The 576,716-nt window shown below is 41.9% G+C and overlaps 3 protein-coding genes, 1 long non-coding RNA gene and 1 other non-coding gene across 13 annotated transcripts; 3 read left to right on the top strand and 2 right to left on the bottom strand.

Annotated features, from left to right (window-relative positions):
• Nucleotides 1-13,674: 13,674 nt before the first annotated feature.
• Nucleotides 13,675-200,585, bottom strand: LOC126336638 (organic cation transporter protein-like). Of its 3 annotated transcripts, none has more exons than XM_050000553.1 (11): nucleotides 200,490-200,585; nucleotides 98,940-99,110; nucleotides 92,551-92,779; nucleotides 87,561-87,664; nucleotides 72,714-72,868; nucleotides 61,908-62,076; nucleotides 61,552-61,788; nucleotides 51,622-51,836; nucleotides 30,746-30,927; nucleotides 20,671-20,807; nucleotides 13,675-16,385 (listed from the first exon to the last, which is right to left on the bottom strand). In XM_050000553.1, the coding sequence occupies exons 2-11, from the start codon at nucleotides 99,080-99,082 to the stop codon at nucleotides 16,325-16,327; spliced, it is 1,632 nt and encodes a 543-aa protein (XP_049856510.1). In that variant the 5' UTR covers nucleotides 99,083-99,110; nucleotides 200,490-200,585; the 3' UTR covers nucleotides 13,675-16,324. The 3 variants fall into 3 exon arrangements, with proteins under 3 accessions (XP_049856510.1, XP_049856520.1, XP_049856498.1); XM_050000563.1 differs by lacking the exon at nucleotides 200,490-200,585 and adding an exon at nucleotides 166,198-166,334; XM_050000541.1 differs by lacking the exon at nucleotides 200,490-200,585 and adding an exon at nucleotides 154,254-154,628.
• On the top strand, nucleotides 119,304-485,919 carry LOC126336610 (organic cation transporter protein-like). Of its 6 annotated transcripts, none has more exons than XM_050000483.1 (13): nucleotides 119,304-119,356; nucleotides 285,332-285,436; nucleotides 440,383-440,480; nucleotides 447,226-447,386; nucleotides 449,443-449,671; nucleotides 449,986-450,089; nucleotides 451,475-451,629; nucleotides 452,051-452,219; nucleotides 459,280-459,519; nucleotides 473,499-473,713; nucleotides 479,108-479,289; nucleotides 483,244-483,380; nucleotides 485,533-485,919. In XM_050000483.1, the coding sequence occupies exons 4-13, from the start codon at nucleotides 447,244-447,246 to the stop codon at nucleotides 485,597-485,599; spliced, it is 1,641 nt and encodes a 546-aa protein (XP_049856440.1). In that variant the 5' UTR covers nucleotides 119,304-119,356; nucleotides 285,332-285,436; nucleotides 440,383-440,480; nucleotides 447,226-447,243; the 3' UTR covers nucleotides 485,600-485,919. The 6 variants fall into 6 exon arrangements, with proteins under 6 accessions (XP_049856440.1, XP_049856449.1, XP_049856476.1 ...); XM_050000492.1 differs by lacking the exon at nucleotides 119,304-119,356 and adding an exon at nucleotides 131,953-132,083; XM_050000500.1 differs by lacking the exon at nucleotides 119,304-119,356 and adding an exon at nucleotides 154,774-154,967.
• On the bottom strand, nucleotides 329,367-346,891 carry LOC126336658 (beta-1,4-galactosyltransferase 7-like). 2 transcript variants are annotated; one of them, XM_050000608.1, is made up of 4 exons: nucleotides 346,281-346,891; nucleotides 345,967-346,190; nucleotides 345,116-345,262; nucleotides 329,367-331,206 (listed from the first exon to the last, which is right to left on the bottom strand). In XM_050000608.1, exons 1-4 carry the CDS (start codon nucleotides 346,653-346,655, stop codon nucleotides 330,969-330,971), a joined length of 984 nt encoding a protein of 327 aa, XP_049856565.1. In that variant the 5' UTR covers nucleotides 346,656-346,891; the 3' UTR covers nucleotides 329,367-330,968. The 2 variants fall into 2 exon arrangements, with proteins under 2 accessions (XP_049856565.1, XP_049856556.1); XM_050000599.1 differs by lacking the exon at nucleotides 345,116-345,262 and having other exon boundaries at nucleotides 329,933-331,206; nucleotides 346,281-346,848.
• Trnat-agu (transfer RNA threonine (anticodon AGU)) lies at nucleotides 384,411-384,483 on the top strand. The gene has a single exon. It is a non-coding gene; the product is annotated as a tRNA-Thr (tRNA).
• Nucleotides 485,920-521,825: 35,906 nt separating the features above from the next.
• On the top strand, nucleotides 521,826-544,303 carry LOC126336669 (uncharacterized). The gene is made up of 3 exons (XR_007564985.1): nucleotides 521,826-521,996; nucleotides 530,596-530,679; nucleotides 543,933-544,303. It is a non-coding gene; the product is annotated as an uncharacterized LOC126336669 (long non-coding RNA).
• Nucleotides 544,304-576,716: the final 32,413 nt, after the last annotated feature.

The following is a 576,716-nucleotide window of genomic DNA, read 5'->3' on the forward strand; positions in this document are numbered from 1 at the left end:
TCTGCAGGGTCCCAACAGGGACTCACCTGCCCCTTGGAGTGCGGTGGAATACTTGGGGGCCGGGGAGGGGGGGGGGAGGGGGGGGGGGCAGGTAGCCATGATCCATCATTGTGAGGAGACCTTCCCTGTGGCGAGACAGGAGGGTGGTAGTCCGGGACAATGATAGGGGTGCCTTTAACAGGAATGACCACAGACTTCTGAAATTGCACCAAGGATGGTGTGAAACAATGATGAAATGGAGGTGTCAGGGTCCATCAATGGTCCATCAGAGTTGAGCCGACTAGGCACTGTGTCCTACGAGCCATCATAGCTAGGAAACCATTGGATAATAGGCACTACATGATGTCAGCCAAGTTTACATTGTTAGGTAGGTTGTAACTGTGCGAGAATTTACAGGCGCTGCACCTATATTTCATTTGTCATTTGGCACCACTAGGAAGCCGTCAAATACATTAACATTTAGATCATCTAACTGAAGGTGTTGGATGTCAAGGCATACTTCGAAGATGTCGGATGCAGAGGGGTTGGCAGCCACACCATCCTATTGTGTAGCCATGGGCAACACTGTGGGTAAAAGCAGACAGTGCATGGTTGACTGAAGTGTTCCACTTAAGGTTAATGCTGGCTTGAGCAGATTAATCATTTGCTTGCCAGGAAGAAAGGTATCAAATATGTGGATCCATATTTAAGAACCTTGTGAGCAACTGTTTACAGTTGCTGTATTGCCAGCCAAATGGTATCATTGCAAAGCATGACAAAATCAACAGTTGACCAATGCCCTGCTGATGAAGGTGTGCAGGATGGTATGTGGCTGTGGAGGGGTCACTATGTGAAGTTTGATGAGAGTGAGCTGGTCCGTGGCTGATTAGCCTGAAGAGTGCTGGCAGAATGAGTGTTTCACTGTACAGGACATCTGGCAGGGAGGCACCAAGGTCATCTTTGTGCTGATAGGGAATGCCAAACAGTACCCAGGCTAGACCCTCAGTCCAATGATCCCCATGACAAGACAGCTTTCGAAGTACAATGCCAGCATTTGATGATGTCTTGGTGGTGTTTGGAGATATGGCACCAGCGTTCATCACAGAGGCTGAGTAGTTTGTTGAACAATGCAGGATCAGACTGCCGATCTTGACCAGTGATTATAGAGGTCAGGCAACCGAAACAGGAGACCCAAGTATTGATGAAAGTCCTGGCTGTTAATTTTGCTTGATTCTTGTGAGGGGTATGGCCTCTACCCATTGTGTGATGCACTGGAAGACAGAATATGTATTGGTAGCTGTCAGAGTTGGTTGTGGCACTACCAGGTCAAGGTGTACATGTTGAAAGCATCCTTTTGGTATTGCAAACTGAGAAAGTGTTGGGAGTGTGTGATGTCCCATGTTTCTCTGCTGACAGGCTATGCACATATGTGTCCACTCTTTGATATCATTTTTTACATTAGACTACACAAATCATTACATGATTAGTCATGTCATTGGGCAGTTATCAGAGTGTGACAATTTGTGAAGCTGTTTGAAGATCTGCAGGGCACAACTTCAGTTTTGCAAAACATAACATAAGAGGTATTTATGTGTGCCCAGAACTGGACGATTTTCCAGCTATAAGTTGGTCACATTATCGTGGAGTAAATCTATGTGTTGTTGAACTTGCAGCTGGGCCTCTGTGAATTTACTATAGTCTGTCAGTGCAAAGAGGGTGATAATGCATGACACATAGAGTGCAACAATGTTTCCTGTGCTGTGCAGATGTCACATTGGTCATGAACCACACTGTGTAATTAAGGTGGCAGAGCTATCAAGGGCAAGTGTCCTTTGAAGGGCTGTGGATTGAATCCACTGAAGGTTGAGGGTCGGTGTAGATAGCGAGTCATCTGCCTTCCACATCATCTTTGAATTGATGTACCAATTCATACATCACCAGTAGTTCATGGTAGTAGCACTGTGAAGTGATCAATTTACACCAAAAAAACTGGAGTGGTCACTGTATGCCAGTCACTTCTTGTTGCAAAATCACTTCAATGGCAATGTTGTTCACATCAGTAGTAATTGTGAGTTGAGCAAGCAGAAGTGAATGTGTCAAAATTGTGGCTTGCATGAGACACTTGTTTATTTGCTAGAAGGCATGCTGCATGTGAAGGGTCCATTCAAGCTTATGTTTCCCAGTAGCATTATTGTCCATGAGAACTTCTGTGAGTGGTGCCTAAATGGTGGCCGTATGATGTGCGTGGTGATGACAGAATTTAATCATCCTAAGGAAACAGCATATCTCATAAAACTGCTGTTGCGGCAACAGCTGGCAGATAATGTTGGCTTGCTATCGTGTAGGGTGAAAATTGTCTCTGTTGATGACATACCTTAGAAAGGTCACTTCAGACTGCTGAAGTTGGCATTTCACGTCACTAAGCACTATGCAATGAGCACATCGATTTTGTTGAGAAGCAGTTTGTACCATTCCTGGGTAAAGGAGAAGATGATAATACACTACTGGCCATTAAAATTGCTACATCAACAAGAAATGCAGATGATAAATGGGTATTCATTGGACAAATATATTATATTAGAACTGACATGTGATTACATATTCACGCAATTTGGGTGCATAGATCCTGAGAAATCAGTGCCCAGAACAACCACCTCTGGCCGTAATAATGGCCTTGATATGCCTGGGCATTGAGTCAAACAGAGCTTGGATGGCGTGTACAGGTACAGCTACCCATGCAGTTTCAATACAATATCACAGTTCATCAAGAGTAGAAACTGGTGTATTGTGATGAGCCAGTGGCTCGGCCACCATTGACCAGATGTTTTCAATTAGTGAGAGATCTGGAGAATGTGCTGGCCAGGGCAGCAGTCAAACATTTTCTGTATCTAGAAAGGCCCATACAGGACCTGCAACATGCAGTTGTGCATTATCCTTATGAAATGTAGGGTTTTGCAGGGATCGAATGAAGGGTAGAGCCACAGGTTGCAACACATCTGAAATGTAACATCTAAGATGTGTAACCAATGGCACCCCATACCATCACGCCGGGTGATATGCTATTATGGCAATGACGAATACATACTTCCAATTTGCGTTAACCATGATGTCACCAAACACAGATGCAACCATCATGATGATGTAAACAGAACCTGGATTCATCCGAAAAAATGACGTTTTGCCCTTTGTGCACCCAGGTTCATTGTTGAGTAAACCAGCGCAGGTGCTCCTGTCTGTGATGCACCGTCGAGGGTAACCGCAGGCATGGTCTCCGAGCTGATAGTCCATGCTGCTGCAAACAGCGTCAAACTGTTTGCGCAGATGGTTGTTGTCTTGCAAATGTCTCCGTCTGTTGACTCAGGGATTGAGACGTGGCTGCACGATCCGTTACAGCCATGCAGATAAGATGCCTGTCATCTGGACTGCTAGTGATACGAGGCCGTTGAGATCCAGCACGGTGTTCCGTATTACCCTCCTGAACCCACCGATTCTATATTCCGGTAACGGTCATTGGATCTTGACCAACGCGAGAAGCAATGTCGCGATATGATAAACCGCAATCGCGATAGGCTACAATCCAACCTTTATCAAAGTTGGAAATATGATGGTACACATTTCTCCTCCTTACGTGAGGCATCACAACAACGTTTCACCAGGCAACGCCGGTCATCCGCTGTTTGTGTATGAGAAATCGATTGGAAACTTTCCTCACGTCAGCACGTTGTATGAGTCACCACCGGCGCCAACCTTGTGTGAATGCTCTGAAAAGGTAATCATTTGCATCATCTTCCTGTCGGTTAAATTTTGCATCTGTAGTGCGTCCTCTTCGTGGTGTAGCAATTTTAATGGTCAGTAGTCTATAATCCAGGTAGGCATAGCAAAAAGAGAGTTTGAACAGAACACTGTCAATAAACTGCTGCCAGGTCTTAACTGTGTTTTTGAGGCCATATGATATATAGAGGGTGAACATTAATAAACACAACAAATTGAAGGGGCCGATTCCTGACTGGAAATGGAGGAAGAAGGGTGTTGTGTACATAGTTCTGCGTAGTCAGCGCATACACAGCTTTCCCACTAGAACGCGCCCTGCTAAGCACAACAGCACTGGCACAGCGCTCGTCCATCTCCGCACTACGAGATGGCGCTGCCTTAGAGCCGGACCAAATTCTGCTTCCACCGATCAGCTTATTAATATGTAACGCAGCCAATGAGATTGCTGCTAACGTAGAACCTTTTCTCCTCGCGGATCACACTCGCGCAGTGATACCTGAACGCATGAGGTATTATAACGAGTGTACAGACCTCCGATTAGTCAGTCTGCATTAGTCTGTATCAGTCTGCATTTGTCTGTACCAGTCTATAGTCAAGTTTCAGTCTGTGCCTAATACGATTATCATATTCCTGTACATAGCCATGAAGAGAAATGTGAGAATAAGATTAATGTGCCAAGACCGAAGGAACTTCAGATTGTCAATTGTAAATAGCATCCAGAATCAAGTTACGTAAGGTTTGTGCTTGTTACTATTTTAATAAATGTGTGTGAAAATTAATGAAGTTCTGGTTAAAGTTGGTCACCGTCAGTCTGCTGCTCTAAGCGTGCAAGTGGCATTTATATCGTCTGACCTAATGGCAGAAGATAAACACGCCACGATAAGACCACGAGACATATTGCTGACACTCACCTACTTCGTTAGAGCAAAAAGTCAAATAATCTGATGGTGTGTGTACCGTAGGTCTTACAGTACGCACACCACAAAGGGCCCTATGAACATGCAACCAAAAATTCATCATTACCATGGTAGATGCCACTGACAAATGAAAGTTACTCTGATCACGTGCCATGTTCCTTGTGTGTTGCAGGCTATGTGATTGACACAGTGTACTGCAAGCAGCAGAATGGTCTGGTATTAATTTCAGAAACAAGCCAAGATGATATCTATGTATAGCCAAGCAGATGGAAACAGTCATGACGAAGACCTCAGCTCCCCAAATCTGGTGTGTGGACTGTCCACCGCCTCGCTGCGTGTTTGTCAGTCTGAACATACAAACACCCAAAAAGGGGTTGAAATGTTGTTTGATATGGTTGGTGACTGATGGTACTTGTTTTATTATTGTCGTGCTGCCTCTTGACCATTTCCATCTGTTTGGCTATACAAAAACACCATCCTGCCTTGATCCTGACATGAATATGGGACCATTCTGCTGCTTACAATATGCTGCATCAATCACACAGCCTGAAACACTCTAGGATCACATGACATGTGGTCAGAGAACTTTCATTTGCCAGCACCATATACCATGGCAATGATGCATTTCCAGGCACATTTTCATATGACCATTCTTCTTCCATTTCCAGTCAGAAATCCAACCATGCAGTTTGTCAGTTTCATTAATTTTCATCCTGTAGAGAAATTCAAATAAACCTAAAGATGTTATAATCACTGTTTTGTGAATGTCCACACTCATCGTCTGGTATCGCGCACCGCGGAATTTGAATCCGTGCCAGACATCATGGACATCGAAGACCCCTAGAGGTCTCTGCACCATCGCGACATCAGCTGTGGTGGCGTGCACCTCCTGGCCCGCTTTTAGTGTGAGGGCGCCAAAGTGGAACACGTGGTTCCAACAGCTAATAGCAGTGCCCGTGATAGAGTACTTAAGTGCCTGCCTCTCACTCAGCCAGCCAGCCTGATCTCGTGTACGTCCATGGATACATCGCCTCGCGCTAGACAGCTTACTTACTTTCTTGTTCTGTGTACGAGTGGACGTGTTTGTTAGGTTTCCTTGTTACTCCATTATTCGATCTTGTTGTTCATTCTGTCCTTCGTTGGTCATGTCTGTCCTCTCCCGTTGTGTTGTTGTTTGCGGGTCCCGCCGCGCTTTCCATCATTTCAACCCCCTGACCATCCTGGTCGCAATTACAACACATCGGTAAGGAGGTATACCTTCTTACAGTCTAAGATGTTGAAAAGGTACCAGCAAGGCAGTGGGTGAAGACTTGCATGTCAATGTAAATTAATAAATAAAAAAAAACATTCCATACCCCATGTATAGTGCCCCCTCCCCCCCCCCCCCCCCAAAAAAAAAAATTATCATATGGATGCCCTTGGGTGTGACATTTGTTTGGTGGTAACCTGCATGGCCTGTGGTGGACAGGAGGGTCTGGGGTGGTGGTAATGTTATGGAGCTTTCTGTTGCAAATAGCACATTGTGTAAATAACATTTGTGGTTGTGTGGAGAGCGTAGTAATACTCAAAGTTTCAGTGGTGTCACAAGAGCAGGAAATACATTCTGACCTTGATTATGTATGGAGGCTGTGTAGACCCTGATGTGGCCAAGGAGGAAGCCATTGACATGCTGAGATCAGGCAAAGTTGTTCAAAATAGGCACCAGTACAAATTGCATCTGAGAACCATCCAGGTAATGTTATGTAGCAGAGTTCCTCCAACACCTGTTGTTTTTATTCGTTAGACATAATGACTGCATTCTCATATCAAAATAATGCAGTTGAAGTGGTTGCAGTTCAAAAAGGGATGCTGTGCATTCCTGTAGATATAACTGATGTTCATTGGTTATGATGCTGAGTGTCATCCAATAGAGATGTAGCAGGAGCATGCCATGGTGTTGGGGCATGTAGCTGACAGTGCCAGTAATTGAGTGACTGCTGTCGTGATTGATCTGAGTACCACAGACCAAGTTCAGTAACATTGGAAAATGATGAAGGAAGTTGGTGCCAAGCACTAGATCACTGCTGTCTGTGATAAGGAACTTCCACGTAAACAGTCTCCAAGCCTGAGATCCAGGGTGCAAGACTCAGCAGTGTAGATAGTGGTGCAAGGGTCATTCACAATGCAGAGCCATATGGTGGAAATGTCACTCGATTCTGGGAGTTGACCAGGAGACAAGAAAGTCACACCAGAACACATGTCGATGAGTAAATATTATCGATAGCTGTAGCTGAAGTTGTAGTGTATGCTATCGTGTGGTACAGTGGTGTGGGAAGCATTTCTTTGATGTGACATGGAGTTAAACGACTTGAAGGTGTTCGCAATCCAGTACACTTATTATAGGCTGTGCTTCACTTTTGGGGAGTTGCACAGTGAGCAGCAGTTCTGTGCAGTATCACTGTACTGCACATGGAACCAATAAAACTGTCCCCATACTGGTGAGTCAGTGCACTGGGTGTGGTTGTCAGTTATGCAGATTTTGCTTGGATTGCATTAAGTTCACTGTCCGCTATGGTGAAGTTGATAATACATTTGTCTGTGGGCAGATGAGTTTGGTCTGGCTCAGCTTTAGCAAGGTGGTATGCTTGGTGAGGCTGCTGGCTGTGAGCTATGTTTGGAGGGATTATTGTCTGCAGTATTTATAGATTGTCGATGTTGTAAAATTGTAAAGATTCTGTCTGCCAATTTTAAAAGATTCTGTCTGCTAATTTTAACTTGCAATCCACTGTTTCTCGATCATGCAAAATCATTGCAAGTTGAACTTGAGGCAGGAGTCTGACAATACAGGGGGTCCACAGAATGTGGTCCTGCATCAGTTTGAAGTCCACTAATGTCTGTAACTGGAGCCAAGTAGTGAAGGTGTCTTGTCCCACAGTTGGTTGTCATAATTATTGCTCTAGCAGAGCAGATTGGAAAAGAGCACATTTTGCTGTGAAGTACTTATCAAGTGCTGTCACCTGATATATGATTTGTAGAAAGGACACTCAGATAATTGTGAACCAGATGGTAGGCACAATTCGGAAAAATGGTGGCAGTACAGGTGGAGTGCTACAACAGAGTATGGTGTCATCAGTAAATGGTCATTCCGATGACTCAGGTGGTATCTGGAGTGGCACAATGGACGAGTACTCGGCAGCTATATGACGTGCAGTCACAGGTGTGGTAGCAATGTCCGAAAATTGTCTGGCTGGCTGGGCCACATGGTACAGGGCAACAGACAGAACAAGTTTGAATGCGAATGGTAAATACATCAACAGTGGCAAATACTTGCAAATGTGTCTGTTTGAGCAGCTGATGCACAGTATTTGTCTGGCCTGCGCCTGGATTAGAGTCTGGAATGAAATTGCTAATAAATTGTTTGCAGGATTGCATTATTCAGTACCATTTTTAATTTTCTAGCACAGCACTGATGAAAGTCATGCTTGTTTTTAATCAATATGGGTTGTTGTGGAGTTAGCTTTAAAACATTGCACTGTATCGAAATCACTGTCCTGCCTTGAGAATTGTGACATACTGCAGTTGCACAATGGATGTAGTGTCGATGCACAGTAACTGAATCAGTAGATGTGGGAGCCTTAAAATGATCTATAGGCACTCATCGTGAATCAACAATTTTGAATTTTACTCACAGACAAGATAAGAGTGACAATTAGTAATGACATGGTGGTCAATAGAACATTCCTTATTTACCATGTGATGCCAATCCTTATTTACCATATGATGCCAATACTGAAGCACATCACAGTGCTTGGCAGCTATAGAGTGAACTGAGCCCATCTTACAAAGACATCCTTGGTGAAGACGCTGTTGGTGGACAGGTTGGTTCATCTTTTGTGATCTCCATATTCTTATAGCTGCTCAGGGAATAGATGCTCCAACCATCATTTCATGGGGTGGACGTAGTTGTGAGTTTCCATGACTTCAACACACAAATATAACTTTTAGAGTGACCATTATCATTTTATTTCTGTATCAGTGCTGTAGCTGAAACACAAAAGTCTGTTTTGGATGGTTAGTTTAGTTCCTCAGTCACACTGTAATGCTCAAGCCACCTTACAACGTGTGGCTGGGATACTTCTGGTACCATTATTAACATTACCTTCTTTTCTTCTTCTGTTCACATGTTTCTAAAAACTCCAATTTCTCTGATGTTTTGCCAGATATTTATGGGGGAGTAAGAAGTTGTCATACTGTTCTTTGGATGTATGCTCTTGGATTAGATTTTTTTTACTAGTATGGCACAGTAAACCTCATTGTAGTGAGAAACACCTGTCTTGCAGCATCTGGAACTGGAATTTGATGTGTATTTCTGTAATAGAATTTGTGATAGAACACACCACTAATCTTTGGATCTTCTCTATTAATCCTGCATGATATCAGCCCCAGATTGGTGACCAATACCGTACTCAACAATTGGATGAATGAATGTTTTGAAAGCTGCATCTCGTAGGGATGGACCACATTTTCTTAGTATTATTCCAATGAATTAATTTTATATGGTCTCATTCTCAAATACTGGTTGAATGATATCCATGCATCTGCACTCTGTCAATTATGTTACTGGCACCTCAAGACAAATGCACAATTTCTTCCTGTAATCCTTGTCTTAATGTATTAAACTTTCAGCACAAAATTAAACCCCTTAATGAGCAGATTATGACAGCATTTTAAATTAATAATAAATAATTAATAACAATAAAATGCTAAATGCTACTGGCTTAAATTCAACAGTCTTTTCTCTCTTGGAATTTTTCATACCAATTCTCCCCCTGTCTCAACACTCTGTTCCTCTTTTCCTTGCATTTATTCTCTTTCCTCCTCTCCTTCTTTACCTATTCACATTCTATTTCTCTCCATCATTTACATCACTCCTGCCCTCTCCTGCCCCAAACCTGGTCTTGCATTTTTGTCACTGCAACTGAGACTGCCTGTGTAGAGAGTGTAAACTAAGCTAGTTGACAATCATTAATTGTAGGTGTCATGATATCTATCATGGGCACAACTACAATCTGCTTGAACTACAATCTGCTTGAACTAATAAAGCAAACATTTGCATTTTACATAATAATCATCAAATCTACTGCCCAAAAACCTTAGTGCTCTCCTAGCTAACACTCAACTGCCATCAATCTATTCGACACACTTAACAGTTGTATGTCTGAACTGACATCTATTGAAGAATGCTATCTAGTACAGGACCAGTAATCAGTGTAAGACTATCATTGTGGTCTAGTGGTAAATGCTATCAGCTACTGTTCTGGAGATCATAGCTTTCATTTGCAGTGACTACTTTAATTTGTTCTCATGTGATAAGAACAGAAATGGGGTCCAATTAACCTTGTGATAACATCTGTAAAGCTGCTTAAATGAATGAGCAGCAACTACATAAACAGTATTAAGAAAATTTCAGAATGTGAAGGATAAGCAAAAATGATGTCCTTCAGTGTATTCACTTTCCATTCTTCGTGAAATACCCCATGTATACAATCCTCAAAACTACATTTGCGAGTAACACACAAGTTAGGTTCCTCCAGTGAACCCCAGAGTGATACCCTGAATGTTGCCAAGTTGAGGTCAAGGACAGGGAAGCTACAAAACCAACCACTGCTTCTTGAGCCTTTGACTGTTGTGTTCTTTCTGGGAAAGAATTCCTAGACCCTTCTTGTCTTTCTCATCTGGGCTATTATTTTTCCAGACCATTGCCCCAGCTAGCTGATGCATGACACACACACACACACACACACACACACACACACACACACACACCTACATACAGAGCTCTGGTAATACAGAATGTTGGGGAGATGGGTGTCTGGGTAGAGGGGTCAGAATATGGGGGGAAACGAAGAGTAAGGAGGTATTAGGAGGTTGGGGCTGGGCAGACAGGCAGTCTGAGTTGCAGTGACATAAATACAAGATCAGGTTTGGGGCAGGAGAGGGCAGGAGTGATGTAAGTGATAGAGAGAAATAGAGGGCGAAGAGGTAAGGAAGGAGAGGAGGAAAGAGAATAAATGCAAGGGAAAGAGGAACAGAGTGTCGAGACAGGGGGAGAATTGGTATGAAAGATTCCAGGAGAGAAAAGACTGAGTTCAAAGGGAATGAGAAATGTGCAGATGAGGAGGGGCCTAGTGGAGGATTACATCAGAAGGATTTTCTAATGAGAATATCAAGATAAACACATATCATTTATGACTATGGGAAAACCTTTTTGTCATCTATACAGGGTGAAAAGTATTTAAATCGACAAACTCTGGGAGGCTCTAGGGGACAAATATTTCCCCCTAATGGCATTTTTTCGTATGAGGAGTATTTAAACCGGTAAAGGAAGATTTCTCTGGTGGCAAATTAATGAAACCAACAAAAACTGCCATTTTATATGAGCAAGAGACAGCACATTAACACAACCCAATTTCAATTATAGATTTTCAAAAATGCTTCCATTGACTCGTAAACAAAGGTTACACCGTCGGATCATGTTCTTTCTGACATGGGCAAAAACCCCAGGAGTATCCTGAATTGTTCCTGCTGCTGCTACTATCCTCTTCTGATGCAGCAGGAGTTGTGTAAACAAGGTTGCACGTCTCTCTCGACACAAAAAAGTCCAGAGGGGACATATCTGGGGATCGAGCAGGCCATGGTAAAGGACCACCTCTGCCAATCCATGTTTCTGGGAACCGTTGGTCCAGGAATCAACAACTTTAATGTGCTGGTGCCCCATCATGTTGGAACCACATGAATTTTCTTGTAGAGAGCGGGACGTCTTCCAGCAATTCTGGCAATGCTCTGGCGAGAAAATTGTAACAGTGCCCGCCATTTAATGGCCTAGGTAGCAGATACGGCCTAATTAAATAGTCCCCAACAACACCGACCGACACATTAATGAAGAACCGCACTTGATGAGTGCTAGTAACTGTGGAATGTGGGTTATCCTCACTCCAAACATGCGAATCGTGCACGTTGAAGACTCCATCACGTCCAAATGTTGCTTCATCAGTAAACAACACAGAGGATGGAATTGTTGGATGTATTTCACACTGTTCCAGGTAGCACTGCCAAAACTGTGCTCTGGGTAGATAATCAACTGGTTACAGGTTGTGGACATACTGTAAGTGAAATGGACGTAACAATTGCTCTCGAAGGACTGTTCTTTCATTCGTCTGATTCATCCCCATCTTACGTGCAATTGCATGAGTGCTGATTAAAGGATCGCATTCCACATGCTGCAAGACAGCAATTGGAGCATTCTTACCGTGCACGGCATCCCTGTCCAGGTAAATTCTAAATGACCCGGTCTCACGCAGACGGTGGTACACAGCAGCAAAGGTCATATGGTGCGGGATACGGTGATTAGGATATTGTTGTTGATAAACCCACTGTGCAGCTCAACCGTTGTGGTGCACTACATAGTACGCACCAACCATATCAGTGTACTCACTCCAGGTGTGTTAGTAAAAAGAGATAATGCACTACATCACTGGTGGACAGCAGTTGCCTACAACTGAAGAGCGTAATACGTCCTCTAACAACTGAAGATCGTAATATGGCATCTAACAACTGAAGAGCGTAACACGGCCTCCACTGGTTTAAATAATCATCATAGGGAAAAATATTTGTTTTGATGTCCCCTACAACCTCCCAGAGTTTGTCGGTTTAAACACTTTTGACCCTGTATAGTTGGTTTGTTAGGCATTAGCCCAGTACTGCCATTAGACTGTTTTTGATAAATGACAACTACTTCATTAAAATGTATTACGTCTTAACACAATGGAAACTCCAGCTAGAAATACCAAATATTCAGGAAAAGACAGACTGCTACTTACCATAAAGATCACGCATTAAGTTGCAGACAGGCACAATTAAAAAGACACTTACACATAATGTTTTGATCACAGCCTTTGTCAGAATAAGAGAAGCACACTTCATTCATTTACACCAGTAAGCACACCTCTCTCTCTCTCTCTCTCTCTCTCTCTCTCTCTCTCTCTCTCTCTCACACACACACACACACACACACACACACACACACACACAAACACACACACACACACACGTGACAGTCAACTCTGGCAGCAATAACATTCTTCCCCAAACTGCTGGAGTAGGTGATCAAGTGTGCATGAGGTGTGCTTGCTTGTGTGAATGAATGGTGTGTGTTTCTCTTTCTCTGGTGAAGGCTGCAGGTGGAAGCTTATGTGTGTCTTCCAACGGTGCCTGTCTGCAACTTAACGTGCAATCTTTATGCTAAGTAGCAACCTGTGTTTTCCTACATTGTTGTTTATTGCTTAAAATGTAGATAATGGCACAAAATATGTAAATATATGCAATATTGTGGCATTTACTTCATTTAACACTGTCTTTGATTAACAAATTATGGATACGTGACATCTATCCTGTTGTTATGATCTCACTAAGAAAATGTTTATATACATTTTCATGTTGGGTAGATGTTTGTGACTATGGGTTTGCTTACAAAATAATCAAACGATTAACCCGCCAGGACTTCCTGACCAGGGATTTCTCATATCCTTATCTACAATCCGGCTTCATTTTCTGTCTTTCAAATCCCTTTCTAGTGAGTCAAAAGTCATTGCTGAAGATTGAATAGCTACTGAAGAAGGCCCTTACCAACTTTGTCATGCAGTGCAATGACTACATGATTGGGATCTCTTCTGGCTTTTTGACAATTTTAATTACATGTCACACAACTGTTATACTGTACCAGAATTTCAGCACATGACCTTCAATAGCACTTCACATCATTAAGTTCAACTCAAAACCTATCACATAAATCTGTCTCCATCTTGAGTCTAGTACTTCCGTTTAAACCCACATTTCACCTGATCCTACAGTTCCTCGAACCCAATTCCATGGACTCTTTCTTGTTTGTTCCATTGTGCCCACTTACACCACTTTTGCAGAAATATCCTCAGCCTTGGTTGACACACAAACTAAAATGAAATTGACACACTTGCACTTGGCAAGACAGTTATTCATTTATTGTATCAAAATGTATGCTGCTGTAGTTTATATGATGAGAGGGATGCATTTGTCATCTGTACATTGGTACAATATTTTTGTTTACAAGCAACCACTTGTCATCACCCACACAGGTAAAATATTACTCATCAATGCAAAGGAATAATCCCTTGCACATTTTTTAATATTTAGTCAGGGCTGAGTGATACAGGTACATAGCATTATTTGTTTACATCATTGCATAACACATATACTACACTAGAGTTACATTAAATTGAGTAACTCTGTAAATATATACTTGGTGTTATCAATATACATACTCAGGAATTTTTAAAGAAATACTTTGCACAAACTGAGAAAACTGACAAAAAAGGTTTATTTCTTGATGACAAGATATACATGAAACCTCAATGGTTATGTTTCATTATGAAACAATGCAACATATAAAGTGCATAAATATATTTCTATAATTTAAATATTTAACAGGAGTAAAATGAATATCAAAAATATATCAATTGCATTAGACATTGTGAACCAACATACAGTTACAAATTCTTCTAATACACCTAAAAGTTCTTGAGTCTTTTCAGAGTGTTGTGGTTGATATTGTTCTTCTTTTAGTATTGAATTTATTTTGGGAGGAAATAATATTTTTAAACTACATTGTTGATATATGGACAAAAATAATTGGGGTACCTACAAAAGGAGAAGGAAAGCTGTCGATTTTTATAACAGGTAAGTTTATGGTAATTACATAACCCATAATTTATAAACAAAAATTAGGAGTTGACAAAAATTAGGTGAAGAATGTATGGGTACTGAAAGAGAGAAAGGAGAACATTTGTGGTAGGTGTAAAAAGAGTTTGCAAACCAAAATGGTTTGACTGTAACAGTAGGATTGGTTTAATTTTATTTACTCTTAGCTTTATTCTACAAATTTGTGTTTCATTCAGTTAAACTATGATTATGAAATTGTAAGCTGTTATGTACGACTAGATAAATTTCAGCCTCTTATCCTACCTTGGTGCAGTTTATTTCCATGCACATTGGGCAGTTTTGTTAGGATTTCTGCAGCATTTATCTGTTTAAACTGACTAAGTTATGAAAGAAATTGTTGCCATGACATCACAAGGGAAAAACATCTTCACAGTTATTTATGTCCATTATCCATTGCCCTTGTACAACCATGCTTACTCATTCATTCACACCTATGTTATTACCTTTCTGACATTCATATTTCAAATTAGGTAGGACTTTTCAGGTACTTATTTCTTTAAAACATTAATCTTGCTCTCTCCCCCCCCTCTCTCTCTCTCTCTCTCTCTCTCTCTCTCTGTGTGTGTGTGTGTGTGTGCTTACAGTGCATCCATTTTAACTGAAAACATTGAAATATCTCAAAACCTACAAACCGCATCAAAAAAAGTTATAATTCCAGTTTGTTTGTCTTGGAGGGGGACATCGAATGATATCACACTACACCCATCAGCCTACCCAGTGTGTGAGTGGTGGGGGACTGCAGATTTTCAACATGGATCCCCATGAGACACAGGGGGAACAGAAACTGCCATATCTGTTTCTTACATGCCTAGGGTTCCTACGCTGCCCAGTGAGCTGAGACTGAAACCAGTATATAAAGGAAAGAAGAAAATATGTGAGATATAAATGAGAGAATAATCAAAACTAAGAAGGGGAATCTCTGCAATCTATGAAGAAACATTCATATAGCTAAATTTCAGTGACACACAATGATAGAAAATGGTCATGATTAGCAGGACAATTTGTATCGTGGATACCATTATATTCAAATAGATGGCACATTGTAGAAAACCAAAACATATCATTTCAACAGTTATAAAATGAGATCAAGGCAAAATATATTCACTGGTTATAGTACAAATAATGCTGGTAAGAGTATAAATACAAACATACACTGATAAACACACACATACACACACACACACACACACACACACACACACACACACACACACACACACACACACACACACACATCTACTTCTTAGTCATAAGAAATAAAATACTGACAAGCAGTTAACAAATGAGGAAACATAAAAAGTAATGTGTAAAGCTACTAATATTTCTGAACTTGATAGCTCTATTGTCCAGTTGAATACTTTCTATTAAACAAGAAATTTTGAGCAATGTGTAAATAAAAATAAAATGTTATTATGAGTCAAAACTACTGTAATTTATCAGTTTGTACTTTGAAATCATTAAGCTGTTGCAAATATGCATTCTCAAGGGCAATATGGAATAAGGATTGTTCTGAAACGACATGAGGCAATACAGTTAGCTGTTGGAAATTTTTCTCACAAAGTGCAAGAACCTACTTGAAGCTATATGCCTCTTTGCTTTCCTATGCCTTCTTAAGTGGCTCATCGAGATTGTTAATAGGGCTTCTAAATTATACATGATATCTGAACCAGGATTAGATTCTGTGTGCATAGGTTTGACCTAAAAGGTAAGGCCATTTTTAAAGAAATGCAACAAAAACATGTATAGTCTCTAATTTCACCGACACTGGTGTGATATCCTCTGTCTTCTTTTCTTCACTCTTAACAACACAAACAATTAAAGTAAGGGTTTCATTGATGTACAGCATGTATGTCATACACTGCGTCTCAGATGCTCTCCTTTGGAACTTCATCTATGTGGTCACCAACCCTTGCACCAGAAAGAGGCCTAGAAAAAAAGATTTGAGTTACTGGTACCATATATTTCATGATAAATGTTTTCAGAAGAGTCTAATTGACTTCTTGTTGTTAGTTAGTTTAACACTCCATGGATCATTTGCTCAATAAACTGTAAGGATGTGGAATGAGTCATTTTACATTCACATCACAAATTAATTTGTAAATATGATTACATGTTATTTAAAAAAAATAATACACAGATGTAAGTTAGTAATTCCTACCAAGCACCTTTTACACATTACAATAATAGAACTTGTTCTACAGGATAGAAGGGGCTGTCAAGGAGAAACATTTTCGTTCTGTCTTCAAATTTTACTTTGTTATCTTGCCAGACATTTTATATCACTGGATAAATTATCAAAAATTTTTGTTGCAGCATTGTGCACCAGTTTTTCTGTTAAAGACAATAGTAGTGTGAAGTAATGAATATAATTTTTTCTTCTGGTATTTTACTTATGTACATAACTGTTTCTTTTGAACTACACTCAGTTATTTACAACAAACTTCACGAGGAAATAAATATACTATGAGTCTAACCTCTTAAACAGATGTCTTCTAGATGATCTTGGATGAACACCATGTATTATTCTTACAGCATTTTTTTGACCAATGAAGACTCTCTTTCTTAAAGATTAGTTACCTCAGAATGTTGTTTCAAATGACATTACTGAGTGAAAATGTGTAAAATATGTCAACTTACTAATTTGTCTTTCCCTAAGATTTGCAAATATTCAAAGTGGAAATGTGGTCAGACTAAGTTGCTTTGTCCAGTTTAAAATCTTATCAATGTGAACACGTAAAATTTTTGAAGTATTCATCCAAATTATTATTTCCTCACTGGGTGTTACACTTATCATCGGTATAGTACCTCTTGATATGCAGAAATGAATATTTTGTTTCTTTTTGAAATCAAGACTGAGACTATTTGCAGAGAATCAAAGAATGATACTTTTAAGAACATTGTTTACCATTTCTTCTGTTGCTCTGTGTATGCTTGGATTAATTACAGCACTAGGTCATCTGCAAAAAGAACTATTTCTGCTTGTTGTATGTTAGACAGAATATTATTTACATATATGATGAGCAATAAGTGAATAGGGAATCAGACAATAATACTTTTAAGAACATTGTTTACCATTTCTTCCATTGTGGTATGTATGTATGGAATGATTACAATTCTAGTCATATGTGAAAAGAGCTAATTCCACTTGTAGTATATTAGACAGAAGGTTAGCTACTCTGGTGTCCAAAATTAAAGCAACAAACTGATTCTTTGCAAGGTTTCTTTTATTTTGCCTCTGAACAGTGTAAGCAGGTGATAGAAAAGTAGAAACAATGTGAAGAATACAGAATGTAAACAACTGCAACGTGCATAGCAGTAGACACAAAAGTTCTTCATTTTTTCCAGTGTATCAGATTTACACACACACTGTGACAACTGTGACCACCTCTGACAGCAATGCAGGCCTGACAGTAATGGAGGATGCTGTGAATAATGTCATCAATGTCATGTTGAGGCAATAACACCCATTGTTTCTGCAGAGCTGCTCAGAAGTCTTGGAGAGCTGTTGCTGGTTGTTGACGTCATGCAACCCATCTTCCTAGTGCATCCCAGACAAGCTATATGGGATTCAAATTGGGAGAGTGAGCAGGACATGCCATGCGTGCAGTATCTTCCATTTCCATGAAAACATCAACCACTCATTCTCTATGAGGTCAAGCACTATTGTCCATCAGTACAATGTCTGGTTGCACAGCACCTTGCAACAACCATACAAGAGATCCCAAGACTGTGTCAGAATACTGGACAACAATTAAACCTTTCTGATTGACCTGTACAATTTCTTGAACAGGTGTTCGAGTGGTCAACATAATCCCTGGCCACACCATCAGTGATCCTCCTCAATTTCTGTTTCTTTCCACAATGTTCAGGTCTCAAAATCATGTTCCACATTCCCTTGAGATGTGACTCCATCTAGGAACACTCTTCAGACCAAATTGGGACTTGTCTGTGAAAAGAACATTGGTCCACTCTTTGACTGTCCAGGTGGCATGTTGATGACTCCAATCCAGATGTTCCATTCTGTGAAGATGGATCAGAAGCACACAGACAACAGGTCTCCAACAATAAATGCCAGTCTGTTGAAGCCTTTTCTACTCTGTTTGCCTCAATACACCATGTCTAGTGGATGCTGTGAGGTCCAATGCCAGCTGTTGCACAATAATAAGGCAGTACTGTCATGCCCTTACAGCCAAATAATGGTCCTCTCTTTCCGATGTCTCACTTGTGTACTGCAAATTGTTATTGCACATTCATGTGAAACATAGGTGGTGGTCACATTAATGTGACTGAACCATGTAAATGAATGGGAGTTGTAAGGATTCTGAACATGAAATAATGGTAGAAGACAAATGATGTAAAGGAAGACCAAGAGACAGATGGATCACTGGAGTGAAGGAATATGTGATGAAGAGAGATAAGACTGGGACAGAGAGAGAAACATGGTATGGGAGGACAGGAAAAGATGGAGAGGCTTGTATTCTAAACATACCCAGCTAAGGGCTGGAAAGTATATAACATGATGATGATGATGATGATGATGACGATGATAATGATTCATAGTATGTAAGAAAAGTATTCATTTTAGGTTGTGACTCAGGCGAGAATTGCTTACACTTGTTGAAGGCAACCTAAGAATATTTCATGATTCTGTTGAGAAGCAAAGGGATGGTCTTCTGCCAAAACTAAGGTACGATTAATTGATATGCATTTAACTTTGAAGCATCACAGCTCTGTATAATTCCAAGTTCACACAGGGAAGTTTGCTGTGTCATTGGTAAAGGTTGGATGTTGCAGTGAGCAATGATGTTGGTTCATAATTTACATTTTGGACATCAGAACCCAACTGTTTTTTTAAGACATCAATGCAAGATAGAATCTATGCCAGCAAACATTATTTTCTGCAGGAATGTCATATGCACATAGTAAAATATGCTGTTGAAACTGAAACATTGTACTTGATTCAGTGATCTCTGATTCAGTTTGTGGTGTAGTGTGATTGTTAGTATGTAGTGGTCAGTAAGCACTATGAATTGTCAGCCAGCATGCTTGCCAGTATGTCATATCTTTTTGCTGGGATTATAGACTGTGTAAAGTCCTCTGTCTATTTTGAACCTGTTAAGGAATGCAGTGTGCTGCCACTGGTGATTTGATGTAAAGGTAACACTAGCACCGTGTACACTGTCCAGTCACATTATTTATGTAAGCACTTGTCAAAAGCCTGACTAACCACATCAACAGTGGGGACCCTTGTGAAATGTATAGGAAGAGTCAGTGAGGTTCTGGAACGTACCAGCAGGGATGTGAAGTTATGCACACTCCAGTGCCATGGTCAGTTGCGCTAGGTCCTGGATGGAGATCCACGGTGTGAATAGCCTGATCGAGTTTGTCCCACAGATTCTCAATTAATTTTCAATCTAAGGAATTTGTCACCAAGGAAGTATGGTAAATTCATCTTGGTGCTCTTCAAACAATGCACATATGCTGAAAGGTATGTGACATGTTGCATTGTCCTGCTATTAGACGTCATGGTGCTGAGGAGAAAAAAAACTGCATGTAGGGGTGGACATGGTCCCCAAGGATAGATGCATACCTGTTTGGATGGTCCCCAAGGATACATGCATACCTGTTTGGTCCACTGTGTCTACCAGCAAGACAAGATCACCCAGGAAATGCCATGAAAACAATTCCCAGAATGTAACACTTCCTCCTACAGTATGGAGCCTCCCAAGAATTGTTGCAGGTTGATTGCTTTTGGACATGATTAATATAGATCACCTGTCACCACTCAGTGGATGCACTGTTGCAGTATTCCACCCTTGGCCTGAAAGCCAGTGGTCATATAATTTTGGATGTCAGATAAATTTCTCTGTTTCCACATCACAATGATGATTACACTGTTTTCCACATCCATCCAACATGCATTATATACCCTCCATTGCTAGTACTGCACCTGCCACTTGTGAATGGTTGTTGCATGTTGACATCAGACACAGATGGTGGTCACATTAACATGACTGGACTGTATAATATTCCAATACTATCTTGATCTTGTCTTTCCTGTGTGTCTTGGCTTCTCTTTCACTATTACTGTCTCAGTCCTTGCTCTATCTGTTATTGTAAGCCCTATTCCACTTCTTTACAATTTCATCTTTGAAGTCTGTAATCTACTCACATGTCAGTATTATGAAGACAATGACAAATTGGCACTTACTTTTCTTGTTCTTCCATATCTTCAATTGTATCTGGTAGTTTTCGATTTAGAGTTTCTGGCAATGTCAGCGCCATAAATGCTGCAGTGATAGACACTGTACCAAATATTAGAAGCGGTAATGGTCGCCATATGATATTCTGAAACATTCGGCAATCAAGTGCATTAATGTTGCGCACTTAAATGTAAGAAAGGTTCTAATACCTGTTAAAATTTTGAATGAAATTTAAATAGTAATATATAAATTAATAAAAGCTCTAATACATATTAAAATTTTTAACACAATTTAAATACTGCTATATAAATTAATAAACCACTCAGTCACTGCTAAGTTATTTTGATATTTAATAAGTGCATAAAATATTTAAGAAGAAAAGCTTTGACTGAATCACTTTCCATTATCAGTAGTGATCCATAATACAAGGCTGTAACATCAGATGAAAAGCTTTCTTTGAAAGCTATATAGAGTTGCTGACTAGATGAAGTATGGAGTATTACCTATCGTAAATATATGTGGAAGTGACAAAAGTTTTTTTTCCCAGGGTAGTGCAGGGACTTGGTGTGGCATGGACTCAACAAGTCGTTGGAAGTCCCCTGTTGAACTACTGAGCCTTGCTGATCGTATAGCCATCTGTAATTGCAAAAGTATTGCCAATGCAGGATTTTGTGCATGAACTGACCTCCCAATTACATCCCTTTAATTTGGAGTGGAATCTATGTTGGGTGATGCGTGTGGCCAAATCATTCACTCAAATTGTCCAGAATGTTGTTCAAACCAATTGTGGTCCGGTGACATGGCGCATTGTTGTTTGGGAATATGAAGTCCATGAATGGCTGTGCTGCAAATGGTCTTCAAGTAGCTGAACATAACCATTTCCCGTGGTTCTGTTGGACCAGAGGATCCAGTCCATTCCACATTATTGGCAGATAACAATTATGTATTTAAAAAAAAAAAAAAAAAAAAAAAAAAAAAACCATAGAGGATATTTTCCCAGGTGTCACAAATATAGTACTAGATAATTAAGCACTGGTTTCATCAAAATGATTAAATTTAAAGGCACAACTTATGTGATTTAATGTGAAACAACAAATATCAAATAACTTTTAAGTTAATAGGACCAGGAGCTTCTGAAAGAATTTTTTGTCAAAGTCCTGGGGTATAGTAGTTTATTTGTTTCTTATTCCACTGATCAATGTTGTGAGTACATCTCAGAAAATGGACTGTGTCAGTTTTCCAAGTTTGTTGTGTTTACATTCTATGGTATTATGAAACTGTGCTATTCCGTTTCATATTACGGTTTCTACACTTAAGTTCACAACAGAAAAATATATTTTGCTGATAATAGGCAAGAAACAGTGTGTAACAATACTTAAAAAGAGTATTTTTGTGCAAACAAACATGTTTTTAAATGGTAAGATGCCTACTGACATTAACAAACTAAAAGTAGGCTAAATTAGAATATCAATGGTTTATGTCACAGGATTCTAATGCAAGTCATTTATGAAATATTGTGTTTTGAAAAGTTTCCACACTGACACTTGTTTGTGCCTTCCAATCTGTTTAGTTGCTAGGTATGATGTTATTATGTTTGCTTACAGTTTGTTTGTGTGCTCCTTGAGTGTATTGCTGCTTGCTGGTCAGTGTGTGACAGTCCAAACAGTAGCTCGTGAGTGAATGATGGGATTTACTGATGCAGAAAAAGCTGACTTGCTCAAAGTGTACGGAGAGTGTAGCAAGAATGCAGTTCATTCTTCTATGATGTATGTGGCAAGATATTGCAATAGGTGTCAACCATCTTGGCAATTGTTTATCAATGTCTTCAACCAGTTACATCAAAGGGGTAGTGTAACAACTAGACAACGCAACAGAAGGAAACAAGTGATGATGGAAGAAAGGGAAAATAATGCTCTTGTTGCAGATGCAACTGATCTGCATAATAGCTACCGTGCAGTAATATCAGGAAATGGCATGAATCAGGCCAGATCCTACAAACTCTCCATTGACATAAATTGCATCCCTATCATGTCTCACTCCATCAACAGCTGCAGGGAAACAATTATAAGAACTATGTTAACTTCTGTACATGGATATTAAAACAGGATACTCCAGATGTATCAAGCATCTTGATTAGTGATGAAGCCACATTTACCATTCATGAACAATGGTGTCTAAATGTGTGGTGTTGGTTAGTGAACCATCAGCTCATCGGTCCATTTTTTCATAGACAGAAAGCTGAATGCACACAAGTGTCACTGTCTCCTAACAGACCATCTTCCCTGGATGCTAGATTGACATTCCTCTGCAGACTAGGACAAACTTCTTGTACCAACATGATGGCTATCCAGCACATTGCACACAAATTACTACAGCACATCTTCATGAATTGTTTCCAAATCATTGGACTGGATGCAGATGACCTGTAGCTTGTATTTTATTTTATTTTGTTAATTTATCTATTTCTTGTTTGAGTGATCCATATTGTGACCATGTTGCAGGATATAAAAACAAAAGAAAATGATTTCATATTACAGTAAACAGTAACTTAGGTTCTACTAAAGAAGATCAATTTTGAGAGATAAATAAATATTACAAAATAATAAGTGTTACAGAAAATAAATATAGCAAAATGTATGTTTACAATAGAGAATAGTCAGAATTACAAATGTAGATTTGAGCATATATTTGCAGTTAACAAAACAAGAAATGCTAAAAACTGTAGTTCACGAATTCTTCTATTGTACAAAATGATCCTTGTAATAGGAACTGCCTTAAAGTTTTTTTAAAACAGGAACTCATCTTCTACCAAACACTTAATTCTTCAAGGGAAGGTGTTAAAAATCTTACAGCCAGTGAAATGGACTCCTTTTTGTACCATACTTAGATTTGCCTGTTCATAGTGGATATGGTGTTTTCTTCTTGTCTCATGGCTGTGATACTCACTATCCAGTTTAAAAATTGAGTTTTTCTTTCCTTATCGAAGAGAATATATATTGCACAGTGGATGTAAGGATTCCAAGTTTCTTAAAAAGATTCCTGCATGTGGCTCTAGGATGAACTCCACACATGACCCTTATGACTCTTTTTTTATGCGCACAGTACTTTTTTAGCCAGTGACTGATTTACCCAAAATATAGTTCCATATGCCAAAATGGCATGAAAATAACCGTAATAGGCTGACTTCATGGTCTCCATACTTCTATAAGAAGAACAAAGTGTAATGTGTAAGCTGCTGAACTCAATCTTTTGCATAGATCCAGGATCTTGTTTGACCAGTTCAGTTTGCTGTTAGTATGCAAGCCTAGGTATTTTGAGGTATCCACCCTGGTTATCACCTGCTCACCCATTTTTACTACTATATCTTCATCTTTGAATGTTGTGTGGAACTGAACATAGTTCGTTTTTGTGTAATTTAAAGAAATGCCATTAATGTTAAACCAGTTCATTATTTCACTTAAAACCTTATTTGCTGTTTCCTCAAGTTTATCTACTGAATTAGCAATAAGTAGTGTAGTGTCGTCTCCAAAAATGATGAATCTACAATATTCCTTACAGAGAGGCAGATCATTTATAAAGATAATAAAAAGTAGGAGGCCTAGGACTGAGCCTTGGGGCACTCCACATGTGATGGTACCCCATTCTGAAGATAATGGGACTCCGTTTTGACTATCCACTATAATTTTCTGTTTCCTGTTTGACAGGTATGAGTTAAACCATTTCCCTGATGATCTCTTATACCGAGATGTGAGCTTTTTGTAAAAGAATCTGGTGACTGACACAGTCAAACACTTTTGTTAGCTCGCAAAAAAACCCAACCACCTCCAATGTTTTGTTAATAAAGTCCAAGACTTTGCCGGCAAATGCAAATATTGCGTCTCCTGGTGACAAACTTTCTGAAATCCAAACTGACTTTTGCTGAGGATATTTTCACCCCTATGATGCTTAACTACCCTGGCATGCATTAATTTCTCTAAAACCTTTGAAAAACTTGTCAGTAGTGATATTGGTTGATAGTTAGCAGCATCCATCTTATCTCCCTTCTTATATAAAAGTTTTACAACTAGAAGCTTCTCAGGAACTATTCCTTGCTTATGCATCAAAAAGGTGGCATAGGACTTTACTTATATGGCTGCAGCAGTATTTTAATAATTTGTTAGAAATATTGTCAATTCCAGTAGAGTTTTTACTTTTCAGAGATTTAATAGCTCTTTCAATTTCTTTAACAGTGACTGTTGTTACCTTCATGTGTTATACTGAGGTAGGTACTCTGGCTTTCAAAAGATTGAAGGCTTGGTTTGTGGAGCCTTGTAAACCTACTTTTTCTGTTACTGTTAAAAATGTTTGTTTAATGTGTCTGCAACTATTTTTGGATTGCTAAAAAGATGACCCACACTTTTTATTTGGATATTCTTACTACAAACTTCATTTTTCCTTGTTTCCTTCATTATAAAATTCCAAATAGTTTTTACTTTATTGCCCGAATAATCAGTTTCTACCTTCAAGCTCGTGTTCTTTGCTGCTTGTATGGTCTTTTTCAGAACTTTGTTGCAGAGTTTATAGTGCGTACTCCTACTGGAATCATTTGATCTCTTGGCTGCCTCATATAGTTCTTTTCTTGTTTTACAAGAAATTTTGATGCCTCTAGTAATCCGAGGCTTGTTTCCAGATTTTAACAGGTTTTCTCTCATTGACTTTTTTGGAAAGATTTCTTCAAAAAGAGTTGTAAATTCATTGATAAATATAACAGTAAATTTTGTTTCTATTTTCTGTTAAAAAGTCCACATGGAAGTCGCCGATAACAAGGGCTGATTTAGTTTTCCTACATAGTGGGACAGAAGTGATTCTTTTTGTCTGTGAAATACATTCAGATAACAATAACTGTTGCTCTGTCTGCTGTTAACTCAATACCACACACCACAAATTGCTGTTCATTACAGTATTTGCTTAAATATAGAGATTTATACACTACATTCTGTTTTACAAATATTACAACTCCACCTTTCCTCATAATAGATCTACAGTAATGTGCAGCTGAACTAAAGTTCTCAGTTAGTAGCATGTGGATTCCACTCATAACGTGATGTTCTGAGAAACACAGTATATCAGGCTCACTTTCACACTCGTCTTTTAAATTTATTAGCAACTGGTCTATTTTATTCTTGAGACTACATATATTTTGGTGCAATAACGACAAAGTTTGATTTTTGCTCACCCCTGCATTTGCATGATCTTTGCTAGGAGTGGCTTTCTCCAGTATATTAGTTGATAGTATTGCTTGAGGTGTGGAAGACTCGCCATAAAAAATGCAGGGCTTGCTTTCTGTTGCATGTAGGACGGGCAACAGTTTCTGCTGCATGTGTTGATGTTTCAGCCGTTGGTCCTGCCACTGATGATTCTGCTACTTTTGCTTCTGCTGCTGAGACTGGTCCCATAACAGTACATGGAATTTTGCAGTTCACTCTCACTCTGTTCACAATGATTTCATTTATCATTTTACACACAAAGTTTTTTCCTTCGTAATTTAGATGCATTTCTTGTTGGGTAATTTCCTATATCAAGGACGCTACATTTTTCAAACAAAGAACACATTTGTTTCATTTTAATGTTAGTTTTTCGAATTTCTTTGTTGACACACGAGTGATAAATTAGACAATATCTGTGTGGTATTGTTTCAGCTGTTGTATTTTGTTGTTTATTGCATTCTAGGAACGTTTTAGTTACATTAGGCAGTTATTAGCTTCGTTTTTTGCAATATCATTTGCACCCACTATGCACATGACATACCCATTTTTCCCGACATTTTATCATGTGAGCTGACACCAGTAATGTTTTTCGTTGTTGCTCCTGGTTTCACAATACCTGTTGCATCATATTTTTTGTTTTCTTTGAAATGTCTCATCATGTTTTTGCTGTGACTGTCCGTTACAAATAATACACTACTTTCATGTTTGCACTGATGTACATTTTTGTTGATATTGTCTTTCTCATTCGTCCCATTACTACATGCAAAGCATGGTATGCTCAATTTCTCACCAACATTGTTTTCCTTAATGCTGGCCCATTCCCCAGATTTTATGCCTGTAGACTTATTTCTATGAGGAAAGCTGAAAGACGCTGTCTACAAAGACATACCAACTACCCCCCCATGATATGCAACGACGTATTATTGCAGTCTGCTTGGGTATCTCTGTTAAGCAGCAGTTGTTGCATACCAGACTGGAAGCGTGTATTGCCACTACTAGTGGTCATTTTGAACACAACCTATGATGGTCAGTTGTCTCGTTACTGGTCGTAATCCACATAACTAGCATATGCACTTGTGTTGTTCTGTAGTGTGTGCTATCATAGGTATCATACCAGTGTCAGTATTGGAACTTTTCAAAATATGGTATCTTGTAAATGACTCATACTATAATCCTGCAACAAACACTACTGACATTCTAATTTACCCTACTTTTAGTTTGTTAGTGTCAATAGACATTGCTACATTTAATAAAGTATATGTTAGCCCAAAAATATACTCTCTAAGTATTATTACACTCTGTCGATAGGCTGACAATACAAGCTCCTGACAACCAATCCAAACTGTGAAAACTGCACATCAGTAGTACTTTCCATTTCTGCAATATTTGCAGTGCAAGTTTTAAGTGATTCATCCTTTATATGTTCACAATAATAAATAGACAGGATCAAAAATAAGGATCTGGGATTGTATCTGAGAGTTACAGGTACATGGACACTACGCAATGTGCTTCAGGATCTCTGCTATAGTATAAAATGACCCTTTGAATAGGAACTGCCTTAAATCGTCATCCTTTAAACACTTAATTTGTGAAGTGAGGCATTAATAGTCATGCAGGCACTGAAATGGATCCCCCTCTGTATCATTTACGCAGGTCTGGTTGGTTAGTTGATCTCGTGGAGGGGACTAAACAGTATGCTCATTGGTCCCATCAGATTAGGGAAGGAAGTCATGCAGGCACTGAAATGAATCCCCCTCTATATCATCTACACATGTCTGGTTGGTTGGTTGATCTGGTGGAGGGGACTGAATAGTGAGGTCATTGATTCCATCAGATTAAGGAAGGAAGTCGACTGTGCCCTTTCAAAGGAACCAGCCCAGCATTTGCCTGAAGTGATTTAGGGAAATCATGGGAAACTTAAATCAGTATGGCTGGACGTGGGTTTACGCAGGTCTGTATGCTCATAGTAAATGTTGTTTTTTCTTGTAGTATCATGACTACACACTATTAGGATTAAAAAAAGACCTTTTTCCCTTATGAAACAAATGAGGAAGAATATACATTGTACAGTTGAAGTGAGGATTTCAAGTTGCTTAAAACAATCACTGCTGCATGTGGCCTCAGGGTGAACACCACACATGATTCTTATGGCGCTTTTTTGTGCAGATAGCACTTTTTTAGCTAGAGGCTGAGTTCCCTAAAATATGTTTCCATGTGCCATAATGGCATGAAAATAACCGCAATAAACTGACTTAGTGGTTTCCAATTCCTGTAATAACAAACACTGCATATAGCATAAGATCCAGAGTTCAGTCTTTTACACCGATCCAGGATGTGGCTTGACCAGTTGAGTTTGCAATCAATATGTGAGCCCAGGTATCCTGAATTACCTACCCTAACTATCTGCTTGTCTTTAGTTTTTATCATATTTCAGAATAAAAACTCAGTCATCAGTTGCAAATATATTTGACAAGTGAATGTCTTTCTCAAATATGTTCTAAAGTCGCCAAAAAATTACAGCTATGAATAAAATAATTTTCTCCTATTTCTTAATCTTTAGAGATTATGGGAAACTGAATTAAGTTTGTTTTACTGTAATTAACAGAATGATCTTTTATGTCAACCCAGTTTACAATACTCCTAAAAACCTTATTGAACGACACATGAAGTTTGTCTAATGAATTATCAATAAGTAGCATAATGCCATCATAAGGATGTCAATATACAGTATTCTGTACAAAGAGGTACAGCATTAATATAAACAATAAAAAGCAGTGTCCCAGACCTGAGCCCTGAGGCACTCTGCATGTGATGATACCCCATTCTGATGATATTGAGAGACCTACTCTACTGTATAATACGGCAGACCTAAGTCCCAGAAGACACAGTGGATCAAAATGAGATGAACATGGATCCACAGACCAAACGAATGACCACTGGACTGTGATTGGAAGAAGAGCATAAACTAACACCTAAGAATCTATTCTGACCAATATCTAGAGAGAAATTCAAATCTTCATATTTATGAAATGTGCACCTTCGTGCCTCAAAATTCAGAATTATTTTGTGGGGAATCTGTTTCAACAACCAAAAAAATGATGAAAATTTCATATCTGATCTCTAGATTCTAACTTTATTGCTAGAGTCTGCAGTGTGTGCCAGTGAAAATCTGTAACAAACTGAAAGGTAGAAATTACCACAGCAAGGATTTAGCACTGACTACAAAGAAAATTACACCTATCATTGAAAAGAAATTTTGTTATTCAGTAAAAGAATTTCCAAGTGATGACACCAGGCCCTTGAGAGACAAATGTGGACAACTTGGTGCTGGCAACAGCAAATTAAATATTAATTCTAGTAAGAAAATATTTTGGATAACATATTTCAATTATATTTGTTATGTTTAATAATACTGTAAATAATCACAAAATATAATTTATTGTTTGTATTTGATGTGCCTCATGTACTTTAAATCAGTGATTCACATTTCTGTCTAATGAAACAATAAAATTCTGATTCTCATTCTAGTCCAGCCTCTCTAAGGACAACCACAATGAGGTCTAGAACATTTTTCTGTAGAGTAAATATGTGTTAAATACATTAACTAAGGGAAAGGCAATCACTCACCTCTAGTGGATTGATGTCTCGAGCATAGAACCAACAGGAAACACATGATCGCCCTAGCTTTAAAGCTTTTACACTTTTTCTAGTAAAAGTATGAACAGAACACACACACACACACACACACACACACTGCCACACAGCCACCTGAATGCATACTTCCATGGTTACAGGAGTATGTGGATATGTGTCTGTGGTTGTGTGTGTGAATGAGTGTCTTTACTAGAAATGTGCAAGAATTCAAAAGCTAGTATCAACAGAGCTTCCTGTTACATGTTTTTATACTCCATACATCTGCCAATTATATATGAGTGGTTGAATTTCCTTTATTTTATGAATTGTTAGTAAGTTTGTGTTTTATATGCATAGTTAAGTGAAGAATGACTTTATCAATCACGAAGTATGCATGAAATGTGTCAGAATTATTTCCATCTTCAGAAATCTAAAACAGAAATATAACAAACAAACTGGTATACAAAAATATTAACTACATTTTATACAGTAAAAACTAAGCTACATTAAAAATTAGTAGTCTGTGTTATTTGTTTGTGAAGTGCATCTCACCTGGATAGCTGAGTGCTTTACTGCACAACTACCAGTATTTGGTGAGGTGAGTGTGCCCTGTTTTGAATCCTCCCCATGGATTAATATTGAGGGATGGTGAGTCAACCAGCCTGAATTGATGTTTGGCTGCTCACCAGATCCCGCTAGGTAAATACTGAACTGGACCCACACTTTACCTCTCATACATATGCTACACAAACATCTAGAAACATGTTCTCACACTTGAGCATGAGATTCACTATAAATGCAGACAGATAGGGTGCACAGATTACATCCCAGGAGGGGGTCGTGGCACCGGAGGAGTATCTGACTGTCCACAATCACTAGATACAAAACTTTGCAGAGAAGTGGGTAAAGGAATGGAAGACAAAGAAGAAGATGACATGTTTCGCAAGTTCCATAGTGTCGCTTGGACCTTCTCTATATCAAATGTCACTGTGACATTTATCATTGGAATACCTGTCAATGTTCTGAACTTTTATCACACAAAAGCTAAGGATTATATATTCCATGTATGCTTACATTTTACTTCACTAAACTGTTTTTGATACTACACATGTGTGTGTGTGTGTGTGTGTGTGTGTGTGTGTGTGTGTGTGTGTGTGTGTGTGTGTGTGGTGTGTTAATGTACGTATGTGTGTGATGCTCTTACCAAAACATTGATGTATGGAGCAGCCATGCCCCCCATGCGAGCACATGTTGAACTAGCTCCCAATGCTACATTGCGAACCACAGTTGGAAACTGCTCTGCTGTGAAGATATATATTGTGCCGTATGATGCAGTAATGGCTAATTTTCCCAGCATTGCAAATGTGACCACAAGCCAAGATATGCCTGTAAAAATACAGTATTACAATATGGTATGATAAGTGTTTGGTCAAATAGAAATTATTTAAGGAGTAAACTAACTCAGTTGAGGTACTCACTTGTTAATAGGCATGTAGGCCTGGCTGAGAACTTGCTAGCTTCCAGACAAATTCTCGGTGGACATTACACTGGCACTGCAGCTCAAGTGGGTGAGTCAAACCTGCAATGCTAGCACAATGCAGTGTAGCCTTATTGCTGTGTGTGTGTGTGTGTGTGTGTGTGTGTGTGTGTGTGTGTGTGTGTGTATGAAGGAGCATTTGTCTGAAAGCTAGCAAAGTTCTTGGTCTTGCCTATCGATGATTCAGGGCCTCAATTATTCAACACTACAATAGCTGTATCAAAGAAAAATTCAGCCAAGAAAACTAATTAATTATGAGACAGACATGCTGGCTAGTACTTACCTTAAAGTTCAAAATGTTTAATACTGTTTACAGACAAACATAAAATTAAAATTGACAACACAAGTGTATCTTTCATAACTGTTAGCTCTTTCCTTAGGGAGAAGGGAGGGAAAATTGGTGCCTCTAATCCTGGTGTCTGAGTGGTCTGCCCTTCCTTTTATCACCTGAGCCAAAATACTCCTCTCTTCTCCCCAACAAAGGGAAAAATAGTTCCAAAAGCCAAGATAGTGTTATCACTTATACTTTTATGTGTTTTATTCACACCTGAACATTCCATTGTTTGATTTTATAATAAATGAAAAGCACCAGTTCTACCAAGAACCAATGGAAGATTCATTTTGATTTTATTTTTATATGTGTCTTTTGGCTGTACTAAGCACTTTGGTTCCTAAAAGGGCAGCAGTTCTGTCTCAAAATTCAATGTTACAATAATTCAAATACAAAAATAGTAGTGGCCAATCTCCTGTTATTCTCATTAGCAATTTTTGTTAACAGCTTTTCTTACAATCTCCACAAAACAAGTCCAATAACAAACACCACATGTAAAATAAAAAGCAAATTTGGGACATAGATAAAAGAAGAGCCATTAGTCTCTAAAAACCCAAAAAAGTTTGTACAACTTACATAAAACAAGTAATGATTAAAACTTTGAAACCTACTGCAGCAAACACTTCAATTAGCCAAACAACTAGAAACAAAATCTCATATAAAAATATTAAAAATGAAAATCAAGGCCTCTGACTTACTGTAAATTCAAATTGTGTACTGACAAACTCACAGACAGCAAACAAAACCAAACTTATCTGCAGCTAAAAACCATTATTGGGGCAGATGATATAATTAACTTCCTCAATGAGTATTTTGCCAGAGCAGAGAAAAAACTAAGTGGGAAAAAAAGAATCTGATGAACACAGAAACCATTTGTTGAAAAAATGGTATGGTACTTTTAGTGACAGAAGAATAAACACAGGAGATAATAAATAACTCAAAGTCAATAAAATCATTGGAATTATTAGAATTATATTTATAGAAATTAAATATTATTTGCAGGAGGTCTAAGGACATCTTACTCAACCAATTAACACATCATTTGCAGAAGTAGTGATCCACAACTGCTTCAAGACAGGACTGATAAAACTGATACAGAAAATGAGTATGAATATAAGGCAGAGAATTGTAGACTCTTTTCTTCTGTTAGTTATTTAATGAATTTTTTGGTCACTGCATATCTAACAAAATACTGGTTAATCAATTAACTCGAATTCAACTTCCAGACAGGTAAACTCACTATGGTTTTAAGTGTTATGAGTTACAGAGTCACAAGTTTTGGACAAATGTAAAATATGCATGTGACACAGTATTTTTGTTTATGGCACTGACCACCACTCTTATAAATTGTGCTTCATTAAAGAGATTATATTTGTTTAGGCAGCACATTAATTTGTCTGTCATAATAAATTTTATTACTTTTGAGGATGTCAGTAGAGAGGCAGGTTTGTAATTTTCCATACCTTCTATATTATTTTTCTTTGGTAGAGGCAAAATGCTTGACTGTTCTAAATACTCTGAGCTGAAAGACTTGTTTACTATCTTAGTTAACAGTGCTTGTATATTTTTGCATGTTCTTTGAGTACTCAGGGGTACTTCCATTATACATGTTGTCTCTTTTTCTTAAATTTTTTGCACTCTTTTCCTGACCTCAGACTCCCGGGATGGTAAAAACATCACTGTACTTGCTGCATATTTTTTCCATAATAGCTACATATAATATTGGCATTTGTGTTGGAATTTCTCTGAAGTACTCAAAATGTATTCATAAAATTTGCTAGTTCACACAGATTCATTGATCAATCTCTGCCTTTTATTAATAAGTTTATTTTTTATTGTCTCGTTTTTCCTCAGCCTTCCAGGCTGCTTTTACATACACTAGCAGGTGTATAAATAACATCAGATGTGCCCCAGGGAAGTGTGTTGGGACTCTTGCTAATTATATTATATATTAATGACCTGACAGATAATACTAATGGTGGACTCAGATTTTTTCAGATACTACAATTAGCTTTTTCCAGACAGCACTTCATAAGGAAGTGTAATCTGAAATAGTTGCACAAATATTCAGTAAGATCTAGATATATTTCAAAGCAATGTGAAGATTGGTAATTTGCTTTAAATGTTCTGTAAGATAAAATGTGCACTTAACAAAACACAGAAATGGAGTATCCTATGGCCACCATATCAGTGAGTCACACTCAGAATCAGTTAATTTATGCAAATACCTGGGCATAAGAACTTGTGGGGATGTGAAATGAAATGATCACAAATGCTCAGTTGCAGATAAAGAAGATGATAGACTACTGTTGACTGATCGGATACAAGGAAAATTCTGTTTATTAGGAGATGGCTTATAGAATGCTCAAGTAACCTAGTCTACTTCATTGTTCAAGTGTGTGGGCCCCTTACCAAATAGGCCTAACTGGGGATGTTGGATATATATAAAGAAGGGCAACACAAATGATGATAGATTTTTCTTGGCCCGTGGGAGGATTCTGAAAACCTGAACTGGTAGATGCTTGTAAATAAACGTCAACTACTCTGTGAAAGTATACTTGCAAATTTTCAACAGCCTTACTAAGTGAGGAAGGGAGGAATATCCTATAACACCATATGTTTTGCTCCTTTAGGGACTGTAAAGACAAGATTAGACTAATAACTGCATGCACAGAGCTGCTCCTGGACATTAATGCACAGGTCTGGTATGAATGTGTTTTGGTCCTTTATCACTATACTTGCAATGTCAGCAAATGTCACAGTTTTTGCACTGTGCTCCAGTGCCTTTAGTAAGTGGATCAACAAATATGAGAGCAAAATGCAATATTTTTGCAGACACATATTTGGGTTATGAGAGGGTGCAAAGAATTGATTGTTAAACCAAATAGAAGGGCTCTAGAAGCAAGTTTCCTACACTAGGTAGCAGTTTTCTAGATCACTGCATCCTTCAGTATTAGTGCTTATGCAATAATATGTTTGTAATGATGCACAAATACATCACCAAAGAAATTGCTAGTTTTCCAAAACTGTGGATTTATGATAATTCAGATAGTTGTTTACAGTCATTTAAGAGAATAATTCTCCATGTACTATGCACATGTATTTCACATTCTTTTTGTCAATATTCTACAATTAATGCATTCCATCATATATAATTAACTCTTTTAGCAGTGCTTGGGTTTGCGATGAATCAACTCAGATCTCACTGTCACAACACCTGTAATCATATTACTTTGTAAATGTTAGTAGCACTGAATTTGGCCACTATGAATACATCAATTCATTCTCAACACTATGACACAGTTGAGATTTTTTGATTGTTCACATATCTGAAGATTCTTCTTTGTGATGAGAACACAACGGGTGAATGACTGAGTGAATCAGGATTACATTTGTATATGCCCCCCCCCCCCCCATCCCCTTTTAAAATGCTGCTATTGAAGGTATTTTTCATGTGTCCCACTGCCAAATCCACTTCATCTCGTTACTGATCTGTGTCATAATTGTTGTATACCTTAATACTAACATTTTAAATGGTAAAATTGTCACTGATTATGTCTGCAGTAATGTTTATATGTATGTGGGAAATGTTTTTTCGTGAGTGATTTCACATTTATAACTCAGTACAGTAGTAACAGTGATAATCTTGGACTCATATTCTGCTGTTTTACACAGAATGAGATTTGGTGGCACATCGCTGTTCTAATATTATGTGTCTGCTAAATGGTAATGCTCATCCACATACAGTGTACTCCCGATTATTTGTGTGTGGATTATTCATGCACAGAGTACCATTTCCATTGTTATTGGCCAGCCTGTTCTGTGTAAATCACAAATAAACTCAGTTTTCCGATGTTAATCAGTGTATAAGTGTCAATGAAGCAAGTTAAAAGAAATTTGTAAAAGAGATGATGGAGAAATGAAAGAAATGTGTTGACATTAAAACAAAAATTAGAATTAATTCACAAACTTGAAAAGGGGGAAACTGCTGCAAACATAATTGCTGATTATGGTACTGGAAAGCAGACCATTTGGGACATTAAAAAGCAGAAAATATAGGATTTTGTCAGGAAATGTGATTCTAGTTTTTGAATTGAATTGAATTGAATTTTATTTGGTCCTGTAAGATTACATTGTGTACAGTAAATGTACGTGTAATATAGAACATGTCAAAGTAGTAACATTCATTATAACTTATTTTTCTATCCCTTTAGCTTACACTTTTACATCATTGATAATGAATAACAATATATACAAATTTAATGACATAAGTAATCTGCAACACTGTAAAACTCTTTTTCAATGAGATAGTCTTTAAGTTTCCTTGGAAAGTCATTGTCAAGTATGCTGTCTTGCAGGTTTTTAGGCAGACTTCTTAGCAGTCTGATACCAGAGTACTGGGGTCCTTTTTCTAGCATTGCCAGTCCATGGGGTATGCTCCATACTTCATTCTCCCTTCTTGTATTGTGTATTTGTAATCCAGTCCTCACTACCTTTTGTGATGTACATTATTGTTTTGTATATATACAACAATGAAAAAGTTAATATACCTAACTTCTTGAAACAGTTTCTGCACATTTCAGAGGTCTTTCTTCTTAAAATGATCCTAATTGCTGTTTTTGTAATGTGAACACTCATTTTGTCTCTTGTTTGTTTGAGTTTCTGCACACAGTCACTCCATAGTGTAAGTACAGTTTGAAATGTTTATAATTCACTGTACACAGAAGGTTCTTGTCTGAATACTGTGATAGCTGCATCATTAAGAATATGACAGAGATCAGTTTCTTACAGACATTATTAATATGTTTTTTCCATTTCAGTTCATTATCCACAAGAATACCTAAGAATCTAGCAGATTCTACTTCTTCCAGCCTTGTTCCATCAACCCGTAAATCCATGTCTACAGCCTTCTCCTTGTTTTTATACACTGCATACATAGTCTTTTTGAGATTTATAACCAGTTCATTTTCCAACAGCCACTGAGCTGTGACATTTGCAGATATGTGTGCTCCTCTCTGATGCTGTTCCATATTTTGGTTACTATTTCATAGTGTCATGTCATCAGCATACAATATTTTCTTTTTTTCCTCCTCAATACCTATATCATTAACTAACGCATTAAATAACAATGGCCCCATTACCGAACCCTGCGGCACTCCATATTTGATGGGTTTGGTTTCTGATTGGTATGAGTTCCCTAATGATACATACTGCTTGCAGTTGCACAAGTATGATTTTATCCATTCACCTGGTTGCCCTCAAATACCATAATTGTCTTATTTTTGTATCAGCATTTCATGGTCAATGGTATCAAATGCTTTGGAAGATCCAGAAACATTACAGAGACAAACTATTTTTCATCTAAGGATTGTAAGATGTATTCTCTTAGACTGACAATTGCTGATTCTGTAGATTTACCCTTTCTGTATCCATGTTTTGAGGGTATGAGAATGTTATGTTTGTCCAAACAATTAACTTATCTGGCATAGATAAGCATTTCCAGGATTTTTGAGAAACCTGATATAAGCGATACCGGTCTGCAATTGTTGAGGTCGTCCTTATCCCCTTTCTTGTACACTGGCACCACCTTCGTTATCTTCAGTTTTTCTGGACAAATTCCATCTCTGAAAGAACAGTTTGCTATGTTCAGCAGTGGTGTTATTATCTGCTCACTTACCAGCTTTATTTCACGATTTGATATTTCATCATGACCAGCTGATTTTTTGGAGTTCAGTGTTTGTATAGTTTTCGTAGTTCATCTTCCATGACTGGTCTTAAGAATATAGTACTGCATGATCTTTATGATACCTTAATACTCTTCTGTTGTTGACTATTTCTTTCCAATTTTACGTTTTCTACTACACTCATACAGTTATTATTTAGCATTTTTGCTATTTCCATACCATCTATGACAACTGTGTTGTCTATTTTAATTGACCTAATACCTTCTTCTTTGTTTGACCCATCTTTTTCCTTTCCTTTCTTTCAGCATTCGAAGCTGTCTTTGTCTTGTTTTTTGAGTTCGTTATGGTGGTGTCAATTGCTCTTGTTTTTGCTTCTCTTATTGTTTTTCTATTTTTCTTTTTTAAAATTTTGTAGTTTCCAGTTTCACCTATCCATCTCAGATTCTGCAGCTTCCTTCACTGTTCTAGTATTTCACTGGTAATCCACTGTGTTTGATATTGCAGCCTTTCTTGTCTCTTTACTTTGGGAAATGCTACATTAAAATGGTATTTAATTGTTGAAATAAATGGATCATATTTTTCATTTACACTCTGAGCCCGTAGGGTTTCATTCCAGGTTTCCTTACTTAACATTGTTCTAAAGATGTTGATATTTTGTTCACTGATAAATCTAATTTCTTTTAGTTGTTGGACCATCTGCAAAGAAACATGAAGAGATCTATGTCTGATGAATTAGAGGCTGCTCCTTTGCAATGACTTAGCCAAAAATAAGCAGAAGGTGTCATTGTTTCAGGCTTGATGTGTGCCAAAAAAGTTAAATTTTTTCATGAGTGTCTAGGATTAGAGGGAGAATTTAATGTCTCATATGGATGGCTAACCAGATTCAAGCAATGTCATGGGATTTATGAACTTACTGCTCAAGGAGAATAGCTTAGTTGAAATGTTGTGACAGCTGATTACTTCCAGCGAGAGTTCCAGTACTTTGTGGAAGAAGAGAATTTCACACTGGATCAGGTTTATAATGCAGATGGTATGAAAATGTCTGCCAACCAGAACACTTATTTTTAAAAGCAAATTTTGTGCTCCTGGATATAAGTCATCTAATGAACTCATTACAATTTTGAGCACCACTAATGCTTCTTGGAACCACACAGTGAAACTAATAGTGGCTGGAAAAAAAAAACTAAGTATGCAAGGATATCACAGCTAAGCATATTCCTGTGTATTATTGCAACCAAAAAGGAGCATGGATGGATAGTGAAGTTTTCAAAAATTGATTTCACACACATTTTCTACCACAAGTTTAGTGATTTCTAGAAGAGAAAAGATTTCCACAGGATGCTTTTTTATTGCTTAATAATGTCTACATCTACATCTACATCTGAAAATGATTGTGAGGCGTACAGCAGAGGGTACATACCATTTCATCAGTTATTAGGGTGTCTCTCTGTTCCATTCACATATAGAGCATAGGAAGAATGATTGCTTCAATGCCTCTGTGCATTCTGTAATTATTCTAATCTTATCCTCATGATCCCTATATGAGCAATACATAGAGGGTTATAGTATATTCCCAGAGTAATCATGTAAAGCCATTTCATTAATCTTTGTTAATAGACTTTCTGAGGATACAATAGTTTACATATGTCTTCAAGAGTCTTTCAGTTCAGATCCTTCAGTATTTCTGTGACCGTCTGCCACATATTAAACAAATCTGTAACCATTCATGTGTCCCTTCTCTGTATACATTCAATATTCTCTGTTAGTCCTATCTGGTACATGTCCCACACACTTGAGCAATATTCTAGAACCAACTGCAAGAGTGATTTGTAAGCAATCTCCTTTGTAGATTGATTGCACTTCCCCAACATTCTGCCAATAAACTGAAGTCTACAATCTGTTTTACCCATCTATGTGATCATTCCATTTCATATCCCTATGAGGTGTTACACCCAGGGATTTGTAACAGTTGTCCAATTCCAATAGTGATGCATTGGTATTATAGTCATAGGATACTATGTTTTTTCATTCTTCACATCCTGAAGACAGGATCTCGTATCTGACGATGATCTCATTATAACTAAGTTTTGACCTCCTAATGTGATTTCTATTATTTTTACAAGTGACCAAGGCATAACTGAATCAGTAAAAGAGCACTATCAAGCTTGTCTACTGAGAATGTTATTGGCAAGGATGATACTCGGGATTTCTGATGCCAGGCAGGAAGTAGAGCCACATACACTATTTCAGTAATGGAGGAAAATTCTTTCAGATATAGAAGACGGTGCTTTTCAAGATTTCAGTGATGAAGAAATAACAACATCCCAAATAATAAATCTGGCAACATGTTTAATTGGTGTTGAAGATGTTGATGAAAAAACTTGAATGAATGGCTCAAGATCGATGTGTGTGAAGCTGGCTTCCAGTACTTGACACCGAAATTATGACCACTGCTTCACAACGAAGCAAAGAAGAAGGCAGTGAATGTGAAAGTAGGGATGAAGCCAGTGACCTTGTCAGTCACTGTACCACATTGCGATGTGATTGATACTTTGGAATCAAAATTGTCTTAGTGCATGATAATGTATCAAAGCTGAATGTTGTTAAGTCAATTTGGTCACACCATGTAACAATTCTCTGTAAAGCTGTAACTTTAAGTAACGTAATTTTGTAGGTAGTGTAAAATAATCATTCTTCTGTGTTCCTATTTACTGTTTTAGACTCCTGTAAACTGTATATTTGTATTGACTTATCCCATATCAGTTGTACAAGCCATTGTACTGATTTGATCTACGGGACAAATAATAAATAAATAAATACGCTTCTAGAAAATATGGGCCAGAGTGGATTTCAGTAAATGACACTACTGCTGCAAAAGAATTCGAAATGCTTTGTGAAAAAATGTCAGCTTCTCTCAGAAGCAGACCAACATCATGGACTATTTTAGGAAATGAACAGGGCTGTAGCACCTATGCATAGCACTTAGATAAACTGTTGAAAAAGGATGTATGTTTGAAAATATCTTGATTATTTGTAATTATTGATTATTTTTGCATCTTCTGCCCAACATTATCCTGAATAATTACACATTCATATGTAAAAATGGTCACATGCTCATTGCTTGATTTTTTTAAGTACAGTTGTGAGTTAGTAATTCCTACCCACCTTGCACATTACAAAAATAGAAATTCTTCTATGGAATAAGAGTTGTGTATGAAAAACTTTTCCAGTTTGTTTTCAGATGTAACTTTTATCTCAGTGAGGTACTTTATGTCACTGGGTAAGTAATTAAAAATTTGGTGGAAGCATTGTGCATCCCTTTTTGTGGTAAAGACTGCCCTAATGAGGAGTAATGAAAGCAACATTTTCTGGTATTGTAATCGTGTACAGCATTGTTCCTTTTGAACTGTTATGAATATTTATAACACACTTCATGAGGGAATAAATACGATGTCTATTCAAAAAATCCCAGAATTCATCCACAAAATTTGTCTGTGCTTTCATTTTACTTATTGTGCATGGCCTTCTTCAAAATACTCTCCTTCACAATTGATACACTGCTCCCAACGACATTTCCACTTCCAGAAGCAATCTTGATATGCCTCTTGCTGGATTGCATGAAGTGCTGTCTGTGAATTTTCTTTTATATCATCTATTGTTGCAATTCTTCATCCTATCAATGAGGTTTTCATCTTGGGAAATAAAAAGAAGTCTGCAGGGGCCAGGTCTGGAGAGTATGGAGGATGAGGCAGCACAGTAATGTGATTTTTTTTGGTGCAATACTCATGTACCAACAGGGATGAATGTGCGAGTGCTTTATCGTGTTGCAAGAGCCGTCAATTGTCTTGCCACATTTCAGGCTGCTCTCACATTTTATTGCAAGCACTGCAACACGTCTCAATAGTACCATTGATTAACAGTTAGCCCCTGTTGCACATTCTTCAGAGTCAAAGAAAACAGTCTGCATGGCTTTGACATTTGACCTGATCTGATGAGCTTTTCTTGGTCTTGAAGAACCTTTCCTGACCCATTGTGAAAACTGAACCTCGGTCTCAACATCATAACCATACACCTATGTCCCTTCACCAGTTATGATTCTCTTAAGGAACGTCTCATTCTCATTTGTGCTATCCAAAAGCTCCTCACAGGTTGTGACGTGAAGGTCTTTCTGGTCTTGATTCATGAGTCGTCGGATGAACTTGGTGGCAACATGATGCAATCAAAGTTGCTGTGTCATGATTTCATGACATGATCCAACTGATATGTTACACTCTTTAGCTACCTCTCAGACAGCCAGTCTTCAGTTGGCATGCACAATGTGGTTGACATTCCTGACATGAGCATTGTTGGCAGACAATGAAAGGCTTCCTGAATGAGGGTCATCTTTACCATCCACCTGCCCATTTTTAAACCATGTGAATCATTTGTAAGACCGAGTATGGCTTAAGCACTCATGCAGGCTTCTTGCATCATTTGGTGTGTCTTTGTAAAGGTTTTCATGATGAGTTTCAAGCACAACTTAAGCAGACGCATTGCTCCTCTAACTCTGCCATCGCAAAATTCGCAAACTGTGTGGTGCAATCTTCTGCTACTAACAGATACAACAACTAACAGATTTACAACAATGAAATTTCTGGCAGTTACACATTTAAAAAATGCATGTGCTGAGATGCCAACCACATTTTGCTCCGCCCCACCATTGGTATGGAATTCTAAATGTTCCGGAATTGTTTGACCAGACCTCATATACTATGAAGCAATGGTCAGAATGCCCAAAGCCTTAAACAGATGGCTACAAGATGATCATGTGTGATTACCACATATTGTTCTTACACTATGTCTTAAAGGAACTTTATTTCATAAGACATTATCGACTGAAGATATGCAAAGTATGTCAGCTTAAAACTTTGTCTCTCCCCAAGATTGGCAATGGTTCTAAGTGCAAATGTGGCTGAACTAAGTTGTTTTAGGAGTTACAAAATGTGTTTCTTCAAGTTTAAATTCTCATCAGTACAGGCATTTAAATGTTTGTAGTTTCCACATTACTTGTTACTTCCTCTACATGTGCTACATTTATCAAAGATGTGTGTATCTCTAGGTGTGCCGAACTGAATATATTGTATATTTTTTAAATTGAGGGTGAGACTATTTGCAGAAAGCCAGTTGATAATACCAGTAACTTTAAGAACATTATTTACCAATTCTTTTGTTGCTGTATGTATGTTTTATTGATTACAATACTAATGTCACCCACAAAAAAAGGAACTAATACAGTTCGTTGTATATTAGATGAAATATCATTTACAGATATGAAAAAGGATAGTGGACCTAAGATTGAGCCTTGCGGAACTCTATAAGTGACTCCTCCCCAATCAGAAGAATCACTTATGGACTACGTTGTTTGAATTACTAAGTAGAACTCTCTGCATTCTTTTGGTTAGAAAAGACATTATCCAGTTGTTGAATGTATCATCAGGTTCACAAAACAAGAATATTGTGAGACACACAATCAAATGCCTTAGATAGGTCACAGAAAATACCAACTGGTGCTATTTTATTATTTAGTGCTTGTATGATTTCGTGAGTGACTGTGTAAATGAAACTCCCAGTTGAGCCACTTTTCTGAAATCCAAACTATGACATACCGAGGATATTATTGTTGCCCAGGAGGAAAATGATCCAAGAATATTTGACCTCAAAAATTGTGGAAAATAATGTTGTAGCAAAGTTAGTCAATAGTTATTAATATCTCTCCTGTCACCATTCTTTAAACAACAATGGCATAGTTCAATCTGTCTGGAAAAATACAGTCAGTTATAGTTTCAATCTTGAACAATGGCAGCTCATGCAGGTTGAGGTACAGACAGGGATTGCATTGTTGCTAGCTTTAAACAACAGTTGCTGTACATGCATACATGTGCAAGTATCGCTCATATTATGCCTCTTGTTGCTTATGCACAATTTGTTGCATCGGTGGCACCTTGCAACAGATGGAAAAAATGCACTAAATAACTTGCTACAATCATATTTAATGCTGGCTGGCTATGATGTCCACAGCAGAGCGCTCAGAACATTCCTTAACGCTCATTGGCTGTCAGAGAATCTGTGATGTAAGTGCGTAGAACAAGCCCAACTGACATTGTTCGTAAGTCCAATTATAGTGATGCATTACAAATATCACAAAAGCCACTGCTTATTATATGGAACAAGTCTTTAGTACTCTGGAAACACCATCAAACCCAAATGAGCTTTTATTTTTGAGAGAGTATATAATTTTTTTCATTCAGAATGAGGAGAAGTTGTGACATTCATACGAATGAATTTTATGTATCTTGCTTGTTCAACAGACTCTTTTGATTTTTCTTTTGAACTGTTTGTCCCTGTTTTTTATACAACATTTAAGAAATGATTATTAAACATACCTGCTGTGACTGATGATTTGTAGCCCTTCCTTTTTTAAATTACTATTTATGTTTTACTGTTCTGTGACAAGTCATCCTGTCTGTTGTTTTATTGCATTTCTTTTGGTCTAAAGTGTGTTATTGGAATAATTACTTTCTGACAGAATTTGCTTGTTGCTTGGTTTTTTAATAACATTTCTTGGTAATTTTGAGTAGATTGTGTAGTTGCAACTACTGCAGAATTTTCACTTGTTCTTGCCAACAGATAAATTTCCCATTTCCTTTTACAAGATGTTTTAATCCCTATAGTGATCGACCATTTTTACGTGGTTGTTTAGAGTAATTTTTGAGTATCTCATGCAAAATGCTGTTTTCAAAGACTGAAATGAATTCGTCATGGACTAGATGAAACTTTGTCAGCATTTGGTTCATTATGAATTTCATCCCAGGTCATTTCTTGTAGACTATTCTTACTGTGTTTGTCCTGGAATCATTAGTTATTCTAATTGATTCCCATTGAGGAGCGTCTGTACTGCAACGCACTATCTTATTTATCGTAACTAACTGTGCATCATAATCAGAGATAGTATCTGTTCCTGGGTATACAGTTACTTTTCAGGTTTAAGCTTCATCAAAGAAAACATCATCAATTAGGGTACTTATCCATCTTGGAAGGTTAATTACTGAGACCAAATAATAGGATACAAATAATGTTTATAGATCATTTTTCCTATCAGAATCCTTTAAAAATCAACACTGAAATCACCATAGACTACTTGCTGCTGCCTGACGGATAACATAGTAAGGAATCGACATGCCTCATAAACAGTTCAAAGATTCCCAGTGAGGATCTGTATACACTCAAAATTAAAAGTGAACTATTTTTAAGTATTAATTCACAATATGTACTGTTACTTACAAAATCTACTTGTTTCAGTGTTTTTGAAATTGTGTTCTGTCTTAATATATGCAATAATTCCACTTTTCGCCATATTACTTCTACATGAGTAACATGCTAGACTGTAATCTTGAAATTTAACTTTTCTAACCCTGTGGTTATGTGGTGCTCAGATAGGCACAGAATGTGTCTTTACAGAGCTCTCTAAATTTTATTTTCCGAACAGCCAAGAAGCTCTTCTACCGTATTACTCAACTGTTCTAATATTATGATGAAATAAGCTAACTTTACTTTTCTGTCAATTATTAAGCATCTTAAGGGTGTTCTTCTGTTGTTTTAAAATAATGTGGTACTTGATTTGTGGATCAAGCTAAAAAAGGTACCTCTCTGATGTCCATAACCACAGGAATCTCGCTTTGTATGAGAGTGGCCCCCAATACATTTTCTGCAAGAAGCTCAACCAACCGATTTCCCCCCTCTTATTCATTTATAAGCTATGTCTAGTATATCCCCATATCCCACATGTTGTAGCAACAAATACTGCACTCATATGAGATTTCATTTCAGTCAGCTGCAGCCTGCTCAGCTCTGTATTCACAAGGCTTACAGCAACATTAAGCCAAGGCTGATCATACCACTGCAGGAAATCCACAACACTCTATTCCATCCAGGTCACCACTAACACTGTAATTTCTGTCTTTAGACCAGGCTGTTTCCTGCTTGTAAAGGGACACCCTTCTCTAACATTACCTTTCCTCAACAGAAGTAATCAATACCAAAAATATTTTTTTGAATTTTGAGTAGGTTAACAATGTTGCAGCTGTTTTTCTAAAAAAAATTTAAATATATTTTGGGTGGACGCCAAATGGGGAAGAATTAAAAGTGAAGTTTTGAATGGTCTTAATTACAGGAATACGGGCAGTATTTTTGAAAGAGTTTTGCAAGAATCGACTTTAAAAATTAAAACACCTTGACAAATCATTTGACAAAATGACCTTGATTGGTGCACTTAAAAGGATATTACCAGAAAGGTTACAGTGGGGTTTAGTACATGGACCTGATGATTGTCTTGAACAATTTTTATGATATGTTGACAGACTGGTTACGGCAGTAGAAAGCAGTATGTACCATAACAATCAGAATGATAGAAACCACAATGGGAATAAATACAGAAACAAAGGTAATGGTAACTTGTATCAGGACCAAAATGTTAATAGAGAGAGAAATTTTGCACATCAGCAGGATAGGAATAATTGGGATAAACATGGGCAATTTAAGAGGAGAAACAATTGTAGAAGTAACCAATCAGAAAATGGCAGTTCGCCTCAATGAGGGACCACAGTCTTGGGGCAAGGAAACACAACAAGCACAGGACCCCCCAATCTACACTTGCAATTAGACAATAATGTCAGTGTTAATGATATGGCACAGGTATCTGAAATTGAACAGAAGGAATATCAGATTTCTCATTTATGTTTTGATCAAAAGCTTTGGCATACTATGTTTAATTATGGTGATGTAGGTACTAATCACAAACCAGAATGTGAGGGTAGTGAGAATTTTGATGTAGTATGTACTAATGATTTATTCTCTTGGTTAGAACACAGTATTATCGACGTATGTAAATCAGGTGATGACTGTATTTGATCTGAACTAGGTGGTATTTTTGATATAGATGTGAATGAGTTCTGTGAAATAACAGGCTGGTAAGTCTGAGACTGGTAGCTTGTTGCAAATGAATGTAGGTGAGATAAGTGATGTTAATGGAGATGAAACTTGTGTTGTTAGTGATGTTGTTGATGAAGTAATTTTGGAAGAATGTGATAACAATGATTATGATGATTATGAGTATCAGGTATTTGTGGAGTTTAAGAATAGTGAAGTTTCAGAGTTATTTGTGAATGATTTTGACAGTACAGGTAAGATAAGTGATGTATGTGATATTGTAAGTTAGAGACACGGAATGAGAATAAAGGTGAAAATTTTTTAAGTTTGTTTGAGATTGATGATAATATGGATAAATATGCATTCTGTAATAAGTTAGCTATGGTTAGCCAAAATTTGTATCCAAATTGGTGGAATGAAGTGAAAGAAGATCTAAAGAGGAATTGTAACTTTAACAGTAATATATTTTATTTTCCTTTTGTAATAACTAATGTTAGTGGTGCCATGGAATCCATTCATTGTGTTCAATCCTTAACTGACAACATGAGTAACCAAAGTAATGCTATGATACCAGTAAAGTTGATGAAACCCTGTAAAGACAGTGTGGATGTAGCATGAAGTGTCTGACTACAGAGAAGGTGATTGAAATTTTGGGTGTCCTTACATTAAGATTAAGAATGATCAGTAGGAAGGGAACTGTTTGATTGATGCTGGAAGCCTGATTTGCAGTATATCTGAACAATTTAGAAACAAGATCCAGTATAGTAAGAATTTTGTAAAAAATGTCTATTGCATGTGTGAAGATAAGAGGAGCTACCAGTAAGCAAATCAAGTAAGTAAGATGTCAAGTACTGTTGACTTTAAACATGGATGCATAATGATCTCTAGTTCGGAAGAAAATACACATTATGTTTGCAGATTTATACTATTATATATTTGTATTGACTGAGTTTAAGTTTATGATACACTATATTTATAGGTTCATACAACTATGTAATTTGTTTTGTATTAGATTTGTGCTTTAGAATTTGATACATGTATGCTATGAGACTAAATGGGTAGATGCTTTTACAATTTTGAAATGGGACAATGCCATTAAATGTCTAGTAGTGAGTCCTCATATCCTGTACTGTAATAATTTGGAATAGTATCTTAGTATATCTGTTTGTATCACCTTATTAGTTCATTTTTTCATTGCATTTAGCTCTGTTTATTAAAGTTTCATATGTGAACACCTTTTAATCCTATCTGATGTAAATCCTATATACTTTCTTTTGGAATATAAATAGGAAGAACATATGCCATGTGATGTTATGAAGGCATTAAACAGCATATTTAATACACAAAATAATGTTTCCAGATTTGATGTACATGCTAAACAGGAAGTTACCTATCCATTGGACCATGCAATGAGAAATCTAGGGAAGAAACTGAAAGATGTGGGTGGATCCAATCCCACACTACTGTATGGTTGTACCCTGCTGGACCAGATGACTTACAAGAGATCGTAGGTGCTGGTTAATGTACTCAAGCATCTGTCAACTACATGAGTGTTGTGACTGAGATTTCTAAATTGTTAGCCAAGACTCCAGAGGCAGTGTTAATCCACATAAATGTATGATTTTTCAAGTAGGAGTATTAATTTCCTGTTACATTATGTAATTTAAACCAGTATGAATTTTTTATCAATTGAAATGAATCTCCTAGGCCTCTATGTATGTAGTTTAATTTGTATGAGCAATTAGCAAATAGTGTGGAAGACATTTACTAATAGAGACAGTATAACAAGATGTATATACCTCTGATTTCATACTCTGTTTTTGATCCTTCAGTTACTTGATTATATCATCATTCTAAGTTATTTATGACTCTGTTTACATACATTTATCCTTAGTACTGCAATATTGTATCTTATTGGAACTTTAGTTGTAGGCAAACTCATGCTTAACTCTGCTTTGGGTACCCTGGTTCTCGCGACTGTGCCTGTGTACCAAAGAAGAGCATGCAACTGTTGATTGAGGCCAGAGGCTTCTTATAAATTACTCTTTGCATGTGATTGAACTTACTGATATATGGTTGTGAACTTTATTCATTTTGTTGTGTCAAAATATTTTTGCTGGTCTGTACCTGGTGTGCTTTGGATTCATGGGTCGGTTCCATCATAAGCTTAGGCCCTAATATTTTTTCATTATTTTTTCCTTTTGTGAGTCAACATATCCATAAATACTCTGGTTTATGTGGCTGATTGATTTTGTGCTATATTCCTACTCATGATTGAGTATATCCTTCTGATCTCTACTTGTCATTGTGAGTTTTTCGAGTCAGCCCACTCGCCATACACTTAGCCTCTGAATTTCTTTTCTCTTCTCTTTTGAAGATTTTGAGGGTATAATTTTATGGATGTAAACTTGCAATTTGTAATTTTAGTAATTTACCTTGTCTCTGCATTTATATCTATAGTTTAGTGTTGTAATGTTGTAGTTTTGACTTTGTATTGGTTGTCTTGTGACAGATTGTTTCACAGATCCGAAAATCTGAATGCCATGTCCTGATATATGTATAAATTATGACTTGTATAGTAGATATTTTTCTTATGTTTTCTGTAATATATTACGTATCAGATACTTCTATACATCTGTATTCCATCTTTTGGCATTATTTTGTACACTGTTTGGAAATTCTAATAGTAAGTCACAAAATTTTGGAAACACATTGTTTTCACATTTTGTGAAGTGGATATTGCAAAGAGACGCCCTCCTCTAACATTACCTTTCCTCAACAGAAGTAACTGATACCAAAAATATTTTTTTGGAATTTTGAATAGGATAACAATATCGCAGCTATTTTTCTAAAAGAATTTCATATGATTTTGTATATTATGTGTTAAAGAAATTACTTTATTTTCGTTATTACAATTGATATGTAGTAGCTCTGAATGTACAATTGAAATTATTTTCTTTTAGAAACATTTGAAATTACAAAATATTTGGCACACTTAAAATTTCTATTATAAACTATGCAAATTGGCACTATTTATTATGTTTATTTTGAGATTCATTTATTGAATAATAATATAATTTATCAGAAAGTCATTTGTTAACAAAATTTGTAAATCCTTTGGAATATTGTTAGTACCACAGAGTGAAGTATCATTGGGCATGTCTCTATTGTGATCAGACATGTTTTTATTTTTGGGAAGAACAATGTAACTTTCAGCTTTGTTGATGAGGAAATTGTAAAGACAGTGTGATACAGAATAATGTGAGAGAATAAAATTTTGAGTAAAACAAAAAATACAACACAGACTGACTTCAAATTTATTATGTCAATTGAAACCGTGAGAACCTATACTGTCAAAAATTTCAGCTACAAGAATCAGCCCCTAGACGTTAGTAACTGGAGCCAACTATGAGAAAAGAAGATAAGTAAAACTTTTGAATATAATAGAGGGAAACATTCCATGTGGGGAAAATATATCTAAAAACAAAGATTCTGTGACTTACCAAACGAAAGCACTGGTATGTTGATAGGAGACAATAAAAAACACACAAACACACACACACCAATTTCGAGCTTTCGCAACCCAAGGTTGCTTCATCAGGAAAGAGGGAAAGACGAAAGGATGTGGTTTTTAAGGGAGAGGGTAAGGAGTCATTCCAATCCCGGGAGTGGAAAGACTTACCTTAGGGGGAAAAGAGGACAGGTATACACTTGCACACACACACACACACACATATCAATCCACACATATGTCTGCCTGTGTCTGTATATGTGCGAATGGATATGTGTATGTGTGTGCGAGTGTATACCTGTCCATTTTTCCCCCTAAGGTAAGTCTTTCCTCTCCCGGGATTGGAATGACTCCTTACCCTCTCCCTTAAAACCCACATCCTTTTGTCTCTCCCTCTCCTTCCCTCTTTCCTGATGAAGCAACCATGGGTTGCAAAAGCTTGAAATTTGTGTGTGTGTTTGTGTGTTTTTTATTGTCTCCTATCGACATACCAATGTTTTTGTTTGGTAAGTTACGGAACCTTTGTTTTTAGATATAAGTAAAACATTTATTGTAAATCTTACTCCTCTCAAAGATTATTAAAAGAGTTAACCTAAAGACAGTAACAATCGATGTGGGAGAGGGGTAGATTACATGGTCCCCTTACTGTGATCACCTCATCCTCTTTATCAAAATCCTTAACAAAATTCCCTGTGTCTTCCGTCACCTGGCTGGGGTTATGACTTGGCTTCACAATACTTCTTACCTGGTATTCTGTTCCTAATTTATATTGTACCACCTGGCCTACCCGCCTCCTGTGGCTACTACCTAGCAGCAAGACTGTTTTTTTTCCTAATCTCTTTTATTTTTACCAACCTACACTTAGTTTCTTTGCCAGAAGTTTGCTGCACCCTACTGTGACTAAAGCTGAATGAGGTTCTTCCCCTCACACTTCAGGTAACAAGTCAAGCTCATTAAATACTGTGAGCTCAAATGCAGTTGAAGAATATGAAGATCTGTTCCCCTTTCGGCCATTGCTTGTTACCTTTGCCTAGTTCCCAAGGTCTTCTTCCTCTTTCAATCCATCTAGTTCGGGTTTCACATAATCTAATTCATCCTGAAGGGCATATATGTTCTGAAGTTATATCTCTCCCTTAGGAACTGTGAGGACAAGATAGATTACATACAGCATGCACGGAGGCATGTAAACAGTCATTCTTCCCACATACCATACACTAATAGAACAGGAAAAACCCTAATAATTACTACACTGAGATGCACCCTCAGCCATGCACTCAGATGCAGATTATAGAAGATGTAGATATTTGATATAACATGTATTTTCAGTGATATACGACAATATTTACACAGCTAGCGTACTGAGCTCAAAGATGACATAAAATAACAGTAACAGCTACTTTGTTATAATTATTAAACCTTTTCTTCTTCTCCCATTCAAGAATGACAGTATTATAAAAAAAATATTTCTCCTTAATTTGCAGCTACAGCTAAGATGTCTACTCAGCCATCATTTGCAAATGCTGATATTTTCTGTTGTTTGTTTTTATTTTACTCTGAAGTGGTTTAACTTCAAATTCTTGGACATCAGCATATCTATAACAGATTACCAAATTATTCCCAAATGGTCTTTCAAATATTTCATCTCAGTCACTTGAATTCAGCTTTTTCATTACCCCCTGTCTCAACATTCAACTCCATATACAACAAATGAAATTTTGTCAATTTTTGCTCACTTAAATAGTAATACCTCTTCCAGTAATACCTCTGCAGAAATTACTTAGTATGATGATAAACCACTACACAAATTTCATGCATTTCGTAAATCACAGAAGAGTGCCGTTGGTCCTTGAGAGTGCAGCCATAAAGTGAACATATTTTAAATCATTCCTGAGGGCTGCACATTTTCTTACAAAAGATGGATATCAGGAAATGTAACTAAGTAGATATATTTGAGTTATTCAGCAGACCACAGTTTACACATTAGCTCAAAAATATTGTAATCAGAAATGACTGTGGGAGTATATCATTAGATAGTGAAATATGATTGACTGACCTTGTGGTACAGCAGTTGCAGCAAATAGTGACACTCCAGCGATTATCATGGAGGAGCACAGAATTTTCTTTCGCCCCCATTTGTTAAGAGAGAATAAAAGGAAAGTATATGCTGGCACTTCCACAAAACCAGCTATTAAAAAATTTATGTAATCATTGCCTCCCAGATTTGATGTATTCCAAGAAAGTCCATAATATGTTGCATTATTTGCAAACCTTTTTCAGAAAGAGGATAGAGGGTTATTATTTATGTGAAAATGTGTTTGAAAAATTATTAAAATATACCGATTTAAAAAATCATACATTCCCTACACTTCTTCTAAGATCTAAATTCTAAAACTAACAGTGGTTATTATTTATGTGAAAATGTGTTTGAAAAATTATTAAAATATACCGATTTAAAAAATCATACATTCCCTACACTTCTTCTAAGATCTAAATTCTAAAACTAACAGTATTTCTTTCAGAAATCCTATATATATTCCTAGGTCATAGGGTCCAGTTCTACTCATACCCAACCCAAAATATCAGAAGTGATGTCAAGAACAGCTACTACAATATGGTGCTGCAAGGTTTTGAGATTCTGCAGTAGAGGTGAAACATTAACAATATCCTTGAAGCATTGCCAGGAGAAAAACCAGCACTGTGGCAATGTCTCAGTCACATAATCTCATTCAAAACTGTAAAAATGTGGAAGGGCACCATCTTGCTAAAAGATGAAACACCTGCTGTCACCTACTGACACGTTCCACATCATTACGAAGTGTTGTATTCATGGTGTGTCGTATTCATGATCTATGGAACAAGTACTAATCTAATCTTCAAGTTTTTGGCATGAGCCACAATTGGAGCATGTCACATTAGGTGATACCATTGACAGGTCTCTTGGCAAAAAAGAAGGGTCCGTAGACTGTCTTGATGGACATGACACAGAGCACATTAACTTTCTCAGAATCTCAGACATGTTCACACAAGATGAAAAGTGGTTTTGTCACTGAAGATTAATGTGCTTGAGAAGTTATCCTTTTCAAGATGGTTCTGCGTATCAGTGAAGAAAATGCATAGGGACAATTTGTCATCAAGGCTCATGGCAGGAGCTGCAATTTATGCAGTGTCACTCTTAATCATTTATGAAGGATTATCCACACTGTTGGCTGAGGGATGGTCAGTTCTGTACCAGCTTGACAAGTAGACTTTGTGGGACTTCACATCATTATGTCCCTTACATGGGTCACTGTTTGTTCTGACATGCTCAAACGTTTTGCATTGCACAACTAACACTGTCCTTGAATTTCTTGTACCAGTTCAGTATGCTATCATTAATTGCTGATGTTTGATAAACTTGCCATAGAGACCTCTTTGCACACTCACTGCTGACTGGCAATGGGCAAATTATAGCACACAAAATGGTTTACCTATCCAATTTGCTGCTATTTACAGCAACTGCTGCTGGTGTGTCCCAGTCAGTAGTTTTCACTATCTTGCAGGCACCACATAAAAAAAAATGTGTTAAGCCATTTGCCTATACTGATCTTTCAAAATGTGTCATGGATTTAATAATTACTCAGTGTAAATACCACATTAAATTACATTAAAAGAAAAAAACAGTAAGTACATGGAGTATTAATTTCTTATTTCTCTCTAGGGCTATCCATTTTACACTCAAATTCTGTATTCTATGGTTTTCTGTGTTATTGACCTATGGAAGAAATACCCGAGTTTCTGAAATGAATTCATATCAGCATTCATTTACTCACATATTAAATTCTGTAGGTTTTATTAATAAATTTCATTAAAGGCAGGTTCATTAAATTATTTCACAAACACACTTTAAATATCCTATTTAATTTTTTATATGATTAGATGAAAATACACCACTGTCAAAGAGCTAGTGAGTTTTTAATTATACTATTGTCTGTTGTTAATCTATGTAATATGTGAGGAACATTCGAAAACTTCTACAGCTGTTATAATAATTATTGCCTTTTGAAACCCATACCCTTACATTTATCCAAGGTGTCCCCTCAAACATTCCCTGGAGGGAATGGGGCATTCCTTTTCAAAAACGCTATTGAGAAAATTTAGAGAACCGGAATTTGAAGCTGACTATTGAATGATTCTGTTGTTGCCAACATATATCACACATAAGGATCACAAAGATAAGATACTATTTGTGAGTGGAGTAGGACCGGAAATGACAAGTAGTGGTACAGGGTACCCTTTGCTATGCACTGTACAGTAGCTTGCAGAGTGTCTATGTACATGTAGATGTAGATGTGCAAGACAGCATAGTAAAATAAATAATTTTGCACAGCAACTCTTCAGCAGTTTAAGAAATCAACATATGTAACATGATGTCATCGAAGTATGCAGACAGAATGGTAAAACATGAAAGTCAGTGCTTACATAGGGAAGGGGCAAGTGCCAGAGAGGATCTGTAGAGGACATGGAAGATTATCTAACATTTCTGCCCTCTATGTGTCCTCCTTGTAACCTGCCCCTATCTTATTTAAGAACCACCAATTCTCATGTGTCTCACCAGTTTCACTGTGCACTTCGACAATTCTGTAGAGGGCAGAGGGGCTGTCCACCTTCCTACCCCTACAGGCCTCCCTGTGACCTGCCCCTCACTTATTTAAACTCTCTTTTTTATATATCACACTGGCCTATCTGTGTAGCTTCATAATGTTAGCCTCATAAGTTTATTTTATATATATTGCTTTCTTAAATTGTGGATGAGCTGTTAAACAACATTATTTATGTTGTCTTGTTTGATAGCATTTGTTGTTACTTTCTTTTCCATATAAATTATTTCATTTGTACCTTGTTTTTTCAATATTGTTCAGATAATCACTTGTAATTGGCCTTGGTGGCTGAAACTGAATGTGGTGTTAGAAAATAAAATCACAATTCTTGCTAGTATTTGTTTCCAAGTAATTACTACAGTTGCAAGTCCTGTACCATCATGTTCAAAATGTTGGACAAGAAAAGATACGAATGCCTAACTGACACCAGTTATCCATAACTGAATTTTTACTCTTCACATACTTATTCTTGGTGCCATTGGTGGAAGAAGCAAAGTTGATTCAGTGTTTCTGGAAGTTCAAATAGTTTTCAGTTCAGCACCACATCTGTGTCACATAGTTTTCAGTTCAGCACTACACTGTGCCTTCTGAAGAAAATATGTCATAGTGGAATATCGAACAAAGTTTGCAACACGATCTAACTAGAACACAGCACATTAGCCTGCATATACAGTGAACTACCATGTTAAAGTAATATCTAATGTGCACCAGAAGAGTGTAATAGGATTATTCCCAGTTATACACTCCTGGAAATGGAAAAAAGAACACATTGACACCGGTGTGTCAGACCCACCATACTTGCTCCGGACACTGCGAGAGGGGTGTACAAGCAATGATCACACCCACGGCACAGCGGATACACCAGGAACCGCGGTGTTGGCCGTCGAATGGCGCTAGCTGCGCAGCATTTGTGCACCGCCGCTGTCAGTGTCAGCCAGTTTGCCGTGGCATACGGAGCTCCATCGCAGTCTTTAACACTGGTAGCATGCCGCGACGTCGTGGACGTGAACCGTATGTGCAGTTGAGGGACTTTGAGCGAGGGCGTATAGTGGGCATGCGGGAGGCCGGGTGGACGTACTGCCGAATTTCTCAACACGTGGGGCGTGAGGTCTCCACAGTACATCGATGTTGTCGCTAGTGGTTGACGGAAGGTGCACGTGCCCGTCGACCTGGGACCGGACCGCAGTGACGCACGGATGCACGCCAAGACCGTAGGATCCTACGCAGTGCCGTAGGGGATCGCACTGCCACTTCCCAGCAAATTAGGGACACTGTTGCTCCTGGGGTATCGGCGAGGACCATTAGCAACTGTCTCCATGAAGCTGGGCTACGGTCCAGCACACTGTTAGGCCGTCTTCTGCTCACGCCCCAACATCGTGCAGCCCGCCTCCAGTGGTGTCGCGACAGGCGTGAATGGAGGGACGAATGGAGACATGTCGTCTTCAGCGATGAGAGTCGCTTCTGCCTTGGTGCCAATGATGGTCGTATGCGTGTTTGACGCCGTGCAGGTGAGTGCCACAATCCGGACTGCATACGACCGAGGCACACAGGGCCAACACCCGGCATCATGGTGTGGGGAGCGATCTCCTACACTGGCCATACACCTCTGGTGATCGTCGAGGGGACACTGAATAGTGCACGGTACATCCAAACCGTCATCGAACCCATCGTTCTACCATTCCTAGACCGGCAAGGGAACTTGCTGTTCCAACAGGACAATGCACGTCCACATGTATACCGTGCCACCCAACGTGCTCTAGAAGGAGTAAGTCAACTACCCTGGCCAGCAAGATCTCCAGATCTGTCCCCCATTCTGCATGTTTGGGCCTGGATGAAGCGTCGTCTCACGCGGTCTGCACGTCCAGCACGAACGCTGGTCCAACTGAGGCGCCAGGTGGAAATGGCATGGCAAGCCGTTCCACAGGACTACATCCAGCATCTCTACGATGGTCTCCATGGGAGAATAGCAGCCTGCATTGCTGCGAAAGGTGGATATACACTGTACTAGTGCCGACATTGTGCATGCTCTGTTGCCTGTGTCTATGTGCCTGTGGTTCTGTCAGTGTGATCATGTGATGTATCTGACCCCAGCAATGTGTCAATAAAGTTTCCCCTTCCTGGGACAATGAATTCACGGTGTTCTTATTTCAATTTCCAGGAGTGTATATTAATATTTTAGTAGCTGGTATTAGTTACTGCATTCCACTTTTTACAGATGATATAGTTACTAAAAGGGAAATTTATCCAGTACAAAGTTAGATCTTGACAAAATATCAGACTGCTGCAAAGACTGGCAATTAGTTCTTAGTGTAGAAAAATTTAAATCTGTGCTCTTCATGAAAAGTAGGAAGAGCGTATCATTTCAATACATGATTAATGTGTCACAACTAGATGTCAAAGAAAGTGTGTTGAGATGTTTGCTGTTCGTGTTGTATTTTAAGAGCTTTGAAGGCAATAATAACTCCAGAATTTTTGCAGATGATGTGGTTATCTACAATAAAATACTGTCTGAAAAAAACTGCATCTATTTTCAGTCATGTCTTGGTAAGATATTGAAGTGGTACAGAGATTTGCAACTTCTTCAACTGTTCACAAACATAAAATTGTGCAGTTCTCTAAACACAAAATTGTAGTAACCTGTGACTACAGTATCAGTGATTCACAGTTGTAATTACTCAACTCAAACCATTATATGCATGTAACAATTTGTAGATATATGGAATGGGAAGACCACATATGCTTAGTTGCAGATGAAGCTGGTGGCAGATTTAGATTCATTGATACGATACTGGTAAAATGCAATCACTCTACAGGAAGTTTACCTACAAAACACCCATGTGAACCAGCAAAGAATATGGCTCAGATGTGTGGAGGGTTCCACACAAATAGGACAAATTGGAGATACTGAGTGTGTACAAAGAAGGTCAGTGTGCAGGATTAGATGGGCGGTCTAAGGCGCTGCAGTCATGGACTGTACGGCTGGTCCCGGTGGAGGTTCAAATCCTCCCTCGGGCATGGGTGTGTGTGTTTGTCCTTAGGATAATTTAGGTTAAATAGTGTGTAAGCTTAGGCACTGATGACCTTAGCAGTTCACACACATTTGAACAAAGAAGGCCAGCAAAATGGTCACAGGTATGTTTGATCAATGGGAGAACAGCACAGAAATGCTGAAAAATCTTGACTAGCAAATAATGAAATACAGGGTCAACTGTCCCTGAAAAGCGTACTTACAAGGTTTCAACCATGAAAAATTTGGAAACACAGAAGTGTTAACCAAAAGTTCCCAAAATACACTAACAAAAATTTCTATGTCTTATAGTTCCCTTGGGAGTGAATACACTGATAACAACATTTATGTTACTTTTTAAATTCATCTTGCATATGAAACACATGTGCAGCTTAAGGGTATGGGGTTCATACCAGATTCATCTAATGGTGGACATAAAACATAAACAATGAAGTGTGGCGCAATTTGTCATAGCCTTGTAAGTGAGCACTATATATATATATATATATAAAGCATGCATGCTGCAAATGTTCACAGGCTTACATAACTGGTAAGAGGGTGTAACAGAAATGTTGAAACTCTTCACTGGCGGACATTCAATGAAAAATTCTTTACACATAGCAACAACTTTTTTAGAGAACTTCAAGAGCCATCTTTTATGGCAAAAGCTACAGATACTCTTCAACTCATTTCATATCTACCATGTAGAGATTTTCGATTAAAAAAAAAAAAAAAAAAAATAGAAAAGAAAAGAAAAGAAGAAAACCAGCTTTTCGAGAAGTGTGGAAGAAGTCTTTCCTTCATACTCCATCCATGAAAGAAGTGGGAAGAAACCTTAATAAATGTTATAATTTAATTGTATTAAAAACAAAGATTCCAAGACTTACCAAGCGGGAAAGCGCCAGTAGACAGGCACAATAAAATAACACACAAACACACACACAAAATTACGAGCTTTCACAACCGGCGGTTGCTTCATCAGGAAAGAGGAAAGGAGAAGGAAAGATGAAAGGATGTGGGTTTTAAGGGAGAGGGTAAGGAGCTTGTGTCTGTATATGTATGGATGGATATGTGTGTGTGTGTGTGTGTGCAAGTATATACCTATCCATTTTTCCCCCTAAGGTAAGTCTTTCTGCTCCCGAGACTGGAATGGCTCCTTACCCTCTCCCTTAAAAACCACATCCTTTCATCTTTCCTTCTCCTTCCCTCTTTCCTGATGAAGCAAACGCCGGTTGCGAAAGCTCGTAATTTTGTGTGCGTGTTTGTGTGTTATTTTATTGTGCCTGTCTACCAGCGCTTTCCCAGTTGGTAAGTCTTGGAATCTTTGTTTTTAATATATTTTTCCCATGTGGAAGTTTCTTTCTATTTTATTTATAATTTAATTGGATAGATAAGAAAATCTACTCACCAAGTGGTGGCAGAACACACACACATAAAAGAGGGTTGTAATTAGGCAAGCTTTTGGAGCCATTGGCTCCTTCTTCAGGCAGAAGGTTGAAGGGGAACAAAGAGGAGAGAAGGAAAAGTACTGGAGAGATCTAGGAAAAGGGGTAGATTTTCGGAAAGTCACCCAGACCTGCAGGTCAGGGGAGACTTACCGCATGAGATGAGAAGGAAAGACTGATTGTTTGGGACTGAATTAGACAAGATTTGAATACCTGAGAGCTTAAAGGTGGAAGACAGGGTAATATGAAAGACAGAGATTACTGATTAAACATCATACATGTGTATATACAAGCATGATTTGAAAAGTTCTCAGAACGGGATAGTAAAATAGTACTTACATCACTGAAACTTTTTTATTTTTCAATGTAGTCTTCTTGTAGATTAAAGCACTTGGTCCAACAATGTTCCAGTGCCTTGACCCCATCTCAAAAATGAGTTTCTTCCAGGCATGCAAAATAACTGTCAATTCTGGCTAACAGTTCTTTGTTTGAAGTGAATTTTCGTCCACCAAGAAAAATTTGCAGTTTTGGGAAGAGACAGAAGTCTGACAGAGCCATATTGGGTGAATAGGGTGGGAGTGACAACAATTCATTTCCTAGTTTGTGTAATTTTGCCAAGGCACAGCACGTATGTGGGTGCGCATTGTCTTGATGTAAGATTATTTTTTTCCTTGCTAAACCTGGCCTTTTTTCACGTATCTTTTGTTTCAATTTGTCCAGGAGGTTAGCATAGTATTCTCCAGTAATTATTTGCCCAACAGGGACATAATAAACAAACAGAATCCCCTCCACATCCCAGAACAATGATACCATGACCTTTCCCACCGAAGGAATTGTCTTTGCTTTCATTGGTGGCAGAGAATCAGCATGTTTCCACTGATTTGACTCTGGGGTGTGTAGCAGTGCAACCAAGTTCATTTGTGGTCACAAACCAGAGCAAAAAGTTTTGTTCGTTTCTGCTAAAAGGGGCCAAACATTGTTCCAATATGTCCATTCTCATGCATTTTTGTTCCAGTCTCAAGAGTCACAACACCCATCTTGCAGATAATTTGTTCATTTCTAAATCTTCAGTTAAAATGTGATATACCCTTTTAGATGACATCTGGCAAGAATAAGCAATTTCATACACTTTCAATTGGCAATTCTTCATGACCATTTTGCGCAGTTTTACAATGATTTCTGGAGTAGTGACACATCTTGTCCAACCACTGTGCAGATCATCATTTAAGCTCTCCTGGTCAAAGTTAAATTCATTTGTCCACTTGGCAACAGTTGAATATGAAGGAGCAGAGCCCCCAGTGTATTCTGGAAATTGGCATGAATGTTGTTTGATTTCATACCTTTCTTTACAAAGTACTTAATCACTGCTCGAATCTCAATTTTTGCCATCTTCGCATATCACTTTGCAGGGACAACAACAGAGCCACATCACCACCACAGGTCTCTTCCAAGAGCACTGAGGTGCACTTGTTTACAGGCAACAGTCCAATGAATATCACATGAACTGCTCGTTGTGCTACCACTGACCCCTCATGGTGATTCCAAGAACTTTTCAAACAACCCTCATAAGAGCGAAAAGCAAAGTCCATTTTATGTAACAGAGGTGCTAGAGGGGTGGTCAAAAATAAACAGGTAAGACAATGAAAGATGTAGAAAACTGAAAGAGAGTGAAGAAAAGAGTAGTCACTGTGAAGAAATGCTGAGACGGAAGAAATTAACATAAATTAAGGGCAGGTGGGAGGCGACAACCAAGGAAATGTTGTAGCTCTAGTTCCCACCTGTGGAGTTCTGAGCAACTGGTGTCTATGGAAAGAATCCAGATTGCGCGTGTGGTGAAACAGACACCGAGGTCATGGTTTCATGCTGTAGAGCATGTTCCGCAACAGTATACTGTGTGTTGCCATTATACACACTTTACCTATGCCCAATCATCATAACTGATATTTTGGTGGTTAAATTATTTTGTCAAAAGTTGATTGTTACTGTTGTTAATAAATGCTATGATAGAAGTAATCTCTGCCATGCATTTCACAGAGATTTACAGAGTATAAATTTAGATGCAGATGCAGAAATAAAAATCACATTACGTGTACTCATGCTGGTTTCATAGAATATCTATCATACAAAACTTTAACTTGACTTGAATTTATTATTCACTCAAATGAAATTTATGAACAGTGGAATGAAAAACAAAAATATTAATATTTCATAAGTTCAAATATATGTAAATATTAGTATATAAAATCTGAAACCATTACTGTATATTTTAATATGATGCTACTGCTCTTGCATCTTTACATTCCATTACTCACTGCAATTTATGGTATAGAGGAGACATTTTAAACTTATGAACATATAATAAATGAGGAAGATATTCCAAAGTTACCTGACCAGCTTAAAATCTGAATCTCTTTTCACATATTACAAGATTTGGAGACTCTTTCCATTTTTGGAAGCCCTATGATCTTTGACACCCTGCTAAGTAAAAGACTTTGATCTTCAGAAGATTTCATATTTCTTACTGAAATAAAATTACTTTTCTAGAAATTTATACCTCCTGTACATATTTGGAATACCTTCTCAGTTGTACAAGAAATGCACTCAACATTGATTATAGCAATGTAAAGAAACTAACAAATTCATAGATAGCATACACTATGAATACCGGTGTCATGAAGACAAGATTATGGTTTAATTTACAGTAATTAACAAATTCATAGATAGCAAACACTCTCAATATCCTGAAGACAAGATCATGGTTTAATTCAGATGTGATACATCCAGTGTTAATCGCCAAGACAAAAACACATAAGTAAAATTATCTTCCTGAAATTATACAAAAATATTTCATTATTCAAATTTAAGGCCAGTGAATTGAATGCAACATTACTTACCAAATAAAGAAAATATTTAGTGTTCTCCTTCTAAGTTTACTATGCTTCATCATATCAATTATAGAATATTTCTGAGAATTGTTTTCTGACTGAACTGAACCTTCTCCCATTATGGCTTTGGTCAGCACATCATCTGGAATAGTTACTCCATTTTCTTTTGCAGCTTTCAAAATATATTTCCGTGCTTCTTCCTGTTGACCATTTGCTATTAACCATCTAAATGATTCTGGAATAATCCTACAGAAACAGAAATGTGATTTATAGCACTTTCCTCTTTACATATAATAGATACCATCCTTGTTATGCATCATTATCAAAGGGTAATGCTGATTACCACTACCATAAACTCAACTTACCACCAGTAGCTTAGGAATATGAGAGATGGCACTGTAATTGCTATTTGTAGTAATCGCCACTCTGGTATAAGGTATGCAAATAGTGCAGTTATAACATAACCAAAGGTGAAGAATAACTGACAAGCAACACCAGCAAATAAGCGTTTCCTTGTACCAACCATTTCCATTGCTAGAAAAGATGGGCAAAATAAGTTTTTGAACAATTTATGGAGATAAAACTAATAATAATACTACCAGTCAATTTAGAAATCAATAGAAAATGCCTTTTTATGAATAGAACTTGAACAGAAAGATACTGAATAATATAGCTCATAGTTAAATTGATGAAAGAAATGGAAAAAGAGTATCTATTGTCAATGGAAAATTAGGTTTCAGGTAAAATGATGCAGGAAACAGAATGATAAAGTTACAAAAACGTTGAGACAAAATTCTCATAGCTATTAAAACACTATTTATGAAATTATGGATAAATTATTAAAATTAAAAAGTATAATTGTGTGATCTGATGAAAATATGATCTGTTTAAAAGTCCCTTGTGTTAATCCACAACACAATAAATCTCAGAGTGATATTTTGAGCCAATTCTGAACATCATATCAAGAAAATGAAAGTACTGTATCTTGAGAACTGCCAATTAAAGCAGACAAATCTAATGTGAAGATTTTCAAACAAAATTCTAGCAGTAGTAGAAATAGTAGTAGCTTTGTTCATCTGTAGATCCCTTTTTACAAGGATATAGGACATGTCAAAGTATTTACAAGTTGAGATCAATTTAAAATAAGCTAATTTGTATGCATATATATTTACAGACTCCTAGTTAGAGACAATCATTAGATTTACTCCAAGTATACAATACTTTTTTTATAAATAACTTAATAAATAATGTAATGCCACACTGTACACACATTGTTTCATAACACTTCACTCACACACACACACACACACACACACAGACACACATACACACACACACACACACACACACACACACACACACACACGCAATGGTGATCTCTGAGCCATTTTCTGTACTGCAAGTTCCCATTTGCTATCCTGAAAAACCGAGTCAGCATCCCTTCATAATGAGCGAGATGTTGAGCTCAGAAATAGAAAGAGGTGTTAGTATTGTGCTATGCATAGCTTGGGTTAAACATCTCTAGAAAATAAAAAGGAAGGGAAAAAACATAAAGTGAGAGTGTTATGTCGATATTATTATTATTATTATTTATTTGTATAACTTTTTTTTTATCAAACTCCTACTCTGTTTTATCTTAGTAATCCTTCAATGTATAAAATGTATTGCATAACAGGTACTTTTTAGCTGCCTTTTTAAAAAAGTGTATTTTTGCAATTTTTTAAATCTCTTTTGGTAATTTATTGTACAGTTTCATTCCTTTGTAGAAAATGCGGTTATGTGTTTTATACTTATTTTTTCTTGGTAAATATAAGTTGAATAGCATGTAACTAAAAGACACTGCATGTTACACACTGATGATAGGATTCTAAGGGTATAACATGCTGATGACATTCTGTTTGCAAGTACCTTTGTGTGTTCACACCACTTCAACTGAGAATCAATATTCATTCCTAGAAATTTTGCATTTGTTACAGTCTATAGAGGGGCCATCTACATTTAATGTAACATTGTCATTTTTCCTCATCAAACTGAAATTCATGGCATTAGTTTTCTTTATGCTCAGTGTTACATTAGTGCTTATTGACCAATCATAAAATTCCTTGAGAGTTTCATTTGCTTCCTTAGCATGGAGTTCTCTTGTTTTCTTAGTGACTATAATATTGCTGTCATCAGCGAATAGAATTTTTTCATCATGAGTAACACATGATGTTTATCAGGAACAGTATAGGTCCTAATTTTGTAATTTAATTATTGTATGTCTCTCCTGTTGATATCTCTCTTTGCAAGTGGTTGTTTTCTTTTATCGGTACTTGGCTGCACTGGGATTGTGCTTTGCAGTATTTTCTATCTTTACTAGTTGTACTCAACACCTCATTATAGTGAATTTTGGTACTTTTTTGTTGGAACATTATTATACACATTTTCAAAGTGCAACACATGTGCCCAGGTTTGGTAAATGTTACAGATTCCACTCATTGTAGTGGCTTAATTGTGAATGATCCACCTTCATCTGAGTAGCAGGACCTCTAGTATAACATTCCTTTTTTATTTTCTATCATAAATTCTGTGCTTTCTCTGCATCTTGCTTTCTCCTACCTATATTTCTTTTTGCTACATATTTTGTAAGGTATTCTCTCACCTTCATAGCACTCTGTCATTGGGTATTAGTAGTCTTTTGCCCAAAATCAACGCATAGGATTAGTTTGTCTAGGAACATTTGATGTGCTGGGCAGTCATCTTTATTTGCATTACATGACTTTCCTCTTTTTGTACACAGTATGGATGTTAGACTCTGTTAATCTTGCCCTGGTGCAGTTCATTACCCCATGATTGTAATCCTGGTATTTATTGCAGCGGGTTACTACTAGGCAGTTCTCCACAGCTATAACTTGGCAGACAACATATCCCTTCTGGTTGTTGAAAAAGGATTTCCTCATTTTAGTTTCTACCTCCACTATGTGATAAACTACTTCCCTTCCGTTTCGTCCAGTCTTAAATTTCAGAATAAACTGTGGGTGTAAATGATCATGTACCCCTTCAAACTTTTACTCATACATGATCCCCTTTATATGCTGCACCTCCAAATCAGCAGGGACATTTTACACTATAACAAGAAGTTTCCTCTTTCATCGTAGTTTGTAGTGCTGATTCGGCAGCTGTATGTTCAAATAATAGAAGGCCACTCCAGTTGCTGACAAGCCTATGACTGGTTTTAACCTTTACATCAGGCCATTTTCAAGTGGATCTGAAAATTGTGCTGTAGAGAAGCAATGTCAAAGGCAGCTAATTTCTGTTGTATTAGATTTACATCCCCAGTTGTGTGAGACTTTACGAAATTTTATTTCTCTGTTTCTTTATTACTTTGTTAATTTTTTTGTTGTTGCATTTTCTTATTTGTTTGCAGCACTAGCCTGTCTAGCAGTTAAACAGGCATAATGTGTGCTTATTTTCTTCACTTCAGCTTTCAGGCTTTCATTTTTCTCTTTAAGTTGCTGTAATCTCACAAGGGACTTTTTGTTCATTAACTTTGTCTTGGCTGTCTTCTTAGGTACAGAAAGGTCTTTGTTGACAAACTTATCAATTTCCTCAAAAATTTTGCTTGTGATGACCATGTTTGTTGAACCTTCCTCCCCGTCCATGTTGTCTGCCATGAGAAAGTTCACTATGCAAAGTCATTCACCTTTGTCATGATTTTGGGAATAAATCGCTATTCACCTGAAAACAAAATATAATTCTAGGAGGCTAAAGGCTAATTCAAACAGAGAACTAGCTGCCCAAATGGGCAGTATGTACTGTTGCCCACTATAGCTGGTCATGACCAGACAGAGTGCAGGAAACAGAGATCCAGTCGCCTTGTTGAATGGCACTGGTTGTGAGTGTCAGCTACTGTGCAGAAAATATGAGTAGAACTTCTGATGACAACCTGTTGTTGGTTTTATTTGCACTTTGTTTGAGGAAGTGAAGAAACTGGTTGCATGATATTTATAGAAAATGAAGAGACTATGATAAATTTCACTGCCTTTGGTAGAATTACTATCTTCTGAACACCATTTCTTAATGGAACAATTTGAAATGTTACACTGAATCAAAAATCTCTAGTTCTGCATTGTGAATTGTTTACTCAGCAAATAGAAAGGAAAAATAAACAGACATTGGAGAATTTTATTAACTGATTCTCTGCAAAAATATTGTAATAGTAGTATTTATATGCCTAGTCTCTACATAGGAAAAATTATGATACAGAATTTGTGACTTGAAGTTCAAGCTAGCAAACACGCGATCTAGTGTTGTTATGTATTATATATCAGTATTCATGAGGTAGTAAACATTATACAACTATGCATTTATTTAAAAATATATAGGCAGAATTAATACCAATTTAATTCAGATATGCACCTATTTCTTTCCATGTCAATGGCATTTTTGAAACAGTTTTGTAACTGGTATGGCATGTATTTTGCAAACATACCTTTGCACACACTCATTAATTAATTTTTCATCTTCTTTCATCATTTCTCACGCTTGTTCATAAGTGCCCATGAAGCTCTTTGCAAGGAATCACAATCTTTCGCCATGGGAAAGAGCAGTTTAGTGTGATTGCCCATGCCATGTTTTTTTAAGAAGTCATGGTATGGGAGGAAAAAAATTTGCACAATCTAAGTATGAAAATACATATGAGCAGTATATTTTTTTACACAGTCAAAAACAAAACAAAAAAAACCTTTACCTTCATAATATTTACAGACTCGTGCAAATTATGATGTAACTTGTACTGCTGTAATATGATTCGTGTAATGTATTATCTCAGCTGAGGAAACCATGTGCTAGTTATTAGAAAACAGAGGCACTGGGTCCATCAAGAGCAGAAATATGTAAACAGTAAGTAATTTTCACCAAATACAGGTAACACTAATAGCATGCTTGCTATGCCAACCCACCATCACTATGTCTGTCATCCAAGCCTGAATAATTACATGAGAAACAGCAGTGTGAATCGAGAAAGATTGACTCTTTGCTCAATCTTTGGCTGGTTAAATAACTTTCCAGCTGACTGTTTTCTACATGCAAGAAGCTAGCAAACTAGCTGTTGATGCATTTCATGGTGGGATTCCACCTGTACGGATGCAAGTAGTTGGTCAGGGTTTCCGAGATGATCCAGCTACACGAGATGCTGCATATTTCGTTAGCCCTTAAATTTCCAATGGTTTTGGGAGTAAATCACTAGTTACATGAGGGATAAGGAAACTTATAGTTCAAAACACTGTAAGCAGCTACAAAAATGTGTACCATTGTGCTGCACAAAATCATAACTTAAAAGTATCTGTCACGTTGTTCAAACTTGTTCACTGTGACAGGTACAGTAGTTCATTAGTTTCTTTTAAACAGTCATCCTTTGCATGGTCATTCATAATTTAGGAACATAAATTTTCCTGTAAGTAATGGTTTATATTTAATGTCTCATTGCTACAATACAATTACATATAGAAATAATCACCCCATGAATAACTAACTCAGCTGTGTTGGAGTAGCTTGCATGCCTCAACTATACAGCTAGCCTCTTGAATGAAATATACCAGAGGTGAAATAGTTTCCATTCAGATTTCCAGTTGGGAACTACCAAGATGGATGTTTTCACAAGGAAAATATAAATCTGACATTCTGTGAGTCAGAGCATGGAATGTTAGGCTCCTAAATTGCCTAGCTAGGTTAGAAAATTTAAAACAAGAAATGGTTAAGTTGAAGTTAGATATTGTGGAGTGTGGTGGCATGAATAGTTAGTCTGGTTAGGAGAGAACAGTGTTACCAACAAAAAATCATACAGAGGTAATGCAGAAGTAAGGCTAATTATAACAAGAAAATTGAAATGCAGGTGAACTAGTGTGACCAGCATAATGAACACACTATTGTACCCACAGTAGATAACCCATGCATACTAAAGTAGTCCAAGTTCATGCACCTACAAGTGTGCAGATGAAGAGATTGAAACAATGTATAATTGGATAAAAAAAATTTATTCAGATAGCTTCAGGAGATGAAAATTTAATTGTAAAGCAAATATGGAATTCTACAACAGGAAAAGGAGCAAAATTAGTAGAACATGAACTGCAGGAAATGAATGAAATGGGAGCCACCTTGAAGAATTTTGCATAGAGGATCCTCCACCGTCATCTTTTCTGAGCTGCTTCAACCTACAGTAACATACTGTCCCTACACCATCCATCCAACAGTTTCCACCCCCCTCCCTCCACCCCCCCCCCCCCCCCCTATGTCCTATCATCTCCTCACAGTTCTTGTCTCGCACTCTGTTTATTTGCAGCCCTCTGCAATGCATCCACCCATCATTCCCCGCTCCTCTCATTTCTTATTCCTTTTTACCCCACCTCCCTGCCCCACAACATGTTGACACTGTGCCTGTTGGAGTTTAGTTGCTACACACTCCACCAGACAGCGCTCATCTCTCTTGCCACCAATACACTGCTATCCCTTCCCCTTCCCCTTCCCCTTCCCCTTCCCCTTCCCCTTCCCCTTCAAGAGCCCCACCAGATTGCTGCCTGCATCCCATGTTATGTTACATTCCAGCCCGAGATGCTGGAGTTGGCGATTGTGTGCACACGAGGTATGCTTGCTTGTGTGTGTGTGTGTGGGGGGGGGGGGGGGGGGGGTCTTTACTGATGAAGGCTAGGGCTGAAACCTGCATGTGAAAGTCTTTTAATCATGCCCGTGTGCAACTTGATGGGTCTTCTTTACGATAAGTAGCAATCTATCTTTTCCTGCATTGTTATTACTATGTTATCATCTATTTATGATTCTTTTTATTTCTTTTGCATTTACTATTCATTACCACATTTGGAATAACTGAATGTCCTGTAAATAATGAAGTTGGTTCTACTATTTCATTTGGAAGATTGTAGTAATCTGAAATTTCATGTATAACATACAGGATAATGATGAAAACTGAACAAATGAATTAAAATCTGTGCTATGCCTTTTCTTGAACCCAGTTCTCTTTGCTTACTAGGGAGGTATGCTAGGCAGTACGCTACCACAGCATTATAGCATTCCTCCCTATTAATCAAGGAGACCCAGGTTCAAGTCATAGCCATGGCACAAATTTTAATTCATTTCTTCAGCTTCCATCATTATTGTAGATAAAGATGGGACTCAAATATCTGAAGGAAGATTTAATTATATCAGATATATTTCATGTATACACATTTAAATTCTGTTAAAACAATAATTTTTAATCCAGGAAGATAATAATTCAGTGAAATAATAGTTTTTGTATCAGATATGCAAAATTGGAGAAAAGAGAACCACTTGTATGAATATCAAGAGCTCAGATGGAAACCCAGTTCTAAGCAAAGAAGAGAAAGCAGAAAGTTGGAAGGAGTATATAGAAGGTCTATACAAGGGCGATCTACTTGAGGACAATATTATGGAAATGGAAGAGGATGTAGAAGAAGATGAAATGGGAGATATGATACTGTGTGGAAAGTTTGACACAGCACTGAAAGACCTGAGTTGAAACAAGGCCCCAGGAGTAGACAACACTCCATTAGAATTACTGACAGCCTTGGGAGAGCCAGTCCTGACAAAACTCTACCATCTGGTGAGCAATATGTATGAGGCAGGCGAAATACCCTCAGACTTCAAGAAGAATATAATAATTCCAATCCCAAAGAAAGCAGATGTTAACAAATGTGAAAATTACCTAACTATCAGTTTAATAAGAAAAACTAACGCGAATTCTTTACAGACGAATGGAAAAACTGATAGAAGCCAACCTCAGGGAAGATCAGTTTCGATTCCATAGAAATATTGGAACACGTGCGGCAATACTAACCCTACGACTTATCTTAGAAGAAAGATTAAGGAAGGGCGAACCTATGTTTCTAACATTTGTAGACTTAGAGTAAGCTTTTGACAATGTTGACTGGAATAATCTCTTTCAAATTCTGAAGGTGGTAGGGGTAAAATACAGGAAGTGAAAGGCTATTTACAATTTGTAGAGAAACCAGATGGCAGTTACAAGAGTCGGGGGACATGAAAGGGAAGCAGTGGCTGGGAAGGGAGTGAGACAGAGTTGTAGCCTCTCCTCCATGTTATTCAATCTGTATATTGAGCAAGCAGTGAAGGAATCAAAAGAAAAATTTGGAGTAGGTATTAAAATCCATGGAGAAGATATAAAATCTTTGAGGTTCGCCGATGACATTGTAATTCTGTCAGAGACAGCAAAGGACTTGGAAGACCAGTTGAACGAAATGGACAGTGTCTTGAAAGGAGGATATAAGATGAACATCAACAAAAGCAAAACGAGGATAACGGAATGTAGTTGAATTAAGTTGGGTGATGCTGAGGGAATTAAATTAGGAAATGAGACATTTAAAGTAGTAAAGGTGTTTTGCTATTTGGGGAGCAAAATAACTGATGATGGTCAAAGTAGAGAGGGTATAAAATGTAGACTGGCAATGGTGAGGAAAGCATTTCTGAAGAAGAGGAATTTGTTAACATCGAGTATTGATTTATGTGCTAGGAAGTCGTTTCTGAAAGTATTTGTATGGAGTGTAGCCATGTATGGATGTGAAATGTGGACGATAAATAGTTTAGACAAGAAGAGAAAAGAAGCTTTTGAAATGTAGTGCTACAGAAGAATTCTGAAGATTAGATGGGTAGATTACATGACTAAAGACGAGGTATTGAATAGAATTGGGGAGAAGAGGAGTTTGTGGCAGAACTTGACCAGAAGAAGGGATCGGTTGGTAGGACATGTTCTGAGGCATCAAGGGATCACCAATTTAGTATTGGAGGGCAGCGTGGAGGGTAAAAATCGTAGAGGGAGACCAAGAGATGACTACAATAAGCAGATTCAGAAGGATGTAGGCTGCAGTAGGTACTGGGAGATGAAGAAGCTTGCACAGGATAGAGTAGCATGGAGAGCAGCATCAAACAAGTCTCAGGACTGAAGACAACAACAACAACAATGCAAAATTATTATGTACAAAGTTCTTGAAAAACACAGTGTAATGTCATGACCAATCATTCAAATTAAAAATAGTTCAGTAGATAATAATGGAGAGTCCAGGATGGAACAATGACAATTTTATGATAAAGGTAGATTGTTACTCACCATATAGCAGAGATGTTGAATCACAAGTAGGGACAACAAAAATCTTACATGTTTAGTCTTCTTGTTGTTGTGCCTTTCTGTGTCTCAACGTCTCCACTCTGTGGCCAGTAGCAATCTTTCCTTTTCATAATATTGTCAGTAGAGTGTAATCTTTGACATGGTTTATAAAGTAATTGGTTACCGTATATCAAATAGTGTAACTTCAGCATTGATTCCTTTGTAAATGCTAGCAATCAAAATAACTAAGCAATTTATCAGAAATTTACATATCATGTATTATTCAAAATCAATACATCATGAACTTTTATATAAAGAAGACATTGTATATGAAAACAAACACTAACAATGGGAAATATAGGGCAGAATGTAACAGAAGGAAAGTTGGTACTCACCATATAGTGGAGATGCTGAATTACGATAGGAACAACAAAAACATTCACACCAATTATAGCTTTTGACCAATTAAGGCCTTTGTCAACAATAGTCACACATACACACATGCAAAAACACACTCGCGCAAATGCAACTCACACACATGTCTGCAGTATCCGGCAACTGGAGTGTGGTTTCAGTTGCATTTGTGTGTGTGTGTGTGTGTGTGTGTTTGTGTGTGTAACTATTGTTGACAAAGGCCTTAATGGCCAAAAGCTGTAATTGGTGTGAATCTTTTTCGGGTGTTCCTATCGTGACTCAGCATCTCTGCTATATGGTTAGTTGCAACAAACACTGTTAAATATTTTATTCATTATTATAAAACTTACTAATATGAATAGGTAATTTTTCATCAAAATTTTACAAAAGGTATTAAGACTAATAATGAATTTGTCATCATCAGCTGCTATTTTTTTTATATAAGGGTCAATATTAGGCCAAAGCAGGCAGTCATTGTAGAATTGTTGTTGCTGTTGAGTTGTTCTTGTGAGTGGTGGTTGTAAGAAGTTGCATTTTATTTGGTGTGCATAAATGAAGCAAGTTAACAGGATAGGAGTGTTGGACTTTTTATTTTGGAGAGTAAAAACTTAGAATGGACAAATGGATCCAGCTAAAACAAAAAGACCAACTCTGACTTTAAATGACTTTTGCAGTGAACAAAAATAATTTAATAGCTTGATCAACAATCATGGGAACACTTTGTCAAGATAAATATCAAAATAATAGTGTATCATCTCATGTCCAAACTGATTTCTTATCTTTGCAGATAATTCTTTTACATTTTGAGAACAATGCAATGTTTGAAATGATATTTAAATTTACATCTTACATGTGAGCAAGAAAGTTACAGTGTGCACTTGTCAGCTTAACACACTGTTCTTATTCCTTACTTCCATAGAATGATTTTATAAGCTACTTCTTTGCACTGTCTCAAAAAATAATTACTGTGAGCCAGTTATGAACTTGTTTGGCTGTTGCATTGAGTTCAAGCTATTCATTGGTGTGGGTGTGTCATTGGTCAAAATTAGTTTTCAAACAGCTTTTGAAATGCTATTTTCATCTGACTACAACCATGGTTGTAGGAAACCAATGTATCCACAGCTAGAAAGGTTGACTGTGATGCTCCATTGACTTGTGCCAGGGTTTGTGGATTGTGTGTATGGAAGTACAAGTTGCAGATACATCTGGTGCAATGAGCAGCAGGGTCATCAAGTGGAGTACCCTCCTGTAGTCATCACAAGTCAGAGCTCATTGTCTCTTCTGCATGTGAACTGTGAAGTAGAATATTCGAGAATGATCCAGTCTTCAAACTTAGTTTACATCCAAATGATACATTTCTTAACTTATGTTATATACTAAGTCCCCTCTACAACTTCTAGAAGCCTATAAAAGGAATTGCAAAACATTCCATATACACAAATGTTTTGAAAAGGCCATGGGAAATGCAAATCATGTTCCTAAGGAGACCTCTAGTTATGTCATTAAGTAGACCAGCATATCAAATTATGAGTTACACAAAGGATACAATCAAGTTACAGACTTTAAACTAATAGAAATTGAGTCTTCAGAATTATGTAATTATCAGAATGCATATAAAGTGTGCACATACCAATTACGTATCCTACAAGAAATAGCCCTGAGACGGTGCTTCCAACAAACAGTCTGAATATAATAAACCATACATACTGTGGTGAAAATGAAACCAGTAACCCTGCAATTACTTGCATCACAACAGCTACCATGAAGATTGGCTTTCTTCCATACCTGTAAAAATGCACATAGTTTCCTCTTATATGCACATATATCAAATACATACACTCCTGGAAATGGAAAAAAGAACACATTGACACCGGTGTGTCAGACCCACCATACTTGCTCCGGACACTACGAGAGGGCTGTACAAGCAATGATCACACGCACGGCACAGCGGACACACCAGGAACCTCGGTGTTGGCCTTCGAATGGCGCTAGCTGCGCAGCATTTGTGCATCACCGCCGTCAGTGTCAGCCAGTTTGCCGTGGCATACGGAGCTCCATCGCAGTCTTTAACACTGGAAGCATGACGCGACAGCGTGGACGTGAACCGTATGTGCAGTTGACGGACTTAGAGCGAGGGCGTATAGTGGGCATGCGGGAGGCCGGGTGGACGTACCGCCGAATTGCTCAACACGTGGGGCGTGAGGTCTCCACAGTGCATCGATGTTGTCGCCAGTGGTCGGCGGAAGGTGCACGTGCCCGTCGACCTGGGACCGGACCGCAGTGACGCACGGATGCACGCCAAGACCGTAGGATCCTACGCAGTGCCGTAGGGGACCGCACCGCCACTTCCCAGCAAATTAGGGACACTGTTGCTCCTTGGGTATCGGCGAGGACCATTCGCAACCGTCTCCATGAAGCTGGGCTACGGTCCCGCACACCGTTAGGCCGTCTTCCGCTCACGCCCCAACATCGTGCAGCCCGCCTCCAGTGGTGTCGCGACAGGCGTGAATGGAGGGATGAATGGAGACGTGTCGTCTTCAGCGATGAGAGTCGCTTCTGCCTTGGTGCCAATGATGGTCGTATGCGTGTTTGGCACCGTGCAGGTGAGCGCCACAATCAGGACTGCATACGACCGAGGCACACAGGGCCAACACCCGGCATCATGGTGTGGGGAGCGATCTCCTGCACTGGCCGTACACCTCTGGTGATCGTCGAGGGGACACTGAATAGTGCACGGTACATCCAAACCGTCATCTAACCAATCGTTCTACCATTCCTAGACCGGCAAGGGAACTTGCTGTTCCAACAGGACAATGCACGTCCGCATGTATCCCGTGCCACCCAACGTGCTCTAGAAGGTGTAACTCAACTACCCTGGCCAGCAACATCTCCGGATCTCTCCCCCATTGAGCATGTTTGGGACTGGATGAAGCGTCATCTCATGCGGTCTGCACGTCCAGCACGAACGCTGGTCTAAGTGAGGCGCCAGGTGGAAATGGCATGGCAAGCCGTTCCACAGGACTACATCCAGCATCTCTACGATCGTCTCCATGGGAGAATAGCAGCCTGCATTGCTGCGAAAGGTGGATATACACTGTACTAGTGCCGACATTGTGCATGCTCTGTTGCCTGTGTCTATGTGCCTGTAGTTCTGTCAGTGTGATCATGTGATGTATCTGACCCCAGGAGTGTGTCAATAAAGTTTCCCCTTCCTGGGACAATGAATTCACGGTGTTCTTATTTCAATTTCCAGGAGTGTATTTGAAAAACTGGAAAATGTTAAGTTGAACCATCATTTGCAATTATTTTTTAAATTAAAACAGATATAATTTATAAAAAAAACTGTGGAAATAGAATAGACAGAAACAGAAAATGGTTCTGAAATTTTTAGTTTTCAGAAGCAGGCCTTCTGTATAGTGTGACTTAGAGCCAGCACACAGCTAGATGAATGTGGGAAATCTACCAAAGCCACTCTCAAATTGGCCAGCAATATCACCTTTTAACAGCCTAGTCTGAACCAAGGCAGTCCCTGCCTGTTGTTTATCATGTTATTATGAAGCCATGCCAGACAGACTTCAGAATTTTAGCCTATGATTGCATGTGGCACTGTGTTACATCCCATGGAGTTTAAGATGTCCCAATTCTGCCATGTAAAACTGTGCAGCAGGGGGAAGGGTTGTACATAGGTGAAGTTACATAAATGACAGACATGCTGTGTAGTTTATGTTGAGTTGGGAACTGGCATTGTTAAGACCTGGATGAGGAAGTACAGAGAAAACTTGAGGACACTATGTTGGCATGGTTCTGTAAAGATTTGCGCCAATCATGATTACAGGATAGCACCAAAAGCAATATCAGGCACAGCCCTACATGCCCCACTGCGGCGGCACTGCACTTGCAGCTCACAGATGCTGGTTGTTGGCAACCTTGCAAATTCTGCGACCCGCATGCGCAGCACCGCCAGGGTGGAGCATACAAGGCCGTACCTGGTATTGCACACAACCTTCCTAAACTATGATTATGAACTGAATAAGCTAAAAGATTCTGTGGACAATACACTTGCCCAAGCAAAATATTGGTTTAAGTGAAGTGGTTTTCTCCTGAATGACAATAAATAAATAAATAAATAAATAAATAAATAAATAAATAAAAAATAAAAATAAAAAAAATAAAAATAAAAAAAATAAATAAAAAAATGGCTCTGAGCACTATGGGAATCAACTTCTGTGGTCATCAGTCCCTTAGAACTTAGAACTACTTAAACCTAACTAACCTAAGGACATCACGCACATCCATGCCCGAGGCAGGATTCGAACCTGCGACTGCAGCGATCGCTCGGTTCCAGACTATAGCACCTAGAACCGCACGGCCACTTCGGCCAGCATGAGCGTAACATATCCAGTCAGCAAAACCTTACAAGATCGTAGCTTGGATGTCACAATGGCAAAAGCAAAATTAGATTCAACTCTGAAGGTGTACAATGGCATTAGAGCTAATGTTGGTAGCCACTTTGCTCATTTTGTTGAAGAGACGAAGTCAGCTATGAAAGATTTAGACATGGAGATGAGTGTTCCTCGTCTAACAGGCAGACAAAGACACAGGGAAAACTACTATCATAATGATGATGCTATGACATATTGGAAAAGAACTGTTTTTATTCCAACACTGGACCATGTTATGTCTGACATGAGAGAACAGTTTGCTTAAGAACATATTTATCATTTAAAATTCAACATACTTTTGCCCTCACAACTACTGAAACACAACAGTAATGATCTGGCACATAAACTGAATCAGTGCTTAACTGAACTACCATTCTTTGAAGAAGAATCACTCTTTGTGATTAAAAAGAGGCTAATGGAAAAGATTCTTCAATACATGCAAACGAGCATAAATGCCCATAATGATGACGATTCTGTTATGCAAGTGTTGTCTGCTTGTCCTAGATCTGCCTGTCTTACTTTGCACTTGCTGTACAAAATATTTGATTGTCTACCTGCATCTATTGCTACAGTAGAAAGAAGTTTTTAAACATTGCAGCATATAAACACATGGCTGAGGTCGACAATACATATGTTGTATTTCCTGTATGTGAGTAAAGCGTTGATAGCTCAGGTTTTATTTAACTTTTACTGGTATTTTCACATGTATGGTGACTTCTTTCTTTTTTTTTTTTCTTTTTACAAGGAAATGTAGTAGGTGAATATGGATTGGGAGTAAGAAATGAAAGAGGAAGTCGCCTGGTAGAATTTTGCACAGAGCATAACTTAATCATAGCTAACACTTGGTTCAAGAATCATGAAAGGAGGTTGTATACATGGAAGAAGCCTGGAGATACTAGAAGGTATCAGATCGATTATATAATGGTAAGACAGAGATTTAGGAACCAGGTTTTAAATTGTAAGACATTTCCTGGCGCAGATGTGGACTCTGACCACATGAAAGGGAAGCAGTGGTTGGGAAGGGAGTGAGACAAGGTTGTAGCCTCTCCCTGATGTTATTCAATCTGTATATTGAGCAAGCAGTAAAGGAAACAAAAGAAAAATTCGGAGTAGGTATTAAAATCCACGGAGAAGAAATAAAAACTTTGAGGTTCGCCGATGACATTGTAATTCTGTCAGAGACAGCAGAGGACTTGGAAGAGCAGTTGAATTGAATGGACAGTGCCTTGAAAGGAGGATATAAGATGAACATCAACAAAAGCAAAATTAGGATAATGGAATGTAGTTGAATTAATTTGGGTGATGCTGAGGGAATTAGATTAGAAAATGAGACACTTAAAGTAGTAAAGAAGGTTCGCTATTTACTGAGCAAAATAACTGATGATGGTCGAAGTAGAGAGGATATAAAATGTAGACTGGCAATGGCAAGGAAAGCATTTCTGAAGAAGAGGAATTTGTTAACATCGAGTATTGATTTATGTGTTAGGAAGCCGTTTCTGAAAGTATTTGTATGGAGTGTAGCCATGTATGGAAGTGAAACATGGACGATAAATAGTTTGGACAAGAAGAGAATAGAAGCTTTTGAAATGTGGTCCTACAGAAGAATGCTGAAGATTAGATGGGTAGATCACATAACTAATGAGGAGGTATTGAATAGAATTGGGGAGAAGAAGAGTTTGTGGCACAACTTGAATAGAAGAAGGGATCGGTTGGTAGGACATGTTCTGAAGCATCAAGGGATCACCAATTTAGTACTGGAGGGCAGCGTGGAGGGTAAAAATCATAGAGGGAGACCAAGAGATGAATACACTAAGCAGGTTCAGAAGGATGTAGGCTGCAGTAGGTACTGGGAGATGAAGAAGCTTGCACAGGATAGAGTAGCATGTAGAGCTGCATCAAACCAGTCTCAGGACTGAAGACCACAACAACAACAGTCACTGTGCAAGTAGCACCACGCCGAAGCCATCAGCTCAACCTTCCTGTCTCTTGCAGTTGCAAAGTTACATGTATGAGAAACTCACTTGGTACTATTGAAGAAGTCATAGCATTCTTTACAGTTGTCTAGCACATTGAAGAGTCACCTAAAACACCCACTGCAGTCACATTGTCAAACGAAATGGGTTGAGCAACCCTTTTCCTACTATCGAATTCCAGTCAATCATGACTATTAAATTTTTGTCTCCCTTCACTATCTGAATAATTTCTTTTATCTCATCATACATATCATCAAATTCTTCATCATCTGCAGAGCTAGTTGGCATATAAACTTGTACTACCCTAGTAGGCATGGGCTTTGTGTCTATCTTGGCCACAATAATGCGTTCACTATGCTGTTTATAGTAGCTTACCTGCACTTCTATTTTTTGATTCATTATTAAACCTACGCCTGCATTACCCCTATTTGATTTTGTATTTATAACCCTGTATTCACCTGATCAAAAGTCTTGTTCCTCCTGACACCGAACTTCATTAAGTCCCACTACATCTAATTTTAACCTATCCATTTCCCTTTTTAAATTTTCTAACCTACCTGCCCGATTAATGGATCTGACATTCCACACTCTGATCCATAGAATGCCAGTTTTCTTTCTCCAGATAACGATGTCCTCTTGAATAGTCCCTGCCCGGAGATACAAATGGGGGACTATTTCACCTCTGGAATATTTTACCCAAGAGGACCCCATCATCATTTAACCATACAATAAAGCTGCATGCCCTCGGGAAAAATTACAGCTGTAGTTTTCCCTTGCTTTCAGCCGTTCGTAGTACCAGCACAGAAAGGCCATTTTGGTTAGTATTACAAGGCCAGATCAGTCAATCATCCAGACTGTTGCCCCTGCAACTACTGAAAAGGCTGCTGCCCCTCTTCAGGAACCACACGTTTGTCTGGCCTCTCAACAGATACCCGTCCGTTGTGGTTGCACCTACGGTACGGCTATCTGTATCGCTGAGGCACGCAAGCCTCCCCACCAACGTCAAGGTCTATGGTTCAAGGGGGGGGGGGGGGGGGGGCACATTGATAGCTTTCTTTTTTATTGTAGCCACAGCTCCTTTCATTGTTGGCAAATTAACTGAGCAACCACCGCAGCCTATACGCAAACCATTCTCCATTCTCCGTAGAATTGTAGTACCTAATACTTCACCAGTATCGCTAGGCTCTTCTTCTTGATTCTCTTGAGATTCATAGTCAATTTTTCTACCACAATCGTTGTCTTTGTGAATGCCAACGAAACCCAAGAATCTTTCATGTAATTTGCTGTCACCATCAACATATCTTGCAGCTAAGCTCAGTTGGGTAATGTGCGCTATGTCTGTAGTCTCATCAAAGATTATGCTGTAATAAAAACAATCTTTGATTCCCTCCAGTTTTCTCGATAACACCACTGTTTCACAGCATGAAATACGTTCATTACGTGTTGTTTTATTTATGTAAGTGGTGTTCATTTCAGTGGTCTCAAAGTGATGTTTTAGTTGCAAGTCTCCAGCTCCAATTCTAAATCTTAGAAGAGCTCTAAAGTTTCCCTCATTACTCACTATACTTTAACAATCATTTTTCTAATAGACTCCCATCATCTCTATGCCCCTGCAGAGGAATATTTTGCTTTCCATGAAAAATGATTGTTTTTGTTATAGGTATGATACGGTCTCTGTTGTTTTCCATAATTATTTCCATTCACTGTCTTGACATTTGATTGATGACCTCAAGTTTGCAGTTGTCTCATGACACCAAAAATAATTTAGCACCTGTTGATGCTGCAACATGGTACTTGAGCAGAGAGTGGGTCTCAAGGTCACCATCTTTACCCGTAAGTTTGGCAAACTTTGTTAGTGGTTCAGTCACAAGTTTCTTGGCAATAATGGATTACTTTCCTCCAACCATTTTATTATTCACAAAAAATGAACAGTTAATTCAAAGAAGTCCTTTTTTAACTTGTGAGAACACCAGCCACAGATACTGTTGAAAATGATTACTGTGCGCTTGTCTGTATTCAGCCCATCCCCTCTCGTTGTGCTTGGAAGTAGGGAAGATATAACCTTTTTCATGTTTCCTTGGAGCTGTGAGAAGCTTTTATTTTACATCCTCACTAATATTTCCTGACACTAATGTGTCCAAAAAATTGCAAATATCCATGGGATTACAGGAATCAGTCGTGGAAGTTTCGACGGAGCACTAGTCTCCACCTGCGCATCAGGTGGTGTTCTTGCGGCTGCAAGATGACCAGAATCTTCAGATGTTTCTAATTTTCTTTTTCTTATTATACATTGTGTCCCAGCTATATTGTCCACCCAAAATATCTCTGGAACAATAACAGCTACTGGAAAACGACTTTCACCGGTATCAATGTAGGGCTGGGCCCATGAATGTACATATTTGGAAACATTCTAAAATGAAAGCATATTTGTTTTTTAACACAAACTTAGGTTTTTTTTTTTTAAATGGACCTCCTATACTTTTTCTTCAGCAATCCATAGCATGACAAAGCACATACACAATGGCATTGATTGCATCAGAATATTCACATTACATCCCAAGATATTATGACACGAAGTTGACGCTTGAAACACCCAACATGCGCTGCTAGTGCACGTCCTGAGGCCAGGCGTGAACCCCATGCTGCTCGTAATCGCGATGTGATTGACATGCGTAATCACACTTCCATACTTATCAAGAGGTCAGAAACGAATAATATGGTCTGCTGCCATCCTGCATTAACGATGTACATTCCAGCAGGTATTTATCCCATAGGCTAGGGGTGATGCGGTTCTGCAACATATCTGTGTACCGCAACGTTATCATTAATCCGTTATGAAAAAGGTAATGCCGTTCAATGTTAAAACTTTACTTTACTGTAAATCTAGCGCAAGTAACAGTTAATCATTCACTCGTAATAGTAAAATTCATGTTGATGGTTTTAGTGAAACGAGCAAGTGGACTAAAAGTTTTACCATTGTTTAGGTAAAAATGTTTTGATTTGGGAAGTTCAGGTAGGACATAGAAGATGAATGTAAACATGTTTAACCAGTTAGTTTTATTATCACATAATTACCAATGTTATTTTCATCTAATGCATTAAATGACAAATTGTTGCAAACAAATGTTTCTTAACATCACTGGGTAAAATGGCCCTTTGTAGAAACTTCCACTGTGATACCAGCACTACATACTAAACATAGCGTTCATATCTCATGCTCAAAGTGATACCCATTGTCTTGTATACATAGGGTCACTCTGCGGATGAAGGATGCCCTACTTCGTGCTACTGTTTCCTCTTTGATGGCTGTACAAGCATCAATAATGCATTGCTTCATGTCCTCTGGTGTTGTTGGTTCATGTTGGTAAACAGCATCCTTCACTGCTCCCCAAAGAAAATAATCCAGTGGTGTAAGGTCCGGAGATCGGGCAGGGCACCTAACTGTGCCACGTCATGCAATCCAGCTACCAGAGAACTTACGGTTCAGAAGTCGTCGTGCTTGTAAGGCATCATGCTGATATCACATGACCATTCTCCGGTTCAGAGGTACGGTGTCCAAGAGAACAGGAAGATTGTGTTGTATAAATCTGGAGTATTGTCTGACATTTTGGAAGCCATTTATAAAGAAAGGTCCAATAATGATATCTCCAATAACCCCACACCGAACATTAACTTTCCACGGATGTTAATGCTCTACCTGATGCAGCCATTTTGGATTGTCTGCGGACCAATAATGCATATTCCTCATATTGACAATTCCTTTGTTGGAGAATGATGCCTCGTCAGTAAAGAGAACATCTGCAAAAAAATTTGGATTAGTCAGAAGTTTTTGCTGAGCCCACCGACAAAATGTTACACTATTGCGGAAGTCATTTCCATGAAGATCCTGGTGTAAATGAACATGGTAAGGATGAAATTTATGAAGTTTAAGAATATGCTCTGCACTTGATTTTGACACACCAACGTCACGTTCAATTTGACGTGTGCTGATTTGAGGATTCACAGCTATGGTAACAAGCACAGCAACTTCAGGGAATCGTCTTCTGTACAGTCGTTCTGCCTGGACAGCATTTCGTCCACCTACAACAGGGTACAGTACAGATATGTAGAGTAGGGTAGAAAACAGACATATTAACTTAATAATCATAATGTTCACTAACAGTACTATCAACAAATAAGCAATCTCATAACGTATTTCCCATCAACGTACATTGTCCATAGATCAGCAGCATTTCTACCATATCTTCATGTGTGTACATTATACTGTACAGTATAAGTTCCATAACACAACGTTTATTCACAATGTGTACTAGCTCCGTGCCGTCACTAGATTACTCTGATGCACGACTACACTGGCAAGCGGTGTACTGCACGCCAAAGCAACAACAAATGGGATGCTCGGAGGGTGGTGGAGTACAGGAGTTTGCATAGCTCGCAAATAACAAACTAGGCGAAGTGGTAACTGTGGCAGTAATGGGAACTACGTTGGACACTTGACTAGGTATAGCCAGGCCCTGCGCGACAGGCACAATGGGTCATATAATGCATTAGATAAGCCTTATTTTGGGTGTGCAGGATAAATAAGACAACCTGACGGGTGTACAACGATCGGTACTGGTACATATTGTGTACGTAGATACGTAAAACGTGCAAGAGAGAAACCATTATGTGCTTATGAGAGTTGATGGCAGAAGACCATATTATTCATTTCAGACCTCTTGATAAGTATGAAGGTGTGGTTGCACATGTCAATCACATCGCGATTACGGGCAGCATTTGGGGTCCACGTCTGAGCCTCAGGATGTGCACTAGCAGCGCATATCGGGTGTTTCAAGCGTCAACTTCGCGTCTCAATATCTCGGGATGTAATGGGAATATTGCGATGCAATCAATGCCACCATGTATGTGCTTTGTCATGCTATGGATTGCTGAAGAACAAATATAGGAGGTCCATTTAAAAAAACGTAAGTTTGTGTTAAAAAACACATATGTTTCCGTTTTAGAATGTTTCCAAATATGTGCATTCATGGGCCCCAGCCCTACATTGATAACGGTGAAAGTCATTTTCCAATAGCTGTTATTGTTCCAGAGATATTTTGGGTGGACAAGATAGCTGGGACACCCTGTATAATGGTCCATTTTATTATATTGTTACAGCAGAGATAAATTAGATGCCAATTCTTCTAAAATAAACACTTCGTTTGCACTGAAAAATGCAACACTAGTACACTTAACACTAAAACAAACATGGTTACACTCCATGCATTTCTAATATCACTAAACAGAACACTGACTGAAGTCCACAGTAATAGTCAATAATCGCAGTTGTTCACTTTTTATCACTTCTGAGTTGTCGCGACAATTGTAGCTTTCAAACTGACTACCTGGTAGCGAGTCAGCTTCCCTCATATATGTGGCTCAGTTGTTTCGAGAACATTCACTGCCAGAATGTTCACTTCCAGACTTTTATGGAGTGTGAACAAATAACTACTATGAAAGCGACAAGCCAATATGTACCTTATGACTTATAATATTAGGGCAAGTTTCCAGTGAATCATACAGCAGTCTATGTGTGTGGAACTTTTATTGATAATTTCGTTCCTTTCTAGTGCATTTGATAGAGGGCCTATATAGTAACAATATGTTTTTATGAATCTTCTCAAAAGTCACTATTACCAGGGATACATGCAGCATTAGTTTCCCATATTGAACTCGTATGACAAGTTAGGTTTGGGAAACTATTGTTACATTATTAGTAAAAATATTGTTGTGAGTCTCATAAAAATATTTTTACTGAGAAATTACTATTATTAATACTTCACAATCAACAGATCACTCACACTCTTGATTAATTTTCACCCTTGCACTTGCTACAACTAGGACTTTTTACTTATTCATTCTTCAATCTTAATATTTTTGCTTCTGAATGTAAACTATCTTCCTATTCAACAAATAGTCAATATTTATAATGTTATGTATCAAAGGTTCTCTGTACAAGAAAACAGTAGAATATTCACGACTTTTCTCGAACAAATGCCAAACAGAATAATGTATTGAGATTGCTAGAATGGCTGCAACTTTTCTCTTAGGTATGTGTTAACTATCTATGTGCCAGACAGAAACATATAAAATATGATGACGTGGACATGCATGTTACATAGGAAAGTACAACTACTTGATAACTCAATTAAGTCGAGTTAACTGACGAAAGAAATGAACAAATGGTGTGCAAGCTGACTGGCGGGGTGGCACGTGTGGCAATGCAAGCATGCCCTCCCATACGTATCTGCCACTGACCGACAGGGCATACACGTCCTTGTTTTGCACTGGAGGAAGGCCATAAAATGGCATGGAGATTATGTGGAGAAATAGGGTATGTAGCTGAAACACCATTCTTTCTTGTGTGTAATTTTTATAATGTTCAATAAAGAATTGTTGAAGGAAAAAATGTGGTGCATTACTTTCTGGGCAACCCTCATATATATTTCTGTATGATCTGAACATTTCTTTCCCTCTCTTTCAAGTAGATATTGGATTATGTAAGCTAATCTCATTTTGTGCACAGTACTACTTTGCAATTTGTGTTACAATGTAGCAGACATAAATCATTTACAAGGGCCTGCTAAAAAATAGTGCCTCCAAATTTACTGTGTAAAAACTCTTAAGACTTTTTAAATAAAACATTTGTTACCAGCCTTCTTCATGTCTTGATATTTATATCTCAACATAGTCATCCTGGTGACAAATATATTTCTCCCAGTAAAAGACCGGTCTGTTGATATCATTGCTGTAGAACATTTGACTTTGTTGATGGATTCACAATCTCACCTCTGCTTGCACCGCTTTATCACTATCAAAGTGAAGTCCTCAGAAGTGTTCAATAAGTTTTGCGAACAGATGAAAATTGGATGGGGTCAAGTCAGGACTGTATGGAGGATGATCGATGACAGTAGATCCAATGTGTCAAACTGTTGCTGATGTCACAGCACTCATGTGTGGTCTGTCATTGGCATGCTGAATGCCAGGGTGCTCCATGTGCGGATAAACTCTTTAAATTTGATATTTGATTACAGCACACTGTTTCTCACACACTTAAACAGTTGTTACACCTTGCTATGTTACAGTGGTATATGGCTGCTAATATGTGGAATTGAAGAATAAAGATGTAGAATGCTAATAATGTTTATTTTTATTAAAAAGCTATGGGAGTTTTCACATAAAAAATTCACAAGCATTACTTGTCAGCACATTCTCATAAGTTACAGAAAAAGTTTTGTTTCAAAAATGTTTTGAGAGATTTTTTGGCAAGAAATTTTGTTTCTTATCTCTGTCAAATTTGAAGAGAATTTTTCTAAGTCCTATAGTTCTGCACAGGATGGCTTTGAGTTGAATTTCATGGTCTTGTATCTGGGCTCATGGAGGAAGTTCCATTTTCTTGTATTGTCTCTTATTATTTTGAGTATCAAGAACAAATATGCATTTTGTCCAGCATACGAGTTCACATAGGTATGTGCTTCGTAGTGTTAGTATCTACTTGCTTGAAATACTTTCATTCTTATCACTCTTTTCTGTACTCTGTTTACAGTAGTACTTCAATAACAGAAAGTGACAAAGTTTAGTCAATTTATCTGGACACCATGGAAGAAAACTGTAGAGCATATTTAAATTTTTAATTTTTAGCTAGGCAATTGTGTTAAAACATTAGGTGACAAATCATGTTTCTCAGATATGGCAAAAACATTCAAGAGCAATGTTACATCATTGGCCCTAAAAAGCAAAATGGGTGTATATAAAGTGAAAAAGAAATAAAGTGATAGACATTCTTGCTTCAGATCACAATGTGTTGTGAATGTCAGAAATACAATATCTAAGAAATAGAATAATGATGTGTGTTTTGACATTTTCTACTGTTAGTTTCTGAGGAGGCTCTATGAATGGCAAGGACCTAAAAATGAAGTAATGTTTCTGACTGTCTCACTGGCCTTATTAAATAAAACAGATTTCCACAGTTTTATTTGATTTGAGTTTGTAGTCTTATTGAAATTTCTGAACAATATTTTTCCCATTGGTTGCATATGTTCATTGCAGTTTCCACAACTGCAACTTTGGCTTTAGGACATTAACAAGCAGTTCAGATGCTGAAACATAATAAATGTCAACATGAGTAAGAGAAATAAAATGGATTTGATCCTGTATGGCTCTTGTCAGCTTTCATTATACTCACCACCACTACATAAGAGGTGCAAACGAGTCTCAAGAAACAGGCTTTGTACTGTCTAAACAGGTGAATATTGTACATTAGTAGATAGTGTACGAGGGTGGTTTGAAAAGTTTTCAGAATGGAATAGAAGAATAGTAATTACATCACTGAAACCTTTTTTTATTTTGTGATGTAGTCTTCTTGTAAATTAGTACACTTGGTCCAACGATGCTCCAGTGCCTTGACCCCATCTCAAAAATGAGTTTCTTTCAGGCCTGCAAAATAGTTGTCAACTCCGGCAATCAGTTCTTTGTTTGAAGTGAATCTTCGTCCACCAAAAAAAGTTTTCAACTTTGGGAAGAGATGGAAATCTGATGGAGCCATATTAGGTAAATAAGGGAGGTGTGGCAACAGTTCTTACCTTAGTTTGTGTAATTTTGCCATGGTGATGGCATATGTGTGCGGGCGCGCATTGTCTAGATGGAAGATGGCTTTCTTCCTTGCTAAACCTGGCCTTTTTTGCGTATCTTTTGCTGCAATTTGTCCAGCAGGTTAGCATAGTATTCTCCAGTAACTGTTTGACGTGTGGGGAGGTAGTCTACAAACAGTATCCCTTTCGCATCCCAGAACACTGCTGCCATGACGTCCCCACTGAAGGAATTGTCTTTGCTTTCTTTGGTGGTGGAGAATCAGCATGTTTCCACTGCATTGACTCTGGGGTATAGTAGTGTATCTGTGATCACAAACTGGTGCAAAAAATCTTGTTTGTTTTTCTAAAAATGGACCAAACATTGTTCCAATATGTCCATTCTCATGCATTTTTGATCCAGCATCAAGTCGCAGCACCCATCTTGCAGATAATTTTTTCATTTCTAATTCTTCAGTTAAAATGTAATATACCCTTTCAGATGACATCTGGCAAGCAGGAACAATTTCACACACTTTCAATTGGTGAGTCTCCATGACCATTTTGTGCAGTTTTGCAATGTTTTCTGGAGTAGTGACACATCTTGGCCGACTACTGCACAGATCATCATTTAAGCTCTCCTGACCAAATTTAAATTCGTTTGTCCACTTGGAAACAGTTGAATGTGAAGGAGCAGAGACCCCCAGTGTATTCTGGAAATAGGCATGAATGTCCTTTGCTTCCATACCTTTCTTTACGAAGTACTTAACCACTGCTCAAATCTTGATGTTTTCCAGCTTCACACTATGCAGGAACAACAACAGAGCCACATCACTGCTGCAGCTCTCTTCCAAGACTGCTTATGTGGCACGTGTTTACAGGCAACAGTCCAATGAATCAGGTAGCAGTGGTCTCTCATGGTGATTCCGAGAACTTTTCAAACCAGCCTTGTATGATACAGACAGTTTTACACAACATGATGCCAGTTTCTCAAGAATCATTTCCATATGTTATATGCCAATAGTCCTATAAAGAAAGCTGACAACAGTTTTACCAGTTCACATTTAATTTATTTCTCTTATGGGATTTGACAGTTGTGGTGTGATTTAATGGTTGAAAGCCAAAATTGAAATCATGGGGTATAGTAAATACAAGTTGTCAATATCAAAAATGTTGCTGTCAGAAAAAGGCAGATCTCCTTTAGAGCTCAACAGAGTATTGACTTGTAAAATGGGAACATTGAATTGTGGCAATCTAAGATAGGAAAGAAACCGTCAGTATGAAAGAATTTATCACATTTGCTCGACTGCTTCTACAACATTTACTAATTAGTATTGTACTATTGTATCAAGCTAATGCTGAATATTATAACAGAGGTAACACATTAATTTATAAGTCAAACTATTCATTAATGACTGTCATGACTTTGTTCAATATATTTCATTTAGTTTCTTACCTGTCAGAAAGCAGACCAAAAGTAAAGGATCCAATAACATCACCAAGCATAAACATGGAATCAGACATGGCTGGTAACCATCCATACGTACACACTAAGTCAAACTGTAAAAAAATAGTATAGTTTTATAGCAAATCTTTCTCACTTTTATTTAATGAAGAGTTTATTTATTTGCACTGATAATTTCTTGGTAGAGTTATAAATATTTACAATTTTCATTATCAAGCAAATAGTATCAGTGATCACTGAAAAGAGAAGCCAGTTATCAGCAGACTAGCACACAGAAAAGGAAAGTTGCTATATATAGGCAATATCATTCCCAACTAAGCCACAGACTTATTTTCTGTACAATTTCTTCTTGTAATGCAAACAAACCTGCCACCACAGCATACCAGCCAGCGATTTATTACCAAATACAAATACGCAACGAAAATGTTCTTTACCAGGGATATCATGCCTTGATATGGTGATTATTCCATGAAAAATGACACCATCATCTTTCAAAGTGGTAATTCATCATCCACTCAATCTACGCAATTTTGTAGTACCTCTTTATGCTACTCCTACTCTCAATCCTTTACCTCTCAAATCATTACACTGTGGGTGTCCTAGATGCATACTTGCCCCATATGCCTAATAATTATCTTCTATAACAGTCAGTTCATAGGAATTTTCCAATTAAATGTAGGGCCACATCATTGACCACCCATACTGGAACTATTTTGAAGTGTTGTATATGGATATCACAACTAACCATTCATCTACATGCAGAAATAGTCACTTTGGTTAAGTGCAAACTCAACTACTTGGCTATGGAACAAATTGTGCTTGTGTACATCACAAAATTCAATTAAGGAAACTAAAATGGTGTGGCATTAAAGACATTCCCTTTACATAGATGGAATCATATCTTAACAAAAGAAAACAGGAGGTCACATTAGTAATGATGTCACAGCAATAAGATTATCTTCAGTGAGGCAAAAATTTAATTATAGTGTCCCGCACAGTTCACAGCAGTTCGTCTGCTCCTGTTCTTGATGAAGATAAATGATTTTCAGAGGACACTGTAGAACTCCTGAAAAACCATGATGTTTGCTGATGACACAAGTATACTAATAAAAGGCCCAAAGACATCCATATCAGACACAGCCCAGAGAACTGTATTCATGACAAATAGTTTATTTTTTATGCTATTTGCACACAGAGCTACTCATAAGAAATGAAATGAAACTGGTAGATGATCTAAATTGATGACAGGTTGTCAAATGGCTGGAAATGCACTTCTACACAGGTACTGCTTGAGTATCTTTCTTGTTACACTTAATATGAGGATTTTTCAGAAGTTATACATAACATAATGGTAGTAAATAAAGATTTGTGATTTACATTTACCATAGCACATACTACAACTAACATATCATGTTAAAACTTAACTTTTTCCTTTTGATAAGAGTGTATATTATCTGCATTTATCAGTGTATATTACCTGCATTTATCATAAATTAAAACTATTTTTGAGTTGAAACTTCCTGGCAGATTAAATCTGTGTGCAGGACTGAGACTCAAACTCAAGACCTTTGCCTTTCGCTGCAGATTGAAAATTTCATTATATTTTTGAGTTTATCAACAACTATTACCCCAAAAAGTTTCAGAAAATTAATAACACTCATCCCAGGTTTTTCTGTTGCTTTAATAGAAACCTTATTTTGTGTACTGATAGTTTCAGTTTTTAAAATGGAATTAAAAATATTTTTCACTTAACAGATCCAGGAGCTATAAGAGAATCAGAAACCTTATTTTATTAAAGTTATTTGCTTACAGTCCCACTGTGAATGCTGTTCTCGAAATGTAGGATGAGATATGTGATATTCATAAGCAGCTGTGAAACACTGCAGCTACTGTCAGGCTGGAAGCTGCAGCAAATGGGTGTGTTGGGAGAGCTACCAAGAGTCGTGTATCAGAGATATGTAAGGTGCCTTATAGTCTTCCTTTTCTGCACATCCTGTCTCCTCTGCAAGAAGTACAAGATCTGACATTACTTGTCCACTTGACTGTCAGTGCTGTGGCAGTGGTAGGACTAACTGCTAGGTACTGGAGAGACTGGAACATTGGATAATTCAGATTGTTACACCCATTCGCCTAACCAACAAATCAGAGGTGCTGTCTTCCAATGAAACCAAAACTGAGCTAGTGATTCAAGAGGAGCCAAAGGCAAAAGGGTAGAAGGTTTATTAATTATCAGAAGTTCAATCATGTGACAAAATTGGTATCGATTAGAGAAATGGCAGAAAGAGACTAGAATTATCATCAGTTGCACACAGCCTGCAGGCCTCTTTCAACACATTAAAGAGGCTATTCTGACAGTTACTAAGGGTCCCAGAATGAGATTTTCACTCTGCAGCGGAGTGTGCGCTGATATGAAACTTCCTGGCAGATTAAAACTGTGTGCCCGACCGAGACTCGAACTCGGGACCTTTGCCTTTCGCGGGCAAGTGCTCTACCAACTGAGCTACCGAAGCACGACTCACGTCCAGTACTCACAGCTTTACTTTTGCCAGTATCCGTCTCCTACCTTCCAAACTTTACAGAAGCTCTTCTGCGAAACTTGCAGAACTAGCACTCCTGAAAGAAAGGATACTGCAGAGACATGGCTTAGCCACAGCCTGGGGGATGTTTCCAGAATGAGATTTTCACTCTGCAGCGGAGTGTGCACTGATATGAAACTTCCTGGCAGATTAAAACTGTGTGCCCGACCGAGACTCGAACTCGGGACCTTTGCCTTTCGCGGGCAAGTGCTCTACCAACTGAGCTACCGAAGCACGACTCACGTCCGGTACTCACAGCTTTAGTTTTGCCAGTATCCGTCTCCTACCTTCCAAACTTTACAGAAGCTCTTCTGCAAAACTTGCAGAACTAGCACTCCTGAAAGAAAGGATACTGCAGAGACATGGCTTAGCCACAGCCTGGGGGATGTTTCCAGAATGAGATTTTCACTCTGCAGCGGAGTGTGCGCTGATATGAAACTTCCTGGCAGATTAAAACTGTGTGCCCGACCGAGACTCGAACTCGGGACCTTTGCCTTTCGCGGGCAAGTGCTCTACCAACTGAGCTACCGAAGCACGACTCACGTCCGGTACTCACAGCTTTACTTTTGCCAGTATCCGTCTCCTACCTTCCAAACTTTACAGAAGCTCTTCTGCAAAACTTGCAGAACTAACACTCCTGAAAGAAAGGATACTGCAGAGACATGGCTTAGCCACAGCCTGGGGGATGTTTCCAGAATGAGATTTTCACTCTGCAGCGGAGTGTGCGCTGATATGAAACTTCCTGGCAGATTAAAACTGTGTGCCCGACCGAGACTCGAACTCGGGACCTTTGCCTTTCGCGGGCAAGTGCTCTACCAACTGAGCTACTGAAGCACAACTCACGTCCGGTACTCACAGCTTTACTTCTGCCAGTTTTATCTTTAGGAAAAGAATGAACAACATGTTAAAAACGCCTTTCCTCTGATGTCAATTGTTTTGTTTCACATTAATCATCTGCTCTGTTAGTACCCTTCTTAATATTTCTTTTTTACACAAGGTAATGAGATTCTTTGCTTTATATGTCACTTATGTGATTGTTTTCATCTAAGGGCCAGTTCAAGAACATTTTTCCATGCATACACTGTATCCATTTGGTGCTGCCCGTCCCCTCCCCCACCCCACCTCCTCCCCCACCCCTCCCCCATTTTTCCATACAAGCAATGTGTCATTTGGCACCCATACCCTTCCCTCCTTCCACCATATGATAGTTACCATTCCTATGGCTCTTGGTAAGACCTTCAAAAATAAATCTATGTCTAGTGAGTGTAGTAACTGATTACTTTTCCAACAAATTATGATACACTCTGTGTTCACATATTGTACTAGAGGCACCTTTGACACTTCTCTCATCTTGATGCCTCAAGTGGTGACTTGTGTCACTTGAGCCTTAAACAGGCCACAAATCATCCCAATATAGAGGTTAAACTTTGTACCACAGATCAGAAATACACCCACTTAAATTGAAAGGGATGCATCAACTTCAGATTAAGTATAGCATCTGAACAGTACAGCCTACAGTGGACAGCATAATCTTGTTTACTACCTTGTTTGCATATAGTAAGAGCTAAGAAATAAATTCTGCTATTTTTCTCTATTTGTAACATTTTTCAATTTTAATGTGAAGCACATGTAACTTCTCAATAGCTCTGTTAATCTGATTGTGACACCATTCCACAACATGACTGAGTGGTCAAATATCTATAATAGTAAACTATTTTTTACTTAATTTTTGGGCATGGGCTGAAAACACAGTTTACAAATAATGGCTAAAAATTTTAGAGACTTTGCAAATACTGTATCCTGCAGTTTCACCCATAAGAGCAGAAATATGTTTACTGGTGGTACATCACATTTGCCTCTCCTGGCTTGTTCACTTACTGAAGTGCTGTACACTTCCTTTTGATGAATTACTATGTAATGTATTCAACTGCATGTAGATATACAATATGTCAGTTTGTGTTAGCAATTTAATTTTAGTATTATACTAGTGCCTGTTCCTTTTGTTTTAAACAGAACATCTCATGGTAACTTTCTAAGGAAACAAAGTGGAAATAATATCATTTGTGCAAAATAACAGAATGTTGTTATTTATACTTCATTGAACCCAACACGTATAGGAAGAAGCTCCTCAAATTAATGTATGTAGGAAAAAGCTATACATACTGAAAGAGCACCAAAGTACAGGTCCCATGAAGACCATAATCAACTGGCAACCTCAATCTTTCAAATCTTTCCTTAATAGGAATATACAGATTAAGAAAGAAAGGGGAAGTTATGAGATGTCTAATAGCCAGGTCAAAATTTCTCAGTGTCCATGGTATGAAGGATGATTGTTGGATGGTGGTTATAGGACTAATTTTTTTGTTTTAAATAATAAAGAATGGAACTTAATCCTTCATTTTTACCTCCATTATTGTACTGCTCTTATAAATACTTTTGTCATATATCCACTGAGTGCAGGTCACACTTTCATTAGATGGTCTACCACTGTGAAAATAATCTTCTGTGTAATTTGCGGCCAACATCTGACATGATGAAAAAGCATATTCCCTCTCATCCCATGGGTATGACATATTCAGTATTTCTGGAGGTAGAGTGTACGATGCTGTTTCATTCTCAAATGGCAGCTGACACCTGAAAAAAATATCTTTAGATATCAGTACCAAAGAAGACATTCTCTAAGATATCATTAGAATACAAAGAATTGTAATAGAAAAAACTACTAAAAACATAAAAATTTGAAAAAAGTTAATAAAAAAATGGAAAACCCCAGATTGAATGTAACAATATTTGAGAAGAAAAGTTGCTACTCTCCATATAGCAGAGATGCTGAGTTGCAGATAGGCACAAGAAAAAAATAAAAATAAGTTAATGATTCATAAAAGGTGAAAGAATATGGAAAGCTGAAACTGGACCTTTCAATTAAAACATGTCTCAAATTATTCTTGGAAAAGCAGTATGTATTTGTTAGTACCAATAATGCATAATGACATTATATTCCATTATATTTTGGCCAATACACCTAAAGAAAATGAAGCATTTAATCAGCAGAAATGAGCAGTACAAATATTTTGTGTAGTAGATAATGTAGTATCTCCTTGCACAGGCCTTTTTAAAAAATCTTGGAATTCTTATATTCACTCCTCAGTTCATTTACTCCATAATTTCATTTATCACTGACAATAAGAAGAGGTTTTAGCTGATCTGTGATTTGCATAATCAAAATGCCAGGCATAAAATATAATACCCCATACCTTATTGTTTATGATGTAAAGTGGAGTTATGTGCTCAGGATCATAGGTTTTAAAAAAGCTCCTCTCTAACATAATGTAAATACAACTGTTTTCACACTTTGGGTGCTATTTCAGGGCCAGGATACTGCTTAGGTCCAAAGTGCCCATAGACCTTGATCGTCACTTGTATATCTGGTAAACTAGCTAAAGAAATGCTTATAATTTGAAAACATGGAATGCAAGTAAGCAAGTAAGTAACACTTTTGCTAACTTGTTATGGTGTGGAATTTGGTTCATTGTTAATTTTAGTTGGGTGCAATTGTTAATGTTGGAGGTCAAGACTGCTGTATGGTTATGTTTCGCATTAGTAATTGTACAAGTTGGCATTGCTCTGGTTGTCATTTGTCATCATTGTGTGCATTAGCTCTTAAATGCAGGCTGCTCAACACACTGAGTGGCATGAAGCTAAGTGCATTGAGTTCATGATACGATGCTTTTAGGTACTTCCATTATTTATTACATTTTTAGCAATACAGAAAATAATTTATGAAAATTATAAATGCTGCAAGTCAAAAACGAAGTCGGGTTGTAGTGTTGGGGCTTGGGGGGAGGGGGGGGCACTTAGGCAGAAGCAGAATGCTGAAAAGTATTTGGCATATGGCACCTCAGTCTGAAAATATGGCTCTTGTGATTCTTTGTGTTTTTGCAGCACTCAGTGTTACATAAATTTAGTCTAGTTAGCAAGAAAATTGTTTCAGTCTCAGAATGAGATACAGAGGCTTATAGTATATTGAGTGCAGTATGAAAAGAGATTTTATTTGTGGTATGAGCAGAGCAACTAGTGAACAGAAAGGTTTGGTGTGTCACTTCATAAATTTTACGACACAGGCTCTACTTGCTATCCTTGGTCAAGTAGGGAGCAGGTAGCCTGTGCAGACCACTGTCTCTTTTACATGCTGTGGCACCATCACCAAACAAGAGGTGGTACATTCCGTGCGGAATACCATGGCCAGTAGATGGGCAGATGGCAGGGAACATGTGGGTATTGTGGGCAGGCACTGCAGGGGGAATGCCAAACACAGGAGGGGAAGTGCAGTTCTAAACTGAAGCTTTCACTCATATTTTTTGTAAAAATTAAGTGGGGCCCCTCCACGTCCACACTTGCATAGTGATCATTCAAGAAGATCCATCACCTCTGCTTTGGTTAGCATCTAAAAAAGTATTCAGGTGAACTGCAGCAATTTGTTTTCACCTGACATGGTAACCATTTGTAACATTAAGAGAAGCATCACAAGTGGTGAATTTTGAGTAAAACCTACACATTCTTCTTGTTGCCATGTCAAAATCTGCTTATTTTGCCAAAACTTAGTGGAGTTTATACAGTATCACCTCACTGACACATTTTACATATAAAATTATGAGAGAATGCTGAAACAGTAATTTATTAAGTGAGAAAATGAGGAAAAGTAAGATCAATATCTGATGAAAAAGCACATCCGTGGTAAAAATAGACATGCAATCTCTTCACTTATGTTGTCCAAAACCCATGGCAATTCTCATTTAACTAGTGATCAATGGTCCTTAAAAATTACATTCTTTCATCAGAAAAGTCTGTAATTAGTGGAATAGCATGGCAGATAATGAAATTTTGCATAATAACCATACATAAATATAATGTCCTCTTTACAAGCTATTATTTGCAAAATCTCGTTTCAGTACCTCACACTCTTTATAAAATATAAGGTATGTTGTGGATATTTTATTCTGGCTTTCTCACTGGCATGGCATGATCACAAATGAGTGTACTATGTCAGATCAATTTTGTCAAGACTGGTAAAAGACAGAGAGTTCCATACGAGTCTAAAAAAAAAATTCAATATGTTGGATAAATTTTATAAGTAGTAACTTGTTATGTAATATGCACCAAATGCTAAATCATTGCAACCCCTATTTTTCATTGCAAACTTTTCTGAATTTTGTGGAGTGTCTTACTGCCATGTAAATATCACAATAACTAATGAAATGATGGTCATATCATCATGAACCTGACATACAAAGCTACAAGTATAGCAAATTTTTTTAACATAAAAGCTATTGTAAAATCATTTAAGAAAGATTGTAGGATGTACACCTTGATTCTGTCATCACTGACCAACCAAAATATGGCAGATAGCATTGGCCTCCCCTGCTGAATAAATGAGTGATCTTGTCCAGCACTTTGGATGAAAACTGGTCACTGTGCATCAGCACCATATCCTGTGCAGACTTTGGCCTCCTTGCCCATGGAAGGCAGCTGATAGATTATTGATTTAGTATGTGCAAATGTATTTTTGTCTCATAAGCATACTGTGAACACAAAAATGTGATAAGAAATGTGTCTGTAAGATGGGTGGCCAGTGATCTGACACTTGAACCAAATGGGTGGCTTTTCACATCTGTGGCAGACTAAACAAGAAAGCGATGTCTTCCTTTCAACAATAATCCCTGGGGATGAAACTTAGGTCCACCAACATCAACTAGGAATGAAGATAGTAAGTAAAGTATCTAGTCATTCCTCACCATACAAGATGGACGTTTCAAATACAGCCAACAGCAGGGAAGATTATTCTGAATTTTTTTGCACCATATTGCAAGCATTGTATTTCATAATGAACCACTATCATTAGTGCATCACACTCAGACCTCCTAAAAAATCTTCACCAAGCAACTGAATGGAATCACGTGGATTGCTGTCTATGGTATTCTGTTGCAGCATGGTATCCACAGACCCATATGACTTGTAGAAGAGTTGCAACAATCAATCACTGATCTGGAGTATGAGTGTCTTCCACATTGTGAAAACTTAACAAACCTTTTGCCAAGTCATTTTCACATATTTGGACAACTTAAATAAGTGCTGGATGGTAATAAGATCCATTCTGATGAAGAGGTACAGCATACTGTGCAGAAACACCTAAATGGATTTATTTTGGAAATTCAAACACCTTTAAAGTTTTGCAACATATACTAAAACTTATTTTAAAATTTATAGTTTGAATCTTGACTTTTAATTAATTGTTACTCTATATTTCTTTATTTAGCTTTTTTATGCTGAAAAAGGATTCACAGTTCATTTTGCCTTCAATCCCCTGTCTACCTGGGCTTCACATTTACTATTTCCTCTCTCAAATGACTGAAGAACTGCTCTGAAAATTCTAAAATCTCAAGATTTGATATCAGTATTTTTAATTTTTTATTTGTAATCTGTCAACAATTTTTGTTTCTGTTGTAGCTGATAAGTAAACATTTCTTTTCTGTGTTCAGCAATGTTAATTATTGACTTATATTGGATATGAAATAAACCGATATAAATTCCCTTGATACCACATTTGTTGTATGATAATAACATATTTCTTGTTGTGGAAAAAGAGAATTTGTTTCTAAATTTTTTAAATGTCTTTCGTCCTTTATGACCTTACCTGACTGTCATTGTTTTCACTTAGTTGTGGTAATACATCTGATTACTAAAATCATTAGATGACCCCACATGCTACTATATGTTTCATCACAAAATACATATTCAAATAAGAATGACATTGCTTTACTATTGATTTCAGAACAGGTACTTAGTCTGGTGAATCATGAGGAAAAGGGGTCAGGATCAGGATTTGTGATCTGGGAACAGCTAATCAGTCTGATCAATCCCTGGGAAAAGGAGGTAGGAAGCAGGCATGGTGATTTGGGAACAGCTACTCGGTCTGGTAAGTCTATGGGAAAAGGTAGCAGGGAGCAGGAGGAAGGGTTTGGGAAGGATGGCTGATGGCGTGGAGGGAGGCAACAGGTGCAATAGGAATGTGACACTGGCACTGGCACTGATTAGTTCATGTAGCACACAAAGAAGATGACACTGACTGGTGGATTTGCAGGGGGTGGCAGGTTGTGAAGCAGCTGTAGAAACCTAGCTTGATGTGCTCAAGGGCATATTTCACCATTTGGTGGCCAACTCTGCTCTCAGTCACAATTTGGCAGTGGCCATTCATTTGGGTGGAGAGTTGGCTGGCAGCTACACCCACATAAAATGCTGCACAGAAATTCAGGCACAACTGCTATATTACATGGTTGCTTTCACAGGTGACCCTGCTTCAGTTGGATAGAATGAGGCTGTGATGGGACAGGAATAGTATGTGCTGGATGAGTATATCAGACAGACGAGTGATATCGCAAGGGATTGGGAGAGTGTGTGGCACAAGGATGGACCAGGATACTGTGTAGTTTGGGTTGATAAAGGAATACCATATTAGGAAGGATGAGAATGATTGTGGTTAGGATGTTCCATATTTATGGGCCGTATGATAAACAGTTGAAGCCCTGGCAAAGGATATAGTTCACCTGTTCTAGTCTGTGATTATACTGAAGGATGAGGGGGATGCTCCTTTGCAACTGGTTCTTGGTGGAGGGGATTTGAGGCCTGTGAGGATATGGTACAAAAACTTTAACTGTGGATTAGGTTTGTAAAATAGTGCCTTCCTATGAAGGCTTTAGTGCAGCCTTCTGCACACTGGCCAAGAGAATTCTCATCACGGCAGCTTTGCCATCATTGGGTGGCCCATCTGTATGAGTGTGATTTTTGGTGTGTAATTGGTGACAGCTGTCAAAATGCAGGTAATGTTGATTGTAAATGGGCTTTATATAGACAAAAGTAAAGAGCCACCAGAAAAGTGGAGGTCAATACCCACGTAGGTAGTATGTCGGGCTGAGGAAGCAAATGAGAGAGGTGTTGAGACTATGGAGGAATGAGGATAGAGTGTCTTGGCACTTGGCCAAGATCTTTTGGGAGGCTATCAAGATTTTCTTCAAATGGCCCATAAAAAGGTTGACAGAGGATGGTGCCATGCTGTTGAATAGTGGTATGAACTGGGAGAGGCAAGGTTCAGGGTACCAAAAAATTTTCCCTGTGGGAAAAGGATGTGGGTTCATGGAAAGTAAAGTAAGGGTACTGGGCTACATACTATAGTTCAAAAAAGAATTCATCCAAAAGCTAGTGAAGATTTCAGTCTAGTTTATGTGCCTGTTGACAGCTCAACTCCTCTTCTATTCAGTGGGTTGTTAACTTTACTCCCAAGTTATTTACATTCTACCAGAACTTTCCATTGCCACTGTTTATTAACTATTTTCATATAATTGTAATTGTTTCACTATGGACTGTAGTTCATGAAATCTACGTCACAATGACTTGACTAATTTCATTTACTATAACCTCATCTGATTTGTTTCTATGATTTATTGTGAGTTGATGTTTCCCTACCCTGATTTGCATGCACTAGTGAGTTTTATACAAATATTGAAATATCACATAGAAAATGCTTTCCTAATGTTCTGCAAACTATTGTTTATTAGATCATGAACTGTCTTTTGGCTTCTTACACCATTGTCACCAGACAAAAGCCTAAGAATTCAAAAGTCACTTCGTAACCACATAAATAATATTTTGCAGAACACCAATAAAGTGTTTCCTATTTAATATTGTTGTCATGTTCTGTCAAGCACTCGAAAATTCAATTAATAATCAAAATAGTACATACCGATAATTCACGCTAGCTTGCAAAAAAACTCCTACAAGTTTATGTAGAGCTCCTGTAACTGCCGTCAAGCACAGAAGCACATAGATTCTCTTCTGATAGCGGCCAAAGTGTCCAAGATATGGAAACAGGTTTTCAAAAGCCATAACTGTCTATTGTAGCTTGCAGATAAATCTGTAATCAAATGAACATATTTACAACACAATTGAAATGCAAACACTAATTAACAGAGAAGAAAATTACAAAATTTTGTGAGGAGTTGAGTACTGAATATTGCACTCAGGTGCATATTAATTGTTCAGAATGTAAACTCAGGAATTAAAAAATGGCCTGCTAAAATTCTCTCACCAGAACTCCACTTAAAGCTGAAATAATGGAAAGTATTATTAGCTTCTGAATAAAAGAATCAGGCTAAGATTCATGAGATGCATGCTAAATGTTCAGTTCTTCACACAGTATCTCCATCCTGACTTTAATAATCTATTCTTGTCTCTAACTCTTTGAATTCTTTTCCTTTACAAAACTTGTTTTTCCCCACTGTCTATTAAAAAATAAACTGTAATTCTGAAACCTGAACACATAATATGTGTTTTTTGCTGGTGTCATTATGGTCATGCTCTTGGAAAATATTATTATTTCTTCAAAATAACTGTTTCTCATGTGAGACTGTCTACTATGAAAGAATCAGATGGATGACACAAGATAAGCAATGTGGAATTTTAAGAATAACTGAAATACTGTCAACAAGAAAATCTTAATCTTTCAGAGAGAAAGATGTGACAAACTTCCTTTAATCTGGAAACACTAAACCACAATAAGTTTATACATTTCACTTTTATTTCTGTGTCTCCTTTAGTTAATATTTTAACTAAGGCAAAGGAATAATAATAAACAAACTTGAATGTAAAATGGTAATACCATTTGAAATACAATATGATGTGCTATGAAGAGAAAAGGGTACTTTAATCTGTAATTCAGAAATTAAGGAATACTATAAACATATCTTAGTAGCAAAGAATATACAATAAGGACAAAATCTTGTTATGTCAAAGACTAAATTTAATACTATATGGAACCATTATTGAACTGCAAACAATCACAGTATTATTTGAGAGAAGCAGTCTACTTATCTGTGGCACAGTGAATTTTTTGTCAGTTTGGCTGGAACTTATTGTTCAGGACAGTCACCCAATACAAACGTAATTGCAGTATATTAGGTCTACATAAATTGGATATACATTTTATGAGAAAGATGGTCATCACACACAAAACTATACAGCAAGCATCACTTCACTAAGAACAACTAGTTTATTTTGTTTCAGCATTATATAAGCCAGAAGTGAATAGAGGTTGTCATATGTATGGGAAAGAATGAAATAAAAATACACTATGTAAAGCAAAACAGACGATCCTGTAAGTTTTAGTCAAGGTACCTTTACATTGCAGCATTTAACAAAAGAAGTTCTGGGAGCATTCTAACCAATTTGGTTTAATTAAAGCCCTCAATCCTTTGGTTGATTCTGGTGTAGAATTTTCTATTGCCTTGGTGTCTGAATCGATACACAATTATGTGTTATGCTTTGAAGAAGAGGTGGACTCAGTGTGGCAGTGCACACTGTGATGAAACCTTTCATGAATTGCCCTCTAGAACTAGTATTAAGTACCAGTTATTCTTAATACCAGTTGAAATTACTAACAGCCAGGATCACAGTGTGATCAGAAGTGAACAGCAGTGATATATTAAACTACAGCTGGAACATATATTGTCAAGGAAGATGAGGCTGTAGGTGGTGCCATAGTTATTGCTGCAGGAACCTTTATAATCTAGCAAGTTATTACAGATTCCAAATATGAAAATATCTTCAGGGTGTAATAAAAATTGAAAGACACATTCCTCACATGCAGATGAAGAAATTATGTTATATGGATATGGGTGTAGAAATTCTTTGTTTCTATGTTACAACTCATTTTTCTCTAGCTCATAAATCATGGGAAACACACAAGAACAGAACATTAGAGTCATGGGGAACATGCACTCAATGTGACATAAGTTTGTGTTTTGCATCTCCGATGACCATTCTACATGTCCATGTTGCCGTGTGACATATGTCAGTTCTTGTTTACAGGGAAAAGTAACTGTTCCAGTAATCAGTATGGCCCTTGCAAGCACACAGATTACTACTAGAGTTAATTACAGACTTGGCTTGTGCAATGGCAGTGTACAGAAATGCAGGAATGGCACATGCCAATTTGAAGTATGGCTTAGTTGATGGCAACAGCGCTCACACTCAACGTTTGTACCAGGAGAGATTTCCAGGATTTCTGAAGCCATTGATCATTGACCAGATGACTATCTGGCGAGTGATACATGAGGACTGGCTGTATCTGTACCATTTACAGTGTGTGCAGACACTATTGACAGCTGATTTTCCTTTACGGGTACTCTTCTACGAGTGGTTTATTCAACAAAGTGTCAACCCTAATTTTAGTGTAAAAGTAATGTTCACAGATGAGGCATAGTTTCAATGAGATAAGATTGTAAATTTTCACAATTGGCACACATGTACAGATGTCAGTCCTCACACAACTGTTGAAGCAAGTCATCAACAAAGATTTTATGCCAATGTTTGGGCAGGCTTTGTTGGTGACTGCTTGATAGGGCCTCATTTTCTTCCACTGAGGCTCAATGGACAAAGTTATCATAATTTCATAAAGAATATTCTACTTTATCTGTCAGCAGATGTGCCTTTAGCTGTATAACAAAACATGTACTTCATGCACAATGGACCACCCCCTCAGTTATGTGTTAATGTCTCTTGTCTTCTAAGTAACACGTGTGGTGACAGATTGACAGAGAAAGATGGACCACTTGCCTGTCTTTATTCGTGGGGGTATTTGAAAGCTCTTGTATATGGAACCTCAAAGCAAGTTGTTCAGACTCTGTGTTATTATGGAAAGATGCAAAGCCATACGCAATACTCCTCCAGGGATACATCAGCACATCCGAGATTCACTATGATGTTGGGTTGATACATGTATCAATGCCCATAGGAGGCATATCGAACATCTCCTGTGAGAAAGAGTTGCATGCTCTATGCTGGTGTGTTCTGTTCATGTGTGTTTCCCATGATTAATGAGTTGGAGAAAATGAGTTGTAACATGGAAACAAAGCATTTCTATGCTATGTTCATGTAACATAATTTCTTTGTGTGAGAAATGTCTCCTGCAATTTGTGCCATACATTTTTGTTACATGCTGTATAAAAGGAAAAGGGAAACACTACCTAGCATTTGGAAGTAAGTGTCCCTTCATTGGAGATGGGAGAGGGCTACATTGAGGGGGGGGGGGGGGGCGGGGGGTAAAATGGAAGGGCAGGTTACTCAGACTCAGACCCACCTGAATGAGGACAAGAGTAAACAAAGAAGAAGGGCGATGTATCAGATATGATACATTGGTAAGTATTGTACAAGCTTCAGTCCAGATGACATTTACAGAGTGAGAAGAAAAAAATAGATTAAAGCAAAGAGAAATGAATTGTGCAGTTAAGTATTAGAATGGAAAAATAGACTTTACTGTAAGCAGAGGTGAGTCAAACATAGTAATTAGATGTTTTTATATGACACCTGTCTATGGAGTTAGAATGGCAGAATGTTTCCAAAAAACTCACAGCATATTCAATATACATTTGCTGGTCATGCTATGATAATAGTGGAAGACTTCAACTTTTCAACTACTGAATAGCAGAGTCACATGAATAAAAAAAAATCCAAGTGTCACTGACAGGTATATAAAACTGCTCTGAATGTCTTTTCTGAAAATTAGTTTCATCAGTTAAATACTCCACTCATGAGGGCCAAAATTTAGGTCTAGTAGAGACTGGACCCAAGGTTTTTGATTCAGTTATTGTATAGGAGGTAACCAGTGACTATAAGATTGTTGTAGCAATGGTGGCTAGAGGTGTTACAAGAAATATTAACAAAGAGTAGGGGAGTATATTTGCTTAGCAAATGTGACAGAAATGGGTGGCATATAAGCTGAGCAATCAATATCAAACATTCTATTTGGAGATGAAGATGTGGAGTATCAAGGAATAACATGTACATATAAATGTGTCGAGCTAGGTTGTCAGGGATTGGAAAGACCCACCATGGTTCAATAGTCATTTCAGAAAGTTGCTACAAAAATATAGAGAGTTTCATCACAAATTTAAATGAATTCAATGCTGTATTGATTAGCAAAAGCTGAAAAATGTCAAAATAAGTGCAGCGGAAACATATGAGAAATTTCCAATAAATTTGAAAGTAAAGTTTTATCTAGTGATTTAAATAAATGAAAAAACCTTAAGAATTTTTGATCTTATGTGAAGTCAGTAAATGGTTGAAAATTATCTATACAACACCTCAGCAGGCACACTGGCACTCAAACAGAAGATAACAGAGAGAAGTCTGAAATACTGGATTCAGTTTTCTGACATTTTTTCAATATGGAAAATCAATTGTCACATGATTGCTGAAATGACAAAAATGTCCTCAAAGACTAGAAAATTGATTACAATCACGTAACAAAGGAAAGGAAAGTAGACATGATGAGATTCCTACACCATTTTATTTTGTATTAAGTGAAAGAACTTACTCCCTTTCTAATAGTTGTTGTCCGTATGTCACCAGAGCAACAAGTGATTGTAAAGAGGCAATTTTTATACACATAATTATTGGCCTACAAACTAATATCAATCTGTAACACATTTATGGAACACAAGAACATGAGATTTTTATAATACAGAATGCATCCCTTCCTAGCTATACTGGACTGATAGAGATGCTTTTTTGTTGCCATTTAACCGTCATGGCCAGACAAACCATTTTGTATCTGATTTGATAGGATTTCTGTTGTGGTGCCGCCTCAAACGAATTTCTGAGTCTAAACACAAGCAAATAAACTAGTCCTTGGTTGCAGAAAACAAAGAGTCCAAAACTCTTTAAGTGACCTTAGTGGAAAAAAATATTCAAATTAAAGGTAAGAAATTCAGATGTCCACCAAGTGATAAAAATCCATTTGATGGTCATAAGTCCATGAAAAGTCAATAACACTTGTGCTATCTTTCATTAAAGAGAATAAATATATGTTAATAATTTCAGTGGTACTGAATGAGCAATAAAAAAATGAATAAATATCTTGGTTCTATTCTTTAGATTTGAATTTCTCTAAAGTCTTTATCTCCTTGACAACACATGCAAATCTGCATCTCCCTTATTACACATACAGGTCTGCAATCTATGTCTGCATGTTTATACATATGAACATGTTAGTTAACTTATAAAAATACATAATACGTGTTTCACAATAGCAGTGGTTGCTTAATATGTAGACATCACAAATTCTAAAACAGAGGACTTGGTTAATTGAAGGAAAAAACAAAACTTTTGTTTTATAATTGTAACTTGGTATTGCACTTTAAATAGGTTACTGAGTAGGATTAATCACAGACTTGACTTGTGCAATGTCAGTGTTCACAAATGCAGAGATGCAATGTCAGTGTACACAAATGCAGAGATGACAGATGCCCATTTGATGTATGTATTAGCTGACGGCAATGATGCTTGCACTCCACGTTTGTACTGGGAGAGATTTCAAGGATGAATGTGTCCTGACAGGAAAACATTTGAAGCCACTGATCATCAGCTTAGGGAGCATGAGGCATTTGAGCCTGATACTCAGGATTGAGGGAATTATAGAAGGACAAGGACACTGGTGTGGGAGGTGGCAGTTCTTCCTGCAGTTGACAAGCCTAGTGTCAGTACAAGACATGTAGCTGCAACATTCAAAGTTGAACACATGACTGTCTGGTGAGTGTTACACAAGAACCAGCTGTATCCATACCATTTACAGTGTGCACAGACACTATTAGCAGCTGATTTTCCTATCCAAGTACTCTTTTCAAATGGTTTTTTTCAATAAAGTGTCAACCCTAATTTTAGTGCAGAAGTGCTGTTCACAGATGAGGTGTAGTTTCAGTGACATAAGATTGTAAATGTTCAAAATCACAATCAGCATATTTGGGCTGTACCCTGAAATGAGAATGAGAAATGTCCTGCCCACTATCCTCCCCCCCCCCCCCCCCCTCAACAGTGGTATTCTGTCATCCGTCGAACCTACACAATATACTCGCCCATCCTTACACAACCCCTGCTCCCCACCCCTTACCTCATGGCAAATACCCCTGTAATAGACCTAGATGCAAGACGTGTCCCATACATCTTCCCCCCACAATCTACTCCAGTCTGGTCACTGATATCACCTATCCCATCAAAGGCAGGGCCACCTGTGGAATCAGTCATGTGATCTACAAGCTAAGCTGCAACCAATGTGCTGCATTCTATATGGGCATGACAACCAACTAGGTGTCTGCCCACATGAATGGCCACCAACAAACTGTGGCCAAGAAACAAATAGATCCTGTTGCTCAACACGCTACCAAACATGACATCCTTCATTTCAATGACTGCGTCACAGCTGGTGCCATATGGATCCTTCCCACCAACGCCAACTTTCCTTAATTGTGCACGTGGGAACTTTCCCTGCAATACATCCTACATTCCTGCAACCCTTCTGGCCTCAACCTTTGTTAGTCACTGACCTAATCCATGCAACCCCTTCCCTGTTCCCATTCCAGAACTAAACAGCTGTCATTCCACCATCACACCCAGTCTTTTTACTTCCCTCGTTTTCTGCTACTTTCCCCATCCCCCTCTCCACCTCTCCCATGCTCTCCGTCTAATCTGCAGCTCTTCACTGTCTGCCATGTGCCATGTGCATCATACTATCCCTCCCATTCCTGCCCCAGCCCTCTCCTTACCCTGACCTATTCGTCATTCCCATCATGCATTGGTCCTGCAGCTCGCAGTGTGGTTTCAGTTGCCTGAGACTGCAGTCGTGTGCATGAATTGTGTGTGTGTGTGTGTGTGTGTGTGTGTGTGTGTGTGTGTGTGTGTGTGTGTGTGTGGGTGGGTGGGTGGGTGTGTGATCTATTGTTGACAAAGGCCTTAAAGGCCGAAAGCTTTATTTGTGACAGTCTTTTTGTTGTGCCTATCTGTGACTCAGCATCTCTGCTATATGGTGGGTAGCAACTTCCCCTTTCATAATATTGTTACATTCCATCCTGTATTTTCCATTGTTTGATTTTAACCATAAAGATCAGTTTTATCTGCTTTTCACTTGAAAAACTTTCTCTCTATATTGATCTATGGACAGTATTGTTAGCGTTCTTTCCATGTATTCACTCAATCCTGTGATAATCTCCCATGGCAGTAAAGCTATGGTCAAAAGAAAATTTATTTGTAGAAACATGCAATAAAAGTATTGTGTAAAGTCAATAACAAAACATACTGCAGAAGAAATTTCTGGTGACTGTTAAGCTTTCATACCTAAACATTTACTCCCTAATTGCATTTAGATTAATAAAATGTGTGACTTTGCGACTTTAGAATGAACTGTGAAATTCACAACCACTGAACCTACGCAATATCCTTGTCCAATCCTATTCCATCCCTGCTCACAGCCCTTTGCCACATGGCTTACATCCCTGCAATGGGTCTGGGTGTAAACCTGTTTAACTAGAATAAAATTTTAACTCTGCAGAGGAGTGTGCACTGATGTGACACATCCTGAGAGGTTGAAATTGTGTACCAGACCGAGACTTTCACTTGGGAACTCTGCCTTTCACAGGCAAGTGCTCTACTAACTGAGCTTCCCAAGCACCACTGATGATCCATTCTCACAGCTTTACTTTCACTCGTACCTCATCTCCTACCTTCTGAACTTCACAGAAGCTGTCCTGTGTACCTAGCCAGACCAGCATTCCTAGAAGAAAGGATATAGCACAGACATGGCTTAGCTACAGCCTGAGGATGTTTCCAGAATGAGATGAGGTCCTGGTGGAAGTAAAGCTGTGAGGAGGGTTCGGAGGGTAACTCAGTCAGTAGAGCACTTGCCCATGAAAGGCAAACTTCTCGAGTTCGAGTCTTGGTCCAACACAAAGTTTAAGTGTGCCAGGAAGTTCTATATCAGCACACACTCCACTGCAGAATGAAAATTCATCCTATGCATTTGTCCGATAAAAAGCCGTGTCATACTGATGTATGTCCTGCATATACACGATCTTTAAACAGATCTACTGGTCTCTATAAATCGCCAACACACAATCTTCTGTTGATGTCAGGGCCAGTTTAAGGTCGAAGCAATACAAGCCGCCGCTATGGACACCAAGCTGGGAGGAGCGCCAGAGACGCTATAACTTTGCAACATTTCCATATATGATTAGCAGCGGCCTCTTGAGGCCTCAAGTTGAAAGGGGCGAAATAGTAGCGACAATTGACACGGGCCGCCAAATGAACAGTCACTCAGGCTGTTGTGTGTTGCATAATTGCAAGCACTTGGATCCATGAAAGGCCAAAAATGTCACAGTGGTTGGAGCAAATATGAGGCGTGTATTTTAAGTAAGTACCGTTTTGAAATAAAAGAAACAGATGTGCTAAGATATCTCAATAATTTTATTTTTATATGAAACCTGTACCTCAATCTACACACTGACACCATTACAGTCTGATTCTTCCTTGTTTACATTGCGTACTGAGAGTTTAAGATGCCTCCGATAATCGTGAATCCCGCCGACTGTGAAGTACGGGCTGTCATGAGATTTCTTAGTGCTAAAGGTCTAAAAGCGATCGATATTCATCGTGATATCTGTGCAGTTTACGGAGAAAACATTATGAGTGATCCTATGGTAAGGAAGTGGGTGAGAGCATTTAAAGATGGCCGCACAAATGTGCATGATGAACAACGGAGTAGGCGTCCTTAGGTCGTTCATGAAAATTCGCTGCAGGAAGTGGACAATAAGGTGAGAGAAAACAGACGCTTTACGATTTCCTCCTTGCAGGATGACTTTCCTAATGTTTCTCGTAGTATTTTGTATGGCATTGTTACCGAGCTCTTGAATTGCCTAAAATTGTGCGCACGTTGGGTACCGAATATGTTGACGGATGTGCACAAAACCAAACGTTTAGACAGTGTATTGACTTTCCTTGAGCGGTGATGATTTCTTAAGCTAAATTGTTACGGGCGATGAAACATTGGTGGCCTACGTCACACCAGAATCAAAGCAACAGTCCATGGAAGTTGAGCAAGGGCATCGTTTTGCTGCAAGACAATGCCCGTCCGCATGTGGCGAATCAGACCAAAGATCTCATCACATATTTTCGATGGGAAACTCTAGATCATCCTTCGTACAGCCCCAACCTTGCGCCCAGTGGCTACCATCTGTTCCTGCACTTGAAGAAACACCTGTGCGGTCAGTGTCTTCAACACAATGACGAAGTTTGGTTTGTTTTTGGGGGAGGAGGCCAGGTAGTGAGGTCATCGGTCTAACCGGATTAGGAAAGGAAGAGGAAGGAAGTCGGTCGTGCCCTTTCAAAGGAAGCATCGCGGCATTTGCCTGGAGCGATTTAGGGAAATCACGGAAAACCTAAATCAGGAAGGCCGGACGCGGGATTGAACCGTCGTCCGCCCGAATGACGAAGTCAAAACAGTGGTGATGCAGTGGTTAACAAGTCAGGCGGCAGACTTCTATGAGGAGGGTATTCAAAAAGTGGTGCAACGTTATGACAAATGCCTCAATATTGACGGAAATTATGTAGAAAAGTAGATTAAGGTACAGGCTTTCACGTAAAAATAAAATTATTGAGATATCTTAACACGTCTTTTTTTAATTTCAAAACGGTACTTACTTAAAAAAACGCCTCGTATGTTCGAATTACCAGATGCGATTCGGGCTTGAGCTACTTCCAGAGATAACACCCCTGGGGTGGGGACAAAAAAAGATAAGCCAAGGAGCGGTTGGCCATCAATTAGAGAGGAACAATGCAGTGACGTCGCAGCATTTGTGAAAAATTCACAAAATAATGAAGCTGACACGGAAAAGGTCAGCAAATGTGGTTGTGCCACAGTCAGCTTTGCGCAAGCATATGAAAGAGGACTTATAGTTATGTGCACATCAACCAACGTTGTGTTCAGGTCTTCGGCACAATTCCAAAGCGAGGCAAAGTGATCTTCAGCGAGGAATACGTCATTTACCGAAGTTCCTATTCACGGGACGTCGTCTGTTAGTTCAGCAAGATAGTGCATCATCCCATTCATCCCATTTTGCTATTTCGGTGCTGCGTGTCTAAATGAGGTTTACCCAGTACGCTGGGTTGGCCATGGATCACCTGAACTGAAGGTCGTAAGAAAAACTTACGTTACCAGCTGCACTTGTCCGGCCACCTCGCAACCCCCACCATCCATCATATGACAATGAGATCGAGCGTTTTATAGAGACATTTTTGCAGAGCAGTGATTATTGACCTGAAGATAGTGTGTATGTTTATAGAAATGCATTATTACGACTATCATCATTGAAGTGACAGTATCTGGATATAAAAAAGTGGGCTTTTACCTGTCGAATAAAACTTAAACTTCGAGAAATTCATGACCGCACTTCTAACAACCCCGACTATTTATTTCTGGATTACTGGAAAAATAATAAATTAATTAACTAAATACACTGAAGTTATAAAAGTCATGGGATTCCGCCAAATATCGTGTCGGACCTCCTCTGGCCTGCCGTAGAGCAGCAATTCGACCTAGTATGGACTCTACATCTACATTTATACTCCGCAAGCCCCCCAGGGGTGTGTTTTGGAGGCCACTTTACGTGCCAATGTCATTACCTCCCTTTCCTGTTCCAGTCGCGTATGGTTCGCGGGAAGAACGACTGCCGGAAAGCCTCCGTGCGCGCTCGAATCTAATTTTACATTCGTGATCTCCTCGGAAGGTATAAGTAGGGGGAAGCAATATATTCTATACCTCATCCAGAAATGCACCCTCTCGAAACCTGAACAGCAAGCTACACCGCGAGGCAGAGCGCCTCTCTCGCAGAGCCTGCCACTTGAGTTTGCTAAACATCTCCGTAACGCTACCACGCTTACCAAATAACCCTGTGACGAAATGCGCCGCTCTTCTTTGGATCTTCTCTATCTCCTCCGTCAACCCGACCTGGTATGGATCCTACACAGATGAGCAATATTGAAGTATAGGTCGAAAGAGTGTTTTGGAAGCCACCTCCTTTGTTGATGGACTACATTTTCTACGAACTCTCCCAGTGAATCTCAACCTGGCACCCGCCTTACCAACAATTAATTTTATATGATCATCCCACTTCAAATCGTTCCGCTCGCATACTCCAAGATATTTTACAGAAGTAACTGCTACCAGTGATTGTTGTTGGGAATCCCCTGCAGAAATACGGAGCCATGCTGCCTCTGTAAACGTCCTTAATCGTGAAAGTGTTGCCAGTGCAAGGTTCTGTGCACGAACTGTTGGGCGGTCTGGGTGGCCAAATCATTCACTCAAATCGTCCTGAATATTCTTCAATCCAACAGCGAACAACTGTGACCCAGTGACATGGTCGAACAACTGTGACCCAGTGACATGGTGCATTATCATCCATAAAAATTCCATCGTTGTTTGAGAACATGATGTTCATGAACGGCTGTAACTGGTCTCCAAGTAGCGAACATAACCATTTACAGTCAACAACCGGTTCAGTTGGTCAAGAGGACCCAGTTCAATGCACGTAAACACAACCCAAACCATTGTGGAGCCACCAGCAACTTGCACATTGCCTTGTTGACAGCTTGTTTCTATGGGGTCTGCGCCATACTCGAACCCAACCATCGGCTCCTACCAACTGAAATCGAGACTCATCTGGCCAAGCCACGGTTTTACAGTTGTCTAGACAAAAATGGATCAAATGGCTCTGAGCACTATGGGACTTAACTTCAGTCCCCTAGAACTTAGAACTACTTAGACCTAACTAACCAAAGGACACCACACACATCCATAGCCGAGGCAGGATTCGAACCTACGACCGTGGCGGTCGCGCGGTTCCAGACTGTAGCGCCTAGAACCGCTCGGTCACGACCACCCCGGCCGGCTTACAGTCGTCTAGAATCCAAACGGTAATGGTCACGAGCCCAGGAGAAGATGTCGTGCCATTATCAAAGACACTCGCGTCGGCCGATTGCTACCGTAGCCCACTAACGCCAGATTCCGCCCATTGTTGATTTCTCCGATTATTGAACGCAGTGTTGCTTGTCTTATCACCGACGACTCTACGCAAACGTCACTGCTTTCGATCGCTAAGAGAAGGCCACTGCGTTGTCTGTGGTGAGAGGTATCGGCTGAAATTCGGTATTCTCGGCACACTCTCGACACTCTGGATCTTGGAATATTAAATTTCCTAACGAGTTCCGAAGTAGTATGTCCCATGCATCTACCTATAATTGCTATTCCGCGTTCTAAGTCTGTTAATTCCTGTCGTGCGGTAGTAATCAAATCGGAACCATTTCCACATGTATCACATGAGTATAAAAGACAGCTCCACCAATGCCCTGCCCTTTTATACCATTCTTACGCGATACTATCACAATTCGTATACACTACTGGCCATTAAAATTGCTACACCAAGAAGAAACGCAGATGATAAACGGGTATTCATTGGACAAATATATTATACTAGAACTGACATCTGATTACATTTTCACGCAATTTGGGTGCATAGATCCAGAGAAATCAGTACCCAGAACAACCACCTCTGGCCGTAATAACGGCCTTGATACGCCTGGGCATTGAGTCAAACATAGCTTGGATGGCGTGTACAGGTACAACTGCCTCTGCAGCTTCAACACGATACCACAGTTCATCAACAGTAGTGGCTGGCGTATTGTGACGAGCCAGTTGCTCGGCCACCATTGACCAGACGTTTTCAATTGGTGAGAGATCTGGAGAATGTGCTGGCCAGGGCAGCAGCCGAACATTTTCTGTATCCAGAAAGGCTCGTAAAGGCCTGCAACATGCGGTCGTGCATTATCCTGCTGAAATGTAGGGTTTCGCAGGGATTGAATGAAGGGTAGAGCCACGGGTCGCAACACATCTGAAATGTAACGTCCACTGTTCAAACTGCTGTCAATGCGAACAAGAGGTGACCGAGACGTGTAACCAATGGCATCCCATACCATCACACCGGGTGATACCCCAGTATGGCGATGACGTACACGCTTCCAATGTGCGTTCACCTCGATGTCGCCAAACACGGATGCGGCCATCATGATGCTGTAAACAGAATCTGGATTCATCCGAAAAAATGACGTTTGCCATTCGTGCACCCAGGTTCGTCGTTGAGTGCACCATCGCAGGCGCATCTGTCTGTGATCCAGCGTCAAGGGTAACCGCAGCCATGGTCTCCGAGCTGACAGTCGATGCTGCTGCAAACGTCGGCGAACTGTTCGTGCAGATGGTTGTTGTCTCGCAAACGTCCCCATCTGCTGACTCAGGGATCGAGACGTGGCTGCACGATACGTTACAGCCGTGCGGATAAGATGCCTGTCATCTCGACTGCTAGTGATACGAGGCCGTTGCGATCCAGCACGGCGTTCCGTATTACCCTTCTGAACCCACCGATACCATATTCTGCTAACAGTCATTGGATCCCGACCAACGAGAGCAGCGATGTCGCGATACGATACACCGCAATCGCGATAGGCTTTATCAAAGTCGAAAACGTGATGGAACGCATTTCTCCTCCTTACAAGAGGCATCACAACAACGTTTCATCAGGCAACGCCGGTCAACTGCTGTTTGTGTATGAGAAATCGGTTGGAAACTTTCCTCATGTCAGCACGTTGTAGGTGTCGCCACCGGCGCCAACCTTGTGTGGATGCTCTGAAAAGCTAATCATTTGCATGTCACAGCATCTTCTTCCTGTCGGTTAAATTTCTCTTCTGTAGCACGTCATCTTCGTGGTGTAGCAACTTTAATGGCCAGTAGTTTATGTATTATCGCCATTCGATGACTGTTGTCACCTCAGTGTATGTTCGTGAGAGATTTGCCTATTTTGAATGTTCCGGACTTCCACTCGAGAATTCTTCAGAATAAATGGCTGATTAAATTCATTATTTAACTACACATCACCGTCACATTAGGATTTGTAAAACGGTTGAGATGACAGGCATATAATTCCCAGAAACACTTTATGCTGCAGAAACTACAGTGATCCATGGTCATACTAAGATCAGAGAGTTGAAAAGCAGGAAAGAAAAATTTTGAGGAAAAAATATGGACCAGTGTTTCGGGAAGGAATTTGGGTAAAGAGGCCAACTAGAGAGATGTACAAAGACATAGAAACAATAACAGACACCATTAGAAAGAGAAAGATGAAATTTTATGGACATATCAGCAGGATGAATAAAAGCAGGCTCACAAGACAAATCTTTGAGATAATGAACAAGAGCAAAAACAAGACAAAGTGGATCACTGAAGCAGAAGAAGACATTAAAGAACTGGGGATCACACAAAACAACATAATCAATAGAGAACAGTTTAGAAATATCATACAGAAACACACGCTTAAACAAGAACATACGGAGAACAGAACGGGAAAAAGATGGTCGGAAGAACGCAAGGGAGAACACAGTGAACGTATGAAGAGAATTTGGGAAGAACGAAGAAAGAAGAAGAAATCATGACTACTCAAGTTCAATCGCTCTCTCAAAAGGGAATAATCGAAAATAATATATATATATATATATATATATATATATATATATATATATATATAGAGAGAGAGAGAGAGAGAGAGAGAGAGAGTTTTTTTACGTATTTTGTGGTTTTGTAAGGTACATTGCATTTAGTACACACTACTACATGGCAATTTGTCTTACTTTATTACACATCCTACATCTCAAACTCGTCTACATCTATTTTTGTAATTTTTGTTCATAATATTACAATGCCATTTTTGGATTATTCTGCTATATGCATGAAATCATTTATACTACAGTAACAGTATCAAAAATGTTTTGAGAGACTTTTTGAATTTATTTGTATTGTTTATCTGTCTCAAGTATGAAGAAAGTTTTTCAAGGGCTTTCGGATTTCATGGTGCTTCATGGGATAAGTTCCGCATCCTAGTGTCATGGTTGTGCTGGGGCTTGGTATCTTGAGTATCGGATACATATTTGAATTTTGTCCAGTGAAAGAGTTCACAAAGGTAAATGCTTGGTAATGTTAGTACCTTGAGAGCTTTGAATGCTGACCGACATGATTCTCTCCCCTTAAGGTTGGCTGTTATTCTTACTGCTCATTTTTGCACTTGGAATATTCTATTTAGGTTTGTTTTGGAGGTGCCTCCCCACAAAATTATGCCATACCGGTAATTTAATGTGGAATAAATTAGTGAGTGGTATGTAATTTTCATAATATTTATGTCTTTTGGGAAGCTGAGTTTGTGGAGAACATATAGGCTTGAGCTGAGATTTCCACTTATGTAGTCTATGTTCTTGTCCCAGCTTAAATTTTCATCAATTGTAATCCCAAGGAATTTTGTGAATTTGGGATTTTCTGCTAGGCACCCATTTATACAAATATTGATATCTTCAATGTTTTGGGTTCTTAATCTGAAATTTAAACCAAGTGTTTCAGCAGTGTTGTTATGCAGATTTATTTCAGCAAAGCTTTGGATAACATTACTTATTTCCAAGTTGGCTTTTATTTACAGATTATCTGTGTTATTTTCCTTGAATAATCAGTATCCATTACATGCTCTCGTTTCCTCCACACTGATACTGAATTAATACGTTTGTCTATTTGGAGGGCAAGGTAAAACTACGGTTTGCGAAGAATTTTTTTGCTCTGTTGCCGTTTCCAAGTGACAGTTACGCTTGAAGAAAGCGTGTATCCTGCAAATGATGTCTCTTGCTTGGTTATGCAGAAGTTGTCACTTACCGTCAGCATAAGCGATGATAATTCACAAAAAATCAAATAAAAATTTACCAAATAACTCGCTAAGATTATGTTTAATGCTCGCATTAGCTATGACATCCACATCAGAACGCTCAGAACACTACTGAATGCTCATTGGCTGTCAGATGATGAGTGGCGTAGGTGCACAGAATAAGCTCTCCGTGACTTCTAACGGGCTGTTCCGTATTAGAAAGAGGTGTTCGGATGTTTTTGAAAAGATAGCGTATATTTGCGAGACAACTACTGGATTATTTCGTTAGTATGGGAGTGTGTGGCCAATCAATCCGTTAAATTGCACGCATTTCGAGCTATTTTCCCCTGGGGATAAGACTGATATGTGGCATCCTGAGTCATTTTCTCCGGATTATACAGATATCCAAGTCACCACCCTTATTTGCAAGAAGCTTCAATAGGAAAATGTGCTACTAATGAGAATGAAGGATTATTTACAATTATCATTTCAGTTTCTCTTTAGATGGGCAGCGATTACAAAGATCGTACCAGAAAAATAAGCATGAGTATTTCGTTTCCGAAAAGTATTCGAATGTTCGATAAATCGCTAATGTTGATTTCCTAGGTCCAAATTCTAAATTTTTCCGGATACTTTCACCTTGACGTATTGGGAAGCCCTTTCACAAAGTGACCTCAGGATATTAAAACAAAGTCACGGGCAACTGCATATAGTGCAAGACGAGATATAAGAACAGCAATAGCGATCTTTCTTTTCATTTAACCTTCTCGCAGACAAGCGAAATGCCTTTGAGTTTATTTCTTCAATGCTTTATGGAAAGTTTATTCTAGACATCGAATGCAAATTACTAATATCCATATGGTTTGCATGTACAAAATCCACGATAATTTCGAAGTGGATTTTTCTCTACTAGCTAGAAATGCAGCTGCATTCGGAAGCTGCTGAGCGCTTACAAGTGAACCTTAACTCCATAGGCGCGTGACTTTGGACACAATGTATGTCTCTTCTAAGTATGTGGATACCTACTCCATATATATTCCTACTCTTCTGAAAAAAAAAACAACATTAGTTAGTACAAATTTTGATATTGTTTTGTACGTTTTCAGTCTGCGGATTTAGCTCCCCGCCTTGCAGAGGAAAGGAAATAGTGACGAGAGGACGCGGAGTCTTGTAGCTGTCTACACCAGAAAACTTCACGCACATATAGGGCGTGGACAAAAATATGGAAAAACTAAATAAACACACACATTACCATTCTTAATAACGTTATGGAAAACCGCTGGTACTGAAAACAGATGCCGGCCATGCAGTTCTAGGCGCTTCAGTCCGGAACCGCGAGACTGCTACGGTCGCAGGTTCGAGTCCTGCCTCGGGCATGGATGTGTGTGATGTCTTTGGGTTGGTTAGGTTTAAGTAGTTCTAAGTTCTAGGGGACTGATGACCGCAGATGTTAAGTCCCATGGTTCTCAGAGCCATTTGAAGCCGTTTGAAAACAGCTTCTATTGGTCACGATAAATAGAGATTTTGTATGATTTTTTCAAGAAAATCTTATATCATTATTCCCACAAAATAGTAACAAATTGAAGTAACAATAATGGAGGTCGATAGCGATCACGGACCCTTCTCTCCAAATAGATCAAATGGCTCTAAGCACTATGGGACTTAACTTATGAGGTCATCAGTCCCCTAGACTTAGAACTACTTAAACCTAACTAACCTAAGGACACCACACACATCCATGCCCGGGGCAGGATTCGAACCCGCGACCGTAGCAGTGGCGCGGTTTCAGAGTGAAGCGCCTAGGACCCCTCGGCCACAGCGGCCGGCCACTGGATGACAAATATTGTTCCATGGGATAGGCCTAATCAGCCAAAATGGTCACATAATCTTGGTAGTAATGCGATCCCGCGGAATAACAATGGCACCAATGGGATAGCCACGGTATGGCTGCACAAAACATCACAGAGCCCCCGCCATATTTCGCTTTTGGGACGTAAGCCCTTCCAGAAGTTGGAAACAGTGTGAAACGAGACTCATCCGACGAAATGACTTTCTTCCATCGCTCCTACTCCCGGTTTTATAGCTTCGGCACCACGTTTACTGTGAATGGTTCTGAAATTCCAGTTCGTCCTTCAGTTCCCTGTTTTTGTGCTGACAGGGTTCGCGAGGGCGACATTCAGTTCTGCACTGATTTTTGTGGCTTTCGCCCTCTTATTTTTTTGTCACAATCTTTTTTAATGACCGTCCGCCACGATCACTCAACACACACTTTCGTCCATCTTTTCACTTCCTTTTTTCCCTGTATGCAGTATAAATCTTCGATACGGCGCTTCTTGAAGTACCAAAAACTTCGGCTATCTTGGTTGTGGAAGCATCCGAAATACGAACACTAACTATTATCTCATGTTCGAACTCACTTGGATCGACGTAATGCACAAATACTGTTCTGACCACGAGTGACATTCGCAATATATTGAGGACATTGCACAGGTGCCGTTCCTGGTGAAATACAATCGCACGCCCTGCAGGTTTGACTAGCATCTTCATTTATGAGCAGGTACGCATATTTCGCAGTGTTTTCATGCTTGTGTCCAACGCCCGTGGCCATATGACAAACAATTCACATTTTTTCAGTATCTTATACCTTATACAGACAGCGAAACTATTGCATGTAGAAGTCTCGCAACACTGACTGCTGTAGGTAAAAATTAAACTACACTCATGCTCATAAATTAAGGATAATGCTGATATATGGTGAAACAACGCTCTGGTGAGCGGTTTGCAGGTTTCAGTCACCTCGGGGTATGACCATGGAGTGTATTTGACGTGCGGTCGTCGCACGGTGGCGCTGGCAGCGGTCCACATAGGCAGAGCTGTGTTGGTGCATGTCAGAGTACGGTACAGCAAGTGCGCAGACGTTTTCAGGCGTGCTAATGGTGACTGTGTGTTGAAAATGTCTCAAAGAACACATAATGATAACGTTATGAGGGGTAGAATACTAGGGCGACTGGAGGCTGGTCAAACACAGCAGGTGATAGCACGGGCCCTCCGTGTGCCACAAAGTGTGATCTCAAGATTATGGCAACGATTCCAGCAGACAGGAAACGTGTCCAGGCGCTACAGTACGGGACGTCCACGGCGTACAACTCAAGAAGACCGATATCTCACCATCAGTGCCCGCAGACGGCCACGGATTACTGCAGGTAGCCTTGCTCGGGACCTTACCGCAGCCACTGGAACAGTTGTCTCCAGACACACAGTCTACAGACGACTGAACAGACATTGTTTATTCGCCCGGAGACCTGCAAGAAGCATTCCACTGACCTCTTGTCACAGGAGAGCCTGTAAAGCCTGGTGGGCTGTCCAGGTGAGTCAGCAGCTCGGATCATGGTCATTGGAACATGGTCCCATGATATGTTCACAGACGAGTCCAGGTATTGTCTGAACAGTGATTCTCACCGGATTTTTATCTGGCGTGAACCAGAACCCAGATACCAACCCCTTAATGTCCTTGAAAGGGACCTGTACGGAGGTCGCGGTTTGATGGGGTGGGGTGGGATTATGATTGGTGCACATACACCCGTGCATGTCTTTGACAGAGGAACTGTAAGAAGTCAGGGACGTCATTTTGCACCAGTATGTCCGCCTTTTCAGGGGTGCAGTGGTTCCCACCTCCCTGCTGACGGATTATACCGCACGGCCCCACCGAGCTTCCATCGTGGAGGAGTACATTGAAACAGAAAATATGCCTCTCTGCAGACCTAAACCCCATCGAGCACGTCTGGGATTCTCTCGGTTGCACGTCTTCACACCCCTAGGACACTTCAGGAGCTCCGATGGGCACTGGTGCAAGAATGGGAGGCTATATCCCAGCAGCTGCTCGACCACCTGATCCAGAGTATGCCAACCCGTTGTGCGGCCTGTGTACGTGTGCATGGTGATCATATCCCATATTGATGTCAGGGTACATGCGCAGGAAACAGTGGCGTTTTGTAGCACATTTGTCTTGGTACGGTTTTCTCTACTTATCACCAATACCGTGGACTGTCATGTGTGTTCACTATGTGCCTATGCTATTAGCGCCACTTTTGTGTAGTGCCACGTTGTGTGGCAACACGTTCTGTAATTATCCTTAATTTATGAGCATGAGTGTATATTACACCATGGCACATCAGACCATAATCCACGAGATGCGAAAGGTTGTAAGCCTATGGGATCACACAGAGCTCAGTGGAGATTACGCTGAGGGGAAAAAAAAAGAAAAAAAATCAACGTTTTTCCAGCCCCAGTAACAAGTTTCTGAGCAGTTTTTTCGTTGCGTTTTCTCTCCGTTGCTTGACTATGGAACTTGACCCTCCTCCGGTGAGTGAGAATTGCGAACAGTAGGGGCGTGCCGGCGTCCGCCGTTGTGTTCGGTGGGCTGTCCAGGTGAGTCAGCAGCTCGGGCGCCGACTCCGGCGTCGCGCCGCCGCCGCCGCCGCCTCACATCGCCGTGGAGCGGTCAGTGCCCTCGCTACCGCCGCACGACTCACCACGCCGTGCAGCCCGCACACAGGTAGGACCGCCGAACAACCGGCACCAGCAGTACAGCTAATAATTAAGGAAGGGCTAACTTTTTTAATGCACGATACGCTGATGAACCAAGGCATTACGACCAACTACTTAAAAGCGTGTTGGTTCACCTTTGGAACGTAATACACCACCAATTCTCTGTGTCATGCATTCGATAAGTCATTGCTAGGTTTCCGTAGAGATGTGGCAGCAGATGTGAAAGCACAGGTCAGGCTGTTCTCGTAAATTACGGGCAGGTGGATTATGGACGCGGAGATGGCGGCTGATAGCGTTCCCATTCAGATCAGGCGAATTTGGTAGCCAATTCATCGGCATGCGCCTTCAACTACTGTAACAAGATTCTGGCCTAGTGACACGTGTTGTTACCCTGCTGGAATATGCCATTACTACCACACGTCCTATGGAAACCCACATGAATATTCCCCATATCATAGTTCCCCACATCAAATGCTATCTGGCCAAAAGTAACCGGACATATGTTAGTAGACTTTAATAAGAGATGTTTTGGGATATGTTGGGACCCCAACGGTGTTCAAACCATCACGAAGGTTGAACACGCCACACTGTAATATGGCTTGGAGTCCCAGAACTGTTCAAGTCGTCGTAAAGCCGAAGGGTGAACGTACCCCATATTAATATCCACTAAACATGGAGTATAGATTTAAGTGTCAGGAAGTCGTTTCTGAAAGTATTTGTATGGAGTATAGCCATGTATGGAAATGAAACATGGACGATAAATAGTGTGGACAAGAAGAAAATAGAAGCTTTCGGAATGTGGTGCTACAGAAGAATGCTGAAGATTGGATGTTTAGATCACATAACTAATGAGGAGGTATTGAATAAAATTGGGGAGAAGAGGAGTTTCTGGCAAAAGTTGACTAGAAGAAGGGATCGGTTGGTAGGACATATTCAGAGGCATCAAGGGATCACCAATTTAGTATTGGAGGGCAGCATGGAGGGTAAAAATCGTAGAGGGAGACCAAGAGATGAATACACTAAGCAGATTCAGAAGGATGTAGGTTGCAGTAGGTACTGGGAGATGAAGAAACTTGCACAGGATAGAGTAGCATGGAGAGCTGCATCAAACCAGTCTCAGGACTGAAGACAACAATAACAACAACAACCAGTGTTCGGATTCTTTTGATCAGATAGTGTATATTACAGAGGATTTTCAAGGGAGGATCCATGGGACTTCCACTGAGGTGTCTGAACATCTGTCGAGGAATGAAAGGCCATTCTTCCTCACGAGCCGAAATCAAACAAGGTAATGATGTGCAACGCTGGAGTCTGTGTTGTACCAGACGAAAATACACACGTTGACACAATAGGTGTTTCTAGGGTTTTCTCCGAGAGGATACCGAGTGGATACTATAACACATAGAATGTTGTTGTGGTCCTCTTTCTGAAGACTGGTTTCATGCAGCTCTCTGTGGTACTCTAACCTGTGCGAGCCCCTTCTCTGCATAACCACTAAAACCTTCATGTTTGTAAATATGCTGACTCTATTCATCTCTTGGTCTCCATCTACGATTCCCCCCACCCCCCACCACCCCTATTGCTCTCCAATACTAAACTTGATGTCTGAGAATGTGTCCTACCAACCGATCCCTTCTTCTAGTCAGGTTGTACCAAAAATTTCTCTTCTCCCCATTTCTGTTTGGTACCTCCTAATTAGTTATGTTGTCTATCCATCTAATCTTCAGCATTCTTCTTTAGCATTACATTTCTAAAGCTTCTATTCTCTTTTTGTCTAAACTGTTTATCGTCCATGTTTTACTTCTATATATGTGTATACTCCATAAAAATACCTTTAGAAAAGATTACCCGACACCCCAGTCTATACTCGACGTATTAAATTTCTCTTCTTCAGAAATGCTTTTCTTGCTATTGCCAGTCCGCATCTTATATCCTCTCTACATCGGCCATCATCAGTTACTTTGCTACCCAAATCGTCTGGTACTTTAAGTGTCTTGATGCCTAATCTCATTCCCTTAGCATCACCTGATTTAATTCGACTACATTCTATTTTCCTTGTTTTGCTTTTGTTGATGTGCATCTTATATCTTCCTTTCAAGACGCTGTCCATTCCATTTAACTGCTCTTCTAAGTCCTTTGCTGTCTCTCACAGAATTACTGTGTTATCAGAAAATCTCAAAGCTTTTATTTCTTCTCCTTGAACTTTAATTCCTATTCCAAACTTTTCTTTGCTTTCCTAACACATGGAATGTTAGTTCATTTTATTACTACATAGATAAGAAGGATTACCTAACTTGTACAATCCATTTCTATAGCAATATCATGAATATTTACAACTGTCTCTAAACATTCATGTATCACTTGGTACAGACAAAATACACGTCTCTCACTCAGAGTACATTCAACAATAAGCAGTGTTCTGCCTAATACACTGATCACACAGCAGGCCTACTACGAGACGATGCTGTGGTCTTAGTCAATGATAGCGGACTAGGGCCGACCATTTCTGAGCTCGGCCGTAAGCAGAAGAGCAGTTGCAGCGGCGTAGGGAAACGTTTCTGAGCATGGCTACTCCGGTACCACTCGCTTGTCGATACGGCTTGCACCGACTACGAGGTGCGACAATAAAATAATGAGACTGATATGAAAAAAAAATCTTGCTTACCGTTTTAGTCAAGTTCAGTGTTGTCTCCTTCAAAGTAGTTCCCTTCTGATTGCACACACTTTTTCCAGCGCTTCTGCCATTGATGGTAACATTTCTGGAACTCATCTTCTGTAATATCCTCCACGACCCTCGTCACAGTTTTTGGACATCTTGCGTTGTTTGAAAATGGTGTCCCTTGACCGCCATTTTGACTCTTGGAAATTGAAAAACGTCGCACAGAGCGATATCTGATGAATAAGGTGTCTGTGGTAGTACTGAAATTTATTTTGAGTTTAAAAATTGCTGTACTGACGGAGCAGTATGGGATGGTGCATTATCGTGATGCAGAATTCAATTAGCAGCAATGTTTGCACGGACACGAAGAACTCTTTTACGAAGTCTTTCTAAAATTTATTTGTAGTAATATTGGTTAACTGTTTGTCCAGGAGGCACCCACTCTTTATGAACAATCAGAGAAGCACACAAGCATTCACTTCTCTTTTGACTTTGACATGAGAGCTTCTTTTGGTCTGGGTGATCCCTTTGAGCACCATTGCGAACTTCGGCGTTTTGTCTCTGGATCGTACTGAAGAAAACAACTTTCATCACCAGTGATAACATGGCTCAACAATTCTGGATTGATTTCCGTTTGCTCTAAGAGATCGGCTGCCACATTTTTCCGTGTTTCTCGCTGTTGTAGTGTGAGATTTTTGAGGACCATTTTTGCACAAATCTTTCTCATACCAAGATCTTCAGTTATTATTAGATGAACCGTTTCTCGATTGATGTACAGTTCTTCTACAATCATTTTCACGGGTAATCTTCGACAAGATCGTACGATTTCATGCACCCTGGCCAAGTTGACATCCGTCCGTGAGGTTGATGGTCGTCCACTGCTGTCTTCATCTTCAACATTCGTTCTGCCTTCACTAAACATTCTATGCCAACGAAAAACTTGAGCTCTTGACATAACCTCCTCTCCAAAAGCCTTCTGAAGCTTACCGTAAGTTGTAGTCGCGTTTTCATCCAATTTATTGCAAAAAGAAATGGCATACCATTGCACAATATTATGCAGTTCCATTTCCGTGACGAGAGACACGAACACGTGTTAACTTATTACAGCACAACTCATGACTGAGCAGTTGCATCAATGTGCTTCTTGGACTAGAAGCAGCTTATAGACCAAGGTCAAAGATATTGTGCCTACGTAAGCGTGCAGGGTTGCCACATCTTGCAAAGAAAATCAGTCTCATTACTTTATTGTCGCACCTCGTATCTGTTCCTGTGTATGCGTTGCTAGGTACCAACTTAGCTGTAGCTGCTCGCTCTTTTGGCAACACCACAGTCTGGAATGAAGTCGGCGTTCTAACTCACCCCAAAGGTGTTCTGTTGTATTCATGTTGGGACTCTTGGTAGACTAGTCCGTTTGAGGAATGCTATTGTCCATAAACCATTGCCTCATAGATACTACTTTATGACAGAATGCATTGTCATGCTGGTACAAGCAGTCGTCGTCTCAGAACTGTTCCTCTACTGTACGCAGTTCACAATGCTGGAAAATGAGTTCACATTCTTCCGTAATTAGCGTTTTCGCCAGCACTCCTCTACACCGCTCGGTTGGTTCCGGCAGGAAATGAATTTCTTTATTGACTTTGTTGTGTTCCGTTGCACTCTGCGGAGCGTTGTAGTGTAGCGGCACCAGACGTACTACTTACATTCATTCTGTCGGTAGTTCATAGACTGCAGCCCTTGTGTACAATGTCGTACTCAGACGGTGAATACGCGCACATGCACCTCCATTAGACGCAGCACGAGGCAATGCACTAGCAGCAAAATGACGGTATATGGAAATGTTTCCAAACAGCACCAAACCATCAGACTTTCACAGCTGTGGACAGGCGTTTAAGAGGCTATGGTATTCATGGTGTGCCACGGTTAGGCCTGCCTTAACTGAATGGAATGGCTGTTGCGAACATTTAGAAATGGTAGATGAAATTCCGACCATGAGTACAAATGCCATTTGAAGGGTTCCTCAACCAGATGTATCGTGCCTGCTTCGGAGACAGCAATTCCACCCATTTCACCTGCAGAACGTATGTGACCTGACACTTGCAGACTATCCTAGACATGAGAATTTTTGCCAGTGGTCACTGAAGCGCCATGCTGCTGATCCACTGTTCGGTGGTCGGGTAGAGTTTACGGATAAGAGCCTTTTCATCCCTACGGGTGTCGTGAAGGCTCATAACATGCATGTGTGGGCGTATGAGAATTCTCGCGTAGTTACAATACGACGTTATCAACATCGTTTTGCAGCAATATTTGTTATGGTATAGTGGACAATCTGTGACACAGACTGTATGTTATTCCACATCTACATCTACATGGACACTCTGCAAATCACATTCAAGTGCCTGGCAGAGGTTCATCGAACCACCTTCACAATAATTTTCTGCTATTCAATTCTCGAACATCTGTATCTCTCCGTGCGAGCTCTGATTTTATTATGATGATCGTTTCTCCCTATGTAGGACGGCATCAATAAAATATTTCCGCATTCGGAGGAAAAAGTTGGTGATTCAAATTTCGTAAGATGATCCAGACGTAACGAGAAACGCCTTTGCTTTAATGATGTCCACGTATGTATTATTTGAAGTCTCCTGAGTGAGTGCGCCAACCGCCAAGTGTCCGTGGCTTCCGACAGATAGCGTAGCTGCAGGACAATTTCAAAATGGCGTCAGTTTGAACTTTCTCGGCTTACTCCATGAATTCCATGTGGTAATGATCCCACACCGCGCAGCAGTATTCGAAAAGAGGGCGGACAAGCGTAGTATAGGTAGTCTCTTTAGTAGGTATGTTATATTTTCTAAGTGTTCTGACAATAAAATACAGTCTTTGATTTGCCATCCCCACGACATTTTCTATGTGTTGTTTCCAATTTAAGTCGTTCGTAACTGTAATTCCTAGGTATTTAGTTGAATTTACGGTCTTTATATCCGACTGATTGTTATCGTGTAACTGAAGTTTAACGGATTCCTTTTAGCACTCATGTGGGTGACCTCACACTTTTAATTAATTAGGGTCAACTGGCATACAGATATCTTTTCTAAATCGTTTTGCAGTTTGTTTTGATCTTTTGGTGACTTTACTAGATGACACACGGCAGCATCATCTGCAAACAACATAAGACGGCTGCTCAGATTGTCTCCCAAATCGTTTATCCGGATAAGAAACAGCAAAGGGCCTATAGCACCACTCTGGGGGACGCCAGAAATCACTTCCGTTTTACTCGGTGACTTCCCGTCAGTTACTACGAACTGTGACCTCTCTGACAGGAAATCATAATCCAGTAACATAACTGAGACGATATTCCATAAGCACGCAATTTCACTACAAGCCGTTTGTGTGATATGGTGTCGAAAGCCATCTAGAAATACGGAATCAATTTGAAATCTCTTATCAGTAGCACTCAACACTTCTTGTGAGTAAAGAGCTAGTTGTGCTTCACAAGAACGATGTTTTCTAAATCCTTGTTGACTGTGTGTCAATAGACCGTTCTCCTCGGGGTACTTCATAATGTTCGAACACAATATATGTTCCAAAATCCTGCGGAATATTGACGTTAATAATGTGGGCCTGTAATTTAGTGGATTACTCCTGCTGCCTTTCTTGAATATTGGTGTGAACTGCGCAGCTTTCTTTCTAGTCGTTGGGTATAGATCTTTTGTCGAGCGAGCGGGTGTGTATAACTGTTAAGTATGGAGTTATTGCATCAGCATAGCTCTAATTTGTACACAGCCTGGACCGGAAGACTTGCTTTTATTAAGTGATTTAAGTTGCTTCACTACTCCGAGGATATCTACTCCTAAGTTAATCACATTGTCAGCCGTTCTTCATTCTAATTCTGGAATTCTGGAATATTTACTTTGTCTTTTTTCGTGAAGGAGTTTCGGAAGTCTGTGTCTTCGATAGTATCTCCAGTGCTATCGCTCAGTCGCTCAGAGAAGACACTAATTGTGTCTTGCCGTTAGTATACTTTACACACGACCAGAATCTCCGCCATCCTTTGTGGCCGAGCGGTTCTGGGCGCTTCAGTCCGGAACCACGCTACTGCTACGTTTGCAGGTTCGAATCCTGCCTCGGGCATGGATGTGTGTGATGTCCTTAGGTTAGTTAGGTTTAAGTAGTTTCTAAGTTCTAGGGGACTGATGATCTCGGATGTTAAGTCCCACAGTGCTTAGAGCCATTTGAACCAGAATCTCCTTGATTTCTGCCAGGTTTCGAGACAAAGTTTCGCTTTTGAAACTGTTATAGGCATCTCGCATTGAAGTCCGCGCTGAATTTCGGGCTGCTGTGAAAGATCACCAACCTTAGGGATTTAGCGTTCGTTTAAATTTCGTGTGCTTTTTTCATTGCTTCTGCAACAGTGCTCTGACCTGACATGTGTACCTTGGGGGATCAGCTCCGTTATTTGTTAATTTATTTGGTATAAATCTCTCAATTGCTGTCGATAATATTTCTTTGAATTTAAGCCGCATCTGGATTACAATTACGCTCTTAATTTGGAAGCAGCGAAGACTATCTCTCAGGATGGCGTCAAGCGAACTTTTATCTGACTTTTTGAATAGATATATTGTTCGTTCATTTTTGGATTACTTGGGAGTTACGGTATTCAGTTTCGCTACGCAGCCCTGCGTTCACTAATCCCTGTATCTGTCTTCATGCTCGTTATTAGCTCATCATTATTTGTTGCTAAGAGGTGAACAGTGTTTTCTCAACCATTTACTATTCGAGTGGGCTCATGAACTAACTGCTCGAGAATAATTTGCGTTTAGCACGATTTCGGATTATGTTTTATCTATAAGTTCGGATTTAAACGTACTGTATTTCCGCCAGCATATCGAAGCGCGTGACCGGTAGAGTGTATCGACAGATTTTGGAACATGGAATGAGTGGTCTGCTTGATGATGTCTCATTCGCTACACGAACCAACGTATGGTTGTGCACGTGTGGCCGTGCGGTTCTTGGCGCTTCAGTCTGGAACCGCGTGACCTCTACGGTCGGAGGTTCGAATCCTGCCTCGGGCATGGATGTGTGTAATGTCCTTAGGTTAGTTAGGTTTAAGTAGTTCTAAGTTCTAGGGGACTGATGGCCTCAGATGTTGAGTCCCATAGTGCTCAGAGCCATTTGAACCGTTTTTGGTTGTTCACGACGGTGATCCTGCCCATTTCAGTCGGGGGGCAAAAGATTATCTCAACGTTGCTTATCTCGATAAGTGGACAGATCATACATTAACAGTTGCCGGCCCGCCAAATCTCAGGATCTTAACCTCTGGACTTCTACATTCGTGGTCATCTCAAGGAGCTCGTGCATGTGTTGCAATTGAGATGTAGTACAACTACAGCAACGAACTGAAAATGGGTGTGCAGCTGTGTAGAATGAGATGAAGAGAGCCTGTGTCTATCCCTGCCAGCTGAGTGGTCAGCGCGACGGAATGTCACACCTAACGGCCCGGGTTCGATTCCCAGTTGGGTCGGAGATTTTCTCCGCTCAGGGACTGGGTGTTGTGTTGTGCTTATCATCATCATTTCGTCCCCATCGACACGCAAGTCGCCGAGGTGGCGTCAACTCCAAAGACTTAAAACAGGCGAACGGTCTACCCGACTGGAGGCCCTAGCCACACGGCATTTCCATTTTACAACAGAGCCTGCAACATTCCGAGAGCGGTAAGAGGTGAAACATGTCACTGTCTTCGCCTACATGGACCATTTTGAACATCTTCCGAGGTAGATGAAATGCACGCAGTTGTGTTGAATTTCGGGTCCCGTGGTGTTTTTGGTTTCTGAGAAAAAGTAATTTTGTGTTGTTTGTAGTGCACTTGTGGTCCCTACTAAGTTACATATCTCCTGGTCGGACGAGTCTCGTTTCAAATTGTATCGAGCGGATGGACGTGTATGGGTATGGGAACAACCCCATGAATCCATGGACCATGTATGTTATCAGGAGACTGTTGAAGTTGGTGAAGGCTCTGGAATAGTGTGGGGCGTGTGCAGTTGCAGTGATATGGGACCCCTAATACGTCTAGATACGACTCTGACAGGTAACACGTACGTAAGCATCCTGTCTGATCACTTGCGTCCATTCATGCCCATTGTTTATCCCGACAGATTTGGGCAATTCCAGCAGGACAATGCGACACCCCACACGCCCACAATTGCTACAGAGTGGCTCCAGGAACATTCTTATGAGTTTAAACACTTCCGCTGGCCACCAAACTCCCTCGACATGAACATTATTGAGCATATCTGAGATGCCTTGCAACATGCTGTTCAAAGAGATCTCCACCCCTCATACTCTTACGGATTTATGGACAGCTCTGGAGGAGTGATGGTGTCAGTTTCCTCCAGCACTACTTCAGACATTAGTCGAGTCAATGCCACGTCGTACACGATATGTACCAGTTTTTCTTTTTTCGTTATTGCATATAATGACTTTGAGGTGATTTAGAACTGGAAAGATTCCCGGACAGTAGTCAAAACGCAGACTTTTACAAACAATTCATCCACCATTACTAAAAATTTATGGCACACACAAGATGGATAAAATGGATAAGCTTTAATTATCATCATTTTTACAAACATAACCAAATATGGTTTTACCATCGATGGATGAATTGAAAGCCTGCACTTCTTTTTCAGGAATCATTTCACCTCGAAAACCACTTCGACGTCATTATACGTTATTAGGAGATTTAAATGTACTGCGTCCATTGGTTGTTCGAAAATTACCTCGTCATCATTCTAGAAATGGAAGATGTGCAGTGGTTTCTTCACCGAAAAAAAAAAGAACAAAGCCACTGAAGGCGGGGCTAAATTTTACAGGCCAAGAAAGCAAGTTCTGTGAAGGAGACAGCCTGGGACGTTGACGTGCAGCAAAAACACCTATTTCGAGAGATTCCCACAACGCCTCGTCTTGACAACATCAAATAACCACATAATATACACACAATTTGTTCACGTCGTCAGGAAATTTCGATAGTACAAAGTAGGAACACCCTCTATACCAGATGTCTGTTGTAAGAGTTGTCAGGCGCTTTTTCCCCTGATGTCTCAGCCGATATGTGAAATTTCGTTTTTGCAGTGTGTAAGTATAGTCAGTCCAAATAAATATTGCTCATTACGTCTTTCACGCTTCGGAAAGCTTCGGTTTGTTTCCCATTACAAACAAATTTGGGTTTTAATGGGTAAATTTACTTTGTTCGATAGAGCGTTCCCAAATTAGTGAATGCGATATTTTTATCGATGTGTATTAATAGAATAATAGAATAACCAGAACACCAGCAGTGACAGTGCTGCCCTGGATCGCGCTGACTGCTCCCGCCATGCAGCAACACTGTTCAAACGGTGCCGGAATACTGGTGGTTATTCATCGTGTTTTACTGTCCCTGTTAAGACAAATCGATGAAACAAATACTGCGCTAGACTAATTTGGCACCGCTCTATAGAATGAGCATGTAAAATTCCGCTTTAAAAATCATTTTGTTTGTAACACGAAACAAACCGACACTTTCCGTCGACGCTGGGTGTCGGATGAAACACGTAATGAGTAGTGTCTGTTTTGGCTGACTCCAGCTACACACACACACACACACACACACACACACACATTGTAAAGACGAAACTGCAGATATTTGCTGAAACGCCAGAGAAACTGTGCCTTAGGAGAGTGCCATCATCAAGTTTGATGGTCCTAATACGATTTTTTTCGAGATGGTAATTAGAACTTATTCTTTTTGGTCATCTTGTGTCTCACGCACATTTTTACCAACGATCGATGACTTGTTTATAAAAGTCTTCATTTCGACTGTTGGAAAATTACCTCGTCATCATTCTAGAAATGGAAGCTGTGCAATGGTTTCTTCACCGGAGAAAAAAGGATAAAGCCACTTAGTGCTAAGTTACGAAAATTATGAAGGCGACGCTAAAGTAGATAGGCCCAAAAAGCAGCAAGTTCTGTGCAGGAGGCAATCTGAGACGTTGACATGCAGTAAAAATACCTGTCTTGAGAGATTCCCACAACGATTCGTCTTGACAACATCCAGTAGCCACATCAGAATACGCACAAGATGTTCACTTCGTCAGGAAATTTCGATAGTATGTCCGTCTGACGATTTGCCCCTTAGGAGCGTAATATGTAATACATACATACATTAATCATTGTTCCATATATCATGAATACGACATAAATTTTCTTTTCAGAAAATAATTAATTAATTTTTTTTTTTTTTTTTTTTTTTTTTTTTTGCATTTACTACTTCATATCTAAGAATTCATCTACTGAGTAGAGGGAGTCGTCATTCATAAATTCTTTTAGTTTGCTTTTAAATGTTGGTTGGCTATCTGTCAGACTTTTAATACTGTTTGACAAATGACCAAAGATTTTTGTGGCATCATAATTCACTCCTTTCTGTGCCAAAGTGAGATTTAATCCAGAATAGTGAATATCATCCTTTCTTTTAGCTATGCACTTCGCTGTTATTTTTGAATTGGGATGGGTTATTAATGACAAATTTCATAAGGGAATATATGTATTGCGAAGGTACTGTGAATATCCCGAGTTCCTTAAATAAATGTCTGCAAGGTGACCAGCTATTATTCTGATTACACGCTTTTGTGCAATGAATACTTTCTCTCTTAATGACGAATTGTCCCAAATTATGATGCCATGTGAAAACAATGAATGAAAATAGGCATAGTAGGTGAATGAAAATAGGCATAGTAGGCTAATTTACTGATATGTTTACCACCACAATTTGAAATAACCCTAACAGCGTAAGTAGCTGAACCTAACCGTTTCAGCAGATCATCAATGTGTTTCTTCCAATTCAATTTCTCTTCAGTGCACACACCCAGAAATTTTGAGTATTCTACCTTAGCAACAGACTTCCGTTCATAGTCTTATATTTATCAATGGTGTTACGCCATTTACTATACAGAATTGTATACTGTCTTTTCTCAAAATTTTGTGAGAGTAAATTTGCAGATTTGTGTGATTACTGTACTTGTATCATCAGCAAAAAGAACTAATTTTTCATCTTCATGAATATAGAGTGGCAAGTCATTAATATATATTAAGAACAATAAGGGACCCAAGACTGAACCCTGTGGGTCAACATTCTTGATACCTTCCCAGTTACAGGACTCTGCTGGTTTTTGTACACTATCTGTACTGTTAATTTCAACCTTCTGCATTCTTCCAGTTAAGTATGAAATAAACCATTTGTGCACTGTCCCACTCACACCACAATACTATGGTTATCTAGATGAATTTCATGATTCACATAATCAAAAGCCTTTGAGAGATCACAAAATATCCCAATGGGTTATGTTCGGTTATTCATTGCATTTAATATTTGATCAGTGAAAGCATATATAGCATCTTCTGCTGGAAAGCCTTCTGAAAACCAAATTGACATATTGTTAGTATTTCATTTTTTCAAATATATGGTGCTACTCGTGAATACATTACTTTTTCAAGAATTTTGGATAAAGCTGTCAGAAGTGAGATTGGGCGGTTGTCTTAGCATCAGATCTATCCCCTTTTTTATGCGCCATATCACCCATGGTTCCACTGCTTACTTTGCGCCTTTGCGGCGAACTGAAAGCGACGTGAGCTGGCAGTAGCAGTTGTTGCTGGTGTGACGTCAGCAGCGCCGACGTGGCGTGACCTACCGTATTGTAGTTAATTGCCTGGCCGCTCTGGAGAAGGGAGCCGCAACCCAGTTCCGCCGGGCCACCAGTAATCTATTTGTGTTGACCTGAGCCATTCTCAGACGGCAAAAAAATGAAAGAGACAGCTGGAGGAGCCAATACGTGGGAAGTAATAGACCTGGAGAAGGGGGGACGAATGACACGTGGAATGTTGACGTGGCGGAGTTGTTAAGGGCGTTCACAGGGATAGGCAGTTGATGACACCGCCGCATACTGACTTACGTAACTGTAGCTTGTACAAAAGCAGACCGACTTCTGTTTCTGATTCAGTGCACACGCGTTCATCCGTTATCTTCACGTCAACTACGAAAGCCATTTTACAGGTAAATTTTCATTAGTGAGTAATTAACCAGTATAGAATGTTCATCTGATTCGCTATAAGTCAATTACTATCTTTGAGTTACTTGCGTATTTTCAGCTACCCATTGTGTGTACCGTTCTTCTTGGACCATGAAAAGTGCAAAGTATTTAGATCAGTATGTTACTCGTACAATTACGATAATAGTTTGGAAACAGGACGGTTTAGCAGAATTAGTTGAGTTTACTGCATGTTCCACAAAAATGAAACTAAAATCGGATTTGCCCACGAAACCATATTAGAGTCAATAATATTTTCATTTAACATAAATAATTTATCAGGAAGGGTCATAGTCTCAGACTACTCGAAGGCAAAGCTGCTCTTACAGGAATTTATCGTCGCTGGGCGATTGCAAGTAATTGCAGAACTACTTACACAATATCTGCGAGATAATGACAATACACAACAGTACGCGAGCAGAGCATTGGTGGAAAATTTCTCCAACTTGTCACACAGAGTAATAGCCTATATGACACTTCGGAGTCACATGAAACAGAACAAACGCTTGAAATCAGCAGTAAGAAAGTGGAAGACTTAAGATTTTTGGAAGAATTCTGAGAAAGTAGAGTGCATCTGTTACGGAAACACCTCGTACACATATGACTCTAGTTGGGCCTCCAGTGCTTGGAGTCCAGATCAAGTCTGCAGAAAGAAGACACGGAAGGAATTTAGAGACGCGTTGCTACGATCTAACAAGTCAATATAGCCCTAACGGAAATTTTATAGAGAAGCTAAGAACATTAAATTTAAATCGAAACGTTTTTCCTTGTTCGTGGAAGACATTAACACCAACACAACTTCCGTAACGCAGAAAGTACCTGTTCAAGCAATCGACTCATTAGGTGCAGGTCAATGAGTATGAAGGTAAGTCAGTAAATAACAGGAAGTTCATTATAACTTTCATGCAGATGCATGCATAAGGAATCATTTGACGGTTCTCTCGCGGTCTTCGAAAAGTACAAGTACACAGGTGAAGGTGGATCCTGAGCAGAATTCATGAGCATGTGGGCATCCGAAGGAAGCTATTTTGGAAATTAAATCGTTATCTAAGCGCAGTTTCATGTATCCTGGTGTACGGAATAAAACTGGGCGCGCTCAAGTCGGAATGCCAGACCATTAGCCAGGCAGGAGTGTCATGGAAGTACCGGGCGGTTATAATTAAAGTGCAGCTAGTCACAAAGGTCCATTGTGGGATGTAATTACCGTATGTCAGCGAATGATGATGTCCCATACTCCGTGACGGAGCGTAGGGAAACGGTGCGACAGACCCGCACCGCCGTACTAGGCAAGGTCCTAGTGCAGGTGGTTTGCCGTTGCCTTCCTCCGACTGTAATGGGGATGAATGATGATGAGAACGACACAACACTCACTCATCTCGAGGCAGGAAAAATTCCCCACCCCGCCGGGAATCGCACCCGGGACCCCGAGCACGGGAAGCGAGAACGCTACCGCGAGACCACGAGCTGCATATCAGCATATCTTGCAAGAAAATCTAAAGCGTTAGTACGATACCGACTTACAATGGAAAAAAGTTAATTTTAGTCTTGGCCACCAGGTGCAAATTTGGCACTGTGAACGCAAAAAAAGTATGAAAATGTTTTTACATGTAACGGATTAGTAACGGTACATGGGATGAAAAGGTCAAACAAGTGAGAAAGTCATAATATTGATTTTGTTATTAACTGCTGCTTACACAGTTTGCTCAATATGAGCACCGAAAACGTCGATGATTTGCGATATAACGCCAGGTTTGCCCATGGTGGCCAAACTGGAAATATTTTCTTCCGCGTAAATGGATTCTGCATTAATGTATTACCATATGAACAAAGTTTCACTGCCGAACGATAATTGAAGCCCACACTGGACCTCCGTGAGTAACTGTATTGTAATTATAACCTCCCATATGTGGGTTTTGTTTCTGAACAAAGTTCGAAAATATCAGGAGGAAGAGGAGACAGCCCAACAATGCACATCATATCTAGCTGGAGGCTGGAGCCAGGGGGAGCGTCGTTATAACTTGGTCCAGCGTTCCAGCAGCCGTCTGCAGCCAACAAGCGACTTCTCTCCCACGGCCCTCATTGGCTATTGATAGGCACCGCGTACGTGTGGGGTCTCCTCGGTCACCGCATTTTACGGGAACAACAAGCGCTGCTGAGGTGACATCCTGTTCGGCACTTAGGCCGGAATGAATTGAGACACTGAGAACCACAACGGCTCGAAGCACAGACACAAAGTATTGAGAAAGAGAATTAGTTGTGAAAATCATATCTGTAGGCAAACCAAAAGTCTGATACGTTTGACTAGTTTTTTTAATCGAGTCTCAGAACCCTATATTTACTATAAAAATCATGTATCCACATTATGTTTGAATTATTATTATTAGTGTCAATCCACAAAATTTTCACATATACGCTAGTGACGGTAGTGTCTTTTCGAGTGCTATGGCCGGCCGTGGTGGCCAAGCGGTTCTAGGCGCTTCAGTCCTGAACCGCGCTGCTGCTACGGTCGCAGGTTCGAATCCTGCCTTGGGCATGGATGTGTAAGATGTCCTTAGGTTAGTTAGGTTTAAGTAGTTCTAAGTCTAGGGGACAGATGCCCACGCATGTTAAGTCCATTCGTGCTTAGAGCCATTTGAACGATTTGACTGCTATGTAGTCTGTAGTTAATGTGAAACTAGAATCAGAACATAAGAACAGATGCTACATGCACCACACACAGAATTAGGACCTATCCTAACACTTCGTAGTCCTCATCATTTTCATTAAGCAAATTCTCAGACTTTTCAGTTAAAACGTCTGCTCGCTTTACGATAAAATCTAGTAGCCTTAGTCTATGTGTTTCGAGTTTAATCAGGTAGTTTTGTTAAGTCTTTTTATTTCAAAATTGGTATTTGCCTTCTGCCTACGTATTTCAGCGCTAGTTTTTCCAAGTAGCAAATTGTGGTCTCGTTCGACGTGGCTTGAAGGAAATGGTGGTCTCCAACGACTTCAATGAATTATATATTACTTCAAACAACAGCTCATGACAACCTGTTGACTGTCACTGTAAAATTTCAGAAATGTAGATTGTTGCCACGAACTTCAACATGTGTTTGTTAGTGAGGTAGGTAACACTCGTAACGGTTCTGAAATCTTCGGCGTCCGTTTTACAGACTGGAATGCTGAAACAACGGAACGTGGTGTTATGTTAGAGCATTCGTTCAATAGCTTGCAGCTTTTATGAAGAAATGGACGTCAGTGTAGCGAATTAACCTTCCCACAACAATGAAAATTTGTGTTTTGGGTCCTTACGGAAGTAGGAGAAATGGGTGAAATAGCTATTCGCAAATAAATAAATAAAAAAAGTGGTTCGAATACGAAACGGGGCAGTAAGGCGTACAGCTTCGCCAGTTTCCGTTGACGGGATGTTAACACCTAGCTCTCTCTTATTTTTTGTACTCGGTTCCAGCTATCCACAAGTTTGCAGAGGCGATTCGAGACGTACCACACACCCACATCAGACAAAAGCACCATCCAAGAATTCGCATTAGCCGATTCAGAGAATCCACGGTAAACCTAAAACTGGAGGGCAATGCTAGTCTCTTAACCATTTCGCCACCTTGCTTGGTAGATTAAGTGTGTAGAAAATCTCTGTCGATAAACAAGTCAATAATCTTATTCGAAAGTACCTCTGAAGAAATTTAATAACGAAAGTCGAGTTATTTAATATAAAATTTATTGTAAAATGATCGCCTTCAAGGCTACTACAGATAAAAGAGGTTCAAGCAGAAATGTTTTAACTTAATTCTTCTTCTTCTGCTTTTACGGCCTCATTGCACCACTTTAATCGTTTTCTGGTCATCTTCTTCAAAAGTTTCTTTCCGAATTGCCCAGTACCTTTCCATTCATTCTGATCTTTTTTGTCATACCTCATCTCTAAACACCCTTTCACTGTATGTCGTTTGTCTGTTTTTGACTAAAATCTTAGTTTTATGTTTTTCCAGCTTATTTAAATTTTGTGTTTTGTTTTTTAAATCGTCTAGGATTGATTTTAGTTCTTTCATGTGCTCCCTGGTTTCCTTTATCCATCCCATTTGTTGCTTCCTGTTCCAAAGTTGCCCCATAATTTTAACTGAATTCACTGCAGAAAATTTATTCGATATTGAAGCTGAACTTTTTTTTTTTTTCAAAATACTACCCATGGATACAGAGCAAATATCCATTCGTTGGCACCATAGACAATATCTGTTACTCTCCACACACTAAAACGCCGAAGAAATTGGTATAGGTACGTGTATTAAAATACAGAGATATGTACACAGGCAAAATACGGCGCTGCAGTCGGTAACGCCTGTATAAGACAAAAAGTCTCTGGCGCAGTTGTTAGATGGGTTACTGCTGCTACAATGGCAGGTTACCAACATTTAAGTGAGTTTGAAGGTGGTATTATAGTCGGCGCACTAGTGATGAGACACGGCATCTCCAAGGTACCGATGAAGTGGGGATTTTCCCGTACGACCATTTCGCGAGTGTACCGTGAATATCAGGAATCCGGTAAAACATCAAACCTCCGACAGCACTGCGGCCGGAAAAAGATCCTGAAAGAACGGGACAAGCGACGACTGAAGAGAATCGCTCAACGTGACAGAAGTGTAACTCTTCCGTAAATTGCTGCAGATTTCAATGCTGAGCCATCAACAAGTGTCAGCATGCGAACCATTCAGCTAAACGTTATCTATATGGGCTTTCGGAGGTGAAGGCTCACTCATGTACCCTTGATGACTGCACGATACAAGGCTGTAAGGCTCGCCTGGACCCGTCAACACCGACGTGATGACTGGAAACATGTTGCCTGGTCGGACGAGTCTCGTTTCATATTGCATCGGGCTGATGGATGTGTCCGGGTATGGGGATAACCTCATGAATCCATGGACCCTGTATGTCAGCAGGGACTGTTCAAGCTGGTGAAGGGTCTGTAATGGTGTGGGGCGTGTGCTGTTGCAGTGTATGGGACCGCTGATACGTCTAGATACGACTCTGACACGTGACACGTACGTAAGCATCCTGACTGATCACCTACATCCATTCATGTCCATTGTGCATTCCGATAGCATTGCGCAATTCCAGCAGACAATGCGACACCCCACACGTCCAGAATTGTTACAGAGTGGCTCCAGGTAACTTGTTCTGAGTTTAAACACTTCCGATGGCCACCAAACTCCTCAGACATGAACATTATTGAGCACATCTGGGATGCCTTGCAACGTGCTGCTCAGAAGAGATCTCCACCCCCTCGTATTCTTACGGATTTACGGAGAGCCCTGCTGGATTTATGCTGTCAATTCTCTCCAGTACTACTTCAGACATTATTCGAGACCATGTCACGTCGGGCTGCGTCACTTCCGCCTGCTCGCGGGGGCCCTACACGATATTAGGCTGGTGTGCCAATTTCTTTGGCTCTTCACCGTAGTTCAAGCACTGTTAACAACTACGGATATTGTTACTACTAATGGGCATGTGCGACTCGCAATAATTTTCTGGGATATGCTTTCGCAATAAATATTTAGAATTTATCAATCGATATGGAAAGTTATTGTCGCTACACAACAAGTATGTAAACGGAAAGCAAACGTCGTAGGCAAGACGGATCGGGCGGGCGCTGTGATGAACACTGTTCTCGTAGGATGGCGGTTCAAATCCCCTGTCCTGCCGCCCTGATTCGAGTTTTCCGTGGTTTTCTACATCGCTGGAGGCGAATACAGGGCTCTTCCTTTGCAAAGGACTTTCTGGCTGAGTTCCTTTCAAGTCCTCTTCTAACCGAGCTTGTACTCCGACTCTAGTGATCTGGTCACCGATGGGACGTTAAGCCGTAATCTTCATTCCATCCTTTTCTAAAGCACAAGGGACAAAAACACTGCTTCTCTAGAACGCTTTACCAGGAATGAGCTGAAATAAATTGTGGTACCGAGCTGCAAAGTACAGAACGATATTTCGTTGCAGTTAATCCAAAAAGACAACATCAGACTTTGACGGCGCAAAACTTGTCTATCAGCCTCTTAACATTGAAGTGGGTCTTATCATTGCCGATACGATTTGTATGTCCCACAAATCGATGTGCGATTGCTGTAAGACGGGCCCACTTAGAGCGGGATTATCGCACTTCAGCTCTAATCAGCAGCTATCTTGTCATGTTACCACGTCTGCAAAAGTTGCTTCATTGCTGGATTGCTTTCGCATTTCTACACAGTTGTAGTCTATGGCGTATTATGTTCATTAATGAAGCGACGCAAATATTCCATTACTCCTTGAAGTAATTATAGTCGTTAGTGTTCCCAACAACTGAAACAACCCATTTTTCTTTCAATTCTTGTGTAGCGCTTACGTCATTACATTTAGGAGGCGTGCGGTACAAATTCCTGCTGGCCGCGCTGATATAGATTTCTCTCGGATTCCACATGTTTTACCTTCATTGCATACCACTGGTGTTAAGGGAAAAGTTTCGTTGGGTTTTACGGTTTATACATATTTTATGTCCCTAGCTTCCACTCAATTTTGCTACAGTTCTGTACTGTCCTGTTCAACATGTTCCTTTACCGAGCATACTGCATTTTTAACGTTTTTCGTGTAACTTTCTAAGTAACGTTCTTTTTTTCATTTTTCATTTTAAATGTAAATCACTAATTCTAATTGTGAACGGCCGGGCTAGTGGTCCTGCATTCTTCTTCCCGTCAACAGATGGTAGCAGTGTCCGTAGTACTGCCTGGTGTCACTTTGGCATCGACTTGGGTTTTTAAGCACCTGGCCCTACCGGGAGTTTTTAAATTCTTTTATGGAATTTTTTTGTTTATGTGCATTGCTGCATGTAAAAATTATCTCCCGTCTCTTGCTAATTTCAGTACAACTCCTGAAGATGGGCGTTTAAGAGCCCGAAACCGGTGGTGATCTAAATAAAATAGCCTTACAACTGTAGCGGTATTTTCAACCTCTGGTGTAATGCTCAGTTGCGGATGTTCCTCCGATAGGAGTATTTGAATTAATACTCTGTTATATATGTTCATTGTAACAACGTATAAGGTACAGTCAAATGATAACCTAGCGTCCACCACAACGGGACCATGGAATGGTTCCATTCAAAAGTGAGCACCTCACGCTTTAATAGATTTATCAGACGGACATACGAAACGACTAATTCCTGTTTAGTAGAACGCCGTCGGCCTCTGACGGATTCACAACTGCACCCACTATTGCACTTCCTCGTCCAGAATCATCCTACTGCACGATAACGCCCGCCCTCACATTACCAATCGGACGAAGGCTACGCTTCAGTGATTTATTTTGGACACACTGCAACTTCCTCGTTACAGCCTGGACCCTTAACCTGTAGTTTTCACATCTTTGGCACCCCGAAGAAAGACATGCGTGGACTTCCGTTGCAGTCGGAAAAGCAAATGCAAGAGTGAGTACGACTGCGGATCCAACAGTGGCCGACCGCGTTCTGAGAAACAGGAATTGATTGTCTCGTTACCAGTGAGACAAATTTCTTAAAGCGTGTCGTGATTACTATTGATTGGAACTATTCCATGGTTCGGTTGTGGTGCTTGTGTGGTTTTCATTTGAATGCCCCTCACAGACAAGAATTGTTGGTTTTGATACAGTGTAACCATTTTCACGTATCTATTAATGTATGCCAGGAAATGCGCAGCACAATATGCTTCTGTAACATAGCATCCCAGGAATGAATCTATAATACGTATATCGTGACGCCCAACTTAACACAACAGAGTGACCGAGAGCCATAGTCATAAGCGCACCTCAAGGCAGTGCGATGAGCCACTGGTGATTCAGCTAAGTAGATCACTTCAAATATTTTTGGAACCGTTTAAGATATCGTAATTTTATTGCCACTCAGGTGAATTGTAAGAAGAGTCCTCACTAAACGACACACACTATCCGATAAAAAGTATCCGAACACCCCTATGTAATGCTGAATTGACCACTAAATGTCATGAGAGGCGAAACCCGCCAGTATAAAAGGGTGGTGAGAACTGTTTTGTCAATAGACAAGCAGTAACAGTAAAAGGTGTCGGGAAGGAAAGCTGACTTCAAATGTGGGCTAGTCACTGGACGCTATCTGAGTAACAAACCAACGGAGACATTTCAATCCTTCTAAAACTGCCCACGTCGACTGTTCTACATCTACATCCACATTTACATGGTTACTCTGCAATTCACAATTAACTGCCTAGTAGAGGGTTCATCGAATCATTTTCATACTGATGTGAATCTTCAGATTTTGGCGGCGCGAAGACTGTTCCATTAAATTCCATGTGAATGTGGCCTTTCTTACATTGGACAAACAACCCGTACTGTCCAAGAAAGATGCACAGAACACCGGAGGTACACACGATTTTTACAACCTAACAAGTCGGCAGTGGCAGAACACAGTATTGATACTGGTCACAGTATGTTGTATCACAACGTCGAAATTTTGGCAACTACATCATCTTTTTGGGACTCGATAGTCAAGGAGGCAGTTGAAATTCGCTTGACGTCGAATTTAATTAATAGAGATAGTGGTTTCAACCTTGATAAATCATGGAATCCGGCACTTGCTGTAATAAACTCACAAAGACGCCGTCACAGTGCAGCTCACAGAGATACATTGATATGCCAACACAGATCGACTGCGGAGTCATAGATGTAACTCAGTGCATTGTACACGTCTCTGCGCCCGACCAACGTCTCTGGCGCTCTGTCTCTGAGTGCAGCTCACAGAGATACATTGATATGCCAACACAGATCGACTGCGGAGTCATAGATGTAACTCAGTGCATTGTACACGTCTCTGCGCCCGACCAACGTCTCTGGCGCATTTGCATCTGTGGCCGCACGCGCAGTTGCGCGGTACACGAGTATAAAGGGACGAATAGAGCACTGGAGCGGCAGTCTTGCGGCTCACCTGAAGATGTATGAACGTTACACAGCGGAAATATTAGAAGAAGGAGAACCTTGCGGCTGCACACCCGAAACTAGTTGAACATTTTCATACTGCTTTCTACCATTCCACTCACGAACGGCGCGTGGGAAAAAGGAACACCTAAATCTTCCCGTTCGAGCTCTGACTTCTCGTATTTTATTATGATGATCATTCCACCCTACGTTGGTAGGTGTCAAAAAAATATTTTCACATTCGGAAGAGAAAGTTGATAATTGAAATTTCGTAAATAGATCTCGCCGAAAAGAAAACCGCCTTTGTTTCAGTGATTGCCACACCAACTCACGTATCATATCAGTGACACTCTCACCCCTTTTGTGCGATAACACGAAACGAGCTGCCCTTCTATGCACTTTTTCGTTGTCCTCCGTCAATCCTACCTGGTAAGGATTCCACACTGCGCAGCAATATTCCAGCAGAGGACGGACAAATGTAATGTACGCTGTCTCTTTAGTGGATTTGTCGCATCTTCTAAGTGTGCCAACGAAGCGCAGTCTTTGTTTCGCCTTCCCCACAATATTATCTATGTGGTCTTTCCAATTTAAGTTGCTCGTAATTGTAATTCCTAGGCATTTAGTCGAATTGACAGCCCTTAGATTTGTGCGAGTTACCGTATACCCAAAATTTATCGGATTTCTTTTAGCACCTATGTGGATGACCTCGCACTTTTCTTTGTTTACTGCCAATTGCCACTTTTCGCACCATACAGAAATTCTCTCTAGATCATTTTGTAACTGGAATTGATCGTCTGATGATTTTACTAGACGGCAAATTAAAGCGTCATCTGCAATCTAAAGGGGCTGCTCAGATTATCACTTAGATCATTCATGTAAATCAGGAACAGCAGAGTGCCTATGACACTACGTTGCGGAACGCCACATATCACTTCTATTCTACTGTAGGAATATGGAATGGACATGAGATCCCTTGTCGACAGGATTCATTATTTCATGGGAATAAAGAGCTTGCTGTGTTGCAGAACAATGGTATTTTCTGAATCCGTTTTGGCTACTTATCAATAATTCATTTTCTTCAAGGTGATTCATAATGTTCGAGTACAGTATATGCTCCAAAATCTTACGGAAAATTGAGGTCAGTGGTACGGGTCTGTAATTGAATGGGTTACTTGCATTTCCTTTCTTGAATACTGGTGTGACCTGTGCTACTTTCCAGTCCTTAGGAACAGACCTTTCGTCAAGTGAGCGGTTGTATATGATTGCTAAGGCTGTTGGTGATATGTGGAGTGGCAACGAGAAGGAACAACTATGGTTAAGGCAAAACCACGCAGACGTCACGTACTGATCGTCAGGGACCAGCGAGCTGCGCCAAAGTTCCATGTAGAAATTCAAATGAAATAAGCGGAAGGAATCACGTGTGGGTTCCAAAAAGCTACCAGCAGTCCGTCTAGTACAATGACTATGCGTTGTTGTTGTTGTTGTTGTTGTTGTTGTTGCCTTCAGTCCTGAGACTGGTTTGATGCATCTCTCCATGCTACTCTATCCTGTGCAAGCTTCTTCATCTCCCAGTACCTACTGCAACCTACATGCTTCTGAATCTGCTTGGTATATTCATCTCTTGGTCTCCCCTCTACGATTTTTACCCTCTACGCTGCCCTCCAATACTAAATTGGTGATCCCTTGATGCATCTCAACATGTCTAGTCAAGTTGTGCCACAAACTTCTCTTCTCCCCAATTCTATTCAACACCTCCTCATTAGTTATGTGATCTAAACATCTAATCTTCAGCATTCTTCTGTAGAACCACATTTCCAAAGATTCTATTCTCTTCTTGTTTAAACTATTTATCATCCATGTTTCACTTCCATACATGGCTACAATCCATACAAATACTTTCAGAAACGACTTCCTGACACTTAAATCTATAGTCGATGTTAACAAATTTCTCTTCTTCAGAAACGCTTTCCTTGCTATTGCCAGTCTACATTTTATATCCCCTTTACTTCGACCATTATCAGTTATTTTGCTCCCCAATTAGCAATACTCCTTTACTACTTTAAGTGTCTCATTTCCTAATCTAATTCCCTCAGCTTCACCCGATTTGATTGGACTACATTCCATTATCCTCGTTTTGCTTTTGTTGGTGTTCATCTTAAATCTTCCTTTCAAGACACTGTCAATTCCATTTAACTGCTTTTTCAAGTCCTTTGCTGTCTCTGACAGAATTACAATGTCATCGGCGAACCTCGAAGTTTTTATTTCTTCTCCATGGATTTTAATACCTACTCCGAATTTTTCTTTTGTTTCCTTCACTGCTTGCTCAATATACAGATTGAATAACATCGGGGATAGGCTACAATCCTGTCTCACTCCCTTCCCAACCACTGTATCCCTTTCATGTCCCTCGACCCTTATAACCGCCATCTGGTTTCTGTACAAATTGTAAATAGCCTTTCGCTCCCTGCATTTTACCCCTGCCACCTTCAGAATTTGAAGGATTATTCCAGTCAACATTGTCAAAAGCTTTCTCTAAGTCTACAAATGCTAGATACGTAGGTGTAGGGATTTAAAAAGAATGGGGTGTAACAGCCGAGCAGCTTCTCACAAGCCACACATTTCTCCAGTCAATGTTAAGCGACGCTTGAGCTGGTGCAAAGAGCGACATCACTCTGCACTGGATGACTGGAAACGAGAAATTTGGAGTGATGAACCAGACTATATTCTGTTAGATACTATGGAACTGTTTGGGTTAGGTGGATGCCTGGAAAAGGTTCCCTGCCTTCATGTGTGGTGCCAACAGTAAAGTACGGAGGGTATGGTGTTACGGTATGAGAGTTTTTTTGTGGTTCCATTATTGTGCTTAAGAAAATGTAAAATGTAGAAGCATATGAATACATATTACAGCATTGTTTAGTGACTACAGTGGAGCAACGCTTCGGAGACGATGATTGTATCCATATTGTAACGTCCGAAGGACAGAAAACCCCAATTAACAAACTGTGTGGAAACTTAAAGTAGGGAAGTGAGTCATCTTGACAGTGACGGCAACTACTGACGATAAAATCTACTCTGGTAATATTTTGATTAACACCTATATTATTCAAATACTGAGAATAGCATACAAAAAGGGGAGATGAAGGGATTATCATAGATTCTTCATCAAACATCTATAGAATAAATTCAAAATCATATGAAGGAAGGTAGAATCCAAGAAAGTAATTCAGCCAAAGATAACATTTACCATGGAAGAGAGTTGTAGCCTCATCGAAATGGAAATTCCATGCGACTACAATGCAACTCGGATATGGAAAAGTTCAGTTAGTTAGTTGCTCTTGAGTCGCTCTAGAGTACTTTTGCGATAGTTGTCTGGACGCGAACGCTACTAGATTGTTTCAATTTTGGAAGTTTGATCATTTGTGAGTTAGAGACTCAAGTATTGTTCAGTCATTCGATGATGAAAGTTAATCTTTACCGTTCTCAAGGCGACGGTATAGTAAGACGAGTGTTAGACTTCGATTGAGTGTTATTGGTGTATCGGACTTAGCCTTCGTACTGATGAGCAGTTACAAACCTTGAGAGCAAAGAAAAACAATTCGTAGTCTTGAGTAGGACACAGTAAAAGGAAGACACGAAGAAAGACAAGTACGCTGATTAGTCAAAAGTTGTCGTCAGCGTCACGATTACTGAACTGAACAGAAGTTAATCTTGAATAACATATCGGTGTGCGTGTGTTGTAGGGACAAACAATTAATTACAGAAAGAACAATAAAATCTGAATCAAAAGGTAAATCTTACGTGTGGCCTAACTCATTAAACGGACAAAATAATGTTTATTAATACACGTTGATTGAATCTTTAAACAATTTAAGTCACTAAGTGAATACATAAATAATGGACAGTGAAGAGTGATTAGTTTAAACCAGTATTACGGCGTATTAAAAAAACATTTACTCGAACAAAAGTTATCTGGAGTTACGTCGGACAGTTGTTAATAACTGGACGCAGCAACGGCATAGTAACGGAATAGTAGACAGCAAATTTTCATCCTATCTATGTTGTTGTTGTTGTGGTCTTCAGTCCTGAGACTGGTTTGATACAGATCTCCATGCTACTCTATCCTGTGTAAGTTTCTTCATCTCCCAGTACCTACTGCAACCTACATCCTTCTGAATCTGCTTAGTGTATTCACCTCTTGGTCTCCCACTACGATTTTTACCCTCCACGCTGCCCTCCGATACTAAATTGGTGATCCCTTAATGCCTCAGAACATGTCATACCAACCGATCCCTTCTTCCACAAACTCCTGTTTTCCCCAATCCTATTCAGTACCTCCTCATTAGTTATGTGATCTACCCATCTAATCTTTAGGATCCTTGTGTAGCACCACATTTCGAAAGCTTCTATTCTCTTCTTGTCCAAACTATTTACCGCCCATGTTTCACTTCCATACATGGCTACAATCCATACAAATACTTTCAGAAACGACTTCCTGACAGTTAAAGCTATACTCGATGTTAACAAATTTCTCTTCTTCGGAAACGCTTTCCTTGCCATTGCCAAACTACATTTTATATCCTCTCTACTTCGACCATCATCAGTTATTTTGGTCCCCAAATAGTAAAACTCATTTACTACTTTAAGTGTCTCATTTCCTAATCTAATTCCCTCAGCATCACCAGACTTAATTCGACTACATTCCATTATCCTCGTTTTGCTTTTGTTGATGTTCATCTTATATCCTCCTTTCAAGACACTGTCCATTCCGTTCAACTGCTCTTCCAAGTCCTTTGCTGTCTCTGACAGAATTACAATGTCATCGGGGAACCTTAAAGTTTTTATTTCTTCTCCATGGATCTGAATGCCTACTCCGAATTTTTCTTTTGTTTCCTTTACTGCTTGCTCAATATACATATTGAACAATATCGGGGAGAGGCTACAACCCTGTCTCACTCCCTTCCCAACCACTGCTTCCCTTGTACGATGTGAAAAACGACCGTAATGATGAAATCAAGAATCAAGATTTTATTCCATACCGGGCATAAAAATTAAAATAAACGATTGCAGTTTACCAGTTCGCACAAACTGAGAAGACTGTTGCGGACAGATAACAGAATATTTCTAAACCACGCGAGGAGTTGTGTTCTTACGAGAGTTAAGGGTGCTGTTCCACGTCACACCGACGGGGACGAACATCGTTACGAGTTATGTCTCTTCCCGGCGAGTGAAGGAGGAGGGAAGGGACGTCACAATACGACGTCACAATACGACGTCACAATACGACGTCACAATACGACGTCACAATACCACAATGTACCCTGTCGTAAAGCAACACGTATAAGGCCATGGTTTGTGGACAATAACATTTCTGAAATGGATTGACCTGCCCAGAATCCCGTTCTGAACCAAAAGCAAAACCTTTGTGATGAGTTAAAATCACGACTTTACTCCAGACCCGATCTTCCAATATCACTTCCTTCTCTGGTTTCGGATCTTGAGGAAGCATGGTTTGCTGCTCCTCCACAGATTTTCAGATACATCACTGGAGGTCTCCCCAGCAGAGTTAAAGCCGCCATAAAGGGAAAGGTTAGACACATCCCATATTAATGTACACTAGCAGATGTCCGGATACTTTTGATTGTACCTATATTAATTACATGTATATTGGTATCGACTTCGCCGGCCGGGGTGGCCGAGCGGTTCTAGGCGCTAATGACAGGAACAGCGCGACCGCTACGCTCGCAGGTTCGAATCCTGCCTCGGGCATGGATGTGTGTGATGTCCTTAGGTTAGTTAGTTTTAAGTAGTTCTAAGTTCTATGGTACTGATGACCTCAGAACTTTAGTGCTCAGAGCCATTTGAACATTTTTTTTTTTTTGTATCGACTTCGCTTTTTCAAGTAGTACTATAGCAGTTTTTCTCCCTAGTATCGTAGATCTTAAAGGTCTCAAGATTATGCAACCGCATTTTACTCTTTGATATTCAATAACAAGTTTCAGATTAATTACAATGTTTAGAATTAATCTGTTTTGAATATTAAACCGATTACTATCTTATGCGAAAGTTAGTGTTATCGTAATTATGTAACTACCTAGATCGGCTGATGGAGCGCTACAGCTTGAGGCGGCGGAGAGGCTAATTCCAAATTTGTAATACATGCGAATCCTTCTTATTTCGCGGAACTGCAGTGATGAATACTTATTTGAAAATCAGATAAATAATATGTTCGTTTTTGAGCGACGTTTCAACATGTCTCTTGCAAGATGTCAGCGTAGGCGAACTGCATCATGACTGGATTTTGAAACTCGTATCGTTTGAAGGACCGGTGGACTTTACTTGCAAACCTACGGTCTAAGCTGAGGGGGAAAGAAATGAGGAGCTATTTATACCTATTTTTATCTGTTTTTATATCTGGTTCCAAGTATGTTATTTAGTGTTGATATATTATACCCTAATATGGCAAAGTAGTGATGTTTCGGATGTACGTATTTAACATGAAAGGGCTCGAATTCCTATGATGAAAAGAAATAATATGGTGAAATTTCAGATTTGTCATAGAAGGATTGAGTTTTTTTCCTTGATGATGGTCGTGATGGATGGAATGTTGGCATCTTGTTGCATAATTGTGTTCGGTTTAAGCCAGGTTATAAATATCGAATAAAACCACCTTCAGCCCGCTAAGTTTTCAGTTGCTGTTTTACTTCAACAACCAGTTTCAGCGCTACAGTACGCCATCTTCAAGTCCCCTGACAGATGTGTATAAAGAATCCCACCTCTGGTCCAGTCAAAAAACTCAGTGACTGGTATCTGTAGTTTTTGACACAGCGATCACTTCGACCACCACTTGTCGGCAAGTGGTGGCGATAAACTCCCCAAAAATACACAGAGAGGGAGCTAGCAAAGCTTTTGAATATATATATATATATATATATATATATATATATATATATATATATATATGTGTGTGTGTGTGTGTGTGTGTGTGTGTGTGTGTGTGTGTGTGTGTGTGTGTGTAATTTATTTATCTAACCTGATCAGATTAGGGCCTTCAGGACCTCTCTTACATCTGACCTCGGTTTCACACATACTTTATTTTTTTACGTCGCTGTTTCTTAAGAAATGACAATGATTTTAATATGCTAAATGGTAATAAAATATTGGTTGTCGAATTAAAAATTGTTTGGTTGTATTTAAAGACAAGGTGAATAATATTGCTAAGAACTAACACTATTGACAGTTCGTAGTATTACTATTTATTCCGCTCCTGGCGTTAGTAATACTAATAATGGTAGATACGAAATGTATTTCTAGGTGTACAAAAATGATATCTTCTGACATAGTGAGAACTGAGGCAGAGAAATTTAGGTAGACTGCACCAGCTAAGAGCTATGGGAAATGAAGATCTAGCTGGAAAGAAGCATACTTAATTGTAACTGGACAGCGAGAGCATAAGTGAATGAAGGTAAACATTATTGTTGCTTCAGTAGATATACCATTAAGCTGGAGCTGTTATTCGGTTCCTTGATATAATGGGGAACATCACCCCACAGTCGGGTTTTCGCTTCTGAAAAGCCGTTGAGTGATGAAGTGCGACAGAAGGAATTTTGCAGTGATGGGTACGGATGTTTATGCCATGTTGTTCAGGCAAGGGCGTTAAAGTCGCGGAGAAAGGTGAGCACACATTGGTAACACGGTAGGGACGATAGAGACAAGAGAAATCACTCTGCTTCTCTGCACGTAGCCAGCATTGCTATTTGCATGACATTGAAAAATGATCAAAGAGTCGAACGTTACAGATATATCGAACGAAAGCATCCATCACTAATTCCAGGCACCGTGAACATTCCTGAGAAACACGTTACTGTGTAACATCGCTATAGTCAACAATTGGAAGTAAAGGGCCTGTAAAACTTTCTTTCCACATCAAAAGGGAAGAACCTATTAAATTTTTGTAGAGCATAGTGAAACGCCGATTCATTTTTTCATATGGCAGCTAAGTGCTCAGCCCACTTTCGCTTTTCATCTATAGTCTACAACTTTTTACTGAAGGAGAGAAATTGATATTTTTCCCATTTAGGATTAAAGTTGGTAGCGATTCCCGATATTTCTGGCTAAAGAGCCTAGACTGACCGTGGTCTAGCGGTTCTAGGCGCTCAGTCCGGAACCGCGCGACTGCTACGGTCGCAGGTTCAAATCCTGCCTCGGGCATGGATGTATGTGATGCCCTTAGGTTAGTTAGGTTTAAGTAGTTCTACGTTCTAGGGGACTGATGACCACAGATGTTAAGTCCCATAGTGCTCAGAGCCATTTGAACCATTTGAACCTAGACTGACCAACGAGAACCACTTGGACTAAGCTTTAACCCTATATTCTGTGCCTACTCTTATAGTGCACACACGTCACCATTGCAATTCTTGAGAGCTCTCTTCAGCGTTATTGATATTGCGTTTAGATATAAGCGGAGATCATCAGTCTGCATGTGGTATGTACAGTTGCACAGAAATTATGACACGGCATTGACATATGATGAAAAGAGTCTAGTACCCAATGCTGAACCCTAGCAGATGGGTGATACTATCTGTCCCCATCGCGACTTCATGGCACCTGGACAAAGGTGATCTGTTTGTCAACTCTGGCGTCACATCATTCAAATCCTACCAGAAGGGTCATACTATCTGTTTTCATTGCGGCTACATGGCACCTGGACAAAGGTGATCTGTTTCTGAACTCTGACCTCACATCATTCAAATGCTAGCAGGCAGGTGATATTATCTGTCTCCACTGCGATTTCATGGCGCCTGGACAAAGGTGATCCGCGTCTCAGATTTGACGTCATGCACTCTTTACGCTGGTGCGATTAGAATACCCACTACAAATTCTAGAGAAGCGTAGAACTGGTTCGACTCATGCTCAGCACCACTTTTTTCAATGTTGCCTTAAGTTCTATGAACAGTAGACGTTGATTATCAACACAGCGAGGAAAGAGCGCTCAAACCCCTTGGTCAAGGAAAAATCGATCTATAAATATGTGGACGACAGGTTCGTAGTATGGCTTCATGGAAAAAAAAGAAACTGATGGACATCAGGTGGCGCTCGAACAGCATACACAAAAGCATAAATTTTACCACAGAAGTAAAGACAGTTGTCTACTTTTGTTGGACATTTTAATAAAGAAAAAATGGGATGGTACACTTGAGCTTCCTGCGTATCGTAAGACAATGCACATAGACCTCAGTCTAAGCACTACAAAATGCCATTATCCAGCACAGCGCTTCTTGGCAGTCATTTCCCTAGTGCACATAGCCCAAGCCGTTAGCGGGAAAGTGGTCTTGTCCTATCAGTTACATCATCTATGTGAAAGATTCACCAGGAACCGCTACTTGGATGTGCGAATAAAACGTGCTCTCAGGACAGACGACCAGAGGAAAGGAGAGGCAGTACGGCAAAGGTCTAGCATTCTTAACGTATTCTGCTGGACCGCTCACCGCCGAGATAGGCAGGATCTCGGAGAAGCATAATATTAAGGCGGATTTTCTGCCCTACACGAAAAAGTGAAGACATGTTAGGTTCCATAACATATCCTTTAGGACTTAGTACATCTAGTGTGTATGGTATTACATGTGAGTGTGCCCGCCAGTACATCAGTCAAACGCAATGCCACATCTCACAAGGGATGTGTAGAACGAGAGAGCATCGTCTGCCTTGGTTGTTCAGAAAAGCACGTGGTAGCGGAGCACAGCATCACGGAGGGACTTATGTTCAGCTACGAAGGTTCTGCGTCGCTCTGTGGATTTCTTGGATTCTATAACCAACGAAGCGCTAGAAAAAAGACTGCATGAAAATCTAGTGAACAGGAATAACGGCTTCCTTCTTAGCTCCGCTTGACTCGACGTAGCATCAAAAATTCGCCAGGGGCGTTTCCTGATTGAGCGCCACCAATGTACAGGATGGACTTTTGGACATGGTATATATCGCGTGGCCACTTCCTCACTATCTCTTCCTCCACCAAGACTGGTATCACGGAAGAGATACGTTTCTTTGTACGCCTACCTTAGCAGATTTCCTAACTACTAAAACCAAAGGAGCATTTGATGTTTGGTACCAAGTGTGGGAAACCTCTAAGATGAAAGGATAAAACTTTGCACCGATTCAACAACACATTCCCAGGAGAACGCGGTAGTCAATTACAACTTTCATGACAACGTACAGCATCGGTCATAAAAATGTGAAATAAACACTGTGCTATTCTGTGCGTCTCTAGAGAAATAAAGGTTTAATCTATCCATACTGCAAAGAGCACCTCTCAGAAGTAGCAGATCAGAATCAGCTTCCTCTTGGCTGTTTCTGCTACACCAGTCATTACGTTAGACTTCATGAGGCAATCGCCAAACTGGGATTTCCCGTACCACAAGTGTCACGAACCTTGCTTGTCAGCAAAAATCTATATCCACATCGCAAGATACTTTCAAGAGACGGACATTCATCTCTTAAATTTCAAGATGTGAAGACAACTAGCCACAGCAGTTTACAGGTGCACACCAGTAACTGCTACCAGAACAGGAAATCATGTGTAGTCATTCTGTAATTGGTTGTTTGTGTGTGTGTTACTCACTTGCTCAATGTGTTGTTCAATTACAGTGATGTACCTCATAAAACTTACTACAGTGGTAAATGGTTGCCGATTATTAACATCCTCAGTACAAGAATAAGGAAGTTTATATGTTTGCGTTAAGAATATATAATTAAGAAATGGTGAGATATATCGAAAATTCGCTGTTAACATAATGAATTGTGTTATATTAAATATCAATATAATTGGCTAAATAGTTGGGGAACTAGAGGGCAAATAAATACAATAAAATAAATAAATACCTAGCACTGGGGCTTCTCATTTCCGAGCGCTCTTGATGGGCCTGCCTGCTATGACTCCAGAAGATGAAAGAGAAGATCCGGAATAGATAAATAGCAGCGTCAGACAGAATGCAGACACTTACGTGTGTATTAAAGGTTCGTCTAGTCTATATCACTTATGAACATAAGTAGTAACGGACTGACAACCAGAACAAAACAATTCCTGTGGAATATGTTGGTTCTTTCTGCTGTGTTATATAGCTGTAAAATCTGGGGCATGACTGCAGAAACTCACCCATACAAGATAAAAATGTTGCAAAATAATTCACTAAGAATACTAAAAGACATAACCTGTTGCTGTAAGCTTATCTTGGTACGTGGAACATATGCGACAGTGCCTCGTACTTTCTGCAGTATTCATCTCCTATCATGGGCTCTTTTCTATAAGTTCTCTATGTTCTGTATTATTTTGAATCTTAAGGTTTGCGACACCCCGTATATAACGAACAGTGAGTTACTTCACTTACAGGAAGTACGACCCTTTAAGAGTCACGTGCTGAGTTCATATTACTAGTATATTCTCATCCCAGTGACAAACCTGGAATGGCACGGAACAAGTACGATTTGCAGTAGGGGTTGTGTTCCAGAAGGTGAAAATCGAATGTAGGAAACAAATTTTCGCTGTGGAGTTTACATTTTAAGGCCCGAATCAATTTAGGTAATCGGCTGAATATCGGTTTCAAGATTGTCATTAGTTTTACACGAACGATGTCTGGATATTGGTTGTTAGTTACTAATTTAGATAACAGAATCACTGTTTCTATTCTATTGACATAGGAAATGGACAAGTTCCTGCTCAGTCTAATAGTTTGTTCTTCTCTTTCGCTGTACAAAACTTCATTTCGTTCAATTTAGTCAGCATTTCTAAAAGCACCTGACATCTAGTACGTTCCAAAACCTGTCGGACGTTTACAGCGGAGTGAGTATCGACTGTGGAAGAAGAAATCAAGTTGCTAGCTCTGGGTTACCAAAATTTTCAGTCAAATGTTTACATGATCAGCAACAAACGGTATTGAGAAATCATTTTACGAACATCGGATCTGGGAGCATCATGTAAACTTAGCGAGTAACTGCTACTGTTGGATCGTTTCACGGGGACCACCTAGCTGAACGCCCCCATTCGGCAAACGGATCACCAATAACAGTGTGACATGGTCTCAGCCCATGAGACACCTTGCATGAGTTTGGAATTTAATTCAAGACAACAGTGCGCAGTGTCTGGTATCAGAAGACGTAGAATTTATATGGAAATTGAAGGGGGATTACTGTTATCAGCTGTAGCGGGACATCAGGCGGAATCAGCGGCGACGAGTGAAAATGTGTATCGGACCGGGATTCGAACCCGAGATCTCCTACTTACTAGGCAAGTTCGGTACGATCCGTACCGATATCGCAACTGCACGGACTACCTCGGTACGCCTCGTGGCCTATCCACACCCCTATCGAGCACCACCTATCCGTAGTCTCCATCCATAGAACTGACGTCACCATGTCACCTCCCTTTTACAACTAAAAGTGATGCTAATTTCTTTCATTACCAGTCTTTGCCCTCGCTTCTTCCGGATCGACCGACACCGCATTAGCATACTTGAGCAACTAAGTGCAGTGATAAGCTGTTGGAACATACGAAAAATAATGAGACAGTGGCGACAGATACTCATGGAGAGGCATGCAGAGGTAAGCAACGAAACGACCTTTTCTGTTTTCGCCAAGTGAAAATACAATTAATAGTTAGGAGGGACAGTGAAATCCTTTGAAAGTCCTTTGTCCGCAAGATTTGAACAGTAAGAGAAACGGCGTTCGCTAGAGTAAAGTTATGAAATCAATATCATATTTTTCTCGTGGTTTGTTGGTCTGAATCGCGATTATGGAAGTAATTTTTGTCAGCACTTTTTGTTAACAAGGTAGCCGGGATACAGTTAAGAATTTAAAATAATGATCAGCTCTTACTGCCAACACAACAGGATCCAGGAGGTAAAGTATCTCGTACTCGAGAAAAGAAGAAAATGGAATGCAGACATCAGTTTAAAAAAAACCGTTAGTCTTTGTCGATCAGCCATCGTAATACCTCCTTTCCTGTGAAAAATTCTTGTACTATATTTAACTTGTACTTTCGGTCGTTGAAAATTTTCTAATATAATCGTATTGTGGATATAAATTAATCTATAGAAAAGCACAGGAAAATCGTTTCTGTTTGGGTCGGGTTTTGATACATGCTAACGGAGTGCACAGCGTCGGTGAAATACTGTACAGCGATCACTGCTCTTTGAACACAGTTCGCGGTGCAAATTGCATACCTTTACGGCGTCGATGAAACGGCTGATCGAACGAGCCCCCACCGCCACAACCAGAAAACGCACTCTGACCTCCTGCACAGCAGCCGTCGCGGAGCGAGTGACACAGACCGACGCGCACGGGTTGTTTTTATCTGCTCGAGTCCGTCATAATTGGCCAGCTGAGGCGGTAAACACTGCCGAGATGCTATCTGCTGTTTTCGGAACACTTCGAGTGCTGACCAACTAAACATCAAACGCGAATTGCAGGTGGAAACGTTCGGCAATTTCCCGCGGAATGTTTCCCGCGGTAAGTGCTAATTGCGCTTCGCGCTAGTGTTACGCGAGAGTAAGGACCGAGATGTTGTAGTTATTCAATGGAGATTTCCGTCAGCTTCACCCCGAAAAGTTCTTAAATGAAAGGCCAGGGCTGTTTTCATCAACGCCTTGGGCGTAAAAGTGAACTTGTTGCCTCCTTCTGCGGCGGCGTAGGCGATTAGCGGTCCGTCAGTCTTCTCATCCATCTTCCTCTTGCGTCATGGGTAACAGTCTAAAGGCGGGCGCAGTATGTACGATTTAGTGCGTTTCAGCGAGTCTGTCATGACCTACTGTTGAGACACAAGCCGGGACATACACTTACTCTTAAATATCGAACGGACACTGAAGACAGCTCATCTTCGTTGTTGGGACATATAGGGATATTCATAATCGAGAGGCGACCCAGTACGTGGAGGCCTGGTAAGTTCTATATCCACATTCTTCCGGCAACTGTCCTGTGCATTGCGGAGAGTACTATGTAGCACAGCTAGTCTCTTCCCCTTTGCTTTTCCACTTACAAATGGAGCACGGAGAACTTGTCTGCCGGTATGAGGTTGTAACAATGGAAAATTGCACTGAAATGCAGGAGGATCTGCAACGAGTTGACGCATGGTGCAGGGAATGGCAATTGAATCTCAATGTAGATAAGTCTACATAGAAAGAAAGATCCTTTATCATTTAGCTTGTGGTGTGCGTACTGTAAGACCTTCGGTACACACACCATCAGATTATTTGACTTGTCGCTCCAACGAAGTAGGCGAGTGTCAGCAATATGTCTCGTGGTCTTATCGTGGCGTGTTTATCTTCTGCCGTTAGGTCAGACGATAGAAATGCCACTTGCACGCTTACAGTAGCAGATTGACGGTGACCAACTTTAAACAGAACTTGATTAATTTTCACACACATTTATTAAAATAATAAAAAGCATAGACATTATGTAACTTGATTCTGGATGCTGTTTACAATTGACAATCTGACGTTCCTTTGGTCTTGGTACGGTAATCTTATTCTCACATATCTCTGATACTTGACAAAGTGTCTATACATTTATCTTCATGGCTATGTACAGGAATATGGTAATCTTATTAGGCGCAGACTGAAACTTGACTATAGACTGGTACAGACTAATGCAGACTGGTACAGACTGGTGCAGACAAATGCAGGCTGACTAATCGGAGGTCTGCACACTCGTTATAATACCTCGCGCGTTCAGGTATCACTGCGCGAGTGTGATCGGTGAGGAGAAAAGGTTCTACGTTAGCAGCAATCTCATTGGGTGTGTTACATATTAATACGCGGATCGGCGGAAGCAGAATTTGGTCCGTCTCTGAGGCAGCGCCATCTCGTAGTGCAGAGACGGACGAGCACTCTTCTGTACTGTTGTGCTTAGCGGGGCGTGCTCTAGTGGGAAAGCTGTGTACGCGCTGACTACGGGGAACTATGTACACAACATAGCTACAAGATGGCAGGTCAGCAACTGGAAGCAGTTAATTCCATAAATTATCTGGGAGTAGGTAGTAGGAGTGATTTGAAATGGAATTATCACAGAAAGTTGATCGTCGGTAATGCAGATGCCACACTCTGATTCATTGGAAGAATCCTAAGGAAGTGCAATCCGAAAACAAAGGAAATAGGTTACAGTACACTTGTTCGCCCACTGCTTGAATATTGTTCACCAGTGTGGGATCCGTACCAGATAGGGTTGATAGAGGAGATTGGGAAGATCCAACGGAGAGCAGCGCGTTTCGTCACAGGATCATTTAGTAATTGCGAAAGCGTTACGGAGATGATAGATAAACTCCAGTGGAAGAATCTGCAGGAGAGACGCTGAGTAGCTAGGTGCGGTCTTTTGTTGAAGTTTCGAGAACATACCTTCACTGAGGAGCCAGGCAGTATATTGCTTCCTCCTACGTATATCTCGCGAAGAGACCATGAGGATAAAATCAGAGAGGTTAGAGCCCACACAGTGGCATACCGACAACCTTTCTTTCCACGAACAAAACTAGACTGGAATAGAAGGGAGAACCGATACAGGTACTCAAAGTACCCTCCGCCACCCACCGTCAGGTGGCTTGTGGAGTATGGATGTAGATGTGCATGTAGAAGCCTCTGAGTGAGCCATAATCTCTCTTTTTCCTCCTTATGGCCCTTACGCGAGCTGAACACTGGAGGCATCAGAATCATTCTGCAGTCTGTCGCAAACTCTCGTTCTCTAAAATTCATCAATAGCGTCTGGCGAAAAGATTGTCTTGTCATCACTTAGTATTTACAGAGCAGTTCCGCAACATTCCGTACCAATCGGTCGGCCGGTAGCAACTCTGGCAGCAAATGACTGCAATATATCGATGTCTTCGTTAATGTGAACTGGTAGGGAATCTGAGCATTCGAGTAATACTCGAGATCAGTTCGCACAAGCGTTCTGTCTTCCGGCTATTGTGTAGACTCTACATTTTTGCAGAATTCTCCCAGTAGCTCAAAGGCGACCATTCGCTTTCCCTGCAACTGACATTAAGTGCTCGTTGCATTTCATGTCGAATGTCTCTCCTAATCAGTAACATTAACTTACTTTTATGTGCATTTAAAACAAGATATGACATTTAATGAGAGACGCTCTGAGAACTGTCCCCAATGATCGATGATGATTACCCCAGCGACGCTCGATCAGTAGATAGTCGGTTCAGATTATGGGATGTTCTTCCGAAAATTGGAGGGGAGGTGGTGGCGTAAAGGCCCCGGTAACCAGATTACGGGCCAGTAGCCTGGAATGAACCCCAGATCAATTCCCAGTGTCTTTCCGAGTGAGGTCATATACACTGCTGACAGTTATAATTCCATTGGAGGGGGCGTTTTCGCTGGAGACTTTCCCACAAATTTTTTGAGTAGGGCATCCCAAGTGCTTTCTCACAGACTTTCAACCTTACTCTTAGCTAATAATCACAATTAAGAACAGCAATACAGTTAACATAAGACACCGCACTTACATTCATATCTTCCAAACAATCAGTATCGCAATTCGTACGATATCTAATCAGCTATGACGTCACAATAACCAAGTGCCTATACGGTGGCCTAACGACCATTCAGGGCTTCCAGACGCAACACCATACACGTGTTAACAATTACGAGCATTTAATGTCTGTCGCATGCGACTTTCCACGTTCGGAAGGCAACATTCCTGTATATAAAGACGGCTGAAAACATTTGGATTTCCTGTGTGTTAGCAAGAGAGTCTCAAACGAATCTTTTGGGAACTTCTACTTAACTTTCGTGTAATAGCCTAACAGCGTATAGAAAGGGTGAATTGGTGCAGTTCTGAACTCATAGCAAGGGAAGTCGCGTACAAATTCTGTTCTAACATCACAAAATACTCAAAGCCCAACTGACATACGGATTTAAAATTTTTCTGCGATTGTAAGGAAACTACAGGAAAATTTTAAAGCAATTTGTCGTTGGGGCTTTGAACATGTACTAATATAATTGCACAAGAAATCATAACGTATGTCGATCCAGTAGTGTAATCATCAAGCATCTAAAGGTAGGAAACACACTTCTTCTAACAGAAATTTTGTTAACTAAATTAGCGAATCCAGAGAAAAAGCTTCAGGTTAATTTTATTAATAATATATTGGCTAAAATAAGTAGCAACAACTGCATTCATAGCTTCCAAACAATCAATGTCACAATTCGTGTCATATCTTATCAGCTATGGCATCACAATACCACGAGTGCCTATACGGTGGCCTAATGACCAATCAGGGCCTCCAGACGCAACACCATACACGTGTTAACAATTACGAGCACAAATTACTTTGAAATTTTTCTGTAGTTTCTTTAGAATCGAAGAAAAATTTTAAATCTGTTTCTCAATTGAGCTTTGAGCATTTTGCGATGTTACAGCACAATTTTTGTGGCGACTTCCCTCGCTACGAGTTCAGAACTGCTCCAACTCATCCTATCTATAGGCTGTTAGACTATTACGCGAAAGTTAAGTAGAAGTTAAAAGATTCGTTTGAGACTCTCTTCCTAACACACAGGAAAGCCAAATGTTTACAGCAGGTTTTATAGACAGGAGTGTTGCCTTCCGACCTTGGAATACCACATGCGTTAAGTGCTCGTAACTGTTAACACGTGTATGGTGTTGCATCTGGAAGCCCTGAATGGCCGTTAGGCCACCGTATAGGCACTTGGTTATTGTCACGAGCACGTACAGCTCGTTGATGCCTGCCGACGAACACAAGTGGCTAAAAACGTGTTGCTAATAAACAAACGTAAATAATAACATATTAACGTAGTGACTGGCTGCCGAACGCTTACATACCCTTCATTACAACACAGTCACGAATAAACAATGCTAGTCAAGAGGCTGCTCAAAGTACAGTCTTTTTTATCTTCAATTAGGTGGCCCAAATTACTGCAGGCGAATATGTGGGAGATTTCTTGAATTAAGTCGTCAATGATTTCTTCCCACATTGGCAACAAACAGAAATTTTGCAAGGTTGTGTTTATTCTGCCACAAAACAGGATGAGCAGGTGGTAGTAAAGTAGAAACAATGTAAAGAATACAGAACGTAAACAACTGCAAAACGCATAACGGTAGACAAAAATGTTCTTTGTTTTTTTCGCCGGCCGCTGTGGCCGAGTGGTTCTAGGCGCTTCAGTCTGGAACCGCTCTGCTGCTACGGTTGCAGGTTCGAATCCTGCATCGGGCATGGATGTTTGTGATGTCCTTAGGTTAGTTAGGTTTAACTAGTTCTAAGTCTAGGCGACTGATGACCTCAGATGTTAAGTCCCATAGTGCCTAGAGCCATTTGAACTATTTTTTTCCAACTTGGGGGATTGTCACACGCATTCCAACAACTGGTTAATGTGCCCAGTATAGGGCGCGACCACCTCTGGCAGCAATACAGGCTTGACAACGACGGGGCGCATTGTGAATGATGTCATCAATCTCATGTTGATGCAATAACATCCATTCTTCCGGCAGAGCTGCTCGCAGGTGTTGGAGAGTGGATGGAGGATGCTGACGTGATGCAGTCCATTTTCCTAGTGCATACCAGACATGCTCTATGGGATCGGGAGATCGAGCAGGCCCTGCCATGCGTGTATACCTTCCAAAAAAGTATTATCCTCCATCAGTACGAAGTTAAGCCTTGCCAAATCACTCGTACAATTTCGTGAAGAGGCGTTCGAGTGGTCAATATAATCTCTGCCCTCAGCATTATAATTCCTCCTTGATATCAGTCTCTTTCCACGATGTTTGGTCTCCAAAATCGTTTGCCACGTTTCCCTCCCAGGGGCGAATCCATTGAGAATCACTCTCCAGACCAAATCGGGACTCATCTGTGAAGAGAACACTGGCTCACCATTCAGATGGCATGTTGACGACTCCACTCTAGACATTCCCTTGAGATAAGAGATACACATACAGCAGGTCTCCAACAATAAAGACCACTGTGCCGAAGCCTTCTGTACACCGTTTTCCACGATACAAAACGTCCAGCGGATGCTGCGAGGTCGTATGTCATTTGCTGAGCAGTGCTAAGGCGGTACCATCATGTTCTTACAGCCAATTAACGGTCGTTTCTTGCTGATGTCACAAGTGATCGGCCCTACCCTGGTCTTCGCACACAGTTACGGTCTCTGTAAACTGTCGCCACATCCGAGAAGCAACAGAACGATTCACATTAAGCCATCTGGCCACATCCGTTTACGACTCTCCTCCTTCCTTTCTTCTTGAGACCCTCCACCGCAGAAAGTCCGGTAGGCGTCTTCTCTGTGCCTTACTGCACCCCTGTCACTGTATACACAGCGATTGTGGATGTAGGACGATACGGCAGACACTACCTTGTTTGATAGTGCCCCGACGTCATCGTTAGCGCGGTTGTCCATTGACCAGACTGCCATCTTGCGTGAAGAACGCGATCATACTGACACCTGTTGACAGTGTGTATGATTATATCGTGAATTAGACCAGGACGGGTAAATACCGCTCTGTTGCTTTAATTTTGGACACCAGTGTATCTTCACATGACTGATAACTGATGGACATCAAATCCTAACAGAGATCATAGATTACTGCACTTACGCAAATATTTTAGATCTTATATCTTCTAAGGACGGAGCACGGAAAGATGCGAAAAATGTTAGATGTTGTACACCCCAGCGCACTGGTATGGTACACATGAAGAAGACTATTTTTTCCAGTGTTTGGAGACAGTATCTCTTAAGACGAGCAAGGTTATTTACACATCTGAGAAATAAATACCAAGCAGCCTCACTGGATGTACTCTGAATACCAGTCCTTACGCTTGTCTACTGCACTTTGTGTTTCCCACAAGTCTGTTAAAAATAAGATGGGTGAAGTTCCCAAAACTCTTTAAAAATCTTGATGAAGTGTGACACAATCATATTGGAGTATACAGCGACCCAGTGTTCAAAATATGTGTAACTGAAAACAAATTTTATGCGTTAGATATTCCTTTATTTTCTGACTAGTTTCGATCTACGAAGTCATCACCACATGAGTGAAAAAAGAAACAAAAAATGTATAAAATTATCAATAAGAGCATTACGACAGCGTACAACATTATTGATAATACCGTTAAAGTACGTGACGTATAGAAAGCAGCTAAATGAGAAGACACCTGTTTTTCTGAACTACTTAACAAAAACAGAAAATAGCTTGCAGCCAAGATAGGCATTATTAAAAGAAGAAATAAACATAATAACAACGTCAGGGCATCACATACTGATGATGATGGTCCGTCCGTTGGAAGAACACATTAAGATTCATGGATCCTCGATTCTAATCCTTATGAGATGAATAATGTCACAACCAGTCTCAACACTTCTTATTTCTTTTATTCCGTCAGCATACATACTGAGATAAACATAACGGTACGCTGGAGATCCACTGTAATAACCATCCATCCTACAGAGCTTGGCATCTGATACGTCATCTACAGTCAAACCTGGCGTTCGAACTGTCTTGGTTGCGTTCAGACGAAAGACTTGGTTCAGCCCATGGGCCGCATGAAACACTTACTGTTACTTAAAACTAATACTAATGACAAATAACCAAACAAATCTTTCCAGCCCGAGCATCTGCTCAGCACTGTCACCTTAAGTTAACGTTACCACAACAAGAAACTTAATATTCCGCCTTTGCTGTGAGACAAGTTACGAGTATGGCGCGTATAAGAAATAGATAGTCACACGCTTTCAAGTACTGTTCTACCAGTCTCAGTGACTGTACTGAGGACTGAATGCCATCTATGAAAAGAATTTTCTGACAATATGACTGGTAAACTCAATATATTTGCCGTCCGTGTATTTTGAAGTCAACATTCGTGCTGAACTATACGGGCCAGACACATTAAGGAGCGGTTTACTATCTTTGGCCCGAAAAAAGTATGTTATTTAAGAATTTTTTCTCGGGATATGTTATAGATATCAATGTCATATTTGGTCAAAATGTTCATTGATATTTCCTCTACAAACCGGAATTTTTTCGACCAGAAATGTCGAAGAGCAAAGGCGGAAGTGCCGTCGGAACGAAACAAACTTTCGATGTAGACCTCCACGCGCGGTACATCACAGGTCAGCCGGCTCGTCTGAAATCAAAATTGAGTTGACGTTAGCGAAGTATATGAAATTCTTTAGGAGTTGTACCACGCGTAAGTTACTTGGACCTGGAAACAAAATTGCGGACATTTGAAAAAAAGGGTTTCTTCATCGATTTTTCGACTTCGTCGGCCAAGTAAAAATATTTATAGTTGATGGATCGGAATAAAAGTGGTACAACTCCTAGGCAATTCAGTTAGTTTCGTCGGAAACAAAGAATCATGCCAATTGGTTCAGTAGATTTGAAGTTACCATACCACGCGCCACACCATTACACAACCTCCAACAGCTGAGGAGTCCCCTGCTGACAGGCAGGGCCCATGGATTCATGCGGTTGTCTCCATAACCGTAGACGTCATTCCGCTCGAAACAACTTGAAACGAGACTCTTTCGATCAGCCAACGCGTTTCCAGTGATCAACAGTCCAATGTTGGTGTTGACGGGCCCCAGGCAAAACGTAAATTTTTGTGTCGTGCAGTCATCAATGGTACACGATTGAGCCTTCGGGCCCGAAAGCCCCTTCGATGATGTTCCTTTGAATTGTTCGCACGCTGACATTTGTTGACGGCCCAGCATTGAAATCTGTAGCAGTTTGCGGAAGGGTTGCGTTTATGTCATGTTGAACGATTCTTTTCAGTCGTCGTTGGTCCCGTTCTTGCAGGATCTTTTTCCGGCCGCAGCGATGTAGGGGATTTGATGTTTTACCGAATTCCTGATATTCACGGTGTTCTCGTGAAGTGGTCGTACGGGAAAATCCCCACTTCATCGCTACCTCGGAGATGCTGTGTCCGATCGCTCGTGCGCCGACTGTAACACCACGTTCACACTTACTTAAATCTTTATAATCTGCCATTGTAGCAGCAGTAAGGTGTTGGCGAACGCAGCGCGGTATTCTGCCTGTTCACATATCTCTGTTTTTGAATACGCATGCTTATACCAGTTTTTTTGGCTCTTCAGTGTATTTTGCTGCCACTTGTTTCGTGTTCAAAACTTACTAAAAAATTTCGTAGGATGAGCCAGTTGATGTACCAACGTCATCAGCTACTTCTCCAATCGTGATTCGGTAATCATGCACAATCATTTCTTTCGTTTTTTTTCACGATTTTATCGGTTGATGGTGTTCTAGAGCGCCCAGGGCTTTCTTCAACGTCCCCATCGCCTTTTCTGAAACGCTTACACTACTTGGAAACCCTTTTTATACACAACAGACTCACTAAGAACATTATTTAACATATCCAACATTTATAACACTTGGCTGCGCTTTATTCGGTTCTTATAGTAAAATTTAATGCAAACTATCTGATCCAATTCTATACAAATAAACAATTGCTGACAGTACCAAAACACATATAACTTTTTTAACAAGTCACAAGAGACTATATGAATCGGGTGTGGATAACACTGCACACTGTTCAGACATCTTTACCAGCACAAAAATAAATAAAACGTCGAGCGAATGGAATTAATACACTGTGCGAAATTACAAAATTCCTCGTTTACCCTTGTGTATTTGCCATTCGATTTTATAGTCAAAGATGGAGAAGTTTCAAAATGGAGGCGGGGGAGGTTTTCTTGATCTGCATCTATCTTTATTAGGTATAACTCACGGTGGTCTGGTGTTTTCATTTTTCTTTTATCCGTAGGGTTTTGTCACATTTTCATCGTATGTTTCATTATCGCATGAGTGGTAGGCCTATTAGTCACTAATACCACAGTCCACCCCGGAGATTTTCTCCGCTCAAGGACTGGGTGTTGTGTTGTCCTAATCATCACTTCATTCGACCCGCAAGTCGCCGAAGTGGCGTCAAATCGAAAGATTTGCACCAGGCGAGCGGTCTACCCGACGGGAGGCCCTCGTCACACGCCATTTTTTTTTTTACTAGTACCACAGCTGTCTACGTGATGACGAAGGCTACAGAATTGGTCATGGCCGTTAAAGCTCAATGTTCCGTCGGCATGGAAATCGTTAGTGACGGTAGCAGCCGCTCGGGACACAAACAATATTATTGAGTCAATTGAATCAGATTAACTGAAATGAAATGAATAGGCTGATGTTTATGAAATCAGTGAAGATGTACTGAGTTGAAATGATATCAGTGAATACCGGTAAAATATTGAAGATCCATGTCAAAGAGGGACACATGCACGGATTACCTAGTTTTAGCGAGCATTCGCTTTAACTATTGGGCTGTCTAAACACTCCTCCACGTCTGGCTCAAACGTTTTTTGGTCATTAATATTTCCACCTATGATTTCCGTACACTACTAGCAGAGAGTTTACCAGGGGGTATGTGGGATGGATTTAGTGAAGGATCGTGAGTTACTCTGCCGTAAGCCATACATATCAATTGAATTAAACTCGCCGAAATGAAATGAATGAAATAAATATATTGATGGAGACGTAACAAATTGTGCCTGTTGAAAATTTTGTGCCAGTCCCGGTCAGGCATAAATTTTCATGTCACGACGTATTCGTAATCTTATTCATGTCAGGCGGTAGAATCTATTTAAAAGTACCTCAATATCTATACTCCACGAATAATTCCGGAATGCACGCAAGAGGGTACTTCCCACTGAAGCGTCCAGTATACGCACCATTCAAGAAAGAAGGGTGGAAAGACTGACTGCCTCTTAGTGAGCTGCAATTAACGTTGTCTTATCTTGCTGACGCATTTTGTGCCCCATGTTAGTCTAACCTGACGCTGTTCCCACATTCGCGAACAATATACCTGAGGGTAGTGTAAGCCCGATGCAAGCACCCTGTTTCGTAGACTAATTAATCATCATGTGATATTTTGGAACTACTGTTTCCGTTTTTAACCCTTTTTTATGAAATGAATACGGTTTCTGCGAACACTGCCATCGGTAGAACACCACATGTTTCTCTTTTCTTATGCTCCATTTATGTTCTGTCAGGCCATAATATGTACATCAACCTGTCGCTTTGTAAGTTTTAAATGAAGCGCTTGAAGATGAGCAATTACAGCAAAAGTACGATTTCTTGGCGTAAAATAGTGACGTAGAAAATCAGTCAAACCTGTACCACATTTTCTTGGAAATAAAGCAAGACTTAAGAAGGAGTACAGAAGCCGAAATATGTCTCGGCTTCAAAACGAAAGAGAAAAACTGAAAGTTTTGAGAAAGGCCGCGTTATATAAATCATTGTTCATAGACACATCTGTTCCCATGAGCTTGATCTTTTAGTCAGAAACCACTTTGTTTTAATGTTTAGCGAAGTAATCGGTTTTATATTTATCTATATGCAGAGCGCGTTTCCTGGTCCACTCAGCGGACTGTAAGTTTTTAAGTTTTTCATAGTAAGAAAGGATGTTTCGAATACATTTCGTCGTATGTTGCTTTATCCGCGAAATGTCGGATATGAAAATCAATACTGGTAAAAAATTATCATTAAAAATTTTTGCTTACTGTAACCATCCTACTCACAAATGGCTACATACATATCGGTCATATCACGAAAAAATATATAAATGAAGCATATGCGGAAAAAAATTTCGTATCCAATAATAGTACTACTGCAGACCCAAATTTAGCATACAGAAGACCAAATACAAAAATTATACTAACTGTGAACATCAGTGGTCTTAGCGTATGTTCCTGGATTTCGATGGTGATAATAATTATACTGACGATGTTGATTTCGTAGCGCTCAACGTCATGTTTATGAGCACCCTTGCTGAACATGAATGCATGCGTTTTTTGAACTGAGAAACAAATTCTTTCCTTACAAAAATTGTTGCTGTGATGGCTTGCCATAGAAATATGCTAGCAGCTATGTTTGACACTGTGCAGCAATGTGAACAATGGGCGGCCCCCTCTGAACCAGAGATGATGTTAGAACTGAACCCTCCCCAATGCGGTTAAACACTGTATCAGGTTAAACATTACATTATACTAGAGAACCTAAAACACGCATAGAAGGTTGTTTTTTAAATAGGCAATTAAAATTATGTATATAATTCAAAACAATACACATATTTTTAAAGGGATGAAAATATGCGTTGTTTACTTGCATGTCACGGCTGTCGCTCCAGAGTTTGCCCTTTGCGTTAACGCCATTCCTGCGAGGAAGGGGGACGGGATGTACTGTAATGCTATCAGTCCAGACTAATGCCATCACCATATCTGTGCTTTTCTGTTGTTTTTGTTGTTTTGATCGATTAAGCAGCTCTATTTAGTTTCATCTATGTCACCGACTCGTGTCAGAGATCTTAAAATAATGTCGATCGGAGAAAACTGCAGTAACTAGAAACGATTTACTTCTGTTCTGACTGTGGATCTGCATGGACGTAAAAACATAAAATACGCTCGGCATTATCAAAATCGCCCGTTTTCTGTACACGATATATATAAACAGTTCAAATATTCCCGGCTGCAAAAAGAAAGTGTAGACATCTTGCTGAGGTACATAACCAAGACGGTTGTATGTATTCAAATACCAAAAGTTGTGACCTGAGTTTTAGAAGATTTTCAGCTCCCACCGATTTCCACAAGCGAGTAACATTCATCTCCTCATAAGAAAAGAAAATATGAGTTGTTTTTGTCGACTCTGAGTAGCGGTTTAGGATGTGAAATCTCGCAGTTAAATACAATGGGGGTTTTGTTAACTTAAAATATTGCTTCGTGAAATGAGACTTAGCTGGATAAAAGCACAAAAATTTTTCTGCTGACAGCTGCGGATATACGGCACAGTCCGTTACTGATTCACACACTCCCCATATACAAACTGCCTGCACGCTCATTTTTGACATACCAGAGATGTCTCCGATTTTATGTGTGTGTGTGCGTGTGTGTGTGTGTGTGTGTGGGTGTGTGTAATGTTTTATTATGTATAGAAAAGATAATGAGTGGAGGAAAGAACAGAAGTAGAAGTTTGTTACTGACTCACATCTTCCCCAAACATGAATTTCCGTCACCCACACTTTCAACATACAGCGGATGCCTATGATTTCAATAGTGTAAACAATAATATATACGTTTTAATATTATAATAACAGTTGTGTACTAGAAAATGTAATCAGGGAAGGGAGGCAAAGAGCAGAATAAGAAGTAATTTAAAAATCATAATTGGGGAAAACAGGAGATGATGTGATAATAGATAATTTGACTTTTACTGACACCATCTAACACTGCAACGACGCAGATAAATTTGCTACATGAGACTGTTTCAAAAGCAGGCCGACATATAAATTTCCAAAAACAGAAGTATATGAGAGATGCGAAGGAAGCACTGAAATACAGTGAAACTAAGTGTAGAAAGACAAAAGGCTACAAAATTTGAATAACTAGGTGAAATAATACTATCAAATTATTTGGACAAAGAAGTGCCTTAGCAAGGGCAAGGAAAATGGAAATGCCTTTTCAATTGACAAAAAACTTGGACAACACGAAAATCACAACTCTGGCGCTGCGACACTCTCATTAAAACAGAATGCCTTTATGTTTCAGAATGTCTTTCGTTGAAAACAGCCAGACAATTAGTTGAAATAGAAGAGAAGAAAACGGAAGTAATCAGGAAAATCTTGGGACGGAATGTTATGGGGAATGGAAATCAAAATGTAATGAAGAAGTTTATGAACGAATAGAATGAATATTAGACACAATGAGGAAGTGAAGAGTTGTTTTCCATGGACATCTAAATATGCTAGAGGAAGAAACAATTTTTAACTTTTTGATAGAAACCCAAAGACATCCATGACGTGGCCTGAGGGAAATCGAAATAACTGAGGAAGAAATAGGAGAAAGAGAGAAATTCAGAGCAAAAGTATTAAGTTTCAGCGGCTTCTAGGAGTGAACAAAACAAACTCAGGCGCAAAATGGACAGACGAAATGTGACAAAACATAGGAAAGCATGAAAAACTACTGGAAGGAAAGAAAGGAGAAAAGAAAGAAGATATAAATTATTTCATGTGGTCGTCCGCAGACCAAATCAATATACAAAAATTTGTTTAGATTATTGCTTAGTACACACCTTTAACATAACATCTAAGATATAGAGTTCAGAGAAACGCACCCTTTGAAAAGCCTTCGTCCGATAATTTGAGAAGTACATTTGTCATACGGTTGATTTGTGAAGTACGATATAGCAGCAACAAACTATCACAACTTTGACTTCGTCGTAGATTGCGCTATAAGCCTGTACAATCGAAATGTGCACTTACCATTATCAGCATTTCACTTCGCACTACGATTGTGTGGATAGCTCTGCAAACTATGGCCATGCGAGTGTGTAAATGGGGTCGGAGGCGTGGGAGGGGGTATAGTGCGTCTTTCAATCGTTTACACCAGGGGTATGCAACCCGTGGCCCTTGGGCAGCATGCGACCCAAAACAAGTATCAATGCGGCCCATGAAGTGAGCATCTATCACACGAACGGTGAAAAATAATTTCCATACAATTCCGTTTGTGTAAAGTTATGAAAAATGGAACATTTTCAATTTGAAACTCCCGCCACACGATACTGTTCTCTCCCTCTCCTCACTCGTCTTCTTCCAGTGTGGCCCAGGTAGGCTAAAACGTTTACGCCTATATTCGAAAAAGTGATTCTTTGCTATTTGTATCTAATAAGCAGTGAGTATTTCTGTTTCTGTACCACATTTTGCAACGACCTGTGGTTTGCCGATTTCGCTTGCGGACGCGTCACATTTGCAGCAGCTATGGCCAGCCTACGAATGAACGTCTTTCCCTGTTTGGAATGTTTTTTACAGCGCGCCAGGCTGAAAGCCCATCTGCATACGCTGGTCCTCGAGCTATAAACAGGAAAGTGTACTGTGTGTGTTGAACGTAGCTTCTAATTTTCTAGAACCAGTAGCATATACGAGACTCATAGTTAGTAATCAGATGTTCTTTAGCAGGGGGGGGGGGGAGAGGGGTAGAGCGGGCTTAACGACCCTCCCCCCTCCATAACCCTCTCCTCCTCTGATCAGCCTTATTCGAGACACACATGACCAGCTTAACAAAATAAATAAATGAAGTAGAAGCGAGGAAACAGATATCCACACAAAAGTTTAAAATCTGTTCGCTAACAACACAAAAATTTAATAACCGCAATAGAGTTGCCCATCCGCTGCTTAAAACAGAGGGTATGTGTCCAGGGTGGAGCGCATCATACACTACTGATCATTAAAATTGCTACACCAAAAAGAAATGCATATGATAAACGGGTATTCACTGGACAAATATATTATACTATAACTGTCATGTGATTACACTTTCACGCAGCTTGGGTGCATAGATCCTGAGAAATCAGTACCCAGAACAACCATCTCTGGCCGTAAATAACGGCCTTGATACGCCTGGGCATTGAGTCAAACAGAGCTTGGGTGGCGTATACAGGTACAGCTGCCCATGCATCTTCAACACGATACCACAGTTCATCAACAGTAGTGACTGGCGTATTGTGACGAGCCAGTTGCTCGGCCACCATCGACCAGAAGTTTTCAATTGGTGAGAGATCTGGAGAATGTGCTGGCCAGGGCGGCAGTCGAACATTTTGTGCATCCTTAAAGGCCCGTACGGGACGTGCAACTTGCGGTCGTGCATTATCCTGCTGAAATGAAGGGTTTCGCAGGGATCGAACGAATGGTAGAGCCACGGGTCGTAACACGTCTGAAATGTAACGTCTACTGTTCAATGTGCCGTTAATGCGAACAAGAGGTGACCGAAACGTGTAACCAATGGCACCCCATACCATCACGCCGGGTGATACGCCAGTATGGCGATGACGAATACACGCTTCCAATGTGCATTCACCGCGATGTCGCCAAACGCGAATGCGCCCATCATGATGCTGTAAACAGAACCTGGATTCATCCGGAAAAAATGACGTTTTGCCATTCGTGCACCCAGGTACGTCGTTGAGTACACAATCGCAAGCGCTCCTGTCTGTGATGCAGCATCAAGGGTAACCGCAGCCATGGTCTCCGAGCTGATAGTGCATGCTGCTGCAAACGTCGTCGAACTGTTCGTGCACATGGTTGTTGTCTTGCAAACGTCCCCATCTGTTGACTCAGGAATCGAGACGTGGCTGCACGATCCGTTACAGCCATGCGGATAAGATGCCTGTCATCTCGACTGCTAGTGATACGAGGCCGTTGCGATCCAGCACGTCGTTCCGTATTACCCTCCTGAATCCACCGATTCCATATTCTGCTAACAGTCATTGGACCTCGACCAACGCGAGCAGCAATGTCGCGATACGATAAACAGCAATCGCGATTGGCTACAATCCGAGCTATATCAAATTCGGAAACGTGATAGTACGCATTTCGCCTCCTTACACGAGGCATCACATCAACGTTTCACCGGGAAACGCCGGTCAACTGCTGTTTGTTTATGAGAAATCGGTTGGAAACTTTCCTCATGTCACACTCAGTCCGGAACGGCGCGACTGCTACGGTCGCAGGTTCGAATCTTGCCTCGGGCATCGATGTGTGTGATGTCCTTAGGTTAGTTAGGTTTAAGTAGTTCTAAGTTCTAGGGGACTGATGACCACACCTGTTAAGTCCCATAGTGCTCAGAGCCATTTTTTCTCATGTCAGCATGTTGTAGGTGTCGCCACCGGCGCCAACCTTGTGCGAATGCTCTGAAAAGCTAATCTTTTGCATATCACAGCATCTTCTTCCTGTGGGTTAAATTTTGCGTCTGTAGCACGTCATCTTCGTGGTGTAGCAATTTTATTGGCCAGTAGTGTAAGTCTCTCTCTGTGCTGTTGTCAGTCTTCCGGATACTGCATATGGAAGTATTCTGTTTAGGCTGCACTGGCAGCGGAACTGAGGCGAATGCCTTCTCGGGGCCGGTGCCCTTCTAGTTGGTTTGTGGCTGGACGTTGCCCGCCGTGTTGCTCCCGCCCCGCTGCTAATAGGACACTAAGCTACTGTTTGGCCCCCTCGTTTCGTGTCGCCGTTATTTTCCGTAAGGTGCCGACGGAAAGTGCCGCCTCCACCCGGCGTTGCCTTTTGGAGGATTCTTCCGTTTGTCTTGCTTACAGTGATCAAGGGCCACGGCAAGCAGCTCAAGGGCAACGTACGGGACAGTACACATGTCCGTGTATACCCATAAAACTGTGCAGGCTAACGCGATTGTGTTCCGATCGGAAGGGGGGGGGGGAGGGACTGAAATTCAATCCGATGTACCTGTGAAGGTATCGAGACCAGAGCGTCAGTACTAGTTGTCTGCAAAGGTTTCAGACCTAGAAATCTTAGCTGAAACGATCCTAGGCTACTCGTCGTCTGGGTTGCGTAGTATCCTGCCGGCTCCAGCTCGTGTTGAAGTTAGGGTGTCTAGCTGATCCGTTCTAGGATGCAAAAATTTATTTGGATATTTATTTTGCTTCAGGGTTTACACAATAACATAGGTTGAGGAATAATGATTTATGGTCAAACATAAAGCAAGGATGTAATCAACCAGAAGATTGGTTTGAGCAGCACAGTACTCCGTCATGTGAACTGATTGCCACAATCAGTTCCAGGGGGACCTAAAGTTTAACTTGCTCTCCGCGCGTTGGTGCAACACAGCTGTTGCCGTTGTCCTCATCCGATGTGCGTCCATCTTCTTTGACGGAAAGAAAAATCTGTACTCAGGTTGAAATTAGGGAAATATGACGCAAGAAAGAAAAAAAATAAATATGTACTCAGAAGACTGGGAGGAGATGAAAACAAAATCACCCAAAACGGCCCATGAAATAGCCACTCAAAAGACACAAAAAGCATGGCGAGTGAACAGCGTGAAAAATCAGTACTGATCAGAAAACAAGCCTGGGATAAATGGTACTCCATCAAAAAAAGAGATGGCATTACCAGCTTCAAACAACTAGGGTGTGAACATCAAGGGCAGTCAAAAGGGAGTTTGGAAGAAACCTCTACCACTAATTGAGAAACACTCCTAAAGGGTAATACCAGAAGCTTCCATGAAGCATTTAAGCAAAGCCTCGAAACTTACATACCACCTAACACGTAATTCAAAAATGAAGATGGGAAATTGGCTCTAAACAACCAAGAAAACTGCGAAATATTAATAAGCTACTTCAAGAAACTGTTAAATTGTGAGGAACCAAAAGCAAAATTTCTGGAATAAAATCCAGGATGCTCTAACACAGACACAGTTCTCCCCGGCGTGGATGAAATCCGAACTATCATTTAAGATTGGACCGAGCGAGGTGGCTCAGTGGTTAGCATACTAGACTCGCATTCGGGAGGACGACGCTTCAATCCCGTCTCCAGCCATCCTGACTTAGGTTTTCCGTGATTTCCCCAAATCGTTTCAGGCAAATGCCGGGATGGTTCCTTTGCAAGGGCACGGCCGATTTCCTTCCCAATCCTTTCCTAACCCGAGCTTGCGACTCCGTCTCTAATGACCTCGTTGTCGACGGGACGTTAAACACTAACCACTACCACCATTTAAGATTGGAGAATGATGAGGCCCTGGGGAAAGATTCAGTGACTGCTGAAATCTGGAAAATGACGGGTGCTCGAGCAGTAAAGAAGTTACATGGAGTCTTTCGAAAAGTCTGTGAAACAGAAGACCGGTAAACAGCATTAATTCACTCAGTGCCCTTTAAACGATATAAAACTGACCCCAACAACTATAGACGAATTTTCCTCCCTCCAGTGACATGCGAAACACTTTCCAAAGCATTACAAAACAAGCTTCAAAGCAACCTGGATCAGCAGTTAAGAGAGTAACAAGGAGTTTTTTTTTCATGATTGCCAATGATTTGTTGTCAACTCCAATCTTTTTTAAGGTGTTGAATAGTTCTCCTTGTAACAAATTTTAAATCTGAAATTTATAATCAGCTGTAGAAGAATGAGATCTAAAAGCATCTGTCTTCAGAAAAGAAAATGATTCGATTGACAGGGAAACATTATTCCACACCTTAAAAAAGATTGAAGTTGACAACAAATCATTGGCAATCATGAAAAAAAAACCACCAAGAAATGCGAATTCCATAACAAAATTCTTAGGTTAAACACCCCAGGCTTTTAAGACCAAAATGGTGTAAGACAAGGAAATGAATTTACCCCATTGTTCTTCCATTGCGTAATAGACAATGTAATTATGGGATGGAGGAAAAGCCAATAAGAAGAAGGAATTTAAAATATCACAATCCGGAGAAAAGGAAATAATCTGAGTTTTGATTTTTTGGCTTTTGCAGATGATCTTGCCATCTTAGCTGAATCTACACAATATGCAACAATGCAAATAAATCTACAAGAGACAGCTTCAAACGCAGGTCTATGTATATCTCCTGAAAATCAGAGTATATGACAGATGCGAAGGAAACACCGAAATACATGGAAACTGTTTATGGAAGAATTAAAAAGACAACAAAATTTAAATATCTAGGTGAAGTAATTCAGCTAAATTCCTTATACCAAGAATCTAACTCATCAAGAACCAGAAAAATGGAGGTGGCTTTTCAAGTAACAAAAAACCTGTATAACAAGAATTCCATTTCAATAAATGCAAAACTGTGGCACTACAACACCGTTATTAAATCAGAATGCCTTTATGCTTCAGAATGCCTTTCGTTAAATATCGTTAAACAATTATGTGAAATAGAAAAGAAGGAAAGCAAAATAATCAATAAATTCTTCGGACCAAAATAAGAGAATGGGAAATGGACATTAAGAAGTAATCGAGAAATTTATGAAAAAATACAGCCAATATCAGACATAATGTGGAAGAGAATAGTTGTATTCGATGGACACCTAAGACGACAGGATGAAAAGAAGATGACAAAAATAATTTTTAACTTTTTGACAAAAACCGACAAACATCGACATTGACCAAAGAAATTTATTAAGCAGACCTGAGAGAAATGGAAATAACTGAGGAAGAAACAGGAGAAAGAAAAGAGTTCAGAAGTAAGGCAAACAATTTCAAGGGTATCCAGGGAAAAAACAAAGAAGAATACAGGCGCATTATGGACAGAAGAAAGAAGAGAAAACATAAGGAAAGAATGGAAAAATACTGGAAAGAAGGGAAGGAGAAAAGAAAGGAGACATAAGTTATTTCATATTGTTTTTACTAGGCCAAACCATTAAAAAAATTGTTTGTATACGGTCTTCGGCGAGGATTTCTCCCGTCGGTGCAGCCTTGCTTCTTATCGATTTCTAGTTCAATGCATCTAGCAAAATGACTACAGATTTGCGAGAATATTGAACAATGGCCACACTTTTCATATTATTATTACCACCTCTTCGTCCTTAGCAGTCATCTACTTGAAATAAGGCTAAAACGTTCTTCCTCATAAGTTGCAAACATAAGATATGAGAGTAAAATCTTGCAAAATCTGCCCATATGCACTAGTTCTCATTGTTGGCACCGTCGGTATTGCAATTATTGTTCTAAAAGTCTATTGAAAATAAATGTAAAACAAGTGAATGAAACTGAAGAACGTTTAGTGAATAGTCGCTTAGGGTGCTGAGCCCATCAGCGAAAGAATGTGAGCCTCTGTGACGCACACTGCGCACGAAATTGCTATTAGTCATTCAACTATAAAAATGACAAAAATAATTACAGAAAATCTATTTTCCGAATTTGTTTGTTCCCAAAATCCTTGACATTGTCAGACACTTCAGTTCAGCTGAAAGGTAGGTCTAATTACACAGCTGAGTGACAAGTGTTTAGTAACCAGTCATACATGTAGAACATATTTGTTGCGGCTGTTTACATGTAACATGAATGAATTTTCACTGTGCAGTGGACATTGCGTTAATTGAAATTCTGTGCCACATTAAAACTACGTCCCAAAACAGGACTCGAACACAGAACCTTTGCCACTCGTCCCACGCTAACACTTTCGTGTTCGTGAAATGTTGCTTACACCATTCCCACAAACTTCGTTATCGATGGTGTGGTCCGTTGCCTTGTTGAAGTTACGTGTAGTGTGCGAGGAGATGTATGAGTAGACAAGGAAACGGTTGTGGATGACCTTTTCCCACGCGTCTAGCGTCCAACGGCGGCACTGCAGTCCCGATGCTGATATCTGCCTGCTGTGATTTTTGGTTATCAGGAACGTAAGCACAGCGGACAAAATAATTGTCGCACCAAAGGAGACCTCACGCTGATACCTTGGAACACCGCTTGTAGCCTTGATATCGACCTCATCCCTGCGAGGAAGAGTGTTCAAAACTTACTAGAAAAGGGAAGTTGCCACTCGCCATATAGCGGAGATGCTGAGTCGCAGATAGGCACAAAAAAAAGACTTTCCAAATAAAGCTTTCGGCTCTTAAGGCATTCGTCAAAAATACACTCCTGGAAATGGAAAAAAGAACACATTGACACCGGTGTGTGAGACCCACCATACTTGCTCCGGACACTGCGAGAGGGCTGTACAAGCAATGATCACACGCACGGCACAGCGGACACACCAGGAACCGCGGTGTTGGCCGTCGAATGGCGCTAGCTGCGCAGCATTTGTGCACCGCCGCCGTCAGTGTCAGTCAGTTTGCCGTGGCATACGGAGCTCCATCGCAGTCCTTAACACTGGTAGCATGCCGCGACAGCGTGGACGTGAACCGTATGTGCAGTTGACGAACTTTGAGCGAGGGCGTATAGTGGGCATGCGGGAGGCTGGGTGGACGTACCGCCGAATTGCTCAACACGTGGGGCGTGAGGTCTCCACAGTACCTCGATGTTGTCGCCAGTGGTCGGCGGAAGGTGCACGTGCCCGTCGACCTGGGACCGGACCGCAGCGACGCACGGATGCACGCCAAGACCGTAGGATCCTACGCAGTGCCGTAGGGGACCGCACCGCCACTTCCCAGCAAATTAGGGACACTGTTGCTCCTGGGGTATCGGCGAGGACCATTCGCAACCGTCTCCATGAAGCTGGGCTACGGTCCCGCACACCGTTAGGCCGTCTTCCGCTCACGCCCCAACATCGTGCAGCCCGCCTCCAGTGGTGTCGCGACAGGCGTGAATGGAGGGACGAATGGAGACGTGTCGTCTTCAGCGATGAGAGTCGCTTCTGCCTTGGTGCCAATGATGGTCGTATGCGTGTTTGGCACCGTGCAGGTGAGCGCCACAATCAGGACTGCATACGACCGAGGCACAGAGGGCCAACACCCGGCATCATGGTGTGGGGAGCGATCTCCTACACTGGTCGTACACCTCTGGTGATCGTCGAGGGGACACTGAATAGTGCACGGTACATCCAAACCGTCATCGAACCCATCGTTCTACCATTCCTAGACCGGCAAGGGAACTTGCTGTTCCAACAGGACAATGCACGTCCGCATGTACCCCATGCCACCCAACGTGCTCTAGAAGGTGTAAGTCAACTACCCTGGCCAGCAAGATCTCCGGATCTGTCCCCCATTGAGCATGTTTGGGACTGGATGAAGCGTCGTCTCATGCGGTCTGCACGTCCAGCATGAACGCTGGTCCAACTGAAGCGCCAGGTGGAAATGGCATGGCAAGCCGTTCCACAGGACTACATCCAGCATCTCTACGATCGTCTCCATGGGAGAATAGCGGCCTGCATTGCTGCGAAAGGTGGATATACACTGTACTAGTGCCGACATTGTGCATGCTCTGTTGCCTGTGTCTATGTGCCTGTGGTTCTGTCAGTGTGATCATGTGATGTATCTGACCCCAGGAATGTGTCAATAAAGTTTCCCCTTCCTGGGACAATGAATAAACGGTGTTCTTATTTTAATTTCCAGGAGTGTAGATGACAGACCCCAGACAGACAAACTCACACACACACACACACTATATATATATATATATATATATATATATATATATATATATATATATATATATATCTGTGTGTGTGTGTGTGTGTGTGTGTGTGTGTGTGATTTATCTATTTTTGGCGAAGGCTTTGTGGACCAAAAGCTTTATTTGGAACAGTATTTTGTTCTGCCCCCCCATGAACCATGGACCTTGCCGTTGGTGGGGAGGCTTGCGTGCCTCAGCAATACAGATGGCCGTACCGTAGGTGCAACCACAACGGAGGGGTATCTGTTGAGAGGCCAGACAAACGTGTGGTTCCTGAAGAGGGGCAGCAGCCTTTTCAGTAGTTGCAGGGGCAACAGTCTGGATGATTGACTGATCTGGCCTTGCAACATTAACCAAAACGGCGTTGCTGTGCTGGTACTGCGAACGGCTGAAAGCAAGGGGAAACTACAGCCGTAATTTTTCCCGAGGACATGCAGCCTTACTGTATGATTAAATGATGATGGCATCCTCTTGGGTAAAATATTCCGGAGGTAAAATAGTCCCCCATTCGGATCTCCGGGCGGGGACTACTCAGGAGGATGTCGTTATCAGGAGAAAGAAAACTGGCGTTCTACGGATCGGAGCGTGGAATGTCAGATCCCTTAATCGGGCAGGTAGGTTAGAAAATTTAAAAAGGGAAATGGATAGGTTAAAGTTAGATATAGTGGGAATTAGTGAAGTTCGGTGGCAGGAGGAACAAGACTTCTGGTCAGGTGATTACAGGGTTATAAACACAAAATCAAATAGGGGTAATGCAGGAGTAGGTTTAATAATGAATAGGAAAATAGGAATGCGGGTAAGCTACTACAAACAGCATAGTGAACGCATTATTGTGGCCAAGATAGATACGAAGCCCACACCTACTACAGTAGTACAAGTTTATATGCCAACTAGCTCTGCAGATGACGAAGAAATTGAAGAAATGTACGATGAAATAAAAGAAATTATTCAGATAGTGAAGGGAGACGAAAATTTAATAGTAATGGGTGACTGGAATTCGAGTGTAGGAAAAGGGAGAGAAGGAAACATAGTAGGTGAATATGGATTGGGGCTAAGAAATGAAAGAGGAAGCCGCCTAGTAGAATTTTGTACAGAGCACAAATTAGTCATAGGTAACACTTGGTTTAAGAATCATGAAAGAAGGTTGTATACGTGGAAGAACCCTGGAGATACTAAAAGGTATCAGATAGATTATATAATGGTAAGACAGAGATTTAGGAACCAGGTTTTAAGTTGTAAGACATTTCCAGGGGCAGATGTGGACTCTGACCACAATCTATTGGTTATGACCTGTAGATTAAAACTGAAGAAACTGCAAAAATGTGGGAAATTAAGGAGATGGGACCTGGATAAACTGAAAGAACCAGAGGTTGTACAGAGTTTCAGGGAGAGCATAAGGGAACAATTGACAGGAATAGGGGAAAGAAATACAGTAGAAGAAGAATGGGTAGCTCTGAGGGATGAAGTAGTGAAGGCAGCAGAGGATAAAGTAGGTAAAAAGACGAGGGCTGCTAGAAATCCTTGGGTAACAGAAGAAATATTGAATTTAATTGATGAAAGGAGAAAATATAAAAATGCAGTAAATGAAGCAGGCAAAAAGGAATACAAACGTCTCAAAAATGAGATCGAGAGGAAGTGCAAAATGGCTAAACAGGGATGGCTAGAGGATAAATGTAAGGATGTAGAGGCTTATCTCACTAGGGGTAAGATAGATACTGCCTACAGGAAAATTAAAGAGACCTTTGGAGAGAAGAGAACCACGTGTATGAATATCAAGAGCTCAGATGGCAACCCAGTTCTAAGCAAAGAAGGGAAGGCAGAAAGGTGGAAGGAGTATATAGAAGGTTTATACAAGGGTGATGTACTTGAGGACAATATTATGGAAATGGAAGAGGATGTAGATGAAGACGAAATGGGTGATACGATATTGCGTGAAGAGTTTGACAGAGCACTGAAAGACCTGAGTCGGAACAAGGCCCCCGGAGTAGACAACATTCCATTAGAACTACTGACGGCCTTGGGAGAGCCAGTCATGACAAAACTCTACCAGCTGGTGAGCAAGATGTATGAGACAGGCCAAATACCCTCAGACTTCAAGAAGAATATAATAATTCCAATCCCAAAGAAAGCAAGTGCTGACAGATGTGAAAATTACCGAACTATCAGTTTAATAAGTCACAGGTGCAAAATACTAACGCGAATTCTTTACAGACGAATGGAAAAACTGGTAGATGCGGACCTCGGGGAGGATCAGTTTGGATTCCGTCGAAATGTTGGAACACGTGAGGCAATACTGACCTTACGACTTATCTTAGAAGAAAGATTAAGAAAAGGCAAACCTACGTTTCTAGCATTTGTAGACTTAGAGAAAGCTTTTGACAATGTTGACTGGAATACTCTTTTTCAAATTCTAAAGGTGGCAGGGGTAAAATACAGGGAGCGAAAGGCTATTTACAATTTGTACAGAAACCAGATGGCAGTCATAAGTGTCGAGGGGCATGAAAGGGAAGCAGTGGTTGGGAAAGGAGTGAGACAGGGTTGTAGCCTCTCACCGATGTTATTCAATCTGTATATTGAGCAAGCAGTAAAGAAACAAAAGAAAAATTTGGAGTAGGTATTAAAATTCATGGAGACGAAGTAAAAACTTTGAGGTTCGCCGATGACATTGTAATTCTGTCAGAGACGGCAAAGGACTTGGAAGAGCAGTTGAACGGAATGGACAGTGTCTTGAAAGGAGGATATAAGATGACCATCAACAAAAGCAAAACGAGGATAATGGAATGTAGTCAAATTAAATCGGGTGATGCTGAGGGAATTAGATTAGGAAATGAGACACTTAAAGTAGTAAAGGAGTTTTGCTATTTAGGAAGTAAAATAACTGATGATGGTCGAAGTAGAGAGGATATAAAATGTAGACTGGCAATGGCAAGGAAAGCGTTTCTGAAGAAGAGAAATTTGTTAACATCGAATATAGATTTAAGTGTCAGGAAGTCATTTCTGAAAATATTTGTTTGGAGTGTAGCCATGTATGGAAGTGAAACATGGACGATAACTAGTTTGGACAAGAAGAGAATAGAAGCTTTCGAAATGTGGTGCTACAGAAGAATACTGAAGATAAGGTGGATAGATCACGTAACTAATGAGGAGGTATTGAATAGGATTGGGGAGAAGAGAAGTTTGTGGCACAACTTGACTAGAAGAAGGGATCGGTTGGTAGGACATGTTTTGAGGCATCAAGGGATCACAAATTTAGCATTGGAGGGCAGTGTGGAGGGTAAAAATCGTAGAGGGAGACCGAGAGATGAGTACACTAAGCAGATTCAGAAGGATGTAGGTTGTAGTAGGTACTGGGAGATGAAGAAGCTTGCACAGGATAGAGTAGCATGGAGAGCTGCATCAAACCAGTCTCAGGACTGAAGACCACAACAACAACAACAACATTTTGTTCTGCCTATCTGCGACTCGGCATCTCCCTATATGGTGAGTGGCAACTTTCCTTAGCATAATATTGATACATTCCATCCTGAATTTTCCATTGTTTAGTTCAAAGTACTTGAGGTATCCCACAATCAACTAACGCCACACATCGATGATTAGATCTCGAAGAGATACTAAGTTGCTGAGACGATTACTGCTACCCCACACACTGGTCCTAATAGTACTAGACGTTGTTGTGGGATTAAGATTTGGTGGTTTAGTGGGAAGGACAAGGTGCGATAGGGTACGCAAGAATCAAACCAGGAAAAACTGCGTGCAGAGCTGTGAACAGATGTTGCATACTCACCATGAAGATGTAGAACAGAGATCACCACTTGGACGGGGAATGTTGAAATAAACATCTTGATTTAAATGGTCCAGTTACATTAATGTGTCCACCTCCTACATCCGACGTCAACGTGCAGCAACTATTTACAGATGGCAGGTGACAGTACTATAGTTGAGACGGCGTAAGCAGATCCCTGACAGCTCGTAGTGCTGTTGTCAGCTTTCAGCTGTGAAGCGCAAGGGCTGTAGACGAAAACAGTAGCCGTCTACATTGCTATGAAACCGCTCAGGCGTTGCCACAGTGACGTGTACAAATTCGCGTTCCGTTATTGGTCGAGGTAGCTCCGCGAAGCTGCCGCGCTCAGCCCACTGCAACGGTCAGGGATCAACTTAACGCTGACTCAACTACAGCGGACCATTGATCGTGACCGGGCCAAATATCTCACGAAATAAGCGTCAAACGAAAAAACTACAAACAACGAAAGTTGTCTAGCTTGAAGGGGGAAACCAGATGGAGTTATGGTTCGCCCGCTAGATGGCGCTGCCATAGGTCAAACGGTTATCAACTGCGTTTTTCTTTTTTAAATATGAATCCCCATTTTTTATTACATATTCGTGTAGTACGTAAAGAAATATGAATGTTTTAGTTGGACCACTTTTTTCGCTTTGTGACAGATGGCACTGTAATAGTCACAAACACACAGCTCACAATTTTAGACAAACAGTTAGTAGCAGGTAAGTTTTTTAAATTAAAATACAGAACGTAGGTACGTTTGAACATGGTTGTTCCAATGTGATACATGTGCCTTTGTGAACTTATCATTTCTGAGAACGCATGCTGTTACAGCGTGATTACCTATAAATACCACATTAACGCAACAAATGCTTAAAATGATGTCCGCCAACCTCAATGCATTTGGCAATACGTGTAACGACATTCCTCTCAACAGCGAGTTTCTCGCCTTCCGTAATGTTCGCACATTAATTGACAATGCGCTGACGCATGTTGTCAGGCGTTGTCGGTGGATCACGATAGCAAATATCCTTCAACATTCCCCACAGAAAGAAATCCGGGGACATCAGATCCGGTGAACGTGCGGGCCATGGTATGGTGCTTCGACGACCAATCCACCTGTCATGAAATATGTTAGCCGCGTGGGATTAGCCGAGCGGTCTGGGGCGCTACAGTCATGGACTGTGCGGCTGGTCCCGGCGGAGGTTCGAGTCCTGCCTCGGGCATGGGTGTGTGTGTCTTTGTCCTTAGGATAAGTTAGGTTAAGTAGTGTGTCACCTTAGAGAATGATGACCTTAGCAGTTAAGTCCCATGAGATTTCACACACATTTGAACATTTTTGCAATATGTTATTCAATACCGCTTCAACCGCACGCGAGCTATGTGCCGGACATTCATCATGTTGCAAGTACATCGCCATTCTGTCATGCAGTGAAACACCTTGTAATAACATCGGTAGAACATCACGTAAGAAAGCAGCATACATTGCACCATTTAGATTGCCATCGATAAAATGGGGGCCAATTATCCTTCCTCCCATAATGCCGCACCATACATTAACCTGCCAAGGTCGCCGATGTTCCACTTGTCACAGCCATCACGGATTTTCCGTTGCCCAATAGCGCAAATTACGCCAGTTTACGTTACCGCTGTTGGTGAATGGCGCTTCGTCACTAAATAGAACGCGTGCAAAAAATCTGTCATCGTCCAGTAATTTCTGTTGTGCCCAGTGGCAGAACTGTACGCGACGATCAAAGTCGTCGCCATGCAATTCCTAGTTCATAGAAATATGTTACGGGTGCAACCGATGTTGATGTAGCATTCTCAACACCGACGTTTTTGAGATTCCCGATTCTCGCGCAATTTGTATGCTACTAGAGTGTGAATTAGCGGGGACAGCAGCTAAAACACCTACTTGGTTCAAATGCCTCTGAGCGCTATGCGACTTATCTCCTGAGGTCATCAGTCGCCTAGAACTTAGAACTAATTAAACGTAACTGACATAAGGACATCACACACATCCATGCCCGAGGCAGGACTCGAACCTGCGACCGCAGCGGTCGCTCGGCTCCAGACTGTAGCGCCTAGAACCGCACGGCCTCTCCGGCCGGCACCTACTTGGGCATCATCATTTGTTGCAGGTCGTTGTTGACGTTTCACATGTGGCTGAACACTTCCTGTTTCCTTAAATAACGTAACTATCCGGCGAACGGTCCGGACACTTGGATGATGTCGTCCACGTTACCGTGAAGCATACATAGAAGACGCCCGTTGGGCATTTTGATCACAATAGCCATACATCAACTCGATATCGACCTTATCCGCAATTGGTAAACGGTCCATTTTAACACGGGTAATGTATCACGAAGCAAATACCGTCCGCACTAGCGGAATGTTATGTGATACCACGTACTTTTACGTTTGTGACTACTACAGCGCCATCTATCACAAAGCGAAAAAAGTGGTCCAACTAAAACATTCATATTTCTTTAAGCACTAAACGAATATGTAATAAAAATGGGGGTTCCTATGTTTAAAAAAAACGCTGTCGATGACCGTTTGCCCAATGGCAGCGCCATCTGGTTTCCCCCTTCAAGCTAGATGAGTTTCGTTCTTTGTAGTTTTTTCGTTTGATTCTTATTTCGTGAGATATTTGGCCCAGTTACTATCAATGGACCACCCTGTATAATCGGGGGACACGGAAAACAGTGCAGTTCTTGTCATAATGGGGATCCGGAGTGAGTTATCTGATGTGTAGAAGAGCATGATCATTAACTTTTTAATCAAGAGCGGAAGTATTTCCGTAACAGCTAAGTTTGTAAGCTGTTCACGTGCCGCCGTGGTTAAAATATACCGTACATGGCAAAAATGGGGCTATCCAGAACAGGCAACTGTGGTGTATCATGGGCCGTAGATGATAAGGGTGTACGACGGCAGCGGAGTGTGTACAGGCTGTAACGTCCCCTTAGAAAAATTAATGAATTACTGTGCTGATTAGCCTCTTACATTATTTGATTTCCGAACAGCTGAGCAGAGCTGAACGTACTCAGACACTCACTAAAGTGACACACAATATTTTTAGCGCAACGCAATCTCACTTTTAATAATCCCTACAAAAGAATGGCCCTGACTGACAGTAACCTATACGTTTCACAAATCACTTACCTCACAAAAATCTTCGTTACTCGAACTACTGCAATACGGCGAGCGCCACTACTGCCAGCTAAATAAAAGATCCGAACTACTACAGGCACTAACTACTGATAGGCATAGTTAGCAAATGAAAGATTTTGATAGAGAACAAGCAATGTCTTTACCTTAATAGTGTTAAAAAAATGGCTCTGAGCACTATGGGACTTAACATGTATGGTCATCAGTCCCCTAGAACTTAGAACTACTTAAACCTAACTAACTTAAGGACAGCACACAACACACAGCCATCACGAGGCAGAGAAAATCCCTGATCCCGCCGGGAATCGAACCCGGGAACCCGTGCGTGGGAAACGAGAACGCTACCGCACGACCACGAGATGCGGGCAATAGTGTTCAATAGTCATTATATACAGGGTGTCCCAGCTGTCTTGTCCACCCAACATATCTCTGGAACAATAACAGCTATTGGAAAACGACTTTGACCGGTATCAATGTAGGGCTGGGGGCCATAAATGCACATATTCGGAAACATTCTAAAACGAAAGCATATGTGTTTTTTAACACAAACTTATGTTTTAAAATGGACCTCCTATACTTTTTCTTCAGCAATCCATAGCATTACAAAGCACATACACAATGGCGTTGATTGCATCGCAATATTCCCATTATATCCCGAGATATTGAGACGCGAATTTGACGCTTGAAACACCCGACATGCGTTGCTAGCGCACGTCCTAAGGCTCAGGCGTGAACCCCATGCTGCCCGTAATCGCGATGTGATTGACATGTGTAATCACACTTCCATACTTACCAAGAGGTCTGAAACGAATAATACGGTTGCTGCACACAGAACAGTCAGTGATTTTCATACAGAGCGCTACGTGGCGTTACCAATATAAAAACCTAAACAGCCTACTTACAAGACAAATAGATACGCAACTATTGCCCCACTGACCATCCAGATGAACAATGGGGCCGCGGACAGTGACTCCTCAACGACAACTTAGAGAACGTTGCTGCATATGAGCTTCGGCAGTGTGCGTCTGGTTGACGCACTCATCCCGTCATTGTTGTGTTACATGGCTGCGGCGATACACCATCCTTGTACACACATTGGATACTCTGTGTTGATATACCAACATATTGGGCAATTCCATTCGCGGCACGGTCATGGGCACACCCGAACACGGTAGCTCCTGAAACTCCTGGCAGATTAAATCTGTGTGCCGGATCGAGAGTCGAACTCAGGACCTTTGCCTTTCGCGGGCAAGTGCCCTTTCACAGGAGAGCTTCTGTGAAGTTTGGAAAGTAGGAGATCAGGTACTGGCGGAAGTAAAGCTGTGAGGACGGGGCGTGAATCGTGCTTGGGTAGCTCAAATGGTAGAGCACTCGCCCGCGAAAGGCAAAGGTCCCGAGTCCGAGTCTCGCTCCGGAACACAGTTTTAATCTGCCAGGAAGTTTCATATCAGCGCACACTCCACTGCAGAGTGAAAATCTCATTCACGATAGCTCCTTTTTAATGTTCTGCCTCATCTCCACTTCGAGCCACCTGCGCTGACATAACAACCGACCGCTTTACTCCACTCCACGATATTCGCCAGCGACGAAGGATCACACGATTCCCTGGCGCTAGTTCTGAACTGTCCACCTCGTTCCAAAGCGAAGAAACAGTGGGTGACTAATATTTCGTCGGATGAGCTTAGATGTGTAGTGGAATTTCGCGCATCTCATAGCGCGGTTGTGGTTCTGGATAGTTTAGCTGACCGCCAATAGTCCAATCTCTTTGTAAATTCCCTTATTAATTCTGTTTTGAATGATCTTAAAAGTAAATGTTTTATGAAACAATTGCTTGCGTGTTGTCGAGCTGGAAAAAGCTAAAAGTTACCAAAACCTAATTATCTGTCACTTCGTATGATTTTTGGATAATATATGTATCTGGAGCAGTTGTAGTCAAACTTGTTTGCCCAAGAGGCAAAACTGACACTGTGGGGCGGACCTGGGGCAGCACATGTATCGATCTTCTTATTAATTGGTAACTTAACATAAATTAGCGTTTCATGAGCCCCTAATACACCAGCTACAGTAAGGGAGCGATCGTTGGCCGCCTGCCCCCAGTACCAATCGTTAAAACTCGACAACGTTCGGAACATTTCAGACTGCTGCCAACTTCAGTGACACCAAAGTTGTGACACTGTCATGTTGTTGTGCTGCCTCTCTGAGCGGACAATCAGTCGATCACGACCAGGAATTGCACTGATGTTTAAATGCATTACGCAATATGAGACACGATCACAATAGTTACTAAATGTTTTGAACGTAATGTTTCTTCTACATATTGCGTTGTATTAAAACTGACTTAATTTAACAACATATTCCTTGTTACAAATATGTACCGCGTCTGAAGATGAACGTCTCTTTAATGCACATTCACGAATTCGTGTTTCTTCCGCGTGAAAGTGTGTACTGTAGCGCTGATCGGCACATTTACATCTACATCTACGTGATTAATCTGCAATTCATGATAAAGTGCCTGGCAGAGGGTTCAATGAACCACCTTCAAGTTGTCTCTCTACCGTTCCACTCTCGAACTGCGCGCGGGAAAATCGAGCACTTAAATTTTTCTGTGCGACCCCTGATTTCTCTTAATTTTTCGTGATGATCATTTCTTCCTATGTAGGTGGGTGCTAACAGAACGTTTTCGCAATCGGGAGAGACAACTGGCGATTGAAATTTCATGAGAAGATACCCTCGCAACGAAAAACGCCTTTGTTTTAATGATTGTCACTCCAATTCACGTACCATGTCTGTGGCACTATCTCCCCTATTTTGCGATAATATAAAACGAGCTGCCCTTCTTTGTACTTTTTCGATGTCATTCGTCAGTCCCACTGATTCGGATCCCACACCGCACACCAATACTCCAGAACAGGGCGGGCAAGCGTGGTGTAAGCAGTCTCTTTCGTAGACCTGTTGCTCCTTCTAAGTGTTCTTGCAATAAATCGCAGTCTTTGGTTTGCTCTACCCACAACATTATCTATGTGATCGTTCCAATTTAGGTTATTTGTAGTTGTAATCCCTAAGTATTCAGTTGACTTTACATCCTTCAGATTTATGTGACTTATCGCGTAATCGAAATTTAGCGGATTTCTTTTAGTATTCGTACGAGTCCCGTACGCCCGAGTTGTCAGTAATGGAAGAAAAACCATAAAACATTCTGCCGTATACGTCCTCTAACCCCGCAGTGGCCACGGGCAACTTTGCTTAGCTCACGGCCAAAAGTAACAACGTCAGTTAAAATTAACCACATCTTAACGTGCTACTATCTCAATAAGTATTTTTGTTTTTTACTGAGCAGAAGAACAACATTCCTAAGAAGCTCTTAACGTCACTTGGCGTTTTTGGATTCGACTATTAGTTTCTAGATGCATTTTATTTTAAAATACGGATGACAATCACGGACCGTATCTTGATTCGACCGCAGTTTGACACCACTGATCTGGAGTGATAGTAGTAGGTGTGTGTGAAGTAATGACATTTTGTATACGTATTTCAATGCAGAAGGTCAGCATATTTTGGTGACGGATTTATAATCAGTTAGTGGCATCCCTTTTTATTACTCAAGACAATTTCATCATTAGTCACATTGTCGATTACATGTAAAGAACGTTGTTTTCAGCCATAAATCGCTACATTTGCAAGAGACGAAGAGTGACAAACTGCGCGTTTCGTATGTCGCCGATATCAGACCGATGTCTGCTCAGGGTTTAGTACAAGAATGTAATTCATCGGAGCAGCAACCCTCTCATCGTGCTATTCTACTGTGGCGTCAGTACAACATATGGGTAAAGTGATAACGGCAGAGTTATGAGCTACTGCGGAGGTAATTTGTAGGGTGTTAGACCAAACATATCCATTCGCCGTGGTAACAGATACGCTCTCTCTCCAACACAACGATTATCAATAATTTAATTGCCAATCAAAGTATTTACTCTACACGGAGAATTGTGTAGGCAAACGCCACCTAACAGTTGGCGAGGCAAACTGACAAGTTTACGGAGGTGTACTATCAATGGTTCGTGAATAACGCTGATAGCCCTTGCCTGGGAACTAGGTGGGCATTTGCATTGCTGAGTGTGGGAGATTCTGTACCTTCAATACAGTTGTTTGGTTAGGTCTGGCAACAATGTGCGACGAACACGGCTTTTCATCCGTCAGTATTAGTAAATCCAGTAATTTACACCTCTGATACTTTCACATAAAATGTAGAACAGAGTCGGAGTGACATGTGTTCAAAGTATGAAATGAGCATAATTTTAAAATGTCTTTTTAAGATCTGCATAAAGAGACGACTTTGTACGAATGTTATTCTAAGTAAAAGATGGTAGACCGTTAAGAGGTAGTAACCTGTTAGTTTTCGAAAACCGTTCATTCATTACTTCCACACTTTTGGCGACTCTTTGCAGTGTGTTTAGGTAATTGTAACCGCCTGCACATATACTGAAACCTTCCACAGGCTAACTGGTGAGGGAAACAGTGTTATCAACTACAGATGAATCAATCATTAAATAGACTGATAAAACTGGGGGTCGGTAGAACTTTTGAACAAGAGTTGTAACGCTTATGGTAGTCAGTACATTTATTAGTTGGATGGTCATTTTCAAGTAAACGTATCGAATACTGTGCCATATGTTGACAGCATTAGAAGCAAAGAAACTCGGCCTGATTACAATCATTAAACGAAGCCAAACAAGTACATATTTCAGACTTCATGCTTTTTTTTTCTTTCGTCGCTAACAGTTGTGCCTTGACGACATGAAATGGGCATCGGCCGAATTTGTTCGCTTGCACTACTGCTAATGCGCGCCACGCTGTTCGAAATGTTTACTTGAAAATGGCAAAGCGACGAAATTTTGACTGCAAGTAAAAATATACTCACAACAATAAGAGCTACATATCATATTGAAAACTACCAATAAATGTTAGACTCCCTTCTCAGATCTGACTGTATTCGCTCCTTCTCCTGAAGCAATATGGACCACATCGTTGTCAGCAAAAGGACATGATCTGCTAACAGTAAGTCCACCAGCGATAATCATTTCTTCCTTGGACGACACATTGAGCTGTTATTTTTGTCTGGGAATCTGAAGATTCCTCAGCAGACTAGTTACTTCCGAGGTAGTCAATATCGTTTGCAGGCACATCATATTCAAGGTCGGTTTCGACAAGACAATCACTCAATCCATTTCGACACTCACGACTGAGTTAGTTCAGTAATGTTGCCTGCATTTTATTTTATAATACTAAAATAAAATTTCTATGCCCTATATTCTCAGTAAATCAGTCCTAATATGGGAAATTATTTGAATGCACAGTGTCTGTTCCTTCCAAAGAGCAGATACCTCGCAGATCCAGCAGCTGTGAAACACTATATGCAACTTGAAGGGGGGTCGCACGTTCGAATCCCAGTCGGGTACACATTTTCGTTCGTCGCTGCTGATTCTGCTTTAATGTCCCGCTGCAGCTGATAACATTATTTCAAATATTTTATGATCATCGTTTTTATGTTAAAATAATGTGTCAACATGCATACCACATTGCTTGAAAAGCATGCTGGACCGTTGGCAGCCCACAGTCGTCCCTGAGGGATGAAAATAGGAAATAGCAATAAAGGAAAAAGAGGTCAAAATAAACCATTAACTTTATGTCATCAAGTGTGACATATTAATCGTTCTTTATGGTCCCATCAAATGATCGAACTATCTCAGCCTTACGACTGAGCAGCGTCCTGTTCATATTTCATTATGGGCTTTCTATTTCCTAGAATTGAAACATTGACGTCTTCGTGAAAAACATTGCCTCCACGAAAAGTTTTTTTGTCAGTAATAATATTGCTTGCCCTCATTTAAAAGTCTAATCACAGATTTTTGCTAAGAATTTGTTGAAATTTCTTTTTTCTTTTTTTTTCCAACAACCCACACTCGCTGACTCAACAGCTTCTTTAATACGGTGTACTTACTTATTTATTTTATTCTCTAGTCAGAAGCGTACAAATTTACAGTAGCCATACACATCAATAAATATACACTCCTGGAAACGTAAAAAAGAACACATTGACACCGGTGTGTCAGACCCACCATACTTGCTCCGGACACTGCGAGAGGGCTGTACAAGCAATGATCACACGCACGGCACAGCGGACACACCAGGAACCGCGGTGTTGGCCGTCGAATGGCGCTAGCTGCGCAGCATTTGTGCACCGCCGCCGTCAGTGTCAGCCAGTTTGCCGTGGCATACGGAGCTCCATCGCAGTCTTTAACACTGGTAGCATGCCGCGACAGCGTGGACGTGAACCGTATGTGCAGTTGACGGACTTTGAGCGAGGGCGTATAGTGGGCATGCGGGAGGCCGGGTGGACGTACCGCCGAATTGCTCAACACGTGGGGCGTGAGGTCTCCACAGTACATCGATGTTGTCGCCAGTGGTCGGCGGAAGGTGCACGTGCCCGTCGACCTGGGACCGGACCGCAGCGACGCACGGATGCACGCCAAGACCGTAGGATCCTACGCAGTGCCGTAGGGGACCGCACCACCACTTCCCAGCAAATTAGGGACACTGTTGCTCCTGGGGTATCGGCGAGGACCATTCGCAACCGTCTCCATGAAGCTGGGCTACGCTCCCGCACACCGTTGGGCCGTCTTCCGCTCACGCCCCAACATCGTGCTGCCCGCCTTCAGTGGTGTCGCGACAGGCGTGAATGGAGGGACGAATGGAGACGTGTCGTCTTCAGCGATGAGAGTCGCTTCTGCCTTGGTGCCAATGATGGTCGTATGCGTGTTTGGCACCGTGCAGGTGAGCGCCACAATCAGGACTGCATACGACCAAGGCACACAGGGCCAACACCCGGCATCATGGTGTGGGGAGCGATCTCCTACACTGGCCGTACACCTCTGGCGCTCGTCGAGGGGACACTGAATAGTGCACGGTACATCCAAACCGTCATCGAACCCATCGTTCTACCATTCCTAGACCGGCAAGGGAACTTGCTGTTCCAAGAGGACAATGCACGTCCGCATGTATCCCGTGCCACCCAACGTGCTCTAGAAGGTGTAAGTCAACTACCCTGGCCAGCAAGATCTGCGGATCTGTCCCCCATTGAGCATGTTTGGGACTGGATGAAGCGTCGTCTCACGCAGTCTGCACGTCCAGCACGAACGCTGGTCCAACTGAGGCGCCAGGTGGAAATGGCATGGCAAGCCGTTCCACAGGGCTACATCCAGCATCTCTACGATCGTCTCCATGGGAGAATAGCAGCCTGCATTGCTGCGAAAGGTGGATATACACTGTACTAGTGCCGACATTGTGCATGCTCTGTTGCCTGTGTCTATGTGCCTGTGGTTCTGTCAGTGTGATCATGTGATGTATCTGACCCCAGCAATGTGTCAATAAAGTTTCCCCTTCCTGGGACAATGAATTCACGGTGTTCTTATTTCAATTTCCAGGAGTGTATATTGACATTTGACCGTCATATCGGTGTACTTAGTGATTTGCTGTAAGGCATCACAGCTTAAATTCATATTAATGTGTTAGTCCTAAATGTATCAGACATAAATTTTTCTTCTGAAAAAAGAAAAAAATCAATGAGCTTGTCAGTTTCTCCAGAGGGCTGTAATATCTTGTGTATGGACTCAGACGATAAATTTACACAACGAAGTACTTGCATGATGCAACAGCGCTCAGCTACTGTTTTTGAGACTGCCTACTGGCCCAGGACCCGTACGTTTTGCGTACCGGATGCGAGACTATGAAATGTAGTGGGCGTGACAACGAGAACCACAGAGCGTTTTGCATTAACTACGTATCCTTTCTTCCAAAGATTCCCGTTTAAATTGTCGAACCATTTACGTTCCACTTTCGTATAAGCTATACCGACCTTTTTCGGAATCAGCTATATGTCCTTTGTCATGCCTGCTTGATAAGAGCTCTAAACACTGAAACAATACTCTAGAATTGGTCGCACTACCATCTTGCACGCAACTGCGATATCCTTTACAGAAGCACTGTACCTTCCCAGATCCCGCCTTACAAATTTAAGTCTAGAATTCACCTTCCCTATAGCCGATTTTATGCGATGCTCTTATGTCGTATTACTTCTTGCTACTGTTGTTCAATAGGTCTAGGATGTAACACACTCAAGGTGTACTAAATTGCAGTGCCTGTGTTGTTCTAATGCATCTTTCACTGTACTTAAGACATGCGTTGCAGCGATCGACAGCCGTATGAAATAAGAGAATCATATTCGCATTTGCGAATATGGCTGGACTTTGGCTGCACTATGCATTGGTTACAAAAATGTCTGCTGGGTCGAGAACCGAACCCAGATCTTTTGCCTGACGAGAGCTGTCGCCTTCACTGCCTCGGCCACCCGATCAGGCTGCCCGGGCCGATCCAAACTTCCACATGACATCGCTTTAGTCTACATCCCGTAATCGTACTGATACTGTGGATCCTGCACAGGAAGAGACTATGTTTTAAGTCGAAACCCAGTTATTAGGCACGGAATACTAAATTGTAGGACATTGCAGAATAAATTACAACAACACAGACTATAAACTACAGGACATTTCAGAGTAAATTAGAACAACACAGACACTGAAATTTAGTATTTCATTTCCATTAACTGGTGTCGACTTAAAACACATTTCTCTTCCTGTACGGCATTCACAGTATCAGTGCGAGTATGAGATGTAGACGAAACCGATGACATGTGGAAGTTTGCATCGGTCCGGGGAGTCAGATCGGATGGTCGAGGCGGTAAAGGCCACAACTCGCGTAAAGCGACAGTCTCGACGCAGCACATATTTTGATTTTCACAAGAGCACAGTGCAACCAACGTTCAGGCATATTCGCAAATGCGAATATGATTCTCGTGCTCAAGACGTTCACCAGTAATCTTGTAACCATGCACTATCGGCTTCTTTCTGTTTTTATGGGCATTATATAGCATTTACCCACATTTACAGGTAGCTGCCATTAAACACGCCAGGGGAAAATTTGGTCAGAGTCCTCGTTCATTTCCTTACGATCGTTCAACGACGATACTTTCCTGTACACAACCCGCGAGCAATTACACTTCTGCTGATAGTACCAGACAAACAGCTTGTATGAATTTAGAACATTCGCCATCCAGTGTAATGTCCTGGTTTCTGTTAGTCAAATATTCCTCGAACAGTCACATATTTGCGAAGATTGCATGATTCTGTCTCGATTAGCAGTACACAATCAAGTTCAGCGTGGCACGTCTTCCCGAAATCTACGAAGACGGAACCCACCTTTTCACCTGCATCTGTTGTTCGCAACCTTCCGTATACGAGCAATCTGTGTTTGATGCGAGTTGTTTTCCTGAATCCAAGATGATTCTTTGAAAAAACTTGTTTTCCCCCAGAAGCGCCACAGTTTTAAACTTAGAACATTCTCTGGTATCCTGCAACAGACATATCAGCTTCGAAATGGCAGGCCGTTATGTATTATGTAACACTGGTGTTCAAAGACTGCTACCTCACACGTTTTGTTCATTCAAGCCCACGTACTTTGAAGTAATCCTTTTTGGCCTCTGGCTCCTCATCTCAAAATACTTTAGTATTTCGTGTAATACTACCCCTTTCATGTAAAAGTTAAGTGTTGATTAGGTTTATACACTACTGGCCATTAAAATTGTTACACCACGAAGATGACGTGCTACAGACGCGAATGACAGGAAGAAGATGCTGTGATATGCAAATAATTAGCTTTCCAGAGAATTCACACAAGGCTGGCGCCGGTGGCGACACCTACAACGTGCTGACACGAGGAAAGTTTCCAATCGATTTCTCATACACAAACAGCAGTTGACCTGCGTTGCCTGGTGAAACGTTGTTGTGATGCCTCGTGTAAGGAGGCGAAATGCGTACTATCACGTTTCCGACTTTGATAAAGGTCGGATTGTAGCCTATCCCGATTGCGGTTTATGGTATAGCGACATTGCTGCTCGCGTTGGTCGTGATCCAATGACTGTTAGCAGAATATAGAATCGGTTGGTTCAGGAGGGTAATACGGAACGACGTGCTGGATCCCAACGGCCTCGTATCGCTAGCAGTCGAGATGAAAGGCATCTTATCCGCATGGCTGTAACAGATCGTGCAGCCATGTCTCGATCCCTGAGTCAACAGATGGGGACGTTTGTAAGACAACAACCATCTGCACGAACAGTTCGACGACGTTTGCAGCAGCATGGACTATCAGCCCGGAGACCATGGCTGCGGTTACCCTTGACGCTGCATCACAGACAGGAGCGCCTGCGATGGTGTACTCAACGACGAGCCTGGGTGCACGAATGACAAAACGTCATTTTTTCGGATGAATCCAGGTTCTGTTTACAGCATCATGATGGTCGCCTCCGTATTTGGCGACATCGCGCTGAACGCACATTGGAAGCGTATAACCCGGCGTGATGGTATGGGGTGCCACTGCTTACACGTATCGGTCACTTCTTGTTCGCATTGACGGCGTTTTGAACAGTGGACGTTACATTTAAGATGTGTTACAACCCTTGGCTCTACCCTTCATTCGATCCCTACGAAACCCTACATTTCAGCAGGATAATGCACGATCGCATGATGCAGGTCCTGTACGGGCCTTTTTGGATACAGAAAATGTTCGACTGCTGCCCTGGTCAGCACATTCTCCAGATGTCTCACCAATTGAAAATGTCTGGTCAATGGTGGCTCGTTACAATACGCCAGTCACTACTCTTGATGATCTGTGGTATCGTGTTGAAGCTGCATGGGCAGCTGTACGTCTACAGGCAATCCAAGCTCTGTTTGACTCAATGCCCAGGCGTATCAAGGCCGTTATTACGGCTTGAGGTGGTTGTTCTGGGTACTGATTTCTCAGCATCTATGCACATAAACTCTAGTATTGCAAATTCTATACATGCTTCACCAATCTTAAGAACGTAGTATTGATTTTATTTACTAAGATCAAGTTAAAATGGTTTGGAATGGGTTTGAGCAGTCATGTAGTAAGCATGCGCTCCGGGGATATGAGGCGAAGTGATCTGTTACGATATGTGAATCAATGTTCTCGACCGTGTGTAGGCTCGCCGCTATCGGCTCAGTCTCCTTCAACCTCCATAACGAGTATTCCTGAAACTGCCGTAGCTTTAGATGAAATGAGAAGAGATAAGTTTTGGATGCAGCCTCCCCCATAATTTCCAGATGACTCTGGAATTTACTCTGACGGATAACAAATCACAACACCAGACAGTAATTGATGTAGAATAACGGACTTTCGGGAATACATTCGTCTAGATAACACATTTAAATGATTAACATTGCAATATCATGTGTCAACGGAAGTATAAACTAAACCATTGCAAATATGAATTGCTGATACATTAATGACCGTTGTAACCGTCAGAACGTTGAGTGCAGGCATGTAAACATGTATGCGTTATGTTGTACAGGGGCCAGAAGTTAGTTTGTGCATTGAAGTTCGATGCCTGTTGCTCTTCGTCGGTCAGTCCAACGACGGTTTAATGTTCTTTGTGGATGAGGCTGTAGTTGTCGTCCGATGATGCCCCATATGTGCCCGATTGCAGGCAGATCTGGCGACCGTGCAGGCCAAGGCAACATGCCGACACTCTGTGGAGCATGCAGGGTTACAACAGTGGTACGCGGAGGAACGTTATCATGTTGGAAAACACCCCTGGAATGCTTTCATGAATGTCAGAATCACCAGACTGGCGGACAAATTTGCAGTCAGGGTGCTCGGGTGACCACGAAAGTTCTGCTGCTGTCATATGACATCTCACTCCAGGCCACACCTCCAGATGTAGGTGCAGTGTGTCTGGCACGGAGACAGGTTGCCTGCAAGCCCTCAACTGGCCTCCTTCTAATGAACACACTGCCATCAATCGCACCGAGGCAGAACCAGTTTTCATCGCGCAACAGACCTCGATTCTGCACTCCAATGAGCACTCGCTTGACATCACTGAAGTCGAATCGTGGTGGTTAGGGGTCGGTGGAATGCGTCTGAGTCGGAGCGGTCCTTGAACTATCAGATTTGTAACAGTTAGTTGTGTCACAGTGGTGCCAACTACTGTGCACATTGCTGCTGCAGGTGCGCCATAGTCATCTCGGTAGGGCCACGTAGCGGTCCAGAACCCGGTCTTCAAATGGTTCAAATGGCTCTGAGTACTATGGGACTTAACATCTCAGGTCATCAGTTCTCTATGACTTAGAACTACTTAAACCTAACTAACCTAAGGACATCACACACATCCTTGCCCGAGGCACGATTCGAAACTGCGACCGTAGCGGTCGCGCGGTTCCAGACTGAAGCGCCTAGAACCGCTCGGTCACGGCGGCCGGCGAACCCGGTCTTCTTGCGACCATAAATCGGCAGTCATGTACTGTGGCTACATTCTGGCAAGTCTTTCAGCAGTATCGCAGAAGGAACATACAACTTCTCGAAACACTATTACACGACCTAATTCGCTCTCAGTGAGGTACTGATAATGGTTTGGTTAGGCATAAAGGTATTATTAACTAACATCTACTCACCACGTCCAACCTCAAAAGTAACGAACGCTCGCAACAGTTACGTCGGTTATTTAAAGCAAAGCTGATTTGCATCCCCATAGTGGCGTTGCCTGCGGGAAATCTGGACATGTAGAAACACGTCTGACAACTTTCGTTTACGTCGCACAACTCCTTGTTGAGGTTGGGATTTTTTTCCGTCAGTGTTTTTTCTACGTATTATTCAGTTATATTCATAATATCTTACAATAGGGATAATGGCGTCGTTTTATTCCATACATTTCCACATCCTACCAGTTCAAATGTAAGTTAACCGAAGCAATAAAATAATAACTCCTTCTTTATCATTACGCTTGAAAGAAGAGAACGTAAAAAGACACATAATGCGTACACGTTGCCTTATACAGTGAACATCGAATCGCCGTTGTTTTTGACCAGTAGTTTTTCGCTTCACAAGTCTGTAGATATAGAGCAGTGATTTCCCCCCACCCTCCACCCCCCGAGTGATAAAATAAAATTTTCTAAGGGACAAAAAAAAAGGTACAGTTATGTTTGGATCTCGAAATTGAACTATTTTCTAAAGATCATTATTATTGTCATCAGTATTCCGTAAAACTGTAATATTGATTACACATGTTACCAATAATTACATGTTTATTTCAAATACTAGCATTAACGTGTAGACAATGTGGTGAGAGTTAACGCTTGTGAGACGAATGTATGAACACGATCTTCCGTGTTCCTCACATAGTCCACTTACTGCACACACAATTTGTATCAACCGTCAGTGACAGGAAAATTGATACATATGTGCTTAAATATCTGATGAAAATGCCTTTTCCGAGTTGTATGTAGTTCCTACAATGGGCCAGGAACTGCTTCATTATTCACTTCGGTACGATAAACGATCTGACTGAGATCACAACACAGCAGTAATTATGTAATGGCTTCTGCACAGCGATCAGACGCAAAGCATTGGAAATTTCGACCATTCAGAAGTAAGGAGCCCAGGCATCTAGTGATGCGCAAGCATCTACATCGATACTCTGCAAATCACATTTAAGTTTATGGCAGAGGGTTCATCGAACCATCTTCACAATTCTCTATTATTCCCAATCACCGTACGAGCACTGATTTCCCTTATTTTATCGTGGTGATCGTTCCTCCCTATGTTGGTCGGTGTCAACAAAATATATTCACATTCGGAGAAGAAAGTTGGTGATTGAAATTTCTTGAGAAGATTCCGTCGCAACGGAAAACGATGATGCCCAGCCTGAATCCTGTACCGTTTCTGTGACACTCTTTCCCATTTCGCGATAATACAAAACGTGCTGCCTTTCTTTGAACTTATTCGATGTACTCCGTCAGCCCTATCTGGTAAGGATCCCACACCGCGCAGAGGACGGACAAACGTAGCGTAGGCAGTCTCCATAGAAGGTCTGTTAGATTTTCTAAGTGTCTTTGGTTAACCTTCCCCACAACATTTTCTATGTGTTCCTTCCAATTTACGTTGTTCGTAATTATAATACCTAGGTATTTAGTTGAATTTACGGCTTATAGATTAGATTGATTTATCGTGTAAGTTTAACGAGTTCCGTTAAGCACTCATGTGGATGACCTCACACTTTCGTTATTTAGGGTCAACTACCACTTTTCGCACCATTCAGATATCTTTTCTAAATCGTTTTGCAGTTTGTTTTGATCTTATGATGACTTTATTAGTCGATAAACGACAGCGTCATCTGCAAACAACCGAAGACAGCTGCTTAGATTGTCTCCAAAATCGTTTATATAGATAAGGAACAGCAAAGGGCCTATAACACTACCTTGGGGAACACCATAAATCACTTCTGTTTTACTCGATGAATTTCCGTCAGTTACTACGAACTGTGACCTCTCTGACAGGAAATCACAAATCCAGTCACGTAACTGAGACGATAGGCATGCAATTTCACTACTAGCCGCTTGTGTGGTACAGTTTCAAAAGCAGTTGTCGTAGTGTACACCCTTTGACTTGGTTGATTTTAAAACCGAGTTGCAGGGTGTGAGTGAAGCAAATGTCACTAGGGAAACCAGTGGTGCAGAGGAAGCACGTTTTGTAATAAGTATCTACCCTCACTGTGGGTAATTAGCTTTCTCTGTTGTAGGTAACACTCGCGATGCACTGAGAATTACTTCATCCTTCTATAAATGCAAATAAAATGATGTTACAACTAAGCTGTGTCCATTGTCTCATTGTCCGCAGCTCGTGGTCTTGCGGTAGCATTCTCGCTGCCCGCGCACTGGGTCCCGGGTCCGATTCCCGGCGGTGTCTGGGATTTTCCCTGCCTCGATATGACATAAATATACCCATAAAATATACCCATGCCGGCCGGTGTGGCCAAGCGGTTCTAGGTGCGCTAGGACCTTGCCTAAGCGGCGGTGCAGGTCTCTCGCATCGTTCCCTACGCTCCTCGGAGTATGGGACCTCATTGCCTCATTATTTCGGGGCTTACTAAAACACCTACGAAAACTAAATATCATTTATCTTCCATCTTTTAAAAAATTAAAGCATTAAAAGAAAATTGCTTTTCTTTCTTAAGTCCAGTTAGGCGACAATGTTGTTGATGGTGGGGAGAGGGGGGGGTGGTACTAGCCATTGTTCGATTGTAGTTACAGGTAATAGGTTTGGAGCCACTGATATGGAGAGTTGAACAAGAGAGATTTTTCAAACTCATTACACCTACCGTTTGACTGCAACGGTTTGGGACGCCCTATATTTGATATTTGCAATGCTGTATATTTACCTAGTAAGCATAAATCGACCGTGGTACAAAAGTTAGTACCTACTGCTTAATACTTTTACAGTTACGTGACAAACATGTCTCATACATCACGTACTTTGGAACTTCGTGGCAGATTAAAACTGTGTGCCAGAACGGGTATCGAACCTGGAACCTAGCCTTTGACAGTCAGTGCTCTTGCTGCCGTTCATCCAGTTAAAATTCAACCATCCACCCTCACAACTTTACTTTTACCTCCCTACATCTTTAGTTACACGATTACCTTCCTATTCACAATTAAGTGCCTGGCAGAGGGTTTATCTAACCACCTTGAAACTACCCCTCTATCGTTCCGTTCTCGAACAGCGCGGAGGAAAAACGAGCACTTAACTCTTACCGTATGAGGTCTGAGTTCTCTTATTATGATGATCGTTATCCTTATGCAGTTGTCTACCAACAAAATATTTTCGCCTTCACTGGAGAAAATTGATGAGTCAAATTTCACTAGAGGATGCTGCCGCAACAAAAAACGGATTTCTTCTAATAATTGCCACATCAAATCACGATCATCTCTACACTCTTTCCCCTATTGCGCGAAAATACAAAACGAGCTACACTTGTCTGAGCTTTTTCAATGCCCTCCGTCAACTTTATCTGACGCGGATCCCATACCGAGCAACACTACTTCAGAGGAGGACGGACAATTCTACTGTAGACAGTCCCTTTAGTAGTGCTGTTGACTTTTCTAAGTGTTCTGCCAATAAATTGCAGTCTTCAAAAATAGTTCAAATGGCTCTGAGCACTATGGGACTTAACTTCTGAGGTCATCAGTCCCCTAGAACTTATAACTACTTAAACCTAACCAACCTAAGGACATCACACACATCCATGCCCGAGGCAGGATTCGAACCTGCGGCCGTAGCAGTCGCGCGGTTCCGGACTGAAGCGCCTAGAACCGCTCGGCCACACTGGCCGGCTTGCAGTCTTCGGTTATCTATATGTTCGTTCCAGTTTAAGTCACTCATGTCTGTAATCCCTAAACATTTAGCTGAATTCACAGCGTGAGCTGTTATACGGACCGTGTCTCGCACCTGGACGGCTCATTCGTTGATAGCATTACCCGCGAAAGGCGAGCTTCAGGGTTCGAGCCCCGGTCCGGCACACAGTTTTAATCTGCCGGAAAGGACAGGATACACTTGGCTGCAGATAGTCGCATAATCTGATTCCTCGTTTACGCGCTCCGTCTTTTAGTGCATAGCTATCGGAAGGAGACTGACGGTAAGTATTGTAGGACGCGACTAACCTGCGTTTAGCGCGTTCCAGCGAAGCCGAAGTCTTAATCCTCGAGGCGCTGGATTCCACGGGGATTGGAGACCGCTGTCGGCAAAGCGCAACTGATGTGGTGGGGTGCCGCAAACGACAGCAGATATGACGACGCAAAGTGACCCTTGGCTGCGTTCTGAACGGTACTCCATGCCACTACCGTTCTTGCGACATTACAAATACCAGTGAGAGGAAGCAACGGTAGCTGCGGCACTACGTCTCTTTTGTCTCTTCCCCAAGCAGCTCTTCATCAGCAGTTAAGATCTCAGTGCCCGATAAAAAGAAGTGGGAGAGAGATCTGCGCATCTGATGTACATGTTACATGAAGACGAGTTTCTCATCCGAGCCAGTTTTAGCATTATGGAGCGATTTTTTGACGGAAGTATTGTCAGCTGACTATGTAACTGTATCAAGTGTGTCATTCATGACACTAGGTTAAAAATCAGGAATAGGGGTCGCATTTATGCTACTCTATGGCTTTCTCGAAAGATTCGATAATTTTTAATGAAATTAGATGAACATTCAACATCGCACAAGTCAGTGGATGTGTGTAAGTCAGTATACTTTTTTGCTAGGTGTAGAGCTCCCATATTCAGTACTTCAGAACGGCCGAGAGACTGCATTCCCAGTTCCGTGTTTACATACAGTTTAAAAGGCACTGCCTTGACTGACTAACTGACTTACTCATCATCGCCCAGCTCCAACCACTAAAGACAGAAATTTGAAATTGATTTTTCGACATTCCAACCATAAGGATTTTTTGAAAAATGTTGCTATTAAGGCAATTTTGGATCTAGACCTACGAAAATTGGTATGTCGTTTCTCGGTCAGAAATAATGAAATACGTGTTTCAGCAATTTTGGAAATTTAGCCCTAAGGGGATGAGATAGTGGGTGAAAGATTTATCAAAAATATATCATTATTAAAGAATTACTAAAGTATTTTTAAAGCTACAACTATGAAGATTGGTATTTGACTTCTCAGTTAGAAATAAACAGTTACGTGATTCAGTGTTTTTGGAAATTAAACCACCAAGGGGGTGAACTAGGGGACGAGATTTTTTATGAAAATATTTTATTATGAAAGCATTTTTAAAGTTAACTCTATGAAAATCTTTATTGGGCTTCTCAGTTAGAAACAAAAGAAATACGTGTTTCAATCCCTATGAGGTGAAACGTGAGATGGAAGTTTCTATGGATATATTTCTTAGTGCAAGCACGTCTCAAGCTAAATCTATGAAAATTTTGTATTTGACTTCTCTGTTAGACATAAAATATACCCATGCCGGCCGGTGTGGCCAAGCGGTTCTAGGTGCGTCAGTGTGGCGCCGTGCGACTGCTACGGTCGCAGGTTCGAATCCTGCCTCGGGCATGAATGTGTGTGATGTCCTTAGGTTAGTTAGGTTTAAGTAGTTCTTAAAGTTCTGAGGGACTGATGACATCAGTTGTTAAGTCCCATAGTACTCAGAGCCATATGAACCATACCCATGCCACTGTTTTTAGAATTCAACCCCTAAGGGTGTAGAACTGGGTCAGACTGATTGACTGACTCATCACCGCCCAATCCTAACCGCTAAGGATAAAAACTTGAAGTTTGGAGAGGTTCTGGATCATCGTTTAAGAATAGATTATCTGAAATCCACTCCTAAGGGAGTGCAATAGGGGATGCAAGGCTTTTGGAATGTATTCTGCTATTAAGGGCATTCTGAAGTTAGAACTACGAAAACTGGTATTTGGATTCTCAGTCAGAAAATACAAAATACGTGCTTCAGCATTTTTGGAAATTCAGCCACTAGGGGGATAAGATAGTGGGTGAAAGATTTTTTGAAAATATGTTGTGGTGTCACCGCCAGACACCACACTTGCTAGGTGGTAGCCTTTAAATCGGCCGCGGTCCGGTAGTATACGTCGGACCCGCGTGTCGCCACTATCAGTGATTGCAGACCGAGCGCCGCCACACGGCAGGTCTAGAGAGACTTCCTAGCACTCGCCCCAGTTCTACAGCCAACTTTGCTAGCGATCGTTCACTGACTTCTACGCTCTCATTTGCCGAGACGATAGTTAGCATAGCCTTCAGCTATCTTATTTGCTACGACCTAGCAAGGCGCCAGTATCCGTACTATTGATATTGTGAATCATGTACCATAAAGAGCGACGTTCTCCATTAATGGATTAAAGTGAAGTATTCCACCAGCTACGTCCGTTTTTCTCAATTCTAATTCCCTTGTCATGTTCCAGGCCTCACGCCAGCCTGCGTGAGCTAAAACGCGTGCATTTCGGCCTCCTTTAGGTATACGGGTTGGCTCTCCTGCCAACCACAACATATGTAATTACTAAATAACTACTAAAGGATTTTAAGGCTACATCTATGACAACTGGTATTTGATTTCTTGGTAAAAACTAAAAAAATATATGTGTTTCAGTCGTTACATAAAAAAAATTAAAATAAAATTTATGAAAATTGGTATTTCGCTTGTCGATTAGATATAAAGAAACATTTGTTAGGGGATGAAAGATGCTAGGGAAATATATCGATAAGAACGCAAAATGCATGATTAACAAAAGCATTGGAGTCCAGCTACGAGAATCGGTTTTTAGTCGAAAGTGCATTCGGAAAAGGCCATGCTTATATTGCCTTATTAGTGCGAAAATATTAAAAGGTATTGCAGTTTGTGAACAAGGCAAAAATTCTATTAAATAAAAACAAGAAAATCTCTGCAGGCTGTACAGTCTTCGCGAGCGAAGCAGCGAGCGCTGAGCTAGTTGTTTATAATTTTAAAGATTAACGCTCCACGTCCTCCCGCCGCCATCTACCCAAATCGTGTGTGTCACTGTAATCATTTTTTGGATGCTGAAAGCATCACCTCCGCCAACTTTGCTGTAGCTACATGTGCAGCTGGATGTTCCTTCATTTGTTTGAACACTATAATTCTTGTGCCATGTTAAGTATTCTTTCTTGGACTGATTAAATCAAATAAATAAAAAAAACAGACAATTGAGGATAGGACTCGCACTCTGAGTGTTCCGTAAAGCGTAATTAAGTACACAAGAAGTTCAAGTTGTAATGACTGAGTTTGGGAGTATGTGACATAAGCGGCCGTGTCCTGTGTTTGCGTTCACTTAGAAGCGTACACTGCCAAGGAACCGTAGACCTTACCGTTTGAGGTAAATTTTAACTTGACACGTCTATCCTTTCCTAATGAAAATGGGTCTTAACAAACGGACGGGCGACAGAGTGATGCTGTAAGGCTTCCGTTTTTACCGATTGCGTTACGGACCCTAAAGAGAAAGGCGTTATCAAGATCTGGTTTCAAACCACTATTTTTTTAATCAAAATATCCCCTTTTAATGACTGCGTACGACTGATCTTATTGCGGCCGATGATTGTCCAAAATGCGCTTCCCCTGTTACCGTAATGAAAAATTGTAAGAAATACCTTTTAAAAATTTAAAAGCACTACCCACCACAAAAACCTAACGGGTGCAGAAGTTTGGAGACAAGAGAAGTCCTTTTGCCAGAAAGTGAAGATTGTTTGAAAGAACTGTTAAGCGGAGTGTGTGGGCTAGAGATAATAGTATTTGGTTTAAGAATAAACACTGTGTGTAAAGAGAATTACACATATACAGTGTGTGACTAAGTACGGAAATACACAATTTATCGCTGTATCAGTTGCAAAATATACTAAGGCAACAGATACATTAATATACAAATGAAGATGCAATGTGGACTTACCTTGTAATATTCTGAATTATTGGTATAATAGTCATACAGGCTGAGAATCGACTGACTGTATGAGACTCCTACAGTCTGAAAAACTTGTAGGAGTGTTGGAGGGTAGGTTGTGCTGAGAAAGAATGGTTAAGAAAAAAAATTCGATATATTGCGGCGTTTGCGAGACTTTTCCTTTGAAGTTAGCCAGTCAGGATATTAAAAGCGCAAATTCAAAAAGCTTGCCACAGAGATGCCGCCAAACTCGGTATTTGTTTATTCTACTACCTTAAATGTATCACTCCCAAAGAAGGCAGATTTTAACTCGTAATGAGCGTTTGAGTAAGTGGTAACTCACAGACCCACAGACGTCTGTATTGCCGCATTTTAGCGGGTGCAAGAGTTTAAATTTGCACTTACGACGACTTGCTTGACTAACTTCAATGTTCTATAGCTCGGATTCGGCGCAAGGTATCGAATTTTTACTCCTCATCACAACTTCGCCTGCAATACCCTTACAAGCTTTACAGGCTGTTTCTGATCACCCTGTAGATTTTAGTCTAATAATTATAAACAAATAAAATGAAATTGGTACCGCTTTATAATGATGCAAGTAAGAGGTCAAAGCAGTCAGATTCAAATAAATATGTTGTAAGTGCTGAATGTTATTGCCTGAATACTGAATGTTTTTGCCATTGCTGATTTACTTATTCGTCCAAGTGAGAGAAATGTTCGGAATTTGAATAAAACGCAGTAGGAACAATGATAAGGTTTTCAGACGAACTGTCATTTACAAAAGACGTAAAAGATGTATTGGGCAGAATAAGCAGCATACATCGCATAAGATTGTGAAAAAGGGGTATGACGAAAGTGATTAAGAATAGTAAAATGGAGAGAAAGTGACTGCCCCGTATCAAAATTGGGAAAAACGCAGTAATGGTGGAAGTGAAAAGCCGGCCACTATGGCCGAGCGGTTCTAGGCGCCTCAGTCCGGAACCGCGCTGCTGCTACGGTCGCAGGTTCGAATCCTGCCTCGGGCATGGATGTGTGTGATGTCCTTAGGTTAGTTAGGTTTAAGTAGTTCTAAGTCTAGGGGACTGATGACCTCAGCTGTTAAGTCCCATAGTGCTTAGAGCCATTTGAACCATTTGGAAGTGAAAACATTGTTCCGCCTAGGATTTAAGGTTTAACAAGACGACCGAAACTGTACAGAAATTAGAGGGTCGTTGGTGCTAGCAAACGAAGCTTTCTTCAGCACACACTGGTAAACCAAAACATTATGACTGCTCACAGCGACTTTGGATGCCGCCTGGTTGCGTTACGCGCCAGTGACGTGGTAACAAAAATATGTAAGCGGAGCAGACACGGACGGGTGATCACCCTAGCGAAGATAAGAGGGAAATCCATCGAGATCAGCGTCTATGACGAAGGGCAGGTTATTACTACGCAGAGCCTGCGAAAGAGTATCTCGAAAACGTCGAATGTGGTCGAATGTTCACGTCCTACTGTCGTAAGTATCTACGGAAAGAGGTAGAAATACAGTGATACTATCTCTAGGCGCTAAATGGTTGGCCGTCCGCGACTCTGCGCAGAAAGTGGGGATCGGGAACTTGTCTGCTCTGTAAGATAGGATAGACGGTGACCCGTGGCATCTCTGCTGAAAGAGCACAATGCTGGTGCACGCACGAGTGTTTCGGAGCACACCGTTCACCGTTCTCTGTTGAACATGGAGCTCCGCAGCAGATCGCCCCTAGTGTTCACACGTTGACCCAACGACATCATCAGTTACAACTGCAGTGGCACGGGACCATCAATCGTCGACCATTGGAAACGTGTCGGCTCCTCGAGACAATCATTTTTGCTACATTAGGTCGATGACCGTCTCCATCGTCAAAAGATATAAATATAATCAGCCCAGCATATATACATGTTTTGACGATGCCATTATGGCCTTGTCACTTTAGGACATGGTGTAGAAAAGATCTTATGATGGTCATTACAGACTTAAAACCGGTCATCGCCAAAAGATTTGATATACTGGAATAAAAAACATTTAGCAGTATTGGATCACTGTTCACATATTCGACTATGTCGCAGCTGGTGAAACATTAAATCGCGCGAAGACCACACTAAACATATCCAGCCAAAAGTACTATCATTCCTGCTGATCACATCTCCGTGGAACCGAGCGACCGCTGCGGTCGCAGGTTCGAATCCTGCCTCAGGCATGGATGTGTGTGATTGTCCTTAGGTTAGTTTGCAAGGTGTCAGGCAAATCCAATACCTTCCATGAAAGCCCTGACATGGTAGCAAATCAGGCAGTATGTCACATAGCTACGAATAAGTCCTGACATTAAATTAACCAAAGTAATACGATCAACAACGAGTGAGCAAATGGAAAACCACAGACTAACACAAGAACGCCTAAATGCATGTCATACCTTCCCACCGTGGAACAGGCGCAGTTCCAAGGGGTGAAACGAGAACAGAAGCCGAGAGCAGAGTCGTGTAGGCTACGAGGCCCTACGATAAGGGACGGACACCCACGTCGCCAACCGACCGCCAAGACCACTCCCCAGCCCATGTTAAAAGATAGAGCCCTCCATAAGAACACTAAAAGGGCCACACCAGCTGCAAGTTTTAGCGTGAGACTATACGCATCTTTGTTACGTAGCAAACATTAAAAACATTCCCCCTTCACGAAAACTATGTTTCTCATTGGATAGACAGAATTTTTGTAGGCGGAGCTTAAGGTTAACATCGAGACGCTGATTGGTCAGTTGAAAATACAGCCAGATACCTTTTTCTTAAACCAACTTCGGCAAAATTGTAGTAAGGGGAGGTAAGAGAGAGATGCTTCCGAGACGGCGAGGTGTGTGGAGCTGCGCCGCCCGCCGCCCCCTGACGCTGCCTAACCAACGACAAGGTAATGAACGCACGCGATGCCGCACAACGGCGCATAAAGCATCACTCATAACTGCAGAAGTCTCATCTGTTACACCCCTTTTTACGTAATACTAGTGTCGATCGTCAATTAAACTTCACATTTGCTATTAGAAGTTAAAATCTGAAACACGATGACTTTTCTGTTATATAATTATTGAGAAGCCACATCAGCCACTGTAATTTACGACAAGTTAAATAAGTAATTAAAGATAATTGAGGGTCACTGTAGACCATTTTGATAGTTTCTCTTATATAAAACTTAACTTAAACCTAGATTATAGATGTGATATGGCATAGGTCATCCTTCGATCCATTATAGAACTTGGAAACCCATTGAGAGAATATTCGTTCACATTTTTGTTAAACGCAGTTGGTTTTTTCATCCTGTATTAAAATATTTCCTTTTATCAATAGTGCAATTTATAAACAATGTTTTGTGAGTAGAATAAAAATTCCAATGGTAAACTTAACTACTTTCTCGACGTTATTTTACCAGCTAACTAAAAAATAGGAAAGCCTTGAACCCCTTCCACTAAATTTAGTTAGTATTAAGATTCTTTTACAGGGAGTGCAGTGGAGCTGACGCTGAAATCATTAAGTATTTGATTATATCATCGCTAGTCTCACTGAACTCTTCTGAACTCTACATGTCATGTGTGGTCTGGCGTCTCCTTACCAGCAACAGGTCCCAGATTCAAACTAGTCAATTCCCTAAAAAACACGCTCAGAGCGTCGTTGCGCGAAAGTGGCAGGGAGACACGACTTAGAACAAACAGACACCACGCAGAATGTTAGAAGTTAGGTTTAATTAGTTCTAAGTTCTAGGCGACTGATGACCTCAGAAGTTAAGTCGCATAGTGCTCAGAGCCATTTGAACCATTTGAACATCTCCGTGCCACCTGAGCCATGCACTGGGCACGCCCAGGAGCTGCTGCATTTGACCAGCAGCCACACTGCCGGCAGTGACATGAGGCGTGCACACGAAGAAATGTTCGGAACGAAACCGCTGTTGGCGGCTACGATGTGTGACAATCCACTGTCGGGGACTCGCCGCCGGGCCATTGCAGCCACGCGCCATGCATTTAAAAATGGTCTGGAAAAGGAACTGAGCTGTGTGCAAACATAAAACGACCTGTGAATGCTATGACAGACTTTTTAACCAGGAAGGTTCACTAGGACAACAACTGGGTTTCACAAAAGGATGGGTTTAGAAGAAGGATTCTAATAAATTTTACAGATCTGATCAGACAGTGGGTATACTCCTTGTCAGTAAAATCCACATTGAGTGTAACATTCCAACAAACTCGTATCTCAATGACGGATTGATTTACACTATTTATGGGTTCTTTCCATAAGTTAGATTGGGATTTAACATTGCTGAGATGCACACGAACACAATATATCTCGTTCACATCTCGAGATCTAGTGGATAGCGTTGCTGCCTCGGGATCACAGGGTCCCCGGTTCGATTTCCGGCCGGGTTGGGGATTTCCCCTGCCCAGGGACTGTGTGTTTGTATTGTCATCATCTCGCCATCATTCGGGGAGTGCCGAGACTGGTTCAAAAATGGTTCAAATGGCTCTGAGCACTATGGGACTTCACCCCTGAGGTCATCAGTCCCCTAGAACTTAGAACTACTTAAACCTAACTAACCTAAGGACATCACACACATCCATGCCCGAGGCAGGATTCGAAACTGCGACCGTAGCGGTCGCGCGGTTCCAGACTGTAGCGCCTAGAACCGCACGGCCACTCCGCGAGACTGAAAATGGAAAGATTTGGAACTTGTATGGACGCTGATGATCACGACGTTGAGCGCCTCACAAACCAATATCATCATCGTCAGGATATACCTCCCAGTGACAATTCAGACATTGGACTATCTGGAGCTACGTATTGTGGACCAGAATAATCAAAAAATGGCTCTGAGCACTATGGGACTTAACATCTGTGGTCATCGGTCCCCTAGAACTTAGAACTACTTAAACCTAACTAACCTAAGAACATCACACACATCCATGCCCGAGGCAGGATTCAAACCTGCGACCGCAGCAGTCGTTCGGTTCCGGACTGAGCGCCTAGAACCGCTAGACCACCGCGGCCGGCCAGAATAATCAATTTGTTGACTTTTGTGGGGAGGAGATCATTGAGCGACTACATGATGGATGTAAACTATGAAACAGTGCACACAATCTACAGAAAGGCACTTTGCAGCTGAACCACGAGATAATAACATGTGCTAACTACAAGTTTCATAAATTGGTAGGTCTGAAACCCCTCAATGACGTCGCTCAATATAACAGCCCCAGTATAATTTACGGGGTGTTACAAAAAGGTACGGCCAAACTTTCAGGAAACATTCCTCACACACAAATAAAGAAAAGATGTTCTGTGGACATGTGTCCGGAAACGCTTAATTTCCATGTTAGAGCTCATTTTAGTTTCGTCAGTATGTAGTGTACTTCTTCGATTTACCGCCGCCAGTTGGCCCAATTGAAGGAAGGTAACGTTGACTTCGGTGCTTGTGTTGGCATGCGACTCATTGCTCTACTGTACTAGCATCAATCACATCAGTACGTAGCATCAACAGGTTAATGTTCATAACGAACGTGGTTTTGCAGTCAGTGCAATGTTTACAAATGCGGAGTTGGCAGATGCCCATTTGATGTATGGATTAGCACGGGGCAATAGCCGTGGCGCGGTACGTTTGTATCGAGACAGATTTCCAGAACGAAGGTGTCCCGACAGGAAGACGTTCGAAGGAATTGATCGGCGTCTTAGGGAGCACAGAACATTCCAGCCTATGACTCGCGACTGGGGAAGACCAAGAACGACGAGGACACCTGCAATGGACGACGCAATCCTTCTTACAGTTGACGATAACCCTAATGTCATCGTCAGAGAAGTTGCTGCTGTACAAGGTAACGTTGACCACGTCACTGTATGGAGAGTGCTACGGGAGAACCAGTTGTTTCCGTAGTATGTACAGCGTGTGCAGGCACTATCAGCAGCTGATTGGCCTCCACGGGTACACTTCTGCGAATGGTTCATCCAACACTGTGTCAATCCTCATTTCAGTGCAAATGTTCTCTTTACGGATGAGGCTTCATTCCAACGTGATCAAATTGTAAATTTTCACAATCAACATGTGTGGGCTGACGAGAGTCCGCAAACAATTGTGCAATCACGTCACCAACACAGATTTTCTGTGAACGTTTGGGCAGGCAAAATTGGTGATCTCTGGATTGGGCCCCATGTTCTTCCACCTACGCTCAATGGAGCACGTTATCATGATTTCATACGGGATACTCTACCTGTGCTGCTAGAACATGTGCCTATACAAGTACGACACAACATGTGGTTCATGCACGATGGAGATCCTGCACATTTCAGTCGAAGTGTTCGTACGCTTCTCAACAACAGATTCGGTGACCGATGGATTGGTAGAGGCGGACCAATTCCATGGCCTCCACGCTCTCCTGACCTCAACCCTCTTGACTTTCATTTGTGGGGGCTTTTGAAAGCTCTTGTCTACGTAACCCCGGTACCAAATGCATAGACTCTTCGTGCTCGTATTGTGGACGGCTGTGATACAATACGCCATTCTTCAGGGCTGCATCAGCGCATCAAGGATTCCATGCGACGGAGGGTGGATGCATGTATCCTCGCTAACGGAGGACATTTTGAACATTTCCTGTAACAAAGTGTTTGAAGTCACGCTGGTACGTTCTGTTGCTGTGTGTTTCCATTGCATGATTAATGTGATTTGAAGAAAAGTAATAAAATGAGCTCTTACATGGAAGGTAAGCGTTTCCGGACACATGTCCACATAACATGTTGTCTTTATTTGTGTGTGAGGAATGTTTCCTGAAAGTTTGGCCGTACCTTTTTGTAACACCCTGTAATGAGCGAATCATATGCCAGGAATACTTCTTGCATAAACCTTATGCTTCAACCACATTTAACAAGAATGATGAAATTAGGATTGTCATCCAGCACCAAGACGCTTTAACCCTCCCATGCAAGAGTTTTATATATTTGGTTAGAGTATTTAAGAAAAAGGATAGTTCTTCCACAGTGGAGGTGAAGCTTATATGTAATGTTTTTGTATTCCTGTTTCAAGAGGTATGGAATGAACTTAATAAGGCCGATACTGACCAAACACGTAATTTAGGCATAACGGCAACCATTAAAACATTATGTGATTGGATTTGAATAGTTGTGAAGATGCAGGATGATTCAGAGAGGAGCCAGTGGATAGAACAGCGGAGGAGTGCAAGAGATTGATTGCACACACACCTCTAAAACTGCTCATGGGACACTTTGAGGACATGCAACGAATTATTATGAATGCTAAACACGAGCTTCTTCTGATATGGAGTGCGACGGTTTGCAACTCATACATTCAAGGACACCAAGAGGAGAACAAGATTATCATCAATAAAATAACGTGGAAAATGCTTCACATCACTGTAACATATGAGGAGCGTCTGAAGCTTTTAAAAGTTCCGAATGCAGGTGCATATCTACCATTAAGTTTTCGTTCATGGGAGCTTTATGAACATCCAGTGCTATAGGTGGCAACCGGCCAAATGTGGGCTCTTAAGTCCCAAGTTCAAATGGAGACACACAGATTTGTCAAACTTGCATTTTAGACTGATAGGAGGGGGAATATAACAGATGATTCTATGGAATTCGACAGTTGCAAATTAACTAATGCCAGAGGCTGCCTGAATTCGGGATTCTATCTGTATGACAATTTACACCTGCAGTGGGACGAAAATGTATGCAGGCTAGCATTTGACATGTACCCACAGCTCTGTGCGTTTCACTATGAAGAGGACGGATGTTTACTCAGCCCACGGAAATACAAGGACCTAGCACTAATCATCTTAAAAGACTGCTCAAAACAGAATGAGATGATAAAATGAGAGCCTATAGATGTGTAAATTAAATTTGAAACTCCTGCAAATATCTCCCGACATACAGAAGCATATGCTCTAGTTCTACATGACTGAGTGATTAACTGTTGGCCAGTCAGTGGTATTATGCAGCGAGCTTTACCGATGAACAAGTGTTCTACTATACCCAGGGCACTTTAAAATGTCATCTCGAGTTGTAAGTGTTATTGCAGATGTTCAGGGCTTCTATGATGATGAGTGCAAACAGTTCATATTTAAAGATGTTGCATTTATAGCACACGCACAAGATGCAGGTAATAGAGACATTCTCAAGAAGCATTGCTTGTTGAGGTCTTTCAAGCATGCAGAGTGTGCTGAAACACGAAGTGCAAAGTGGTTTATACATTTCTACCATGGAATTCAATGGGATGATCCTGGTATACCCTATAAAGATATGGTAACGTCTCTTTGATTATTTGACCACGCAGATACCATCATCTCCTTAAGCGGAAAGAGGAGATTGGATAGATGCCTCTAATCTTCAAGTATGTTGCTATTCTAGACCCGGCATTCTACAGGTACCCTGCTCTCCATCGACTCAAGAAGAATAAGAACATGTGTGAAAATAGTGTTGTGTCTTATTATCAAAAAGTAAAATTGGTTTTACGTTGGATGAGAAATAAATAAATTTTTACCTTACATTCTGTGTACATTTTCCTTTTTTTTACTTATTTGAACCTGCTCACACTTTGATAGTATGCAACTTTGCCTGGATGCTATGTCTGTGGTTCTCCTGGGGAACTGGAAGTATAATTTTAGACATGTCTGCTGTATATCTTTGGAAGCAGACACATCCAAGTGCCACCTACTCGCATAACCCAATACATACCACACAGTATGTGAAATCCCCCACAATCTTACATATACTTTGTTCACCTCCTTAATAGCACTCATGTTTAATACTATTTGTGTCGTGCATACCCTTTATATATACAGTTCAATAAGGGATAGGTTTTCTGTAAATAACAACAACGAAGACATATGGTAACAATTTCTTTCATTTATTCGGTTCTTGAAACACAGTTCGATTCTTGCGATTACAGTTCAGTTCTAGAGACAAAATTCGGTACTTGAGATTTCGATTCAGTTCTTCAGACTACTGTTCAGTTCTTGAGATACAATTTGATTCCTGAGATCACAATTTGATTCTTTTCCATGTAGTACTTGCTTAACAATAACAAAGATTACTTGGTCGCAAAAATATACAATCTGCATACATGCTTTTACTACAACTCAAGGTGGATTCATGAAACCACTTGGAGATTGATATGCTCAATGATATCACACTGTCATCCCCCGAAAGATAATTAAGGCTTTACCTCTTGAGCACCAGAGGCATGTTTGGGAAGTGTGACAGCTCTGCACCACATTTAATGGTTAGATACAGCAGATCATTAACAACCTTGAGGAGCTTCGTTTCCACAACAGGAAGGCACACTCAAAGAAACTCTAAAGGTTCATGGTACTCTCGTGTTGGTTTCTCGATTCTAACAAACGAGATTCGCTCCTCAAATACGTCCACAATCATCATGTATTCTAATTGTGGCAAGGTGCCAGTGAGCTGATGTCCTTCACTAAAAGTTTGGGAGACAGAACTGCCACAGGATCATCACTATTGCTAAAACTATAACAAGATGATGAAGAAGCTGCTTGCAATGAGGAAGTGAGGTTATGTGCCATACCTTGAGGTGCCACTGATTCTGGCAAGGATATGGGGGAGGAGCTGTTGCAGCATTGGGCCAGTGTGAGCAGCCTTGCTGTGGTGTTGCTTCCCTCTGCTGTAGCCCTGACCTGATTGCCTAAGGGGTGGTAGTCTGTTTCTTTTGAATCACCCATGGATGCCAGAGCACTGCTGCAGAGGCGGCTGCTGTGAAGGCTTCTCACACGGTCACTAGAGGCGCACTTGCTGACGATGCATACCTCATTTAATACCGCTTTGAGGATGTAGGCTTTGCCACCGCCAATACCTGTGCCACAGCCTACTGCAGTGATTGTCCCACAGACGTGGCCACTGTAGAAGAGAGAATAACAAAAACAATTATGTACCATGTCCCAGACATTGCCAGCTGCAGCAAGGAAAGAAAGAAAACTGACTATTACTGATTATTTGTAAGTAGAATGATTACGTGTATATAAATTACATTCTTCGCTCTGTCTCCATAGCATCTTCCCCAGGTCATCCTACATCATCTTATACTGATGATGGTCTCTCTCCATCTCCTCCAACCATTCTGGTATTTCGTCATCATATATATATATTCTTCGTAGTACTGTATATATTACCTGGTATTTGCCATTCCTGCAAGTGCCTTGTGTATTGGCCATCACTGGCACTGCTGCTGCTTGATGCCACTGCTGAACGCTTCATATTAGCTCAAAGTTGATGAAGCAGACAGGTTCAACAAATTTGTTTCAAACAGCAACATATTACATATATACAGTACTACAAAGAAGATATATATATATATGTACACACACACACACACACACACACACACATATATATATATATATATATATATATATATATATATATATATATATATATATTACTCACAGTGTTGCTGCTTTTGCTGCCTTTCACCAGCCACAACATCCATTATATGCTGGATGTATACTGAAACAATAAGGCGAGATGTATTTAATACTACTACTACGAAACTCTTAGTGAAAAAGCTATAGTTCCTGATTTAGATCCTTGAAATCATGTACAACAGCAAAGGCTACTAAATAACAGCAGCATATTACATATATGAAGAAGAAAAATATATATACTATTTATGATACTGTTGCTGCTGCTGTCACTGCAACCTCCCTGCCTCCAGCTCATCCACAATTTGGAAACAAAAAGACTAAGTGTATTCAATACTACTACGAAATTCTTAGTGAAAAAATTGTAAAAAGTTAAAGTTGTCGACTTGAATGTGAACTTACCTGGTATTTGCCATTCCTGCAAGTGCCTTGTATATTTGCCATCACTGGCACTGCTGCTGCTTGATGCCACTGCTGAACACTTCATATTAGGTCAAAGTTGATGAAGCAGACAGACTTTTATCGCTCAAGGAAGGATACAATTGAGCAGATCCAACTAAGGTTGATAGCAGAATGTGGACAGAAGTGGAAAGGGATAGGGTTTATATAGACTTAAGCTCCATTCCATTAATTTGGCGAGGACACCTTGGTCAGTGTGTATGGACAGGCTGGTTCGTGCACAAACAGGAAGTGAGTCAGAATTCTCCAGAAGTGGCTCGCAGTGAGTCTGGTATCATATTACAAAGGGTTACTGCACCTGAGGCTTTTGTTCGAGGGATTAGAGCAGAGGTCTATGCTGCTCTGCAGAGCCCGGTCAAGGTGTGGCACATTCGAAGCCCAGTGCAGCCAGCAGTGAGGGATTACAGAAATCTTCAAGGTCTGATTGAAACGTTTTAAGAATGGATCCGCTACTGCTTTCTGGTTTTGCCGGCAGGTCCTTGAACGCCCTCTGACAGGAAACTGCGTTTTCTTTATTCAGTTCGTTGTGCCAGCTGGTTGAGTGCGGGTCTGTTAGGGCTTGTTGCCGGATTATGTCTGCATGAAAATGGATGTAAAAACGGAGCAACGAGTTTATGTGAAATTTTGTTTTAAAACCGAGAAATCAGCTTCTGAGACTTACGAACTATTAAAAACAGCTTTTGGAGATAATTGTTTGAGCCAGGCAAATATTTTTGTCTGGTTGAACAGATTTAAAAATGGCCGCGAATCATTTGAAGATGAATCATGGTCCGGCCATTCGTCCACCTCAAAAAGAATGAAAGTGTTCTGAAAGTTCGCGACTGAGTGCGCTCTGATGGTAGACTTACAATTAGGGAGATAGCTGACGAACTTGATTTACGTTTCTATGCAGTTCAGGCAATTTTAGTTGAAGATCTGATCAGGTGTCGGGTGTCCGCAAAATTCGTTCCAACAGCATTTTCAAGTGACCAGAGACAATACCGACTAGAAAGTGTGCCAAGAACTGATTAAACGGACTAAAAATGACCCAGATTTGTTAAATAAGGTAATTACAGGTGACGAATAGTGGGTATATGGATATGATCCTGAAACCAAAGTGCAGTCTCCGCAGTGGAAGACGCCAGGTTCACCACGACCGAAAAAAGCACAGCAAAGTCGGTCGAAGGTGAAGACAATGTTGGTGAGTTTTTTAGATTCTACCAGTAGTATTGTGCATCATGAATTTACCCCTGTGCTTCCACAACCGACATATTCCACTGATTTGGCCCCTGCGAACTTCTATCTGTTCCCTAAACTGAAATTTTCACTGAAAGGGAAAGGATGTGACTCGGTTGGAGACACGCAGGCAAATACAGAGAGCGTCCTTAACACACTTCAGGAAAAAAAATTCCAGGAATGTTTTCAAAAGTGGAAACACCGTTGGAGTTGGTGTGTTCAATCAGAAGGGGACTATTTTGAAGGAGGTGCATCTCAGTAGCTTGTAAGTGTCACCATTGAACAATTACAAGCCCATTCTTAAAATTTTCCAATCACTCCGCGTATGTAGGAGCCGATTTCATGATGGTATTCCTTGGCGATCGGAAAAAAGCACCACAAATTGTTTAAGCATTTCACATACTGCCTTGTATTCCACAAATTGTTTAAACAATATTCCACACACAGCAGCCAGTTTCCCGCCAAATAGGCAGTTGAATCTATCAGTCAATCAATCAACATATCCAGAAGTGGGCAGTATCCACCCATACGAGGCAAGAAAGTTTATGACACACAAAAGTATATCGATCTAATTGATTAGTCAATCAACTTGATGGAGTGGGGGCTATTCGAATAACTCAGGCCTGGTTATAAGCAGCTTGTGTTCACCGACAGAATACAAAGGAGGGGGGGGGGGGGAAGTTTCCCCCGAACCAAACAATAGGTTCAATAGGTTAAGGGGAGGGGGAGAGAGAAAACTGTCCTCATACTCACATTCAAACGTACACAAAATTCAAAAAGTGGCCTCAAAAGCTCGTGAAATTCAGAAACTATCCTTGTACCAGTGGGGGAGGTGAGGAGGGGGGGGGGGGGGGGAGTGGCCACGTCCCAGCTGGGGAAAACCCATGAATTCCTTAATTTGCATAAATAATTTGACATCTACATAAGGGCTTCCATAGTGCTGTACACAGTATTATTATTATTAGTGGCTGTGGTCAGATACAACGCATTAACAACCCAAATTCTTCCAGTTTCTGCCAGTTCAGAAGTAAGGAGTGCAGCAACCAAGTGATTTACGAACCGTAAGTATAGTGCACACATTTCAGCTTGGTTCATTTTAATTGCGTCAAGCAAGTACCGCGATGGAGAGTAGTAATACGGGGCAAGTTTGTTTTGCAAGTGTCTACACTCACTATGGATAGTTAGCTTTCTTATCTGAGAAGGAGTTGTGGATAACACTTAGAGATGCACTACGAATTCCTTTGTCACTCATTCTAACACACACACACACACACACACACATATCATTCGTCTTCTTATCATTTAAAAAATAAAAGGTATTCCTTGCAAAGTCTTTCATTCGACTGTTTAGTTGGGTGCTACAGTTGGTAATAATATTGTGTTGAGGGTGCAGAGGGGTTGGGGGGGGGGGGGAGAGTGTGGGTACTAGCTAATGTCTTAATTACCGGGGGTAACGGTCTAAGAAAGGTTGTGAACAACTGCTGTAGGAGGTTCAGTGCCTTACTTACAATGAAAATCACGCCGGGTTTTCATTGTTGTGAAGGATTGTTTGTGAAGACGTTCGAAGGTGTTTGCGCAAAGTAATTTTTAAAAAATTAGAACAAAATTGGGGACAGGGATGAGAGAGGACTGTAACAGTTTGTGACGATCGTTTGTCGTTAAAGGGGATGACCACATATTAGGAACTGTTTATGGGATTCTATTCCCTTTGTTTCATTACTTGTTGCCCGGAAAATTATTCTTGAATTTTTAGGTTTCTGGATTGTGTGGTATTGATAATTCCGTTTAACAGTTCCTATTAGCGTGTCTACTTGAAAGGGAGAATATATATACATATGCAACAGTGATTTGTGTGCAGTGCGGAATAAAGCTTAAAATGGCCTGCTAGAACCTGCGTTATTGAGTTATCGCTTGTGTAAGAGTCAGGTTTGGCAGAAAAAATGATTGCAAATAGATACGTTCACACAGAACATTCTCAAACTTTTCTTAACCTACACAGCGTGCAAGTAAAAACTCACAATTTTTCAATTCAGTGCATCTGTTTCCGAACGTTGACGATGTTTCAGAATAACCAATAATGGAACACGAAATGCCACTGAACATTACGCAGACGCCGAAAATAATATTGCTTTGCAACTAAAAAAATTTTGAAAGGAGCATAACATTAGGTCTTGTTTTCAAGTAACATGCAGTGCTTTCACTATAAATAAAATAGCTACTGCGAAAATGCAAATGTGAATAATACATTATGCGTTTACTACTTCAAAAACTGTCCTACTAATTCCATCTGGTTAAATAAAATTTTCACAAATCAGGCCCGTTCTTCCAATACGTGTTGTGTTTCCTCAAATTCATTTTCTTATTTTCCTCCTAGAAATCCTAAGCATAGGGAGTTAAAACCAGAAAACATATGAAGCAAGATTTTTACAAGCGGATGTTTGACGGGCATGTGACAGTACACCGTTACCTTCGAAATCAGGGCAAGACCTTGAAAGTAAGAAAACGGTGGCGTTTCTAACTCGACATTCTCGCAAAGAATCCGTTAAGTACGATGGGACTGCAAGTAATCGGTATTGGTACTCTATGTACGCTTCTGTGCAAGTGTGTGTGAATTACAAAGGGACCAAACTGCTGACATCATCGGTCCCTAGACTTACACAATACCTCAACTGACTTGTGCTAAGAACAAAAAACACACACACACACACACACGCCGATTCCCGAAGGAGGACTCGAATCTTTGGCGGGTGGAGCCGCGCAATCCGTGACATGGCGCCTCAAACAGCGCGGCTCTCCACACCCTGAGATGGACTTCAGCTTACAGTTGTAACGTTGTGGTGTCGCTACACAAATCGTAGAGTTGGTTCATTTAGTCTCTTTGCAGTAACGGTAAGTTGTGGGAAAGGAATCGTGTCTTTCAGAACAGCGCAGTAAGTCCTGGTTTACACTAGGTCAATAATTAAGCCCGGTGGTGAATAATTTGGTGTGTTTACTAAACGAGAAATCGACGCGTGAAGTGCTCTCAGTGGTTTTGTCGGTGGTGAGATGTCGAACTCTGTGGAGTGCTCACTGACAGATGGCCCGAAAAACGGGAGAGAATAGAGTAATAAATCTTGCACTAACTATTATCCTGAAACATGTGGAAGGCGGGATTGCCACAAAAAGTAAAAAAGAAAAAAGAAAAAAAAAGACTGATATGAGAAAATATTAATCGAACAGGTTTGGTTCTTAGGCATGTCATTCGTAGAGAGTGCCCAGATGGGAACCGGAGATAATACTTCTTCACACAGAATGCCGGATAAGTTGCCTCCATCGTCTATCACAAAAAGAACGGAAACGAATCTACCGTGCCGATAGCCATACGAAGTCCATCTACAAAAATCAGTGCTGGAAGCAGTGTTTTATCTTCGTGCTACTGGATACTGTGAATGGCTTTCACACATCTTGCGACTACTGAAGTCAACTGTTCTGGTGAAATTACGCACGTACTTCTGTCTCACATAAACAGTAACAGATTCACAGAGTTAATGCGCACTAATTAGAAACTTCTTGGCAGAATAAAACTGTATGCCGGGCCGGGACTCGAACCCTCAAACTTCTCGTTCGCGGGCAATGCTCCGGCCGACTGAGATATTCAGCAGTAACAAATCTTACAACCTTATCACAATTTCAGCACACCATACTGGTAATCCTCAAGAAACACAGAAGAGTGATAAGAGATATCGTAATGAAGACGCAACACTAATGAACGATACTAAGCAGATCATTTTACTTTTACATACACACAGGAAATACTGTTTTCCACTAGTGTGCTTTCTTTACTAAGCAGTCTTTCTCGTGTGATTTCAAGGAAAGTATTCGGTTCTTTTGCTTCGCCTCTTGATAATGAACTGACCATTAACATATTAATGACCACATGTTCCAAAATTAAGTAACCCACCGCAAACTGCTAAAGTTGTACATGCCAGAAGCGAGAAATTTTTACGTGAAGAACCTGCAGCTGTTCTGATCCTACTCTCATGTCGTGCCGAAACGAGCCGATCCGCAACGTGAAACGGACGTCTTCTTCTTGGATGAAGTGTACGAATACATGATATCATGTCTCGAGAATACTTTGGTATGAAAAAGCTCTCAGTTCTGGATTCTAGGGGTGCCCAACACAATGTAGCACTCGCATTACAGGCGGGAGGTGATTGAAATTCTCGTCCAGATTATGGTTATCGTTATGATTTCGCTAAATCGCTGAAGGCAAACAGTTCTTTTGAGCATGATACCACAAATTTTGTTCCTCAGCCTTTCGCAATCCACATTGCTGGTTCTTGTCTAATGACTCTACCGTTGCCAGAATGTTAAACCGAAATCTTTTTTCTCCTCCTAAGCAGATGATGTTCAAATCTATCCAGTGGCGCGCTACTGGTGAGTAAGATGAGGTTGTGGGGAAGCTACTCGACATTATACTATCCACTTCAGTGGATCGAGTACAATAAATCATATTACTGAAGCAAAAAAAGAAAAGCTGTCAACACATCGAAGAATGGTTTGAACAGCATAATGCTTTACCAGGTTTTGTGCTAATGGAGGTAATATGCCGTAGAATCGACTTCAATTTTGCTCAAATTTCTGAAATGTTTGTTAAAATTATTATGTCTTTAAACATGTCGTTGGTGCGAATAAGTGTCCGAGCGTTTGTTTCGGGAGTTATTTTATTTTTCGTCACTCGTGTTCTGGACTGGGAGGAACTCGAGAGCGGTATGAATTCTGCTGCTTATTGATTGCTTTTATTGTAGGAAGAAAGGTTTGGAGTTTTGACTCAGGATATGAGTTTTGAATATACACTACAGGCCATTAAAATTGCTACACCAAGAAGAAATGCAGATGATAAACGGGTATTCGTTGGACAAATATATTATACTAGAACTTACATGTGATTGCACTTCACGCAATTTGAGTGCATAGATGCTGAGAAATCAGTACCCATAACAACAAACTCTGGCCGTAATAACGGCCTTGATACGCCTGGGCATTAAGTCAAACAGAGCTTGGATGGCGTGTACCGGTACAGCTGCCCATTCAGCTTCAACACGATACCACAGTTCATCAAGAGTAGTGACAGACGTATTGTGACGAGCCAGTTGCTCGGCCACCATTGACCAGACTTTTTCAATTGGTGAGACATCTGGAGAATGTGCTGGCCAGGGCAGCAGTCGAACATTTTCTGTACACAGAAAGGCCCTTACAGGACCTGCAACATGCAGTCGTGGATTATCCTGCTGAAATGTAGGGTTCCGCAGGTATCGAATGGAGGGTAGAGCCAAGGGTCGTAACACATCTGAAATGTAACCTCCACTGTTCAAAGTGCCTTCAATGCGAACAAGAGGTGACCGAGACGTGTAACTAATGGCACCCTATACCGTCACGCAGGGTGATACGCCAGTATGGCGATGACGAATACACGCTTCCAATGTGCGTTCACCGCGATGACGAAAAACACGGATGCGACCATCATGATGCTGTAAACAGAACCTGGATTCTTCCGAAAAAATGACGTTTTGCCATTCGTGCACCCACGTTCGTCGTTGAGTACACCATCGCAAGCGCTAATGTCTGTGGTGCAGCTTCAAGGGTAACCACAGCCATGGTCTCCGAGCTGATAGTCCGTGCTGCTGCAAACGTCGTCGAACTGTTCGTGCAGATGGATGTTGTCTTGCAAACGTCTCCATCTGTTGACTCAGGGATCGAGACGTGGCTGCACGATCCGTTACAGCCATGCGGGTAAGATGCAGAGAAAAAACAACTAACATACTGTAGTGAGTATATATTAAGGTACCAATTATTACAACATCTGCACTTATACCCCTAACATCCTGTATATACAATCTAAAATGAAAAAAAAACATGCCACTTGCATTTTAAATTGTGGTGTTCACACAGGCTCTCAACAGAACGGAAAGAACGGGACTGAAACGCCCGTTTGAAGGTGAAGGGTTCTCGGGAAGTAAGTTTTAACGTTGACATCGGTGAGGGAATGGGGTCGTCGTTTGCTGACATCGGAAGCTAACCAATTTTTCCTGCGATCACTCGTATTATAGAGGTAAATTGTATAGAGGTAAATTGTGTGCTTTTGTGTCTTCTTAATCTTTATCTTGTTGTTTGCTTTGTTTCCCTGACACTGTGCGAAAGTTCCAGAAGGATTTGCACAATTTTGTATGGGGGTTTTCTTCAACTTTTTGTCAAATCTTTCTGCTTCAATCATTGGATTTGCTCCCACAAAATTGATAAGTAATGCCACAAATTTGTTGTCTTGCCACTTTACAGCAGAATACTGCATACTTCCCATGGAACACTGTCTTTCATCTGTTGCACCTCTTCCAGATCTGTTCATTTTCTTGTCAGAGTCGAACACATATCCCTTTAGTCGATTGTATCGGAAATTTACCATCAAACACTGAAAACTACGGAAATTTCGTCCAAGTTGTTAAAAGGTCAGCAAGACTCAGCATACCTAGAGGCTGCAGAACACTCTACATTCCTCGAGTTTCCAACGACATGAAACAAATATATAACGAATACCTGGAGCAGTACAGCATGGACCCTTTCAGTGAAGAAACCATAAAACTTGGGGATCAGCTAATTGAAACTATAAGCAAAGACAGAAAAGAGTCCTGGAAACATACGTTGGAGATTCTTGACATGAAGCACAGTAGCAGAAGAGCTTGGAACCTCATAAAGCGATTGTCCAGCGACCCGGCAGCCCCCAAGGATCAGGTTTCCGTAACAACTAATCAAATCGCACATCAGCTCCTTTTGAATGGTAAACCAAACCGGGAACAGTAAGACTGCCACCTTATATAAGAGGCCACAAGTGACTGAAATACCACCTGAGCCATACTTCACTTCAACAGAACTGGAAGCTGCCATCAGTTCCTTGAAACCCAGGAAGGCCGCGGGTCCCGATGACGTCATTAATGAATTTATACAGAACCTAGGGCCCATAGCTAAGGAATGGCTTTTAGAACTCTATAATCACTGCTGGTCAAACAAGACGATACCTAAGCTGTGGTTGAAGGCCAAGGTAGTAGCTATCCCAAAGCCAGGTAAACCAAGAGATGATGCTAAGAACTATCGTCCAATATCACTGCTGTGCTGCCCTTTCAATCTATATAAACGTCTTATCTTGAATAAAATAGCACCACAACTAGAAAGGCAAATCATTCCACAACAAGCAGGATTCAGACCAGGTAAATCTTGCACTGGCCAGGTCCTCTGCCTAACACAATACATAGAGGACGGTTTTGAGAAGGGAGAAAAAACTGGCTTGGTGTTTGTCGACTTATCAACAGCTTACGACACGATAAACCACAAAATCCTCCTGGGAAAAATTTTCAAAATGACGGGAAACTACCACCTTACTGAAGTTGTGAGATCACTGATCTCCAACAGAAGATACTATGTGGAATTTCAAGAACAAAGAAGTCGCTGGAGGAACCAGAAGAACGGGTTCCCACAAGGTAGTGTTTTGTCCCCCCTACTTTTTAATCTGTATACAAATGACCAACCAGTTGGACCGACGTCAAGAAGCTTTACCTATGCTGATGATGTAGCCATTGCATGCCAATCTAGATCAATCAAACAGATTGAGAGAAACCTAACAGATGCCTTAGAAGTACTAACTGAATATTACGACGTGAACCAGCTTCGACCTAATCCAGCAAAGACGCAGACTTGTTTATTTCATCTAAACAACAAGGAAGCAAACAGGGAATTACAATTGGAATGGAACTCAGTTAAACTTCAACACTGCCCAGACCCAGTTTATCTTGGAGTGACGTTAGATCGAACATTGTCTAACAAGAAACACGTAGAAAAAACTAGAGAGAAAGTCAACACACGGAACGGCATAATCCGTAAACTTACCAACTCACACTGGGGAGCAAACCCTGAAATTCTACGTGCATCATCCCTGGCATTGTGCTTTGCTCCAGCTGAACATGCATGCCCCGTATGGAGAAGATCGACAAGTGCTCAGAAGCTAGACGCAGCACTGAATGACTCATGTCGATTAATCACGGGATGCCTGAAGCCTACAAACCGTGATCTCTTTTATATGTGTTCTGGAATAGCCCCCCCCCCCCCCCTCCCACAGATCAGACGGCAAACTTTGGCAATGGCCGAACGAAGGAGGCAGTGCGAAGATAGAAGACATCCCCTGTACGCACATCAGCCAGCAGAGGCAAGACTTAAATCTAGGAAAGACTTCATAAAAGTTGAACGTCCACTAACCGAAAGTCAGTCTACAACTAGAGAATCAATGTGGAGACAGAAATCGGATAAAGGCAGTCTGAAAAGTTGGAACATCAAAGAAAAACTTCCTGCTGGATCACGATTGGAATGGAGAGTCTGGAAGAGCCTAAATAGACTTAGATGTCAAATGGGAAGATCACAGGATAACCTGATCAAGTGGGGATACGCCGAAGAAGAGCCCTGCCAATGTGAAGGAAAACAAACCATGACACACCTGCTGACCTGTCCATCTTTGTTGGCCCCATGCACTTTTCAAGACCTGTGTTTGGCCAACGACGCTGCAGTGAAGTTTGCCAAAAACTGGAGAGAGATATGAGCCTTGCTTTAGACAATAATGACGACTTACAATATGTGAATATCATGAATGTATATATGAATGTATAACTATAATTTACTTGTATTTGTAATCTAGTATATATAGCGTATTAATTAATTACAGATGTAGCTCAGACACGATTAAATAAAAAACGAACAGTTCGTAGACTGTAGATTCTTCTTTCTGTCAGTTTCATTTGCAGATCTAAACTACAGAAAAAGCTGTCAAAAAATATTTTACAATATTTGTACTTCGATATTACACTTGCTAGCCTTATCACAACATTTCCACTGGCTCCTATGTCACTAAGATGTTCATTTTGGTTAATTCTGCCAGTACATAGTTCAAAGTTGTGTACTAAACTATTCACATCAGACAGTACAAACAGTTTGTAGCCCCATCTCTATGGTTTTTTTGAACTGTACTCTTTCATTGATGACACCCTTTGAATAATATAATCTACTCGTCAAGGCTGAATTTTTCCAACTTCGATAGCACGTTAGTGTTAGAAACATTATGGTCAATAAGGCTTCTAATTTTGTACATAGGATCATATCCTGGCTCTCCTTTGGGTATTGCTTACAAATTATCAGCAAAATGTGTGTTACCTTTTATCTGTTGAAAGCGATTTATACGCATTCTATCAGCTACAATGGGAACTCTAGTCTCAGGATTCCAGTAATGTCTAGTAGAAAGAAGTATAATCATAGACATAAAGAACATCATTCCTATCAAAATTTCTAATTCTTGTCTGTCACATTTCAGTCCTTTTTGCAGGATTGTTTTAATGGGTAGTCTGTTTGACTCCTCAACAATAATGTCCAACATTTCGCTTCCAAGAACATATGAAAATATTCTTTTGGACTGCATACACGAGAAGGTCGCATAGGTACACTTCTGGTGGCAATACGAAAATTTAATTTGGCGGTCTTACTCAATGGAACTGGCCTGGAAGTACATATAGTCATGCACAAGTGCAGTTCCTCTCGAACTGTTGCTGCGCGGGGTACCTGCGCGGTCTCAGGGGGTCTTGCCATGGTTCGCGTGGCTCCCCCCATCGGAGGTTCGAGTCCTCCCTCGGGCATGGGTGTGTGTTTTGTCCTTAGCATAAGTTAGTTTAAGTTAGGGTGAGTAGTGTGTAAGCCTAGGGACCGATAACCTCAGCAGTTTCCTCCCACAGGAACTTACCACAAATTTCCAAATTTTTAAATTGTGGTTTGGATTATGCACTGACTTCATCCACAGCTTCATTTTTTTTGTTCAAAATGGTTTCTGAGCCTCTTAAAGCCACCTGTGGGTACTATGCCACGGCATTAATTACACACTATGTTCATGCACTGTATGAATAACAAGGTTAGGATGAAAGAGAGAATTAATCTTTAGGTAACTGCAATAGTTGATCAAAGTTTCGCACTTATTTACACGAAGTACAATTGTACATTGTACAATTGTTGGGAACGTTTCCAACTGACATTTCAGCCGCGAGCACTATAGCAAAAGCTTTTTAACGGGAGAGAACAGTGAAAAATCACCAACAGATTCACACAACAGACATATGTTTAAGATGCGGTAGAAAATATGAGCTCATCAGTGGAACTGTCCAGTGAAACTAAATTAGTAATTGTGTATCGCAAGTATTGTATCTCAGCAACTGAATTACGTATTGTGGTGTGCATACTGTAAGACCTTCAGTACACACACCATCAGATTATTTGGCTTGTCGCTCTAACGAAGAAGGTGAGTGTCAGCAATATGTCTCGTGGTCTTATCGTGGCGTGTTTATCTTCTGCCGTTAGATCAGACGATAGAAATGCCACTTGCACACTTAGAGTAGCAGATTGACGGCGACCAACATTAAACAGAACTTGATTAATTTTCACACACATTTATTAAAATAATAACAAGCATAAAAATTACTTAACTTGGTTCTGGATGCTATTTACAATTGACAATCTGAAGTTCCTTTGGTATTGGTACATTAATCTGATTCTCACATATATCTCTGATACTTGACAAAAGTGTCTATACATTTATCTTCATGGCTATGTACAGGAATATGGTAATCTTATTAGGCACAGACTGAAACTTGACTATAGACTGGTACAGACAAATGTAGAACTCGTACAGACTAATGCAGACTGGTGCAGACAAATGCAGACTGACTAATCGGAGGTCTGTACACTAGTTATAATACCTCGCGCGTTCAGGTATCACTGCGCGGGTGTGATCCGCTAGGAGAAAAGGTTCTACGTTAGCAACACTCTCATTGGCTGCGTTACATATTAATACGCAGATCGGCGGAAGCAGAATTTGGTCCGTCTCCATGGCAGCGCCATCTCATAGTGCGGAGACGGACGAGCGCCGCGCCTGCGCTGTTGTTCTTAGCAGGGTGGGCTCTAGTGGGGAAAGTTGTGTACGCGCTGAATACGCGGAACTGTGTACACAACACGTATGATGGTTAGCGTGCTTGCTCGTTGAACACGGTACTTCTAGATCAATCTTTCTGTAAGTTAATTTTTAGACAGAGCAACACCGTTATCACATCCATTATTTTCACCTTGCAAACTGTCAGGGTCGGCGCTCCGCTTTCGGGATTCAGAGAGATGAGCCAGCCGCGGATGATATCCACCTGACAAATTAACGACGAGAATCGGTGTTGTGTTGGCCAGCCTGGATGAGGTTTTTAGGTAGTTTCCCGTATGCCAAGCCGGTGCCCATGTCATGCCCCAGTAGTTACACGATTCGCAAACATTTCGAAAACGTTTTTACATTTTCACATGAGATAATATCAGGCGCAGGCAGATGGGATAGACAAATTCCGTCCCGGTTGTGTGTGGAAGAGAGGGGTGTGGGGGAGGGATTGGGGGGGGGGGAGGAGAATGACAGGCAGGGCATCTGGACACCCTCTACAGGTAATAGCACCAAATGCAGATTAACTTGCCGATCACGTAAAGATATCGATAAAGACATGAAAAAGAAAAACCTTATTTTCACTTTACAGTACAGTGAAGTTGTCGAATGCCTTAATTACTGTTATAGTGTCGTTAAAGACGTGACTGGCTACTAGGGATTTCTCATGAGGAAGTGTGTTGTTGGAATCTTTACTATTTACGAGGCGCGTTTTTTAAGTAAAATCCGTTTGAACATAAGTACACAACAAAAGGTTATTTCAAAAAAGTAAATTTATTTTCAGGTAGTACATACTTCACTCTATTTTTCGACATAGTTTCCAAGTTTATTCAAACACACATGGTACCTCTCAACCAATTTTAAAATACCCTCTTCATAAAAACATGACGCCTGCTCCGATAGCGAAGAGTTCACTACCATTCTCACGTCAACGTCATAATTGTAACGTTTGCCACTGAGGTGTTTGCTTCAGGTAGAGGAACAAATGGTTATCGCTCGGCGCAAGATGAGGACTGTAGGGTGGGTGGTCTACAACTTCCCAGACAAAACTGTCCAATAAGTCGCGGGTCTGACCTGCAGTGTGAGGCCTTGCATTGTCACGGAGAAGGACAATTCCCTTTGTCAGCATGCCACGTCTTTTGTTTTGAATCGCTCTGTGTAGCTTTCTCAGGGTTTGACAGTAGTGATTCCTCGTTGCATGAAGTCGACTAACAAAACATCATGCCTATCCCAGAACACCGACTCCATGATTTTGCGCTAGAACAGAGTTTGTTTGGCCTTCACCTTTAAAGGCGAGTGTGTGTGTCTCCTTGCTCTGTTGCTTCGATTTTGGGCGCGATATGCGAAACCCATGTTTCGTCTCTAGTTACGATCTGACTCATGTTAACAAGACAAGAGCTTCATCGCACACTCAAAACTTACGTTTTTGTGGTCCTCTCTTAGGAGTTTCGGGACCCAACAGGAACACTAAGCTTTACGTATTGAGAAACAATATTCTAAAGCACTTATCTCGACACGTCAGACATGTTCCTTGCAGACAAATACCGTATCATTGAGGGAACCTCACACGCGGCGGGCGAGTTGGTAGTCTTAAACATTTTGAAAGCACAGAACAGAACTGTACAGGTTACTTACAGAGATGAAACTGAGCGCAGTTGTTCCCGAGGCATCCCAGTACACGACGCACGCGCTCATTGCGGTCTGCGGGTGAACTACTAGCGTCTACAACAAAATGGACCTTGCTTGAAAAACACGCCTCGTATTTCAACTAGTTTCGTCATTTCTAACACAAATAAAAATCTCTGTAACTTAACTTGAAAATTTCAGAATTTTCTACACTGTCCAGTCATATTAATGTGACCACCTGTCAAAAGCCTGAATAACCACCTTTTGCATGGCGGACCACTGCAAGACGTTGCAAGGGGGCTTAATTAAAAAGAAAAGACTAGTGTTAATGAATAAATGCAATAATTTTACTAGCTGTGTGACCGGTTACGAAGTCTCGTAACCGGTTGACCCTGACTATTATTAGCACGCAATCTGACTGCATAAAATAAAAATAAAGAATGACAAGGAATTTCCATTAACACAATTGATTAATTAAGTCCCCTGCAACTATAAAAGCTACGAAACAACAAAGCACAAGTGTAACTGCTCTGTGTGTGGTAGTGTGACTTAACGTACATGTATCTGGCTCGGTTCTTTCTCAATATGACAAAATATTTTAAACACCATTTACAATGAACTAATTGAAAAATTGCACATAGAAACCAGAATTACAAGTCTAATAAATGAACACGAGCCAGACGCTTTGTTGGCTGTACCCACGAGCAAGAGGGATTGTTACTAAAGAAAACTGTAATACCTTTTTAGCTCATTACATACTGACGAACATATTCCATAAATCAAAAGGCCATCTCCTTTCTCAAATATATTCTGACAATTGCATCTTCTTCCATCTATACATTACACCAACCGAACAGTACAACATTTCAGTCAACACTCAGATCGTCTACTCTCTCCCCCAACGGAACAACGACTGCTCTCGACATCCTCTGAACTAATACTGCGCCCAGTGGAGGCGGCGGAAAAATAACCTTTGGCACAATCTCTGGCGCTCTGACTCAGTGTAGCCACCTTTCAATGTGCAGAAAGAGAGTCAGTGCGGTTCTGGAAGGTGCGACAGGGATGTCACGACAAGCCAGCAACAGTGCAGTGGCCAGCGGTGCTAGGTTTCACGTTGAGAATCCAGGGCGCGAACAGTCCGATCGGGGCAGTCCCACACATTCTCTATTTGGTTTAAAACCACACGCGTCCACCACGAACTGTGTGACACCTTGAACTGTCCTGCTGGCAGACGCCATCGTGCACAGGTAAAAACGGAATCTGGAGGTCTATGTGGTCCCCAAGGATTGGTGCATACTTGTGTTGATCCGTTATGGCTTCCAGAATGACGATATCACCCAGGGAATGCCATGAAACCATACAATGATCATATAAAGTTGATCGACGGTAAAGCAGATGCCAGACTGAGATTCATTGGAAGAATCCTAAGGAAATGCAATCCAACAACAAAGGAAGTAGGTTACAGTACGCTTGTTCGCCCACTGCTGGAATACTTCTCAGCAGTGTGGGATCCGCACCAGATAGGGTTGATAGAAGAGATAGAGAAGATCCAACGGAGAGCAGCGCGCTTCGTTACAGGATCATTTAGTAATCGCGAAAGCGTTACGGAGATGATAGATAAACTCCAGTGGAAGACTCTGCAGGAGAGACGCTCAGTAGCTCGGTACGGGCTTTTGTTAAAGTTTCGAGAACATACCTTCACCGAAGAGTCTAGCAGTATATTGCTCCTCCTACGTATATCTCGCGAAGAGACCATGAGGATAAAATCAGAGACATTAGAGCCCACACAGAAGCATACCGACAATCCTTCTTTCCACGTACAATACAATACAATACAATACAAAAAACTAAACGTCTGAACAGGCCAAACGATACCGACCGGCCGCCGAGTCATCCTCAGACCATAGGCTTCACCGGATACAGATACAGAGGAGCATGTGGTTAGCACACCACTCTTCCAGCCTTATGTCAGTATATGAGACCAAAGCTGCTACTTCTCAATCAAGTAGCTCCTCAGTTCACCTCACAAGGGCTGAGTGCGCCGTGCTTGACAACACCGTCCAGAAGACTGGATGATCACCCATGCAAGTGCAAACCCAGTCCGATAGTGCTTAACTTCACTGATCTGACAGCAACTGGTCTTACTACTGTGACAAGGCCGTTGACAAAAAGACCAAACTCCGCCTGAGTACCAACAGGTCGCTGTGTCATTCTCAGCTCACAGGTGTGACTGGATGCGGATATGGAGGGTCATGTGGTCTGTGCACCAGCAGTATGTCAGTTTACGAAACTGGAACCGCTACCTCTCAATTAAGTAGTTCCTCAGTTAGCCACACAGGGCTGAGTGTACCCCCCTTGCCAACAGCACTCGGCAGACAGAATGGTCTCCCATCGAAGTGCTATCCCAGCTCTTAACTTCGGTGACCTGACGGGAACTGGTCCACGAATTCATTCTTCAGACCATGTTGCTCTGTCCTCCCGTCTGGACCCTTCCAACGATTGTTGCAGTGTGTCAACCATCTGTACAATGGAGTATGAAACATGACATCTGAAAAGGCCACCAGTCGTCACTACAGTACTGGCGTGCAAATTCCACCCTTCGTCGCCGATGAAAAGCAGTCAGCATGAGTGCACAAGCCAGGTGCCTACTGTGGAAGACCTCTACAGCAACTTTTGCTGAACGGTCGCTGAGGAAACATTGTAGGTAGTGCTCTGGTTCATCTGAGCGCTCAGTTTCTCAACTGTTGCACATCTTTTCGCTGTTGTACACCCGTGTCATGTATGACCCGTAATGCACCACAGCTTGCCTTGGTAATGGTTTTGGATGACGCCATTTTGCCGTGCTCGATATACTTGACTACCCGTACACTGCGATATATTAATAGCAGAACATCAGTGTATGAAGTTAAGAAAACACCTTGGCGAACTGCACAAGATCTTGAAGCCTCCGACTTTAACATCAACGAAATATGGAGAATTCAGTGGGAAGAATCGTCAGTGTTCAACGGTCATCTGGTTGAAAAGCCGTCCAAGACGCCAGTGGAGAACCATCAACCGCATCCGAACAGGACAAGGGAACTGCAGCTATCTAAAGCACAAATGGTGCTGGGCAACATCTCTAGACAGTGACTGTGGAGCTGCCCTGCAAACAATAAATCACATTGTTGGTGAATGTCAGAAACGAGCCTTCGGGGGATCAATAAATGATGTCCACCGTGCGTCACCTGAAGAGCTCAATTGGATAACAGACTGGACTAAGAAATCTAAGAACTTGTGTAATGTGTACATAATTTCGCATAATACTATGGACATTTGATTCTGTGCCTCTATTTTGCTTGTCATTTCTTAAAATTATGTATTTGATCTGAGCTCTGTATCATCGCACACTTGACTACTGCGGCATGAGAATAGTTTACATACTTGGCCGTTTCGGGAATGCTTCCACTCTTGGCCTGAAAGCCAATGATCATACGCTTTTGGACGCCAGATAAATTGCTCCGTTTCCGCAATACGACAACGACTGCACTTTTCCGCGTTCCGCAGACACATTCCATAATCCTCCACTGCTAGTGCTCCAACCTGCCATCTGTGTGTGGTTATTGGGTGTTGACGTCGAACGCAGGCTGTGGACACAGTATAGTGACTGGACCCTGCGTTACCAGTGTATAGGAACCAACAGAGTTTGTTACGTGAAACACAGTTTCTTACTTATAAACAAGTCAATTTGTGCCGTGACTTGCTGCGTCGCTCTTGCTTTCGCAAACGATAAGCTTTGCGGCGCTCTGTGTGGCGAGTGCCCATTTGATATGAGGGGCCCGGCGCTCTGCGGGAGTAGTAGTATGGGGCGAGTCTGCATGGGCCATAGCAGGGGGTTCAGTCGGCGTGGTGTCCTGCTGTACCGCAATGGTGTTGCCGTTGTGGAGCCTGTCGCTGTTGGCGAGCGGAAATGGAGTGTGGCCGCAGTGGCCAGTAAACATAGGCTACGTACAAACAATCGTTCTGCTCAAAGAGTCGTTCCGCCTTTGTGCAGTGACGAGACTTCCGGAGTTTGGGCTGCCTGGGTTGTACATCTACGACAGCTCCCTGGATTAATTCTCAAACAGTGAAATAATCGCTATTTTGTCGAAAGTCGACATGTTGAGAAACGTGGCTGTTGTACTATAAGGTTTATAATTTATAAAAAAAACAGCTACCAGCCACATGTAAGATTTAAAAAGGTTTATTTTCTTCAGACCATGGCCGGTTTCGGATTTTTCTTTACAAATCCATCTTCAGATGGCAGTTACAAGCATTCTTTGTTGGACCTAGTTTTGTTTTTGTTATTCGCTTGCTGCACTGGGAAAGAAAAGAAATATTTTTGTTGTCATATCGGTAATGGTATGTCAGTTAACACCCCCTCCCTAAATAACATTGAAGAAGTCTTCACTTTTTTAAAATAACTTAGGCCTAATATTCCATTAAAAACATTCAGTATACAGGCCCCAGAAACTTATATGTCATTGAAAAATTGTATAATGAAAACATGTGCATTGCTTATCATGTCAAATATTAGTATTTATCTCCCACAATTGTAACAACTAATTAGTAAACACACAGTAATTTTGTACTACATATAATGTTTGTAATCTTATTTGTATGTAATTTTATTTTATTCCGTTTTAGATTAATTTCATACACTAGCAAAGAGATATTTTACTGTACCCATATCGACTATACAGAATCTGTAAGTTAACATTGTTATGACTGTAAGCTCTTTGCAAATATTGTTCTCGTTTGTAATATGAAGCTGGGCCACGTTTTGTAAACATTATTCGTGTGTGCTGCGTGTGTAATTAAGATGATGAGGTTGAAAGTGACGTCCATCGACTGGAATAGCACTCACATAGTGCATATTGAAAAGTGTATTAAGCTTGCGTTCGAAAACAAAAACGCACGAATATTTCGTCATGCAGAACTACACAGCACGTAAGTACTCTATCCTGCACGTTTACCAAGGTTAAAAAACTATCTCATGAGCAATTAGATTTTGAAAAAGAAGTAAATCTTTCGTAAAAATACCATTACCGATATGAAAACAAAAATATTTCTTTTCTTTCCCAGTGCAGCAAACGAATAGCAAAAACAAAACTAGGTCTAACTAAGAATGATTGTAACTGCCATCTGAAGATGGATTTGTAAAGAAAAATTCGAAACCGGTCATGGTCTGAAGAAAATAAACCTTTTTAAACCATACATGTGGCTGGTAGCTGTTTTTTATAAATTATACACCTTTTAGTGAAATAATCGTCCAGTGGGTCGTTACCAGACCGTGATTGGCCCGTATGATCACTCTGTTTGTTCGAGTGGTGTTCCTCTAAATAGCCTGAGTGCCGAGTTTGCATCGCAATTAATTGCGAGTGGAGTTAACTGACTTGTGTCTTGGTTTTTATTGTCCTCAGTTACGGCTGATATTCGGAGGATTTGTATCTTATCTGAATGCATTGCTGCTCTCATAATTTGTCAATGAATTCCTCGCCTGAGTGCTAAAGGTTAACTTTCAACTGAATTTGGATTTTATATTATGCCACTTTCTGCCTGTGGGCGGTTGTAACTAGTTGAAAACCTCGTGCTGTCAAAAGCCTGCATTCTTAGTAATTAAAACGTCGTGCAGGTTTTCGTTATTTACAAGATCAAAGTTCTAAGTGGCTCTGCATATTACCATTTATGACTGTTAATTTGAAGTAAGGTGCCTTAACGGAGGAATTAACGTTAATTGTACCTGCACTTTATTACGCAATTGGAATTTTAGTTCAACACAAAGTTGCCAGCTAGGATTCTGGCTTAATTGTATGTTTACTGTTTTGCAAATATGTGTATAATATGCAAATGTGACAGAAGATTTATTCGGACAACTTTACAATCCAGGCTATTCTTATTTAACTAAGTTACAATTTCTGCCTCTGAAATAGAAGAGCGACCGAAAAAGTTTATGATAAGCAAAGTTTCTGATAAGCTGTAAGATCTACTGCGATACATTTAACCTCCCGCCACTGAAATGATAGGCATAAAGATTGAATTGGCTATTAAATTGGTCCGACAAACATGATGAACATTAAGTCTTGAAAGATGAAGTTCGAGGTCAACGAAATGGGTTTGTGTTAAGCGCATTACTGAGAAAAATATGATTAAGTTCACATCATGGAGAGTTAAGTTGTTTGGCATCCAAATGTTGTTATGCAAATTATCTACACTGAAGAGCCCAAGAAACTGGTACACCTACCTAATATCGTATAGGGGCCCCGCGGGCACGCAGAAGTGGCGCAACACGACGTGGCATAGACTCAACTTATGACTGAAGTATTGCTGGAGGGAACTGACACAATGAATCCTGCAGGCTGTCCATAAATCCGGAAGAGTAACAGGGCGTGGAGTTCTCTTCCGAACAGCACGCTGCGAGGCATCCCAGATAACTTAATAATGTTCATGTATGGGGAGTTTGGCAGCCAGCGGAAGTGTTTAAACTCAGAAGAGTGTTCCTAGAGCCACTCTGTAGCAATTCTGGACGTGTGGGTTGTCGCATTTCGTGCTGGAATTGCCCAAGTCCGTAGGAGTGCACGATGGACATGAATGGATGCAGGTGATTAGATAGGATGCTTAAGTGCGTGTCACCTGTCGGGGCACCACATCACTCCAACCGCACGCGCCCCACGTCATTACATAGCTTCCACCAGCTTGAACAGTCCCCTGCTGACATGCATGGTCCATGGATTCATGAGATTGTCTCCATACCCGTAGATGTCCATCCACTCGATACAATTTGAAACGAGACTCTCGGACGAGGCAACATATTTCCAGTCATCAACAGCCCAATGTCGGTGTTGACGGGTCCACAAGAGACATAAAACTTTGTTTCGTGCAGTCATCAAGGGTACACAGGTGGGCCTTCCGGTCCGAAAGCCCATATCGATTATGTTTCTTTGAATGGTTCAAATGGCTCTGAGCACTATGGGGCTTAACATCTGAGGTCATCAGTCCCATAGAACTTAGAACTACTTAAACCTAACTGCCCGGGGCAGGATTCCAACCTGCGACCGTAGCGGTCGCGGGGTTCCAGACTGAAGCGCCTAGAACCGCTCGGCCACACAAGTCGGCCTTTGGGTGGTTCGTTTGCTGACACTTGTTGATGGCCCAGCATTGAAATCTGGAGCAATTTGTGGAAGGGTTGCACGTCTGTCACGCTAAACGATTCTCTTCATTCGTCGTTGGCCCCGTTCTTGCAGGATCTTTTTCCGGCCGCAGTGATGTAGGAGATTTGATGTTTTACCGGATTCCTGATATTCACGGCACACTCGTGAAATGGTCGTACTGGAAAATCCCCACTTCATCACTGCGTCAGAGATGCTGTGTCCCATAGTTCGTGAGCCGAAAATAACACCAAGTTCAAACTCACTTAAATCTTGATAACCAGCCACTGTCGCAGCAGTAATCGATATAACAACAGCGCCAGGCACTTGTTGTCTTATGTAGGCGTTGCCAACCGTAGCGCCGTATTCTGCCTGTTTACATATCTCTGTATTTGAATACGCTTGCCTATACCAGTTCCCTTGGCGCTTCAGTGTAACAATTGACAGTAAAATATCGTAAGTGTGACCGTGATGTTGACTGACGTTGTGCACATGATCTGATTTAGGTAAGTAAGATATTATTAAACATAATATTGTAAAGACAATTTAGGTTACATCAGAACACACAAAGAACAGCACCACATTAAAGCAAATTAAGTGTAGAGAGGATGTGATAGCGCCATGTAGCATCATATGCCTTCCGCATGTCGAAAAAGACAGCGACCAGGTGCTGACGGCGGGAAAAGGCCGCACGGATGGCTGACTCCAGGCTCACCAGATTGTCGGCGGCAGAGCGGCCTTTACGGAACCTACCCTGAGACGGAGTCAGGAGGCCCCGTGACTCGAGTACCCAACTCAATCGCCGGCTCACCATCCGTTCGAGAAACTTGCAAAGAACGTTGGTGATGCTGATGGGGCGGTAGCTGTCCACCTACGAAGGGTTCTTGCCAGGTTTCAAAACGGGGATAACAATGCTTTCCCGCCATTGCGACGGAAACTGACCCTCGACCCAGAGACGGTTGTAAAGGTCGAGGTGGCGTCGCTTGCAATCCACTGAAAGGTGTTTCAGCATCTGACAGTGGATGCGATCTGGCCCAGGAGCAGTATTAGGGCAAGCGGCTATGGCACTGTGAAATTCCCACTCACCGAATGGAACATTGTAGGATTCAGGATGGTGGGTGCTAAATGAAAGGCTCCGACGTTCCATCCGCTCTTTAGTGGAGTGGAAGGCCAGTGGGTAATTCGCAGAAGCGGAATGCAGATCAAAATGCTCTGCCAAGCCGTTGGCAATTATGTTGGAGTCAGTACAAACTGCTCCATTCAGTGAGAGCGCAGGGACGCTGACAGGGGTCTGATAGCCATATAGGTGTCGAATCTTGGCCCAGACCTGCGATGGAGTGACATAGTGGTCAATGGTGGACACATACCGCTCCCAGCACTCCTGCTTGCGTTGGCGGATAAGGCGGCAGGCTCGCACACGCAGCCGTTTGAAGGGGATGAGGTGTTCTATGGAGGGATGTCGCTTGTGACGCTGGAGCGCCCGCCGGCGATCTTTAATCGCTTCAGCGATCTCAGGCGACCACCAAGGCACAGTCCTCCGCCGATGGTACCCAGAAGAACGGGGAATGGCATATTCTGCAGCAGTAACGATGCCGGTGGTGACCGAGTGAATCACCGCATCAATGTTGTCATTAGAAAGAGGCTCAGTAGCGGCAATGGAGGAGAACAAGTCCCAGTCAGCCTTATTCATAGCCCATCTGTTAGGGCGCCCAGAAGAGTGACACTGTGGCAGTGACAGAAAGATCAGAAAGTGGTCACTACCACACAGGTCGTCATGCACACTCCATTGGACAGAAGGTAAGAGGCTAGGGATGCAGATCGAAAGATCGATGGCGGAGTACATGCCATGCGCCATACTAAAATGTGTGAAGGCACCATCGTTTAAAATGGAAAGATCGAGCTGTGGCAATACATGCTCAACGGTGGCGCCTCGACCTGTCACCACTGACCTACCCCACAGAGGATTATGGGCGTTGAAGTCGCCCAGTAACAAGAAAGGTTACGGTAACTGGGCTATCAGCACAGCCGGGACATGCTGCGTGACATCACCATCTGGTGGAAGGTAAAGACTGCAGACGGTAACAGCCTGTAGCGTCCACACCTTACAGCCTCTAAAGGTGTTTGTAGAGGGGCAGACTTGCTGTTAAGAGAGCGAAGGACATAGATGCAGACACCACCAGATACCCTTTCATATGCTCCCTGGTTCTTATAATAACCCCGATAGCCACAGAGGGCAGGGGTTCGCATTGCTGGAAACCAAGTTTCCTGAAGAGCAAATGCAGAAGAAAGGGTGAAGGCTGAGAAGTTGTCGGAGCTCAGCTAGATGTTGGAAAAAACCGCTGCAGTTCCACTGGAGTATGATATTGTCCATGGTTAAGAAAGGCTTGAAGGGACTGGGAAGGCTGAGTACGCCGCTGGGTCACCTGCTGCCTCCGATGGAGCACCTGTGGTTGTGCTATCCATGGTGTCTGAAGGACCGGCGAGATCTAGGTCCTCAGTGGGCGCCAGAATCTCCACCTCGTACTCGAATTGCAGAGCTGGAGGGTTGTGGTGGGGTGGGTGCCACCGTAAGTTCGTTGGGCTTCTTCTTGGATTCCTCACGCTTCTCCTTGGGTTTCAGTGGCTGGGAGGGCTTCACCGATTCAGTCTCTGGGACAGAGGAGGATCGCGAAGCCCTACGACCAGCTGATTGTGGCATTTACGCCACTGTCGGTCGTCAGCCTTCCCGCTAGTGGAAACCTGGGAAGGGAGGGACCCAAGGGACCCCTTGTGAGCGTGAGAAGCCAAAGAAGTTGGACACTTCTCCGGCTTAGAAGCGGGAACGGACGTCCCTGGTGGGTGGGATGGTGTTGCTCCTGAGGTAGGTGGCGCAGGAGCAACCCGGTGGGTAGAGCCCCACACTGGCAAGGGGGCAGGAGGAGCTGTACTACTCGTCGATCCTGCAGGAATTCGCGAAACTGATGGGGCTAGCACAGGTGTTGTAGCAGCGGCGTAGGAAGATGTCAGTCTCACAGGATGCAGTCGGTCGTATTTCCTTTTGGTCTCAGTATAGGTCATTCGGTCCAGGGTCTTATATTCCATGATTTTGCGCTCTATCTGGAAGATTCTGCAGTCTGGCGAGCAAGGTGAATGATGCTCTCTGCAGTTGACACAGATGGGAGGCGGGGCACATGGAGTATTGGGATGTGATGGGCGTCTGCAATCTCGACATGTGAGGCTGGAAGTGCAGGGGGAAGACATATGGCCGAACTTCCAGCACTTAAAGCACTGCATCGGGGGAGGGATATAGGGTTGACGTCACATCGATAGACCATCACCTCGACCTTCTCCAGTAATGTAACACCCTCGAAGGCCAAGATGAGGGGACCGGTAGCAATCTGATTTTCCTTCGGACCCCGATGAACGCGCCGGACGAAATGTACACCTCGCCGCTCTAAATTGGCGCACAGCACGTCATCAGACTGCAAAAGAAGGTCCTTATGGTAAATAACTCCTTGGACCATATTTAAACTCTTATGGGGTGACCGTAACGGCAACATCCCCCAACTTGTCACAAGCAAGTAACCGTCGTGATTGGGCAGAGGATGCCGTTTGTATCAGGACTGACACAGAGAGCATTTTGGACAAGCCCTCCACCTCCCCAAACTTGTCCTCTAAGTACTCGACGAAGAACTGAGGCTTTTTGGAGAGAAAAGACTCCCCATCAGCTCTCGTACAAACTAAGAATCGGGGCGAATAACTGCTACTGCCATCCTGATACTTATGTTCCTCCCATGATGGGGTCAGGGAGGGGAATGTTTTCAGATCATACTTCTGAGCATTAAATTGAGCCCGAGAACGCTTAGAGACCGCTGGCTGCTGGCCACTAGCGAGAGACGATGTACCACGCTTCATTGCCGGTCATCCGCCCTGATGCCACCTACTCCGACCAAGGGCCCTCCCCACGGGCGCCACCCAACCTCAGCAAGGGCCACCTGGCAGGATGGCCATTGATGGGAGTCCCGATACCCCAGGAGGATTGGCATCTACTCCTTGGCATACGTGGGGAGTTAACAGCGCAGGCATCAGTAGAGCGATCCCTGTGTTGTCAGGGGGCTACAACCAACAGAGTACATGGCAGCCCCACCACAACCGACTGGCTACCGTGCTAGATGTTAGGTAACATGTGATCCATGGTCGCCGTCAGTGCAGAAGGAGGCACTGCACAGTGCAAGGTGGAAAGTGCACACAGGAACGTATCTATGCCCAAGAGATGGAGAGCGGGCTGGACTGCAATGCAACGACGAATAAGCTGGGAAAAGATCTGATCGCAAGATGGACACAATGCACCAAGTAAGGCGCCCTTCCCCAGTCGGGTCGCTCTTCGGAAGAATTTTGAGATATGAAGGTCAAACCTGACAGGGGACCATCACATAAGGCCGAAACTTTTGAGACTCCTTTTAGTCGCCTCTTACGACAGGCAGGAATACCGCGGGCCTATTCTTACCCCCGAACCCGCAGGGAAGGGGGGGGGGGGGACGTATAAGATGCGGTTTTAGTTGGTGAAAGGCTTTTTCATTAACACCAATAATTATTAACGGTAATAATTATTAACATTAACAGCAGTAATTATTCGTTACAGACCGCGATAAGAAGAGAATGCTTTGCGAACTACTCTCTTGAAAATAGATCTGTACACTGGCAATATTTCAAAATTCAAACATATGTGTGTACTGCAGCGATGTTTTAAATAGATGAATATTGAATAAAGAATGCAGCTTCTAACAATATTTCTAAGGAAAAAAGTCGACCAACTCGAACGATGGGATTTTAGTCTTGTAGACAAGAGCATTTCTACAATTAGAAATACATTTGCTTGTATTTACCACAAACACCTATGCAAAGCATAGATATCCAAAAAGCAAACATTATTCTTGGTTCCCCACTTCATATTTCAGTTGTCTACGCTCTACGAACACACATAACCTAAAAACTAATGCAACTAGTGTCGCCAAAGTTGGAACACGCCGAAAGTGATTTCACCGACGAGTTGCGCAAACGCGCGGGGCGATGCGCAGTTACTTGCAAGCATTATCCTCTGGTCGCTGTTCTCCTGGCGAGCCGTGTGTTGCCCAGGCTGGCAACGCCTGGTGGGTTAACTCGTCAGAGTGAGAGAGAGAACTGTTGTGAGCTCGTTAGCAAGAGCATATGAAATGAGGATTCACATCTGTGTGCCCTTTAGACAGGGTACACAGATGTGAATCCTACTCTGCTTCATTTCATATGTCCTTGCTAAAAGGGTACACAGATGTGAATCCTACTCTGCTTCATTTCATATGTCCTTGCTAACGAGCTCTCAGCAATTCTCTCTCCCACTCTGACGAGTTAACCCACTAGGCGCGCAGACAAATAATTATGTGGATTCCCTGGAAAGACCAAAGCTGCAGAACCGCAACCTTGTTATCACGATGCTTTCCAAAGGGAGAAAGACAACGGCGCAGTCCCTGCGTCATACCTCAACGCCTGCAATTTGAGAAGTGCCGCCCGTGACAGCAGGGAACATACCGGCTGGCATGAATTAGTCGGCCGCGAAACGTGGCCCTTCGGCCACGGCGCGCGGCGTCGCGGCAGCATGCCCCCAAGGCCTCCAACCATTGTCTGGTCACCGCCACCGTGTAAACACGGATTGGTGGGCCTTTCAGACTGCTGTCCTTGCCGCGGAGCTGTCTGGCCGAAGCTGCACGATACTGCATTTATGAGTTCAAATTCTGCGCAGCTGGCCAACCACAAGCACTAACACAAACACAACCATAATCACTATTATTAATTCTACAGCTATGTCTTTAACTAAGCAGTGACTGCCTAAGATATGTACATGCCCACACACTCAACATATTCACTTAAATAGGATACTTACGGAAACTATGCGACTACCTATTTATCAGTGAAATTAAAAGTGTAACTTGTCCCCGTAAATGAAAGTTATGTAGTTAAAGGTAGAAAACTGCACCTGTTCTTCTTCTACTTTGTTGGCGCCTATCTTTATTCAGGCGTTATTGTGTACTTGTGTACGCACCCATATAGAACACGCGTCAAAATCCCATTAGTAAAATTCCTAACCTAAGCTGTTGTGCAAAAGGGTGAACTCTTCCTGGAATTAAAATCAGATGTAAACACTGATCTATAGTTTCTTCTCGTAGGCTGCGTCTCCTCACTTACAATACTGCATACTCCGTCCACTTACAATAGAGAAAAATCGCATTTTTATTACACATTATATATATATATATATATATATATATATATATATATATATATATATATATATATATATATATATATAAGTAAATTAACTTAGAAAACTTCCCGTCTGACAGCCTTGCATTCATATCATCTCAGTTCCACAAAACTTTTCCTTAGAATAAATTAATATAAAATCATTTGCAAATAATGCTGTCTCCACTACATGGCAGCCAACGTCTATGCTTCTCAAAGCAAGTACATTGTCAGACTGTAACAAACACTGACATCTACTCTGACACAGTAAAACTAACCTCTAACACCAGGATATGTGGTCTCAGGAACAGACTTACAAAGAATATGGTTATATCGAAACTATGGAGGTTGAGTACATTTATCATGTTCACAATTTCATTCACATTTATGGCCAAAACTACCTGAAAATTGTCGTGGAAACTAAAACAGCCTCCTTTCATTACCCCTCCCCCATTAAACATGAATTTTGCAGAGTGGTTTCTGCTGATACAATAGCAGGAAGTACTCAAAAAATTCTCCAAAAGAAACAATCACGAAAGTATGGTACAACATATGTGGCTACAAATATCTGGGGTGAGTGATAATGTATAAAAAGTATCAGTGAATAGTACAAAATGATAAAACGGTGGTACATACACTGAAATACAAATAATAGTACATACATGCAAACAAGTATACAAAGATCCAGTAATAAGTCACTTTACATATTTGTCATGATACAGAAGACATGGCTGAACAAGAAGCTTGCTTTGGTAAAGCAGTAATCTAGTTCACTGAAGTATAGTGGCATACATACAGCCAATGTTTACAATAACATACAAAGCATTACAAAGTCAGCACAACTAACTGTACCAATGGCTAAATTCCTGTCAATTCAAACAAAATAAGAAAGATACACAAATTTCGTACAAAATGGTACAAAACTTGGCAAAGCAGTTATAATTGTCTGTTAAAATATTTAAGAAAACGTTATGAAGACAAATGAACATTCCTGTTCAGTTCAATAAAGGTAGAGAGATACATGCATTTGCAGTATGGTACATAGATGCTTAGAATTGTCTTTCAAAGTTATTGAGAAATCGTATGAGAACAATGTCATGCAATGGGAGAAAAGTATAACAGCAAAATGGTACACGCAACTCTGTTTTATTACATACACGCTTATCACAGTGGCACCTGCATAGTAGCATGAACACATTTCTGTGGCAGATTCAGGAAGCCTAGTGCTTTTCCTCCAGTTTCTCCACTGACAACCCACAGTACTCAAAATAAGTATGTTATCCATGCAGACTCAGTGAGGATGAAATGTCCACTGATAGCCCAAAATTTGAAGAGCCTATCCAGACAGACTCAGGGAGACATAAATGTCATGTCACAACCTCCACTGACAACCCACAATTTCAAGGGCTAGAATCATTGTAGGATTGACATAATGTGCATGTTTCCATTGGCCCATCTTTCATGAGCTGAGACACTGTGTGACAATCAACTTAGTGCCACAGCAAATCGCATGAAGCCATCCAGCATACTCTGTCCATTAAGTGTTGTATGTGCTTGTAAACCAATTTCTTCTCTCATGCATGTCTAGGATACACGAAACAAATTTACAAAGGAATTAGATAACTAGTTACATATATCTTAATACCATAATTAATTATCCTGACAAACATATAATTCCATGCGATCATATGAATTGAATGTAAGACATGATACAATGGATCATCATTTTGGTATTAATTGTCAGTCCTGAATATGTATCTCCATCTCAAAGTACCTCGCATAAATGAAGACTTGGATGCAGTTTCTTAAGTTACTTACATTTCTCTGTCTGGCCAGAATGGTAACTACACGTACCTCACACACATCAACAACAGGAATAAGTTTGGTGACAACCAAAATAGCTAATTACTGCATATACACTCTTAGAATAGAAAAGCTTATTAGAGTACAGTCAATGTCAATCATGCACCAGACAACATCTTATGCTATTGCAGCAAAAATCTTAGCATTTCTAAGATTAATTGGAATCATTATAACTAAGAACTGTTGTCATTCCTGGTGATGGAAGAGTAACATGTTCATTACATTTTGATTAACAAGCTGCATGTTCCTGAAAATTCTAAGATCAGGTGTCAATTACAGAGTAGCTCCTATTATCTGTTGAATAAACTCCTCATAAAGACATACAAAGAGAGCACAGTCCTGAAAGAAAATGTTCATGTTAAATTATTTTGGTTCTTGCTAGCAATGCTACACAGTGTATGTGTAAAGTTAATGTTAAACCACATACATCATTACACAGACATTACCTTCCTCTACCTCTCATTGGCTACCAGAAATAACAATCCATAAAAACATCCACACACATCATCACTACTGAAGTAACATCATCTACTCCTCATTAGCTTCCTGAAATAGCTACTCTCAAAAACATCTCTTCACTTACATATACATAATAGTTCAATAATATTATTCCTTCTATACTGGTCAGAATAAGTGACAGATTGACTATTACAAAATATCAACACCTATCCATCACACAAATACAGCTACTTCATAAGCACATCGTTTCTTCCCTCTTGATCTCAATATTTTTTTAACATAAATATCATACTTTATCCTTCCTCTATCATTCTTTATAATGTGTCCAGTTTCTCACACTATACATATTCAGCTATAATTTGCCAATTCATATCTCTGTATCAGCAGTAGTCAAAAGCTGAGGACTTCTAGGTCCATATTACTATTTTCAAACATCTCAAAATGGCACATCGTTTCTTACCTCGGCACTAATAAAGGAGATCTCTGAAACACCATTCACAAATTACCAAGAATTAGCAGTAAATTACATTTATCATCAGTTATGAAAACCATTTCTTGCTGTAGGAGGTCAACCAGTCTCAAAACTTTCTTCAATATGCTTACACTATAATATTAGGACAGAGTCCTTTACACATATTAGATAAACAGTATAGTAGAAGAAAGTAGCAGTAACACCCAGCTCAAGGAAGCATCAGTCGCCAACTGATGTACCCATCATAGAGAGATGGATCCTCTGCCTACTTTACTCATTAAATACCTTGACATTAGATACATAATGAACAAATTGCGATTTACATCTCCTCTGTGTTTCCACTTCCACGGCATTTTCATGAACAATGCGAAGCATCCAAAATGGTTCATTGTTTAGAAGCAAGAAATTATGATTAAGCGATTTTCCCTTGTGAGAAAGCTGTTGAGATTTCACCAAGACCTTTTGGCCTATATATAACTGTTTGATATTTACATATCATAGTAATTTCTTCATGTTTTCAGCGGCTCTATTAATGTTAGCTAAGGCTAAATTAATTTCATGATGTAGGCATCTCTTTTTGGGTAATGGTATCGTTTCTCTGACTCAGTGAGGTGGCTGCTTATTCTTTAACACCAGAAGAGGGGGCAAATATGTAGAATCGTTTGTTAACTCATTCAGTACATTCTGAAACGAATGAAGTTGTCAGCCCCAAATATTGTGTTTGCAATTACAATACGATCTGCAGAGTTTCCAGCTCTTTCATTACATGTTCATAAAAGTTTGAAGATCCATGATACAAGGAGATAAATGCAGGTTTAATTTTCCTATGGCATAATGTATGCAACCAATGCTGGGATTGGAAATTAGGTCTGTTGTCAGATTTACCTTGTATTTGTGACCAATTTCTTTCAAAAAGTGGTTAAGAAAAGCTGCAGGTACAGGTTTTGCTGTTTCTCTACGCAGTGGTGTAAATGACACAACCTTCTGCTGCCACAAAAACAAAAGAGTAACCGCTGTTTATTCTGAGAAGGGGTCTGAATAAAACGACAGCTATTAGTTGTCCTAATTTGCTAGGGATTATGGGAAACAGTGGAGCAGAGTGAAGTATAGTAGGAGATTTTGCCTTTCGGCATAGTTTACACTTTGAAAGCACTGTACGAATTCTTTTCTCCATATTGTGAAAATAACATGTATTAAATGACTTGTTAAAACATTTCTGGGTCCAAAATTGGCCATAAGTAAGGTGTTCGTGCCACACAAGTTTGTTAACTAAGTCATCAAGAATATATACCACCCATAAATCACTATTAGCACTCCTAAGTTTGAATAAAAATATTATCTGTATCAGATAAAATTGTTGCACAGCTAAATTCTACATGTCATTCCATTTCTCTTTGGTTTGTCTCCATATAGGACCCTTATCTTGTTTCTTAGTGATGTCTGGAAGAGTTAATGAGATGTAACTCTCAAATGCAACCTTCTGAATATAGAAGATAATAAAGTTATTTTCCTAACAATCTTCTTCAGTTGATTTAAGAAGACCAACAGGTGAACAAGACAAAGTGTCAGCTGCTATGTTTTGTGTTTCCGAGATGTAAACAATGGTAAAATTTAACTTCTGCTAAGTTAAGATCAACACTTAATATGATCATGATTTAATTTAGCTATCATCAGCAACTGAAGGCTGTGGTGATCAGTATATAACTTGGTGTGCCTGCCATACAAGGAGTAGTGGAATTTATCAAAAGTCCAAACCACAGCCAGCGCCTTCATTTCGGTCACAGAATAATTATGTTCTTATTTTGATAAAATGTGACTGGTAAATGGAATAGTCCTTTGAACAATGACAGTATTTTCTTCAAATTCCTGAAAGATGTGCATGCCAAGTCCAAATTTTGAGCTATCAGTAGAAATACAAATGTCTAACCTAACCTAACCCTGAATGCTGTAAGAAGTGCATCCTTCAAGCTACGAAATTTCTCCTGAGCTACCTCGTCCCAGTGCCCCACAATATTCTTACCAGTCAACACATAGAACTTGAGAATAGTCAAGTTTTTTAAATTAGTGAAACGATGGTACAAATTAATGAGCCCTAAGAACACGTTTAGTTGAAAGTACAGACATTTTTGCAGCAGCTTCCATATTTTCTGGATGAGTTCAAATTGCTTCATTAGATATGATATGACCAAGAAATTTAATTTGAAGTTTGCCAAACTGTGATTGTTCCAAATGAACTGTGATGTCAAACACTGTAAACACTTCTAGCAATGAATTAAGAAGATTGTTATGATCTAACCATGACTTTTCCACAATGAGGATATCATCAACATAGATTGTAATTCTTTCCTACAAGTGTCCAGGGAGAGTGGGATAAAGGCACAAGACGAAATGTTAAGTCCAAAGGAAAACTTACAAAACTGGTAACAGGTACCAAAGCAAAGAAAAGCTGTATATTTCCTACAAGTAGCGTGCAACAGAATTTGCCAAAAGATGTATCTCAGATCTAATGTAGATAACACCTTAATGACAAGAAATTTATGTAACAATTCCACCAATGTCTGAGGATGATCTGTTTCAGGAAGAATAATGGTATTGATTTGTCTGGAATCTAACACCAAACATATTGACCCATCTCTTTTTTCAACAACATAAAGCGGACTCTTGTAAAATCTCATAGCAGATTCAGTGAGACCTCGACTTAACATGGACTGTGTCTCATTCCTTACTCTTTTTCCTGCATACCAGTGGAACTCTATAAGGTGTTAAAAAAGTTCTTATGTTCTTTGATGGGTTTGTTGACAAAGACTTTAGAATGTGACTGTAAGATATTGAATAACTATCACCTCTCTACTTCAGAAGTATCCTCTACACTTCTTGCTTCTCATATATAATTTCAGAGATATCACAAGACTATTGCATCTGCTGAGAAATATTCGATTTATGAACAATAGCTTCAATGGAAGATTGTGCTTCTGACAATGATAAAAATTTTAAACAGTTGGTGCCATCTTCCTTCTTCGAAATCCAATCAAACAGACTAACTTGCCATCGACTTCAGCCTTCGTCTTAGCGTCATTAATGTTTAGAATAGCCTTGTAGTCAGTCAAGAAATCAATACCTAGTATAATTTGTGCAGTAAGAAGGGGCACAATTAAGAAGTTAGCAGAGAATTGATGACCTTGGCAACTGAAATCCAAATGTGTCTGTTTTCTAACCTCTATAGTTTTTCCAGTAATGAGACCCTTAATTCTGAGTTGTTGCAACGGAAATGTTGGACAAACAATTAATTCTTGGCATTAACTGAAAACTGCATCACTGATAGCAGAAATAGGATTACCTGAGTCTAATATCGCTGATACGGAAACTTTTCCAACGGAAACTGGCACTATAGGATGGATTAACATGTTCTGATTCTCTACCTTCTTTAATATCATCAAACTGAACAAAATTTATTCGTTTCTCCTCTGAATCCATGTGACAAAATGTTTTTCCTAAGAGAGTGTCACCAAAAATCACAACCATATTATTAATTACATTCCCTACTGCGTGTGGATGTAATCTGTTTGACATTCACTATCATCATCACCTGACGAAGGCATGTAATTAGTTACCCAGTCAAAAACACTGATTTGTCTTAAGTTTAGTGCTTGTTCTTCAACAGTCTCTATGTTAACAAGATTATGATCGGTTTCACCTAACATCCGTTTCTCATTTTGAGTAATAACAGGCTCACACTGTTCATTAATGGGTTCATAATGCATGATCTCTATGGTATGAAAGGAAGAATTTTCTGTATCGACAAACGAGACGTTTGCCGCATGTGCCATCAGTCATCCCTGAAATGGCCCGTCACGTCTAACGTTATCATGAGGATCAAGTGGTCTAATCTCAACTGCTTCAGCACGTCGTTCATCATTAAAGTTTCCACGATCGTCCCTCTCCTGATTATTTCTTTGGTAATAACTGTTACGATCACACGAACTATCTCATGTTTGGCAGTAATGATCTAAAATCGGTGTTCCAAGGTTCTCGATTTGAATTAAAGTTTCATCTGTTGTTTCTTTCATTAACTGATGTGTGCTAGGATCACTACTATTGCTATAAGCTCTTCGATTCCTGAAACCACAACCTCTGTCCCTACCTTTAAAAGCCGGCTCGGGTGGCCGAGCGGTTCTAGGTGCTACAGTCGCAGGTTCGAATCCTGCCTCGGGCATGGATGTGTGTGATGTCCTTAGGTTAGTTAGGTTTAAGTAGTTCTAAGATCTAGGGGACTGATGACCTCAGCAGTTAAGTCCCATAGTGCTCAGAGCCATGTGAAGCATTTCTTTACCTTTAAAATTGTCGCGATTGTTAGACTGTTCCCTTGGATGCCAATTGTATGAATGATTGTGATCACGACCTTTAGAAAACGGATTATTCTATTCATAACTGTTGTTACGATTTTCAAAATATCCTTCATCATATCTGTTTCGCTGTGACTGGAAATTTTGCCCGTTGCCGTCTCAGTATTTGTTTCGCGAGTAAAATTCCCACTGTCAACCTCGAGTTCTTGCAATAAATTTTGAAAAGCCTCAATGTCAGTCATCGTTCCGCCAAGCTGTCGCAAGCGCGTCGGCCAAACAGATTCTTATTAATTCAGACGAACTGTGTGGATTCGATATGAAGCGATCCTTGCGTATCATCTGCTGAAAACAGTTTGCTGGGCGAGAAAAGTATGACTGTTCAAAATTCGTTAGCATAATGCTACTGTAGCACTAAAAGACCTAAGTCGAAACAAGGCCCCGGGAGTAGACAACATTCGAGTAGAACTACTTATAGCCTTGGGAGAGCCAGTCATGACAAAACGTTTCCATCTGGTGAACAAGATGTATGGGACAGGCGAAATACCCTCAGACTTCAAGAAAAATTTAATAATTCCAATCTCAAAGAAAGCAGGTGTGAAAATTACCAAACTATGAGTTTAGTAAGCCACGATTCCAAAATACCAATTCAAATTGTTTACAGACGAATAGGGAAACTTGTAGAGGCCAATCTGGGGGAGGATCAGTTTGGATTCCGTAGAAATGTTGAAACACGCGAGGCAATACTGATCCTACACCTTAGAAGACAGGCTAAAGAAAGCCAAAGTTACGTTTCTAGTATTTGTAGACATAGAGAAAGCTTTTGAATATGTTGACTGGAATACTCTTTTTCAAATTCTGAAGGTGGCAAGGGTAACATACAGAGAGCAAAAGGCTATTTACAATTTGCACAGAAACCAGATGGCAGTCACAGGAGTCAAGTGGTTGAGAAGGTAGTTCAAATGGTTCAATTGGCTCTAAGCACTATGGGACTTAACATCTGAGGTCATCAGTCTCCTAGATCAGAACTACTTAAAACTAACTAACCTAATGACATCACACACATCTATGCCCGAGGCAGGATTCGGACCTACGAGCGTAGCAGTAGCGCGGTTCCGGACTGAAGCGCCTAGAACCGCTCGGTCAAATGGACCGGCAAGAAGGGAGTGAGACAGGGTTGTAGCCCATCCCCAATGATATTCAATCTGTATATTGAGTAAGCAGAAAGGAACCAAAAGAAAAATTTGGAGTAGGAATTAAAATCCATGGGGAAGAAATGAAAACTTTGAGGTTTGCCGACGATGCTGTAATTCTCTCGGAGACAGCAAAGGACCTGGAAGGGAAGTTGAACGGAGTGGACAGTGTCTTGAAAGGAGAATATTATAGATGCTGAAGATTAGATGGGTAGATCACATAACTAATGAGGAGGTATTGAACAGAGCTGGAGAGAAGAACAATTTGTGGCACAACTTGACTAGAAGCAGGGATCGGTTGACACGTTCTGAGGCATCAAGGGATCACCAATTTAGTACTGGAGGGAGGGGTGGAGAGTAAAAATCGTAGAGGGAGACCGAGAGATGAATATGCTAAGCAGTTTCAGAAGGATGTAGGTTGCAATAGTTATTTGGAGATGAAGAGGCTTGCAAAGGATACAGTAACATGGAGAGCTGCATCGAACCAGGCTCTGGACTGAAGGCCACATCATCAACAACAACAATGATACTGTTTTTGACTATGTCTTGTGTTGTCTCAGACCATATGCTGACAAGAATGCGTAATAAAATTCACGATCCTTTTGGCATTCTTGTGTGATTGCTCTCATACTTAAACGATTGCTTTCATTCTTGTGGCTATTTCAGATTATAAATAGCCACACGTAAGTTCAAGATTATGACGAATCGGCCATCAAGGTGGAAGACAATACTGGAATTGTTGGAGCCACTCTATTGGTGCACGTCATTGGGAGAATATCGTGAAACTTTAAACTTTCGAACTGTAAGATGCGTGTGAATTCCAAGGGACCAAACAGCTGAGGTCATCGGTTCCTAGACTTAAACACTACTTACACTTACTTAAACTAACTTATGCTAAGAACAATACACACACCCATGCTCAAGGGAGCTCTCGAATCTACGCCGCTAGGGGCCGCGAAATCCGTGACATGGCGGCCATTCCGCGCGGCGAACTGTAAAAAAATGTTTGTAATCGAATGAATCATTCTTCTGAGGGGCACACTGTTTAGCGCTGCTTGAGGCATTCGCGCTATGTTGTCTGCATGACGCACTACAGTTCACCCACGCGGCACAAATCAGAAAGTCGATCAAAAGTATCATCATGCCTGTGACTGATTTTATTTAACGCGCGATAATCTGTTATTCAGTTTCTTTACATCAAACTTGTGCCGTTGATTAATGGTCATTTGTCCCTGTTTAAAACGTTGAAGAGAAAGATATTCTTCCTAGTCGGCAAAGGGAACAGGCTGTGTAACGTCACAAATTTTGTCCACATTTCTAGACAGTTGGGTCACGGTTACAGAAAGATCGTCTACTTGTTTGGTAACTATATGTATCTGTTCTGGAGCAGCAGATTCTCTCTCTTTAGCATTAAGCGATGCACACTGCTCTTCCACACTTTGCATATGGGTTTCAAACTGACTATCCTGTTGTTTTAACTGTCAAATCTCGGACGTTTCAATGAGTTCGACTCTTGACTTTAGATGGTTTATATCTTATGTAGCCTGTGTAGTTTTTTCATTTAAATCTTACAATAGTTTCTCTCAAAACTTTTCATAATTCTCTTCTAGATTGCTGGCCAGTTTTCTGTCACGTTCTTCTGATTTTCCATCTCATTCCTTATTGCATTCCTTAACGCTTCGAATCTCAGATAATACCTTCACGAATTTTCTGTCCTGTTCTTTCCTGTTTTGCTTAACTTCTTTAATTTCTAATATTACCTGCAAAAGATCGTGGTCCTTATCTTTAACACTACCACCGAAAGGAATAGAGACTGGCTCAGAGTGGACGATAGTTGTGGATGCAAAACCTGAATCTCTAACTACAGAATCTGACTGATATGACAAATTACGTTCTATAGACTCCGTTCCCAAAGCCGAATCCCCAGATGCACTTCCTTGTTTCTCGTTTGATACCGAAAAATAACCCTAACCAACCCTGTCAGGCATTGTCCTATCGGTCTCAATTAAATCATTATTGTGAGAGGATCCCTGTGCAATTGGCCCTTTTCTGTCTACAAAATTACCAAAAGTTGCATCAGCTGCAGCTTGGCATTTTCCTAGCTCTGGTAGTTCTTGACATTTTAATGCAATTATAGTAAAACAGCAAACAAGATGGAAAACTCTCACACACAGAAGATCACTACAACACTGGTAACTACTAAGAATCGCTTCCTACAAGTGAAAACAGAAAAATATTTAAATTACCACAGATAGTATTTACTCTACAAAGTAATTTAAGCTTCTGATTGTTCAAGGTTCAATAAAGAAGCTTTTAACTGGGAGTACGTCATTAACAATACGAAATATCAATGGCAAAATCACTTACTCTAAGCGCAATATACACTCCTGGAAATTGAAATAAGAACACCGTGAATTCATTGTCCCAGGAAGGGGAAACTTTATTGACACATTCCTGGGGTCAGATACATCACATGATCACACTGACAGAACCACATGCACAAAAGTTCTATTCCTGCACAAGCAAACTTTAATTATACTCCAGAAAATTTATCTGTATTGTTGCCCGGTAATAAATATGTAAAACAAAGTGATGCTGTAATGGTATATAGTGTGCAATCACTTTAATTGTTGCGTCACAGATCTTGAAAGTATTTCCTCACTCGAAGTCTATAACTGAAATTTTAATTTGTAGTTCTGGAACAAAACTTTATCTGATTAAAAAAATCAGCAGACTATAATGTAATTACGCATCCTGGCAGAAAAGGTCGCTAGTTTTAATAAAAACTTCTAAACTCGTGCTTGTTTGTGCTTGGTTGGTATCTTGATATTGAAATGCGTAAATCTCAGCGCACGGCAATAGAACTGTGTTAAATTCTGAAAGAAAGTATATGAAGCACACGTTACATGATGCGAAATCCACGCTAACGATCAAACAATTCGTTTACGAGAGAGCAATCCGTTTTCAATGGATTTTACGTATGCTATCTGTCTGCAAAACAAAATGATTAAAATGTTGGCCCTGAAGACAGATAATCATTATCTTTATCTTGTAAACAATCACTGTAACAGAACTGTTTTTGTAATTACAGAGCAAATGAAGATAAAAATTAACACATCTGACTGTGTGATAAAACTGCTTGAAAATTCACAAGATAGCACTGAAATCTTTTGCTGCTATTAAGCCTCAGAACTGATACTGATATTTTCACAAAAACACTCTGAAATTACTGTGTCCTACAATGTACATGAATATTGATAGCAATTAAATTCATTGGCCTACCTGTGCACACGAAACGCTCGTCTGTCCTGCAACCTGTTACTATTAAGATAATGTTGAAACTGTCAAGAATCAAATTTCCTTTACCGTACTTGCGATGTGCCATGCAAGACGGTATCTTATAACTTTTCATAAAAATGCTTCTTCAGCATACAACTCGAGATGTGCAATGTGAGTGTACAAAACGCATTCAAAAAGGTAAAGACTGGAAAATGAGGGAGTAAACTTAACGATTGATAAATGAGAACAAAGGCTCCAAGTCTAACTATGCTTCATTAGCAAATCACACCCTGTGATAAATTTATCACAGCTAGATAAGTTAGCAAAAACCTTTTAAGGTAGCAAAGACCTTTCTCAATTATTTTCCTGTGTACAATTGGCTTTCTTGACACTTATTTCAATTATAAGACAAATCAATGAGCTGCAGTATAAAACTTCTAACAGAAAACTTTAACATACACAATGTTCTGACAAAAAAACTGCACAATTATGAATGTATGTAAAAATCTAGATTACCTTAGAAAGCTTCCCTTCTAACATTCTTGCATTCGTATAATGTCAGTTCCACAAACTTTTCCCTCAGAATAAATTCCTACAAATTCTTTTCAAATAATGCTCCCTCCACCACACGGCAAGACTGCTTCCATCCTTCTGAAAGCAAGTACATCGTCAGGCTGTCTAAAACACACTGATGCTACTCTGAGGAAGGAGAACTAACCTCTCTGACCAAGGTCTGTGATCTCAGGAACAGACTTCAAAATAATATGGTCACATCGATACTATGGAAATTGAGTACATTTATCAAATTCACAATTTCATTCACATTTATGGCCAAAACTACCTGAATATTGTCATGGCAACTAAAACAGTCTCATTTCAAATTCGCCATCACAGCGAGTTCAATGACAGATGTTTTACAATTTCTGTAATGCCAAGAAGGGTCGTCGAGCAGATGCGCAAAACTATAGACCTATATCTCTGACGTCGATCTGTTGTAGAATTTTAGAACATGATTTTTGCTCGAGTATCATGTCGGTTTTGGAAACCCAGAATCTACTCTGTAGGAATCAACATGGATTCCGGAAACAGCGATCGTGTGAGACCCAACTCGCTTTATTTTTCATGAGACCCAGAAAATATTAGATACAGGCTCCCAGGTAGATGCTATTTTCCTTGACGTCCGAAAGGCGTTCCATACAGTTCCTTACTGTCGCCTGATAAAGTAAGAACCTACGGAATATCAGACCAGCTCTGTGGCTGGATTGAAGAGTTTTTAGAAAACAGAACACAGCATGTTGTTGTCAATGGAGAGACGTCTACAGACGTTAAAGTAACCTCTGGCGTGCCACAGGGGAGTGTTATGGGACCATTGCTTTTCACAATATATATAAATGACCTAGTAGATAGTGTCGGAAGTTCCATGCGGCTTTTCGCGGATGATGCTGTAGTATACAGAGAAGTTGCAGCATTAGAAAATTGTAGCGAAATGCAGGAAGATCTGCAGCGGATAGGTACTTGGTGCAGGGAGTGGCAACTGACCCTTAACAAATGTAATGTATTGCGAATACATAGAAAGAAGGATCCTTTATTGTATGATTATATGATAGCGGAACAAACACTGGTAGCAGTTACTTCTGTAAAATATCTGGGAGTATGCGTGCGGAACGATTGGAAGTGGAATGATCATATAAAATTAATTGTTGGTAAGGCGGTTACCAGGTTGAGATTCATTGGGAGAGTCCTTAGAAAATGTAGTCCATCGACAAAGGAGGTGGCTTACATATCACTAGTTCGACCTATACTTGAGTATTGCTCATCAGTGTGGGGTCCGTACCAGATGGGGTTGACGGAGGAGATATAGAAGATCCAAAGAAGAGCGGCGCGTTTCGTCACAGGGTTATTTGGTAACCGTGATAGCGTTACGGAGATGTTTAGCAAACTCAAGTGGCAGACTCTGCAAGAGAGGCGCTCTGCATCGCGGTGTAGATTGCTGTCCAGGTTTCGAGAGGGTGCGTTTCTGGATGAGGTATCGAATATATTGCTTCCCCCTACTTATACCTCCCGAGGAGATCACGAATGTAAAATCAGAGAGATTCGAGCGCTCGCGGAGGCTTTCAGACAGTCGTTCTTCGCGCGAACCATACGCGACTGGAACAGAAAAGGGAGGTAATGACAGTGGCACGTAAAGTGTCCTCCGCCACACACCGTTGGGTGGCTTGCGGAGTATAAATGTAGATGTAGAAATGGTAACGAAGTTGTCAGACAGCACGTCTTCTCTCCTCCATCATTCTTTCTAGCTGAGACTAGCGTTCCTTCCCGGCACGTTCTAACGAAGAGACGCATTACTTAGGCCCCTCATTTTTTAGTCACTACCACACACGTTCTATTTACACGCGTTCAACTGACACAGGATATATGATGGAGGTTGGAAGGAAAAATATAACAAAATCACCTGATTATTGTAATTCTACTCTGTTCTACGGATTCCTAGGATCTAATACTATGCCATCCAGTGAAGAGTATCAGGTGGCTGATGTGATGAACGCCCACGGATTTCCCTGTTGATGACTGCTGTTAGGGTTAGATGGGCGATGTTAAGCGACTTCCCCTTCTACTCCGTCTTGTTCAGGAGCAAACTCATTCTGACTCAACTGTCTCCTGTTATCATTTTGGCGGTACTGCTGGTTGTTCCAGCCTCCTGTTTGGTGTGGGTAGTTGCTGTTGTGCCTATGGCACCCAAGGCTCTACCTCTGTTTGCATGCCCTTCTTTGGAACTGGTCAGATGATTGGGTGTCGTGTCATACGTCTGTCTGTACGCTAGATTTCCACACTCCTAAGCATGCCTAGTCCACTGTTTACGATGTGATAGTGAAGTGAAAACCTGGAGGGACACATACAGCAGAAAAGCGTGCAGGCCGACCTCGTCTGAGAACATCACACAGGAATTCCAAACTGTATCGGCATCCACTGCAAGTACTATGATAGTTAGGCGGGAGGTGAGAAAATTTGGAGTTCATGGTGGAGCGGCTGCTCATAAGCTACACATGACGCTGGTAAATGACAAACGACGCCTCGCTTGGTGCAAGGAGGATAAACATTGGACGATTGAACAATGGAAAAAACGTGTGGAGTGACGAATCATGGTACAGAATGTGGCCATTCGACGGCAGGGTGTGGGTACGGTGAATACCTGGTGAACGTCATCTGCCAGCTTGTGTAGTGCCAACAGTAAAATTCGGAGGCCGTGGTGTAATGATGCGGTCGTGTTTTTGATGGAGGGGGCTTGCACCCCTTGTTGTTTTGCGTGGCACTATGACAGCACAGGCCCACATTGGTGTTTTAAGCACGTTCTTGGTTCCCGCAGACCTACATTAATGTTTTAAGCACCTTCTTGCTCTCCACTGTTGAAGAGCAATTCGGGGATGGCGATTACATCCTTCAATACGATCGAGCACCTGTTCATAATGTACAGCCTGTGGCGGAGTGATTACACGACATTAACATCTCTGTAATGGACTGCCCTGCACGGAGTCCTGACCTGAATCCGTTAGAACACCTTTGAGATGTTTTGGAACGCCGACTTCGTGACAGGCCTCACCGAGCGACATGGATACCTCTCCTGAGTGCCGCACTCCGTGAAGAATGGCCTGCCATTCCCCAAGGAATATTCCAGCACACGATTGAACGTATGCCTGCGAGAGTGGAAGCTGTCATCAACACCGAGGCTGAGCCAACACCAAACTGGAATGCAGCATTACCGACGGAGTGCGCCACGAACTTGTAAGTCATTTTCAGCCAGGTGTCCGTATACTTTTGATCACATAGTATATGTCTTGAGGCAGCGAATTCACTACGCGAATATCCAGACGAGTTTCGTCGAGTATTTGAGAATGAGAACACTTGGTGACTTGCAGAAAATTTTACTAATAATTTCAAACTTTTTCTCGCTGACAGCCCCCACAGGATAACGTAGCGAAAACATTATCGCTTATTACATTTTCGCTGTTCGTGCAATAAAGCGTCAGCACCAGGAACAACGCTTAAATTTATTACAACTAATTTCATTCGCAACACATTTTGCAGACAGTTTCCACAAAGACCACAGAAAATACCTGCGAAGTGATATCATTGAATGGCACATAGTTCTGGGGCTATGATGTCAAAAACATTGAGATGCATGAAAAACTAGCCCTTTTATAGAAGGGAAGTCCATTCTTTAAAGAATCCAGCGTGTGGGGGGGGGGGGCGGGGGGGGGGGGGGGAGCCGCGGTATTAATGATAAGATCAGAATTTATAAAGAATTTATTGAACCTAAGAATGTTAAAAGTGTTTTCTAAATCTAAAATGTTATGTATTCGGCTTTGTCTTTATTCATGCTGTTGTAAGATATATCGTAGTTCTAGTGTTTTTTTTTTCGCGTGTTGCTAGATTTCTACAGAGCCTAAAGTGATCTTTCTCCGTGTCACCATCCATCATTCGTTCCGTCCTTGTATAAGTAGCCTGCGTTAGTATTTTTCAACCATGACTTGTTAAACTTACGGTTTCGAAGACTCGTACCTATGAGCACCTGCCTCCTTTGCAATTAGGATTATTACATTCTTCTTGAACTCTGAAGGTGCTTCGCCTGTCTTATACGAGGGCGAGTCAAATGAAAACTTTATATATTTTTTAAAATGTTATTTATTGTGCAGAAGTTGTACAAAGCTGTATCACTTTTCAACATAATCTCCCCCACGCTCAAAGCCAAGTCCTCCAGCGATTACAAAGTGCATAAATTCCTTTAGGAAAAAATTCTTTTGGTGGTCCGCGCAGCCACTGACGCAGCGCGTGGCGTACCTCTTCATCAGAACGGAACTTCTTTCCTCCCATTGCGTCTCTGAGTGGTCCAAACATATGGAAATCACATAGGGCAAGGTCTGCTGAGTATGGTGGATGAGGAAGACACTCAAAATGTAGGTCTGTCATTCAAATGGTTCAAATGGCTCTGAGCACTATGGGACTCAACTGCTGTGGTCATTAGTCCCCTAGAACTTAGAACTAGTTAAACCTAACTAACCTAAGGACATCACACACATCCATGCCCGAGGCAGGATTCGAACCTGCGACCGTAGCAGTCGCACGGTTCCGGACTGCGCGCCTAGAACCGCGAGACCACCACAGCCGGCGGTCTGTGATTGTTGCAACTGTTGTACGGGCAGTGTGGGGCTTCTATTGTCATGCTGCAAAAGGACACCTGCTGACAGCAATCCACGTCGCTTTGATTTGATTGCAGACCGCAGATGATTTTTTTAGATCTGAGTATGTTGCACTGGTGACAGTCGTCCCTCTACGCATCTAATGCTCCAAAATGAAGCCTTTTTCGTCCCAAAAGAGAGTCTGCATAACCTTCCCTGCTGATTGTTCAGTTCGAAACTTCATCGGTTTTGGTGATGAGGAATGGCGCCATTCCTTGCTCGCTCTCTTCGTTTCCGCTTGGTGTAAGTGAATCAGGATTCTTGCACCTTCTTCACGATTCTTCACCTTCTCGTTCAAAGCGCCGAAAAAGTTCTTCACAAGCATCAACACGTCGTTCTCTCATTTCAGGAGTCAACTGCCGTGGCACGCGTCTTGCAGACACTTTGTAAAACTGGAGCACATCATGCACAATGTGGTGTGCTGACCCATGACTAATCTGTAAACATGCTGCAGTGTCATTCAGTGTCACTCGGCGGTTTTCCTTCACTATGGCTTCAACTGCTGCAATGCTCTGTGGAGTCACAACTCGTTGTGCCTGACCTGGAGGAGGAGCATCTTCCACTGAAGTCACACCATTTGCGAACTTCCTACTCCATTCGTAGACTTGCTGCTGTGACAACCATGCATCACCGTACTGAACCTTCATTCTTTGATGAATTTCAATAGGTTTCACAACTTCACTACGCAAAATCCGAATAACAGAACGCTGTTCTTCCCTGGTGCTAAACCTCAAGTGTTGGGGGGGGGGGGGGCATATTTATACTGACTCTGCGACGGTATGTGTGCAACTGCACAATGCTGACACCCACAGGTCATTCAGCAGGCTGTTTGTAACACGCTTACCAACTTACAGGATAACGGCGCAAAATTTCGATTTGTTATTACAAATTTAAGGTTTACATTTGACTCACCGCTGTATATCCTGCATAGTACATGGAACTGTTTTCTCATAATTGAGTTCCCAATGATCGTAATAATTCTGAGAGGGGTCCCTTACTCCAGGAACATTGTCACCTTTGTGTACAATCGCAAGACGTTACACTGCCGCGGCCAATCAAACCCGCGCCACCGAGCGGCGTGGATGGTCGACTAACTCAGTTGCGGTGCTACGCCACGTCCATCGCGGCACAGGCGCCACCGCGAGGACCTTCTGGAGAAGGAGAAACGGGGGTGGAGTCTTGGTTTGGAAAGCGAGCGGGCAACAGGCAGTGGGCACACACCAAGAGAGGAAAGGCACGTTGGGTTTGACTGCATGCCGTGGATGACGTGGTGGGGCAGCGGCAACAACAAAGAGTGCGCTGGCCGGACACTTGCCATACTGCGGTACGTTGAGGCTGGGCGCAGTTTGCTTCACAGCTAGCCGGCTGGTTGTTTCCGAAGCAGAACCTGGAGACAGCGGGTTTTCCTATATGAGTGTCTTGTAAGACGGGGCTGTTCTCTGCTGGTTGGATGTCTGCAAAGTTTACAAGTTAGTGCGGGCTGCTGTATGTACTGTGTGTGATTCAACCTGATCAGCACATGGTATATTACCACTAGTCTCTCTCTCTCTCTCTCTCTCTCTCTCTCTCTCTCATGGGGTATATAAATGACAAAAATGCCGTGAAAACTGATCGAGTTTTAACGCTCTCCTTAACGTGGAATTGACGTTAATAATAATAAGATAAATTTAAGAACATATATATTTCTAAATTTGTCAGATGCCTGTTTGGTTGGCCTCTTTCAGTTTGATGTCAGCTGAGCTTCATTTATGTTTCTGTAACCAACCCGCTCCTTATTTAGTGTGTATATCCTTTTAAGGTGCAAAAATGGTTCAAATGGCTCTGAGCACAGGTTCGAATCCTGCCTCAGGCTTGGATGTGTGTGATGTCCTTAGGTTAGGTTTAATTAGTTCTAAGTTCTAGGCGACTGATGACCTCAGAAGCTAAGTCGTATATTGCTCAGAGCCATTTTTCATCAGTCCCCTAGAACTTAGAACTACTTAAACCTAACTAATCTTAGGACATCACACACATCCGTGCCCAAGGCAGGGTTCGAACCTGCGACCGTAGCGGTCTTGCGGTTCCTGACTGAAGCGCCTAGAACCGCTCGGTCACACCGGCCGGCTCTTTTTAAGGTATACAGTAGAATTTGCCCATTTGTATTATGGTTTTAGTTTCTGATAAAAATTACTGACAGGTTATGAACAAATTAATGAGCCATTGGGTGAAATGAATTAATTCTTTACAGTGAACTTAATTTCAACTGATTTTAATTGCGAAGCTGCACTAGTGTGTCACGTATGGTTTTTTTCAGTCAAGTGGTCTTTTCACTATTTTTTTGGCATCTTGTTGTTTTTTTATTTTTTTTTTTTTTCTATTCACCTGCTACGGAGCTAACTCGTTATTCCATGTTGTACTCGTTCTTCTTTTGGAAGATGAAACTGTCTTAAAATATGCCTAAAATTATACTTTATATATGAGGAAATAAATGTTGAGAGCTCGTTTGAATAAAATAAAAATAATTTTAGCAGGGGCAAGAACCATTCACAGCTCAACCCAGTTCTACCATTCTCTCTAGTGGTATTCTTTGTGATTATTCTGTGATTTACGGAAGTTATAGAGAAAAGTTAAAGTGGAGGTTTTCATGCTTCATCTGTTCTACGTAGTGTCCCACTACTTGAGTAGAACGAACAGAACGTTCCTACAACCACGTGAAACTGTCAGAAAAATCTTTCGTCGCGATGTTGTTCAATGCCCGCTTCAAATTGGCTCGAATGGTGGTTGTGTCGTCAAAGCGTTGACCTTTTGTGTGATTTTCTGCGCTACGTCGTTTTGTGAAAGGTTCTTTCTGACAACACTATGTCATCCGTGTCACCCGTGACAATCTTTGCCAAAAAAGAACTGTCCGCGTTTTGCATTTCACGGCGCAGCCGTCCGCAAGTCGTTGTTTTTGTTCGGGAGTCAAGATGCGTGGGACAAAATCTTGCACATGCTTTTATCTTCTTCAGAACATGTTAGAGAATGTCTTTGACACTTGATTTAGAGATTTTGCTCCGCTGCGATTTGTGACACAACAACGTTGACACGCTACGGCCAAATGTCTCGTACATCACACCGACTGCTCACAACTGGCTAGTCGAACAAGCATCTCTTGTTTGCAGTTGTTAGTTCAAGGTGCCCTTGTAGTTACTGCTCTGACGTCACTTTTACGCCAGGAGTAAAATCAGCTTCGGTACTTTTTGCACACTCCTTGTATACTTGTGAGGGGAGCGCTGTTCGTCAGTCTTGGACCCTTACCAGGGAGTATTAACTGAATGTAGTTCCACAGGAGAAGGGCGAGTTGGGTCCGAGAGCGTCAAGAAGATGCTCACCAGACTCCTGTGGCAGAAGGTACAAGACTGTCGTTGGGCATTGTAGAGAGGATTGTTGTTGAAATTCCGAGATCTTGTGTACCCAGCTGACTTGTGGCAACATGTTACTCTTTCCCACATACGTCCCACGAAATGGTCGCGACGTGAAAACAAGAGAAATTCGAACTCGTACAGGGGACGATCAGTATTCTTTCTTCTCAATCACAATCTACAAATTGAAGTTGTTGCTGCTGTGGTCTTCAGTCCTGAGACTGGTTTGATGCAGCTCTCCATGCTACTCTATCCTGTGCGAGCTTCTTCATCTCCCAGTACCTACTGCAACCACAAATTGAAGAGGAAAGGGATAAATGATAGTAGTATCACAAGTAATCTCCGCCGGGCACTATAGAGTGGCTTGCGAAATGTGAACGTCGTTGTAGCCAACTGAATAGAAGTGGTTAAAGCACCGGACTTGCATTTCGAAGCAGTGGTGTTTCGCTAACATACTTAAGACGAATATTGGCATGATATCTTTGAATGTCTTAAGTAAACCAACAAAGTCCAATGAGCGATAGTCAACCGCTTTGCCGACGGCTTTTGCGAAGTGTGCACGGGCGGCACACCGGGGCCGACGAAGCGGATGGCCTCGGTTGCGGAACGTAGCACCACCTTTTTCAGGAACAGACACTGTACCGTGGGATGGACCTGGTCAGCAAAAGAGTCCTTAGCAGTAATGCGATCCTGAAGCGTGACAGTGGGGCCCACGCAGTACGACGATATGGCTGGCCAAACCATCTCCGAACCTTCGCTATGCTTCACACTTGGCAGGAATCAAAAATTCACTGAACACAGGCCACTTATCTCAATGACAGACATTTGCGCTTGTGTACAGTTTTTCTACATAATCAATGTTTGTATTGTGCATAAACTGAAGTTGTGAATGTCTATAATTCTATAATTGTAAATCATTGTATTTTGTATAGAACTACAATAAAAACACAAGGAAAATATGCGTCTACTTACCACACTTTTTCTGATCTGCCTCGTTCAGACCTTCAAAGCCGGGTATTATATTTGCACAGACGTCTAGCCACGCCTTCGATCGATTTCTCGGTTCTTGTAGTCCCCATTGCGATGAATCCCGTATGTGAGGCCTTCCTTCAACTTCGGCAATTAACATGTCTGTATCGATTTCAGAAGACATTCTGGAAACTTCTTAAATCACACCCGTATTTACCACACTAGTCGAATGCTACGGCTGAAATGAGTTACTCCTCTTCTACTGCTCGCGCGGTGTCCGCAGGACTGTGTACGCACCAACTTGTTTCTGTGTAGTGGTGGGCAGGAAATCGCGTATCTGTTAGAAATAACAGTGACTGAGAAGTCACAGATATCACAATAACAACTTTACAAAATCTAACTGCGATTTCAGTCACAGTTAGCAGTCGCAAGTAGCATTTCACATTCAACGAAGTGAGCCATCTGTTGGCCCAATTCCGTACTGGTTTCTGCGATTTCAGTGACAAGTCGCGGCTAGAAGTCGCAAGTAGCAATTAAAAAGCGCAGTTAACAGTGCCATCAGTTGGCCAAAGTTAGCACAACGCTCATCTCTGCGGCACGCTATCGAGTCTAACTGCGATTTCCGTGACAAGTCGCAACTAAGAGTCGCAAGTAGCAACTAAAAAGCGCAATTAGCAGTGCCATCTGTTGAGCAAAGCTCATACTATGCTATTCTCTACGGAGTAAAACTGCGATTTCCGTGACAAATCGCAACTAAGAGTCGCAAGTAGCAACTAAAAAGCGCAGTTAACATTCTTTTCCTAGTGCCATCTGTTGAACGACGTACGTACTTCGTTATGAGAGCCTTGTGCCTCACGAGATCGGTGTGCTGTGTGTGCATATGAAGGACTTATTTCATTAGTGGTACAAGTCCATTTTTGTTCATTTTGAGATACGGAGTCGTAAAGTTAAATGAGCGCTGAAAAATCTGCAGTTGAGGTACCAGAAATATTCAAGCATATGGCTTCTTGCTAGAAATGAACCTTTATTAATGTTTGTTTGGATCATTAATTTCAGAAGCATTATAGACAGAAAAGTGGAGGTAATGGACTTGTACCACTATTTAAATAAGCCCTTCACATTATATGACGACATGCACATTCAGCATCAGTTATGGTCGGTCAAACACAGCTGTGCCTCTGAATGTATTATATTAATAAGAAGCAACATTGCCTTTTCCTCCTGAAAATATCAAGTAACGTAACAAATGTGATTCTGCTTCCAATATGACAGTTTGGTTTAATACTCCACATGCCTACAGGACTTTGCAATGTTAACACAGCAGAACTCAGACATCTGTATAAGTGTAGTGAAATGAAAACAGCATTATTGGGTCACTTTTATTCCGACACAGTTTAAGACTCGGGATCAAAGTTTTGCACCTGGCGTTCTACATGGCAACTTCACACACACGAACTTTTTGCCGACACTACTACCACCTACATAAGTAGGCTTTTCCTGTGTTACTTTCAAGTGCTGCACTTATGCTATTCTTGAATTAACTGAAAGATCTGTACTTCCCACTTTCATATCATCAGCCTCAAAATGCATATTGTAGACTTTGGGCTATGTTACAGGTCAGTATCACACCAAGATTATGGAGAAGGGGGGGGGGGGGCGGCGGCGTGTCACTCTCCAACTAGTGTTTACCAGTAAATAAGTGGCAGAAAATTACGGGTATAGGACGGCTCAAACATGTGGAAAATGAGATTTTCATTATTCACTCACTGTATTTAACATTTATTATTCCTTTAAAATCGCATAACAACTTCAATAAAAACACAGTTTAATCACTCATCTGCACACTTATTTCACAATTATGTCACTTTTAAACTGCAAATCCTCTAAGAGCTGTCTTGAATCTTTACGAGTCTCTCTCAACAGCCTTGATGTGGATAGATACGTACAGCAACCAGTAATCAAGAGTCAGAACTGTGTCTGCAAAATCACAAGGATTATTAAACAATTTTTGCTGTCACTAATTACAAGCAATATAATTGACAGAGTAGATTGCTAATACTTGCTGTAATGAAAGACACTCAATGGGGTATATTTCACATTTGCAAGAACGATCTCACTGAAGTAATTGAGTCCACCGAAACACTTAGAAACTAACCTCTCGTCTGACGAAAACGGTCTAAAGACGCAGTGGCAATTTCTCCAGATCTGTTGACAATGTTATTTTGAGTTATCAACTTATTGAGTGACTGAAATGTAGTTCGGGTACCTGTGAACATAACAATATGTTAGAATTCATTTTCTAAACACTAACTGTTACGCTACTGTATGGCTACTTACATATTAATTACACTATTAATATTTTCACAGTTGTTTCTTTAATACATAATTAAAGCCAACGGAAGAACAAACGTAAAACTTACTTACCAATGACAGGTTTGTTGAGATGCAATTTTCTGTGTGGGCAGATGTAACTTTTTCATACGGTAGTAAGTCGCAGAAATCGCAGAAGTCACAGAAATCGCAAAAGTAGCAGGTCACAGAAATCGCGGAAGTAGTAGAAATCGCAGAAATAGCAGTGGCGGAGGGATACACGACCAACTTTCCTTAACTGCGACAAATCACAGTTAAGAATAACAGATACTGAAAAGTAGCATTCACAGAAATCACTGATATCGGAAAATCGCAGTTTTGCCCATCACTATTTCTGTGTATTCAACTGACGCGGCGCGCAAGGGCTGCGCGGACGGCTCCGCCACGTGCGGAACGTCCTCGTAACTGTGTGGTGCCCCATTGTGATACGTGACTACCAACCGAGCGCGGAACGCGGAGCGCGGACCATCCGCGTAAGCGTGCAACGGGCCTTACTCTGTGACCCTGTAAATACCAGAGCTAAACAATGTAGAACAACAAAGTACGGTACAAGCATTGCATTCTGTATTACTTCATTTCCTTATTTCTAACATTTTAGAATTGTATGTCGACTTTTGATGACATGTCAATCATAGATGTTCTTATCTCTGTTTATGAACGTACTTTCAGCCATGTTTTGAGCATTGTCCCGCTACACTTTATTAACTAATGTTTCGCCGCAAGGGATATCGGATTTTAGAGTAAATTAATTTGGAGTATGTCGCCCTTCTTTTCAAACGTTCACATACCCATTTCTTGTTACCTTATAGTCTTTTGGGCATGCAGTTCTAGCAATTAAAGTAGGCACAAATGCAGCGATCAAAAAGAAATGGTTGGCGTACATTCGCATTCTGTCTACAGCGTTTCTTTCTTGTTGCTCCCATGGCGAAGGACTGTTTCTATCGCAATCAATAAGCGTACCGTACAGACAGAGGGATCTATATTTATACTTGGCAGAACATAATCGTCAGAATTGATTTCGTTTCCCAAAAGATACAAATATCTCGATTTCGGGAAAGAAGCTCTGTATTTCGCCAAGATGTCCAAGAAGAAGGTACTGGTTGTATCGAGTAATATGTGGAGACGGCTGTTTGAAAGCGGACAGAAAAAGTACGAGGAATGCCGTCCCTTACCTGAGGGATCGCTACCTGGCGAAGGGGCAAGTGTGGCAAATGTCCGGCATTCGTCTCTAGAACCGTTTGTATTTCAGCTTTTCAGGACAGCCATGGAAACGGAAATGAGCGTTTGGCGTCATTGGCCGGTAGGCCCCTTACGGGGCAGGTCCGGCCGCCTTGGTGCAGGTCTTATTACATTCGACGCCACATTGGGCGACCTGCGCGCCGGATGGGATGAAATGGTGATGAAGGCAACACAACACCCAGTCCCTGAGCGGAGAAAAATCCCCGACCCAGCCGGGAATCGAACCTGGGCCCCTTAGGACGGCAGCCTCTCACGCTGACCATTCAGCTATCGGGGCGGACAGGACAGCTATAAATCGCACTAAGTATGTTTTATTGAGCGGTTTCGCTCTTACAGAGCATCATCAGCAACTCTGGAACTTACAGTTTAAAGCAGAGCAGTTGGCTGTTAAATGAAAGAGAGGGAGTCAATAAAACATATTAAGATTTGTGGCTGCCCTGAAAACAGTCGCCGTTTCCTCTGGAGGCAACACCTGCTCTCGCTTCGGGTGTGTAAAGTGGAATATGGAGACAGCATTAGATCTCATAGTACTTCGTAAAGCAACATGTTTATGAAATCTTGCAAGTTGCTATTATAAAAACAAACTGAAAATATCAGACTCTTGGAAGGAAATAAGTGAGTCGTTAAAAGAAATGCGCACAACGTGAAAAAGAAATTGTAATCTTTATTGAATTCTTTTCGCAGTGAACGACAAAGAGAAACAAAGAAAGCTGGAACTGAACATTAATCCTTCTGCTGCAAGTACAGCTCTTCTAAAAGAGGTGTCATTTTTGGAAATTTGGGGTCTATACAATTCAATAACAATTCTAAGTGAAATGTCCCCTTTCAAAAATTATACATCACTGTGCTTAAACTGACACACAATAGTTTTTAGCGCAACGCAATCTGACTTTAAATAATCTCTACAAGAGAATGGCCCTGACTAACATTAACCTATATGTTTCACAAATCACTTACCTCACAAAAATCTTCGTTACTCGAACTACTGCAATACAGCAAGCGCCACTACTGCCAGCTAACTAAAAGATTCAAACTACGGAAGTCACTAACTACTGATAGGCACAGTTAGCAAATGAAAGATTTTAATACAGAACAAACAATGTATTTACCTTTATAGTCATAATATATATATCAGTTCATGACACCAATTCTTACAAATTTCAAAACTCCGCCATCTCTCTCCCCACGTCCACCACCGCTGGCGGCTCACCTCCAACTGCGCAACGCTACGCGCTGTTAACATCCAGCTGCCGCTGCCCAACACTACAATGGCAGACAACAACGCAAACCAGCCACAGACTGCACACAGCACAGCCAGTGATTTTCTTACAGAGCGCTACGTGGCGTTGGCGTTACCAATAAAAAAACCTAAACATCCTACTTACATAGCCCCCATGCTCCCCACAAAAAAATTTACAAATTGTTTTGGGCAGTGGCCATTACAGATTTCAAAAAAAATTTTCATAATTACAATAACAAAGAAATGAAATGCACACACTTATCGATACAATGTTAGTCAAAAGCTAAAATTTTCTCACAGTCGATAAAGACAGCCCTGAACATTCATCAAAGTAAAATTGCAGTGTTTTTCTCAAAGTCTGAGTAGTGAAAGAAAATGCACACAGAAGTAGTGGATTTCCATGCAGTCTTGAAGAAGCAGTGTTGTCCTTCCAACGGAAAGACAGTGCTGACTCTTGACATGCAGACAGGTAATGGGCCACAACAGAACAAACCCACAGCAGAGTCAATCGAAGTTTTAAAGAATATTGGTAGGTAGGTCGTCACAGAGTAGACCCATTGTAGTCCTGGTAGAGATTACGGTATTGGTGGGCCACCAGAGGTGCAGAACCACTGCAGTCCTTGTATAAATAATGGTTATGGTTGGTCATCAAAGGTGTAGACCCACTGTAGTCCTTGTAGAGATGGCCAGCAGTCATCTGTTTGACTGTGCCGGCGCACAATCACCATTGAAGAGTCTTGCGGATAATATAGCAAGTCCATAACCACCACTTGTGTACTCACAAAAATTGTTTTTGAAATGTCCTTAGAACCAGCAATGCTGTTATCCAGTCCCTTACTGAATTATTAACACACGTGCAAACACTATCAGTCCCTACTTCTCACATATTGTCCATATACTATGACCAACAGAAACGTGTGCAGTGAAATGTAACTTACAAGTTACTTAATTTGATGAACAGGTGTCAATTACAATTTTATAACATGAGAATACAATAACAAAGGTACAAAATATGTCATTGAAGAACATAGTAGTACAGATAACATTTGCAGTAATACAGGCTTTACAAAAGAATCGAATTAACATATACATCAGTGTTACAGGAATTGTGACAGGAGCACATACATAAAAAATCAGAATAAATTTCGAAACATCAACTTCACCCATGCGCATTAAAACAAAATAGAATGAATAATGTCTAAACATCTTTACAAAGTAAATAACATATTATTGATGTAAATTATATTTGAGGATAACAGTATTCCTCATCATAGTGAATGTAGCTTAGTATTAGAACAGAAAAAATTCTATGAAACAGTACACAGAGACAGGAAGAAAATAAATACACAAGGGTACACAAACACATAGTGGGATAACACAAAAGGAAAGGACAGGGTTTGTTTTCAGGGTAACATTTGGTACTGGAGTCCAACCCAAAACTTCATTCCATAGATCGCCCCTCTTATTTCAACATTTGCTCCAGCCAAAACAAATCCTATCCAAGCATGCTTTCTGTATTCTGTTCTCATCCTCTTTCAAAAATAGTTTTCCTCCACTGTCTACTACTTTTTTGGCCAAACCATTTTCTTATAGCATCTCAATGCTTTTCTTCCAATTCATCATAGTTAGTTTCTTATATAGTCTACCCCCTCTTAAGCTAACTTAAACCTACTGAGCTCAGATGTTAGACTAAGGGACGACGCAATGCAGCAGCACAAAACAAATTAACACAAACAACAATGACAAAAAAATGACAATTGACAAAGCAAGCTATAGTAAATCTAAATTACCAAGCAATGCAACATTACAACTGATATGAACCAATGTGCAGCAGCAAGAAAAATAAATCTGTAGTAAAACTATTTTACCAGAGTAATACAAAGTGAAATTTAGTAGCACTATGCCTGGCAAACAGCAGCAGCAAATGCAATAACTTACATCTAAACATGACAAAGCTGAAGCAGAAAAAATATTACAGCAAAAATGTTTAATACCTATGTCACATCTTAACACTAGAGTGATGCATCAAGAGAACATACGCTAGGAGATAAGTTACCAAATCGTAACAAAATTATTTTTGCAATTCCTGTGAAGGGAAATGTCTATTTGTGCTCTCTTTTCTAAGAAAGTACATCATAAAATGATTCTTTACTGGGTCTGTAGACAGAAAATAGTGATATTAGTACATCTAAATTTTGTTTTAGCCAATGCTGCAGTGCAGATAGAAACTAGATATTAAACAAAATGAGCAATCTCTCAGCTAGAAAGATAATAGATATAAAATGTTTCTCATCATTTCATTTCAGTAAATATCATAAATTAAGAACTCTACACTGTAATCATGTTTTCTAGTTTGGGGTGTCGTATTTACGATGCTTTCAACAAAGGAATGTCAATAGCGAGGATAATGGCCTCTTTTTTTTCTTCTCCATCTGTGCCTCTGAAAGGCACACACTAATGTCTTGTTTCCAGGTGGCTGTCGCCCAGCTGGGTGCCCACGACGCATTACGTGCAGGTGGTCACTTAACTTTCTTACCGAAATATTTACGAACCAGTTTCCGCTACAGTGGCAGTCTCATATGAAAAATTTCACAGGTCAATAATTTGCGTTACAAATCTGTAGAAACAAAATCCTATTGATATAACAGTGTCCAAAAAAGTTCCGTCGCCATTGTAATACATTCACGCATTTACATACATTTCATCTCTTAAAGTACGATTCTTGGTTTCCAACCACCTTTTTCACAAACCAGAGTCCCTAACCACTACTCATTATTCCTTACCTTATTACACATATACATATTCGTCGACACTTCTTCAATATTTCATCATAACAAATAAGTAGCATAATCAAATTCCTCATATAGCATCAGCTTATTGATCACAAACATACATCAGCAGCATAATACACATAGTCATCGTAATAATAACATCATAACAACTCAGTCAACTCTCAAAATCGTCGTAGCTTCCTCCAATAATTTCAAAACCTAAAAAAAATTCTCTGCTCATGTCAAAAGTGTCATCTGCCTCAAACATACTTTAAAAATCATGATCCCATACCAAATACATCATTCAAACCTCTCATAGTATCACAATGGTTCCAAAAAAATATGAACATTTCACAAAGTACAGACAAAATAGAATTTCATAAGTGTGAAGTTATCCACCTGCGTAATTGCTTAAACATGTGTCACTGACGTAGTAAAAAGGTGTTTGTTTATCTGTCAAATAATCAGATAGCTGTGTAATTCTGTGTTAGAGAAATATGGTACCGATGTGTAAAGTTGTGTAATCAAATACCATATTAGCTAGGGCTCCTTGTGCTTGCCACACACATGGTACACAAAGTAAGGGTGTACCCCCCTGAGGATTAATGTAATTATACCCTCATGTGTTACAGATTACAGCAATGGAATGAAATGTGTCACGAAAAACTTTCTTTTTAATTCAACAATCTTGATAAATAAATGTTTTAAGTACCAAATTAATCACTCAAATGCTCGCCCTGTAATGCTAAATGTGCGTTTTGCTGTAAGATAATTCTGTGGAACTGTCGTAGTTATCGTCCGCTGTAAGCAAAGTTCTGCTGAAGTCAATGTACTTACCTCATCATAAACGAAAGTGAAATGCTTTCCGTGTAGATATCGTAGTTATTACGTACCTTACCATGATCAAGAAAGTACTATAATGTAACGTATTGTTGTGCTACGATAAAGGCTGTCTCATTGTAGCTATACCACAAAAGTTACTACTAAAACATGTTTTACTTTCCAGAATAATACAGAAAAACTGTGCAGATATAAAACAGATACACGGCAAAAGCAACAATGTGAATCGTGTCACATATTAGTAGCGTCGTGATATAATCGTGTAGCTATCAGAGAAACCAAATGCTAAGTCATCTTTAATTTCACCGAATGTACTTCAAATAAAGAATGTATTTTCAAGTAAACCAAAATGTTGCATTAAAATCTCATTAGCAGTACTGGTAAATGTTCTAAGTATGTAAGCCTTATAGTCGTTACATAATCGTGCAACTAACAAGCAAGAATGTACACACACAATAACACTGTGACGTCTGTTCACTATAACAATGCACTCATAAATACTGTCTAAATAAGTTCTCTAAGTTCTAGACTGGATAGTTAACTTCAAAACATTGTTGCATGTTAACAGATTCTTAGTCTGACAAAGTATACTAGTGACGTGATGTGAACAGCTTTATGGCAAAGACAAAGTTAAAAAGCAGATTATCTTTCAATAATCCCTACAAGAGAATGGCCCTGACTAACATTAACCTATATGTTTCACAAATCACTTACCTCACAAAAATCTTCGTTACTCGAACTACTGCAATACAGCAAGCGCCACTACTGCCAGCTAACTAAAAGATTCAAACTACGGAAGTCACTAACTACTGATAGGCACAGTTAGCAAATGAAAGATTTTAATAGAGAACAAACAATGTATTTACCTCTATAGTCATAATATATATATATATCAGTTCATGACACCAATTCTTACAAATTTCAAAACTCCGCCATCTCTGTCCCCACGTCCACCACCGCTGGCGGCTCACCTCCAACTGCGCAACGCTACGCGCTGTTAACATCCAGCTGCCGCTGCCCAACACTACAATGGCAGACAACAATGCAAACCAGCCACAGACTGCACACAGCACAGCCAGTGATTTTCTTACAGAGCGCTACGTGGCGTTGGCGTTACCAATAAAAAAACCTAAACATCATGCTAACAAAAGTTTGTAGCTTTCATCCGGAAAGAAATTATAAAATATCCCGCATTCAAATTCAGCTTTAAGGTAGACATTAATTTTGCCCACCACACTCCTCCTTTTTAAACGAGAGACCGTTCTGCACCCCGGCCAGGTCGTGTTCATGCCGTTTCTTGCTTGACAGCTTGTCTTTGTGGACTATTGCCTCGTTTCTTATTCAACTTACTGACGTCTCTAAGTTGCTGGTTTGCTTGCCCGTGAGTGACGGCAGCAGCGCTTATCGATAAGTGCACTGTCGTACTATCTCTGGAGCGACCGCGAGTATTTACGGGTCGTCGTCTGTAGGAGTTCAGTGGGCTTGCAGCGCCAGTGAGGTCTGGACAGCCAGTACTCGCCGACCGCTTGCGACACACATGCACTGTTCGACGGAAGGAGATGGGAGCGGGAACGACCGTTGGTTGGTCGTTCGTTTGGTCGTCTCATCGGGCGACGTGTATTTGGTCTTTTGACCGTTTCTGGGCCTCGTCAGTTGGTCATCTTGCCGGACATGGGTCGGTTCCTTCCTTGCGCAGAGATATCGGGTGGCCTATGGGCCAGTGTTCCCTCTGCATGGTTGGGTCCGAGCCAGTGTGCCCGGGTCGCCGTGTCTCCGAGTTCCGAATGGACATCAAAGGAGTCGGGATGGAGCTCCAGTGAGCTCCGGACAGCCATGACTCGACCGACTTTCGCCGACACACGTGCGCCCGACCTTGCTCGGTCGTATGGTCGGTCATCTCATCGTGTATTTGGCCGCCGACCGCTTATGGAAACTCTGTGTGTGTCGACTTGTGATTCGGCCTTGTTGCTCCACATTCAGTCCGGAACTGCGCTGCTGCTACGATCGCAGGTTCGAATCCTGCCATGGGTATGGATGCGTTTGATGTCCTTAGGTTAGTTAGGTTTAAGTAGTTCTAATTTCTAGGGGACTGAACACCTCAGATGTTAAGTCCCATAGTGCTCAGAGCCATTTTTGATGATAATGAACGTATTGGCCCCAAGGAGTGTGAACGATTTTCTGGAAGTTTTAAATGACCCCAAGAAGCGTTTCATGTTCTTTTCTTTAGCGACAGATGCCTCCAAGCACCTAAACAGGAAAATGTTTCCAATTGTCTAAAAAAAGAAGTGCAAATGGCTCTGAGCACTATGGGACTTAACTGCTGTGGTCATCAGTCCCCTAGAACTTAGAACTACTTAAACCTAACTAACCTAAGGACATCATACACATCCATGCCCGAGGCAGGATTTGAACCTGCGACCGTAGCGGTCGTGCGGTTCCAGACTGTAGCGCCTAGAACCGCTCGGCCACCCTGGGGGACTGACGACCTCAGATGATAAGTCCCATAGTGGTCGGGCTGAACGGAATTGATTACGTGGTTGGTCGGTCCTTCAACCGTCCCTGGGTCGGGTTGCCATCCGATTGTTTAGTCAAACACTTGGCGGCTGCCTGTCTCATCCAAGCTTATGTTACACTTACCTCCTCAGGCCGACCCTTGGAGCACTTCTGAGCACCACTGTGCTGTTGATTTTAGATTGTGATTTTCTTTTGTCTCAAGTACGGTGCGAGGCCTTCAGCCTTATATATTAATTTAGTTTGTTTTAATTTTATAATAAGGCCTTCAACCGACTTAAATTAATGTTTCAAGATTTAATTGTTTAAAACTTATTATAAAAACGGAGATTTTGCTCTATTTCAAATCTTTGTTATTCAGGCATTAAGCCTTGAGTTGTTCTATGTTCAGCATGTGGCCTTCAGCCGAGCATTTACGTAAAATTTCGTTTAAGTAAGACCTTCAGTCGTGTGTATTCCTTAATGCAGTTTTAATAACTTGTGTTCGGGCCTTCAGCCGTGTTGTTTTTGAATGCTTGTAAGGGCATGTGTGATTAAGTGTTTTGGAAAATAAAGTTTGTATGTTTTGTGCAACTGATAGTAACTGATTTTGGCCCCTTTCCACAATTATAACCTGATCCGGTCTGTCCTGCGAAAGCAGATTTCACGCCCACCAATGCCCTTTCTTCGTCTTTATCTGATGATCAGCTTCTTGCAGTGAAATAAGCTACTTTACAACAATAACAAAACTGGAGCAACAACAGTAGTTATCAGAGCCATATGCGATTGAACATGACCGAAGGTCCTTAAGCCATTCGTTTGGTGAGCATGAGAAGCCGAACACCAATGCATTGGTGACCCACGTTCAGCCGAATCCAGCGACCATCGTTCGTTGGCCCAGTGTACGCGCCTTAACGGAAACCTGCCCTTCATCTCTAATGAACTCGTCGTCGCCGGAACGATAAATCGAAACTGACTTTCAACCAATTTCATATCAGGGTTCCCTGTTTCCTGCGAAAAGAATTTTTCTGGCTGACACACCTTCCTGACATGCGTAACAAGCCGAATGGCTGCAATGTATGTAAAGATAACTTACAGTAAGTAAAGCTCGAAGGTAACGTACGATATACAGGGTGTTTCAAAAATGACCGGTGTATTTGAAACGGCAATACAAACTAAACGAGCAGCGATAGAAATACACCGTTTGTTGCAATATGCTTGGGACAACAGTACATTTTCTGGCAGACAAACTTTCGAAATTACAGTAGTTACAATTGTCAACAACAGATGGCGCTGCGGTCTGGGAAACTCTATAGTACGATATTTTCCACATATCCACCATGCGTAGCAATAATATGGCGTAGTCTCTGAATGAAATTACCCGAAACCTTTGACAACGTGTCTGGCGGAATGGCTTCACATGCAGATGAGATGTACTGCTTCAGCTGTTCAATTGTTTCTGGATTCTGGCGGTACACCTGGTCTTTCAAGTGTCCCCACAGAAAGAAGTAACAGGGATTCGTGTCTGGCGAATAGGGAGGCCAATCCACGCCGCCTCCTGTATGTTTCGGATAGCCCAAAGCAATCACACGATCATCGAAATATTCATTCAGGAAATTAAAGACGTCGGCCGTGCGATGTGGCCGGGCACCATCTTGCATAAACCACGAGGTGTTCGCAGTGTCGTCTAAGGCAGTTTGTACCGCCACAAATTCACGAAGAATGTCCAGATAGCGTGATGCAGTAATCGTTTCGGATCTGAAAAATGGGCCAATGATTCCTTTGGAAGAAATGGCGGCCCAGACCAGTACTTTTTGAGTATGCAGGGACGATGGGACTGCAACATGGGGCTTTTTGGTTCCCCATATGCGCCAGTTCTGTTTATTGATGAAGCCGTCCAGGTAAAAATAAGCTTCTTCAGTAAACCAAATGCTGCCCACATGCATATCGCCATCATCAATCCTGTGCACTATATCGTTAGCGAATGTCTCTCGTGCAGCAATGGTAGCGGCGCTGAGGGGTTGCTGCGTTTGGATTTTGTATGGATAGTGGTGTAAACTCTGGCGCATGAGACGATACGTGGATGTTGGCGTCATTTGGACCGCAGCTGCAACACGGCGAACGGAAACCCGAGGCCGCTGTTGGATCACCTGCTGCACTAGCTGCGCGTTGCCCTCTGTGGTTGCCGTACGCGGTCGCCCTACATTTCCAGCATGTTCATCCGTCACTTTCCCAGTCCGTTGAAATTTTTCAAACAGATCCTTTATTGTATCGCTTTTCAGTCCTTTGGTTACATTAAACCTCCGTTGAAAACTTCGTCTTGTTGCAACAACACTGTGTTCTAGGCGGTGGAATTCCAACACCAGAAAAATCCTCTGTTCTAAGGAATAAACCATGCTGTCCACAGCACACTTGCACGTTGTGAACAGCACACGCTTACAGCAGAAAGACGGCTTACAGAATGGCGCACCCACAGACTGCGTCGTCTTCTATATCTTTCACATCACTTGCAGCGCAATCTGTTGTTAAAAATTGTAACTACTGTAATTTCGAAAGTTTGTCCGCCTGAAAATGCACTGTTGTCCCAAGCATATTGCAACAAACGGTGTATTTCTATCGCTGCTCGTTTAGTTTTTATTACCGTTTCAAATATACCGGTCATTTTTGAAACACCCTGTAACTTCCAAATTATACTGGAAACGTATCACACACTATCCTATTAGAAGTACTTGGGGACGCCTATATACGAGGGCTATTCAAAAAGTACCGAGCGAGGTGGCGCAGTGGTTAGCACACTGGACTCAAATTCGGGAGGACGACGGTTCAATCCCGCGTCCTGCCATCCTGATTTAGATTTTCCGTGATTTCCCTAAATCGCTCCAGGCAAATGCCGGGATGGTTCCTTTGAAAGGGCACGGCCGACTTCCTTCCCAACCCTTCCCTAATCCGATGAGACCGATGACCTATTCAGAAAGTAGGGAACGTTTCCGTCTGACACAGCTGGGCGGGCGCCGATCGCGTATATTTTGATAGGTACGTGCTCGGCAGCTCAGTCACCATCTATCCCTGACAGCGGGATCGTCTCTGAGCGTCTGGTTTTCTCGATATTCGAATTTGAAATGTGCACTGCAATCGAAAATCCCGCCAGTTCTGAGGTGCCGTCTGTGATACGTTTTTTGTCGGCAAAATACCTAAAACCTATAGAAATGTATCGTGAAATGTGCGAAGTGTACGTAAACAACGTAATGAGTGAATGTTCCGTCCGGAAATGGCTCATTCGGTTTAAAAATGGCCGAACCAACGTTCATGATGAAGAGAAGAGTGGACGCCCCACATATTGTGGCTGGCGATCTTGTCGCTGATGTTGATGAAACGAGTGTGAAAACCGTCGCTTCACACTAACGGAGCTTTCGCTTTCTGTTCCACAAGTTCCACGGACTTTGTTGTTTGAAATTGTCGCTCAGAAGCTAGACTACCACAAATTTTGTGCACGATGGATGCCCAAAATGCTTACAGAGCGCCATGAAGAACAGCGAATGGGGACAACGTTGTCATTTCTGGAGGCCTACCACAAACATGGTGGTTCATTACTGGGTCAAATCGTAACAGGTGACGAAACTTGAGTGAAACACGTCAATTCCGAGACAAAATTACAGTCCGTGGAGTGGGGGCAGACGAGGTCCCCCCAAAAACCAAGAAAATGTTTGCAAATCTTGTCAGGAACGAAGTTGATGGCGACAGTTTTTTGGGATAGGCAAGGTGTGTTTGTTATTGATCTTCTCGAAGACGGAGCAACCATAAATTCTGCCCGGTACTCTCAAACTTTGACCACAGCCTTAGAAGACCAGTTCAAAAGAAACGCCGAGGAAAGCTGACGTCCAAATTTTTGTTTTTGCACGACAATGCCCGACCTCACACGGCAAACCGCACTAAAGAACTCGTTAATTCATTCAAATGGGAATTTTTTTTTCATCCGCCCTACAGCCCCGATCTTGTACCAAGCGACTTCCACTTGTTTCCCAAGATGAAGAACTGGCTTGCAATTGAGCGCTTTGATGACGACGCGAACTCCAGGGTGGCGTGATTCACTGGCTGAAGTCTCAGGCGGCAGAATTTTACGACGAAGGTATTTCAAATCTTGTCCACCGCTATGATAAGTGCCTCAATGTGTTTGGTGACAGCGTGGAAAAGTAGTATGTCAGTCGCTCTTTCAGACATATATAACAAAATGTATTTATTGTAATTTTTTTAGTGCCAAAACGTTCCCTGCTTTCTGAATAGCCCTTGTAATACGAAACTGACAAGTGGATGACACGACAAGCGGACCCTCCTGTGTAGTAGGAGGCGGGGAGTATTGTCTTATTAGTAAAGAAGCAGTAAAAGTAGAATGCATTGGTCAGGAGAGGTCAGCGACTTCGAACACAGGCTAGGCATTGGATGTCGCCGGATTAACAGATCCATCAGGGACATTTCAGCCCCTCTAAAACTGTCCAAGACGACTTTTGGTGATGAGACCGTGTGGTGGAAACACGAACGAAGAACCACCGTTAAACCAAGACAAGCCAGATCTCATGCACTGACGGACAAGGAGCGTCGAACACTGCGGAGGGCAGTTGTCAAAAAATGTCATGAAATGAGCGGAAGAAATCACTTGTGAGTTCCAAGGTGCTATCAGCAGTTCAGCTAGCGCAATGACAGAGCATAGGGCGTGAAAAGGAATGGAGCACAGTTGCCCAGTAGCTCCTTCTAAACCCCACGTTTTGTAGTTAATGTTAAGCGACACTTAAAGTGGTACGAAAACCGACATCACTGGATGATGGATGACGAGCAACGAGTGGTATAGTGATGAATAGCGCTACATCCTATGGCGATCCAATGGAAGGCTCTGTGTTTGGCAAACGTTACCTGTCATCATGGATAATGCAAAGTGAAGTACGAAGAAGTTTTTCGTGGGTGAGTCGTGGTTTCCTTATTGTGCTTAAGAAAACGGTAAAGGCTGACGCGTCTGCTCACGCAAGTTGCTAAGATGATTGATAATTTGACATGTAACAGAAACTGAAACTAATGACTGGAAAGAAAACTGTTAAAATTAACTAGGAGGGGAGTTTGAAAAGTCCGTGCAAACTCCGAGAGATGGCACCACCGGCGCATATCGGGTTCATGTTTAGTTATTAGCATCTTTGGAAAGAACGCACACCAAGTTTTAGCCATATTGGTCTATTTCTTTGTATTTGGCATTCGTGTGAATCAAGGAAGTCGAGTGATTGTCAGAAACTTGAGGCAAAAGAATTTCGTGTGGTGATTAAACGTTACTTTATGAATGTCAAAACGCATCAGGAGACTAAAGAGAACATTACGGTGCCTCAGCACCTTCGATCAGAACAGTTCCAAAATGTTCAGATTGGCCATATGGGCACAAGTGATGCTGAACGTTCTGGACGACCTGTGCAGGTTACGACTCCAGAAATCATTGTTAAAATCCATGATATGGTGATGGATGACACAAGAGGTAATGTGCGTGAGATTGATAGTGCTGTGGGCATCTCGACTGAATGGGTACATAATATTTTGCATAAACATCTGCACCTGAGAAAGCTATCCGCAAAATGGCTTCCGCGATTGCTCACGCTTGACCAAACACAGAATCGTGTGAAGTGTTGAGCATAGTTGTTGGTGGATGCACCTTTATTAGTGGTCAAATTGACTTCTAGAAAAATGCTAAAAAATTTGGGAAAAATCACACCTTTATATACAACCATCACTTTGGCGGGGCAGATATCTACCATTTATGAGGGAAACGGAATCATAGCTTGGAGACTGTGGCCAGATCATTTAAGGTTCTGTGTTTGCACTCAAGTTTGCAAAACGCTTCTTGATGAACGGGAATTAATCTCAACGACGTTGTAGCAAGCTGCAAATGAATAAACTGCAGAATATTAATTCTATTCGGCCATTGTGTCTACACGCCACGATCCGTTAAGCTCGAATTAATCGTTGGCTGTATCAATGAAGCATTAAAACATTACATTTATCATATGCCCATCAGGAGCACAGTTAAAATGAGACTTGACTAGTTTGCATTAGTTTAACTGCAAATGGTTCTAAAGATAATACATGACACTTACACCACATTTGTCTACGCATTAAAAAAGATTAATTTATGATACGCAAGAAACGCAGCTGTAGTGCATCGTATCAGTACAAAGGCTAACAGGCAAGGGAGAGAGATCCGACCAGGAACGCTCTTCGTTTGTTGTTGTGGTCTTCAGTCCTGAGACTGGTTTGATGCAGTTCTCCATGCTACTCTATACTGTGCAAGCTTCTTCATCTCCCAGTACTTACTGCAACCTACATCCTTCTGAATTTGCTTAGTGTATTCATCTCTTGGTCTCCCTCTATGGTTTTTACCCTCCACGCTGCCCTCCAATACTAAATTGGTGATCCCTTGATGCCTCACAACATGTCCTACAAACCGATCCCTTCTTCTAGTCAAGTTGTGCCACAAATTTCTCGTCTCTTCTATTCTATTCAGTACCTTCTCATTAGTTAAGTGGTCTACCCATCTAATCTTCAGGATTCTTCTGTAGCACCACATTTCGAAAGCTTCTATTCTGTTCTTGGCTAAACTATTTATCTTACATGTTTCACTTCCATACATGGTTACACTCCAAACAAATACTTTCAGAAACGACGTCCTGACATGTAAATCTATACTCGATGTAAACAAATTTCTCTCCTTCAGAAATGCTTTCCTTGCCATTGCCAGTCTACATTTTATATCCTCTCTACTTCGACCATCATCAGTTATTTTGCTCTCCAAATAGCAAAACTCATCTACTACTAACTTACTAAAAAAAAATTGTTACAATCCATCGCAATCAGCCACAGTCTGACTGCCGCTATACCTTAAAATATTATTTATGAAATCATAATTACATTTCACAAAATTAATTTACATAAGTTAATTAGATTTGATGTTATTTACAGTAAATAAATAGATAAGTCCACGTTTTTGTGCTTTCCGTACATGTGATCTACGTATACGTGCTGTACACACAAATATAAGACAAAAATACCAGAAAAAATGCACTATTTATTCAAGGGAAAAAGCTTCAGAAATTGGGCCAGTCAGTAGCGCGTTGGTTCACCTCCAAGCATTATGTGAGTAGTTATTCGTCTTGGAACTGATTGACAGAGTTGTTGGATGTTGCCCTGAGGGATATCATGCGAAATTCTGTCCAACTGGCGTGGTAGAGTATCAAAATCCCGAGTTTGTTGGCGGGCCGTACCTATAATGCTCCAACCGTTCTCAATTGGGGAGACATCCGGCTACCTTTTCTCAAATGGTTCTAATGGCTCTGAGCACTATGGGAGTTAACATCTGAGGTCATCAGTCCCCTAGAACTTAGAACTGCTTAAACCTAACTAACCCTCAGGTCATCACACACATCCATGCCCGAGGCAGGATTCGAACCTGCGTCTGTAGCAGTCGCGCGCTTCCGGACTGAGCGCCTAGAACCGCACGGCCACCGCGGCCGGCCCGGCTACCGTACTGGCCAAGACAGCGGTTGGCAACACGGAGACAAGTAGTACGAACTCTCGCTGGGCGCGGGCGGCCATTATCTTGCTGAAATGTGAGCCCTGGATGGCTTGCCATGAACGGCAACAAAACGGGTCGTAGAGTAGCGTCTAAGTATTGCTGTGCTGTAAGGCTGCCGCGGATGTTGCCAAAGGGGAAATGAAATGGCGCCTCAGGTCATCACTCCTGATTATCGGTTCGTATGGCGGGCGACAGTCAGGTTGGTATCTCACTGCTGTCTGGGCGTCTGCAGGCACGTGTTCGGTGGTCATCGGTCTCAGTTCGAAGGGGGACTCATCACTAAAGACACTTCAGTCAATGAAATTCCAGGCCGAATGGGCCCTACGCAACCGCAAATGGGCTTATTGGTGGTCAGCGGTCAATGGTAGCGCATGGGGCGCCCTGAGCTCAACCGACTTTCTGTGAGCCGTCTATCAACGGTCCTTGGGGTCAATGGAGCACCAGTTGCTCGTCGCATCGTTGATAACGATGAATTCGGGGCTCTGAGAGCCGCTCCGACGATTGCTCGGTCCTGACATTCTGTCGTCTATCTAAGTCAACCGCGTGCTTCTTGAAGGCGTGCCGGCAGCGGTGGTCTTGCGGTTCTAGGCGCTCAGTCCTGAACCGTGCGACTGCTACGGTCGCAGGTTCGAATCCTGCCTCGGGCATGGATGTGTGTGAGGTCTTTAGGTTAGTTAGGTTTAATTAGTTCCAAGTTCTAGGCGACTGATGACCACAGATGTTAAGTTGAAGACGTGTTCGTTCGGCCATAGTTCACACATTCCTGCCAACATCATCGAAGAGTGGCATCGCTCCTATCGAAATGTCGAGGGATTCGCTGTTTTTTTCCAAATGGATTCACTGAGCTCAGATACCCGTCGTCTCTCAACTGCTGACAACTGCGTACGAGGCGTGTTTTAAAGCAAGTACCGTTTTGAAATTAAAAAAAAAAGACGTGCAAAGATATCTCGATAATTTTATTTTTATATGAAAGTCTGTACCTTAATCTACACACTGACGCCATTGCAGACTGATTCTTCCTTGTTTACTCTGTGTGCTTAGTGTATCAGACCGATAATCGTGAGTCCCGCCGACTGTGAAGTACGGGCTGTTATAAGATTTCTTAGTGCTAAAGGCCTAAAAGCGATCGATATTCATCGCGAGATCTGTGCAGCTTACGGAGAAAACATTATGAGTGATGGAATGGTAAGAAAGTCGGTGAGAGCATTTAAAGATGGACTTACAATATGCATCGTTCATGAAAGGTTGGTGCAGTATGTGGACAATAAGGCGAGAGAATACAGACGCTTTACGATTTCCTCCTTGCGGTATGACTTTTTCTCGTAGTGTTTTGTATGGCATTGTGACCGAGCACTTGAATTACCGAAAATTATGCGCACGTTGTGTACCGAAAATGTTGACGGATGTGCACAAAACTAAACGTTTAGACAGTGCATTGCCTTTCCTTGAGCGGTACCACAACGACGGTGATGCTTTCTTAAGCCAAATTGTTACGGGCGATGAAACATGGGTGGCCTACGTCACACCAGAATCAAATCAACAGTCCGTGGAAGTTGAGCAAGGCCACCGTTTTGCTGCAAGACAATACCCGTCCGCACGTGGCGAATCAGACCAAAGATCTCATCACATCTTTCCGGTGGGAAACTCTATATCATCCTCCGTACAGCCCAGATCTTGCGCCCAGTTACTACCGTCTGTTCCTGCACTTGAAGAAACACCTGGGCGGTCAGCGTCTTCAAGACGATGACGAAGTCAAAACAGTGGTGATGCAGTGGTTAACAAGTCAGGTGGCAGACTTCCTATGAGGAGGGTATTCAAAAACTGGTACAACGTTATCACAAGTGCCTCAATATTGGCGGAAATTACGTAGAAAAGTAGATTAAGGTACAGGCTTTCATCTAAAAATAAAATTATTGAGATATCTTAGCACGTATTTTTTTTAATTTCAAAACGGTACTTACTTAAAAAATACGCCTCATATATTGTTCAAGCGCCTGTCTCGGAAGTATAGTTACTGTTCAACTGAGTACACGGAATGAAATTCGCAAGGTCTTTGTGCCCTGTTATCGATATGTCCCATGTTTACTAAACTTGTCAACAGCGCCGTCTAGTATGTTATATAGGATGGTGTACAGCGTAGACTAAGAGAAGAGCTCGGAGACAATAATTGTTTGCATCACCATAACAATGCAGCTGTCCGCAGCTCGTGGTCGTGCGGTAGCGTTCTCGCTTCCCGCGCCCGGGTTCGATTCCCGGCGGGGTCAGGCATTTTTCTCTGCCTCGTGGTGACTGGGTGTTGTGTGATGTCCTTAGGTTAGTTCGGTTGAAGTAGTTCTAAGTTCTAGGGGACAGATGGCCATAGATGGTAATTCCCATAGTGCTCAGAGCCATGTGGAACAATGCAGCCTGTCATAAAGCATCGTATGGGAAGCAGTGGTTAATGGTTTATGGGCAAAAACATTCCTGAAATAGACTGGTTTGCCAACCTGAAACCCGTGGAACGTCTTTGAGATGAGGAAGAGCGTCGACTTCGCCCCAAATCTATCGAAAGGGATTTAGTGTAGTATTAAAATCGCTATAGACAACTGCATGTGATGCACTTCCTGAAATGTATAACAGCTGCTCGCAATCGCCAAAAAAAAAAAAAAAAAAAAGGTTTCATCATATTTTTCGTCGAAATTAGTAAACTAGTAAACATCAGTAACGGAGAAGATAAGAAAAGGAACTTTTAATTCGCTTCCACGGCCTTGAAAGTATAGCAGTTTGCAAGTATGAAAATAGTTGTTCTGGCAGTCAAACAATCGCTTCGTGTCGCGCTTAAAACATTTTTAAACCAATGAGTCAAGTATTGTAGAATTCGATACTTCGTTGGCCGCCTGCTGTCTGGAAAAATTGCACGATGTCTAATCGTACAGCTACAATACATGTCACGTCAAATTCCTACTTTCCTTTTTCCCTCCAGTCTTCACAACCATGACGCTCTTGTGTTTGTCATGGCAGACATACTACAAATACCCACAGCTCTTTCTCAATTTTTTTAGGAAAACCGTTTCTAACTTTTCAAAGTCTAGCATAACGAAGATTTTGAAATGTAGAAGCATTTACATGTATTTTATAACAGCGTACTATGGTAACATAAGATTGTTTCTCCGTAAAGTATCAACGCCCACTGAAAGCTGCTTTCTTTGCGCAGTGTTGGCAGCACTGCACCGCTGTCGCGGTTCGCCGTTCCACATCATCCGGCTGCAGTCGGAACTGGCGGCGTTGACGCGGCGGAATATCTTTTTGTACAACATTGGTAAGTAGACTTGTCAAACTGCTTTTAAGAAAGTGTTATGTGTAATTAGGCGGCAGATATGCACGTTGTAACAATGTTTTAACTGACAGGGCGTATTTTTATCCGCATTCTGTGACAGCTTCGGCCACGCGGCTTTTGCTGCGAGGTAATCTGCAGGGCTGCTATGCACTCGGCGTGAACCATGTTATCAAACAGAGGTGTGTGTGTGTGTGTGTGTGTGTGTGTGTGTGTGTGTGTTTATCAGCTCTTTTATGCTTGCTCGATAAATTCATGTGTCGGAAACTTATAAATAATATACTATTTGTGCGAGGCTTTATTTTAATCACAATTGTATAGACACACGTTTGTGTTTGCGCATGATTCTTTAATTTACATCGATGAAAAGCTGTATTAATAAGCTGTTTGCTAAATCAGATGCCTCAGGTACACGCTTCTTTACATTTTTTTTACCTATGGTTGTTGAGAATCTGCATCATGATATTAGTATGGAAAGATGTCAACCACACCGCGAAGGCCTTCTTACGAAGTTCCAAGAACCAGTATTAAGTGGAGAATCTAGGAGTATCATAGAACCGCTTACCTATCACTACCGTAGGGACCACGAATCCAAGATTAGACTAACTACAACAGCAGAGGCATTTAAACTGTAAATTGTCACTACGTTCCACGCACTAATGGAACGTGAGAAAACACAACTAGATGGTGCAGTGCGTAATGTCCCTTACCGTACACTTCATAGAGATGTGAGACTATGAAAGTTGATGCAGATGTAGATAGTAATACGGGAATACAATGGCCAAACGTCGTAACACAAACACTTGTGAGAACTTCAAAGAAGGCGTGATTATCTTCAACCGATAGTCGAGCTTCGATGCTGCTTCCATGTGAGTAAGATGTCTGTCATATTCATAACTGCTTTTCAAAAATTCGCAGATAAGGCACAACATAACACAGATGTGCAATAAAGTTCTTGTTCCTCTGTATTTGCCTCCACTCGGACACTACTGAAGAAAGAAAACTCTGGAGATTATAGCAGTAATAGCCGATGTTTGGTTTCGTGTCAGTGCCGCAGCAACCTTCTAGGACGTCCACTTAATCGTTTCAGAGAGTGATACAGGAAAAATATGATATACACATTTCCAGTTTTTCCTTTCAGTTATTACAAGATTTTGTGACTTACATAATGTAAGAAAATTCTCACTGTCTGAGTTGAAGAAATGAAATGCTTCTGATAGAAATACGGAAGGCAAAGTTCCTCAGTACTGATCACAACCACGACTTGCCACCTGAAAATGAAGCTTAGCCCTCGAAACGCGGCGGGCCCTGTTAAAGAAGTAGCGACAGTTATTGACCGCAGCTCTTATCACAACTACGTCACTTTTATGACGCTTTCTTACCGGTTTTTATCTCGTATAGGAAGATAACTGAAATAAATATAGAAAAGTAAATGTCGTAACGATATATCGAGGTTAGGCGACACTGACCTTACAGCATCTAGCGGTCTTGCGTTCGCCGTTTTCGTATTTGTTGCGTCTTTCACTTCCGTGCGATGGAGATGGACTAAGCTGTGCCGTAATCTGGGAGGAAGAAGGGTTTAGTTATGAACAGAGATCATCCTGAAGACACTGACCATCTTTCAGGAGTTACACGACACACGAGATGCCACACTGCTTTTGTAAGACAGGAATCAGCTCTTTACTGGGATTGCGTTGTTGTTATTATTTAACGTAGAAATTTAGTTACTGGAAGATATTTATTGCGAATCGCTGAATGTTATGTAATTTCGAGAGAAGTGAAGATCAGGGTTTAACGTCCGTCGACGGCGATGTCACTAGAGACGGATTACAAGCTCGCATTCGGACAGGAAGAGGAAGGAAATCAGCCGGGCCCTTTCAGCCTGGAATTTGCATGTGATTTAGGGAAATCACTGAAAACGTAAATCAGGACGATTCCAATGTGTTAACCACAGCGCCACCTCGTTATGGCACGTAGATTCGAGATACTGCTTTATCGAGGTAACACGACGGCGGTATTCGGTATGATTCCTGGCAATATACAAAGCTGTACTTCATAATCATCAAGAATTGAACCGTTTCTGATTAATCCGTTGTAAAATAGTGCCAACGTTCAGGTAAAATTTGATTGAAAGTGTTCTGAACAGAAGTGTTCCATAGTCTTCTCGTGGCGTCCACAAGCCATTCTAATTAGCATCTTCAGATTCACCTTGCACATCACCTGAAGACGTGTGATATAAGCCTTCACTGACTCACGGCTGTTTACCATCATACACCGGCATCAAACATGCGATCGATATTTTTCGATTGCTTCTGACTAAAAATATTTTCGGATAGTATCGTGTCGAACCAAAATTTTCACCTGTTAGTTGGTTGTGTTTGTGTTTTGTTTCTATAAATTATGCCTATCATTTCCAAAATTTATTTATAGCCCTGTCTTTGAAGTGCAATAAAGTAATAGGTTTTGAGAAGAATAGATTTCGTGAGCTAGTCACACCAAAGCTAAGACTTTGTTTTAGACACTTTTTAGAAATATCTCTTTGAAGTTAAGGGGTTGCCTGAGCCGAAGCGTGAGGTTGTAACGCTTGGGTTCATACTCCTAGCTCCCTATACTCAAAAACACAAACCAGTCTTCATAAAGATACGTAGCCAAGATAAAACATAATTCCAGGTTCATATTCCATAGGTCAAATGCTATGATTTGATATGTATGACGATAGTATTTCATGGTGGTATTACAGCAATTTTTCTTTTATTTTCTTCCTAGCAATGCCACTTTCATGTCCACACTGTTCAATCAATATCTTCCAGACATAATTTGCATACATAAAGAAACGGCATTCTGTAAATGATTCCCTTTCGTATTATGAAGCATACAACACATTGGGCTGCAGCCTACACTAACAATTTATTAGCTAATAATTGCGTTTAGAGTCATGTAATTATTATGACGTACAGCTCACCGAAAATTCGAAAAATGACGACACAAATCAAAGATCAAAAGAAGATGGCTCAGCGGGAGAAGGCAGTATGAAGCTAGATGAGACTCGAGATGTACCACACGTTACATGTTCAGCCTTCAGTTTGTTTGTGTGGCACAGATTTTATATTGACGACTCTGATTTCAGTCATACTGAAAATTTGATTTAAGTTAGTGCTTTGTCTTTGTTTATTTATTGTGAAACTTCATTATTTAAATGTGTGTGTCTGTACTTAAATTGCCGAATGACGGAGAAGATGAAACTTCTACGTTATTTGATTCTGAAACAGCTGAGTAAAACTGAATGTACAGAGCCTACTATCTCTTTAATTTTTCTGATAATGTCAGCACTGAGCCCACAATACTTGTATTCTAGCGCAACGCAATCTGACTGCTGAAAAAAATTACAACCTAGCTTCAAATAATTAATTCAAAAGAATGACCTTGACTGAAAAGAAATCCTAACAATAACCTATACATTTCATTAAGCACTTACCTCACAAAAATCTTCATTACGCGAACTGCTGCAATACAGCGAGCGTCAATACTGCCAGCTAAATAAAAGATTCTAACTACTAAAGCCACTAACTACTAATAGGCATATGGTTAGCAAAGGAAAGATTTTGTTGCGAACCAAATGATGTATTTTTTACCTTAATAATGTGACATCCAGTTCAGACACGAATATCAATCGTAATTGACATCTAGTACAAAGGTATATAATCATGAATAATATTCAATCTCCAAGTCGAGCATGTACAGATCGTTAGTCTACGCTAACGCTTCAGACCTCTACCCTCCATCAATGCTAACTTCTCACATCTAACATCCGTCACTGCTGGCTGTTCACCTCCAACTGCTCAACAGTACTTCCATCACTGCTGGCGATTAACTTCCAACTGCCCAACACTACTGGCGATTAACTTCCAACAACGAGTCCAACCAGCCGCTGAGTCTCTTACAAAAGAAAGAGCAATCTCAGATCCAACGCAAAGCCCTACACAGCGCTGCCAACAGAGAAGGAACCCATTTACAATTGATCAAAAAAAAAAAAAAAAAAAAAAAGACCTACAGCTCGCGTACAGAACAGTTGTGCAACTCAGTCTTGAGTTCTCCTCGAGATTACGGATTAAAGGAAGACATCAAAAAAATCACAAACATACCTTTACATTTGTTACCTGTCGTTTCGATCAGTACGAGTGTATTACGGAAAAGAGCCCCGAGCTTAGAAGGGAATCCTTGCAAAGCAAAAGGGTAATTTCCAAGAATGATTGCCTATCGAAGTCGCGGGGTCCAAATGATACATATCGATCATGCGACTCTGGTGGCCGCCATTATGATCAATTATTTGTGATCGTCATTTTTATCTGTTTTCCGTCGTTTCCTTAGTTGCAATAAGTTACACACTTCTTCAAATTAATGGAAAAAGAGGGAATTGTTCGCGTAGCGTACACATCACTTGGACTTTCACATGAGGACAACATCGACGACGAGTAAGGTAAGTCATCTCCTTTGTAATTACAAGTATTTTTGTAACGGTCTTCTTTTGTCATTGCTGTAGCGACCACCGTAAACAGACTCATAACGCCCGCCACCAGAGTCGTGTGATCCATTTAGGGTCGTACATTCGATATGTATCGCTTGGACCCCGCGACTTCGATAGGCAATTATTCTTGGAAATTACCAACAAAAGACTTATCTTAATAGCAGACACTACAGAGGATGATTAGAGAACTAGAATTTAACACCGACTGCAGAATGAAAACACTACAACATTCATCTCGCTTAAGGTCAATGGCCTTGCCACGCAGGATGCACCATTTCTCGCCAAAATTTAACACTTTCGGTCCAATTGGTACCAGAATTATTTTTTTAGTAATGTCTTCTGCCTGGTTTGAGTGGCTCGTCACGAATTTCTCTACTGTGGCGACCTCTTTATCTCAGAGTAGCACTTGCAACCTACGTCCTCAGTTACTTGCTGGATTTATTCCGGTCGCTGTCTTCCTTTACAGCTCCCTGCATTGCCATGGAAATAACTCCGTGATGTCTTAACAGATGTCCTTCAAACCTGTCCCACCTTCTTGTCAGTGTTTTCCATATATTCCTTTCATCGCCGATTCTGCGGAGAACCTTCTCGTTCCTCCCTTATCAGGACATATAATCTCCAACATCGCACGACATTATTATTTAATCCGGCGTCATTATTTATTATTAACATCGCGCTTAACGACAAATTAAGGGAGACTATGGCTCGTACAGAGACATGCATACAATCATTTTTCCGTTGCTGCATTTGAGGATGGAATAGAAAATGAAATAACTAGCTGTAACACAATGTAACCCCGACATGCTCTGTACAGTGTCTTTTATTGGGGAATAAAAGACACAGATAGGGGAGAATACGAGCTCGGTGGTAGGAATGAAAGAGAAGAAAGAGTTACGCGATACATTTTAGCTATTTATGTCAAATGCGCTTTTCAAAAAGAAGGACGTAAACTTGGAAACGGATGGAAACACGGAACGATAGCAGCTAGATTACATCATAGTGAGAAAGTCATCCTCAAAATCAGTTACTGCATTAGAGAAGGCTGAATTTCTACAAAAAAAAGGTTTTTTTTTTTTTTTTTTTTTTTTTTTTTTTTTTTTTTTTTTAGAGATGGGGCCCCTGCACGCCCGCACCAACGTGGTGACCAAACCAAGAGTTCTACTGTCACCTCCGTCAACATGTTAGTTATCTAGTAAGTGGATCACAGGATGCTGGGCTGTGATGTTAACCGTGCATCTGGGTAAGACTACGCATTAACACGGTCCATCAGGTGATAGATAGTGGACGAAACGCGAGTGAGGGTAGCGATCTGAAGAGCAGAGGGAAAAAAGTGCCAAGGCTCTTGCCGTGGGAAAAAAAAACCTCTGTGACAGTGGGATGGTTAGTAAGAGCAGTAGTGGCTTACTAGCTGCGATAGTTCATGCAACGTTGGATTTGTTAGTATGGGTATCATGCATCATTACCGTGGGAAGCGATGGCGATGTATCCCAGTTGCTGCAGCCGCTACATTCCTGTGTAAGGAGGCTGTTTAGGTTTTCTTATTGGTAACGCCACGTAGCGTTCTGTATGAAAATCACTGGCTGTGCTGTGTGCAGTCTGTGGCTAGTTTGCATTGTTGTCTGCCATTGTAGTGTTGGGCAGCTGGATGTTAACAGCGCGTAGCGTTGCGCAGTTGGAGGTGAGCCGCCAGCAGTGGTGGTCGTGGGGAGAGAGGTGGCGGAGTTTTGAAATAGGTAAGAATTGGTGTCATGAACTGATATATATATTACGACTATTAAGGTAAATACATTGTTTGTCCTGTATTAAAATCTTTCATTTGCTAACTATGCCTATCAGTAGTTAGTGCCTTCAGTAGTTTGAATCTTTTATTTAGCTGGCAGTAGTGGCGCTCGCTGTATTGCAGTAGCTTGAGTAACGAAGATTTTTGTGAGGTAAGTGATTTTTGAAACGTATAGGTTAATGTTAGTCAGGGCCACTCTTTCGCAGGGATTCTTGGAAGTCCGATTGCGTTGCGCCAAAAATATTGTGTTTCAGTTTAAGCACAGTCGTGTATAAATTTTTCAAAGGGGACGTTTCATATCTGGAACAATCAAGATTGTTATATAGTCGTGGGAGATCGGCCATAGATCATCTCACTGTGTGGAGGATGTGTGGAGCTTGTCTGCATGCAATGTACGGTACGGCTTCCCTGCGTGGTGCCAGTTATTCGGCAGTGTATTCCAGCTGGATACCCAGTAATGGCGTCTGATTAACAGGGGCTCACCTGTACCGTTGTGTTTGCGTGTGCTTGGCCATACATGTTAGGTCCTTACAAGTAAGTCTTTTGGTCTTTTATGTTTCCATCTATGGTTGTGGTCGTAGTTCCTCAGACTCAGAATAAACGGGTTCTGCGAATGTCTGAGTTTCTGTATAGTCTTGTGGTGAGTTTGTGGATTACCTCCGTGAGAGTCTCAAGTCGGTATTCCCGCTGAAGGTCCGCGATGCATGTGTATCGTGGAGCATTGCTTACGATTTTGAGTACTTTGTTTTGTATGAGCTGCAGACGGCGCAGGCGTGTAGGCGCAGCGTATCCCCAGACAGGAGCTGCGTACATCATCAGGGGTCGAACAAGTGTCATGCTATATTCTCTTTTCTCTGTGATGTTTTCGACGGATTAAATAAAAGGTTGCGAACACTAGGTGTTTTCTTTGATTTAACGAAGGCTTTTGACTGTGTTGACCACAAAATATTACTGCAGAAATTGGACCATTATGGAGTTAGGGGAGTAGCTTACAATTGGCTCGCCTCTTACTTTAAGAACAGAAAGCAGAAGGTAATTCTCCGCAATATTGAGAGTGGTAGTGATGTTCAGTTTCAGTGGGGCACTGTTAAGTGGGGCGCTCCCCAAGAGTCGGTGCTGGGGCCACTGCTGTTTCTTATTTATATAAATGATATGCCTTCTAGTATTACAGGTGATTCAAAAATATTTCTGTTTGCTGATGACACCAGCTCGGTAGTGAAGGATCTTGTGTGTAATATTGAAACATTATCAAATAATGTAGATCATGAAATAAGTTTGTGGCTTGTGGAAAATAATTTGATGCTAAATCACAGTTAAGACTCACAATTCAACAAGAACCGGTATTTTGATCAGACAGAAGGGGCATATTGTAAGCGAGACGGAACAGTTCAAGTTCCTAGGCGTTCGGATAGATAGTAAGCTGTTGTGGAAAGCCCATGTTCAGGATCTTGTTCAGAAACTAAATGCTGCTTTATTTACCATTAGAACAGTATCTGAAATAAGTGACAGTTCAACACGAAAAGTAGTCTACTTCGCATATTTTCATACACTTATGTCATTTGGTTTTTTTGGGTAATTCTTCTGATTCAAAAAGGGTATTTTTGGCTCAAAAACGGGCTGTTCGAGCTATATGTGGTGCAGGTTCGAGAACCTCTTGTCGACCCCTATTCAATATCTGGGAATTCTGACATTGCCCTCACGGGAAATATTTTCTTTAATGTCGTTTGTTGTTAGCAATATTAGCTTATTCCCAAGTGTTAGCAGCTTTCACTCAGTTAATACTAGGCAGACATCAAATCTGCATGTGGAATGCACTTCCTTGACTCTTGTGCAGAAAGGAGTGCACTACTCTGCTGCATCCATTTTCAATAATCTACCACAAGAACTCAAAAATCTTAGCAGTAGCCCAAACACTTTTAAGTCCAAACTGAAGAGTTTCCTCGTGGCTCACTCCTTCTATTCTGTCGAGGAGGTCCTGGAAGAGATGAAAAATTAAACAAATTCCAGTGTTACATTGTTGATTTTCTTTATTTAAACTTAGGAATTGTCGCCTGAATACGTTTCTTATATTTCATTTTATCTGTTTCTACTATCGTGTTATAATTTATGTATTGACTCGTTCCATGACCATGGAGATTTCTCCTTAATTTGGTCCCACGGAACAATAAATAAATAAATACATGGACCTCGACACCCTTCTGTTCAGTGTGCTACTCTTGTTGAGCATAGGGTAGAGGTGTTTGAGCCTCGCGCTAGCTCGGTTGGTCATGTGTTGTATGCGGTCCAGCCAGCCACCGAGGTATTTGACTTTCTCACGGAAACGTATTGGGCGTGCATGTAGAGTTATTGGTCTGCACTATCGGTGTTTGCGCAGTTGCTTCGGTCTTCTAGTGAACAGAACGGCTTCGCACTTGTCGACGTTTACTCTAACACACCATTTCTCCAACCAAGGCTCAGCCACTTTGAGTGCAGTCTAAAAGCGTGACGTAATGTTTGATGGTTTCCAATCTTGCGCGAGGATGGCTGCTCATCCGCGTAGATTGTCATCGTTGTGTTGTGTGTGGTTGGGAGATCGTTTATGTAGAGGTTAAACAGTAGGGGCCATAGACTGCTTCCCTGGGGTACTCCCGCGGGTATACCGTGTCGTGTTGATTGTTTTCCCTGCACGTCAGTGTTGAAACTCCTTTCGTGAGTGTATTAGACGCACCAGCCCGTCGTGGATGCCCGCGTCGCTGAGTTTGCGAATGAGGCCGTTGTGCCATAGACGGTCGAAAGCCTTTTCGATGTCCAGGAACATCGCCCCTGTAGCTTTGTTCATGTTGAAGCCATGTGTTATATGTTCAACGACCCGTAAGAGTTGTGTTGTGGAGTGGTGATTCCTGAAGCCGAACTGCTCCGATCTCAGGATGTCATTTGTTATGCAGCGCCTAGTGATGCAATTGAGAATCACCTTCTCAACAATCTCACTGAGCGAGCTCAGAAGGCTGATGGGTCGGTAATTTTGTGGGAGGCTGTGGTCTTTCCCCGGCTTCCTGAACATCAGCACCTTGGCCCTCTTCCAAAAGGCGGGGAAGTGTTGGTGTTTTAGTATGGCATTCGTTATGTGTGTTAGGTACTCAGTAGCTTTGTCCGTGAACTCCTGGAGGACGCGGTTTTGAATGCCATCAAGACCAGGGGCTTTCCTAGCAGCGGAATGCATTATAGCCCAGGAGACTTCGGCTGTGCTAGCATGTCGAATGTCGTCACGCGATGGTTGGGCTAGAATGCGTGTAACCACCTGGTCAGTAGCAAGTGTGAACACTGTATCTGATGGTACCAGGTTCGGTGTGAATGACGCTGCGAGTGTGCGGGCCATTAGTTCTGCTTTCTCTTCCTCTGAGTATGCAGGTCCGTCAGACCCTTGAAGAGTTGGGGTCTACAGCTTCTCCCTGGTGAAGTGTCGGGCTAGTTGCCCGACGCCATGTCGCGTGGTGTCCAGCCCTTCAAGTTTTTGTATCCACTGTTGTGTTCTATATGTTTGTATTTTGTCGTGTATGATGCCCTGTAGCCTGTTAATGCGCCGTTTGAAGTACTGACCCCTGGTGCGCTGCCATTGTCTCCCGAGGCGATACCTCATTGAGATTAGGAGTAGGATTTCCTGGGGGGGGGGGGGGGGCGCACTGTGTTGTTGTGAGGTGCGATCAGGTATGGAGTCCTGGACGGCGTTAGAGAGGTTTTCTACTGCCTCGTCAATTTGTGCTGTTTCGTTAATTTCGTGTATGGGTGGGATGTGGCTATCGACCGTTTCCTTGAACAATGTCCAATTCGCACGCGCGTTGTTCCATGTGCTGCAGTGTTTCCTCAATGTGTAGTATTACAGATTGGTGGTTTGAGGTCAGATCGTTTTCAACGGCAACGTTGAGTGGCGATGTAATGCCCTTGATGAGGACCATGTCTAACACGTCTGGCCTGTGTCCCCTCTGATAGGGAATGTGCTTCGGTTCAGTCGGCGCTAGTATAATGCAATTTCTGCCTAGTGAATGTTCATACAGTTTTTTGCCGTTGGGATTTCGTATGCGTGAATTCCATTCTGCGTGTTTTGCTTTCAGATCTCCAGCGACTATTACTCGCGGTGAGATGTTGAGTAGTGTGCTGGTATCGCGTGTTGAAGTGTCTACAGGACAGTTGTATACTGATATCAGTGTGGTGTAGGCTCCGTTGAGCTTGACTCGATTTTTTCCAGTTCCGGGAGCTCTATGGTTGTGTGCTCAATGTCTTTGTGAATGACGATTGCAGTTCCATCTGCCACGGCGTCGCCCGGTCGGTCGGCACGATAGACGCAGTAGCCAGGAAAGTTTAGTTGCTTGTGCGGTTTAAGCTTAGTCTCGCTCAGTAGCGCGACAAGGGTTCCCTTGCGCTCCATGAACGCGGCAAATTCTGTCCTTTTGTTGTGGATCGAGTCTGCATTCCAGAACGATCTGTGATAGTGTGTGCGGGTTTGCGTCACCAGCCAGGTGTGTTATGTTATTCATGTGAAAGAGTGTTGTGATGGCAGTGTGTATGACAGCCCAGTATTACCCGGGTTCGGCTCTCATGAGCTGGGTGATGAGTGTAGTGACGGCCGTCAGCACCTTGGAAGGATATGAAGGGTCGTTTGTCGAGGGAATAGTGTTTCCAGTATTCCCCCAGGTGATGTGTTGGCTGTGGCAGCCTGAGGTGCTGTTGTAGAGTTAGCGGCCGCTTGTGCGGGTATTGGTGTGTTGTTAGGAGTGGCATTTGTGTTTATATTTTGTGACAGAGATTGTGGCGCCTGCGAGAGGGGGATGGTAGCGTGGGTTACGGTCTCGATGTCTTGTTGACTGTTTTCCTGTGTGTTATTGGCTCAAATGGCTCTGAGCACTATGGGACTTAACTTCTGAGGTCATCAGTCCCCTAGAACCTAGAACTAATTAAACCTAACTAACCTAAGGACATCACACACATCTATGCCCTAGGCAGGATTCGAACCTGCGACCGTAGCGGTCGCTCGGCTCCAGACTGTAGCGCGTAGAACCGCACGGCCACTCCGGCCGGCTGTGCGTTGTTGGTCTGTTGTTGCTGGGTGGCCTGTTGTGGTGAGTTTGTGTTCCCCGCTCAGTGTTTACGTGTACGTCTATTCCTCCTCTGGGCTTGGGGTTCTGGGGTTTCTTGTGTGGGTGTGTTTTCCTGTATAGCGTCGTTTCTTCGCAGCATGTGACTTCCTGGAGTGGGTCGTGTTGTTTGGGGGCATAGGTGTTGGTACCGATGCTTGTTGGTTTTAAGGTGTTGTCTGTGGCTGTTGTGTAGGTGTTGCAGCGGTTGTTTCGCGTGTGTGTGAAGGACGCTGAGGTTCTGCGGCCTGTGCCGTTCCGCCAGGGCGCGCAACCGTGGGAAACGTACGCCGTCCCTAACTGGGTTTGGCGCTGGCCTTGGGCGGGGAATGTTGTACTGAACCCTGTTCTTGTCTTGTTTACGCTTCAGCGCCTGTTTGTATGCACTGCACTGTCTGAAGCTAGCCACATGGGGCCCACTACAGTTGGCACAGCGTCGCTGGTTTGGCTGTGTTTGTGTGCAGGTGTTGGATCTGTGTCTGCCAGCATATCCGCGGCAACGATTTACCAGGCCACAGCGGAGGGCCGAGTGGCCGAATCGCTGGCAGTTGTTACATTGTTGGGGGACATTGAGTGGTTCGTAATGCTCTACACGTACGTCCATCCGCAGAAACCTCTTTATATGCAGGATGGCGCGGGAATCAACCGTGTCGTCTAACTTAACCATGTAGTGTGGTAGCGGTGCGTGTGTGCGGAACCCCGTCATCCGGGAGGCACTTTTGCAGTCGAATGCCGGATAGAGCGCCGTCTGTACTGTATCGTCGGGGGTACTGGGATCCACTCCCTTCATCACGTACTGCTGGGTTCTCTCGTCCAGTGTTCTGTATGTGTAGTGTTCGATCTTCCGATCTTTGAGGAAGGTCAGAAGATCTTTGTATTTGATGCCTGTGGCAACGTACAGTGAGGCCCTATCCCCCGAGTACTTTGCGTGTAGTGTACAGTTGATGCGCCTATCAGCGAATGAAGTGTTAAGTGCACTAAGGTTCCCATAGTTTTGTATAACGACTGGGAAGAAATCAGTCTTGTGTTGTGTGGGCACCGCTGCGGCTTTGTGTGCTTTGAGTTTCTTAGAAGTAGATACCTTAGGGGTTGTGAAGCAACTCAAATCGCTTGATACGGGCAAGTCTTCAGGTCCAGATTGTATACCGCTTAGGTTCCTTTGAGATTACGGTGATACAATAGCTCTCTACTTAGCAATCATATACAACCGCTCGCTCACCGATAGATCTGTACCTACAGATTGGAAAATACCCAGGTCGCTCCAGTGTTTAAGAAGGGTAGTAGGAGTAATCGATCGAACTACAGAACCTATATCATTGACATCGGTTTGCAGTACGGTTTTGGAGCATATACTGTATTCAATCATTATGAATCACCTCGGAGGGAACGATCTATTGATACGTAATCAGCATGGTTTCAGAAAACATCATTCTGGTGCAACGCAGCTAGCTCTTTATTCGCACAAAGTAATGGCTGCTATCGACAGGGGATCTCAAGTTGATTCCGTATTTCTAGATTTCCGGAAAGCTTTTGACACCGTTCCTCACAAGCGACTTCTAATCAAGCTGCGGGCCTATGGGGTATCGTCTCAGTTGTGCGACTGGATTCGTGATTTCCTGTCACGAAGGTCGCAGTTCGTAGTAATAGACGGCAATCATCGATTAAAACTGAAGTGATATCAGGTGTTCCTCAGGGAAGCGACCTGGTACCTCTGCTGTTCCTGATCTGATCCTGGGTGACAATCTGAGCAGTTCTCTTAGGTTGTTCGCAGATGATGCTCTAATTTACCGTCTAGTAAGGTCATCCGAAGACCAGTATCAGTTGCAAAGCGCTTTAGAAAAGACTGCTGTATTGTGTGGCAGGTGGCAGTTGACGCTAAATAACGAAAACTGTGAGGTGATCCACATGAGTTCCACAAAAAATCCGTTGTAATTCGATTACTCGATAAATAGTACAGTTATCAAGGCTGTCAATTCAACTACGTACCTGGGTGTTAAAATTAAGAACAACTTCAGTTGGAAAGACCACATAGATAATATTGTGGGGAAGGCGAGCCAAGTTTCATTGGCAGGACACAGAAGATGCAACAAGTCCACTAGACAGCTTACATCACACTCGTTCGTCCTCTGTTAGAATATTGCGGTGTGGGATCTTTACCAGGTGGGATTGAGGGAGGACATCGAAAAGGTGCAAAAAAGGGCAGCTCATTTTGTATTATCACGTAATAGGGGAGAAAGTGTGGCAGGTATGATACGCGAGTTGGGATGTAAGTCAATAAAGCAAAGACGTTTTTCGTCGCGGCGAGATCTATTTACGAAATTTCAGTCACCAACTATCTGTTCCGAATGCGAAAATATTTTGTTAAGGCCAACCTACATAGGTAGGAATGATCATCAAAATAAAATAAGAGAAATCAGAGCTCAAACAGAAAGATTTAGGTGTTCGTTTTTCCCGCGCGCTGTTCGGGAGTGGGATGGTAGAGAGATAGTATGATTGTGGTTCGATGAACCCTCTGCCAAGCACTTAAATGTGAATTGCAGAGTAGTCATGTAGATGTAGGTGTTCTTGTTCACCACAGCCGTGTTTGCGTTTTGTTTCGTGTTATTATTGTTGCTAGCCTGAGATGAGCTTGTAGGTGTAGGCAACAGCGCCTTTCGGTTGCCTAGCGAGTTTGGTTGCTCGCTTGTCCGTGTTGGTGTTTTTCTGGGTCTACGTTTAGGGCCCTCCACCTGCCAGGGCTCTGTGTAGTTGTTTTCTGGGTCATTCCGCCGTCGCTGCCTCGACTCTTGAGGCTGCGGTGTCGGTGGGACAAAGGTGCATGACTGTCCAGTAACAGGGGAGTGTAAAGTTATGTTCAGTGTTGCTGTTTTGGTTGGTGAGACGTCCACCCCGAAACGTTCGGTGATTAGCCGGCGCGACTCCAGCTGCTCTTGCGCTTTCGCGCCAAGCTGTCGAACGTCGCCAGCCGCTCCCTTGCCTTCGGTAGATTGCCGGGCACGAGTTTCGGCGGGTGCAGTCGATCCTCGCGCCTCGTGTATTGCAGTCTTGCTGCGGGTAACAGCAGGGGAAATGCTAGCAGCGTCCGCCATCTCGCACTTAGGGTTATTTATTAGGTGGGAAGGGGGAAACGACAACTTTGCTTTACTCGATAGGCGAGAAAAGTGTATCTTGTTCCCTATTGAAGTGGGAGCGCCCTACGCTATACTAACGTACTGGTACTGAAACAGATGATGACAGACTAAAGGCCGAAATACTAAATGTCTTTTTCAAAAGCTGTTTCGCCGAGGAAGACTGCACTGCAGTTCCTTCTCTAGATTCTCGCACATATGACAAAATGATAGTTATCGAAATAGACGACAGAGGGATAGAGAAACAATTAAAATCGCTCAAAGGAGGAAAGGCCGCTGGACCTTATGGGATACCAGTTCGATTTTACACAGAGTACGCGAAGGAACTTGCCCCTCTTCTTGCAGCGGTGTACCGTAGGTCTCTCGAAGAGCGTAGCGTTCCAAAGGATTGGAAAAGGGCGCAGGTCATCCCCGTTTTCAAGAAGGGACGTTGAACAGATGTGCAGAACTATAGACCTATATCTCTAACGTCGATCAGTTGTAGAATTTTGGAACGCGTATTATGTTAAAGTATAATGACTTTTCTGGAGACTAGAAATCTACTCTGTAGGAATCAGCATGGGTTTCGAAAAAGACGATCGTGTGAAACCCAGCCCGCGCTATTCATCCACGAGACTCAGAGGGCCATAGACAAGGGTTCCCAGGTATATTCCGTGTTTCTTGACTTCCGCAAGGCGTTCGATACAGTTCCCCACATTCCTTTAATGAATAAAGTAAGAGCATATGGACTATCAGACCAATTGTGTAATTGGATTGAAGAGTTCCTAGATAACAGACTAAGCATGTCATTCTCAATGGAGAGTTCCGAAGTAAGAGTGATTTCAGGTGTGCCGCAGGGGAATGTCATGGGACCGTTGCTGTTCACAATGTACATAAATGCCCTGGTGGATGAAATCGGAAGTTCACTAAGGCTTTTTGCAGATGGTGCTGTGGTATATCGAGGAGGCTGTAACAATGGAAAATTGTACTGAAATGCAGGAGGATCTGCAGCGAATTGACGCATGGTGCAGGGAATGGCAATTGGATCTCAATGTAGACAAGTGTAATGTGCTGCGAATACATAGAAAGATAGATCCCTTAACATTTAGCTACAATATAGCAACTGGAAGCAGTTAATTCCATAAATTATCTGGGAGTACGCATTAGGAGTGATTTAAAATGGAATGATCATATAAAGTTGATCGTCGGTAAAGCAGATGCCAGACTGAGGTTCATTGGAAGAATCCTAAGGAAATGTAATCCGAAAACAAAGGTAGTAGGTTACTGTTCGCTTGTTCGCCCACTGCTTGAATACTGCTCAGCAGTGTGGTATTCGAACCAGAGAGGATTGATAGAAGAGATAGAGAAGATCCAACGGAGAGCAGCCCGCTTCGTTACAGGATTATTTAGTAATCGCGAAAGCGTTACGGAGATGACAGATAAAGTCCAGTAGAAGACTCTGCGGGAGACACGCTCAGTAGCTCGGTACGGGCTTTTGTTGAACTTTCGAGAACGTACCTTCACCGAGGAGTCAAGCAGTGTATTGCTCCCTCCTACGTATATCTCGCGAAGAGACTATGAGGATAAAATCAGAGAGATTAGAGCCCACACAAAGGCATACCGACAATCCTTCTTTCGACGAACAATACGAGACTGGAATAGAAGGGAGAACCGATAGAGGTAGTCAAGGTATCTTCCACCACACACCGTCGGGTGGCTTGCGGAGTGTGGATGAAACCAAAAGAATGAAATATAAAAGTGGTCAAGAAAAGGAAAAAGACAGCAATAGTTACTTAGAAACGAAATCGATAGGAAGTGCAGGGAAGCTAAAGCTAATGGATGAAGGAAAATGGAAAGAAATCTACATCTACATGACTACTCTGCAATTCACATTTAAATGCTTGGCAGAGGGTTTATCGAACCACAATCATACTATCTCTCTACCATTCCACTCCCTAACAGCGCGCGGGAAAAACGAACACCTAAACCTTTTTGTACGAGCTCTGATTTCTCGTATTTTATTTTGATGATCATTCCTACCTATGTAGGTTGGCCTCAAGAAAATATTTTCGCATTCGGAAGAGAAAGTTGGTGACTGAAATTTCGAAAATAGATCTCGCCGCGACGAAAAACGTCTTTGCTTTAATGACTTCCGTCCCAATTCGAGTATTATATCTTTCATACTGACACTCATTTCTTCTTCCTGCAAGTCAGAAGACAGTTCCGCACCTTTTGTACTCTTTTCACATATGCGCTATCTCCTCTGCGTTTTAACAGTGGCATTCATTTTACACTCTTCATTTTGACCCCTTTGCTTTTAATTTAACCAAAAATCGAGAAGGAAGGTGTGGTCAGAAGAACATATTCAGCAACTAAAAAATTCAAATTAAGTTTTGGTTAAATTAAAAGCAAAGAGGTCAAAATGAAGAGTGTAAAATTAATGCCACTGTTAAAACGCAGAGGAGATAGCGCATATGTGAAAAGAGTTCAAAAGGCGCGGAACTGTCTTCTTACTTGCAGGAAGAAGAAATGAGTGTCAGTATGAAAGACGTTGTTGTTGTTGTTGTGGTCTTCAGTCCTGAGACTGGTTTGATGCAGCTCTCCATGCTACTCTATCCTGTGCAAGCTTCTTCATCTCCCAGTACCCCCTGCAACCTACATCCTTCTGAATCTGCTTAGTGTAGTCATCTCTTGGTCTCCCTCTACGATTTTTACCCTCCACGCTGCCCTCCAATGCTAAATTGGTGATCCCTCGATGCCTCAGAACATGTCCTACCAACCGATCCCTTCTTCTGGTCAAGTTGTGCCACAAACTCCTCTTCTCCCCAATCCTAAGACATAGCGAGTCCGTATAAGAGTCATAGTTTAACAAAGTTATGGATGACTTGCTATTAAAGAAGGCAGGATGTACGAGGGTCATTCAATAATTAAAGAGACAAAACTGGTCAGGAGAAAAAAGCGTTTATTTTTACAAAACAATACTTTTTCTACTTTTCAATATAATCCGCTTGAACATTTATGCATTTGTTCCAACGGGCTACAAGCTATTTTGTTCCGGCTGCAAAGAACTCTTTCTCTAGATGCTTGAACCAATTTCCAGCAAATTTTTTCACGTCGTCGTTGTCCTGGAACCTCTTCCCGCGTAACACCTCCTTCAGTGCACCAAACAAATGGAAGTCACTGGGTGCTAAATCAGGACTGTAAGAGGGATGTGGCAGTACTTCCCAGCCCATTTTTGTCGATGGCTGCACGTGTTAGTTGAGCAATATAAGGACGTGCGTTGTCTTTCTGCAGAATCACACCTCTCCTCTGCGATCCACGGCGTCTCTATCTCATGGCTGGCTTCACCTTGTTTAAAAGCAAATCAGAGTAGTATTGGCTGTTCACTGTACACTGCTCTTCGAGATAATCACAAAAAACTGGACCTTCGGCATCCCGAAACACCGTTGTTGATAATTCTTCCAGGTTATATGGCCGTGGTTCATGAAATTCTTCTATTCCTAACGTTTCTTCCACTACTACGTTGGACATCCTGAGAGGTATGGCTGGTCCTGCTGAGTCCCGCCGACTGACGAGGCGGGCGTCGGAGAGCAGCCTAAATACCGAGGGAAGTGGGCGTGGTCTAGCTTGCACATAGTAGCAGAGAGAAAACTAGTCAAAGATAAAATATAACTATCGATAATAGTCCGTCATAGATAAAAATCACTTGCCGATCCTGTAACGCCACTGTCCATATCTCGCTTAATTTCGAGGCCTCTTCTTTTCTATTAAAATTATCTTCGTGTTTATAAATTTCAATAGCCTCCTTACACAGTCGTGAATAATAGTTCGTGGTAGCACTTAAAACTGTAGTTTCAGAAAACTTAACTACATGGTCACCTGACTGAAGTGCATGTTCCGCAACGGGCGATTTATCTGTTTTTCCCAGTCGGCAAAGACTTTTATGCTCCTTTACCCTCGTATTCACACTTCTTTTCGTGGTACCAGTATAGACCTTACCACAAGTACACAGAATTTTTACACACCGCTAGATGATAATGGTGGCCTTCTATCTTTAACAGAACGAAGTACTTGTCCTATTTTTCTGGTAGGTTTGAACACCGGTTTCACTTTATGTTTCAGCAAAATTTTGCCGATTCGATCTGTAACCTTACTAACAAAAGGTAAAGACAACGTGTTCTTCCATTGCTGTGTACCATCCTTGTCCATTGGCCTGCTGCAATTAGGTCTTAAAACTCTATTAATTTCTTTGTTTGAGTACCCATTCTTTTCGAAGGCCTGTTGCAGATGATTCAGTTCCGTATCCAGATGTTCCAGCGTACAAATCCGTTTTGCCGTGTCCACTAAACTTTTGATTACACCTCTTTTTTGTTGTGGGTGATGAGGGAGTTCTTATGTACGTATCTATCCGTATCGTATGATCCCGAAACACCGTCAACATGACTTTTCCTGCTGATGCTTGGGTTCTGAATTTTTTCTTTACAGGTGAGTTGATGTGCTTCCACCGCATGCTTTATTTGATTGAAGATTGAAAAAAAAGATATGTTAGACAACGTTAAAGTCATCTTAATAAAAATAATATGTCGAAGACAGGACGCTCAAACTACTACACAGCTTAACAGTTTATATAACGAAGCTGCAATACGCCGTAAGCGGGAAAGGCGGGTATTTGCGCATACTACCACACAGCTCAACAGTTCATGTAACGAAGCTGCTTCCACAGAAAAGCGCATTTGAAGGTAAGTTAGATAACGTGAAAGTCATCTTCATGAAAATTCTAATATTGTTATTACTTGCTACCAGTTTTGCTTGAAAGCAATGTATAGGAATTCATCAACTTTGAACATTGGAATTCGACTGCGAGAATGTGTTGAAAAATCTGGCTGCGGGAAAGTAACTTCCTGGCAAATTAAAACTGTGTGCCCGACCGCGACTCGAACTCGGGACCTTTGCCTTTCGCGGGCAAGTGCTCTACCATCTGAGCTACCGAAGCACGACTCACGCCCAGTACTCATAGCTTTACTTCTGCCAGTATCTCGTCTCCTACCTTCCAAACTTTACAGAAGCTCTCTTGCGAACCTTGCAGAACTAGCACTCCTGAAAGAGAGGATATAGCGGAGACATGGCTTAGCCACAGCCTGGGGGATGTTTCCAGAATGAGATTTTCACTCTGCAGCGGAGTGTGCGCTGTTATGAAACTTCCTGGCAGATTAAAACTGCGTGCCCGACCGAGACTCGAACTCGGGACCTTTGCCTTTCGCGGGCAAGTGCACTACCATCTGAGCTACCGAAGCACGACTCACGCCCGGTACTCATAGCTTTACTTCTGCCAGTATCTCGTCTCCTACCTTCCAAACTTTACGACGAGATACTGACAGAAGTAAAGCTATGTGTACCGGGCGTGAGGCGTGCTTCGGTAGCTCACTTGCCCGCGAAAGGCAAAGGTCCCGAGTTCGAGTCTCGGTCGGGCACGCAGTTTTAATCTGCCAGGAAGTTTCATATCAGCGCACACTCCGCTGCAGAGTGAAAATCTCATTCTGGTAACTTGAAAGTGCCTGTCTAGTTCCTGGTCTGTTTAAAAATTCGTAATGGCAAAAATACTGTCTGAATTAAACGTTTAAGCTGATAATTTTGGCTTACTTACTGCAAGATGAAAACATCGTGACACTGCTCTTGTCTTGAATTCGCGTCGCATTTGCTGAGCACTGACATGCGTCTGGTGCAATGCGTTCTTTTTTTTTTTTTGTTCATAATGAAGCTGAATAAGTATAAATGATGACTCATATTTTGGCATGGACTTTGAATGGCGACAATGACTTGGGATAAATCATAACATCAAATGTAATTACGTTTCTGAATAGAAAGGTTCTATATTGAAAAGTTATCTTTCTTAGCTTCACAAACATCAATACACACGAAAAATAACAGTTCTCGAGTGGACAAAAATATGTAGTGCCTAACATCAAATGAGATCTTTTCGAAAATGCAACTCGTAGAAATCACATTAAATATTCAATTATTATATCTCCTACCAAATTCAAATCGAAAATTATGCATGGCTGTTTATGTTTCCCTATACTCAGGTCTTTAGATGCCTCCAACAAGAATGTGTAACTACAAACTGCCGCAATAAAGAACAAAATCTGAAATTAGTTAAATTACTATTACTCATCAAAATAATAATAATGAAATATTCTTCTCAAAATGCTTCCAGTCTCTTTCTTCATCTTAAATAATCAATCAGTAAATCAACGTGTTCCACTTCCTCAGAATATAACCGCACCACTCGGCCTATGCTACTGGCCACTGTCTCGTCACCTCACGATTAACAGTGCCCAACATCTCCCGCGCGTCTTATAAATCAGAGATAGTCCAAGCAGGCCTCCAGGGGACACAGCATCTCTTATGGCTCTGCGCGTTTGTAATTTCAAACAGTACAATGGCGCTTACACGTTCATAACATTCAAATACTGGAGAAATGGTCGTGAAATTATCTAAACCCCCAATCAAACGATGAGTTTGTTAAGAAAGGTAAAGGTGTCAGAGAGGCAGATCTGACATGTGCTTGACTTAAAGGATAATCAAGGCATTTTCACAGGATTTAGCGAACCAGAAAAAACGTCCAATGACGTGAAATTGTGAGAGATATTTACAGTTCTCAGAAAAATTGGTATAAGACCTAAGGATAGATGGGTGAAGTACTCGTACATCAAGTGCAAGAACCAAGCGGGAACAATAAGGAGGAGATAACAAGGAAAAAATAAAAGAGGTAAGTTGGGACTAAACTGCTGAGGTCATCGATCCCTAGGCTTACACACTACTTAATCTAACTTTAAACTAACTAACGCTAAGGACAACACACACACACACACACACACACACACACACACACACACACACACACACACACACACATGCCCGAGGACGGAGTCGAACCTCCGACGGGGAGAGGTAACAAGAAGTGCTCGAGTTAAAAAGGGCTTAAGCCAGAGATGTATTCTTTCGCTCCTACACCGGAGAAACAATGACGGGAATGAAAGAAATGGATTCACATTCAGTGCGAAAGGATATTAATGATAAGATTCACTAATGACACGGCTGCCCTCAGTGAATGTGAGGAAGAATTACAGGACCTGTTAAATGTAATGAGCAGTGTAGACCTACTGAGTGCGCAGTATGGACCGAGAATAAATGTAAGGAAGGCGAAAGGAATGAAGAGTAAAACAATGAGATTAGCGATAGACTTAACGTAATAATTGGGAACCTCATAATAGACGAAGTGCAAGAATTCTGCTACCTTTGAAGGAAAAAATGCATGGCGGTTGAAGTAAGGAAGATGCTAACAACCAGACAAGCAAAACGAAAGAGAGTATGCCTTGCTAAAAGATGTCTGCTGGCATCAAACGCCTTATGATACAGAAGTAACTCGTGTACTGTGGGAAACCCGGAAAAAAGTGAGATGGGATGTTGCAGAAAGATGCTGAACATTGAGTAGACAACCCAATTTAAGTAATGAGACCGCCCTTCGCAGAATCGTCAAGCATAGAATATGTGGCTAACGTTATATAGAAGAAGGGACAGGATGATACGATACGTGTTATCATCAAGGAATAATTTCCATGCTACTTGAGAGTATGAAAGAAGACAACGATTGTAGATGAAAACAGAGACTCGAATGTATTCAACAAGTAATTGAGGATGTTAAGTACAAATGCTATACTGACACACAGAGCTCGTCACGGGAGAGGATTCGTGTGTGTGTGTGGAAGGGGGGAAGGAGGGAAGGGGAAGACATAAAACCGGTCAGGTACATGCTGATATAAAAAATTAACATGTTGACTACACATGACCAATTAAAAGCCGGCCGTTGTGGGCGAGCGGTTCTAGGCGCTTCAGTCTGGAACCGCGCGACCGCTACGATCGCAGGTTAGAATCCTGCCTCGGGCATGGATGTGTGTGATGTCCTTAGGTTAGTTAGGTTTAAGTAGTTCTGAGTTATAGGGGACTGATGACCTCAGATGTTAAGTCCCATAATGCTCAGAGCCATTTTGAACTAGTTAAAACTCTGTGGTGATCAGGTTTCGAATTACATACTCAGCTGTTGACAACTACATTCTCAGCTGTTGCCACCAGACCGCTACAAACTGCACAATTGATAGTGCGCTGCTGCTGAATGGCGGGGGGGGGGGGGGGGGGGCAGAGGAACCCGGATTTTAATTCTGGTCCGGCACACGGTTACATACCGTCAACGCAATGTCTGCAGGCACTGGCCGAGAAGTGCTGCTGCATCAATGGTGCTGTCTATTGCTTAAGAAATTTCGTCGTCTTATGCAACAAACACTTCTTGTTTGATTACTAAGAAGCTGTCCTTGTACTTCAGACTCTGAGCTGGCTGCGTGTGGCGATTCAGCGTCAACATTGCTCACTTCTTGTTCGCAGCTTCTTGGGATGACGTGTGACGCATTTTCCGCGAGCTGATAGAGCATGTCTGCTGCACCTCTAAAGCACGTGCATGTATTTGAGAGCAGGTGAAATGCACTGAACTAGGCCAGCGTGTAATGCGACGGAATAATGGACGGCGATGGCTGATGCGCCAAAATTTATCGCTGGTAACCGCCTTCCGGTTCGTTCAGTTGATACAACGTGTTATTCGCGACGCCGATCTCCTGTTTCCGAATTTTACTATATTTCTCAAATATGAGTACTCTTCTAAGTGCTGCTCCTTCGAATTTTTAAGTTGTAACAGGACCCTAATTCGTTTCTTGGCAACACTATTTTTAGCTGTCTTGGATTTTTAGAAGGTGCTCTTTAACATAAGATCGAAGCTGACAACACGTTTGATATTGTGGGGATATTAATCGAATGACAGAAGAAAACGAAATGAATGTGTTCTGTTGCTCAGTAGCTTCATATTTACAAAGCTTTGCTTTTGCAAGATCTGCTGTGTTTCCACCGCCTTATCCAACCACTTTGCAAATACCCTGTGTGTACGTTCAAGCCCTACTGCGTAAACAATGCCAGATAACAGGTCTCGGATACTCTGTTTACGTAACGATGCGAAGCAGCAGCGGGAGAATTTGTTCTCTAAATTCATGGATCCAGTGCTCCGTTGTGTCAGTAAGCCTCTGAACTCACATCCGGGAAGTTCTCGTTTCGGTTCACGGTCTCGCTACCCTGGATAAAAATGTGCGTTAGCTCAGCTGTTATCTTGAGGTCACGCCTGCGGTTCCAACATTGCCACTACCGCATAGTAGCTTTCACCTGCTGCAAAACGCGAGCGGCAGCGGCGTGGGGTAACTACTCGACTTCCTGGGTTCGCATGGTGAACAGTGCAATACGGGGGAAGCGGGTCCTAAATGTACGCACTTAGGATGTCCACTCTGCCATCTATGTCAGTAATTACCTGACTTCTGTTCCTTACCCGCAGAGCAACCACAAAAAAATCTTCACAATTTTGTAATGTCGATACTGTCAGTTTTGAGTCTCATTTAAGTCACCAGCTTACAGTTCTGACCTTATTGCCATTATCCTCGCTCGGTAGCGAGCGAGATTGGCACAGTGATCCTGGGAAGTCATACTCGGGATGTCCACTCTGCCATCTATGTCAGTAATTACCTGACTTCTGTTCCTTACCCGCAGAGCAACCACAAAAATCTTCACAATTTTGTAATGTCGATACTGTCAGTTTTGAGTCTCATTTAAGTCACCAGCTTACAGTTCTGACCTTATTGCCATTATCCTCGCTCGGTAGCGAGCGAGATTGGCACAGTGATCCTGGGAAGTCATACTCGGGAGGCGGGTGGTTTAAATATACCGATATAGGTTTTCCGCAATTTACCTAAATCGCGTATTGCGAATGCCGGAATGGGTGCCCTAGAAAAGGGCATTGCCGACTTTCTCACACAATCCGAGCTCTTGCTCTGTCTCTGATGGCCTCATCGTTGACGGGGCGTTTAACCCTGATCCCCTTTTACTTATGTAGTATAAAATTTTGTGCCTCTTCACGAGTCAAACTTTTATTGGCTCGCAGCTGAGATGAATTTCTCGAACAGTGCAAAGTACCAAGCGGCTGAAAGAAAGGAAAATGAAAATAAAAGAAAAGAAATGCACGTTAATCCTGTGCCAATAAACCCCATATTCTTTAAAGAACCGAACATTGATGTATAAAATAGCTTCAAACGTCTGATTACTTTACAAATGAGATAATGTGTTAAATATTGACGATATATTTTGGATAAATGGCAGCATCGGTCGTAAATATTGAAACGCGTTATTTACAAGTCGATTTCGATCACTGTGTGACCATTTTCAGTGCAAATTATTCGAACCTTGTTGGCACGTATCGTATTAGCACAACATTTTCTATAAGGTGTAACATGTACTGAAATGATTACTTCCACCAAATATCTTCACTTTTACTGGATACAAAAAATTTTATCTGTTACTATAGGTTATTCGTCTTGAGCTGACTGCAAACACAAACGTATAATTTTTTTTTAATTTACAGTAGAGCCTATCATGCCACCTCAGCAGGTGTCGATCCAACGTACAAGGCTGAAGCTCACTGCAATTGCTAAGGTTACAAGATAGGCTTTTCTGTAAATAGAAAAATTATTGCGTGCAGTAAAAGTGAAGATATCTGATGGAAGAAATTATCAAAGTACATATTACACCTCATAGAAAATGTAGTGTTATTATGATATGGGCCTACAAGGCTCGAATAATTTTCACTGAAGATGGTCACACAGTGACCGAAATCTATCTGTAGATAAAGAATTTTGATATTTACCACCGGTACTGACATTTAGCCGCGCGGGATTAGCCGAGCGGTCTGGACGCTGCAGTCACCGACTGTGCGGCTGATCCCGTCGGAGGCTCGAGTCCTCCCTCGCGCATCCGTGTGTATGTTTGTCCTTAGGATAATTTTTTAGGTTAAGTGGTGTGTAAGCTTAGGGACTGATGACCTTAGCAGTTAAGTCCCATAAGATTTCACATACATTTGAACATTTTGCTGACATTTATCCAAAATATCGATATACACTCGCAAAATCGGATAGCTCTTTTGAAACTAAAAACTTTGTAATCCTATGCGTAATTTAAAATTTAGTCCAAGCTATTATCTTCAATCGTGGAGAAGATCCTGTTTGACTTGAAACACAAATGTCGTCGCAAAACCCACTAGTCTGACACGCAAGGAATGGCCAGCTTTTGGCAGGTAAGACGAGTAGAGTTCTGCAGACTACGTCTAAAAGGGTGCTGAATGCGCTGTGCGCGTTGAAGAAGTACACTGGGAGGAATCCTACATTTCGCATTTGTAATAGCCAATGTCTTGAAACTGCTGAGGCCATCGTCGAATGATTTGGGATGTATGAACTGCACTGCGGTACTCTTGACGAAAACCGCGCCACACATTTGTAACCAAATTATACGTGTTTAAATGGACAGCGGCTAAAGCCTTTTGTGCTGTGTTATCGGCATCACTCTACGCTCAAGCGAGCGAGCTAGCTGGCTGGCTAGAGAGACCGCTACCACCGGCCACATGAAGCGTCAGTTTACAACTAGCGCCAAGCTATACTTTCAGTTTCGATATGTAAGTTAAAATTCAGCCCAAGTTTCTATATTCACCTGTAATTCAGGTGAATGTTTTGAAAAAACCTGCACAGTTCGCCCCTTTTCGCATGTGATATTCTTCAAACCACGAATGCACGCCGAAAGGCAGATTTTATATTCTTATTATAGCTAATTACCCGTCTTTGCCCAGCTATGTATTTACTCGTATTCGTTCTGTTAGCCCATCTCCTTCCACCTCTCTCCTCCTTCACCCTCTTCTTTGTCCATCTCCTTTTCCCCTCTTTTTCTGTCCACCTCATCCACCCCACCCCCCACCCCCACCACCACCACTCTCTATCAACTCCTGTGTACCCGTCTCTCTGTCCACTGCTATTCACCTCCCTTCCCCTCCTATGTCCATGTGCTCCCCACTCTCTCAATGTCCTCCTCCTACCCTTTCTAAGTTCATCTCCTCCTGCCCTCTGTATCTACTCTTCACTCCCTTTATCTTCTCGTCCCCCCCTTTCCCTCTGCCCATACCTTCCTCCCCCTCTCTCTGTCCATCTCCCCCTCTCCTCTCTTCCATCTCATCTTCCCTTTCTTTATCCCTTTTCTTCTTATTGTCTCTCTGTCCATGTCTTCCCTCTCAGTCCCTCTCTTCCTACCTTCATTCTCTGTCCATCTCCTCCCCTCCCCTTCCCCTGTTTCCACTTCTCTGTCCATCTCCTCTTCCATTTCATCTACATCTACATACATACTCCGCAATCCACCATACAGTGCGTGGCGGAGGGTACCTCCTACCACAGCTAGCATCTCATCCCTGTTCCACTCCCAAGCAGAACGAGGGAAAAATGACTGCCTATATGCCTCTGTACGAGCCCTAATCTCTCTTATCTTTGTGGTCTTTCCGCGAAATGTAAGTTGGCGGTAGTAAAATTGTACCGCAGTCAGCCTCAGATGCTGGTTCTCTAAATTTCCTCAGTAGCGATTCACGAAAAGAACGCCTCCTTTCCTCTACAGACTCCCACCCGAGTTCCTGAAGCATTTTCGTAACACTCGCGTGATGATCAAACCTACCAGTAACAAATCTAGCAGCCCGCCTCTGAATTGCTTCTATGTCCTCCCTCAATCCGACCTGATAGGGATCCCAAACGCTCGAGCAGTACTCAAGAATAAGTCGCACCAGCGTTCTACAAGTGGTCTCCTTTACAGATGAACCACATCTTCCCAAAATTCTACCAATGAACCGAAGACGACCATTCGCCTTCCCCACAACTGCCATTACATGCTTGTCCCACTTCATATCGCTCTGCAATGTTACGCCAAAATATTTAATCAACGTGACTGTGTCAAGCGCTACACTACTAATGGAGTATTCAAACATTACGGGATTCTTTTTCCTATGCATCTGCATTAATTTACATTTATCTATATTTATTAGAGTTAGCTGCCATTCTTTACACCAATCACAAATCCTGTCCAAGTCATCTTGTATCCTCCTACAGTCACTCAACGACGACACCTTCCCATACACCACAGCATCATCAGCAAACAGCCGCACATTGCTATCCACCCTATCCAAAAGATCATTTATGTAGATAGAAAACAACAACAGACATACCATACTTCCCTAAGGCACTCCAAATGATAGTCTCACCTACGATGAACACTCATCATCGAGGACAACGTACTGGGTTGTATTACTTATGAAGTCTTCGTGCCACTCACATATTTGGGAACCAATCCCACATGCTCGTATCTTAGTTAGGAATCTGCAGTGGGGCACCGAGTCAAACGATTTCCGGAAGTCAAGGAATATGGCATCCATCTGATACCCTTCATCCATGGTTCGCAAGATTATCATGTGAGAAAAGGGCGAGTTGCGTTTCGCAGGAGCGATGCTTTCTAAAGCCTGGAGAGCAACTTCTCTGTCTCAAGGAAATTCATTATATTCGAACTGAGAATATATTCGAGAATCCTGCAACAAACCGATGTTAAGGATATTGGTCTGCAATTTTGAGAACCCGTCCTTCTACCCTTCTTATATACAGTCGTCACCTGCGCTTTTTTCCAGTCGCTCGGGACTTTACGTTGGGCAAGAGATCCGCGATAAATGCAAGCTAAGTAAGGAGCCAATGCAGTCTGTAAAACCGAATTGGAATCCCATCAGGACCTGGCGATTTATATATTTTGAACCCATTCAGCTGCTTGACAATCCCAGGGATGTCTATCACTATGTCCTCCATACGGTAATCTGTACGAGACTCAAACGGCGGTTTGTTTGTACGATCCTCCTGCGTGAAAGATTTCTCAAACGCTAAATTTAGAATTTCAGTTTTCGTTTTGCTGTCTTCCTTTGCCAGGCCAGACTGATCAGTGAGTGACTGGATGGCAGCCTTCGACCCGCTTTCTCTGTCCATTCCCCCTCCTTCTCTCTCTGTCCATGTAATTCTCCCTCATATCTGTGTCCATGCCCTACTTCCCCCTCTCTGTTTGTCCATGTCTTCCTCCTTTCTTTTCTTTCTATGTTATCACCTCCAACCCTCATGGGCGGTTGCTGAATCTTGCTCTCACAGTATTTCTTTCTTGATAATAAGTAATAAGTGTACCAAGTTTGGTTGAAATCGAACTAGGCGTTTAAGAGGATTTTTTTACCCACACTTTCGCCCACTTATGCGTATGTCACATATATTTCATTCATATTTAATATTTTCACACATATTTGTATACCTATTTCACTTGCATCTCTAGCGAATTTCGTCCTGCAGTTTAGTTTTCTCGCAGCTCCATGTTTATAACGTCATATCTCCTGAACTATGTGTTGTAAAACGATATAACTGTTAGGCGCATTCTATGACATATGTGGGTACTGTGTGAAATGTGTCGCAACAGTGTTAGTAACAAAGCTGTAATAGATTTAAAATTAATGCATGATAAGGTAGTTTTTGATAGATATCTGTTTTTCTGATGTTATGTCTCCTGAACTATGTGTCGTACAATGATATACTCTTGCAGGACAATGACCTATGTATGTATCCACATGCATGTGAAATGTGTCACGACAGTATTAGTAGCAAAAAAGTAATAGATTTAAACGTCATGTATGATGCGGTGGTTTTTCACATATCTCAGTGTTTATGATGCCATGCCTCCTGACTACATGTTGTACAGTGCTATAATTTTGCAGGTACATTCAGTGGTACATGCGATTAATATCTGCTAAAGTTATCGCGAATACAGTTTGAAGTAATAATTAAAGTGTAATGCCTGATGCGGCAGTTTTACGGTATGAACAGCGAAAATGTAGTAACAGATAAGTTTTTTCCCTTTCTTCATTTTGTAGGGATTGTGAGCAAGAAAAAGAATCATAGAGGTTTGAATTTATTTGTGCAGTTTGTTGCAAGTCACTAACTTCATTCTCAAACACTGGATGAATTAAATCTGAGTATTTGCGCAGCCTGGGTTGTACTTCTTTCTCACCCCAGCGATTCTTTCCCGACAGTGTTATGTGTACCAAGAGTGGTTGAAACTGTTCCAGTGGTTTCAGGAGGAGATTTGGAACATACATACAAACATTTTTTTTAATGCATGAACGGTTTTGCGACCGTATTGGCTGCAGATTCCTAGACTTGCGCCATAGGGTGGTGGGGTTTCGGGTTCCGCTGAATAGGTCAGGAGTTCACTACACTCAGCAGGGAAGACGAATGGAATATTCCAGAATTTGAAACACGAACATCTGCTAGCATGAGTTTCTTAGAAGTAGATACCTTAGGGGTTGCGAAGCAACTCAAATAGCTTGATACGGGCAAGTCTTCAGGTCCAGATAGTATACCGATTAGGTTCCTTTCAGATTACGCTGATACTATAGCTCCCTACTTAGCACTCATATACAACCGCTCGCTCACCGATAGATCTGTACCTACAGATTGGAAAATTGCGCAGGTCGCACCAGTGTTCAAGAAGGGTAGTAGGAGTAATCCATTTAACTACAGACCTATATCATTGACGTCGGTTTGCAGTAGGGTTTTGGAGCATATACTGTATTCAAACATTATGAATCACCTCGAAGGGAACAATCTATTGACACGTAATCAGCATGGCTTCAGAAAACATCGCTCTTGTGCAACGCAGCTAGCTCTTTATTCGCACGAAGTAATGGCCGCTATCGACAGGGGATCTCAAGTTGATTCCGTATTTCTAGATTTCCGGAAAGCTTTAACACCGTTCCTCACAAGCGACTTCTAATCAAGCTGTGGAGCTATGGGGTATCGTCTCAGTTGTGCGACTGGATTCGTGATTTCCTGTCAGGAAGGTCGCAGTTCGTAGTAATAGACGGCAAATCATCGAGTAAAACTGAAGTGATATCAGGTGTTCCCCAGGGAAGCGTCCTGGGACCTCTGCTGTTCCTGATCTATATAAATGACCTGGGTGACAATCTGAGCAGTTCTCTTAGACTGTTCGCAGATGATGCTGTAATTTACCGTCTAGTAAGGTCATCCGAAGACCAGTATCAGCTGCAAAGCGATTTAGAAAAGATTGCTGTATGGTGTGTCAGGTGGCAGTTGACGCTAAATAACGAAAAGTGTGAGATGATCCACATGAGTTCCAAAAGAAATCCGTTGGAATTCGATTACTCGATAAATAGTACAATTCTCAAGGCTGTCAATTCAACTAAGTACCTGGGTGTTAAAATTACGAACAACTTCAGTTGGAAGGACCACATAGATAATATTGTCGGGAAGGCGAGCCAAAGGTTGCGTTTCATTGGCAGGACACTTAGAAGATGCCAACAAGTCCACTAAAGAGACAGCTTACACTACACTCGTTCGTCCTCCGTTAGAATATTGCTGCGCGGTGTGGGATCCTTACCAGGTGGGATTGACGGAGGACATCGAGAGGGTGCAAAGAAGGGCAGCTCGTTTTGTATTATCGCGTTATAGGGGAGAGAGTGTGGCAGATATGATACACGAGTTGGGATGGAAGTCATTACAGCATAGACGTTTTTCGTCGTTGCGAGACCTTTTTACGAAATTTCAGTCACCAACTTTCTCTTCCGAATGCGAAAATATATTGTTGAGCCCAACCTACATAGGTAGGAATGATCATCAAAATAAAATAAGAGAAATCAGAGCTCGAACAGAAAGGTTTAGGTGTTCGTTTTTCCCGCTCGCTGTTCGGGAGTGGAATAGTAGAGAGATAGTATGATTGTGGTTCGATGAACCCTCTGCCAAGCACTTAAATGTGAATTGCAGAGTAGTCATGTAGATGTAGATGTAGATGTAGATACAGGGTGAACCAGAAGTCCACCGACAAACTTCCAGAGGTTGTTCAGGGACACCTGAGAATTTTGCTATAAGGGGCCTGCAGTCTCCAGTGGCGCATCACAGAATAATAATATAATTAAGATTTATTTCGTTTGTTACCCCAGTTACCTTCATCTCTGCGCAGATACTATTACAAGAATGAAACAGACTGTAATATGCGATCACCAAAACGTACAACACATCCGGTTTTTCGTAGAAGCCTGGGTACAGATGCAGAAGAACTGTGGTATTGGTGTCGTCTGTGTGTGAACAGCTAGCTCAGCATATCATAACTGTGACTCTGCATTGCACTCGGTGACCCCATGCACATCGGCCAGCTCTTCATCAATAATCCTATCCGTACTGCTGTCCATCACTGTTAATACAACTGTACTTTGTTCGCCATTAGAACAAACGTGATGTAAATAAATGCAAACGTGATAACTGATCAGTAGCCGTAGCACACGTAACACTGGTGTTGTTACGCTCCTGGAGGTAGGTCTAACTTAAGTATTAGATATGCAGGGTGTCCCAAAAAGAATAACCCAATTTTAAATAGAATTATTTATTAGGAAGAAGGGCTTAACACCAACAAATTGCATACTAAATTACTCAGAAAAGGCAGAAGTTTATAAAAATCCATCATAAACGTTCAATAATCCTCCATTGGATGCACGCACGCACATCTAGCTGATAGCCGAATTTATCCCAAACTGAGCGTAAGGTGTCTCCTGTCACTGAAGCTATAGCAGCTGATGTTCTGACACATCGTTTAACATGTCCCCACAGGAAGAAGTCACATGGAGTTAAGTCAGCGGACCTAGAAGGCCTTCTGTTCCGCGGACGCCATATTGCGCTAGACTGACTGCACGCTCCAGGTCAGCGCTCGTAGTGACATCTAGCGGATTTTTTCTGAAACTCTAGATGTCGATTTCATCTAGCGCTGTTTCAGTTACCTAGTAACATTTGTCTCAATATTATTACAAGTTAAAATCGGATCATTGTTTTTGGGGCACCCTGTATTATCTCTGTGTTACAGTAAATGAAACTTTAAGATATCCTAACATGTTAAAGGCTATCAACGTTTTTCATATCTACGTAGTTTTTATTTCAAAATCTGTGTACAGTCGCAGTGTATACGCTGTCGTGCTCTGATTATCGCGCTGTTTATACATGTGTAAAAATAGCTGACGCTGCTTCTTGTTCTGTAGTGAAACATGCGAGTGGAACACCGTTCAAAATGTCGAGAAAAATGTTTTTAAGTGTAGAAAAAAATTGAGTTTGAGGTTTTCCGTGGAACTGTATTTGTGATCGGTTGTGTTGAAGAATGCTAATCGGGTGATTGGTGGATCGTTGGTTCGAATCTCGCTGTGGTTCTTTTCCGATGTATTTTTTCATACTTTTCTGTTGTTGTTGTTGTTGTCTTCAGTCCTGAGACTGGTTTGATGCAGCTCTCCATGCTACTCTATCCTGTGCAAGCTGCTTCATCTCCCAGTACCTACTGCAACCTACATCCTTCTGAATCTGCTTAGTGTATTCATCTCTTGGTCTCCCTCTACGATTTTTACCCACCACGCTGCCCTCCAATGCTAAATTTGTGATCCCTTGATGCCTCAAAACATGTCCTACCAACCGATCCCTTCTTCTAGTCAAGTTGTGCCACAAACTTCTCTTCTCCCCAATCCTATTCAATACCTCCTCATTAGTTACGTGATCTACCCATCTAATCTTCAGTATTCTTCTGTAGCACCACATTTCGAAAGCTTCTATTCTCTTCTTGTCCAAACTAGTTATCGTCCATGTTTCACTTCCATACATGGCTACACTCCAAACAAATACTTTCATAAACGACTTCCTGATACATAAATCTATATTCGATGTTAACAAATTTCTCTTCTTGAGAAACGCTTTCCTTGCCATTGCCAGTCTACATTTTATATCCTCTCTACTTCGACCATCATCAGTTATTTTACTTCCTAAATAGCAAAACTCCTTTACTACTTGAAGTGTCTCATTTCCTAATCTAATTCCCTCAGCATCACCCGATTTAATTCGACTACATTCCATTATCCTCGTTTTGCTTTTGTTGATGTTCATCTTATATCCTCCTTTCAAGACCCTGTCCATTCCGTTCAACTGCTCTTCTAAGTCCTTTGCCGTCTCTGACAGAATTACAATGTCATCGGCGAACCTCAAAGTTTTCATTTCTTCTCCATGAATTTTAATACCTACTCCAAATTTTTCTTTTGTTTCCTTTACTGCTTGCTCAATATACAGATTGAATAATATCGGGGAGAGGCTACAACCCTGTCTCACTCCTTTCCCAACCACTGCTTCCCTTTCATTCCCCTCGACTCTTATGACTGCTATCTGGTTTCTGTACGAATTGTAAATAGCCTTTCGCTCTCTGTATTTTACCCCTGCCACCTTCAGAATTTGAAAGAGAGTATTCCAGTCAACAGTCAAAAGCTTTCTCTAAGTCTACAAATGCTAGAAACGTAGGTTTGCTTTTCCTTAATCTTTCTTGTAAGATAAGTCGTAGGGTCAGTATTTCCTCACGTGATCCAACATTTCTACGGAATCAAAAGTGATCTTCTCCGAGGTCGGCTTCTACTAGTTTTTCCATTCGTCTGTAAAGAATTCGCGTTAGTACTTTGCAGCTGTGACTTATTAAACTGATAGTTCGGTAATTTTCACATCTGTCAGCACCTGCTTTCTTTGGGATTGGAATTATTATATTCTTCTTGAAGTCTGAGGGTATTTCACCTGTCTCATACATCTTGCTCACCAGCTGGTAGAGTTTTGTCATGACTGGCTCTCCCAAGGCCGTCAGTAGTTCTAATGGAATGTTGTCTACTCCAGGGGCCTTGTTTCGACTCAGGTCTTTCAGTGCTCTGTCAAACTCTTCACGCAGTATCTTACCTCCCATTTCGTCTTCATCCACATCCTCTTCCATTTCCATAATATTGACCTCAAGTACATCGCCCTTGTATAAACCTTCTATATACTCCTTCCACCTTTCTGCCTTCCCTTCTTTGCTTAGAACTGGATTGCCATCTGAGCTCTTGATATTCATACACGTGGTTCTCTTCTCTCCAAAGGTCTCTTTAATTTTCCTGTAGGCAGTATCTATCTTACCCCTAGTGAGATAAGCTTCTACATCCTTACATTTGTCCTCTAGCCATCCCTGCTTAGCCATTTTGCACTTCCTGTCGATCTCATTTTTGAGATGTTTGTATTCCTTTTTGCCTGCTTCATTTACTGCATTTTTATATTTTCTCCTTTCATCAATTAAATTCAATATTTCTTCTGTTACCCAAGGATTTCTAGCAACCCTCGTCTTTTTACCTACTTGATCCTCTGCTGCCTTCACTACTTCATCCCTCAGAGCTACCCATTCTTCTTCAACTGTGTTTCTTTCCCCCATTGCTGCCAATTGTTCCCTTATGCTCTCCTTGAAACGCTGTACAACCTCTGGTTGTTTCAGCTTATCCAGATCCCATGTCCTTAAATTCCCACCTTTTGCAGTTTCTTCAGTTTTAACCTACAGGTCATAACCAATAGATTGTGGTCAGAGTCCACATCTGCCCCTGGAAATGTCCTACAATTTGAAACCTGATTCCTAAATCTCTGTCTTACCTTTATATAATCTATCTGATACCTTTTAGTATCTCCAGGATTCTTCCATGTATACAACTTTTCTAATAGCTATATCATTTTAACACAAAATTCATCAAGTATATACCAATTAACACATAATTAAACATTATTTTTATGAGAAATGCGTGTCTCCTTGTTTCTAATTACATATCGTAAACAAAATTCTAGTTTTTATTGCAAATATAAATTTTTATTTATCAATATTATATAGAAGATTGTCAACGGCCTTGCCGCATTGGGAACACTGGTTACCGTTGGATCACCGAAGTTAAACTGCTGGCAAGCGGGGTGCATTCAGCCCTGGGCAGGCCAACTGAAGAGCTGCTTGGTTGTTTACAAGTAGCAACACCGGTCACGAAAACTGACAACAGCCACGAGAGCTGACCATATCCCCCTATGTATGATGCTTTAAAGGCCTGTTCGGATGGTGCTTTTTATTTAGTTGTTGATAAATATTGTTTACATTAAAAACATTACCAAATAATTTTTTGGGTTAACAATGGAAAGCAAATAATCTTTATTTCGACTATGTCTGTTGCTCTATATCGCAGATTTGGTCTCACGGGGGACAGGGCGATATGCGTGATAGAAAACAATAATTTTCCCGGTAAATAGTATACCGTACAAATGCTATATTTTTGCAGTTGCTAATGTTATAATGCAATCTGAACTCAACAAATTGTTCTGGAGCCAAGTTAAGGGGTTTGATGCGGAAAATAACAAGAGATCTGAGACGTACTGGAACTAACGCATTGAGCTTTGTCATGCGTCACTGCCGAACGCTGGCGGGGTGCAGAACAGTATGTCATAAAAGGAGAGAATGTGGTGCTTGGATGGCTTCCTGGATTCTGTTATTGATCGCATCGTTATCAGTATTCTAGTACTCAAGTTTATTCTTGCGATATGGATGCAGTTCAGAGATTACCAGACGACTGGCTGTAAGTAAAACATTCAGTGGCCTTAATATTTAACTATACGGTGAAATTCCTGCAAGACATGTTTACGTCACACATAACTAGTGCAGAAAAGTTGCCTTCCGTTTAAGTAAATTTCATCACTCATGTTTTTAATTACAACAGTACATTAGCTATGGACGAGAGCATCTTACAGTGAGTCCAAAAAATATCCGTGTAGCTGCATATCTTTTATAAAACAAAGTCTGTGTAACATGAAAAGAAATGTATACAAAATGTAAAGAGCCAGTCATGTAAGAAGTACCTCGGTAAGTCATTTTTGTTGGACAGCAAGGAAAGAAATACATCCAGATCGACAGCAAGTTTAACAAAATAGAAAATGTAATATAAGAGCAAGTTCATAAAGTATTCGTCCAGCATCTGAACATTCCGAAAATCTGCGCGCAGTGATTAAACTACACTCCTGGAAATGGAAAAAAGAACACATTGACACCGGTGTGTCAGACCCGCCATACTTGCTCCGGACACTGCGAGAGGGCTGTACAAGCAATGATCACACGCACGGCACAGCGGACACACCAGGAACCGCGGTGTTGGCCGTCGAATGGCGCTAGCTGCGCAGCATTTGTGCACCGCCGCCGTCAGTGTCAGCCAGTTTGCCGTGGCATACGGAGCTCCATCGCAGTCTTTTAACACTGGTAGCATGCCGCGACAGCGTGGACGTGAGCCGTATGTGCAGTTGACGGACTTTGAGCGAGGGCGTATAGTGGGCATGCAGGAGGCCGGGTGGACGTACCGCCGAATTGCTCAACACGTGGGGCGTGAGGTCTCCACAGTACATCGATGTTGTCGCCAGTGGTCGGCGGAAGGTGCACGTGCACGTCGACCTGGGACCGGACCGCAGCGACGCACGGATGCACGCCAAGACCGTAGGATCCTACGCAGTGCCGTAGGGGACCGCACCACCACTTCCCAGCAAATTAGGGACACTGTTGCTCCTGGGGTATCGGCGAGGACCATTTGCAACCGTCTCCATGAAGCTGGGCTACGGTCCCGCACACCGTTAGGCCGTCTTCCGGTCACGCCCCAACATCGTGCAGCCCGCCTCCAGTGGTGTCGCGACAGGCGTGAATGGAGGGACGAATGGAGACGTGTCGTCTTCAGCGATGAGAGTCGCTTCTGCCTTGGTGCCAATGATGGTCGTATGCGTGTTTGGCGCCGTGCAGGTGAGCGCCACAATCAGGACTGCATACGGCCGAGGCACACAGGGCCAACACCCGGCATCATGGTGTGGGGAGCGATCTCCTACACTGGCCGTACACCTCTGGTGATCGTCGAGGGGACACTGACTAGTGCACGGTACATCAAAACCGTCATCGAACCCATCGTTCTACCATTCCTAGACCGGCAAGGGAACTTGCTGTTCCAACAGGACAATGCACGTCCGCATGTATCCCGTGCCACCCAACGTGCTCTAGAAGGTGTAAGTCAACTACCCTGGCCAGCAAGATCTCCGGATCTGTCCCCCATTGAGCATGTTTGGGACTGGATGAAGCGTCGTCTCACGCGGTCAGCACGTCCAGCACGAACGCTGGTCCAACTGAGGCGCCAGGTGGAAATGGCATGGCAAGGCGTTCCACAGGACTACATCCAGCATCTCTATGACCGTCTCCATGGGAGAATAGCAGCCTGCATTGCTGCGAAAGGTGGATATACACTGTACTAGTGCCGACATTGTGCATGCTCTGTTGCCTGTGTCTATGTGCCTGTGGTTCTGTCAGTGTGATCATGTGATGTATCTGACCCCAGGAATGTGTCAATAAAGTTTCCCCTTCCTGGGTCAATGAATTCACGGTGTTCTTATTTCAATTTCCAGGAGTGTATAACGCTGACCCACGGCACACACTAGAGTCAACCGTGTGCGGCCCCGCTCTATCACCTGTTGTGGTTCTGAACGGCGTCGATACAGTGCAATTGGCGCCATGGGCCGCAAGGGTAGTGAGACGACGCTGATCGAAAGAAAACTTATTCTGCCGTTACATAATAAATGCAAATCTTCTTCCAAGATTGCTAAAGTAGTCGATAGACCTACATCTATGGTTCAGTCGATAATACACACCTGGAAATGGAAAAAAGAACACATTGACACCGGTGTGTCAGACCCACCATACTTGCTGCGGACACTGCGAGAGGGCTGTACAAGCAATGATCACACGCACGGCACAGCGGACACACCAGGAACCGCGGTGTTGGCCGTCGAATGGCGCTAGCTCCGCAGCATTTGTGCACCGCCGCCGTCAGTGTCAGCCAGTTTGCCGTGGCATACGGAGCTCCATCGCAGTCTTTAACACTGGTAGCATGTCGCGACAGCGTGGACGTGAACCGTATGTGCAGTTGACGGACTTTGAGCGAGGGGGTATAGTGGGCGTGCGGGAGGCCGGGTGGACGTACCGCCGAATTGCTCAACATGTGGGGCGTGAGGTCTCCACAGTACATCGATGTTGTCGCCAGTGGTCGGCGGAAGGTGCACGTGCCCGTCGACCTGGGACCGGACCGCAGCGACGCACGGATGCACGCCAAGACCGTAGGATCCTACGCAGTTCTGTAGGGGACCGCACCGCCACTTCCCAGCAAATTAGGGACACTGTTGCTCCTGGGGTATCGGCGAGGACCATTCGCAACCGTCTCCATGAAGCTGGGCTACGGTCCCGCACACCGTTAGGCCGTCTTCCGCTCACGCCCCAACATCGTGCAGCCCGCCTCCAGTGGTGTCGCGACAGGCGTGAATGGAGGGACGAATGGAGACGTGTCGTCTTCAGCGATGAGAGTCGCTTCTGCCTTGGTGCCAATGATGGTCGTATGCGTGTTTGGCACGTGCAGGTGAGCGCCACAATCAGGACTGCATACGACCGAGGCACACAGGGCCAACACCCGGCATCATGGTGTGGGGAGCGATCTCCTACACTGGCCGTACACCTCTGGTGATTGTCGAGGGGACACTGAATAGTGCACGGTACATCCAAACCGTCATCGAACCCATCGTTCTACCATTCCTAGACCGGCAAGGGAACTTGCTGTTCCAACAGGACAATGCACGTCCGCACGTATCCCGTACCACCCAACGTGCTCTAGAAGGTGTAAGTCAACTACCCTGGCCAGCAAGATCTCCGGATCTGTCCCCCATTGAGCATGTTTGGGACTGGATGAAGCGTCGTCTCACGCGGTCTGCACGTCCAGCACGAACGCTGGTCCAACTGAGGCGCCAGGTGGAAATGGCATGGCAAGCCGTTCCACAGGACTACATCCAGCATCTCTACGATCGTCTCCATAGAGGAATAGCAGCCTGCATTGCTGCGAAAGGTGGATACACACTGTACTAGTGCCGACATTGTGCATGCTCTGTTGCCTGTGTGTATGTGCCTGTGGTTCTGTCAGTGTGATCGTGTGATGTATCTGAACCCAGGAATGTGTCAATAAAGTTTCCCCTTCCTGGGACAATGAATTCACGGTGTTCTTATTTCAATTTCCAGGAGTGTAGATCGATTTTGCGCAACAAAGTGATTAAGAAACCAACCACGTACCGGACCCCTTCACTGATGCAGACGTGAGATTTATCATGAGGAAAATGAAGAAGAAGCCTAAGTTGGCTGGGAAGTTAGTCTAGCGGAAAGAAGGTATGTGCCCCCAGAAATACCTTCAGAACGTATGGGTATCACGGCCGGGTAGCGCGCAAGAAACTTTGGGTCAGTGAACAGAATGAAAAGAAACGTCTTCATTTTGGGGTGGAACGTAGATTCGAAAATGAAAGCTTCTGGAAAAGAGTAGTATTTTCTGGTGTGAGTAAATATAACGTATTCCGGTCCGATGGCAGGCGAATGGTGTGGCGTAAGAAGAATGCGGAAATGTTGCCATGCAGTCTTGTGCCAACACCCTGGTGGTGTGGGGCTGTATGAGTGCTGCAGGTGTTGGAAAATTACATTTCATAGAAGGTACAATGGTTCACCATATGTATACCAACATTTTAAAGGACAATCGGAATCTTAGCGCCGAAAAATTAGGTCTGCAAGGAAATTACATTTTTCAAGAAGATAACGACCCAAAGCATACGGCTCTAAATATAAGGCTTTGGTTCCTGTACATTACCCCAAAACAACATAACAACCCTCCTCAGAGCTCAGACATTAATCCTATTGAACACATTTGGAAAGTACTGGAAGATAGCATAAGGAGAAGACATATTTCTAACAAGAGAGGCCTAAAAGGAGCACTTCAAGACGAATGGAACAAAATTCCAGCCTCTCTGACGGCGAACTAGGTCAAGTCGATGCCCAGATGATTACAGGCAGTAATAGCTGCAAAGGGAAAACCCACTAAATGTTAATTTTTGTAAGTCAAATCATATTTTCAGATTGTAAATTTAAATAAAAAATGAGTGGACAAATACTTTTTGAAGTAGCCCTTGAATAAATTCTTCATTTTGTCAGATTTATTATCGCTATGGATGTATTTATTTCGTTGTCCAACAACAAAAATGACTTGTCAAGGTTCGTTGTATATGACCGGATTTTCATATTTTATAATTTTATGTTCCTTTCACGTGACATATAATAAGTTTTTTGTTAATTACAACTAGATGAATACTATTTGGACTCAGTGTATGTTTTCTGTCTGGCCCCTAGGAGGCGTATTGTCAGAGTTTTGATATGCATTATTCCATTCTGTTTAAAAATTACATGACGTTCGAAACTATAGCAAATTTTTTTTCTCTGATCGAAGCTTTTACGTCTTAACTGCAAATGTTTACATTACTGCAGGTTAGTCGAATCAGATGGCTAGCCAGTGCTGTCCTGTTAAACGCGCCGGTAAAGCTGTTGTCGCTTGTTATCGCCGAGTCTACATGCGCTTAGTGAGTAGCGTAAAACGTATCTTTACTATCGAACTCGGTTGTATTCGAGACAGCTCGGCTTCCGCTGTGTGTGAAACGAAATCCAGTGACATTTCGGCAGCGCGGGTGAACACATAGTGTAATGTTTTCATCGAGGTTATTCTTATGATGAACGCAGTGTAACACTGTGTTGTCAACGGGAAGTACCGTGGGTTAACGGAACAAATTTATTTCCAAGCAAGAGACACAGCGTATACCATCGATAGTCACAGTTTCGTGCACTGTTTTCAGTGCAGTACATTAACTGAAACTAAATGACATGCAATAACTCTGTGACGAGCCGTTGGAGGCCGTGGATCCCTTATACGGAAATACTCAGAAGGTGTCCTTCAAGAACCTCTGTAAGTTTGTTGTTGGAGTTCTGATTCAGCCAGTATTTCCGTATATCGCTCAACAATGTACTACAATGTAGACGGGCAAGAAAGGTCCGAGCATTAGGATTAGGTTGTCAAATACGAACTGTCTTGAAGACTTTTTGACCAGTAGAATCCATTCCACTGTCCAGGACGACGAGTACCAATTAGAGATTAAAGTAACGTCAGCAGTGACCCAGGGAACTGTGATAAGACTGCTCCTGTCCTCTACCTGTATAAACAATCAATCGATAAGATGGGCAGCAATCTGAATTGTTTGCTGATCTGTGAGGAGATGCCATCTGCATAAACTATCTACATGATGAGCAGCAATCTCTTCTGTTTGCTGGTTGCGTGTAAGGAGAAGCGTCGTTTTCGAGTGAGGATGACTTTGACAGAATTTTTAAATGATACGAGAAATGGTAGTTTGCTTTAAATGTGGTAATGTGAATAAATAAGAGAAACATTCCTCCTAAGTTCTAAAACAGTGTTGTTAGTGTGTTGCTTGAATCGGTCACGTCCGTTAAATATGTAGGCGAAACGTTGCGGAACGACATAAAATGGAACGAGCACTGAAGACCAGTTGTAGGAAAGGCAAATGACCGGCTCCTGTTTATTACGAGGGTTCTGGGAAAATATAGCGTGCCTGCAGAGGTGATTGGCGTGCATAACGCAATGTGATCCATTCTTGCCCAATGCTCGAATTGTAGCACTTCATTACTAAAACGGGTGCTAAAGACTGCAGCTGTGGCTTTCTCTTTTATAGGGCGTAACGTAAATATAAAAATTAAATGGGTATTGCCAGTTGGAGGCAGGAGTAGGTAGTCTATAATCAATTCCCTCACAGAATATAATTAGAAATGACTTATCCTTGTAGTACCAATCTTTCATCTGCCGATTAACCATGTTCTTATTGTGGTCTTCAGTCCTGAGACTGGTTTGATGCAGTTCTCCATGCTACTCTATCCTGTGCAAGCTTCTTCATCTCCCAGTACCTACGGCAGCCTACATCTTTCTGAATCTGCTTAGTGTATTCATCTCTTGGTCTCCCTCTACGATTTTTACCCTCCACGCTGCCCTCCAATACTAAATTGGTGATTCCTTGATGCCTCAGAACATGTCCTACCAACCGATCCCTTCTTCTAGTCAAGTTGTGTACAAATTTCTTTTCTCCTCAGTTCTGTTCAATACCTCCTCATTAGTTACGTGATCTACCCATTTAATCTTCAGCATTCTTCTGTAGCACCACATTTCGAAAGCTTCTGTTCTCTTCTCGTCTAAACTATTTATCGTCCACGTTTCACTTCCATACATGGCTACACTCCATACAAATACTTTCAGAAACGACTTCCTGACATTTAAATCTATACTCGATGTTAACAAATTTTTCTTCTTCAGAAACGCTTTCCTTGGCGTTGCCACTCTATATCCTTTATATTCCAATCAACATTGTCAAAAGCTTTCTCTAAATCTACAAATGCTAGAAACGTAGGTTTGCCTTTCCTTAATCTTTCTTCTAAGATTAGTCGTAGGGTCAGTATTGCCTCAAGTGTTCCAAGATTTCTACGGAATCCAAACTGATCTTCCCCGAGCTTCTATCAGTTTTTCCATTCGTCTATAAAGAATTCGCGTGAGTATTTTGCAGCTGTTGCTTATTAAACTGATAGTTCGGTAATTTTCACATCCGTCAACACCTGCTTTCTTTGGGATTGGAATTATTATATTCTTCTTGAAGTCTGAGGGTATTTCGCCTGTCTCATACATAAGAATTGTAAATTGCCAGACAATACCTGTCACCCTGCCCGTGCGTCAGCACCCTTTACGTGGTGAACATCTCCAAAAACTTAGATAAATACTATATTGGTGATTCATGGTGTAACACTTTGCAGCACTCAGTTGCATAACGGGCGTGAGTGACAAAGGCTGCCGCCCTCTCTTTAAAAAGAAACAGTGTAAATATGCAAATGAAGAGGATACTGCCAACTGGAGAAGTGAATAGGCGGTATATGGCGAATACGTCCATGGGAAAGTATTAATTAAAAATTGCTTATCCCCGTAGTACCAGTGTTTAAGCACCCAACGAAGTGAGTATTCAGACCAGCTAACCACCTCACTAACCTGTCCCACACTCCTGCTTTCATCCCATGAACTGCGACATCGAGAGCACATTTATTTGAATTGGCAGTAATGTCGCAAATAAGGGAAGGGCGGGAAAGCTTCCTCGAAAGTCCTCGTGCAGTAAAGGGGCGGATGTATATCACGTGTGCCGACAGTCTGGTGCGCAGACAATAGAGCACAATGCGCGTATACTGCTCCAGGCAGCATATGGCCTCGTCATGTCAACTGTTGTGAAGTAGGTAGTAGGGATCTGCTAATATGCAATAATATCGTCAATCTCGCCTATCGTCCACTTTACGGCAAGAAAGGTAGAATGAACTGGTTGTTGGTGTTAATAACGATCATCCTCCTTTACCTCCTCTGCATTACTGCAGATGACGTGTCACTGAGCAGATTTGTTCTGTGCATGCACTGTATGGAGTACGAACGTTCTGATATATTCTTCAAGTTGATGTCCCCAGCTCAGAAAACTGCACGCAGGTCGTAGGTTCTGTATCTTGAGGCTGAAACTGACTTTTAGTGAGGTTCTGTTCCGAAATAATGTATCACTTCTTTGGGATGCCACTCGCGCATTTTAATATAGCCACATGAGAAGACTACACGATCTTAATACAACACCAGCTGATACAACAAAGTACATGATCAAACACAATGTTTACGAAAATGTGTCTTTACATTATTTGTGGCACTTGTCTGTGCCTCTTGGCTACCAGAGTGAATCTTTTAATACTGAATACTGGAAAACACATCGTGCCACAGACAACATGACTGTACTTCTCGACTGCCTAATCCAGAGTAACGAACAGGAGCTTAAATAAAAATTGGAAACACATCCTACGACAGACAACATGCCTGTTCTTCTCGACTGCCTAATCCAGAGTGACAAGCAGCCCGAAACACTTCGCGCGCCATACCAGAAAAGGCGTGACCCGAACGCTTCCGAAGTGCTTCGTCTGCAATTTCGTCAGTCTTTTGTTTTTGATTTAATCTGTTTTTAATAATTCTAAAATGACTGATTGATAGTCAGCTGTTGAGAGATATTTATATTAAAAAGTAAAGTCATTCCAATGAGTAGTTTAACTAATAATAATAACTATACTTTAACGTTTTGGCGCTCTTGCTCCGAATGCAGTAGCTAATCACAGAGCAGTAGCATTATGCAGGCGGTTTTTCTCACAGGAATGGTACCGAATCTAACATCTGTCACAGGTACCTCATACCACATTTCGTCATCTATATACTTCTTGCCATCTCCACTGCTCTGGGAACAGCTTCTTGGAGCCTAATATGATGGCTGACTAAGCCAGAAATATTACAGCTTGAATGTCGTATAAAGGACCAGTAGGCTACAAGGTCTGAAAACATCTCACTCACATGGCAAACTGAACTAGTTCGTCAACACGAGAACACTTTACAACATAGCAGTTACATATAATTAAATTGCTCACTGCTATTGGAGAACATCCATGTCCGTTGCAACGTACGGTACTTTAATCCGCCCAGTTATGTTTTCCAGTCTACTCTCCAAAATATTCTGCAGCTAAAGACCCAATTTAATTAAATTAACCCTCAATTTTTATTTCCTTTTCATAATAATTATTTAATGTCATGTTTCGTCAGCCTGGTGTGAAAATAGTGTCAGACGAAAAAAGGTGACTACTGCACGTATGTCTGAAAAACATACCGCCATGTGAGCACGCTAAAGGTTTTAAATGGATACAGTCAAAATGGAAAAGGCAGTCATAAAAAGGTAAAATCCTCACCACACCACAAATTTCTCTGCCTATAAATCGCTTCAAAGATGCAGGATACAGATGCAAAGTATCAACAAATACAGTGTACATAATGTTTAACACCTCTCATGCAAATTATTTTTGTGTGCAAAGACAACATTAGGGGTATAAAGCTGCATTTGAAAAATTAATAGTGAGTAAACATGTGGTACATAATACAAAGTTGCGAAGTTCTAAGCCTTAAACACTACAAAACATACAATATAAAAGTCCTTCACATTAAGCCGTTTTCAATTTTAACACCAATAACTGGTGTCCACTCGATATCAACAAAATGTTATAAATACTGAAAATAATGTGAACATATTGGTACTTTACTATCTTACAGTCTAAATTTCTTCATCTTGCTAGCTGCCCAGATTTAGTTTTCTGACTGATTGCTAGAGTTACATTCACACCATGGAGTCAGCAGCTTATCACAGTGGAGCTTCACGTTTAGAACTGTAGCTCGATCACCATCAATGCTCATCTGTCTAATTTCTGCAAGTTTATAAGACACTGTGTTCACACCGGTCTCCAAATCACGATCCTCTGTCAACTGTATTTGATTGAAGCATCTGGTCTTATCACGTTTCCGTCTTACGCTATCATGCATGTGCCTGGTCATAAAGAAAAGAAAAAAAAAAAAACAGTATCTGAATTTTCATTGTAAACTAGTAGGCTATTCTACAGCTACAGAAACAGAATAAAAATAATCATAAGAGTTTTCTTGTACTCTGAAATACTGCAGCAGGTACATGAAAAATAATCAATCAATTACAGGAAGTTCAATTTTGTAGCACACGAGATTTTTCAATCAGAAGTAGGGCAATGCAATACAAAAATATATAAAAGAAAGTTCAATTATATAAAACATTCTAGGACTAATTGCCGCGTCAGTTCAGGGTAAAAATCCATCTTTCGACGATTATCTTCATCGAAACTTGCTGGCAGATTAAAACTGTGTGCCGGACCGAGACTCGAACTCGGGATCTATGCCTTTCGCGGGCAAATGCTCTACCAAGCACGACTCTCGCCCCGGCCTCACAGCTTCTGTCAGCAAGTTTCATATCAGCGCACACTCCGCTGCAGAGTGAAAATCTCATTCTGGAGATATCTGCGTCGACTTCGTCAGGAGCAACGTAGAAAGGTAGAGCGTTTTTACTTTGAATTGACACAGTAATGTTTTTTACAACAGTGCTTCCGCTTAAGATTGCGTTCTCAAGACGAAATTTCAGGTTAGGAATCGAACACCTTATTCTAAATGTGAACATCTATCTCATTATGATAGATTCATAAAAAAAGCTCAGATATTTTCGTTCTGTGATACACAGACTGATCAACTTACCAGTGGAAAAAGAAAACAAAATGCTTAAAAACAATTGAATCTTCTCCAAACGTGGCTATAAATAACGGCTATCCGAAAATACATGCTTGGCATTATCAGGTTTAGGAGGCGATCCAGATTAATGTAGAAACAGAAGTGCATTTTCAAAAAGCCAAGTTCGCTACTGTACAGCATTTATTGCGATGATCGGTTTCGGCAAATCACCTCACCTTGCCATCTTCAGCTCTGTAAAGTATATATCAACACATACAAGCACACTAGGCTCAGATGTAGAGGGGCGTAACACAATTTCACATAAACATGGATTATACCATGGAATATAACATACATTCTGCAGTACATTTCACTGAGTTTTTACGAAATGCATATTATACCGTGACATATCATAGAACGATATTTCACGAACATGAGAACAAAAGTATATCAGCAAGTCTTCTTGCTAATGTACGAACATGAGTTTGTATATCAGTGCAAAATGTACGTTGTCTTATATAATATCTACTTTATGCTTGACTTACATACTATTGTTCTCATGTCCATGAAATATGGTTCTGTGATATGACGCGATATAATACGCATTTGTGCTTGAATATGTTGATCTATGCTTTACAGATCTGATGATACCAATGTAGTTTGCCGAACCTGTCATCACAATAAATGCTGTATATTAGTGATATTAGCTGTTTGAAATTGTACTCCTGTTTCTAAGTTACCCTAAAAACTTAGTGGACGTATTATACAAAAAGAAGACCAATCAAACACGCCAATTTCGTAGACGATATACCTTTAATCAGAAACTTAAAAGCACAACAGAAAAACTGAGTTTTCGTATGGTCATATCTAGGTATTGTTTCCGACTAAATTACTCGAAGTTTCAAGAATAAAAAATTATACACTAGCTACAGGAGTAAATAATGTACAACCATTATTCAGACATATACCACGGAAATCAGAGCCTTCTTCGCAATCAGGAATCTACAAAATTAAATGTGAAGAATGCTTAAAATTTATTGGACAGACGGAATGAAGGTTGGCACACGACAATGGGGCGGACACCTTTGTTGCACATTTAAAAGACACAAATCACAAAATAGTTAATACAGATAAATCACTACAAATATTACATAAAATCATGGATGTAGTGGAAGAATTTGAAATTTATATCCATCTGAAAGACCATTCAGACAGAGTTTTAAATGAACAAAAAGACCTGTGAAACGGAAGATTCCTAGACGACTTTCTACCAGTTCTACGAAGAAGTAGTAGAGAACCATTCAACGTATAGTTATCGCTGTACTTATTAATAAATATGACTGTGATGCGAAAGATCTCGCATCCATAAAGACGGTATGAAAGATTTTACTCGACTTTATGTACAAGAACTTTGTAACAACTGTTCAAAAAAGATGTGCTCCCATAATACCAAATAGAAATATTTACAAGTTGTTTTAAAGAAATTCCATATGGTCATATTCACACCAGCGATGAAGAAAAATTAAATATAATTGAGAAGAAATATATAGTTTAATTAACAAATTATGTAAAATAATTGTAATCTTACCCGTGCAAGTACGTTAAAAACATCGACCTAATATATAAGACTTTGCAACAACTGCTCAGAAGTATCGTGTTTCTAAAATAGCGAAAAACTGTTCCTAGATTTCATTTACAGCCAGTCATGGGAGCAAGGACGTACATGGCGTAATAACCCATTAAATAATCACTCATAAAATAAGTTATAATCCGCCTAGTATATCTTGGGATATGACCTGTTCCTGCGCTGAATAAGTTATCCTCATCTGGAAGCCGCTGACGTCAAATCGTTTGCAGAGCAGCAACAGGCTCCAGTCTGCTCGTGGGTGCAGGATCCGTGTCATGGAGCCTGCGCTCCATGACACCCCCTATATGCTCAGTGGGGTTCAAATCTGTGTTCCGGGGTGGTCATTTCAGTCTTTGGACCTCCTATGCATGTTCCTGCAACCATTCCCGGGCGACGTGGGAGCGATGTGGCGTCGCGTTCTCATTTTGAAACACGGCAGAACCGTCAGGGCGTTGGAAGACCTAAAATGGGTGGTGATGGTCCCCGAGCAGCTCAGCATACCGCAGAGCATCCAAAGTCCCTTCCAGAACAACTAGGAGGCCCATTCCTCACTAGGAAAATTGGCCCCAGACCATAACAGAGACATCACCGCCTTGGGCTACACCTTCTTGGTCGATCCATGTGGTCAGCGCCACACACACAGTGCCTCACATCGGCATAGTTCAGCTGAAATCGTGATTCGTCCGACTACGTTAAGCAATTGTTCCAGTCTTCATCCGTGGTGATTGGAGACAAATGCAAGCCGTTGTGCCCGATGACGTTGCATTAATAGTGGCACCCGTGTGCAGCACCGGCTCCCGTGGAACCCATGTTCCTATGGATTGTCCACAGAAAGACGTGTCTAGCACGCCCTGTGTTTAACTGCATAGTGATATGTTGCATTGTTGCCCTTCTGACAGACGTCGCCGGTCACTTTCATCGAGTGTGGGTAGGCGGCCGGTAATTCGTTTGTTGTGGACTGTGACACCCTCATTCAACCAGTCACGATTCAACCTGGACACGACTGACGTGTAAATCCGAAATCGAAATTCCCATCCGTCGGGCATAGACACCCATACCCCGTTCGAGCGGCGTCAGCCCACGACATCTTTGCATGTTAACACAAATCACTTGCACAGCCACTCCTCAGGTCTTCTATACAATTGCAGCTGACACAGGGGATGAGCGGAGCGCATACAGCACACCTGCGCCATCTATGCCCCATTACCCCATGACATTTGCTAAGTCAATCTACGAGGTGTTCCAAGAAGTCTCTCCGCAGTGCCGTATGATGGTCAGCCGCGAGTGCCGTATGGTTGTTTGCCTGCCTGGATTTTTCAACGAAACAATAAACGCACAACGATACTTCAGTGATGTTCTGTGCCCATTCATGTGAGAATTTGTGTTAAGTGAAATACTGAACGGTTATTTTCAACAAGATGGTGCAACCGCGCATACAGCTCGCATTTCAATGTAACTGCTTGCTGATGTTTTTGGTGATCGCATAATTTCACAGGGACTTTGGTCTCCACGATCGCTTGACCTAACATCGCCTGACTTTTTCTTCTGGAGTGCAGTGAAAGCAACTGTCTATAAAAACCGTCCAAAATCCATCGATGAATTGAAAAGTGCAATATCCACTTTCACTTTTTCTGCTACAGAGGGAATGTTACAGCTTGTGTTATTTAATGTGAAAATCTGTAAGTAAAAATGAATATTCAGTAAATTAATAACTTGTATTTCACTGATTATATTCACTGCGGCATACGGTACGCGCGGCTAAAAATCATACGGCACTATGGAGAGACTTTTTGAACACCCCGCATATTGCTTCCGTTTTAGATACAGTACTTGAAAACGGCCTAAGGCCGAAATTGTACATTCGTACGTCGAATAAAGAGAACGACAGCTGAAGAATCATGAAATGATTCAAAAAACCACCAAAATTATCTGAAAGAACTTCTCATGTTTGGTGCAATGTGCCTACAATTAGTTCGCATCAGCCACTTCCGACTCAATTATGTAATAATAGTAGCTCATACTCAGCCACTTTTCCAAAGTTAAAATTGTTTTGTAGCTTAATGTTTATGGCTGCAACCAGACGCATAAAATTATTAATTGTATGTTTTCATTTCGTATTTGGGCATACCATTACGCATTGCAGAAGTGCATCTATCGTCTGGTGCCGTATTATGCTCAATACAAGACATGTTTATACATTATAAAACTGCAGCAGACTAATGTCGCTATCTGTTGTTTTTCTGCAGATGGATAACTTCAACAGATACTACAAATTAAAATGATGATATTGTAATATTTTGCAGCAATGCCTACAAACGACATAAGTAAAAATGCAATCCACACAGTTAGTGAAGAAGCACCGACTAATGTTGTAAAGACTTATTTTCTTGTGGCAGCGAACTGTAGAAGAATTGACTTTTTGTAATCACTTGCACTGTTTTCATAGACTTATGTGGCAAACATTTCTGCTCTTACATGTCCACAATTTTCAGATGACCCTGTTATTGTTTTTGTTCCAAAGATACGTGTACTTCTGAGGTTAACTCTCAAAGGAGAGATATTTGACAGTGTGGCTTAATTCTCTTTTTTTCCCTTATTTCACGGTCTGTTAAAAACAAACATTTGTGAGAAGAATGTATTAAAACTGGTGTGGATTTATGTTTGCGTTATAAGGTCTTAAAAATTCGTAAAGAAATTACTATTTCTGCTACAGAAGCGGATTGCTCCATTTATTATTTTATCTATTTGGGTACGATTGTGTACCTATATATTTAAGGAGTCCTTAAGCCTTCTTCTTTCGCTTTTTAATAATGTACAGTGGGTGGAGGTGTTTCATTGAAACCTGAAGGTCTTTGTTTTGGATTTGGAGTACTGCATATTTGTGCACTTCATCATGTCTGAAGCAGACAGCTATTTCTTGTGAACTAGTTTTTGAACTTTGCCCAAGGTTGTTCTTTGCAAAGAGACTTAAAAAAGAATCAAGTAATTTTACACACTTCAGGCTGATAATACTTTGTTCTGTGTGTGTGAAAAGTTGTGTACTATTCTTATGCACTTGTTTAACTTTCTTGTGGATGGAGTTAATCGGAGTTAATTCCTTGCTTGACTATTCATTACTCATAGCTGTCTTATTGGCTGTCTTCATATCGTAGTTGAAATCTTCAGGATTTAAAAGAAATTTTTAAGATCCACGGATACATGCCTTGAATGCCTCTCCTTTTTGTGAGTTTGGTTGCATGGAGTTCATGGCAATTAATATCTCTGTTTTTTCATCTTCTGTTATGATAATTATGTTGTGCAGTTCGGTAAATTTAGCATGCAATGGCTTAAGTAATTATGTGGAGTACTTAAAAAAAAGGAAAATCGTCTACTCATCTTGAGTTTGATATTATTTTGGCAACACTGTCTTTGGTATTGCTTAATAGTTTAGTTTGCTACGTGTGGTTCTTGTTTACACATTATACTACTGTAACTTTGGACCAAAAACAACTCTGACAAGTAGGCCATTACATCCTGAAATACACTCCTGGAAATTGAAATAAGAACACCATGAATTCATTGTCCCAGGAAGGGGAAACTTTATTGACACATTCCTGGGGTCAGATACATCACATGATCACACTGACAGAACCACATGCACATAGACACAGGCAACAGAGCATGCATAATGTCGGCACTAGTACAGTGTATATGCACCTTTCGCTGCAATGCAGGCTGCTATTCTCCCATGGAGACGATCGTAGAGATGCTGGATGTAGTCCTGTGGAACGCCTTGCCATGCCATTTCCACCTGGCGCCTCAGTTGGACCAGCGTTCGTGCTGGACATGCAGACCGCGTGAGACGACGCTTCATCCAGTCCCAAGCATGCTCAACGGGGGACAGATCCGGATATCTTGCTGGCCAGGGTAGTTGACTTACACCTTCTAGAGCACGTTGGGTGGCACGGGATACATGCGGACGTGCATTGTCCTGTTGGAACAGCAAGTTCCCTTGCCGGTCTAGGAATGGTAGAACGATGGGTTCGATGACGATTTGGATGTACCGTGCACTATTCAGTGTCCCCTCGACGATCACCAGAGGTGTACGGCCAGTGTAGGAGATCGCTCCCCACACCATGATGCCGGGTGTTGGCCCTGTGTGCCTCAGTCGTATGCAGTCCTGATTGTGGCGCTCACCTGCACGGCGCCAAACACGCATACGACCATCATTGGCACCAAGGCAGAAGCGACTCTCATCGCTGAAGACGACACGTCTCCATTCGTCCCTCCATTCACGCCTGTCGCGACACCACTGGAGGCGGGCAGCACGACGTTGGGGCGTGAGCGGAAGACGGCCTAACGGTGTGCATAACCGTAGCCCAGCTTCATGGAGACGGTTGCGAATGGTCCTCGCCGATACCCCAGGAGCAACAGTGTCCCTAATTTGCTGGGAAGTGGCAGTGCGGTCCCCTATGGCACTGCGTAGGATCCTACGGTCTTGGCGTGCATCCGTGCGTCGCTGCGGTCCGGTCCCAGGTCGACGGGCACGTGCACCTTCCGCCGACCACTGGCGACAACATCGATGTACTGTGGAGACCTCACGCCCCACGTGTTGAGCAATTCGGCGGTACGTCCACCTGGCCTCCCGCATGCCCACTATACGCCCTCGCTCAAAGTCCGTCAACTGCACATACGGTTCACGTCCACGCTGTCGCGGCATGCTACCAGTGTTAAAGACTGCGATGGAGCTCCGTATGCCACGGCAAACTGGCTGACACTGACGGCGGCGATGCACAAATGCTGCGCAGCTAGCGCCATTCGACGGCCAACACCGCGGTTCCTGGTGTGTCCGCTGTGCCGTGCGTGTGATCATTGCTTGTAGAGCCCTCTCGCAGTGTCCGGAGCAAGTATGGTGGGTCTGACACACCGGTGTCAATGTGTTCTTTTTTCCATTTCCAGGAGTGTATCTGGAACTTCTGGTGAATAAAAACCGCTAAAGGGGAAACTTTCCCTCCCATTGGCAAAAACAGTCACAGATCGAGTAATCAAAGTGCTACTAAGACAGCGGAGTTGAAACCAACAAGAAAGGTATGTGAATATTCGAACACTTGAAAGGACCTATGTCCACCGCTTGCCACATCAGCAATATACAAAACCTCTTCCACAAGCATTCATGCAGTCAAGTGTATATGTCGTTGTTGTGGTCTTCAGTCCTGAGACTGGTTTGATGCAGCTCTTCATGCTACTCTATCCTGTGCAAGCTTCTTCATCTCCCAGTACCTACTGCAGCCTACATCCTTCTGAATCTGTTTAGTGTCTTCATCTCTTGGTCTCCCTCTTCGATTTTTATCCTCCACGCTGCCCTCCAGTACTAAATTGGTGATCCCTCGATGTCTCAGAACATGTCCTACTAACCGATCCCTTCTTCTAGTCAAGTTTTGCCACAAGCTCCTCTGCTCCCCAATTCTACCCAATACCTTCCATTAGTTATGTGATCAACCCATCTAATCTTCAGCATTCTTCTGTAGCACCACATTTCGAAAGCTTCTATTCTCTTCTTGTCTAAGCTATTTATCGTCCATGTTTCACTTCCATACATGGCTACACTCCATACAAATACTTTCAGAAACGACTTCCTGACACTTAAATCAATACTCGATGTTAACAAATTTCTCTTCTCCGGATCGCTTTCCTTACCATTGCCAGTCTACATTTTATATCTTCTCTACTTCGACCGTCATCGGTTATTTTGCTCCCCAAATAGCAAAACTCCTTTACTACTTTAAGTGTCTCATTTCCTAATCTAATTCCCTCAGCATCACCCGACTTAATTCGACTACATTCCATTTTCCTCGTTTTGCTTTTGTTGATGTTCATTTTATACCCTCCTTTAAAGACACTGTCCATTCAGTTCAACTGCTCTTCGAAGTCCTTTTCTGTCTCTGACAGAATTACAATGTCATCGGCGAACCTCAAAGTTTTTATTTATTTTCCGTGGATTTTAATACCTACTCCGAACTTTTCTTTTGTTTCCTTTATTGCTTGCTCAATATACCGATTGAATAACATCGGGGAGAGGCTACAACCCTGTCTCACTACCTTCCCAACCACTGCTTCCCTTTCATACCCCTCGACTCTTATAACTGCCATCTGGTTTCTGTACAAATTGTAAATAGCCTTTCGCTCTCTGTATTTTACTCCTGCCACCTTCAGAATTTGAAAGAGAGTATTCCAATCAACATTGTCAAAAGCTTTCTCTAAGTCTACAAATGCTAGAAACGTAGGTTTGCCTTTCCTTAATCTTTCTTGTAAGATAAGTCGTAGGGTCAGTATTGCCTCACGTGATCCAACATTTCTACGGAATCCAAAGTGATCTTCCCCGAGGTCGGCTTCTACTAGTTTTTCCATTCGCCTGTAAAGAATTCGCGTTAGTACTTTGCAGCTGTGACTTATTAAACTGATAGTTCGGTAATTTTCACATCTGTCATCACCTGCTTTCTTTGGGATTGGGATTATTATATTCTTCTTGAAGTCTGAGAGTATTTCGCCTGTCTCACACATCTTGCTCACCAGATTGTAGAGTTTTGTCAGGACTGGCTCTCCCAAGGTTGTCAGTAGTTCGAATGGAATGTTGTCTACTCCAGGGGCCTTGTTTCGACTCAGGTCTTTCAGTGCTCTGTCAAACTTTTCACGCAAAATCATATCTCCCATTTCATCTTCATCTACATCCTCTTCCATTTCCATAATATTGTCAAGTACATCGCCCTTGTATAGGCCCTCTATATTCTCCTTCCACCTTTCTGCTTTCCCTTCTTTGCTTACAACTGGGTTTCCATCTGAGCTCTTGATATTCATACAAGTGGTTCTCTTTTCTCCAAAGGTCTCTTTAATTTTCCTGTAGGCAGTATCTATCTTACCCCTAGTGAGGTAAGCCTCTACATCCTTACACTTGTCCTCTAGCCATCACTGCTTAGCCATTTTGCACTTCCTGTCGGTATCATTTTTGAGACGTTTGTATTCCTTTTTGCCTGCTTCATTTACTGCATTTTTATATTTTCTCCTTTCATCAATTAAATTCAATATTTCTTCTGTTACCCAAGGATTTCTACTAGCCCTCGTCTTTTTACCTATTTGATCCTCTGCTGCCTTCACTACTTCATCCCTCAAAGCTACCCATTCTTCTTCTACTGTATTTCTTTCCCCCATTCCTGTCAATTGTTCCCTTATGATCTCCCTGAAACTCTATACAATCGCTGGTTCTTTCAATTTTTCCAGGTCCCTTCTCCTTAAATTCACACCTTTTTCCAGTACTTCAGTTTTAATCTACAGGTCATAACAAATAGATTGTGGTCAGATTCCCCATCTGCCCCTGGAAATGTCTTACAATTTAAAACCTGGTTCCTAAATCTCTGTCTTACCATTAATAATCTATCTGATACCTTTTAGTATCTCCAGGGTTCTTCCATGTATACAACTTTCTTTTATGATTCTTAAACCAAGTATTAGCTATGATTAAGTTATGCTCTATGCAAAATTCTACCAGACGGCTTCCTCTTTCATTTCTTAGCCCCAATCCATATTCAGCTAGTATGTTTCCTTCTCTCCCTTATCCTACAGATGAATTCCAGTCTCCCATGACTATTAAATTTTCGTCTCCCTTCACTACCTGAATAATTTCTTTTATCTCATCATACATTTCATCAATTTCTTCGTCATCTGCAGAGCTAGTTGGCATATAAACTTGTACTACTGTAGTAGGTGTGGGCTTCGTGTCTATCTTGGCCACAATAATGCGTTCACTATGCTGTTTGTAGTAGCTTACCCGTACACCTATTTTTTACTCATTATTAAACCCACTCCTGCGTTACCCCTACTTGATTTTGTATTTATGATCCTGTATTCACCTGACCGGAAGTCTTGTTCCTCCTGCCACCGAACTTCACTAATTCCCAGTATATCTAATTTTAACCTACCCATTTCCCTTTTTAAATTTTCTAACCTACCTGCCCGATTAAGGGATCTGACATTCCACGCTCCGATCCGTAGAACACCAGTTTTCTTTCTCCTGATAACAACGTCCTCTTGAGTAGTCCCCGCCCGGAGATCCGAATGGGGGACTATTTTACCTCCGGAATATTTTACCCAAGTGGACGCCATCATCATTTAATCATACAGTAAAGCTGCATGCCCTTCGGAAAATTACGGCTGTAGTTTCCCCTTGCTTTCAGCCGTTCGCAGTACCAGCACAGCAGGGCTTTTTTGGTTATTGTTACAAGTCCAGATCAGTCAATCATCCAGACTGTTGCCCCTGCAACTACTGAAAAGGGTGCTGCCCCTCTTCAGGAACCACACGTTTCTCTGGCCTCTCAACAGATACCCCTCCATTGTGGTTTCACCTACGGTACGGCTATCTGTATCGTATATAGGAAATCCAATATTGACGTTTTACCGAGCTCCAATTATTATTATGCTATTAAGTACAGAGATGCCAAAAAAGTAGAAAAGAAAGAAAATAACTTTAACAGGAAAGGGTGGTGTTGAAACTGCACAAGTTGTAAGCCTTAGCACCAAATAATGCAAACAGTGCCAAATCTTCTGCTTTACAAGCACTGGAGGTGCAACTCCAAGGTCTTTAGCAGCTGTCAGGTGGAGTAAGTTGTTAGCAGTTTCAGCTGGTTAAGCAAGTTTAAGCTTGAAAATGTCTTTACGCCGTTATGCCTGAGTAGGTCACAATACGATAGGTGCAAAACGTGTCTTAGGCAACGGCTTAATACACAAAAAACCATTCACCAATGATAGCTGGCGACTAGTGTCTTACTCTTATTGTGACGAGTGAGGAAAGACGGCCGTTGGCATGCCACATGGGAAAAAAAAGGTCCACATCTTGGCAGCATGCTGGTTCACCTGTGAATATTAAATTCCAGCAGACAGTCTCTGTCAAAGAAACATAAAAATCATGTGCACTGTCTTCTATAATTGACAGTATTCTCCTGATTGAATGTTTACCATTAGTGGATTTCAGAAATTTGGATCGGTATTGCTAGACATTGGAAAATTACTGAAGGGTGATTGACAAGAGATGAAGAATGCTGGAGAGGTTTTGCGTTTTTGGGTGACATTACACGGAATCAGCTGCATGAATTTGGATACAACATGTTCAACCGTACACCTTAACCCTACACTCCATGAATATATTTTTACTTATGAAATCGTGGTAAAAAATTTCAGTTATTTTGAGTAGACAAAATTAATTATAACTTGTAAAATTCGGTAAATTTTTATGTATTATTGCATTCTGGGTACAAAACCTAAAATGTCCCAAAACGCTACATACCGCAGTGTGACTGTAATATTCGACATTTCGCAAAAATGCTACATCGTGCAGTGTGTTGTGAAATAGGTTAGATTGGTCCCATTTAACAAACTGTACAATCAGTATCTTGTAACTTCTAACATGTAATTCGGTACAATATAGAAAAAATGGAGTATGCTTGCACAACTTTCACTCAAGTCACCCTGAAATATTAGAAACAACATTACACTGTAAAAAGCAGCCATTATTTAATGTGATAAATTTTGAAGCAATCGGTGTTCGTCTCCAGACACAGAGCTAGTTCAAACTTTTCACACTCGACAACAGTAAATGCCTTGCAGTTGGCATGCTTACAGCGCTGACGCTTTTCCATCTCTGTCCAGCACCATCCCCCCATTACAGCTGTTATTGGCTGAGGTGCGACTGGATAGCTTTTCACTTGATTTTGAGGACTGGATGTTGTGTCTACTTCACTTTCCTTACTTCCCTCCTACGTCGACTCCAAATTAAGGCAATTTCGAAGTTTTTTTATATGTTTTTTGCTTTGAAACACACTTGTAGAAAATCCTGGAATTGGTCATTGTAACATATATTAGATAGTAAAATAGACTGAAATACCAGTCTTTGTTCCTCATTGCAATTTTGTAACATGAAAATAGATTATCATGGAAGTTCTGCAAAACTACTGCATATACACGCCTGGGACATGTTTTATTAGATTCACCAGACCAGTAACAACAAAATAAATGGAAATCGTGTTTTACTTTAACCTCGTACAGTTTTGCGATGGCGTCATATTAGCGAAGTTGCTAAATTTCAGGCAGAATCTTTTATTATCCGTAACTCCGTAACTAAACATTTGCGGACCTATGTTTATATGATTTTTTTCTTTACTTTTACTTGTAGAATAACGTATTACAATATTTACATATCTTCGTGAATCACCCTGTATATGCTCACAGAAGTCAGGGAGGGACTCTGACACAAGCAGTTCTGCCATCTGTTGCAATTCTACAGATTTAGAAGCAAATGATTTTCATGCAGCAGAAAATGCTACAATATTACAGTTTCCGACTCATCTGTTCCGTCACCTGAAGCAACTTTTTTTTCCAGCAGGAAAACTTTTCCACAATGATGATGCACTGATAGAGCCTACAATGAATGCGTTACTAATGATGGCAAATATTTTGAGAAGTGGTCTGTGTATCTGTAAACGTTGAAACATTTTTCCGGTATTCTTATTTTTCTTTTCTTTATCAGACGTAGACACCTACTTTTTGGGTGTCCCAAATCAACTTGGGCACACACTTTCAATAACTTAAAATAAATCTATAGAATAATTATTCTTAACCCTTACAGTTTGCAGGGTATTCTTTTTTTTTCATCAGGTGGCGGGCGGCGCCACCGTATCAAATTCTTTCTGGAAGTGAAGGGACAGACGGCAGTCCGTTTATACCACTGATGTTTGTATCTATTGACTGAACAGAGAGAGCCGAGTTTAGCACGATTGCTGTTTGCAGACTCCTTGGTGATTACGATAGGGATGACTTAAGTCATTCAAAAAAAAGTTAATTAATTTTACGTGGTAGGTTCTTGGACACAATAAAGTGCAAAGTGAACAACGTTAGAATTTACAGTATGTGGTATACCAATTGCTAATAGTCAGTCAATCAGATAAATGTCAACGTTCCCTTCAGTGTAGGGCAAATATGCTGCCTCTACTTAGCCTTTTGACAATAGTCTTAAAACCACTTTTTTTTCACAGCCACATAATGTATGCATAGTTGGAATAAGGAACCATGGATCTCCTAGGGTATCTTTGGAGAAAAAGTAATAAAATATTGTAAGTCACATTCCTATTTACACTCATTTATTTGGTGAATGCCAAAATAAATAATTCACAGTGACAGCCTATACATAACTACAACGTTTCAGAGGTAAATGATCGACATTTTTGGTACGAGGATTGGAATGATGCAAAGCAATCATACTCACATAGGAATACAACTCCTTAATAAGTTCTGAACAGAATGTCTTCAGAAGAACAACAAACAGAGATGAGCCAGAAAAAATAACTTTTAACATTGGTAATTTTCATATGTGCTAATACTTAACTACCCACATTAAAATGCTACCTATGTTAATTGTGTTGCGCGCATGCACACACACACACACACACACACACACACACACACACACACACACACACACACTCACACTCACAAACACACATAGTTCATACACAATGAATTTGAAACCAGATTAACGAAGCTCCAGTTCTTTTCTTACCTAAATGTACTGTTTCTTCCTGTAGTCACATTTTGTGGACGAGATATTTGCAGCTTTGCTTCTTTTAGGCGAATATAGAATTCATCATCCTCTAAACCCCAGCCCCAATATTTATTGCTCATTCCATTAACTTTTTGGAAATCTTCTCTGAAAACCAATTTTTAAATAATTTGGGTTATTGTGAACTGGAGATGATAATGCCCTTAAATACAATGCTAAGATATGACTACACATCACATTCCCTGCTAATAAGGGCTACGTTGTCTCTTTCGTTATCATTCGTTCGATAACAGAACTATCACTGTACCGCTGATATAAATACTACAAATAAAATAATTTCCAAATGAACATCAAGTGAGGGGAGTACCTTTAAAAGTGAGTTTTCAAACTAATATGTATTCCATCCGCAATTCTTGAGGCAAATAGCCACCTCATGATTACAGCTTTGTTAATATTGCTTTAGGAGTTATAAAATGACAACTGCATCAAGATGTGTAGTCCATATTAAACTATAGGTCCCTCTATAACTGGGGGTAGGTCAGTTCAAAGATAAAATATTCACGCACTTATTATCTCCAAAATACCAACCTACTACAGTGCTGTGGTAGTCAAATCATCCTTCAGGATAACGCCAAGTTTTCCTTATAAATCAATTAAGCCATAAGGGAAATGGCAAGCAGTAATAATTCTTACTTCAAATCTTATGACAAATTTTAATATACTGTATATTCATCTTTGTCAACAAGTGAGTGATGTAAGTACGCAAATCACCTAACGGAATGCTAATAGCAACTGACAGCTAAATTGCATGGGAATGTTAAAGAAGGCACTTATTTCGAGTATATTCTTACCTCTTAATTAGCAGTATTCCTCCAGCAAACGTTGAGTAGTTATAGCGAGGATGCAGCTGTGGCGAAGCAACATGAAATGGGCCTTTCTCTGGATAGCCGTATGACAGTTGTGGATTAAGGGGGAGAAGATCAACATCATGCATTGCAATGTAGTCACACTGCGGGCACACTTCTCGGAATCCAACGTTGATTAACGCTGCACGGTTGAATCGGTAAGTGTCGATCTTTAAAACAAAATTCTCTTGTCACAGGAACAAACCTGGCTAGAGTTTCCTACTGCAACATTATTACGAAGCGGGAGAAATAAAATTTACCTGATTTAAAACAAATATGTGATGATTTACATTCTGCTTTTTCAAAAACTTGTGCATATGGGGAACAAATTCCAGAAGTTCGTCAAAACGGTCCCTAAAAGGAACGAGTACAGCTAGTTTATGTTTACCTTCGGCACCCTCTTTTCGGCACGCTTTTTCTTCGATTTTCCGTTCATTTAAACCACTTAATTTTTCATCCGGACAGTCATGCAAACATCTTACGTCACTAGTCACTGCGCAACAAACACGGTAAATTGTCAGTTTAACAGGCGTGATTGGTATCAACGCAATTAAGCATCCAAGCACCAACATTGTGAATACACATAGCACCATAGACTTATTTTTCCACAGAATAAATCCCAGATACACACCCATCTTGAATCACGCGTTAGTGAACAGCTTCGCTATGAAACATTGCAAGACAATTATTTAAACGTAGCTTGCCTTCTTGAACAACATCACTGAACCATTATGCAACACTTGCTGAATTCAGATTTTCGTGACAAACGCTTCTGAGCACTGTGCTTGCAAAACGCGTCGATGATTTATGGCAGTTTTACTATTTGCTCACGTCCTGAACGAGGGCCGCCAAACTCTGGATCGGCACAAGTAGGTTGACGTAGCCCCGTTCATGTTTCTCTTCTTTCGAAGCTTATCGGGCACGTAATTGCGCCCACTGTGTTATCTAGGGACAGACGGTCTTGTGAAGTAGTTCTGAACACGTTTTTCGAAAACCTGTTTTGAGCAGCTAGCTCGAAAAACCCACACGTAGTGGAAATATTTTAGACATTGTAGCATAAACAGGCCAGACCTTATCCACATTTTCAATACAGGTCGCGATATCATCATAGAGATGATGGTTACAAAAGTTAGTAAATACAAGAAGGCTACGAGAGCTTTTATGCTCGAAAGCAGTTGTTAACATCCTGTTTAGACAATGAACGCGCATTTCTCAGTTCTAATACGATGCACGCAGAGAAATTAGGGGAAAAATTTAAACTGAAAATCACGCTCTGGAGAAGTACGTGCTGAATAAATGAATTAGGGAAGACCAACAGTAGTTTCATAACAAAATTCTGAAAATGCTTAGGAAACAGGCTATTGTACTCTCGATTCAAAAAAAGAACGCCGAAATGTCGACGGGTAAAATTTCTTAGAAATTTTTGTGTCTATGAAAAGATCGGTGCGCGAAGCTTATAACAGTTTTCACGGTCACACCTCAGCAAAAGATGTTGCTCAGAGTGAGAACCCGAGAAATTCTGGTTCGTCGTAAAATTTCTATGCGGGTCGAACGAAGGCTTCCATTTAGTCACTTGTTGACGAGTTTGATCTGTTGTGGCAGTAGAAGATAAGAAGAAAGCACAGATTTTAAATTTCGCATTTAAGAAATAATTCACACAGAAGGGTCAGACATACCATTATTTGACCGGTCCGAAAAATTATAGATCGGTGTCCTCAAATCGGTTCGATGCAGAATCCTTGAACGTATTCTCAGTTCGAATATAGTACATTTCCTTGAGATGGGGAAGCTTCTGTCTGCAAAATTGGTTCCTAGATATGTGAGTAACACGAAGAAATCTTCAGTAAGAGAATCGTTGTCCTCGATGGCGTGTGTTCATCAGAGACAAAGGAAGCGTCAGGCGTGATCCTGGGAAGTATTATTAGACCGCTATTATCCTCTGTATAGACATAAATGATCTGACGAACAGCGTGGGCAGCAATATGCGGCTGTTTCCTGATGATGCGCTGCTGTACGGCAATTGGATGACTGTAGGAGGATACCAGATGACATAGAAAATTTCTAGTTTCTGTGACTAACAGCAGCGTGCTTTAAATGTAGAAAAATGTAAGTTAATGCAGATGAGTAGGAAAAACAATCCCCTAATGTTCGAATACAGCGTTGGTACTGTGCTGCATGATACAGTCACATCGGTTAAATATCTAGGCGTAATGCCGCAAAGAGGATTGAAATGGTTCTAGCATGTAAGGATTATGGTAGGGATGGCAAATGGTTGACTTTGGTTTATTGCGAGAATTTTGGGAAATTGGTCCATCTGCAAAGGAGGCGGGATATAGGACACTGATGCGACCTATTCTTGAGTGCTGCCGCGCAGGGTACTCGCGCGGTCTTAGGCGCCTTGTCACGGTCCGAGCGGCTCCCCCGACTGAGGTTCGAGTCTCCCTCGGGCATGCGTGTGTGTTGTCCTTAGGCCGTATCTTACGTAAGCGACCGAAAGCGTGCGACAAAAACCCCAGGTATAGTCACGGACGTGTCCTACGTGAGTGACATCTGTGTCGCTGCCTATCTTCTGCTGCAACTGGCGACGTTGGAATACATATGTGTTTGAATTTTGTCGCTGCAGCACGCGCGACACAGAGCGACAGCCACATGTCTTCTCGGCAAAGCAATGGAGCTATGAAATACTTATTATCCGATTTTATGACAAGCATTCGGTGTAAAATTTGATTCTTTCTCATGTTATGGCTTGATATCTTTGCTCGATAAAGGTCTGAATGTATTTTCATTATTCGTCGTAGTTACTGTGCTGCACGAAATTGAGTACATTGGTGCACGAAATGTTCAAGAATGTGCAGAGGTAAAATCACGTTGCGTAGACTTCCCGTATAGTTCATTTACTGCCATACATTATTGCGTGTGAAATGTAACCAATGTATCTAAATTGTATTTAAAGTTGAGACCGGAATGATATCTCTTTTCATTCTTGAAATATTTGTTGTTATATCCGCGAACGGGTTATTTGCGGCCCGTCCGAACCTTTCCTGCGCTTCGTGAATCAAGTGGTCGTAAAAATCGTCGTGTCTCATAAACGGTTCAAGATACCTAAAAGACGATTTTTGGAAATGACAGCACGCAGAAAGGACTATTTTATCGTATGATTACACGCGATAAGTTTTTGTTAACGCGTGAGCAGAGAGAAAACAAGACTCCCTACAAATTACACCATGAGGTTTTGTCCGAATTTTCATAGCCAAACAAAGAGAGAGAAACAGGTAAATGGGCTATCAAAATGACGAGCGTGAGTTCTAGAGAAAATACTGAACTGCTTGAAAGTAAGCAGGGTAATTAATGAAAACATAATTAATGAGTTGAGGAAAAATTGAAACATTTCACGTAAAGCTGCTGCCGAGCTATGTAAATGAAGTGTCAAAAATTTCATCTGTTCAAGGCCTAGTTATTTTGCACATAAAAAGATACATTGGTGCGGTGTTTAAATGTCAAAAAGGGTTCCTTCCAATCAAGTCCCAAAGTTACGATATTCGAGAACGGAAGACGTTAGTAAGGCAAAGGAGGAGTCACTAAGCTCAAGCTTTGTGAATAAAACTTGAAAATAAAAAAATGAAAGAAATCGGTCAAACATTTTATGAAATGATTTGTGTAAAAGAAATAAGTAGATCAAAGAAACGCTCTACGTGCCTCAGAATGATACTTGAAATCATTTGTTGTGGGACATCGTGGAATATTCCCGCTTCAGCCTCTATAGTTTCGTGAAGTTCTGATCGATAGCAGTGCAAGAGGTAAGCTTCAAAATGGCCGGCCGGCCGCGGTGGTCTCGCGGTTCTAGGCGCGCAGTCCGCAACTGTGCGACTGCTACGGTCGCAGGTTCGAATCCTGCCTCGGGCATGGATGTGTGTCATGTCTTTAGGTTAGTTAGTTCTAAGTTCTAGGGGACTGATGACCACAGCTGTTAAGTCCCATAGTGCTCAGAGCCATTTGAACCATCAAAATGGCTTCTGTAAAGGCGGTTCGTTCCAAGCAGGGCGCTGCCATTGAGATTCTTTTGGCGGAAAACCAGAGCATCGCAGACATTCATAGGCGTTTGCAGAATGTCTATGGAGACCTAGCAGAGAACAAAAGCATGGTGAGTCGTTGGGCGAGGCGTCTGTCATCATCGCAATATGGTCGCGCAGATCTGTCTGGACTCCTGCGTGCCGTCCGGCCGCACACAGCTGTGACTCCTGCAATGTTGGAAACTGAAGAAGCAACTCCAGCGTGTTTGTCGCCATAAAAATGCAAACGAACTTCTCCGTGACAACGCAAAGCCGCACACGATTCTGTGCATCTGAGAGGAGCTCACATAACTTCAGTGGACTGTTCTTCCTCATCCACCCTACAGCCCGGATGTCGCACCTTCTGAATTCCATCCGTTTGGCCCAATGAAGGATGCATTCCGGAGGAAGCAGTATGTGGATGAGGGGAAGGTTATTGATGCAGCAAGATGTTGGCTTCGACGTCGATTAGTAAAGTTGTATCAAGCGGGCTAACAGGCCCTCCGAGTAAGGTGGCATAAGGCCGTCACATTGGACGGAGGTTATGTTAAAAAATAGGGGTTTAAAGCAAAAGAAGAGCGGGGACTAATATGGTGAATTGTAATCCTGAATAAAGCCAACCTACTTTCAGAAAAAAATTGTGTTGTAGTAATTATTGAAGACCCCTTGTAATAGGAGTTCTTCACCGATACAGCTACTTACCATGAATAGCAGATAGATGACACTTGCTAGTCTGCCACATTATTTTACTGTATCGGATGGGGAATGCCTGCTCTAATTTTGGTTTGTGCCAGATAAATTGCCTGTGGAGAACCCCAACACTGATGGCAGCAACAATTTTTTAAATTTTTTTTTGAAGCGGCGAGTGTTGTACCTCAGAAGAGTTTCCAGACCTTCACCTCTAGCCAGCCCTGTCGCAGACGTTTAATATATTTTCGAATTCCATTTTTAAATGATGGTATTCACTTTCTGCATGCTGCAATCTTTTTCTGCACTTACAAAGATTACTCCGGGAAAGTTAGATTTTTCTAAATGTCAAGTACCTAGAAACGAATATTCTCCCGAAATTTTGTCAATAATATATATCTGTTCCGTTATTCTCTACTACGTACCAAGAGTCAGTATGCTATACAAAATCATGTAGAAATATTATTTAAAATACGTTAAAAGTTAAATACATTTTTAAATAGAAGCTATGGGATATGAACACGTATTTTGATTTTAAACGCAGGTAAAAGTGTTAAAAGATTAAAGAAACTCTGTTCACTTGCTAACATGAAATGTTTCATGGTCAAATAATTTCTTCCGTTTCAAGGTACAGCTTGCTGCACCATCGACGAAGTATGGATTTATCGTATACGAGTCATATAACTATTAGTGTTGCCCAGAAAATAATGCACCGTATATTTCTTCAACATTGCTTTATTGAACGTAATGAGAATTACACACACTAAAGAACGGTGTTTTATCCACACACCCTACTTTTCCACGTAAATTCCATCCCGTCTTCCTCTAGCGCGAAACAAGGGCGGTATGCCCTGTCGGTACCAATCCTTGTCCTGGTGGCGGAGCCAGTGCTTCACTGTGTGAACTTCTTTTATGGAGTGACAGTTGCAGCGCCAACTGCCGAGTCGTAATACACTCCTGGAAATGGAAAAAAGAACACATTGACACCGGTGTGACAGACCCACCATACTGGCTCCGGACACTGCGAGAGGGCTGTACAAGCAATGATCACACGCACGGCATAGCGGACACACCAGGAACCGTGGTGTTGGCCGTCGAATGGCGCTAGCTGCGCAGCATTTGTACACCGCCGCCGTCAGTGTCAGCCAGTTTGCCGTGGCATACGGAGCTCCATCGCAGTCTTTAACACTGGTAGCATGCCGCGACAGCGTGGACGTGAAGCGTATGTGCAGTTGACGGACTTTGAGCGAGGGCGTATAGTGGGCATGCGGGAGGCCAGGTGGACGTACCGCCGAATTGCTCAACACGTGGGGCGTGAGGTCTCCACAGTACATCGATGTTGTCGCCAGTGGTCGGCGGAAGGTGCACGTGCCCGTCGACCTGGGACCGGACCGCAGCGACGCACGGATGCACGCCAAGACCGTAGGATCTTACGCAGTGCCGTAGGGGACCGCACCGCCATTTGCCAGCAAATTAGGGACACTGTTGCTCCTGGGGTATCGGCGAGAACCATTCGCAACCGTCTCCTTGAAGCTGGGCTACGGTCCCGCACACCGTTATGCCGTCTTCCGCTCACGCCCCAACATCGTGCAGCCCGCCTCCAGTGGTGTCGCGACAGGCGTGAATGGAGGGACGAATGGAGACGTGTCGTCTTCAGCGATGAGAGTCGCTTCTGCCTTGGTGCCAATGATGGTCGTATGCGTGTTTGGCACCGTGCAGGTGAGCGCCACAATCAGGACTGCATACGACCGAGGCACACAGGGCCAACACCCGGCATCATGGTGTGGGGAGCTATCTCCTACACTGGCCGTACACCTCTGGTGATCGTCGAGGGGACACTGAATAGTGCACGGTACATCCAAACCGTCATCGAACCCATCGTTCTACCATTCCTAGACCGGCAAGGGAACTTGCTGTTCCAACAGGACAATGCACGTCCGCATGTATCCAGTGCCACCCAACGTGCTCTAGAAGGTGTAAGTCAACTACCCTGGCCAGCAAGATCTCCGGATCTGTCCCCCATTGAGCATGTTTGGGACTGGATGAAGCATCGTCTCAAGCGGTCTGCACGTCTAGCACGAACGCTGGTCCAACTGAGGCGCCAGGTGGAAATGGCATGGCAAGCTGTTCCACAGGACTACATCCAGCATCTCTACTATCGTCTCCATGGGAGAATAGCAGCCTGCATTGCTGCGAAAGGTGGATGTACACTGTACTAGTGCCGGCATTGTGCATGCTCTGTTGCCTGTGTCTATGTGCCTGTGGTTCTGTCAGTGTGATCATGTGATGTATCTGACTCCAGGAATGTGTCAATAAAGATTCCCCTTCCTGGGCCAATGAATTCACGGTGTTCTTATTTCAATTTCCAGGAGTGTACGTCTGTCCTCGCGAATGACATCATCAGCTGCTGCAACATGTCAGGTGTGACATCTGCAAATCGTGGAGCTCCGCCCAACCGCCTTCTGATGACCTCTGCCCAGCGACTAACTATACTTCTGTCGACAGCAGATGCTCCATAGACTTTGCACAAACGTTTGTTAATATTTGCCACAGTTTCTTTCTCTACAGTGAGAAATTCAATGACGGCATGTTGCTTGTAACGTACATCACCTACAGACGTCATTTTGAAACTGTCCTGCAGCTACGATATCTGTCGGAAGTGACGGAAACTTGGCGCGCTCGCTCAGGAGACTTCAAATAATACATACTTAACGTTTCGCATTCGTAGCATTGTTTTCGACTGAGAAAAAAATGCGGTGCATTGCTTTCTGGGCAACCCTTGTGGTTTTAAAACTATATCAGGATTTTACTTGCCATAAAAACAGTAATTGATGAATTTACAGACCTTCCAAACAGCTTTAATTTCAACAGCACTTAAACGCGTAAAGCGCAAAATATTTACAAATGCTACATAAAACACAACCCCACGTTCCACAACAACAAAAACATTACATAATCCGAGAAACTCCTTATGGCGATGCCTAGTGTGTACTCCGTCATATGACTCTAAAATCGATCAACACTCTACTACAAAGAGTGGGATGGAGCTACGAGGCAAAAAGAACATAGGTAACACTGATGAAGATAGTTCTACTACAAAAAATTGATCCAAAATGTTCAGTATGTGTCAAGTAAATTAGATGAAATAGATATTTAATTGGATGGAGACAACACACGTTTTTTATATCAAAGCTTCGTTTTTGAGAGAATGAAAAAATTGTTTCTAGTCTATAGAACTATGACAGATGAAACTATTTCTGTAGTTAGGTGTATACATAGCCCAACAATATGTTTTCAGACCTCACAATCATTGATAGATCGTATAATTACAAACATCCCTCAGAGTGCCCTAACAGTGCAATTAATAAATGTTGCAATCACAGATCATTACATAAAAGTCGGTTAAATATGAGGAATCAATGTTTGCTGTGAAAAAATAGTGTTACAATTTAAACTATTGAAGCATGCAAATTTTAGCAGACTACAAATACTAGCAAAGTAAGGAATGGAAGTAAATACGGTCATCAAATAACAACAAAGATGGGAGCAGTTTTTGCTCAACATTAGATACTATGTAAATACTGATGAACTAAAAATGCCATATGAAAACTGCATGACAAACAAAAATACTGCCAGCATTGACATAAAGACAAGAAGCGAGCCTACAGCAGGCTAATAAAATCCAAATTTCTACTAAAATTAAATTTCATGTTCCAAAAATATTTTGAGGACTGTTTGGTCCCACAGAAATGGGAATTGGAAGATTCTGACAGGTAAAATAACAGTAACATTGTTTTAGAGATAGACAGGAAGGAACGTAGAGATACAAATGGTGTGAGCAGTATTTTCTTTCAACATTGTGTTGTAGCAATCAAAAAACTCATAAAAGATACCAATAGCTCTCAAAAATTAACAAATGTGAATGCATCCCCAATGGTACAGAATGTATTTTTAAGCTCCCAGCAGTTGAATCAGAGGTATCAGATTAATACATACTCCAGAACATAAAAACACAGAAGATATTAATGGGATACCTACTTCTCTAGTAATGCTCTGTATTTATTGGTTAGTGAAATCTCTGACTGATTTTATGAACTCAACTATGGAAACTGAGATAGTTTCTAAATACCTGAAAAAGGATAAGTTGTGCCCATTAAAAGGGTGGCGATAAGAAAAATCCCGCAAACTATAAGATAATTACTATCATATCTTTTTTCTAAAATTGTGGAGACTGTCTGGAAACTTAGATAATAAAATTTTATAGGTATGAATAACATACGCAATTAAGCCCAGTATTGTTTTAGAAAATCTTGCTCTATCACCATAACCACAGCTAATTTTGTGACTGATGTTATTGGGATGTTGGATGCGCAAAGAAGAGTTTGTGGTTTTCTTAACCTACCAAAGGCATTTGATTGTATGTGTCACAACACACTAAAACACAATCTAAACTACTACCATGTCAGGGGCAAGGCAACTAGCATTATAAAATTGTTTGTGGAAAACAGAGCAGTGTGTTTAAATACATAAAAGCCAGTAACGCTGCTTGAAATGTACTCTCTAGTTCACAGTAAATTTGGTGTTCCTCAAGGATCAATTCTGGGACTTCTCCCTTTCCATTCTGTATGTAAACGAATGACATGAGCGGTAGGTGACAACGTCATAATGTTTGCAGATGACACTTCACTTACAGTAAAAAGCGACTCTGTAGAAGAACTAAAATCTAGAGCCTCAGCACATTTGAGGGACGCTTATAAATATTCCATCGAAAACAACTTGTTTGTAAACACAAATAAGATAACAGACGTGTAGTCACAAACAGCTGTGGGTGAAAAATGGGCATTATGTTAAATCAGTTGAGTAAAAAATGTCATTAGTTCATCAAAGAATTTTCCTGTGCGCACCATGTAATAAGTCGTCGTGTGACTAGGGCCTCCCGTCGGGTAGACCGTTCGCCGGGTGCAAGTCTTTCGATGTGACGCCACTTCGGCGACTTGCGCGTCGCTGAGGATGAAATGATGATGATTAGGAAAACACAACAACCAGCCCCTGAGCAGAGAAAATCTCAGACCCAGCTGGGAACCGAACCCGGGTGCTTAGGATTGACATTCTGTCGCTCTGACCACTCAGCTAATGGGGAAGTAAGTACAAGGAACATTGAATAAGTAAGGCATCATCATCATCAGTGTTTTGTCAAAAGGCAGGTTTTCACATGGTAGTTCCCCAGGCTGTCCAGTCTTCTGCCATCATCTTCAGGTCTGAATAATTTCCTCTTCCCTTTATGTCGTCTATCATCTTGTATCTCCTTCTTCCCCTGAGTCTTCTCCCACAAACCAATCCCTCCAAAGCATCTGCTAGCAAGCACTCCCTTCTCAATGAATGTCCCAACCAGTTCTTTTTCCTTTCTCTTAGAACCTTCAGCAGACATCTTCTCTCACCAACCCTTTCCAATAGTCTTTCATTACTCATTATTTCCATCTAGCTTATTCTATCCATTCTCCTCCACATCCTCATCTCATCTTAGAAGCATTTGAGATGTGGATGTGAATAAGTAAGGCAACACACCTTTTTCTGAAAGCTAGTTGGTTTTATTCAGGATTCCAATACACCACGTTACTCACCCCTCTTTTGGCAACATACTTCAATGTGACGACCTTTGTCCACCTTCATGGGAGAGCATCTGTGCCCACATAATACCTACTGATAGACGTCGAAGCCAACGTCTTAATCAATAGCCTCCCCATCATCCGCGTACTGCTTCCAGCGGACTGAAAAGATGGCAGCTCTTTATGGACTTCCGTTAGGCTGCGCGGAGCCCAGCGGCCACGCACCTTTGAGTACACCAGCTGGTGGACGAGTGTGTCAGCACTACCAGTAGAGACGTCCAGTTGAGCAGTGAGGTGTTTGATTGTGATTCGTCGATCAGCTCGAATGAGAGTGTCCGTACGTTCTAGCATTACAGGAATCACAGCTGTGTGCAGCCGAGCGGTACGCGGGAGATCGGACAGTTTTGCCCTAACTTGTTGCAATGATTGCAGACACCTTGCCCAACGGCTCACCGTAGTTTTGTTCACTGTCAGACCTCCGTAGAAATTCCGCAAGTGCCTACAATGCTCTGGTTTACCGCCAAAAGAAACTCAATGACAGCTATCTGCTTGGAACGCACCTTCGTTAGAGACGCCACATTGAAAGCTACGTATAGTGCTGTCATCGATCGGGACTTCGTGATACTGTGAGGGATTTTTGTTTTTGTTTTTTTGTACTTTATTGAGTTTCGATTCCCCCCGAAGGGGGCGGGCTTGCAGCAGCTTAGTACGCGACCCTTCAGCATACAGAATTTGTGTTAAAAAATGAAGATAATAAATAATAAAAGCAGGCGATAAAATCTGTGACTTAAATGGTAAAATGGTGGAAAATTGTGGATCTGAAAACATAAAACAAAGGGTTGATGATGCTAATAAAATACACGGGAAGCAGACAGATAAAATAATAGACAGACAATTAGGAAACACGGCGACAGTCTGGTTTCTGTTTGCAAGAGATATAAAAATCACACCCAGCGGCAGCATGATTTCTGTTCGCAACACTTTGGAAAGACGCACAACACTGAACACTCACTTGAACATTGCACTAAAAAGTTGGCACAAATATGACATACCACAGCCAAAGGCAGATGGGGGAACCTGGACAGATGATGGGAAAGAAGAGGAGGAAAGGAAAGGAAAAACGAAGTGGCGGGGAGAGGGAAGGAGCCGTTGGAGAACGAGGACCCATAAGAGGGGGGGGGGCTGGGCAGATGCAAGAGGGAGTGGGGAAAGGCAGAGGAGGGGAATGCAAAAGGACATGGGGGGCGGAAGGGAGGCAGAGAGAGGTTATGTGGGGAAAAAACAGGGTAAAAGGGGGGAGGGAACCTGGGGAAAGGACAGAGGAAATGAGGGGGAGATGATGATCAAAGTTGATAGGAGTGATAGAAGGAGGGAGAGAGTGCATCATCCGGAAGGGGGACTTGACGGAAGCTACCTTGGGAAAGGAGATGAAGGGTGTAGAGATGGAGGGTAGGGGGGACACAACAATGAAGATGTGGCAGAGGGCGGGGATTGGAGAGGAGGGGAGCATCCAGGTGATGAGGGGGATCAAGGCAGCGGGAGGTGTAGAGGCTGCGGATATGTCCGATGAATAGGAGCAGATGGGGGAAAGGAATCAGGTCTTAGAGGATCCGCGTGAGGGACGGGAGGCATATACGGAAGGCGAGGCGGAGTGCATGACGCTCGAGGATGTGGAGGGACTTACAGAATTTGGGGGAGGGAGGGTGTGGACTGTAGGAGCTGGTGTCACACAATAAATTATGTATTTTTTCAAGAAATGGCCGAGAAAAGAATGTTTTGTATTACTTACTGAACACCTTTCGTACATTTCAGGCAGAAAAGAAACATTTGAGCTGCCGCTGGGGAGCGCCCAGCTGAGATGGCTGCCAGGGGTGCATACGTGTAATACTTGTACACAATGCAAATCACAATTAGTAGCAAAAAGTGACACAGGTGAAAGTGTTGGAGGTAAAAGGGGGGAGGTTGGCACCAAATGATGACCGCTATTTTTTCACAGCAAACATTCTTTCCTCATATTTAACCGAGTTTTATATAATGACCTGTGATTGCAATATTTATTAATTATACTGTTAGCATACCCTAAGGGATGTTGATAATTACATGATCTATCAATGATTGTGAGGTCTGACATCTTGTTGCCCTATGTACACTTAACCACAGAAATGTTTCATCTGTTATAGTTCCTTAGACTGGAAACAATTATTTCATTCTCTCACAGACCATGCTTTGATATACATATAAAAAACATGTGGTGTCCATCCAATTACATTTCTATTTCATCTAATTTACTTGACACCTACTGAACATTTTTGTGCAAAATTTTTATGGTGAAAGTATCTTCATCAGTATTAAGGGCTACCTATATTCTTTTCACATCCCAGCTCCACCCCACTCTTTGTAGTGGTATTGTGTATATAGTTCTGCATAGTCAGCACGTACACAACTTTCCCACAAGAGTGCGCCCCAATAAGCACAACCTCACAGAACAGTGCTCGTCCATCTCCGCAGTACGAGATGGCGCTGCCATAGAGACAGACCAAATTCTGCTTCCGCCATCTGCGTATTAATATGTAACGCAGCCAATGAGATTGCTGCTAACGTAGAACCTCGCGGATCACACAAGCGCAATGATACATGAACGCGCGAGGTATTATAACGAGTATACAGACCTCCGATCAGTCAGTCTGCATTTGTCTGCACCAGTCTGTACCAGTCTATAGTCAAGTTTCAGTCTGCACCTAATAAGATTACCATATTGCTGTACATAGCCATGAAGATAAATGTATAGACACTTTTGTCAAGTATCAGAAATATATGTGAGAATAAGATTAACGTACCAATACTAAAGGAACTTCAGATTGTCAATTCTAAATATCACCCAGAACCAAGTTAAGTAATTTTTATGCTTGTTATCATTTTAATAAATGTGTGTGAAAATTAATCAAGTTCTGTTTAAAGTTGGTCACCGTCAATCTGCTACTCTAAGCGTGCCAGTGGCATTTCTATCGTCTGACCTAACTGCAGAAGATAGACACGCGACGATAAGACCATGAGACATATTGCTGACACTCGCCTACTTCGTTAGAGCGACAAGTCAAATAATCTGATGGTGTGTGTACTGAAGTTCTTACAGTATGCACACCACAATTGGAGAGTGTTGATCAATTTTAATTCATATGAAGGACTACGCAGTAGACATCGCCGTAAGGAGTTTCTCGGATCATCTCCTGTTTTTGCTGTTGTGAGATATGAGGTTGTGTTTTGTATTTTGAGCTCTACACGTTTAAGTGCTGTACAATACATTAAAGCTGTTTGGAAGGCCTGTAAATTCATCAATTACAGAATTTTATGGAAAGTAAAATTCTAATATTTTTTAAAACTACGAGGGTTGCCCGGAAAATACTGTACCACATTTTTTTTTCTCAGCCGAAAACAATGCTACGAGTGCGAAACGTTATGTACGTATGTATTATTTGAAGTCTCCTGAGTGAGCGCGCTAAGTTTCTTTCACTTCTGACAGATAGCTCAGCTGAAGGACAGTTTCAAAATGGCGTCTGTGGGTGATGCACGTTACAAGCAACGTACCGTCATTGAATTTCTCACTGTATAGAAAGAAACTGTGGGGAAAATTAACAAAGCTTGTGCAAAGTCCATGGAAAAATGTTCTCGAACTGATCCTGAACGATACAAAAAAAACTTAACTGATGAATCTCATACCATCTACTCTTCCCGTGGCGGCCAAAACTATTGAAAACAATATCTTTCCCATCAGCCGTTTAAATGCCATTCACCAAACGTTGTTCTCTAGCAAAGTACTCCCATATTACTTCCTTCCTGTCTTCAGTAGTTCGTTGAATATGTTTGGTATTCCTGTAAACCTGTGATCCTCTTTCGCAGCTTTTGGCGCCTACTGCTTTGTGGTTACAATTTCTCCGCGTCTGGTTTTGTTTCTCAGCTTTTTCAAATCAGTTACTCCATACAAACTATCATATTTAGGATTCAGCCGTTCGAGAAGTGCCATCCTTTCCGCTTTTTCGATATCTATTGTCATTTTCTGTAACATCTCGTCAGTGCATTGAACATTTCGCTTCCAGCTGCTCTGGATCCTGTGCCACGTCTGTTTACCTGTTAACTGCGCTGTCACTACTTTTAGCTGCGAAGTCAGCTGCAGCTGAGCTGAGCCTTGAGCCTGTCGGGTCACGTACTACGTCACTGCTTGCGTAGTCGTGACGTTGACCGCGCAGTCCAACACGTGCCCGCCCTGGCAGAACACTCTTGCACTGGTTGGTACGCTATTATTTGTGTTATTCTCAATGCCATACAGCACATAATTTCATATAATTTATTTCTTTTGTACCAGTAGCAGTGTATGTATTACCAGTGCTTTTTTCTAAAAAAAAGTTTGAGGATACTCCAACATTGGATATAATGCAGCGAAAATTACTTATAACGGAAGCATGGGATACCACCCGTCTGCTTTTAGCCATGACGTCATCAAGATGTCGAACAAAAAAAAAGTATCGGACTCTTCAGTTGACTTAGCTCAAATGAAGCAGGCGATACCGAGAAACAGCCAAACTTACAAGAGAATGTTGTATTGATTACCTCAGTTTACATCACCTCAAATGAAGCATGCGATTCCCATCAACCCCTGAATAAAAGAAAATGGTATCGTATATGAATCGCAAAGGATCATGGTAGCGGGACCGTAGAGACATGTATCGGTAGCTCGGCGTTTGAGCGTACGCATATCCGTTGGCACTACCATCGTTCACTATTAGCGAGCGAGGGCACTACATGCTTGTCAAACTGGCTGCCAGCGATTCAGTTGTCGAGAACGGTTGCCGCAGCTTCGAAATGCTTGAAACAGTCAATGATATAGCTTTTCCCACGAAAATATGCACTGCTTTCGTTCGTATTGCAATTACCAACACGAAAAAATGAAATACAAAATTTATGTCCGTGAAATAAATCTTTGGTAATCTTCCAAGTTCTCAACATCGTAAGAAAATTACTTTGTCGACGTTAAAGTTTAGAGGTACACACACCCCAGCATGATAGTCTACTCAAGACATTATCCACCGTGAACGCCATACGTCGTGAAGAATTGACCACAATGTGCCACATTCACAGAATCAGAAAAACTTAGGCGCTGCCATTACTTTACGTAACTTCACACGATTTGCTCTATCAGGAATATGATCGGGTTTTGCAGTCGCGTCGCTAACGAAACACCGTCGCGGTGTGGATGTGCAGGGGCTGGACAAAGATGAGGAAACACCGTGATAAATGTGTGTTTGAACATAAGTGCAGATGTTACCCAAGCCTGTAGACTGTGCTGTTGTATATGACCACCAATAGCATCTGTGCAATGCCCTCAATACGTTGCAAGTGCCAATTGTGATCAGAACAGAGTTTTGTGTAGTTCTGAGTGCTTTATATCGTCGGGTAGACCGTTCGCCCGGTGCAAGTCTTTCAATTTGACGCCACTTCGGCAATTTGCACGTCGACTGAGATGAAATGATGATGATTAGGACAACACAACACCTAGTCTCTGAGCGGAGAAAATCTCCGACCCAGCCGGGAATCGAACCCGACCCCTTAGGATTGACATTTTGTCGCGCTGACCACTCTTTGTTTATAATTGTTGTCATTTTGTTCGATCTTGTTCGTTGCATTTGTTCGGTGCGGATGTCCCATGACACCCGTTCAAGTTCAGTGTTGAGCTGTTGACTCCGCTTTTTATTACAGAGGGCAGCTAACCCTCTGACCAAACACGATGAGCTACCGTGACGGCCCACTCAGCTAACGGGGGTGGACATGTCGGAGCTAAGGATATTCGAACGTGGGCAAGTTGTTAGTGGTCGTATGTTGGGTGCTTACGTAACCAGGATATCCAAAGTGATTGTTGTTTCAAGAGGCACCGTATCGAAGATTTATACCGCATAGAGGGAAAGCAGAAACATGTTGTTGTGGTCGTCAGTCCTGAGACTGGTTTGGTGCAGCTCTCCATGCTACTTTGTCCTGTGAAAGCTTCTTCATCTCCCAGTACCTACTGCAGCCTACATCTTTCTGAATCTGCTTAGTGTATTCACCTCTTGGTCTCCCTCTACGATTTTTACCCTCCACGCTGCCCTCCAGTACTAAATTGGTGATCCCTTGTTGCCTCAGAACATGTCCTACCAACTTATCCCTTCTTCTAATCAAGTTGTGCCACAAACTCCTCTTCTCCCCAATTCCTTTCAATACCTCATCATTAGTTATGTGATCTACCCATCTAATCTTCAGCATTCTTCTGTAACACCACATTTCGAAAGCTTCTATTCTCTTCTTGTCTAAACTATTTATCGTCCACGTTTCACTTCCATATGTGGCTACACTCCATACAAATACTTTCAGAAACGACTTCCTGACACTTAAATCAATACTCGATTTTAACTAATTTCTCTTCTTCAGAAACGCTTTCCTTGCCATTGCCAGTCTACATTTTATATCCTCTCTACATCGACCATCATCAATTATTTTGCTCCCCAAATAGCAAAACTCCTTTACTACTTTAAGTGTCTCATTTCCTAATCTAATTCCCTCAGCATCACCCGACCTAATTTGACTACATTCCATTATCCTCGTTTTCCTTTTGTTGATGTTCATCTTATATCCTCCTTGAAGACACTGTCCATTCCGTTCAACTGCTCTTCCAAGTCCTTTGCTGTCTCTGACGGAATTACAATGTCATCGGCGAACCTCAAAGTTTTCATTTCTTCTCCATGGATTTTAATATCTACTACGAACTTTTTTTTTGTTTCCTTTACTGCTTGCTCAATATACAGATTGAATAGCACCTGGGAGAGGCTACAACCATGTTCCACTCCCTTCCCAACCACTGCTTCCCTTTTATGTCCCTCGACTCTTATAACTGCTATCTGGTTTCTGTACAAATTGTAAATAGCCTTTCGCTCTCTGTATTTTACCCCTGCCACCTTCAGAATTTGAAAGAGAGTATTCCAGTCAACATTCTCAAAAGCTTTCTCTAAGTCTACAAATGCTAGAAACGTAGGTTTGCTTTTCCTTAATCTTTCTTGTAAGATAAGTCGTAGGGTCAGTATTGCCTCACGTGATCCAACATTTCTACGGAATCCAAAGTGATCTTCCCCGAGGTCGGCTTCTACTAGTTTTTCCATTCGTCTGTAAAGAATTCGCGTTAGTACTTTGCAGCTGTGACTTATTAAACTGATAGGAATCCAAATTTCATCCATTAAGTCACAAAGCAGGCGAAAGTGTGTGTTATGTGCTCGTGACACACGGTCACTGAAAAGGATTGTGAGGAAAAACAAGAGGGTGACAGCTGCAAATGTCACTTCAGAATTGAATGTCGCACTCACGAATCCCGTCAGCATCAAAACGACACGAATGGAGCTCGACAAGCAGGGAATTGCAGGGCGAGTGGAAATTCGAAAACTACTCATCGGTGATACAAATGCCCGTAACAAGAAAACCTGGTGCCGAAGCCATAAACCCTGAAATATGTAGCAATAGAAGAAAATCATTTGGTCGGATGAGTCCTATTCCACACTGTTTCCAGTATGTGGCCGTTTTTACGTTCCAAGAGTGAAACATGGCGGTGGTTCGGTGATTATTTGGGCTGCCATGCTCTGGTATTCCATGGGCTCCAAGGTTGCACTGCAAGACCGTATTACTACGAAGGATTATCTGACCGTTTTGGCTGATCATGTCTATCCCATGGTACAGTGTTTGTTCCCCAATGGAGGCTGTGTTCCAAGACGACAACCCTTGTTCAAACGTCACGTGGCCTAGAATTGTTTTTGTGAGCACGAGGATGAATTGTCGCCTCTCCGCTCGTCACCACAGGCACCATATCTCAAATTATTGAGCCTTTGTGGTCCATTTTGAAGAGATGTGTGTGTTACCTGATCTTAAATTTATTTTGCAGAGTAATGATATAAGAATCCCTTAAAAACCGTACAGAACCTGCACTTGTCCTTTCCGAGACGACTGGAAGTTGTTTTGAGTGTCAACGGGCTTTCCACATTGTATTAGGCGTGGTAATGAGCTGTGTTTTTGGTGTTTCCATATTTTTGTTCAGCCCCGCATTTCGCTCCTGATTTGTGGCTTACTCTTCAGCAAATGTCACTCTTTCATGCCCATCTGGGCACAAATTACTAGTTTCTCTCCTATTGTACTCAGTAACTATCACACTGACATGTATTTTACAACCGGCCGCTGTGGCCGAGCGGTTCTAGGCGCTTCAGTCCGGAACGGCGCTGCTGCTACGGTCGCAGGTTCGAATCCTGCCTCGGCCATGGATATGTGTGATGTCCTTAGGTTAGTTAGGTTTAAGTAGTTCTAAGTCTAGGGGAATGATGACCTCAGATGTTAAGTCGCATAGTGCTTAGAGCCATTTGAACCATTTGTTCAAATGGTTCTGAGCACTATGGGACTTAACTTCTGAGATCATCAGCCCCTAGAACCTGCGACCGTAGCGGTCGCGCGGTTCTAGACTGTAAGGCATAGAACCGCCTAGAACCATTTGTTCAAAATGGTCCAAATGGCTCTGAGCACTATGGGACTTAACTTCTATGGTCATCAGTCCCCTGGAACTTAGAACTACTTAAACAAAACTAACCTAAGAACATCACACACATCCATGCCCGAGGCAGGATTCGAACCTTCGACCGTAGCGGTCGCGGGGTTCCAGACTGTAGCGCCTAGAACCGCTCGGCCACTCCTGCCGGTGAACCATTCGTACACTCCTGGAAATTGAAATAAGAACACCGTGAATTCATTGGCCCAGGAAGGGGAAACTTTATTGACACATTCCTGGGATCAGATACATCACATGATCACACTGACAGAACCACAGGCACATAGACACAGGCAACAGAGCATGCACAATGTCGGCACTAGTACAGTGTATATCCACCTTTCGCAGCAATGCAGGCTGCTATTCTCCCATGGAGACGATCGTAGAGATGCTGGATGTAGTCCTGTGGAACGGCTTGCCATGCCATTTCCACCTGGCGCCTCAGTTGGACCAGCGTTCGTGCTGGACGTGCAGACCGCGTGAGACGACGCTTCATCCAGTCCCAAACATGCTCAATGGGGGACAGATCCGGAGATCTTGCTGGCCAGGGTAGTTGACTTACACCTTCTAGAGCACGTTGGGTTGCACGGGACACATGCGGACGTGCATTGTCCTGTTGGAACAGCAAGTTCCCTTGCCGGTCTAGGAATGGTAGAACGATGGGTTCGATGACGGTTTGGATGTACCGTGCACTATTCAGTGTCCCCTCGACGATCACCAGAGGTGTACGGCCAGTGTAGGAGATCGCTCCCCACACCATGATGCCGGGTGTTGGCCCTGTGTGCCTCGGTCGTATGCAGTCCTGATTGTGGCGCTCACCTGCACGGCGCCAAACACGCATACGACCATCATTGGCACCAAGGCAGAAGCGACTCTCATCGCTGAAGACGACACGTCTCCATTCGTCCCTCCATTCACGCCTGTCGCGACACCACTGGAGGCGGGCTGCAAGATGTTGGGGCGTGAGCGGAAGACGGCCTAACGGTGTGCGGGGCCGTAGCCCAGCTTCATGGAGACGGTTGCGAATGGTCCTCGCCGATACCCCAGGAGCAACAGTGTCCCTAATTTGCTGGGAAGTGGCGGTGCGGTCCCCTACGGCACTGCGTAGGATCCTACGGTCTTGGCGTGCATCCGTGCGTCGCTGCGGTCCGGTCCCAGGTCGACGGGCACATGCACCTTCCGCCGACCACTGGCGACAACATCGATGTACTGTGGAGACCTCACGCCCCACTTGTTGAGCAATTCGGCGGTACGTCCACCCGGCCTCCCGCTTGCCCACTATACGCCCTCGCTCAAAGTCCGTCAACTGCACATACGGTTCACGTCCACGCTGTCGCGGCATGCTACCAGTGTTAAAGACTGCGATGGAGCTCCGTATGCCACGGCAAACTGGCTGACACTGACGGCGGCGGTGCACAAATGCTGCGCAGCTAGCGCCATTCGACGGCCAACACCGGGGTTCCTGGTGTGTCCGCTGTGCCGTGCGTGTGATCATTGCTTGTACAGCCCTCTCGCAGTGTCCGGAGCAAGTATGGTGGGTCTGACACACCGGTGTCAATGTGTTCTTTTTTCCATTTCCAGGAGTATATATATATATATATATATATATATATATATATATATATATATATATATATATATATATATATATGTGTGTGTGTGTGTGTGTGTTTGTGTGTGCGTGCGTGCGCGCGTGGTTATAAACTGCTAACCGTTTTTACTGTGGAGGTGAGATAGCTGGTCCTGAACTTGTGAAGGATGATACTGTACAGACTGAAGAGTACATTTTATGTGTGCCAGAAAATGTCTATGACTTTTTTTAAATAGTTGACTGTGGAGATTGTGACGCTTGGATCTAAAATGTACGCTTACAGTACAGACAGGCGACACACAAAGATAGGCTAAGGGTACACAATGTGTTGCCTCAAGGGCTCTGATGACCCCTCTCCATCGGAGGTTCGAGTCCTCCCTCGGCCATGGGAGTGTTTGTCCTTAGTGTAAGTTAGTTAGATTAAGTAGTGTGTAAGCTTAGCAGTTTGGTCCTATAAGATCTTGCCACAAATTTCCAATCCCCAAGTTGGCAACAAGACACTGTGCAAGCTGGTGGTGGCTCCATAATGGTGTGGGCTGTATTTACATGTAATGGACTGGGTCCTCTGGTCCAACTGAACTGATCACTGACTGGAAATCATTATGTTCGGCTACTCGGAGACCATTTGCAGCCATTCATCGACCTCGTGATTCCAAGAAATGATGTCATATCTGAAGAACATTCTGGACAATTTGAGTGAATGATTTGACCACCAGGTCGCCCGACATGAATCCCATCGAACATTTAAGGGGCATAATGGAGAAGTAGTTTGTGCACAACATCCTGCACAGACAACACTTTCGCAATTATGGACGGCTATAGAGACGGCATGGATCAGTCTCTGGAGTGCACTTCCAACGACTTGTTCAGTCCATGACATGTCAAGTTGTGGCACTGTACCATGATTGCACCACAGGTGGTTGATGAAATCGCACCACAGGTGGTTGATGAAATCGCTCTTGCTATGGCAGACAGCGCTGTGCGCGATTCTCGATCATCAGGCAGTGCGCGTGCTGTGTCACGACAGTTGAATATCCCGTGATCCTCTGTACGGAAGGTGCTTCGAACCATTCTCAAATGGTATCGAAACCATACAGCAGCCTCACCACAGAGCACATAACCACGTGTTGACATCGCTCTCCGCTTTCTTGCAAGGACTGAAGTTGACGAGGGCTGATCCTGGAGCATCCTATGGACAAACTCATTTCTCTCTGACGTGCGAGGTGAACACACACAGCATTGTCGAGTGTGGGGATCTTCATCTCCCGTCACTGTGCATTAAGTTCCTCTGTATTGTGAACATGTCACTGTATGGTGTGTCATCCTGAGCCCACAGGCGTCACTGGATGCGGATATGGAGGGGCATGTGGTCAGCACACCGCTCTCCTGGCCGTACGTCAGATTCCGAGACCGGAGCCGCTACATCTCAATCAAGTAGCTCCTGAGTTTGCCTCACAAGGGCTGAGTGTACCCCGCTTGCCAACAGCGCTCGGCAGACCGAATGGTCACCCATCCAAGTGCTAGCCCAGCCCGACAGCGCTTAACTTCGGTGATGTGACGGGAAGCGGTGTTGCCAGTGCGGCAAGGCCGTTGGCAAGAGCGCTGTCTAGAGAGACGCAATTTTATTGGCTAAACGAAATTTTTAGAATGAATGTATAGGACTCTCCCACGCTGGCCCTATGGTGCCGCGGTGTCTAGCTCTCTGATTTCCGCACAGAAAGGCGAAAATGCGCTCAATTATTCTCTGGGGATTGTATGGCAGCTGCAGCATTCACCAACTGTAGAGAGTGCAGGAAACAGCCCGGCTTTCAAAATCCACAGAGCAGATCGCTACCCGACTTCTGCAAGAACGACCCCTATCTCCAAAGGAGGCACTCTTTACCTAATGTGATTCACAGACTGCTTTCTGCCAACAAAAGGGCCTTATTAAACCGTCGGCAGACCCGATCGTGCATTCGAACGTTGAGCGTGCCGTTTTTCTGAAGTCACAGAGTGGAAAACGTACGTTGGGGAGTCTTTCTTAAAGTGCAAAGCAATATCTTAACATGGCAGATATTCTGGACGTGCGTTTTAACATTGAACAATGAGATGGAAGAACGTCACCTATGTCACATGCTCGCCGTCTCTTTTCAGCACAGATTCGAAAGCCGTCCCATTGCCTTTCAGTTGAAGCCCATGTGTATAGAACCGTCAGTAAATTGAAGGCCTCTCGAAAACCCGTCGTTAATTGTATGATTTGTTGTAATAAAATGACGAAAACTGTCATATTGGTGCTTAAAGAATTATTGTAACTTGTGTATTATAGAATAATGCTGTTTTAAGACAACTTCACACTGAGGACCCATAAAAATGCAATGTTCTTGATACAGTTTGTTACAATTAAATGTCTGTTACTAACATATCCACGATTAGAGCTTTTTGTAGACGGTAAGATGCAAAGTATGATCATTGAACAGCCATAGCGCCGGTGGAGCCCGCTGCGATCACCTATACCACGTTGAGAACACCTACCATGTGCTCAAGTCGAGTCATTTCTGAGCGTTCAGCAGCATGTAGAACTTGGCACGCTCAACGTTGCCGTTCGACAGTAGGGAACGTGTGCCGACCGCTGTAAAGTCTCATTTCCAGCGCCCCAGCACGGGAGACGCAAGGCTGCCTCTGCAAGCACACAGCTCCAATGCTCTCACTAAAACAACCACGAAGTAAAGGCGTAAAATGAATTAACATCGCATAGCGATTTGTGACAGTAACGTAGCAGCCTGTAGGAAAGAAAATGGTTCTCTGAAAGCTGCGACACTCTGCTCTTTCACTTTAGATACTTATTGCAATTTATGCTGCGATTATCTTATTTTATGGGGTTAACGGACTGTCATCAAAAATTGTGAAGGGGAACTCTTTCCAGGAAATGTTCACTAATAAGCTTTCACTTTGAGACAAGGATCACTTGCGATTTCTTACTGTTCTGTGTGAGATTCACGATTCTGCCCATCGAGATACCGAACGAAGATTCTAAGATGGCTGACATGTAAAAACAGCTGGATATCATTGGTTTGCGATATATGCAAGAATGTAACTCAGCTGAACGAGCACTGATGTATTGCGAAAAAAGCAGCAGACCAAGGATACAGTCAAGGATGACTTGTAACCTTCCCCTTCCAGACCGTCTACTGGATTGTTGTATAATTAACCGTGATCGCATAAGCCTAGTGAAATTTTAGTGAGTAGGGCTATCGTTGACGAAGGAAAATAATACTGGTTCATCATCATCAGTTTTCTGCTATATTAGCAGGTCCTTTGCCTCTCCATTTTCTGCGATCCATTGCTTCCATCTTAAGGCTGTTGTATGTTGTACCGTCCATCACGTCATCCAGTATCTGAAATCTCTTCTTCCCCCGCTTCCTTCTCCCTTCTATATAACCTTCTAAAAGTGTTTTTATCATTCCATCATTATTTCTTAAAATATACCCAATCCAATTTCTTTTTCTTCTTTTTATTACATCTACTTACTGTCTTTTCTCTCCCACTCTTCTCAGTACCTCTTCATTCTTTACTCTGTCAATCCAACTTATTCTTTCCATCCTCCGCCATGTCCACATCTCAAAAGCCTACAGGCTTTCTCTGTTTTTCTTCCTCAAAGTCCATGTTTCAGTGCCATACCAAGAACACTCCATTCAAGACCTTTTATGAATCTCCTCCTGAGAGCTCTGTCCAGACCGCTGCAGAAAATTCTCCTTTTCTTATAAAATGCCTCTTTTGCCATTGCTATCCTTGTTGTAATTTCTGTGTTGCACTTCCAGTCGGTGTCTGTCCTGCTTCCAAGATATTTAAAATTTTGAACCTGTTCTAATATTTCTCCATTCAGTATAATTTTTATTTCTTTATTTCCTCCTAGTGCAAATACTTTTGTTTTCTTTGTGTTAATTTTCATTCCGTAATTTTTCCCGTTAGTTTCAATGGTGTCCACCAAATCCTGTAATTCTTTTTCTCTGTGGCGCGAAGGACCATGTCATCAGCAAACCTCAAACACCCTACTCTTCTTCCTCCTTGTTATCTAATGAGCATTGGTCAATCATATTTTCCAAGTAGAGGTTGAAAACGGTAGGTGATAGCATCCTTGTCTTACTCCTTTTCCTAGTCCGATCCAGTTTGTTCTTTCTCCTCTCGCTTTAACTCAGGCTTTTTGATTAAGATATAATGAGTTTACCAAGTTAGTAGGAGGAAAGTGTGCAGCAGACCCTTGTGAAGGAAGAAGCTATTCTAAAACTAATCTAAATACAGATAATTTTGCAGTGGTGGAATATAGTGCAATGGCTCACGAAACACACAGGTGAGGAAAGGGTACTACGTAATATTTACTACAAACAATGTTAATTAGCAAAAAAATTAAGCGGTCGCCAGCCCAGTAGGGCAATGAATATCCATAATCCTAAGAAATGTAATGGTAAAGAAAATCTAGCAAATAATCACTAGCTTGGCAATAAGGTTGTTAGATTTTTCTAGAAGGCAACAGTTCGCGGTAAAATAAATGAATTAGAAAGCATTGAGTTTGCAGTTGCTTAATCTGAAATACTAAATTTTTTAAGTAAAGTTAACTGGAATTACTGGTTAAATAAACACTGGCTTAATTTAAACTTTGTTGCATAAAATATAACTTTCACTAACCTCAATGTAACGTGATGCAAAATTTATAAAAAAGGCAAGAAATTTACTTTTGATTATTGAAAGACTGAAGCGAATTTACCTTAAGCAAATGAGCAACTGATTTTACTTTTATAATAACAACAATAAGATACATACCAAGCCAAATAAATGAAATTGCACATTCTTAATTTGTGATGTATCCTCAGTTATTCGTTTTGTCAGGGAAATATTACGTTACTTTTTGCAAATTCATTAAGCCTCTGTTATGCACTACAAGAACGGAGTTACTGAGGCAGCAAAATTTAGATTGAAGCTGGTCATTAGCAAACAAACAAAAGTGGCAGTAAATAGTTAAGCAATGTTCATATTTTTACGACAGTTGATGATTGCATGGTAATAATGTCTGAGGGCAATGACAACACAGGTGCCCTACAAGTTTTAACTATTGCAGGTTACTGTTCAAGGAAGTTAGTCAAAGTTTGTGGAATAAGTGTCACTGGGTAATGCCTGCACAATATTAATTGTACTGTCAGTTAACGGTCTTGCGATGTTGTAGCTGCGCGGACGACGAAGAATTTTGGTGTTAAAGTTTCCTCGGACTACACGCCCCCATTCCTTCTTTGCTCCACAGACGACTCGCTTACATTCGTTTCTCAGATAGCTGTCGAACCATGTGAGTGTACTGTATGAGAAAATGGATAGTTGCATTTTCAGAGCTAAGATATCGATTTCAGTGTTATCAAATACGAGGGCTAGCCGAGAAAGTTCTTTCACTTCGAAAGAAATCGAGCTGCTACCATGAAAGTCTATAATTATGTTAGTGTTTCAGTGTTTCAGTGTTATCAAATACGAGGGCTAGCCAAGAAAGTTCTTTCACTTCGAAAGAAATCGAGCTGCTACCATGAAAGTCTATAATTATGTTAGTCCGTCTCTACGCATTCATCCTTCGATGCTACACTTTTTTTGCGAACAGTTGATGATTTAAATTTTCTGCCGAGCGAGATTTTAAATGTGGATGTATGTTTTGTGACTGCCATCACGATATCGTGCTCGTATTGAGACATGATCGAGAATAAGGCTGGGAGTTAGTGCGGACCAAAACAAGAAAAGCTGTCCAGTACACATGAACTAGAAGTGCGTACCCTAAGAGCTATGAGTACTTGTTCGGACCTCTTAAGGTATGCACTTAAAGTTCATGTTTACTGGACAGCTTTTTTTTCTAGTTCTGGTCAATATTACCACCTCTCAAAATATGGAAAGTAAAGAACTTAACACTAGAAGAAACCGATGTCGGAGGTACCAGAACGACTTTCGGTTACAACATACGTTTCCAGACCACGATCCCTGACCTCAAATTGATACATGTACCCTTTCCACAATCGTGAAAGTTTGTAATATCGACACGGTAACACACTGTATGTTTATATGCATACATGTTCAAATGGTTCATAATTTACGGTTTATGCACAAGTTAATTACAATTATAAGGTTTCGAATGGTATATCACACACAACTAAGTACAAAATGCCATGTTTTACACCTTATACTGACAATACCAGATTGGCGGGAACCGCGAACTGGTACGAACTGCAATCGTAAATTTACGAGGGTTTAGTAATTTAGGATTAAATTAAAAACATATGTATATGCCCCGACCGCGATTATTATATTTCTAAACACAATTATACTATACCGGGGCTGGTATATGATGCAAAAGGAGAAATATGAAAGTAGTTGACATGGAAAGAGAGCTACCCGAGAACTGAATAAAGTGCTACGGTGAGCACGATGGAAACGTAATAGAAAGATCAAAGTTCATCTGATGATGCAGTTCACGTTAAATGTCATTGTTGCCAGTCTAGCGATACATGAAGGTACAACTGAAAGAGGAAAACTCATCCATAACCGAGCTCTGTGTTTCCAAACCATCCAAATATGGTGTATTTCACCTAATACTAATTTCAGGAAAACCAAAGATCTGTCAAGTTCATTTTATAGAAATAGTATTAGGTAATTACAAATGCCGTTAGGAAAGGGCGAGTGCAATTATATGTTAATTTACGCAGGAGGTACAGCAACAATCTCAGAAAGAAAATTCTGAACTTTGCTTTATCCATGAACAGCCGATATAATGGCTAACAGAAATTCACGAAGAGGTAAAATAAATTGGCAATGACATACATGAATATATCTTTCAAGACAGAATAGAACTTCCGACTGTCATTAACGATCACATAATTTTCCGAGAAAGCGTCCTCGAGAAGTTACTGACAAGTGAATGGACAGATGGAAGTAAGCAGAAAAACAGCGCACAGGGGGGGGAGGGGGGGGGAGGGGGGGAGGGGGGGGTGAATGACGAGTATTATGCAAGATTTTTCTTCCACGTCTCAGCTTAACGGAAAATTGTGGGACTTTTTACAGAATATTATTCGCTTTTATTTCGTTATGCCAGATAACATTCCATAAATATCTGAATAGCCGAAGTTAAATCCTGTAACACTCATATACTGTCATCTTCAAAAAGTTGTACAGCATACAGCGAGTTATTTCTGCGCTAATGTCGCGAAGTCGGTATTTCTGCCACTGTTCCGTCTATATGAGACACGCCGCCCTGAAATAGTGACCGCTTTTTATAGGCTGCTCCTAGACTGGAATCGCCCCAGGTGTCTGCCGCTGACTTCTCCAGCGTACAGAAATGGCGACTAACGTAAGTTTATTCCTTGTGGTACGTTTATCTCTCTACGTTCATATGTTTACAAATCTGGGTTTCCATTAATCGAATTCCCAGTAGCGGTTCCGGTTGGTCATGTTAACGTGATTTTAGTTTCCATAATCTATATTCGCCCCATATAAACGCTGTAGCCTACTACTGCATTTGAGTTGTGCTTGGGTTTTCATTTTCCTGCTTGCTGTCTAAAATGTTGGGTAATGTAAAGGTAGTGATCTCGTGTGAAGGCAAAGAAGTTATGTATTGACCAGTAACATATCAATTTGCTTTATTTAACTGAAGAGAAGCGTTATCTTTACTAGATATAACTGGATACACACCTTCTGACATATTTGCTGAATCAGGAAAATGGAACTGCTTGGTAAAAACTCGCATGGTGTACCATCGTTCCTCCCTTTTTCTTTTGTTGTCATATGTCTATCATCTGAACGCTCTTAATATTTTTTTTTTTTAATTTGTCTCATACATATTATATTTTTATGTACAATGGTCTCTCTGACTTACAACTTGGATGGTGCTCTGTGAGTATGGGTCTAGGAACAAAAAATTATTTTGTGCTATTACAGTACAGAGGACACAGAATAACGTTTCCAATTACCTTAATATTATTATTTTCCTTGGTTCACAACAGTATTCCGAGTGTATTCTTGCCTTTAAATACATTACTTCACTTACAGTAACGTTAAGTACGCCCAATCTTACGTATGCATTATTGTAACTGTGAATATCTGAAAATTGCGGATCAGCTAACAAAGTGTCTTATTGCTTTCATGGTGAACTAGAACCACTTCTCTGCTATTATCTCCGTCTTCGAGAAGAATAAAGAATGCACAGAGAATAACGTGAACCTTTGTATATTTCATAGTAGATGGTAAAAACTAAGTATGCACACTCTGTTTGTATCTTGAATAGTTGGCTAATTTGTAGTCTACTATACCCACCCACTCTTTCAGAGGCAAAAACTCGTACACAACCTTGACTGGTGACACAGTCGTTAAATCTGAACGCAGCCATAGATACGTCCCTTTGCTGATATAAAAGTTTTGTAGGCATCAAAAATCTCCAAAATGCTGAAGTACAATGTGTTCCAGCTGTGATCAACTGGCACCTTTTCCACAATGCGCGTCGTCTAGGTGGGTGCAGTAAAACCGTTCCGCACGAATAAATTGGCGTGGATATGATATTTGAACATATCTTTTTGGAGTCTCTACCTTCTCTCCCTTGAGAGTTTACTGACGTCCATAAGATATCGTACTCTCTCTTTCCTAAAAAAAAAAAATACAAAAGTTCTTGTTTCCTGACCAGATATACGTCTCAAAAATAATATTAGTAATAACTGCACAGCTCTGTCCATAACCATGAAACAAAATATAGACTGAACTTACATTTATCAAGGAAGTAGGAACATGAAACTCAAAACAGAATTTTTCAGCAAGGAATAAGATTATACAATAACTTACCGAAGGAGATGACAGAGTTTACTAAAACGAAAAAAATACTTGCTAACAATACATTACATATAGTGAGGAATTTCTTAGATGACACAGTCTAGGGATTTGGCAAAAAAGTTATATTAGTAAATAATAATAACAAAAAAATAATAAAACCTATCATTTCACACAACATGTTTCATTCAAATGATTTTTCTCTTTTCTGGAAAACCTTACTCCCAAACCTCTGCAATGGATAATCATACTAACCTCACCATTTCATTCTTTATGGAGGGTCGCTGACTCAATTTTTCAGATAAACAAATTGAAATTATGCAAAATGGAAACCAAACATCTTCCAATGGTCCTGATCTCAGCAGATAGGTTTGTGTAGTATTACATTATGAAGTAATATGTGCATAGTGTGTATAATGTGTGCGGTGACCGGTAGTGAGAAATGAATTAGCAATATAACGGAGCTATTTATGTTTTTAACTAAGTTCTTTGCAAAACCTTAGTGATAATGGTGTCGCGCATTTTAAACGGACTGACCTCATATTGGGGAGCATGGAAGCTATAGTATCCATCCGACCAGCCTGATTTAGTTTTTCCGTGGTGTCCCTAAATTATTCCATTGCCTGTAAATATGAATTATGATCTTTTTTCAGTCTCAAACTGTAATACCATATTCTTAAAAGTGTAATCCATAGGTGAGTAAAATCACTACTATAGAGGTTCCACAAGATGCATCAGATGCGACTGTTATTTCACTGTTTTATTGCAAATCGAAAGACGATTAAACTGTTGGAAGTCCTGCTTTGCGTGATGAAACGAGAAGTTACAGGCCCCAGTAAACTTTTGTCACAAACTCTCCAGGAATATACGGGCGTGAGGCTTATTTTTTCGTTTAGAGGAGTAGGCTAATATGCCAGCGGTACTAAAGACTCTTCGGTTTTAACTCGCGGATTGATGTCCTGCAAGTTTCAGTGCAGAATGGTGGAAGGAGGTGCATGTAATTTACCTGCAATAGGATTTGTAACAAACAAAGAACTGCAAGATGGGCGCATGTTATTTACGCAGACATCGCGAAGGAGGTCACTGTTGTAGTACCGGAGTGCGGCTAGGCGGCAAAGTTTCTCCCTCCCATCTGGTGGAATGGGTGGAGGGGAAACAGCCGCCTGAATCGCTGCAGACAGGAGGGGGCACGAACCTACACACACACACACACACACACACACACACACAGCAGTCTGTTCCGTGCGCTATTTCTGCCCCAGTCCTTCCACGCCAGCTGCGACGACGTCACGTGTCCGTCGCTGCTCCACGGACACGTGTAGCCGTGCGCCACCGGTTTCACGAGACCACTTCCACCGCGCACGGTAAGAACAGAACTCTGATACGATTTCCTACACTTGCTGCGAAATCCAGTACTCCTAATAGCTTGTAGTGTGTATCCGCTCCTTGTGCACCATTTGCAGCGTAACCGTAGCTGCCCGCTCAGCTGCGCTTTTCCCAACAGTGTTTTGTTTTTGCTTAGGTGACGCTAGCGCTGTCTAACGCAAACTGGCCGAACGGGCGCTACTTAAAAAATATGAAAGCGCGATATTACCCAATGTAGTTCCTGTATCAGTATAAAATTTCCAAACGTGTGTAGATTTCCTAACAGTTTTGTACCACGGAATATTTACTTTAATACTGGTGTGCGTCAACAGAAGGAAATAACTTAAGACGAAGCAAGTAACGGCATGAAATCAAGTTGATCAAAACATATAAATCTATCAAGAAAACGTGGTATATGAAATAAACTTTGGAAAAAAACAAGAAACAAACAGTTGTACGGAAAATACAGTAATCTGTAACTGTAATAATACGCCATTAAGGATTAGTCTGCCAGAAGTGCCTCAATATGACCTTTCGGATATCAAAGATGAAGTAAAATTATTGCCATCGTAGCTAGAAAAGTCCGAAATTTTGAAAATGTAATATAAAAAAGTAAGACACAAAAGTGAACAATAAAGGAATGTATAAAGCATTAGGAAAATCATGAAAATTAAACAGAAATAGTAAAGGAAATATGGAAATCAAAGTTTAGAATGTAAACTTTGTTACATATGAAGGCTAGATATTTTAGTAAACTTAATATGTGTAACGTACACAGGTTCCCATAAACAATGGCAATAATTTCATAAATAAATATTTGTGTCTACTTCAATTAAATGCAGCCAGGTATACACGAGATAGTATGAAATATATAGGGAGAACACCAGTCTTAACAATTATACTCGGACTTCAGACGTGCCACAGATAAGTATTAATTTGACATATCAGCTATACGAAGTGTAGTTAAATCAAGCAACAATACAGTGATACATACAGCGATGTGTAATGCGCTTAATGATATCTGTGAGCACAACAGGAAACGAATATCATTTTTTTAAAATTTTTTATCTCTACGGGATTCAGCGCGGAAGCTCTATCTGACTACTCTGTGTGAAGAATAGTGTATTACAGGGCGAGCCCTGTGAGACCGAGTGTTATCATAGCATGTTTAATCGACGTGGGACGTTCACGAAACGTCATCCCTACAGACCGGCGCCTTTAGAGTTCCACGCAGTTTTATTCGCCTACACACCTACAGTGCCCGTATTGCTTTCACGGATGTCTGTTATATGATTTTGGTTTTGCCTTCTGCCAGAGATGCTCTCATTTTGCTAACTAAACCAGAGCGCATCCGTGGAGATCAATGACTCTCCATCGCTTACAGAACAACGCAAATATTGGCGTATCTTATTAAAAAAGCTACCTCCTGTAATGGGTTATTATTATTATTATTATTATTATTATTAACGTTATCTTATCCATCAATTACAAAAACAAAATTGTTTTACGCATGTGCAACTATTTACCCTTGATAAACATACTAGGGCTCTGATTAAACAGAAATGTCTGAAGACAGTTCGACCAAGTGCCTCGTCGGATGCTGTAGATAGGAAAGCCTGTCCGGGCATTCGTGTATACTGTGGTTAGTCTAACTACCACTACAACCACACGTACTGAGAAACTCCACTTATGCATGTTGTGTTTGTTCATATCTTCTCCACCACGGAATCTCTTACACTGTGCCCACAGGCCCTGCCTTCAGCTGTTGGGTTGTCAATAAGCTCGTGATTCTGGGTTTTTGTGGCTTGTCGCTCACTTAACATTCAGCCTCCCGACCGAACGCAGTGAAGAGAGTTTGATAGACTCCTCCACATATTGGTCTTCGGGATTTGAAGCGTTTGCTAGACAACGAGAGTAAATCTTCGTGAAGAGCGATTGATTCATTTTTAGAAACTTGCTGGCAAAGGTTGTACAAAGCCGCCCCTCGATAGAATTGGCAGCAAGCATATAGGTTTAGAGCTGACTGGCCACAAATGGTTTCCATAGCTGCGTTCAAATAAATGTCAGCTGGTGTGTAACATTCTGCTGCAGAATATATCAGCGCAAGTTATACTCCGGAGAGAACTGATGTATTTGTCCCCATGTACTACTTCTCAGTTCACAAGGTTCATTGTGTTTGTATCTTCTTAACTGACAAGTGAACATTCCCATGTCCAAATAATTAAGATGTTTTAGTTGTATTACTAGGTAAAACAGGACCGTTGTACGAGTATATCGTCAGGTTCAAACTGAGGAGATGAAATCAGCGTGTGGTCCATCCTATGATTATTGGGTTCTGGCAGGATTTATTGTTGGTGACCAAGATTACTCCAGAACGGAAGATTGTTAAAATGGAGTTGAAGGGATATTTTGATATACTGGACAGTGGGAATGTAAAGAAGGCAATAGCTAGTGGAATAGTCAGCTTTGAAAAAGACTTTAATAGTGGGGTTAGGACGGATTCTTGGGGCACAGCTGCTGTTGGAAGATGTGGAAATGGGTATGGCTGACATTAATATATGAAGGGCAATCACACAGAAAGAGGACAATTGGGCAGAGATAACCGATTAGAAATGCATAGATTAGAGGTTAACCGTTTGTCGCTTCAGCCTGCCTGGTGTCAGATACCCAATCGGTACCAAGCTAGATACTGTCAAGTTAAGATCTTCGAATTATATTTGGACAGATCGTAGTCTTTCAATCCCGAGGTTATATTTTTTAATATATATAAACGCCGGGGTGTTTTCCTCAGACTGGCCGTCATTGATGAATTGAGATAGTGCTCCACCCTTAACTATCTCGATGTTGACGAGACGTTGAATTGTATCCTTCCTTCTACCCTGTTTAATGGTTCAGATCATGGCATTAATGACACCGTGATGTTGTTTTCGCAACTGCTCTTAACTGTACTTAAGAGATCAGAATTTCAGAAACTAAATTGTAGTAGGGATTGAGAGAACGTTTCACAAGTCACTGCAATGACATTGTAATAAGACTCACTACATAAGATCGAGGCCTATTTATAATATTATTATTAAATATTCAGTTCTCCCATTGCCATGCAATCAGTGAAGCATTACAGCTGCATATTTTGAAACGCCAGGCAAAGTGCTTGTAAGAAGAAGATCATACCACATCGCATTTTTTTGTCCCTCTTATTTGATACCTACAGATACTACTTACTTGATACTACTACTGTGATGAATTTTGTTGCTAACCTGTTGGTAAAAAGGGGGCAACCATGTTCCTGTTCAACGAAGTGAAATTGAGCATAAGAGCTATCAGCATTGGTTCAGTTTTTCCCACGTATCTTCATGACACATTATTTCCGGCAGTTGGCAGCTAAAGGAGACATACGAGGTGCGACAATAAAGTAATGAGACTGATGTGGAAAAATAATGTTGCTTACCGTTTTAGTCAAGTTCCCTTCTGATTGCACACTTTTTTTCCAGCGCTTCTGCCATTGATGGTAGCATTTCTGGAACTCATCTTCTGTAACATCCTCCAAGACCCTCGTCACATGCCCGCATCTGGTGGTCGTGCGGTAGCGTTCTCGCTTCCCACGCTCGGCTTCCCGGGTCCGATTCCCGGCGGGGTCAGGGATTTTCTCTGCCTCGTGATGGCTGTGTGTTGTGTGATGTCCTTAGGTTAGTTAGGTTTAAGTAGTTCTAAGTTCTAGGCGACTGATGACCGTTGATGTTAAGTCCCATAGTGCTCAGAGCCATTTCAACCATTTCAACCCTCGTCACAGCTTTTTGGACATCTTGTGTTGTTTGAAAATGGTGTCCTTTGACCGCCGTTTTGACTTTTGGAAATAGAAAAACGTCGCACGGAGCGATATCTAGTGAATAAGGTAGCTGTGGTAGTACTGAAATTTGTTTTGAGGTTAAAAATTGCTGTACTGACGGAGCAGTATGGGATGGCGCATTATCGTGATGTAGAATCCAATTATCAGCAATGTTGGCATGGACACGAAGAACTCTTTTACGAAGTCCTTCTAAAATTTCTTTGTAGTAATATTGGTTAACTGTTTGTCCAGGAGGCACCCACTCTTTATGAACAATTCCCTTGGAATCAAAGAAGCACACAAGCATGCATGGTCGTCCGCTGCGGTCTTAATCTTCAGCATTCATTCTGCCTTCACTAAACATTTTATGCCAACGAAAAACTTGAGCTCTTGTCATAAACTCCTCTCCAAAAGCCTTCTGAAGCTTACCGTGAGTTGTCGTCGTGTTTTCACTCAATTTAACGCAAAAAGAAATGGCATACCGTTGCGCAATATTATGCGGTTCCGTTTCCGTGACGAGAGATACTGACACATGTTAACTAACTTATTACAGCACAACTCACGACTGAGCAGTTGGATCGATGTGTCGCATGGACTAGAAGCAGCTTATAGACCAAGGTCAAAGATATTGTGTCTACACAAGCCTGCAGGATTGCCACATCTTGCAAAGAAAATTAGTCTCATTACTTTTTTGTAGCACTTCGTATATCCATGATCAACTCACCTGATTGCGACGCTCTAAGGAAGCGGTAAAAATCCAAAACTGAAAATGTTTCACTTCAATCAAACAGACGAGCATAGCAGACAGTCAGTTATCGTGTGCGGAACTGAACGAAGTGATAACAATGAGCCAGACATGCGGACTGAGGTCTCTTACATTTTCTCTAAATCACATCAGATGACTTTAGTGTTGCTTCCTTAGACGAGTCCATAGACGAATATCTCCTCCATCCTTGCCCAATATGACAGTGTTTTACGTGTCTACTGACGTCGAGTAGTCCATAGACACCAATCCCACTTTCCCGTTCCAAATTAACTCACTCGTAAATTACCTATACATTTCCCTCTTCCTTTCATTACTATTTACCTTTGCTACATGAAGAAGAACTAGTTACGTCCGTCGATCTTCGGTGGAGTGTCGTTTTTTGTAGGTGCTTTAGTTGGACGAGAAGACATTCCCCGTCAAACTCCCCATCGCAGTCTTCTTTTCAATCCGTATACGGCTGTACGTTTGCATAAGCCCCTTTGGTATCACCAGATGAACAAAACGGCATTTTCATACTGACCACCCACCTTTTCATAGTCTTAAAAGAAGTAATGCCGAGTTTGGTCCGAGAATTCGAGGATCTCTTTTTGAAGACCAAATGCCCTTTTGACAGCATTGAAATCTGGTAAACAAACGTCTGACTAAGTCAGATATTTGAAGGTTGTTTTCTTTTCCAGTGAGCAAAAAAAAAAAAAAAAAATATGTATTATTGTTAGATTCTTGGGGTGGCCAGTGTGAGGGAACGGTTTAGAGCATCGTAGGTGAGGACAAGGAGCTCGTCCATCTGATGATCCCAAAGGGATCGACGGCACAGATACAGCCATGGGACATTGAAAGATAGTGAGAACATTGTCAGATCAACAATATAATCAAGCTGCAGTTACTAGTACTTTATCAGTTCTCTTCGCCAGTGCTTACTAATGTACTGAAACTTGCCAAATAAAAATCAGGATATTTAGAGGATCACCCAAGACAATATGAAATCTTGCTGAATTTTCTTTATTACTGTGTTCTCCATCGTGTATATTATCGTTCATTTTATGTGCAAGATGTAAAAAATGATATGTTTTAATCATTTCCTTACAGATTATCCTTATTGTAATGATTTTGTATCATAATAATGAGTTACTATTTTCAGTTAACAAAATACACTTGTGTGAAATGGTAAATTAATAGAACAAAAAGAAAACATGAACGTAAAGCTTAAAATAACTATATAAAACGCAAAAATATAAGTAAAATAAATAATTAGAATAATAGTGACTGTTCATATCATTTAATTAGGTCTGTTGGAAGTACTCATGGCTCACATTGTGTACAGCTTTTTTTCCAAAAATTGGTATTTCAGGTATTACACGGGGAGGCGTGTGGCTTGAAAGCTTCTTTAATTTTTGCTGTAAAAATGTTTTTATTTTTCAAAATTAATGAATGATGGTGGGACATTTAACAAAATTTCAAGTTATTGTTACAAAAATTCATTCAACAATTTTCAAGGACATTAATTTCTAGTTAATAGAAACTTTTATATGAAAAAATCATCATTCAACAGATATTCTCTCCAAATCTAATATACCAAATTATATTTATGGGTGTGTTTTACCCCTTGAAAGTGAAATTGGGCACAAACAAAAAAAAAAAAAAAAAAAAACAGATGCTGCATTATTTTCCCCCTCTCCACATCCTCCAAATTTCAACAACATAATTTATTTACACTTGGGAATCTTCCCATGTTAGTGGTGAAGTTATGACCGTACAGAAAACGTAGGTAGTAAATTACGTGACGTGTCTGCAGGAAGGCTATTAGATGCAGTACAGAAGAAAAAAAAAAAATCTAACATGCCGAAGTGGGCAGATATTAAGGTATCAATAATACAATATCCGCACTTATATTGCTAACACCCGAAAAAATCACGTTACCAAGAAGGAATTGTGCGACATATTCGTAAACGAAAGTTTGCTTTAAACACACGCTGTAACGGTTTTGTGCGTTTGTTACATTTGAGACCTGATGTCAGTCAAGAATATCTTTAAGGCGAACGAAGACGCCATTAGCAACAGTTCACTGTGAGTACCGGGCGTGAATCGTGCTTCGGTAGCTCAGATGGTAGAGCACTTGCCCGCGAAAGGCAAAGGTCCCGAGTTCGAGTCTCGGTCGGGCACACAGTTTTAATCTGCCAGGAAGTTTCATATCAGCGCACACTCCGCTGCAGAGTGAAAATCTCATTCTGGAAACAGTTTACTGAGTTTGAACGAGGACGTGTAATAGGGCTATGAAAAGATCGATGTTCCTTCTGCGATACTGCAGAAAGACTTGGCAGGAATTTAGTCACTATACACGATTCCTGGCAGCGGTGGTCACGGGAATGAACGGTTGGAAGAACTTCGGACTACAGTCGACCGTCCGCAGCTCGTGGTCTTGCGGTAGCGTTCTCGCTTCCCGCGCACGTGGTCCCGGGTTCGATTCCCGGCGGGGTCAGAAAATTTCCCTTCCTCGTGATGACTGGGTGTGTTCCATCATTTCATCATCACTGGCGCGCAAGTCGTCGAAGTGGCGTCAACCAAAAAGGACTTGCAAATACGGCGGACGATCTTCCCCGCATGGGGTCTCCCGGCCAACAATGCCATACGATCATTTCATTTTTTTACGGGCGGCCACGTGCGCTACCGAGAGTTAAGATCATCGTGTTCGGCGTATGCATCTGGTGCATCGTACTGCTTATATGAATGTTTGGTGCCTGTTCTTTCAGAAGGTGTAGAGGGGAAGAAAGAAAGGGAAAGGAGGGGTCACTGCAGTCAGCTGCATCGGGATGTTATGCGGAATCACGTAAGTCCGAAAGGACAGATACCACACATGCACAAAATCTGATTGGCCTAGCTGGGCAATGGTTCTTTCCACCTTCTCCAGTCGGATGCACAAATACGTCCGGCCTCCTGTGGAAATCTCAGAGAGCCAAGATGGAGAAAACGGACAGAGACTGCGGGGAAGGGGGGGGGGGGGGGGGGGGATTGTCTCGATACAAATGTGAATCGGCCTTCAGTCTTGAGGCGTGCCGAGAGAGTTCGCGCAGTTACAATAACGCTGCGTCCCGGATGGCGCAGTGGTTAACGCACTTGCCTAGTAAGCAGGAGATCCCGGGTTCGAATCCTGGTCCGGTATACATTTTCTCTCGTCGTCGCTGATTCCACCTAATGTCTTGATGCAGCTTCCCCCTCTCCACCTTCAGTTTGCATATAACACATCGTACTGCGTCTGCAGCAGCAATTTGAGCAGGGTTTAGCACGGCATTCCCACAATGAACTGTTACAAATAGATTACTCCAAGCACAGCTCCCAGCCATACACCCTGTAGCGTGCATTCCACTGACCACCGCCATTTGTGACTTCAGTGGTGTGAAGCGAGAGCTCATTGGAGGGCAGGGTGGAGATCTGTTGTGTTTCCTGATGAAAGCTGATGTTGCTTCAGTGCCAGTGATGGCCGTTTGTTGGTTAGGAGGCGGCCAGCTGAAGGCATACACATGGAGCTATGGTCTGGGCCGCGATTTTGTATGACAGCAGGAGCACTCTAACTATTACTCCAAACATTCTGAGAGCAAATTTATGTGTCAGTCTGGTGATTCGACCTGTCGTGCTTCCATTTATGAACGACATTCCAGGGGGTGTTTTCCGACAGGATAACGCTCGCCCCCAGCTTGCTCTACAGAGTATAGAAATGTTGCCTACGCCTGCCCGAACACCAGGTGTGTAATCAACCGGGCACAAATAGGACATCATCGCACGAAAACTCCAGCATCATTCACAAGCAGCACTCACCGTTCCTGCATCTATCGCCGAAGTGTCACAGGCATGGAACTCCGTCCCACAAACTGGCTTATATTAACCTGTGATCTGGTAATGTTAATCATTTAAATATGTTGTCTTTTTTGGTCTTGTAAAACTTTTCCCGTGGTATGTATATACTCTGAAGCGCCAAAGAAACTGGTATAGGCATGCGTATTCAAATACAGAGATATGTAATCAGGCAGACTCCGGCGCTGCAGGCGGCAACTTCCATATAAGACAACACGTGTTTGGCGCAGTTGTTGGATCGGTTACTTCAGTTGGAGTGATATGGGAACTCTGATGCGTCTATATACGACTCTGGCTGGTGACACATACGTAAGCATCCATTCATGTCCATTATGCATCAAGATTATCTACATTTAAGTGAGTTTGAACATGGTGTTAGAGTCAGCGCACGAGCGATGGGATACAGAATCTCCGAGGTAGCGATGAAGGGGGGATTTTCCCGTACGACCACTTCACGAGTGTACCGTGAATGTCAAGAATCCGGTAAAACGTCAAATCTCCGATATCGCTGCGGTCGGAAAAAGATCCTGCAAGAACGGGGCCAGTGTCGAAGGGAACCACTCAACGCGACAGAAGTGCAAGCCTCTCGCAATTTGCTGCACATTTCAGTGCTGGGCCATCAACAAGTGTCAGCGTGCGAACCATTCAACGAAACATCAATGAGCCTTGGGAACCGAAGGCCCACTCGTGTACCCTTGATGACTGCACGACCCAAAGCCTCGCTTGGGCCTGTCAACACCGACATTGGACTGTTGAAGACATGTTGCCTGGTCGGATGAGTCTTGTTTCAAATTGTATAGAGCGGGTGGATATGTACGGGTATGGACACAACCTCATGAATCCATGGACCCTGCACGTCAGCGGGGGACTCAGCTGGTGGAGGTTCTGTAATGGTGTGGGGCGTCTGCATTTGGACTGATATGGGATCTCTGAGACGACTCTGACATGTGACACACACGTAGGCATCATGTGTGATCACCTGCATCCATTCATGTCCATTGTGCATTCCGACGGAATTGGGCAATTCCAGCAGGACAATACGACACCCCAGATGCCGAGAATTGCTACAGAGTGGCTCCAGGAACACTCTTCTGAGTTTAAACACTTCCGTTGGCCGCCAAACTCCCTACACATGAACATTGAGCTTATCTGGGATGCCATGCAAACGTGCTGTTTTCCACCCCTTTGTACTCTCGCTGATTTACGGAGCGCACTGCAGAATTCACGGTGTCAGTTGCCTCCAGCACTACATCAGACATTATGTTATGTTATGTTAACCGGGGACCTAGAAACGACGGAGAGGCTCCGTCCCCGCCGCAGCCGCAGTGGTCCACAACCCCACGACGACTACCGCAGTCCACTTCACCCCTCCGCCGCCCCACATCGAACCCAAGGTTATTGTGCGGTTCGGTCCCGGTCCCCCCCCCCCCCTCCCCCCAGGGAACGTCTCACACCAGAGTGTAACCCCTATGTTTGGGTGGTAGAGTAATGGTGGTGTACGCGTGCGTGGAGAACTTGTTTGCGCAGCAATCGCCGACATAGTGTAGCTGAGGCGGAATAAGGGGAACCCACCTGTTTTTTGCCGAGGCAGATGGAAAACCGCCTAAATACCACCCACAGACTGGCTGGCTCACCGGACGTCGTCACAAATCCGCCAGGCTGATTCGCGCCGGGGACCGGCGCTCCTTCCCTCCCGGAAAGCCTTGCGTTACACTGCACGGCCAACCGGGCGGGTACTTCCCCAGACATTAGTCGAGTCTATCATGCCACGTCGTGCTGCGGCACTTCTGTGTGCTCGCAGGGGCTCAACACAGTATTAGGAAAGTGTGCCAGTTTTTTGGCTCTTCAGTGTATATACTGACGGGGGTATATATATATATAAAATCGACAGATTCCTGACTGGAAAAGCGTCCTATGTACATATGTCTGGGAATGGAAGGTGTGTGTGCATGACAACAAATCGTCCCGGAACTCCGTACTGAGCTGCATGACATCCAACTCACAACAGATGTTCAAAGTGGCCTCGATGGGGTGCATTGTCATGCAGGATACATACTTCGGCTTACACCACGTTGGCGTTCGACCTGCCTAGAGAGACTAGGGTTTGTCTCAATATCCTGTAGAATCTGGTCCTCCAGATCTGGCGTATGCACCGTCGGTCGCCGTCTTGCACGTTCAAAAATAAGTTGAAATGTTGTATGATGTGGTTGGCGACTGTTTCATTTGCTTGGCTGTACACAAACATCATCTCGGCTTGTTCCTAGCATGAATACCAGACCATTCTGCTGCTTTCAGTACGCTGCATCATTTACACAAGCTGCAATACACAAGGAACACACTGCATGTTGTCAGAGGAATTGTCATACGTCAGCGCCATCTACCGCGGCAACGATGAATTTCCAGACACATATTCGTAGGAGCTTTTCTCCACCATTTTCGGTCAGGAATACATCCCTGCAATTTTTCGGTTTTATTAATGTTCACGATATACCCGTACATTCAGGGCTATTCAAAAAGAAGGAACAGATTCCAGACATTTATTGTTTCCATACTACAAAAGATAGAGATACAGTTCCAAGGCTCCTGGAAAGCAAAATGTTCAAAGTTTTACGCATTTATTGTGAGCACCGTGTGTTACACAACAACAACTTGGTGGCTCATTTCCTGCCGCGGTCGAAGCACCTAGTCTCTCGTTATCGAATTCACAGATTCAACAATGCAACGTCGCATTTCCCTCAGCACGTCCGACGTCTGGTGAATGACTCCATTCCAAGAAGAGGAGGAGAAGAGGGTTATGTTAAAGACCGCCTTTTTATCATCTCTTTGCCAGACACTCTTGAAAGTCTGCGACATCGCATTGCTGAAGTTGTGGATTCGGTAACGAGATACCAGCTGCTTCGTATGTGGCGGGAAATGAGCCACCATTTTGGTATTTATCGTGTAACACATGACGCTTACACCGAATGCATAAAATTTTGAACGTTTCTCTTTCTAGGAACGTTGTAATTGTGTTTCTATCTTTTGTAGTTTGGAAGCAATAAATGTTTGAAATCTGTTCCTTCTTTCTGAATAACCCTATATAATGTGATGTATATGGTGGGACAAATTGCTGGAAACGACTCCTGAAAGTATCAGGAATGAAAAGGGTCTTACGGACATATGACCGGTTATGCGTTTCAAGCGAAGTACACCCATTTGTCGGTGGAGAATAAAAGCACTTTGATTCCAATGGATGAGAACACACCAGGAAAATAGGAATGTTCTATTGTACTTGCGTAAGAGGACAGTAACGGCCACAACGGCCACCACTTCCCTTATCGCTTAACAACACGTGCACGGAATATTGCCTATGGACTTGCCTGCGCAGTAACCTTCTGGCATAGACACTACGCATGCCCTCTTGAGTATAGAGTTAAAACACTAGCACAGGCAGAACATTCTCATTTGCTTGGGGCTACTCTTATATGTACATTCACTCACTGAAAACCACACTGCCACAAATCTTTTATTTCCGCCTTCAAGTAAGTATACCTCCGATGTAATGCATTTCTGGCCATTTTCCGTATGATCTTATTCGCTCCTTATCCTTTAAGGAATTGTTTCTTGCAATTAGTCTCTACTTAGCAAACTCACTGTGGTTATACGCTAACAGAAAAATATCGCAACACCAAAAAATAATTAGCGAATACATTTGTCTTTGTAACATATGTAAGGGATTAACATAGGAAGATCACGGGTTAATGTAAGAGCGAATGTGAAATGTCGGTACATCAATAGCCGGTTAACCGCCAGAATGTTAAATGTGAATCACAAACGTGCACGCATTGTGTTGTAAAGGTGTCTGATGTCAGTTTCTGGGATCGATGCCCGTGCCTGTGTCACCTGGTCGGTCAATGCAGGATTGGTTAGCGCTGTTTGTAGATGATGCTGGTATTGTTGTCTGATGATGTCCCTTATATGCTCTATTGGAGACAAATTTAGTAATCTAAATGGCCGTGTAAACATATCGACACTCTGTAGAGCATATTGACTTACAAGAGCTGTATTTGGGCGAGCGTTATCCTGCTGGAAAACACCCTCTGGAATGCTGTTCATGAATGGCAGCTCAACAGGTCGAATCACCAGATTGACGTGCAAATTTGCAGTCAGGGTGCTTGGGATAACCATGAGAGGTATCTTGCTGTCGTACGAAATCGCATCACAGGCCGTAACTCCAGGTGTAGGTCCCTTGTGTCTAGCATGCAAACATGTTGGTTGCAGGCCCTTAGCTGGCCTCCTAATCAACACACGGCCATCACTTGCACCTAGACAAAACCAAATTTCATCAGAAAACATAACAGACCGCCATCCTGCCCTCCAATGAGCTCTTGCTTGGCACCACTGAATTCGCAAATGGCGGCGGTTTGGGGTGAGCCTAATGCACGCTAAAGGGCTCTAACTGGGAGCTGTCCTTGAAGTAACCGATTTCTAACAGTTCGTTGTGTCACTGTGGTGCCAGCTGCTGCTCATACTGCTGCTGGACATGGAGTACAATGCGCCAAAACTCGCCTTGTCGATAGTCCCATGTGGCCGTCCTGAGCCCCGTCTTTAGTGGCTACGTTCCTGCCAAGTCTTTCTGCAGTATTCCAGTAGGAACATCCAGCTTCTAGTAGCCCTATTACACGACCTCGTTCAAATAGGCTGAAGTGCTCATAACAGCGTCATTGTTAACTTAAAGCCATTGTTGACTAACATCAACTCACTACGTCGAATCTCAAAGGTTAATTTAAAATAAAAAAAAAAATAAAGAGAAGTACGTGCCCGACCGTTACAGCAAGTATTTAAAGCAAACCTGATTTGCATCCTTATACTGGCGTTACTAGCGCCACATACACTGATCAAAACAAGTTTTGCATCACCCCAGTTCCCAGAACTCCTGACGATAGACGTTGACTGTGGATATTGTATCACAGACACAGTCCCTTTGACTGTTCAGAGATGTCACCAAGCCCGCCCAGAGATGTAAACAACCATGCATGAGCAACGCCTGTTACACGGAGGGAGTCTGACAGCCGATCAGTTCCAGTTTCCACAGGGAGGAGGTACACAACTCGTGTTGTCTGTAGTTCAACCATGCCTAGACGATCAATACCGCGGTTCGATCGCGTCCGCTTTGTTACTTTGTGCCAAGAAGGGCTCTCAACAAGGGAAGTATACAGGCTGCTCGGAGTGAACCAGAGTGATGTTGTTCGGACATGGAGGAGATACAGAGAGACAGGAACTGTCGATGACATGCCTCGCTCAGGCCGCCAAAGGGCTCCTAGTGCAATGGATGACCGCTACCTACGGATTATGACTCGGAGGAATCCTGACAGCAAAGCCACCATGTTGAATAATGCTTTTCGTAAGCCACAGGACGTCGTGTTATGACTCGAACTGTGCGCAATAGGCTGCACGATGCACAACTTCACTCCCGACGTCTGTAGCGAGGTCCATCTTTGCAACCACGACACAATGCAGCGCAGTACACATAGGCTTAACAACATTCCGAATGGACCGCTCAGGACAGGCACCACGTTCTCTTCACCCATGAGTGTCGCATATGCCTTCAACAAGACAATCGTCGGAGACGTGTTTGGAGGCAACCCGGTCAGGCTGAACGCCTTAGACACACTGTCCAGCAGCACGGTGGAGGTTCCCTGCTGTTTTCGGGTGGCATTATATGAGGCAGACGTACGCCGCTGGTGGTCATGGAAGGCGCTGTAACGGCTGTACGATACGTGCAACCATGTCGGCAGTGTATTGGCGAGGCATTCGTCTTCGTGAACGACAAACCGCGCCTCCATCGTGCACATCTTGTGAATGACTTCCTTCTGGATAACGAATTCGCTCGACTAGAGTGGGCAGCATGTTCTCCAGACATGACGCCTATCGAACATGCCTGGGATAGATTGAAAACGGCTGTTTATGGACGACGTGACCCACCAACCACTGTGAGGGATCTACGCCGAATCGCCGTTGAGGAGTGGGACAATCTGGACCAACAGTCCCTTGATGAACTTGTGGATAGTACGCCACGACGAATACAGGCATGCATTAATGCAAGAGGACGTGCTACTGGTTATTAGAGGTACCAGTGCGTATAGCAGTCTGGACTAACACATGCAATGTGTGGTTTTCGTGAGCAAAAAAAGGGCGGAAATGATGTTTATGTTGATCTCTATTCCAGTTACCTGTACAGATCCTGAAACTCAATGTGTGGTTTCGTGAGCAAAAAAGGGCGCTAATGATGTTTACGTTGATCTCTATTCCAGTTTCCTGTACAGATCCCGAAACTCTCGGAACCGAGGTGACGCAAAACGTTTTTTGATGTGTGTACAACAGTCACGAAATTAGAATAGACATCATTTTTCGCATAGAGAAACACGCCTACCAAATTTCGTTTATGTCGAGCAACTCCTCCCCGGTGTTGCCATTTTTTCCATCAGTATATATATTTGCGTGGGTGTGTGTTTTGTATATTGCTATATCAACCTCGATACAAGTCAGTGGCTGATCGTAACTACAAATTCATAATTAACTCGTAAACAACTAATTTGTTGGCCAATGTTTACTGGAACGTTTTTGCTTGTGTTATCGTCTGCTTTCATTTGTGACAGTCCTTGCCATTAGTTATGATAGACATTGAATTTGAAGGTAATCCTGTACTTTACTGTTTATTTACCTGTGACAGCTAAAAAAAATGGTTCAAATGGCTCCGAGCACTATGGGACTTAACGTCTGAGGTCATCAGTCCCGTAGAACTTAGAACTACTTAAACCTAACTAACCTAAGGACATCACACACAACCATTCCCGAGGCAGGATTCGGACCTGCAACCGTAGCAGTCACGCGGTTCTGGACTGAAGCGCCTAGAACCGCTCGGTCACAGCGGCCAGCAACCGTTAAAACTGACTTAAGATTTTACGAATGTCCGCGTCAGGTTATATTAGGTATACCGTCGTTAATTTATAATGTTCTTCAAATAATTCACAGAACTGCCGTTATAATATCTAACGTTCTGTTTATCAGATACTCTTTGGTGTTGCTCGGGTGAACGATTTGCTGGAGCTGTGGAGGATTAGATGCGAGTTGTGAAGAATGGATGCAGTTACAGTTGGTAACCACTGTGCCTTGTAGTAACGGTTGGCTAACGCAGAGTTAGCTTGCTGCCTGGTGTGAATCAGCTTTGATTGCCTGTTGTTGAGAAGGTGAGTGAGGGCAAGTAGGGGAGCCCAGTACTAACGCCTTGAAGTCCGGAGACAACGTGTTTCCCGAACGATATAAAGGCTTACAGGTCGCGGGCAGCAGCGGGAAAATTGTTAGCTCGGAGGTTGGAACTTCCGCTGATGGTATGAGCTGCGGCCAGTGGTAGGAAAGCAGTTATAAATGATCCGGATGCTTCCCTGCAACTACACTATCTTAGTTGCTTTTGTCGTCCACTGCCGCAGTTTTTGATGAGTTACAGACCTAGCTTTCCGTTTCTCTCTCTCTCTCTCTCTCTTAGTCTTGCAGTTTCTGTGACTATATTTACTTTATATAGAAGGGAATGGCAGCCCATTCTTCACGGAGTGCTGCACTCAGGAGAGATATCGATGCCGGTTGGTGTGGCCTGGCACAAAGTCGGCGTCCCAAAACATCCCAAAGGTTTTAAATAGGATTCAGGTCAGGACTCTGTGCAGGACAGTCCATTACAGCGATGTTATTGTCGTGTAACCACCCCGATCGTGTTGAAAGATGCAGTCGGCAGCCCCGAATTGCTCTTCAACAGTGGGAAGCAAGAAGGTGCTGTGATAATGCCATGCAAAACAACAAAGGAGCTCCCTCCATGAAAAACACGACCACACCATAACACCATCGCTTCCGAATTTTACTGTTGACACTACACACGCTGGTAGATAACGTTCACCGGACATTCGCCATACCCACACCCTGCCATCGGATCGCCACATTGTGTACCGTGATTCGTCACTCTATACAACGTTTTTCCACTGTTCAATCGTACAGTGTTTACGATTCTTACACCAAGCGAGGCATCGTTTGGCATTTACCGGCGTGATGTGTGGCTTATGAGCAGCCGCTCCACCACGAAATCCAAGTTTTCTCACCTCCCGCCTAACTTTCATAGTACTTGCAGTGGATATGGATGCAGTTCTGAATTCCTGTGTGATGGTCTTGATAGATGTCTAGTTATTACACTTTACGACCCTCCTCAACTGTCGGCGGTTTCTGTCAGTCAACAGACGAGGTCGGCCTGTACACTTTTGTGCTGTACGTGTCCCTTCACGTTTCCACTTCACTATAACATCGGAAACTGTGGACCTAGGGATGTTTAGGAGTGTGGAAATCTCGTGCACAGGCGTATGACACAAGTGACACCCAATCGCCCTACCATGTTCGAAGTTCGTCAGTTCCGCGGAGTGCCCCATTCTGCTCTCTCACAATGTTTAATGACTACTGAGGTCGTTGATATGAAGTTCCTGGTAGAAGGTGGCAGCACAATGCACCTAATATGAAAAAGGTATGTTTTTGGGAGTGTTCTGATATTTTCGAGCGTATTACCATGCAGAATCCGCAACACATACTGAAACGTCCCCTTTGAAAAATTTATACAAGACTGTGCTGAAACTGACACACAATATTTTTTTTGCGCAACGCAATCTGACTTTCAGTAATCCCTACAACAGAATGGCCCTGACTAACATTAATCTATATGTTTCACAAATCACTCACCTCACAAAAATCTTCGTTACTCGAACTACTGCAATACAGCAAGCGCCACTACTGCCAGCTAACTAAAAGATTCAAACTACGGAAGTCACTAACTACTGATAGGCATAGTTAGCAAATGAAAGATTTTAATAGAGAACAAACAATGTATTTACTTCACTAGTCATAATATATATATCAGTTCGTGACACCAATTCTTACAAATTTCAAAACTCCGCCATCTCTCTCCCCACGTCCACCACTGCTGGCGGCTCACCTCCAACTGCCCAACGCTACGCGCTGTTAGCATCCAGCTGCCGCTGCCCAACACTACAATGGCGAGTATTACAACAATGCCAACCAGCCACCGACTGCACACGGTACAGCCAGTGATTTTCATACAGAGCGCTACGTGGCGGCGGCGTTACCAATAAAAAAACTTAAACAGCCTACTTACAATACGTAAACTGAGGGTGAGCAGAAGTAGAAAGGAAAGGAAAAGGGGGGATCAATGCCGTCAGCTGCATCGGGACATTACGCGGAAACCGCGGCGACGAGTGAAAATTGTACTGGGATCTCCTGCTTACTAAGCAGGTGCGTTAATCACTGCACCATCCAGGACACAGCCTTATCGCGATTGCGCAGACCATCTCAGCACGCCTCACGGCCGACACACATCCGCATCGAGCGCCATCTGTGTGCAGTCCCTGTCCATTTTCCCAGGTTCGAATCCTGCCTCGGCCATGGATTTGTGTGATGTTCTTAGGTTAGTTAGGTTTAAGTAGTTCTAAGTTCTAGTGGACTGATGACCTCAGACGTTAAGTTCCATAGTGCTCAGAGCCTTTTGTACCATTTGAACCATTGAACCATTTCCCCAGGCTCGTTGCTCTGAGATTCCCTCAGGAAGTCGGACGTATTTGTCCATCTGCACGGAAGAAGGTGGATCGGACATGTCCGAAAGAGCAGACATCACACATTTACGCCAACGTAAAGCATTTTATCGGACCTGGTCCGATATTACTTGTCGCTGTCGTCCACCAATCGTTACTTTGCTTTTTAACACGGCTTGTCAAGTCGATGACGAACCGGGATTTCCCGCCTAGTGCGAGCGGTCGCCCTAACCGCTTTGGCTATGCGTGTACAACTCAAGGCCAGACCCAAATTTGCATGTGGTCGTTCCTGCGCCACAACCTTTACTCGTGCACACATGATGTAGTTCCTGTACGGGGCAGGACTTTTTAATTGCGCGCACGCAAGTCCAAAGGAATACTGCGTTGTTCTTCTTAACAATATAAATGCAGCAGTATCATATTATCGTTAAATGCAATCACAGTGTATACAGGTCAAGCAACAAGTTTTGTTTCATTGTTGGTTAAAAATGGTTCAGATCGCTCTGAGCACTATGGGACTTAACATCTATGGTCATCCGTCCCCTTGAACTTAGAACTACTTAAACCTAACTAACCTAAGGACAGCACACCTAGTCATCACGAGGCAGAGAAAATCCCTGACCCCGCCGGGAATCGAACCCGGGAACCCGGGCGTGGGAAGCGAGAACGCTACCGCACGACCACGAGCTGCAGACCATTGTCGGTTACGTTCGCTATCATAACCACTGAAATACACTACATGCCATTTAAAATGCTGCACCACGAAGATGACGTGCTACAGACGCGAAATTTAACCGACAGGAAGAAGATGCTGTGATATGCAAATGATTAGCTTTTAAGAGCATTCACACAAAGTTGGCGCCGGTGGCGACATCTACAACGTACTGACATGAGGAAAGTTTCCAACGGATTTCTCACACACAAACAGCAGTTGACCGGCGTTGCCTGGTGAAACGTTGTGATGCCTCGTGTAAGGAGGAGAAAAGCGTACCATCACGTTTTCGATTTTGATAAAGATCGGATTGTAGCTTATCGCGATTGCGGTTTATCGTATCGCGACATTGCTGCTCGCGTTGGTCGAAATCCAATGAATGTTAGCAGAATATGGAATCGGTGGGTTCAGGAGGGTAATACGGAACGCCGTGCTCGATCCCAACGGCCTCGTATCACTAGCTTTCGAGATGACACGCATCTTATCCGCATGGCTGTAACGGATCGTGCAGCCACGTCTCGATCCCTGAGTCAACAGATGGGGACGTTTGCAAGACAACAACCGTCTGCACGAACAGTTCGACGACGTTTGCAGCAGCGCGGACTATCAGCTTGGAGACCATGGCTGCGGTTACCCTTGACGCTACATCACAGACGGGAGCGCCTGCGATGGTGTACTCAACGACGAACCTGGGTGCACCAATGGCAAAACGTCATTTTTTCGGATGAATCCAGGTTCTGTTTACAGCATCATGATGGTCGCATCCGTGTTTGGCGACATGGCAGTGAACGCACATTGGAAGCGTGTATTCGTCATCGCCCTTCTGGTGTATCAGCCGGCGTGATGGTATGGGGTGCCATTGGTTACACGTCTCGGTCACATCTTGTTCGCATTGACGGCACTCTGAACAGTGGACGTTACATTCCAGAAGTGTTACGACCCGTGGCTCTACCCTTCATTCGATCCCTACGAAACCGTACATTTCAGCAGGATAATGCACGACCGCATTTGCAGGTCCTGTACGGGCCTTTCTGGATACAGAAAATGTTCGACTGCTGCCCTAGCCAGCACATTCTCCAGATCTCTCACCATTTGAAAACGTCTTGTCAATGGTGGCCCAGCAACTGGCTCGTCACAATACGCCAGTCACTACTCTTAATGAACTATGGTATCGTGTTGAAGCTGCATGGGTAGCTGTACCTGTACACGCCATCCAAGCTCTGTTTGACTCACTGCCCAGGCGTATCAAGGCCGTTATTACGGCCAGAGGTGGTTGTTCTGGGTACTGATTTCTCAGGATCTATGCACCCAAATTGCGTGAAAATGAAAGAACATGTCAGTTCTAGTATAATATATTTGTCCAATGAATACCAGTTTATCATCTGTATTTCTTCTTGGTGTAGCAATTTTAATGGCCAGTAGTGTAATTAGCACCTCGCTCTCACTGTAAAGAATCACTGGCAGGACGGTGATCTTTAACCAATGCTAGTTTTTTAACCCCTTACTCTTAAACGTGCGTTTGTCGTCTGAGCCATCCGATATTTTAGCAGATACAGCACAAGGTTGTGGAGGGTGCACTGTGAAATGGTGCACAACATTCACTAAATTAGCGAGGCGAATTACTATGGGTTGTCCCATGGATCTTCAGGTGGACCAATTTTCTCGGGTATTATCCTTGAGTCATTGCTAACAACACTGAATTAAAACGCTTAAATGTCGCGAGTAACAACCTATGCCGGTTATATCTAGTTTGTGGTGACAGAGAACTCAAGAACCAGGCTGGAAAGTTAAACGTGTGATATACTTGCTAAAATGCGAAAGTAGAGCTCATATGATGAAATTGAAATCTTGGCAAATAAGACTCCCTACCGCTGCTTAAAGACAACCTCAACCTCAAGCTGAATCCTGCTCTGGAAGGGGGAGAACTCTGGTGTGACGCAGTGATACTTCATTGCGGTGTTTGGGCATACACTTAGACCGAGAAGCGTAACTTTCACACATATATATCTCAGATACGTCAGATAACTACCAAGGTTATGCACAAGTTGGAAAGACTGGGCACTGTGGACTTTCCTAAGATTCCTCTGTAGCAGCTTTATTATGACGTAATCCTCAGAGCCATCATAGGGTTTGGTGCCAGCTTCGGGGCAGGCAAACTACGATCCCATCTATACACGTCAATCGTAAGGCGTACACAGAGGAGTGTGCTGCTAAGGCTCACAGGAGCCTATGGGACTTCACCAGTGGAGGCACAATTAGACATATTAGGTGTTGCGTCTATTCTGAAGAAGACTGGTTATTTTTTATGTCGCCCTTTGCTTGCGACACATCTGCGTAATTGCACTTGTGGATGATCATGTGTAAAGAACTACAAGAACTCTCAGAGTAAAAGCTAAGTATTTGTATTTCTCTTGTTGTAATAAAACTAATTAATACGAGTTGTTTGATTGTTTGTCATGCGAACTGAGTGGGCAGGATTCCTAGGCACAGCATTGGACGTGTGCCAAGTGGATATTACCATCAGATACTTGGTCTCCCTACTGGGTTTTCAAAGGGAATCTTCTCAAGGTGAAAGAAATAACAGGAATTAGAATTATGGAAAACGCGTGAGTGCCGAAGACACTGGGACCTATGTCAACAGTTCGCAGGTATATGACATATCTCCAATTATGAAGGACATGATTCTTATGAGCCATGTAAATCTATCTAAAGGCATGATTCAGTGTCTGACAGGCCACTGAATCTTTATACAGGACAAAGAAACGCCCGGCACATTTGTGTGCGTGTGACGACATTGCTGCACCACACAGTATTGTACTAGAATGTTCAACATACGAAGATACAAGTAATAATGCTGAAGTGAATACTATGATTGGGTGAATGAATATCACTATGGATTCACCGACACCATATTTAATTTCTATGCTGAAGTAGTGGCTTTGCTACCAACAGTGTGGCACCATGGGAGAACTGGTGGAATGAATGGTAACTTACTGGTGACTTATGCGGGTGCGCAGCAAAAACAAGCTGCGGGGTTTGTTGCGGTGAATCCGTCAGATTCCATTGGCATGGTATCCCCAGGAGTCCCAGAGTCACCCAGACAGAAGTAATGGTAGCATGAATCATGAATATAGAATTCCGCAGCAAGGGATTCACGAATAATATACCTGGTGGTTTAAATGGCTCTGAGCACTATGGGACTTAACATCTGAGGTCATCAGTCCCCTAGAACTTAGAACTACTTAAACCTAGCTAACCATGGACATCACACAATACATGTCAGCCAGCCAATATATCTGGTGTTTCCCAGTGGGTAAGATAAAGAACTGCCTGTAAGCTACCTCCTGTGATGGTAGTGCAGATCATTAACAAATGTTGCAGCATGGTTTAAGAGTTTAGAATGTTCCTCCTTTTCATTTAACACTTTTAAAATTGTCTATTTCCTTTATGAATTATTTCACAAATTATTGAAAATACTTAAATTTTGCTATTTGCATAAGGCAAAGTTGATGGCAATGGTATAACTGCTGCAGTGTTGCATATACAACCTAAATACTGCACAACACATTTGGAGCAACTGAGAGATGTCTACAGCAGACTGGAAAGTTGCAAGTACGCATCTTATTTTTTGCCTGAAGTTATTCCAAAACTGTAGCGTGTACATACAGTGAAGTGCGTTTTTCTTTTCTTGTTTCACTTTACAGCACATGCAGTACCATCAGCATCCGCAGAGATTTATGCAAGAGGGGACGAGATTCTAAAATAGCCTCTTTTCATATGGGAAAGCAAGAGTAATTCCTGTTGATTGTCAACAAAAATAGCCAACCGCAGCGCCACTGATTAATAATACTTCTCAAAGTGAAGAAACAGAAAAGAAAATATGGGGATCCAGGCACAGACCCCTACGGTGTAAGACTTCGTGGTCTCCTGGCCTTCATTGCTTACATATTCCGCCCTCACATCAAGACGCTTCATTCGAACCCAAAGTCGATAAGATAAAGTCAATGTTGTATGAATTAATGTAAACGATATGCGAAGAAGTAGTAAATAGGAAGTGCGCACCGAGATTGAAATACTCGAGGCTGGCATACACACACACATTCAAGACACGACAGTCGCAGGGGCTTTTAGTTCAGGAGAGGCAAACCGCACGCCGGGGGCCCGGTCCCTTCAGAGGACGAGTCAACCTATGTATGTCGGCCGGTGACCGCCCGTAGAGCAGACAGCGTTTGCCCGAGTGAAAGGGAGAACGACCCCGTACACTTCACTGCATTTCACATGCGACAGCCTCGACCATACCTAGCAATATTCTAACGGATAATTATTCAAGTTGAGTAGGTATGGCTCTCAGCCAGTCTGCCGAGTCAATAACAATTTAAAACTTTGTATAGAAATTTCATTAGCGAGTCCTATCCTTAGGAGGTAACTTCACATTCCGAAAAGAACCCAGAAATAACTTGTTCAGTTCATAACTAAAAGTGCCATTGTGATTTCTCAGAATTTTTGCAAATAAATAATAATTTGCGTTAGTTTCATGTTTTTCTTACACTAACTAGCACTACTTTCGTACCCAAGTACACCACGAGTTACGTAAGAAATTTTGTGAATTTTTGTGTCATTTCCTTACAGCGGACGACTCCAGAAGATATTTATTGATGACAGTTTTTCAGGCATTTCTCTTTAGAACGTTAGGAGCGTCTGTCTGACTTCTGCAGTAGTGTGGGGGTGGAAATTGCATCTTGCAGGAGCCACAGGGTTGAGGGTACATCTCAGATTAATCTGTTGCGCAGAATGACAGAATAGCACCCACACGCTCACAACGGTTATTAGGATTGAACTGAGCAGGGTGCAGTGAGATGGATCTGTTTGTGCTCGAGAGTGTCAAGAAAACATTGTTCACAACAAAACATTAATTAGTAAGAAGGGAGTGCAGATGCAGTCAGCTGAAGCGAGAGCGTGTCACCGGCAATTCCGCTGCGTCACGGAAGGCTCGTTTGGCAAACGTTACGTCATAGCTCAGTCGGTGGCCCCAGACGCCAGCAGACGTGCTCCTCGCTAGACTGCGATGGGCTGTAGCCCCTGCGGGCCGATCTCCGAAGCGCTCTCATTGAGGACGTGCGCGCAGCAGACTCGCCCTCCAGCCCAGCCTCAAGTACTCGTCGTCTTGTATATTCCGACCTGCGGACACCAGTTAGGAGACAGACGCTTGCAGCCTCAGTGTCGGCTGCAGGAACGGGGGCTCCAGCTCAAGATGAACGGCGTACAGCTTCCTGGCCCTGTCGATCATGCCTCCAGTAGACCAGCAGACTGATGGTGGTCTCTGCACCCCATCAACGATGACTACGAATCTGGTGGCAATGTAGCTTGGCGTGGGTGAATCTTCCCTGCGAGACTTGCGAATCCGTAGACGGCTGTGGTGGAAAAATGTCTCTGAGCACTATGGGACTTAACTGCTGAGGTCATCAGTCCCCTAGAACTTAGAACTACTTAAACCTAACTAACCTAAGGATATCACACACATCCATGCCCGAGGCAGGATTCGAACCTGTGAGCGCAGCGGTCGCGCAGTTCCAGACTGTAGCGGCTAGACCCGCTCGGCCACTTCGGCCGGCGGCTGTGGTGGATTAGGCGAGCAGAATGTCGACTGACGTAGCCGTCCCTGTACCACGAATCTACTGCAACTGAAAGTGATGTTAAGAAAGGCGCAGTATTTATGCTGGCGCTTTCCGTGCGCTCTGCTGCAGTGCAAGCAGCAGTGACATCATGCGTACTAGTTTTATCCTGTGGTCAGCTCTCCTAGTGGCTTCCGAATTACGTAAGTGCATAAATTCCTTTAGAAAAAATTCTTTTTGTAGTCCGCGCAACCACTCATGCATCGCGTGGCGTACCCCTTCATCAGAACGGAACTTCTTTCCTCCCATTGCGTCTTTGAGTGGTCCAAACATATGTAAATCACTTGGGGCAAGGTCTGGTGAGTATGGTAGATGAGGGAGACACTCAAAATGCAGGTCTGTGATTGTTGCAGCTGTTGCACGGGCAGTGTGGGACCTTGCATTGTCATGTTGCAAAAGGACACCTGCTGACAGTAACCCACGTCGCTTTGATTTGTTTGCAAGTTTTTTTTTTTTTTTTTAGGAGGCCTGTGTATGATGCACTGGTGACAGTGATCCCTCTAGGCATGTAATGCTCCAAAATGACGCCTTTTTCGTCCCAAAAGAGAGTCAGCATAACCTTCCATGATGACGGTTCTGTTCGAAACTTCTTTGGTTTTGGTGATGAGGAATGGCACCATTCCTTGCTCGCTCTCTTCGTTTCCATTTGGTGGAAGTGAACCCAAGTTTCGTTCCCAGTAACGATTCTTGCAAGGAAACCATCACCTTCTCGTTCAAAGCGCCGAAGAAGTTCTTCACAAGCATCAACACGACCTTCTCTCATTTCAAGAGTCAGCTGCCGTGGCACCCATCTTGCAGACACTTTGTAAAACTGTGCACATCTTGCACAATGTGGTGTGCTGACCCATGACTAATCTGTAAACATGCTGCAATGTCATTCAGTGTCACTCGGTGGTTTTCCTTCACTATGGCTTCAACTGCTGCAATGTTCTGTGGAGTCACAACTCGTTGTGCCTGACCTGGACGAGGAGCATCTTCCACTGAAGTCACACCATTTGCGAACTTCCTACTCCATTCGTAGACTTGCTGCTGTGAAAAACATGCATCACCGTACTGAACCTTCATTCGTCGATGAATTTCAGTAGGTTTCACACCTTCGCTACGCAAAAACCGAATAACAGAACGCTGTTCTTCCCTGGTGCAAGTCGCAAGTGGGGCGGCCATCGTTATACTGATACTGTGACGGTATGTGTGCATCTGCACTATGCTGTCATCTACAGGCCATTCTGCACGCTGTTTGTGGCACGCTTACCAACTTACAGGATAACGGCGGGAAATTTCGATTTGTAATACAAATTTAAGGTTTTCATCTGTCTCACCCTCGTAATATCCAGTCGACAATTAGGTCATCAGAGACGGAGCACAAGCTCTGATTAGGGGAGGATGTGGAAGGAAATGGACCGTGCCCTTTCAAAGGAACCTTGCCAGCATTTGCCTGAAGCGAATTAGGAAAATCACAGAAAACCTAAATCAGCATGCCCGGACACAGGTTTGAACCGTCCTCCTCCCGAGTGCGAATCCAGTGTGCTAATCACTGCGCCACCTCGCTCATTGGCTGAATAGTAACTGTTGAGTTAAAGCTGGGCTACTTGTGATTCTCTGCTCTGTCACTAGTATGCCCGTTGCAATGATGTCACTGTGCTTCACTTGTGGACTGGGGTGCTCGGCTAATTACGGGTGTCGCAATCGCTTCCGTGTGAGCCTTGGCTACTCGGCACTTCCTCTCAGCTGGCAGTTTATCGGTCGCTTACTCATGTATGGAAGTGAAACATGGACGATAACTAGTTTGGACAAGAAGAGAATAGAAGCTTTCGAAATGTGGTGCTACAGAAGAATGCTGAAGATTAGATGGATAGATCACATAACTAATGAGGAAGTATTGAATAGGATTGGGGAGAAGAGAAGTTTGTGGCACAACTTGACCAGAAGAAGGGATCGGTTGGTAGGACATGTTCTGAGGCGCCAAGGGATCACCAATTTGGTATTGGAGGGCTGCGTGGAGGGTAAAAATCGTAGAGGGAGACCAAGAGATGAATACACTAAGCAGATTCAGAAGGATGTAGGTTGCAGTAGGTACTGGGAGATGAAGAAGCTAGCACAGGATAGAGTAGCATGGAGAGCTGCATCAAACCAGTCTCAGGACTGAAGACCGCAACAACAACAACTCAGGCGGCATGACTTCTGGTGTCGCCAGTGAAGAACTTATACAAACTGCGATACTATTCTATGGTGCAACAAAACATTAAAAATACTCATTCAACGTATGCCACTTATCTACGTCTACATGATTACTCTGTAATTGACAATTAAGTTCGTGGCAGAGGCTTCATCGAACCACCTTCACGCTATTTCCCAGCGGTTTCACTCTCTTACAGCGCGCGAGAAAAACGAGCACTTTCCGTGCGAGCTCTGATTTCTCTTAATTTATCATGCTGATCGTTTCTCGGTGCGTACATGGGAGCCAACAGAATATTTTCGCTTTCGCTTTCAGTTGGTGACTGAAATGTGACGAGAAGATTCTGCCGCAATGAAGAACACTTTTGTTTTAGTGACTGCCACCGTAACTCACGCATCATGTCCGTTGCACTCTTTCCCCTATTTCGCAACAATACAAAACGAGCTTCCATTCTTAGAGCTTTCTCGATGTTGTCCGTCAGTCCCATTTGATGCGGATCCCACGCCACACAGCAATTCTCCAGAAGAGGGCAGACAAGCGTGGAGTACGCAATCTCTTTAGTTGATCTGTTGCATTTTCTAAGTGTTCTACCAATAAATCACAGTGTTTGGTTTGCTTTACCATAACATTATTTATGTGATCGTTTCAATTGAAATTATTCGTAATTGTAATCCATAAGTATTTAGTTGAATTTACAGCCTTTAGTTTTGTATGATTTGTCGTGTAACCGAAATTTAACGTCTGAGAACTTCACATTTTTTCCAGAATGAGATTTCCAGTTTGCAGCGGATTGTGCGCTGTTATGAAACTTCCTGGCAGATTAAAACTGTGTGCCGGACTGAGACTCGAACTCGGGACTTTTGCCTTTCGCGGGCAAGTGCACTACCAACTGAGTTTGAAAGGTAGGAGACGAGGTACTGGCAGAAGTAAAGCTGTGAGGACGGGACGTGAATCATGCTTGGATAGCTCAGTTGGTAGAGCACTTGCCCGCAAAAGGCAAAGGTTCCGAGTTCGAGTCTCGGCGAGGCACACAGATTTAATCTGCCAGGAAGTTTCATAACAGCGCATACTCTGCTGCATAGTGAAAATCTCATTCTGGAAACATACCCCAGACTGTGGCTAAGCCATATCTCCGCAATATCCTTTCTTTCAGGAGTGCTAGTTCTGCAAGGTTCGCAGGAGAGCTACTGCTAAGTTTGGAAGGTAGGAGACGAGGTACTGGCAGAAGTAAAGCTGTGAGGACGGGGCGTGAGTCGTGCTTGGGTAGCTCAGTTGGTAGAGCACTTTCCCGAGTTCGAGTCTCGGCCCGGCACACAGTTTTAATCTGCCAGGAAGTTTCACACTTTTTATTATTTAGAGTCAACTGCCACTTTTTCACCATACAGATATCTTGTGTAAATCATTTTGCAGTTGGTTTTGAATATCTGATGATTTTGCAAGACTGTAAATGACAGTCATCTGCAAACAAGGTGAGAGGGCTGCTCAGATTGTGTCCTACGCCTTTTTGGTAGACCAGGAACAGCATAATGCCTATAACTCTTCCTTGGGGAACGCCAGATATTCGTCGTCGTCACTCCGTCTTCAGGCCACAAGTGGCCCATCGGGACCATCCGACCGCCGTATCATCCTCAGTTGAGGATGCGGATAGGAGGGGCGTGTGGTCAGCACACCGCTCTCCCGGTCGTTATGATGGTTTCTTGACCGAAGCCGCTACTATTCGGTCGAGTAGCTCCTCAGTTGGCATTACGAGGCTGAGTGCACCTCGAAAAATGGCAACAGTGCATGGCGGTAAGGATGGTCACCCCATCCAAGAGCCGGTCAAGCCCGACAGTGCTTAACTTCGGTGATCTGACGGGAACCGATTTATCCACTGTGGCAAGGCCGTTGCCTATCGCCAGATATTAATTCTGTTTTATTCGATGACTTTCCTTCAATTACTACGAACTGTGATCTACTTGACAGGAACTCACAGATTCACTGTTTCCTTACAAAATTCCACATCTGACCATGTTAATGGATGTTATTTCATTATTTTCATGCGTTTCTTTTTTTAAAGTCGACTGGCATAGTCAGAAATTAATAAAATATGTTTGGAAAGTTACATTTTTTGTGTTGTTGGGGTAAAGTGTGACCCAGGCAAACATTCGACAAGATGAATGTGGAAAACCTCGAAAAACAAACTGCGTTGATGCAATCGACTCTTCCTAGCCTAGGATTGAACCAAGATGAGTCTTCCCCTTACTCTCACCCCCTGCCCCCTCCTCCCCAGTCTCCCTTTCCGACTAGACAATTTATTGTGCAGCCATGTGAACTGCACTTCTGACTTCGTAATTCTATGATTGCTTGTTGGCCTATGTTGAAAGCTACAGAGTTTGAGAACATCCCATTTCTTGACGTAGAGAGCTTTTCAACCTTGATTTTTCACACTTTTTTCAAAATACTGAATGTGGTCTCAGCGAGTCGTGACGGATCTCCCTACTGTTGCCATTAAATTTCGAAGGAGGAGGAGGTTGTGTCACTGTGGGACTGTGAGATGCAGGGGAGCTACAATGCAGCTATGCTAATTGTATTCTGGGAATTGGGACCACGATTCGCACACAATAGTGTTGGGATGGTCCCTTTCTGGAGCCCGGTAAGGGCTGCACGAGAAAGATCAGTTTTGGGATTGTACTTTGACACTTTTCTGTAAATCGTCACATCGGCCTTGAATGTAGGACAATGCCGAAACCATCACTGGGCCGAAGAAAAAGCATAATTTCCCGTGAACATACTGTGGTAGAATTGTGAACCAAATTCCAGTATTAAATAAGACGCTCTCTTACCTCACTTTGCGAACGCAGTACTATGTGACATTTGGTGTATTAACTGTACGTATGATAGACCTTCTGAATATCAGTTACTTTGCGGGTTTGTTGGGTACGTAGTGTTGAAAATGAACGCCAGTCGTCTACGCTTATTTCGCTTTCCTTTGATGAAGACGGTTTGAGAAATATCTAAGAGAACCAGCCATGGGCACTCGCCAAACTGCGAAAGCGTTTGGTACGTCCCATGCCAAAGTGTGGAGTGTTGTCTATGAGCAACAGTTTCAGCCATATCATCTGCAGAAAGGCGAGGCAGCTGCAACGGCTGTGCTATTGACAGCACCGCATACTCCAACCATAACTCCCGACTTTGGTGTTAAAGACGAATGTACATTCAGTCGAGGCATCATTGTCAACAAGCGCGTAACTCATGTTCGGGCACACAAAACTCTTAACGGTTATAAGTGACCTACACTGCTTGAATATGACCATATGAGTTGGGATAAATTGTGATTAGTAAGCCGTATCTAACATAAAAGACAATGACGGGACCGATCCAACTCATTTTCCTCAGAGATGTTCTTCCTGCCCTCATCGTGAGGTGCCAGCGCGGGTTAGTCATATAATGAAGCTGCAAACCGAGTGCCCACTTTGATGCAAATGTGTGACACCATATGGACTCCACATCCCTATGTCGAAGGACTTCAGAGAGTGACCTGTTCCAAGGCCATTAGATTTTACAATTCTTGACTATTTTTTGTGGAGTACGAATCCATGGCGCAACTGAGATACGAACGCATACAGTCACTTACTTCACCGCGTGCGTCAGTCTCTACACAGTAGACGCTAATTCAGCAGTCAAGTTCGACGTAAGATGGTTGTACCCCTTTTGTGGGGAACCTCAGAATTTGTCGCTCTTGGTGGATTTGTTAACGAAATATGGAACATCGACCCATCATCATGTCTGAACCGTTCTGTAGGCTAACTCTCAATCCACACAGCGACTGAAAAATGATCTTCGTAATTACCGTCCTACTCAAAAGTATTACGCGCTCCGCAGGCGCACTCCGTGCATCCATCTCTAATGTATTCCATAAATAATTTGGATACGAAACGCAACCCACAGATACTTTGATACCACTGTTCTCAAACTTCGACGCCTCACAGGATCTCAGTTATGCCTTTCCTGACAGTAATTTCTCTGGTAGCGACGAAAAACAGTTCGTCATCCGGCAGAATATACTAAGCGTTTTTTTTTATTTTTTTTTTTTTTTTGTGGTACGTATCACTGACGCCGGCCGAAACGAAACATGATGTACTGAATGACCAAACTTCTCACAGATAACACTTGTGCCTTTGTTATTTCATATAGGTACATCGGATTTTAGTTTAATTAGTTACATGTTGCGTGGGTGATTAGAATGATATACAGTGGTGGTGTAGAGCGAGTCAGTTAACAAACTTGTAACGTAAATTATATTTAAAATGGCTACATGTCGATCATGTCGTTTGTTGCTACTTTTCTTAATGGAAAAGTTAAGATTCTCAGCCATCCTCGCTGAATATAAACGACGTTGTGGACATTAGTCTTAAGCTGAAGATCCGATTCGTGGAAGGAACAGAGTTGATGTACAGCTTGATGTTAAGCATCAACACCAGTTCTTTTTTTTTCTTTTGTGCAGAACTGCTAATATATTTTGACCCAATGTATAATTCAAAATCAAAATAAAAAATACAAGAAATGTGGCGTAGACACAACTCACCAGAACCTCAGTTGCGACACTGTCGTTTCTAACTGCCGCCAAAATTCAAGTACGTTCTGTAATTCGCTTTCTGCGTTATAAGACGGAACAGCAACCAGAATTCACAAGCAGTTATTTTTATGTTTGTAGCATAAATTTTATCAACAGGCAAAGTGTTGTCGTGAATTTCAGAAGAAAAACCTTGATGCTAACGATGAAACATAACGTGAAATACTATCCATAGTTACTGATGAAATCTTCCAAATGACTGAAGAATATATTAGGTTGATAGGTATCTATGCCAAACTGGAATTAAGTAACGAGAGGTACTTATTCTTCATGAAACGCTGACAGGTGGATTCGATTGAAGAAACTGCAGACACTGGGCATCGAAGATTCTATCTAAGATCGAAAATCAAATCTAATGTCTGCAGAACAAACTAAATTCTTTGGCTGCGAAGTATACGACATCGAGTGGCTTCAGAAACAACAGTTTTGTTGGGCCTGACAGTGAAGGAAAGATTTTCGAGATAACATTGCGACAAGCGGTGAAATTGGTAATTCAGCAGAAACTGCTAGTTTTAATAGGCCTAGTAGAATTTCACAGAGCCCTGAAAGACCTAAGTCGAAAGAAGGCGTCAGGAGTAGATGACATATTGGAATGATTTAAGAAAAATATCGTTCTTGTGAAACGCTACTGGCCCCTTATTCGTACCGTACGACTGCTACTGTCGCAGGTTCGAATCCTGCCTCGGGCATGGATGTGTGTGATGTCCTTAGGTTAGTTAGTTTTAAGTAGTTCTAAGTTCTAGGGGACTGATGACCACAGCAGTTGAGTCCCATAGTGCTCAGAGCCATTTGAACCATTTTGAACCCTTATTCGTACGAAGTCATAATTGTTATCGACAGGGGATTTCAAGCTGTTTCCATAAATCTAGATTTCCTGAAGGCTCTTTACATCGTTTCTCACAAGCAGCTTCTAGTTAAAACGCGTGCCCATGGAGTGTCATCTCAGCTGCGCAACTGGATTCATGATTTCCTCTCAGCAAGATAACAGAAATTATTCTTTCTTCAAATATGAAAATGTTCAAATGTGTGTGAACCAAGCTGCGGAGGTCATCGGTCCCTAGACTTATACACTAACTTACGCTAAGAACAACACATACACCCATGTCTGAGGGAGGCTCGAACCTCCGGCGGGAGGGGCTAAGCAATCCGTGACAAGGCGCCTCAAGCCGCGCGACTTTAAATTGACTCGTCGAAGCTATTGTTGTGGTGTGAGACACTGTAGGAGTGCCGTCTTCAGTGTTTCAAATTTCCCAGTAGGCGGGTGTGCCTGTAGAACGTCGCTTATGATGTGAGCGTGACTGGTGAGGTTGCACAGCTAGATTACATATTTCCGTGTACCACCCACAGTACCGTAACACTGCAAAAAGAGTTCGACCATCCAAAATCAAATCTCTAGGTGATCTGGTTGAAAATTAGACTGTTTAACCATAGGACCTGGATGAAATGAAATGTCGTATGACGAGGGCCTCCCGTCGGGTAGACCGTTCGCCTGGTGCAAGTCTCTCGATTTGACACCACTTCGGCGACTTGCGCGTCGATGGGGATGAAATGATGATGATTAGGACAAAACAACACCCAGTCCCTGAGAGGAGAAAATCTCCGACACAGCCGGGAATCGAACCCGGGCTCTTTGGATTGACAGTCTGTCGCGCTGACCACTTTTTTTTTTTTTTTTTTAAAAAAATTACATTCAAACGATCAAACGAATAAAATTCATGAAGTAATACACTTTGATTTCATTTTTAAATTAAGAAAATATTAAGCACCAAACAAGGTTTGAACTCAGAACCTTCCACTTAGCAGCCACACACTTTAACAATTTTTTTTTTTAAATTACTTTAACCGCACGGCCACTTTTTTTTTTTTTTTTGAATTTTATTATACTCTCCCAGGTTGTTAATCTCTCTTATCTGGGTAACTCAAAAAAGTCCTGCGAAAAGAAACCTGCCGCCTGCTGATTAGTCAACCGTGTCGCTAAGAGGCGAAATGGAAGAGAGAGTATCTCACGGTGTGGCAGCGTCACTGACTGGAGGAAAATGTCGTGAGATATCACCTACTTTTTTTTTTTACGTAATTATCAGGCACAATGTTCTTAGACTATTAACATCATTTTTTGCCGGATGGCAAGTACACATTTCAGTACAATTGCTTAACATGATATAACTGATGCAAAATAAAAGTCTTGCAGGAATGTATGACGTTGTCACACATGGACATCATATCTGAAAAACTAAGACGAAAGCAACTAAACACAAGACTAGCACATGCCTTTAAGACACGAAAGTTCCAAAACTTAAACGAACACCTTTTTTTTTAATGCATAAAAAAAAACAAGGCAGCCATGCGCAAAAAGTTGCCAATAAAGTAAACTAAAAAGGGCCATCTTGCTCGCCGCGGTCACATTGCTAGGCGGGCGGCCAGGAACGGGCGGTCGTCATTACATTGGACATCACCAGCCACCAATCGTTGGAGCGCCCGGGGCCGCTGCACACAGTCAGAGACTGTTTCTGTTACCATAGGGGAATCGTGGAAAGATCACATCTACAAGTTAATGTCTTCTCACACGCCAGCTGGGTGGTGGGTCCATGAATGACGAACCCAAATAGTTCGCAAAAAGGTTCCGGTAATCCTGTCTGTTCGTTAAGACCAGAAACTCGTCGATCATATAGTACCATAAATCGAGGACGTCTTTGTCTCCATCGCGGTATATGTAGTGTATCGCCATTCCTCGTACCCAATTAACCGCATTCAGCCGGGTCATAGGGAAATAGACAGCGTCGGGATGAAAGAGTTCTTGGGGTAAAATCGAAACGTAGGGGCGGCGGAGCAGGAAAGCCAGGATCTGGCGGATCAGTTTCCAGCACTCACGCGCGGGGCCACAGTTCAGCCTATGTTCGTCCGTGTCTACGTGCAACGGGGGCACACAGGGTCGTCAATTAGGTGAATGGCATGCAGCCGTTGTCGGGTTGGAAGTTTCTCGTTAACGACCACATACCACGTCGACCGCACGAAAGTAGACAGGAACGGCGCGTGGATGGCTCGCCATACCCGTGGCCAGTCGACCGTAGGGTGGCGCCGTACAATGTCGTTATCCGGAGTCCAGTGCTGGAGAGCACTATAATAAGTCTTCGCTGTCGGATTCCGTGTCTCCGACATAACCCGCAACACATAGCTATGCTCTACGAAAAACGTTCTAATATGTGACAGCGAGGGCGATAAATGTCCAACTGGTACCGGTGGGTACAGCGTACGTGGGGCCACTTCTTCAATCAGTAGGCCGGGGAGACTGGCTGTTGGTGAAAGCCAGAGTCGCCTCATGGAACGGAGATACAGTGCCAGCGCTCTGTGCTTGACGTGAGTGAGTCCAACACCGCCTTTGTCGAAGGGTAAAATAAGCGTAACAAAACGGATCTTGAAAACAGCACCATCGTTCACCACGTGTCCAAACACTGCCTGTATCCTGGAAGCCATCGTGTCCGTTATTGGCAGTACATGGGCGTAATGGTTAAGGTGAGAAGCCATGTACACATTGACGTATTGGGCGCGTTGCAAAATGTTCAATGATCTGAATTTATTGAGACGAGCCTCTAAACGGAGTCGTCGTAAGACCATACGATACGTAAAGGCCGCCGTACGTTGTATTTGTCGATGGAGTGATATCCCTAAACACTTGAGCATCGGGACCTTTGTCAGAGGTACGGCCAGACCTGCAGGCATTCCTCGTCCTACCTCCATGTAGCGTGATTTCCGAAGGTTGAGCACACTGCCTGCCACCGCCCCATACTGGTGGAGCCAGGAAAACGCCGTGTGTATTTCGTCACCAGACCGTGCTAAGAACATCACATCGTCGGCGTATGCACCACATCGAAAGGTTACGGAACGGAGGGTAAGTCCTTCTAAGCGTCGCCGTAGTCCGTGAAGAGCTGGTTCGAGGGCAACGGCGAAGAGCATGGCAGAAAGAGGACAACCCTGCCGGACGGACCTGTTGACACGGACGGGGGCGGACCGACAGCCGTTGATCATAATCCTCGTGACAGCCCCATGGATCAATCGAAGCACAACAGACGTCGTCAGACGCGGGACACCGATGTGTTCCATAACAGCACGCAGGAAACCATGGTTAACGCGGTCGAAAGCATGGTCGAAGTCCAGCGCAACAAGAGCGCCTTGGAGGCGGCAAGTGTGCATGAGCGCCACCACGTCTCTATAGGTGCTTAAAGTCGTAAACACATTAGTGTCGCCCCCGAGGCAGGTTTGATCAGTGTGAATGGCCGCCATTACCGTAGGTTTGAGCCTCTCACGGAGCATGCGTGTCAACAGCTTATAGTCAGTGTTTAGCATTGTCAACGGGCGAAAATCAAGAGGGCGACGGCCTCCGCCGGGTTTGGGCACAGGGATCAAGAGACCCTCAGTAAAGTCAGATGGTACCTGAAAATCGGCGTCCAGGAGTTCACTGTACATCCTGACCCACATTGGGCCCATGAGATCAAAGAACCGCTTGTAAAATTCAAGAGGGAGGCCGTCAGGGCCAGGCGTTTTGTTGGGAGAGCCACGCAACAGAGCCTCTCGCAGTTCTTCCAAAGTCACCGCCGACAAGAGCGTAGCATCATCTTGTAGGTTCCGAGAGACTGGTAGGTCAGATAGGACTTCCCTGACCCCTACATTCATGTGGGACTCCCTCTCGTAAAGAAGTTTATATGACTGTGTGAACGCTCGGACGATATCCATTTGTGCGTCAACGCGTCGCCCATCCTCCGTCTCAACCTCGGTAATGAGCTGCCTCTTGCGTCTTCGGCGTTCTTGAATGATATGGTGGAGGGAAGGTCGTTCACCACGAACATCATCAGTCGTCCTCGCTCGCACCCGCACACCCGCAAGACGTACGGCGTTGATACGAAGTAATTGTGCCTTGACGCGTTGTACTGCTGATTGTCGCTCTGGCGACGGCGGTTGTACACCAGTTCGCGGAGCGCAGTATAGTAAAAATCAGTAGTCGCAGTATACCAGCGCGCTCGGTCGCGTCCATAGCTGACTAATGTTCGGCACAGTGCGGGTTTTGCACACCGTAACCACCATTGAAGTACAGAACGGTAGGCGGGTAAACGCCGGTGGCAATTGCTCCATGTGGACTCGACTGCGCGTCTGCAATTTATCTCATCAAGAAGGGCCACATTGAGGCGCCACGGACCCCTACTTCGGCGGACGCGCTGGCGGGGAAGGGTGAGAGTACACACATATGCGAGGTGATCCGTGAACGCTGCCGGCCACATCTCAGCGTCGACAACGGCCGATCGTAGGCCGCAGGTGACGTAGACTCGATCCAAACGGCTCGCGGAGTGACTAGTAAAGTAGGTGTGTGCTCGACGGTCGCCGTGTTGGATGATCCAGGTGTCCAACAAGGCCAAGTCCTGTACAAGTGCCTGGAGTGCCGGGCAGGTGGTATAGTGTGGCTCCTGGTCGGATGGGCGGAGCACACAATTAAAATCGCCGCCTACTACCAAGTGGTCGGTATTGCCCTGGAAGAGCGGGGCTATATCTTCGGCAAAAAAGGTGCGCCGTTCTCTCCTTTTGCCGGTGCCTGAAGGAGCATATAAGTTCACCAGACGTACTGTACCAATCGTGAGTGCGACCCCCCGGGCCGACGGTAAATAGGAGACATCAGTGGCCATTATCCCTTCCCGCAGTAGAATCGCCGTACCTCCGCCGCCCACATCTGCAGGCATAGTGTAGGCGTCATATCCGTAGGCATCGAGACAGAGTCCTGATCGGACTTCTTGAAGGAAAACAACGTCCAGATCCGCAGCGCGTAACGTATCCTTCAGCATACGGGTCTTGACATCAGATGTAATGCCATTGACGTTGATCGTGGCGAGGCGGTATGCCTGGTCCATCAAGTCTCGGGAGGTGACCATGGTATGACAGGAGGGCAGTAGTCGTGACGTGGAGCGCCGGTCTTGCGAAGTGCTAGGCAGCGACGAGAGGTGCTCATGCCGCCCTAGGCGTCTGTCGCCGGCCGCGTAGACGCTGCCATCGACATCGGTGCATCGTCTTGGTCCTGAAACGCATCCTGCAACTCCATCTCCTGCGCCCAGTCGCCCAGGGACGTTGACACCAACGGATCTCGAGTGGCAGACGGAGGCAAGGGTGCATCCCCGGTGTCGGAGCTGCGATGATCTCCCGCATCCCCATGTGGTCCAGACCCAGCGGTAGTGGGAGAAGACGTCGAACCGTGTGAGACGGTAGGGTCGCCTGTGTCGGCGCGGTGGAGCGGTTGAGGCACCTCGTCATCCAGCGGTGTCGCCTCGGGCTGTTCTACGTCGTCGGTTGTCTTGCGCCGCTTCTTATGACGCTTGGGTGATTTCTGCTTACGCTGCCGCGCCTCTGTTTCCGACGTAGGGCAAGGGGAGGACGCTGCATCCTGTGCTTCAACTTCCATCGCACCGTCGGCGAGCCGTTGTGACGGTGCGCCGGGGTCCGACGAAAGGACATCAGTAGCATCAGCACTGAAAGACGCTTGGGGCTCCGTGGAAGCTACTGCAGGGTCCTCCAAAGCTCGCACCAATACAGTGGGGTCGTCATATACAGCTGGCGTCTCCCGTCTCGCCGCCGCAACATACGTAATCGGCAGAGAGGTCGGTGTCGACGGACGAATCTGGTCAGTCGAGGGTGTCTGCACGAGACGGCGTTGCAGGCATTCGGTACCCATGTGTCCCGTCTGGCCACAACCGGAGCAGGTTCTCGGCTGACCGTCGTAAATAATTATTGCCCTGCAACCAGCGATCGTGAGATACGAAGGAATATGGCGATGCAGGTCAATACGGACTTGTCGCACCCCGTTAAGGACAGGGTAGGTGTCGAAGGTCTTCCATTTTTCGGCCGTGTGGCCGAGAACTGTTCCATAGGGTCGAAGAGCAAGGGTGACCAAATCCGCTGGAACTTCAAAAGGGAGCTCAAACACGCGCACATTTTGGATTCCCAATCCAGCACGTTCAAGCGTCACCACACCCACGTTTCCGTCTGAGTGGCAGAACCGATAACCTGCCGTCGAGCGTCTGAGAAGTTTGTCACATGCTTCGTCGTCAGTGAACTTAAGGTATACGACGCTGGCGACAATAGATAAGTGGATACCGATCAGCTCGTTAGGATCAACATGTACCACATCGCGTAAAAAACGCTCTACTTCGTGGGCCTTGGGTCTAGAGTACGTAGTGTCGAACTGCAGCTTGATCGTGGCTTTCCGATACGAAAGAGCCATCGTGTGTCAGGAACGTGACGGCAATACGTAACACTAGCGCGCCGGCGCGGTAAACAACAACACACCCGCAAACGCGACACGGAGCGGCCGGGACGTACCGCACCGCTCCACAGCCAAAGGCCGACTGATCACTCAGCTACCTGGGGCGGACAGGACCTGGATGAAACATCACTTCAGCAAAACCATGTCCAAGCGACGCGAATGCAAAGTCTGCCCAAGAATGGCGGTAGACAACTCGTTGCACCAGTGTGGTACGGAAGCAGGTCCGAAACATGCGACACGGGACCCAACCACTTAAGCATAGCTTTGTGGCTTTAACGGCTTCTTCTGGGACGAATCGGAGCGAAATTACCGAGCGGTACTTTTCCGCGCCGATCGTACGAATCAATGTACGCAGTCACAGTAATATTCTCATGGTCTAAAGAACCATTACCAACGAACCCGGCGTTCGCCGTACGAAGTTTATTAAGCGCATTGTTCCCGCGCACACCTGCAAGTAGCGGCATTATCTGCATACTGCTTCGTGCCGCCACTTTCGTATTTTGGTTTCATCTGATTATGATCAATAGGCACGGCACACTAATCTGCATGAATTATTGGAAAAAACGCATGGTAATGTAGTGTCCCCATTGTCTAATGAGCGCTTGAGTGTCGCACAAATCTAAAACGGACGGCCGGTCGGGGTGGCAGAGCGGCTACAGAGTGGAACCGTGCGACCGCTACGGTCGCAGGTTCGAATCCTGCCTAGGGCATGGATGTGTGTGATGTCCTTAGGTTAATTGGGTTTAAGTAGTTCTAAGTTGTAGGGGACTGGTGACCTCAGAAGTTAAGTCCCATAGTGCTCAGAAACAATTGAACTATTTTTTAAAACGGAGGAACAAACTGCTGCACTGAAATTGGGTCACTATTGTAAGTAGTCCACAGCAGGACTCGTGCGGAATGAAGCACTTGCTGATTATATACTGTGAATACTGTTTTATTGTTATTAAATGAAACAATACACATGTGAGCGTCTAACCATGTTCGAAACCAGACTGCTTAAACGCAAGGGATATATCAAAGATCATTAGTCATTGTTCTGAGATAGTATATCGTCTGATCTTATTTCGTCGTCCAGTCCCCGTAAGACTGCCTACACTACGCAAGACCGTCCTGTTGAAAGCTGCTGTGTGTTGTTGAAGGAAGTGCAGCTCGTCTTGTATCATCACAAAATTTGGCAGTGTGTGTCACAGTTATAATAAGCGAACTGTGGAGCCTATCATTTAAAGTACTGGGTGTATCAAAAACTGCCTTTAAACTGAAGAACTAGTTACCGCCCTTCACACGTACATTCTGAGCGCAACCGTAAGGTTCTGATGTAATCCATCTGGTTCTTGTTTGTTCAAGAACAATAAAAGCTTCACTAGAAGTAGTTTTGCTCTTTATTGACAAAAACTTTAAAATACTCGTAAGATCGATACATTCACTTTCCGAACCGGGTCGGTTCAAGCTCAACTTTATTATACTTAGGAGAAAGAGTCCGCTTTCGTCCTCTTCTCCACTGAGTATCTTAGCAATTATTTCGTAGAAAGTATGCCTGCTTCTTAGGAGTCATCAAAAATTTCTCTGTACGTTTCGTCATTTGTGTGGAAAATGTTTCAAGCCGGTGCTGGTAACATCCCCCATTATCAACGTGGCCAGTCAACTTCCCGCTGCAACTAAGAAGCGGCATAATTTCCTGTGACCTAGGAATCGGCATAATTTCCTGTGAAAAGCGCAACAACCGAAAACCTCATAGATATATACCAATTACAGAAGTCACAGTATTTTCCATTGGGCTCGGCAGCGATAAACCTGCAGTTCTGTAGATCCGTTGACGCTCAGTGTTAGAAATGAATGAGAATTCTGTAATGAGTAAAAAGTCTGCATCCGGATTCCAGAAGAGGGAAAGACCCCAGTCTTGCCCCCCTAGTGGAAACTTGACGCGTAAATACATAAATTTCTCGCACAGATTCCAGGAAAAATACAAGTGAGCGATAAACTTACGCCACAATCTCTATTTACAAATATTGACTGTGAGCATTTCTCCACGGCTACACAATCTACATCAATACTTCGCAAGCCACCTGACGCTGTGTCTGATATCACTTAACTGCTGCCCCTCTTCCCTGTTCCACTCGCGAATGAGGCATGGGAAGAATGATTGTCGGTAAGCCTCTGCGTTCTAATTTCAGGATTTTTTTCATCGTGACAATTGCACGATATACTGGGTGATCAAAAAGTCAGTATAAATTTGAAAACTGAATAAATCACGGAATAATGTAGATAGAGAGGTGCAAATTGACACACATGCTTGGAATGACAAGGGGTTTTATTAGAACCAAAAAATACAAAGGTTTAAAAAAAAGTCCGACAGAGGATGCTTCATCTGATCAGAATAGCAATAATTAGCATAACAAAGTAAGACAAAGCAAAGATGATGTTCTTTACAGGAAATGTTCAATATGTCCACCATCATTCCTCAACAATAGCTGTAGTCGAGCAATAATGTTGTGAACAGCACTGTAAAGCACGTCCGGCACGTGAGGCATTGGCGTCGGATGTTGTCTTTCAGCATCTCTAGAGATGTCGGTCGATCACGATACCCTTGCGACTTCAGGTGTCCCAAACCCAATAGTCGCACGGACTGAGGTCTGGGCACCTGGGAGGCCGAGCATGACGAAAGTGGCGGCTGAGCACACGATCATTACCAAACGACACGAGCAAGAAATCTTTCACGCGTCTAGCAATATGGGGTGATTTTTTCTGGTTCTAATAAAAGCCCATGTCATTCCAAGCATGTGTGTCAATTTTTACCTCTGTTGTTGTTGTGGTCTTCAGTCCTGAGACTGGTTTGATGCAGCTGTCCTTGCTACTCCATCCTGTGCAAGCTTCTTCACTCCCAGTACCTACTACAACGTATATCCTTCTGAATCTGCTTGGTGTATTCATCTCTTGGTCTCCCTCTACGACTTCTACCCTCCACGCTGCCCTCCAATACTAAATTGGTGATCCCTTGATGCCCCAGAACATGTCCTACCAACCGATCCCTTTTTCTAGTCAAGTTGTGCCACAAACGTCTCTTCTCTCCAATCCTATTCAACACCTCCTCATTAGTTATGTGATCTACCCATCTAATTTTCAGCATTCTTCTGTAGCACCATATTTCGAAAGCTTCTATTCTCTTCTTGACTAAACTATTTATCGTCCATGTTTCACTTCCATACATGGCTACATTCCATACAAATACTTTCAGAAACGACTTCCTAACACTTAAATCGATGTTAACAGATTTCTCTTCTTCAGAAACGATTTCCTTCCCATTGCCAGTCTACATTTTATGTCCTCTCTACTTCGACCATCATCAGTTATTTTGCTCCCCTAATAGCAAACCTCCTTTACTACTTTAAGTGTCTCATTCCCTAATCTAATTCCCTCAGCATCACCCGACTTAATTCGGCTACATTCCATTATCCTCGTTTTGCTTTTGTTGATGTTCATCTTATACCTTCCTTTCAAGACACTGTCCATTCCGTTCAACTGCTCTTCCAAGTCCTTTGCTGTCTGTGACAGAATTACAATGTCATCAGCAAACCTCAAAGTTTTTATTTCTTCTCCATGGATTTTAATACCTACTCCGAACTTTTCTTTTGTTTCCTTTATTGCTTGCTCAATATACAGATTGAATAACACCGGGGATAGGCTACAACCCTGTCTCACTCCCTTCCCAACCACTGCTTCCCTTTCATGCCCCTCAACTCTTATAACTGCCATCTGGTTTCTGAACAAATTGTAAATAGCCTTTCGCTCCCTGTATTTTACCCCTGCCACCTTCAGAATTTGAAAGAGAGTATCCCAATCAACATTGTCAAAAGCTTTCTCTAAGTCTACAAATGCTAGAAACGTAGGTTTGTCTTTCCTTAATCTTTCTTCTAAGATAAGTCGTAGGGTCAGTATTGCCTCACGTGTTCCAACATTTCTACGGAATCCAAACTAATCTTCCCCGAGGTCGGCTTTTATCAGTTTTTCCATTCGCCTGTAAAGAATTCGTGTTAGTATTTTGCAGCTGTGGCTTATTAAACTGATTGTTTGGTAATTTTCACATCTGTCAACACCTGCTTTCTTTGGGATTGGAATTATTATATTCTTCTTGAAGTCTGAGGGTATTTCGCCTGTTTCATACATCTTGTTCACCAGATGGTAGAGTTTTGTCAGGACTGGCTCTCCCAAGGCCGTCTGTAGTTCTAATGGAATGTTGTCTACTCCCGGGGCCTTGTTCCGACTCAGGTGTATTCATCTCTTGGTCTCCCTCTACGACTTCTACCCTCCACGCTGCCCTCCAATACTAAATTGGTGATCCCTTGATGCCCCAGAACATGTCCTACCAACCGATCCCTTTTTCTAGTCAAGTTGTGCCACAAACGTCTCTTCTCTCCAATCCTATTCAACACCTCCTCATTAGTTATGTGATCTACCCATCTAATTTTCAACATTCTTCTGTAGCACCATATTTCGAAAGCTTCTATTCTCTTCTTGACTAAACTATTTATCGTCCATGTTTCACTTCCATACATGACTACATTCCATACAAATACTTTCAGAAACGACTTCCTAACACTTAAATCGATGTTAACAGATTTCTCTTCTTCAGAAACGATTTCCTTCCCATTGCCAGTCTACATTTTATGTCCTCTCTACTTCGACCATCATCAGTTATTTTGCTCCCCTAATAGCAAACCTTCTTTACTACTTTAAGTGTCTCATTCCCTAATCTAATTCCCTCAGCATCACCCGACTTAATTCGGCTACATTCCATTATCCTCGTTTTGCTTTTGTTGATGTTCATCTTATACCTTCCTTTCAAGACACTGTCCATTCCGTTCAACTGCTCTTCCAAGTCCTTTGCTGTCTCTGACAGAATTACAATGTCATCAGCAAACCTCAAAGTTTTTATTTCTTCTCCATGGATTTTAATACCTACTCCGAACTTTTCTTTTGTTTCCTTTATTGCTTGCTCAATATACAGATTGAATAACACCGGGGATAGGCTACAACCCTGTCTCACTCCCTTCCCAACCACTGCTTCCCTTTCATGCCCCTCAACTCTTATAACTGCCATCTGGTTTCTGAACAAATTGTAAATAGCCTTTCGCTCCCTGTATTTTACCCCTGCCACCTTCAGAATTTGAAAGAGAGTATCCCAATCAACATTGTCAAAAGCTTTCTCTAAGTCTACAAATGCTAGAAACGTAGGTTTGTCTTTCCTTAATCTTTCTTCTAAGATAAGTCGTAGGGTCAGTATTGCCTCACGTGTTCCAACATTTCTACGGAATCCAAACTAATCTTCCCCGAGGTCGGCTTCTATCAGTTTTTCCATTCGCCTGTAAAGAATTCGTGTTAGTATTTTGCAGCTGTGGCTTATTAAACTGATTGTTTTGTAATTTTCACATCTCTCAACACCTGCTTTCTTTGGGATTGGAATTATTATATTCTTCTTGAAGTCTGAGGGTATTTCGCCTGTTTCATACATCTTTCTCACCAGATGGTAGAGTTTTGTCAGGACTGGCTCTCCCAAGGCCGTCTGTAGTTCTAATGGAATGTTGTCTACTCCCGGGGCCTTGTTCCGACTCAGGTCTTTCAGTGCTCTGTCAAACTCTTCACGGAGTATCATATCTCCCATTTCATCTTCATCTACATCCTCTTCCATTTCCATAATATTGTCCTCAAGTACATTGCCCTTGTATAGACTCTCTATATACTCCTTCCAGCTTTCTGCTTTCCCTTCTTTGCTTAGAACTGGGTTTCCATCTGAGCTCTTGATGTTCATACAAGTGGTTCTCTTTTCTCCAAAGGTCTCTTTAATTTTCCTGTAGGCAGTATCTATCTTACCCCTAGTGAAATATGCCTCTACATCCTTACATTTATCCTCTAGCCATCCCTGCTTAGCCATTTTGCTGTTCCTGCCGATCTCATTTTTGAGACGTTTGTATTCCTTTTTGCCTGGTTCATTTACTGCATTTTTATATTTTGTCCTTTCATCAGTTAAATTCAATATTTGTTCTGTTACCTAAGGATTTCTACTAGCCCTCGTCTTTTTACCTACTTGATCCTCTGCTGCCTTCACTACTTCATTCCTTAAAGCTACCCATTCTTCTTCTACTGTATTTCTTTCCCCCATTCTTGCCATTTGTTCCCTTACGCTCTCCCTGAAACTCTGTACAACCTCTGGTTCTTTCAGTTTATCCAAATCCCATCTCCTTAAATTTTCACCTTTTTGCAGTTTCTTCAGTTTTAATCTACAGTTCATAACCAATAGATTGCGGTCAGAGTCCACATCTGCCCCCGGAAATATCTTACAATTTAAAACCTGGTTCCTAAGTCTCTGTTTTACCATTATATAATCTATCTGATACCTTTTAGTATCTCCAGGGGTCTTCCATGTATACAACCTTCTTTCATGATTCTTGAACCATGTGTTAACTTATGCTCTGCACAAAATTCTACCAGGCGGCTTCCTTTTTCATTTATTACCCCCAATCCATATTCACCTACTACGTTTCCTTCTCTCCCTTTTCCTACTACCGAATTCCAGTCACCCATGACTATTAAATTTTCGGCTCCCTTCACTATCTGACAATTTCTTCGTCATCTGCAGAGCTAGTTGGCATTTAAACTTGTCCTACTGTAGTGGGCGTGGGCTTCGTGTCTATCTTGACCACAATAATGGTCACTATGTTGTTTGTAGTAGTTTACCAGCATTCCTATTATTTTTACCTCTCTATCTACATTATTCCGTGGTTTATTAAGTTTTCAAATTTATACTGACTTTTTGATCACCCGTTATATTCAGGAGGAAGTAAGACGTTGTCCATCTCTCCCCGTAAAGTAATGTATCGAAATTTCAGTAGTAACTCTCTCCCTGATGCACAACGCTACCTTAGTAGCGTCTGCCACTGCAGTTTGTAGAGCATCCCTGAAAGGCTCACGCGCCGACTAAACGATCCCGTAACGAAGCGCGCCGCTGTCCGTTGGATCTTCGCTATCTCTTCTATGAGTCCTACACACTTCTCATACACATCTGTGATAGTTCGCTTACAAGCTATATATCCATTGTTGTTAAAAAAAATCACATTTGACGCGTTTCGAAACTAGCCTTTCTCAGAATCTCAGAGCGAACCCTTTCATACGTAGTTAGCACCACATGCTCAGCACCAGTGCTCAAATGTTGGGAATGAACTACGTATCAAGGCGTTTCGTTTGATGTTCTGAGGATAGGCTACTCCGGAAACGCGTCGTATATTTTTTTTATAAGGGATCTATTGTTTTCAAGCGAACAATTAGAGCAGTGTGTAAGAAATGCTCACTAGTTTACATTACGCTCGCAGGCCTCTTGCGCGACTTTCTGTCGCAACTCGAGTTAAACGTTAATAGATTGTACAAGATTTGAAACAGTTGTTTCCCACGTTGTGGAGAAAACGGCTCCCAGGGCTTACTTTGCGAGATTATAGACCGTGTATTTACACGCGGTTTTGTTGGAAGCAACGTAACTGAGCTTACGTCTGATTATTTCGCCCCAGAAGAACTCGTTTCATTTCGGAACTGTGTGGATGAGGAGAATTTGTCACTAAATTATGTATATCACGCACAGTTCTGTTACTAATCCCGTAAACACTAAGTCTGAGGTCACTATTAATGTTGTCTACCAGGCATTTAAGATAAAACAGGAATAGCTACAGAATGTCAAGGAACAAAACTGTCAGTGGTTTTGTTTACATACAAAATGTAGGCTTTATACCGATTGTTAGATGACATTCGATACAGATGCCTTCGTTTTGCATTTTTAAGTAATATAGGTGACGATAGCATTGCTCCCTGACTTTCGAACTGTATACTGTTAGCAGTGTTCCCGCACAGTGGCGTTACCCTTATGAGGTAATGCACTTGATCAGTGGCATCGAGTACCTTAGATGGGCAATGTGTCAAAATTTGTCACAGCAAAGCTCAAATTAAGGGTAAAGATTTTACACAAAGGAAAAAAAAAACTCTCATTTTCAATAAAATAAATATTTATTGATTAAGTATAGGTTACATAGGTAAGTAATTATTTACAATTAATGCTCCTAGAAGCGAAGTTAGCCAGACAGACAAATATATACTTTTCTCGTCTTTTTTCGTCAAAATTACTTATTAGATCATTCATAGCTGAAGACCATTTTAGTTTTTCGAGATGTTCTGCATCTATAGACAGCACTGCCAAGCCCGAAAGCCATTCTTGGCTCATAAAGAGGGTTTCAAAAATGACCGGTATATTTGAAACGGCAATACAAACTAAACGAGCAGCGATAGAAATACACCGTTTGTTGCAATATGCTTGGGACAACAGTACATTTTCAGGCAGACAAACTTTCGAAATTACAGTAGTTACAATTGTCAACAACAGATGGCGCTGCGGTCTGGGAAACTCTATAGTACGATATTTTCCACATATCCACCATGCGTAGCAATAATATGGCCTAGTCTCTGAATGAAATTACCCGAAACCTTTGACAACGTGTCTGGCGGAATGGCTTCACATGCAGATGAGATGTACTGCTTCAGCTGTTCAATTGTTTCTGGATTCTGGCGGTACACCTGGTCTTTCAAGTGTCCCCACAGAAAGAAGTAACAGGGGTTCCTGTCTGGCGAATAGGGAGGCCAATCCACGCCGCCTCCTGTATGTTTCGGATAGCCCAAAGCAATCACACGATCATCGAAATATTCATTCAGGAAATTAAAGACGTCGGCCGTACGATGTGGTTGGGCACCATCTTGCATAAACCACGAGGTGTTAGCAGTGTCGTCTAAGGCAGTTTGTACCGCCACAAATTCACGAAGAATGTCCAGATAGCGTGATGCAGTAATCGTTTCGGATCTGAAAAATGGGCCAATGATTCCTTTGGAAGAAATGGCGGCCCAGACCAGTACTTTTTGAGGAAGCAGGGACGATGGGACTGCAACATGGGGCTTTTCGGTTCCCCATATGCGCCAGTTCTGTTTATTGATGAAGCCGTCCAGGTAAAAATAAGCTTCGTCAGTAAACCAAATGCTGCCCACATGCATATCGCCGTCATCAATCCTGTGCACTATATCGTTAGCGAATGTCTCTCGTGCGGCAATAGTAGCGGCGCTGAGGGGTTGAATTTTGTATGGATAGTGGTGTAAACTCTGGCGCATGAGACGATACGTGGACGTTGGCGTCATTTGGACCGCAGCTGCAACATGGCGAACGGAAACCCGAAGCCGCTGTTGGATCACCTGCTGCACTTGCTGCGCGTTGCCCTCTGTGGTTGCCGTACGCGGTCGCCCTACCTTTCCAGCGCGTTCATCCGTCACGTTCCCAGTCCGTTGTAATTTTTCAAACAGATCCTTTATTGTATCGCTTTTCGGTCCTTTGGTTACATTAAACCTCCGTTGAAAACTTCGTCTTGTTTGCAACAACACTGTGTTCTAGGCGGTGGAATTCCAACACCAGAAAAATCCTCTGTTCTAAGGAATAAACCATGTTGTGTACAGCACACTTGCACATTGTGAACAGCACACACTTACAGCAGAAAGACGACGTACAGAATGGCGCACCCACAGACTGCGTTGTCTTCTATATCTTTCACATCACTTGCAGCGCCATCTGTTGTTAACAATTGTAACTACTGTAATTTCGAAAGTTTGTCCGCCTGAAAATGTACTGTTGTCCCAAGCATATTGCAACAAACGGTGTATTTCTATCGCTGCTCGTTTAGTTTTTATTGCCGTTTCAAATATACCGGTCATTTTTGAAACACCCTGTAGAAGTCCTAATATAACTTTTAATCAGTTGTAATTTCGAAAAACTTCTTTCAGCTGTTGCAATTGTTACAGGAATGGTCAAAAATAGGAAACAAGCTGTTATTACCTCCGGAAAACTGGATGCAAAGCTACTGAATTTAATCAGTAAGAATTCCGTCAGCTCCTTAATCGAATGAATTTTCTGAATTTAAGTTTTTAAGCACATTTTCAAAGAAATTAACTGTTCATACAGATCAAATGACATGCCTTACCGTATTTAGTAATCAGTTTTCCATTTCCTTTTTTATTGTTTCATTTGAAAATGATAAAGAGTTTCTCCGGTTGTAACCATTCGAATGTATTACTAAGGCCACAGAGGCTTTGAAATCATTATTTAGTTTGAGAAATTAATATAGCTAAAGAGCAATAGCACAAATTGGCTTTGAAGTACGATCCCGCGTCTGAAATTCTCTCATCTCCTGATAACTCGCTTCGTCATCTTCTGCATTTTATTTCTGAAAACAGCTGTTACGCCCTACTCTTTTGCTTGGTCTCTAGACTCGTTTAGCAAACTATGGAATGAATTTTGATTCCTTATTTCGCTCAGTCTATTCAAAACAATACTTAGCAAGATACTAGCTTTCTGTAAATCATTACTTTCATGTTGTAGAGCCTTAGAAACAGGATTAATGATTTTAAATAATGAATTAAAGAAGGCAGAAAGCACTATAAAGTCGTAGTTCTCTAAAATACTAATTATAATTTTACATTTGTCGCACTCGTATTTTTTGCTGGAAATTAACTTTATCTGGTATAAAGTTTTCAAATGTTCAAATGTGTGTGAAATCTTATGGGACTTAACTGTATGAAACGTCCCCATAGAAAAGATATATATGGCTGTACTTCAACTGACACACACAATTTTTTTAGCACAACGCAATCTGACTTTCAAAATTCCCTACAAACGAATGGCCCTGACTAACATTAACGAATACCTTTCACAAATCACTTACCTCACAAATATGTTCGTTACTCGAACTACTGCAATACAGCGAGCGCCACTACTGCCAGCTAAATAAAAGATTCAAACTACTGAAGGCACTAACTACTGATAGGCACAGTTAGCAAAAGAAAGATTTTGATAGAGAACAAACAATGTATTTACCTTAATAGTGTTCAAAAGTCATATATAGCAGTTGATGACATCCATTCTTACAAATGTACTGTTTCTGATGGATACACGTCCAGATCATCCATTCTCAAAAATCCGCCATCTCACTTCCCCACATCCACCACTGCTGGCGACTCGCCTCCAACTGCGCAACGCTACGCGCTATTAACATCCAGCTGCCCAAACACGACAGTGGCAGACAACAATGCAAACCAGCCACAGACTGCACACAGCACAGCCAGTGATTTTCATACAGAGCGCTACATGGCGTTACCAATATAAAAAGCTAAACAGCCTACTTACAACTGCTAAGGTCATCAGTCCCTAAGCTTACACACTTCTTAACCTAAATTATCCTAAGGACAAACACACACACCCATGCCCGAGGGAGGACTCGAACCTCCACCGGAACCAGCCGCACAGTCCATGACTGTAGCGCGTCAGACCACTCAGCTAATCCCGCGCGGCACATAGTTTTCATTATTAATGCATAATTTTTCTTTATAGCCGATAAAGGGTCGTATCTTGAAGACCATCTAGTAGGTCATACCTTCTTAAGGGTAATTTACACTCCTGGAAATGGAAAAAAGAACACATTGACACCGGTGTGTCAGACCCACCATACTTGCTCCGGACACTGCGAGAGGGCTGTACAAGCAATGATCACACGCACGGCACAGCGGACACACCAGGAACCGCGGTGTTGGCCGTCCAATGGCGCTAGCTGCGCAGCATTTGTGCACCGCCGCCGTCAGTGTCAGCCAGTTTGCCGTGGCATACGGAGCTCCATCGCAGTCTTTAACACTGGTAGCATGCCGCGACAGCGTGGACGTGAACAGTATGTGCAGTTGACGGACTTTGAGCGAGGGCGTATAGTGGGCATGCGGGAGGCCGGGTGGACGTACCGCCGAATTGCTCAACACGTGGGGCGTGAGGTCTCCACAGTACATCGATGTTGTCGCCAGTGGTCGGCTGAAGGTGCACGTGCCCGTCGACCTGGGACCGGACCGCAGAGACGCACGGATGCACGCCAAGACCGTAGGATCCTACGCAGTGCCGTAGGGGACCGCACCGCCACTTCCCAGCAAATTAGGGACACTGTTGCTCCTGGGGTATCGGCGAGGACCATTCGCAACCGTCTCCATGAAGCTGGGCTACGGTCCCGCACACCGTTAGGCCGTCTTCCGCTCACGCCCCAACATCGTGCAGCCCGCCTCCAGTGGTGTCGCGACAGGCGTGAATGGAGAGACGAATGGAGACGTGTCGTCTTAAGCGATGAGAGTCGCTTCTGCCTTGGTGCCAATGATGGTCGTATGCGTGTTTGGCGCCGTGCAGGTGAGCGCCACAATCAGGACTGCAATCAGGGCCAACACCCGGCATCATGGTGTGGGGAGCGATCTCCTACACTGGCCGTACACCTCTGGTGATCGTCGAGGGGACACTGAATAGTGCACGGTACATCCAAACCGTCATGGAACCCATCGTTCTACCATTCCTAGACCGGCAAGGGAACTTGCTGTTCCAACAGGACAATGCACGTCCGCATGTATCCCGTGCCACCCAACGTTCTCTAGAAGGTGTAAGTCAACTACCCTGGCCAGCATGATCTCCGGATCTGTCCCCCATTGAGCATGTTTGGGACTGGATGAAGCGTCGACTCACGCGGTCTGCACGTCCAGCACGAACGCTGGTCCAACTGAGGCGCCAGGTGGAAATGGCATGGCAAGCAGTTCCACAGGACTACATCCAGCATCTCTACGGTCGTCTCCATGGGAGAATAGCAGCCTGCATTGCTGCGAAAGGTGGATATACACTGTACTAGTGCCGATATTGTGCATGCTCTGTTGCCTGTGTCTATGTGCCTGTGGTTCTGTAAGTGTGATCATGTGATGTATCTGACCCCAAGAATGTGTCAATAAAGTTTCCCCTTCCTGGGACAATGAATTCACGGTGTTCTTATTTCAATTTCCAGGAGTGTATATTTTAAAAATTTATCATTACTCAGGATTGGAAATTTGTGGTAAGTTCCCATGGGACCAAACTGCTAAGGTCATCGATGCCTAGGCTTATACACTACTTAATCTCACCTAAACTATCTTACGCTAAGGACTACACTCATACACCCATGTCCGAGGGAGGACTTGAACTTCCTGGGGGGAAGCCGTGCGAACCGGAACATGACGCCCGGACGGCACGGCTACCCCGCGCGGCTACTCAGAATTGACCAGCATTTTATACTGTTGCCAAAATAGGTATATATTTTTTCAAATCATAGAAAAAAATTGACACTTCAGGAACAGGTTTCGTAGCATCATTACATTTAATGCGTGTGCCGCACAATGAGTATAATTGGCATTTGGCGCATGTTCTTTTAAGGGCTTGTTCTCTTCCATACACACCCGACATAACATTTGCTCCATCGTAACTCTGCCCTCTACACTTGGACATTTATAGTGCAAAAATTTCAGTTTTAACTCTTTTTGCACTACGATGTAAAGTACCGATAGAATTACCTTGTAACCAATTATTAAAAGTTAGAGCCGCGTTAAAAGGCTGCTGTGAATTTTCATGGGCAGATATAGATTGTGTAACATTGCTTGTAACTGAAACATCATTAAGCCATGCCGAGGAGTATGATTTGCTTGGACCACCCGCCAACAACCAACAGAAGTGACAATACTGTTTGTTTAAATAATTGAATAACATAGCACGGCCTTGAATTTTTTATACCAGCGTTATCGAAACACGAGTAATGATAGGATAAAAAGATAGCTTTGTTTCTGGATTCTTTGAAAACGGCCCTTGTGGTTTAAATGGGCCCAATTTAAAAATCGTTTCTCATTCGCATTTAGTAAGGCCGCCACCAAAATTTCGCCTGTGTGACGAAATTTTATTATGAGATTCCTCACACTTACTAAGATCTTCTGTATGGGTTTCTCCTATTTCCCGAACCTCTATCAGACAATGTATTTCAGGTGATCCTAAGAATTAAATGGAGTACAATTAAACTTGAGAATTTCTGGAAATTATTCAAAAGTGTAGGGTTAAAAAGTTAATTAAACAAATGTTATATTTTAATTAAACTTTAAAATAGGCCCGACCAACTTGATGACGAGCAACGTCAAAGTGGGGCATATTTTGTAGGCTGTTATGTCTTAAGATCGCTGCCGTAGTGGTGTTGGTCGGGGGAGGGGGGGGGGGGAGTGAGGTGAAGAAGGCGGATGAACAAAGGTGCGGTGGTGGGAGTGAAATAAATAGCCCTAAATTGAGCCATTTTTATTCAGTGGAAGCGAAGCACACACACACATACACCATTTTCCTGCCGTGCCGCACGACTGCTATGGAGGGGTTCAACGACTACTAGTGATATTTTGTGGAAGCACTGTCTTTGCAAAGTCATTGATATTCATATGTGGTACATTTTTCTATCAAAGGATATAACATTAAAGTAAGACGGTTCTGATAAAAGATATTCATGAATAGGAGAAGCCTGACATTTAAAGTACGGTACTTATTAAACTTATAAATAAACTATTTATTGCAGCAAAATAACCATTATAGTTATACATTAGATTACAATCATTTGAGAGTGAATTACAAGGACCGGCCGGTGTGGCCGTGCGGTTAAAGGCGCTTTAGTCTGGAGCCGCGTGACCGCTACGGTTGCAGGTTCGAGTCCTGCCTCGGCCATGGATGTCTGTGATGTCCTTAGGTTAGTTTTCCTGTTGTTTGCGTTATCTGTTCCTCTTTTGGGGGTGGGGTAGTGGGTCCTCTTCCGTTGCTGATGATGTTGCTTCTTTTTCCTCTATTGGGCAGGGTGAGGTTTGTGGGTCTGCTTCTGTTGGTGATGAGGTTGTTTCTTTTTCTTTTATATGGCACAGTGGAGACTTTCCTGCCTCTTCCTTCATTGGTAGTAGCATGGGTGCGTGTGTCTGCCCTTGTAGTTTGTCAAATTTTTCCAAAATTTCTTTGCACAGAATAGTTTTTCCGCGGTTGTTTCTGTGTAAACCATGCCTTGTGAAATGCTCTCTTTGTGAGCTTGTTGCATTTATGGAAGTCACATTTGGGAAGCTGCTACATATCTTCCTAAATATCCTATTTGTTCTGGTAATTTCTTTATTTACGCAGGACTCGACCATCAAGTCGTGTCTTTGAGGAATGCTTAGCACATATACTTCAGAATGAGTAGCTTTCCCTAGAGTTTCCCTCAGTACTCTTCTTGCATTGATACTTTCGTTTCTATAAATGTCGTTTCCTCCATCTATAATGACACATTTCGCACCTTTTGTTACGGATGTTTCCCAGGATTTCAACATTTCACTTATTAAACTTATACGATCCTGTTACGTGCCCTTAAAAGGCGTTGAGAAAGTAGTAGATACTGTGCCCGGAAAGCCTTCCTCACGCATCTAGTAATATTAAAAATTCAACTTTGTCCTCAACAAAGCGGTAATAGCAACAATAAAACATACACGGCGTAACTGCAGTGCAACACAAATGATCAGTGCATAGACTGGCTGGTGTTTCAAAGCACCACGAAACGTTATAAGCATCACGGGCGAGATTCCTTCAGAATATAGGGGGATCATTAAAATGTGAATAAAGTACAGGAGTACAGGGCTTAATTTGGGCCGGAACCTGCCGGAACGGCGTTTCGGCAGCTCCGAGGGAAGATTTCTTTTATGGAACCGAATAGACCAAGTCCTCAATGGAGACTGAAAGTAGTACTCTTACTTTAAAACGTAATATAAAGCAGATTCAGAAGGATGTAGGTTGCAGTTGGTACTGGGAGATGAAGAAGCTTGCACAGGATAGAGTAGCATGGAGAGCTGCATCAAACCAGTCTCAGGACTGAAGACCACTACAACAACAGCAATGTAAAATAGAATTTGCCGCTGCGCAAACACTGGTGAACGTAACAGTGATTGGCCAGTGTGTTACGAAAAGGTGTTAGCGCTTTGTTTGAAAAAAACATTCCACACGAATACAAATTTGCAATATCTGCAAAACTCCATAGTGCGTTCACTGACCTCACTGTATCTGTGCTCATCCCATTTTTAATCCTGTGTGAGTTTGGTATATATCGAGAGGTGTATCTGTTCGTTCGTGTTACACTTTGCGTATACTGTAGTGCTCCTGTTCTTTTTCGCTATAAAATGTGCCGTTCTTTTCTTTGGTGATCTGTTTTTTCATACTCTTTTGGAAATTTTTGGTAAGGTCTTGTGGGACAAACCTGCTGTGGTCATCGGTCCCTAAGCTTACGCACTCCTTATCTAACTTCGGTAAGGACAGCACACACACCCATGACCGAGGGAGGACTCGAACCTTCGACGGGGTGAGCCGCTTGGCCCGTGACAAGACGCCTTAGTCAGCGCGGCTTTTCATACTCTTCATTCGTGGCAAATGAATGTCGTAAGAAATACTATGTAAGCATATTGATCTATGGTGTTTTCCAAGGCGCATCAAAATTAGAAATAAATGTTTGTAGCAGCTTTAAGACGAAATTAATGGTCTTGGGGAATATGTAACCAGCAAAGTCAACTCGTCGAACTTATCACCATGGAATTTATATCGCGGATTCAGACGTTTTCGTCTAACCTATAATCCATAAAGTCATCAATCTTACTCGAAAAATTCGATTATCGTCCTTATTTATAACGAATGTTCCGTAGGGCCAGTTCTCCCAAGGAACTGATTTTTTGCTGTTAGAGGTATCAGCACAAAGCGTGACAAAGTGCAAATATATGTAAAACATGCTTTTATAACCTTTGGTTAAATGCACCATACACGCTGATAATCGCGACTCCAGACGTACAATGCGTTAGAAACGAGTCAACTGTGGGTAGTTAGCTCTGTAGTTGCATTTCTTGATTCATTTCGGAAAAATTACTATAACATTGAAAGTTTGTGTTAAAATAAAATTTAAATTATGCTTTGGACTGAAAAAGAGTTTGCCTTAACCGAAATTCGTGTTAACCGATAAAATTTGCAATCAGAAGTAATGTATTCCTGCCTGGACCAAATTTGTTGCGCGTTAATCATGAGATCGTCTTGAGCGATTTCGCGCTAACGACGTTAAGCAGTAATGCTGTACTTTACTGATTACAATTTTATTTTATTAAATGTGTACTTAATGAAATTTACTTTGACTGATTTTATTTTTCATAGTGTTGGCTGGGAGGTATATCTTCCTGATATAAGCTCATTATTATAAACAAATTAATTGTATCACTATCTTGTACTTGTGTACGATAAAAAACTTAATTTAATTAATATACTCTTCATGAAACACGTAAATTTAAACATTGGTGTACGTACACCTGATGTGGGAAAACTTGTGAATATAAAATTATGGAATGTATTTTCTTGTAAAGGTACGTACTGCTTGTGTAAAATCTAGCGAACGCGCTGCTCGGATGTATTTACGTCGTGCAATTTACTCACCTAGACGGTACACCTAGATGCAACTTTTCACACGCTGCTACTTTCACTTGACATGCATCGCATGCGCACCCTGCAGCAAACCCCACGGTTTGTTACCATAATTCAAATAAAATTATTTATGTTGTACATTTCCGCGGCGACGTGTAATGATACTTATGAGTTCTACGCTATACAGCGTAGAACGCTACATAACATGACCTAAATTATAAACAAGAAGTACTTTTTTCCGTGGAGGTAGATAAGTTTTTAGTACCATTAGAAAGTAAATCACTCACAGAATCTAACAGCTGAAAAAATGAAGACTTTTGGGCTATTTCTTTATAACTTCCTCCTTCTTTCTTCTTTTTATAGCTCCATTGGGACAATCTCTCTTTCTTTCGCAGTTAAACTTATTAAGGAACAAATAATCACTAGATTAGCCGAGAGCGCTAATGAACTGCTTCCTGGACTCGGGTAGGCGCGCCAGTTGGAATCCACCCGAAAGATTAACGACGACGGTCGGTGTGCTGGCCAGGCTGGATGTGGTTTTTAGGCGGTTTTCCACATCCCCCTAGGTGAATACCGGGCTGGTCCCCACATCCCGCCGCAGTTACACGGCTCGCAGAAATTTGAACACTTTCGCACTATGGGTTACATGGGTTACACTAGTCGCAGACAGTTGGGGGTACACTAATTACGTCCCGGGGGGTACGGGGTGGTGGAGGAAGGGCATCCGGCTACTCCTTCCCCTAACATTGCCAAATCCGATTAACCATGCTGACCTTGCCAAACTGCAGGAAACAGGCACAAGCGAAAGAAAGAGAGAAAGAATCACTAGATTTGCAACGACTGAACTTCATGAACCGCATGCACGGATTGAAATAAACGCGTATAAAATGTTCTCATCCAACTGGAAAGGAGACATACGGTAATCATTATTGTCTGCTGACGAGCGCCGCGTGAAATCTGAGACGATCACTGTTGCCAACATTTGAGTGCCCGGTTTAGGGTACAGCCTAAGACTTAAGCGTTCACCCTGAGGGAGATTGTAGAAAACATTTTACGAATTTGTGGTAACACATATCTGGGCCACTGTAGCCTGGGGCCCCTACCTCATTCATTCGGTGGTAGCTACGGCTCGCCTCTTGATGCATGGTGCTTAGCTCAGTTATGGTTATCAGCGTGTTTGTAAACACTGATGTGGCGGTTGGCGCCTCGAGTGTTAGCGTAGCTTGCCATCTCGTAAGCAGTGCAGGGGGAATTAAGAACTCCACAAATGCTAACATGTGACTAATTGGTTGTTTGAGTTAACTTCGACTTGGTAACAGGCCCAGCGTGAGCGCACGCATTCTACATACGGGCGCTAAATTCGACCAACACTTCCGGTTTGACAGAGACGGCAAGTTTATCGTGTACATTTCCGCCGATACGAGCGTCAAACTGTGCCATTATTCACGACATATCGCGACCCACTTGCTTTCATACTCATCTGCAACCTTCGATATTCATTTGTGGAGGATAGACTGTGCTTCCAAAAAGTATTTGACTCAGTAGCATACCAGCGCACATTAATGGCACGTGGGGCATCGAAAGAAATTTGACTGATTTGGGTAGGGAGGATGCAGCATGTTAAAGATGGAGCTGGGATATACCGAGAGGTTGGAGAGATAGGCCCCAGCGAAGCACGCAGGGACGCAAAAACTGACATGACTTCTCGTGACCATCGTGCCCCTATCTCCTTCCTACAAGAAAGATTATGTTCAATAGCCCGTGACCGTTACCCAAGCTGTTGCCAATGTGTCATTTCATCCTAAGAACATCATAAGGGAGTGACTACAAGCGAACAGACGTCTATCGCTAACATGGCTTATGTGGCAACAATGCGCCCGGTGCAAACAGTTGCCGCCTGTGCAGCACACGCTATATTCAGCGGGGGAATTCTTGCTGCTACTTCGCTACGACGTTGTAGGATCACTAAAATTGGTAGATTGGTAAGCAGTTGCTGTAGCAAATATGCTATTTGGCCGAAAGCCATTTTTTTTGCTGACTGAAGACTGGAGGGAGATGCGGTACTGTAGTAGAAGACGTAAGCAAAGAAAGTGGAGCCGATGTGTAATACATTTGCCACTCCTGTCACTTCTTCTGTGGCTCCCAAGTTTTGGTTGGTGCGATCTGGTATGTAAATAACCAAGAATTGAAGAATAAGCCTTCTGTGACGACTGATAGTTAACATCACAGTCGAGTTGTTAGTCGTTGTGCTTGTAGACAGCTATACTCTGTTCACATGTTCACATAAGTTGGACCACTTATAAACAAACGTAAGAGGGACATTTCCTCAACTCTTTATTATAGCTCATTTTCGTTTATTTGTCACCTGTAATTTACGCACATTTAATAATTTATGGGGAACAACAGAATCTGTCGTTTATTATACATTGTACTAATGTACAGTAGCCTCCATTTTTAGATAGTTTATACAGTTTACTACAAGGGGCATCTAATAATTAAATTTCCCTTATAAAAACACTACACATAATTTATCACGTTGAAATAATTTTATTGACATTGTACAGTTCTTCCATTAGTTTTCTACATAGTCACCATGTTTTTCCAAGCATGTTTGGTAACAAGACACATATTTTTCCAAACCAGTATTGTACTAGGTCGGGCCCTGTGCATGTAACCAGCTGTTCACTGTTGATGTGGCTTCATCGGTGTTGAAGTACTTACCTCCAAGATGACCTTGGTGTTTGTGGAAGTGAAAATCACTTGGAGCAAGATTCAGTGAGTATGGAGGATGCAGGAACCTTCCCAGTTGAATTTTCCGAGATCCACATGGGTCATTCGAGCTGCATGAGGCCGAGCATTGTCATGAACTAGGACAACTGAGCGAGACAAAAGTCTAGGACAATTTCTTTTGATGGCAGCTTGCAGGACATTACATTACTTCTCTGCATTCATTGTGGTGTTTCGAGGCAGATAGTGAATGAGTAACACCTGCTGACCATTCCTGCCAAATGTGTGATCCTTGCCTTTTTTTTGGGGGCAGTTTCACAAGGATTCTTCCATATACTTCGGCGTTTTGTCTCGGAGCCGAATGATGGACTCAGGTCTCATTCCCACTTGAATGTTCATACAGCCTGCACACAGGTTAACTCCTGATGTGTACTGACAGTGGTCAGTTGTCTTGCTGTGCAAACTCCATGCTAACTGGGAGTGTACTGGCAAGATTGTGTGGTATGCATTGTAACATTGTCAACACATATCAGTTGAGCTTGTCAGCCCTAACATCTCATGCGTACAGTTTATTTTCCTGAGAAATAAAACAGGGAAACTTACTTATTGGATTACTCTCATACATTGGCTCATTTAATGTGTTGTGTGCAAAGTTTTTAATTCAATTAATATTTTTCAGTACTGCATCGCATTTATTAAACCTACTTTCAAAATTATAGTTTTACAGAAATGGCGCAGATTCTCTTTGGCAGTTCTGCCTGTGGGAGTGGAAGGGGGGGGGAGAGGGGGGGGGGAAGGGTAGGATTATCTCAGTTCAGATCAGAGATGGAGAGTCATCAACAGATGTATAAATAACTGCAGTCATACCCCAGGAAGTGTGTCGGGACTCTTACTGTTTGCACTGGATCTTAATGACATGCCAAATAATAACAGGTACTTCAAACTTCTTGCATATGATGCAGCTGTGTATAATGAAGTGCTATTTGATAAAAGCACAAGTATTCAATCAGGGCTTGATACAATTTCAAAGTGGTGAAAAGACTGGCAACTTGCTTTAAACAGAAATTCCACGTAACAGATATAGGAATGTTAATTTGTTACTTGAGGCAACTGGGCAATTTCATAAACAGTTAATTCAGATGCATTGGAATAAGAGTATAGCAAAGCTTTGTAGAATCATGCACATTGCATCCTAAAAGCTTCACAGCAGACTCAGTGCCATGTTACCTGCAGCAGAGCAGGAAGTCAGAAATGTTAGGTGCAGATCAAAAAATTCCATGTGTATTCTCAAGGAATGTATAGACAGTAAAAAGAAGCCTTACTATATATTATAAAAGAATCATTCCAAGTAGGTACCTGTACTGAATACTAAAAGCTAACCAGAGTTTTATGAGTACACAAAGAAAATGATACTGAAACAGAAAACTATAGACCAATATCTCTGTCATCTTCATTTTCAGAGATGGTAGAAAGAAAGGTGGACTTATGGAATTCCTTAAAAATATAACTTGCTAAGTGGTGGTGGTGGTGGTTAGTGTTTAACGTCCCATCGACAACGAGGTCATTAGAGACGGAGCGCAAGCTCGGGTTAGGGAAGGATTGGAAAGGAAATCGGCCGTGCCCTTTCATAGGAACCATCCCAGCATTTGCCTGAAACTATTTAGGGAAATCACGGAAAACCTAAATCAGGATGGCCGGAGACGGGATTGAACCGTCGTCCTCCCGAATGCGAGTCCGGTGTGCTAACCACTGCGCCACCTCGCTCGGTAAACTTGCTAAGGAAATCACAGTGTGAACACAGACAGGGCAGTAATACAGAAGCAGCAATAGCAGTACAGCTGAGTTCCTGGATAGTGGTGACTGTCTAACAGGAATTTTTTTTAAAGATTTGTCCAAGGTGTTCAGTACAGTAGACCATAAACTGGAGACATTAGCCGCGTAGCAAAGAGTGGTGGTGGTGGCTAGTGTTGAACGTCCCGTCAACAACGAGGTCATTAGAGACGGAGCGCAAGCTTAGGTTAGGGAAGGATTGGAAAGGAAATCGGCCGTGCCCTTTCATAGGAACCATCCCAGCATTTGCCTGAAACTATTTAGGGAAATCACGGAAAACCTAAATCAGGATGGCCGGAGACGGGATTGAACCGTCGTCCTCCCGAATGCGAGCCCAGTGTGCTAACTACTGCGCCACCTCGCTCGGTCGTAGCAAAGAGGTACTTCCAGTCATAGAAATCTCAATTGTGTCAAGAAACAATCTATCAGATGATATTTAATATATCAAAATAGGAGTCCACGAGGGGTTATATTGGACCAATTCTATTTTTTATCTACGGGTATATTAATGACCTCCCAGAAAGTATCATGATGGGAGATAAAATTCTGTTAACTGAAAACAGCAATATAATAATCATGGATAAGACTCCAGAGCTACTGCTGAGTGCAACTGATGACATACTAAAAAGATGTAAACACGTGGTCAGAGGAGAATAGAGTGACTATCAACATAACGAAGACCAACAGTATGAACTTCTGTACAAACAAAAATAATAACTGTATCATATTTAAACATTGACTTGTTAAGATGTAAAACTAATGCAGATTTTTGATGAGTGACTATAATCAAACAACTGAAATGGAGCGAACATATAATAATGACGGCAAAAAGAATTCCATCTGCATACTCTACTTGTATCAGTGTGTTAATAGTAATTAACTCATTATGCATATGTTCACATTACTGCATATGGTATAAATTTCTGAGTATCAAACATACAGAACATAGAAAGAATGTTCGAGTTACGTAATAGATAACAAGGAATAAGAGGCAACAGTTTACTTAAAAATGAATTTTTAGGATATAGTGGGATAAGATCTTATTAATTTTGAGAGATGACCTGATTTGGAAGGAAAAAAGATTGATTAAGAAAATGGAGCAAAAAGTGAAGGTACAGATAGGAGATATGAGGACAAATGAAAGCCTGCTGGAGTGAGGAATCAGACATGTGTGTTATTTATTTCAAACTCTGTTTAATATAAGCAAAGGAGGCTGTAAAAAATGTTTTTATGGAAACAGGAGTATGTATCATTGGTAAAAGGTTTTAATGCATTAAGTTTGATGACACTATGGTGCTTTTAGCTGAAAGTAGGATAATGAACACGTTGATAGATGGAATGAAAATTAATACTAAGAAAACCCAGAATATTTGTGACAAAGGGAAGGTAGTTAAATACAATAATGTCCAGGAGAAAATTAAGCAAATAAAACAAATACCAACATATCCTAGTCAACGAGAATATGACACACAGTCAGGAAAGGAAAACTAGACGTGCAGCTGGGAATCATGTGTTTAACAGAAAGATGTGTGCAACTGAACCTGTGGTGAAGTTTAATATGGAGCGGAGACATGTATGATAGAGGAAAATAAAAAGAGATTAGAGTTCTTTGGAATGAGGGCGAGGAGGATGATGGAAAATATATGCGTGACAGAAGAGTTAATAACAAGGCCTGCTAACCAGGATTGATGAAAATGGCCATATACCATAGAAGAAAGGGGATTTGGCTAAGATACTATCTAAGCAGAGAATGCTTATTAGCTTGTGAACTGTAAGAAATGGTGAAAGGAAAAATGAAAAGAGAGGGGAAAAGATATGAGATGACAGATTGAAACTGCAAAATAATCATGTAAACACAAAAATATTTCAGAAGAAAAATAAAGATAGGGAGCCAGCATTATCTAAAAATTTATCCATGGGGCAGACATTTTGTAAAAATAATATGTGAATAGTATTTCACCATGTTACTGAATCACTATATACTTTCATGTAATGATGATCATTTCAAGTCCAATGTGCATCAAAAACAGATTTAGATCTCAGAGTTCCTCTCTGTTACAGCAAAAGTTATTTTTGGACATAACCCATGTAGGGAAAAAAATCCAGTGTATATCTTTTTACATTGTACTCTCTGGAAACAGATATTTTAGTTCGTAGCCTATGCCAATCATTACTCTGCATTAAGATTATCTTTAGCAGGAAAAGGTGTGCACACTGCTACAACTAATTTTTTTTTTGTAACTTACCCAGTGATATAAAGTGTGTGACAGACAGCAGAGCAAAATTTGAAAACAATTTGTTATAGTTTCTCCTTGAAAAGTTGTTCTATTCTGTGGAAGAATTTCCAATGTTGTAATATGCAAAAGGTGGTGGGTAGGAATTACTAACTCCCTTGTGTAGTTGTTTCTTAAAAATGTTCAGCATGTAGACATATTCACAAATTAATTTGTGATGTGAAAGTAGAATGACTCATTCCACATCATTGCAATTTATTTTGCAAAATGATCCAGGGAGCCTGAAACTACCTATTTAACTAACTAACCATGTGGGAGGAGCAGGGCATATGTCATCCTGAATTCAGTTTTCTGGGATTGTATTAAATCATTCCAAATGAATACCAGTATTGTTTCTAACACAAGTTCCTAAGGTATTACATCATTGCTAATGATCTCAGTGGTAGGGATTTACTCAGACTGTGAGGTTTCTTTTGTCTTTTGTTTCCTTGAGCAGCATCTTAAGAGAGATTGTATTTATTTAACTGAGCATTGATGAGAGTGTATAGTAAAGGGGAAGGAGGAGACATCATCTATGTCTGTCCTTGTCCACATTACAGCTGGGTCCCTCTCACACTGGGGTCTCAGTGATCTGCTGCCCTTCCTTTTTAACCTTCCCCAGCCTATCCCAATCTGAGGTAGAAACTATTAGTTCTGAAAGTTAGAAAGTGGATCACTTTTACTTACTTTTATATGTTTCTATTGGCAGTACTACACGTTTGCTTCCTGAAGATAATGACTGACCAACAATCCTGTCTCATAATTTATTCATGTACTGGTGTCATGTTTCCATGATAACTCGGTATCTCATGCACTGTAAATTGCTTTTGACTTTTGTATGCCCAGAAATGGCTTTCTTTTGTTCTTTAAGGTTTTTCTCGATTACTTATTTATCAAGATGTCAATTTTTACAGATAAAGAAGAGGGCAAATAGTGCTGGATGTGGCAGCTTCATTATTCATAGCAAGACCTCACCAGTGATAATCTCAGATTGCATCAAAGCTGCTCTTAGGTAAGAATTATCTCATAATGGTCAAGACTTCCAAATATATTAGGAAAAACTATGCTAGTCTTCAATTTGAAATAACAATTGGAGCCAACGGAAAGAGTCTGTTGCTCGATTAAAAGAAACCGGGATACACTGTAGTGTCAAAACAGTAATGAGAAGAACTGTAAATCAAATCTTGAGCTTCTTATTTAATTCTCTGTTCTGTTAACTTATATTCTTCACAGATGAATAACATTTCCGCATTCTTTTCATTGGAGTACGTAATACTCAGACAAGCCTTCAATTGAAGATGCTTGACTGAATGACTAGTGTGCATTTGTCATGTGTTTCCTTTTGTTTACTGTCAACTGCAGCAAGTGGGCAAGTTACGTAACTGTTCTAACACAAGACCTGTGTAACTTTATTACATGAAAAGACATAAACACTTGAGAGACAAAGTACATACAACAGACAACACACAAGCAACCAGCAGAGTCTTGCGCTCTGGCCTTTATAGTCATTAGTTGTGACAGTAGGCACAGCCAGCAGGTTGCACATGCAACTGCTATCATATTGGCAGGCTTTGTGGCCTCTAGTGGCAGAATCAAGCACAGACTTCACATGCTAACTATGAACCAGTGCACACAAAAATTTGATTGTTACAGTACTTCTTATCCTTTGTAAAGAAGGGAGCACTGTGCTCCCATCCATTTCTTCCATTGTAGATGTTGGTTATTAAGTCATGCCACATGCTGCTAGAGATGCATAGTCCTGGAATTGAATTGAATGAAATTTTTGTTGTTGTTTAGCTGTTACAGCAATTGACAAAGTCAAGTTACATATATAAAAGTTATAAAGCATATATACATGAAGATCAATATGTCACTACTGGTTTTCCATAAAATACAATTTTAAAATCAAATAATATGAAAACATTGTATCATAAATTACTCAGTTACAGAAATTATGCTGTACTCTCCAAACCAGTACCATGATGATATTTTACAGTCATAAAATTCCTGAAGTGAGTAGCAAGGATTTGCAGCTAACCAACCAAATAAATTGTCTTTAAATAAATCAAATGGAGCTTCTCCCAATTCTAGTGGCAGTTTGTTAAACTTCTTCATACCCACCATTTCGTAGCTGTTCAGTGACTTGGATAATCTGTAGTAAGGTATGTCAAGATGACTACTATTTTTGGTTCCATGAGAGTGTACGTCTCTTCTACGCTGGTATTCTGATGAGTTGCTCTTTGTATGCAGTAGGGCAGTGTAATATACAAGCTTATAAAAGTTAATATTTTTAAGTTGATAAACAGTGGTTTGCAGTGGGCCAGTTTGTGATAATTCAAATTACTTTCTTCTGAAGTACCAAAAAGTCCCATATTAAAAGCCCATAAGATATAATGCTTTGAAAAAAAGCAAAGTAGGCCGATCTTACATAGGCCGCAGGTACATGGTTTTTTAAACTCCTTAACAAATACACCACTCTAGACAGCCTTGCACTAATGTATTTAATATGTGGCTCCCAAGTTAATTTACTATATATAACAATACCTAAGAACTTAACACTATCCATGAAGTTTGCTACTGGCAGATCTCTTAAACTAAATACAATCTTTTGACTTTTACTCTCATTAAGCAGGAACCCATTAGCTCCAAACCAGACTGATGGTTGTGATATTGTGTCATTTGCCACAGTTTGGAGCTTATCCATGTCTGAGCTGATATTGAAAAAAGTTTTATCATCTGCATAGAGAATGGAATGAGTATTTATGTAAGATGGTAGATCATTTGTCATTAGGATAAATAGCAGATGTCCTAATACTGAGCCTTGTGGCACACCGCACTTAACTTCAGCGAGTTGTGATCTCTGTTTACCAACACAAACAATTTGTTTACGGTTGCTGAGGAAAGATTTGAAGATGTTGTCAACTACACTGTTTGTGAATTCATAATAAACTAGTTTATTCAGAAGTGAAATATATTCCACACAATCAAAGGCTTTGCTAAGATCACAAAACTTTTTTCCTTCATAAGCATTAAGCACTTTTCAAATCAGGGAGTCAATGGCATGGACTGTGGATTTGCCCTTCCTAAAGCCATATTCTATCGCAGTAATAATGTTATTACATGTCAGATAATCACACAACTGGGAGTTGATGATGGATTCCAAAACTTTAGATAAAATAGGTGTCAGAGATATTGGGCACACAGACAGGTGCGGTGCCTGCTGCCCCATGAGAGACCTTATGCTAGACTAGGAGAAGCTGGCATGGCTTCCATTCCCATGTCCGAGTTCAATCCTGGTGAAAGAGGTTGCGGTGAACGCAGCTGAACTGATGGCACAAGCTGTGATAGAGGTGGCAGCGGTGGAGGTAGCAGCTGTGATATTGCAGATGTCAGGGTCCCGTCTTGGCCCCCAACAGCTGAAGGGGGCACCCACAGAGAGGAGAGAGTTGTGAAGGTGTCGGCAGTGGTGGCGGAGAAGTTGAAGACATACCATGCTTTAGGAGACAGCCGGGCAGATGGAGAATGCGAGGGGAGCGGAGATGCTTCTGCTTCTCAGCTGCTCGTGCGAAGTCATAGCTGGTTAAAGTGTCACAATGCCCTCCCCTCAGCAGTGTATATAATGCAGAGACATTGGCCACAGTGACTCTCGATGACCGCTGCCACCTATTTCGGTCAGCAACCAAACCGGCAAACGCCAACAGCTGTGACAGGCCAGAAGCATTGTGGCGCCAGAGTCAGCGGGTGTCCTGGCATCGGTTAAAGCAGATGTAACAGAGTCCTGGGCTGATGGTTGTGCAGCAATTCTGCCGGATTCTTTATCTCCAACAGGGGTATACCTATAAGAACTGAGGAACTGGTCAAGAGTCACTTCCGGTTACACATCTGAAATACCTTTTTTCATCTGAGTCTTAAATGTTCTGTAACTAACATACGAGGGTAATCCCAAAAGTAAGGCCTCCTATTTTTTTATAAGTACAGAACTCTGTTTGTGTGGCAGTTGGTCACACTGTTATGAAGAGTGCTTCATGCGCTGTGTGTAAACAAGCGCACGGCGTGCTGAGGCACTCAGTCTTGGCTTGCCAGCTGTTGAGAATGGAGCTCCCGTTGGATGTTACCGCCAAGTGCGAATTGCACGCAGTTATTCGGTTTTTGAATACAAAGGGCACTGGGCCGATTGAAATCCATTGCCAATTGATGGAAGTGTATGGTGGGTCGTGCATGGATGTCAAAAATGTTCATAAGTGTTGGAGAGAGTTTGCAGCTGGTCAGACCGAAATTCACGACGAACAAAGGAGCGGGAGACTGCATGGCTGCGAGCTGGTATGACATGGGCATACAAAAACTGCCACAGCATCTACAAAAATGCATCGCCAGAAATGGTGAATATGTCGAAAAATAGCTAAATGTTCAAGCTGTAAACTGATGTAAACCATTGTAGAAATAAACAGGTCTATGTACTTATAAAAAAAGGAGACCTTACTTTTGGGATTATCCTCGTACATGGAAGAGCTTCCATTGCAAAAATGTTTGGCAGAACTGCAGATTGTTGATGCTGCAGAAGTAGACAGATCGACAGACAACACACCATATATGGAAACTTGAATGTGCATCAATTACAACAAGCCAGCAGGAATTCAAAAAAGGTTGTGCAAAATTTACATGAATTCGTTCCCAAGGCTGCTGTGGAGCTGGCCGCTGCAACAAAGATGCACGAGGGGCCGCCTGATGTGTGGCGCACTATGGGCAGGCTGCATCACCCTGCACTATTTTTCCATCGATGCTTGACCAAAAACCGTGTATGTGTGCTAACGCTTTTGTACGTGACACACCCCAGTGGTCCACATGTAATAAACACACAACATTCACCTCCATAGTTGACAGCGAAATCCAGTCCCAAACAGGAAGATGGTTTTGTAATGCAAAATAATTTTTTAAAGGATGAGAAGCAAAGCCTCGAGGTTTGTCCCGACACCTTTGTTGCACAAAACAAACAACTTTACTTAAAACGGGATCATTGGCTGCTGGTTCTGCAATTTTACTGCTAGTAATAGGAGAACCTTTAATTACATCTTGAGCTTCCACAGTCTAAATGAAAACAAACAATTCTTTATAAAACTCTGGACCAACTGGGAAACACAATAAGGCATCAGCATTTTCATGTGTGCTGTAGGTCGAAAATGTATCTCATAATTGAATTGTGACAGGAAAAGACCACACCCTTGTAAGCGATGTGCAGCTTTGTCTGGCAAGGATGTTGAAGGGTTACAAAGAGACACCAGTGATTTCTGGTGTGTGATATGGTGAAACTGAGACCTGTGTAGAAAAACACGAATTTTTTGTAGAGCATATACAATTGCTAAAGCTTCTTTCTCTATCTCAGAATAACACAGTTGCAGTGAATTTGAGTTTTTAGAGGCATATGCGATATGATGTCCTCATCTGTATGCATATTTATGATTAAGGATGGTGCTAAGGCCAAACCGACATGTGTCTGTGGCTAATACAAGGTGCTGGCCTGGCTGAAAAGTGACAAACCCAGGGGCCGACAGCAGCCTAGATTTGAACAACTTAAATGCCTGGTCATAAGCTGGGGACTATTGGAAAGGAACATCTTTTCATAATAATGGATGGAGTGGTTCTGCCACAGTAGCAGTGTCTGGTAGGAATTTGTGGTAGTACACAATTTTGTCTAATTATGCTTTTACTTGATCTTGTCAAGTTACAAGTACTGGGTGTGCCCAGAAAAAAACAGTTGCTGGCAGATCATTGCATCATAATATGAGCTTGAAATTGTATTGCACAAACCAGTCCTTGAGAAAATAAAGGGGAAAATCTAGCACAGTGAGCACCTAACTGTTGATGGAACTTGATCAGAAACCAAATGCACTTCATCATCGATGGAGAATCCAGAGAGTTTAAAAGTGTCCAAACCAAACATATTTTTAGTGTCAGAATTTGTCCACAATTAGGAATGTTACTGAACCAACCACCATTTTCTAAGTAACAGGAATCTGTTGTTTATTATAATTCACCAGCTTTTGTGACACTAAAGCCACATAAGCCTGAGAATTGACCAACTTTTTTACTGCACCTATGCCCACTTGCATTCTCAGTGGTTTGTGAGCATACACACTTCAGTTTATAGCTTCCATGGAGACACACTGTTTGTGCGATCCTAACTGAGGTTCAGAAGACAGTTACACACAGAACCAATGTGTCCCTTTCTATGGCACCTGTTACATATTGCCCAGCCTTGGGACATGCAGTCCATTCATGTTGCATGAAACAGTATGGGCATGAAGGCAGTGGAGCATGATGCTGTCGCTGTTATGATGCACATTGTTGAATGAGTATCTATACGACATTGAGATATCTGATGGACTACTGCAATAGCTTCTCTGTTCCCTTGTGAACTGAATGAGGGCTGGGAGGGGTGAGAGGAACTGATTTCTGAAACTTCAGATCAGGCTTCTATCTGACTACCTGCAGTCCATGAAATGTCTAATGACTAAGCTATGTTTAATACTTTCGTAAGCATAGGATTTTCAACTGTAGAGTTCACTCTCAAACTTCACTATTGGGAGCAGTAAGTATGATTGAATCTTGAACCATTTGATCTGCATACAATTCCTTATGAATATTTGTCACAATATTATAATGACTAAGTTCACATGGCTCTGAGCACTATGCGATTTAACTTCTGAGGTCATCAGTTGCCTAGAACTTAGAACTATTTAAAGCTAACTAACCTAAGGACATCACACACATCCATGCCCAAGGCAGGATTTGAACCTGCGACCGTAGCGATGACTAAGTCCTTGTAGTTCTGCTGCCCATGCCCCTGCATGACTGTTTTGGCAATGATAAAACTCCACGTCAGCAGCAATAATATGAGTACGTTTACAGTGATAGGTAGAAAATAACTTGCATATCTTATCAAAAGGAAGAATTGAAGGTTCTTTTAAGGCGGTGAGCTGACACAACTGAGACACACAAGATGAGGTCAACAAAACTGGAAATAACAATGGTCAGCACCTGCTGTAGCTCGAGAAGAGATTCAAGCACTGCTTCCATGGAAATTAACCTTAAACGACCAATAATTGAAGTGGAACATGCCAAATCAAATACAGTACTCGTCCCTAAAGTGTTCTAACCCAAGAACATTATAACTTTATTGCATGAGAGACGAAGTACAGACATCAAACAAGTAGCAGGCAGAGCCTTGTGCTCTGGCCTGTATTGTTATTAGTTTTAGCAGGGGGCACAGGTGGAAGGCTGCTTACACAATTGCTGTCATGCTATGAGGCCGGGTGGCCTCCAGTGACCAAGTCAAGCACGACCTTCATATGTGAACTATGAAATGGTGCAACACATAAGTTTGGTAGTTACAGTAGTAACCCTCGATACCTGCACTGTGTGTTGTTGCAATTTACATTTTGTGTTACATTTTCATTAATGTCGTGTTTATGTGACTAGTACACTGTGATTTGTTTTTGAAGGTGCTTGAGGAGGTAAAGTGGATTACTAACTAAAAAAATATTGTGTGATATTTAAAAAAGATGTAACGAACAAAGTTATAAGAAAGGCAATCTTGCTGGTTGATGTCCATTTAATAGATAAAAAACATTTAGTTCATGTATGTGAATCCAAATGTTCATATTAAAATCAACAGTCTGGAGTGCCCTGGAGACAAAGTGATGTTACAAAATATCATTAAAATGAAATGGGTTCTAATTATTTATACTTTATTATTTCAGGATTAATATACTGAAAAAATGGCTTATGACGATATTTTGAAGTACTTGGGAGAGTTTGGACGTTACCAAAAGCGTATTTATTTCTTCCTCTGTTTGCCTGCAATATTTTGTGTTACACACAAACTAGCAAATGTTTTCTTACAAGCTAAAACAAAACATAGGTGAGTACTCTCATACTTATTTACCTATGATTATGTCACCATTGTGTACAAATCCTAACTGCTTGAAGTCTTTGTAGAGATTATTTTGGCCCTATTGTTTTTTACTGTCTTCACTACTTTTTCAAAGTAGAGAAATATTGGTAATGATAAAGAGAGTATTATGAAGCTCCTGGTGAAATACCAAGTTTTGTGAAGAAATATATGCAGGATGTTCTTGGGCTAACACCAGATATAATCCATATAACACATCTCTCACTCCTGTATTCTGAAAATACTTTCCCTATACATTGTTTTTCCCTAAAAGTGGTTCATAAGTCATGGGTGAATGGCAGTGTCCAGAATAAACTTGTTTCTTCCTTTCTGAATCACCTACTGCAATAGTCTTGCATGCTGCAAACATAGTTAAACTAAGGTTCTTCCTTAATTCAGGGCAGTGGATTTTCCCATTAAAGTTGTGAGCTATCTGTGGTCCCAAAATCTTAACACTGTCTACTTACTGTATTTCATTATTTGAGGAGTCCATTCTTATGTTGTGTATAATTGTATAAGAGCTACTGAACTGTATTTACTGAGTTTTGTCGAAATTCTATGATGATCCATTTGCCTTGATCTATCTGTCAGTGTTTCCAAGTATTTCACTAGCCGCATTCACACTAAGGGGACTGACACAACTTTTTATTCCTATATTTGTATCATAAAAAAGGTCAGAATGTACATATTGTGGTACTGTGAGTGGAAGGGCATAAGTAAAATGAGCAGTATGAATGCTGTTATCAGCATTCCACATCTTACTTTTTGACTTAAGTTACTCACTGTGATAATAAAACTACAAATATTCTGAAATATTTCATTGCAATACAGTCATACATATGTAAAGTTACTCACTGTGATAATAAAACTACAAATATTCTGAAATATTTCATTGCAATACAGTCATACATATGTTGTGATGAAAAAAAAAAGGCCAGAATGTACATATTCTGCTACTGTGAGTGGAAGGGCATAAGTAAAATGAGCAGTATGAATGCTGTTATCAGCATTACACATCTTATTTTTTTGACTTAAGTTACTCACTGTGATAATAAAACTACAAATTTTCTGAAATATTTCATTGCAAAACAGTTATACATATGTTGTGTTGAAGTATGTTATATAATGTAATGTAATGAAAGAAAGTTTTTGTTTCACATGTCTTGTTGGTATACTGTGCCATTTATTGTATTTGGTGGAGTGTTGAGGCATTTGCTGCTGATAAGATGTTAAGATTACCATACCTGATATGGGTGTTCCATAAATACTATGAAATGTATTTCACTTAGACCCACAAAGTTTGTTAATGTATGAGAGGTATGAGTTTGATTTTTAGCCAGTATTTCAAATGTCTTATTTTCTAAGAACGTATCCCTTTTTTCTGCCTAGTTCATTAGATTTGTTCATGCACAACAACTTCTTTCTTTAAAAAAGTTTGTATTAAGTGTGAGATGATACACATTAAACATACAAAATATCCAAGGTATAATAAACAATAGACCTCAAACTTGAATAAGAACTATTCTCTCTTTATCTGAAGATTAAGAATAACTTGTAAATTCCCTTGTATGAGCTGTTGTTTTATGTTTACCTTCCAAAAAGGAAACCTCTGCTCAAAAACTGTGAAAACATTTACTTTTGACTTATTTATTTTCCACTTAAAATTGTGATTTTTACCAAGTCAATGTGTATTGTTAATGTCTTGTTAACAATATTAGTTGTGAAAGGTGTCTTTAACGTCACAAAGCTGTTATCACAAGCGAAAAAGAATCAAAGAAAGTGAGGGAAAGTACTTCACAATTAATACAAAAACTGAACAATTTAGCATGTCCACAAGCAAAGGAACATAGACTGACTGTGTATGTAAAGTAATTTTTTTACATCAAAGAAGTATACAGCACAAAAAATGAAATATCTGTCATGGTTTTATTATTTGTCATTTTTAATGTTATGGGACAGTTGTCAAATTGTGGTTGCTATATTCTGCACAGAAAATAGTAGTTAACAATTTTTTACATCCATGCAGGTGCCACCTTCCTTATGAAATGGATAATAGTACATATTTTATGACACCTGAGGTAATTAATATGACAATTCCATGGGATACTGCAGCAAAGACGTGGTCATCTTGTCAGCGGTTGGATGCAAATTTCACCCAAGAATATTTTGATGCTGGAATACCAACAAATAACACTGTGGATTGTGACAGTTGGATATATGACACGACGACTTACAAGAGCAGTGCAGTAATGGAGGTTGGTCAGTGTAACTTATGTCTTCGTAAGAGAATGTACAGCCTTCTTGACTGTACATTCTTTAGGCTGTACATTCTGCTGTGAGGGAAACCAACATGGTCCACAGATTTTAGAAGCAGAAGAGGTGCTGCACCAGCTTTTTTAGCATTTGAGTAAGAGTGATATAATATGAGCACATTGTCCACTCATTAGTGACTCAGAAAATGTTGGTGAAGTCAGCACAGCTGCCTGTGGTAAGTGATGGCCTTCTCCCTCATTGTAATCTGTATATGATTACTATTGATTAACTTAATAAGCTTTGACTTTTCTTTCAGTTTAACCTGGTCTGTGAATATGCATGGTTAAGTGCAACTGCTGATGCGCTGTTCATGGTTGGAGTTCTTCTTGGCTCTATAATATTTGGTGACTTGTCAGACAGGTAAATTAATGAAGCTGTGAAAAGTCTCTGGGAATATAAAAATTAAGTACACAACATTATTATTATTTGACTATATAATTTAATTGAATAGATAAAAATCCTGCTCACCAAGGAGCAGCAGGAGAACGTGTATAAAAAGTTTTTACTTATGCAAGCTTTCAGAGCCAGCGGCGCCTTCTTTCTGCAGAAGGGTTGAAGGGGAAGGAAGAAGGGTGAAGAGAAAGGAACTGTTTTCTTCTCATCCTGTCTGGTAAGTCACCCTGGATTTGAGGTTATCGGTGACTTTTGTGAACTCTGATCCTGTTCCTAAACATCTCCAGTTCCTTTTCCTTCACCTCTCTTCTGTCCCCTTCAATCTTTCTGCTGGAAGAAGGAGTCACTGTCTCCGAAAGCTTGCGTAAGTAAAACCTTATTTTATATGCATGTTCTCCTGCTGCCGCTTGGTGAATAGGGTTTTTATCTATCCAATTATATTATATTGTCAAAAATTGACTATTTTCATTGTAACATTAGTATTACTTGGTGTGATGTAGAGGAGATATTCTTCCATTCTAATAAAATGACTGAAATACTATACTATATTGCCAACTACTCTTGTTGTTAATGTACGTGATAACTGTGCAAAAAATGTAAAACCAAACAAATGTGAAGGAAGCTAAAGTCTGTGTTATATTTCTTTAAACAATATCAGTTATAATCTGTGACACTTAATGCACACAATTTGAATGTGCTGAGAGGGGTTATCAAGTGATTGAAGTGAAAAACAGGATGTTTTCTTTAATAAGAGTGCAGACTCTTATCTTCATTTTGTCTTATTGAAATTGACAGTGTATTATTGCTGATAAACATTGTGTCAACAAGCAGCAGTGTTAACTTAAAAAAAATAGTTTGTACTTGGTTTAAAAGACTGTGGAAAACTGCCTGTTCCACTTTCATTTATTCAATGATCGTGGCCTGTACATTTTCACATCATAGAGAACATTCAGGGATGTGGAACAAGTCAAAGAACATGTTCCTGCTACCTGTAGGTTGGACAACTAGCATGATATGAATTTTAAATGTTAAATTTGTAACTGGTAGGGCTGGTTCAGGAATCTGAGTTCTTCATTGTTATGTAAGATAGCTCCAGGTAAATATGAGAATAGTACCTAATAAAGTGTTATGTTATATTCCTTTCCCCCATTGTTGTCAGAACTGTGCATGTTCTTCCAAAACACACACACACACACACGCACACACACATTTTAAGAAATATAAGCAACCACAGAACATGCCCAATACAAAAAATTAGTTTTGATAATTTTATTACTTGCCTCACAAAATGACCACTTAAAAATGATTTTTTAAAATTTTTATTTTATTTATTTTTTTAATGAATGTTGCAGATTTGGGCGGAGACCAATTTTCTTCCTCTCCCTCGTCCTCCAGGTAATTGGTGGAATAGGAGCAGCAATTCTGCCAAATTATTCATCATATGTTGCAGCTAGAATGTTGATTGGTGCTACTACTTCTGGAGTGTTTTTAGTAGCCTATGTTATAGGTAAGCATAAGTGTTAGTCAGCTAAACTACAAGAATTTTTCACACAAATTTCACATTCAAATGGTAGCACACACTCAGATATAGACGAAAAAGATAGTGTAATAGAACCAAGAATCCTTCATTTGAAACAAGGGATGGAAAGGTTGAGTATAATTATACCTTCGTATGTTACCATTTGGGAAGTATCGAACTTTTCTATTTTTCTCTAACTGAAGTTAACTTTTAATATCATTTTTCTTAGGTATATTTAAACCCCCATTTGCTGTACATTATCTATTTCCAGTATACCATATAGTTTTAATATTGTTGTATTACACTAAATAATGGGAGCTATTATATTACTTGACTTATGGAAGATTTTGAATAACTTTTTTTTTTAAATTCATATTACAGAAATCAATGCAGTTACCTCATTTTTCAGCTATGGAAATGGTTGGTCCAAGCAAAAGAATGGTTGCTGGTGTGTTGTGCCAAGTATTTGGTACAATTGGTTACTTGTTGACTGCATTCTTTGCTTACTTTATAAAAGAATGGAGAATTTTGCAGATAGCATTTTCTGTTCCTGGAGTGCTTTTCTTATCCTACTGGTGGTAAGGAAATAAATACAGTGTTACGTTTTATACTCCTCAGTGATTTTGACCAAACAGAGCCCATTGACAAACTGCTCTGTAGGTGATGTACCCAGAGCTAAAATAATACGTGATTGATGAAATCGGAGCTTTCATACTATAATACACACAAGGTGTTATTGTCAGATTAGAATTAAAATGAATGAAAGTCCATATGACCACATTAGCTGTTTGTTATAGTCCATTCAAAGACCTAGGACCTGTTTAGCATCTTAAAGGGGAATCCTCAGAAGTATTTCTGTGAAAAAGAATTACAATCTTAGTATAATAAAAATCATGAATTGTTTCTTTAAAAAAAAAAAACCTCCACCACAAATGCTATTCTGTATAGGTGTTGTCAAATGCTGTCACATTCTTTTGTTAAGATGCGAACCTGTCTTGTGCCTTTGAATGGGCTACAATAAACACTAATGTGGTCATTTGGAGTTCATTAATTTTAATTCTAATTTGAAAATAACATCTTGTGTAATATTATGGTATGAAAGTTCCAGTTCCATCAACCATAATTTGATGTAATGCTTCTACATAGAAGCTTTCTGTGATCATTGATGTCATAGACAGGGAAGCTCAGAAAGTTCTTCTGTTAATTAAAAAAAAATGAAAAAAAACTTAAAGCTCTAGTTGAAATATCTGTCTCAATAAACTGAAAAGAGTCGTGTTTAAAACATTATCTATGGGGAATAATCTTATGTGCCTTGAAGCGATATTGCTCAGCAATATCACTACCAATGATTTTTGAGCGAAACATTACAGTCAGTAATTACAGTTTCTTTATGCATTGTCTGTGATTTATGAAATTTGTTTGTCACTTTTCATTTGAAAAATTGTTCTATGCAACATCGCTATCTGTCGTAAATTGATCAGTAACTGTTTCAGCTAGAAGAAAATTTCCTGTGGGTTTAGTGTTATGAATCTGCTGGTGCGAAACTGATAGAGTAAATGTAACACAAAAATTCTTTCACGTTACAAGGTCACTTTGAGAAATAAGTTACACATGTCGCTCACTAAGGCCACAGCACAACAAGAATGGTACAATGTCATAAGAAGAAAAGATGTGCTCTATGTCTCCTGCAGACGGTTCTCTTGTGGTATGGATGACAAGTGCATCATAGTGTGCAGTGCAGTAGCACAACAACTGGAAAATGCATCCCAAAGCAGAAGACAATGTTCTAACCAAAGCTGCAAGGAAGTGGGTGATGCTGATCGGCAGGGAAGGCCATCGACCACAGATGACTGTCCAGGCAATTGAGGAACTGATTCGCAGCAATCACAAAAACTGTGAGGGATGGGAAAAACCCACCGTGGTTTAACAACAAAGTTGGGAAACTACTGTGACAGCAAAGAGAGCTTCACTGCAAGTTTAAACACAGCCAAAACCTCTCACTCAAACAGAAGCTAAACAATGTCAAAGTTAGCGTAAGGAGGGCTATGTGTGAAGCATTCAGTGAACTCGACAGTAAGATTCTATGTACTGGCTTGAAGAAAATCTTTCAACAACATCTTTGCCTCTGTACTTCCGCCTCGACTGACATCTCTGCCCAAACTCTTTACCTTTACAAATGTCTGCTTGTGTCTGTGTATGTGCGGATGGATATGTGTGTGTGTGTGTGTGTGTGTGTGTGTGTGTGTGTGTGTGTGTGTGTGTGTGTGTGTGTGTGTGTGCGCATGCGCGCGAGTGTATACCTGTCCTTTTTTCCCCTCCTTACCCTCTCCCTTAAAACCCACATCCTTTCGTCTTTCCCTCTCCTTCCCTCTTTCCTGATGAAGCAACTGTTGGTTGCGAAAGCTTGAATTTTGTGTGTATGTTTGTGTTTGTTTGTGTGTCTGTCAACCTGCCAGCACTTTCGTTTGGTAAGTCACATCATCTTTGTTTTTAGATATATTTTTCCCACGTGGAATGTTTCCCTCTCTTATATATATATATATTTCAAGCTTTGACAACCTATGGTTGCTTCATCAGGAAAGAGGGAAGAAGAGGGAAAGATGAAAGGATGTGGGTGTTAAGGGAGAGGGTAAGGAGTCATTCCAGTCTCAGACAAACAGAAGCTAAACAATGTCAAAGTTAGCGTAAGGAGGGCTATGCGTGAAGCATTCAGTGAACTCGAAAGTAAAATTCTATGTACCGACTGGACAGAAAATCCTAGGAAGTTCTGGTCTTACGTTAAATCAGTAAGTGGCTCAGAACAGCATATCGAGACACATCGGGATGATGATGGCATTAAAACAGAGGAAGACCGCACTGCAGTTCCTTCTCTAAATCCTTGCACAAACAAAAAAATGGCTGACATCGGAATAAGTGTCCAAGGAATAGAAAAGCAACTGGAATCACTCAACAGAGGAAAGTCCACTGCACTTGATGGGATACCAATTCGATTCTGCACATAGTACGCAGAAGAACTTGCCCCCCCCCCCCCCCCTTCTAACAACCGTGTACCGCAAGTCTCTAGAAGAACGGAAGGTTCCAAATGATTGGAAAAGAGCACAGGTAGTCCCAGTCTCCAAGAAGGGTCGTCGAGCCGATGCGCAAAACTATAGACCTATATGTCTGACGTCGACCTGTTGTAGAATTTTAGAACATGTTTTTTGCTCGTGTATCATGTCGTTTCTGGAAACCCAGAATCTGCTCTGTAGGAATCAACATGGGTTCCGGAACAGCGAACGTGCGAGATCCAACTCACTTTATTTGTTCATGAGACCCAGAAAATATTAGATACAGGCTCCCAGGTAGATTCCACTTTCCTTGACTTCTGGAAGGCGTTGGATACAGTTCCACACTGTCGCCTGATAAACAGTGTAAGAGCCTACGGAATACCAGACCAGCAGTGTGGCTGGATTGATGAGTTTTTAGCAAACAGAACACAGCATGTTGTTCTCAATTGAGAGACGTCTACAGCCGTTAAAGTAACCTCTGGTGTGCCAAAGGGGAGTGTTATTGCGGAGGAGGGGGGGGGGGGGGGGTGCCCTCAGGCACACACCGTTGGGTGGCTTCCGGAGTATAAATCTAGATGTAGATGAGTATATTAGCTATCAAAATGCCATACTGTATATTAATGTTTCTCATTGTACACAATGACAGTTATATATGTTCAACATCTACTCGTATCCTGTAATAAAACTGGTCTACAAGACCAGAAATATGTTTTTTCGATGTTGATATGTCACAGACAGGTCAGATATTTTTAACATTTCAACATTGAGTTGAGAATGGATACAAAGCCAAAATCATGATTGTGTAAAATAAATGAACAATTAGCAGTCGAATGACAGAGATTTTTTTCAAAAAATCCTGTATGACTGTGGCCCTTCATGAAGGAAAGATTATGATGCTGCCTCCTCACAATTTGATTCTTGATTATGATAATCAGTGAAAATTTGAATTGCAGCCAGTAATATTTCTGTAAGTGTAAATGATTATATCCAAAAGTTATATAAACTTTATGCACATGTAGCTCATCAAACTCCTGTGATGACTAATAGTAATCAAACCTATAATGATTTTAAATATTAACACCCTTAATGGTGCAAAAATTCAAAGTTTGTTTGACATGCAAAAAAAGCATGTTAGTTCAGTATCTTTCAGAGGAAACCGTTTTTTTAGAGGAGGTGAAAACACAGTAAAGGTAAAAATATGAAGGTCATTCCATAAATCGTGGTACTATGGTGTATCGGGAAAACATGTGTCATCACCATAATTGCAATAAATACATTCAAAAGACCATGGCAGACATTACCAAAATTGACCAACAGTTTGCAACCACATGTAAGGATGGCTCGGCACCAGTGCCTGAAACATTCAATGTGAGGCTGGCAATGCTACAAGACGGATCCTTCCTCACCTATCCTGTTCATCAGACTCCAGTCCATGCGATTCTGACCACATTCCACAACAGAGGAAACCACTGCGTGGGAGGGGCTTTGCAAACAGGGGGATGTCCTCAGGACATTTCCGTTACAGGTGGCACACATTGATGGCAATGGCAGTGGCATTCAGTGCCTTCCCCATTTTTGGAAATATTTTTTGTATGCACTGGGGGCTATTTTGATGCACAGTATTTGATGTTGATTCATTTATGATCCATTTGAACTCATACATAATAAATTTATATAGAGTTCCAAAGCATGTGCTTCATTTCAACCTTTTTCCACAACCTACTACACAGGATCCCTGTTTTATGTTGGCATTCAGATACACACTGCTGTACTGGTTCAGTGCACATCTTGGAATCCTCATGTTGTTACTGTACTTCAGACTATACCATAGTTGCCATGACTTATACACTCCTGGAAATGGAAAAAAGAATACATTGACACCGGTGTGTCAAATCCACCATACTTGCTCCGGACACTGCGAGAGGGCTGTACAAGCAATGATCACACGCACAGCACAGCAGACACACCAGGAACCGCGGTGTTGGCCGTCGAATGGCGCTAGCTGCGCAGCATTTGTGCACCGCAGTTTTTAACACTGGTAGCATGCCGCGACAGCGTGGACGTGAACCGTATGTGCAGTTGACGGACTTAGAGCGAGGGTGTATAGTGGGCATGCGGGAGGCCAGGTGGACGTACCACCAAATTGCTCCACACGTGGAGCGTGAGGCCTCCACAGTACATCGATGTTGTCGCCAGTGGTCGGCGGAAGGTGCATGTGCCCGTCGACCTGGGACCGGACCGCAGCGACGCACGGATCCACGCCAAGACCGTAGGATCCTACGCAGTGCCGTAGGGGACCGCACTGCCACTTCCCAGCAAATTAGGGACACTGTTGCTCCTGGGGTATCGGTGAGGACCATTCGCAACTGTCTCCATGAAGCTGGGCTACGGTCCCGCACACTGTTAGGCCGTCTTCCGCTCACGCCCCAACATCGTGCAGCCCGCCTCCAGTGGTGTCGCTACAGGCGTGAATGGAAGGACGAATGGAGACGTGTCGTCTTCAGCGATGAGAGTCGCTTCTGCCTTGGTGCCAATGATGGTCGTATGCGTGTTTGGCGCCGTGCAGGTGAGCGCCACAATCAGGACTGCATACGACCGTGGCACACAGGGCCAACACTCGGCATCATGGTGTGGGGAGCGATCTCCTACACTGGCCGTACACCTCTGGTGATCGTCGAGGGGACACTGAATAGTGCACGGTACATCCAAACCATCATCAAACCCATCGTTCTACCATTCCTAGACCGGCAAGGGAACTTGCTGTTCCAACAGGACAATGCACGTCCGCATGTATCCTGTGCCACCCAACGTGCTCTAGAAGGTGTAAGTCAACTACCCTGGCCAGCAAGATCTCCGGATTTGTCCCCCATTGAGCATGTTTGGGACTGGATGAAGCGTCGTCTCACACGGTCTGCACGTCCAGCACGAACGCTGGTCCAACTGAGGCGCCAGGTGGGAATGGCATGGCAAGCCGTTCCACAGGACTACATCCAGCATCTCTACGACCGTCTCCATGGGAGAATAGCAGCCTGCATTGCTGCGAAAGGTGGATATACACTGTACTAGTGCCGACATTGTGCATGCTCTGTTGCCTGTGTCTATGTGCCTGTGGTCCTGTCAGTGTGATCATGTGATGTATCTGACCCCAGGAATGTGTCAATAAAGTTTCCCCTTCCTGGGACAATGAATTCACGGTGTTCTTATTTCAATTTCCAGGAGTGTAGAATGACACCCATAGAAAAGTCAATGCTTTTGATTTAAGGGTGACCACTTACTGAAAAGCAGAAATGTTGAGTCATCAGTAGGCACACCCAAAAAGAAGAAAACTTGTTAGCTTTCAGAGTAATTCTTTTTTGAGGTTAAGAAACACACACACACACACACACACACACACACACACACACACACACACACACACACACACACACACACGCTGCACATTGGTGTGTGCTAATATGTGTTGCAAGGGTAACTCACATCTGTGTAGTTCAGAGAAGCTGATGATGAAGGAAATGATCCATATGGCTCATGTTGTGAAGCAGCTGTTGAAATTGAGCATGTTTTGCTCAGCAGCACATTGTGCCACTGGGAGGTGTGATGTGCTGAGAAATATGCTGTGCCACTGGGTGGCCCAACATGTCAATGGCTGTTTCGCAACCTGGACCATGTGGATCCTTCCCTGTATTTTGCAGATGGGAACTATCCCATCACTTCTGTAAATGTCCGGCCTCAAATCTCCGGTAACCCACTGTTCCCTTATCCTCTCCCCTTTGTCCACCCTGACATTCCCTCCCAATTCCTGCCCCCACATTACCTTCAATATGTATCACTACCTACCAGCTCTGACAACTATGCTTCACAAGCCTAGCCCATGTACTTGCCACCCCTCCCACCTGCATTCGTAGCCAGCAAACTCGCTGCCTCCGTCCGAGCCACAGCCACCAAACCCGAATCCCTCTCCATGCCTCTCACCTTCTTCGATCCCACCTGACACAACACCCACCACAACCTAATCAACCTGCCAAAATGCAGCACTGGCATTGTTTGTCCAGCTGGGACAATGTAGGGACATAGGTGTGTGCACACATGCACATGTGCACGTGCGTATGTGTGAATTGCGCATTAAAATACAACCTTAGAATAAGACAGAAATAGTGGTGGAGCATATTCAAAACTGTATTTTTTAATTCATTTAACATGTTATCCCTAATAGACTGCATCATGAGAAGGAACTCTTGAAGATGTTGAAATAGTGAAAGTACACTGCAGGGACCCAGCCATTATAAAACTGCTTCTGTAATGTATACTGGCAACTTAACTGTGATTAATGAAATGCTACTTTTGTTCTGCTTGTATACCATTTACTATCTTGTATTCATACCAATTAGTAACTTAATAACTAGTGAAAAAATGACTATTAAAAATAAACATAATTTTCTGGTTATACTATCATGCTACCATTCTTCTATTACTCAGTATTTAAAAATTTTGTCAAAATCTTGATAAATTTTTGAAGGACAACAATCAAAAATTTCCATTTTCATAATGTTGCAGAAATTAGGTACTTTATATTTATAAATTAATTTTTAAGGTTCATACCAGAATCAGTAAGATGGTTACTCACAAAAGGCAAAACTGATGAAGCCAAGCACTTGATTCTCAAGGTAGCCAAGGAGAATAAAGCAGATGTTCCAGATGATGTGCTGGACAAACTACTAGAAGAAGAGAAAATTCAGGCACGGACTGCAGCTGCTGTTCAAAAGCCATCTCTGCTGGATCTAATGAGGAACAGCAATTTAAGGAAGAAATCATTAAATATATTTTTCCAGTGGTAAGTTTTATATAATCCTGGCAGATCATTTTCCAGTAAGACAGTGAGTGTAAACGGTTATCAGTGGTGTCTTGTACTATATGAGGACTGCAAGAATCAGTACCAATCGAACACTGTCACCAATTATTAACTGCCTTCTGTTCACTGCCAGCATACTGTATCATTTCTGTTTATTTAAAAAAAAAAAAAAACAGATAAATACAATAATAATTAATTAAAAGGCTTGCTGACTGATGTAATTATTTAAAGTGACATTATTTGAATGAAGTTTTTGAATATCCTTAAAGATAATAGACATAACGGTTCCCAGTGTCACCAAAGATTGCTAAAATGGCTCTCTTGACAATAAGATGTGACTTCATGGAGGCTGTCTCCACATTGGTATTTATATGTGGACAGCCACACAGTTGTAAATATGTAGACTTTGCCCTTAAACATTTAAAAGACTGGGATGATGAGTTCACTCAGATATGAAGTGACTATAAATGAATTAATATGAAAATAAAATTTACCAGGTTTGATTCTATATGGAACAGATGCACTCGGCGACTATGTTTATTAAAATGGAGAAACACAAAGCAGTCACTTGCGAATAATCTGTTTATTATGTTTATGCAGTAAACAGATTATTAGTGACTGACTGCTGTACATTTCTCAATTTTAATACAACTCTTCTTCTTTTTGTTAGCTTGTTAGGTATAATGCACCATACAATGCATTTGCGTCAGTACCTGTGCTCCTGATCCAACACTATAGCCTTAATCTAAAATTAGCTATAATAAAACAGCTGTATAGAGCACTGGTGGATATTGTACAGTTTATTCTGATGTGTATGCCAGATGAAGAAGGAAGCAGACAGAAAAAGCTGAAGATTGATCAAGAAAAATGTAGAATATAATTCTGTCAGTGACTGCATAAAAACTGTTTCTATCTTCTATCTCTGAAAATGTATCTCTGGACATAGATACAAGTTCAATTAAATTTTTTTGTGTTGATGTTATAATGCCTCTAAGGACTACAAGAATCATATTTGTTATTCATGTCGAAATTCAAAATAAACACAACACATTGAGCCCCCTATACAATGCTAGTAACTCTCGCTTAATAAATGGAAACAGTAAAAGTTACTTCACAATGAATTATTGTATCCATATAAATTTGTTTGTCGTGCAGACAAAATGAAGGCGTAAAGCATTGTAACTTGGAATGTAGTAAGTGGTGTGCTCTACAGTGTACCTTTAGGTATCTAGTTAGAAATATAGGTACACGTTCTCAATACTTATCATCACAAACAAAACAGCCCCACAGGCAAAATAAAAGATGTTACACAAATGCCGCAACACTGTAGCAAGTTGTATGATTACTTAGTGTAACCAGCTGGATTGCTAAACACACACACACACACACACACACACACACACACACACACATACATCTATCCCAACCACAAGGGTATGTTTTGTTTCGAAAATTGGTTTTCAATCTGAAAGTGAACTGAAAGCTGGTGCAGACTCTTTAAATGTCCTTTCCCCAGGATTTGCTATATCAGGAAACATGTATGTATTTTGTATGCCTGTAAATTCTTTTTTTTATTTGCCACTATTATTATTATTATTATCTGTTGCGAGGCCAGACAAACGTGTGGTTCCTGAAGAGGGGCAGCAGCCTTTTCAGTAGTTGCAATGGCAACAGTCTGGATGATTGACTGATCTGGCCTTGTAACAATAACCAAAATGGCCTTGCTGTGTTGGTACTGCGAACGGCTGAAAGCAAGGGGAAACTACAGCCGTAATTTTTCCCGAGGGCATGCAGCTTTACTATATGATTAAATGATGATGGCGTCCTCTTGGGTAAAATATTCTGGAGGTAAAATAGTCCCCTATTCGGATCTCCGGGCAGGGACTACTCAAGAGGATGTCGTTATCAGGAGAAAGAAAACTGGCATTCTACGGATCGGAGTGTGGAATGTCAGATCCCTTAATCGGGCAGGTAGGTTAGAAAATTTAAAAAGGAAAATGGATAGGTTAAAGTTAGATATAGTGGGACTTAGTGAAGTTCGGTGGCAAGAGGAGCAAGACTTCTGGTCAGGTGGCTACAGTGTTAGAGACACAAAATCAAATAGGGGTAATGCAGGAGTAGGTTTAATAATGAATAGGAAAATAGGAATGCGGGTAAGTTACTACAAACAGCATAGTGAACGCATTATTGTGGCCAAGATAGATACGAAGCCCACACCTACTACAGTAGTACAAGTTTATATGCCAACTAGCTCTGCAGATGACGAAGAAATTGAAGAAATGTATGATGAAATAAAAGAAATTATTCAGATAGTGAAGGGAGATGAAAATTTAATAGTAATGGGTGACTGGAATTCGAGTGTAGGAAAAGGGAGAGAAGGAAAAGTAGTAGGTGAATATGGATTGGGGCTAAGAAATGAAAGAGGAAGCCGCCTGGTAGAAATTTGCACAGAGCACAACTTAATCATAGCTAACACTTGGTTTAAGAACCATGAAAGAAGGTTGTATACATGGAAGAACCCTGGAGATACTAAAAGGTATCAGATAGGTTATATAATGGTAAGACAGAGATTTAGGAACCAGGTTTTAAACTGTAAGACATTTCCAGGGGCAGATGTGGACTCTGACCACAATCTATTGGTTATAACCTGTAGATTAAAACTGAAGAAACTGCAAAAAGGTGGGAATTTAAGGAGATGGGACCTGGATAAACTGAAAGAATCAGCGGTTGTACAGAGTTTCAGGGAGAGCATAAGGGAACAATTGATAGGAATGGGGGAAAGAAATACAGTAGAAGAAGAATGGGTAGCTTTGAGGGATGAAGCAGTGAAGGCAGCAGAGGATCAAGTAGGTAAAAAGACGAGGGCTAGTAGAAATCCTTGGGTAACAGAAGAAATATTGAATTTAATTGATGAAAGGAGAAAATATAAAATTGCAGTAAAAGAAGCAGGCAAAAAGGAATACAGACATCTCAAAAATGAGGTGGACAGGAAGTGCAAAATGGCTAAGCAGGGATGGCTAGAGGACAAATGTAAGGATTTAGAGGCTTATCTCACTAGGGGTAAGATAGATACTGCCTACAGGAAAATTAAAGAGACCTTTGGAGAAAAGAGAACCACTTGTATGAACACCAAGAACTCAGATGGAAACCCAGTTCTAAGCAAAGGAGGGAAAGCAGAAAGCTGGAAGAAGTATATAGAGGGTCTATACAAGGGCAATGTACTTGAGGACAATATTATGGAAATGGAAGAGAATGTAGATGAAGATGAAATGGGAGATATGATACTGCGTGAAGAGTTTGACAGAGCACTGAAAGACCTGAGTCGGAACAAGGCCCTGGGAGTAGACAACATTCCATTAGAACTACGGACGGCCTTGGGAGAGCCAGTCCTGACAAAACTCTACCATCTGGTGAGCAAGATGTATGAAACAGTCAAAATACCCTCACACTTCAAGAAGAATATAATAATTCCAACCCCAAAGAAAGCAGGTGTTGACAGATGTGAAAATTACCAAACAATCAGTTTAATAAGCCACAGCTGCAAAATACTAACACGAATTCTTTACAGACGAATGGAAAAACTAGTAGAAGCCGACCTCAGGGAAGATCAGTTTGGATTCCGTAGAAATACTGGAACACGTGAGGCAATACTGACCTTAGGATTTATCTTAGAAGAAAGATTAAGGAAAGGCAAACCTACATTTCTAGCATTTGTAGACTTAGAGAAAGCTTTTGACAATGTTGACTGGAATACTCTCTTTCAAATTCTAAAGGTGGCAGGGGTAAAGTACAGGGAGCAAAAGGCTATGTACAATTTGTACAGAAACCATATGGCAGTTATAAGAGTCGAGGGACATGAAAGGGAAGCAGTGGTTGGGAAGGGAGTAAGACAGGGTTGTATCCTCTCCCTGACGTTATTCAATCTGTATATTGAGCAAGCAGTAAAGGAAACAAAAGAAAAATTTGGAGTAGGTATTAAAATCCAAGGAGAAGTAATAAAAACTTTGAGGTTCACTGATGACATTTTAGTTCTGTCAGAGACAGCAAAGGACTTGGAAGAGCAGTTGAATGGAATGGACAGTGTCTTGAAAGGAGGATATAAGATGAACATCAACAAAATCAAAACAAGGATAATGGTATGTAGTCGAATTAAGTCGGGTGATGCTGAGGGAATTAGATTAGGACATGAGACACTTAAAGTAGTAAAGGAGTTTTGCTATTTGGGGAGCAAAATAACTGATGATGGTCGAAGTAGAGAGGATATAAAATGTAGACTGGCAGTGGCAAGGAAAGCGTTTCTGAAGAAGAGAAATTTGTTAACTTCGAGTATAGATTTAAGTGTCAGGAAGTCATTTCTGAAAGTATTTGTGTGGAGTGTGACCATGTGTGGAAGTGAAACATGGACAATAAATAGTTTGGACAAGAAGAGAGTAGAAGCTTTCGAAATGTGGTGCTACAGAAGAATGCTGAAGATTAGATGGGTAGATCACATAACTAATGAGGAAGTATTGAATGGGATTGGGGAGAAGAGAAGTTTGTGGCACAACTTGACCAGAAGAAGGGATCGGTTGGTAGGACATGTTCTAAGGCATCAAGGGATCACCAATTTAGTATTGGAGGGTAGCGTGGAGGGTAAAAATCGTAGAGAGAGACCAAGAGATGAATACACTAAGCAGATTCAGAAGGATGTAGGTTGCAGTAGGTACTGGGAGATGAAGAAGCTTGCACAGGCTAGAGAAGAATGGAGAGCTGCATCAAACCAATCTCAGGACTGAAGACCACAACAACAACAGTCAGTATTATTTATTTGCATTGTCACTATAGGCACTCAAATCATTTTAACTCTATTAGTCATATTAAAATTGTTATTTCTATGGTAACTATGATGTAAAAAAGGTACTGTATGTACAGGGTGTTTCAAAAATGACCGGTATATTTGAAACGGCAATAAAAACTAAACGAACAGCGATAGAAATACATCGTTTGTTGCAATATGCTTGGGACAACAGTACATTTTCAGGCGGACAAACTTTCGAAATTACAGTGGTTACAATTTTCAACAACAGATGGCGCTGCAAGTGATGTGAAAGATATAGAAGACAACGCAGTCTGTGGGTGCGCCATTCTGTATGTCGTCTTTCTGTTGTAAGCGTGTGCTGTTCACAACGTGCAAGTGTGCTGTACACAACATGGTTTATTCCTTAGAACAGAGGATTTTTCTGGTGTTGGAATTCCACCGCCTAGAACACAGTGTTGTTGCAACAAGACGAAGTTTTCAACGGAGGTTTAATGTAACCAAAGGACCAAAAAGCGATACAATAAAGGATCTGTTTGAAAAAATTCAACGGACTGGGAACGTGACGGATGAAGGTGCTGGTAAAGTAGTACGGCAACCACGGAGGGCAATGCGCAGGTAGTGCAGCAGGTGATCCAACAGCGGCCTCGGGTTTCCGTTCGCCGTGTTGCAGCTGCGGTCCAAATGACGCCAACGTCCACGTATTGTCTCATGCGCCAGAGTTTACACCTCTATCCATACAAAATTCAAACGCAGCAACCGCTCAGCGCCGCTATCATTGCTGCACGAGAGACATTCGCTAACGATATAGTGCACAGGATTGATGACGGCGATATGCATGTGGGCAGCATTTGGTTTACTGACGAAGCTTATTTTTACCTGGACGGCTTCGTCAATAAACAGAACTGGCGCATATGGGGAACCGAAAAGCCCCATGTTGCAGTCCCATCGTCCCTGCATCCTCAAAAAGTACTGGTCTGGGCCGCCATTTCTTCCAAAGGAATCATTGGCCCATTTTTCAGATCCGAAACGATTACTGCGTCATGCTAACTGGACATTCTTCGTGAATTTGTGGCGGTACAAACTGCCTTAGACGACACTGCGAACACCTCGTGGTTTATGCAAGATGGTGCCCGGCCACATCGCACGGCCGACGTCTTTAATTTCCTGAATGAATATTTCAACAATCGTGTGATTGCTTTGGGCTATCCAAAACATACAGGAGGCGACGTGGATTGGCCTCCCTATTCACCAGACATGAACCCCTGTTACTTCTTTCTGTGGGGACACTTGAAAGATCTGGTGTACCGCCAGAATCCAGAAACTATTGAACAGCTGAAGCAGCACATCTCATCTGCATGTGAAGCCATTCCGCCAGACACGTTGTCAAAGGTTTCGGGTAATTTCATTCAGAGACTACGCCATATTATTGCTACGCATGGCGGATATGTGGAAAATATCATACTATAGAGTTTCCCAGACTGCAGCGCCATCTGTTGTTGACAATTGTAACTACTGTAAGTTCGAAAGTTTGTCTGCCTGAAAATGTACTTTTGCCCCAAGCACATTGCAACAAACGGTGTATTTCTATCGCTGCTCGTTTAATTTGTATTGCCGTTTCAAATATACTGGTTATTTTTGAAACACCCTGTATGAAACTCTGGTCCAGTATAAGAGAGGGCCTAATGACCCTAAGCAGATCAGATAAAATAAATAAATAAAAATATCTTATGACCATTCTCTTACAATATTCCAGGAGGTACAAGCAAAAATATATTTTGTAAACTGTATCTGAGATGAGTTGAATTGGGGGTTTCAAAATATTTCACTAAATGACTGAATGAATGTCATGAGGTGAAATGGATTTGTTTTCAGGCATAAACACACTAAACTGCGTATGAGGAATCATATTTACCTGTAACTTTGTGCTGGCAATGAGAAGGGTAATCTGTACTGAGTATTAGTAGCAACATTAGACTGTAGCTCTGTGCTTGGCCCAGCTTACAGTATAGAAGTACCAGTGGGCCAGGCAAATTGTTTGCTGAAATAATAGATGAGATGTCATTCTCTATCATCTAATTAATTTTGTTTACATCTTTTTTAGTGTGGTAACTTCTTTTACCACAGTTTCACTCATTCTTTGATTTGCCAGGTGACGGAATCTTTTACATTACCAATTTCCACTGTTAAGGTTTGGACTCTTAGTTTGTGCATTCTTTCTGTGTGTTTAAGTTGTGTGGAAATAATTTTTCTGGTGCATTTGTCAGTTTCCTTCATGAATGTACAGAGTGCAGACCTGCCTCATGCTTGCTGTTATTGTTTACAGTGGAAGAATTTATTTTCTGTTGTCTGATCAGGTGTCACTTCTTTTTCTTGCAGCCAGCTGGCTTTCCTTCTGTTGTTGACTGCTGGTAATGACTGAACCGTTCAGTGCCCTTTTTTTTCCACATGCAGTTTCATTAACTTGCATAACTAAGTTCCTTTGTACAGTGGGTGATTTGTTCTGAGCATCTGCAGTTTCTGTAATTTACATTATTAATTGTAATTTAGTATGTCTATGTATTTGTAGAACAGTATCCTTCACTACTGTCAGGTGTTAAGAGTTTTCTCAGCATCGCCAATCTGACTAGTGGAATTCATAACTGATTGCTGATCATGAAAATGAGCCTCCCTTACAAATAGTAATTAGAAAAATTAAATTGTGTATGTTAATTAATTAATTATCTAGCTACACTAACACACAAATATATCTTACCCTTCTAAGCAATATTCCCACTGTTGCCAAATACCATGTAATGGTGTCCAGCTGTAAAACGTTGTAGACTAGATACACTTTGTTGAAATCGTGGTGCAAATGAATGCCATTATTACTTGTGCTATGATTAAACAGCAATGGTGAGATTGTCTTTGTGAAAGAAGTTCTGCAAATAGAAAAATTTTGAAAAAAAATAGTACTTAAACTCTGTACAGAAAAGTCACCAGTGATAAAAAGAAAGTTTTAACTTTTTTAAAAAATCAACAGAATCTGTCATGCGGCATATTGGGATTTGTTTCCTTCTGACCTGGTATCTTTCCATCCGCTTGGTATGGTTCGAATCAAGGTTTTATGCATGAAAATGAAAACAATGCATGGATTAGTAGACAATAATCAAGTGCTGTCACAGTTACCAAATTTGGTGTCTATGTAAATAAAAAATGAAAGCAATAAATACAGGTTTAATGATAATTACTTGAAAGATATGATTGCTGAAATAATTATTTGGAGGGGTGTTACTGAAATGAATTCTTTAAATATTCTTGGAGCTATATAAATATAACAATTTTGAGTCTTGCCAAAGATTGCTAAAATGACTTTCTCAATAATAAAATGTGACTTGGTTGAAATGAATATTTGACATTGTTACATGCTGAGATGTCTTACTCCCATATAATTATTTATAGGCAGAAGCCACATATAAATATGTAGAATTTTGTCCTAAAATTTAAAACAGGAATTGTAAGGGCATTCAGATATGGAGTACCTATAAATGATTTACATAAAAATATAATATACCTTATTGTTTAATAGTGTCTCTGGTAGGGTGCACTATACAATGTACTTATGTCAGTACCTGTGCTCCTGATCTGTATAGCCTTAGTTCAAAATTCACATACAGTAATATAGCCATACAGTGCAATGACAGAATTGTGCAGTTCACTCTGATGCAGAAGGAAGCAGACAGAAAAAGTAAAGCACAGAATTCCATCAGTGATTGCATAAAAACTGTCTAACTGTCCTCTATCACTGAAAATGTGTCTATGGACATAGACAAAAATTTAATTAATTTTGGTGTTGACATTGCAGTACTTAGCAGGCTACAGTGTTTTTAATGTATCTGCTTTTATGAAAGCTGAAGTGGCACAGGTCATTAACAGTTGCTGAAATCTCATATGTAACTGTGTTTGAAACCATTGAACATGTTGACATGTTAGATGCGTTAAAGACAATGTTGGTGCAGCAAAAAGCAGTCAGTTTTGGTCCACATTATTTATTTTGTGTGAGTTCAGTCACTCCCATCAGCCACCTGTCTGGGAGTCTTCTTAGAGTATAAGTACATATAAACTGTGATAAGGACTTCAGTGTGTATGAGAATAACTTTAATTAACAAATATTTGTGTTATTTGTGTCAAATCCTTAAGTTAATTTACTGGCTAGCAAATCCTTTTCATTACAAGTTCTAAAAAAAGAACTGAAAAAATTAAAAATTTATGCATATCTTAGATAAATATGATAGATCTAGACAGCTATATTACCAAAATAAAGCACCAAATGCTGAGCTCTCACAATTAACAACTTTTAGTTGATGTTTTTAAATAACAAGTGTGATGGAGTTATTAGATGTTGGTTTGTCCTTCAGTTGTGTCAAAAAATGTGAATGAGAAGTGCTGAAGTAGTCATATTATAAGGATGAATTGAATATAAATGATCTTTGAATTGAGTGCCCACTGAACACACTAAGAATTTCAAGGCTTTTAGGTGCGTGAGGAAGGATTTTTGGTTGGAAGTCTGCTCCCACGATGCCTCATTCTCTCTGTGTTCAATTAATGCCACAACAAACAAAAAAAAGAGGTGCATCATGTAGCTGCAAAATGTGTCACAATAAAATTTATCATGAAAGTGAATGTTAATCGTAACAATATAAGGAAAAGATAGATTGTTACTTACCACACAGATGACACTTTAAGTTGCAGACAGACACAACAAAAAACAGTTACACATTATATATGTGTGGTGTCTGTTCTTTGGACATGTCTGAAAGAACAGACATCACATATATATAATTAAGATGAGCATGGTCAATGATCTGTTCAGTGCAGGTGCATGCCAGGCTTGAACTCTTATGGAAATTGGCTAAATGCTGCGAGTAATGAGCAAGGAACACTCCTAGGTGCAGAAGTATTAAACCAGAATTTCCCTATGGATCGTGCTAGCCATATGTGTAGGGCCAGTGGGACCACATCTGCAGCACCATGTGCTTCCCATACTGGCTTACGATGAACGTCAACACACAGTAACCCAAGTTCTATAGATTGGTATCTGTTTTAAACATGAAGCATGTTGAGTTTTGTGCCTATGAAGTACGATTTGCGAGCAGCATTGGTTTTCTGTTATAATTTGAAGAACACTGCTGCAGAATCACATCGAATGCTTGTCGATGCTTCTGGTGAACATTCTCTTTGGGAAACACAGTGTTTTGAGCAGTTAAAAAAAATTTTAAGTGGTGATTTTGACATGAGAAATGACGAGCGCGGGAAACCACTTAACACCTTTGAAGACAATGAATTGCAGGCATTATTGGATGAAGATGACAGTCAAACTCAACAGCTACTCATGGAACAATTGAATGTGATGCAGAAAGCTGTTTCTCGTCAATTGAAAGCTATGGGAAATGTGCAGAAAGTGGGAAAATGGGTTCCGCATGAACTGAATGAAAAACAACAAGCAAACCAAAAGACTACTTGTGAAATGCTGCTCACCAAATACAAATAAAAGTCATTTCTCCATCAAATAGTGACAGGTGATGAAAAATGGATATATTTTGAGAATCCTAAGCATCATAAATCAGGGGTGAATGCAGGCAAACCATCAACATCCACTCAAGATCAAATCACTTTGGAAAGAAGACAGTGCTCTGTGTTTGGTGGGATCAGAAGAAGCTGGTGAAACTTTAACACTGATCGCTACCAACAGCAAATGATTGATTTAAATTGAGTATTACATGAAAAATGTCTGGAATATGGAAAAAGGTAAAACAAAGTCATATTGCTCCATGATAATGCCCCGTCGCACACAACAAAACAGGTCAGGGAAACAATTGAGGTGTTGAGTTGGGGAATACTAGGGTATGCAGCTTATTCTCCAGATTGGGTCCATCCAATTATCATCTATTTGTATCATTGGGACAAGATCTCACTGAACAATGCTTCAATCCATATGAAAATGTGCGAAAATGGCTTGCTGACTAGTTCACTTCAAAAGAACTGTTGTTTTAGGTGTGGTATTCATAGTGTGCCGGAGAGGTGGGAGAAATGTGTAAATAGCAATGTAGATTATTTTGAATAAAATATTGTTTATCAGTTTCAAACAACAGATGTTTAATTATTGCAACCAAATTCTTGTTTCATACTTCTGCACCTGGAACATTAGTAACATGTGAATAAGTTGCTAGAGTGGTCTATGCAGTTGCAATGACCACTGTCTGGATGATGCAGGAGACCCAGGTTAGAATCTTGGTCCAGTACAAATTTTCTGGTTTTCTCTTTGACATAAATCAAATCCCACTCATAGCCAATGTTTGTAATTTCTTTGTGACTTACACATTAGCTTTCAGCCAAAATCATCTTGAGAATAGGAAACACATACACATTCATTCACACAAAAAAGCACATCTCATGCACACATCTGGTTTGAGTTGCCAGAGATGGCAGTCATGTGTGTGTGAGGGTGCTTGCATGTGAAAATGACTTTGTGTGCATATCGTTTTCTGATGAAGTCGTTAGGTGAAAGCTAGTGAGTAATTGTCTTTTCATTGCTCCTGTCTACAACTTAAGACATCATATTTTTTTATGGTAAGAAGCAATCTACCTTTTCCTTATATTGTTGATGTTCCAACTTGGAGTATCGATTGTTTGAGTGTTAATTTTGACATTTATTTTGCTATTTATTCCTTCATTTTGGGGAAAGAACCTTTCCATAACCCTCAGCGAGGTACTGGTATAATGAAGAAAGAACAAGAGCACGTCAGTTACACCACCCACTGGCACTACAGCACAGATCATTAGGACTATCTATGAATTTGATGAAGGCAGTCAACACTTAACTGTACTCATAATCTCTGTCACACTTTAGCTGCAGTGGTGGCAGTCAGTCATTTGGAAAGTGTTGGCAATGTGTGGAGACACAGGTTATTATGTTATGATTTTGAGTGAAGATCAAAAATATACTGTAATTGAAATTTCTTCTACCTCTCAAACAAAGGACAAATAATAAAATGAAATACTTTTGGTAAAAATCATCATATTTAATGAAACTTAGACCCAGCATAACAGCACTAAAAAAACAAGGTCAGTATAGAATAATGAAGGACCGGGTAGAGGATACAGATGAAAGTCAAGACATGGTTGTCTAGTGGTTGATTTCCTCCAGAAATGTTTGGCCAGTAATCCTGCAATTTTCATTATCAACTTCAGGATACCTGCTGGTCAAAAACATGGAGTGACATGATCAGAAATGTGCTGCTCTCTCATGACATTACTATGCCAACACTGCAACAATAACACAACAGTTGCTGGCTTCTGTGCAATGGACCATCCTTCAACAACAACTTCTCTGAAAAGCTGGAGGAAGCATCACTCATGTGGCTTGACAAAAACCCGGATATAAACAATCTGATCACATGTACCACAAGCTGTACGTCTGCACTTTGTTGCAAATATCCTTCCATGTATTCTTGCTGTGTTCCTCAAAGAGGCTTACCAATTCGTAATATTTCCCAGCCCATTATTATTTGACTCCTGTTCTCATTCCAATAGGTGATGCATAACATTTCGAGTTTCAAGGTGCAAGTGCTAAGGCCTGTTCCATGCGCCTATTTATATAAGTGAAGAAGAGCTGTTTGGCAACAGTTAAACTACCCATAATTTTATCTGATTGAGATTCTAATTTCAAGTTTGGATATATGAATTAAAAACTGTGAATTTTATAGTTTTTTGTCAGTTATAAGTTTTTCTTTCACATTTACTAAAAAATATAATTTTAATAGATCAGTTAAAGTTGTTATAATTATTGTGTTGAACAAAACAGTCTAAACCTCTGCTTACATCAAACAAATATAGATAAAATATCTACTTACTTTCTTGAAACTGACAGCAAAAACAGATAAACTGACAGACATTTAGAAGTAATGAGTCTCATAGTCCTGAAAAATATAAAAAAGAATCCTTTTGGAGTTTGTTGGCACATTACACATCCCTAGTGGCACAGTATTGGGATGCCAGCATAAGACAAGAGAGGCGGTTATTTTCTGATTAGCAGTATCTTCAATATACTAGTAGATACTGATAAGAAATATTTGCCTCCTCCCCTCAAACAACACAAGATCTTGTCAGTTGGAGAGGAGAGATTAATTATCTAACTGATGCATAATAGTCCACAAAAAACTGCACACTGCAGTCATTCTTTCTCATCAGAATTAAATGTGAACATGATTGAATCATGTCAGTAGCTATTATTTTCAATATGTATTTCTGAAGTATTTGGTTTTCTATTAGTGGCACCCAGCTCTCTTTCTGGCCAAGGGCTGGATGATACCCACTATTCCCTTTATGTTTGATACTGGACAGATACATATTTTCTTATTCAAAGCATTTTCAATGACAAGCAGCCTCTGTTGTCATTTATCTGTTACCTAAGGGAAGTTATGATGAGCATTCTTGTCTCACTGATAAGTCTATTATCAAATGATGCTGTGGGATTTAGACTCTTTTGTTTTGCTGCATCACTTGCTAGGTTATATGTATTTTCTATGATCAGTCACATCAAGTCAGATATTTATACTGTCAGCAAACTTTATTTTCTGTAAATAATAACATTTTTTTTTTGCATGTTGGAATATGCTTGTCCAACTGTTTGTTTGGCTCCTTGCAAATATGTCTAAAGAACACTGGGAACCCAGTGTGCTGCTGGAATTCAGATAGTTCATTTTCATGCATTCTTCCATTTTTACTACACTCATTTTAGTAGTAGTTTGGCAAGCTTGTGCCTAGTTTGTCACTAGATGAGAAAAGGTTTTTCACAGTCTAGTAGAATACTTAGTATCTCCACCAAAATTAATAGAGCCTTAATCATGACAAAGTACAAATTGTAAGATACAGTGTAGTTTAATTATTGTCGAGGTGAACTGTGAGATAGAGCTAAATAACTTTATGTCCACATTGATTCAATATTTACACAATGCTTGCATCTGTGTTTGCATTCTCAGCAGCCTTAACTAAAGTCACTAAAATTAGATGTGAAGTGCATGGGTTAGGATTAATGAAGAGAGAATACCAACATAATTACAGTATCTTACTGTTCAAATTCAACTGATGTCTGGTATGTATGTTCATGCATACTTTTTTTTTACAGGTTTGTCATAAGTGGCACATATTATGGTTTGTCATGGAACACATCAAATCTTGGAGGAAATGATTATCTCAATTTTTTCATAGCAGGAGCAGTAGAATTTCCAGCAAATATAATTTTACTGTGTACCCTGAATAGATGGGGTCGTAAAACATTGATGTGTGGAACAATGCTTCTAGCTGGTGCTGCTCTCCTTTTAACACTTTTTGTGCCTTATGGTATGTATTTTTTGTATGTTTTTTAACAGAATTATGTAAAAAAAGAAAGCTGTTCTGTGCGTGGATTCTTACACATTGTGTGTGTGTGTGTGTGTGTGTGTGTGTGTGTGTGTGTGTGTGTGTGTGTGTGTGTTTGTGTGTGTGTGTATGGATTTTCTTGTTACTTCTGTTATGATGGATGAATAAATAAATATGGCTACTTGGACATATAAATAAAAACAGAATGCAAAGTATTTATTTTCTGCTGTAAAAATCACTTTAAATTGCCACAAATCATCAACACAATGCATATACACTGCCAGAGCTAATTTAATCATCAAAACACTTATTTCTTTGGTGTCTCGTGGCATTAGGGTTGAGCTGCAGTGGTCACAGAGTGTTGCACACAAGCACCTGTGAATGGAAATAAATGCAGAATATTGTTAGTACTCAAACATTTACTGACAGAGTACATATCAGAGTACAATAGTTCTCATGAAGACCAAGGTTACACACACATTTTCTGTATTGCCAGACCTGATGTGCACAGATGTACGGTAAAGTCCAGTTAACCGAACTCAGGTCATCCGAAACATGGGTTATCTGAAACAACTCCAAAAATGACCAATTGGGAAAAAAAGATACTGTACTGACAGAAAAAAAAAATTAAGACAAGAGAGTTCTGGGCTGTGGTAGGCAGGGAGAGGTGAACACCTGCCCTTGGATTACTTACCCACCGACTCACTGGTCTGAACAAACCTACACTACCAACAATAGTACATTTGAGTGATTATTTCTCTGCTGTTGCAAGTATTATTTTGAGCTATGCTGCAAACTATACCGTATATTAATGCACTGTAATCCTGTAACTGTAATTTTAATCATAATGAAGAACATAAGCATTGCCTACACAAAGAGATTTTGGAATTAATTCGATCTTGAAAGCTCTCATAAATTTGTACAGTACAAAATACTGCAGTATGTATTAGATGTTCAGGGCTTAAACAAAAAAATTGTTATCTGATATGACTTCCCCCCATTTAGTTCAGTTAAATGGGGTTGTACCACAGTCATAAGATAAATACCTCCTGAAAAATGGCATTAAAATATGTTTTGATAAAAAAAGTGTGAGATTATGTAATAAATGATGGGTGATAGTGGGTGATAGTGAAACTTAAAATCAGTAATAATAACATGGTTAAGACACTCAGAAAGAAGATTCAAACATTTGGAATGTGGGAGTGAGTTTTACTTTCTCTTTCTGTTTGTACAAGTAGTTTCACTTTGTATTCATCTTCTCTTTTTCCGTAATCTACCATACATTTTATCCTGCCTAATTATACTCAATAATACGTAATTTACTTCCAAACCATAACCTAAAAACTTTTAACGCTTTCAACATTACCGCTGCTATAAAATCCACTGTTCCAAGTTTACAAACATTTCGTGTAAACTCGTGAATACTATTTCACAGCTTCAGTTCCTTTCACCCATTAAACAACCATCTCAGCTATTTCCAATAACTTTCGTTTTATTTCCATTCCCGTTTTTCCCACATAACCGATCATTTTTTAGCAGCTTCCCACAGATTTAAACGTTATTATTTCTTCGTCAGACAATTGTTAGCGTCATTTTCATAATCTGCCAGTACATAACCAGTCCTTTGAATACATTTACATGCAGTTTTTTCGAACTTTTCCTAAATTTTCCCCACCCTTTAATGTGTTTTGGAGACAACACAACTACCTAACCTTTGCACCCATTGTTGTTCACCAACCTAAGTTCAGCACAGGATCAACATAGCTCATCTCAAACCAACACTTTTTTGACTTTTTTCACATATTTATCCCTCCCTATATATATATCTATTTATTTTCACTTTAACCTCATGTTACCCTTTCCACCTTCTAATACCATGTCAACCTCAAAACATCCCTACAATGACCTCATTAAATTTTATTTACATTCCCTCCGCAAACATGCCTTCACCCTAGCCAGATTACGCTCCAATATTTTATTTACTCAGGTTTGTCTGACATTTGGCATTACCCCCAAAGGCCTCACACTTAAAGTTCCCATCTCTGGCTGCAATCCTTCTTTCCATCAGTCCTTATACCAGTTCCAAACTGCACAATCCATAGTCCTCACCCGCCTAATCCTTCACCTATACATCGACTCGGCCAATGAACACACCCGTCAACTCCTATCCCAAATCAAAGTCCTCAATTTTTCCTCTCCCACATCCACACCGGCTGTTCATAGCATCCTCCTACAGGCCAACCACAAATTAGAACAGCATGCCACTCTCCACCTCAAAAAACTATCCAATCTCCTGGTTTCCCACCTCTGGAAAGGCAACTCACTCACCTTCCACAACCTTTCCAACAAACCTCAACCTCCTCTCATTGCACACAGACCCAGTCTCTCCCATCTACTCAATCTCCCACTTCCAGCTCCATTCCCCCCAACACTTCAAAATTCTAGTCAACACAATCTGGAACCACAACACCCCAATTCAGTAGTTAAGCTTTCCTCCAAACCTCTCTCCCAATCCGAAACCTCTGGCCTATCCAAAGGCCTCACCTTCAGCCCCACTCCCAGACTCAACCAAACTGCCGTTGTCAAAGATTTACTGTCCTACACTCTTAGTCTCTGCTGGAAATATCACTTTGCCATGAAGAAAAATAATCCCGATCCCACTCCTAATGATCCAACTCCCCAAGACACTATCCAAATTGAACCCTGCCTGGAACAGTTCCGTCCTCCATCACAGCGGGACCCACCTCCTCTTCCTCAAAATCACCCTCTCCAAACCTTCATGGAATTTCTCACTTCCAGCCTTGCCTCTCAATCTTTCTTGAAAAACCTTAATCCTACTCCCAACATCACCACAGCCGAAGCCCAGGCTATCCGTGATCTGAAAGCTGACTGATCCATCATCATTCTTCTGGCTGACAAAGGTTCCACGACCATGGTACTTGATCACTGGGAGTATGTGGCTGAGGGACTGTGTCAGCTTTCAGACAACTCTACATACAAAGTTTGCCAAGGTTATCCCACTCCTGATGTCCAGGCAGAACCTGAGGAATCCTCAGAAACTTAGGCCCCCCCACAAAACCTTTCACCTGACTCCATCAAACTCCTGACCCCACCGACATCTCGCACTCCTACCTTCTACCTACTTCCTAAAATTCACAAACCCACACATCCCAGCCGCCCCATTGTAGCTACCAAGCCCCCACAGAACGTATCTCTGCCTACGTAGATTAACACCTTCAACCCATTACATGCAGTCTCCCATCCTTCATCAAAGACACCAACCATTTTCTCGAACGCCTGGAATCCTTACCCAGTCTGTTACCCCCGGAAACCATCCTTGTAACCATTGATGGCACTTCCCTATACACAAATATCCCACACGTCCAGGGCCTCACTGCCATGGAGCACTTCCTTTCATGCCGATCACCTGCCACCCTACCTAAAACCTCTTTCCTCATCACCTTAGCCAGCTTCATCCTGACCCACAACTTCTTCACTTTTGAAGGCCAGACATACCAACAATTAAAGGGAACAGCCATGGGTACCAGGATGGCCCCCTCGTATGCCAACCTATTTATGGGTCACTTAGAGGAAGCCTTCTTGGTTACCCAAGCCTGCCAACCCAAAGTTTGGTACAGATTTATTGATGACATCTTCATGATCTGGACTCACAGTGAAGAACAACTCCAGAATTTCCTCTCCAACCTCAACTTCTTTGGTTCCATCAGATTCACTTGGTCCTACTCCAAATCCCATGCCACTTTCCTTGACGTTGACCTCCATCTGTCCAATGGCCAGCTTCACACATCTGTCCACATCAAACCCACCAATAAGCAACAGTACCTCCATTATGACAGCTGCGACCCATTCCATATCAAACGGTCCTTTCCCTACAGCCTACGCCTTCATGGCAAACGAATCTGCTCCAGTCCTGAATCCCTGAACCATTACACCAACAACCTGAAAACAGCTTTCGCATCCTGCAACTACCCTCCCGACCTGGTACAGAAGCAAATAACCAGAGCCACTTCCTCATCCCCTCCAACCCAGAACCTCTCACAGAAGAACCCCAAAAGTGCCCCACTTGTGACAGGATACTTCCCGGGACTGGATCAGACTCTGAATGTGGCTCTCCAGCAGGGATACGACTTCCTAAAATCTTGCCCCGAAATGAGATCCATCCTTCATGAAATCCTCCCCACTCCACCAAGAGTGTCTTTCTGCCGTCCACTTAACCTTCTTAACCTCTTGGTTCATCCCTATGAAATCCCCAAACCACCTTCCCTACACTCTGGCTCCTACCCTTGTAACCGCCCCCGGTGTAAAACCTGTCCTATGCACCCTCCCACCACCACCTACTCCAGTCCTGTAACCCGGGAGGTGTACACGATCAAAGGCAGAGCCACGTGTGAAAGCACCCACGTGATTTACCAACTGACCTGCCTACACTGTGACGCTTTCTATGTGGGAATGACCAGCAACAAACTGTCCATTCACATGAATGGACACAGGCAGACAGTGTTTGTTGGTAATGAGGATCACCCTGTGGCTAAACATGCCTTGGTGTGTGGCCAGCACATCTTGGCACAGTGTTACACCATCCAGGTTATCTGGATACTTCCCACCAACACCAACCTATCCGAACTCCGGAGATGGGAACTTGCCCTTCAATATATTCTCTCTTCTCGTTATCCACCAGGCCTCAATCTCCACTAATTTCAAGTTGCCGCCACTCATACCTCACCTGTCATTCAACATCATCTTTGCTTCTGCACTTCCACCTCGACTGACATCTCTTCCCAAACTCTTTGCCTTTAAATATGTCTGCTTGTGTCTGTATATGTATGGATGGATATGTGTGTGTGTGTGTGTGTGTGTGTGTACGAGTATATACCTATCCTTTTTTCACCCTAAGGTAAGTCTTTCCACTCCCGGGATTAGAATGACTCCTTACCTTCTCCCTTAAAACCCACATCCTTTCATCTTTCCTTCTCCTTCCCTCTTTCCTGACGAAGCAACGGTTGCAAAAGCTCGAAATTTTGTGTGTGTATTTTGTGTGTGTGTTTTTTTTATTGTGCCTGTCTGCCGGCACTTTCCCGCTTGGTAAGTCTTCGAATCTTTGTTTTTAATATATTTTTCCCATATGGAAGTTTCTTTCTATTTTAAATATAATAACACAAACATTAAATATAAATTTTTATGCCTGGCCATGGAAATTAAAATGCAGAACTGCAAAATAAGTCATGTGTACTGTGATTGAACAGTCAATGCGTGTACAATTCTATCAGCAAATGTGTAGCAAGAAACTGAAGAATCACATGCGTATTTTGTGTGTGTGAGTGTGTATCCTGACTAACTGCATCTCTTTACTTTTAGATATGACATGGCTGATAATCACATTTGCCATGATTGGAAAGCTTGGTATAACAGCAGCATATGGTACATTGTACATATTCTCCGCAGAGCAGTTTCCAACTGTTATTCGTAATGTTGCTCTTGGTGCTAGCTCAACATGTGCTAGAGTGGGAGGCATACTTGCACCATATGTTAATCTTTTGGTAAGTAAACTGATAAATTTCTCTGCAGTAACCAGTAAGAAAGAACTAAAAAAGTCTATTGTTATAGTTGTTAAGTCAATTTTCAGTATGTCGATATGATAATTTTGTTACAGCCCTGTTTTTCCACTGAACTAGTTAAACCTTTCAAACTTAAGTACAGTTAGTTCCACAAGAAAGTGTATGCCATTATTTATATGAAATAAAAGACACTATTATAAATACATGTTCACATGAAAATACATGTTATTACTAATTGCACAATTACCTATTAGTTATCGATTATAGCACCTTAGCACTCTGTCTAGTAAATCACCCATGTTTCCAGCCTCTAAATATCATTTGACCCACTTCACAAAGAATGTCTTTGACTCTCTAAGAATTTTAGCAGCAGCTCCATATGAAAGCCTTGGTCCCTTTGGATGATTCACAAGGAACACTATCACGCGATGTTTCAGGTATTTTGCACTCATTTTAAACTGCAACTAACAAAACAAAAAATTCATCTCTCATACTGTTTATCTATACATTGCAAAAGCGCATTGATTACAAATTCGAGACCCTTACCAGAGATGTCGGTGCAGACGTTACATTTAAAATTATGGAATGCACTTTCTTGTGGAACTGACTGTATATTTTTACACTTGTCCAGCATACAGAAAGTAAAGTTATGATGGCATAGTTTCAGTTCTATATATATGAATCGAGTGTTCCTGGGATTGATCCTTATGTCTTCTTGTCATATATTTCATAGTCAGTAAAAGGGGCCAGTAATGAAAATGCTCTGTGCACCTTGATACATCGTGAAAATTTTTTATCTGTTATTGCTACCTGCATATATTGGTTACATAGCAACATTTCCTGTGTTGCTTTTCTGATATAGTTAAGCATTTACATCTGTTTTTTGTTGTCCATTTCTGACCACTATTTTTGATGGTCATGGCTGTTTCATCCACCTTTAGTGGAGATTGGTTTCAGAGTCAGCAATTGCTTTATGTTTCATAGAAATGCAGCCTTTTCATTTACTTTGGCAGAATACAAAAGACTCACAGTATAGCCGTTTATTTGTTTGTTTGTCCAAAAAGACATTGTGCAGGATACTACACCAAAAGCATTAAACCATTTATATGGATATAGATTTTAATAAAATCTATTTATTTAGGTTACCATCCAAGTAAATCCTCTCAGAGTGTGGAATGCACTGAGAACTTATGTACTTAACTTCACAAGAAATTCTTGCTTCTGCTAAAGATGAAGAGTAAGCATCAGAGAAAAGTTTTATTATTTTCATATCCTAAAAGATATTCATCAGTACTATGCTGCAAAAATATTCAAGTCACTAAGAAAATGTATCCACACTCCACTAATAAAAAGTAAAGCAGTCATCAACATAAAGACTAATTTTAACAGATATTCTTTTTCTTTCTCTGCATCTTATTGTAGGTGAAATGCTCTTGCCTTCTTCTTGAAGTATTAAGATGTATTTCGCCATGTATGGCGCCAACTTTCTGATTGACAAGGAATTAATGCTGTGGTAAAAATTATGTTTTTAGATATGCAGAGCTTTGCAAAGGTGAAACTGATAGTATGTAGAAAAAAAAGAATGTTTCTTGCTATGTTTTTGTACTAATTTTTGCTGTGAAAAGCGAGAAAGCACTGAGTGGCAGACAGGCAAGGTGAAAAATTATGCTAGGTATTATTAGCTGTCGTAATATTACCTATTAGCTTTCAGCACTCTCATGTCACCAATCTGTATCAATCTGTTCATATACCATCTAAAGGAATCCTTCCTAATCACCCAGAATTCAAACACCTCATCTGGTTCAAATTCACTGAAGCCATCTTCATGATATGGACAGAGAGTGAGGATGTGCCTTCCACATTCTGCCAGAACCTCAACAACTACTTCCCCATTTGCTGTCCATTTAATTAAATATTTAGGGATTAGAATAATCAACAACTTACATTGGAATGGTCATGTCGATAATGCTGTGGGGAAGTTGAACCAAAGACAGTATTTTATTGGTGGAACACTAAGAAGATACAACTAGTTCACTAAAGTGACTGTCTACAATATGCTTGTCTGTCCTCTGCTGAAGTATTGCTATGCAGTATAGGATCCTTATCAGACAGGGTTAACACAGGACATCAAAAGAGTTCAAAGAAAGGAACCTCATTTGGTACTATAATGAAATAGGGGAGAGAGCATCACAGATATGCTACACTGGGTTGGCAATCATTATAACAAAGGTGTTTTTTCATTGCGATGAGATTTTTCCACAAAATTTCAGTCATCAATTACCAACTTCCTCCTCTGAATGCGAAACTATTCTGTTGATGCCCACCTACATAGGGAGAAATGATCATCGCAATAAAGTAAGACAAACCAGAACTTGCATGGGAGATTTAAGTGTTAGCTTTTCCCATGTGCTGTGCGAGAGGAACAGTAGAGTAGTAGTGACAGAGTCATTTTATGAACTCCCTGCCAAGCTCTTCAGTGTGAATTGCAGAGTAGTCATCTAGATGTAATTGCTTCATCTGGCCATTCTTAACCCAATTTCCTTGATGTTGACCACTATCTCAAGGATGGCTACATCAGTATCTCCATCCCCATGAAAGCTACAAACTATCAACAGTACCTCCTTTTCAACAGCTCCCACTCATTTCACACCACGAACACTCTTCCAAACAGCCTAGCCACCCTTGCTTGTTGCATCTAGTGATGAGCAGTCACTCTCCAATTATGCCAAGGGTCTCACTGAGACCTTCACAGACTGAAGTTAAGCTCCCTACCATCACCAGAAAAAGGTGTGTCATGACTTGTCTTTCCAGTCACTTGCCATTCCCAACATATTGTTCAGATGTTCTCTGCTAGGGTTTCAGCTATCTCTTGTCATGCTCTGAAATAAGAAATATCCTCTCCTCTATCCTAATCACCCCTCCTGCAGTGGTATTCCGCTGCCTACCCAACCTACACAATATCTTTGTCCATCCCTATTCCACCCAACCCTTTGCCCCATGGCTCGTATCCCTGTGGCAGACCTAGATGCAAGTCCTGTCATATATATCATTCCAGTATAACTGGTGCCAACCCTGTCACAGCCATCCCCTATGCCATTAGAGGCAGAGCCACCTGTGAAAGAACCCAAGTGAGCTACCAACCAAGCTGCAACCACTGTGCCTCATTCTAAGTGGTCATGGCCACTGCCAGACTGTGGTCAAGAGATAGCTGGAACACTCAGTTGATTAACATGCCACCCAACTCAGTAAGCTTGACTTCAACAACTGTTTCACAGCATGTGCCATGTGGATTCTACCAATCAGCTCCAGTTCTTTTGAACTACACAGATGGTAACTCTCTCTGCAACATCTGCTTCATTCCTGTAAGCCCCTGACTTTGACCATTGCTAGTCCCTGTGCTCCACCTACCTAACCTCTTCCCTACATCCCTACACATATGCCTTCCATCCTGGCAGTGCACCGGCATAATTATTTTCCATTCTCGATTTATCTCCTCTTCCTTTTGCCCCCATACTATGAGCACAACCTCCCAATGCTGCAGCTAGCAACCTGCTGTCTTGTCCTCACCACATCCTTGCATGCTCACACAGGCAGCACTAGGATTCTTCTACCCCTACCCTGCTATCTCACATCCTCCCCACCCCATACCTCCTCTGTATCCCTAGTACCAACACCAACAAAGGTCACTGCTCACCTTGGATGCCGTTGCCATTGGGCCTTAGTGCCTGGAGATGATAGTGACTGTGTGTGTGAGTTTTGTTTTGTCCGTTTCTAATAAAGGACTTCATGCTGTGCCTTTCTGCCATTCAGTGCCTCCTCTATGTGGCAAGTAGCAATCTGTCTTTTTCATAATATTGTTATTCCATTCCAGATTTCCCATTGTTTGATTATGTACTGTACAAAAATACATGTGATAAATTCCACTTTTTTTTCCAGGCTGAACACTGGCAGCCACTACCTTTGCTGATATTTGGTGCTCTATCTTTGGCAGCAGGAGTTACTGCACTTTTACTTCCAGAAACAATGAATCAGAAATTACCAGACACTATAGCAGAAGGAGAAAATTTTGGAAAGTAAGAACAATTGATCCAGTTTTAATGCACCTATAAGTGATTGATGTGCAAAATTTGTGAATTTCTTTACATATTACAGTCCTTTTATTTTGCCTGAATGTTATCTGTGTAACCATTTCTGTCATAAATTGAGGCACTCTACAAGTCACACACTGAGGTACACTTTCAACAGTTCTTTTCAGCCAGTGTGACCGTGGCCTACTTTGTAAGTATTCAGATGATGTTCTAAGAGTTCAAGAACCATTTTGACATCACATAACCTTTTTTGTATGGCTTCATTGAACTAGGATAAAAATGTGTGTTTCCAAATACTTATCAGAAATTGAAAGAAATGTATTTTTTTCTTTTTAACAAAATCTTGAAGTAGTATTCCTATTCAGTAATGTTGCTGTGGTAACGAGATGGCTGTACTCCCCCTGTCATACACACAGTGCTCTCCATAATAACAGATAATGACTTGCAGGGGTGTTATTCTCTTAATTGCAAGTGCTAAGCAACAAAATTCACATTTCATTATATTTTTTAAGTAATTTGCAGTTCATGTTGACAGCTGAAATTTGTGTATTTTAACTGAGGTTAACTATGAGTTACAAAAACGTCAGAGCAGATTTGTACATGATGAATCTGACCATTCCCTTGTCAGTAACAGGTCATACGTCACTTGTCCTTTTTTTTAAGCCTTGTTTTTCAACCATTGAGAGGTCTTCTTTGTGAATTCATTTATTGTCTAAGTCTCAGAGCTCTAGGTCAGCATATATAAACTGTCATCTACATATTTATTTCCTTCTTTGATCTGAAGGCCATTGAATGTTCCCAAAAACCTTGCCATCCTTGTTTGATATGAAATAAAATTTCATGTCTTACATTACACTTTATACTTATGAGCTAGTAAAGATAGGTACACTCATTGACATTTTCTAGAATCATATTTTGTCAGTGCAAATAATTTTAGTTTCAAATACTTCCACATAGAATTGCATGGTAATGTGGCTGACTAGAACATCATAAACAACAATAAAAGTAAAGCTTTTAGATTTTCTGTCCTGTTTCTCCCTTTTTTTGTGGCAAAGGAGAAAATGCGAGACTTGAGATTTTTCATTACTTTAATTTTCCATCATTTATACTTTCATGTTGCATCAAATTATAGTTATTCAGAAGGCTTTCGATGCTTCACCATGAGCTTTATGTGCCTGAAACATGATTTTTTTAAATTTTTTGGAGGCTAATATTGTGTTTGGTTTTCTGAAAGAAACTTTTAACAGTCATTTAAATGGTTTTTGATGCATAAATTCTTGTTGTAGGTCTATGTTATATTTGAGAATCGATATTTTATATTATTTTGTGAAGATAATTTTTGTGATAATCATTTAGTGCATTCATAAAAATTAGTTTACGGTAATTATTCATTTCCTTTTTCCTCATTTGACTTTTCCATTTGTTGTGTTCGCAAAATTGATATGTTTTGTACTTTTTACCATATTTTATTTATTCTGAATTAGTCCATATTGTAGCTTTAATAGAGAGGTGAAACAGGGATCTTCGTTAGTAATAAGAGAACAATGACAGAGTTCCTTTTTACATAAAAGATTATACAGCCTTAAATAACAAATTTGTAAAATACTGGTACATTTCAAAAATTGTAATGAAGAATTAAGTGGTTACAAGCAGTATTTGTGTTAATCTACAAAATGCTTCTGTCAATAAGTCATTTATTGTCGGTGGTCAAAAAACATAAATTTACTCATATATAGTTCTGCATTTTGAAACACTACTGTGGTCTGTATCAGCTAGTAAAAAAACCAGCATAAGTAATTAGTAACAAGAATGTAGTTATGTATCAGTATTACAGAGAGAGGCACTTATATGAGTGAAATGTGAAGAATAGTGTAACTTAGAAAATAACCTATGTGTGGCTGTCATATATCCTAAAAAATTGTAACATTTAACAAAATACAACTTCTTCCTTTCATTACTTTGCATATCAGCCATTCCATCATTTGTTACATCTTCAGCAGGGATTTAACAGTTCCACTATATACTGGTATATTTCCTGTAGCTGTGTTACATTTTTATTTGTTTTACTGTTTTCCTTCTTTCTTTTTTTATGTGAATGAATTTATGGATACATCCTTTTCTTCTTCTTCTCCTCCAGGGTAACTGATGATAAACAAGACATTAATGGTGATGTCCTTTTGGAGACCAAGGAGACCGAGAAATGAAAGACATGAAAATTTGTGAATTATATGCACTGATGGACATTGTACACAAAGCACTCATTGTGTTATACAAATGTATAACACAAAATGGCGAAAATACTTAATTTAGTGGTCTTTCAATTGGTGATATATGCACACTGTATTTACATTGTTCAGATATCTCATGCCATGAATTTTTTGAGCAGTTTTGAATTATATGTCAGCCACAACTTTTAGTACAAGATTTTTACGTAATGCATATGATGATCTCTGGCACTATGTTTTGAAATGAGAATATTTTCAAGAAGCACAAATCGATCAATAAAACAACTTTTTATATTTTGGATGTTGCATTATTAATATTTCACAACCATATGGATTTTAATAGGCCTTCGAGATATTCAAACCTCTTCATTTTCAGAGTGATAGTAACAGCTTGTTCTCTCATGCTTGCAATTAAATGAGACATATGTGCAGAAAAATATTTAATGATTGTGAGAACGTATGAAAATAATTGTGTAATTAAGTAATGATGTTTATTACAATGCAGACATTCTACAGACAAAAATATCATAAATAATATGTTTATATTGCTCTTATCATTTGCTAAGACCTACATATTTGTGATCCATTTGTTTGATCTTTCTGGTAGCCTAAAAGTGAAAAGAGACTGTTTAAAGTTATTCTTAATCATTAGTTGCTTTACACCTCCTGCAGGTATGTAAATCATAAAAGTAATTTGCACATTACAGTCAGGTTACCAGGGTATTACACTGCATAGTATTAATTTTTCTGGGCATCACAGAAGAACTGAAATTTAAACATAAAATGTGTATCGTGAATTTCTTAAGAAAATTAATGAAATGTATGTTAAATGCAGATGATGCTATAGTTTAGTCAGTCTGGGAGTGGTGTTTCAATGTCTTGAGTTACTATTCCACTGTGTCAGTTGTAGGTGGGATGAACAGAGTGACACATTGAGGCTCTCCCAAGGAACCTCTGACAATGTTGAAGAGACAATAGAATCACTGTTGGGCATTGAAGAACAAAATATCGAGCACCTTAAACTCCAACAACAGAAAAATAATTGTTAAAGTGGGAGAATACTTGTGCAGAATCAGAAATCACAAAATGTGCATTAAAAGCAATGGAATGAGTAAAAAGCTGAGGTACTGAGCAGGTTTGAGTCATCAGAGCTTCAGCTGTCAAATCATTAAATACATTCAAAGTTCAGCATGTCACGACATTTTTCACTAATCATTGGTATCAGTTCATGCCAGTGGATCTTCATAGATCTCAACTTGTTTCACTCCATTTCAGTCAATTTATTTCAGCAGGAAAGTGAAATAGGTGACAAGCAATGTGAAATTCTTTGGCACAAACAATTTTGTTCTATCAGGTACCACAGTTAACCAACATTATAACCTTCCACTGCTAACACTATTGTGTGAATCACAGCACAAAAAAGGAAACTGCCTGCATTGAGATGCTCATACACTCCTGGAAATTGAAATAAGAACACCGTGAATTCATTGTCCCAGGAAGGGGAAACTTTATTGACACATTCCTGGGGTCAGATACATCACATGATCACACTGACAGAACCACAGGCACATAGACACAGGCAACAGAGCATGCACAATGTCGGCACTAGTACAGTGTATATCCACCTTTCGCAGCAATGCAGGCTGCTATTCTCCCTTGGAGACGATCGTAGAGATGCTGGATGTAGTCCTGTGGAACGGCTTGCCGTGCCATTTCCACCTGGCGCCTCAGTTGGACCAGCGTTCGTGCTGGACATGCAGACTGCGTGAGACGACGCTTCATCCAGTCCCAAACATGTTCAATGGGGGACAGATCCGGAGATCTTGCTGGCCAGGGTAGTTGACTTACACCTTCTAGAGCACGTTGGGTGGCACGGGATACATGCGGACGTGCATTGTCCTGTTGGAACAGCAAGTTCCCTTGCCGGTCTAGGAATGGTAGAACGATGGGTTCGATGACGGTTTGGATGTACCATGCACTATTCAGTGTTCCCTCGACGATCACCAGAGGTGTACGGCCAGTGTAGGAGATCGCTCCCCACACCATGATGCCGGGTGTTGGCCCTGTGTGCCTCGGTCGTATGCAGTCCCGATTGTGTCGCTCACCTGCACGGCGCCAAACACGCATACGACCGTCATTGGCACCAAGGCAGAAGCGACTCTCATCGCTGAAGACGACACGTCTCCATTCGTCCCTCCATTCACGCCTGTCGCGACACCACTGGAGGCACGATGTTGGGGCGTGAGCGGAAGACGGCCTAACGGTGTGCGGGACCGTAGCCCAGCTTCATGGAGACCGTTGCGAATGGTCCTCGCCGATACCCCAGGAGCAACAGTGTCCCTAATTTGCTGGGAAGTGGCAGTGCGGTCCTCTACGGCACTGCGTAGGATCCTACGGTCTTGGCGTGCATCCGTGCGTCGCTGCGGTCCGGTCCCAGCTCGACGGGCACGTGCACCTTCTGCCGACCACTGGCAACAACATCGATGTACTGTGGAGACCTCACACCCCACGTGTTGAGCAATTCGCCGGTACGTCCACCCGGCCTCCCGCATGCCCACTATAAGCCCTCGCTCATAGTCCGTCAACTGCACATACGGTTCACGTCCACGCTGTCGCAGCATGCTACCAGTGTTAAAGACTGCGTTGGAGCTCCCATCACGTGAGTACGGTGGCCAATAGTGTTCCATGTGGTGATATATAGGCGACTGGCCAGCACACAGGAGGTTAGCTCAGTGCTCATGCTTGATGCTGTTGGATCTATCTTGGCTGTGCTAGCACTGCTTGATAACTACCTTACTTGTCACCAGGATACTTTTATTGGTCATGTCTTGGATTTGTCTCTCTGCTGCTCTTGGCCATGTTGTTGCCATTGTGGCAAAGGCTTTGTGTAGAACCTTCCTGTTGTGTAGATTGTTTGTTCTTGCCCTGATCTGTTGTCTTGCCTGCAATCTGCCTGTCACATTTTGTTCACCTACCTTCAGTTTGGAATACTCTTCAGCAGGCACCTCTCCCATCTGGCAACTTCCTCTGTTTTTCCATTCCTCCAAGACCTCCAGTATGTGCACCCATATCTGGCTATCCACAGATATAGCAGTACCTAATCTCTGTAATCTACTGTGAAGTATACAGCACACAGTATGTTCCACTGTACCACATATTAGGGATTCTTCGCGTTCCGTTCCTGTGTGAAGCTGGAAAAGAATGAATGCTTCATTACTTTTGTGTGCACTGTTATCTAATCTTGGTACTGTGGTCTCTATGGGATTGATACATAGTGGATTGTAGTATATATACCTATATTTCTCATTTAATACTGATCTTGAAACTTAATAAGTAGTTTTTCATGGGATAGTTGGGTTCTGTCTTCAAGTGGCTGCAAGTTTTTCAGCACACCAGTGTTGCTCTCCCATATGTGTAACAAACCTGTGACCATTGGGGCTGCCAATCTAAGTATTTATTCAACATTACCTTTTGGTTCTATTTGGTATAAGTCCCACAAGCTTGAGAAATATAGTAATTATCTAGGATGGGTCTCAAGTGTTTTGCAAGCAGTCCCTGCACAGACTAGCAGCATTTTTTCAGTATCCTGCCACTGCACAGAAGTCTGCTACTTGTTTTACCTATGATTGAGCCTATATGGTCATTCTATCTCATATTATCACAAATTTGTTCATTGGGTTTTAGTGAGCTGCCTGATTCCAGTTGTACTTTGTTGATACTGTTATAAGATACTATGTTTGTTGAATCTGTGATGTACACAGTTTTACATTTTTGAACATTTCAAGCAATTTACTGTCATTTGCACAACTTTGAAATCTTATCAAGGTTTGATTGCAGCTGTTTTAAGATTGTGCTTCATTATAAATTTGCAAGAAGTCTTTGTTACTATTAATATTGTCTGCCAGGTCATTAATGTAAAACAAGGAGCACTTTCCTTGTGCATGTTTGTATTTACTTCTATGTCTATCAACCAATTTTCAGCCAAGATAACAAGCTATGTTTTCCATACCAAGAAATTCTCAGTTCAGTTGCAAATTTCATGTGACACTCCCCCATATTCTTGCACCTTCTTCAATAAGTGTTGGTGTAGTACTGAGGCTAATTATTTTCAAAAGTCAAGAAATACTGCATCTATCTGACTGCCCTCATCCATGGTTTTCGGCATGTAGTGTGAGAAAACCACAAGCTGGTTTTTGTATGACCTAAGTTTTTGCTGGCATGGAGGAGGTCGATTTGTCTGAGATACCTCATTACATTTTATCTCAGAATATATTATAAGATCTTCATGATCTGGACTCACAGTGAAGAACAACTCCAGAATTTCCTCTCCAACCTCAACTCCTTTGGTTCCATCAGATTCACCTGGTCCTACTCCAAATCCCATGCCACTTTCCTAGATGTTGACCTCCATCTGTCCAATGGCCAGCTGCACACATCCGTCCACATCAAACCCACCAACAAGCAACAGTACCTCCATTATGACAGCTGCCACCCATTCCATATCAAACGGTCCCTTCCCTACAGCCTAGGCCTTCGTGGCAAACGAATCTGCTCCAGTCCTGAATCCCTCGACCATTACACCAACAACCTGAAAACAGCTTTCGCATCCCGCAACTACCCTCCCAACCTGGTACAGAAGCAGATAACCAGAGCCACTTCCTCATCCCCTCAAACCCAGAACCTCTCACAGAAGAACCCCAAAAGTGCCCCACTTGTAACAGAATACTTCCCGGGACTGGATCAGACCTTGAATGTGGCTCTCCAGCAGGGATACGACTTCCTAAAATCCTGCCCCGAAATGAGATCCATCCTTCATGAAATCCTCCCCACTCCACCAAGAGTGTCTTTCCGCCGTCCACCTAACCTTCGTAACCTCTTGGTTCATCCCTATGAAATCCCCAAACCACCTCCCCTACCCTCTGGCTCCTACCCTTGCAACCGCCCCCGGTGTAAAACCTGTCCTATGCACCCTCCCACCACCACCTACTCCAGTCCTGTAACCCGGAAGGTGTACACGATCAAAGGGAGAGCCACATGTGAAAGCACCCACGTGATTTACCAACTGACCTGCCTGCACTGTGATGCTTTCTATGTGGGAATGACCAGCAACAAACTGTCCATTCGCATGAATGGACACAGACAGACAGTGTTTGTTGGTAATGAGGATCACCCTGTGGCTAAACATGCCTTGATGCACGGCCAGCACATCTTGGCACAGTGTTACACCGTCCGAGTTATCTGGATACTTCCCACCAACACCAACCTATCCGAACTCCGGAGATGGGAACTCGCCCTTCAGTATATCCTCTCTTCTCGATATCCGCCAGGCCTCAACCTCCGCTAATTTCAAGTTGCCGCCGCTCATACCTCACCTGTCTTTCAACAACTTCTTTGCCTCTGTACTTCCGCCTCGAATGACATCTCTGCCCTTAACTCTTTGCCTTTAAATATGTCTGCTTGTGTCTGTGTATGTGCGGATGGATGTGTGTGTGTGTGTGCGGGTGTGCACCTGTCCTTTTTTTCCCCCAGGGGGGGTCTTTCCGCTCCCGGGATTGGAGTGACTCCTTGCCCTCTCCCTTGAAGCCCGCATCCTTTCGTTTTTCCCTCTCCTTCCCTCTTTCCTGACGAGGCGGCTGCCAGTTGCGAAAGCTTGTAATTCTGTGTGTGTGTTTGTGTGTTTTGTTCGTGTGCCTGTCTGCCGGCGCCTTCCCGCTTGGTGGGTCTTGGAATCTTTGTTTTTAATATATATATATATATATATATATATATATATATATATATATGATGTAAATAAAATAGAAAGAAACTTCCACATGGGAAAAATATATAAAAACAAAGATTCCAGGACTTGCCAGGTGGGAGGGCGCCGGTAGACGGGCGCAATGAATGGGACGCACAGGCACACACACGGAATTTCAGGCTTTCGCAGCCAACGGTTGCTTCTTCAGGAGGGAGGGAGGGAGAGGGGGGGACGGGGGGATGTGGGTTTTGGGGGAGAGGGTGGGGGGTCGTTCCGGTCCCGGGAGGGGAAGGACTTACCTTGGGGGGAAGAGGGCACAGGTGTGCACTCGCGCGCACGCGCACACATGTCCATCCGCACATATACGGACACAAGCATGCATAAGGCATACATGAGCGGCTCATACCTCACCTGTCTTTCAACAACTTCTTTTCCTCTGTACTTCCGCCTTGACTGACATTTCTGCCCGAACTCTTTGCCTTTACAAATGTCTGCTAGTGTCTGTGTATGTGCGGATGGATATGTGTGTGTGTGTGCGAGTGTACACCTGTCCTTTTTTCCCCCTAAGGTAAGTCTTTCCGCTCCCAGGACTGGAATGACTCCTTACCCTCTCTCTTAAAACCCACATCCTTTCGTCTTTCCCTGTCCTTCCCTCTTTCCTGAAGAAGCAACCGTTGGTTGCGAAAGCTTGTAATTCTGTGTGTGTGTTTGTGTATTTTGTTCATGTGCCTGTCTGCCGGCGCCTTCCCGCTTGGTAAGTCTTGGAATCTTTGTTTTTAATATATTTTTCCCATGTGGAAGTTTCTTTCTGTTTTATTTATAAGATTCTTCAATAGACGAATGTCAAAGATATTCGTATTGAACAATAGTGTTTTGGGTCAATTCTGCTACTGCCCAGTTGTAACCGTTGCTTTCTTCCAACTACTGGCACAGTTTTTTGTTCTAGAGATCTACCATATATTATGGCTCGAGGAGGGGTTGTATTAGTCTCAAATTCTGCATTGAATCTGCTAGGTGTTCCATCGGATCCTGCAGCTTTGTTCAATTTTAGCAATTTCAGCTGTTTGTCAAGGCTTCTGATTCTAATATCCTTATTACTAATCTGTGTAGTAGAATGAGATTTAAACTGGGGCAGGACATGTGGATTCTCCTTTGTAAAGGGATATTGAGTTTTGTATTTCTACATTTACTGTTCTATCCTCATATCAGTTTCTGTATAATCCACTAGCGTCTGGAGACTAAATTTGGTACCACTGGTAGCTTTTAAAATAATCAGAAAGTTTAAAAAAGGTCTTTTGTAAGATTTTGCTATGATAGTTGTTCCTCTTTCTGACAGCCAAATACATTTTACAATTTCTTTATCTATAGACAAATGCTGTGTTTTAAAATTATGCATAATGGTCACTATATCTTTAAAAGCTTGGAGGATCCCTCCCATCATGAACTGTTCTACCAGGTAAGTTACATAACTAACAAGTGGTTGGTCAGCTTCTAAACTTGATCTGCTGTTCCCTCAACATGTCACTGCTCAGAGCAAAATATTTCAAGCTCTTCCATGCAACTTTATCTATTGACCGAACATGTAAATATTTCTAGTCATTGTAGTTACCCTTTTTACTTCGGTAATAATTGTTTCTACAGCTGCTGGTTGGTCATCAGTACCAGTTTCAATGTGAACATCCTCAGTGAGGTCTGGTCTATTTGTAGCCATTACATTTAATATAACTGTGATATAAGTAAGCTTCCAAGATATCTGTTCTAAGTATTCTTCAAGAAAACATTTAGTATTGATTCACAGAATATCTTGTTATATCCACCACTTACAACAGTGCTAGCACCACAATTGATCTTTTGATTATTAAAATATGCTTCAGTGATGACAGTATGACTAGGAAAACTGTGTACTAAGGAGGTGATATTTTCTCGAAAGTTTTGAGTTACACCTGGAAATGAGTCTGGCTGGTGGAGGACCCAGTTATGAGTTTATCCCAACCCTTGATAATGTGTCTTGCGCAGTCTCACATGCAGCTTCAATTTATATCTCTGTGAATTTGAGTTTCTTCTCTACAGTAATGAATGCACCAGCTTCATTTGCCATTAACTTACCCTTTTGATTACACTTAAGATTTAACGCTAAAATCTCAATGCTTGCAGTCTTCTGTTTTTACCAGCTTTCTGTACTGCACTGCATATCAGAAATATTTAAATCTTAAAAAAATTGTTATGAATGCTCAGCAGTTAATCACTAGGATTTTAATAGTTCATTTGTAAGTAAGAGACATTTACTTACACTTTACACAAATACTTCAAAGATCTCCTAAAGCTACCTTTATCTGTACTGGATTTAGAGGCACCCAAAAAAAAATAATGTAAAAAATTATGCACTCCGCACATAGACAGCTATCTGATTTGTAGTGTAGCTCTGACTCATTCAGGGACTTTCTACACTTCTCAACCTCATAGAAAATTTAAAGAACTTGCAGCCTAAATAGACACAATTCTTAAAGTCTTTGGTTCGAACTTTTCACACTACTCAGAAACAGGGGAAAATACTGCAAATTGTGAGGTTCATTGCAATCCTGTGAGCAAAGCTATTCTTCTCAAACCTTTCTATCAGTTGCTGGAATGATCTAAGAATGATTGTTTGTTCCAATGTGCATCACATTCTGTAGTTAGTTGCATCATGTTCCCTCCACCACGGCTACTGGACAAGCACCTTCAGCATGTTAATTAAGTGAGTCTTGCAGGCATACTAGCTGAGGTCACAAGGGCGATCCTTTTTATGCCTCACTGACATTTCCCTAAGTGGTACCATTGTTTTCCATATGTTTGAACAGTTAACAGATAACAAGCCCCCTCCTCCCCTTCTGCCCCCCCCCCCTCCACCTGCCCCCCACTTTTGGACTTGCACTATGCTGATGCAGGTCGTACAATCTTCCTAACAGTTGAAATGTGTTGCACTGTGTCCATTTCACTTTCAGTGGAAGCAAGCACCTTGAACTCGTTAGCCAGAGGGTAGTTCACCCTGGTCACTGTCTCCCCTATGCAGAATCCCTATTTTATTTTATTGCTAGTTCCATTGATCCTGATAGCAATGGAGTTGCAAGGATATGGAACGAGTCAGTATTTTTACGTTGTTAACAATACAGCAGCACACAATATGATTAATTCATGGCATAAGTCATTGTAACAACATGGGACACTAGAAGAAATAAAAACATATTAAATACATCAGAATTGACACTTATGTGTACACATTCAGATTAACCATATCAAAGTAATTGAGCAACAATATAACATTACAGCAACAAATTGTTTCATTTATGACTGGTGATACATCCTGCATTTCTAGGGGTGGAGACAATATAGACAGGACAGAATAGTACTTGAGGTACTTATAGTATCTCCGTTATATATCTGTTGGTAGCTTGCCCATTCACAGCAGCATTTAATCACTTGACAGCAGTCAGAATGATTTCTAGCTAGCTATAAACAACAGCTAATTCACCCCATTACCAACAAAAGCATACACAATAGGGCTGTGTTGTGACTAGTACCATGCTTCTGTTGGTATTAACTAATTTGTCAGATAGTTAAGTGAGAGGGAAATTTAATTATGATAGACTACTAGAATTCGGTAGTAGGAAGAGAAGGGGAAATAGTAGGAGAATATGTTCTGGGGGAAAGGAATGGAAGAAGAAGGCATATGGTACAATTTTGCTCAGAAGTTAACATAATTGTAGGTAACACTTGACAAAAGAATCATGAAAGAAGGCTGTATTCATGGAAAAGCCTGCACACACCAGATGGTTTCAGACTGATTATATAACCATATGACAGAGATAACAAAACCAGGTTTTAAACTATAAGACTCTGACCATAATTTATTGGTTATGAAGTGTAGATTAAATCTGAAGAATTTTTGAAAAGAGGACATTCAGGAGAGGAGATCAGAATAAGTTGAAAGAAATTGAGATTGTTGAGATTTTCAAAGGGAGTGTCAGGCAATGAATTACTGAGACATGGGAAAGAAACACAGTAGAATATAAACGGGTAGCTCTGAGAGATGAAATAGTGTGGGCAGCAAAGATAAAAGAAGGTAAATAGACAAAGCGAGGTAGAAATCTTTGGATATCACAGGAGATAATTTAATTGACAAATGTAAACACCATTCGTGGATTAGGCATTAGGCCTTTTCAGTCTGGCTGACTGCTGCCTACAAGGCAGTATGAGGACTGATCTATGGGCAGCATGTCACCAATCCCTCCAGCTATTATTACCTGTAGAGAATCCTGACGATTCCACTGTTTCTTTATTCAAGCAGCTCCTCATTTGGTCTAACAAGAGCTTAGGCTGTAAATCTGCTCCTCAGGAAAACTGTGAGGAGGTACTGTGTTCTTCTTGCTATACCCATGGTCAGTGGACAAGGACGATTCTCAAGACATGAAAGAAACAAAATTTATTTCTTGGCAGTGAAAAAAAGTCTCTTTCCAGTGGTGGTGATGTGCAGGCTGAAGGCCTAATTAAGAATCAGTAATAAGGCTGAAGGAATAATTATGACAAGAACAAATGAAGGGCTTATTTCAATAGTGGTACAGGTCCATTACCTCCACTTTTCTGTCTATAATGCTTCTGACAATGGTCCAAACTAACAGAAAGAAAGGTTCATCTCTAGCAAGAAGCCATATGCTTGGATATTTCTGATATCTCAACTGCAGATTTTTCAGCGCTTATTTAACTTTAGGACTCTGTATCTCAAAATGAACAAAAGTGGACTTGTACCACTATTGAAATAAGCCCTTCAAGTAATATCTGGCTAAATGCCCAGACAATAAAATAACATTTGGCACAAGACCAATTCTAATAAGAACAATAGTTATTGCATCAACTAATTAGTTCTGGCAAAAAGCCAGTATTGAAAAATACTTAAACCAACTGAAATTAGGCTGAGGGCCATCAAAATAATCCGGGATAATGAAAGTTAGGCCAATTACAGTTTCTGAGGGTTGACACTAACTACTGATGGCCAAGGACCACAATGGGTGAGAGAATTTAAAATTCGGTGTAGCCAAAGTTAACAACCAGTATTAATTACAAATCCAACTCATGTTGACATGTAATGGTCCAGAGCTTTTCAGTTCCCCAGGAGGATAACTCAATGCTGTAGCTGGTGATGGACTCTGATACATCTTCCTGCATGTGCTGTAGTACACACCTGATTGTGAAAGAGCTTTTGCTCTTTCTCCCTGGCTCAGTGGTGTGTGCAGTGAAGACTTTTGTCATCTGTGCTCAGCCTTAAATGGGCCGCCTGTGGCAGAATACTCCATGCACTACTTTCAGTTACATCTCTATGTACTGGGGGATCGAAAAGCCAGTACAAATTTGAAAACTTAATAAACCACAGAATAATGTAGATAGAGAAGTAAAAATTGACACATATGCTTGGAATGACATGGGGTTTTATTAGAACAAAAAAAAAAAAAAATAAAAATAATAAAGTTCACAAAATGTCCGACAGATGGTACTGGACAGCAAAACATCAGTGACTGTGCATGACAATCGTGTATAAAAGGAGCTGTAATGAGAGAGAGAATCAGATGTGCCAGCCATCGCAGCATCTTAGCATGTTGACGTTACCTGAAAAGGCACTTATAGTGAAGCTATATTATCCGAATGGGGAATAGGGGACTGATGACCACAGCAGTTTAGTCCCATAGTGCTCAGAGCCATTTGAACCATTTGAATGGGGAATGTGCTAGTTCAGCGATACGATCCTATCACTGGTGATTCCAACAAGTATAGGTCCGTTGACAAATGCAGGTGTGGCGAGAATGATTTCGAAGTTCGAAGCCACGTGTTGTTTAGATGATAGACCCCGTAGTGGCCGACCGAGCATAAAGTGTAATGCTGCTGAGATAATTCAGGAAGAAATGGAGCCTGTAGCAGGTTCATCTATGCATGGGGAAGTCAGCACTCGTGCAGTCGAAAGTCGCACTGGCATTCTATACACTATTGTATGGTTGGCACTGAGGTGTACCCTCCAATGCTATCCGTACAACATCCATTGGCATCATGAACTGTTACCTGACGATTTAGTGAAGTGGAGGGAATTTGCGGTGTGGGCGTTTCAAAAGATGGCGGAAGATGACGATTGGTTGAGTAACATGTTGTGGACCAACGAAGCTCATTTGATGCTCCGAGGGTCTCTCAACACCCACAACTGCAGAATTTGGGCTACCGAAAATCCTAGAACTGTCATGGAAACTCCATTGCATGATGAGTAAGTCACGGTACGGGTTGGATTTACCACATCTACCATTATTGGGCCTTTTTTCTTTGAGGAAATGTGTGATTCTGGTTTTGTAACTGTTACTGTAATGGGTGAGAGGTATGTCGATATGTTACAGAATCGCATCATCCCCAGCCTGGCTGATAAACACCTGCTGGAACGTACGATGTTTATGTAGGATGGCACTCCACCCCATACTGCTAGACGCGTGAAAGATCTATGATTGTGTGCTCAGCCGCCACTTTCATCATGCTTGGCCTCCCAGGTCCCCAGACCTCAGTCTGTGTGATTATTGGCTTTGGGGTTACCTGAAGTCACAAGTCTATTGTGATCGACCGACATCTCTATGGATGCTGAAAGACAACATCTGATGCCAATGCCTCACCATAACTCTGGACATGCTTTACAGTTCTGTTCACAACATTATTCCTCGACTACAGCTATTGTTGAGGAATGATGGTGGACATATAGAGCATTTCATGTAAAGACCATCATCTTTGCTTTGTCTTACTTTGCTATGCTAATTATTGCTATTCTGATCAGGTGAAGCACCATCTGTCAGACATTTTTTGAACTTTTTTTTTTTGTTCTAATAAAACCCCATGTCATTCCAACCATGTGTGTCAATTTGTACCTCTCTATCTATATTATTTCGTGATTAATTCAGTTTTCAAATTTATACTGACTTTTTGATCACCCAGAACAATAAACTAGTCTGTGTACGCTGCGATCTCTAGTGGCGTATCTGATACCTCCTGGCAGCTGCCAGCTGGACCAGATTTCTGTGTGACAGGCAACAGGCTGGCTCCCATTCGGTCCAGGACCGATCTCGTGGCTCTGTTGGGTGGATGGTAGGTGTGCATAGGCACTTGGTCGAAATGGGTTACTTCTACACCAAAGGCAGTGCTGCTAACCACTCAGATGCAGAGGCAGTGAAATTTAATTTATGAAAAGAGAAAGTATAAAAATCCTGTGCATGAAGCAGGCAGAAGAGAAATCAAATGTCAAAAAAATGACATTGACAGAAAGTGCAAAATGGCTTAGCAGGAATATTTAGAAGCGTGTAGAATTACAGGAGAAATAGATACCACCAAGAAAAAAATTAGAATCCTTTGGAGAAAGAGAATCAGCTGTATGAGTATCAAGAGCTCAAATGGTAAACCAGTAATCAGCAAAGAAGGAAAGCTAAAAGGTGGAAGGAATATATAGAGGGGCTACATAAAGGAGATGAACTTGAAGGCAATACTATAGAAAGAGAAGAGGGAGTAGATGATGATTAGTTGGGAGGTATGACACTGAAAGAAGAATTTGACAGATCACTGAAAGACCTAAGCTAAAACAAGGTCCCTAGAGTAGACAACATCCCTGCAGAACTGCTGACATTCTTGGGTGCAAGATATGTGACACAGGGGAAACACCACAAGACTTAAAGAAGAATGTAATAATTCCAGTTCCAAAGAAAGCATGTGCTGACAGGTGTGAATATTAACAAACTGTCAGCTTGATAAGTCATGGTTGCAAAATAATGACATGAGGGGAATATCAATTTGGGTTCTGGAGATATGCTGGAACATGCGAGGCAATAGCTGCCTATGAGTTAAGTTGGAAGAAAGGTTTAAAGAAAGGCAAATCTACATTTATAGCTTTTGTTGACTTAGAGAAAGCTATTGACAATTTTGGCTTGGATATACTATTTGAAACTCTGACTGTAGCAGGGCTAAAATACAGGGAGTGAAAGGTTCTATACAAGACAGCAGTTATGAGTCGAATATGGCATGAAAGGGAAGCAGTGAGTGAGACAGGATTGTAGCCAATCCATGCAGTTATTCAATCTGTACATTGAGCAAACTGTAAGGGAAACCAAAGAAAACTTTGGAGAAGGAATTGAAATTCAGGGAGAGGATATAAAAACTTTGAAGTTTGTCAGTGATATTGTAATTCTGCCAAAGGCAGCAAAGGATTTGGAAGTGCAGTTGAACAGAATGGACCTTCTCTTGAAAGGAGGATACTAGATGCATATTAAAAAAAGGAACACTGGGGTGATGGAGTGTACTCAAGTTAAAGCAGGAGATGCTGAGGGAATTAGATTAGATACTTAAAGTAGTAGACGAGTTTTGTTATTTTAGCAGTAAAATAACTGATGATGGCTGGAGTAGGGTGGATATAAAATGAAGACTCAATGGCAAGAAAAGTGTTTCTGAAGAAGAGAAATTTGTTAACATGGAATATAAATTTAATTGTTAGAAAGTGTTTTTGAAGGCAACTGTCTGGTTTGTAGCCTTGTACAGAAGTGAAACATGGACAATAAGCAGTTATATCAAGAATAGAATAGATGCTTTACGAATGTGGTGCTGCAGAATAATAATGAAGTTTAGCTGGTCAGACTGCATGACTAATGAGGAGGTACTGAATAGCATTTGTGAGAAAAGCAATATGGCATAACCTAACTAGAAAGAGGGGTCAGATGGTAGGACAAATTATGAGACATCGAGGAATTGTCAATTTGGTATTGGGGAGAAGTGTGTGTGTGTGTGTGGGGGGGGGGGGGGGGGGGGGATAAAAATTGTGGGGGGAGACCAAGAGAGAGGAACAATAAGCAGGATCAAATGAATGTGAGTTGCTGAGACATCAAGGAATTGTCAGTTTAGTATTGGGGAGAAGTATGGGGGTAAAATTTGTAGAGGGAGACAAAGAGACAAGAACAATAAGCAGGTTCAGATGCATGTAAGTTGCAGTAGTTATAAAGAAATAAAGAGTTTTGTACAGGATAGAGTAACATGGAGAGCTGCATGAAACCTGTCTTCAGACTGAAGACCACAGTAACAACAGCAGATGAATAATTTTAATTTAAGCTTGCTAATTTTTTTAAATTCTGGATCTATCACTCAAAAAGAATTAAAAGTTCCCTTTAAGAATTTCAGTGATTAACACCAAAAAATGACTTTCAGGGATGAAGTTTACTAATTCACTTAAGTTGCATTGAACTTTTAAGTAGAGAATTTTTGTTTTGTCAAGATCATGCTGTCTGTTGAATAAAAAGCTGGTGGAAAATTAGGATAACACTGACAATATGCACTGTTGTTCAAAGGGTAAATTACTATGTGGACATTTTAAAGGTGGAGGAAAGGGGGTGTGTGTTTTGAACTATGGTTGCAATACCACTAGAGATCAGGCCTGAGCTACCTCATTTATGACATTGTCAACCTCAGCAAGCAGCTGCATAGAAGCTGTTACCAAATGCTTCATGCACTCCACTATGCTTTGGGTTTTGTGTTGACCATTGTTTTTATTTCTTTTTATGTAATGAGTGAAGAGCCTAATCCTGGTTCATCTTGGAATCAAATACGACTAACAACACTAGAAGCATGTTATGATCTCTATGCCCACGTGTCTCCCTACAAACCATGGACCTTGCTGCGGTGGTGTGGCTTGCACACTTCAACAACACAGGTAACCATATCTTAGCTGCAATCACAATCGAGAACTATTGATGGAGAGACCAGGGTATCTTGTGGTTCCTGAAGAGGACAAACAGTCTTTTCAGTAGTTGAAGGTACCACAGTGTGGATGTCTGTCTGATCAGGCCTTAATGTTAGCCAACATTGCCTTCCTATGCTGGTATTGAGAACAGTTAAAATCAAGGTGAAACTACAACCTTTTTTTTTCTTGGTGAATGGTACTCTACAGTGCGACTTAGTGATGATAGTGTCCTTTTGGTTAAAATAATATGGACATGGAACAGTCCCTCATTTGTATATCTGCATGGGAACTGCTCATGAGAATGCTGTCATCAGGAAAAAGAAAAATTGTATTATTTGGATTGGAGCTTGCAATTTTAGACTCCATAATTGGGTAGGTAGATTATAGAATTAAAAAAGGGAGATGCCTCAGTTAAAGTTATAGTAAGAATTAGTGAAGTGTGGTGGAAGGATGAACATTACTTCGGGTCAGTTCATTGTAAGGTCATCAAAATAAAATAAAATACAGGTAATGAAAGAGTAGTCTTAACAGTAAGTAAGAGAACAGAAATGCAGGTAAGCTGTTATGAATAACAAAGTGAATGCATTATTGTGGCCAAGATAGACACAAAGCCAACACCCAACACATTAGTACAAGTTTCTATGCTATGCTCCATGTGTGATGAAAATATTGAACAAATATATGATGAGATAAAAGGTATTATTCAAACAGTTAAAGGAGATAAGCATTTCATTGTGATTGGTTACTGGAATTGAGTAGTGGGAAAAGGATGGAGGGGAAAAATAGCAGGAAAATACAGCCTGGGCAATAGCAATGAAAGAGGATGCACCTGGTAGAATTTTGAACAGAGCATAATTTAATAAAGATTTGATTATGAACTGCAGATTAAAACTGAAGAATGTGAAAAAAATAGGAAGTTAAGACCACAGGACCTGGAGAAATTGAAAGAACCAAAGGTTGTTGAGAGTTTCAGAGGGAATATTAGGCAATGTTGGACTTAAACAGGGAAAAGAAATACAACTGGTGGTGAGATGATAGCTTTGAGAGATGAAGATACTGAAGGCAGCAGATGTTCAAATGGGCAGAAAGACAAAACCTAGTAGAAATCCTCGGGTAATACAGAAGAGATTGACTTTGACTGACGAAATGAGAAAATAAAAAATGCAGCAAATGAATCAGGTGGAAAGGAGTACAGATATCTAAAAACTGAGATTGACAGAAAGTGCAAAATGGTTAAGTGGGAATGGAAGGACAAGAAATGCAAGGCTGCAGAAGTATGAGCAATTAGAAAGAAAAACAGAGGTTACCTGCAGGAAAATTAAAGAAACTTTTGGAGAAAAGAGAAGCAGCTGTCCGTATATTAAGAGCTCAGATGGGAAACCAATACTAAGCAAAGAAGGAAAAGCTCAAAGATGGAAGGAGTATATAGAGGGTCTATATAAGTGAAAAATTCGAGGATAATGCTATAGAAAGAGAAAAGAATGTAGAGGAAGATGAGATGGAAGACATAGTACTGTGATAAGACTTTGACAGAGCACTGAAAGACCCAAGAAGAAACAAGGCTGCTGATATAGAATATAACTGAGATTTTTGGGAGAGCCAACCATAACAAAGTTATTCCATGTGATTTGCAAGAAACCCCAGACTTCAGGGCATAATTCAGGGTAACAGTTCCATCACCAAAGGAGACAGGCACTGACAGGTTTGAATGATAAATCATTGTTGTCGAATATTGACATAAGTCAGGTATTTACAGAAGAATGAAAAAACTGGCAGAAGCTGATCTCAGGGAAGATAAATGTGAGTTCTGGAGAAAAGTTGGAACTTGAAGGTAATACAGACCCTATGACTTATCCTGAAAGACAGGTTGAAGAAGGGCAAACCTATGTTTATAGCATTTGTAAATTCAGAAAGAGCTTTTGACAATGTTGACTGGACTATAATCCTTCAAATTTTGAAGATAGCAGGGATAAAATATAGTAAGTGAAAAATTATCTACAATTTGTATAGAGACCGGACTGCAATTGTAAGAATGAAATGACACGGAAGGGAAGCCACAGATGAGTAGGGAATGAGGTACAGTTGTAGCATATCTGTAGTTGCTGCTTGATGAAGTTGTGTAGGTTAAATATCTACTCATAAAATGTGAAATGGAACCAGCATGTAAGGATTGTTGTAGGGAAGGCAAATGGTCAACTTTGGTTTATTGGGAGAATTTTAGGAAAGTGTGGTTCATCTGTAAAGTAGACCACGTATAGGACACTACAGCAACCCATCTTGAGTACTGATTTAATGTTTGGGATCTGCATGAGGTTAGATTAAAGGAAGAGAACACAGAATTTCAGAAGCAGATTTGTTACCCGTAGGTTTGAACAACAAGCAAGTATTACGGAGATGCTTTGGGAATTCATTTGGGAATGACGAGAGAAGGCGATGTTCTTTTCGAGGAATACTATTGAAAACATTTTGAGAGAATATGAAGCTGACTGCAGAATGATTCTGATGCTACCAAAATACATTTTCTATATGAGAAATTAGAGCTCATTTGGAGGCACATAGACAGTCATTTCCCACTCACTCAATTTGTGAGTGGTATGGGAAAGGAAATAACCAGTAATGGTATAGCATAGGGTATACTCTGCCATGCACTGTATGGTGGCTTGCAGTCTATTTATGTAGATGTAGGTTCCGAATGTTCTATTTGTACATTGATGAATTTGTGAAGGAAGCAAATGTGGAATTTTGAAAGGGGATTAAAGTTCAGGAAAAAGAGATAAAAACATTGCAAGTTGCTGGTGACATTGTAATTCTGTCAGCGACAGCAAAGAACTTGGAACAGCAGTTGAACAAAATGGATAGTGTCTTGGAAAGAGATTATAAGATGAAAATTAACAGGTGTGTAACGATGTTAGTGGAATGTATTTGAATTACATCAGATGGTGTTAAGGGAATTAGCAGATAAGATACTACAAGTAATATACGAGTTTTTGTACTTTGGCAGCAAAATAACTGACAGCAGCTGAAGTAGAGAGGATAAATTGCAGTCTGGCAGAAGCAAGGAAAGAATTTCTGAAAAAGGAGAATTTCTTAACATTTAATAGCAACTTAAGTATTAAGAAGAGTTTTCTGGAAGTATTTGTCTGGAGTGTAGCATTGTATGGAAGTGGATGATAAGCATTTCGGACAAGAGGACAATAGAAGCTTTTGGAACCTGGTGCTGTGGAAGAATGCTGAAGATCAAATAACAGTGTAAAGTAAAGTTGTTGTTGTTGTTGTTGTTGTAGTCTTCAGTGCAGAGACTGCTTTGATACAGCTCTCCGTGGTACTCTATCCTGTGCAAGCCTCTTCACCTCCGAATATCTATTGCAAGCTATATCCTTCCGAATCTGCTTAGTTTACTCAGCTCTTTGTCTCTCTCTAAGATATTTGCCCTCCACGCTGCCCTCCAATACTCAATAGGTGATACCTTGGTACCTCAGAACGTGTCTTACCAAGTGGTACCCTCTTCTAGTCAATTTGTGCCACAAATTTTTCTCCTCCCCAATTCTATTCAGTACCTCGTCATTAGTTATGTGACCTACCCACCTAATCTTCAGCATTCTTCTGTAGCACCACATTTCAAAAGCTTCTATTCTCTTCTTGTCTCATCTAGGTATCATCCATGTTTTGCTTCCATACATGGTTACACTTCATACAAAAACTTATAGAAAAACTTCCTGACACTTAACTCTATACTTTATGTTAACAAATTTCTCTTCTTCAGTCTACTTTTTATATCCTCACTTCTTCAACAGCCATCCGTTATTTTGCTTCACAAGTAGCAAAACTCATTTACTACTTTAAGCGTCTCTTTTCCTAATGTAATTCCCTCAGCAGCACCTGATTTTGCTTTTGTTGATGATCATATTATATCATCCTTTCAAGACACTGTCCATTCCATTCAGCTGCTCTTCTACGTCCTTTGTTGTCTCTGACAGAATTACAGTGTCATCGGAAACCTCAAAGTTTTTTATTTCTCCTCCATGGAATTTAATCCCTACTCGAAATTTTTCTCTTGTTTGCTTTACTGCTTGCTCAATATACAGAATGAATAACATCTAAGACAGGTTAAAACCCCGTCTCACTGCCTTCTCTACCACTGCTTCCGAGATCCTTGGCTCATGGAACTGCCATCTTGTTTCTGTATAAATCATAAATAGCCTTTTGCTCCCTATATTTTTACCCCTGCCTCCTTCAGAATTTGAAAGAGAGTATACCAGGCAACATTGTCAAAAGCTTTCCCTAAGTCAACAAATGCTAGAAACGTAGGTTTGCCTTTCCTTAACCTATCTTGTAAGATAAGTCATAGTGTCAGTATTGGCTAACGTGTTCCAACATTTCTACAGAATCCAAACTGATCCTTCCCAAGGTCAGCTTCTACCAGTTTTTCCATTCATGAATTTGTGTTAGTATTTTGCAACCATGGTTTATTAAACTGAAAGTTCAGTAATTTTCATAGCTGTCAGCACCTACTTTCTTTGGGATTAGAATTATTATATTGTTCTTGAAGTTTGAGGGTATTTCGCCTGTCTCATACATCTTGCTTACCAGATGGAAGAGTTCCATCATGACCGTCTCTCCCAAAGCTATAAGTAGTTGTAATGGAATGTTGTCTAATCCCAAGGCCCTATTTTAACATAGGTCTTTCATGGCTCTGTCAAATTATTCATGCAGTAACATGTATCCCATCATCTACATCTTCTTCCATTCCCATAATATTGCCCTCAAGTACATCACTCTTGTATAGAACCTCTATATACTCATTCCATCTATCTGCTTTCCCTTCTTTGTTTAGGACTGGTTTTCCATGTGAGCTCTTGATATTCATACTGGTGGTTCTCTTTTCTCCAAAGGTCTCTTTAATTTTCCTGTAGGCAGTATCTATCTCACCCCTCATAATATAAGCCTCTACATCCTTACATTTGTCCTCTAACCATCCCTGCTTAGCCATTCTGCACTTCCTGTCGATGTCAGTTTTGAGGGGTTTGTATCCCTTTTTGCCTGCTTCATTTACTGCATTATTATATCTCCTCCTTTCATCAGTTAAATTCAATATCTTTTCTGTTACCCATGGATTTCTACTAGCCCTTGGTTTTTTACCTACTTGATCCTCTGCTGCCTTCAGTATTTATTCTCTGAAAGCTATCCATTCTTCTTGTACTGTATCTCTTCCCCCAATCTTGTCAATCGTAACCTAATGCCCTCTCTCTAAAACTCTCTCAGCCTCTGGTTCTTTCAGTTTATCCAGGTCCGATCTCCTTAAATTCCCACCTTTTCGCAGTTTCTTCAGTTTTACTCTAAGAGTTCATAACAAATAAATTGTGGTCAGAGTCCACATCTGCCCCTTGAAATGTCTTACAATTTAAAACCTGGTTCCTAAATCTCTGTCTTAGCATTATATAACCAATATGAAACCTTCCAGTGCCGCCAGGCCTCTTCCACGAATACAGCCTACTTTCATGATTCTTGAACCAAGTGTTAGCTATGATTAAGTTATGGTCTGTGCAAAATTCTGTCAGGCAGCTTCCTCTTTCATTTCCTACCCCACAGTCCATATTCACCTACTATTTTTCCTCGTCTTCCTTTTCCTACTATCGAAATCGAGTCCGCCATGACTATTAAATTTTCGTCTCCCTTAAATATCTGAATAATTTGCTTTATTTCATAATTCACTTTTTCAATCTCTCCATCGTCTGTGGAGCTAGTTGGCATATAAACTTGTATTACTGTGGTAGACATGGGCTTCATGTCTATCTTCATTATATTAATCTGCTCACTATGCTGTTCATAGTAGCTTATCGGCATTCCTATTGTTTATTCATTACGTACTAAGCTTACTCCTGCATTACCCATATTTGATTTTGTATTTATAACCATGTATTCATCTGACCAGAAGACGTGTTCCTCCTGCCACAGTACTTCACTAATTCCCACTATATCTAACTCTAAGCTATACATTTCCCTTTTTAAATTTTCTACTTGCCCAATTAAGCAATCTGACATTCCACACTCTGATCTGTAGAACACCCATTTTGTTTCTGCCTAACAACTTCCTCCAGAGATCCGAATGGAAGACTATTTTACCTCCAGAATATTTTGCCCAAGAGGACGCCATCATGAGTAAAACTGCATGTTCTTGGGAAAAATTATGACTGTAGATTCCTTGCTCCCAGCCACTTTCAGTACCAGCAGAGCAAGGCTGTTTTGGTTGATGTTACAAGGCCAGATCAGTCAATCGTCCAGACTGTTGCCCCTGCAACTACTGAAAAGGCTGCTGACCCTCTTCAGGAACCACATGTTTGTCTGGCCTCTCAACAGATACCCCTCCGTTGTGGCTGCATCTACAGTATGACTCTCTATCGCTGAGGCATGCAAGCCTCCACAACAACGGAATGGTTCATGGTTAATGGGTGGGAAAGTAAAGTAGTATTCCATTTTTGGCTGGGAGACTGCTAGGCGAAGGTTCAGTCACCCAGTCAGGGAGGGTTTTCTTCTGCTGCCAAGAGCATACCCAGGCTCTGAACTAGGGGGGGGGGGGGGGGGGGGGGTCATACTAGTCTCAGGAAACAAGGACTCGAGACAACATGCAGCATTTCTTATTAAATATAACAGTAAACTGCCCCCCCCCCCCCCCCACCCCTCGCTGGGTACGCCCATGTCTGCTGCTCACAGTGGCACCATTCCTTCTGGATGTGTGAATGGTGTCTCTTACATATATTTGTGGACTGGAGCCAGCCACTATGGCCGAGCAGTTATAGGTGCTTCAGTCCGGAACCGCGCTGCTGCTAAGGTCACAGGTTCGAATCCTGCCTCGGTCATGGGTGTGTGTGATGTCCTTAGGTTAGTTAGGTTTAAGTAGTTCTAAGTCTAGGGGACTGACGACCTCATATGTTAAGTCCCATAGTGCTTAGAGCCATTTCTTTTGGTGTGGAGGTGTGTGTAACGGCAGATGAGGAGGTTATGAAATGGCCTGGGGGAAAAATTGTGGTACACCTTGACTAAAAGGAGGGATCAGTTTACAGGACACATCCTGAGACATCAAGGAATGGAATTGTCAGTCTGGTAATGGAAGAAGTGTGTGTGTGTGTGTGTGTGTGTGTGTGTGTGTGTGTGTGTGTGTTGGGAATGGGGAAAGGGGTATTATAGAGGGATACCAAGGCTTGAGTACTGATTCAAATGGATGTAGGGTGCTGTATACAGAGATGAAGAGGCTTTCACAGCCTCTTCATCTCTGCATAAGTACAGCAGACATGCAGTGACGGCTGGATCAATGTGTTAGCAGTTAGGATAGTATCGCCACCACACGTTCGTGATGCTGCTGTACTTCCATTCGGGAAATACGGCTGCTGTCCGGCATGTTGTAGCAGATGGGATATTATTTTCGATAGCAGCTTCCCCAAACTAGGAGAGAAATCGTACTGAGACTTAAGTACCGGTACGTCATTCTGTGACAGTTCTCTCGCATATTCCCTCAAATCCAGAATGGATATTTTACCCACTCTGAATACTTTGGGTGGGAACCGCTACCCATTGTATCCATACCAAACGCCGGCCCTGGCAGTCATAAGACCCCCACAAACGATCAGTTTGTAAAATATCACTATGTTTGCCAAATATTCGACCATGCAAAATGGTATTTGACGTGCTTGTCGAATATAGACCGTGTTTGACATGTTTGTCAAACATTTTTGCTGTCGGAATATTTGAGATGGCGGACGTTCTTTGTGTCGACGTTTCACTGCATATGTTAAGTGAAAAATAATTTTATTGCCAGTTATCTCGCCGTATCGTGAGTTCCCACAACCGTGGAAACTAGGATCAACGATAAAAACAAAATACCGTACCTCTTGCAATTACCAAAGTGATAACGGTGTTACACCTTTCCCAGCCATACATAGTATTACGCAGGAAGGGGTTAAGAAGCCATAACATGCAAGCGGGAGTGCAATGAAACTAAAAATAATAATAAAGACGTTGGAAATTCCCCGGTTCTTCCGCGGATTGTGTGGGCGATATGTTTCCACACTGTGGTATTTTAAAGAACTGTCATTAGAGGAGCATGTAGAAGAGAATAAATTTTCGCATACTTGCGTCTTCATTTTTAATGTAAGGGTAATGTAACTCTATATAAGTGATTAAAAGTTTTACTGTCCATCTGCAGAAAGCGGATGTAATCATTAGGTTCTGAGTGTAACATTTCCTTTAATATATTTTTATCTGTGCATTTCTCCCCCATTTTAAATCGTTGCCTGGACGAGGATCTTGTTTCCTTCTTCTTTAAACACAGTTCCAAAATTAATGGCAGAGATTCTTTGTCAGCTTTTGGTGCCATTCTCACTACTGTCAAAATATTCACGAACGCAATGTGCTTGAAAGTGAAGGTAAACTGACGAATGTTGTATGTACGTTTACGGGATTGTTTGACAAATTCGCAGCAAGACAAGTGCGGATTTGAAAAACAAGTTTAGTTGTCGTTTGTTTACAATCCGAGCTATCTATCACGTTGTAATGTCCGTAGTATAGGCCCTAAATGACAGACAGGATACAAAAATCGCACCACAGCAATCGACTTTGTACGAGCCATGTTAATGTCACACACTTTATTCACATAGCTTTACAATGAAATTGGGAAAAGGAGCAAGGGGCGGCAGATAAATTTCTGATCTAGCGTACCACTGCAAATTTGATAGGTAAGCACAAATTTAATTTACAAATCGTGATATCTGGGAATTACTTTTTTCGCAGCACTCTACGTTCGAATATGCATATTACGGTATGTGGCAATACACACTCATGCAGCAACCGACCGACAGACCGATTTCGTGTGCAGCCTTCCATCGTACCCACCGACTCTCAGCGATTACAGCGCTGTCCTGTTCCTATCGCTTTGTAGTACGTTCACTGAAGTACGTCAGCCAAAGCTTTAAATTTCGCGATTAAGATATCATTCACGCAGGAGAATCGTACAAACATATCGTCATTTGACCATCGCATTGACTCCTGCATGGTCGACATAATAAAGGCATCCATGGAGTTGAGAAACAACTGGAAGAGTTGGAAACAAATAAGTCGCCGTATCTGGGTGGAATCCCAGTTCGGTTCTACAAAGAGTACGGCACTGGCTCCTTACGTAACTTGCATTTATCGCGAATCTCTCGCCCAGCACGAAGTCCCAAGTGACTGTAAGAAAGCACAGATGACTCTCATGTTAAGAAGGGCAAGAATGCACCGGCAAAATGACATACCAGTGGCTCAACATCAGTTTGCTGTAGAATTCATGAACATGTTCTCATTTCGAATATAAGAAGTTTCCTTGTGACGGAATCAACATGGATTTAGAAAACAAAGATCGTGCGAAATTCAGCTTATATGATGTCCTACGAACTATGGATGAAGGGCAACAGGCAGACCCCATATTCCTAGATTTCCGAAACGCACTTGACATAGCCCCCCACTGCCGACTGGTAACAAGGGTACGAGCATACAGTATATGTTCATAGATATGTGAGTGGCTCAAAGACTTTTGTAACAGAACCCAGTAAGTTGTCCACGACGGCGAGTGTTCAGAGACAAGAGTATCGTCAGGAGTGCCCCAGGGAAGTGTGGTAAGACTGCTGTTTTTTTCTGTATACATAAATGATCTGGCGGACAGGGTGAGCAGCAATCTTCGGTTGTTTACTGATGATGCTGTGGTGCACAAGAAGGTATCTTCGTTGAGTGACTTTAGGAGGATACAAGATGACTTAGACAAAAGTTTTAGTTGGTGTGATGAATGGCATCTAGCTCTAAATGTAGAAAAATGATTTTTCTTTTTTTTTTTACAGGCTGTCTCGAGCAATAAGAGCTGTGGAAAATGTTTTTGGAATATTCGCATCGAGATTTTGTTTGTTTGCATCAAACAGTAACTTTGAATTCGGAAGAGGTTCATCTTCATCTTGCAGGATGTTGGTCGGATAATTATCCACTACAGGGAAACAAAGAATATACAACAGTTTCCAGCTTTGACAGGGGGGGGGGTGTCGTGAATTACACGTTTATTCAAGGTAACTGGAGTCAGTTACAGTTCCTTGTTGCTCAGGCACATATCAGAATGAGCGAACGAAATTCAGGCAGTATTTACGAACTACATCAACAACGAGGGTCAGGTATCATTTCAAGAAGCAATATTGAGAAATGCAAACCAATGACAATTGAAAAACTCTGTCGATGATATAAATGAGTGAAATAATACGTATAAACGAAAAAAAAGTCTTGCATTATTGGTAGCATCTTCTTCCTCTTGCAGAGTATCTCCCAATTTCTGGTGTTTATATCTCTTTCATCTAAGGAAGAGAACAGATTAAATTCCAGAGTCGAGCTGCATATAACACACAGAAGCTCCAAGAAACTTGTAGAGGCAACCGTATTGAAATACAGATATATGTAAAGAGCCAGAATACGGCGCTGCGTTCGGTAACGCCTATATAAGACAACAAGTGTCTGGCGCATTTGGTAGATCTGTTACTGTTGCTACAATGGCAGAAAGTTTGAACGTGATGTTATAGTCGGTGCAAGAACGGTGGGACACATCCGGGGTAGAGATGAATTGGGGATTTTCGCGTACGACAATTTCGCAAGTGTACCGTCAATATCAGGAATCCAGTAAAACATCAAATCTCCGACATCGCTGCAGCCGGAAAAAGATCCTGAAAAAACGGGACCAACAATCTACATTTACATCCATACTCCGCAAGCCACCTGACGGTGTGTGGCGGAGGGTACCTTGAGTACCTCTATCGGTTATCCCTTCTATTCCAGTCTCATATTGTTCGTAGAAAGAAGGATTGTCTGTATGCTTTTGTGTGGGCTCTAATCTCTCTGAGTTTATCCTCATGGTCTCTTCGCGAGATATACGTAGGAGGGAGCAATATACTGCTTGACTCCTCGGTGAAGTTATGTTCTCGAAACTTCAACAAAAGCCCGTACCGAGCTACTGAGCGTCTCTCCTGCAGAGTCTTCCACTGGAGTTCATCTGTCATCTCCGTAACGCTTTCGCGATTACTAAATGATCCTGTAATGAAGCGCGCTGCTCTCCGTTGGATCTTCTCTATGTCTTCTATCAACCCTATTTGGTACGGATCCCACACTGCTGAGCAGTATTCAAGCAGTGGACGAACAAGCGTACTGTAACCTACTTCCTTTGTTTTCGGATTGCATTTCCTTAGGATTCTTCCAATGAATCTCAGTCTGGCATCTGCTTTACCGACGATCAACTTTATATGATCATTCCATTTTAAATCACTCCTAATGAATACTTCCAGATAATTTATGGAATTAACTGCTTTCAGTTGCTGACGTGCTATATTGTAGCTAAATGATAAGGGTCTTTCTTTCTATGTATTCGTGGCACATTGCACTTGTCTACATTGAGATTCAATTGCCATTCCCTGCACCATGCGTCAATTCGCTGCAGTTCCTCCTGTATTTCAGTACAATTTTCCATTGTTACAACCTCTCGATATACTACAGCATCATCTGCAAAAAGCCTCAGTGAAATTCCGATGTTATCCACAAGGTCATTTATGTACACTCCTGGAAATTGAAATAAGAACACCGTGAATTCATTGTCGCAGGAAGGGGAAACTTTATTGACACATTCCTGGGGTCAGATACATCACATGATCACACTGACAGAACCACAGGCACATAGACACATGCAACAGAGCATGCACAATGTCGGCACTAGTACAGTGTATATCCACCTTTCGCAGCAATTCAGGCTGCTATTCTCCCATGGAGACGATCGTAGAGATGCTGGATGTAGTCCTGTGGAACGGCTTGCCATGCCATTTCCACCCGGCGCCTCAGTTGGACCAGCGTTCGTGCTGGACGTGCAGACCGCGTGAGACGACGCTTCATCCAGTCCCAAACATACTCAATGGGGGACAGATCCGGAGATCTTGCTGGCCAGGGTAGTTGACTTACACCTTCTAGAGCACGTTGGGTGGCACGGGATACATGCGGACGTGCATTGTCCTGTTGGAACAGCAAGTTCCCTTGCCGTTCTAGGAATGGTACAACGATGGGTTCGATGACGGTTTGGATGTACCATGCACTATTCAGTGTCCCCTCGACGATCACCAGAGGTGTAGGGCCAGTGTAGGAGATCGCTCCCCACACCATGATGCCGGGTGTTGGCCCTGTGTGCCTCGGTCGTATGTAGTCCTGATTGTGGCGCTCACCTGCACGGCGCCAAACACGCATACGACCATCATTGGCACCAAGGCAGAAGCGACTTTCATCGCTGAAGACGACACGTCTCCATTCGTCCCTCCCTCCATTCACGCCTGTCGCGACACCACTGGAGGCGGGCTGCACGATGTTGGGGCGTGAGCGGAAGACGGCCTAATGGTGTGCGGGACCGTAGCCCAGCTTCATGGAGACGGTTGCGAATGGTCCTCGCCGATACCCCAGGAACAACAGTGTCCCTAATTTGCTGGGAAGTGGCGGTGCGGTCCCCTACGGCACTGCGTAAGATCCTACGGTCTTGGCGTGCATCCGTGCGTCGCTGCGGTCCGGACCCAGGTCGACGGGCACATGCACCTTCCGCCGACCACTGGCGACAACATCGATGTACTGTGGAGACCTCACGCCCCACGTGTTGAGCAATTCGGCGGTACGTCCACCCGGCCTCCCGCATGCCCACTATACGCCCTCGCTCAAAGTCCGTCAACTGCACATACGGTTCACGTCCACGCTGTCGCGGCATGCTACCTGTGTTAAAGACTGCGATGGAGCTCCGTATGCCACGGCAAACTGGCTGACACTGACGGCGGCGGTGCACAAATGCTGCGCAGCTAGCGCCATTCGACGGCCAACACCGCGGTTCCTGGTGTGTCCGCTGTGGCGTGCGTGTGATCATTGCTTGTACAGCCCTCTCGCAGTGTCCGGAGCAAGTATGGTGGGTCTGACACACCGGTGTCAATGTGTTCTTTTTTCCATTTCCAGGAGTGTATATTGTGATTAGCAACGGTCCTACGACACTTCCCTGCGGCACACCTGAAATCACTCTTACTTCGGAACTCTCCATTGAGAATGACATGCTGCGTTCTGTTATCTAGGAACTCTTCAATCAAATCACACAATTGGTCTGATAGTCCATGTGCTCTTACTTTGTTCATTAAACGACTGTGGGTAACTGTATCGAACGCCTTGCGGAGTCAAGAAACACGGAATATACCTGGGGACCCTTGTCTATGGCCCTCTGAGTCTCGTGGACGAATAGCGCGAGCTGGGTTTCACACGATCGTCATTTTCGAAACCCACGCTGATTCCTACAGAGTAGATTTCTAGTCTTCAGAAAAGTAATTATACTCGAACATAATATGTGTTCCAAAATTCTACAACTGATCGACGTTAGAGATATAGGTCTATAGTTCTGCACATCTGTTCGACGCCACTTCTTGAGAACGGGGATGACCTGTGCCCTTTTCCAATCCTTTGGAACCCTACGCTCTTCTAGAGACCTACGGTACACCGCTGCAAGAAGGGGGGCAAGTTCCTTCGCGTACTCAGCGTAAAATCGAACTGGTATCTCATCAGGTCCAGCGGCCTTTCCTCTTTTGAGCGATTTTAATTGTTTCTCTATCCTTCTGTCGTCTATTTAAATATCTACCATTTTGTCATCTGTGCGAGAATCTAGAGAAGGAACTACAGTACAGTCTTCCTCTGTGAAACAGCTTTGGAAAAAGATATTTAGTATTTCGGCCTTTAGGCTGTCATCCTCTGTTTCAGTACCATTTTAGTCACAGAGTGTCTGGGCATTTTGTTTTGATCCACCTACCGCCTTGACATAAGACCAAAATTTCTTAGGATTTTCTGCCAAGTGAGTACATAGAACTTTACTTTCGAATTCACTGAACGCCTCTCGCGTAGCCCTCCTCACACTACATTTCGCTTCGCGTAATTTTTGTTTGTCTGCAAGGCTTTGGCTATGTTTATGTATGCTGTGAAGTTCTCGTTGCTTCTGCAGCAGTTTTCTAACTCGGTTGTTGTAACACGGTGGCCCTTTTCCATCTCTTACGATCTTGCTTGGCACATACTCAACATACTCATCTAACACATATTGTACGATGGTTTTGAACTTTGTCCACTGATCCTCAACACTATCTGTACTTGAGACAAAACTTCTGTGTTGAGCCATCAGGTACTCTGAACTCTGCTTTTTGTCACTTTTGCTAAACAGAAAAATCTTCCTACCTTTTTTAATATTTCTATTTACGGCTGAAATCTTCGATGCAGTAACCGCTTTATGATCGCTGATTCCTTGCTCTGCGTTAACTGTTCAACGTGACAGAAATGCAACCTTTACGCAAATTGCTGCAGATTTCAATGCTGGGCCATCAACAAATGTCAGCGTGCGAACCATTCAACGAAACATCATCTATTTGGGGTTTCGAAGCCGAAGGCCCATTCGTGTACCTTTGATGACTGCACGACACAAAGCCTTGGCCCGTCAGCAACGACATTGGTCTGTTGATGACCGGAAACACGTTGCCTGGTCGGACGAGTCTCATTTCAAATTGTATTGAGCAGTTGGACGTGTACGTGTGTGGAGACAACCTCATGAATCTATGCTATGGACCCTGCATGTCAGCACGGGACTATTAAAGCTGGTGGAAGCTCTGTAATGGTGTGGGGCGTGTGTAGTTGGGGTGATATGGGACTCCTGATATGTCTAGATACTGGTAACCTACATACATTCATGTCCATTGTGCATTCCGAAGGATCTGGGCAAATCCAGCAGAACAATGCGACACCCCACACGTTCAGAACTGCTACAGAGTGGCTCCAGGAACATTCTTCCGAGTTTAAACACTTCCGCTGGCCACCAAACTCCCCAGGCATGAAGATTATTGAGCGTATCTGGGATGCCTTGTAACTTTCTGTTCAGAAGAGTTATCCACCCCTTTGTATTCTTATGGATTTATGGACAGCCCTGCAGGATTAATGGTGTCAGTTCCTTCCAGCACTACTTCAGAATAATCGAGTCTATGCCACGTCGTGTTGCGACACTTCTGCGTGCTCGCGGGGGCCCAACACGATATTAGGCAGGTGTACCAGTTTCTTTGGCTCTTCAGTGTATATTATTGTGTGTTCCGTTCCTGCTCCTGAAAACATTGATTAATTTGATTCTCTCACTTAAAATCTCAGGTAACAGTGAAATTAATGTCAATGTCGAGACAAAATCGTAAAATTTTTGTAAAAGTTCACGCCACGCTGTTTTTAAAGAAAAGTAAATATCTCAGGGCAAGGTCCCAGTAGCAGTTTAACTATCTAACGCACTGGTCGTCAAAGCTTTTTGATCAAGAGCCAGCATTAACATTGAGGGACGACTCCTCGGGCCGCATATGTAGCAATCTTATTATTAATTGGTAAACTATACAAACTGGTATGTTGCAAGCGACCAGTATACTAGTTGTGGTAAGAGCGCGATAAGTTGGCAGCTGTTCCCCATGTAGTGATCGTTAAAAATCGGTACCATTCAGACCAATTCTCTATTTCAGATTGTTGCACCCTCAGCGACCCCAAAGTCGCAGCACAGCTTTGCGTGACTGCGTTGTCTGTGTGAACGGACGGTTAATTGGTTAATAAAAGTAGTTTGGCTACTCATCGATTCCTTCCGTGTGACATATTCTTTCAAATAGAGACCATGCGCCAGTAGCGTTTTTCTGTATTTATGGTACACGGCGTTCAGAACTGGTATACCAATGTCCTAAAGCAGTTCGATGCAAATCTCAGTAATTACCGAGGAAATCGGTTTTGAAGTTTTCCGACAATCCTTAACAGCCTAGCGTGACTCTGTGGTAGAATCCTTGCCTGTACGGTTAGGGCCTGAGTCCGATTCGTGGCCAATGTTAATTTTTAAACACGTGCTCGTTCTGCAGGGCGTTTCAGTGAAGCTTAAAATACCGGGTGGATATAATTAAATTTTCCCTTCTTAACATATTGTATCACGCAAGCTAATTATCGTACGAGTATCAAACATGGTAGCATTGACGTCAAGAGTAGGGGGAGCATGGTTTCCATGCGTCACAGCGCCACCGGCCAGTTCCAAGTGTTGCCAGCCTTTTTTTTTTTGACGAGAGGTGGAGCCCCTCCACGCCCACACCGGCATGATGGCCAACACAATAGGTCTACTGCCATCTCTGCATAAGGGTTAGTATTCACAAAAGTGAGGTGTCGCAGGATGTTGGTACTGCTATGTTTGCGTACGTCTGGTTAGGGTTAACCATTAATACGCGCTCATCTGGAGATAGATTGGATCGAAATCGAACGAAGGGTAGCGGGTTGAAGGGTAGAGGGAAAAAAAAGCCAAGGCAAGAGGCAAGGGAAAAAAACCTGTGCGATAGTTAGGTCGGGTGGTAAGAGCAGTAGCGGTTGTTTTGCTGCCTGCGATAGGTCGTGCAAGGATAGGCTTTGTTAGTAGTGGGTATCATGCATGTCGATACCTTGACGTTGTGCGGTTGTGCTGCTCGGCGGCTGGCGCTGGGTGCTGGTGCAGAGTCCTCGTTCAGCGTCAGCAACCTGCAACAGTTAGGTTTGTTATCGATCTTGTGTCCGATAGGTCATATACCGGAAGCACAGTGTTAGGGAATGTTGGCGGATTGTTTGTGCTTCTGTGGGCGAGTTCGTCGGTGTCCCTCCTGTGGCCTGTTGGTCGGCTCTAATAGCAGCTGATAGTTACCAGTCAGTGTTGCTGATATGCAGGGGCTCGCCGACGTTTGTCGCTTGTTTTGCGTATGTTAGTTTACCACAGGTGGCTATGCCCTAGCTGGTAGTATCTTCGGCCGCTTGTGCTTCCACCTGTGGTTGTGATCGTAGTTTCCCAGAATGAGGATGAAAGGATTGTTCGAGTGTCTCGAGTTCCTGTATAGTCGTGTGACGTGTTTTTTGAATCTTCCTTGAGGGTATCAAGGCGGTATTCGTGGTGAAGATCCACGGTGCGTGTGTAGCGTGGAGCGTTACCAATGATTCGTAGCACCTTGTTCTGTTTGATCTGCAGGCGGTGCAGTCGTGTAGGAGCTGCATATCCCCAGACGGGAGCTGCGTACGTCATCAGAGATCTAATCAGTGTCTTGTATATCTACCTCGACACCCTCCTATTTATGTTGCCACGCGGCGCTGTGGTCAATCATCGTGATTCATAGTCTCACACACCTGACCAATAACGGTGCACTTGTTGCCGTGTCAACATGAGCTTGGACAAAAGGAGCTGGGCGTTATTGGTGAAGCTCTATTATCAAAACAACAGCAACGCTGCAGCTGCATTTCGAGAATATAGCCGGGTGAAAGGATGAGGAAAGGATCCTCTTTCTCCACCTGCTGCGAGGAGCATGATGAAGAAGTTCGAATCAACTGGATAACTGAGTGTCGTAACGGGACGAGGCTGACGATCGGTGGTTGATAAAATGGCTGTAGCAACGGCAGACAACGTTGCGCGCAATTCCCAATCGTCGGGCAGTGCGCCTGCTGTGTGACGACAGTTGAATAACATGTGGTCCACTGTAGGGAAGGTGCTTCGAGCCATTCTCAAAAGGTGTCCTTACAAGATCCATTCGTACAGCAGCTTGCACCACAGGACGCACAACGGCGTTTCATGCAATGATTGAAGGTGACGAGGGCTGGCCCTGGGCCATCCATAGGATAGATGATGATGATGATGTTTGGTTTGTGGATCGCTCAACTGCGCGGTTATCAGCACCCGTACCAATTCCCAATCTTCGCTCAGTCCAAACTCGCCACTTTCATGAAAGATGATGAAATGGTGAGGTCAACACAAACACCCAGTCATCTCGAGGCAGGTGAAAATTCCTGATCCCGCCGGGAATCGAACCCGGGAGCTCGTGCTAGGGAAGCGAGAACGCGACCACGAGCTGCGGACGCCATAGTATAGATGCTCATTTTTCTCTGACGGGCGAGGTGGACACAGACTTTGTAGGTGTGGAGATCTTCGCCTCCAGTCACTGTGCATGAAGTTTCTTTGTATGACGAATGTGTCTCCGTATGTTGTGGTTTCATGGCTACGTTCATCATTGGCAAACTCTGTTTTTTTTTTTTTTTTTTTTTTTTTCGCGAAGTGTGACTGGCCAGCGTTAAGCGTTACTACGATATGCTTCGCCAGCATGTCATACCCACCCTAGAGAAAAGAGACACATTGAACTCAACAGTTTTCATGCAGGATGGGCCCCATCGCACACTCCTCGTGTAGTTCACCTGCTTCTCCGAAACACATTTGGAAATGGTCGAATTATCAGCCGATTGTTTCCAGATGGTTGGCTGGCACGGTCACCTGGTCTCACTCCCTGTGATTTCTGGTTGTGGGGCTACCAGAAGGACAGGGTTTACCAGAGGAATATTCACACATGTGCTGATCTGAAGCGCAGCATATCAAGAGAGGTAGCCAACATACTTACGGACATGCATCATGCTGCAGTGCAGAATGCAATCTTACGCTTCCACACTCTTCTGGACACTGATGGGCGCCATATTGAGCCCCTTTTCTGGCAGTAATGGCACCGGTATGTAATGGTATGATGTACCGTAGCAGCACGTTTTTTAAGTGTTCCAGTCGAACTGATTCTGCATTATTTCTCTTCCCCATATCCTTGACATTAATCCTACCATGTTTCCCGAGACTGAAAATCGGTAGAATGTTGGGATAAATTCTAGTGTCCGATTCCACTCTTCGGCTTTGACAAATGACGTCATACCTAAGGCAAAGACGTTACATAGAGGCAATCTATAAAAGCAACTGATCCTGTTCGCTCAAATGGTTCAAATGGCTCTGAGCACTATGGGACTCAACATCTTAGGTCATAAGTCCCCTAGAACTTAGAACTGCTTAAACCTAACTAATCTAAGGACATCACACACACCCATGCCCGAGGCAGGATTCGAAACTGCGACCGTAGCAGTCCCGCGGTTCCGGACTGCAGCGCCAGAACCGCTCGGCTACCGCAGCCGGCATCCTGTTCGTAATCAGTCGAATGTAGCACATGATAAAATTACAATCACATTCACGCAGTCATTTACTTAGTCATGAATTATATCGAAATGATCTGAATATAACGAAAATCACCAAGAACAAGAATTAAAAACAATTGTTCATGTCCGGTAGGAAGTATTCTCGTAATTTATGGGACTAGAAAAGCACAGGGAACCTTTCAATTGCATTTCAGTAATGCGCATGGTGAAGTAATACTATTATAAAATAGCGGTAATTTTATATTAATTATTGAATCTAAAGGGAGAAGCGCAGGAAAATGGGAATTTTGGGCGAGGAGAAAGTAAAATGTATCAGAAAATCGGGAAGATTAAATGAATGACAAGAAATATGAAACAGTAGCATATAATGTGGAGTAATCGACACACTAAATTCTAAAATAAATGCCAGTACATGATAAACGAATATCTACAAAAAGTAAAGAATATTGGACTCGAAAACTAGATTTAACATATGTAGGTAAATTCCAGATCAGATTCCAACCGCTCTATGATTCACAGGTAAATTATTTTTGCAGTTGTATGCACTGAAACGTAATACCATTTTTACATTTGTAATTGCTCCCTAAAACGTCTGCGGTGTATAACAAAAATTGGAACTGACCTTCCCTATGGGTCAATCCTAGTTACCGATTCCAATATTAGTAACTCATTTTCAGTAGTTCAGAGAGCAATTACAAATGCAGAAATCATATAGTCTACATTTTAGTGCATACGCGTGCTGGAAAAAAAAAACAATCTAATTAATGAAGCATCGAACAGCTGGAATCGATAACTAGAATTGACCTATACAGGAGGTCAATTCCAGTTAGCTATTCCAATTTTTGGATGGTTCATAATTTTGCACATTTTTGCATTAAATCTGTAAATTATGTTTTTGTAGGATTTCTACGTTTTTTATTGATCTCAGAACTACTACGAAAAACTAATAAAAGTTGTAGGTACAGATTTCAAATTTTTCACTTTTTCATAGTAATGAAGATAGTAATATCATATGTACGAATCTCGTAATACTTCAGTGCACACACTTGTTAGAAGGATCTAAATCACGAACTGTGGAATGGTTGGATTCGGTAACTACAATTAACCTATGTAGTTCAGTTCCAGTTACCGATTCCAATATTTGTTAGACCCTACTTTTGTCAATTTTCGTTACTTTTGTACTCATCCCGTTAGATTTAACAATTATTATTAAAAGTTAACGCTGATTTATAATATGACTTCACCATGCGCTATACTGTACTTGATTTGAAGGTTCTCTGTGCTTTTTGTATTCGCATCGCATAAATTACGGTAATAATTTATTTCAGACTTGTATACTTCTCTTTTCCTGTTCTTATTTCTTTTCGTTACCTTTAATTCTTGTCGGTATAATTTGTGACCAAGTAATTAATCACGTTAACTGTGTTTGTAATTTTATCGTATACTACATTCGTTTGTTTAAGAATATGAAAAGTTGCTTTCAAAGACTGCCTTTATGTAGCGTCTCTGACGTCATTGCTCAAAGCCGACGAGTGGAATCGGACACTAGAATTGACCCGATGTTGGGTCGCTGTTTCGAGTGCGGGTGACGCCTTGTGAAACGAGTGTCGCCCAACAACCACTAGTGATCCCATAGATTACCTACAATCAGATGTCAGAGATTTTAGGTTGTTGTTCACGTCACATTAAGTAAATTTCTCATAGGGGAGTTGTTTTGGAGAGCAATGCAGTGTGACGGGTGCAGTGTTGTGTGATGTAGAGAACTTTATTTCAACGAGAACTGTCAAGCGTACAGCATTTAAGTAAGTACACACACAGATCCTAAGGCTGTAGTAGAGAGTAGTTTTCGTGACAACAGCTGTAAAACAATCCTATAGAATAGAATGAAATCGGTCAGTAAGCAAATGTTTCAATGGTTTAAATGAATTGCAAATTAACTGCTAATTTGTCACATACCAAGCGCATCGTCGGTGTTCGCATTGTTTTCCGTGTGTGCTGCCTTTTGCAGTAGCATAGATAGACAGATCGATAGGGCAACTGGTGCTCGGTAATACGTTATGCTTATGCACATTTTTTAGTTGGTATAACTTTTTTTTTTTTACTTCTACAACAACCGTTTCGAATGAGTCCCATCTAGAGACCAAACACGAGCCTTTGTGTATTCGTCGTTTTTGAAGGAAGCAAAGCAAATTGTGCGCGAGATAATTGGAGATGTTGATCCCCATCATAATAACGCTTCACTATCTTTGTTTATTTGCAAATAAACAGAATAAACGGCCGGATAATCCCAAGACAGGTAAAGGCATTGATAAGCGTCTACTGCTATTGACCAACATAAATATGAATGACAATGGAATAGCATTGGTCGGAAATAGTCAAGCCAAGCGAGGGCTTATTGCTGTTTTTGCCATATTACATTTCATATTTAATTACCGCAGACAGAAGTTGCGAAGCTTATCTGCCTTGAGAATCACAATGGGTACTGTATGATATGCAGGACAGGAAGTGTGAGCATCACGACGTGCTAAGAGAATTGTGATCGAAAGTTACTGACGACGTAGGTGTGGGATACTAATCGTAGATTAGAAAAAAAGGCGCGCAATTGTGTGATCAAAATTATTGTATACATGACAAAATTTTACGAAAAGCAAGTTCAAGAAAATGGCGCAAAGTGCAAGCTCAGGTTTGTCAAAAAGATTTCTGGGAACTGTACTAACGTGAAATTTGGAACATCGTACTACGCGCATCCACGCTACGTAAGAAGTAATCTGTATGCAACTCATAATTTTTAGTTACGTGCCTGTATACCATGTGTGTAAAAGAACGTCATAAAATTTTCTCCATTGGAAATACGCAGCATTGACACCGTAATTCTCAACGTCAGTTGCGTCGATTGTGTTAGCTGGCTAGTGAAACGTAACATATAATTTGACTATTACGTCGACATTATAACGTTTTTCAGCCTCAATATTTCCTTACAGTTATTTTTGTTTACTGCTCGTATTCGACAACTTGCCGGGCAAGAGCGCCCATACAATGCGAGTTTACGGGAGGGGGGGAGGGGAGAGGGGTACAGCGGGGGTGTACAAAGTATTTATAATATTTTGAAAGACGAAAGGCGACATGTAAATAGCCACAATAAAGTTCCAGTTCCAACCCTGTTAAAAACCTGTCTAATGCTTTAAAATCATTTTCTTGGAAGAAACACACCCGACTGCACTAGCCTATATTTCTTCCTTACCCAGAGAGCTGCAAGGGGGGGGGGGGGGGGGGGGGGGTCGCGTCCCCCTTATCCCCGGGTATTGGCGCCCCTGTTGTCGAGCCTTAGATAGACACTTTTTGGATGTAGTTCGCATTAGTCCAAAGTTTGATGATGTGAAGGACCTCGTCAGATAATACATCGAGTATAGCTTTCATCGACCAAGAGAAGGTAAAATAAAGTAGTGTTAGTTTCTTGATTAGCGTAGCTGTGTTGAACATCCAACACAACTTTTTCAATTTTCTTAGTAAGGCTAAAACAAGGAGAAACAACACAGTCGCTCTCTTTATCATACGACCGGATGTGATAGCTAGAAATCTATGGACTGTTCATTTTATAACTACAGCTAACCATATGAGTAGCTTAGTCTACCCGAGTGTTAAACGTAGACACTCCTCCAGTGATCAACGCGACCTACCCCAGTTCTTCACGCAGGTGGTGAAATTCACCTAGTCTACTTCATTTGTTTGACTTAGGACTGACGCAGTACTCGCTTCGATTTTGCAGAATCCTTTCTCCAATGAGGTATGCTTTTTCTAGAAAGTACGGCTCATTGTTCAACTGTTAATCAAGCAGTTCACTTGCCTGGCCGCTGGCAATGTGTTGGATGTTTCTCGGCTTTAGTGGGGCAGTGAAGCGATCTACCAATTAGGCAGACCAACGCTTTGGACAAATAAGGTCCCATTGGACAGTCAGGCTTAACAACTGTTCTGCCCGGATCGGTGTTTTAGATCTGTCGGTCGTCGGTATTTTCACACCTGTTTATGTTGGGTTGCAACACTCGTACTGTTAACCTCGCTTTCTTCTTGCTATGCAAATACGTTCACTCTTTTCGCTGTGTTCTATGGTACCTTCATCTTTTTTATAGGTCATTTGCCTGCCAAGGCTATCAATTTAAGTTTGATTTAAGTTAGTTGCCATCTGATGTTTAGGTTGGTCGTCCACTGGAGACAGTTATGAAAACAAGAGATTGCAAGTCCAGTACAAATAGTTTTTTGAACCCATCCATTACTACTTGGCACTATTGCGATGCAGACTTCTCTGGTGCATGGACTTCTTTGTGCTGGAGATGTGAGGCCTGCATCGTGGTCCAGTGTCATAATTTCGAAGACCTTCTTTGATAAGGACTGTCGTCTGTTTTTGTTCTCATTTCTTGATATCTGTTGTATTAAGTATAATAAACATGTTTTCTTACTCTGTTTGTGTCCTCACTTTCTTGTGTTTTGTGCCATCATTATTGTGTCAGGTTAAAAAAAAATGGTTCAAATGGCTCTGAGCACTATGGGACTTAACATCTGAGGTCATCAGTCCCCTAGAACTACTTAAACGTAACTAACCTAAGGACATCACACACGTCCATGCCCGAAGCAGGATTCGAACCTGCGACCGTAGCAGTCACGCGGTTCCGGACTGAAGCACCTAGAACCGCTCGGCCACTGCGGCCCACAAATATTGTGTCAGAAAAGCATGCATTGCCATGGGATTTTCCATTATCTAGGTATACTCTATCTCTCCAGAAATTTTGTTAATGCTGTGCTGAAACACCCTATATAAATGTTATTAATACAGACCAATAGATCAGTGCATTTGTAAACCTAACCTGATTGAAGCAGTATACCGTTAGCTGCCACATTAGACTACTCTGATACATGCACACAAAATGTTTGAAACAAAAAGAAAACTGTCAAATGTTTACGCTCAGACTTCACCTGTCTGGTTGGGCACTGCCGCTGCCACCGACAGTGCCTCCCACTGCACTTACATACTGACTGAAAATGACTGTAGCCGGCACGGTAGCTCAGCGTGTTCGGTCAGATGGTTTGCTGCACTCTGTAATAAAAAACCTGAGTTAATGGATCAAGAACGAACTGGAACGGGTATCTTGCGACGTCCGCCCTGAGCAGATACAACGAACCAAAACGAACAAAATGAGATTTAAAAAAAAAAGCGGTTCTAGGCGCTACAGTCTGGAACCGCGAGACCGCTACGGTCGCAGGTTCGATCGTGCCTCGAGCATGGATGTGTGTGATGTCCTTATGTTAGCTAGGTTTAAGTAGTCCTAAGTTTAGGGGACTGATGACCTCAGATGTTAAGTCCCTTAGTGCTCAGAACCATTTGAATCATTGAATCGAACTATAAATACACTACTGGCCATTAAAATTGCTACACCACGAAGATGGCGTGCTACAGACGCGAAATTTAACCCACAGGAAGAAGATGCTGTGATATGCAAATGATTAGCTTTTCAGAGCATTCACACAATGTTGGAGCATGTGGTGACACCTACAATGTGCTGACATGAGGAAAGTTTCCAACCGATTTCTCATTCACAAACAGCAGTTGAGCGGCGTTGCCTGGTGAAACGTTGTTGTGATGCTTCGTGTAAGGAGGAGAAATGCGTACCATTACGTTTCCGACTTTGATAAAGGTCGGATTGTAGCCTATCGCGATTGCGGTTTATCGTATCGCGACACTGCTGCTTGCGTTGGTCGAGATCCAGTGACTGTTAGCAGAATATGGAATCGGTGGTTTCACAAGGGTAATACGGAACGCCGTGCGGGATCCCAACGGCCTCGTATCACTAGCAGTCTAGATGACAGGCATCTTATCCGCATGGCTGTAACGGATTGTGCAGCCGCGTCTCGATCCCTGAGTGAACAGATGGGGACGTTTGCAAGACAACAACCATCTGCACGAACAGTTCGACGACGTTTGCAGTAACATGGACTATCAGCTCGGAGACCGTGGTTTCGGTTACCCTTGACAGGAGAGCCTCCGATGGTGTACTCAACGTTGAATGTGGTGCATGAATGGCAAAACGTCATTTTTTCGGATGAATCCAGGTTCTGTTTACAGCATCATGGTCGCATCCGTGTTTCGCGACATCGTGGTGTACGCACATTGGAAGCGTGTATTCGTCGTCGCCATACTGACCTATCACCCGGCGTGATGGTATGGGGTGCCATTGATACACGTGTTGGTCACCTCTTGATAGCATTGACGGTACTTTTAACAGTGGACGTTACATTTCAGATGTGTTACGACCCGTGGCTCTACCCTTCATTCGATACCTGTGAAACCCTACATTTCAGCATGATAATGCATGACTGCATGTTGCAGGTCCTGTACGGACCTTTCTGGATACAGAAAATGCTTGACTGCTGGCCTGGCCAGCACATTCTCCACATCTCTCAGCAACTGAAAATGTTTGGTGAATGGTGGCTGAGCAACTGGCTCGTCACAATACACCACTTACTACTCGTGATGAACTGTGGTATCATGTTGAAGCTGCATGGACAGCTGTACATGTACACATCATCCAAGCTCTGTTTGACTTAATGTCCAGGCATATCAAGGCCATTATTATGGCCGGAGGTGGTTGTTTTGGGTGCTGATTTCTGAGGATGTATGCACCCAAACTGCTTGAAAATGTAATCACATGTCAGTTATAGTATAATATATTTGTCCAATGAATACCTGTTTATCGTCTGCATTTATTATTTGTGTAGCAATTTTAATGGCCAGTAGTGTATTACAGTTGCCTGATGGGTGGGGCTCAGGCTTGCACGCCATTGGTGACTTGGGACCCATCCGCTTATACGCAAAAATGCGTAATGTCATTGGCCCACAAGAGGGAGGGTAAGAGTCAGAGGGGAGGAAATTCTGTAAATAATGACATTTCCATAGTGCCGGATGCTGGCGTCAGCGATTCTGAGAAAGCTGATGCTGATGTTATCAGTTACAGGAATGCTGATCCTAATGTCAGTGATTTTCTGCCTAGAACCCACAGTGATCCTCTACTTATGCTGTCGATAGATGGAAGACTTTCTCTATCAGACTTGTCCTCACTAACCTGGAATTTATTACTATAGTTAAATTCTTTTATTTTGGCGGTTTGCGCATGTCCGCCCAGATGCGGGAGACTGCTGTGTTGCCAGTTGTACACACCAAGAGAAGCAGCGCCATAGTATAGTATAGTATAGTTCGCAAACTTACGTTTAGGGGGGAGCGCGTAGTTTATGAAGTAAAGCCACCACGGCCGCATTAACCCTTTCGCTGCTACAGAGACGTGCTCCCTGCATTCCGCGCTGTGCGCCATTTTGTCATCACTGCACTTCTCGCCTGTGCACACACATGGTGTTTAGACTGCTTTGACACACTTTATCATTAGATTTCACAAAAACTATTTGGCCCAAAAATTTGATTTTTAGAAATCTTCTTCACCGATACCTTCCACCCATAAATGACTTAATGTTGTTTCGATGTTTTAACGCAGTTATTGTGCAGCATTAAATGTAGTAAACCGTTGCACGAAATTTTGAAGAGTTTGCAGAGGTAAAAGTCCATAGCGTATACTTTCTGTATGGTCGATTTTAGTTGCCACTAGAAATTTCAAAAAATTTCCTTCAAACGAATAAAATTCATGAAGTAAGACACTGAAGACATTATTTTTTTTTAAAAAAATATTAAGCACCAAACAAGGTTTCATCTCAGAACCTCTTGCTTAGCAGCCAATTACTTTACCCATTACACTTCTGCAGCTCATCATTCAATAGAGCTTCGGAGGACTTTAAAATACACTCCTGGAAATGGAAAAAAGAACATATTGACACCGGTCTGTCAGACCCACCATACTTGCTCCGGACACTGCGAGAGGGATGTACAAGCAATGATCACACGCACGCCACAGCGGACACACCAGGAACCGCGGTGTTGGCCGTCGAATGGCGCTAGCTGCGCAGCATTTGTGCACCGCCGCCGTCAGTGTCAGCCAGTTTGCCGTGGCATACGGAGCTCCATCGCAGTCTTTAACACTGGTAGCATGCCGCGACAGCGTGGACGTGAACCGTATGTGCAGTTGACGGACTTTGAGCGAGGGCGTATAGTGGGCATGCGGGAGGCCCGGTGGACGTACCGCCGAATTGCTCAACACGTGGGGCGTGAGGTCTCCACAGTACATCGATGATGTCGCCAGTGGTCGGCGGAAGGTGCACGTGCCCGTCGACCTGGGACCGGACCGCAGCGACGCACGGATGCACGCCAAGACCTTAGGATCCTCCGCAGTGCCGTAGGGGACCGCACCGCCACTTCCCAGCAAATTAGGGACACTGTTGCTCCTGGGGTATCGGCGAGGACCTTTCGCAACCGTCTCCATGAAGCTGGGCTACGGTCCCGCACACCGTTAGGCCGTCTTCCGCTCACGCCCCAACATCGTGCAGCCCGCCTCCAGTGGTGTCGTGACAGGCGTGAATGGAGGGACGAATGGAGACGTGTCGTCTTCAGCGATGAGAGTCGCTTCTGCCTTGGTGCCAATGATGGTCGTATGCGTGTTTGGCACCGTGCAGGTGAGCGCCACAATCAGGACTGCATACGACCGAGGCACACAGGGCCAACACCTGGCATCATGGTTTGGGAAGCGATCTCCTACACTGGCCGTACACCGCTGGTGATCGTCGAGGGGACACTGAATAGTGCACGGTACATCCAAACCGTCATCGAACCCATCGTTCTACCATTCCTAGACCGGCAAGGGAACTTGCTGTTCCAACAGGACAATGCACGTCCGCATGTATCCCGTGCCACCCAACGTGCTCTAGAAGGTGTAAGTCAACTACCCTGGCCAGCAAGATCTCCGGATCTGTCCCCCATTGAGCATGTTTGGGACTGGATGAAGCATCGTCTCACGCGGTCTGCACGCGGTCTGAGGCGCCAGGTGGAAATGGCATGGCAAGCCGTTCCACAGGACTACATCCAGCATCTCTACGATCGTCTCCATGGGAGAATAGCAGCCTGCATTGCTGCGAAAGGTGGGTATACACTGTACTAGTGCCGACATTGTGCATGCTCTGTTTCCTGTGTCTATGTGCCTGTGGTTCTGTCAGTGTGATCATGTGATGTATCTGACCCCAGGAATGTGTCAATAAAGTTTCCCCTTCCTGGGACAATGAATTCACGGTGTTCTTATTTCAATTTCCAGGAGTGTATCACGCAAATTACCGACAAACACTGTTGGTATGATTATGAATTACGTTTCGTCGAAGTACAATAGGAAATAAACAATTACCGCTGTTCTTTATTGAGAAAAAGCGGTTAGAGTGAATTATACAAACGCCTTTCCTTGGTATCGCCTGAATTAGGAGGCTTGTAGGTTTAATTAATTGATAGAATTTGAAGCAATTGGTATAGAGAATGTTTTTTCCAAACTTTCTATAAATGAAAGTCTACTATCAAGACATTGCATTTGTTAAATTAATTTATTTATGACTGAACGTTTCTAAAACTGAAGACACTCGTCCGTGCTCGGCACTGCAGTCGAGCTCTGACAACGTCATTCTCTGTTCATTGGCTGACTGTGTTTTGTGACGTCAGATGCACAGAACCAACCTAAACTCGGCCGGCGTCGTAAATGACGCGCACTTTAGATCTACACCATTTACCAGCCATGACTGGACAGTGTGCCAAAATTACATTCTTTACCATATTACAAGTAGAAGTAATTTACAACAATTTTCTTGATATAGCAGGTAAGGATGATTACTTGCAACAAGAACATATCGCCATGCAGGATTAACTGAGCAGTCTAGGGTGCTGCAGTCATGGACTGTGCGACTGGTCCTGGCAGACGTTCGAGTCCTCCCTCGGGCATGGGTGTGTGTGTTTGTCCTTAGGATAATTTAGGTTAAGTTGTGTGTAAGTTTAGGGACTGATGACCTTAGCAGTTAAGTCCCACAAGATTTCACACACATTTGAACATTTGAACAATAACATATCAAGCAGATGAAATCAATATTATTCTATCCATTCATTAGAGTTGCTATTTAAATTTCTCTAACAGTGTGATGGGGGCTGTTTCAAGTCCTGTGCAATTTTCCTGCTGAACTACCCTAGCGGTAGACATTACACTTCTCGAGGCAGTGTGTTGAACACTTTTAGACCAACCATTGGATATTATCTTATGTTCCAAACAGTTGGTAGACTGAAATTTATACTTTGCTCTTGTTTCAGGTGTGATAATGGTGTGTATCTTGCCTCATGTCAATAGAAAGAAGCTTATCCAGAACTTTGAGAACTCAGAAAAAAATTAGGTAAGATTACAATGTGATGTTGACACGAATTGGATGTTCCATCTGTTCTGTCCTCAGGTTCGTGCCATGATACCCAGGCCTGCAGTCCTGCTTTGGCTGGCAGCGTTTTTTCTCTGCCTATGCTGGCTCCACTGTGCATCCGTAAGTACTTGACGTTTTACGTCAAATACTGCCGAAACAAGGCCCTGGGAGTAGACAACATTCCATTAGAACTACTGACAACCTTGGGAGAGCCAGTCCTGACAAATCTCTACCATCTGGTGAGCAAAATGTATGAGACAGGCGAAATACCCTCAGACTTCAAGAAGAATATAATAATTCCAATCACAGATAAAGCAGGTGTTGACAGATGTGAAAATTACCGAACTATCAGTTTAATAAGTCACAGCTGCAAAATACTAACGCAAATTCTTTACAGACGAATGGAAAAACTGGTAGAAGCCTACCTCGGGAAGATCAGTTTGGATTCTGTAGAATTGTTGGAACACGTGAGGCAATACTGACCCTACGCCTTATCTTAGAAGCTAGATTAAGAAAAGGCAAACCTACCTTTCTAGCATTTTTAGACTTAGAGAAAGCTTTTGACAGTGTTGACTGGAATAGTATCTTTAAATTCTGAAGGTGGCAGGGGTAAAATACAGGGAGCGACAGGCTACTTACAATTTGTACAGAAACCAGACAGCAGTTATGAGAGTCGAGGGACATGAAAGGGAAGCAGTGGTTGGGAAGGGAGTGAGACAGGGGTGTAGCCTCTCCCTGATGCCCTGATGTTATTAAAAGAAAAATTCGTAGTAGGTATTAAAATCCATGGGGGAGAAATAAAAACTTCGCCGATGGCACTGTAATTCTATCAGAGACAGCAAAGGACTTGGAAGAGCAGCTGAACCGAATGCACGGTATCTTTCAGGATATAAGATGAACATCAACAAAAGCAAAACGAGGATAATGAAATGTACTCGAGTTAACTCGGGTGATGATTAGGGAATTAGATTAGGAAATTAGACACTTAAAGTAGTACAGGAGTTTTGCTATTTGGGGAACAAAATAACTGATGATGGTCGAAGTAGAGAGGATATAAAATGTAGACTGGCAATGGCAAGGAAAGCGTTTCTGAAGAAGAGGAAATTGTTAACACTGAGTATACTTTTAAGTGTCAGGAAGTCGTTTCTGAAAGTATTTTAATGGAATGTAGCCATGTATGGAAGTGAAACGTGGACGATAAATAGTTTGGACAAGAAGAGAATAGAAGCTTTTGAAATGTGATGCTACAGAAGAATGCTGAAGATTAGATGGGTAGATCACATAACTAATGAGGAGGTATTGAATAGAATTGGGGAGAAGAGTTTGTGGCACAACTTGACTAGAAGAGGGGAACGGTTGGTAGGTCATGTTCTGAGGCATCAAGGGATCACCAATTTAGTATTGGAGGGCAGTGTGGAGGGTAAAAATCGTAGAGGGAGACCAAGAGATGAATACACTAAGCAGATTCAGAAGGATGTAGGCTGCAGTAGGTACTGGGAGATGAAGCAGCTTGCAGAAGATAGAGTAGCATGGAGAGCTGCATTAAACAAGTCTCAGGACTGAAGACCACAACAACAACAACTGTGCTGAAGTCACAGCGCGACCGACGACCAAGCAGTCTGGTCCATTTCCTCCCTTTTAAACCAACCATCCAACCTAGTTAAAGACTGAGTGTTAGAGAATGGGCTGCAGTGCAATTATAAGGTGTCGGAGTAAGTAAAAAAGTATCTGTACAACATTTTTCTAGCTTATCGCAACAGTGCGAAATTTTCAGTTACATCCTTTTTCAGCATCATCTCCCTGTTTCTCAATCCACTTGATTCAGCGTTACACATGCTTTCAAATATCCTCTCAAAAAGTTTTTTGGTTGAAGGTCATATGTTCTGTAAGGGAATCCCTCATAATGTTCTCAATAAATCACAGTTTGGTTTTCAGAAAAGTTGCTCGACTGCAAATGTCATTTACACGTTCATTCACCAAATTTTAGAATCATTAAATAACAAAATAATATGATGGAATATTTTCTGTGACTTACGTAAGGCTTCTAAGGGTAAACTACAACATTCTCCAAGATAAAGTGAGATTTTATGGAACTTAAGGTATACCCAACCAATGCATAATGTCATGTTTAAATAAAAGAATGCAGAGACTTGTACTTAATAATTCAACCAATTCTGGCTGTGGAGAACACAGTTATGGGGTTCCACAATTCTCAATCTTAGGTCCACTATTGTTTCTCGTATAATTATGTAAACGACCTTCTGTCTATTATGTAAGACACAGAATAAGCTCTTTCTGGGCGTGACACTAGTAGTGTAATCAATCAGAAATACGAGGGTATTTCAGAAAGTAAAGATACATCGTACGCCAGAGGAAGAGAAGGGTTTTGGCTACAAGTCGGCAACACTACTGTTGTCCTTGAACCGTTAGCTTTTCCCTCGCGGTCGTTCGGCAGTTGAACGTTGCTTCTGGTTGGAGTAGGTCGTGTTTAAAATGGCTGCGCCGATTCAGAATCCCGCCAAATGCTAAATGCGCTCCGTCATACGTTTTCTTCATGCAAAAGGTCAGCGACCATCGGATATTCAGAAAGAGATTGTTTCTGTTTATGGGAACATTATGAATCGACAAAATGTAACGAAAAGGTGTCGTCATTTCTCTGAAGGTAGGACCGATGTTAATGACAAACAAAGAACAGGTCAGCCATCTGTGATCTCTGATGCCCTTCTTCGGAGGAAGCAATTCGTGCGAATAGACATTGAAAGAATTGCATCACATCATACCGGACGTGTCAATGACAACTCTTTATGACGTTGTGACTGTCACATTAGGGTACAGGAAATAGTGTGCGCGCTGGGTTACAAAACTCTTAATGTAAGAACACAAAAACAAAAGGATGGGCTTTGCACTCGACTTCCTCACATGCTATGCTGAAGCAGGTGATGAGTTACTTGATTACATTGTGACAGGTGACGAGACGTGGGTTTACCACCATACACCTGAATCCAAGCAAAAATCAATGCAACGGCGCCATTCGAATTCACCAAAAGACAAGAAATTCAAAACGGCTTCTGTGTTTTGGGACAGACAAGGCATTCTTCTGTTGGAATTTATTCCTCCTGGAACGACAATTAATGCTGCTGCATACTGTCAGACTTTGAATCGTCTTGGAAAGGCAATTCAGAACAAACGCAGGGGAATGCTGACAAGTGGAGTCCGCTTGCTTCATGACAACGCTCGGCCTCACATAGCGCTCATAACCAAAGCACTACTCAAACAGTTCAAATGGGACATATTGGACCATCCGCCATACAGCCCGGACCTTGCGCCCACCGACTTCCATGTCTTCCATTACCTGAAGTCACATCTTGGTGGAAAATCATTCCACGACGATGAAGAGATCAAAGATGAAGTTGGCATGTGATTCCGACAACAGGCGGCAACCTTCTATGACTGTGGGATACAAAAGCTTGTGCACCGACTTAACAAATGTTTGGATAACGGGGGTGATTATGTCGAACAATAACAAATAATCCAGTTAATAAGAGGTAACTCACGTTTTCAAAATAAATGTTCTATTTAAGGACTGCGAGCCATTGTATCTTTACTTTTCGAAAAGCCCTCGTTCTACATGGAGCAACATAAAAAATGCTAAGTAATGCTCTTGAAAGTATTATTGAATGATTTTTAGCATTTAAAAAGTGCGGGTGTATACTGTTTTAATAAACTGGAAATAAGTCCACTACATAAACATGAGCTTATTTTGTCTACTCACATAAGAGAAGTGGACAGGAAATGGTGGGTAGGTATAGTCTGTAAACTGAAAAGCGAGTAGCGCTCGCAGTGGGGGAAGCTGCCTTTCCTGGAAGGACACCACAGCTGCCGTACAGCATGACGAAGAATCAATTTTCCCTGTAGCGGTTGTAGAACAGTGTGCAGAGATTTATATAGATTCCGCCCACAAGCGTTTCTTGCATTTGTATTATTAATTTCATCTGCGTTCCGTGTTAGTGTTAACGCTCACTTTTTTATGAAAGTAAACACCCCCCCCCCCCCCTCCCTTCCGGCCGTGTCTGTACACCACGTCGCCAGTGACTCAAATAAGGTGTGCTGTAGAGGGTTGGTATTAGAGCGTGGGGTCACCTACTAGGTGTTCCGTTTGCAGACCTATGAAAGAGGGCAGTGCATGAACTCAATACTGCGACCTACCTTCCCAAGCGCACTACACTCCATCCCGTCTACACCCTATTACACACCCCAAAACACAATTCCTCCCTTAGTACGGCTCTATGGCCATTAGACATGGGACATACATTTAATATTTCATAAATTTAGACAATATAGTCCGTGGGGCGCAGCGATGTGATGCTATACTTTGATCACAACAGCAGTCGATATTAGAGTAATATTTATTTATTGTTATGGGTTACGGATTATATGAAAGCCATCCTCAGATTTTTTGGAGCTACTATGGCTGATACTGGCGCGCCTCGTTTTTTCACGTGATATCACGATCGTACACCGTCAGTCGCCAGCACCAGCTATAGGGGGCCCAAAAAATCTGAGTTTGACTTTAACGTAAGCCGATATTGGTCACAATAAACAAATCTTGTTGCGATCTCGGCTGTTGTTGTAACCAAAGCATTTAATATTTATTCTTAAACTACTTCCTGTAATAGCAGACGGTAATTTTTTAATATTAAAACTTTATTTTCAATAATATGCGATTTTCCATCTCTGCAATGCACAAGCTATTAGTCCTACAAATATGAGTAGCACTTTTTTTGTAGGAATTTAGTATAGTTCAATTTTTTTACTGGGAAACATTTTTGGTAGAAGCGGTGGTTTTCGAGAGTAGTTTATCGAAAAATTCCATACAGGAGCGCCCTAAATTCTAGAACTTATGACAATGGTCTTCAGTGGAGTAAACTGTATGATATACATCCAAAACTTAATGATGTTCTGACCGCTGCATTTCCACTAAGTGTAATGGGGAGCACTACAGATTGAAGAAGTACCTCAGCAAACCATCACTATTAGTGCTTTCGCTGCCTGTCTGCTCATTTTCTCAATTCTTCTCAATATGTTCACCTTCTTCCATTCTTCTGTTTTAATGTTTTGAATGCAAAAACAGATTCTAACATTCTAAATTACAATGCCTCAAATCATCTAATCATAACAGTTAACAAGACATTTTGAACCAAAAACATGCATGTGCACTTGCATCTCTTTGCATCTGAAGAGAAAACACTTCTTGTTAACCTTTTCTTCAATTAACCATTAGGAAGCTGTTCAAATCTCCTGAAACACTGATATTCCTTTGCCACCAAAGATCGTTGTTCTTCCTTTACAATATGCTGCACATATCTCTAATTAATAAGTATTGTCATTTACACCAATTTGCTTCTAACCACATCATAGAAGAATGGAAGTATATTAAACCATTGAAGATTTATAAGCATTGAATTTGTTACCTTGAATCGTATCATGTAGCACAAATGAACTAATAAAAGCATTTTCACTAATACAATAAAGTTCAAAAGCCAAAGAGTACACAAATTTTTCAAAGACCAAATACTTTACCCTAGCTCAGATAATATTCTTCAAATCAATAAATGTCTTTCACTCATCATCATCAGTTTCGTGCTGTGTTAGTGGGTTCTTTGTGTCCCCATTTCCTGTAATTCATTACTTCCTTCTTAATGTTGCTCTATGTGCTGCCATTCATTAAATCATCCGGGGTCTGAAATCTCTTCCTACCTCAGTTCCTCCTTCCTTCCACTTATCCTTTCAAGACTGTTTTACAATCCCCTCCTTTTTTTTTAAAATTTATACCCAATCCACTGTCATTTCCTTCTTTTTACTAGATAAGATAATTGTCTTTGCTCTCCCACGCTTCTCAGAATCTCTTCATTTTTCACTCTATCCATCCCACCTATTCTTTCTATCCTCCACCATACGCAAATTCCTGAAGCATTCAGCCTTGCCCTATCTTTCTACCTCAGGTCCACATCTCAGCACCATACAGGGGGACATTACATACAAAACATTGATTAGCATTTTCCTCAAATCTTTGTCCATACTGCAGCAGAAAATTCTCCTTTTCTAATAAAATGCCACTTTTGCCATAGCCATTCTGGTTTTAATTTCTGCGCTGCTCTTCCAGTCGGTTTCTGTCCTACTTCTGAGGTATTTAGAGCTTTACACATATTCTAATACTTCTTTACTCAGCACTACCTTTACCTTTTTATTTCCTTCTCGTCCTGTTACTTTTATTTTCTGGTATTGATTTTCATTGCACAAATTTTTCATTTAGCATCAATGGTATCCACTGTATCTTGTAATTCTTTTTCACTTGTTGGCTACTGGAACCATGTTGCCTGCAAACCTCAAACACCCTGTTCTTCTTCCCAAAACTCGCAAGAGTCCTGTTGCATCTCTTGTGCCCGTATTCCGTCTAAAAGCAAATTGCTGTTCACTCAGATTCTCGTCCGTTGCCTTGCCCAGTTTTTTTTAAAATTTTTATTAAAGGCTCTTACCACAACTATGGCTGCATGTGAAATAAGGCTGATTGTTCCGAGCTCACTGTATCTCTTTGTTCCTTGTTTCTTTGGAATTGGAATCATTAGAAAGTCCTGTGGACATACACCGCTGTCATAGATTTTGTAACTGAACCTCAATATTTCTCGTACTTGTACACAACTCTTTCTTAAGTAGCCTACGGTGTTATTCGTGGTCCAAGCTATCTCCACACCAAATGTCATCGAAATCGGTTCAGCGGTATAAGCATGAGAACGTAACAGACAGAGTTACTTTCGCATGTATAATATTGGTGAGGATAAAATTTTAAATTACAAAATCTTCTTTTACATGATGCTATTTTGATGAAAGCCTACATGTTGCTCCAAGCTACGCTCAAGTCCCATGTGAAAATCCCACGAAAATTCGTGTAATTGTTTTGGCTATTAGCGTGTTCAGACAGATATGACGATTTTAGATAATCATGCTATCTTTTTTTCGATGATACGATTGTGATGAAATAAATCCCATACGTTGCCCCAACCTACACTCAAGTTACCTGTAAAAACTGTATCAAAATTGGTTGAAACATAGAAGAGGCAGACATGATGGTTCGACCCGTTTATCAGTATAGACATGGACATTTGTTTCAGTGTTTTGTGGCTGAAATAAACCGATTTTGCCACTGTCGTTTTGTTTGGTCTCCTACCGCATCAGTATAACCTTGCGCTGTGCAGATGGAAAACTCAGTTCAGTCATTGTTGCCATGGTGGCTTCTGCTTGGAGCACCGCACTAATTCACGCTATATTTGGTACAGATTGAGAGAACATTACAGTACACTACCGCACCATGATCGTAAGTACAGTTCCATTCTGTTCCAAAGATTCTGTGAATGAACATGTGTGGACTATTGTGACATACACTTTTAGCCAATGTGAATGAAGATAACTAAGATCAAGAAAAGCCCTCAATGCGTTTGAGGCTGCAGTCTAAAAACTGCAGCAATTTACAACAAATAACGACGATTGATAATTAGTAATTAAGTAACTAGTATCACATTTTATATTGTACGAGTTTCATCGAAAACTCAAATTTGTGTTCTAAGTAGTATATTTGTTCTGACAAAACAAAAAAGAATTAATCTTTGTTTAGTAATAAAAACTGAGATTTAAATTTAGTATTAAATATTAGATGATGTGTCAGAACTGCATTAGGAAACAATTAAAATTTTGTTTCAGTTTATTTTGGTAATTGATGCAGGATAACGAAATTTAAGGATTACATTCGTCTGGGTAAAATATTTAAGTGATTAACATTGAAAGGTAACAAGTTAATGTATGCCCAAGGTAAACCACTCCAAATGTAAAATGCATTGATAACCGATGTAACTGCCAGAGTATTGAATGCAGGCATGCAAACGTGAATGAATTGTGTTGTAAAGGTGCTGGATGGCTGTTTATGGATGGAGTTTCATGCATGTTGCCCTTGGATCAGTCAGTACAGGGGTGGTTAGTGCTGCTGCAGAAGACTCTGGAGTTGTCTGATGACGTCCCATATGTGCTCGACTGGAGACTGATCTAATGACCTAGCAGGCCAGGTCAATGTGTCGACAATCTGTAGAGCATGTTAGGTTACAATAGCGGTATGTGGGCGAATGTTATCCTGCTGGAAAACACTTCTGGAGTTCTTTTCATGAATAGCAGCACAGCAGTTGAACCACCAGATTGACGTACAAATTTGAGTCAAGGTGCGTAGGCAAATTAAGAGAGTGCTCTTCCTGTCATACGAAATAGCACTTCAGACCATAACTCCAAATGTAGGTACTGAGTTTCTAGCACACAGACAGGTTGTTTGCAGGTCCTCAGCTGGCCTCTTCTTCCAACTAACACACGGCCGTCAATGGCACCGATACCGAAGCAGCTTCCATAAAAAAAGAAAACCACACACACTGCCACTCCATTCTCTAATGAGGTCTCACTTGACACCACTGACGTCACAAATGCCAGTGATTTAGGGTCAGTGGAATGGACGCTGCAGGGCATCTGGCTCGGGTCTATTTTTAACGTAACCGATTTGTAACAGTTGTTGCTGCAGAAGCGTTACGATGTGCCAGAGCTATACGCCAAACACGATGGTCTTCCCTCTACATTGTGCCGTATGGCCGTCCGGAGACCAGTCTTCTTGCGAAACGTACATTCTCGTTACCATCATTGCTAACCTTCACGTACATTGTCAATGGTAGCTAGTGTATACATTCTGCGTGTCCACAAATTTTTAGATTCAGATAAATGTGAGAGTTTGAAATTAATAGCATCTGCTGTACAACAATTGTGCTTATCAAGAAATTTATGAAACTTCAGCCACTGGCAATAACAACATTAATAATACACTACTGGCCATTAAAATTGCTACACTACGAAGATGACGTGCTACAGACCAGAAATTTAACCGACAGGGAGAAGATGCTGTGATATGCAAATGATTAGCTTTTCAGAATATTCACACAAGGTTGGCGCCGGTGGCGACACCAATAACGTGCTGACATGATGAAAGTTTCCAACCGATTTCTCATACACAAACAGCAGTTGGCCGGCGTTACCTGGTGAAACGTTGTTGTGATGCCTCGTGTAAGGAGGAGAAAATCGTACCATCACGTTTCCGACTTTGATAAAGATCGGATTGTAGCCTAACGCGATTGCGGTTTATCGTATCGCGACATTGCTGCTCGCGTTGGTCGAGAACCAATGACTGTTAGCAGAATATGAAATCGGTGGGTTCAGGAGGCTAATACGGAACGCCTTGCCGCATCCCAACGGCCTCGTATCACTTCGTGCCGGATCCCAACGGCCTCGTATCACTAGCAGTCTAGGTGGCAAGCATCTTATCCGCATGGCTGTAACGGATCGTGCAACCACGTCTCGATCCCTGAGTCAACAGATGGGGACGTTTGCAAGACAACAACCATCTGTACGAACAGTTCGACGACGTTTGCAACAGCATGGACTATCAGTTCGGAGACCGTGGCTGCAGTTACCCTTGACCCTGCATCACAGACAGGAGCGCCTGCGATGGTGTACTCAACGACGAACCTGGGTACACGAATGGCAAAACGACATTTTTTCGGATGAATCCAGGCTCTGTTTACAGCATCATGATAGTCGCATCCGTGTTTGACGACATCGCGGTGAACGCACAATTGAAGCGTGCATTCGTCATCGCCATACTGGCGTATCACCCGGCTGACTGTGTTTTGTGACGTCAGATGCGCAGAACGAACCTAAACTCGGCCCCCGTCGTTGACGCGCACTTTAGATCTACACCATTTACCAGCCATGACTGGACAGTGTGCCAAAATTACATTCTTTACCATATGACATGTGGAAGTAATTTACAACAATTTTCTTGATATAGCAGGTAAGGATGATTACTTCCAACAAGAACATATCGCCATGCGGGATTAGCTGAGAAGTCTAGGGCGCTGCAGTCATGGACCGTGCGACTGGTCCTGGCAGACGTTCGAGTCCTCCCTCAAGCATGGGTGTGTGTGTTTGTCCTTAGGATAATTTAGGTTAAGTAGCGTGTAAGTTTAGGGACTGATGACCTTAGCAGTTAAGTCCCACAAGATTTCACACACATTTGAACATTTGAACAATAACATATGAAGCAGATGAAATCAATATTATTCTGTTGCTATTTAAATTTCTCTAACAGTGTGATGGGGGCTATTTCAAGTCCTGTGCAATTTTCCTGCTGAACTACCCTAGCGGCAGACATTACACTTATCGAGGCAATGTGTTGAACACTTTTAGACCAACCATTGGAAACTATCTTATGTTCCAAACAGTTGATAGACTGAAATTTATACTTTGCTCTTGTTTCAGGTGTCATAATGGTGTGTATCTTGCCTCATGTTAATAGAAAGAAGCTTATCCAGAATTTTGAGAATTCAGAAAAAAATTGGTTACACATCTCGGTCACTTCTTGTTCGCATTGACGGCACTTTGAGCGGTGGAAGTTACATTTCAGGTGTGTTATCAGCAGGATAATACGCAACCGCATGTTGCAGGTCCTGTACGGGCCTTTCTGGATACAGAAAATGTTCGACTGCTGCCTTGGCCAGCACATTCTCCAGATCTCTCACCAGCTGAAAACGTCTGGTCAATGGTGACCGAGCAACTGGCTCGTCACAATACGCCAGTCACTACTCTTGATGAACTGTGGTATCGTGTTGAAGCTGCATGGGCAGCTGTACCTGTACACGCCATCCAAGCTCTGTTTGACTGAATGCCCAAGCGTATCAATGCCGTTATTACGGCCAGAGGTGGTTGTTCTGGGTACTGATTTCTGAGGATCTGTGCACCCAAATTGAGTGAAAATGTAATCTCATGTCAGTTCTAGTATATTATATGTGCCCATTGAATACCCGTTTATCATCTGCATTTCTTCTTAGTGTAGCAATTTTGATGATCAGTAGTGTAATAACAACAATTACAATAATAATAATAATAATATGCATAATTTATCTGACAAACGAAGGAATTGTTTTTGTGGAATTTCGTTGTTTTGTACATAATTAAATACAGTTTAGGGCAATAACGAAATAATGTGTAAGCTTTCAGAACGCTCCATTTCGCAATTTTGTGTAAGCGGGAGTTTTCGTGCTTTTCCATTTTTCGGACAATTGTACAAGTTCTCTAACAGGTGTCTTAGTTCACGAATTTACTTGTGGGCTGAAAATGGCATATTCTTAAGCTTCACCCAAGGCAACAACTTGTTATCACTGTAAACTTCCTTCTTAAATGTTCGCTTGTAGTCACGCTTATTTGATTTCGTCACTCTCTCAATCAAAGATTCTGCTCTCGGAGGCCCTAGGTTCTTAGGGGCTAACTTTTCCTGGTAATTTACTTTTCTCTTCTCTGAATGGCATTTTCAATGTGCAGCGGACTGTGCGCTGATACGAAACTTCTGGTAGGATAAAGCTGTGTGCCAGACCGAGACTTGAACTCGGGACTGTACCACACCGAGACTCGAACTACGGACCTTTGCCCTTTGAAGGCAAGTGCTCCAGCGACTGAGCTACCCAGGCACGTCCCACGTCCCTTTCTCTCGGCTTTACTTTTCTGGTAAAATATAAAATATGTTCAACATAGTTCATGTTTACACTGCACACGAAAGCCGATTCGTGCACAGTAAACAACCAACTTCACATAGAATGTGCCATTTGTGGAAATAACGGCCTTGATACGCCTGGGCATTCAGTAAAACAGAGCTTGGATGGCGTGTACAGGTACAGCTGCCCATGCCGCTTCAACACGATACTAAAAAAAGGTTCAAATGGCTCTGAGCACTATGGGACTCAACTACTCTGGTCATTAGTCCCCTAGAACTTAGAACTACTTAAACCTAACTAACCTAAGGACATCACACACATCCATGCCCGAGGCAGGATTCGAACCCGCGACCGTAGCAGTCGCACGGTTCCGGACTGCGCGCCTAGAACCGCGAGACCACCGCGGCCGGCTCAACACGATACCACAGTTCATCAAGAGTCGTGACTGGCGTATTGTGACGAGCCAGTTGCTCGGCCACCATTGACCAGACGTTTTCAATTGGTGAGAGATCTGGAGAATGTGCTGACCATGGCAGCAGTCAAACATTTTCTGTGTCCAGAAAGGCCCGTACGGGATCTGCAACATGCGGTCGCGCATTACCCTGCTGAAATGTAGGGTTTCGCAGGGATCGAATGAAGGGTAGGGCCACGGGTCGTAACACATCTGAAATGTAACGTCCACTGCTCAAAGTGCCGTCAATGCGAACAAGAAGTGTCCGAGACGTGTATCCAATGGCACCATGTACCATCACGCCGGGTGATACGCCAGTATGGCAATGAATACACGCTTCCAATGTGCGTTCACCGCGATGTCGTCAAACACGGATGCGACCATCATGATGCTGTAAACAGAACCTGGATTCATGCGAAAAATTACATTTTGCCATTCGTCCACCCAGGTTCGTCGATGAGTACACCATTGCAGGCGCTCCTGCCTGTTATGCAGCGTCAAGGGTAACTGCAGCCACGGGCTCCGAGCTGATAGTCCATGCTGCTGCAAACGTCGTCGAACTGTTCGTGCAGATGGTTGTTGTCTTGCAAACGTCCCCATCTGTTGACTCAGGGATCGAGACGTGGCTGCACGATCCGTTACAGCCATACGGATAAGATGCCTGTAATCTAGACTGCTAGTGATACGAGGCCGTTGGGATCCGGCAAGGCGTTCCGTATTACTCTCCTGAACCCACCGATTTCATATTCTGCTAACAGTCATTGGATCTCGACCAACGCGAGCAGAAATGTCGCGATACGATAAACCGCAATCGCGATAGGTCTACAATCCGACAGTTATCAAACTCGGAAACGTGATGGTGTGCATCTCCTCCTTACACGATGCATTACAACAACGTTTCACCAGGCAAAGCCGGTCAACTGCTGTTTGTGTATGAGAAATTGGCTGAAAACTTTCCTCATGTCAGCACGTTGTAGGTGTCGCCACCGGCGGCAACCTTGTGTGAATGCTCTGAAAAGCTAATCATTTGCGTATCACAGCATCTTCTTCCTGTCGATTAAATTTCGCGACTGTGGCACGTCATCTTCGTGGTGTAGCAATTTTAATGGTCAGTAGTGTATTTGTCGTTTTTATCTCCCACCTCCTCCCCTACTCCCCTTCTTTGTCTTCCCTAGTTGTGACGCATATTGTTTGGTACATAGGACTCTACTCGGTCCAAGGATGGACAAGAAAACAAAATCGAGTTCCCGTCATTTCACGCGAAGTTCAAACCTGAGATCAACTGTATGTTGCAGGCCAAAACGCCACCAGGCAAGAACAGCCGAAGCAGCCGTGGCTCCGCCGGCAACGATGATGAAGAACAGCTACTGCGCAGCCTCGAGGACCTGTTCCGCCTCATGACCAGGCTGCTGGAGCGATAGGGCCGGCATTCTCCGCCTGCACCGTCAAACACTTATAAATTACTGTAGCAAATGGAAAGGTCGCTGCTCTTTGCTTTCTAATCCATATTTCACCATTACGACACACTGCTCATTTAGCAAGTACTGCAAGTCGATGTTATAACAATCTGGGTTCAGTATAAGAAGATACAGCAGTAAGTTTTAAATTAGTCTTTCTTGAAGTTGGTCTTCCATATCTTGATAGTTGCGTGGTAGCGGTCAACATATTTCAGTGCATCAATATATTTTTGTACAGGATGCTCCAACAAAGCTGAGTTGACAAATACCCTCACATAATGTGTGTTTTATTTTTATTCTAGTCGTAACATATTAATTAGGAAATGTATTTGGGAAACATAGGGTCTAGTGTGCAGTATCCCACTTCGATCCATTGACAGTGGCGATAGGTCAGACTTTTTACAGGTGATGCACTAATCTGCAATAAAGTACGAGGGGAGTTCAATAAGTAATGTCCCACATTAAATTAAAAGGGTCGTTCAATAAGTAATACTCCACATTTTTTTTAAAGTTACATTACTAACATAGACGAATGTCGTTTATTTATTTTATTTATTTATTTATTTACTGTTCCGTGGGACCAAATTAAGGAGAAATCTCCATGGTCATGGAACGAGTCAATACATGAAATTATAACACGATAGTAGAAATAGATAAAATTAAATATAAGTAACATATTCAGACGACAATTCATAAGTTTAAATAAAGAAAATCAACAATGTAACACTGGAATTTGCTTAATTTTTCAGCTCTTCCAGGAGCTCCTCGACAGAATAGAAGGAGTGAGCCATGAGGAAACTCTTCAGTTTAGACTTAAAAGTGTTTGGGCTACTGCTAAGATTTTTGAGTTCTTGTGGTAGCTTATTGAAAATGGATGCCGCAGAATACTGCACTCATTTCAGCACAAGAGTCAAGGAAGTGCATTCCACATGCAGATTTGATTTCTGCCTAGTATTAATTGAGTAAAAGCTGCTAACTCTTGGGAATAAGCTAATATTGCTAACAACAAACGACAATAAAGAATTCCCAGACTATTGAATAGGGGTCGACAAGAGGTTCTCGAACTTACACCACACGTAGCTCGAAGAGCCCGTTATTGAGCCAAAAATACCCTTTTTGAATCATAAGAATTACCCCAAAAAATAATACCATATGACATAAGCGTATTCTTGTGTTAGTCTGTGTTATTCCATTTGCTCACTCGTTACTCGTATTACTCTGGTTAATTTAATGTCACGGATCGCTACAGGGGACGTAAGCTGGGTGCACCTTTTTGCGCCGGAAACATAAAAGCAGTCCTTCGAGCGGCATTATCCTCATTCACCACAAAAGAGGGAATTCAGGACAACCCCCTCTGGCGGAGCCGGCCGCACTGACGGAGCGGTTCTAGGCGCTTCAGTCCGGAACCGCGGTGCTGCTACGGTCGCAGCTTCGAGTGGATGTGTGTGATGTCCTTAGGTTAGTTAGGTTTAAGTAGTTCTAAGTCTAGGGGACTGAAGACCTCAGATGTTAAGTCCCATAGTGCTTGGAGCCATTTTGAACCCCTCTGCCGGAACAGTCATGGTGAGAGTCTTCTGAGATTGTGGGATTCTCGTGGAAGAGGGTTAACCATCAATTCAGCGGCATATGTGAAGAGTCTGAATAAACTCAAGAACCGTTTCCGACATGTTCGATCGGACAAGAATCCAGCAAAAATCTTGCTCCAACACGATAATGCACGTCCACACTCGTCTGAGAACACAGGATCGCGTCGTCAAATTGGGTTGGACATCATTGCCTCACCCACCTACGGTCCAGACGTGGCACCCTCGGACTTCCATTTCTTTGGGCCGCTTAAAGATTCTCTACGGAGAACACGCTTTGAGGATGACGAGATTGTCAGTCATGCAGTGAAAACATGGCTACGCCTACAGGACAAGAGCTTTTACCAGCAGGTAATACATGCTTTTCCACGGCCAAGAGATGGAGACTACGTAGAAAAATAGGAGATGGACAAGGCGTGTTGATGTATATTGTCATCAAATTCGGACTCTCTACAATAAATATGTTCCGAGAAAAAAATTGTGGAGCATTACTTATTGAACAACCCTCGTACATTAAAGTACTGTCTGAAAAAAGCTTCACAGAGACGCAGTTATATATTCATAAGATTTCAAACTGCTACAGAGGTATGCAGCTTCCTTTAAATGATGAGAAAAAAAAATTCTGCAGTTGATACAATGGAAAAAATGTAGTATCCTATGAATACAATATTACTAAGTCACAACTGGAACCAGTCAACTCACGAAAATACCAGGATTTGATAATTTTTGAGGATACGAAATGGAATGATTAGGCTTTGTCATAGTTAAAGCCGGTGGCAGATTTCAGCTCAGTGTTAGGAGGCTGAAAAAAGGAATGTATACGTTACATTTCAGATGTGTTACGACCCGTGGCTCTACCCTTCATTCGATCCCTGCAAAACCCTACATTTCACCAGGATAATGCACGACGTCATGTTGCAGGTCCTGTACGGGCCTTTCTGGATACAGAAAATGTTCGACTGCTGCACTGGCCAGCACATTCTCCAGATCTCTTCTAAACATTCATGGTGGTGTCTGTTTGTATTATATCGTGTCTCCCTACCACTTTCGCGCAACGATGCTCTGAGCGTGTTTTTTTTTTAGGGAATTAACTAGTTTGAACCTGGGACCTGTTGCTGGTAAGGAGACGCCAGACCATTTGCTCACTCGTTACTCGTATTACTCTGGTTAATTTAATGTCACGATTTATTCGGAGCTATGTGACATGCTACTAGATTTGCTTATTATGTCAGGGTTTTCATGGAAGGTGTTGGATTTGCCTGACACCTTACACTCTCACCAATTGAAAACGTCTGGTCAATGGTGGCCGAGCAACTGGCTCGTCAGAATACACCAGTCACTACTCTTTATGCACTGTGGTATCGTGTTGAAGCTGCATGGGCAGCTGTACCTGTACACGCCATCCAAGCTCTGTTTGACTGAATGCCCAGGCGTATCAAGGCCGTTATTACAGCCAGAGGTGGTTATTCTGCGTACTGATTTCTCAGGTTCTATGCACCCAAATTGCGTGAAAATGTAATCACATTCCAGTTCTAGTATAATAGATTTGTCCAATGAATACCCATTCATCATCTGCTTTTCTTCTTGGTGTACCAATTTTAATGGCAAGTAGTGTATCTTAGACTTTGTAGCTACAAGTAGGTTGAACCTTATCGACGATGTGAGGACCTTATCGACGATGTCATTATAGAAACGAGCGTTAGCGATCATAATGTCATTATAGCAACTACGATTACGAAAGTTAATAAATCAGCCAGAAGGCTAGGATGTTTCTGCTACATAGAGCAGATAAGCAGTTATTAGCATCTCATTTAGACAGTGAACTGGCATCACTTAGTTCCAGTCAGATGGATGTAGAGAAATCGTGGGAAAAGTTTAAGCAGATTGTAAATCATGGTCTGGACAGTTATGTGCCTAGTAAGTGGATAAAGGCTGGAAAAGACCCACCATGGGTTAATAAGGAAATTCGGCGGATGCCGAGGAATCAGAGGCTGTTGCACTCTCGGTTCAAAAGGTTATAAGAGAAAAGATCTACTCGCGAAGCATACAACAATTACCACCGTCACACCTTAGCAAAGGATCTGGCAGAGAACCGTAGGAAATTCTTGTCTTATCTAAAATCGCTAAGCTGGTCTAAAGCTTTCATTCAGTCCCTTGTTGACCATTGCGGGTTGGCAGTTGAAGATAGCAAAACAAAAGCCGAAGTTTTAAAGTTCATGTTCAAGAAATCGTTCACACAGGAGAATCGTACAAACATACCGTCATTTGACCATCGGACAGACTACCGTATGGACGACATACTAATAAGCATCCCTGGTTCAGAGAAATAGCTAAAAGATTTGAAAGCAAGTAAATCACCAGGTCCGGATATGGAATCCCAGTTGGATTTTACAGAGAATACCGACCGGCATTGGCCCCTTATCTAGCTTGCATTTATCGTGAATCTCTCGCCTCACATAAAGTCCCAGGTGAGTGGAAAGAAACGCTGGTGACACCAGTATATAAGAAGGGTAAAAGAACGAACCCGCAAAATTGCATACTTCTGTTTCCTGCAGAATCCTTGAACCCGCAAAATTGCATGCTTCTGTTTCCTGCAGAAACCTTGAACATATTCTCAGTTCGAATAGGATAAACTGCTTTGAAACCGAGGAGCGTATGCCCACGTATCAGCATGGTTTTAGAAAGCATCGCTCATGCGAAGCTCAGCTTGTGCTTTTCTCACATGATATACTGAGAACTAAGAATGAAGGACAACAGGCAAATTCCATACTTCTAGATTTTCGGGAAGCATTTGACACGGTGTCTGTTGCAGGCTGTTAACGAAGATACGAGCGTATGGAATAAGTTCACAGGTATGTGAGTAGTTCGAAGACTTCTTAAGTAACAGAACCAAGCATGTTGTCCCCGACAGCGAGTGTTCATCAGAGGCAAGCGTATCGTCAAGAGTGCCCCAGGTAAGTGTGAAACGACTGTGGCTGTTCTCTATTTATACAAATCATTTGGCAGACAAGGTGGGCAACAATCTGCAGTTGTTTGCTGAAGATGGCGTGGTGTACAGTAAGGTGTCGAAGCTAGAGCGACTGTAGGAAGATACAAGGCACTTATAATTAGACAAAATTTTCTGTTGGTCTGATGAATGGCAACTAGCCGTAAACGTGGAAAAATGTAAGTTAGTGCTGTTCCTGCTTGACACAGTCAAGTCATTTAAATATCTGGACGTAACATTGCAATGTGATAGCAGATGGAACGAGCACGTGAGAACTGTGGTAGGGAAGGAATGGTCGACTTAGGTTCATTAGGAGAATGTTAGGAAAGAATGGTTCACCTTTAAAGGAGACCGCGTAATAGATCGCTGGTACGACCTATTCTTGAGTACTGCTCGAGTGTTTGGGATCCATACCAGGTCGGATTGAAGGAAGACATCGAAGCAATACAGTCACGGGTTGCTTAATTTACTACCTATAGTTTCGAACAACAGATGTGTTATGGAGAAGCTTCGGGAACTCAAATGGGAAACCCTAGAGGGAAGACACGTTCTTTTCGAGAAGCAGTATTGAGAAAATTTAGAGAACCGTCATTTGAAGCTGACATCTGAACGATTCTACTGCCGCCAACATACATTGGTCCATATGGAGGCATGTAGACAGTAGCTTTTCCCTCGCTCTATATGCACATGGAACAGGAAAGGAAATGATCAGTAGTGGTACAGGGTACTCTCCGACATGCACCGTACAGTGGCTTGCGGAGTATCCATGAAGATGCAGATAGATGTAGATGTAAATGCAAAAGTTGGTGTGTCACGAGAGCGTCACAAGTAAAGACAGTCGCTGCTGGACGCAGCAATGAATCGGAGACGTATGCGTAGACATGCCCCTCCCCCTCCCCCCCCCCCCCCCCCACGCCCCCAAATATTTCCTTATGCCACCGCAGTCGGAAAGGTATTTATGTCACAGTGCCGCTCAATTCAATGTCCCTGTAATAGCATGGTCTCTTTGTAATCAGCCCAGTCTCTATTAAATGAGTGACAACTTTTTATCGGATTATATTATATTAGATTTACTTTCATTCCAATTGATCCGTAGTGAGGAGGACCTTCGGGATGTAGAACATGTCAGAAAATAATACATGACAAATATTTACAACTGAAACAAATAAGCTAATGTACCTTCCACAGGCCCCAAGTGGAATGATAGTCATTTTTTAATGAACACTATACGGAAGAATCATTTTACAAACACTCATTTACTAAGATCCCTTACCCAGGCTCTCTATCAATACTATTAGTTGTCCCATCCACTATAACCACAGTGTCTTCCTTAGTTAAATCTTTGCAAAGTGATCCTAAATCCTCTGTCACCTGCTCCAGACCAGCACTACGTTAAAAAAGTTGATGACCTGGTATTCTGATCCTAGTTAATCCTGCAAAAGTTGGCCAACATCTCTTCCTCGGGAACTACCTAACAACAACACTTTCTTTCTCTTTACTGATTTCCTTACATTCTTACTTTTCAATTTGCTGCTGAAAGTTTGTCGTGCCCTGTCTACACCTGCAACTACTTAAGGCTCACCAGCTTCTAACTGAAGCAACAGGTCAAATCTATTTTCCACATTCACCACGAAGCTGTCAGACAAAGTTCTAAGCCTGTTCCTCCTGTTGCCACTTTCCACCTCTCTTTACCCTTCTCCCTCTTTAACCTGCCAAGATCTCCCCTGGCCTTGTCTAACTCAGCCTGAAGGGTTGCAATTTTCTCCTCCTTTTCTAGTATCTTTCTATCTCTTCTACATATCTCACAAAACCACTGATGAGTCTCATTTACTTCCCCTATTCCCACACCACTTCAGTCACCCACATGGAAAAAACTACAGCACCCATCACACCAAAGGCCCAACATAACAATTCTACGGCAAGTCAAGCACTTTTCACTCATGATAAACATAATAGTTTATTAAGAATAAGTCAGTTAAATTACAGATAAACACGAAAATATGCTTCTACAAATTTGGCCTATACAATATATGTAAACAAAAACAGCAGTGCAAATTTTCTGAAACAACAACTTAAACTTTACGCTACTTTCCGGAAAATAATGAGGAGGTGCGCCACAGTTAAATTGCTGGAGAGAGCAAAGAACAATTAAACGAAATTCTATAGATTTGCTGCGACAAAACGTAAACAGAAAATACGACTGTAACACGACTGTATGATCTTTTCGCATTTTCCAATATATTACATAAAGAAAACTGAAACCTTTAATGGTACGCTTAAAAAAGCAAACTAATACACGTATTTACCACGTAATAGTAAATTGAATGTTATTATAATCTAAAATGACTTATCTTTACGAGAACACCAAAACTCCCTCTATCCCTCTGGCTGCAGGGCTGCAGCTCACGACGAAAGTATCGTCATAGCACAGATCCAGTTGCGTGCAAGTAGAACAGTAAACCGAACTTTACATGAAGTAATAGAACAGTGTTATCTGATCTGAAACAATCATTCCGCAATGATGAAGTGTTAAATGTTGTAGGTGTCAGCAACAGTATCAAATATATGTCATCTGTGAAGGCACTAACAGCTACCAAAGTTAAGTAATTACCATGCTGAAGTTTTAATATATTACTAATAATTTATGTGTGTGTTGTAGTATCTGTTCGACCTCATCCTGAATACTGTAGTTGCTACAATACACCACACGTAGGTTCCTGTTTAACCACTTCCTCAGAAATCCCAAAATATTGAGAGATATATACTTGACAAGAAAGAAAGTAAACATCACTGCAGGTCGTTTCACTGACAGCAGTGTAAGGTGTGCCTTGAAGTTCCTCTCTAAACACACTCGGGAATAGCGACACATTGGGAACAGACAGGTAAGTGTCTGTGACAAGCAAGAATGCAAAAGTCGTTGCTGTTCGTGACACTCGCATCAGTACTTTAATTTTTCGTTTTTTAATCAGACTCGAACCGCAAAATCGAACAAATTCGCTCCTGAGAGGGACCACATATGTAAATAACATCGGATATTGCAGAATATGCTTCTATTACAATAGTAAGAAAGCGCCAGAATCTGTTAATTCAACTGTAACCAACTGTGTAGTTCATGTTACGAGCTACTAATAGCTTTTAGTGCTGATGTGGATTAATTGACATTGAGTTACAAGAAATCGTACCAAGAGCATCGTCTTTCTGAAAAATCTTCAACTCACTGATGTCTTGAAACTTCCTATCTTCACACAACATGCAAGTCATAATACACAAAACAACGAAATCCAATATGGCGTCTCCAACGTTCTTCATTCCCATTTGCTGTTCGACAGATGATGTTTGCCGCTAGGATTTGGTTAACTTGTCACTTTCTTCTTACTGTGTCCTTGCCTCTCTGAAAGCAGACTAGTGGTGCAACCACAGCGGTGTGCATATGCACTCTCAGCTATGGGTGAGGGGCAAATGAGTAATTAATTACAGAGCGCCATATAGCGATAAATGTTTAATTTATTCAAAATGTTAATACACTACACTGTGAACATGAGAAAATGGCCCATTGGAGGAGGCCTAGGTGCTGTGCTGCTGTGTCGGGATGAGGCGGCGAAAGTAACGCATCATGCCTCGATTCGCTCGGCGTCTCCATGGCGCGTTTCCACACCCGATCGTTGCTGCTCGCCCTGCCAAACACAACACAAGGCGACGTCACAGAGAACTAAAAAAAATGGTTCAAATGGCTCTGAGCACTATGGGACTTAACTTCTGAAGTCATCAGTCCCCTAGAGCTTAGAACTACTTAAACCTAACTAACCTAAGGACATCACACGCATCCATGCCCGAGGCAGGATTCGAACCTGCGACCGTATCGGTCGCGCGGTTCCAGACTGTAGCGCCTAGAACCGCTCGGCCACCCCGGCCGACACAGAGAACTCAAATGCCGTTTCACATTTCAGTGGGATCAGTCACAGATGCGGAGCCACAGCAAGAAAACTGCTCTGGATGTTGTAGTGACTGTGTGGTGTGGACGCGAACAGAGAGCTGAATTTGAATGGATGTCCTAGAGTGAAGGTAGATACTTCATAAAATAAGTTACATATGAGGCCTGTCTAAAATGTATTCGACTTTTGGCCAGGAAAAATATTTTGAATACCTGACGGGGTTGGAACCGTAATCCCTTTCAAAGTAGGCCCCTTGCGCTTGTACACACTTAGTCCACCGATCCTTCCACTGCTGGAAACACCTCTGGAAGTCTTCTTTTGGAATGGTGTTCAGCTCCATCATTGTGTTACGCATTATGTCTTCTCTACTTTCAAAACGGGATCTTTTCTGTGGCATCTTCAATTTTGGAAACAACCAGAAGTCACAAGAAGCCATGTCTGGAAAGTAGGGAGGTTGGAGAACGGCTGTTTTTTCATGTTTGACCAAGAAATTTTGGATCAAGTGGGATGAATGTGTGGAGGTGTTGTTGTGATGCAGTTGCCAGTTTTTTTCTGTCCACATGTCTGGTCTTATGCACCAAACTGTTTCATAGAGTTGCTGGAGAACATCTTGATAGTACTCCTTTGTCACAGTTTGTCCTTCTGGTGCGTATTCGTGATGCACAACTCCACAGACATCAAAGTAGGCTGTCAGCATCACCTTGCTTTTGCTTCGCACTTGCTGCACTTTCTTTGGCCTCAGAGACTCGGGATGCTTCCATTGCGACGACTGCCTTTTTGTTTCTGGGTCGTACCCGTACACCCATGGCTTATCTCCAGTTATCACAGTGTTCAGAAACCCAGGATCAGTGTTGCTGATGTGCAGGAGGTCATGTGCAAAGTCAAAACGGAGGTGTTTTTGTTCTGTCGACAACTTGCGCACGAATTTCGCAGCCACTCTGTGTATGTTCAAATCACCACACAAAATTTCATGTGCGGAATCTTTACTCACTCCAACCTCTTGTGTGATTTCCCGCAAGCTCAAACGATGATGTGCCATCACCAACTTTTGCACCCTCTCAACAACAGCTGCACTCCGAGCAGTTTGGGGCCTGCCAGAAAGCTGTCACTCTCCGCTGATGTGTGGCCATTTTTGAACCGGTTGAACCACTCCTTAATTTGTTTTACACCCATCGCATCTTCTCTCAACATTTGCAGTATCTTATGAATTGTTCTGATTTGAGAATCACCAAGCTTTGGACAGAATTGCATGAACTATCTTTGCTCAACACGTTCAGTCATCTTGAAAGAATCGGAAATCCGATGAACACGTTGTGTAGCACCTCACTCAGCAAGGGACAGGCAGCGACTGACGCGCTGAAAGGTGGGGACAAAATTCACGCGTGCGCATAAAGGTCTCTTCCTATACTGTGTACAATGGCGCCGCGCTATCGCCACTATTTTGCGCGGGAAAATCAAAGATCGGATACTTTTTAGACAGACCTTGTATGTCGTCCCATGCTGAGACCACAAGGACCACAACGCAACCAGTGACGCATTTGTCAGAAGACTCTAACTTGCACGTTCAGGGTTTCGTCTTGACACCTGCTGCTGCACGGATAACGGGTGCGTCACAGAGTGGGAGTGGAATGGCGCGACAGCTGCGGACGTTAAGAGGTGCACATCGGTCATCGTTAGTAAATCCGCTGTGTATAACTGTTAACGTGCAAAAAACACATCCGGAAAAGCCAATCCGAGACAAAACCGAGCTGTACTGAATCCAAGACTGATGACAAAGACTAAAGTAGCCGTTAATGTTAGCAACAGCAAGTATCATGAATCGATGGAGTTACTTCGATTAAAAACAAAACCGGCATCGAATGCCTCCTTAGTCGAATGGTCGCTACCTTCTATATGGAAGGACCCGCATTCGATTCTCGTTACCTCCCCAGATTTTTCCGAGGTAGAAAGGCCTTATGAGGCCAAACGGAGAACTGCTACAATCAAGAAGCAGCGGCATCCCCGGTAATAACAGCCGAAGGAACTTGTCACATGTCGATAATACATTCCACGTCATAAACCGTCCCTCTGCTGCCTTGTAGGCGGCAATCCGAACCAAGGATGCCAGTTATCGCTGAAACAACTTTTTTTCGGTTATATCAGTTTTTTCCATGCCAGTTTAACGTGAGTTTTAAAACCGCCCAAAAAACCCTGTTTCTGAAATAGCTATTTTTCGGTTTTTATTCCTGTTACGTACTGGAATAAACGTAGAAATCGAACGAAGACTGAAAAATTTTAAATTTCTCATACATAGAATCAAAATATTAAACGAAATAGGTAAATAAAAGAAAACGTAGTCCATCCATCGTTCGCTACTTTTCTCGAAAAGTGATGAGTGGTTAACTACTAAAAAGTCACCTCTGTTCTCGTATTGATTCTGATTTTATGAAACTCTGCTTAAAAATCATGTTCCGATCGGGGATCATACTACTATTTGAGCACTGCGAATAGTCAGTTCTAAAGGGTGGAAACTGAGATTGATGATCTCTGTTTTTCTCGTTAATTTGTTCATTTTCAAGAGCTGCAAGCAGATAAAGGCATATTACGTTGACAAAGGCAGCACATCAGCGACTTTCTATTTTTATTCTATATTTTTTAATATGTTTTTAATTTAGTACTGTTACTATAATTTCCTTCCTCTATTATTGTTTCATAGAAATAACAGACAAATATTTTAAAGCAAATGAAGCATTGTAATTCAGTGCTACATCACTTCATAAGAATATTTCCAGACTAGGGTTGGTGCCATTCTGCGATGCAACGGATGTCCGGTGACAACAACGAGGAACAGACCAGGAAGTCTTTCACGCTGCACGTACACACATACACCACGATACAAGACAAGGAGGACATTATTGTTCATCAGTGCTGTACCAGTTCTTATGCCGTGTGTTTGTTGCTCACTTCTGTCCGCATCGTTATTAAAATAACATTGATCGCATTTCCCATGTCAGACCAACGCAAATTTTACAAATAAAAGCTACCTTTTTCAAAGCATGGTTAATCTGAAAGCGAAAACTTGTAGCACTTCTGTTATGGGTACTTGATATTTCAGTTTTTTACTCGATTATTGGTAAAAAATTTAAAAAAAAAACACCTGTTGTAACCGGTAATTAAGAATTAAAAAACTGGTATCGGTTTTTCCTATCCCTAATCCGAACATCCCTAATCCGAACATGCCTAACACCTAGTGGCTGAGTGGTGTTTAAGTTTACATTACGAGACACTCAGGTTGTACAGCCCACATTTTCAGCGTAGTACAGATATATTTCAAAGTTGAAGTGTGCAGGACAGAACGATTCTTGAGGGCACAACGTCTAAATTTCGTGCAGATTAACCGTGAAATTCTGTCGGTATAAGGACCAAATCCAATGTCACGTCCAGCGGTAGTGCAATAGCTCTGCCGCGCGGGATTAGCCAAGCGGTCTTGGGCGCTGCAGTCATGGACTGTGCGACTGGTCCCGGAGGAGGTTCGAGTCCTCCCTGGGGCATGGGTGTGTGTGTTTGTCCTTAGGATAATTTAGGTTGAGTAGTGTGTAATCTTAGGGACTGATGACCTCAGCAGTTAAGTCCCATAAGATTTCACACACATTTGAACATTTTTTTTTGAAATAGCTCCAACAATTTGATCAGGACTGCACAGACGTGAGTGATGCTGATCGGGAAGGAAGGCTGTCGACATCGAGCACAGAGACAATGTCCAGGCAATCGAAGCACCTTTGAGAACCATATGTTTACAGCAGGATTATAATCACGCGTGCCTCTGGCCAAACTGCCACTGACACCGCTAACCACGGCTACCCTGGTGCCATGCAAGAGTCCACTGGATACTAGAATGGCGTTTTGTAGTCTTTCGTTAAGAGGACAAGTTCTGACCGTATGCAAGTTGTGGCCACTTGTACAGCGTAGACCTGGTGAGCTGCCGATTCCAGAGTGTATTCGCATACATCGAATGGGGGCCATCAGTTAACAAATCACGGCCACATTTGGTGCTTCTGCAGGGTCAAGTAACTAGTGCCCGCTACGTTGCGCAGTCTGTTATCAGTGTGCTGCAGCAGTTTCTTCCACAGGAGGGCGATATGCTTTTCCAGCAGGACACTGCACATACACATACGGCTATTGCGACGCAACGTGCTCTTGATTGTTTACAACAAATGCCCTGGCCAGCAGAATCACCAGATCTTGATGAAGCGGAAATGAAACACTCTTTCGTAGGATGCCATTCGTTTGCATGCAAGAATACACTCCTGCGTGCCACCAGAGAAAGGGTGGCGGAAGGGGGTGGCACTTTGTCAAAAATGGTTCAAATGGCTCTGAGCACTATGGGATTCAACTGCTGAGGTCATCAGTCCCCTAGAATTTAGAACTACTTAAACCTAACTAACCTAAGGACACCACACACATCCACGCCCGAGGCAGGATTTGAACCTGCGACCGTAGCGGTCGCGCGGTTCCAGACTGTAGCGCCTAGAACCGCTCGGCCACACCGGCCGGAAAGCACTTTGTATTGATGTGACTGTTTGGGCATCATTTACTGTGACGGGTGTTTCATTTGGTCTGAATTTATCTTGTACCCCTTCAATGATTAAGTATCTGTCAGCCCCCTTGCCAATAACATGACCTCGTCCTTGAGGATATTACATTTATTCCGGCAGTGTACAACGGTATTTCACTTTTTCCCCCATACTCTGCACCTATTTAATTCGAGCTTGACATAAAGCTTCTAATCGTGACTCTCGAACAGACTCCCAGAAAGATCATCGTCATAATCATCATTCAGCAGAGCATCAACGCTATAACTTTTGCCGTGCAAAGTGTTATCAACTTGCGTAGATTATCTGTGTCAGTAATATCATCTGTTTGTTGTTGATCTCGTAATATTTGTTTTAACTATTTCCAATTTCTAAAAATTGTACGACTAAATTCTGATTTCTTCTGCTGACAAATTTTAGGCAATGAAACAACTATTTAAAAAAGAGAGAGAAAGATTCGATATAGAGCTTTTCCACATATGGAATATCGTCTCAGTTATGTGACTGGATTCGTCATTTCCTGTCAGAGAAGTCACATTTCATAGTAATGGAAGGAAAGTCATCGAGTAAAACAGAAGTGATTTTTGCCCGTTATAGGCCCCTAGCTGTTCCTTATCTATAAACACGATTTGGGAGACAAACTGAGCAGCCGCCTTACGTTGTGTGCAGAAGATGCTGTCGTTTATCGACTAATGAAGTCATCAGACGATAAAAACAAATTGCATTAGAAGAAATATTGGAATGGTGCGAAAAGAGCCAATTGGCAATTGACCCTAAATAACGAAAAGTGTGAGGTCATCCACATGAGTGCTAAAATGAACCCGTTAAATTTCGGTTACACGATAAATCAGTCAAATCTGAAGACCGTAAATTCAACTAAGTACCTAGGTATTACAGTTACGAGCAACTTAAATTGGAAGGAACACATAGAAAATGTTGTGGGGAAAGCTAACCAAAGACTATGTTTTATTGGCAGGACACTAAGAAAATGTAACAGATCTACTAAGGAGACTGCCTACACTACGCTTATCCGTCCTCTTTTAGAACACTGCTGTTAGGTGTGGGATCCTTACCAGATAGGATTGACGGAGTAGATCGAAAAAGTTCAAAGAAGGGCAGCACGTTTTGTATTGTCGCGAAATAGGGGAGATAGTGTCACTGAAATGATACAGGATCTGGGGTGGACACCATTAAAACAATGGCGTCTTTCGTTGTGGAATCTTCTCACGAAATTCCAATCACCAACTTTCTTCTCCGAATGCAAAAATATTTTGTTGGCATCGACCTGAATAGGGAGAAACGATCACCATTATAAAATAAGGGAAATCAGAGCTCGTACGGAAAGACATAGGTCTTCGTTCTTTCCACGCGCTATACGAGACTGGAACAATAAACAATTGTGAAGGTGGTTCGATGAACCTTCTGTCGGGCACTTAAATGCGATTTGCAATATATGTAGATGGAGATGTGGCATTAAGTCCAAAGATCTCAAAGTCCACGATATCAGGATTGCTGTCAAGTTATAGTCATTAAACTTAGAGGCTAGCAAGCGAGCTACTTCTACGCAATGCGTACACGAACACAACAGAAACTCAGCGAGGGCAGCTGGGCGTCGCAGAGGCATGCCACCGCCCCCAGCAGACACAGGGTGAACACCAGACCAAACTTAATGGCGCCTCCTTACAACGGTAGCTGCGACGAAAAACCTGCAGCAGAAAGCGAAGGGCAGTTCTGCAATTCAGGACTCAAAACAGTTACCACTCATGTATTTTTATTTATTTGTGAATTTATTTCACTTGTCCCCCAGGCCCTCTCTTACATTGAACTAGATATCCTTAATAATGAAATATTACTGTATTATAGCACATAAGCAATACGGGAGAGATGCCTCGGAGGGCAAAATTGCTATTAGGGTCCTGGGGACTATAAGGTGCTGATATAGCGCGGGAAACGTTTTAAATTATTCTTCCTGAAGGACCCAATCGCCTCATGAAGTCTAACTTGTTGACTGTGCTATTCCTCAGAGCTATAATATTTTTTTGTGGATTTTAGTTATACTGCTGTAAGGTAAGTGGTCAGTTTGTGTTTTTATTGTCGAGACGGAATGTGACTTAGGTAGTTTTAAGGAAACTGTGTTGAAAGTATCTTGACTTCAAAATTCTACTTTAGTTCTTGAAATTTGTGTCATGCGACGAGAAGGCAAAATGCTTTTGTGAAATGGCGTCCATGCAGGTAAAGTGGCCATCTCGGCAGTGTCTTCTAGTCACTTTGGCAGGGAGAAAACCATACAGCAGCGGCTGAAATAAGTGCTCTACGCCTGTACCTACAGTAAATCCTTATAAGAATGAACCTGAAGCGGTAAATAAAGAAAGAGAAGAAAGTAAAAAGAAGGAAAAAAAGAAAGCAGCCAAAGAGAAAAGCAGTAAAAAAAGAGAGCGAAGAGCTGGAAACCCAACCGTAGGTGAGATCCTCTTGGCGACAACGGTGAAGACAGAGTGCATGTACTGCGAAGAAAAATTTTCAGGTTCAGAGCCAGAAGAGCAGTGGATTTAGTGCCACTTATGTTGCCTCTGGGTCCACAGACTGTACAGGGGTTGAGGACACAGTGACTATTAATTTTGAGAAGTGTAAATAATCTAATTCGATTTTTTATAATAAAATATATTTATTTATTTGTTGAGACAGTTTTATCCTTTATTTTTGTCTTTGATCGTAAGGTAAACAAACTGTTCGGCATTATACCAGTTGACTATAATTAAAGTGCAGCTATTCACAGAGGTCCAGTGAGGTATGTCAACATCGTATGGCATCGTATAGTGCGTTAATGCGGAATCGATTTACGCTGGATCAAAATTAGTTCCAATTTTGGGCACCAGGTGCAAATCTGGTGCTGTGAATGCAGAAATGGGTTAGGAACGGGACGTGGGCAGAAACGATCAAACAAGTGAGACAGGCGTAATGTTGATTTTATTATTAACCGCTACTGACATGATTTGTTCAATACGAGTACTGGAGACGTCGACGAGATGCTGTACAGCGCCAGATTTGCAACTCGCGGCCAACATTGGAACTATTTTTTTCCAGTGGAAATGGGTTCAGCATTAACGCATTCGAACAGCTACCAGCTTTGCTGCCGCACGATAATTACAGCCCATCCTGAACCTCAGCGAGTAACTGAATTTTAATTATAACTATCCAGTACTTTAATAGTTGAAGGTTATAATCATGTATTTGTATGTGTTTCCATCTAGTGCTACTCACCATATAAAACAGGAACACGTTAGCCTGGCCACAATGCCAAGCTCTACCTATTTAATAATAATAATAATTGTACTACTACTACTACTACTACTAATAATAATAATAATAATCATAACACCAATAATAATAATGATAATAATAACAGTAATAGATACAGTATATGTATATGTAATGTAAGAATGCTAGTGTTATTAACATTGTGGTAACCAATTTCCTCATTATTTTATTGTTGAATGTGACTAATGCTGTTGTTGTTGTTGTGGTCTTCAGTCCTGAGGCTGGTTTGATGCAGCTCTCTGACTAATGCTAGCTAAAAGAAATGTATCACAGCAAAGCAGAAGGAATCAAATGTGGAGAAAATGTTGGTTGGTTAGAGGACGCATAAGAAAAAGCAGAATAAGGTTCGTTGCTGACACAGAAGGTAGCAAAAAGAAAGAGAGGGGTGAGAAAAGCACGAACTGTACTGCGAATGCGGCAGATACTGATTCACTGTTGGACAGAAGAAAACAATTGGGATGTAGAGAGAGGCAAACTACACCCATGATAACAGATAAAGCTTTAATCGCTTCTTGAAAGCGAAATAGTTTTGGATGAAACACATGTCACATTGCAGGTTGTTCGAAAGTCGAGTGAATGAAATGGATGAGATGGAGAATGATCTAGTGTCATGCGTAAACACAGTCGCAGATACGTACAGCAAAGCGCTGCTCGTATCCTACCTGGTATTGCAGCAATGGAATAACGATAGGCATTTGATATGTGAGGAGATCAATTCAGTACATCAGTGGCTAAGAGATCGATAAAAAAATAAAATAAAATATTAACCGAAAGCGTGCGAAAATCACATCGCCTATCCGAGTATCCTGGTGCATCCATACTAACTGAGCGTATAATGGGCTGATACAGTCAAACAATCGTATGTTTCACACGCATCTTACGCAACCATTCATGTCAAGTTCGAATCGTCTGGTGTTTTTAAGGACATTTGTGCCCTGTTGAACTACATCACAGTAGATTACCATGAGCAGTTGAACTGCACGGGTTGTTTCGCGATGACAAACTTTAATGGGTGATGAAAAAGAGCAAATGTAATAATTTGAGATTTGGATTCTGTTCCGGAAACAGCTGAGTCGAAAGCTATAGGCGGAAGTGAAAGAATTTCTATTTTACCTTTGGTAGACAGAATTTTTTAGTAATTTTATTTATCTTCGTACAGAATACTTGTTTAAAGAGGCGAAAAGAAACAGGATGTTAGGATTTAATGTCGATTCGACGACGAGGCGAAGCATAATGTTGGGTTCCGGAACGAAACCAGCCGCGTCCGTTTCAAAAGAATAATCCCGCCTTCAAATTGGCACGAGCCGCTTTATACAGGCGTGAGATCATCGCGGTAACTTAAGTCCTACGCCCTCGAACGACTCCTTTGTTGCTTGAACAATGACACGGGCAGCGAGATTTCTTGCAAGGAGATACTCTTTGGTCTCAACAGATGTCACTTGCAATTTATATTACCCCAAAGAAAATTTGTGAACGAGCTGCAGCGAAACACGATCCTCGCTTTTTATACACCACCCAGAGCAGCGTTTCTCAATCTTTTCCCTTTTGGTGTACAGCAAAGTACGTTTCAGACTTTCGCGACACCGCTACATGTGTTTGTTTTCCCAGTTGCAAAAAAGAACACGTAATGTACACAAAATACGTTTTGTAAATATGGAACGATTATGAAATACAAATTTACTACAACAAGAAACGGTTTGGCAGTCAATTTTTTATGTTCTAAACATTTTACCTGCAGAAGATGAGAAGACATTAAAAATCTCGTCACACGCCAGAAATGAATTCGCGACACACCAGTGTGTCACTACGCGGCAGCTGAGAAACCCAGAGAACGACTGCTGCAGGTTTTCACGATCAACATGTGCATATTGGACTGGCGATCCATCATGATGGAACCATTGTTGTTGTTGCTGTGGTCTTCAGTCCTGAGACTGGTTTGATGCAGCTCTCCATGCTACTCTATCCTGTGCAAGCCTCTTCATCTCCCAGTACCTACTGCAACCTACATCTTTCTGAATCTGCCTAGTGTGTTCTTGGTCTCCCTCTACGATTTTTACCCTCCTCGCTGCCCTCCAAAATTAAATGCCTCAGAACATGTCCTACCAACCGAACCCTTCTTCTAGTCAAGTTGTGCCACAAACGTCTCTTCTCCCCAATCCTATTCAATACCTCCTCATTAGTTATGTAATCTACCCATCTAATGTTCAGCATTCTTCTGTTGAACCACATTTCGAAAGATTTTACTCTCTTCTTGTCCAAACTATTTGTCGTCCATGTTTCACTTCAATACATGGCTACACCCCATACAAATACTTTCAGAAACGACCTCCTGACACTTAAATCTATACTCGATGTTAACAAATTTCTCTTCTTCAGAAATGCTTTCCTTGCCATTGCCAGTTTACATTTTATATCCTCCCTACTTCGACCTTCATCAGTTATTTTGCTCCCCAAATAGCAAAATTCCTTTACTACTTTAAGTGTATCATTTCCTATACGCGTCCGAAGTTAGACATATTCATACACCACCTGACAAGACAATGAGGCACCCAGAAAATAGAAGACGTGGTCGGATGTCAATGTAACTTCGTACACGTACACACCTTCAGCAGTTACGTAAATGATTAATAATTGCAACTTTCTGTGACAGGTAGAACGGCTGCCATCATGTTTTAGTATTGTTATTAGGCCTGGTGGGGTATAAAAAGGGCGTGAACAGCGTGAGAGATTCTGCGTACGCGTGTGAGATAGCATCATCAGCACCTTACAGAGTTTGAAACTAGTCTTATTCTCATAGTAGGTGTCCATTTGGTCGGCTGGTCGAATCCTGCATTATTCAGATCTGTGAGCCATCGCCATGTGACTGTGGCCTGATGTTGGACTGCGGCCTGATATTGGACTGCAGAGGAACACGAGGACAGCCATACTCGTCGACAAGGTAGAGGCGACTATGTCTGACCAGAAGGGAGAATCGTCGTATTGTGCCTGCCATCCGAGAACAAATAATGGACTCCTTCCAACATCTTCCCGCACCACTGATTGTAGATCAGCAGTAGCAAGCCTAGGGAATTTCTGTCCCACATGAAGGCTGCACATAGGCTGTCGTTAACACCACAACACTAATGGCTGCGATTGGGATGGTGCTGTCACCTGGAAGCATAGACCATTGATCAGTGGCGACACATTGTGTTCAGGATGGCCTCTGTCGGAGAGTATGGCATCGAACTGAGGACAGATCTCATTCTACAAATTCTTTGGAGAGGCACACTGGTGTTGCTCCTGAGCGTCATGGTATGGGGACTCATGGGATTTGAGCTCAGCTCACAGTTGGTGGTGAGTGAGAGAACTCTGGTGGCACAACAATACGTCACAGACATCCCACGTCCTCATTTGTTACCTAGCGAGCGACAATATCGATGTGCCACTTTTCAGTAGGATAACGCTCGTTCACACATGACACGTGTAACTGTCTGCGTGAAGCTGAGGTGCTCCAGTGGCCTGCAAGATCTCTAGAGCTGCCTCGATAGAATATGTTTAGAATCAACACAGACATCAGCTCCATCCCACTGTCAGTATCCGGTATATCAAGGACCAGTTACAGCAGCTGTAGGCCAGTTTGCCACAGGAGAGAATAGAATGGTTTTATGACACCCTTTCCAACCGAATCAGTGTATGCATCCAAGTCATAGCGAGTGCAATGTCATTCTGATAAGTCGGCTCATTGTAAATTTGATTCGATTTTGTGATCACTGAAGTAGTGTCATATACCCTATCAATTCGTGACGCTCCTCAGTGTGTAAGAACAGAAACTTTATAGCATCACTTTGTTGTCCGTCTGTCTTCCGACTGTTAAAAATACTTTTCTTTAAGAACAGGTAGATGCATCAAGTTGAAATTTATGTCACTTGCTAAGTTCTGCCGGCCGGTGTGGCTGAGCCGATCTAGGCGCTTCAATCTGGAAACCGCACGAACGCTACGCTCGCAGGTTCGAATCTTGCCTCGGGCATGGACGTGTGTGATGTCCTTAGGTTAGTTAGGTTTAAGTAGTTCTAAGTTGTAGGGGATTGATGATCTCAGATGTTAAGTCCCATAACGCTCAGAGACATTTTGCTAAGTTTTATGGCTCCTTGGCGGTGTAAAAATATTTAAGCTTCTACACCAGTGCAGTCAAAAGATAAAGCCATTTATGTCACAGATTTTGAAACTGGCAAACTCACAAATCAAACGTATAGGCTGCTTCCCGTTGACCTAGAATCACGAAATTTGGCAGACAGTAAGGTTCCACAGCACAGGTAAAGCAAAAAATCCAAAAAATGTTAATTTGTGATTATACACGCTAAGAAAATTATTTATCGTGTTATCCGAATGTCTGTCTGTCCGTTTGAAGACCGCTTTTTCTCAGGAACAGGTAGAAGTATCCGTTTGAAATTTATGTCAAATATCAAGATCTATGGTCCCTTGGCAGTGTAAAAACCTTCAGCTTCCACCTCAACGAAATCAAAAGATAAGGCCATATACACACGTCAAAAAAAGTTTTGCATCACCCCAGTTCCCAGAACTCCTGAACATAAAAGTTTACTATTCTGTCACAGACACAGTCCCTTTGGCTGTTCAGAGATGTCACTAAACTCGCCCAAAGGTGTAAACAACCTTGCGTGAGCAGCGTTATTGGACGGAAGGGGTCCGACAGCCGATCAGTTCCAGTCATTCCACCAGGAAGGAGGTGCACGGCTCGTGTTGTCTGTATTTCAACCATGCCTAGACGGTCAACACCGCGGTTCGATCACGTCCTCATTGTTACTTTGTACCAGGAAGGGCTCTTAACAAGGGAAGTGTCCAGGTGTCTCAGAGAGAACCAAAGCGATATTGTTGGGACATGGAGGAGACATGCTTCACTCAGGCTACTACTGCAGTAGATGACCGCTACCTACATATTATGACTCGGAGCAACCATGACAGCAACACCACCATGTTGAATAATGCTTTTCGTGCAGCCACAGGACGTCGTGTTACGACTCGGACTGTGCGCAGTAGTCTGCATGATGCGCAACTTTAACTCCCAAAGTTGATGGCGAAGTCTATCTTTGCAACCACGACACCATGCAGCGCGGTTCAGATGGGCCTAACAATATGCGGAACGGAATGCTCAGGATGGGCATCACGTTCTCTTCACCGATGAGTGTCGCACGTGCCTTCAACCAGACAATCGTCGGACTCGCGTTTGGAGGCAATCCGGTCAGGCTGAACGACTTAGGGACACTGTCCAGCGAGTGCAGCAAGGTGAAGGTTCCCTGCTGAGTCGGGGTGGCGTTATGTGGGGCCGACGCACGCCGATGGTGGTCGTGGAAGGTGCCGTAACGCTTGTGCGACACGTGATTGCCATCCTCCGACCGTTAGTGAAACCAAATTGGCGAGACATTTGTCTTCATGGACGACAATTCGCACCCCCATCGAGCACATCTTGTGAATGACTTACTTCAGGATAACGACATCGCTCGACTAGAGTGGCCAGCACGTTCTCCAGACATGACCCCTATCGGACATGCCTGGGATAGATTGAAAAGGGCTGTTTATGGACGACGTGACCCACCAACCACTCTGAGGGATCTACGCCCAATCGCCGTTGAGGAGTGGGACAATCTGGACCAACAGTGCCTCGATGAACTTGTGGATAGTGTGCCATGACGAATACATGCATGCATCAATGCATGAGAACGTGCTACTGGGTATTGGAGGTACAGGCGTGTACAGCAGTCTGGACCACCACCTCTGAATGTCTCGCTGTATGGTGGTACAGCATGCAATGTGTGGTTTCATGAGCAATAAAAAGAGTGGAAATGATGTTTACGTTGATCTCTGTTCCAAGTTTCTGTACAGGTGTCGGGACCGAGGTGACGCAAAACTGTTTTTGATTTTATATCAAATATTTTGATATCTTACTAGTATCGATACCGATAACAGACAAAATCGTCCAATTCTCGATTCCCAGGAGGGATGAACTGTCTACGTACATAATTAAGTTTGTACGGAACCCTCATTGCAAGAGTCCTTTTCGCACTCACCCGGATATTTTGTCAGGCTGTGCTTATCTCGGGAAGGGTACTCGTACCAATATTATTGTTTTTCTATCCGATTCTATTCGTGTATCAAACGTGAGAAAAATTATTGTCTACACGGCTTTGCACGCCTCCTAACATGTCTTATCTTATTTTCATGAACCATACGCGAAACATACGGATGCGACAGCGTAAATGTCACACACACTATGTGATTTACAGGACTGTAAATTTCCCCACGAGGGTTTCGCGAGGACTGCGTAGAATTTTTTCTACGGATTTCTATTTACGTTCCCCCAGAATTTCAGTTACGTACCGGCTACACCGACCAGTTAACACCCTAGTAACATGATTTTGAAATCGCTCGATTTCTGTTATCATGTCTGCGTGATAAGGGCTCCAAACACTGCAACAATTGTCTAGAATTGGTCACATTAACGTCTCGTACGCAATTTCCATTATGATGTACTGCTCTATCCAAGAACCCTTCCAACAAACAACGTCTAAAACTCACTTGATTTTATGTGATAGTCCTATTGCATATCGCTTCTTAGTATTACATTTGCACGAAATGTTCTGCTCAAGATGTTCGCCACTAATCTTGTAATCTGATACTATAGTACTCGTCATTATCTTACATTTATCTACAACGAAAGAGAGTTGCTATTCATTATATCAAGGGAAAATTTTGACCTAGTCTTTCAACACTCCTTACGAACGTCCAACGACAATATTTCTTGCAGACAACAGCATTGGGAGGACTGCTAATCCTATACAAAACATCGCTTGAGTGTACACTACTGGCCATTAAAATTGCTACACCACTAAGATGACGTGCTACAGACCAGAAATATAACCGACAGGAAGAAGATGCTGTGATATGCAAATTATTAGCTTTTCAGAGCATTCGCACAAGGTTGGCGCCGGTGGCGACAGCTACAACGTGCTGACATGAGGAAAGTTTCCAACCGATTTCTCATACACAAACAGCAATTGACCATCGTTGCCTGGTGAAACGTTGTGATGCCTCGTGTAAGGAGGAGATATGCGTACCATCACGTTTCCGACTTTGATAAAGGTCGGATTGTAGCCTATGGCGATTGCGGTTTATCGTATCGCGACATTGCTCCTCGCGTTGGTCGAGATCGAATGACAGTTAGCAGAATATGGAATCGGAGGGAAATACGGAACGTCGTGCTGGATCCCAACGGCCTTGTATCACTAGCAGTCGAGATGACAGGCATCTTATCCGCATGCCTGTAACGGCTCGTGCAGCCACGTCTCGATCCCTGAGCCAACAGATGGGGACGTTCGCAATACAACAACCATCTAAACGAATAGTTCGACGACGTTTGCAGCAGCGTTGACTATGAGCTCGTAGACCATGGCTGCGGTTACCCTTGGCGCTGAATCACAGACAGGAGAGCCTGCGATAGTGTACTCAACGACGAACTTGGGTGCACGAATGGCAAAACGTCTTTTTTTTTTCGGATGAATCCAGGCTCGTTTACAGCATCATGATGGTCGCATTCGTGTTTGGCGACATGGCGGTGAACGCACATTGGAAGCGTGTATTCGTCATCGCCATACTGGCGTATCACCCGACGTGATGGTACACGGTGCCATTGGTTACACGTCTCGGTCACCTCTTGTTCGCATTGACGGCTCTTTGAACAGTGGACGTCACATCTCACATGTGTTAAGACCCGTGGCTCTACCCTTCATTCGATCCCTGCGAAACCCTACATTTCAGCAAGATAATGCACGACCGTATGTTGCAGGTCCTGTACGGGCCTTTCTGGTACAGAAAATGTTCGACTGCTGCCCTGGCCAGCACATTCTCCGGATCTCTCACCAATTGAAAATGTCTGGTCAATGGTGGCGGGGCAACTGGCTCGTCACAACACGCCAGTCACTACTCTTGATGAACTGTGGTATCGTGTCGAAGCTGCATTGATAGCTGTACCTCTACACGCCATCCAACCTCTGTTTGACTCAATGCCCAGGCGTATCAAGGCCGTTATTACGGCCAGATGTGGTTATTCTGGGTACTGATTTCTCAGAATCTATGCACCCAAATTGCGTGAAAATGCAATCACATGTCGGCTCTAGTATAATATATTTGTCCAATGAATACCCGTTTATCATCTGCATTATTTCTTGGTGTAGCAATTTTAATGGCCAGTAGTGTATTTAGAGCATTAGAGGTCCTATTACGCTTCATGGGGATACACTCGCCGTTACTTTCGTTTCTGTGGAACATTCATGTGCTGTAACGTACTGGGTTCTATTAGTCAAACATTTACCGAGTCGATCTCGAAGCGCAGTAGTCTCCCGTCAAGTGTGAAGTGCGTGCTGTCATTCGATTCTTCATGCTGAGGGGCTCCGCCTCATTTCGGCAGCCCACGTAACATAACTATGGTACATGACAGCAGAGTGCGGCAGTGGTGTAGGAACTTTGACGCAGGATGTATAGCCACTCATGACGCTGGCGGTCTAGAAAGGAAGCGAATGTCAACTGATGATATTGTTCGGCGAGTGGACCAGGCAATTCGGAACAATCGAAGAGGATTTTGTCATCCGACAGTTTCCTTCTTCGCGACAGTGCTCGGCCGCACACTGCAGCTGCAACAAAGCCGTTCCTGCAGCATTTTCGATGGGAAGCGCGTGGTCGCCGGCCATACAGCCCGAACATGTCCCCATCTGATTTTCATCTGCTTGTTCACATGAACTACTGCCTATGAGGACATAATTTTGACACACACAACGAACTGCAGACTAGCGTAGAGAATTTGCAGGAACCACAGGCGGCTGCCTTCTACGACGACGGTATACGAAAGTTGGTATCACGCTACGACAAGTCTCAAAGTCGGAGCGGCGACTATGTAGAGTAATGGATGGAAGACATAGCTAAATGTTGAAAATAAAACATTTTTTATTTTTTGCGTGGTTTCCTTTTCGCGAGCGTTTCTTTTTAAAAAAAAATAAATGGAAAAGGCCCTCGTAATTCGTACGATTGTTCTTCGTTAGTCACCTGTGACTCCTTTTAAAAATCTAATAAGATGGAATCTATCTGTTCCCCCTCAACTATTGTTCGTGTGTGAATAGAGCAAGCTGTGTTTCGCCGGACTGGTCCGCCCCCGGGAGCTGAGTGGTCAGCGCGACGGACTGTCAATCCAAAGGGCCCGGGTTCGATTCCCGGCTGGGTCGGAGATTTTCTCCGGTCAGGGACTGGGTATTGTGTCGTCCTGACCATCGTCATTTCATCCCCATCGACGCGCAAGTCGCCGAAGTGGCGTCAGATCGAAAGACTTGCACCCGGCGAATGGTCTACCCGACTGGAGGCCCTAGCCACACGACATCATCATCATCACAGGAGTGGCCTTCTTTCCTGCAAAAATATAGTTTAGTCAGGTGTTTTTCTTTCAAGGATATGTTTTAAACGTTGGTAAGACATATGTTTCTAACTGGAACTTTTTATGGTTACTTACAGGTCGCCATTCATCTTGAATAATACACTCCTGGAAATTGAAATAAGAACACCGTGAATTCATTGTCCCAGGAAGGGGAAACTTTATTGACACATTCCTGGGGTCAGATACATCACATGATCACACACACAGCACCACAGGCACATAGACACAGGCAACAGAGCATGCACAATGTCGGCACTAGTACAGTGTATATCCACCTTTCGCAGCAATGCAGGCTGCTATTCTCCCATGGAGACGATCGTAGAGATGCTGGATGTAGTCCTGTGGAACGGCTTGCCATGCCATTTCCACCTGGCGCCTCAGTTGGACCAGCGTTCGTGCTGGACGTGCAGACCCCTTGAGACGACGCTTCATCCAGTCCCAAACATGCTCAATGGGGGACAGATCCGGAGATCTTGCTGGCCAGGGTAGTTGACTTACACCTTCTAGAGCACGTTGGGTGGCACGGGATACATGCGGACGTGCATTGTCCTGTTGGAACAGCAAGTTCCCTTGCCGGTCTAGGAATGGTAGAACGATGGGTTCGATGACGGTTTGGATGTACCGTGCACTATTCAATGTCACCTCGACGATCACCAGAGGTGTACGGCCAGTGTAGGAGATCGCTCCCCACACCATGATGCCGGGTGTTGGCCCTGTGTGCCCCGGTCGTATGTAGTCCTGATTGTGGCGCTCACCTGCACGGCGCCAAACACGCATACGACCATCATTGGCACCAAGGCAGAAGCGACTCTCATCGCTGAAGACGACACGTCTCCATTCGTCCCTCCCTCCATTCACGCCTCTCGCGACACCACTGGAGGCGGGCTGCACGATGTTGGGGCGTGAGCGGAAGTCGGCCTAACGGTGTGCGGGACCGTAGCCCAGCTTCATGGAGACGGTTGCGAATGGTCCTCGCCGATACCCCAGGAGCAACAGTGACCCTAATTTGCTGGGAAGTGGCGGTGCGGTCCCCTACGGCACTGCGTAGGATCCTACGGTCTTGGCGTGCATCCGTGCGTCGCTGCGGTCCGGTCCCAGGTCGACGGGCACGTGCACCTTCCGCCGACCACTGGCGACAACATCGATGTACTGTGGAGACCTCACGCCCCACGTGTTGAGCAATTCGGCGGTACGTCCACCCGGCCTCCCGCATGCCCACTATACGCCCTCGCTCAAAGTCCGTCAACTGCACATACGGTTCACGTCCACGCTGTCGCGGCATGCTACCAGCGTTAAAGACTGCGATGGAGCTCCGTATGCCACGGCAAACTGGCTGACACTGACGGCGGCGGTGCATAAATGCTGCGCAGCTAGCGCCATTCGACGGCCAACACCGCGGTTCCTGGTGTGTCCGCTGTGCCGTGCGTGTGATCATTGCTTGTACAGCCCTCTCGCAGTGTCCGGAGCAAGTATGGTGGGTCTGACACACCGGTGTCAATTTGTTCTTTTTTTCCATTTCCAGGAGTGTATTAAAAATACTCCATACATATCGCCAGGTTTAGCCCCCAGCCCCCCATTCAATGGACTCCTTGGTCTCTTTCTCTCTTCTTCAATGTCCAGCTTTCACAGCAGTAGAGGAAAACGCTTCACACAAAACATTTAATCAAGTTTTTTTTTTTTTTTTTTTTTTTTTTTTTTTTTGTAGTTCCAAGCCCAGTTTGCTGCATAATAAGCGTCTTTCCTTTTCTAGTAAGCTTGCTGTGCTATTTCATTTCTTGATCTTATCTCTTTTTGACTCCTCCAGTTATCAGCATGTTCCTCAAATATCTATGCCCTACACTGCGCAACGTGTTGTGTTCGACCTTATGTTGCTTTCACTTACATATCTTCTGTATCATGTACTTTCATCAACTTGGTTTTCTTTGTGTTTATTTTTATTCCGTGCTCTAACAATCCTCGATGTCTGGATAGAGCTCTTTGACACAATATTGCTTTATCAGCACGTAATATCACGAGATCAGCGATTCTGATGCAGTTCACCTTCCAGCATCCTACGCTTATTCCTCTCTTTTCTACGTCTAGTGTCCTAATTATCAAATATTCGATGTATGTTGTAAACAGAGCTAATGAAAGACAACAACCGTGTCTTACTCCTCTTCCGATTTCAAACCAGTCTGTCCAAGCACGGTATCCTGATTAATTTCTTATATATTATACTTTACGAAATATAACATATTGATACTGCTTGCAAATTTAATAACTTCCGTTCAGTGTTCTGTCCTCCAGTATGACAGGGAAAATATGTCAAACGGTATCATAGAAGACAGAAAATACTGACAAGGCGGTGCAAGTAGAGTAGTGAGCACACACTTACCTGGTGTGTTGTGACGAAGGCAGTTACGATCGTTTTGTGGGTTGATGATCGTAACGTGCATATTTATGGACAGCGACAATCAGGCACGGTAAAGTGTTGCGCAGCTGTTCTTACAACACCGCCCTGGGTATCAGAGGAATGGCGAAGCGGAGGCTACACTACTTACACTTTCTTCGGCGCGTGTTAAGTCCCATAGTGCTCAGAGCCATTTGAACCATTTGAATCTTCGGCGCGTCCCCAGTTTCATAAGTCCGGATATGGCTTACAGATTAACCGAAACTATTGCTACAACTGGACATGATTAACTGCCACTTGTGATTTATCAGTGACTGCCTCGAGGACGAAATTGCTCGGGTAATATAGCACTGTCTGCGTTACCAGGGAGCATTATCGTTTTAAAAATATGCTTTCGTGTGTGTCGTTGAGTATCAGCGTACTAGTTCCTACTCATGTCAATCCTAAGGGCCCGGGTTCGATTCGCGGCTGGGTCGGAGATTCTCTTCGCTCAGGGACTGGGTGTTGGGTTGTCCTAATCATCATTATTTCATCCCCATCAACGCGCAAGTCGCCGAAGTGGCGTCAAATCGAAAGAGTTGCACCCGGCGAACGGTATATCTGACGAGACGCCCTAGTCGCACGACATTTATTTAGTTCCTACTCAAAATTATATAACATCGTCCTTCACTTTTAAGGGATCAAATGGTGAGTTTTATAACACATTACTGTTGCTGTAGAAAATACATTCAACACTGTGCAATGATTTTAAGGATGTGTTATTTTAGTATTTATCACAATCTAGGCCTGCTAGGGGCGTTTAGTCAATAATGCAACATACGAGGATAATCCCAAAAGTAAGGCCTATTATTTTTTTTAAGTACAGAACTCTGATTGTATGGCAGTTGGTCACACTGTTATGAAGAATGCTTCAGGCTCTGTGTGTAAACATGCGCACGCCACGCTGAGGCGCTCAGTCTTGGCTTGGCAACCGTTGAGAATGGAGCACCCGTTGGGTGTTGCGCCAAGTGCGAATTGCGCGCAGTTATTCCGTTTTTGAAGGCAAAGATCGCTGCGCCGATTGAAATCCATCGCCAATTGACGGAAGTGTATAGTGAGTCGTGTGTAGATGTCAAAAATATTCGTAAGTGGTGTAGAGAGTTTGCAGCTGGTCGGACCAAAATTCACAACGAACAAAGGAGCGGGAGACCGTCAATTTCTGAGGAGACAGTGTTGAAGGTTGAGCAAAGCATGCGTGAAGATTGGCGGAACACGCTGGATGATCTCTGCACGTCTGTTCCTGAGGTTTCCCGAAGCACCGCTCACAGAATTTTAACGGAAACATTGAACTAACGGAATGTGTGCGCAAGTCGGGTGCCACACACGCTGACTGAGAACCACATGCCGCAACAAGTTGATGCTTCCCGCGCATTTGTTCACCGCCTTGCAGCCGAACAGGACAACTTTCTGGACTCAATTGTCACGGGTGACGAAACCTCGGCATACCACTTTACACCTGGGACCAAGCAACAATCAAGCCAGTGGCGGCATCGTTCTTTGCCAAAGCCGCGGAAATTCAAACAAACACAGTCTGCTGGTGGAGTCATGACAACCTTTTTTGGGATCAGAAAGGGGTATTGTTGGTCGACTTCGTGCCCACTGGGACCACAATTAACGCTGACAGGTACTGTGAGGCTCTGAAAAAACTCAAACGGGCAATTCAGAACCGGAGAAGAGGAATGTTGAGCAAGGGCGTACACACTTTCCATGACACCCTCGCCCACACATCGCTCGGCAAACCGTTGCTCTAGTCCTACCTTGGGCCCAGTGACTATAACCTCTTCCCTAGGTTATAAGAACATTTGGCTGGAAAGCGATTCAGCTACGACGACGAGGTGAAAGAAGAGGTTCATAACTTACTGAACAGCATGGCGGCGAGCTGGAATGACATTGGCATACAAAAACTGTCACAGCGTCTACAAAAATGCATCGACATAAATTGTGATTATGTCGAAAAATAGCTAAATGTTCAAGCTGTAAACCATTGTGGAAATAAACAGGTCTATGTACTTATAAAAAATACAAGACCTAACTTTTGGGATAACCCTCGTATTTTCTCCCGTGCATTCAAGCTTCCAGTACACCATATTATTCTCCACACTTTTGGCTACAAAACCATATTTTTCAACACCATCCGAGTTCAATGCGACAGGCTTACGTCACCTTACTGGGAAGACCTGTACGCCTGCATGGTACCTCTCTCCCCATCATCCACGTAATGCTTGCTGCGGAGTCCATCCCTGACAGGGTCAAACAGAATGGAATGTGGAAACTGCGAGATCCGGGCTGTGTGGTGGATGGGTAAGAACAGTCCGTTCAAGTTTTGTGATCTCCTCTCGGGTGCTTAGTCTTTTGTGAGGCCTTGGGTTGTCATGCAGAAGGCGAAGTTTGTTTCCATTTTGTGGCGACTAACACGCTGAAGTAATTTCTTGTAAATACAGTCAGTTTCTGATTCAAAGTGATGAACCCATAATAGACGCATGTGACAATGCTCGACAAAAAATTGCCACAATTATCGCACAGATGGTTCTTCGTCGTTCTTTACAATGAGGTAGTCGATTGTGATATAGCGACACCTCAAATGACTGTGTCCGCACGTTCCAACATTGCAGAAGTCCCAACTGTGTGCAACCGGCTGGCACGTGGGAGATCAGACAGATTTGTACGACCTTGTTGCTATGATGACAGACACCTCGCCCAACGACTCTCCTTGCTTTTGTTCACTAACAGGTATCCGTTGACGCTCTGCAAGCGCCTATGAATACATGCGATGCTCTGGTTTTCCGCCAAAAAAGAACTCACTGACAGCTCTCTACGTATAGGTCGCACCAGTCAGAACATGAGGAAACAATAGGGGCTGAAGCGGGAATATTCCACGATGTCCCGCAACAAATTCCCCGTTTTTTCAATCGAAACTTACCGAGATAAAAAATGTAGACCTACATACATACTCCGCAAACCATGATTAGTGTTGTATTATAGATCAACATTAGATAACAATACTGCGATTTTGTAGCAGAAGTAAATATATAGAATTTTTTTTAAAATATTTACCTCTATTACGGAAAGACGACTGGAAACGAAAAGTGTTCGTGAAGTGATTGGGAATTCCGGATAGTTTCCGCCACACTGCAAGGGACATTTAATTTTCCATTGGCCTTCTGTGCACATCATGAGCAGTCAGTCGCAGGCTGTTACGAGGAAAACGGTAGTCTGTATATATAATTAGAAAAACAAAACATTTTTATACAATCATACGGGAGCTGTCGAATTTTTAACACGCTTTTGAGCGCTGAAGGAACTAGGAGAAGGGGTGTCGATAAAGGTGGAGCAGTAAAACAATTAGACAATGAAGGGCAAGGAATGGTGTTTTTCTCAAGAACCATCCCGGCATACAACTGTGGGGATTTGTGGGACAACACGGAAAAATTTACATCAGTTACCACACTGAGATTTGAAAACCAGCCCTCCTGAGCATGTCCCCTATGTCTCACCGAGCGAGGTGGCGCAGTGTAAACCCCGGATTCGCATTCGGCGGACAGCGGTGGCCTGTTCAGACTTCCAAATTTAGATTTTCCGTAACTTCCATAAATCAGGTAAGGTTGTTCATTAGTTTGTTCTTTTGGGAGGGTATATATGAGTGTACGCATAAGTTGGTTGTTTTGAAACGGTACAGCCGATTTCCTTCCCCATCTTTCTCCAGTCCCAACGTGCGCTACGTCGCTAATGACTTCATCGTCGACGAGACGTTATATTGCTCCTGATCTTCCTCCTTCAGCATTTCTTCAAAGTGCTACGTTGCTCGACATTTTTTCCTACACCTCTTACATCTGCATGAATACTACGCAAGCCACTGTACAGTGCATGACGAACGGTACTTCTTACCAATATTAGCGATTCTCTGTCCCATTCCACTTGCGTATTGAATGAGGGAAAAGACTTTACGTATGCTTCTACTCGCTCTTTGATCCTCTTATCTCATTCTCGTGACATCTACCCAGCATGATGGCAGAAAATTAATTGTAGAATCCACGAATATAGAGTCTCTGAATCCGCCCAACAGGCTCATTAAAAGCCTTTCGAGTATAATGCCATGGCATAACACACAAAAGAAGAAGAAGACACGACATGAAGGAATTATCTGAACGGGACAGAAATCGGAAGGTTTGATGTCCATGTACAGACAAGCGAACGATTTATTCAAGAGAAACAGCTGCACAAATTGAAAAAGCCAATAACGCATTGGTCCACCTTTCGTCCTTATAAAAGCAGTTATTCTGCTTCACATTGATTGACAGAGTTGTTGCATGTTCTCCTGAGGGTTATCGTACC

This window comes from Schistocerca gregaria, chromosome 1 (genome assembly GCF_023897955.1).
Source record: "Schistocerca gregaria isolate iqSchGreg1 chromosome 1, iqSchGreg1.2, whole genome shotgun sequence".
Classification (NCBI taxonomy): domain Eukaryota; kingdom Metazoa; phylum Arthropoda; class Insecta; order Orthoptera; family Acrididae; genus Schistocerca; species Schistocerca gregaria.

What these genes read in the sequence shown, in the direction of transcription:
- LOC126336610 (XM_050000483.1), top strand. Translation starts at nt 447,244, where the DNA reads ATGGCTTATGACGATATTTTGAAGTACTTGGGAGAGTTTGGACGTTAC. An exon ending in TTTGGTGACTTGTCAGACAG is followed by an intron (nt 450,090 to 451,474) that starts GTAAATTAATGA and finishes TGAATGTTGCAG; the next exon opens with ATTTGGGCGGAGACCAATTT. An exon ending in CACCATATGTTAATCTTTTG is followed by an intron (nt 479,290 to 483,243) that starts GTAAGTAAACTG and finishes TTTTTTTTCCAG; the next exon opens with GCTGAACACTGGCAGCCACT.
- LOC126336658 (XM_050000608.1), bottom strand. Translation starts at nt 346,655, where the DNA reads ATGGGTGTGTATCTGGGATTTATTCTGTGGAAAAATAAGTCTATGGTG. An exon ending in ACATATTTGTTTTAAATCAG is followed by an intron (nt 346,191 to 346,280) that starts GTAAATTTTATT and finishes TTTGTTTTAAAG; the next exon opens with ATCGACACTTACCGATTCAA. An exon ending in GGAAGAAACAGTACATTTAG is followed by an intron (nt 331,207 to 345,115) that starts GTAAGAAAAGAA and finishes CTTTATGACCAG; the next exon opens with GCACATGCATGATAGCGTAA.
- LOC126336638 (XM_050000553.1), bottom strand. Translation starts at nt 99,082, where the DNA reads ATGGCTTTTGAAAACCTGTTTCCATATCTTGGACACTTTGGCCGCTAT. An exon ending in CAAGCTAGCGTGAATTATCG is followed by an intron (nt 92,780 to 98,939) that starts GTATGTACTATT and finishes TATTTTTTTCAG; the next exon opens with GTGTCAGCTGCCATTTGAGA. An exon ending in CTAAATATTTTCTTTATTTG is followed by an intron (nt 51,837 to 61,551) that starts GTAAGTAATGTT and finishes TTTCTGAAAAAG; the next exon opens with GTTTGCAAATAATGCAACAT.